The 575,616-nt window shown below is 44.5% G+C and overlaps 4 protein-coding genes and 1 pseudogene across 19 annotated transcripts; 3 read left to right on the top strand and 2 right to left on the bottom strand.

Moving 5' to 3' along the window:
• Positions 1 to 26,511: 26,511 nt before the first annotated feature.
• ASB1 (ankyrin repeat and SOCS box containing 1) lies at positions 26,512 to 45,038 on the top strand. 3 transcript variants are annotated; one of them, XM_087733697.1, is made up of 6 exons: positions 26,512 to 26,780; positions 26,962 to 27,108; positions 29,029 to 29,331; positions 33,825 to 34,210; positions 36,050 to 36,219; positions 42,919 to 45,038. In XM_087733697.1, exons 1-5 carry the CDS (start codon positions 26,512 to 26,514, stop codon positions 36,181 to 36,183), a joined length of 1,239 nt encoding a protein of 412 aa, XP_087589823.1. In that variant the 3' UTR covers positions 36,184 to 36,219; positions 42,919 to 45,038. The 3 variants fall into 3 exon arrangements, with proteins under 3 accessions (XP_087589823.1, XP_087589824.1, XP_087589825.1); XM_087733698.1 differs by having other exon boundaries at positions 26,644 to 26,780; positions 26,967 to 27,108; XM_087733699.1 differs by lacking the exon at positions 36,050 to 36,219 and having other exon boundaries at positions 26,644 to 26,780; positions 26,967 to 27,108.
• Positions 45,039 to 155,456: 110,418 nt separating this feature from the next.
• Positions 155,457 to 157,507, top strand: LOC148052274 (helix-loop-helix protein 13-like). Its single transcript, XM_087734746.1, has 2 exons — positions 155,457 to 155,988; positions 157,470 to 157,507. Exons 1-2 carry the CDS (start codon positions 155,457 to 155,459, stop codon positions 157,505 to 157,507), a joined length of 570 nt encoding a protein of 189 aa, XP_087590872.1.
• Positions 157,508 to 192,202: 34,695 nt separating this feature from the next.
• Positions 192,203 to 230,436, top strand: TWIST2 (twist family bHLH transcription factor 2). Its single transcript, XM_009461077.2, has 2 exons — positions 192,203 to 192,946; positions 229,819 to 230,436. Exon 1 carries the CDS (start codon positions 192,427 to 192,429, stop codon positions 192,907 to 192,909), a length of 483 nt encoding a protein of 160 aa, XP_009459352.1. The 5' UTR covers positions 192,203 to 192,426; the 3' UTR covers positions 192,910 to 192,946; positions 229,819 to 230,436.
• Positions 230,437 to 264,455: 34,019 nt separating this feature from the next.
• On the bottom strand, positions 264,456 to 266,022 carry LOC104009137 (uncharacterized; annotated as a pseudogene).
• HDAC4 (histone deacetylase 4) lies at positions 264,555 to 534,088 on the bottom strand. Of its 14 annotated transcripts, none has more exons than XM_087731766.1 (28): positions 533,971 to 533,985; positions 507,003 to 507,136; positions 506,018 to 506,267; positions 435,626 to 435,697; positions 391,608 to 391,852; positions 376,147 to 376,297; positions 371,796 to 371,916; positions 366,089 to 366,210; positions 352,980 to 353,111; positions 349,900 to 350,012; positions 345,022 to 345,138; positions 344,709 to 344,907; positions 341,070 to 341,299; positions 329,181 to 329,438; positions 327,259 to 327,445; positions 320,934 to 321,067; positions 309,988 to 310,108; positions 305,312 to 305,358; positions 296,967 to 297,074; positions 296,359 to 296,414; positions 294,003 to 294,090; positions 292,554 to 292,673; positions 290,257 to 290,354; positions 281,514 to 281,632; positions 279,688 to 279,821; positions 272,200 to 272,284; positions 270,214 to 270,355; positions 264,555 to 269,721 (listed from the first exon to the last, which is right to left on the bottom strand). In XM_087731766.1, exons 3-28 carry the CDS (start codon positions 506,037 to 506,039, stop codon positions 269,682 to 269,684), a joined length of 3,261 nt encoding a protein of 1,086 aa, XP_087587892.1. In that variant the 5' UTR covers positions 506,040 to 506,267; positions 507,003 to 507,136; positions 533,971 to 533,985; the 3' UTR covers positions 264,555 to 269,681. The 14 variants fall into 14 exon arrangements, with proteins under 14 accessions (XP_087587892.1, XP_087587890.1, XP_087587891.1 ...); XM_087731764.1 differs by lacking the exon at positions 533,971 to 533,985 and adding an exon at positions 533,328 to 533,383; XM_087731765.1 differs by lacking the exon at positions 533,971 to 533,985 and adding an exon at positions 507,538 to 507,580.
• Positions 534,089 to 575,616: the final 41,528 nt, after the last annotated feature.

Below are 575,616 nucleotides of genomic sequence, written 5' to 3'. Positions count from 1 at the left end.
TGGAAATGCCATCTTCGGCCCTACAGGGAAAGCAGCAGCTGCACACATATGGTGACAACCTTCTCCTTGAAGCCAGGGAGAAAACGGACATGTTCTGCAAATGAGTCTCCTTCTCCAAGGAAAATGGATGTCTTTTTCCAGCTTTTGAAGAAGTGCAAATTTCTTTTAAGGAAAAGTGTTGGTAAATGTTTTTTTCCTTTTTTTCTTTTTATAACTTTTTTTTGCTGTATGTGAAAAGGCCAGGTGATTTCTGTCCTTTTCAGTACTGGAAGTACTTCCAGGTGTGCTGCATCTGCAGAGGGACAGGAGAGGGCTGGTGTTAACTGCTGCTGGTCCCACACCCTGCAGGTGAGGGGCTTCCAGAGATGGCAGAGGACGTGGTCTCGCTGTGCGTGGGGCATCGCTTAGACAACTCCCTTCTACAAACGAGAGCAGCTACAACCCCATGGGCTCGTGGTCACGTGCTGAGGCATGGTTGCTTTTCTGAGGGACACGGAAGCACACACGAGTGGGGTTAGGTGCTCGGCTGCTGGAGCAGGATGGGTCTGGGGACCTCACTGGGCATTGCTCTGCTGCAGGATGTGCGGCCGGGGAGGCTCCCTGCTCTCTCCTTCCTCCCAAGAGGATGTTGTAGAGGCAACGACCAAAACAAATCTACCCCAGGGGGCCCATATGCCTATCTTTACTGCACGGTCTATTAAAGGTTAATAGCATAAATAATACAGAGAAGGAGAAACTACTTTCTACACAGGAGAAACTACTTAAATTCCTAAAATAACTGATACAACCCAAAAACTGAGACAAACAGAAGGAATTTAATTTTCCTGAGAAAAACAGCAGATATAGTCCACGTGCCCAGGGTATACCAGGACTTGTCATCTCTCTGTCTCCTGCTGAACCACATTTAGGGATGTCTCGTGCTGCAATGCTGTGGAAGGGAATAGCCCTTGGTTTCCATCTGGTGTAACTGCTTTTGTTTGAAAGGCTAATCATGGATGTAAATTCCTCCCTCCCCAAAAGGCCAGAAGAGCCCGTTCCAGATGACTGGGACATAAACTGAAAGGACTTCTATTGATTTAATGGAAAAGGTATATTTTAACAGAGCTCTTTTTGTTTCAGAAGACTGACTTGGTCTAGAAGGAAATGGATGGGAAGTGGTACAGGCGAGCAGCGTGGAGGAGCTGCACAGTATCTCTCGATTCCTGGGCTGGCAGCCTAGCCACAGGGACTGCTTTCTGGCTAACAGCTTTAGGCTGGATTAGGTTGGTAGCAAGAGGTGCTTAATTTCTTCTGTGCTTTCAGGTTTCTCTGTTTTTTGGAACAGCATCTGCTGATGCTGGAGACCAAGTGTCGGCCGTGCTTGGGAGGTGCTGGGGATACACGGCGTATTGTAGAGCTGTCTGGGAAGGAGAAGTTGTTTGGATAAGGAGCAGTCGCTCCGAGCAAGAGGTTCCAAGCTGGTCTGGCTTTAACCTCAAGAGGGAGAAAGGAAGTCTTTCTGTCCAATTCAAATAATCTCGGTGGTACTTCCAGTGCACGTTACAAAGCTGGAAACTGGAGTCAACCTGAGGTAGGTCCTGGGTCAGCATCAGTGCATGGAGTGTAGGAATGCACAGGTAAGAACCAGAAGTGACACTGATGGATTGCGAATGTGCAGCCAGAACATAGAGATGCTGGGCTTTGTCTCATTGCATCCTCCTAAAGGCAGACAAGCAGCCTTTAACCATTTGCATGATGCTTTTTTTTTTTTTTTTTTTTTTTTTAACTGGAGAGATAGCAGTGGGAAGAGAAAGAGCCCAAGATGCTCCTCTCCACAATACAATACCCGAGTTACTCCGTTGACGATCACAGATGCCTGTGCTGCAGTTCTCATTGTAAAGATAGATGGGAAATAAATGAGAGTGCTGTTTTCATAGTTCTCAGCTACTATAATGTCTGAGGATGTGGAGAACAAAGAACGACTCCTCCAACATCTTGAAGTGTCTTGTGAGTCTGATGACTGGACATCAGAAAAATGGCATTAGAGTCAAGTATGTTTGAAACAGACAGTGTCAACAAAGCACTCAAATGGTTAAATGCATGTATAAAAAATTACATAAACTGTAGCATGGGGAGAAAGGTGAAAGTAAACAGACTGACAATAAATAGTGAATATAAAAAGGCCACAATCGCCTCCTTCCTCCTGGCCTTCATTTGCACACGTATTAAAGTCTGTAAATTTGGGAAACTGGAACAAAATGCTTGTAAAAGTGTTTCAACATATATGTTAACCTGAGAATAATTGCTGTAATAGTGTGTTTTGACTTTGTGTCAATGCTGAGGGAGACAGCTAAAGTTGTCCTCACCCCACTGGTACTTGGGTCTAGAAAGTCCCAGGAGGTATTGGGAAATGACGACTTTAGAAAAAAACATAAAGCTAGGCAAGAGTGAGCTTGGTGAGCTCTCACCTGACATATCTCACTCCAGCCTCTACTGGAGCAAGCTGAGACGTCATTTTTTTTAGCACTGGTTTTATAGCTATGTTGGTTCATAGAATCATGGAATCGTTTAGGTTGGAAAAGACCTTTAAGATCATTGAGTCCAACCGTAAACCTAAACCACTGCCAATTCTACCACTAAACCATGTCCCTAAGCACCACATCCACATCTACCCTTCTTTTAAATACCTCCAGGGATGGTGACTCAACCACTTCCCTGGGCAGCCTGTTCCAGTGCTTGCTAACCCTTTCGGTGAAGAATTTTTTCATAATATCCAACCTAAACCTCCCCTGGTGCAACTTGAGGTCGTTTCCTCTCATCCTATTGCTTGTTACTTGGCAGAAGAGACCGACCCCCACCTCGCTACAGCCTCCTTTCAGGTAGTTGTAGAGAGCAATAAGGTCACCCCTCAGCCTCCTCTTCTCCAGGCTAAACAATCCCAGCTCCCTCAGCTGCTCATCATAGGACTTCTTCTCCAGACCCTTCACCAGCTTCGTTGCCCTTCTTTGGACATGCTCCAGCACCTCAGTGTCCTTCTTGTGGTGCAGGACCCAAAACTGAACACAGTATTTGAGGTGCGGCCTCACCAGTGCCGAGTACCGGGGGACGATCCCTTCCCTAGTCCTGCTGGCCACACTGTTTCTGATACGAGCCAGGGTGCTATTGGCCTTGTTGGCCACCTGAGCACACTGCTGGCTCATGTTCAGGCAGCTGTCAACCAACACCCCCAGGTCCTTTTCTGCCAGACAGCTCTCCAGCCACTCCTCCCCAAGCCTGTGGCGTTGCATGGGGTTGTTGTGACCCAAGTGCAGGACCCAACACTTAGCCTTGTTGAGCCTCATACAGTTGGCCTCAGCCCATTGATCCAGCCTGTTCAGATCCCTCTGTAGGGCCTTCCTTCCCCCGAGCAGATCAACATTCCTGCCCAACTTGGTGTCTACAAACTTATTGAGGGTGCACTCGATCCCCTCGTCCACATCATTGATAAAGATATTAAACAGAACTGGCCCCAGTACTGAGCCCTGGGGAACACTGCTTGTGACTGGCCACCAACTGGATTTAACTCCATTTACCACAGCTCTTTGGGCCTGGCCATCCAGCCAGTTTTTAACCCTGCGAAGAGTGTGCCCATCCAAGCCATGAGCAGCCAGTTTCTCCAGGAGAATGCTGTGGGAAATGGTGTCAAAGGCTTTACTGAAGTCCAGGTAGACAACACCCACAGCCTTTCCCTCATCCACCAAGCGGGTCACCTTGTCATAGAAGGAGATCAGGTTAGCCAAGCAGGAGCTGCCTTTCATAAACCCATGCTGACTGGGCCTGATCCCCTGGTTGTGCCGTACGTGCCGCGTGATGGCACTCAGGATGATCTGCTCCATAACCTTCCCTGGCAATGAGGTGAGGCTGACAGGCCTGTAGTTCCCCGCATCCTCCTTCTGGACCTTCTTGTAGATAGTCATCACATTTGCTAACCTCCAGTCATCTGGGACCTCCCTGGTTAGCCAGGGCTGCTGATATGGGATTGAAAGTGGCTTGGTGAGCACTTCTGCCAGCTCCCTCAGTACCCTCGGGTGGATCCCATCCGGCCCCATAGACTTGTATGTCTCTACGTGGTGTAGCAGGTCACTAACCATTTCCCTTTGGATTATGGGGGCTTCATTCTGCTCCCTACCTCTGTCTTCCAGCGCAGGGGCCTGGGTACCTTGAGAACAACTGGTCTGACTATTAAAGTCTGAGGCAAAGAAGGCATTAAGTACCTCAGCCTTTTCCTCGTCCTTTGTCACTATGTTTCCCCCCACATCCAATAAAGGATGGAGATTCTCCTTAGTCCTCCTTTTGTTGCTAATGTATTCATAGAAACATTTTTTATTGTCTTTTACGGTAGTAGCCAGATTAAGTTCTAGTTGGGCTTTGGCCCTTCTAATTTTTTCCCTGCATAACCTCACGACATCCCTGTAGTCCTCCTGAGTTGCCTGCCCCTTCTTCCAAAGTTCATAAACTCTTTTTTTCTAAGTTCCAGCCAAAGCTCTCTGTTCAGCCAGGTCGGTCGTCTTCTCCGCCGGCTCGTCTTTCTGCACATGGGGATGGCCTGCTCCTGCGCCTTTAAGACTTCCTTCTTGAAGAACGTCCAGCCTTCCTGGACTCCTTTGCCCTCCAGGACTGCCTCCCAAGGGACTCAGTCAACCAGGCTCCTAAGGAGGCCAAAGTCTGCCCTCTGGAAGTCCAAGGTAGCAGTTCTGCTGACCCCCCTCCTTACTCCTCTGAGAATCGAAAACTCTGTTATTGCATCTCTTTTGGTTTGTCATAACTACAGACTCACACCTGGCTCTTCGTGCATTGTCTCTCCAGAGATTTGGGAGAAGGAGAGATAGTACAAGAGAGGAAAAAATTCCTCCCTTTTACATATCAGTTAATCTGGAGTTTTTTTGCAGCTGATGTGGAGCTCATCTGTCTTTCAAGATTACTCTTGCTGTGCTACATTTAGCTGTAAAACCCAACTGTGCTTGGATTTTCCTCTGCAGTTCTTGCAGGAGGGATTTTCTTCCTGTCTTCTGTTTAGCATCCTTTCCAGATTTCACTCCATTGTGTTCACCTCTTGCAGGCCAGTGTTTTCACTGAGAGTTACACTTTGAGGGGGGAAGGATATGAGGACTGCAAGGAAGGATAGATGTTATTTAGGTTGGACAAAGATGCATAGCCCTTCCTGGGGCGTGCAGCTTGATGGAGCAGGAAGGTTTATTTGTTCTAGTCACACTAGGAGTTTTATTCATGCTTCTTGGGAGCTGAATAAAAGTACCTCTCTGTTCCAGCAGTTTGGGTCTTCAGTAAACAGCCATGGGTCCAAACAAAAATGTCCTGACAGGAGAGCAAAGGGATAGCTGTTTTGGAGTATGCACTGAGGCATTGATTTAAAGTGATCCTGCGCAGCCTGGATGCCAGGAAGCTGCCGAACAGGGAAGAGCCAGAGGAGATTTTCCAATAGTGACAGGTTTTCACTGTAATGAAGCTGTGGCTGTCGCTATGTCTGGGTGGAGTGGGACAAGGCAGAGGAGAGCAAGAAATGCCACCTTGATGGCCTCAGCATCCCTGATGGGGTTCCCAGTGGATGCAGGGGCAGCTCAGCTGAGGAGCACCTCACGCTGGAGACCAGCCCTGGAGCCAGGAGGAATTCATGGGCCACCCAACCTCTGTGGTTCATAAGTAGCCTGGGAGGAAGGAAAGGTGTTCTCCAGTTATAGAGCTCCCTGGCTCTCAGCTTTCCATTCCTGTCCACAGAAGTGTCAAGAAAGGGCTGGTTTTATGTTTAACTCCATTAGACGGAGGGCTGTAAACTCAGAGCCCACATTAATAGGATACTTGTCTTTTGGAGCCAAAATGGAGGGTGAGAGACCAGGGTCTCTCGCAGCTAAATACTGTTCTATTGTGCTGCGTTTTATGTCTGCTGGTAGGAGCGACCAAAAGCTGTGTGGGAATGCGCGTTAAATGTGTTATTTCATTAAAATGTCACTTTCTCAAGTATCATGTGCTGTATTTGCACGGGGCTTGTGGGCTCTCAGTATGCGACTGCGGAGAGCAACTGGAGCATAGGACCACCCGAAGGCATCCAGCTGCTTCCAACGCAGTGCTGCGGAGGGGGGACAGCCCGTGGTGGAAGGCGTGTGCGAACTTCCACTGTTGGTCTCAGCATCTGCTGCCACCCGGGCTGGCTCTGCTGGTGGCTGGGCTTTGTGGGAAAGCCACTGCGTGATGCCGGAGAGAGGATGTCTCCCCGGTGGGAGAAAAGCGTGCTTGGGGAGGGAAGGAGCCCCTCCAGAAGGGATAAAGTCATGAAGACAGGATGGCTTGAAGGCCATGTAGGGCTGGGTCCCCACTCACCTGCTGGTGCTTTTGCAGAAAAGGAGACGGGGAGCTGGAGGCTTCGTTGCACTGTTAAAGGCAACAACATTTTTGGAAAGTGTTGGGTTACTAAGTGCAGATTTCCATGCCCAATTAAGGCTGAAATTTGCTAATAAGGAAGGGGGGTTTGTGTCAGGTGTCTAATGCCCACCATCGTGGTTTAACCCCAGCTGGCAATTAAGCCCCATAGAGTCACTCGCTCACCTTCCCCACAGTGGGATGGGGGAGAGAATCGGAAGAGTGAAAGTGAGAAAACTCATGGGTTGAGATAAAGACAGATCAATAGGTAAAGAAAAAGCCACACACGCAAGCAAAGCAAAACAAGGAATTAATTCACTACTTCCCATCGGCAGGCAGGTGTTCAGCCATCTCCAGGAAAGCAGGGCTCCATCACGCGTAACGGTTACTTGGGAAGACAAACTCCGAACGTCCCCCCCTTCCTTCTTCTTCACCCAGCTTCATATGCTGAGCATGACGTCATATGGTATGGGATATCCCTTTGGTCAGCTGGGGTCAGCTGTCCCGGCTGTGTCCCCTCCCAACTCCTTATGCACCCCCAGCCTCCTCGCTGGTGGGGTGGGGTGAGGAGCAGAAAAGGCCTTGACTCTGTGTAAGCACTGCTCAGCAGTAACGAAAACACCCCTGTATTATCAACACTGTTTTCAGCACAAATCCAAAACATAGCCCCATACTAGCAACTATGAAGAAAATTAACTCTATCCCAGCCAAAACCAGCACACCCACTGGACTTCACTTCCAGCTCACTCCCAGGGCCTGCCCCAAAAATTTGTCCTTAATTATTTTGTGCAAGGGCAAAGTGCCCTTTCTCATGTCAAAGATGCAATTTGCTTTCATGCCACCCCTTTGTCTCTCTTACTGTGGATCCCCACATCTTCATATACTCACAGTACTTGCTTTGACTGTCTCCTGGAGCTTGGCTCTCTTTTTACACCTTTGCACTCATTGTCAAAGATGTAGACACACTTGATTGGGAAAGCTACAATGTCAAGCAGGTCAACCACTGATACATTTGCTTGGGGATGATCTTGTTGCTTGTTCTGAAGTCCCTGAGTGGTAAAGACCACTAGAAGACTGTGATACTGCTGAAGTTGTTGAAGAAATTGTCCTCTCTCAAGCTGTATCTTCTGTAAAGCTTTGGGAGATGGAAGTGGAGCATCCCAAGAGTGTTCCCAGGTTCAAAAGCAGGGATTAATTGACACGTACATGTGATTGGCTCTGACTCCTCTGGGGATGGTTGCCTTAGAGGTCTTGAGGCTTTTTGTGCTGTAACAGGAAATAAGGTTTGGGTGTGGTGCTAGGTTGACCAAGAAGATCAACATCTCTGCAGACATCTAAAAGCATGCAGCCAAATCTCAGGCTTTGGAAGAGCAGCTTATTACTGGACTCATGAGGAGGGAATCCTGGAGTAGGCCTTAGCCATCCTTAGAAAAGCGCAGAAGAGGCCTTTCAATGGACACCGCCTTGCTTGGCAGAAAAGGCATCCAAAACAGCAGGGTTGCTTGAAAGGGGGGGTGGTGGTACAGCTGCTATTGAGTCAAAGGGCTGTGTCAATGTGTTGTCTAGGAGAGTGGCTAAGTGGCTAAGCTGCCTCCTGATTGCTGAGAGCAGCTTTCGTGGGGAACAAGGGACCTTGTGCATCTTGTAAGCACGTTGCAGGATGGCTGACTGCCCCAGTGAGCCTTAGGTTTGGAGGAAGGATAGTCTGACAGGTTGACCGGGAGGAGATTTGCAAGTAGGTCTTTGCTGTGCCCCAGCCTTAGTTTGTGATCCATGAATGTTCCTGCCTCACAGTTCTTCTGATCCAACGGTGGTACCAGGAATCTCTTTCTCCCATACCCTTTTCTCCTGTCTTCTGGCAGCTGCAAGCTGGACATGTGAGTTTCCAAGCCAGAGCTCAGAGTGAAAGACAGCCACCTGAAATTAATCTGTAGGGGTGATGAGTAGGATAACTCGCCAGGGCAGCCCTTACAGGGCAGGAGGAGCAAAATGTTGTTGGAGGCAGCTAGACCCCTGCTTTGGGGTGCGGACTGTTCTGTTTGCCATGCCTGTGGCCCTGGGGGTGGCTTGGGACCAGCATGCTGCGGTAACAGGAATGAGGACAGATTCAAATAAGACAAGTGATATGTTACCTTTAACACAGGTGAAAGCAGAAATGGCTCGGTGAAGCTGAGACAACATTTCTGGAGCAATGTAAGGGTTTTTTAAACAATTTCCTGATTACTTTGACTGCTTGATCTTACAGCCTGAGTACTGCCCTGGTGTTATTTCTTTGCATTTCATTTCCTAAGACGCCCTGAAGAGCAAGGAGTGAAAAATAAAATAAAAACCTGGCATGTATTTTACAAGCTGCACCGGCTTCTCCCACAGACCCCGCCAACCCTTTGAACCACAGCTGCTCAGATAGCTGAGGTCACTGGAAAGGCTCCTACTGACTTCAGGGGGCTTTGAACCCAGCCCGTAAGTAGAGATGCAGTTGCAAGCGTGACCAAAAGGCCATTTTGGTGGAAAAGCTTCCAGTGGCTCCAGGAGAGGCTGGGTCACAGCCTGGCCATGGGCTCTTGTGATGGACGAGCCACCTTCATAACACCACCGCTGCTGGCTGCACCGCAAGCTAGAGGAGCTGCATCAGCTACGTACCACCCACCGCCTGACAGCAAGGGAAGGAGAGGCACCTCGTTTTCAAGTCTTCGGGGTGGATCAGGGTTTTCAGCCTATGGCTGGACTCCAGTCGTCTTCCTAGAGTGTTTGTGGCAGCTCCCGAGCATCAGCTTTTTCCTTTGAGCTCCATAACAAGAAGTATGGTTAGAAATTTTTTTGAATGGGGAAAGTTTCTTGCCTCAGGCCAAGCACAGAAATGTGGAATGGATTTGGATCAAACTTTTTTTTTTTCTTTTGGAATTTTATTTAAAGAAAAAAAAATAGCGCCTTGGGCAAGAGCTGAAGCATGGAAAATTTTATCCCAAAAGGTGGATGCTTTGTGAAATTACAAGCGTGTGAAAACAGGTGGTTAAACTGAAATGGTTTTACAGATTTAAGTACAGAGGGTGCTACCAAAAACCTGTTATAAATCCTGGAGTGAACTCTTCTTGAAAGGCAGAGGTAGAAGAACAGGCCATCAGCAAGTAACCTGAACCACTACCAAACCCACAGGCGGCTCCAGAACTGGTAAAGAAGCCAAGCAAAATGAGAAGAGGCTTTCTGAAAGGTCAGCAAGGGAGCCAAGTCCAGGCCCGGGCTTCGGTATTTAAACTTAGTCTCAGAAACTACACCCTAGTGACTGGTATCTGGCTGGGATGAATTTTACTTGCAGCACCTGATCCAAAACCTGCTTGAGTCAACGGCAAGCACTCTGCAAACTTCTCTGAGTGCTGGATCAGGGCCTCAAACGTGCAGCCAGGAGGAAAAATATGTAAGGACCGTGCTGCAGCACGTTGCACGGTGGAGGAAGGGCTGGTGATACGCGAGAGCCAGAACTGCACTGCCCTTTGCCATGAAAACCAGTGGGCGTACTGCTGAAGGTGGAAATAGGGTCCTGGGGAGAAGAAAGTCGCGGTGAGTTGGAGGTCTGCAGCTGTGAAAGATCAGGAGGGAAAGCTTTACAGCCGTTATTGGTATCATTACAGCTAAAGGGGCTAATTACATCAAGGCTTTGCTGTGCATGGTGCTGTATAAACACATGACAGGAGAGGGACCCTGCCCTGCACTGATCTTGGTTGCTGGCACAGAAAAGGGGTAGCAGTGCTTTTCAGCTGCCTGGATGGTTTCCAATGAGCACAATGTGTGGCTGTCATTGTCATCTTTGTGATGGGGCCTCGGAAACACATCTTCTCTGTGGATTAAGTTAAAATAAGTAAGAAAATACATTTGCTCATTCAATTTGTGGAATGATCTGTGAGTGAAAGTCCCTTTTCTGTGGATGAACATGCTTACACGTGTGTGTGTATACGCTGTAAAGGATGCTTGACTCCATTTTCTATACTGGGAGACTGAATATTGTCTCCACATATCCAGATTGTTTTCCTATGCCCTTATGAGATAAAAAGAATCTATTTTTGCCCTATTGTCTTATCCCTTCTTCAGATGTCCTCGCAGAAATGTAGGACCTCCCCAGTGTGCCTTGGGGAGCCCAGCACATCCCTCAGAGCCCCGCTAAGAAAACACACACCGGGAAGCATCCACCTTTGTGTAGACATGATCTAGCTCAGCAAGGACCTGCCAGGGAATGAGATGCTGCACCCAGTCCCCTGAATCCCTCGGGTTCAGCCTCATCCCACCAAGGTCATCCCAGAGGACCACTGAGGACAGTGGTGGGGGGCAGCGGTGCTCCAGCTCAATGTCTCACTCCCAGCTTCGTTATTAATGCGTGCTGGCATACTGCTTTTAGGCTCCCCATGTCACTAGGAATGAGCTGATTTCTGTCGTGTTACTAAAATGCAAGTGTGATTATGAAGTGTTATGATATACGGTCTGCAGAGTTTTACAGCTGTGTCTTAAAGGGCTCATAACAAGAAAAAAAATAAAGGGGGGGCTTAAACTGGAAGCCAGAAGTATAGTCAAATTAAGGAGTACAATGGCAATGCTAATTAAAACCCCTCAGAGAGAAGAGGGGGAAGGAAATGACCTAACTCCCAGAGCTGTCACAGGATGGTTATTGTCCAGGGACAAAACAAGGGAGAGGAAAACCAGAGGCTGGAGAGACCAGCTTGGGCGATGGAAGATAAAGCCTTAACTTCTCCTCTCTCCCCTGCCGCAGAGCAGGTGGGTAAACCTTGCTTTGTTAGGAGAGCCAGGAGGGGCGTACCAGCCATGGAGAATTTGCCTGTTGCCTGAACACTTTGGTGCATGGAAGCCATTAAAGAAAATCTCAACCAAGGTGAAGAGTTGCAGCCTGTGGCACTTTGTCCTAAGCATTTCCACTATTTCTTTTCACATTAGACAATAAATCTTTTAATCATCCACAGAGGAGGTTGGTTAAAAGTGTTTCTCTGTAGTTTTTACCTCGTGAGAGCATGGGTGCAGGCTCTGTGCTCTCCACCTTGATAAAGAAATGTGTGCTGCCATCTTCCTGGAAAGTCCAGTCACCAAGAGATGGTGGGCTCCATGAGAGCCTGCAAGGGCTTCCTCCAGGTCCTGGGTGTAGATAGGGTAACCAAGTGTCTGGGCTGTAAAGCACAGTCTTCATGGTTGAGTAGCAGTGGAAAGAGGGCTTGAGATTTAGGGGTTCTTTTGAACCCCTCACAGTCAAACCATGAAAAAATTAATAAATAAGCACGGCACTCATTAGAACAAAAGCTGAACTTTGTCTTTACTAGCAAGAAATAAGTTGTAAGGTTGCCGTTTTCCTGCAGAAGCAAACTGTTCTCCTGAGCACTCAGGAGATGATAAAAATAATCTATTTTTGCCCTATTGTCTTACTTTTTCTTCATATGTCCTTGACTGAAATGCAGGACCCCACCACTGTGCTTTGACCCCTCACAGCTTTGTCTTCAGTCCCTATGAAGCAGGATGGGTCTTGAGGTTTCTCCACCAGCCTTTCCAAGGAGGGCCTTGTTCTGCCACCTAGTTTTGACTCAGAGTAGCATCTCTCATTCCAAGCCCAGACAGGTATAGCACAGCATCCGTTGGGCAAGTAACTGTCCAACCACTTGGGATTTCTCTTTGTGCGTCCAAGCCTGGCAAAATAAATTTCCCAGGAAGTGTAAACCTGAAGTATCCCTCTGAAGTCAGTGTGGAACCTCCTGCAGGGGGATGGGATGCTCCATTTCAGCCTCGGACCTCACATCCCTCTGGAGAGCTCCAGGCCATTTATTCATGCCTTGGCTTTTTCCTTAAACCAATCCAACTGGAAAGTGTTTAGGAACTGCTAGCGTTGCTGTTCCGCATTTCACCTGTTCAACACAGTATCTTCCATTCTCTTTGAGTTTTAGGAGTTAATTAGGTGAGTTGATACTTTCTGATCATAACCATAACTTCAGCACTTGCTGTGGTGAAGGTGCAGCCTTTCGAGATGACTTCAAGTCCACCATCCAGGTTTTCTTAGAGGTAAGTAGGAGTGGATGAGACTTTTTTATGTGACACCACTCAGCTGGGCTGCTGGATTACACAGCTCGATCCAGGTCAGTCCAAAATCCAGATAAATTTAGATCAGACATCAAGCCCTGCCAAGGACTTTCAGGTCACAGCAATAAGAGTACTGGCATGGGAACACAATAACGTTCACTACGTTGGCTTCTTCTCCAGTTCTGCAACAGTTCTCTGTCAGTCTGAGGCAGGCCATCTCCCTTCCATTGCTTTGATTTAAATGGCTAGCAACTCACAGCACCATCTTTGTGCATTTTTTTCAACAGTGGACCTAGGGCTCGCAATAGTGCCAACAGAGATCAGTAGTAGTGATAGAGAAGAATTCGTAAGGGCTAATAATGACTATTTCTCCATCTGTTGGAGACTTGCTTTCTTATATGATCAGGTACAACTGTCTTTCTCCTCTCCTCCTGTGTTATTGGCCTACAGCACTTTCTGCATATTTCATAAGTGTATTTGGCAGTGTGAAATGCCATGCCACATTTTGTAGCATGGAAAGACTCACTTTCTTGGAGTTAAAGAATGGTCTTTCCAGACTAATTTGTGGTACCGTTAATGCACTATCTCAAGTGAACAGTGAAAATATCCTGTCACCACAATGAGTAAGTAATCAGGATAGGTTTTTATGTCTGGCAAAGCTGATCCACCATACTCTGCATATGGGAAAGATAATTTCTCTGTATTTTTTTTTTCCTATGCCTAAAATGACTCAAACCCTTTCCTCTGTGTTCTGGAAGGATGTAATTTTCAAGGTGGTGAAACCTCACAGCAGCAGGAGCCGAATAAGTTCACAGAGAGCTGATCACACCTACTTGTAAGAACCCATGCTACATTTACTTCTCCTGGTTTATGGTGGAGAGGAAAAGGAAGGAAGAGGATATTTCTGACAAAGGATCTGCAGCACAGCATGTAAGGTAGGGCTGATTTGAAGACAGTGCCAAATTAGCCCAAGGCAATTAGCACCAAAGATGCAGCAGAATGTAACTAATCTTGAAGACACTGTCTTCTCTTAAGCTGAAAGACTGTCTTTTTTTAGGACAACTGTTACCATCAGAAACTTCCAGCCCTATGGGCTTTTCTTCACAGACCATGCACAAACCCAGACTATGTTTCCAGCTGTACAGCTGGCTACTTTGCTGGAGCCCAGAGTCTGGGAAGGACAATCGGCTCTTCCCTTGTTTAACCTGAGCCTATTTGCACGCCACCTGTCACTGTCCCACAGCCTACGGCATCTCCTTTGCTGCAGCACTGTGATCTGGGTGCCAGCAGTGGCCCTTGTTTCAAGCTTCCTAGAAGAAAACCAAGTGCAAAACTGCACTTGAAGGTCAGAGAGGGTCACACTTGTTCTGTGCTAGAAATCCCTCACTGGCAAGGGGCCACTTTGGAGTGTCCAATTCCTTGTCATTACCTAGAGGAAAAGCTGCTCTTGCCTTCCTTTGGCTTTCTTAGAAGCTGTGCCCTTTTCTTCAGGTGAGGAAAGGTGCTCTCCTCTCCAAGGTGACCTGGTGCAACTCCTCACACCAGCACCCAGCGGATGTAAGGCAGAGAAAGGCTTTCCAAGCAGGACATCACAGTGCCGGTACATCAGAGTCTTTTCTCTGTGGTGCTGGAGTATGTCTGCACTTCCATGATGATGAGGCATAGGGAGAAATCTGAGCAGAATGATCTAAGTGGTATAGAGTAAGTTATCAGGGAAGAAAAACCTGGTTTGCAGGCTCCAGCAGCAGGGAGCTAACAGCTTTTCCATCACCTTGCGTTAGAAGTCAAAGCTGCTGAAGATCTGGTGATGACCAGAACCACAAGCAGAACCCAAGCAAAGTCTCCAGACAGAGACAGACTTGTGCCAAATGGGGAGCAGCCTGTGGTCTGCAGGGAAGAGACAGGCAGTGCCAAGGACCCAGAGTGTGCCTGTTCCCATAGTCTGTGTTCAGTCACATGAGGAACATGGGGTCTTTCTGGGCAGAGGAATGAAAAGTCACCAATTGCTAACTCCCCAAGGTCAGGATGAAGCTAGAAGGTGAAACAATAGGTGCAAGCCCCAGAAATGAGGAGTTTAAGGGTGACAAAGTTGCCGTGGGCTGGAGTTTCCAGATGTCTTTGTCACTTCCTAGGGGAAAGAAATAAACGCTCAAGGCTGACCAAAGCCCCTCCTGGAGGATACATTTCCTGGGAACTCTCACTTTGATGGCTGTGAAATCCATAAAGTTTTTCTTCTTATATCTGGGAAACTACAGTCAAGCTCCTGTGGGGCTGTCCTTGGTTAAATAAATGACGGTAAAAATAACTCACAAATGCAACACCAACATGGGCACGTAAATCAACACCTGAAGTGCCCGTTAAAGTAAGGTGCCTACTTTTTGGGGGTGTGTGTCTGTGAAGGAATCATCCTGCAAGTGAAATCCAGTCGAGAGGGAGGAGGCAAAGTCCCATCAAGATATGACTCACAAATCCATCAGCAATTTCATTTCAGAAGAGATACAAGGATTTAACGCGGCTGTCAGCAGCATTCTTCAGGTCGCACTGCTGCATAAAAGAGAGTGTTAGAACCTGGGACTTAAACTAAACAGATTTCCTATAGGAAACACACACAAAATTACATTGCTTCTAAAGTTACTTTTATAGACATTTTCCCTGAGAAATATTTCTCCCTGGAAAAATAAATTCACAGGATGTAATTAAAACAGTTATATGTGTACACTGGAATGGCCCCCTTTAAGTGCTTCACCAAATGCACCACTAAATAAAGGAATGAAAGCCAGCTTTGTTTAAATCTATTAATAACAATATGTATTAATTATAAAATGAGACATTGTTCTGTTAGTTTATGGTTATGAAAATAGCCTTTAATAAGGCTGAGACTGGAGAACTCAGCTTTTCAGTTGTCTGCACTGTTAAAAGGGCTTTGAAAATCTACCATAATCTACTTCTTTTACTTGTCAAACCCTGACCCGATAAAGGCAATGGGTATTAGATTCCATACCCCATGGATTCTGGTAATAACCAGGTGCTGATGACTGGATTTTTTTCTGCTTTTCTTGCAATTTTCTTTGTTTTTAGCTTTTGTTTGAACAAAAAAAGAAAGAGGCAACTGCATTGTATTAGAGTTTAACTTTCATGCTTTGGGGAACAAAGCCTTAAGAGGTTTGTATTGATCTATCTCTGCATTGAGCGGGATGCATTGGTGCTCCCAGATCTGCTCAGATAATTAGGGATAATAATTATCTCCGGCCCCATGCCCGCAAGCCCCAGGTCCACTGCCCCAGTCAAGCAACACGTGGCAAATCTACTCACCCAGCTTTGCAAAGTGCCTAGGCTACAACACCCCTTTTCTGCCTGGAAAAGGATCCTCAAGGGTGCGGAGATGTTGCAGCCTGATGCCAAGCAGGGGGTAGATTTTTCCTCGTGTGTTTTCCTGCTTTTGGAGAAGCTTTGTGAAACATCAGGAAGGGAAGGCAGCCTGCTTCATCAGTATTTATAGCCCAGTTAAAATATTCTTGAGAGGCTATTCTGTCTTTTCTTCCCCCTTCTCACACCAGAAGGACTGTGTAATGTGATACTCCTGACCTGAGGAAGGGATGCTGGTGGTATTAAAAGCGGGCTGAGATAGCCTGTTGTGCTAGAGACACTGTTCATGTTGTGGCATCTTGCGATGTTGCCCGTCAGCTCCTGCAGCCCTTGCAGATTCAGTGCAGCTGGGCAGAGGGTTATCGCTTTGTCGTTTCAGGGGGTGATTTCGAGGGCCCAGGGGAAGTGTTTGCTGGGCTCTTGCAGGAAGGAATCAGCGCAGTGGCAAAGAAACAGCCCTGCCTGTCCCTCTTCTATGTGTGCTCCTTATGCCAGCCATCTCTCGCATTATAATTTATTATACCTGATTGATTGGGTTCCTTTTATTTTTTCTTTGATTAGTTCATTTCACCTTTTATTCCTTCTTAGTAAAGATACAAGCTAAAATCCAAAAGCCAAAATTACACTTTTATACCAGTATAACTACAAAACGTTTTTCATTGCTATCGTTGCTATTGCTATATTGCTGTTCTGATCACCAATAAAACATTTCTGTGTCCTTCAGGCATGACTGCCTGTATTTTCTGCATCTCCCTCAAGCAGAGCAGCGTGACATTTCTAATGCATCTCCAGTCCAGGACCTCTTTTTGAGGGGAGAGGTAAGAACTCAGGGCCATTTGTTAAAAGAAATGTTGCATCGCTGTTAGCACTTGAGGGAGAAGAGAGATACTGTAAGAAGGATTATCAGAACAGTCCATGTTATTTCTTTACTGGAAGCTGATTTTTGGTAACTAATTGAAACATTTTAAATAGCCTCTCTGGAGCCACTTCCAATAACAAAAAAAAAAGGGCAAAAGAAGCAGAGAAAAATGAACAGGGGTTGATCTGAAATACCTTGAAACAGAAACCCCTTCCCTGGGACGGACTGGGAGCAAGGGAAGGTGGTTAAATGTGTGGAGTCGAGAGTCAATTTTCATTTCTTAATTAGGTCTAAACCCCCGCGCCCTGCCACCACGAGTGAAAGCCAGGCCAGGGAACGCTGCCCGTGCGTCGCTTCGCAGCTGTTCAGCATCGCCGCATCTGAGCGGGGAAAACAATTGGGGAAATGTTTTATGTTCACACTCCACCTCGGAGGTAGGCCGGCATCCAGAGCGTGCCATAAAACAGGCAGGAATGCCGCTGGTTGGAAACATGCTCGTAATTCTTGTGCCCTCCTTTCCAAAAGACACCTTTCTTCATTTAATTGTTTTAAAACCACAGCATGTTCACATTACCCTCCGTGGAAATCACATCTGAAAATGACTTTGTAGTTTCTTTTTTTAGCATTGGGATTTGAGTAGGGGGTTAGTTCTTGCTTTGTTTAGTTTCCTTAAATCCCCCCTCACCATAACAGCCGGGGGCTTCTTTTCCCCTTTTATTCTCCTAGGGCTCAATTCAATAAATATACATCCGGCTCCTTCACAGTCATAGTCTGGCTTAATGAAATTGTGCTAGGCACTTCCAAGAGAAGGATGTTTATTTTTCTCTGCTGATTCGGTTAGGCTGGTCCAAGTCTCGTGTGCCCAGCGAGCCGCTCTATAAAGAGACCCTTGTGATTGCAGCAGGGATGCTGTGTCAGCCGGTAAGTGCCTGCACTCACTCAACACTGGGATTCTCTTACTGCAGAGCTGGGGTGCGGGCAGGCGCCTGTATTTTCTATATACAACGCACGGGAAAAAAAAAGCATGCTAAGAGCACAGTGTTAAGGTGGGAAAGTCAAGCACTCACAAGGCAGATATAGCTAGAGCTGTCTGGAGAGCAGGCTTAATTCATCTGTTTATGTGACCACATTATGAAGGTCTCCTATTTTTGCATAGTCCCATGCTTGTTTTCTAGTTAATGGCATTTTCTAGCTTTTGCCAGAACTTGCCACCTTCACAGTGTGCTTTCCCCATAGATGTCCAGCACCATGGAGACCCTAATGCCTGTTCCTAGCTGGATGCAGCAGTGAAGTCGGGCATCTCCAAAAGCACAGCCTCTGAAGGAAGGTGAAGGTGTAGATGCTGCCATGGGAGACTCAGTGAGCCTTTTATCACTAATGCAGGTTTATGAGTTTGTTGCTCAATGTTGGTGAGACCAAATTTCACGGCAGACTTCATTTGAGACAGCAGTCCTATTCCAAGTCACTGGGAGCTGCACCCTTGGGTTGATGGGTTGGACTAGATGATCTTTAAAGGTCCCTTCCAATCCAAATGATTCTGCGATTTCTATGAATTATTTACTGTTTGACTTCCCTGTGTGTGAGGAGACAAATGCTGGTTTGGAACATTTTGCATCTTTGCAGTGAAGCATGAAAGCCTGGCAATGTGCAGTGTGGATGGACTGATGCAGAAAAGCCAGATGCATTCAAATGCCAGTAGTTCAGGGTGATTCCTGTTCCCTTTGGGCCTGGTACTGAGCATTCACAGAATAAACCGTGTTCTTTGCCTGAGAGACCTTCAACCAAAGCCACAAGGCAGAGGAAGTGTCATGCCCACATTGCCAGCAATAAGTATTGGGAAATCAGGAGTCAAGTCTCTCCTGACCCTTAGTTCCTGATCTGAAATTGGTTTTGCAAAGCATCAGATGATTAAAAACAACCCACGTATTTAGTTCTTTCAGTTTTGCCTTCCCGTTCACAATTTCAAAGTTTTCTACCCAGTGATGAAGCTTGCAATATATTTTTGAATGAAAGCTGAGTGCCTTTTACAGCATCTCTGGCTCTGCTTTCCATGACATGGGGTTTAGGAAATCTCCATCTTCCCATTGCGGGGGGCGCAGTGGCTCAGGGAGCATCAGAAATCTGCCACAGATCATGAAGTGAGAGGCAGGGGTGGGAACTCAGATCCTATAAGCGGTAGTCTGCTTTCTTCCTGCTTGCATTGTCCTCAGCTTCTTAAACAGCACTCTTGCTTTGAGACGAGCTGGTCTTATTGCTTTGAGTTAGATTTGCTTGCCACTTTGCTCCTGATAGAAATATTTGACAGTTACAAAAAAATGGAAGTGATTCCTTTCAGATTCGGTTCTCCACCTTTTCCATCTGCAAAACCAAACCAATTGTTTCCTTTATGGCAGCTGCTTCTCCCTTCAGCCGAGGATGGAGACGGTATGCTGCAGGCTGGAAAGGGTGTCCATCCATTGACAGATTGCTATCAGCTGTTGGGTAAGCTGGTGTCAGCTCTCTGGTGGGTACACCTCAGTGTACAGGAGATTCTGGTCCAGAAAAAGAGAGGATGAAACCAATTGACTAACTATAACTTTGAACAAAGATTCTGATCCTGTCTGTTGTTTAACATTTTAAAAACAGGAAAGGTTTTCAGATGAGACTTGTCTCCTCTGTATTAACACTCCTCTTGTGATACAGGGATCACAAGGGCTGATCCCCAGGGCTGTACTGGACCTTTCCTTTGCTAGAGACATTGCTGTAGCTTATATGAAAGCATTGGAGTTACCTTGTATTTGACATTTTCGCCTAGGAGCTTATGTACTTTTTCAATGTCTTCAGCAATGGTGCTAGCAAAGTGAAGGACAAACGTTCCCATACTATCCAGCAACTTGTGTCACAGTCTCTTTTTTTTCTCTGTTTGGGGATCAGTTTTGCTCCCACTGGAGCCAGCATCTTCTCTAAACCTAAATGAAATATCTATTTTAAAAATTGTTCGTAAGAGTGCAAGTAGTCTATTTGGTCTGTTAAAGGAAATGTATAGAAGAGGGAAGGAATTCCATTATCAGGTTTACATAGAGATGTATCTGCTTGGTGAAAGGAATCAGAGCTGTGGGTCCAACATGTGAGGGAAAAAACACCAGAGGCTGGGCATCAGGCACTTGATGGAGCCGGGTCTCCCATCCCACATCACCTCTGCTTATTGCTTTTATCAATAATCCCTGCTGCTGGATAGTGCTCACTGCTGATAGCAGCCTCCCTCCCCATTTCCATGCAGATAGGCTTTCTGTAAGCGATTTATTTTCCTCTGATTATTTAACAGCCAGGATACTGCTCCTAACATTCCCTTTGCTTACTTAATGGAAAATCTTACGGGGGCTTTAGCCATTTGGTTTGCTCTTCAGCACAGTGTCTTCAGCATTTTTCAACACTGAGGACAAATGCAAGAGAAACCACCTGCCTGAGAGTGAAATCTGCCCCATCTCATTGCTTGGTGGACTCTGTCTACCTCTTCTCTGCAAGAGATGGGGTCCAGCCCTGAGGAAAGGGTGCACGTCCCACAGCACAGGGGCTGAAGATGGCTTTGCTCAGGGCAGTGGGATGAAGTGGACAATGGCCAGACTCAGAGGAAGAGGGAGGGACAGGGAAGCCTGCAGAGAAGCGTTTTGTGTATGTTGAAAATTAACTTTTCTCCTCCCCAACTCTTACAGCTCTGTTCTTTTTTCCCGCTCTTGCTTTTCCTTGAGGTATTTCTTCTGACAATTCCACACAAGTGGTGAAAGAAGTTGTTCAAAAGGCAAAAACAAAGGGGAAAAAAGCTTTCCAGTTTTATTTTCCCATCAAAATCTGAATATTTTCTGAAGAGAAAAAATAGAAAAAAAAAAAATCCCTTTTGTCTGCAAATTCCCTGGTGGGAGTGGGGGAGGTTTGACTGAAATGTTCCTGCGTGACTCATTTCTGGGCAGCTCTTTGCCGTCAATGGAAACTTGTCCTCAGCAGATTTTATGTTATTTTCTAACCTGCCTGCAAGGAGGTGTTTCGTTTGTTGACTGAGGTAAAGGAGGCGCCTGCTTCTCCTTTGATATTCCCACATCTGCCATCAGAGGAAGGCTCCAGATGGCCATTTCTCCTGGAAAATGGTGATAAAAACTCCATTGGTGTTTTCCTCCCCTGCCTCATGCTGGGGATGTCTCTGATGCTGCCTCAAGCTGTTGATGATAATGGCCCGATCACAGTAATGCGCCCAGGAGAGTAAATACCCGCAACCATGCTTGCTCCCTGAGCTGGGGACCTGTGGCCAAGGTACAGGCTGCACCCTCTCTCACATGCTGGGCATGCCTGAGAGACTGGACTGGTGCAAGCCCTTCCTTGGGTCCTTGCATGCCCTTGACAAAAGTAAAGGAAAAGAATAAGGGGGGGAAAAAAAAAAAAGCTAGGAAGCTAGGAAAAGATGAGAAAAATGCATGAAATCCAGCTCTCTCTCAATGGTCCCATAATTTTACTGGGAGAAATGAAAGGGGCATGTAGGACAATGATTGTCCCATTTCCTTATAAACAGGCATCCTCTGGTCAAGGCTAAAAATGCTAAACAGCAAACATCCAAGGATCAGAGATGCGGTGTGACCCACACCTCTCTGGGCACAACCAGTATGAAATACAATCTTCTTTTTTTTGCCATTTTGCCTTAATGGTATCTTTGCATGGTGAGGCCAGTGTAAACTTTCCTTTGGGACTGTTTTGGGGATGGCATTCCTAATGCAGGTGAGATGTTCATGACCTGCTAGCACCCGCATCCAGGCTACCAATTTTATCTGTGTTTATCCTGGCAGTTCTTTACTCAATTTTAACCCTCTTTCCTCACTTGCAGGATTGATTGTACCAATCTGTTGGGAGCAGCAGGGTTACCATTCATCTCTGTCTCATTTTGTGCCATCTTGAAGATGACAGATGGGTGGGATTTTTCTAGTCTCTGCCTTTCTGTGGTGTTACCGTATAACCTTCACTCCATGTCCTCCACTTTCTCGTGGTCAGGATTGAAGGAGCAGAGTGCTGGACACCTGATGGAAGGTCAACGTACAGCTAGCTGATGCATCAGCCCTGCCTCTTTTCCCTCAAGACAGTCATATTTAGGCATGTCAAGGCACATTTGCAGAGTAATTAACTTATTGGACTCCAAGCAACCTATCTGTTGTCATCTTTGTGATTACAGTCCCGGTCCTAATGACAGTCCCGGATGCTGGAATTAAGTTCTCCTCCCATCTCTCATTCCTGTTTTCTGTTGCAGCCCCTTGTTAATGTACATCTTCACGTCCACTTTAGAAACTATACAAATTCCACAGACAAATGTTAAGCTGTGCTAAAAATGGGGGGACGAGGGATTTTTTTCCCCCCTCTTTCCCCACAGATGCATTTATCACCAGGGCAACCTAACTTTAGAGTTCACTAAGAATTCAAGCTGTTGGCTTAGATCCAGGAAGGGAGAGGTTTTATAGACTGAGCTAAGCGTGAATTACAGTTATGGTTACGGCAATTTTTTTCTTTCTTTCTCTCTTTCTTTCTTTCTTTCTTTTTTTTAAAGAACAGCTTGACTGTTACTCTGGCACCGAAGCAGTTACAATTGCGAAGTATTTCATAATACAGCTGTCTTCTGCTGCTTGGCAGGTCTGGGAGGAACCTTGGGGGATTTAAAAGGTGGTGCCTCTGGAAAGGGCGTTGGAGGTGGTGGTGGTGATGGGGCTAACCACTCATTTTAGCACCAGGTATAAATAATTGTCCTTTTCAATCACAGAAGAGAGTGCCCTGCCTGGCTGCAAGACTCTCAAGATGTCCTTGTTAATCCAGAGACGAGAGAGACGGAGGTGCATTTCTCTTCTCAGTCTTGCGCTGTGCAGTCTGGCACTAAATGCAAGCACTGGCTTAATTCCAGGAAGTAAAAGCAATGGGTTAATAGGAATTCACTCCTGCCCCCTCTCTTCTCCACCACGTTCAGGTGAGACAGACCTTCTAAGTCCACAGAGAGGGCTTTCACAACCCTGAAACTGGAAACTTGTTTGCAATAATCCCAGTGACAAAGTGCAGAAAGAAGGGTTAAGCCATGGGTCTTTGTATGTCCACACCCCGTGCGATTAGCTTTACAAGTACATGCTGCTCACAGGGGCTGCCACCCTGCAGAAGGGAGACCACCGCTGGGCTGTGGGGGCTGGTGGCAAGGGACACGGGAAGGTGGGCTGTGCAGAGAGGAGCAGACCTGTGCCCCAGTCCTGCAGGGCAGGGACTGTCTAGCGGTGCCCCAATAGATGGGCTGATTCCTTTCTCATCCGAGTGGTGCTTGATGGGGATCCAGCACCCTGTTTTCAGGAGCGGGATGGGGCCAGGGTGGGTGAATGCCCCATTTCACTTGGAGAACGAGGAGCACGGCTGAGAAAGGATGGCAAGTGGAAGGATGTGTCTGCTCAGGAGAGGCAGTGGGAAATGTTAGTGACTGTGGTGGGGTGGTTGAGCTGGCTGCCCATGGCTGAGGGCTCCTCCAAAGAATCAGAAGGAATTTTCCTTGCCTTTTTTTTTTTCTTTTACTTTTTTCTTTTTCATTGCTTCAGTGTCAGGAGCTGGAGACAAGGTCTCGCCTAATGAGCGAGTCAGTGTGTGTTGGCTGTGTTGGATTACTGGCTATTTTTAGATACTGGAAGCTCTCCTTGAGAGAGTCCCAGGCCCCAGTTGCTGGGTGGATTGGTTTTCAAGTCGGGTGGGATCAGTGCAGCAGTCCGAAAGGCCACCCACAGATAATGAACTGCGGGCCATGGAGGGAAGAGGGGCCAAGTGAGATCACCTGCCCTGGCTGCTTGTCCCTTCTGGTGGTGGGCCTGGCCAGGGCAGGTTTCTAGAAGTAATGTGCTCCAAGACAGCGAGCCAGCAGATCCTGATTCCTCTGGAGCTCTGCTGTCTTATGCCAGTGGAGGATCTGCCTGGTATACCTCAAACAAGCAGCAACTGCCTTTTGCAGTCTTCAGAAACAGTCCATGGACTTCAGCACTGTTCCAGTTACAGGAAGCATTGGCTGATTATTATTAGGATTATGGGATAATTCAGGCTGAAAGGAACCTTGGGAGGTCATCTGCTCCAACCTCCTGCCTGTGCCCTCAGCTTGCAAGACATATGTCTGGTAGGAGCAGTCAGGTATGCTGGACATAAAATTATTTCTCCAGACTTGGAAAAGGCATTTCCGAGGTCTTGGCCAAATGTTAACCTGTTTGCAAATCTACATTTTCCCATTTCACTCACTTAGAGTGATACAGATTTACAGTGTATTTCTCCATGGGATTTTTTTTTTAAACACCTATGGATTTCCAGTGCTGGCCATCTCCAAGGCTGAGACAGCAATCACAGCCACTCCCTTTCCACCACCCCCGCAGAAGAACTTATTAGGTCAACTTGGGATGGGTTGGTTTACACGTGCATTTAAGGAAAAAAAAAAAAACCAACAAAAAAAGAGAAAAAAAGCCTGGTTCAGGAGATAAACTTCTGCTAGAAAGTATAATGGGATATGGTATGTAAAAACTTTCTGCCTTTCGTTGCAGCATGTCTGTAAGTACATAAATACATATAAATATGTGGATGAGAGAGAAGAGAGTGGTTAAACGTAGGCATTTGCTGCAAGAACCGAATGAACCTCGAATCACGAGCAATCCAGACACTGGCATTCCAGCTTCGTCTGTCCTGTTTACCCTCCACTTTGTTCCTCTTTGGGGCTCTGCTTTGTCCATGGGGACAACTACTATATTGCAAGTAAACACTACTGCATCCTCTGCTCCCCTTTCTTGCCTGTCTGCGCTTTACCCGTGGGAGAAGAGAGAAGAGGCAGCTTCGAATGACACAGAGTAAATAAACAAATCTATTTTAAAGAAAAATTGTGCTGAGCAGGAGTGGCCTGTTCCTAACAGCTTTGAAAACTGGCATTGCATTCTTGCTGGGAAGGCACTGAAGTACAGAAGTTCCTGTCCCTTGCAGTAACTATCCCCTTGTGCACACAGGCATTATGGCTTTTGGTCAGGGGCCATGTGTATGAAAGCCCATGGACTAACGTGCTTTTTTCCTCTGGACGAGACCTCATTGCTGGCCAGCAGTCCAACACAACACTTTTTGCAGCTGGAGGAGCTCATTAAATCTAGTTCCATTAAATCCGTAAGGGCTGCAGACAATGCAACAGCTAGAATGCTGCTCTGGGCTGTCTTCTGCTACCATCAGGCACAGGGAACTGAGATGTATATGGCTGCTTCCCTGCCCATGAGCAGACACAGAAGGGGGTCACACAGAGCCTCTGTAGCAGTTGTACATTGGGGTTAGAAACCAAGGAAGGAACGTGGAGGAGCCCACAGGAGGGTGGTGGGTCTGCTCCGTCAAGATGCTTGCCAACTCAGCAAAGGCATCTCCCAAAGAGCGGCCAGCCCTGGGGCAAGCCCACCTCAGAAAGCTCTGCCTGAGCCCATCCCCTGCCTAGAAAGCCTTTCACAAACACAGGGGAGCACGGGCCGACCAAGCTGAGGGCTGGAGCTCCACCTAGCCCCGTTGTCTGGTTTTGAGATCTGGTCCCTTTGACTCAAGGAAGGCCAAACAGACATTGAGTCAGGTTTCCAGACCGGCAGCCAATTCATTCCAGGGGACATTTCTTGGCCCAGGTCTGCCTCATCTAATGGTATAAGGACTGCAGGCAGGGGAAGGTGGCAGTGCTAGCCAGCACCGATGGCTTCTGAAAATCCCATCGATTCCATTCCCCTTTTGATCTTGAACCAGGCAAGGCGAACGGGTTCGATTTGCAGATCGTGCCTCTCTCCTCCGGATTGCTCGAGCCCAAATAGTAACAGTTACAGGAAACCGTGTTTGCAGCCAGAGTCTGGCGTCTGTGGACTGATATCCTGCCACGGAGCAGCAGGAGTGGAGCTGCAGGAAAGCTAGATGGATTACCACCATTCCCCTCTGGCACTGGGGACTCAAAAACGTGCACTCAGAAGCCGAGGGTGTGTTTCAAACCCTCGGAGAGCGGCTCTGTGCCAGGGCGCCAACACACCGAGCTGCTACAGCAGCTCTCCTGTGAGCATTTCCCTGGGAGGAGGTTGGGTTTGGTGTGAACCGCTTTCCTTGCAGACCTTTTGCACGTGTGTGTGCATCTTTCCATACACTTTCTCCTCCTTTTGCACTCCCAAAGCATCATGCCTGTGCAGGCACCTAACAAGTTCTCTGCTCCTTTTTGAGGGCGCAGCTTTGGGCGCTGTATTTGAGGCTGGCTAGTGGGGTTTAAGCAAAGCAGTGGCTTTTTGCTCAGACCCTGCAGGCCTGGCTGCTTCTCAGTGGCATTTTCATGACCACCTTGCCTTTCTGCTCGCTCCCAGCCCGCTGCACCTCTCTCCACCCTCACATGGGCCCTTTTCTTCTTCAGGCTTGCAGCAACCTGACAAAAGACCCCGGGAGCTGTGCTGCAGGGAAAAACAGGAGAATATGATCACATAAAACCTTCTCTGCAGCTTTTAGCCGTGGGAAACCTTGTCTAGCCTAAGAAAAGCAAAACCGTCCACTACACCAGCTTTCAAACACTTGGCATCCCTTCTGCAGAGGTGAAGGCGGCGGCCGTGAGGCTGCTCCAGGGCGTGGAGACAGTACTGTAAATTATCAGCCCCATTTTTGCCCCTTGCTGGAAGAAGGAGCCCCCAGGCCCCTTTACCAGCGACCAAGCTCTGCCGGGCTAAGGGCTCCGGCTCGGGGCGCTGAGGGCCGCCGCCCGCAGAGTCGGGCCGGCCGGGCCGGGCTGTCCCGGCCTCCCTCCCGCTGAGGTGCCGCCGCGGGGCGGGTCTGAAGGAGGAATGGCTGCGGCGCCGCTCCTGCCTGCCGGAGCAGAGGCGAACCGCCCTCCTCCCGCCGGGGAAAACCACCTTAACGCGGAGGCAGGAAGCCGCCGGGCCGGCAGGCACCAATCAGGCCGGCCCGGCGAGGGAGGGCGGCGGCGGCGGCGGCCGGGGGACGCCGCCGGCGGTGCGGGAGGTCTAGCCGGCCCGGCGGGCCGAGGGGCAGATGGCGGAGGGCGGCCCCCCCGGCGGCGGGGACCCGCCCGCCGCCTCAGGCGGGCAGGCAGGTAACGTGAGGCGAGCGCGGCGCGGGGGGAGCGGCGCTGCCCGCTGCGGGCCCGCCGCCGTCCCAGGGGCTCCTTTCGGGCCCGCCGTGTGCCGGGAGGGGAGGGGAGGGGACGGGACAGCTCCCCCGGCCCGGGCCGCCTCTGGCCAGGGCTCAGCCCGGCTCCCCCCGGCTCTCTCCAGCGCAGGTCGTAACCTGAAGGAGTGGCTGCGGGAGCAGTTTTGCGACCACCCCATCGAGCACTGCGAGGACACCCGGCTGCACGACGCGGCCTACGTGGGGGACCTGCCCACCCTGAAGAGCTTGCTGCAGGAGGAGAGCTTCCAAAGGTGAGGGGGGCTTCTCGCACCCCGCCCTGCCCGCACCCTCATGCTGCCGTTGGAGACCCTCACGAAGGGTGCAAGGTCCCGCTTAATCGATTTTGGCTAATGACTCCCTGGGGCTGCTCACCCCACACCCGCCTCCCCACAGCCTGCTCCTTTGGGAGACCCCATCCCGCTCCATTTTTTACAGGAGAGGTGTCGGGTTGGGAGGATGCTCTGCTCGCCCCTGGAATCATCCCCCGTGGTCTCCCAGGAGGCAAATCTCACACCAGTTTGCAAGCGTGCGGCAGCCGCGCACGAGCTCTTTTCAGATCAGGGTGGAAATGTAATACCATGAAAACAGGAGCCTACGTATAATGGCAAAAACATCCAAAAGGGATTACAATCGAATATAAACCTGAAACACCCTACGTTACAAAATCTGCCCAGTGCTAAGTCTGTGACCGTGGGGATAGTTAATTAATTTTCCTGCATCATGGAGAAAACTGCTTAGAGTGCAAAATGTCTCCCAGCCTCAAAAAAAGTGTCCTTTCAGCAAAAATGAGAATGAGCCAGCCCCTCTTTCTGCCATCTGGGCAGCTGGGACCCTCAGGTCCCTTGGTCTGAGATTTTTGCCTTATTTTTGTCCCATGCTGTGGGGGAACCCTGTGGCAGCAGGGCCAGGCATCCTTCCCTGCAGGAAAACGCAAAAGTTTGGCGCGAGCAGGAGGGCTGGACCCATAGCACCATCACACAGGTGGTGAAGTCAACAGAGAAGTGACTTCTTTGAATTCGGGGGTGGGTATGGGATGGATATCCCCAAACCTCCAAGGTTAAAGGGAGCACTTTTATCATAAGACTTGACAGCTGGGGGCTTGATGTCGGGTTTATACTACTCTTCTTCCTAAAACATGGTTGAAAAAAAATTGTGGCATTGCTCTCCTAGCAAACTCTGTAAATGCACTGTATAAAAACTGCTTTGTCCTGTACCAGTTATGTGGACCTGCATGGAGTGAGCTAGAAGAGCAAATCTGCTGCTGCACTGGTTAAAGAGCACTTTTGCCAGATTACGTTGGCCTTAAAGAAATCCCTCTCTGCATGTTCTTGCTAAAATGGTACCCGCAGTGATTTGCAGAGAATTTCGGAGTGAGGTCTGGATGTTTTTGAGATTTGTAGGGCTAACATGAGATCTGGATGAGCGTGACAACTAATACAGGAGATTTCAGAGGGGACCTAAGCAGCCACCAGCCAGAGCCATCTCTTCTATAAATTGGAAAAGGCTCTTATGCCAGTACAGCCTTCCAGCAAGGACGCTAATGGCCTACTTATGCTGTTCTGTGCAGGACGGCTGCACTCCCAAGTTTGCTCCTTGCTGGCAGGGCTGAGTTTCCCTGGATTTGTGTTTATGTCATCCCATGGTGCATGGCTGAGTGTGGATGTTGCCAGCAGTGTGATACGGATGTACGCCTGCATTTCTGTACATTGCTCCCCTCCTCCTGTGTTCTTTTGCTGTTTCCCTGCTGCTTTGACACCTTCTGCCCCTTTTGGAGCAGCTTGAATTAAATGGTTGTGGTCCCCAGCTTGGTCGCTTCTGATTTGGGACATCTCCCTGTAAAAAGGGAGTATTTTATTTTGTATTGGTAATTTTGACTGAGTTTTGAGGCAGGGTTTGTCCCTCACTGTGCATATGTGCAGCTCCTGACACAGCAGAGCTGCAATAAAGTCCATCTTCCAGGCGTTACTCTGGTACACGCCATAGTCTCTGGCTACGTACATGCAGAGCCTAGTCAGGTTATTGGCAGAAGCTTTTCAGGGCTGCTATAAAGTGCAGTAAAACTTCAAGAGATGCTGCTCTTCCAGCATCCTCCTCTGGGGCTGGGGCAGGTGGGGTGGCACAAGGTGGCAGGAGGGCTTCTCTGACCCAACGCTTCTCCCCTCTGATGGCAGCCGGATCAACGAGAAGTCGGTGTGGTGCTGTGGCTGGCTGCCCTGCACGCCGCTGCGCATCGCTGCCACCGCCGGCCACGGCCCCTGCGTCGACTTCCTCCTCCGCAAAGGGGCCGAGATTGACTTGGTGGACGTGAAGGGGCAGACCGCCCTCTACGTGGCTGTGGTCAATGGGCACCTCGAGTGTGCCAAGATCCTCCTGGAAGCTGGGGCTGACCCCAATGGCAGCCGGCACCACCGCAGCACCCCTGTCTACCATGCAGCACGCGTGGGCCGGGCAGACATCCTCCGGGAGCTGATCAGGTGAGATCTCAGGTCCAGGCTGGAGATGGTCCTGGCGGGGAGATGGGTGGCTCTACCTCCCTCTCTTCTTCCCTTGGGATCTTTCCCCCATGGGGCTCGGAGCATCCGTTCCCTCCTCACATGCCCAGTGCCTCCACAGGCCTGGTGAAGCTGGCCTAGAGATGGACAGGAGGAAGGGTGGAGAGGTGCCCAAAGGGACATCCTTGTCTTCCCCATCGCTTGGCCATGGCAACAGGTCTGTGCCCTGCTATGTGACTAAGACAAAGCCCCAGAGAGGAGTCTGTGTTTCTGAGCCCACCATCCACTATTCAGTCAGAGCCAAGTCTTGCAAACTATCTTCCCCTCCCACCTCCATCCTGACTGGCAGCTCCATGCCACTGACTAAATTTATGCGTGAGGTGGACCCCGCAGCGAACCACAAATTGTTCGGAAACACGTCTCTCCTTTGTGTAGCTCTGCTGCTCTGACCATTTGCTGTCATTGGAAGGAGAGATGCTTTTCGCTGGCACTGTCTGTTCTTGGCTGCCTGTCGTTTGCCCGTCACTAGGACGCCCTCCGTGGCATCTGATTCGGTCTCCCCTTGCCGGATACCTGATGCACAGCTCCATCAAAGGGGTGGCATCTCTGGGGCAGGGAGTGACGGCCATCACTATGAGGTGATGAACAGTAACCTTAGCTGGGTGGCGGGTGGCCGGTGACCTCCTATCCCTCAGGAAATTTCTTCTGCAGCACCAGCAGTGAGTGGGCTCAAAGTCTAGCAGTATGCTGTGCAAACTTGAGTTTCTTCCTCTGTGGCATGCCATGATACTTCCTTTCTTCTAAATTGGAAGCTTTTGTATAAGGGACCATGCTGAGCAACTATATGGGCCATTGACACCAAATAATAAGGGATCATAAAGGGAAAATGTAGGTTGTAGAAAGAAATAGCAAAAGAGAAGAAAGTTTATTTGGATTCACACAGAAACACTCTCCAAGGAATCCCTTCAATGACCACAAATGCTAGAAAATAACAGCGAAAAGGATTTGAATAGAAAAATTTCAAAATACTTGGGGATTTTCTCCTTTCCTTTTTGCCTGTGGGGAAGTTAATTTTCATAAAAGTGCAGCTTTAAGGAAGCTGGCAAGTAGAAAGAAGGGGAGGCGGTCCCCCCCCCCCCCTTGCTCCTTTCTCAGCAAGCTAAGAGAAGGATGTCCCCATCGCCATGTGCTTGTTGGTACAGGGTTCAGCTCACATGCTGCATTCCTGAGAATCTCCCCTGATATATCCACTAAGGCAGGGTGAAATGTAGCAAATGGTATTTCAGCAGCACATGGAGAGCTGATGCATTGATTTATGTGTCTACTCCTTGGAATACCTTGCCAGCAATATTAAAAGCAAGATTTTGGAAAACTTTCAGGATTAAAAATTAACTGGAGTTTGTCCAATATCTTTTTATTGGACAATGTCTCTCCCAAGGCTGCTAAGCTAATACCAAATTGTCAGATTGCCCAAAATTTCATATATCTCGGAGTACGGATTTCACAGATCTGTTCAGAGTTGCATACTTTAAAGTGCAGTCTTATGTTACGAAGCTCACTCAGAGATTTTTAAAATGTTGATTTAAAGAATTTGGCAGGGGGAATGCGATGAGGAAGACACATTTACTGAAATACAAGGAAATATTTCAGCATATTCAGCTTGAGAAAGCCTCAGTGTCCTGAAAAGAAAGCCCAATCCAGTTCAGGCTTGCTGCAGGTGTCTAAATATCACCTGGTTCTTTTTTTTTTTTTTTTTAAATCATATGGTAGCACAATCAGGATTCCTGAATCGTACCACAACTGCTGAACCAGCTAACCAAGGAGCAATAGGTGAAATTGTATCCATTAATAGTAAATACACACATAGCTATGGAATAGCGATCCATTTTATAAGACGGCTGGCGGAAATATTTATGGTTGTATTGCCAGGGTATAGGTTACTTTCCTAACAGCTTGTGATGTGATCATGCTGTGATGGGATCGGACTGTTGCGTTATCCTTGCAGTGTAACTGAGGGCTGACCCAGCATATTAAGGACAAGAGGATCCTTTTGCCACACTAAAAACAGTGAAAAAGAGATCTGACAAATCATCACGATGCTTCAGGCACATGCCTAACTGTGATAAAAGCAGAATTTTGTATTTTGCTTTGAATTGGGGGTTTCCACTGAGAATTTTGATGACATTAACGAAAAAAAAGGACTGAAATGAAGGGGTACCTGCTGTCTGGTCAGGACCATAGCCATAGGAGGCAGTGGCCATACAACAGCCCTACGGAGGTCCTACAGCAGCACAGATGACTATTCAAATGCTTGTGTAGTCTGATTTTAAGAGGTTTATCTACAGCGAATATGTGTGATTGCCTGTGGAGAACAGACACCTTTTCTTATTTAGCCCTCTGTGCTCCAACATAGGTGAAGTGATGCAGATTCAGCAAAGTGCTGTGTAAGTCCCCAAAAGGTGGGAATGTCCCCTTAGTGTGCAGTGATCCCTGGGCCAGCTGCCTGGCCTGGGAAGCAAAGTTCTGTCCTGTGGCTGGTGCAAGGACCAGCTTGCACTCGACAGCGTTGTTACTGCCTAGCTCTGTCCTTTTTTTGCAGTTCTCCACCCCACAGGTCTCCTGAGATCTCAGCCAAGGTGTTCATGCTTGGGAGATCTTGTGCATTGGGGTAACAATACACTGCATGCCATTTGCAGCTCTTAGACAAGTTTCCTTGGCCCTTGTTCTGTGTGTGCTTCATTTAAATGAGACTATTCCCATCCTCAGAATCGAAGCATTTTGTTAAGTATTTGCTGGATAAGGACCAGCCCCTACTGGGTTCAGCGAGAGCTGTGCTTGCCTTGAGGCAGAATTTGTCCCCAGGTGGTTTCCTTATTTGTTTTATTAACTGCAGAAATGAATATAATGCTATCTAGGAAGACAGAAAAATCTAGTTCTTTGAATGTTCAGTCTGCAATTTTGGGAGGGGGACTGGAGGGTAAAGGAACCTTTTATCCCTCTCTGGGGAGAAGGGACAAGGCTTTTGTTGATCTGCAACGCTGCAATGAAAATGAGCCACTCCTTAGGGGATTGCGTTGTCTTCCTCCTTGTTCCTGTCCAAGCTGCATGTGAAGTAGATGGAGTTAGTGTCCCCACTGCTTGGGTATGACCCAGCCTGGGGGAAATAAGTGCTTATTTCTGCTGTCTCTTCTTTCTGCAGCATTGCCATTTTTCAAATTCCATGCTTTTCCAGAAAGCAACAGTTGGCCTTTTTGCTCCTATTTATTTGGCCACATTCTTCACTTACTCCAAAAAAAATGAAAAGAACCAAAGCCAATAAGCCTTGTTTTCTGCTTGTTAACAATTTAGTGCCATCTGTACTTCCCAAAAAGAAGTATGTTGTGGGCGCTGCTTCTGTTTGATGGCGATGCTGATGTCCACTGAGCAGGGCTTTTTAGCCTGCTCACATGCCTTCTCTACGCCACAGCAAACGTGGGCCTGCTTTGCTCTGGCCACAGGGCTTATGGAGCAGTTAGGACACCATGGCACCATGCGGCGAAGATTTGAGGTACAGGTTTCTCTGTGGGGTAGAGTGAGGCAGGAGCTAATTGCAAAAGACTTGAGGGGTTTGCTGCTGCAGCTCGTTGAGGTCTCCCCTTCAGTGCCTGGAGTGATGGCTAGTGAACTGTAATCTCCTGTGTGGTATCTAGGATAATATATAACCTGTGAATGGAGCTGTGCAGGATGGATGGGGAGAGCGAAGGGTCTGACGCAATTATTTTGTGTTTTTCCAGTTTCCTACGTGCTGAGAGGTGGCGGGTACATCCCTTCAGCTGAGCTGAATACTAGGGAAAAGGCCTCTTTTTGACTCCCTGATGGGATTTCTGATGGGATTTCAACCACCCCGGCTCCTTCGGGAGCAGGATTTTGTCATACACGTTTCGCTGTTGAGCACAGATTTCTGTTACCATTTCCCTGCTGTCTGTGACAGTCAGATCGATTGCCTGTATTGCTTTTTGGCCTGTTTTATCCTGGTGGGGAAGTTATTTCACTGCGTCTCTTCAACTGAGTCATTTGGAAACATCCCTGCGCCCCAGCCGGCTCATTAGCATCCAGCATTACGTGTTGCTGGCTCAGGGCTGAGCCGTCCCTTGTGCCAAGGCCGTGCTTGGCACATCCGTCAGGAGGGCAAGGAAAGGTGTTCCTCAGCGGCTCTGTCCTGAGCCTGGGCTGTTGCAGGCAGAGAAACAGCTTTGCTTCTTGAAGATCAGACTGTGCTGGATATGGCATTCCTGCTCAGAAGCCCTGCCAGACCCTTCTGAGGGTAGGTATGGGCAATTCTTGGGTGGCGGGCCCCAGAAGTACAAAACCAGGCAGAGTGCTCACCCTCTGGGTATCCTTCAGCCTCATCCCCTGCCATTTTGTCACCCTGGGGTGCACTCGTGGTGCTGTTGCCCTTGTTTCCAAACCTCTGCTTTTCTCTCTCCCCCACCCAGGTATGGTGCAGACGTGGATGTGAATCACCACCTCACTTCCCGGGTCCCCAGCCTTTCCCTGCGGCCCCTCACCACGCTGGTGGTCTGCCCGCTGTACATCAGCGCTGCCTACCACAACCTCCAATGCTTCCGGCTGCTGCTCCAGGCAGGAGCCAACCCGGATTTTAACTGCTGTGGGCCCATCAACATCCAAGGCTTCTCCCGGGGCTCACCGGTGTGTGTGATGGACGCTGTCCTGCGGCATGGCTGTGAAGCGGCATTCGTCCACCTCTTGATTGACTTTGGAGCCAATCTGAACCTGGTGAAAGTGGAGGCTGTGGGAGTTGAATCCACGGGAAGGGTCAAAGTCAACCCTGAGGCTCTGCAGGTGTTCAAAGAAGCAAGGGGTAAGTGGCTTTGACTTACTGAAGTGGCACTGGTTTTATCTATCTCTGGATTCAGGAGAGCTCTTTGGAGAGTTTATTTGATAGGGTGGATGTTACCATCCTCTTTTGGGTCTGTTTTTCAAGTGCAAAAAGATTGTGTACTTAGAAGTGTAAAACAATTCTAACACACAAAAAAGATAACTGGGATTTAACAAGCTGTTAAGCTAAGTGTTAATGACTTCACCACCCCTGATATGGCTCCCAAAGAGCTGTTGCTGGCCAGGCAGGCATCAGACAGGAGAGGACGGTGTGGCTGGCCTCTGCAGCTCCCTGGCACGGATCCTCAGTGTTGCCGAGCTGCTGCCTGACTTCTGCTCTGTCAACACTGATGACTCAACCCAATGGCTTCCCCATAAGCCTCCAGCTAGACTCCCTGTTTTTTTTCCTGTTGCATTTTTTACGTTCACGTGATGTTTTCCCTCTTGAGTCCTTCAGCTACCAATGATGCCTATCTCAGCTGCCCAGCCTCCGTCTGTAACTTTACCTTTTTTATCTTTCTCCCAGCTCTTTTCCATTGCCTAATCATGTCCTCAGCAGCCTGAGGCAGTGGGGTCCTGTCAGAGCTGGGCTTTGGGCCTGCAAACCACAGGCAGGTTATGGCATATCCAGTGAGACCCAGTTCTCCAAGGCCATGCAGGTGTGCCCTCACTGTTCTTGAGTGACCCTGTGCTCTGCAGGGGGACCCAGGGAGGGACCCAAGAGGTAGTTCTATCTGGACAGGCTACTTGGGAAGTAAAGTCACAAATGATGGTAGCAAGTGGCAGAAGGGAGCTCAGATGGTCGTGGAAAAAGGTGGGAAAAAGTTGGCTTTTTGAATTTAACATCCTCTGGGAAGCAGATGAGTTACAAAAGAAGTAAACCAGAGCCTCAGACCTGAACATGCCTAAATTTACATGCTACTTCTTTCTTTTTATAAAGAAAGCAACATCAATACAGTGCGCACCCTTATTCCAGCAAGGGCAGCACCTCATAAAACCACCAGGCTCAGCTGGCGGAGGCCAGGGCTTTGCACCAGGGTCGGAAGTGGGGTTTCCCTCTTGAACTCCACAGAAATTTGAAAGGGATTCAGGATGTGGGATACAACCCCCAGCGCCCACCCCGAAGTTATTCAGCTTTGCACATGCCTGGTTTATAAACTTGCCTGGACTTTTGCTGAGAAGAGGTGCACATAAACTGGAGCAGGTGGTTTCCATTAAGCCTGGGTTTAGGAGGCAAATGGGACTCCTCAGGTAGAGCATGCAGGATAATGGAGTGGTGCCGTGGCGGTCCAGTTCCTGAATCAACATTGACACCACCATCCTCTTGTCCCTGTGCTGGAAGAGCTCTCCATGAACTCAAAAGAAGCCCTCAAAAGAAATCAATGCTGTTGTTTCCTAGGGGGTAGTTTAAAGCAAAAATAATGTCCACATAATTTTAAAATTATCTGACTAGTATAAAGCCTCTCACAGCCTCCCCTGGTGTGGATTTGGCAGTGATCTCTTGAACCCTCTCATGCAGGGACTGCCTCCATGGTCACAACCCCATGCAGTTTCCAGCTTGCCCTTCCAAACTGCCCATGTGGCAGCTGTCATTGCTCCAAGTCTTTGGCCAAAAGGTTTGGCCTTTTCACAGGGAGGATTTGTGCATGCTCAGCTCTCCTGCGCTGCCTTCATGTTGCTGTGCAGGACGTGGCCTTGGTGTTTGGAAGGGGTAAATGGCTCCTTAGCTGTCAGCCAGAGCTCAGCACAATTTACATGCTGTTATCCCACTCCCTTCCTCTCTCTGTCCCTCAGTAGTTTTTCTCTGCTTTCATTATTGCAGGCCGCACCCGGAGCCTCTTGTCTCTCTGCCGCATAGCTGTACGAAGAATACTTGGCAAATCTCGTCTGGATCTGATCCATATCCTTCCAATCCCAGACCCCATTAAACAATTTTTACTTCACGAACACAGTTAAAGGGCAACTGGCTGCTTTCCGGAACAGTTCGATTTGGTAAATGAGTGCGCTGATAAGGCCAGGTGCCAATCCTACCCCTTCCCCCACAGTGAAACACTATATTGCTCATGGAGTGCACATAATTCCCTGCCCCTGTGATTTTCCCCTCCAAATTTAGGGTGCAGTGATTTTCTGTGTCTATTCTTAAGCTACCAGTTATCTAACTGGTGATCTCTTGGTTGCAACTGGTTGGGTGATGAGGCCAATAAGCGTGTGTGGCTGTTACATGAGCAAATACAATATATCCTATAGCTGTTAGCATATGTCTGTTTGTTATGACTCTACCTCTGTTATTGCTCTGTGTTACACACAGCTTGGGTCTCAGCGGCACTTCTGCGTGGGGAAAGTGTCCGGACTTAAGCCTTTCCTCTTCCTATAGTGTACAAGGGAGTCTCTCCTCTCCTTGTAAGGGTTTTACAACAGCACTGTTCTCTTTCTGCCATCAGTACCTGGCCTTTCTCTTCCCTATGGAGTGTGTGATTGCTGCTGTAAAAGTGGGTGTATTTTCTTCTGTCCTCTTCTGGTGTGAAATGCACCAAGTTTCCTGTTCAGTGCCGTGTGTTACTTGGAGAATTGTATCCGTGTCTCTACGTGCTGCAAGGTAGCTGCTGACTTGGCTTTCTTCGTGTAGAGGCCCCATCGCGCAGATGGGAGAGTAGCAGAATATGTAATCCTATCCTGTCTGAGTCGTTTCTACAGAGCACCAGATCTGCTGTGGCAGCTTGGCTCTCCCTCCAGTGCTGTAATGGACAAGACAGGGGCTGGCCAGTCCTCCTCCTGACTGCCTGGGACTGGGTCAAGTCTCGTGAGCACTGCCATAGCACAAATGAGAAAACGTGGAGAGAAGAGGAAACCGTAGTTTCACCTCTGGAAACTGATAGCTACACAGCCTGTTGCGGGGACATGATCCCTATGGTTCAGTCACCACTGCAGTGGTGGTGGGACAAGGACTGTGACACGCAGATGAAGCCAGCTCATGAAGCTGAAAGATTTCAAGGGTACTTTTTGGAAAAGCAATGGCTAAATTAATCTGTTCACTGTAAAATGGGTTTGAATATTTGGGAGTGGCCAGGAGCAACAGTGGAGGGCTTGCTAAATTAAACTGTTGTGTTGCTGTGCTGGATAGTAGTTGATGCAATGCCTGTGAATATATCTGTGCGATTATGAAGAAAAAGACACCAAAATGGTCTCTAGGCTGCCTGCTTGCCATATTGCAGTGATTATGATGTTATTGAAGGCCCAGTAAAGTAGCTGACAATGCACAGCGCATAGAAATAGAAGTTTCCTGCCTACCTTTTACTTCATATCCCATGGTGGCAGTATGACCAGAGAAAACCCTCCCACATCCTCTTAACAGGTCTTTTTGTTTGCATATTGCTTCTACCAGCGTTGTGGAAAAGGGAGAAGAAGGGACTTTTTGTCTTTTCTTGGAGAGTTAGGAGGTTATGTGCTTCTAAATGCAGTGTTGCATCCAGCAGCCTGGGCTCCTTTGATTTCCAGTGCCTCTACATTGCTGTTTACCTTCATGTCACAAGCTCACAGAAGAGTGTCATTCTGCAGTGAGTTGACAGCCTTTCATTAGGATCTCAGGGTCAGCCAGCTCCTTAAAGGTAGCGGCGTAGTCATTGTATAGGAAACATTGTCAAAATAGCAACTTTAGAAGGACAGAGATGATGGTCCCTCAGGATCTTGGGTAAAAACTCAGGTGATAATTAGTACTTGCTTTTACTTTACTGATTCAAGTTCTTTCTAGTCCCTGTGTTATAAGTTGATTTTTTGGACAATTTTTCTTTGCCAGATGTTCTTCCCATGCTCATGCAGTTGGCAAGGGTGTTTTTCCAGATGTGATCCTAAAGATGTTGGGGATTTACTTATTGTATGGTATTAGTGCCTAGGGACCTGTTGTTGAGCATGGGATGGCAAGGACAGTAAGACAGCCCCTCCTTGGAATGGGATCTAGCTCTGGTCGCTGTTCTTCGTGACCCACTGCAGTAACAGGGAAGAGGGGTTGTTTAAGCTACCTTGCATTTCAGTTTCAAACGCCTTTGACTGACAGCCCTGGTTATCCTGCCTCTATAGGAGCAGATCTTCAAGGCTGCCCCATAGACTTGTCCTATGGACTTGCCCCATAGGTCTCGACACTAGTTATAAAATGTTCTTTTTTCCAGAGGCATAAATGAATGCAAAATCACAGTTCAGTTTCTGGTCCTCCCACTAAGGGATGTATTTAGGGTGGAGTTCAATAAGCAACGATGGACTTTCTTGTATGTTTTATTACCTGCAGAAGAACATGTGCCTTTCCAAGATGCTTTTAGAGAAGGAGGAAGGGCAGGAAAAACGCAGTCCCTGATTGTTTCCTGTTATTTCAGTTCCATGGCCAGGCCTGGAAGGTCCAGCTGGCCCCTTACATTGCTCTGCTCACTGATTTTAGGATAAGGTGGCAAAATTTGCACTGCTGGGAACAGGCTAAGGTGTGATGGTTACAGTCAGTGCTCAGATACGAAAGCAAAGGATACTTTCAGAACCCTCATCAGGTGAGATATAATAACAAGGATATGTAGCTGTAGGCATGCTTTCAAGGTGAGAAGGCAGCACTTTTGCACTGTTTCCTTTTCAGGCTTGCAGATGGTTTAGGTTTTCACCATGCTGGAGGCCAGGGCAGCCCATGAGCATGTTGCCTGAGAGTTGTGTGCTTGCTTTATAGAAGTGTTAACATGTCTGAAAGATGCAAACAGGTTGTAAAGCCTCTTGTCACCTTGCTGGTGGAACCGTAATGTTTTGCAGGAGCATGGGCTGAACGTATGCTCTAGCTCCAGTGTAGCGGCAGAAAATGAGGGAGGCTGTCTTGAGAAAATGCCATGGCAACCACTTCTTTGGGTTGACTTTTTCCCCCTTGATCTTTGTTTGTTCAGACAGTTTTGCAAATAGGTCACAGATTAGTGCCTTTTGGGAGAAGGTAGTAGGGTGGATGTGGAAGGCATATGCTCCTCTGGGGAGAGCTGACTCCACTTGGAATGAGCTACAGTGAAATGCCATGGTGTGGATGATGGGAGGGTGGCCCAAGGAAATTTGGAGAATTTAGTTGTTATGGGCATGATTAACACAGTGCCTGATGTAACTTGAGTATCTAGTTAAAGCTAAGCCTCTGCAGATGATCTGTTACAATTTTCATTATAGCTGCCTTCAGTATTTGATTTGTTGACTGTTGTGCCCTTGACTGACACTGTCCAACAACATGCTTATGGATAGCCAGCCAGTGGCATCCTGACCAGTCTAGCAACTGTGCTCCCTCCCAGAACCGTAACTCCCATGTGGGTGAAATTGAGCAGAGCACCCTCTTCCTATGCACAGAGTCAACACCTGGTACTGATATGGTTCCTTTGTAGGTCCCACTGGTAAGCTCAAGCCATGCTGGGGGTGGGGACTTTGACCTCTGTTAGTTTACCATTCTTTATTTATAATTTGAGATATGATGATCATGGTGCTCCAACAGTGTGCTGAACTTTGTATGTATGGGTAGTTCTTTTGACCTCAAGCTTGAAGGACTTGAAGGACATGAGTCTTCAAATCCAACTGATGTGGAGTCCAAAGGATTCCCTTGACCATGGATATCTGCAGCCCCTGATCCACAGGTCAAAGAATGGTTCTCCCAACCCAATAGCAAACAAGCTTGAAGTTCACCAATCACTTGGACATTTGCAGAATCAAAGCTTTGAAGTGCAGGAGACATTTTGCCTGGACTACCCATCCAACTCCCATCTTAACTGAGGGACTGTGCCTCCTGCAAAGTTCTCAGTGGTAAACCTGGATGGTCTGTCTTTTGGCTTGAGGGCCTGAAGGGAGTCCAACTCAGGGGACAACTCACATAATATTAAGCCGTAAGTGCAAAGACTACTGTCAGAGTAAGTCCCTATGGACATTGGTTGTTGAGGCTACATAAAGCCAGCTTTGCCTAAGTAAAATGGTTTAATATGCAGACTTAGAAGATCTGGAATCTTAGTTGTAGAGAGAGAATAATGAATCTCAAAATAGATTCATGATATTCATAGACCTTGGTGTCCTGTCCTGTAGGGCCAAGACCTATATCCTCTGGCTGTCCCTGTCCTTTTTAGCCCAAGAAACAGCAGTCTTCCAGTATGAAATCTGAGTAATACGTGCATATTATATATCTTCACACTACATAAACTGCATTTATTTTTGCCTTAACTTGGACTTCACCATTTCCTCCTATGTAGCAAAGCATTCTCTTTTGTAAAGCTATTCTTTTCCATGTTGTTCATGGGACATGCTCAGATAACATGAATAACAAATGCGTATTGTGAAGTCATGGGTGGGAGATTAAACATTTCTGCAGTGTACATCCCCTATAATGAAGAATGCCTATTATATTTGTGCATAATATATAAAGTGTGCATTGTGTGGACTTGCTGTGAGCTTGAGTGGGATAGGATAACAAGATGTGGAAAATGGTTAAAGAACCAAAACAGATCTGGAATATGCAAAGCCGATCCAAAGCAGTCTTTTTCATGTGGGCTTTCTTCTTCTCTTTGTTGCTGTAGGGGATTTCCAGAGCACAAAATGCTGGTACCCAAATATAATTTCCTACTTTTTGGGAGTTTCGCAAAAGGCAGAGGAACAGCATCTGTTGGGTTGAAGTGTTTTTTTTTTCCCCACCCCCAAAGTCAAGTAAAGCACTTTTTTATGCCAAACCCAGCCTTTGAGGTACAGCGCCTCTTTAGCCCTTCCTGTTCTAGCAAAGAAAGCAGTGTAAGAACCTTCCCAGGACAGAGAAGGGGTGACAGAGTTCAGCTTCAATTATAGGTAATCAGTGGTCTGTTGATTTTGCCTGGCGTAAAATGATCATGCACAGCAGCAATATCAAACCTGAGAGCAGATAGGAGGTATCTGTGGTGGGCCTGGATCCATGTGTAGCTGAATAAAGATGTTCCACTGCAAAAGCATGGCTGTCTGCCTAATTATTTACCTCCCCATGGGAAGGGGGAGTACTGCTCTGTGCAGCAAAGAGCAGGGACTGGATTTGCAAAAGCCTGAATCCTGCTGGCCTCGGCTTGGAGGCTGTAGCTGACTCCTCTGCATGTTTTGTAGCCACTGGAGGGGGCCGGAGAACCGTGCTGCCTGTAAGGGGGTTACAGGCAAGCAGGCAGGGGCTGGGCAGTGGTTTCGTGCACCATTGCCAACTCCTGCCTTGCCACCCCTGGACAATTTTCAGGAGGGATATGGCAGCCAAATCAAAATGTAAATGATGTGAATGTGCAGAGGAGCCCCGTCTCTGGAGCCTCTCCGCCCCCCCCCCCCCCCCCCCAATCCTCTTTCACAAGCTCACATGTCCTCTCAGCAGTGCTGGCCTGCACTTTCCTCGGGGTGCCAGGGCAGCTTGTGCCAGTGCAAGGTGGCTGCTGTCACCCGCTGCTGGTTAGAGCAGCCCAAAGCCCTTGGCTTTCCACCTGGTCCTTCAAAACAGGCTGAAGAAGGCTCTTCAGACCTCTCATTTCTGCTCCTTCTTACTTTGTACCCAGCTCTGGAAATGTAGCTCCTGGGTTTGTCCTGGCATTACAGTACTCTGAAGTTGGTATATTCCTCAGAATATTTTGATTCTTATAACTTAGCTTTTTCCAGCATTTTCATTGGAAAACTCTCTACAAGCTTAAGCTGCAAGCATTTCTGATGGTTGCTCAGTTCTTCCTAGGGGTTAGCAGATGTGCAGGCTCCATTTGCAACACCCGGGCAATTTGTGTTCTTGTCCTGCTCAGGTGGCAGGAGGAGCATTTCGGATACCTGAGGATTTGGTCCCCATAGCTATCTCCATTCAAGGTCACAGTCCCTTTTTTAGGATTCCTGCTATTTTTGCCTGGGAGATGTTTGTCCGAGCTGGTGCCAGCATTTCCTCTAAAGGCAAAAAGAGCTTCCCCTAAATTGGAAGAAAATGATCAAATGGTTTGGAATTATGGTGGTGGTGATTAAAAACAAAGCAAAACAAGCCCTAATCTGAAATTCTAATATCTCCAGCCTCGATATTCCTCTAGCTCAGAAGTGGCTCCCTCCTGCCTCCCAGTGCATCTCCCCCCAGGCTTGTGCAGTAGCCACCCCAACTTGGCACCCATGACCTTTCCGGGTGGTGGGTCAGTGATCGCATCTCTGTGCTGCAGCTTAGAAAGAACAGGAGATTTATTGTCAACTGGGAGAGATCTGTGTGTCTGAGCTGCAAACCTCGGGACAATAAACGTGGAATTGTTTGAAGGGCTGCTAGACTCCAGATGCAATTTTCTATGCTATTAACCTGTCCCCGCTTGGTTATCTCTCTGGACTAGACAGACTGGGGTTTCTGGTCACCTCTCACTGAATTTCATGTATGGCAGGGAAGAAGAGCTCATGGGTGAGTCTGTCCTTGGTTTATATAATGGCATTGCAACATTTTCCTTATTACTCACACTCATTAATCTTAAGATCTAATGCAGAGTTCCCTTTCCTGCAGCAGCAAGGAAGAGAAGAGATTTTGCCTTGCACGGTGTGATGCTCAAATAGTTGCTCTGGGCTATGAGGACCAACCAAGACAGCAGTAAATCTCAGGCAGTCTCAAAGCATTTCCTCTAGCATGCATTACTTCCACTCCCCCAGCTGCTGCTGGGGAAACCTCTATTTGTTTAACTTTTTTTTTTTTTTTTTGCTCCCTATCAGCTCCTTCAGGCTTGTCTTCCCTCCCGATGAGCTCTCGGTCCCCTGCAAGTTGCAACCAGGAAGAAAACTGAGATGTCTGTGGCTCACCTGTGGTGTGCCTGAGAGACAGGGCAGCACGCGTGGGGTGCCTGGCTCCCGTGCCCACGCCAGCCCTGCACAGGGGGAAGGAGGCTGCAGCCCCTCAAGACCATAGTTGCACTGCAGAGCTCATTAACCCGTCTCCAGGTATACGCATTTCCTGCTGCTCTCAGCACTTTTTCCCTGCTCCGACGCATATGTACGAGTCTGATTTGTACTGTTCTGTTTTGCACTTTTTTTCACTTTTTTTTGTTGTTTATGCTTCAGAGACAAATGAAATCTGTTTTTGTTTACTGGAAAGTATGCTTTATTTTCCCATCATCAAGCATCTGGTGTTTGTAAAATGCACGACGAATCTTTCCAACAGAAAATCAGCCAGCCTGAGTGTGCCTGGCCAGGACTTCACGTGTGCCACAATCTTGATTCTAAAAAGGTACTAAAAAGTCCAAAACAAGAAAGTGCCAGCCAAACATGCTGCACAATGGTGAAAATCTACAGGTAAAATGCTGGAAATTCACATTTCTGATCAAATGTATGTTTATCAAAGGCTATGAGTTACCGCAAGGCTCAAGTAAACCTTTGCCTAAAAGCTTCGTGCAAGAAGGGAACAGTGGCAGGTGGTACGTACCTGTGAGCTCCAGGAACAAGCATCTCCAAATGTTTTCATAGGATGCTTCTGTCACTAGGAAGTCAGAGAGAAAAATAAAGCCAAGATGGGTAAGATGGAGTAGGACAACTGTTATTGTTGATTAATGGCTTCAGCTGTCCCCCAAAAGGTAGCAGGATGATGTACGATCTGTACACAGTCCACTCCCCATGGCACAGGCTTTCTATAAGCTTTCCAAACATACTAGGGTGAGGTGATGCTTGCAGACACGGCATTTTCTCTCATGGCGTCTTTCCACAATCATCTGAAAGCTGCTAAGGGAATTTTGGAAGCTGGTTTCCAGCCATGATTCGCTTGGCCAACTCTGCACTTGCCTTTAATTTTAATAATTTGGCGACATCCATTTATTTAACATTTTGCAAAGCAGGGTCTTCATTTGCTCAGAGAAAATGGGAGTTGAAGGATGGTAAAATGCCTTCATAAATTGGAAGTTAAATTAAGAAATCATTTTAAAAGCACTAAGTGCTGCTAGCTCCATGTAGTGGTGTCACTTACAGCATTGAGAGCTGTGGTACCGGTTGGAGGCATGGAAGATTAAGGAGGCACAGGGAGTGGGGTGGCTTGTTTTGTGGGTGTTTCTGGCCTCTCTGAGCCTGTTTTTGTTTGCAGTTGGAATGTAATAATAGATTCATCCCTTGTTTCATTTCCCACAAAACACAGTTTTTACCAACAAGTCTTAATTTTGGAAAATTTCAGCAACTGAATATTTCCTATCAGTATGAAAGCAGCTCCTGAAAGTTTTCTCTTATATTTGATCATATCAATGTTATTCCATGACACTGTCTGTAATGGAAAGTGTTGTGATGCAATAGATGCATTATTTAATTTAATTTAATTTTTTAATTTTTATTTTCAAATTACTATTGGTAGCTGCAGCTTGGTCTTGATTGGGAAACACATCAAATTAATTTGTTTAAGTTATTATTTTTTTAAATGAGAACTGTTTTGCTTTGTTCCCCATTGACCTAGGATGAGGTTAAAGATTGCGTGCTGTAGTAGACACTGAGCATGTTTTCAGGGGTTGCGTGGGCACCACCAAGATTCACAGATAGATGCTCTGAAGAGCAGTCCAGGGCATATCAGCGTGGTGCCATCTTGCACAGGTGAGTGACAAAGCCCTGGTCATGCACTGGCACGCAGTGGCATCTCTGAGCAGCACTTCATTGCTGGGCAGTGCTTGGTAGGATGAAGCTGTTGGGCCTAGAAAAGCCTGGCTCTGTCTTGAGATACTGCAGTCTTTGAGCCTTTGTGGCTGTGTAACAGCGATCTTCCTCGCATCTCAACACCACCCTAGCACTTGGGCATGTACCTCCAGATACTTCTTGTCAAGCTGGAAATGAATTTTGCTCTACAATAAATACGTTGTAAGACTTTCTGTTGTTTAAAGGCGTTCGAGTCCTTACCTTCATCAAAGCAACCAATAAAGCCTCCTATAAATACTACCTAGGAAAGCAGAAGTTTCCAATTACCCTAGCTCCGCTCCTAATATCAGTTACTGTAATTACCAGCCTCCATTAGTGCAAACTTTCTTAAAGCCAAAACATCAAAGCAGAGATTCTTCTTTGCCTTAGTTGGTGACTGCCACCAGTCTGGAGGTGGGTCATCTTGGACTTGGCAGTGTTAAGTTTACAGTTGGACTCGACAATCTTAAAGGTCTTTTCCAACCTAAACAATTCTGTTTCTATCTGTGCCTTCACACGTGCCAACTGCTCTTTCCCTGCCTGCTGCAGCATCTCTGTGGCCTTCCTGACACAATACCACAGTGTCCTGTCCAAATCACCCATCATTCAAACCAGAACTGTAGCCTAAAGGCCATCTGTGAAATCTGAAAGTTGAGAATTATTTTTAACTCGGTAGCCTGAGACAGCGTCTGGTCCCTCTTGCTGGGAGTTGTTCTTGCTGGGTGTTCAGTGAACTTTGGGTTTAGTCCATAAACTTTCAGTTTAGTGATAACCCTAAATATTTCATGCATCGTAGACTATGAATGATGCAAAGATGTCAGCAAAACGCATTGTGCCAATGCAAACAACACTAGGAAGTTTTACTGTTCCCACTGCTGGTGCATGAACCTTGTTCCTCTTCACTCTGCGTATGTGTCCATGCATCAAGAGAGGCCAAAAGAAGTGAGGTGCAGGTATGAATCCCATAATGCTATGTTATCCAAAGACAAAAAATAGGATAGTTAAAGGTTATTTGTGCATTCAGACTTCCGTAACACGGAAAGGAGCTCTGTGTTGTTGTGAACTGCTGCAAGTTTGTGTTTGCTTCCCAGCAGAGAGCATTTAAAATGCCAGGGAAACATGGTGAGTATGCATCATTCCACTTCGAAACAGCACAGAATTCGCTGGGCAGCCTTGGCTGGATGTACTTTCACGTGGGATCTTCTTCAGGGTCCAATGGGAATATGGACAACACCACCCTGCTGTTTGGAAGAAATTACTTAATTGGTGATGCATTCATTTCCAAGGTCAGTGAAAATGGTAAATGCGCTGGCAAACGGGACGTCAATGGGTGTCCGCTGTGAATTTGGCTCTTCTGATGTTCCTTTTCTCTGGTATGAAAAATGATTCACCAGGCTTTGAAGTACCCAATCTTGTTAGCATGGGTCAGATGTTTAAACATAACTAAGGATATTATATGGGCTAATTAAATCAAGGCATCTGGTGTGCATATCATTCTGCAGATAGGTTTTCATGGAAAACAGTTTATATGCCATGACTGTCATTAGAAGATTAGATTACAAATCAGATGGATCTTGTGTTCTTCCAGAGACCACCTCTCTTTAAAATGAGGTTTAGGCTACTAGATGGAGCTGGCTAAACAGCCCTGGCTGCTTGGGTGCCTGTTTGGCCCCTGAGCAGCTGGCATTTCAGGTCTACAGCCCCACTCCTCCCTGCAGCATCTGCGACTCGTAAGAAGATATTCTTGATGTTTCTGTCCAGATGACTCTAGGTGTCCATCGGTGCATCAGCATTCTATCTTTCAAGTGTCTGAAGCTGCCTATTTGCCTTCTCTGTAGCCAACAACAAGAAAGGGGATAGAGCAATGAGCTCTCTGGCTTAATGTGGCTCAGGCATGTGCAGTGCTCAGGTCCCACAAGCCTGGGAGCCTCCAGACCCATTTTCTCACTGACTCTGTTTTTTTCCTTCACATCACCTTCCCCCTCTCTGTCCAGACTTCCCTGAGTCCAAGCTGGGTCACTGTGGGCAAGTGCCATGTCTACTCCGTGTGATTCACTGCCAGCAGGAATGTGTGATGCCGGGATGCGGGAAGTCCAAGACCGGCGATTCATTTCCCTGCAACCACCAAGCACTGACGTTGGTTTATCCCCACTGGGGATAGGGAGAAGGGATTTTTCACCAAACTACCCCAAATGTTGAAGTCCCCACATGTTTCAGCTATTACTCACGCTCTCTTAAAACAGAAGTAGCCCCTGAAAGGATGGGTCAGAGCCTGCCTTCGTGCAAGTCAGCATGGTCCATTGGAGAAGCAAAACCAATTTGTACCAGAAGATTTTAATTAGTTCAGGAATTTAAAAGCACAGCAGAAAACTGGGCTCAGGCAAACACCGTTTTATTTTGATGTCTGAGACAGTACTGCGCCTTTTGCTCTTGTTTTTTGCTTCCCTATTCACCTTCAAATTTGACACGGAGCTGTTAATCATGGGCCCTTCAAGTCCACAGTGGCCTGAATGATTATGTCTGCAGTAGGAGGTCAGCAGGTCCTCATGCAATGCTGAAAGCTCCCTGTGCAACACAACACCATAGGACAGAGATGGCCCCAGGTTTTTTGGGTCTCTGGACAGATGGGAAGCACGCAGCATTTTGGTTTTGGGTGTCTTGTGGCTTGTGGGACTTTCGTCAGGCTGCAATTCAGCATGAGCCGGTCTCCTCTCAGTGCTGCCAAGATCCAGGAGTTAATTCTTATTCCATGAGAAGGCCAGAGCTTGCATCCAGCCAGTTCCCTGGGGTGCAGAGAAAGAAACTCTCTGAGAAATAAACACAGACACAAACAAACACCAGACTTGGCACACGGCTTCGCAGGCAATGGGAATATCTTCTAGATTCCCGCCGAGGTAATTGGACTTCAAGGAAGCTTCCCTGCTCTGCCCTTTGGCTCCCGAGGAGGGTCCGCTTGCCAAAACTCTTTGTGGCCCCTTGAGCCACGCCTGCAATGGATGCTGCGCTTCTGCCAGTCCATCCCACCCCAGCGCTCGCCTGTGCAATTGCTGCATTCCCCATCTAACCTATTCTCAGGGATGTGCATTGAACCTCCTCCCCAGTAAATCCACCCTCTTCTCATGCATTTTATTCCAATTCTTGGTGTTCCTCATGAGAAAGGTTCCCTAAATCTCACTTATGTCATCTTACACCTACTGAGGTTGTCCTTTCTGCGGGGTCTTTCCCATAGCTGGGGTGGGATCTGGTCCTGGCTTGCAGGTACCGCCATGTGTGATGATGGCTCTTCTCTCCTGAGCCTTTGTTTCCACCTTGGTATTGCTCCACAGCTTTCTTGAAATGCAAGACCCAATCCCAGTCCTACCTGCACTGAACAATACACTAGCACTGAATAATATGCCAGAGCCTGGATGCTTTCCCCAACAATGACATTATTCTGCAATGTAAACATGTCAACATTTTTCAGGCTTTCAGAAGTCACGGGAATATGGAAAACCCCACACCTTACAAACCCTGTCTTTCTGAGCTGTTGCGTTTTCCCCCACGTTTCTTTTGCTTCCTGCAGCTTTACAACAACTTTGCAAATTTTAAAATACTTGCCAAATTTTCTCCTTGATCAGGAGGGAGAGGAACTTTGCTCCTTAACTCCTGAATTGCAGCATTTCAGCAGGTGAAACACAGTGAGTCTCAGTTGTTCGATGCGTTGCCACAGGCAGCATCCTTGGCAGTGGTGGGCTGGGTGGTCCAGTAACACCCCTGTAGTGGAAAGCAGAAATGCATGCCTGCATGTGCGGTTAAATAGCTGCAGCGCTCGATGTGGACAGCCAGATTTCAGTTTGATAGTGAATTTGCTTTGATTTTATCCTATGTCTCACATGAAATGATACAGGCTAATATTTCTCTGTAATTCTGTGGTTTCCTTTTTGTTTGGAATTGATGAAGCTCATTTCAAAAACCAATTTCAAGTGTAAATGGAAGCCCATCCATGCATGGGGCAAGAAAAATGAATTTTTAAGTGGGAATAAAAAGAATTTAACTATGCAGAGTCTAGTAAATACTCACTTTGGGAAACAAATGGCTGTTTTGCAGCTTAGGCTGGACATGCTTTTAAAAAATAGATCATTCACCAAAAGTGAAAGGCAGCTTATTTCTCATGGATCCTTCTTCAGGCAGGAACAGTTTTCCTCAGGACCATCTCTGTATCCTAGAAGCTTGACCGTGCTTAATGCCAAGCAAGGAAAGTTACACCCTATGGTTTTTGAATTACAAATGGGAAATCCATACTGTTTTGGAATAAACAGCACTGGCCATTAGACAGTCTATTTGGTTACTATTTGGTCACAACTGCATAAGGAACAGCTCTAGTGGAAAAAAAAGAAGCAGCAGTAACAGTCAATCGTCACTTTTTTTTTCCTCCTGCCTGGAAAACTTGGGAGTTTTATGGCCTATGAACCACAAATTAGAATTGCAGGCAACAGATAAAGCTTCACTATAAATCCAGCTAATGCCAATGCCTGTTGGCGATTGCAAGGAGGTGGTTGTCAAAATGCCCCTTTGGCAGTTCTTGCCTGAACAGGCTCTTTCCAACCAGCCAGGATCAGCAGGTGCGTCCGGACCCCTTCAGAAAGACAGAGCATCCCTGGTGCAACAGCCACTACCTCTGCCCTGGGGACCCCCTGGCAGGCAAGCCCTGTCCACTGGGTAGGGACAAATGAGGCAGCTGCTGCTCCTGCAGTCAGCATCTGCCATCCCAGTTAGTCTTGAAGGGCTCCTTCAGTACTTCCCTCAATCTCCATTTTCTCCAAGGAGCTCCAAACCTGTCCTGTCCTGTCCTTCCTCGGGAAAGCAGATTGCTTGGCCAGGTAGGAAGACTTGAGCCAGCTTGTCTCCAGAAAATTAATCCCTGTACTTGTTTGTCCTTCCTAATATAGAAAGTTTTCTCTAATTTCTGACCTGAACCCATCTGGCTGTAGTTTAAGCTGGTGCTCTGCTCTTTACCATGCCATGCTGCAGGCGAAGGACACAGTCCTCCCCAAGTGTTTCACGGGCAGGGGCCAGGATAAGGTCACTGGATGGAAAAAATGTTTCAGACATCCTGGACTGGAGTCAATTGCTCAAAGATGTTGCCACTTTAGGACTGATGAGTTAAGCTGCCAAGTCTCCCACCAGTGCTCCAGAAGGATACAGCACCTCTGTCACATCTGCCAGCGCTGCTGTCTTGAGTAACCCAGAGGAGCTCCATGCATGATGCTCCCACGTTTAGGAAGGAACTCAAAAGGTCTCAGGTTGCCTTGGATGTTTCAATGCCCACCCATGGTGTTTGTTCACAGCTCGGATGCCTTCCAACAGGAAACAGGAACAGCCTCAGGCAGAAGCTGCTCTTCCAGGAACCAAAAGGGTGGTAGGAAGTGCTGTACCACCATTAGGCATGTCTGAGACATCATATCTGTGACCTTGTGAGGTCTTGGTCTGATCCAGTCCAAAGCCACTATTTGAGGAGCACAGACCACAGTTTTGACTTTTGCATTCCTGCTTAGACAGGCATTTTCTGAAGTACTTAAATGTCTTATGTGTCAGGGGAATGTATGTTCCTAAATCACTGATGGACATCGGGAAAACCTGTCACTTCCTAAGCCAGCAGGACTATTATCTGAGCCGGTATATTTTGTTGTTGAAGATGTTTGATGCATGGAGTCCTGCTGGCTTCAAGATCTTAGTGATGGGAAGAAGTGTTGAGTTTATCCTTGCTAATAAAGAAGAGCTCACAACCTTTTTCTTTTATACATGCAATTTTTCTTGGTAACCAGAAGAGATGTACAGGGCAGCATGACACCTTTTCCTGGCTGGTGAGTCTGCAAAATAGTTTTCCTTGGATATTCACAGATGGCAGACAAGGATGCCAGGGGAGCATTAGGGGAAGCTTGAGTCCTTGCATCCTGCCTTGGGCTTGTCAAGGCACAAGTTTTGTTGCTCGCAAACACATTTGGACTCCTGAGATCTCTTTCAGATTGAAGGCAGAGCTTCAAAGGGGTACAGAGCCATTTCAGAGCATCCCATAATCATTCTTAAATGTACATATTTAAAAAATGAGAAAGAAATGTGCTTTTTTCCTTACTATCCATGCCAACAACAGGGATGGAGTATGGCTTACAGGGAAATGTATTTCATAACCCTACAGGATATCTTCTTCTTTTTTTTTTTTTGTAGAGTCATTCCTGGCAACTACCCAGGATTTGAAAGACAGGTTTACGAATAAAGTCCACACAAGGCCCAGAGCGATAAGACTATGGTTGACTTGGGAACTAATGCAGAGGGCAGGCGCTGTGTGTCAGTTATACACATTTCTTCCTTTTTTTTTCCATTAACCATCACCATTAGCAATTGCACTCAAACAAACAAACAAATAAGCCCATTTAAGTACTGGAGTTTTTTCTGTCCCTTCAACCATGAATAATTACAAAATAATCACCAAAATCTGGTTTCACTCGGCAAATGTTTCCAGGTTTTGTTTTCTTCTTAAATAATTCTGGGTTCCAGCAGTTATGTCGTTTCCCCCCCCCCCCCCCCCCCCCCTTTTATTTTTTGGAGGCAATTTCAGCTGGTCACATTTACTGATGCCTGGCACAGCATGATCAGAAAGCATGTGAGCTTCTTTAATGCATTTCATCTTTACCGTGAACCTTTTTCCTGCCTTTGCTAATAGCCTGAGCACGCAACTTTTCCAAGCATATGTGGCCCCAAACTACACCCTGCTGCAAAAGTGGCAACATCTGCTGGCAACGCAAGTTTTCTCCCAGTTAAAATGCAGGCAGGACCTAACCAGGCCCTGAAGAAAAATCCTTTAATTGGGCTAATTGCATGTGGTTAAACCCATGTTGAAGCTCAGTTCCAAGTTCAGTGTCAGATTTACGTGCTACAGGCTGGTGTGGAGAGGACCTTGGATGCGTGGAGGTCAGTGGTTTGGGTTCACATGAGTTCAGGAGAAAAACACTTTTTCATTTCAGCTTATCTGGTTTCCCTCTCTGCCTTTTCCTCACCCTCCCAGTTTTCCTTTGTGCTTCAGTTTCACCCCAAAGAAAAGCCCAAGTTTGCTTAGTTTCAAGTTCAAATGGAAACAACTGAATTTCATCTGATTTTCACCCAATGCTATAAATCACCTTGTGCTGACTTGCTGCACAGTGCGAGCCTATGGAGGGCAGGAAAACCTTTTAGTAGAGCAGGCAGGAATATCAAATTCAGGTTCTTAATGCAGCCGCAAAAAAAAAAAAAAAAATTTCACCTGATTGCACAGTGCTGCCTTTATATGGAAGCAGGAGCTTTTCTTTCATTTGCAACCTGCCTTCTGATGGCCCCCAGGTGTCCAAAATGAAGGTTTCCCTTGTTTTACTATTGGAAAACTCACTGGTGCCTTAACATACCGTTGTACTGCTTGATTCAGGAAAGGGGGGATGTCCAAAGACAAGCTGTGTTATTTCATTGCCGACATTTTTATTGTGCTGTGTTGTGTAATGTGGTGGGAAAAGCCACTAAAGCAGATTTCTTGGGAAGGTTTTGTACAGGCCCCCATCAGCTACCTTCTCTAATAGCATCCCTCGCTTCCCCCTGCCCTGAAGTACTCTCCTGCCCCCAGGGAAGCCTGTTGGGAATAACACATCACTTTTTGCTCGTTTGATACTTTTTAATTTGGCAAGTATCTTATTTTCCCATTAATCCTTTTTTTTAAATGGTTTTAGGGTTTCCCAGATGCTGTTTGCTCATTTTGTGTGAGAATACGTACAGGCATGAGAAAAAGTGGGTGCATGCACATTACATGCCTTTCGTTGGCAATTGAAGTGCCATGATTATATTAATATTCATTGCATGTCTTCATTTTTATTGCTGGAGTCTCTGTGTATCGTGGCAGACTGGACAGCAACAAGCCACTGTTTGAGTTGCTGCAGAAGAGAAGTGGCTCAAGGTTTAGGAGAAGGGAAGGTCATGAGTTCTGGCAACTGTTGAGGGGGATGTGTGTTGCAAGTGTTGCACAGCCACCATGAAAGCTGTCTCCTCAAGGATGAAGGAGAGGAGACAAAGTGATGCCATATTACAAGAAAAAAGTTTATTTATGTCCTGAGTAAAGTTATGAGTTGTTCAATTGTTTCATTGAAGTTTAGAGGTGTTCTGGGAGACTGTTATGTTTATACTGAGTCTTTTTTTACCTACTTGGCCTTGCAAACCATGGTTTCCTAGAAGATGTGTCATGAGGATGAGACAAAAGGTTCAGTTTGTGCATGCCTCACCTTTACAGAGGCAACGAGGCACCATGAGGAGAGCAATCAACCTTGGAAACACTGCAGTGCTGTTGGTGGTTGTCCTTAGTCTTGGCCTCCCAAGTGGATGGGTGCTTTGGGTCCCTGTCCTAGTGAAGACTCCCAAAGGAGACCCCTGAATGCTTTAGAGTCCTTGTGGGTGAGTTGGGTGCTGTGGCCCTGGCTGTGCATCCCCCCCATTCTGTGTCTCAGGGAACTTGGGACCTGGTTAGTAGGAGCATTTGCAGCTAGCAGTCTGTTGAGGCAGGAGACAAGGCTGGGCAGGGCTTGCAGTCATTGGGAGAAAGGGGGAGGATGATAGGTACAAGTCCTGGCCTGCCTTGTGCCATCAGAGACCACCTGGATGATGTGCACCCTGCAGACATGCAGAGAGAGTACTTGTGGGATGCTAAAGAGCATGGTGATGCTGGGTTAGCTCAGCTGTCGTCACCTTCACCATGAAGATTCAACTTGAAAAACAAAAGCATAGAAGGGCCCTGGATGTTGCGGCCAAAGGCTTGTGGACATGCTTCAGAAATACCTTTGTTTATGCTGGGCTCACAATCTGCAGACACAGCTCTGTGCTCCTCTTTCCTTGCTGCAGGGATGAGAGCATGTCTTGGTTGGAGGGAAGAGCAATGGCTTGTCTCATACCAGCCAGGGCCTGGTTCCCTTCTGTGGAAGCCTCTCATGATGCAAAACTTGCCCTGCTCCTTGCTACATGGGTGCAAAGCTCAGCCGGTGCCTCAGGTCTCAAGCTGAGTCCTTTGCTTTCTCACAAGATGGGGTGAGGTCTCCATTCCTCATCCAGCAGCCCTGCACAGCATCCCAGGAGGGTCACCACTCAGTCACCCCTACAGGGATGGATCCAGACGTGTCTCTGGGAAGATGTTTTATGCCATAGGTCTTCTGATTCATCCCTTCTCCCAGGGAGCAAGGAGAAGTGCTTGGCACTCAGTCTTAGGGCAGTACCACAACACACTAATGCCATGCAGTGAGTGTTGAGCATTATGTGAAGCAAGGGCCTGAGGGTAGGATGAACTTCATCATCACATCCTAAGTAACAAGTGTACCAAAGGGCAGAGTTAGATGGCCTTGATTTCATCTAAGCCCTAAGTTTCCTGTGTGTTTGCAAAGGACTCTAGGCAGGCAGCTAGATACTGACAAGGAAGGGCTCTGATGGCCATGGGTGACCTGACCCACACACAGACAGAAACTAGGTTCAGGTCTGATTTATTTTTCCTTTAGCTGATGCAATATGATATATGCACCTTGGCAGCTAGGTTCCTCCGCAGCATGGCTGGTTGTACGCATTCACTCTTTCACATTTTTTAAGAGTCTTGGTGGTGAACAATAGGTTTGGATTCTGCAAGGCCTTTCCTTTGAGACGCCAACAGTTTCAAGGCTGCTGAAGCACTGGCTATAAGCCCCCAACCCTATCTCTTTATCTTCAGTAGTCTTCTGTATCTCCAGTCTGCCTGTGTCGCCACTTACTGGGGGATGGTTGTGGTTGTCAACATACGCACACCTTGCCCAGCTGTGGATTTCCCCACTGACATGAATCTTGGTAGAGCACAACAAGAGATTTGATTGTAGTTGACTTGAAATGAGTATTCCGTTTGCCTTCAGAAATCTCTCTTTCTCCCCTTCTTCCTTTGTGCAGGTCCTTTCTCTTTCGGAGTCAGTTTTCTAGCCAGCTGCAGTCTAATGTTTACTCAGCTGGGATGCATAACTTTCCTTTCTGTCTCTCTGCTACACTACATATTGTCCATACATGGGCCAGCAGCGATATCCTCCCTGCTCCATCCATATCAGCTTCTGACCTGAGTTATCTGCTGGTAGACTGGCACTGAAGTCAGGGTGAATACAAACATCCATGCAAATGTTTTCTCATGCAATGGAGGCACTGAGCTGTCATTGTCCTGGAAGAACCTCGTGGGGTTTGGTCAGCTTTCCAAGCTGATAACGTGGAGCACCAAGGGCAGCAAGGGCCTGAGGGTAGGAGGAACCTCATCATCACATCAAAAGACACAGGGAGACCAAATTACATAGCCTTCATTTCACCTAAGCCTGCTGGTTTTTAGGTGTTATTTATTTGCAAACAGTAGAAGACAGTGGATTTTGACATGACACATTTTCTGTGTCATGGTAAGTTCAATATCAAAGGAGAAAAGGAAGGAGTCTGGAGTATTTGTTAAGCTCAGGAAAACCTATTTCTTCTTCCAGCTTTTTTTTTTTTTTTTTTTTTTTTGCTTGCCTTGTTCTGGTAGGCACGTCCCCTCCTCTTCTTTCCTTGCTGGACCTCAGGACTTCTCTGGAGCCCCAGGAACCAAGAGAAATTTCTCACATCTTGTGAGAAGAGAAATTCTTGGCTGGTCCCAAATGGGGGAGACTTGATCAGATCAGGAGATCCCTTCTGCTCTAACGTTGCAGCAGGCTGCCAGATCACAACTTTTCAGGGAGAAAAATTGTATTTTAAGCCTTCTGAGGTTTTGGGGATCTCCCTGTGTTCTATCAATTAGGCGCATGGTATGGGGGACCTTCTGTTTCATGGAAGAGGGAGAGAAAGCGTTTATGGTACAAAGCATACACAGGGATGTATTTCAAGGTGCTTTCCATAAGTCAAACCCCCTGGTTCTCCAAGTTTTTATTTTCCATGGATTTGCAGCAGCAATAGGGCAGTGTTATGAGAAGGTGCTCCTGAAAGAGAGGAAGACTGAATTAAATGGCAATTGGTGTTGAAGCCTTGCAGCCAACATGGGAATGAGTCCAGTGACTGGAAGGAAAAATATTATTAATAATTATAAGAAGAAGATGAAGATGACCAAAATCAAAAACATGTTCTGGAATCCTCCAAAAATAGCACAAAAGAGATGCCAAACCTAACAAGTGAAGTAAAGCTCTTTGGGCAAGGTAATATGTTAAGGGAAATTAAAACAGTGAGAGGAGTTTCAGATGGGACCTTGCTGAGGGTGACACCACGGCCTCATGAGTTCAGCTATTTTCTGAACTCAGGAGCATCAGAAGGTAACTCTGGCTTCCAAGTGTATTTAATGATGTTTGGAGTCCTCCAGCATGGCCTGCTTGCATCAGTTCCTGCCCATGAAATAAGCAGTAGTGAATGAATGCCACTGAGATTTGGACCCATCAGCTCCAAAGTGGAGACTGGGATGAGGATTTTTGTAGTAGCTGGACTCTACTGACGCTCTTCTCTGAACAGTGGCTTAAATATTGACCACACCTCATGATCGAAAAACCCAGGCAGTCAGAGGCTAATAGGAGAGCTGGGAAGAGACTTCCTCACATCCTGCAGCAGCTGGCTGACTGGGTGAAGACAGGCACCCAGTACCAGATGTTTATCCTGAGACGGCAGCCCCCAGTCCTGTATGCAAGAGATGACAAATGAGGTGACGAACGCTTCATTCCTGTGGCATGATGGCTTGCCTCTGTCCTGCTTTTGCTAGCCTGGGATGGGCTAGGGTAATCTGGTTGCCTTTTTCAGCTGTAGAAAGTATAAAGAGTCCTGGGACAGGCATTAAATACAGATGCATCACTAATGTCTGCTTTAAAAAAATGAAATAGACTGTATTGATTAATGCTAGTGCCCCAGGTGGTTGCAATGCTGAATTCCCCAGCTCCCATTCTGCTTCCTTCTGATGCATTTCAAGTTTCTCAGCTGTGCTCTTTGTAATCTCTTGCTCTGGGAGGGAAGGCAGCGCCCTGACCACACACAGGCTTTGGGCTGCCCTGGCGAGCCCCCAGGAGCATCCCAGGCAGCAAGCAACGGCACCACTGAGCCCACCAACCACTCCGAGCACCTGGGGTCAGCGACAGTCAGCTGTCCAAACAGATGCACACGTGTGCTGGGACCAGTGAAGGAAGACCCATCAGAAGCAGAGAGCTCCTTGGCTCCAGAGGCAGCACGGTGGCCCTCTGAACCTGCCCTTCTCCTTTGATCTTCGCCCTACCCTCCTCTGCTGCTCCACTTCACCCCTGGTTTGTTTTCTTCCTCTTCTTTCCCTAGGTGGTTCTGGTCTCTGTTCAAGTGCCGATCTCCACCTTGGAAATACTGCCTTGGGCTTTCAAAGGCATCCAAGAGTATGTCCTTCCTCCAGAATCAACTCAGCTTTCACCGAGAGGGTGTCCTGTTCCCCATCCGAACACTTCAGCCCACCCCAGGGGACTGAGCTAGGAGGCAGAGGAAGTAGACCAGCACCACTTTTCTTGTATTTTGCATGTTTTCAGCTATATTTTCTGACCTATGTTTTACTCTTCCCTACAGGAGTCATGTCTTACTCCAAGGATCCCCCCTTTGCTGGGGTACTTCCATTTCCCATCTAAAAAGCAGCTCCCTCAAAAAATAAAATGGGAGCTATCTGCTCTTTCTTACTTTAATCAGACATGCTGGAATGGGGTACACGTTACACATTCATTCATCCTGTCTAATACATTTGTTTCTAGTTTAGATCTAGTCAAAATGAGACCCAGTGCAGACATCTGTCCTACTATCCAACAGTAGGTTAAAAAAAATAAACTCCACTGGCTCTGTGGCAAGGTTGTAGATAAATGGCAGCTGGATGCAAGAAGTGAATGTCCAGAAGATTTCATTTATGAACCAGGTAATGGGACTCAGTGCGGAGAGTGTCCATCCCATGCCCTTGCATCTGCCAGAGAAGCGGAGGAGTTGGACACCACCTTCTCCGCAAGGTAGCTGTCACCAAGATTTGCACCATAGACACGCTTAAACATGCTCTGTGAGAGCCAGAGGTCAATGGCCTTATTAACGAAAGAGAGATTTTCCCATAATCCAAGGGGACTGAACCTCGGGAGGGTTTCTCTGTCAGGGCCTGGAAGACACCAATGCACCTTAATTGCCCTGAGCAGCCTCATCAGGGCTGCACCCTCTGCCTTTGGTCTCATTTACCTTCAGGACAGGGCACCCAGTCCTGCCCTGGGCTACACGGTAAGTATACCAGTCTCTTCTCTTGCCCTGTCTTCTGGATCGAGTCTTGTAGACTTACCTCCAGCCCTGTCCCTTGCTCCATCTCTTGCTGGTCCTGGCTGGACCCCTGGCTGGGTCCTGGTGTGGTCCGTCCCTTTGACTTGCCTGGGGCTGCTAGTGGACCCTGTTGCCAGCACCCTGCTCTGCACCACTGCGTGCAGATGCTGTGGGAGACCATGCTGTTGGTATGAGACCCACCTGCATCAGGGTCCCCCTTGGTTCCCGGCTTGTCCCCCTGCATGGGGCAGCCCCCTTCTTGCAGTTTGCTGACAGTCTGCAATGGCAGGCAGGAGGTGCTTTAACAGATTCTTCTTTACTAAAATGTGGCTTAATTCCAATGTTGATGGCTTTAATGTAATTTTAAAAACAGAAAATAAGACATTTTTAAAACCTCATATTGGAAGACATTGATATAATTTCTTCTTTTTCTTTTCTCCTGCATACAATTAGCATAAAACTGACGTATTCCTGAAATCTCCCTCCCTTGGGTTTGACAAAATGGCCATGTCTGTTTGGGAAGCTGATTACATTCCTTGGGACAACCAAGACCAACGACTTCTCCAAAGCTTCTCTAGGCATTGGCTGGAAAGAGCAATTTAGCATGGAGTAAGTAATGAATAGTCAAACTGGTTCCTCTTCATTTCCTTAATTGAACACATGAGCTCAACTTTATAATGGGAATCCTTCACCCTTCGGTACAGGTTTTGTGTGTGGTCTGCTCCCCTTACAGTGTTAAACTGCAAGGGAGGCTGTGGGAGGGCGAGGTGTGTGCATGGGATGGGGATGAAGGGAGGAGAGGACAGGTAGCGTGGGGATATAATCCAGGTTTTGATGCGTCAGTGAAGCTGAGTGGTTTCTTATCCTCCTCTATTTTTCTCTCCTTTCATCTGGCTTTTATGTCTGCTACATATGTTCCCCTTTACACCATGCCAGAACTATGACAGAAGGAAAGGGCAGGGAAGGGGTGGGGGAGGGAAAAAAACCTCAGTAAAGTTTCTGTTCTGGAGAGAAAACAGGACTTTATCAAAATATTAGCAGAGTGCCAGCTGGTGCTGATTAGCATAGCACTCTCTGGGTGAGAGTTTTCCATTTACCTTGTGCTGTTTTTCTTTCTTTGGTCTGCACATGGCCTTTCCCAAAGTGCGAAGGTTTTGGCCACCAAGATTAATCTGCTCTTTCTCATCCATCTTGAGCACTGTTTCTGAAGCTCTGCAATGTGCATTCAAAAATGCGATGTCCATTCAAATTGCATTCAAAAATGCAGTGTCCATTCAAAAGCCTGATTGCTCTGGGGGAGCAAGTCCCATCCATACAGGCTGGTTCAGGCTTGTTGGATAACGAGAGATGAAGGGTCACAAGAACTAAAAATGTGTTGTGCAGACACTCATTAACTAAACAGCGTGGCTGGAGAGCCTGTGTCCCAATAGCCAGTTTGCAAAGGCGGCAGTGCTAGGCTGAGTCCGACTCCCAATGCGCTTGAGGGGTCTGGACACAAATGCTCTGCACCTTTGCAAGAGATGCTGCTGTGTCCTGGACTCCAGCCCAGTGCTAGGCTTTTGCGGAGGTGGGGAAAATATTGCTCATTCATAAATGCATGTTTTTAGGGATATTATTCCTGAATATAAAGTAGAACCAGCTTTTAGAAGCAGAGGATAAAGATTTGGCTGGGAACCTCTGAGCTGGAGGACCAATAACTTGGGAATTGCTCTGAAGTGTTTGATCTGTCTTGGGCCAGCAAATGCTGAGCCAGCGCCTGCCATTAAGTGGAAGTTATTTTCTGCATCCACTGGGGTCCTATAAAACCATTTCCTCTGGGACCTACAGGGACAGCCAGGGCTGCTTTCCCCCCGCCCCCCCGCCCCCAACAATATCAATCCGTGAGTGCTAAGGGAAGGAGGACGTGCTGCATGACAGATTTAGGGGTAGCCTTGGGGCTCTATCACCTCTCTCCAAGCAGCTTTGCCAGAGTGCTGGAATTGTCTCCTGTTTATCTGGAGAGAAGGATGGTCTGGTGCTTAATAGGCTCTCGTGGTTTAACTCCAGCCAGCAACTAAGCACCCCACAGCTGCTTGCTCACCTTCCCCATAGCGGGATGGGGGAGAGAATCGGATGAGTAAAAGTGAGAAAACTCATGGGTTGAGATAAAGACAGTTCAATAGGTAAAGAAAAAGCCATACACGCAAGCAAAGCAAAACAAGGAATTAATTCACTACTTCCCATCGGCAGGCAGGTGTTCAGCCATCTCCAGGAAAGCAGGGCTCCATCACAGTTACTTGGGAAGACAAATGCCATCACTCTGAACGTCCCCCCCTTCCTTCTTCTTCCCCCAGCTTTATATTCTGAGCATGACGTCGTATGGTATGGGATATCCCTTTGGTCAGCTGGGGTCAGCTGTCCTGGCTGTGTCCCCTCCCAGCTCCTTGTGCACCCCCAGCCTCCTCGCTGGTGGGGTGGAGTGAGGAGTAGAAAAGGCCTTGACTCTGTGTAAGTCCTGCTCAGCAATAACAAACACATCCCTGTATTATCAACACTGTTTTCAGCACAAATCCAAAACATAGCCCCATACTAGCTACTACGAAGAAAATTAACTCTATCCCAGCCAAAAACAGCACACAGGCAGAGCTGGTGCTCATGAAGCCTGGGTCCTACACCCACCTCTGCTGCAGGCTCCTCGTGTCAGCCCGAGGAGATCATGTAGTCCTGCAAGACGGGGGAAAGGGCTGTCTTCCCAGGCTGCAAGGAGAGCAAAGTCAGTGCCTACATGCATGGGAGATGTCTTAAATAAGTGGACTCCAAACCCCACAGGGCAGGACTGCCTTTGTGTTTATACAATGCCCAGCACGGAGGAACTGGAGTCCCAGAACTCCAACTGGAACCTCACCAATGAAAGACCTGCACCAAGCTAGGCTTGGGGGCTCCTTCGTGATGGTACTTCTCTGGAGACATCTTCCATGCAAATCTCTTCCAGAGGTCTCCAGGGGCTTTCTGTTCCAGGTCTTGCAGTAAAATGCTGTCATCTCTGTAGCTGCACTGCCCTTTGTTTTAATCAGCTCGTTTTCTGTCTGTGATCAGGGAATGGACCTCGCACAGATAGTGCAGACCAAGCTTCCTTCAAGTATTACTGCAGATGCCTTGAATTTTCAGAGATGAGCTCCCTGTGCATCCCCTCTCCTTGTGTCATCCCTCACTCTTCCTCACACATGCTTCTTGGAAACCTTAGCCTGCTTTTTGAAGCAGAACTTACTCAGGTCCTTTGGTTCCTCTGGGGATCCCAGCCCTATGTTGAAGCATATTCGATCCTGAAAGGTGCGAGCATAAGGGTTCTGCTCAAAACTGCCACCATCTTCCAGATAATAACCCTGGAGGCCAGCAGCTGGATGTTCAGGGAGTACATTTCCTTCAAGAGGTGGGTGCTTTGGCAATAAGAAACTGAAGGAGTGATGGGAAAGGTGATACTTCCACCTGCCAAGTGATGCTGTTCAGCTCTTGCATTTGCCTGAGCCAATTATTTTGTTTGCCCTGGAAGTCCATTTGCAAAGGCTGAAGGAAAGAAAAACAACCTTCTCCCCCACTCTGCCCCACCACCTAAGTGCTAAAGCAGACCCCGCGAGGTGAAGAACCAGGAGGTGTAAGTGGAAGAAGACCTGGCAGGAGATCTTGTTCTCCGGTTGTGCCTGGGGGCTTTTCCCATCAGAGCCCCTGGAAGGCCAGTGGGGAAATTATTCCAATTCCAGGCTTTCCAGCTTCCACGCTCATTTAACACAAACCATTTCCTACTCTCCGAGAGGGAAGCAGAGATGAAGTTTGCAGATTCAAAGTGGGGGGAGGAACTGAAAATGATATCAGCAGTTTTACAGCCATTTCTTTTCTTGGCAGGACATGAGGGAGAACGTCTTCCCGCCTCTAGGACAGAAGGTGGAGGAATGCAAACCCTGAAACATTTTTCAGTTTGTCCTGATTATCTTTCCTCCCCCAGCAGTTTTATTAGGGTTCATAAATTCATCCTCAGAGCACATACTCGCCCATGCCTTTTAACCCTCTACAGCCTTGGAGGTCACTCATCCCAAACGATTGCTAGCTGTCCAAGAAAAGCCCCTCTTCCCCATCAATGCTGACTGGAAGGCTGTGGCAAGCAACCACATGGTTTCATGTCCATCTAGAGAGAACAGAAATCATGGGAAAAAGCGTGTCTGAGGCAAATGTTTACATCAAGCCTTTTTTTTTGGTCATCTGTGTCTCTCTCTGTCTCATCTCCTGGTGTGCTCCTGTGCAAGCACGTTGCTTAAGCTAAGCCCACTGAGCAGAGGCAGCTGGTAGGGAGCCCAGAGGCAGTACTGCATGGCTGTGGTCATCAAACCCTTCCCACTGGAGAGTGTTATCCCATCTACCGGTAGTAGGCATCCTGCCTTTCAGGCTCAGATCTTCCCTGCATTGGGGCTAACTTCACTTCTCCTGCTTCTAGGCATCTAAATAAGACCCTCACAACAAAGACTTGGGTGCCTGTTTCCCACCTCACCTGAACCTGTTGGTCACAGCACATCCTTTGCTTTAAAACCCCTGCATGACGTGTAAGATCTTCTCAGAAGTGCCACCAGCTCCCAGTGCAATCTTCTGTAGCTCACTTAGCTGGAGCCTGTTTTCCATGCAAAGAAAGGAGGAAAAAAAAAGAAATAGCTTCCCTGCTGCTGCCCTTGTTCTGATGTATCCATTTACATCCACAGCATTTGGAGAAAGGGATATCTCTGTGCTTTTCCAGTACTGAGAGTAGTGAGAGCTTGTAGCACAAGTGTAATATAAATAACAACCCTAATAATGCAGTGAAATGGGTAGGTGAAGATACAATTGAAGAATATGATACTGTCTCAGAAGCGTTTCAGCACGGTAACTTTGATGCTGTGCTCCCCCAGCACAGCAGGAGAGCAGCGGAAAATTCCTCAATCCCAGCGCAGCACCATTGCCTCATGCCCTCTTATAACAAGAAGCCACTGAGGTAATAGCAACCCTTTTGGCAAAAACATTTTCTTCACAGCAAGCCAAAATGTATCCAATAATACAGGAGGGTCCCATAAAGGGCAGCGTGGTAAGAACCTGTTAAACTGATAACCCCTGCTGGGTTGGTGTGTGGGTTCACCTAGCAGTCTGCAGCTCTTTTGGAGAGCAGTGATGTTTAATGAAATATTTTGTAGCTGGTATTTTCTAAGCAGTCCTGTTCTACTGTTAAGGTCTCCATTTTCCATGCAAGCTTTGCTAAAATTGCAAAAAATTTATTTTTTTGTACTGACATACTATTTTCGATAACATTCCCGATCCAGAACTGAATGTATTTCCTCATGTGGGGGACCATCAGCTTCTCCCTGAAGATGGGGGTCCATAGCATCTCTCTGCACCTGCTGAGCCATTCGCAGTGTGGGGTCACCGACCCTGGTGTCCCTCCAGGTGTCCTTGGTGGTCCTTGAGAGGACAGCCCAGATGAGCACCAGCCCTAAAGTGGCTGTTTCTGCAAGGTGAACCATCCCCTTCCTCTTAGTCAAAGTCTATATCAGCCTAGAAATGGGGTGATTTGAGTCCAATTCTTGCAACTATAGCCCTTTCCCTGGCAATTGACTTGGGTAGTTGTTTTTTTTTTTTTCCCCCAAGAAGATGGCAGGCAATAGGAATTGATGATTTGTAAAGCATTAAAAACATACCTGGAAAAAACCTGCTCTCAGCTAGGCTAGTTCAAAGGGACAGAATTAGTTTATATGTAGAGAAAGCAGAAGCATTCAATGTATTATTTGCTTGCTGTTTGCTGCAAGGGAGGAGAAAGTCAGAAAAGCACAGTGGTAAGCTATGTTGATTTGGAACAAAATATTTATATTTTCTCCACATTTCCCATAATGCATTAGCACTTTTCCAAATGTGACATAGGAGAAGCAAATGCTCAGTGGTCTGTGGATCTAATGTTTGCTTAAGTACCATGACATGTGTGCATATGCGTATGCACACACACACACACGAGATATTTCAGTTCTACTATTTAAATTAAGGGTGGGATACCCTTCAGCACTGAATTTCTCAGCATATGTGTTCTTATACTCACTTATTCTTTGTTTCTGCCAATGCCTAAATTGGGAATACTAAACAGCCACAAATATGCAACTAGCAGAGATGCAGGAATTCATTTGGGGGGAGCGAATTTTGATCTCAACTTGATATGTTTACAAGGGAAAGAGTCACTACAGCTGCAGAAGAGGAGATTTCTGTGGTTGTATCTGTCTGTAATGTGTATCATGGCCTTGTTTTTGCAAGTGCCTCGGGGCAGAACTGAAGCTTTTAAACAGAAAACAGCAAGTAGTTTCAGTGCCACGTCGGGGATATATGTATATGTATAGGTACACATATGTATATATAGGAAACACCTGTTTGCACATTGTTGACACAGTTTTTAGTTTTTTACACCACTGTGGCTGCCATGACATGCCTAGGAGAAGGTAGGTGGTGGGTGCCTGGGAGGAGGCAGCATCCCCATGGTGTGGTCCCTTGCCCTCCAGGTGAAGGCGAGCTCCTCCAGGGACAGGGAGGTGGCCGAGGGGAGCTCTGACCTGCGGAGCACTCACTGTGCAAGCCCTCGATATGTGCAAAGTCTGCCTGTCGTCACCCTGGCTGGTGCCACAATGAGCAATGAGGTGACGGTGGCTGGGAGCGGGGTGGGGGTAGCAAGGGAGGGCTGGAGAATAACAGGCAACTGTGTGGGTGCTGGGGAGCAGAGGAAAGGGAAATTCAACACAAATGCAAGTGGATTACCTTCTAAATCATCTTAGTGCTCCACAGCCAAAATGCGGCTCTGCCTTGGGTTTCTGGAAATCTGTGCCATCTCTCTTCAATATCCTAATTATCAGCTTTTTGAGCCTGGTTATTGGTCACCCCAGGAGATACTGGTCACCTCCAGCCATGGGTTCCTCAGGAGAGCATCGGGGACAGGCTCTGCTCAAAAACATGCCCCCCTCTCAAATGAGGACTGGGCTTATGTGGGAGGATGGCTCTTATGCTCCGGCATAACTCCCAAGCTCGCTGTTGGTTTTCACAGTTTATCCCTATCCAGTTGGAAAAGGGTTAACCAGGCTTCAGGGTATCTCAGCAACCCTCTACCACATCGGTGTGCCTTGGATGCAGTAAACTCATTGCACCTCTGAGCTCGAACCTGCCTGCAAGCTTGCAGGCAGCCTGGGCTACGTCAGACTTGCAAGGATGCCCAGATGTGCAGGCACCAGGAAGCAGTGTGGCAAGCTGTGGGAGGGGGATGGCAGCTGAACTGTGCCAGGATCCCTGCTGGCAGAGCTGGATTGGGTTAAGGGGCTGAGACAGAGTTGATGGAGTTAGGTTTTGGGGAGGTGCCTGCTGAGTTGTGGCTGCTGCTGCCAAGAGCCTCTTGCAGCCAAGGGAAATCACACTGTAGTATCCATCATGGTAACAAGCTTGGCAAAGAAGAAGGATTATCCTAAGGTACCCCACTTTAGGAAAGAAATGGAGTTTAAGGAGCACGGCTAAAGGGTTAGAAAGCATGCTTGTGGAGAAACAACAAGCAGAACTGGAGCTGTTTCTTCTGCCCAAGACCTGCACCAGCACCGTCTGTACTAGCAGGCACCTAGGTCACTTGTGCAGCTGTCAGACCTGGGCTCTGCATGGCTAGTATTCACAAAGGTCTGCATGAAATATGTAGCCAAGCTGAGTTTTTACATTTATTCCCATTGATTTAGAGCATTGAAGTCACCTCTTCAGTCTCAGGTCAGCTAGACAATGAAAGTATGACACCCCCAGGCCTTAAATTTGCTGCTCCTTAAGAAAATGCACATGAACATGACCCAACATTTTTTTCACTGGCCAAAAAGGCAAAAAGTCCATGGGAAAGAAGTTTTTCCTGGAGCACACTGAACGGGAATATTTGCTGTTAAAATGCAGTGATCTGTTTGGAAATCAAAAGGGCAAAGGTGTCCATATGAAAAATTTGCTTTTCTATGGTCTCTGTACACCTATAGTGAATGAAGCCGGAGCAACTAAAGCACCAGGATTTGCACTCGCCAGCATTTTGCCTGTGTCTTGGCAGCTTGTCAGTGTAGGTTACGCTTTCTTTGCCCACCTCAGTCCATGCAATATGCCTGAATATTTCCTCACCCCAAGCACGTGGGATGCAGAGACTGGACAGACACCTGATGCGATTTGTTTCAGTCACAAACATCAATTTCCACCCTGCTGTTCCCATAGGTTTTTAAAATCACCAATTTTTCCTTTGTCTTTTTTGGTAATAAAAGCATCAAGACATGCAATCCTCTCAGCACTATTGCCAGCCTGAAGTTGTTGATAGAGTCTCTCAAGGCAAGCTGAGCTGTGCTGTGAAAGCTTTCCTATATTACCCACCACAACAATAAAACATTGGCAGGGAAGCAGAAAGAAGATATTAATGACTCTCTAACTGGATATTGACCCTCCAGCTGTAATATTGCTTCCTTTGCTCCAGGAATAAGTCCCATTGATAGTATAATTTCATTTTCCTTGTATGGTATTGCATGAAAAAGATTTATTTTTTATTTTTTATTGGAGAGCTGGTGGGTTTCAAGGCGTTAGTAACTCTAAGACACTATGGGACGATGAAGCCCATTGATCATGCAATGAATTATAACAGAGACTGCTCTGGGCATGACTCAGCTGCCTTTGAAAGGGAATCCCATCCCTTTTGGAGATGCCTGGAGGTCAGGCACCCTGCCGGTAGCGAGTGATTCATATGTCGCCATACTTACACTGCTATATATAGCACATTCCCCTGTCTTTAATGCTGTCATGTTCAACCCTCGGTACAGGGAAAAGGAACATCCAGGGCGATCAGATATCCCTGAAGCAGGTGAGATGTATTTGGAGTGGGTCTGCTGCACTTCCAGCTGCCCTGGCGGCTTGAGACTGGCAGCTTGCTATCAGCTCCGGCATCCCGCTTTGGCCCAAAGCAATGTGCTGTAAGTGGCAAACTCATTCCTACCCCACAAAAGACCCATCCCAACTCAGGCCTTAGTGCTGAGTCTGCAGGCAGGTGCTCTCCAGCCCCCGCTTCTGCTCAGTCATGCCCACCCAGCAGCTCCCTTCCTGCCCATTACCTTTCCCTCTTTGCATCCTACCCAGCCTTTCTGCCCATCTCTTCCCACCACTACTCCCCCACCTCTCTCCCCTGTTTTTCACTCCTTTTGGGTGAGTTTCCCTCCCTTCCGTAGGAAGAGCAAAGGGAAGTGAGGGGGCAAAGCCCATGGGCTCGGAGGGGGCACAGCAGCATCCACTGCCCCCAGCCCCATGTGCCTTCCCCCCACTTCCTCAGGCAGCCGTTGCAAAAGATCAAAGCACGCGGCAAAAATAGAAAAAGGGGAAGAGCTTGTGAGTTTGACATCTGGAAGCCAGAAACAGCTCCTGCTTTTGAATAGGCAAGAGGTGAAGGAGGAAGGGTAAAAGTGGGTTTACAGTCTCTTATTTTTTACTGGGATTAAAAACTTCTTATAAAGTTATATGGTTTGCTGTTACTTGAGATAGCAGTGCCTTAGTCCTCTGCAAGGCCCTCATTCAGAAGTAGGGATGCTAACAGCACTTATAAATAAAGAGGTGGGTATTTTCTGACAGGCAAAATACTGATTTATCTGTGATGCATCATCTGACAGCCTTATTTTTATTCCAAGGAGTGTTAAGAGGCACCTGGGAAATGTCTGTGCTGCTTGGCTGAATAAAACAGGTGCTATTTCCTTTTGGGGCTGGAGGTTTTCAACGATAAGGGCTCAGAAACCACCCCAAACCCAAGGGGATGTTCAAGTCAGAAGCCTGATTTTTCAAAGCCTTTCAATTCTAGGCTGCTTGTCTCCAATTGTTTTGCAAAATCCAACCTCTGGACAATACCGCCAATAAGTGTGATGAAAAGTTATGCCACGAAATGAGGGTAAGGCTTAAAAAATGAAATTATTTGACTGTGTGGCAGTGTCAAAGTGCATTGTAACATTGGACTCACTCTATAAAGGGAGTTGAGTGGGCAAAGTATTTTATAGAAATACGCATATCCAAGTGGGATGAGAATCACTGGAGGCAACATGGCATGACATTTCCTGGTGAAACCATGTACCATAGAAAAACATAATATACAGGGATGAATTGTGTCCAGTGTGATGAATAATTTTGGCCATGGGAAAAAAGGTTGAGAGGGGGTGTGAGATTGGAAAAAGACAGTTTTTGTTGGTTTTCTTTTAACAGGAGAAGCCCATGAAACAAGCAGAAAACTTCATTTTGCATGAGACAAAATGTACCATCTGATCCCAAGCAGGTTAGAATTTCCTTTTTTTTCCCCCTTAGCTGTTCATTCTGTTGAAGAGCTGAAGTGTTGGGAGATGTTTTGTGGCCCATGGCATGGGGAGGCGTCGGACTCCCTGTGGTCCTTTCTAAACTTCACCACCATAATTGCTTGCCCTTGATTGCCTGGATGTAGGGTCAGTGACCACCTCCCACTCCTTCATCTCCTGTTAAAATAGCTTTTTTCCTCTTCCATTTGCTCCTTCCAGTCCCTAAAACAGAAAACATCTCTCATTTGCAGTGGCTTGACATGTGTTTCTGGTGGCTTTCCCCACCTCAAAGCAGGGTTGCTGCTCCCAGCCTCAGTCCACAGTACCAGATACATGGCTCATGATGATGCAAAACCCTACCAGGTTGCGTGTCTAAGTGCTTGCATTGTGCCACTTTCATTAGCACGGTGATTAACCATCTCCTCGTGGTCTCATGAATTCCACTTGCTCATCACTCATTGTGCATACTAGGAAATCGCAGAATTGGGCAATGCTCATCAGAAGACTTGAGAAAAGGAGGAAAAAAAATGAGTGTGCAAGTGCTGGAGGCTGGATTGGGCAGGAATAAGAGAAGGAAGAAATTTTTTCTTTTTTCTTCAGTGGTCAGTGCAGACGGGACGATAGCTGCCTTCATGTGAAACTGGAGCTACATCCAGGAATGGTATTTATATGCACGGATGTAGCTTTCAATCAGGATGATGTAAACACTGCTGCAGAATTTTTTGACCAGGCTGTTTGGGAAACGTGATGGATTAAATATGACAAACAAGATTCCTGGACGTTTATTTATCCGCCTTTTCATTTGTGCCAGTTTCATGTTAGGCAAGGCTCTGGCTACCAGACCAATACTAAGCCTCGGGGGCAGGCAAGGCTGGGGGAGAGGGAGCCACAAAGAGAGTGTTTTCCAAGCCTCATCTAATTTAAAGCATCTTTTGCTGAGTGGTGCAATGAAGAGGATGTGGCTAACACAAATAAAAAAATCATAAAGGGATCAAAGTGTGTGTGCAAATTCATTCCTTGTGGCAGGAGTTCTGCCAGTTTGCTTGCTTGCTTGCTTTCCCAAAAATGTTTTCTCCCCACTCCAAGCCCCCCATGATGGAGTGAGCAAATCGCATGTCAGAATCTCTTCTGGATTTCATAAGGGTTTCAGCATTGATGGATGGCCGGGATGACACCAGAGCCTGTACATTGTGCCTGAGATCTGAGCCTCTTCCCCTTGGTCCCATGGTTGCACATGAAACAGCCGCATGAGCACAATCTATTTATAATCAGTTCAAAGGCACCACAAATGTGGGTGGATGCTGGCTTGAAGCTCCAGGCCACCAGGAAGCTCTATAGCACTTGCAGGAACCTGATGTTACCTCAGTAGGGTGAAAGATGAGGAAAGCTTGTCTTAAAAATAATAGACAATAAAAATCAAACCTTTGGAGCTAGGATGATTCATATGAGAAGGCATCAGCTGAAACAGTTTGGGTGACTGGGGATTCTTGTAAAGGTACTTAGGTCAAAAGGTGTTAAAATAGTGGGCAGAACTAATGCTGTACGGTAAATCTCATGGCAAAGGTATCTCTGGTGCTGGAAGACAAGCCAGAGATTTACATCATATATGAGAAAATCTGCAGGGTTTGGGTTAGAAACCTCTACTGCAATGAATATAGCAGTTCTTGCACAGGCTGTGCTGGGGGATACCCACTTGTACACTCTGCCAGCAAAGAGTGGCCAAGAGCTAACACCACCCCTGCTTTAACACCTCCACGATTTGCTGTGCAAGCATCAGAGCCAGGGATAACCCCAACGACAATGACCAGTTTCACAGGGTGGTTGCAGACGCACCGGAGTGACTCCATGGACCACCATGGGGGCAATGCTGAGCGCTGGCCGCTCCATCCAGCCTCACGCTCTGAGCTCCTGCTTCACAGTGTGTCCTGCTCAGATGATGCACCATCCTGTGTAGAGTTGGGAAGAGCTCCACCATGCGAGGGCACCTGGGACTCCAAAGAGACCCACTGCAGGTGCCATCCCCATCTGCGGGCTTACTCAAGCTGCCCTGCTGTCTTCTGGCCCCACAATGCCATTACACACATGGAGGAGAAGATGCTTGCCTTCAAGGCAAGCACTGTAGCCATTGAGTTGCTGGCTACTGCCTAGTCCCAAGCCAGTTATCCCAGTTCAACAAACTCATACTGCTGTGGAAACCACACGACACATCAAGGCCATGGTTGTGTTTCCTACGGGAGCACTGGCCCACTAAAATAACATCCGCAGAGAACAAAGGCTAAAAGCCTGGGCAAATCTAATGCCGGAAAAAGAGTCAGTCTAAAATCCGAAGGGAACATGCCTTCAAAAATCTTGTGGCATTGCTAATGAAACATAAACATCCATTTTGCATCTGCAGAGAAAAGAAAAGAAAATGAAGGCAAAGCACAAGGTCTTTTTCTTATATTCTAGGAATTTTCTCCATTGAAGATTGTCAAATACTGCATGCCAACACTTGGGAGAATGACAACAGCGTCTTTAAGTGCAATGAATCAAAGCACAAGAGTAAATTTTTATGGAACCCAAACTGCTATTCTTAGAAATCATCCAGAATCAAAAAATAAACAACTCATCAGGAAAAGAAATGTTCGAACTCGCAGGGGAGATTAACTCTCATCTGAGTGGAAATAAAACCTCAAATGAGCCACATCGTCATTCCCACACTTAGTTAATTGCAGTATTGTTCAAGGGCAGAACCAAGTGGTTGGAAGGCTGCAGAATTGGATGGGGTAGATGTTGTCTTAAAAGAAAAAAAAAAGGCATAAAATCATAGCTTTTCCCTTGTGGCTAGTTTCAGAGATGTTGCTTTGCCAAGGTCTAGGATGGGAGCGTAACAGACAGACGGGGATGGCTCCAGGAAATGAAGACACTGGAAGAAGTGTAGAAAAGAGATGGGCACAACCTGAAATCAGAACAAAACTGTATATTTGGAGATAATTAAGTGAGCAGCCTACAATGTCTTAGGCCAGGAGCGCTTCTGATGGCAGACAACCCTCTGGTTGAGCAGACAGAGGCATAAAGAGATCTAGATGTTGATGCATAACTAATTCAGGCTGCAAGCAAGATACCCGAATATAGAGAAGCTCTCAGCCAGCCTGGCTACAGATTTGATGGGTTCTTCAACACAGGACATCTGCAAGTGAAGATTTGACATTTTCTCCCCTAAAATTAGTAAATCACAAGATAAGATTTTAATGCCAGAGCTACCGAGTGAAAACACACTACCTGTATCTAGCCAAAATCGTTGTGTTTAATGAGCAGATGCCTGTGCACTTCCACCGCCTGAGAAAACACAAAGCAGATTGCCCTCAGTCTTGTAGGACTCTGATTCTCAGTTTCCAGCCCTGGTGTTGATGCATGTGGGGCTGAGCATGTTAGAGAGGGGCAACTGGCTGTCTTAGCTGTGGTAGGATTCACGTTGCACGTAGACCTTCCTTGGCTTGCTCTTTTCTATGGGAATGAAAGCATCTTGGGATGGTCCCAGCACCAAAGGGTGGCCTGGGGGACTGTGTGAATGAGAGGCCTTGTAACGATCTCTGCTACATATGTTTTGGGGGGAGAAAAAGGATATCCATAGGGTGAAAGGTGAAAATGCTCATTAGCAAGTATCACCATGCATTTACCTCGCTGGAGCTGCTTCAAAATACAAGCGTTCATGGAACAGATTTTTCTGCAAACAGACTTGCAGTGAGAAATCTTCGTTTCACACAAGATATCCCCAGAGAAAAAAGCAAAAGTCAAACAAATTTGTATTCTTTAAAAATAAAACCAAACAAAGCTTCTTGGATGGCTCCATAAAAATTCTAACAACAACAGCAGGAAACAAAAAAGAGCCTGGAAAAAAAATTCACACAAAATAAGCACTAAGGAGGCTCTGTTACTTGCAGGTATATTCCCAGTGATTTTTTTTTTGGATCACACAAACACCAACAAAGTAATCAAAAGTCAATTCTTTCCTTTTATTAGCAATAGCCATGGCTTGGTGATTCAAACCACATTCAGTTTTCAGAAGGGAGATTTTGATCAAAGCGTTTTTAAAATCAGATGAAAGAAGTATTATAAAAAAATGTTCATGCAATATGAGCCAGGAAGTGGAAATAGCTATCCAGGAGAAGAGCTGGGAATATACCAGAAAAAAAAAATATACCAAAAACCCCCAAGATGATACCACAAATAACCATATAAACAGTGTTCCAAATGAAAGAAAGATTTGCAGAGGCTGTATTTCTTAATTCCTAGAATGAAGAATCCAATTATCGCTTTAAAATGTGGTTAGCTCAGTCAAGTTGTATGACCATTCAGTGGGAAGATATTCTTACTTTGAATCTTTTCAGGCAGGTGACAGCACCCCAGGTATGACAAGAACGGCTAAGCGTGATACAACCTGGTTCTTCAGGATGGGACCTTTTATTCCTGGATGTCCTCTTGCCATTTCTCTAACGTGGGTGGTAATTTGTTGGGGAAGCCTTTTTGATACGAGGAGCTGGTAGAGATGAGGATATGGTGGGGGGGGTGCAAAGTTGGAGGAGACAGAGTGAAAAGGAGATGATGGGTAAGGAAGAGAAAAGCAGAGATGTGCAGAAATGACCCTAAGAAGGTGCACGTTTTCCTGGTGAGAGTCTCTGGAGGAGATCCTAGCAGGCTGGTGGGAAGTTCAGCTTTGCTAGCAGGGTTGTATTCGTCCTTGTCTGGTGGGTGGCTGTTCTGAAGAGTGTTTCCATTCAGCATCCAAAGAATGCAATTAAACACAGAAACGTTCGCCCTCATTTATTCTAATGGCCTTTCACCCTTGTTTTGGCAGCGAGGAAGATGCTGAGTATATCCCAGTTCTAAATGGGTCTTGAGTTCGCTCCACCAAATGGCACTGTTACAGGGTTTCTATATGCTCCAGTGTGGACATATCTCCTCTAGCTTTAAATGCACTCAAGTCCTGGAAGAAGTCTGGCCACAGAGCTCAACACTGCCTAATTTACTCTGTCAAGAAAACTTTGGAGACTGCAAAGAACTCGAGAAAATGCGTCAGCGCTGAGCTCTGGGAGCTGGAGTCCCTCAGCTGCCTTGTTTGTGGAGACCTTGGGTATCCCTGTGCTTAGTTGCTATGTGTTGCGTTGGCATTTTTTGGGGGTGATGAAAGCACAGTGTGTGAGCAATCATTTCCCTCTGGGACATTGGTATGGGTATCCTTGGTACCAGCCCCCTCCATCTCCTGCCTTTAGGGAGGTTTGGGAGAACTCCTGGTGGTGGAACAGCATTGCCCAGGAGAATATTGCAAAGGCAGGAACGTGAGATTGATTTTTTTTTTCCCCACAAATATCTCATCTTGTCCCACTAAGAGTTGCTAGAGCTATGGCTTTCTCCACAAAAAAGTGGCTATACTCAGACATACCAAAATATTCGCCAAAGCTATGATTTGCATTGCCACATCCATGCATTTAAACCCACCTGTCAAGAAGAAAAGGCCCATATAAATTATGATTGGCTATTCCCTGGGACAGCAATTTCCCACTGTAAATGTAGGACAGTGCCAGGCACAACCACCACAGTGGTTCCCGTGTCCAAGGTCAGCTTCTGCACAAATTTCTGAGTTTCTGGACAAATGTGGTGGTACTCCGAAAGTGCTACTGGGTCTCTGTGCCATGGGCCATAACTATGAAAAACTAACCTTCATTTAAATTTCATGTCAATCACATTCTGTGTGTTACTTCTTTAAATGTTAATTTATTGCAGCCTAATTAAAATGAAAATATATTCAGTACATCTAAGGATGAAGGAATGCTCTTTGTTTTGTGAGTCAGTGTTTTCTCCTGCAACTTTGTGGAGGAGCACTGTGAAATATAAGAATAATTTGAATGGAAGGTTTTGACTTGTCCAGAAGAGGTTTAATTTAAAATCAAAGGGTTTTTTGTTTTTTTGTTTGTTTGTTAATTTTAGGTGATTTTAATCATTGATACAATAATACTCAAAATAAAACTACAACCTGAGCAGCTACAACCTGGCTTAAAGCTGAACACCAATCTGAAAACATTGTTTTTGTTACTGAAATGCAAAAAGTGTGGCATTTATTTTTAAAATTTTTTTAATGCAAATTAAAATCTTAGGGGGTGTGTATGTGGTACGTACATATTTCTAGTTCATTGAAAAGTTTTTTCATAGCCCTCAAAACCCTGTTTTAATGCGTTTCCAAAGAGAACACATTTTTCAGTGAGGTGCAGATTTCAGTGAGTTTAAGATGAACCAGCCCCCCCTCTCAATTCTCTCAGCATTATCCAGGCCAGAAACTTTTCTAGGGAAGTTGCTCCCTTTTTTTGAAGCAACAGAAGTGCTCAGCAGATGTTCTCATCTACTCTCCCATGCCAGCCATGTCCACAGCACTGCAAGTTGAAGAGTGGATTGGCAGAAGCCAGCTGTCCAAATGATTGGTTTCTGATTCATTAGCAATCAAAAAAGCAATGAATTCAAGTCATATCAGATTGATTTTTTTGTTGTTGTTGTTCATCAAACCAAACCAAAATGATAGCAATTCCAGGTAGAAGTTTTGGTTAAGCTTAAAAGAGAAGCACTGCCTTGCAGTTTTGAGCAAGTGAAAATTGCATTCAAAAATCAAAGCAAAACGAAATAAGGACGTTCAAAAGGCAAAGGTGGTTTTGTGTGGAAAAGCCACCATGTTTTATTTCAGAATATACGTCAGAAGAAACACACGTCCTGAGAATTTTAAGAAACATTTCCCAACTCAGCTGCTCAGTGAGACATGCAAACTTTTGCAAAAACGCTCTGAAGTTTCTAGAGCTGGGTATTTTCATTGCAAAAACCCCCTGCACTGAACACAAAACACTTGGCAAAACTTCTGTTGCCTAGATGCAATGCAGAGGGAGATGGACTGTGCCGGAGACCTGGCCCAAGTGACACGCTTTCATCATCTGGAGAGGCTGACGCCGCACTAGGACAAGAGCCAACAGCTCTATTTTACAGATGACTAACATTGGACCGTATTGTGCTTGTTTTTGAAATGGATGCATAACTGAACAGTGCTCTTGATGCGCTCTTGGTGTCACTGTGCACCCCCCACCGTAATGACTACTGAGTGTGTTCAAGTCTTGTTGCTGTTTAATAGCAGTCGTAGCTGCCATTTATGCTGCAGTATAAATGCAGCTGAGCTCGGAGTCCAGGGAGATATTGCACAAGCGCATGCTGGGGCTGTGCTGTGAGCTGCTAGTCAGCTAAATATTCAGCATGCAGAAGGAAGGGTTATTAGTGAACAAGCATCAGGCATGTTCCTGGGGGGAGAGTGAATCTGGGTGAGAATGGGATGTGATCTGCTGATGTCAATGGGTCTGTACATAAATCCCCAATTCCTTCCTAATCTTGAAACAAACAAACAAACAACATGCCAGACAACATGTTGTAAAAAATTGATAGTTCAGCTTCTTTTGCCATTTCCATCTCTCTTTTCTGCTCTCTGTACATCTTGCAGAGCAAGCCTCAAATGAGCAGGGTGTTCAGGTGCACAAGGGGCAGGAAGGACTGACGGGCTTTTTTTTCTTTCTTTTTCCTTTTTGCAATCCTTTCTGCTTATGTTTGCCTGGTTTCTGGTTGGTTTTCTACAAGAAAAAGAATGAGACATCCCTGACAGGCATAGACTCCAGGTTTCCCTTTTGTTGTTCATTGAACATATTCTTTGTGAAGCATGGTTTTCAATCAGTCACACCACAGAGGGAAAATGGCAAGAACAGTCTCCTCCCGAGATTATCAGAGCTTTTTTGTATGAAAAGAGAGCTGGTAAGGAAATAGGTGTGCATGAGAAAGGGAAGGAAAGCATCCTCAGGATCCGTGGAGGGGGCAGGAGTATTTTTGATCTGGTTGAGCTGCACAGCAGGAGGATCAGAGCAGTTTCTTATTTAGTTTGAGCTCCTTGCCCATTCCTGATTTACGTTGCAGACATAAGGTCTGTTTCTTTTTAGGCATTTAGCAGCAGAGTGCCCCTGCATTTCTCCATCCATCACGGGCTGGCATGGCACGCACATGGTTGGGTGGATGGAGGGGCGGGGGGAGAAGCAAAATCGGCCAGAGCCTCCTGTGAATGCATTGCTGCTATTTGTGTTTTATTTGAAGAAATGATTAGAGTTTATTTTATTGCCAGGAAAGGCTGCCAGCCTTTATGATGACAAAATTGCCGAGTTTACTAGGAAGTTTATTTATATAGGCTTTGAAAGACAGACCCTGCAATGACAGACACCAGCAAAGACCTGGGCTTGCTGGCTCTCCCATTTCCCTTGCTGTTCTGCAGACGTATTAACCCCTTGCTCTGACAGGTTCCTACAAAAAGAGGGGTTAAGAGCAAACATACGTACAAAATACTCCTTCTTCCCTGGGAAACTGGGTATTCAGGAGGGTTTGAGCTGGAGATGTAGACATCAGCAAAAAAATGGATTGGCAGATGTTTGCTAATGGTGCTGTGGACCCACTCCACTCATCTACAAGGATAGTAGACACGTCCTCACAGGAGGAGATGCCCTTAGGGTGGCCACATTCTACCATGGGTCACATCTCTGGGACAAGTGGTGCTACCAGAAGTCCTCTCCTCTCCTTCCACTGCCCCTGCTGTAGGAACGGAATTGCCAGAACAGTTACTACCACCAAAAAATGCATTTTGGAGAGGACAGAATCATGTGCTGAATTAAGGCTTGGCAAGACAGTGGGTTTTAAGGAGAAAAATATATGTCTAAATTTTCTTAGGTGCCAAAATGCTACGCTTTGACATATTAAAAATGAAACGGTTTCACTTGGAAAATTTTCAAACGTTTCATTTCATCATTAATATTCATTCATTGGCAATATTTTTCTTTTTAGAAGTGGCCTGACTTGGGAAGGTATCCAAAATAGACCAGAATTAATTAAAACAGAAGTTTTGTTTCACCTTAATTCATTGTGTTTCTTTTGTTTTGGAATAAAAAATGCCCCGGTTTCTGCTTTGGTTCAGACCAAACTCTCTCCCATGTCTATGTGGCCATCAGGCAAGAGCAATCAACCCTCTTCCCTCATCACTGTCTTTATCAGCGCCTCAGGTCTACTGCTTGGCCTGGAGAAAACCTTTTATCAGGCAGTGGGGATGGCAGGCAGCTATCCTCTATGGACAAAAGACTGAAGAGGAACCTAAACATAATTTACAAGCATGTTATATCTACACAAGAGCACCCTCTCTGACTTCCCATCAACTCTTGCATCAATATCACATATGTGTTCGTGATATCCATTCCTTCATTTCTGTTAACACCAGGTTTGAGATCCTAATACCAGCTTCTAACATTTTGAACTTGTAGGCAGCTTTCAAACAGCTGCCATTTTTTAAAGAGAACCAGATCCAAACCTCTGCTCTTTTCTTTTTTTCCTTAAAATGTGGAATTTCCCCCCCATAAAATTTTACTGACATGTGTGCTCAGATGGGCAACGTTCAGATCTTAGCCAGAGATTGTTTGATGCTTCACAACCACCGGAGCTTGAAAACCACCAAGAAGACAAGATTTCACATTGGGACGTTTAGTGCATGCCCTTATGCTGGGATGGTCGGAAAGCCTTAAGAGCAGGGGAATTTTGTGAAGTGGTCTCTGCAGCAAGCTTTTTCCTTCCCATACCCTTGCGAAGTTGCATCCCTTATTAAGCAAGTGTCTGGGATTTATGAGAAGAGGAATATATATGCATATATATATGTGTGTGTACATATATATGCACATACACATTCATTCCTTCTTTAAAAACATTTACAGTCCATTTTCTGCAACATACGTACATGTTGACTTTGTAACAAAGTTATAAAAGTGGTCATTGTCCTTTGAGTGGGTAGAAAAGTTGGGACTTTTGAGATCTTGACCAGCTTTGTTTTTTCGAATAAAGTTTAGCTACTTTCAACTCAGACAGAGAGCTGCCAACGTTTCCAAAAAAGCGAAATACTAGCAAAAAGAGAGAAAGAGAAGTACTGTGAAAAACAATGAGGGAACTTTTCTTCATTCCTTTAGCAGCTCTGGTTGGCATTTGTCCACATTACTCACTTACGGCTTCACAGGTTAAGACTTTATACCACATTACACCTGAAACTTAAGCAAGTACTTAAAGTTAACAGCTTTCTTGAATCATGGCATCTTTCTTTGAGGAGCTGAGCCCTCTAAGGTGCTGAGCGCTCTGGCTCCCATCCAGCAGAGCACTCAAACACCAGCTTACATTTCACTGTGCTCAAGAACAAATTTAAAATTAAGCATGTGCTTAAGTGCTTTGCCAAAGAGGAGTGGGATTACTCACATACCAAAAGTTAAGCATGTGCTTAAGGTGCTTTCCTGGATTCAGGTTGGAACAATTGGGAAATAATGATGCTGTCTTTGGGTAGATTTAAAAAAAAAATTGGAAAAAAGAAAGTAATCTGCTTGTTCTGACAGTGGCAGAGTCTTCCACCTGAAAGTAGTTTTATCTAACTCTGTCCAGATCGTGAACAGTAAACAGAAAGGGAAGCCGAGTCTCTCTTATACTTCTATAACTCCTGTTACTGTAGCATATAACTGACAGCATATCTGGGCTGTAGAGCAATGTCAGCATCCCCATGTCGCTATATGATCTGGACACCCCAAAGGGCCATAGAAGAGCTTTGTGTAAAGTAGGTGATGGTATATCAGAAGAGCACCCTTTGCTTGGCAGGAGCACCACCATCAGCCCAACAGCTTGATCTGGAGGGAGGAATGATGCAGGAGGGAGGAATGACTTCTCAGCCCCCTGTCTGATCCCATGCATAGTTGGATTTCAACACAGGTGCCCCAGCTACTTGGTCATGGGACTGAGAAGATCACCTTCTCTTCCCTAGCCAAGGCCTGAATAAGAACAGCCAGCAGGCATATCATGGTCAGTCACACCTCCTCCATCACAGCACTTCTCTGCTAACACTCTGTCCATGTTTTCAGTTTTTTTTCTCAAAGACCCTTAAAAACAGGCCTGAAGTAGGACAGAGGACCCAAACCCAGCTTTGGGTTGAGCTTGTGCCATACCTCAGGACTCAGCACCATCTGTGGGTTCCCTTGGGGGAAAACCAACACAGCATCATAACCTTGCCTCCTGCACACCATTAGGCTTACCAGAGAAATAAAACCATATGCCTTTGCCTGTTACCAGAGAAGTCTGGACTATGCGGTTGTGACACACAAATGTAATGGTCTCAGGAAATAAAATGTTCTTTCTTCAGAGTAAAATGGTCAATCAATGTCAAATCTAGCCCAGGCTCCCCAATGGTCAGAGACGGGTGGAGACAAGCTCAACTGTAGAAACGTAGGCCTGCTAACCCTCCTGATTTTTTGGGATGGCTGTGCCTAATATCACCCCTTCTCCCTCCCTCCCACCATTCCCCAGGCAGATCACATATAGCAACCACATGTCCCAGCATGTTTGTCACTGCCACTTACCAATACAGTTCTTTTTTTTCCAGTATTGTAACTCTTCCATCCACTGAAAAATCCAGATGGAGGAAGGTGGTGATGTTTGCTCACTATATGGGAAAAACTCTCAGCCCCAAAGGGTTAAAATGTCCAGAGGGGAATGCTGCAAGCTCATGTCTCCCTTGTGCCATCTTTGGGGAATCTGGCTCAGTATCTGTTCCTTCACTCTAGCACTTATGGAGCTTTGTAGCAGGTAAAACTAAGCCAAATTTCCTCAATCGTCTGTTAGTGTCACTGAAAAAATACTCCTAAATTAGGTCCCAAATTCCTGTGATCCTCATAGCGCTGAGCGGGGATGAATAGGTTTTGATAACAGCCCTGGATTTGGTGGTGTGGGGAGATTTATTTCCTGATCTTTTGCCCATCAAATCTTTTTCTGATCTTAATTGTCAATCACATCATATGATTTCTCCAGAGAAATGAAAATAGCAGCTATTTGTCTTGAAAATCCACGCTTTGATGTCAGAATTCCAGGAAATAAAACACCTTTATAGTTATGGGATCCAGACCTGTCTGACCGGGATGCATTTCCATCAAGACTTGTGTGTGTTTGTTGACTCGGGTTTTAAGACATTGTGTGCCTTTTACAGGGCTTGACAATGGGGCATTCATGGCACATTCATTTTTTGCAAGAACTAAAAGAGCCAGGGTCATTTACTTCAGGGACCCCTTGTCTGAAGCATGCCAGCTCTCCTCAACCTGGAATGGGCTTCCAGGGCAGTGCTCCCAGCCTGAATGAGTCCAGCCCTCACTGTGATGCTGAAATAAGGGTCTGGACGTCCAGACCGGTATGTGCTGGCTGTTTCCTTTCGGGCACTTCAGGCACATTTTCTAACAGATTGTGCATCAAAGGTGCCTCTGACACATGGATCTCCTCTGCACACAAAGCCACTGGGCACAACCTCTGCCTTGAAGGCCAAGCCTTGTCTAGCTTCTGCTGATGGGCTTGTACTATAGGAAGGCACTGTCCTTGTCCCCATCATTCCAGACCACCCTTGGATCAAGGGTTAGCCATACAACAACCTCTTCTCCAACCCCCTGAAAATGGCAGCATCAATTAATTTCTTCCAGCTGAGCACTGGAGAATGAAAACCTCCCTTTCACACAGCTCTGTCCTTTGGATTGACTCTCTTTGTGTCACCAGGTCAGCCAACCATCATTGCACAGCATGTCCACTTCCATCTGGAGAAGTTATTTCTAAGAAAGGCCAAATCAGTGTATTAAATTTTTTTGGTAAATATCAGGAGGGTGAGGGAAAGGCTAATTAAGAAAAATTTGGTCACTTAAACCTCATTATTTTTCCATTGGTCTTAAGGAGTTTTGTAGACTTTGGCTGCAGAATTTGGGGTTAAATATGTGCCATGACCTGGGGGAAGGTTCCTTGTTGGTCTTTCTCCTAAGAACTGCTTCCCAACCATGTTGGCTGGGTGGGAGTGTGGGTCTGCCACATCGAGGGCACATGTGTATATATATAGATCCATAATACCTGCTGCTACCTGATGACCTTTTTCTTTCTACAACCAAGCCTGTGAGCTCCCATGATCTTTTCCAAGATGTCACTCATAATTTCTCGTTTGCTGTTTTTTCTAATTCCCAGTCTTTCAGCCCATCTTTTCTTTAGACATCCCTCTTTCCCTTCCTTCCAGCTGAAACTTTCAGTTTTCATTTGGTTCTTCCCCATAGATCACTCTGGTCCCTTGTTGGGGCTGACTTGGCTGTGAATCCGATTTTTCCTGTTCTTCCCTCAGACTCTTACAACTCCAGCATCTACCATTAAAAAAAGAAAAAATTTAGACACAGGGCAAATTCCCCTTGTTGGCTTTGTAATGTGGATCACTTTTCCTCCTTTCCCTCCCCAAACCCTCTGGTGCCTTCTCAAATTTGCAGGCTATTCCTTCATTTTTTTTCCATTCCACCAGCAATTAATCAATCAACCTGGCAACCTGGGACAAATCTAAAAGTAATAATAAAAAAAGAAGTAGCTGAAGGAGAAATTTGCTCTTGCTTATGTGTTTGCTTTATACTCATACCTCTCCAAAAGCAAAGGACTCTGGGATGTACGTTTTTAAAGGTCGTTATAAAAAGTCCTCTGGTGTTCAGAGCCTGGCAGGTAGGTGGAGGAGGTGACTGCATTATTTTCAAAGTCGTCATTCCCAAGGTGGCAGCTTTAATGAAGAGGAAGCTGATTTACTGCTGAGACAACATTGTTCCCTCAAGTAAAGCCAACAAGGGTCATTAGCACTTCATATATTTGGGTGAGGGCTGTTTATTCTGACACGACAACCTTGTGCAGGTTTCTGGGGGTTGTAGTCCAGCCTTGTGCACAGCTCGCTGCCAGGCATCAGCATGGGGGACGAGCAGATGCCAAGGGTGACCTCTTGCAATGCATGAAGTGCATGCCATATCCCCCATGGGTACTTGATTTCCATCTCACTCGCATCTGAAGGCTACCAAGCCTGGCCCTGGCAAAATTTGGGGCATAGCTGCTGCATTTGCACAACTAAGCCCTTCAGAGCTGGCCATTGCACACTCTCTGCCTCCACCAGATATTAAACCAGTCAATTTGTAAGCCACTGAGGCAGCTCACACCTGTCTAAATTCGTCTTCTCAGCCCACCTCATCTCCCTGCCTACCTCCTCTGACCCATCTTCCTCCGTACCTTACAGATGGGCTTAGAGACTCTGCAGCTCTGCCCTGCTTCATAGTACTACTCACTGATGGAAAACCATACATGCGATCAAACCATTTTATTACAGCCCGTGTTTTATTTGAAGGCAACCAGGCAAACAATGGGTAAGTGAATTGGCCTCTCCTTTCCAAACGGTAGGCTTCAAGGCCAGAAGGGGCTGCTCACCCAGTCTCCAAGAGACAAGCAAGAGAAGACCAGACCATCCATCCCCTGTCTCTGCATCAGCTGGAGCCCATTGCCCAGGTAGGCATCTAATGGGGTTGCAAAGTCTCCAGCCATATGGCACAGCTTCCCTGAGTTCCAGAACCAGGAGCAGCTTAGCCAAAATCCCACACCAGTCACCTCTCCTGGAGCCATGCTGCTTCCAGGACATGCTCCTTTCTCTCCACCAGCCTCTGTAATGAGCTATCAAGACATCTTGGCTTGCCCAAATCTGGCTGGCAGAGCCCTCGCACAGTGGCGAAGGAGCTCAGAAAAACAGAGGCTTGACAAGCTCCTCCCGTGACCTGTCCCTGATGATGAACTGCTCTCCCTAAAACATCAGCACTTTATTTTCAGGTACTGCTCTGCTGATTTCCTGCTCCTGCCAAAAAGATCTCATTTTTGCCTTTGTCTGGCAAGCTGGAGTTTTGAATGCTGGAGAAGGTGAGTATTTATTAACCAAAAAGGAAAAAAACCCCACAACCCGTGGTTCCTCATGGTGCCTCATTCTGGGAACCTGCATTTGAATTGGGAAGGGGTATGTGGGATGTCTTCCCCTTTGAGCCAACACAAGAAAAGCTCCCAGCACCTTGCTTTGATATAAATCACACAAATTTGAGCCAGCACCAACGGCGCCTTTCACAGGAGAGCCCTTGGCTGTTCGAGGACCTACCAGATCAAGGGAATCCTGGCTGAGATCCCTTCCTGGACGGTGGCAGAGGTTCAGGTCTCCAGTCCCCTGTGGGTGTCCTGACAGATCAGCTTTTTGGACTGCCTGTTTTTCTATGCAGCCATCAAGAATATGCAAAACTTTGATCCTCAAGTGGAGCAACCACATTTTTTCACTCTCTGGAAAGAAGTTTTACTCTGAGGGGCTACAAAACCATTTCCCACTCAGTTCCACTAGCTCGAAATACAAGGAAAAAAATAAACAGAAGTTGAAAGGTTTGGGTACAATACTGAACTTTTCTGAAGCCTTCAGTGTATTGTGCCCCAAAGTTTTGGTTCAGCCCATTGCAAAGAGATGAGCCAAGCACAGGCTCAGAGTGGGATGCTCTCAGAGATGAGAGCACCGCAGCTCCCGAGCTTGGGGGTGGGCACGCAGCTGAAATGCAAAACACAAAACCCCATGCATTCCCTCACTGCTGTCCTTTACACCAAAATACTGAAGAGGTTAAATGCTGTGCTTGCAGCTGCACAAAGAGTGGTGCCAGCATTTGAAATCTGGGAATAATTGATTCATGTTTTCAGAATCATTTTTACTGAAGGGTGCGGGGGAAGAGAGAGATTGAGAGAGAGAGATTGCCATCAAAAATTTAAACCACCAAGCTTTGAGCATCTGGTTATGTTGGTGGCTGCTGTCAGTCTGTCATGTGAGCTGCCCTGCTCTGCCTCCAGTGCCACCAGACACAGGCTGAAACGGACACTTGTGGCCAACCAGGGAGATGGTAGAGAGCCCAAGGATGCATTTGATAAGGCTTCAAAAAAAATTAATACTTCTAAACAGTCATTCTACCTGCTAATGGCTCCTCAGGTGCTTTGGTGGGAAATGTGCCTAAATTAGGTAAACTGCAAAAAAGGAACTATGATGGGAACCACAGGAGACAGAAGTTTACAGTGGAGAACTGGTCTCAGAAAGGGGTTAAGCAGTCCCAGTCTGCTGCTTTCCACCAGAAGTCGGGACTGGAAATGGGTGGCAGAGCCATCACACTGCTCTGGCCAAGATCAAAGGAGCAATGCAGATCTGGAATTGGATGCCAAAATTCCTGGACATATTTGAATTAGGCATGTAGTGTTGCAAGTTATTTGTGAGAAAGGATCTGAGCACTGCAAGGCAGGACATCCTCTCAAACACCTATAAGATCATTGCCCATTGGATGCTGACAAACAGCTGATAGAGCAGGGGTTTCACATCAGATTAGCAGTTAAATAGATCGTGTGTTGAGCATTGAAGAAATGAATTTTTTTTCTCCAGGAAGCACTGGTTTTTTGTTATTTACTGATTTGCTGAAAGTAAAAGTGTTTTCCATAAAAGATGTTAAAAATGAGGTTCTGGATACTTGTCATTTAATGTTTCCAAATTGCTAGGCTGTTCCATTTTTATTTTTCACATTCTTTAGAATGTGAGATAATTGTATTTTTACTGGGATGGAGGGTGTTAAAAAAAAAAAAAAGGAAAAGAAAAGAAATAAATTAAATGAAGCATCATAATTCATCTGAAATGGACTTTTTTTGCCCTGCAGACTTCAGCTGGTGGTTTTGGTCAAATTTTGATTTGATTTTGATTCCACATCAAAATGTTTTTTTTTTTTTGTTGTTTGTTTCTTTGTTTAAGTCCTTGTTCTCAAAAATATCAGCATTTCTCATAGAACAGGTAGGAAGGCTGTTTTCTGGTCAGTCTTCTCTGAGATCCAGTAATCATTTCTATCACTGCCTCCCATAAATCCATGAATCTGAAGTTAATCTTTACACTTTTTCACAGATTAGCATTTATGAACTCACAGCAAAAAGCCACACTGGTTGGTTAGGAATAAAACACACAGCTGTACACTGTTTGCTTTTATCAGCCTGCAAGTTGAACACCCTGTTGAGCTGCATCTTGTGATACCTTTTCCATCATGGTTGGACTCTTGGAGAACATCTCAATTTAATTTGGCTTGCATACTCTGCACATGCATGAGTTCTGCAGAGGACATCTGGTTTGCTGCATGTCAAGTTGCTTGGTAGTTCTACAAGAAATCTATGGCAAATGAATCCCAGAGCTTTCCTTCTTTTGGTCTGGAATCTGAGAGTAGATTTTCAAAATTGAACCTAACCTTGTGCAGAGACTTCTGATTCAAACTTGTCCACGGGACTTTGGCTCCAAACTGATCAAGAATCCATTTTGTTTCATTTAGATATCATTGAACTAATATTTCTCCCCAGAAGCGATCCCTCTCCTACACAGAGTCCAGAAGGAAATTTGATTCAATATGATCATGCATTTTGTCAGTACATCTGGCAAGTAATATGCAATTTTATAGCCCTGAACTTGGGAGTCCATATTTGGCCACCAGGAGAGCTTTCTAAGCTTTTTATTTCATTCTGATGATTCCTTGATGAAACTCATGAGCAAGAGATAGACTTGGCTTGAAGTTCTGGAAGGCTAGTCAGACTACGAGAGACACATCTCATCTCCACCATGGGACAGGACCTCCCTGGGAAGCGTGAGAGGGCTGAACTGAGATGGTTTAGATACGTGGTGTTTCTCTCTCTTGTTATTTGCAATACATGTTTCTGCCCTGGGTGGAAAAGCTGCTGTGGTGGGTTTTGGGAACAGGGCTACCACTTCAGCACAGCTGTAGGGCATAACTGAGATGATACAGTGCAGGATGGACTGTCATTTAATATAAACTGCATTACCCATGTCCCTGAGAAGACCGTGTAACCCAGGGTAATGCTGCGAGCAGCAATTTCCACTCTCAAAGTAAGACATTACTCCCTAGCCAAGAGCTACCTCCATCCCTCTACTGCTGAGTGTCGACAATAAGATCTCAGGAACTGATGAAGAGACCTAACTGAAACAAAAATCTCCCTCAGCAGGGCCTAGGCAAACTCCCTGTTAACTGGATCCCAACACATTTACAATTTATCGCTGATAATCATTACAGTGAGCAGCAATTGGAAACGAGCACGGCCAAGGCACAGCATGGAGCAGCAATGCTGCGTGTTCGTAGCAGTGACACATGGACTGGTATAATGCTCTCTGTGTTCAGGCAGGTTGGGACTGAAAATATCAGCTCCCATTTATAAGCAGGGAAAATGAAGCAAAGAAAAAGAATCGGTGCATCTCCTTCCATGTCAGCTCTTAGGCTTGAAAATGAAGTACAAACCTTTAAAACTGATGCATGCAAGCCTGCTGCTTGGGAAAAGAAATGGATTCAACACATGCTGGTTTGTGCTACCAAGGCAAGCATGTTAGCAAAGCTCACTCCTGACATCCATGAGGTCATTCATCCACCTTCATACTGCTACTCAACTTCAGTACAAACGACACCAGGAGATACAAGCCAAGACAGGCTGAGGAGATATATTAGAAAAGCAGAAGGGGGGAGTGAGGAGGGTGGTATGAGGTCATCTGCACCGACAGTATGTTAGGTACTCACATTAGAGTGGAGAACAGAGCCATCGACTTTATTGAACAAGCTTCCAACTGGTCTTCCAGTTATTGCATTGAAAGAGCGACATCTCTCCTGGAGCCTTCCAGGGGCCAAATCCTTCTCTACTGCAGCCCTGCTGCTGTCAGCAGAGTCACACCAGGGATGAATTTGCTCATGAGAAATTAAGGCAATGAGAGGGGCAAACAGTTTGAGGTCCAGCTTGAAAAAAAAACAAGTCTTTCTGCAGAGCAGGCCAGGTATCTGAGCAATAAAAATCATCACACCTTTAATCGCTTTCCCATACACCATCACTGTGCATAATAAGCAAGGGGGATTTTTTTGGTTTTTTCCCATAATTAGCAAAGGAAAACCCAAAGCTGGTGTTTCCTTTCCCTTTTCTGATTTATTTCCTTAGCAGCTAAGCCACAAGATCAGAGCAGAGACACTCATTAGGCAGGCAAAGTTGGGAGAACATCTATCCAGTTTCTCACCTCTCCACTTAAAGTCCAATAAAACATAAGGGAAAGGGGAAGGAAAAATACTACATTTTTAAAGGCACTTGGTGAGCTTCAGCAGCTGCTGTTTATTGAGCTTTCCATAGCTTGTTTCCAATCACTGTAAGGTGTCCAGAAGCTATGGCAACATGATAATAATCTTCCAGTGCCTAAGAAAGCTGCCATCATCTGCAAAGCAGCGTAGCTGGGTACAAAGGTGTTACAGTGGAGGGAAGAAACCCTGGATCAAACCACTTGCTGGTGGCCCAACTGAATTTAGTGCCACCCATCCCTGCTCCAGTTCACCTGGAAGCACAGCGCAGGCGGATGGGTCCAGGTTATGCCTGCAGATGGAGCACCCCACTCCCGTGAAGGATCAGGATTTGCCCAGGGCAATGGTGATTGCTTCGAGGGCTGCCGGATGACTGCTCAGCATCAGCTACTGTGCTCACTCTGTGCCGAGATGCTACCTGAATGCTGACATTTTAACAGCGTGGTCCCTTCCCTGCACATGATATGTCGTGAGGGAATAACAGGATGTATTAATGTCATTTTAGATAATAATATTCTTCTCAGAGTGGGCTTTCTGGCATCATATGTCCCTCTGCAAGAGAACTCTATCCCTATCACTCTGGCATTAGCTCTGAGCTTGAAAGCAATCCATTTGGGCCATTAAAATGACTTGTGAAATGTGGGATAGTTATCAAGTAATTAGGACCACATTTCCTTTCTCTCCCTGCCCAGAGCTCTGCACTATGATCTCAGTTCACCTTGAGCTTCGCTTCACTTCAGCTTTTACAGACTGATGAGTGGCAGATTTTGGATGGTGCTTGTCCTCCATTCCCCTCCCCTTCTTGCTTAGATGGCATTTTTAACCTGCAGCATTTATTTCATGTGCAAAAAATGAGAGGACCTGAGTTTGGAGGGGTGCCAGGGAAGGTTTCCCCATTTTCCATTCTCTATGCAATGGGAGTTGTGGTGCCTCTCTGACCCCTCACCAATGAGATAGCTACAGTTGAAAGGACTATCCAGGACTTGTCTCAGGTAGCCAAGGGTGAAGCTCTTGGAAAGATCTGCTCGTATATAAAACTAAAAGAGTCACACGGCCCTTCATGAGGTGGGGATTACCACATGGCTTGGAAAACATGCCTGAGTACCTGGCTTTGCAATACTGCTGGAGTCTGATGTGGGGCTCAAGTCCTCGCTGGACTGTATTTCAAAGCCCTCTGCTCTTCTGCTCCAGGCTGCGTTGGAAAGCACGGCTCGCTCAGACACTGATGGGGTGGGATCCCGTCACGGCATGCAGAGTACTTGGACAGGAAGGAGAATATCCCTCCCTGCCCCCACACTCCCCCAGAGCGGAGGGTCCTGGGCTGGAGTCATGAAACGAAGTTGCTTGCACACCACACACATAATCTCTCCTGCATTGTTTCCCCCCCTCCCCTTTATGCTCACAGGTCTGCTTTTCCAAGCCCAGATGACCACAGCTGTGCAGGTGCCAGCACTAGCAGCATCTCTGTGCTGGAGGTGAGCCCATGGATGTTAACGCTGCCTCTGGCAGGAGAAATGTGGATGTGCAGTGGCCTCACGGACGTTGGTACAGGTCCTTGGTCCTGGACATATCTCACCCTGTCAGGGCTCACCCCTAGGGCTTTTGCCACCATAAGTCTGCACAGAGCACCAAGCTGAGTGGTCCATGCTGCCAGGCCTGACGCTCAGGAAGATATCTCTTCCAGCTCCATCCATCCAAGGGTTTGGCCATATTCCAGCTCTATTTTTGACCAAGAAAATGTAAACAGGCTCGACCTCTGTATGCTATTTCCCCTTCACACAAGCAAAGGCACTACTGCTCACACCCAACTGTTCTTTGCTACATCATGGTCCCATGTTGCCTGGGAAAGGAGCGGGACTGAGACCCAGCTGCACCTTCCCATATTGCACCCTGCAACCTGGCTACAGTCAGACTCTAGGCTCTGCCATGGGTGTCATTCCTCCATCTCCTCCTTCCTCTGGCTCTTGCAGAGATGGGTCTACAAGAAATCTTCCCAAGTTTTTGTGACCACTTTTCCCTCAGCCCCACAGAAACCCAGTTTAGAGACTTTTTCTTACCATTACCTCCAGAATACTCTCTCAAGCCCTCACAGAGGCTTATATCTCAGCAGAGGAGCACCCTGCTGGGTGTGCTCCTCACCACCCTTTCCTTTCTGCCTCCTGGCCCCGAAGCATCAATTCATTATGGAAAGCAGCAGGGCTGAGGACACTGAGTCCCAGAAGCACCTGGCTGAAGCCACTAAATGATCAGCTGGGAATGAGTCATATTAGCAGCCCAAGCCCAGGAAACCCAGCCAGATCCCTCTGCACAGGACTGAAATAGATTATAACTGACTGATTACAGGCTCTGGCCAAGTCCTAGTGAATTAGAGTGGCTTGCAGGGGGATACAAGGATAAGGGCTATTATTAGCACTGCTATTTATTATTTGGGTAGCACTCCTATTGTCTCAAGTGCTCTCTGAATTGTCAGCAAGACAATTCCTGCCCCTAGCACACAGGATTGTTGGGATCCAAGGGCATGACTGGAGATGAGCTATGAGCTGTGGGATGGATCTGCTAATGCTCATTTGGCATGCAGGGACAAACTGGACCATCAGTTCATCCTGACCAGAGCCAGCCCAAGGCAGGGAATTTCCACGCCACATCTCTCACCAAGGAGCAACTGTTATCAAAGTGCTGTGAGGGGGGAGCAGGAGTAGCACAAAGTGGTAGAAACTGGAGTGAAACATTTCACACAGGGTAAATGTTGGAAACATTTGGAGTATTGGGCTAGGTACGTGTACCTGGAGCCTCCCTGGAGGGCAGGCAAAGCTATTCCAGGCTTGGCTTAGGCTCACAAGCTGGAGGGAAGGTGAGAAGCTGGGGAGGTATGAGCGAGTTTGCCCTGTGAACTTCTGCTATTTGGTCACCAGGCGTGGAGCATTTGGTGCTGCCATCTAAAGCCCTGCCCAGAAAGCCTTGTTCTTCTGTGGGAATCGCAGCTTCCTACTGCTGAAAAAGAGGGGGTGGAAAATATGACCCCAGCACAACCTAAAAATTAATGACACAGAAGCTTATTTTTAGGAATCTCATTGCTCATAAGCCTGATTTTCACCCAAATCCCAGGCTTTGGGCAGGGAGGACAGATAACTGGCCTTTACAGCTCCTTGGATGAGCCCTGGTATCTCTCAGCTCCTCGGTGGTGGTGGCGACATGTCTAGACACTCTGGGAAGCATTCAATCAGGAGAAGGAAGAATGGGTCCTGCTGTTAGGAACAATGAAAGAGGAACAAAATGGCCCAATTTTATTCTGTGCAGCTGTCTTTTAAAAGGACTAGTAGGTCACTGAAAGTTTTAGTTACAGCAAAAACTAACTCAAAAAACAACAAAAAATTGGAAATGAAACTGTATATATTTTGGGGAAATTGCTTTTTTTATTTTAATAGATTTCCCTTTCAACTCTTTTCCAGTGGATTTTTTTTTCTTTGAGTTCTATGATTATTAATGGCTGTAGCACTAATGTGCTTGGAAAAAGCTCATTTGAGAACCATGTTTTTTGGATTATAAAATATCTGAAAGATATTTTTCTTTTCTTCAGCCAAAAATTGCCCAGTTTTCCCAAGCAGACATTATTCCATGCCACAGCATCGGATACATCAGGCCAAAACTTGGCTTTGAAGACAGGCAGGAGAAGGCTGTTGCAATGTGGTGATCACTTCTACCGTAGATTGCTCTTCATGTCCATGTACCAGATGATGTTTGGTGAGAGGGGAATCCAGGGACCATGCTGGTCCTGGAGGACTCACTTCCACTCACTGACACATTGAGGGTTTTCTGGTGTCACTAAAAACCCAAGCAGTTCTTTTTTTCGGAAGTGGAATCCAGGAGTTGTGGAAAGAGCTGTGGATAGACACAGATGTGGTTTGTCTATCTAACTGGAGTGTATGTTGTGGTGATGGAGATTTCTGCTGACCAACTTGCTTTGCAATAGACCTGTGGGGTTCCCAGCAAGGGGGAGGGCAGATGTGTCAGCCAAATCATCTTCAAGACATGTCTACATCATTGCTGGAGGGATGCGGAGGTGGTTCCACACAATATAGCTCTTCAACAAGAAAAGCCACATCCAACACAGAGTCAAACCACCAGGGAAGTGATGTAGCAGTCTTTCAACACCCAAACTAGGCAACACTCTGCTTCCCTGGGTTATGCTCCAGCCCAGCATTGCTCGCCTGGACTGCCCAGCTCAAGGCCATGCAAATCATGCTCCATTGCTCAGTTTAGGTGTGCCCTGTTGTCTCCAAACTGGGAAATTCAATGTGACTATGCTACAGGTCAATGTTACCCAGAGGCATTGGCTTCATTTTCAGCAAAGGAAGCTCAAAGCAGCCAAATTCCCATCTATGCTGAGATACACTCAGTGTAGAAGAAATGTATAACAGTGGTCCAAAGGCAGATTCCCATCATTACAGCTGTCAGGAAGAGATGCCTAGGAAAAGAACTTAATAAACAGAGAAAGGATGAAGGCAGCTATTTCCTGGCAGACCTTGAAGTTTTTAGCAAACTTACCTCAGAGCCAAAGCCTGGGATGTGGTGGATGTGCCTCTAACATCTGCCAACAGCCTGCAGTCCTACCTGAGCGGCTCTTCCTGCTGGAGCAGAAGTGAGACTCTGTGGCACAGGTCCTGCCAACATCATTCCAATGGAAGAGGGTATGTGGATTTCCCAGTCTCAGTAGTCATGGCCAGACTACAGACTTCTTGCACCTCTTAGGTGACCTCCTGGCTCTTTATGGTATAACAATGATTGCTTACATATGCCCAAATATCTATTGCTGGGAGCCAACAGAGCTGCAGAGTGTTCCAGGAACAGCTTTCAAGGTCCTGCCTAAGTGAACAGAATGAGGAGTTTCCCTGTTTGATCTCCAACCCGTACTCTGCCATTTGAAATTTATCATCTCCCTTTACCTCAACAGAGCAAGAAATCAATATGCAGTTTAATGTGAAACAGTAAAATCAGAGCTTTCATTTTAAGGAAAAGGGAGACATTTCAGCTGTAGTAGGACTACTTCTGTTTAAAATGCTATACAAAACATGATGGATGAGCATAAACAGCAGTAACATAGAGTATTTGGAGTGCTCTTTTCTTCCACAAATCTATTTAACATCCATCAGCTGAGCACAGTGTCTCTTGGAAGCAGGTTGGAGTGATTTGGGAGTCCTTCCCAGGGAGGGGAAGGGGACAGAGCAACAGTGGAGGTTGGTGATTCTTTGACCTTTTTGACAGTTCTTGCTTACAGTGGGAAAGTTCATGGACAAGGTAATCCCCACCAGCTCCGCATGCACGGACACTAGATCTAAAGCACTTAAAACTAAGGAGACCAGGAGTATGCAGACCTTTAAAATAAGAGCAGGTAGTGTTCATCTTCAAGTGGTTTCCCATCACAACTGTTTAACCAATATTTCCCATCTATCTCCATTTTCTTGTGACCCTGGTAAGTTCAGCACTCCACTAAAAATAACCTCTGTCTTTTATTGCTGGGAAAGAATCCCAGTCTTCACAGAAACAGGGTTTCTAATCTTCACTGAGGCAGATGCTGGGATACCCCAAAAGCTCAGAAACTGGCAGGAAAAATTAATGAGACTTTCCCACTTATTGTTAAAAAAAAAAATCTCCTGTGAGTTTATAGCAGTTACAGATCCAGAGGCCTTTCTGCTCTCCAAATAAACTGTACTTTCTGGAGGTTTGGGGTTGGCTGTGCTATGGTATGAACTTCAGAAATAGGAATTGATGAGATCTTTAGCAGATCTATCCAAAATAAGTGGGCAAAGTCCCCAGCCTTGCTCTATGTGCTCTGGTGTGGAAGGGGGTGCTCTGGTGACCCAGCAGCGCACCTCTTTGTTAGTTCAGTGGTTGAATGTGTGCATTTAATGTGCTTGCACTGAGCCCTTAGGTTCACCTGGGCAGCTTTGCAAGGTGGGACAGAGTTTCAAGAGCATGCTGCTATTGACAATGATTACATTACACCAGCAGCACTTCTGCCAATTGCTCTGTGTGTTTACAGTGAAAACAAAGGGGAAAGAAAATGATAAGTGGGAAGAAAATGGAGCAGAAAGCTATCTAATCAATATATTCATAAGAGAGGGAGAAAGGGAGGCTTGTTCTTTAAAACGCACAAATCTCCTGAGCTCTGTGTGTGTGTTAAAGCAGTAGCATGGAGCTGTGCCTTCTTCCAATGCAGCTTCTCAAGAGCTCTGTAGCCTGCAGACGTCGTTAGGAGAAGGCAGTTATCAGTCCCTCTGCCCAGGGAAGGAGATAAAGCTGTCCACGCATTGGCAGCCACTTCATGCTATTTCTCATGGGGGCTCTGGGCCAGCAAACTATCAGTCAGCGTATCTCTGGAGAGGTTCAGATGTAGACAGACCTTTTCCAAAATCGAAATTTCATCCATCTAGGTCTCCCTTTCCTTCCCAACCTTGTGTGTTTTGTCAGAGGGAAAAAAATCAGCCAGCCAAATTCTAGCTGCAGTGTAGGGACACAGCATGACAGCTTGGGGTCCGTCCTCGGTTTTGCTGAAAAATTTCAGAAGAGGAGGAAACCTCCAACTATTTCCCAGCCACAGAGAAATGCTGGTGAACATTGCAGAGAGCATGAGGCCAGACAGTCTGTGGGGTCAGAGGTCTTAAAAAGTGTTTTCTTGGATTTTTGTTTCCGAGACTAACAAGACTGGAGTAAGACTACACTTTGGAGGAGTATTTTGGGAATAAACTTATGCACAGAGATGCCCTCAGCTTTCTGCTAAACATTTAGGGGAGAAAGAGCCCAGAAGGAATTAGGGATCAACCCAATGCCATGTGAGAGGCATGGGGCAAAGCCAAGGACAGAGCTGAGCCTTTCCAAATCTCAGCACAGATATTTAACTGTAAAAGCATCCTTCCACCCCTCAGCCCAGCTTCTCAACCTGCCTATTTTGCTTACCACTTCAGCTGGTGTTCGGGCCAAAACTCTGCTCTCTGTAGCATGAATTAATTCTTCCTTCCTTTTGCTTGTTGATGCTTAAAAAAATAATAGCAGCAATCCTTGAGCAGATACCATGGGAAGGTTAATAGGGAGAAACTATTTTTAGCTCTCAAGGTATTGGATCATTCTTTGTTATGGCAACGGGACTTGTTATTCCTTGTTTCCTCTGGTCTTTTATATGCATCACAGTCATCAAGGCTTCAATCCAGGTTACAGTAAACATTCAAAAACCTCAGGATTTTAGAACTTATTTGTTGCATGACTGGTAAGAACATTAAAAAAGAGAAGAAAGAAGAAATGCTGTCAAAAAACAAAGTCTCAGCAGGAAGGAGGGGGACTCTAGCCTGAGGAGAAACCTTGTGATTCTAGGGAAATTGTCCTTGAGACTTTGGGCTGGGAAGCCAGACCAGATGACATCTGGGGGTCCCTTCAAGCCTGCACGGTCTTGCAGGTCTACAACACCAAAAGCCCACAGCAAACCCAGCCCAGGGCGTGGGCAGATCAGGGGCTCCAAAATGATGAAATGCTGCTGAGCTGTGCCTGGTTTTGGTCCAAAGCAATAAATCTTTCCTTGCAGAGGTTACTCTACACTTGGACCAGGTTTGTGGAAAGATTTGCCAAGGTTCAGCAACGAGGTTCAGAGCAAATGCTGAAACCAGGTGTGCTGTGCCTTTTGGAGGGTTCATTGCAAAGTCCATGTACATCTACAGGAGATCTTTTACCTGCTGTGGGAGAGCAATGCCAGCTCTGAGATGGGGCAGAAGGCAGACCAGGAGCATGCGCTGTCATTACTTCTAGCAAATTCATTGAATAAATTAATTCAGGGGAGCTTCCTGTCTTGAGTTACCTCTTTGACAACCATGCTGGCAATACATAAGCTCTGTAAAATGCCCACAGAAAGCATGTCATAGATCCTTGGGTAGAGAAACCGTCTTTTCTGCTGTATAATTTTACTGCACCTTGCAGAAGCTGCATAAGTGACCAAGGGTCCTGGACAAAATGGGGCGACATTCCTCAGTCTGCTCCATTCACTCACGATAAAACCCTATGACTCCCTCTTTTGTTATTTTATTTTGCTAGAACATAATGTGTTCTGTTTTAGTCAGAAGCATTTGTAGCATCCTCTCAGCTGTTTGGACTGCAAAAACCCAGGAGAACAGTGCTTTTAAAAATAGGTTGAGTTTCAGCATTTTCAGGACAAGACATTTCCATTTCAAAATACACCAGTTCTTTTTAAGGGAATGTGAGCAGGAGACAACCTACTCCATTTGATCTGTGTTTTAAATTTTATTGAGGAAAACAGCTATTTTTAAAAAAGCAACTAAAGAAATTCGTAGGGAGCTGGCCAACGAACAGAAAAAAGACCAGCTACTCAAAGTAGGGATCACTGAGCTCTTCAGCACCAAAATGTAGCAACTGTTGGCTCATTTCAGCTTTTCTTTGTCTTCCCTATCTCAGCCACAAAGTGTCATGTCCAGACATTAACTGGAGGGGAAGAGCACTCTGAGCTTCTGTTGCTGGGGAATGTCTGACATTTCAGTGCTTGCTCTGTGCTTTGAAATGACACAAAAAGTTGACATTCCAAATAAAGCTCCAGGACTATCGTCCAGAAAAATATTATTATATTATTTAGAAATGTCAGAACCGACATGATGTGCAGGTGGTTTGAAATGCTGAAGATCAGAACAAGAGCTGAAATGACTGCCAATTCTTACTTTCAAGTCATTACTTCATTAAACCTAATTTCCCTGCATGCCTTGTCTTACAGCGCATGACCTCTGCCTTGCTGGTGGCTGGCAGCAGAGAGAGACTCGGAAGAAGGATGTCAATACAGTTTCTCTCTTTATAGTCCTTTATGTAGCCCCCATAACTAGCTTGAGAGGAAATATGGGCTAGCTGGGCCATTTTATGTGTTACAATTGTTGGATGCTCTTCTTTGGACCATGCAACCATGCCCCTAGATTAACACTAGTGATTCTCATGGACTCAGTCAGCACAAAAGTTGCTCTTTGCCTCCTGGGCATCGAGGTCCTCCTGAGAGCACAGCCATAGTAAAGAAAAAGAGACGGAACTGCACTTTCCCTGAGGAAAGTTGAAGCATATTCTGAATTGATTTGAAACCAATCCAGTCAAAAGAATGAAATATTCCCCAATCAGGTCAAACTGACCAAAATGAAGTGTTTCATTTCAGGTTTGTCTCCCCCCACTCTTCAAAATAAAATAGAAAGAAAAAAAATATAAAAAGAAGAACACCAAAGATTTTCAGCACAATCACATTTCTTCCTCATGAGAAACAGCAAATCTGTGGAAGTGGCAAGTTTCCTTGGAAAAATCTTTCTCATCAGCACTTCTGTGTGCAACCTCCAAAAAGTCCATTGCTCTGATGTGGGGACTTCCCAGGAATTATGGCTCAGGTGCCTCTTGTATCTGTCCCTAAGTCAAGCTCCCTGCTCAGAGGATATTTCCCCAAATCCACTGCAGACAATAGCATGATGTCCATCCTTGGACATCATGAGCCTGAGACCATGCCATACCTAAAATAGGATTCCACCAAACGCTGACCCCCCTATCCAATCTCTTTTCTTGTACTTGTATTTCTGCAAAAAATAATGTATGTGTATACATACATTACAGGGCAGCGTGTGTGTGTGTGTGTGTGAGAGAGTGTGTAAAACCCCATTTTTTTGTTGCTAGAAAACACCACCATCTTTGGGGAGTATTGCTGCTTAGCAGGTGAAGCAGGACTTGTACAGCATCAAGACATTTTCTGTTACATGGGTCTGTGGCCGAGTGCTGAAATGCAGCCAGGCATGTCAGCAGCACATGAGGGTCCTGGAAAAGAGGAGGAAAACGTAAGGTGTTTTCCTCTTTCTTTGACTGCACAGCTTGGCTTGCAGCACCACCTTAATATCTTTCCCATACTTGCTCTGACACTGCCTGGAAAACGATGCACAGTTATTAGCCCCATGTTCTTTGCAGCAAGCTGAAATATTGAGAAACGATAAATTAGACTTTCAGAGGATTTTTCTGAGAGCAGAAGACATGAACTGCTAAACGCCTTCCCCAACAGCATCAAGGGATGCTCTAGGGAAACAGCAAACAGAGAGTAGGTGAGAGAGGGCATCCGTCAGCACTCAGCCACTGAAGCACCTTTTCTCCTCCAAAAAGCTGGATTTCAGCAAATCCCTTACAAGGACTTTCCGTGTTATACCAGCTCGCCAAGGAGTTGTGCAATTAGATGTCAAACATGTTTGGAGAACAAAGTGTGTAAATGGGATGTAATGCAATACTACGTGTTTATTTCTGAACATGAATCCAAGCAAATCCATCCATGGCCACTTCGCAAGATGAATAAAATCTACCAGCTTAAGACATCTTGCATTATTTCTTCTCTCTCCTCTTTCACTAAAAAACCAGGATGAAATGTTTTTAATAAAAAGCTCTTCTTTTATACATATGTATATCAAAGTTCAAATAAATCTTTACTATAATCAGAAGAATGCAGAGAATTGTAAAAGTTTAGAAGGGGTCACTTCTGACTGGCCCCTACTCCATAAAGTACAGTTTGATGTCCTGTAGTTTATAGCCATACAAAGCCCAGCTCTTCTGCATTCAGATTGGCTGTTAATGTTGTAATGATGTTTAACTGCTGACAAATGAATTACAGGTGGGGAGCGCATTGCCCATTTAAGACAAGGACTGTTTAAGTAAAAAAATCTGTCATTTTTATTTGGTTGCTTTTTTTTATGTTTCTCTTTAATTCCCTCAAGCAAACAGATTAAGGAACATCATAGCCTGTCAAGTAATGTATGTTTGTAAAAACACCACATCTCTTTGATGCATCTATCATGCACTGTAGAGGAGAGAGAGGGGTTTTCTTTCACTTGCAGTGTAGCTTCTTTTTATTTTGTGCCACTAATTATGGAATTTCTCATTAAAATAACAAGAAGCACGTCTGGCTGGGATTCCAGCACATGTTTTCACTTTTGGAAACCAATGGGAACCATATGCTTTCTTCCTTCTTCCATGTCCCATGCAGCAATGGCAGCACACAGCCCAGCACCAGCATCCATGCCCTGTTCCACTAGCCCCATGGCCAGGCACCGGGACAAGACTCTCTCCCAAAGGCAGACCCAGCTCACACTGGGCACGGGAGTAATGCTGCATTCACCGGCTAATTTTAAACTTTTAAAATTTACACCATTCCCCAGGTTTTGGACCTGATTTTTATTTCTTTCCCCTCTTAAGACTTTCTCCTCTCTTATTCCTCTCCCTCCTTGTCCTGTTGCATTTTTTCTCATGGCAAAACTAAGTCATGCAGACCTGCAGTGGTTATTTATAAACTCTCCTTGAAAGCCAAAGCGCCATGAACAATCATTTCCCTCCAGTTTACAGGAACATTCAAAGTGCTCCAAAACATATTTTTGACATAACTCATCACTTTGAAGATGCGTCCAAGCTTTTGTTTGTGTTTATTGACAGGAAGTTGTTTTTCATGGCTCAAATCAGGAGGGGGATGATGGGGAGGAGGAGGGGAAGAGGAGGAAAGGGTTTTGCCAAGCAGTTGAAGCCATACCCTGCAAAACCCGTCCCTGCATTCTTGGCATGCGTGTCAGCTTCCCCCAGCCACCCGCCACCCAACCCCGCTTTTCTTTTTCAGGGGGGAAAAAAATGTAATCGGTGCTTAAAAAGGGGTAAATTAGAGCAAGGATGGATGCAGACAGGTGAGAGGGGAGGAGAAACCTTTGTCATCCATCATGGCTATGGAAGAAGAGGGTGTTTGTGGGGCACTCCTCGGCCCTGGAGAGCAGGGGTGAGGCACAAGCCCCCCATTTCATCTCCCGGAGGGAGGCTGTGCTGGGGAACGGGCCAGCAGAGCAGGATCATCTCCTTTCACAACTCAGAGGCTTAGGGGAAATCATGACTCATGAGGGGGACAAGCAGGAAAGGGGGGCCTGTCTGAATCACCCTGCCGTGGTGGGGCAGGACTCTCTATCCTCGGCTCTGGGGGCTCACAGAGGGGCTTGTTGGGCTACTCTCCATGGAGATGGGCAAGAGGTCTGCAGCGTGGCCAGTTGAGTATAGGAGCCCTTCTAGGCAGGGTCAAAGGGTGAGGGAGGAACTGGGGGAACTGGGCAGATGGTGATGGGAGAGGGGCAACACAGACACTTACCTGCTCACTGCTGCATGTGAGAAGAGAGCATCAAGCACTCCTGGTTCCCACGTCAAGTCACAGGCAACACCTTCAGGGTATATTCTCTACTGGCTTAAACCATCTTGAACTTCAGTGAAGAGCAGCATCCTTTCTTGAAGGGAATGGTGATATTCATCTCCTGCTCCATGGGCTGGTCCTGGTGGGGGTGCACAGGGAAGAGGCAACAGAGCTTGAGATGAGGACCCCAGCCAGCCAGCGAGAACTGCCATCACAAGAAAGCACCATGAGAAACACAGTGGACCCATTAGTCTCGATTTCATGGACACATTCGAAACCACTCAGCAGCCCCAGCTCAAATCACTGCCGTGCTCTGTTTAACTGGGAAAAGAGAGATTTTAAACAAGGTAGTATCAACCTTTTTATATTGACAATGGGACCAGTTATTATATACTGTGTGCCTGAGGTTCTTCCACTGAAAGGAGTGTAATGCAACACTGGGGGCAATTCTTGATTCCACTTACTCCCAGTAATTATTACTTCTTGGCTTGTTCCTACACTATATAGTGTAATGTTATTGCTTGGAATGGTATGTTAACTTAGTTTTTACTGATACCATGTGTTCCTCCTCTTTTATCCCAGTAGTGTGTCAAGAACTGTTTTTCTAAGGATGGTCAAGGGAATATGATTCTAATATTACTGTAGATGATATAAAAAGGTTTTATAGACAGTATTCCACGTTTGAACTGGGAGCCCAGAATTCAGCCATGAGGGCCTTAATCAGACATTTGAATTGCACGTTTTGGAGGCTCAGATTGGCCAGTGAGGTAGAAAAGTCATTCACTTGATTACAGGCAATAACCAGTTTGAAAGTCAAGATGCTAGACCTGCACTTAGAGAGAAATGAAACAAAAACCTCTGAAAACTGGGCTTATAATATGCAATTTCAGGTATTGTTTAGCTCCAGAAGCATGATTTAAAGCAGCCTGAAAAATACACAGGGACACATTGCTTATTGTGTTATTCCCATGAGTGGATCCATAAAAATATGCCCATTAATGTGACAGTCACTGTCTTTGCTGGCAGAGCTGGGGTAACACTTAGGTCTTCCAAAACTCAGAATAGATGCTGCAAAAGGAGCTACTGACCAAGGTGTACTGACAATTATGAAGGAGCTTTGCATGCTGTCTGGCCTGGCAACAAAAAAAGCTGCTTGCAGAAGTGGGCTTTTTTTTATGTCACCATGCAGAGATGTGCAAGGAAAGGACTGGGCAATGACTCCCTGCTTGTTCAGTCAGACAGGAGAGCTCGGACTAGCTCTGCACAGCCCTGTGATGCTCCCAGACAATGGTGGGGTGCAGAGCACAGCCCCACAAACACTCAGGAGGAGGAGATGCAGGGACTGCATGCTCATTCATGGCACTTGGAGCGATGCCTGGGGTGGGAGAGCAGCGTGGAGCTGGGCTGCTACATCTTTCTCCAGGGACCAGAGCACAAGGATTTGCTCCACTAGTTTCTCTGCTTCATGCCAACATTTGCAGTGCCATTTCTTTCTCAGGTCTGCATCTGGAGTTTATGGTTTATCCACCTTTGGAAGCTGCTGGTTCAGCTCCTGTGAGCAACTGCAGCAGACATGGACTCTGCACTTTTATGCTGCATTCAATATTTCTGTGTTTACTAACAGCATGCTTTCCTATTCAGTCGTCAAGGTATTTCTTGATATGTTTTACAGTAGAACAGGTCCAATATGCAGAAGGAGGGGACTTTGAAGGCAGATAGCAACAGCAGGCAGAGTTTTCCAACCCCGCCAAACTTTTACGAGCACTTCCATAATGGCATTTCCAACACTTGGGCCATGAATGCAGTGACAGTTGACGCCTCATACATTATTATCTGCTTTCTATTTAAAAAACAACGATGCTGTTTTATTTGTTGCAGGCAATTACCTTCGCACAGGACAAATGTGCCTGGAAATTCCAACACTTTTGTCTCGGCAGCAGGCGGGCTTGCACTGCCTGACACTGTGTTCATCATTGCAGTCATCATTGGGGCTGTGCTCTCCTCATTTTGCAGGTAACTGCATTGCCTTGAAATGCTACACGCCTGCTACTGGCATGATTGCTGGAGCTTCAAAGCTTTCCTTCAGGTTTTTGGCACTCTCAGGTGTGTCTTTTTGGGGTTAACGAGCAAAGCTTTGCTCCTAACCCAAGAGAGCTTCAATTGTACTGCAAGCTGGCGGTGTGTTTTCCTGACTTGGTGACTGCTTACGCAGGCTCAGACAGATGGACATCTGTTTTTGTCTCTCTGGACATTCCCTTTATTTCACTTTCAAATTCTCATCAAAGCCAACTTCTGGGACATCCTGTACTTGTCTGCAATTCTTTCATCAGTTTCTTGTTGTAGTTTGCATTGAGCACAAAGGAACTATAGCTGTGTGCTTACCAGGAGCACCCAGCGGTGAGAGACAGCCTGGAGTGAGGCGGTGATGCCACAGGAGGGCCAATCAGTGTGGGGCAGGGTAGGATAGGGTGAGCCAAGGTGATGGCTGGAAGGACAAGGCCTCCCTAGCAAAGCAAGAGCCGAGGGCATGGGGAATGTGGTGGAGCAGGAGGTGCACAGCATTTCACCAGGAGGGAGATGAGGTGGATGTGTTCCTGGTCACATCCTTGCTCAAGTACCCTTGGGACAAGGAGACATGGGTGACACCAAACCTACCAACTCCTACATATACAACAAGGAAAATACTCCTACTCATTAGCTTATCTGGCACTCCTCTCTTTAAAAAGTGAAGGCAAAATCTTTTAGCTGTAAGGCTAAGAAGTAAGCAAGCTAGGGTGAACAGATCTTGGATGAAGCGTTAGCTTAGGTGAAGTCATTTGTTTGTAAGCTTCAGCCAAGCCACTGACTTTGCAAAGCACAGCTGGGCTCAAAGCAGGACAAACACCTGTTCTGGAGACCTTCCAGAGCCAGAACTGTCCAATACAGAGTGTAACTAACTGCCCAAATAAACCTAAGTATCCCCAGTTCCTTCTCTTCCTACTCATATTTGAATAATAGTGTCTCTGTTAAAAAACACAGGGTAGTACACATCTGGACTGTCTCAGTCAAATGAGGAAGGTTGCTTTTATGCACCCCTGTCTGGCCTTCTGAATGTGCCCCCCTCTCATCTCCTCTGAGGGGAGATCTACCAAGTTGGGGAGACCCACACCTTTGAAAACCTGGCAAAAATTTCTGCCCATGTCCTGCAGTCTGGCCAGATCAACCCATTTCTGCATTGATGTAGCCTTAGAAAGAAATCACCATGGAAAAAGGTTCCCTTTACCTTCTGCGGAAACAAAGCTCCTTGCTTCACCCCAGCTCCATCAGATCATGGATAGTTCATTGGAAATGAAATCTTATATTTGAAAACCATCAGCCTCTGGAGATGACCTATAGGATTCCTTACCAGCATGAGCTAAAAATTAACCACTTGGACCACAGACACAGGCAAGCCCTGCTGCACCCCTGGCCAGCTCAACTCCCTTCCACTTGATGTCTTGTGATGGGTGAAGAGCACTGCTGCTACCCATAGAGTCCTTGCTGGGATTTAATGGCAAAGGAACCCATTTTGGGCCATTGGGGGCCTCATTTAATGCCTCAAGATACTATTTGCTTTGCAATGTTTCCCAGCATCAATGCTGGGAAGACCTTGGTTCTGTTTTCAGACTGCTTTTCTTTGCACTCTCCACTCCCCATCTCTGTAACTCTGTTTTCCCATCTGCAAAATCAAGGTAATCTTCCAAGACTCCTTTACAACTTGTTCTGAGCTCTTTGAAAGGTAAGCCTGAGGCATTATTATTCCATAGGACACACTGGTTCGGAAGTTGTTGTTTCACAGCTTTATAAACATCATATGAGATTTAAGACAGCAAAGTGTGAAGAACTGTCTGCCTGCAAGGTTACAGCTACTGCTCTTGGTTTCCCTCTCTCATGTGGTATACAACATAAAAAGCCCAACTTGAATGGGAATGGTTTGCAAATGAATCAGTTTCTTAATGAGGGGGAAAGGAAAAATAATCTGCATGCGTGTCCACAGCCACCCTTTTGCAGGGAGAGCTTGATAGTGGCTGCTGAGATCTGCGATGCATGCTGCACACACTGGACATGGGAAGAAGGGACCCCTAGGTAATGCTGGGAAAGGTTGCTCTGCCTTATTTATTTTTCAGACAAAAACCTGACCTGGAAAGCATCAACACTGTTTCAGCATGAAGAGGCATTTTTTTCTTTTTGGGACCGACATGCAATCTTTTGAAGATGAAATTGAAATTTCACACTTCTGAGAGCCTGGGACATCTTTTAGGGATCAAACCAGTGTTCATCTCCATTTCCTCCAGAGATGAGTAATGAGATCAAATGCTTTTTTTGGAATTAGCATGAGGACAAAATGACACTGTGCTGCAGAGCCGTATTTTTAAAGAACAATTTTTTAAAGATCCAATTTTTAAATTTTTAAAAATCCAATTTTTAAAGATCCAATTGGATCTTCTTGTTATTGTTGTTGTTAGGTTCAGTTATGGGGTGGGATGGGGGATCCAATGGGGGGACCATCCTCCTGTTGATCTGGTAAATGCATCATCTAAATACAATATGCTCTAGCAAACAGACGAGCCCAGGGAGATGAAGGAAACCACATTAAAAACATGATGAAAGTTGCCTCGAGGCTCCTTATGTCACACTTGGGCTTTGGGCGGTTGGGGTTTTTTATTTCTTCCCTTTTTCTTCCGTTAATAAACCAAAACCTAGCATTCTTCACTTTGGTGTTAAAGGCTGAGAAGACCTCTCAGGTTCTCCCCCTGCCCCCAAACACATACACACACACATGCACATGCACACTTGCAGGCACTGGATGCCCATTGCCTCCAGCCCAAGCTGCAAACCAAGGGCACATTAAAGCAAGGGTTTTGGGTTTCTGGATTTTTTGGGCCTTTCAGCAGCTCATCTGCCTCATTTGGTGAAGACAAAGTGAATTGCATGGGAAGTAGTCAGCTAAACACTGGTCTGGGCCAAAGTAGAAAATTCCTGTTAATACCAAGATCCCTTGGCATTTCCCAGTGGATCCTCCAAGGGGTTCAAGCAACACAGAGAGGGAAGAGACAGTGCCAGGTGGGGAACCTGTGCACCCTATGGGTATGACCCACAGCTCATGATGCTGGAGAGGGGAGAGAAAGAGGCAAGCCTCGAAACACTGTGTTATTTCTACCCTGTTGTGAACTCTCTTCAGCAACGACAAAGCTAAATAAAACTCACACATGGTTTATTTTTGGATTAGCCCCCCCCTCCTCTGCTCCCCTCCCAAATTGATTTATGGTGCTATTGTTCTATACTCTGACCTAACACACCAAAAACTTTGAGCTTTGCAGCTCCCTCCCTGCTCCTTCCATCACACAGGTGTAACTGCTGTAAAAGCGAGGGAGGGGAGGGAGAGGGAAGAAGGAAACAGAGGAGAAAACAAGGGGAAAAATTTGAGGCTGCAGATGCACACATCTGCTTTCTGACTAATTCAGGGTATGGCACACCCGTATGGGTCCCTTTTTATTGCTAACATTCCTTATAAGTTAGAAACATTTTTTTACCACCCCTCCTCCTTTTCCTCTAAACTTCAGATGTCCCAGAGGAATGTTTAAATTATTATGGAATCCCAGAGGAGTTTGCTGCTTCCTTTTTTAATTTGTTCCATGCTAGTTGCTGTTTTTTTAAAGCAGTGCCCAACTTACTCTTTCCTAAAGGCAAGCCCAGGGCTCCTTGTTCCGGCTCTGGCACAGAATTTGTTATAACTTTGTTCCCCAAATCCTTATGGGTTTATAGTGTGGCTATAATAAATTACTTGATGCTGAAATTTGCGATTACCTGCTCTGATTTTTGAGCTTTCGTTTAAGTAGAAATTCTAAAAAAAACAACTTAAGCCAATGAGAAAAGGCATTATTGGCTGTTTTTTCACTTGGCCAGCTTTCACAGGCAAGCTGCAATCTTGTAAAGCCAACAAAATGCTTGGTGTTATCTAGCCCCAGGCACAGACTGATAACTTTGCAGAGCCAGACAGAAAAAAATCAATGTGTAGTAAAAAGGAGAAGGCTGGAACTGGGTTTTGACCTTTATGGTCCAGTGACAGTGGGCAACTGGGGCTATTGAAGCACTATGTGAGACTTGCTGGTTTTAACCTCATCAGCCCTCTTTGCCTTCCAACCACAGCTCCAAGGTGGGGAAGCAAAGGCAGATGCCGAGAAATTGGCCCAAAGTTGTGTAGAAAGCGCATAGCAGGAAAAGGACTTAAATTTATTCTTCTCAAAATCAGGACTGCAGCTACTGGCCTTCCTAAATTTTTTGTTTTCCCTATCATGAGCACAGCACAGAGCAACTCTGCCTGGTTCTAGTTCCCCTGTAATCTCTTTGTCTGAAGGGAAACGATCTCATTGGTCTTATGAATGTCCCTTAGCAACAGTTGCTTCCAAACTAAAGGCAGAAAAGCCTCAGACCTAGAGAAGCCATGAGGTGACTGCACTAGGAATGAAATTTATAAAACTCAAAAGTGTTTAAGAATTCTTTTCTAAATACGGCACAAAGAAAGGAAAAAGAAGGAGATGTCCGAAGAGTTAGGAAGGTCAACACATCTTGAAACATTCCTTGTTAATTAAGAGAAGCTAAGCAAATACTGGCCACATATGTCCTTAATAGTGCCAGTTAACACTCTTAAGCCCATTATTTTGTCAAATCAAGTATTGCTTCTTTGTGTAAGAGATTTGTTGTTCATCAAGAAAACAAATTTCAATGAAAATGCAATGCTACATTTTTATTGGTGAACGCTACTTTCCAGTCAGCTCTGCATCCAATTGCCTTGGAGTATTAGTGAAGGAAGTTTCCATGTCACCGATGAGACAGAGCCTTTTTGGGAATTGCAACTGGGGGAATGGTAACATAGTTCTGGTCTTCCAAGCAAAAAAAGAGGATTCAGTTACTGCTCTAAGAAATCTCCTGTTACCAGCAAAGTGGAATACAACTGAGTAGGGGAAAATCTGCAAACGGATCACCAGCCCAACCATGTTTTGGAACATGGTTGATCTAATAGAGCTTGTCCATGTCTGTGCTATGCTTGACAGTATAAAGGCAGGACATTCCCAACTAGACAAGAGAGAGATGTGTTTCAAACACCTTTTATGTCAGCTATCAAGTTCTTAGGACTTGGCCTACTGAGATGCCCGACTCTAAATTGTCAATGTATGAAGCCTCAGATGCTGCCTAAAGCCACTGGGTACCTCATCACCTGACTCAACAGTTCCTTGTATCAGCTGTTTTGGTTTTCAGTGTGCACAGAAGTCTCCTCACAAAAGCCAGATGGCTCCCAGGAACTCATCCGAAATTCCTCGAAAGGCTCATTCCTTCAGGCACACTTAGGGCATGATGAAGACACACCACACCAGGCTCGTGATCCCACAGAGGAATGAACATTTAATACCAGCAGAAGACCATGGGCCATGAAGCAATTTGAGTGAGAAACCAGAAGGTGATTTAAGGACGAGAGCTGCAAGGTGCTACAAGAGCCATCCAAGGGGGTGTAAGCCACAATGTTGCCTTTATATGCCCATTACTATGGGCTGTGTCTTCTTACCTATGGCCACTTCTGGCATGGTTTGGACCTCCCTTCCCCTAGGGAAGAAGGGCTAATATCCTGCTGTTGGGATGGGGCTTTCCAGAGAGCTCTTGGGAGGACTCGAAGAAACTTCACCACAGCTTTGACACAAGGCATCCCCAAAATGACAACTTTTCTCTGAGGTCTGCCAGCTTCTTTTGAGGCATGGAGAAAACCAGGAGTTTCCCTGGCAAAACATCTGACCTTGGTTGGATGCTCATCCCGGAAGTCCTGGTTCATTGGGACTTCAGATAGGTCCAGTACACCACAACGCACCCCTTGGATATTTGTGCAGAGAGCAGACACTGTTTGTGTCCTTCAGATGCATTTATTCAGGGAAATACATGCTTTGGACAGGTCTTTCTCTGAGAATAAAGCAGTTCGGTGTGTTTCTGCCCAGATAATTAAAACTACTCTTACTTCATGAACTCCAGAAAGACTTGAAAAGGGAGGGAGCTCAGACTAGTGCTAGAACCTGATAATCCCCTCTGTGGTGAGGAGTGATTGCTGCTTTTCCACTGACCAGGGAATAGCTAAGGGGCCATTAACTTGTGTTACTGCTCTGAAGGCTTGGCAAGGAAGATCTCAATGGTACCTTGAGCTGGGTGAAATATTTCCCCTGCCATTCAAGGGCATGTGCCACTTGCCTGCTTTCACATCTCATTACTCATCTCGGTCCCAGGCTTCAGTTTAAAAACATTTCGATGACATCAGCTTCATTAGTTTGGTTTGTGGGGGTAGGGCGTTGGTGGTTTTTTTGTTTTTGTTTTTGTTTTTGTTTTTTCTACTTTCATTGCAATGGCATGGCTTCGCCCATGTGCTGCTTTGAAAGACTCTGTTCACTGGTACCCAAAATCAAAGGTAAAACTTAGGGGCAGGCAGTCCCCAGGAAATGAACATCCACCGACTCTCCTGTGAACTGAGACAGCTGAAACTACGTGCCTTTATGGGGAAAATTAATTTTATGTATAATTCCCCCTTCCATTTCTATGTGTGGTATCCATGCTGTTTCAATTTCTGTGTGACAAAATGTATTATTGATAGGAACCAGACCTGTGGCTGCTTTAGTACTTAGATATCTAAATACTTGCCTGCAAGTACCATCTATCACTAAAGCGAAAAACCATGTCACTTGCAATGTCCTTTGGGAAGGAGAAAACCACAATTCTTTCAAGATTCGCCAGTTACTTTACAAGTTAAGCCTGTCAGTTTAGCACTAAATCTTAGACTTAAAATGGTAAAATGAAAAAGAGAAAAAAAAAAGGTCCTTGTTTCAAAAGGGGAAAACTGAGTTTGTCTGAGATATTTTATGCTTGTGTTTGGGACTCGTGATGATTGATTCATGAGTTTGGGAACTGCAAGTGCTGACAGATCTGAGCGTCATGCCTTCACTTTGTGAGCGTGGAGTAGTTCTACCATAAACAGGCTGAAATGAAGAGATGGGTGAGTAAACAATGGCGCTCTCCAGCTTGCCATCACCTGCCACCTGCGAGCCATGGGTTTTCCAAGCAGCCAGCCTTCAGCTCCACAAGAGAGAGTTTCCCTGTCCTCTCTGTAGCCAGATGCAGAGATGCCTGGAGCTGCCCACAGCTACGCAGAGCCTCAACATCACAGTTAAGACCAGAACCACGCGTCCCTTCTTGGACAAGGCATAAGACCTTTGCTGGAGAAGGGTTGGACCAAAGCATTTCAAGGTGTAAAAACTGGAGCAACACAGATCAAAGAAGACATGGTCTGGCTGCTGAAGACAGCCAGAGCATCTCTCTTGCAATGCCCAGGGATTTTAATCTTCCTGGGTGTGCATGAGGCACAGATCAGTTTGCTGCTCTTGCAGCTCAGCTGTGCTTTCATCTGGTTGTTTTGCAATCAGAAGGTTTGTGGCACGGTGAATTTAATGGGACTCTTTTCTCACCCTCCTGCCTGTCCCAGCAGGACCCTGGGCAGTGAGAGGCAGAGGGAGGGAGAGTCAAGCAGCAGTGTCATCTCTGGCACTGGCCCGCAAGCAGCGGGACATGCCTATCTGCCCCTGGCAACTAGACCTCCATCTGCCTTTTAACCTCATGTTGCAGCGCTAGGGGTGGTACTAGGCACTTTACAAACATCTGGAAAACAACCATGCTGTAAATTACCTGGACACAAACTCATCACTTTGGTTCTTTCGGTGTGGTTATCCCATGGTGAGCTAGCGGCTGGCCTTGTTTTCCCCACACTGGGCATGTTTAGGACCATAAATCAAAGGACTGCACTCACTTGGTCAGGACAGACCATCACCGATGACACTGGAGCAGTGACTGGTCACCATGTAAAGAAGCATGCTCAGTATGCCTTTGTCCTTTTCCTTTGCAAACATATTAGCATACATACCTTAAAAGATCGTCTGCAGCCAGAGACGCCATAAACAGACCACATTGACAGACTGGCTTGAGGACCTGCTCAGATTTTCTGCAAATACTGCAAACCTACATGAGCTACATCCTTTGTGGGTGGCGTTCCCAAAGCACTTCACTTTGGTCTAAATGCTCTCTGTGAGTCAAGCAAACCCTGGATCTCTCATCCTGGGTATTTGCTGGAGCGGTCCTGGCAGGGTGACGAACAGGATCAAGCTGGGGAAAGGAAAAGGCTATATTTACACTGCTACCTATCAGGATGGAGACCACAGGATCTACTTTTGAAAGGAGAGGGTAAAAAATTCTCATTCACAACATTTAATGAAAAACATTTTCTTTTTCCCTCCCACCCTGCACCTGAGACACTTTTCACAGAAATGTCAGTTTTCAATTTCTTTTTTGTGGGTTTACTGAAGAGCAGAGAAGTCCATCTTTTCATCAATAAAATAGTAAAACCCCACTAAGCCTGGTGAAGCAAAAATAAAAATAAGAAGAATGAAAGAAAAGAAGGAATTGTTTCCTGGGGAAGGTCTAATACCATTTGAGCTGCAGTTTCTAGAAGAGAATTAGTCCTACTTATTTTATTACTCCTAGGGGTCTAATTGTCATTAGACCTTAATTGTATCTTGGCTTGCTTTGCAAAGCAAAAGAAAGAAGCAGCCTGTGCTGGCCATTGGATGTAATCATCTGCTCTTTTAATATGTGTGTGTGTCTATTTTCTCCTTTCACCTTTATATAAACTAGAAAGTAGAAGCTGCTGTGATTCTACCGCACCTGACAGCTTTACCATCCAGACAGCTTTACAGCCCGTTCAAGGGCTCAGGCTCCTGAGATTGAACTGACAGTGCTGCAGGGGACTATGGCTGAAGCTGTCTGAACCAGATACAGCCTTCAGAGCTGTTGTTTTATTTCTTCTGCCACCCCTTTTGTCTTGCTGCCATGTTCAGCAGGTGTTGCTCTTCCTTTTGTAGCACATCCTTTTGAGAACACATCAAAAAGCTTCATTAGGCACAAGAAAAGGGATATTTGCTTAGGCTATATTAGTTCCTTAATTACCATATATAATCTTCCATCACTAACAAACAGAAGTGGCCATAAGGGTTGTATTTTTAAAAGCTTAATTGATCTGAATCAAGGTTTAGATTTGCAGCCAGATGAAACTTTTCTGCTTGTGCTTGAGCACAAGCTGATTTCAGGGTAGCAAAACGAGTGGCAGCCCAGAGCACATGTAAACAGCATCCTACCTTTTGTGTCACTTAAACTCAGCAAGTGGCCACTCGACCAACGCGCAAGGGAGGAGTGCCCGGAGACTGAGCAGAGAGTGAACTCCCACCATCCCTTGAAACAGGCTGGTGCTGGTCCAAGGTGGGATCCAGCACAGGATCCAGCAGCTCCCCAGGAAAGTGCTTAGGGGCTCCAGGCAGCCTGCACCAGAGCTGAAACTTGCCCTTCAGTCTCCATCCTCCTTCCCTTTTCCCTAAATAATCTGTGCAAACACCTGTGACAAAAACTGGAAGATTTCCCTCAAACTTCTTTTTTTTTGCTTAATTATCTTTCCTGGTCTCTGTGGGACTGGTTCACCTCCTGGGTTTTTCATGCTGCAGAGGTTCAGCAGTGCCTTGGCTGCTCCTCCATGCATCTCCTTACAGAGTGGCTTTGTGTCAGTCCATCCCTCCTCATGCTGTAAGCACATGTTCAGATTGAAGGGGTTGATTTCTGGGGCTGTGGTTTAGCTTTCTAATGATGCATGAATGCTGGGGGCCATTTGTGGTTTTATTTTTATAAATAGATGTTCTGTTTCCCTGGATTTTTAGTGGTGTGAGGTTTAGCACATTCATTATTCTCAGCATTTTAGGACTGAAAAAAAAAAGAAAAATAATAATCAGACAGTTCGTGATTTTTCTTAATAGCAACCAGGGGATGGAAAGCAACTTCCTCCCCCCAAAACAACAGTGATTCAAAACATGAGGGCTGAGTGAGCAAAGTCATAGCATTTCAAGAGCAATACCAGTAGCAAACTCTACAGTTCTTTCCCCCTGGCTAAAGAGGCAGGGAAAAAAGGCCTGGGACCAGCTGTACCATCTAAAGTGTAAATGCAGTCAGGAAGACCATTACCACAACAGTGTTATCAGCTTCACTCTGAGATTAATTCTGTTCAGCACACCAGTTCTCTTAGCCCTCACATAACCCTGCATACATTTCATGCGGTTTAGGATGCATCCATATCTGAAAAATGTTCAGCATACACATTTAGCGTTAAGCATGTGCTTCAGTCCTCCCCAAACAGGGATTTTTTTAGGCACATAGAAACATCATTCAGAATGATCAGGGATGCAAATGCAAACTGAAGTGAAGCTGATTTGTAACTGATTTTGATGTAATCGAAAATATAGATCTTGCAGTACATTTGCAACAGCAATGACAATTTCATGCATCAGCATATCAGTAATTAGCACAACAGATCAGCGTTTCTGCTTGTGATGTATAGGGGAGTCAGGAGGCAGGATAAAACTTTCACCATTAGGAGGAGAATTATTTTTTGATCATGTCTACTGTAACACAGTTTATCAGATACGGGTAAGGATTAACATGCAGTGGTTGGTTTTTTGTTGCCTTCACACATCAGAAGTGCAAGGAATACCCCTAGGCCCTTTCATACTCCCCTTTATCTTGTAATTCATAGAGGCTCCTTCCTATCTGAGCATTGCAGCCAGACAGAAGGATGAAATTCTCTGCACCAATGTGGCTTTTGTTACGTGAGGTTCAGAAATGCTAAAACAACTTCATGAAAGAGCTGTTTTAGCTGATTTTGATGCTGTGAAATCTCACTGTACCAGAAGTGTTGACCTGCTGCCGAGCTGTCTAAGTGTTTGGGTATTTCTGGAGAAAAAACGCTGTTCCTAATACATGGTAGCGTAGCATCAGCTTCCTGCTTCCAAGAACCTCATGGGTTTGCTCGGCACTGACTCCCCTTGCGGGGTGACAGGAGAGCTCACTGTCCCTGTCCCTTGCTGATTGAGGACAGCAGTTGGGAGGCCTGCTGTTGATCAGCCTTGCCCCACAAATTAACTGCAGCTAAGGTCAAGTAGTTTTGGAAAATATGAACACCATCAAGCCAGCCCTCTGAACAGGCAGCGAGTCTCCACCATAAAAAACTACAAACAAAATCAAACCAAAAAATGCACAGCCCTCTGACCAGGACCTGGAAGTATTTCTGTGAAGAAATTTGGAGTTTTATTGAAATGGAGAAATTCAGGTCACCATGAGGAGGTGGCTGGGAAGCAACTGAATGGTACTTTTTGATGGTGTGTAGCGTTCGTTACATATCAAGGTTATACCGGCGGATCTCCAGCCAACCCGGGCTGGGGAAGGAACAGTCAGCACACACAGTGTGGGTGTTCAGCTTCAATGTTTATTGCGCAGTAGTTTACTTTTATACTCCCAGCAGTAGGCGTGTCATGTTATAAGGGGCGGAGACAAGAGAGGGTCAACCCTTAACTCTTTCCGTACAGCGCGTGATCTTCCGGTCACCAGCCCTTATCTTTACTACAATGGTGCCAGCCTGTTCCCTCCATGACTCGTCGTACCCTGTCCCCACCACTTAGCACCATCTCTGCTAGCTTCCTATGCCCTTGGTAGCCTCTCAGATCTAGGCTTGACCCAGATCAGCAGATCCATTGCCATCTCTGAAGCCTTCTACGGTTGAGAGAGCCACGTTTGACTTCTCCGTAATCGATGTGGCATAGCGAATGCACAAACACACAAGAAGCAATTCTTTTCTGGGGTATCAAAACCATCTGCAGTGCTTCAGTAAGCACACCTTGGCCTGGGTCAAAGTCCTGGTGCTGTGCAGGCACAGAGGGATCCCCACGGATGCCAAGGGACCAGCGAGGTTCCTTCCTGGCACCTATTCCTGGGTGCCTCACCCAGGGGTGCAAAGCATGTCAGATCTTTCTTTGCACTACAGGATCAGAGCTGCAGGGTCATAATCAGAGCTGTAATTTGAATTAGCCATGGTGAATGTTGCGGCAAGAAGTAACACAAAAACTCAAATTGCTCTTTCTATTTCTCAGTAAAACTGTCAGGACAGCCCTGCCTGCCCGGCTTTGTATTCCTTCTCCTGCCTGACCACATCCAGCTTTATCCCCAGACCTGCATGCTATTGGCAGCCAAGATGTGGGGTGAGGGGCTCAGGATGGGGGAATCTGATGGCTGCAAGATTTCACCTAATCTGTTTTGTTGCCATGACAGAGGGCAGGCAAGCTACGTGTGGGCTGCAAGCTGGGCTGCGTCATTCCTGAAGACAGGGCACTCTTCCTGATTGCGTGACTCCATTGCAGTGCTGAAATCTTCACTATTTATGGGGATTTTCATGCAGCTGGCTCTTGTATGGGGTTTCTTTTCTTTTATATTCATTTCACATTTTACATGACTTTTTGCATTTTTTTTTTTAAACGAGTGGCTCCCTTTCTCATAATGCATAATGTAATGCTTTATTTTTTTCCAATGTGTCCAAGTAATTGTGGGTGAAACTCTCCTCTCTGCAATAAAGGGAAAAAATGCTGTACACACCACACGATGGATAAAGTCTCTGCAGCATATCTGGGAACATCCCTTTGCCAGGGATCAAGCAGGTTTTTCAGATACACTTGGTGGGCCATACACCGTAATGGCAACACACACACACACACTCACACACACACAGAGGCTTGACAGCAATGTGACGGTGGGTTTGTGATATGAGTTGTGCTACATTTCTGTTGCATTTTCTCACTCCTGACCTGGTAGGAACTTGGCATCTCACACATCATCATTGCATGTGGATTCTTGTACCTGACTGAGCTCTGAGCACGTCTGACAGGTGTACTGGTCATGGCTGGAGGACATGGCCTAAGTCCACGTGTATGCCCAGATGGAGAGGTATCTTTCATCAAGCACTGTTGGCTAGAGTTGGGGGAAGAAGTGAATCTTTAGCCTGCGCAGCGACTCTTTTCAGGAATACCCACTTTCTGCACTTCTGTCATTTAAGGGAGTAAGTAAGTTAAGCATCAGGCTGCTTAGCCTTGTCAAACAGTTGGGGCTGCAAGGCCACCAGAAAACTCAGATGCAGGAGAAATCTGAAAAGGTACTTCATGCATTGGCTATAGCTGTGCAATAGCTGCCAAGAGAGTGATTTTGGGTTCAGAACACCTCAATTCCACTCAATTCCAGCTTAAAGCTCCAAGTCTGCATTCCTCATCTGTAAGAAAAAGAGGAAAACACCTAGAGGTTTGCAGAAATAATAAAGGTGAACACATACAGGTCCTGGGACACATAAATTCATTATTCCTAGAGCAGTTCCCAGCATGGTTTCTGCTTGCTTGCTTACATGGTCATTTACAACTTCCATGCCATCTCAAAGCCCCAAAGTGTTTAAGAATGAAAAATCCACAGAAGCCAGGAACGGTGGCCTTCTGTGCAATATTAAAAAACCTTTTTTTGAATCCTGGCGAACATCTTGCCAATACTTACATCTGATTCTGAATCTTGCTTTCAATCCCGAGTCTACCAGCCTGTCCTGAGTATTAAGTACAGCATCCCTAAGGACCATATCTGATCATTATGCCACTGCATGCAGCAGGAGACACAAGAAGGCTGTGCAAATATACCCATAACGGAAGGCAATTGCCATACACAGATACTTAGATCTTTTCAGCTCCTAAAAAAGCCAGCAATAATGCTGTGCATTTCTGAATGTCATCTATAGAATCTTCCTCTCTTAACTACTCTACCTCTCTCTACCAACAGGTCTGTCCTGGGCCATCAAACACTGTGCAGTAGTTAGCATTTGCAAGTGCTAGGCCTGCTGTCCACAAATAAGGTATTAGACTTTTTTTTTTTTTTTAGGTTAATGAGTTTTAATTTTACTGAGCTATAAAGCCACCTAATTGAAAAGCTCTCCACATGGATGAGATTAGTTTGTCAACCAGGAACCGTCACTGTTAGCTGAGTGGGAGATTTGCACAGGTAGTTCTCATTAGAGCTAATGCAAGTCATATGTGGCAAGAGAGTACATTTCGGAAGAGCTGGGTTAAAGAGCACATGCAGTGAAAAAGAAGTGGGATACCTGGGTGAAGACAGGGATTGGATGATCTTTAGGTTAAATAAAGCTTTTCTGACAGATGTCCCACAGCTTCTAGGATATGGATGAGGAAATCAACCGAACAGCAAACATTTAATGTGCCCCTTGCACCTCCCTTCTCCCCTGATGCTCTGGTCAACAGATAACTGCTACCTGTAGTTGGTGATACCTGTAAGCTTAGGCCATGGTGGAAGGAGGCGCACAAACACATCAATTGGTCCCAGCCCCAGGGCATTCATAGTCCAAGACATGTGGGAAGATGCAAGAAAAATGGAGGGGGAAAGGTGGCAAAGAAACAATGATGGCCAGCAAAAACCCAACAGGTAACAAACCCAGGTATCAGCAGCAGTTGTGTTAATTACACTTCACTGGTATGTCAAGGACTTGTTTTAATGAGAAAATTTGGAGAAGGACAGCAAATTTGATCACTGCAGGGCTCCCCATCAGTGTGAGGAAATTCTGAAATGTCCTCTTTCCCCTTAACAAAATTTAGACTGAGTAGAATTAGTGACTTTTAGCCTTTAATTCCAGATTTCCAAGCTTCCACTGGTCCCATCACAGGGACAGCTGCTACCAGGTATCTGTCAGGCTCAAAAACATATTCAGACTTGCATGCAACATCTGTACACAGCCACGGGATGTCTAGGGCACTCTAGCATGATGGCCTAAAATGGGCAGTAACCCCAAAGACTCACTCATCCATGGTATCAGATCCAAATGCAAGCAGGACCACGAGTCACAAGCATGCTGAGCTGCACCCTCTCAGCACAGCTGAAGAAAACCAGGACACTCCCAGTTGCATATAATAGTAAGAAAATTGCAGGGAAGCCCCAGCTCCAGTGACAACCCACGTTGCTGGGAGCTGTCCAGTCACAGAGCAAGAGTACTTTGAAGCCACAAAGAGCTTCAATTCAAGATAAGAGACAAAGTATTTCCGTTTGTAGATAGAGAGCGAAAGCAGACACATGAGGAGTGGGATTTTTGGAAGGACCCAGCTGCAGAAACTTGGCAAGGAATGGTTTGGAAAATCCCTCTCTGACATGACTGCAGTCACAGAAGAAGGCAGAAACGAAGCAGAGATTTGCTTTCCTACCTCCTCATACTGCTTTGGCTGTGCTGTGTCACTGTCCTGAGGAGCCTACTTGGATGGTGCATGCAGAGTTAAGCAGGGATGATGGGCATGGCTCTCCCTTTGGCACAGTGGAAAGCTTGATGTCAAGACACAAATTGCTGGAGAACATTTTGAGCAGGAGTCCTCACATGCTCAAGTTTAAGAAAGGGAAAGAGAGAAGCAACTGTAGCATGAACACCCTGCCCCAGATGCCCCGTGCAGTATGCTTGTCCTTTGGGCACAGCTAGTGGTCCATCACCTCTGCTCCTGCCCATTCATCCCTACTGAAAGCTATAGTGCCTGTTTTCTTGCCACTGCTCTAATTTGCAAGTTTGTCTTTTCAGAGGCGCAGGAGGCTGAAGGCAAACTCACAGACTTCCTCTGTCCTGCATTTGGCTTCATCTCTGACCCATGGAAAGAGGAATGCTGTCCTTCTCATGACTCCTTGGTCAATCCCATCAAAGCCTTGCCAGTTGACCCAATGCTCTTCTCTCTCTCTCAGACACTGACTGTTGCTTTTTCCTGTGCCTTAGTTTATTCTCAGCCACATCACTTGAAAGGATGATCAAAGCTGAACAACCTCTACTGTTTTCTCTCAAATACTTTCTCCAGTCACCTCCCTGGATCCTCTCTCAAGTCAGAACAAAAGGTAACCAAAATGAGATTTGCTGCTGGCATACACAAGTGTTCCAAACTGCAACCACTTCCAAAAAGTTCTAGGTTAAAGCCCTTGTAAATGCATTGGAAACATCTTTTCATCTCTAAAATAAACATAGCTTCTGAGGAAAAGGAAACTGCAGCCTGCTCATCACCGTAAGCATTTGCCCCTGGGCAGATGTCTTTTTCCCAAGGGAGACCACAAAACAGAACTGTGGTGGAAAACCAGCATGTTGACAGTCAAATTAATTAATCCTGTCCTAGAACAAATTCTTGGTAAATGCTGTAATGAGCCAGCTAAGCATGTTGTCTACAGAGGAAACAAAAAAAAAAGTTGCAAAACAGATTCTCTTGCAAAATCCTTGCCCAAGAACTCCAAACCTGCAATAATCTTTGGCTCACACCACAAGAAAAGGTACTTCTGGCTTTATCTTTCACCCAACACTTCCCTCATTGCCAAGTATTTTAAAACCTCACAGCAATATGCTTCATATGTCTCCCAGACTGACTGCAGGTCAGAGGGATGTGAAGGGGAGGCAGGGAAATGAAGCAATTAGGCCAGCAGACGCCCAGATGCTATTTGCTCCAGTGTTCCTCAACCACAGTCAAATTTCATCCCCAGAGCAAGACTCCCTCTGACAGCTTCTCCAGCTGTTTGCATCTAAGAATTCTCCAGCTGAGAAACCGGGTGTCCTACCTGAGTGCGTGCACACACACACACAGAGTCAGCCACCACACTTCTAAAAACTGAGTATAAAACAAAACCAAGAGAGCAAGATGCAGCTCATCAGGTGCTATCTACCTCATTGCCTGGGGAAAATGGCTTCAGCATGTGCCACAGATATGAAGCTGCCTGTTCCCAAGGTCTCACAGCTCAGAGCCTGTACTAAGTGCCCCCCCCCCCCGCCCCGCTTTTTCAACCGCCAAAAAAAAGGGATGTACCTGTTTTTATTCACTTTAACATGCTTGGGCGTATGCTGACAATTGCTTCACTTGCTGTTGCCATTGGAAGGGACTAGCAGAGCTGGGGCTGCAAGGTGAGAATTACACTAGATACATCAGGGAGTCAAACTGGAACCATATGGATGAAGCATGAGAAAAATGGGGGATAAGTTTCATGGTTATTCAAGCCTGACCCTTAGCCACTGCTTTAGTTTCTCAGAGTCCTGCCCTGCTCCAAACTACCCTTGCAACATCATTTTCCTTCTCCTTGTACGAGGTTGCTGTTTACTGTAACTCTTCCCTTGTACTTCTTTGATGAGACTGACTGGTGTGTCCTTGCAGAGGATTGTGATCACTGGACAGACTGAAGAACTACAAGAACGCAAGGAAGGCTCCTTCTGCAGCACAGGACAAGTGGCTGTAATGTTTTCCTTCTTTTTCTTGCTTACAAAACCTTGAATGCAGCTAGGGAGCTAGTGGAGGAGGCAGCTGCTGCAGGGCAACACATTGCATTGCTGCAGCCTGTGCATTCATCACTGAGGGAAGACAGACCTGGACAGTGCAAGTTAAACCCAATGGAGATACTAGCACTGATATTAATGAGCAATAAATCAAGCCCAGGAATTTAGCCCTACTTTACACAGACCTGAGGCAATGTTCACATGAAACCAAAAGAGATTTACCTCCCTCCTGCTCTCTGCTCCCTTTGTTTTAGCTCCACTGGGATAGCAAAAGCAAAATCCACATTTAGGAATAAGTTAACAAAAACCCTTGTAGGTACAGAAGACAATTATTTCTTGATATAATCAGCAGGAAAAAAAGTGTCCAAAATCTGCCCGAGCATCATCTGGTACAAGCCAAATACTCCTGTTGGACTTAAGTGTTAGTCTAAACTTAAAGCAAGAGGAATAGCACTGATTTTAGCATAACAGCTGGACAGATGTAACTGACAGCAGATACGGTTAATTGAATCTGCATTAGTCATGGTGCAAGAGCTAGAGGAAAGCTAGCTTGGACCCCCAGTCCTGGCTTCCTGCAAAGAGCTGGAAGTAGGCAGATGTACCCTCTAAAAAATCAATCACCTTTTTTATATGCAAACTGAAAAAGTGCAACAGTGAATCACTCCCAGCCTCTCTCACTGGACCCTTTCAGCCACCACTTTCTAGGGCTGTCTGAAACATTTTGAGGGGAAGCAAAGGAGTAAGAACAATTTTAAAAGTCACGGGAGACTGAAAGCCTGGAAATTAGTGTCCCTGCTGCATTTTTATTTTCTCTTTTTTTTCTTTTCTTTCCTACTCTATCATGGGCATTCACAGTGACAAGAAGGTTGGTTACAAATGTGAGGTTTCGGTTTAGTTTAAGAGAACATTTTAGGAATCAGTTGCAGGATGGAGGAGGAGAAATAACTTCAGGATTCCACAAATTTTCCTCTGGCCTCAAAAGATAGATTATTATTCCCTGGTTGTCTTAAGATTCCCCCTTTAAAATTCACTGAGATTTTGAGGCAGCTCCAACTGCAACAGTTCCATTATTTAGCTATTAAAAAGATGCTTTTGGCAAGTAGCTACTGGCTAGAAAAAGCAAGGAAAGGTATGATCAGGAAAATGTTAAAAAACAGTCCACTGGCCCTGCACATGAGAGGATAGCAGGTAAAGCCTCCAGAGTGCTGGTGTTTGGTTCTTCCATGGTCTGTTTGGTAACTTTTCCAGCAGAAGTCATGCAGGGGATGAGGCAAGTTAGGAAGCTGTAAAAAGCAAGAGACTTTCATTGGCAACAAGGAGAAGCAGCTCTGCCGTACAAAATGCTCACAAAATCCTCCAAACCCAGCCCCACTTGCCCAAATCCTAGCTGATGTGTTGTCGATTCTAGCCTTCCTTCTGCCTTTATGGGAAGGTGGCCTGTGCACATGTGGTAAACAAGTGGTGCAACTCCTACTATGAGCTTGCCTCCTCTTCTTCATTAGGCTCCTGATAGGTGTCACAGCTCTGAAAACCCCCAAACTGGGGCTAGAAGTACCAGGACACATCCTTGCCTTCTCCATATCCTAAACACATAATTTGGTTTTTCATACATGAATCTGATGGTTCTTGCAGGGGGAAATAAAAAGAAGAGAGCTATAACAAAGAGATCAGGATGTGCACCAATATGAAGGGCTTGGGATAAAAGCAAATTTAAATTAACTTGGCTTTACTTCTTCCTTTTTGCCATGTGCTGTTATCTTTAGCTTCAAAGTTTCCTGAGAAGTAAACAGGAAATATGTGGACTCCATGTAAAAGTTATGAAGAACCAGAACTGGAAATAATGGAGCTCTAGTTTTTCAGTGCAAAGATGGGTACAACATGCATATGAAACCCATTTTGCTGATATTTAAGTGTGGACTAGCCACGTAAGAATGAAAAACTTTGCTGAAAGGCCAAAACAACTCAACTGTCCTGTAAGGGTCACCCTTCGCAATGGATCTACAGGCATGTCAGCCATAGAACTTAGACTCAGGTCTTGTGGACCTAAAACACATTGAAGGACAATGATGGGCAAGCAACCATGACTCTCAGTATGAGCTGGAAAGTCTCCTAGTTCAATCCCAGCTACAAGCCTGCAGGAAAGATGAAAAATGGCTCCTGGTACAAGATGTTCAGTGCTTTTGACAAAATCTGTGAGGCTTTTGACCTCCAGCTCAACACAGTCATGTTCTAGCTAAGAAAGAAACATCATCTGTGAAGGAAACACTAGAGGCATCTAGAACGGTCGTCTGCCTGACCACAGCCCTGTGAAACAGGAGTGGCATTTCAGTAACACTTCAAAGACTGCACTTATCACAAAGGCACCTCTTAAGAGGATCCCTTCTCCAGGGAATATAGTCTCCTGCCCAAATCAGAACCCAGGAAGATGTGGAAGAAGCCAGGGTATCAGTTGGAGTCAGAGCACCTCACAGGGTGCCTCATTTCATACTTTCATATGAACATTAGGTGCACCAGAGTACTTCGTTTCATATTTTTAATTGGGGTAGGATTCCCATCACGCCTTTCTCATCTGTTCTTTTTTTTCCACCTGCCTTTTAGTTTATTTCTGGCTCTTTACAGCCTCCCTTTCCAGCTGCTTACTATTATCACCTATGATTCTAATCCATCCTTAACTGCTCACATAATCACGCCTTTATTTGGGAACCTGCATTCATACCCTTTGATCCACAGGTTGTCCTTGTATTTCCTGATCTCAGTTTATTCCAAGGCATCCAATGATTTCCAATTTCCTGGAGCCCTCGTTTGCTTTAGTCTGTCCTTCTTTGCCACGGCATGGGAACAAAGTAAATAGCTGGCACCAGAGCACGTGTGATTAACCTAGCCTCTTTGCTCAGAGATGGGCTGCAGTTTGCATAACCAAGGAGTCATCTGAATTTGCTGAATCCCATCTCATGTGTTATGGACGGGCTACAGCAGCAGTTCTGCTTTAGTTGCTGTGTGTCTTCTTACCTCTTCAGTTGTGCAAATACATGGAGCGGTCCGAAACTCACTCCCAAATAACTTGGTGTGCAGGGCTTTGGCCATGTTAGAGTGACCATGAACCAGGGTGAAGTATTTTGGTTAGGAAGGAGTGCTCTGGCTCCATGCACCAAGTCTTTCTTTCCCTGCTCCTCCTGGCCATACTTGTCCATGGCACCAATCCTGCCCATGGCTGACTCTCATGCTTTGGGTAAACAGCTGTGTTTACCCCACCAGATCTCTTTTGTTCCAACTTCAGACAGGCTCAAGACATGCACTTTGCTTCCAGGCTCAGCCAGAGCATTTTGATGGAGCACTTACTCTCCATTTCCATGCTTTTACCCCTTGCCCACCACATCCTGCTCTGTCACCAAGATCTCAAAGATGTCAGTGAGCAATGACTTCTCCTATCTCCCTTTTTGGCCAAAAATTTCCACAGTCAGCCTTTCATTTTGAAGATTTCTTTGTTTCATAACTCATAGCCGAACAGAGCACTGTGGCAACCTACCCTGGCCTCATGCATCTTACAAACCAGAGGACTTCCCTGGATCGGGCACAACAGTTTACATCTGACTGCAGCATACAACCCAGGAAGGCATCAGGGATATGACAACACAAGTGGAAGCAGAGCACATTGATTCATCATATGTGGTCTCTGAATGACAGTAAATTACAGGCAAACAGAACTGCAACTCGGTGAAAAAATACCTAACGATATGTGAAATGAAAATATTGCAGTGGATTTTTCCAATCGTGATTTAACAGACTCTTCAAGAGAAAAGACAGAAGAGTGAAAGGACCAGCATTCAGGGAATCTTTAGGCACCAACAGGGTAAATGATCTTAAATCACCTTATGCGTGTGCCAAGACCTCCTGAACAGATGCAAAGCAGCTCATCCAAAGCTACAGCTCAACAAAGACCACTATACTAACTAAGCATAAATGGTATGGAGGAGGAGACCAATCCCTAGGACACAACAGAGCTCCACTGCTGGTTCCTGTGGCTTCTGCTGCTCTGGTTGGCAAGGAGTCACATCAGAGACATTTTAAATTTTGCATTTTCTTGATAATGGCTTCTCCCTGTAATTGCTGTCAAATCTGTAGTCAAGAGCTTCGTCTTTCATTTGAGTAAAACTCTCCCTCCTCTTTTCTCTCCCCATGGATAGCTCATCTAGTGCTGAAGTGCACTAAGATGAATCTGAAAAAGAACAAGGTATATTGCTTCCCACATCCAAATGAAGCAATTCTAGTGCAATCCAGGAGCAGCATGGGAATTGTGAGAATGGGAATGACCTTGCTTGCTGTAGAATCAGTGGACTTCTGACAGTCTTCTCCTGAGGTGATACATCCCTATGACTTCACCTTCTGTATAAAACTCTCTCATATCTAAAATTGTCTCCCCAAAGAGGTATTTACAGATTGGGAGTGAGTCAATACATCCTCTTCTTCCAAGGAAAGTCCATTTTCCATCTGTCTTCTCATACCCTCTCCCTTTTATTGCATCTTCAATTGAGAGTGGACTCTCACTGCTGGTATTATAAGAAAGAAGTAGTAAAGGGGACCATGTTTAAATAACAGGTTGAGACAGCCAGAAATCCTCCAAAGTGGCCTGAATTGGATCCCACCAGATAGCTTAAAACGAAGCATGGTTAGCTAAACACCAGCTGTAATGTAAATCATTGTTAAAGACCAAGAAAGTTCTGAATTTGGGGAAATCGTTTTTCAGACATGGTCCTAACTGGGAATATCCAAACATTTGAATTTTGCAACATGCAGATATTTTCTTTAAGTGGGGAATTTCTATTAGTCATTAATGTTAACATTTTTGTATGATTAGGTCAACAACACAATTATTCAGCCTTCAGATCTGAGACAACACAAGGTCATATCAGTTTCAGCTGATCTTCTGACAGCTTGCTTTAAATGACCAATTTTTAAAGGAAACCGAAATGTATTTTGACTAATCTGTGAGTGATTCATGATTCATCTGTCTGATTCACTCCTATGTCCAGTTCCTTGAGATACTGGGACACATTCTACCTCTCAGGAAATAGATGTGTCATTTCTCCTTTCAAAGGATATAAATCGTCTCAGCTCATCAGAACCATATCTTCTACTGTAAATTACTATAACGCATACATGCAGCTATGAAGGTAGTGCAGTTCAGGTTTGGATTATTGGGGGAATAGGCGGGGAACAGAGCATAAGACCTCTGCACTAGCTTTAATCACAGCTTCTCTGAGACATGAAGGATACTGGAGGCTCAACGTAGTAGAAAAAAAAACACACAGGAAACTTTCATTTGCAAAGCTCTACCTCTGCCTGGGGCTTGAGAGTGAAGCACAGGTCAGAGCAACCCCAGCATTGGCTGGACCTCTTCTATTACCCAAACTTGTCAGGCAAGCAGAGTCATCATTCTCTTCCAGCAGCCACAGAGGTGATTAAAACCCACCCTTCAAAGAGGAAGGAGAGCATCTCCTTCATGTCCTCAGGAAAGCATCCCTCCCGTGGGCTGTGGTTAGGGCCCGCTGCATGCAGTCTGGAGACTCAGCAAAGATCACAAGCCCAGAGTGACCCCACACCATCTTGGCACCCCGTCCAAGGGATTTTCCAATGTCTTTCTTATTAAGCAGCTTCATTAGGTGATTCAGAGTTTGCTTTTTCTAAACCAAGGGATGGGTACCATTTTAAAGCCATGGCAGCAGGTTGTAACAGGCATGAAGCTGCTCATGGGTCAGTGGTGGAGCTTGGTGTGGGTATTCACATGAGCTAACTCCAGTCTTACCATCTTTTAATTCTGCATTGAGGCAACAGCTGCAAAAAAATATTCATGGTTCTTGGACAGGGGCTGTGTACACCACAGGGAAATTAAAGCAGGCCTTTTCCCTGCCAGCTTTAATCTCATGACATAGTTTCTCTAGTTTTCTAGTCAAAGTCCTCTGTGGACAGACAAAATCGAAAGCTTTTGCAGAAGGAAGGAGAAAACTGAAGCCATCAGGAGAAACAAAGCCTCCTGTTCTTTTTCTGGTTTGCTTTGTAGAGTACCTCCAAGCGTGGTGAGCATCAGGAAGGCAACAGGGTAAAGTTATGCCAAAAATATTCCTTACACGGGCTGCCATGACCCATTCTGCACAGCTACAGGAGAAAGAGCTGGATGTGTCCTGCCCACAGGACACAAAGTTGTTAGCAAAATACGTTTTGCTGTGGCTTTATTATCTCCAGCAGTGTGTGAACATGAAAGGACCCAACTTGATTAAGATATGCGAAGGCTTCCAATCAAAGATCCACTCTGACACAAAAGCAATAAAAAAAGAAGATATGGAGTAGGATATTTTTTTCCACAGAGAAATAGGAAAGAGATAAAAGGAAACACTATCTTACCATGCAGACCATCAGCTAAGAAGCCAGAGAGGTGCACAGGAGACTTAGACTGGGTTCATGATGCCAGTATGCATGTCCTTGAGTTTGTCTCTGAGGAGCCACTCCAATGCACTCCATCACCTCAGTCCATGTAGATCTGGACCTTTGTGGCTCTGTTTCCTGTCCTAACCCGCACATACTTCCAGCACAGTACTGTAAACTGAGACCATGTAGACGGCCACTTCAGAGTCCCAGTCTGCAATAAGACAGACCTCTAGAAACTACCTTTAATGACCTTAACCCTCGCTTGCATCAGGGTGCCACACACCATGAACAGGGTGGCATGGACACGTCTCATTGTTATTCTGAAACCAGAAACCAAAACGCAGGTGGAATTTCCTAGCCAGCACTTGATTTCCCAGTCCTCTGTGCCTTCCCATCCAGGCTGCATTCTCATGGCTGGCTTTTCTCAACCAAAACCTGCTCACAAGGTGCTGGTACTGGACTCTGTAGTGAGGTAATATCTATAACATGAATTCCTAAATAGAGTCATGAATTAACTTCATGGTCTCAGGAAAAGTATTTTGCTTTCTATCATACTGTAAAAAACACAGGTGGGCTCAGTGGGGAATGCACCTCTGGGGATTTCCAGAGAGGATACAGGTGACGCTCAGCAATCAATGGAGTCATGTCTTTGGTTTCAGTGGAGGTCAGATGCCACCACATTTCAAAGCTGCCTGCAAAAGTAGAACCGCTGCAGCAGAAAACCTACAAAATTTATTAAGTGCTCTGGGAGCGGAGATGGTCAGGGTCAGCTCTTGGGTGCAGCACCCTTGAAGTCATACAACACTAGTGTGACCTGCGCACTCTAATCTTGCACCACCCTGAGTCACCGTGCACATGAAACACAGAACGCCATGCCACCTGCCTTGCATGCATACTTATATCACACAGTGTCAAAGAGTGTAGGTGGGAGAGTTAGGTACTCAGAAGCTGGAAATGCCTAGTCCAAGCTTATCTGGGCAGCCATAATTCAGCTCCCTATGCAATCTTTTTGGGAAATGCAGGGAGTCAGGTTACTAAAGGCTGCATCAAAGCACATGAGCGAGATTACAGTGGCAACTATAAATCTGGCATTTCCTAGCATTTGAACACTTGACTTCACCTACAGAAATTTAAACAGTTTCCTAAGTTTCCTTTGGGGGTGTGTGTGCATGTGTGTGTGCAGAATTTAATAAGTAAAAGCCACAGTGTGCAATAAGCTTGTATCACCAGCAATGCATGAACTCCAGTTGGCCTCCATTGGCACCCCTCATACTACTAGCTTGGTGGGACACAACTGCTATTGCCCAGAGGAGGCAGGATGCTGTGTTCAGGTTCTTTGTTGTGGTCAAGTCCCAGCCAATGGACCCCACAGGAAACAGAGGTCCCCCCAGGGGACCAAAGTCAAGGTCCTTCCACACTTCCAAACCCACTGTTTCTAAAACATGCGTTGTGCATTTCTAAGAGCAGAACCATGCCAATATAGTGCAATTTCCACAGGCTTTCAAAATCTTTTTGAGCACTGCAAGGTAGAGGTAGGAAATGGCAGGGTTCGAAGACAATTAACTGATGCTGCAGACCACTTATGGGAGGAGGAGAGAATATTTCTCAAAGTCCAAGGTCATACCTCTGCTGCATGGACAAAACCTGCTTCAAGAAAAGGACTGAGAGGTGTTAGCAGCTTTGACCCTTTCTCCCATCAAGCTGGGACACAGGTCCGAGTAGTTTTATAATGAGGCAGCACAAGACCCAGCCCCAAACTTCTGCTGTGACCTTGAGCAGCCTCTCAGCTTCTGCTACATAGATCTGACACCCAATGAGATCACGCAGGAAGAGGTCTCTACAACTGTCAGACACTTCTATGCCTTCCTTCCTTCTGTGGAGACTGTGGTCCTCCACTTGCATCCGTAGTCCCCCAGGGACAGGTCTCACATTGCAGCACAAGGCAGTCATGTCTAAAAAGACTGTCCTGGTCAATTGCTTCTAAGTAATGTTGCCACTGGACAGCCCTCTCTTTGGTGCCAGTTTCCTGCCCTTATGCACAGATTGTTGCTCCCTATAATGACCTTTTAAGTACCTCCCACCTGCTTCAAGACAGTGCCATACCTCTCACACACGACATTCAGCTTAACAACTCCAACAGCCTGGAAATAATGAAAAAAAGAACCCACCTCTTCAGTTTTTTAAAAAAAACCCATGCAGCCCCACAGTGGCTGCTGTCTCCAGATGACTATTTTTATGTGCTTTGCAAGAGCTTGTTCCTCTTCTGCCTCTGTTCCCAGAGCTGTGGGCTGGGGCAGACCAGACCCATCTCACAGGGGCATGGTTTTCATTTCCTAGGCAGAGTCCGCAATAAATTGCTCCTTCATGGTCTGGCTGCTCCAAAGAGCCCCAATTAGACATCCGTGGAAGGAGAGAATGGCAGAACTGTTCCCTCCCAAAGAAGCCCTGAGCAGAGCTGCAAGGAGAGAAATACTTGAGGGTGGTTGGGATTTGATTTTTAAGTGGCTGTGGCTCATTTAGGATAACGCCTCTGGGGTTTTCACACCTGCTCCCTACTGCCAATTACACTGTTCATTTTTCTGTAGAGCGATGGATACCAGGAACCTTCTTGCTGCAATTACTGGTGAGCCTGGCTCTGGCTCCCTGTCACTGGCATCATCTCCAACTCACTGAATACCCAGGACCTGCTGCACTCAGTGTTTCCTTGCTCACATCCCCAAACTAGCCTGGTCATAAACCCTTTTCCTGAGAGCTAGCATTTGCTGGGACTGTGAAATGAAGGTTTCTTAATGCATCTATCCCACAGCGCCACAGAGTCAGTCTCATCTTGCCAGCACTCATCACACCACTTCAGACACAGTCCTTGCTAACTCCTCCTCTCCCTCATTCCCCAGAGATACGTAATCTTCTGCCTGCAAAGTGCTCCTAAGCAGAGGAGCCTGTGGACAACAGAGAACCAATTGCTCTTTGGCAGAGAAACATTCATGTCACTTCTTTGACTGGGACAAGCCCTGGGGAGATGATGACAGGGCTTTGGGCTAGGAGACAGCAAGACCTGGCATCAATTGCAAGGAAACTAACTGTGATGGTCACCCCTGCTTTCAGTAAGGAGGGGACAACTCAACCATGAAAGAAAAAAATTGTGCCATGAAATAGCTCCAACTACCATGAGATGAATTCATTAACAAGAGAGAAAAAATTAAAAAAGGGGGAAAAAAAATCATAGAGATAGACTTTGGGATGTTTTCCACCAGTGCAAGGATTCAGGTACATCTGGCCTGGCAGTCCATTCCAGCTGCGAGCAGGTCCTCAGTTTTCCCAAATTTCTTTTTCTGTTAGAAACACCACATCTTGTCTCCCTATGGTTGTTGTTCTTGGGAGACCTTTGGTAGCATTCAGTGAGAACAAGGGACATTTACAAATGTTCTTGGACGTATTCTAGTGACACAAGGGAACAGGTCAAGGTTAGAGAATGGTTTATTCCCTGCCATGGCGTGGGTCAGGGTTGGCATCTCCCCACCACATTGGGGCACAAACGGAGAGCCAAGTGGAAAAATATTTTGGATCCTTTGGGATTGTTTTTTTCCAGCCCCCTTGACCTCAAGAAGCCCATACAAGTCTCTGTTCAAACTGGCTCCGTGTCTCAAATGAACTGCTCCCCTCATGCATGTACCTTGCTGATTGAACCATTTCAGACTTTACACATGGAACAAAACCATGATTGTAAAAGAAAGAGCTGGGCACACCAAAATGCGCAAGAGGGAAAGAGATGGTTGAAATACCATCTCATTCTTTAATGCCTGAGATGCGCGCACTCCTTCTCTCCCCCCCACAGCAATTACTACAAAGCATGGAAGCCTAAGGCAAATAATTGCTCAGTTTGCAATGATTTTACATGAATTTGGGCACCTCCCTCCTCAGCCTCCTTTAAACAACCACCCTTGCACCTGGCCCCTGGCTGTGGGGAGCACTGGAGCAGTTATGTTATCCTGCAAGACTACCAGCTGCCTCTGACTCCTTCCTGCTTTGTGTCTCCTCTCCCCTCTTGCCTCTTCATTGCAGCCTGCCACTGCTCTCCATTGCAGGTAAGAGACTATGTGAACAACAGGGAGCAAGCTTGGAAGAATTATTTTTAAACCCATTAAGGGAGTCACCTTTTATGGTGCTCTGGTTTTAAAGCTCGGGAGAGCCTGCATTTGATGTGGAATATACAGCCTGCAGGCATCATTTCACAAAGCATTCACCTTTTACCCCATGCTGCCATGCCAGTTGCCAGCTATCTCACTTTGCTTTGATGTCTCCCACACTAACAGTGACAACACTGGTGGAAGAAATCTCAAGAGACACTTCATTATGAAAACAAGACCCAGAGATACAGATGATGTCTTAAGATGATAAACATCCTAAGGCAAACAGGGAAATGTTCCAGCTTCAAGGGCTCTTTGGCTTTTCTACTTCTCAACTCACCAGTTTCATCCGGGAGCAATTTGCAGCAATGCTAATTGTATGTTTTCCCTGAGCTGTGCAAAGTTATAGGCCAATTATTTCTCCTCCACCCCTGTGATGCATGTGGATTGCTGAAAAAAGTATGAAGGAAGAAGCCAAATTTTTTTGACCAAGCAACAAATCAGCGTCATTCCTTAAAGTCAATGAAAAAAAATTTATCAAAATTTAAACAAGGAAATGCAGGGTAGAAGCAGTTTTATGCTGCCATTGGTTAAAGAGTTAAACTGATGCCAAACACTTCTGGAGATGAGGAGGCATGAGGGGACTTTGCAGCAAAGCTACATATGCATTCTCTGTGTTATTAAAAATACAGAGTACCTATGTGCAAACTAGCTGTTGGAGAAACATGGCAATTTGTTCAGCTCTCTGTAGTCTCCTGTTTCAGAGTTAATTGTGTCTGCTGCCTTTATAATCCCAAAATGTTGATATCCTTACAATTTAACTTTCAATTTATAAATTGTATTTTTTCTGAGTAACAAGAATACAATTTTATTCACACCAAAAGTTTGGAAAGTCTGCAGTTTCCCATCTTAGGATCCTTTGGGACACAAAAGAGGGTTCCAGCTTCAGAGAAGATCTGATTTGTAAAATGCAGGTGTACTTGCAGAATTAACCCCATTTCAAAGCTTTCAGTTTGAGGAAGGTAGTCCTGGGATTTTGCCCAAAACTAGGAAGCCAGCTCCCTACTTGGAGTGAGAAATCCAGGTCTGCTTTAAGTGAAGGTTCAGAATTTTAATCATTAAAGCTAAGTGATGGAGAAGGGAAAGATAAGTGTTGTGAACATCTCATAGGTCCACCAAAAGGTTTGTGAACTGACGTCTCCCAAATCTTTTTCCTGTGTTACACTGAGTGTCCTGAACTACTCTGATTTGCAGCCAAAGCCAGTCTAATGAACGTTTATGAATGACTTAGAAATATGGTCCAGGTTGTCCTAGGGTCACCCAGAGCATGGTTTTTACAAGGTCAGCTGATCTAGAAACTAAGGAAAACATATGGTATATGCTGTGATGCAGAGGCAATAAACACACCAGTCTCTTTCCCACATTGTCCCCAAACATTCCTGACTCCCATCGTGTTGCACTGCAATTGCCTAGGAAATATAAAAAAGACATGCAGAGCCCCGTTTTCACTATAGACACAAGCTACTTACTGGAAAGCAGTCCCATTGGAGACAAACAGCATGTGGTTATAGTGACAGGCAAACAAACTGCCCACAACAGTGCTAAAGAAGAATGATAGTAGAATATAATACAAACACTATAATTAATATTAATATGTTCTGTATTAATTAATATGGCATATAACTAACACAAACCCAACAACCTCTCCCTTCCCCAAACCCACACTCTTTGGTTACAGCCTCTGGTGCATTAACAACCTCAAATCCAGATGCCAAGTTAACAATTCTTCCCTCAGACACACACATTTTCAAAGACCAAGCCTCACCACTGAATTCTTCAAAGTTTTCTTTATAGAGGAGAAGGATTTGACCACAAGAGCTTGCTAAAACCACTCACCTATGATAGGGCAACCCATCCTATTTCTGCTGAGTTCGTAGTCACCAGTTGCTTCCAAGCTCAAACCTACAAAGGTGCCAGGCTCCTTGTCTTGAAAGAGAGACCCTTTTTCTCCCAGGGATGAATTTTCTGTCACCTTCTCCTTCCCAAGGAAGGTAAACACATGCCTTTTGCACTGCTGGAGTGTTTACAGTGCACCTAATGCGTCTGGGCTCTAACACTAGCGATGATACACAGAAGGAGCAACCAGTTCTAATAAAGCTGTGTGAAGACCTAATCACATAGAGGATGCTCTCAAAAGGACAAGGCTGAAATTTCTGTGCTATAAACAAACAGCACCAAGAAAGGAAGAAAGACCCAAATAATAAAAACTTCAAACTTGGCCAATGGCAGAGAGTGAAGCAGATCTGAATTTTCTTGAGAAAAGGAAGCCTAGCACCTATATAACAGGCCTGAACAGAAAGCATTCTGCGTTTCTTCCATATGGAGAAAGCAACTGATTTTGCCTATAAATCAGTGTCAGATTCTGCATTAATAGCTGAAAATACATGGAGCTGATAAGTAATACCATCCTACCATAACAATAAAAATGGTGTCACTGCAATAATGAAGCTTCAAAGCTAGATTCTTTCTACTTGCACTACAATGGCACAGAGATCAAGGCCCTGTTATGTTGGGTGGATGGCAAAATGGTTATACTGGTGTGGATAGTAAAAGCAATCCCTGCCACAGAGGCAAAGAGCATCTTGAATACATTCCTGCATTTGTGGCCACCAGTCATAACTGAGAGATGTGACCTTGGCACCATGTCATAAGACAGATTTTTACAGTTGGATGAAATCTAGATGGCCATCTTTGACTAGAGGCCTAACTTTTAAGTAACTAAACTCAGGTGATTTGAATCCCAGCCAAACTGAGGTGCCCAAGGTCACAAAGCAGGTTAGCATCCCAGGTCTCAGTGAATTCAAGGTATCTTCTGACTCCATACCGTGACCTCAGTGAGGCTAGGAGATCTCTTGAGACAAAAGCGCCATCAAGTCTGTTGATCAGACCTCTGAGATGTCACGCTTCTTTGCAATACCAAACACCACCATCGCGGCATGGCTTCTTGCTCCTTTGCAATGCTCTGAATGCTCTGTTGGTTATTACTTGGGCTTCAGCAGAAAAGAGACCAAAATAAGCTGTCTCTTGGAGGCCAAGGGAAGGGAGTGTGTGCTTCCCCACAGCATTTCCACTGGGACAGCCTCTCCAAGGTGAGAGATCACATTGGTGCAACCCTGTTGAATCCAGTGATGCTATGCCAATGTGCATCTCATGCCCTGATAATTCCTTGGCATTTCCATTAAGACCGCAAATCAGTTGCTTCTCCACTGTGATGACTCATGACAAAAAGCAGCAGCCAGCCAGGTTCAGAGAAATGATTTGGAGGTGAAAAGCTCCTTAAGCTACTTCGAAAACTCCACAGCCCTAAACTGCACCATCTGAGATACAATATTTATGTGCAGCTTATAGATCACAATAAAAGCAAGTAGGCCAAAGACCTATCAGCTCTTTTATGTATACTTGGCAAGGTTACAAGACAGCAATTCATTTCCCTGGGACCTTTTACTTTCCTATAAATTCCAAGAACTTCATTTAAAAGTGAATTGGCAGATGCAATTTTTTATTGTAAGGGAATTTGTTTTGCTTCAGCAATAGGCAAACATCTTCAGTCATAAACAATGAAAGGGAGGGTAGATTTCCACTGAAGCCAGCCTTAGTAGGCTAGTGGTATCTTGACACAGAAGGAAAAGTTGGATTGTGTGGTGAACTACAAAGAAGTTCTGCAGAAAGCTGAATAACAGTTTTTGTCTGGAAACCCAAAAGTGCAGGCACTTTTGGAAGGCTATGGAATGTGTGACAAGTTGTAATCCTCCCAGCAGAACCTCAAAAGCCTTGGCTTGTTCTGCTCTTTTAAATTCAGAACTTGACATCTATTTAACCAGAACCACAAGTGTTAGAGGTAGAAAAGGCCTAGGGATTATCTAATCTATTCCATGACTTGAACAGAGAACAGCAACACTAAAACTGTGCTGCAAAAGTGATGTGAAAATGCCTGCAGAAGAAAGAATCAGCAAAATCGGTGCTGGAAGTCCAAGGAAGCACATTCCCCTTGGCTTCAAACTTGTTAATGAATCTTTTATCTTGAGTAGCTGCTATGGTGTTGCTTTTGACCAGAAGAATGATGGCATTGTAATCTGCGTTGCTTCAAGGCTGCCAATGAATGCCCACACATGAAGAATTAATCTTTGCAAGCGGTGTTAACCCACTCAGCAGGTTCCCAGCTGGAGAAAAAAGGCAATGGCATTCATCCACTACCAAAACACGCATCTTTTATACTTTTATAGCAATGTTGCTTTGAGTCTTAAGAAACAAACTCTCTATAAATCACATCATAAAATATATCCAGATTGATGGTTTACAGGAAAGCTCAGCAATGTCAAGTTTGGGGTTTTTTTGTGTGATAATCCAGTTTAAAAAAAGCAGTTTTCTTCTGATGCTGGAGGTAGGACAGTTTATTGTGTGTGGATTAAAAGCCTTGCTCACAGTTGAAGTATTTGAAGTTCTATCAGCTACTGGCAACTGAATTCCACCGTCACCCCTTCCTTGTTTTATTGGTATTAATATTTGTGCTTTGCAGGTCTGCTGTAAAATGGATTATGGTTTGCTGAACTTTTCACCCTACTTCTTCCACAGGGTTGGAAGCTTGCAGGGGGACAACTCAGTGAAGTTACTTGTGTACTGGTTAAGAAGAGAAGGTGGTCTAGGTCTTGACCTAGAGTCTTCTGAATGATGGTTTAAAGATAACAGTCTCTTTCTCTGGTGAGGCAAGTAACAGGAGACTTGGATAGCAGAGGAAAAAAATCAGGCAGAAGTCCAAACCTGACAGACCTTAATGCTGTAAGGGAATAAGGCATAGAGAAAATCCCTCCAAACACCCGTTTTTAAGGAAGGTGCCCCTCTCTCAGCTTATATAAAGACCCCTTCAGATGAATTGTGCTGGGACTCCAGCCAAGGAAAACCATGAAATGAGATAATAGTAACATGAAATAGAGTGCGATCAAGTAAAGATTCACACACAGTTAGAAATCCATTCAGCTCCTGGCTGCTGTCAGCAACAGGTCACAGCAACTGGTGGACACAGGAAGACCATGCCACCCTGTGTTGTCACCAGCTTACAGTATCCCCGGTGTCTTCCTTCTTGGATACACAAGCAACACACCAATAAAATCGCATCTTGTTTCAGCCTTTTAATTCCTCAGTGGCCTGAAGCAGATTTTTTCCCATGCGGGATCTCCTGTGCTCACAGACGACCTTGACGCCGCAGGCTGAAGCTCCCTCATCTGCACAGTACCCTTCCCACCCACCAGAGTAACATGCACACCAAACCAAGAGCAAAAGTCTGTCTTTTGGCATGTGAGATGTTTAATTCAAACTGGTCCCACCCATGAGCCCCAGGTTAAAATCCAAGGCCTTCTGCAGCCATCTACATTGGACTACAAGAAAATTCGTTTCTTTCCTGTATTATGCCTCTCTGATGGGAACTTTGGTACCTCAGCACAACATCAGCTCGAACACAAGTCTCCTGGAAGGACTCAATGCCTTTCCTGGGATGTCCCACTGCTCCCACCAACATGTCTTTGGGAACAGGGAGGCTTAACTCCACCCTGGAAGCCCATTGAGGCTCACACTCATTTTCTGGGTCACTCCTATTCCTCAGATCTTCAAAGGGGGAGTGAAGGTTTGCTTTCAAAGCAGCTTTTGGGTATGGTGAAACATGCTAGTCAGGTGGCAGAGGGGGACTTTGTTGAGACCAAACATTGCTGTAAAAAGGCAGCCCATCACTGAAGCCCGCGCTGCCACTGAAGTGGCCCAAAATGTGGATCTGGAGGCTTTGGCTTTAACATCTGCGCTAAATACACAGTGAACCAACGCTTTCACACAGAGAAAATCTGCAAGCAGATGGCTACCACCTCTGGAGCGTTCAGCGGTCCTTCCTCTGGCCTCGACTTTGCGTACCACTGTCCTTATTGAAAGAAGTAATGACACATCCCCAGCTGGCATGCACTCTGTATTGGCATCCAGCAGCCCAGATGCTTTGCTGAACCCTCCTCATCCCTCCACTCTGTAAGACTGTGCTGGGAAGATCAGGAGCAGATTTCTCCTGAGATTTCTGGCACTATTCCTTCCAACCATGGCTGGCAACTCCAAGAGAAATGCCTCTCTTTTATGTTTTGGCACTTCCAGTGTTGGCAGGAGGCAGGAGGGAGGAAAACAAACCTGAGGCTCCCAGAAACTCCATAAACAAACAAAGATTTATTTTCAATGCGGTTCTGAAGAGAGCCAGAGATCTGGTGAGCAGAAGGAGAAGGGAGGATTATAGCCTCAGCATTGGCTAGTGTTTCTCCCAAGCACAGAACAAAAATGAGCCTGCAGCTCTCGTGCACATTACACCATCACGACATCCAGATTGGACGGCAAGGTGCTCTAATTGCGAGGGAGTGATCCCTTGCAAAGTGCACTAGATGTGCTTGCTTGAGGGTTTGCCTTGCCCAAGGGCATTAGACAGTGCTGGCAGGCTGAGGAAACATGCTGCTTCAGCCACAAGAAGGATGGACAGGCTTGGGTACATCACAGCAGATCAGGCAAGTGCTTTTCCAGGTGTGGACACACATCCAACATCCCTGCTGGATCATGGATGAAAATGGAGCAACTTGGACTCTTGCACAGGAGCTCTTCTACAAGGAATATTTTCTGTTATCCCTCTACATATTGAGGTGGTCCAGACAATAGCTGCTCTTCTCTGAGCATGTTAATTATGTCCCTGAGCCCAGCGGGTGGCATAAGGAGAGTCTGTGCCTGAGGCTATAAGACAGAAAGGAATCAACTCAGAAATGTGTGAAGGCCGAGTTTGGGATGCCACTCAGCTGCTGTTAAGGCAGGGGAAGCAGATGAGAGGGCTGATAGGAAACCTTTCTTTGTGAGAGCTCCTGTACCTGCGGTGAGGCAGGTTTTCCAGCTGGAAGCTCTAAGCAGACCTGCAAGCTACTAGACGTTCAGAAAGAAACTGCTTAATAAAATAGTTTCCTTCTCTCCTTCCTCCTAAGAGGTGCTGGGATTGTTGCTATTGTTAGAGCATCCTCACTGCCCCTATCCAGGCTCCTGCCACTTTGAAACTGCCCTAATAGCATATTCTTCTGGGGACTACAGCTTGATTTTGTCCAGGGTTATCCTTCTCAGGCAGTGCAGTCTGGTTTTACTCACAGATTAATTAATGTCATGCTCACAGGCATTGAGCTGCATGACTTTTGCAAGTTGTACCGATGAGCACCTGCTGGCCCTAACTCTAGTCCTAACCCTGTTGATAGTACTGTTTTCTTACAAATCTAAACCAACTAAGCTGATTCGCCATCACATATTGCCCATGCTTAAGGACTTGAGCTTAAATATATCCAATTTCTTTTTTCCCTGGAAATGGTCATACCTGATTGAACCAGTTGATAAAGATGATTTGTTTGCCATATTGATTTAAGTAAGAGTAAGGTCAGGCAATCACAGTTTCAAACACACCAGTTTAGTAAAATGCTGCCTCCTGGCCAAGCATGCTGTTTGGCTGTGGAGTTGCTAGTAGACAGATGTGATCTGAAAAAAAGCCAGTTGGTCAGATAACAAGAGCTCAGATCTTAATCCCATCATTAATGAACAAATAAGTCACCAATGAGTCACTTCTACCTCTCTGGCTTAGTTTCTCTACTAATAAAAATGAATAACCTTTTCTTTTTTCTTCTTTTTTTTTTAATTTATCTGCTTCGCTGTGATGTTCTGCAGACTGACTAATGAGGTGTTTTTCTGTGAAACAAAGCAAAAGGATGCTGGTCCTGGGAACAGTCTTGTGGAGATGCTGCTGAAGAAGTGCATATTGTCAGGGGTGACACAGCAGAGAGGCCAGAGATTCGATTTACTGTTCTGCAGCCTCAGGGCATTATATTGCTGCTTCCCACACAGTAATTTTCCCTTTTTGGATTGATTTTATCAAAAACAACTAGAGATTCTTCAGAAAGGCACCTCTTGCAATGTAATGAAAAACTGTATTTAATAAGACTAACTCTATAAGGCCTATTCTCTTCCTTGAAAGCATCACAAAGTACAACGTACAACTTGCTGCTACATTATTTAAGTATGCATTTTCCAGGAAATGGATGTGTGTATTTATATGTACTTATATATTTGCTTTAACATTGGCTTCTTTGTGCTCTGACTCCAGCACAACAGCTCAACTGCTCTTGGAAGCAGTTCACACAACAGCACAAAGGGAATACTGCAAACTTCCGCGAGAGCTTCGCACGACCGATGGGGCTTGCTGTAGGAAGGGAAAACACACATGTACCCAGCCTTCTGAAGGTTCAGCCATGTTTTCTGAGCCACAGGATTGGATCCTGGTATAAATTAACATTTTGCATTCCCAGATGTTTGTTCCGCCTTGTTGCGACACCTCTTACCTAGTTTCAGGCTGACCTTGCGCTGGGCTTGAGACTGTTCACGAGTTTTTTAGTCATTGTTAAGAACAAGGAAAAAGAAACAAACATCTGGTTAGCAGAGCTGCCAAGTGCGCATTCTTTCGTTGTTTTTCAGCCTTTCAATCCCTTTGTTTTCAGCCTGAAATTCCATTTGATAAATTCATGGAGAGCCATGGGGCACTGATTCGATGCAATTCTGGTCCTGACCTGTGCCACTGCTCCACCAGTATTGCCTCATTGGAAGCACAACTGACATCCACAGACCCCAAACCAGGAGTAAGGGCCTTGTGAATCTGTCCCAACAGTGTTTACATATGGGGGCCTGATGCTACTCCCACTGAGGTCAATGGGAGCTTTGCCACCAACTTCAATGGGAACAGGATGGGGCTTTAATGTTGTTACTGCATTGAAATGGTGTTCAAGCCCATCCTCTGCCAAGATGTGGGCTTCTCAGTTTCTATAGCTGTGGTGTGGTTTTTTTTTTTAATTGGAAACAACAACTTTATTGAATCTTGGCCTGCAGTGCTGGCCCAGCCTGACCAGACCAGGTGGAGTTGTTCCAAAAAAGGCTCATGAAATATCAAACACAAGAGGGGCCATGTGACAATAGCTTTACCTTCTTTACCTTGGCTACACAAACTTCAGCCTGCTGCACCTCCACATGAGTGCATGCTCCTGGACCACAACTGCTCAGACCTGCATGAACTCGGACCTGTGTCCACCCTCCCCAGCTATGGGTACCTCTCTACAGTGGCAAAGTTAGGGAAAGGAGCTGCCTTAGATTTCATCTGTCAATAGAGAGACCCCTCCAGGGGTTGATTCAGACCTTGAGCAGGCTCTACCACGTTCCAGAGGCACCTGCCTTTTGCTAAAGGAAGGCTAAATTTTTAGTTGAAGCCAGGAAACAAGGAGCAAGAGCTCAGTATGAAAAGCAGCTTTGAATCACTTCAGAGGAAAAGGTAAGCCACGAAAAGACCACTACGTTCTCAGTCAGCAGCATGTCTTAGCTGTTGCATTAGCTGTTGCTTGGAAGAGCAAGCATCTGAGCCTTTTAAAAGCTTCCCTCTGTTTTTTATTTACATGCGAGTGAGTCTGTGTCCCTGAAAACCAGATATGAAGATCATTAATCTGAGACAAGAAAGCGCCAGACTTATACAATGCTGTCCCACCCTGTTGTCAATCCTCAGCGACCCCAACCTACGCAATGACTGACGCTGTGAAGCGGGATTGTACTGGACTGAAAAGCCTCTTTTCCATCAGAGACGCCAAATCTGCGGTGTAGCTTGATGATCCAAGTTGACACTGTCCATGAGAACAATTCCATTTCCTCCCCGCTGGTCACTTCCATAAATGCCAAGTTTTGGGCAACACAATGTACGGCATTTCCAGCAAACCACTCAATGATCTCATTTGCATTACCAGTTGTTTTTTTTTTTTAGTGCTTTTTGTTTCAGCCATACATTTTAGGTTAAAAAATAATAATCATGCAACCTCTCAGGAAATTGGGCTTTCAAAATCGTGACATAAAGAAGCATGGTCCAGTGGAGATTTGAGCAGGCAGACTACACTCCTGCAGCCGCTTGTTGGATACCCTTTTTCATTACGATTAATTTCAGCTTCTGGCCCCTGCTCTCCCATCACACGTCAGTTTTTTACCCGATGCCTTTCCAAGGGTTTCCTCATTCAAGGGAACTACAAACTCAACAGCCAGTTATTATTTTCACTTGTGAATGTACAGTCCTCATCGAGCTTTGATTCTGATTTTAAGTGATTTCTGAGTGAGGAAATTACAGCCCAAAAGAGAGCTATTGGCTGCCTAGTTCCTACACACAGGAGGTCTGAACGTTATCAGTGAAGTTGCTCAGAGAGCTTCCAATCTCATATCTCAGAAGAAAAGGAATTTTGGGTGAGCTTGAGAATAGAAATGCAGAAGGACCTTGGCATACTGGACTTGTCATGGCATTTCATGAGCCTAGATGATAATGATGTCCTTTTAGCAGCTGGAAGGAGGAACAATGCCACTCACAGCTGGAAATTACACAATATTTGTATCAAGAAATCTGGACAAGTATGGTGGAGACTACTGGGAAGTTCAGTTTTTTGGAAGGAAAATTGTTAAAACTTTCCTAAGCTTTCTATCAGTTCCATCTATTGAGTCCTACCAATTCAGAGTGGCTTAACAGCCTCTGCAAAACAGCAAAAAGCACCCGTAAAATCTTTAAGAAAGAAAACATTTTGGAAAGCCAATTTGACCAGGTCTTCTCCAAATGAAGGGACTACATTCAAGCTTTGGAAATTCTTCCTCTGTGTTGTACAGATGCCCTCTCACTGACCCATAACTTCATTTAACTCTCCTCAAGAGGAAGACAGGAATCCCTGCTAAAATTATTAGCTTTCACAAAGAATATTTTCTTTGAGGACATGGCCAGCACACATGCTTTGCTTTCTCAAAGGACTCCCATGAATACAGCACAAACTCTGTACTCCTGCAGCTAGGAGACTTTTTTTTCCCCCAAAGGCAAACACATATCAGTACCCTGCAATACTCTTGTCTCTCCTGTTGCACTTCCCATGGAGGTGCCACAGAGCTCAGCATATAGACCTCCATTGATTTTCATCCTGTCCCTCACAATTAATTCAGAGGCTCTATGTCCCTTGGTCCCATATCCCACTTTGGTCCCATACCCCACTTCTCTCAAACTGCCTTTGTTTCTGCAAAATATGAGTCCATAGGTGCAAAGCATAGGGCTCTCAGTGGGTAGCAAAGATGTCCAACAGCTTTCATTCCCTTTTGTTAGGCTGCCTGCCCACCCCCAAAAGAAGTGTCATAAAGTGGGAGATTTAGACCTGAAACACAGCCCAGGGTTGTTAGCTGGAACCCCGCCGCAGCCTCATAAGACAACATCTGCCCTAGCCTTTAGAGAGGAAAACCAAACCAGAACGAGTTTGCACAACAAGTAATCGAACACAGTTGTTCTCAAAGGCAAGGAGGAAGAGATTCGTGCTGTCTTCCTAGCATCCATCCAGAGCCCTGTGTCCCCAGACTCTGCCTAATGTGGTCTTGTTCAGCTTTTTGGTCATATTTTGTGCATGTAACTGGAGGATTTTCCCCCTGGTGGAGGTTTGCTAACCATAACAGTTGCAAATAGCGCAGAAATATTAAGAGCAGTTGACAGAAAAGCTCTCAGGGGGACGCAAGGGCTCCTGGCTTACCACTCAGTGTACAGGCCCTTAGGATAATGCATATCATCTTATTGTTATAATTATTATTACTTTCATTAAAGTAGAGGACATGAGAGATCCATAAGGGGAGGAGAGCCTGAAATCATGCATACCTTTTTTATGACACCCAGTACAAAACGTGGTCCAGGCCAAAGCACCCAGACAGCCTATCTCATCAAATCCAGCAGTAGTAGTGAAAGAGACCTACAAGTTATTTGATAAAATGCCACATTATGAGGTATCATGGCCTCAGACACAGGGGACTTCAAAGGTACTCCCAGCTACAGCTCTTACACAGAGTTGCCACATCTCAGTCAGCTTGCTATTTCAGACCACCCAGAGGTGCTCTCCAAGCTCAGAAAATGCTGCTCATTCTGAAGAAAGTGTGTAAGTTTCCTTTTTGTTCAAGACCAGGTCAAAACCCCCTCAGCTCTTAATTTCCTGACAGTGAGGGGGAAATGAAAGGCATGTTTCCCACGCAAGGCAATGGTTTGACACAATGAGCTCAGTCAATTCAAATATTCTACCCCAAGATTGAATAATTTTTTAGCTGGGGTATCTATTGTACTAAATAAACCCCATGGCTGCTGAAATGAAAGCATGAAGCTAGAGACTGCACACGAAAACCCACTCTGGTTTGCTCCCACTGTCGGATTTTGCAGGGATGAGGGTTTGGGAGTAGTGACTCATGCCTTCTGATGGCAGAGCCCAGGGGAGGAGATCTTTGACATCAAGAGGAGTCAGGGTAGGCAGAGTGAACATCTGCTCATGGCTGACCTAGGCACAGCAAAACCATAACCTGGCATACTAGGAGGAAGACACAGTGTTTCTCAGACTGCTACCATATTAATTCCAATGAGTGCTAATTAAGCCTGTCACATCACCCAGCCAACATGGGTACAAAGCGTTCCTGTTTCCTAGTATAGCCACATGCAAGCTGAGATGATCACATATATTTGTTTTGCATCTTCCCATCGTACTTCAGACCAGAAATCAGTATAAACCACAGGTTCCCCAGATGAGAGGATGTTCATTCACATGGTTGTCATCTCAGGCATCACAAAACATAGCTTTCTCACTTCTCCCCAATGCTGTGCAAGCACCATCATCCCCAAAGCGGCTGTTTCTCCATCTTCAAAATGTTCCTTACTCTAAAGTGTTCTTGGCAGCTCCCCACAGAGATGTCACACACATGCAACTGACCTTGAGCAAGACACAGTGTCACCTCCAGCACTGCGTCCATTCCACATTCTTCAGCTGTGAGACGAAACATCTCAGAATCTGCAACAATGAATAGAAAAATATTAATCTTTCTGATCCGTCTTCCTCTAATCCACCAAGGAGTGTCCTATAGCTTGTGACTGGGGGCTTATTACCCAGTTGTCCCATTCATCACTTTAAGACAGAATAAAGCTTTCTAATGAAGAACAAACTACAGCTGTTAAGAAAAAGCAAATGCTAGGCTAGCTTTTGTGGGCAAATCATTTAGCAATGCTACTATAGTGAACTTCCCATTTTGATGCATGTAATTGACATGAATTAGCACAAACAGAAGGTTAGCTTTATGACTGTTTTAATATTTTCATTTTGTTTGATGCATATGAGACACTGATTATAAAGAACAATGCACTCAGTGGAAGCTCCATTGAAGTCAGTGGGAGACAATGGTTAGGCAAAGAGGTGAACTCTTCAACAGACTACATTTTAACCTGGATTGGTAACTTGAATTAGTCCCAAAACATTAACCCTACATGCCTTGTTTCCACCTCTGTCCCAGTTGTCTACAGCAGATATGGCCAAGCTGCACAAAGGCATGTACTGTAGAGCTACCCATGCTTACCTTAGCAAAGGTGAGGTAGTTTATGTAGAGCTTGGAGTCACTGGAGTTAGACTATTCCTGGTACCAGCTTGCTCTTCTGTGACTACATGTGACTCCTATGAGGAGCGGCTGAGGGAGCTGGGGTTGTTTAGTCTGGAGAAGAGGAGGCTGAGGGGAGATGTTATCATTCTCTACAACTACGTGAAAGGAGGTTGTAGTGAGGCGGGGGTCGGTCTCTTCTCCCAAGTAACAAGCGATAGGATGAGAGGAAATGGCCTCAAGCTGCGCCAGGGGAGGTTTAGTTTGGATATTAGGAAAAATTTCCTTACTGAAAGGGTAGTCAGGCACTGGAACAGGCTGCCCAGGGAAGTGGTTGAGTCCCCATCCCTGGAGGTATTTAAAAGAGGTGTAGATGTGGTGCTTCAGGACATGGTTTAGTGGCGGACTTGGCAGTGCTAGGCTAACAGTTGGACTTGATGATCTTAAAGGTCTTTTCCAACCTAAACAATTCTGTGATTCGATGATTCTACATGACCTGTTGGTCTGGAATGTAGCCCAGGCAAGGGAACAGCAGGAGGTCGAGGACATGACCTATGTGAAAAAGTTAAAGGGAGCCATGCTAAGCCCATCAACTAAGTAACAGGCAAAGAGGAAGACAGAACACGGGGACAGACTGTTGAGTCACAGATACCAGTGGAAGCAAGGGAAAAATCAGTTTGAACATTAGGAAATATCTTCGATTAGTAAGGATGGGAAAGCACTAAGTGAGGCTGCAGTCACTGCGAGCCTCTAAGAACAGGTAAGATATGTCTGTTAGGAGTGAAAAGGTGCCATTAGTCATCCGTTAGGGAAAGAAAAGGGATTGCATGGCTTTCTGCAGTCCTGTGCAGCCACACTGTCCAACAGGAAGACATACAAAGTAAATGTCATATTTTGGGGATTTGGGGATTGGGGAATTTTTTAGAGTTTTTCCTTTTGCAACATACCTGATTCTCTAGTGGTACTGCATTGCTTCTGGTTGAATTATAGGACTATGACCAATGCTAAATCACATGGGTTTGAAGCATCATGCTGATCACACTGGGATCACACGGGGATCACACCTACTAAACCACCTGGTCAGGTTTACCTTAGATTTATCTGTACCAATCTGAAAAGCGTGTCTGAAAAGCAATTTATATTCATTATCTGAAATAAGCATAACTTACTCCCATTCTCCCCCCCAAACCTCCTCTGCTTAAGCTTTTCACCTATGGTCTCTTTGCCCACATCTTTTTGCAGAAAAACTGTCCTAAAGACCAAGCTGGTTGGAGAAATATAAACTCTTGCGCATGGAGAAGACAGCTCTACCGTGCTTCTTTTAGGACTCATTCATCATCCATTTTTGGACCAATGGTCCATGAAACAACAGCCTGTCCAGGTCCTACAGTCACGCACACTGAGGGCAGCCCCTTTCATCCCCTTGGAAGCAAACCTGGATGGTGCAGGTTCACATCTGACCTGCATGTGTGAGGGTTGTTGAATAATCCTGCTTCTCAATTCTACTGGTAGAAGGGGGCTTCTGCTTAATATTTCTGCTTAAATAGGGCTGGCTTTCATGAAAGCCAGACTGCTGTCTTATAATGTCCTGTAGCAGGCAGGATCTGGCTGAAAAATGCCTTGTTGCCACCTAAGATGTCCCCTCCTCCAGGGCAGTAAAATGTCAGATAAAGAATCTACAAGAGCCAGAAAGTGCAAAGGGGCAAATGAACCTGACTACAGAGTTTCTGCAGCTTCACTTCAATGCTAAGGATTACCAAGAAAGACTTGTGCTTGGTTACATAGAGGCCAAATGAGGAACCAGGTTTTTAATTTCTGTATGTTCGTTTGTGTGCGTGGACATGGGGAAGTTTATTCTCTTTATTTGTGGGTTTCACTGGTATTTCCACCAAAAAGGACAGTGCTTTGAAGCTGGAGGCTGGGTATGTTCCTTAAGAACTGGGGGTGATTCCAGAATGCAATTATATTATTAGTACAAATAAAGCATGACATTTCCTACTACAGCACATCTAGAAGGAATTTTTACATAGTTTTTAAGACTCCAGAGTCACTTCAGCCCAATGCAGGCAGCCAGTCACTCTGGAATACCAGCTGCTGAGAAGAGCAAAGACTAGTTAAAAAAATGAAGTGTTTAAAATTTCATTTTTTAAAGAACTGACTTTTCTTTGTCTCGCTTCACTGATTTTCAGTGAACTGAATAGATTAAGTTACTGCATCATGAACAATAGTTGAATTATCATCATGAACATGCTTTTCTTTGGTGAACTTGTAGAGAAAATGAATACCATTTTTCCACATACCTGAGGAATAAAAGCACTTGTGGAGAGGAATCTCTCCCACAGGGAACCCTTGTGTACTTTGCAGTAGTATTTTATTAAGAGCTGGAGAGTTCAAGGGTCTCACAAATGTAAGTTTTCAATTAACTTTCCATTGTGTCCCAAACAGTCTCTAAATACCCAACTAAACTTTAATCCAATCACTTGATTTGACTCCAAGCATGATTTATCTTTTAATCATCATCTGTTCAATGAGGGGGAAAAGAAAGCAAACTTTTTCTTGGCCCATCATGACTCATACATGATTTTACTGTGATCAGAGCTGTGTTTTCCTTTTGGCTGATACCTTGGCAATTGCAAGCATTGGCTTTGGCTTTCTATTTAGGTATGATCATTCCTGCTCATTTCCCCACCTCCCCAAAATGCTGAACAGCACTGAAGGTTTGTCCTTTATACCTTTTCCCACAGAGGCGTGTGATTTTTTTTTTAATATCTCGACGTCGCATTAATCAAAAGTGTCTGCTGTTTGACCTGTACCCAAAACACAAAACATGTTTTAGAAAGGGGCTCACTATTTTAAACTAATGGCATTTTCCTGGAAGGACATATTACACAGAGAGCTCAACAGCAAGACACAAACCAGCCTGTACCTTCGGGGCATCCACAAAGAGCTCAGCTGTTGAAGCTGGGGCAATGGTGTTTCTTAGCAGACAGGCTCTGATCAGATTCAGTCCTTCCTCCATGCAGCTGACTTGCTGACCTCCTGAGCTGGTACCCATGGTGTGCCTCAGTTTCTCCATCTGAAAATGAGACTTTTATGCAGCACCTTTAAAATACTGTTCTCCCTTTCATAAGTTCTCCATAACAGCTGAATGTTATATGGCCAACACAGAATATAGATAAACTCACTGGGGGAACTGCACACTGCCAACTGGCCCTCTGGGAGCTGCAGCACTCTATTCACCAGCCAAAGCTACACCATTTAATGACCTACATCCCAGAAACATCCCAGCCACGTGTTTTTGTGTTTATGCAGTAGCCACAATTAAATCTATCTCTCCAGCTAAAATAAGGAATGGACCCAACCTTTGTCCATGAATGGCATGAACTGCAGAGCCTTTGAGGTCTGAAAGTGTTGTGCAATCTCTTCCCATGCATTATTATTCATGTCAGTGGCTTGTGCAACTCACAGTTCCAGCTGACAGTGGGGGCAGAGTTTGCAAAAAGCTGCTCTCATCACAATTCACTGGCTGCCCAGAACTGTGAAGTAGCAGAACTCCCTAGAGCATGTAGGTTTCTCAAGAGATTTTCCATTTAAGTCTTCCTCACTACAGCTAGAACTTTCAGACAAATTCCTTGAAGAGTAAATCAAATTTCAGTCCAAGGCTAAGAGTGCTTGATAGTCTTCTCTGAGTGCCAAGTTTTGGAAACAGAAGATTTCAGGAAAAGCTCAGGTTTCTTTATTTGGGGGGTGGGGGGGGGGGGGGGCGGGGAACGGACACAGAATACATAACCCCTATAGACTACAGACGACTACCTTACCCCAAATGTATTCAGATGGAAAAGGAAGGAAGGCTTTTTGAACTAATGTCATGACCTAATTGACCAGTTCTGCTAGGCAGTAACAGATTCTTGTCTATGGGTTTCACAAGATCATCCATACTGTGCCTGGCCAGGAGTCCACACTCTCCTGGCTCTGATGTAGCCAGTACTGGACACTCATGGAAAGAGCACAGGAATCTGCTCATGCTAATAATTTCCCTGGCATCCTGCCCCAGCTTCCAACAACCTGCAATTTAGGGACTTCTGAAGTTGTGGCTGGTCCATGCTGAGGTTGCAACTATTTGAAAAGTCAGAGCTTCTTTCCTCATGGGTTTGAGATGCACCTGAACATCTGGACAGCAAAGAAGGCATATGTAGGCATGCAGAAGGAACCATGCATTTGCAGAAACTCCCAAGTCCAAAGCTTCAGTAATTCAGGATTCACTTGTGGGCTTGCTGAATGAGGACTCAAGTCACAAAACAGACCCAGCTTAGAAGCCTGTAGGCCAACTTAGAGAATGCCAGGGAGGCTGTGGTCATTCTAAGTGATAGTCACCTGCTGGAAGCTGGTGTAGAGGTGTCCTTCCCCCATTCATAGGCAATTCATCCTCCCCATTGCCTGCTTCCAATTTCCTGCCAGCATTGGTAAAGAGAGACCATTCAGCCAGTTCAGGTGTCAACATCTCCTTCACAGGCAACTAAAGTTAGCTTTACAAGATGGCATTGTTATCCAGCTTCCCATGCAGATCCTTAGCTAACAGGCAGTGGGAATTAGGTGCCTCACTGGGGAAGCAGCACTGGATTGTTCTTCCGTGGTCCATCTCCATTTGTTTGGTCCTACGGCTGCTGTTGTGCAGCCCAGAGGTGCCGCTGGCAGAGGTCCTGCCTGTGGTTTTTCTTCTGTGGAGGGTGCCCTCCGCCTGCAGGGGATTTGCTAGTTCGTCCCCCAGTGTTGAGCCATGCTTCAAATCTGACCTTTCTGACCAGGGCACTTGTCAGTAAATACAGGCATGGTAAGGTCTTCGACCAGGAAATCAGATGCACACCTTCAGCAAAGACAATAATGTCCTGACGACATTTGCAGATCCTTTGGTGGTCTATCACTTGGAGACTTTGAATCAAGATTGGATGTATCCTTTTAAAAAAATATCCAACTACAACAAGAAGATCCCTCCTGGCTTGAGGCCAAAGTTGCTGTGTAACAACCAAAGGCATGTGTTATCACAGCAATCAGAATAGAGGATCTTAATGATTCCCTTCTGGCTTTAAACCTTATGAAAACTCACTTCTTGTTGATGCTGAATTCATAGAGCAGGAATTCACATGTGGAACCATACCCAAGATGACTGAGCCACCGCAGCGATCTAAACGCTTTACTATTTTTGCAGTGGAAGACTGCATTCACGCTTCTGGGAATGGCTCTCAGGTCTTTCTCCCTGATGCTCGTTTGTTTGCCACTGCCTCTTTCTCTCATGCAGTCCAGTAATCATGACTTTGCACTTCTGCAGACCTGCCCCAGAAAACAGTGCCACTGCTAATCACCACTGATTCAGTGCAGGGAGGGGATGATGGGAGATGGTGGAATTAAGCTTATTTTTGACTTAGGGTGATTCATCTGATCTGAATCTTCCCCAAGACTCTGTCTCCCTCCTTACTGCTCTGAGGCACTTGTCTTTCACACAGAGACTGGCTGGCTCCTTTCTTTGAGCCAGAAATCACCTGCCAGCAGAAAAAAGGAGGAAACACTGAAAAATAGAGCAAGATCATCATCAGCTCAGCATCCCTGGAAGGGGACCATGATGCTGGTCCCCCCAAGCCTCCCAGGCAGGGCATGCTGGTATGGGGTCCAACTGCAGAGCTGTGTCCTCAGCAACCATGCTCAGTAAACGGTCCATCCAAGTGGTTCCAAAAGCACTTTTTAAGACTTAATCTTTACATTTTCCATGGAGTACAGGAGGCATCTCACAGTCCTTTGGTTGTCCCCGCCTGATAGTTTGTCTTTGTCCCCACGCAGAATTGGGAGAGAGTTTTCTTTTCCAGACCAGCTTGTTGTCATGGCTGGCATTTGATCTTGCTCCCAGATTTCTGATTTTTCTCTCCTGATTTCTTAGAGACATTTCTGCAACACAAAACAACCCATTGGAAAAAAAAAGACTCTTCTCGTCCCTGGTGCAGCATCATGATAACACAGTGTGACAGCTCTCCATTAGAAACAGGTTTTGTGTGTGCTCAGTCTTGCCACTGTGTCCTCAGCAATGGCTGTGGAACCAAAGTGTTTTTTCTGAGGAAACTGCCTGAAGCTGTAATTTCTGACAGGTCCATTTTTATCCACAGCCCGATCAGTAATGAATGCACCTTCAGCAATGGCATGACGGTGCTGCCACGCTTCAGTGCCTTCTTAGCTTCTGCCTGAGACAACCAAGGCTACAAGGGACTGAAAGCACATCTAAGGTGGTTGGTGGCTGTCAGGAAGAACCACCTCCCAGACGCAGAGTGGGGCTGAAGCAAATCACGCATGAGGAGGTTTTCCCAAGCTATTGTTCCTGTTTTATAGTGTGAACATGTGCTGGTTTCCCATAAAGTGGCAACAGCTGTCAGTCAAACAGACATCACTCTGTAAATCTGTCCGGGTGGCTCTGTTTTCAAACCCGAGGTCTCCAGGCAGGTTTATGAGGTGCCGCCTGCATGATTAACAAGTCCCGAGGATCACTGTGCAGGTGCAGTGAGCAGGAGGGGAACGGGGGCTGGGGGGGGCCGTGGAGCAGGTCCCAACCCAGCCAGATCCCTGCCATCAGCCACACCAGCCTGGACTTCAGGCTCTGCTCTCTGCTCTGGTGCACAGTGAGTGCCTCAGGCTCCAAAATCCCACAAAGATGACACATTAATGGAAAACAGAAACATCATGAGATTTCTGACAGGTGTCCACGCTGGAGCTGCACAAGCATGGGTCTCTCCTCTCTGTCCCATCCTTTTGGCTGGACCCAGCTGTGTCTCCTCATCAGCTCTCTCTTTACGGAAAGCAGACAGGTAATGAAGAATTAGCCTCAGTACAGGTATGGGCGACAGAATTTGTGGTTGGTTTGTTTGCTTTTTTCAAAAATACTTTTTCATTGAATCAAGACCACAAACAACGCAGATATTCAGGACTGCTTGTACCCAAAGAAAGGGCAGCTGGCCAACAGGAGTGGACAGCCCACCCCTTTAAAAACTGTTCATGCACCTTGCAGGAGACATATTTTCTACAATGGTTTTGCAAAGGGGCCCGAGATTTGTTTTCCTGAAGAAGAAAGTGGCAGAATAATTTTCTTAGTTCCTGACCAGCTGAATGCTGACTGAACTCACTGCTCTGATGAAACCTAGATTTGAAGGCACGTACCCATGAATGGGAGAAAGGTACCTAAAGTCACTGCTTTGAGATAGCCAAATAAAACCACTAATAACAGCACTAGATGTAACACAAATGGGAGTTTTTTCTATCCCTGGAGATATTTCACATTGCTTATGGAGACAGAGTTATTCACAGGCACTATCTGTAACCCCTGGAGGCAGTGTTATGTTAACCTTGCTAGGGGTATATTTCAGATGGATGAAGAAGACACAGTGAAATGTGGTGCAAGCAGCCTTCCTAAGACCATTGCACAAGGAACACCACTTTCCTTCAGAAGTTCCCATGAGCACTTCCATGCCCTTGAGATCAAAACTGTACAGCTAAGCATAGACTGATGTACATGTTGTCTCCCAAAGATGACCATTTAGTCAAATAAAGTCACAGACTCCATCGCAGTGACTTGGATGAGAAACTGTTTGGCAGTAACAGTCCAGAGGTCATCCCCCAACATCTTAAAGGTCTTTTCCAACCTAAATGATTCTATGATTCATAAAAAGTTCTGTGAAAAGGGATAAAGCACGAGTGAGTGTTTTTATTAGAGAAAATACCTTCCTTCTCCTAGACACTGGGATCAATTTTCTGTAACTTTGCAAACACCCAGCAGAAAGGTTAAAGTGACTGTATTCACTTTTAAACACCAAAGACTTTTAAAGTAAAGACTATCTTGACTAGTTTATACTAATAATGAAATAAATCAGAGTTATATTAACAATCATTCACCAGTGCCTTCCTCCACAAACTTTGACGTTTGATGTTTCTACCCTGCGAATAATAAAGGTCCTGTTACCTTTTTCACTTAAAATCAACATCCTGCCTATGCTATGAAGGTTTCATTTCACAATTATTTGAGCATCTCAGAAATAGCCATTATCCCTTTGAAATTCTCTTGCCCTGGAAATCTTTGTTCTGCTTTTCATTACATTGTTACATTTGCTATTGTTTTACGTTAAAAAGAAGCACATTCCACTGTTAAATGATAATACTTGCACTTTTCTTGCCCCCAGCACTTCACAGTGTGCCCAGTAGTTCAGGCATGGCATGTGGCTCAAAAGAAGGTATAGGAGATTGGTGGTGCACCCTTTAGCTGTGGCTGTAAGGAGCTCAACCAGCCAATTACAAGGCCAGCTCAGGTACTGGAGATCCCTTTACATAGCTGTAGTTTGGCAGTGCCGTTACTAACACATGTCGAGTGAGCCACACCACCAAAAGTTGCACTCTCCCACCCGGATAAAGCATTCCCCAAGATTTTTGGCATCTTTCATCTGGTCTTTGCTGTTCATCTGGGACCCAATTCCCAGCTCTGATGATAAGCTGCACAACATAACGTTGGATTAGCAGCAATGACATGATGGACTTGTACTTTGGAGTCATCTAACTTGAAAGTAAAGCATCTGGTCCTTTCTACATCTGGTCTTTGTCCAGGCCAAGGACTGACTTCCTTTATTAAGCAATTAAAGATGATGGAAACATGCTAAAACTAAATTCCCAGGAAAAGAAAAAAAAGAAATGCCATTTTGCCAGAACTGAGAGGTTTCACTGACTCCACTAAAAATGTCATCGGGAAGGTTCCCCAAGCTGATCCTGAAATAAGGCCAATGGGACAAGAACAGGAGAGAAAAATCTACTCCAAAATAACCTCAGGATACCCTGTTATCTTTGAGATACAGGTACAGGGTAACAGCTTTCAGCTGCTAAGGACTGTGAAGAAAAAAACTGCAGTGGAAATATTCCCTGAAAGCAGATTTTTACCCAAAATTCTATGAAATAGGCAAAATCACAGAGTCTGCTGTTGGGTGGATTTGTTTAGATGATGGAGAAAGGGGGACAGGACTGAGAAAGGTAGTTCCCAGCATGAATAAGTAAAATTATAAAGGGAGACGTAAATATCTACACCTGGAAGAATTCAAACCGAAATGACCATGGCTTCATTGCCTATCATAGACATAAACCCAGGACAAAGTTTCTGGCTCAAGAATTTTCTTTCATTAGACCCTACTGATTAAAAATGACCAGCAGTCACATGCTATTTCTAGATTCACTGGATCTGAAGAGGTTTTGGGGGAAATGGTGGTTGAGCAGATCTTGAAATTATACCAACGTGTCATAATCAACAGCACCCCCACTCAGTGTGGTACCCGTGCTACCTCATTCCCTGTTGGAGACTCCTTCACCCACATCTTCCAGACAAGTGCAAAATTAGCCCAATCAGTTGTACATTGCCTCCCTCTCTGACAGAGTTGCAGAAACACTGAGAGTACAACATGTCTGAAGTTGTCGTAGGGTTTGTTCATATGAGGGATGGGAACCTCAGCTTCTCTTCTGAGACCTGATCTCTTTCATAGCTGGCTTTCTAAGGGTAAATCTTTTCTTGCTTTTCTCTCTTTCTTCCCTTTCCCTCCCCCTTTCTGCTTTGTCCAGAGACTCTCTAAGAGAGCCAAATTCCCCTTGAACATGCTAAAAGTAGGTTTGCTGGAACATCTGCTCTCCATCTGTGGAGCCAGACATATCCCCAGGCAACACTATTAGCAGTGATGGATCTGGAAGGGAACATTAAGCACTGAAGAAGCATCTGCTGAGAAAGAGGAACCCAGCACATAAAACTAACCATGTTATTTGCTGAGCCTCCTTGTCTCTGCCCATTGCTCCCAGTGGACAACTGTCTCCTCCAGAGCCCTGTTCAGGAGAAGACCTGATGTTCTTTTGCTGATTTCAGTGTTTTCAAGTGTCTTATGTTTGTGCCTAAGGTGGCCAAATGAGCACTACCAAGTGTTCAGTTAAACAGTGACTGGGGAGCCATAGAAGCATCTAAAAGATAATCTGAAATTTGGGAACTGCAAAGCATCCGTGGGAGGCCAACAATGCAGCAGCAATGCTGCAGAGGTGTTTTGGATAGAGGTGGTGCAGCGTGCAGAGGTAGGGAGCTCAGGCAGGAAGGCTTTCTTGCTGCCTGCTTTCTGCATAGCTGAGCCTAAATCCGCTTACAAGGGTGTAGAAGGGACTGCTGGGATCAGACATGCAGCCTCACTGCCAAGCATGGGGACTGTAGTAAGTTGTTTCTTTTGGGAACGTTGCTTGTACATAACACTGGAAAATGCAATGATACGATTTAAAAGAAACCATTGCAGAATGAACTCCATATTGATTGGCTCAAGTTCAAGTGTCAGCTCTGCCACCTGTAACTGTGGCCATTCCTTTCACCCCTCCTGCATCCCCTCCTGTCCTGTAGCCAGCTGCCTTGTCCCTTGTTGGTATTCATCTGGAGCAGAAGCTGTCCATCACTACGGACTTTCACAATACCAATATTTTGTTGTTGGGTATGCTGGTATCATGACAAATGATTTACTTTGTACAAAACTAGTACAAAACTTGTGCCCTGAGCTGACCAAAGAAAGCAAGACACTTTCTCATTATTTAACCACTATTTGCCCTGTATTGTCACACTTGGTATTTTCCTTTGTCAATCAGATTTACAGGTAATGGGTTTCTTGTTCAATTTGCACAAGAAGAAAAAAGATAGTCCTAGCGTTTCATACACTGTGACTTTCTCATATTTACTTGTTGCAAAAATCTTTCCTGCAGCCTGTTTTCTATTGCCTTAAACTTCCTGGAACATGTAGAATTGCCACAAGGCAAAATCCAGGTTACTAAGAAGAGTCATTAGTAGCCTATACCTTATCTTAAAATAAATCCCTCTGTTCACAGGGCAAAGCTACCAGGACTGCATCCTAAGTCATTGTTAGATGGAGGACTGATCATCCTTTTGGATCCACTGAAAATGCAGGTCATTTTCTGCTCTCTGGCTCTTTATCTGAAGCTATTGGGATTTGTGGTTTCAGCTGTCCTCTCAGGAAGCTGTCTGTGGCTCATAAACTTCACAGTAGACATCTCTTGAAACTGCACACAGCAGCAGGACATGAGTCTGTGCATGAAGTCAAGCATTTGATTAAGTGTCTTGATAAAAGTTCTTTATGACATGCTTCAGGAAAATCATTTAGGCTTTCTCTAACTTAAAACATGTTTCCATTCCATTCATTTAAGTCCTTAAAAAAATCACTTAAACTACTTCTGAATGAATTTAAACATTGGCTTAAGTATTGTGCAAATTAGAGACTGAAGCACCCACTCATGTTATGCACCTACTTTAAAGTTCTGGTGGTGCTTAACACCTTCCACCTCATTTGTCCAGCATCACAGGGATGCTGGACACCTGCTACTCTCCCAGTTTCTAGCACTTCTCAAGATGTGGCCCACCCAGTCCACAATTCTAGGTGTGCACCCATTGTGGTTATTACAGCTGCTGTTATTTTCCAGTGCTTAGTATGGTCTGAGACAGAGCACTGAATGTCTGCATTGACCACAAAATGTGTAATTTAAGTGTGAATCAGAAAATGCATTAACCCAATGAGGTAGTGTTGGCTTACTTAATATAAGGTACCACTGTGTTCCAATTTAACACAGCAGTGCATCCCACATCTTTATCCCAACCATTCTCTTGCTAGAAGTGCAGAAGATGCCCCTAGCTTCCACTGTCAAAGAGGGCAGAATCATGTGTTTCTGACAGCATTATAATAGTGTTTTGTTTGTCCAGCCATTGGAGAATATGGGGCTATTAACACTTTACCAAAAAGATAAAGGACTGTATTTTGTTTCTTTCTCCAACCACTCCTAACCAAAACCAACAACAATAACAACAAAATCCCTGTGTGAACCCTACTCTAAATAGCAAGTGGAGAGACTGAACTTGTGGAAGAACTCAATAACTGCTTCAATGGATTTTCCAGGACAAAGTCAATAGAAAATTCATTCTCTCTTGTTACATTCATTCATATTGTTTTGTAGTCAACAGCTAATAAAAAGAGAAGCACGTGTACTAATTAGTTTTGAGTGAAGAAGAATAGGATCATTCCCCTGCTGAGGAGCCATGAAGTATTTATATCACGAGTCCCACTTGGATTTGCAACTGGGGAAACTTTTGCGACAGTCTTCCTCAAGGACACAACCAGGACTCTCTGCCCCTGATATTTTTTGGGGTGGGGGGTATTAATGAAATTAGAATCTGATTTTCCTGGTAACCAGTTTAGCCTGAAGTTGTAAATATTTCCGTCAGCTTGCTTCAGATTGGTACAGAGGATGGAGGAACTTTGTTGTAGCTTCGAGCAGGGAGACTCCTCTACTCTTGAATTTCTCTTCTGGGACCAGGCAGATCCCAACGCTCAGCTGGACAGCTTCCTACTGGACTGCTCCTCCCCGGCAGACCAGTTCTCCCCTTGGCCCTCCCCTGCCTGCCCGCCCGCCCTGGGGGAGCCGGCGGGCGGAGCGGCGGGGCGGGCGGGGGGTGCTGAACTGGACAGCTCCCCATCGCCGCCGGGGCCCGCCGCCCCGCCGGCGCCCCCCGCTCCCCCCCGCCAGCGCCACGCCGCCAACGTCCGCGAGAGGAAGAGGATGCTCAACATCAACGCGGCCTTCGACCAGCTCAGGTGCCATGTACCAACCTTCCCGTACGAGAAGCGCCTCTCCAAAATCGACACGCTCCGGCTGGCCATCGCCTACATCGCTCTCCTTGGCGAGGTCCTCCTCTCCGGATGTGATCCCAAATCCTACGTGGAGCAGTGCCTGAAGAACGGTTTGCAAAGCCAACAGCGGGCAACCTGGAATACAAGCGGTGAGTGAGCGAAGGGTTGTATTTTGGGCGATCACTGTGGTGCTTTGGGTTGCCAGCGAGAGTGAATCGGTTCAATTGCTTTTGAATATCCACTTGTCATATTCAAATGGCTCTGACAACATGAAACTCCGTCTTTAAAAATGAGTAGCTAAGTAATGTCTCAATAAAAAAAAAAATCCAACCTTGTCTTCAACTTTAAGGATCTTTTTCTTAAAAAAGGGAAAAGAAAAAAAAAAAGGAAAGAACAACTTACTAAGCTCATGGGAATGGTGGTTCCTTTTACAAACAAGATTAAAGATTTTACTTATTCTCAGAATACAGTTTTAGGCTTTATTTTTTTTTTATTCTGTGCAAAGCTGTTCTTTTATAATGCAAGCTGATGGAGCCTGTAGAGATTTTCTTTATTTTCTTTACAAGTTTTCTTTAGCTTGCACCTGACTGAGGAAAACACCTGGCTTTGAACATAAACAGAACCTTATTTCTTAAAATACATATGTTCAAGGAACCAAGAGCTTTTCAGAGTTATTACAGTTTAACACTGAAAACCAGGGCACACAAGAAAGTGCACTCAAATTTCAGGTTTGTTTCAAAGCATAGGGGAGCAAATGCCTATTTGCAATTTATATTCTTATATAATTATTTCTATTTTAAAGTGAAGGACTGTTATTTGTTTTCTATTTCGCTTGTACTTAATCCTGATTTATGTGGGATTGAACTTTGTGCTTGCTTCCACCAGAATATGGTGCTTCATCTGCCCACTATATGGTGAAGATGGGAAATTGCCCAAGTGCCCAGCACAGGGCTGCAAGTCTCAGATAGTAAGCAACAGATTTTGTGTTACTTAGCAGTGCAGGGAGGAGCAGAGGGCAATTTTCAGCAGCTCCTGGCACTTTGTATTATAAGATAATTATCCCCCTTTCTAACTCTGTCCCTTTGCAGTATAAGTTCCACTGGATTTTGTCACTTTTTGGAAAAGGGCCTTGAAGCACATCAGCCTTCAAAAAGTGCAGCATAAGTAGAGAAAAGTCATTCCAAAGAATATTCCCTTTTTATTTCACAGGGAAGTGTCAAAGGGAGAAAGCCGATAGGGAAAAAGCAATCAGTTTACTTTAAAGGAAAAGTTAATTAAGTCTTTTCTCCTTTCCTATTAATTTCCATCAGCTACATGACTGGGAAATGAATCCTGATCACAACTCTCTTGACTACAGAGAACATTTATATTTTATTTTCCATCTGCCGCCACCTTTAATAGATAAACAGGTTTTAAAACAACACAAATGGCTCTCATAGGTATCACCTCTTTTGTCAGGCTTCTAGTTAACTAATATTTCTGAAGAGCTCCATTTGGAAAGATCTAAATGAATGAGGCTGCTTTATTGAAGAGACTGAATAGTTGACTTGTTAAACACTAATTTAAATGTTTTTAAATTCATGTGGTATGTCTTTATTTTGTTTTCCTTTCTCCCTTCTGTTCTGTGCAGATCTGACAGCCCGCCTGTCTTGGGTAAAGTGGGATTAAGTGGTACCCAAAAGAAAGATCTTTAAAGGCAACATATTGCAAAACCTGACGACCTGACTGCTGGGTACCGGCTGTTAAATTCTCAGTACTGCAAGCAAAAGCATGGCACTTACTTACAACTTTACTTATTGTCACAGATCACTTTCTCGTCATGTCTAGCATCCAGCCTCTTTTGGTGTTAATTCATTGCTGTATAGGGCCTTCTGCTTCTCTTTCTTCTAGTTTCTCACACATTGATATACTGCTCTTGCATGAAAATAACAAAATGGATTAAAAATCAGTGTCATTACAATCACAGCAACAACATTTTCTCTTCCACTGGATGAGAAGAGTGTCCAAATCACATTTCCAGTGCGTGGGAAAACCTACCCCTGAGCACAAGAAAAAACTAAGCACCACCTGTTGCAACCTATTGCTTGGCTTAAGATGTTCAGGGCCATAACTGTAAAAGTTACCAGTGATTCAGAGCACAAAGACCATGAAAGGCCCAGTTTTCAGGCATGAGACACAGGTCTTTCTATCTGTGTGTCTCTCCAAAACTTCTCATGCCTTCCTCACAATGTGACAACTTTGGGAGGTCTGAGTCCAAGGCATTTTGGTATGAAAAGGCCAATGACTGCTAGCACTTGGGCACCATCTCCTCTACGCCCCTCATACATGTCAGCTTGAATGCTCATGCAAAGGCAGCAGCTGGCTTTTGACATTTTTACAATAACGTTTCTGGTTTGTGATTTTTTTGAGCAAATGCCAGTGACCTGATGCTGCTCCAGCAACAATCAGGAAGGCTCTGATAACGTCTTCCAACATGAAATGCCACCCACATTCCCCCTACAATAAAATAGAAAGGCAAAGCATTATGTTCACACTTGGAAAATGATTACTAAAGAGTTGTTTTCACAGAACAGCCATCCTATTTTGCAGCCCATGGTAATAATGAGGGTTTTCATACTAGCAAGAATGAAACCATGAAGAAAAGCCTACAGCTGTTTCTGACATAATTCTCCCATATTACCTGAGTGTACCCTAAAGCTAACATTGTGTTTATTGAATGCATTTTTTTCCCTGTCAGTCTTATACTGTAAAGGTTCTGAATCAATTTTTTAGTAAAGAAGAGCCAACGTACATCTTGCACACTTCTCTAACACCCTGCTAGTGCACTCAGAGATCTGAAACCATTCTGCCTTAAGGTACTTTATCATGGCATTTCTTAGCAGGTAGGATGCTAGATCTAGACAAAACAGAATGTATTTATTTTAACACACTGGTTAGTTCTCCTCATAGCTTTGATCTCTACAAAGCAAAACCATGTCAGAAACTGATGGTTTTGGAGGGAAGCAAAAATGAAGAGGGGGTCTTTGAGGGGAAAACTGGAAAGAACCTTTTTACCTTTTCAATTTTTCTGTCAAAACAAAAGAAACAATTTCATCTCAGATGCAACAAGATATTTCAGTCAACTTAGAATAAAGCATTTCATGTCAAACTTTTGACTCTTCTTGCTTTTTCACCCACTTAAGATTCTTGAATGAATTTTTACAGGAAACAGTGCCTGAAAAGGTGAAAAACCTTAAAAAAACACCTGAAAATGCAATTTTCCACTTTTATCTACTTCTCTACTCATTTTGGTTTAAAAAACCCAACAACAACAACAAAAGAAAAACACCACAAAAATACTCATTGGATTTTACTTGAATAAGTAAATAATATAATTATCTACAATCTCTAAAATATGAAATAATTGGATTTTCCAAATCTGTCACTCTCCTTTGCTAGAAAGGCAGCAGGTCCTGCAGACATAAACCTGACTGCGAAATCAGGGCATGTGGCTGAGGTTCCTGTTTTTACCTCACCTGCATGTCTTTGGGCATGTCACTGATGCATTGATCCACTCTCCTCTTGCTCCTTTGTTTACCTGACAGTCCCTCCAAGCCCACAAATGCTTTGCTGTGTGCTCTTGGGCAATGCCTCATGCACAGAACCTAGCTGGGACCTCTAGTTGGGTTGCAACACTAGTAATACTGAAGCCACCTCTGTTTTTCCTGCAATGGTAACGTGCTCCAGGTGGGGCCACACAATATGTACAGTGTATCAGTGCAGCATTCCCAATGCTTTGCTTGATCTTTTGGATATAAGTCCACCTTTCTGCATCCTGAAAGACCTAGGTCTGTGTTATCATCCTGCTTCAGCTCACCTCACAGTCTGAGCTTAGCAAGGGTTAGTAGTGGAGAGGGTGAGAGGTACTTTAAATCCCTAGTGACCACCCACTCACATGAAAGCAATATGAGGAGATTGACAGGACCCACGAGCCTTGAGAGGCCCTGTGCAAGGCCAGCAGGACAAGTGATGGGTGTGTGGGGTCTCCACATTATCCTCCTCTTGGCCAACAACTGCTCACCAGTGGCCTCTATTCATGAAAGGGTGGGCAAATAATACGATCCAGGTTTGCCTGGCAGGGAGACAGAAGCAGGAGGCCGTTTTTTTTCTAGGAAAGAACATGGGATGGCCCCCGAGAGAGGCCACTGCACCTTAATCTTTACCTCAAAGAGCAGGGCTTATACAGCCATGAATTCAAACTCTTAACTCTTAAAAAGCAGGATAGATGCAAATAAAAGGAGGCTTTCTCCATCTCTTTGCAGAGAGACTGCTTGACCCTTTGTAATGGAGTACAGCACACTAACCAAGAAAAAGCCACCCTGACACTCTCCCTCACTCCCACCTGCTCTGGCAATTCTGATCCTCTGTGTCACTGAAGGTGGCACGAGTGTCACAGGTTAGCAGCAATGGGTGGTCAGAGACAACCACCCAGTAAGGGGTGGTCAGAGATGCCTTGGTGTTTGGGTCTAAGATCCCCAAGCACCTGGCTGGGACCTAAAGGAAACGAAACCACCCAGCCCATCACCTCTAAGCTCTGCAGCACACCTGGGAGCAGTGGTCACATCGCCACCTTCCTGGCAAGATTAAGGTTCATCAGTGGGACCACAGACATCCTCCCAGGGCTGAGAGACCTCCATACCTATCTCAGAGTCACACTCAGTAACCCAGGACCCACGCTCTCACTGAGGCATGTAGGGGCAGGAATAGCCATGTGCCATTTTTCCAAAGCCAGACAAGCCTTTCCACAGTAGACTAAGGGTGGTGGGCTGTCCCGATGCCACAGTACCCAGAACCTTTGGCCAGAGGAAACTCTTTCAACAGCCCAAGGTGTGATGCTCAGCCATCTATGTGGTTTGGTTGCCAGCCTGCAGCTCTGCACCAATGGGAAATGCAAAGATCTGCATGTCCCCAGCTCCTGAGATAGCACTACCATCCTGGCTCTGCAACAATGGCACAATCTGTGTCAACATGGGAAGGGGAGGGCTGAATCAAGCCAGCTGTTTAGAAAGTGTCCAAATAGACCCAACAGGGCTTTCTGCAAGTTTTCATCAGGATGTATATTTCTCCAGGGTCCTTGCTGATGGCAAAAGGGAACTGTGACTCATCCCTTCAAGATGCTTTCAGACAGACCCCACAGGTCACACACTGTAGTCATCAGGGAGCAATAACTGCCTCTCTAGTGTTATCATGGCTAGTGGTGGAATAACCTCCAATTGGGAACGTATCTGTCATAAAAGGTCCTTCACACCAAGCTAATTTTGGGTGTCCAAAATCCCTGACTCCAGATATCCCCCGTTTCAATGGTATCAGAAACTGGACTATCTGCCTTGCTTTTCTTTACACTGCAGCAGACGTCTGTGCTGGATACAAGACAATAATGCCACGTTATGAAAGAAACAAACATTTGCTGCAGGCACCTGGTTACAAGCAGAAATCTCTTTCTTTGCCCTTTGCTCCGGCCTAAAAATCCTAGATAATGATGTAGGCTGGATGTGTGGAGTAGCAGCAGAAAGGGTGGGTGTGTGGAGTAGCAGCAAGAAGGCACACTCATATAAAGGTAATGTTGGGTAATCTCTCAGGTTCGTGCATTTCTTGCTGTGGACCAACAACTAACCTGGAGACTACATTAGTACCAAAAGCACCCTGATGAAAAAAGCAGGAAGAATAGTCCTGGAACAAAGAGATTTTCCTCAGTGTGGTGACTCCAGCTAAGGAAGGCTTTAGCTGTAGCTGTCAGCTAAAGCTGAAGTCCTCCTCTGATATGCAGACTCCCACCACTGATGGTCCATGCTCAAACAGCCATGCCAGGAAATACAGAAATATCTGCTGAGCTTTCTGCAGCCTAGTTCCACCAACACCACCAAGGAGCTCTTACAGGAGCTGTATGAGTGCAGCTGGCCTGTGGTCTGCAGGCTGGCAAGCTCTGCGAAACACCCTGCTGTGGAGGCACTCCTACCTATCACTGCTGCTGTCAAGGAATCATTGCACAAGGCATGACTTTGAGGAACAGGCTGCTGGAATTTGATGATGACTCTAAGCTTGGAAAAACTGTGGCCAATAAATCCTGCAGCAGGATATGTAAGGATTGGGGTTTGGGTTGAAGTCAAAACCAGAAATAAAAATGTTCCTTTTGGGAGTTCAAACTCTAATCCTGGGCTCTTGAGTCAGTAAGTAGGAGTCAATACATTTATTGCCACCATTAAAACGGATGAAGCTGTTTCTCCTCATGCACACCCTGCTTTGACACTGGCATCATTCCATTGCCTTCAGTGGAGCCACATTTGATTTATGCTGGCCAAAGGGGACAGTCCACCTCTGTCTGCCCTCCGCAAGCTACCTGGAGTCTGACAGGCTGTTACAGCTGACGCACCAGCCAAAGGTGCTAAACCAAAGGATGCTTCTTGGGTGATGTCTTGTTAAATCATTTGGATGCAACTGGCTGCTAAAATGGTGAATGTGTCATGCCATCAGATCAGTCTCTGTTTCATGCTCTCTGACGATCCCATTCATTTGGGATGAATAAAAGCAAATGAAGAAGGTATCAGCACTCTCTGGCTGAAGGAAGCCAAGCCGGTGCTATGGCCCTTTTCCTGCTGAATAGTACAAAGGTAAATTGGCTCTTCAGGGACTTTTTTCCAGGACAGTCATTCCTGAGTAGCTCCAGGTCTGGGCACATTTGTTCTTAAATGTCTGCCTTTTTTCTGACTGAACTGCAGCTCCTGGAAGTGAACTATAAGGCAGAAAGACCCAGGGGGGTAATGATTTCTGTGCACTACATTTACACTCCACGTCAATCCAGGGTAATTGCTGTGTGCAGACATGATCCATGTCCACTCATCTTCTCTCCTGCCAGTTCTGGCTCATTCCCTGTGTCATGCTTGATAGCAGTTTGCCCAGTTTTCTGGTCTCCTGTCAAGAGGCTTGATTGGCAGCACACTGTGATTCTCTGCCAGGGAACTACTTCTGATATTTACCCTTATTTTTCCATTTCTTCATCTCACCTCCTGAACCCTGAAATTTTATCCCAGGAACAACAACTCCTATAAATTGTACAGATTCTGTTTTACACACACACAACCTAATTGTACAACAGCCCATACACAGTAGATTACACCTTAGCAGAGATCAAGATTTTAAGGTGACTTTATGAAGATAGAGGGCTATGGGAGGCTCTTCAGTTCTATCAGCATATTCCCAAAGGAGCACACTGACTTGCAAAGCAGTTCTCAATGACCTCCCTGGTTTGAGAGTCAGGCTCCCCCATTCCTGGTCTTTTCAGCTCTGCTTCCTTTGCAACGCAGCACAGTCAGCTCTGCTTTTCCTTGTCCTCTGACAAAGCAGCAGGATCCTCTCACCAGAAATTCAGTGGCCAAACCTCCTATGGAAGGAAGCCAGGAGGTGCTGAAGAATGGTACCCTCGTATTGCAACCTCTGAGGACCAGCTTAGGGGCCCATCAACAGCAGAAGAATTGTTCACTTGAAATGCGGTCCCTGCTTCCAGCTCACCAGGGTCGTTGCCAAGAAAAGTGAGAATGATTTGTTACACCTTCCTTCCTCCAGAACTAAACTACTGACCCTTTCTGAAACAATACACCATGGTTCTCCTTCATCAACTTGGAAACTCTGGAACAAAAGAAATCACATTCCCATTGCAAAGAAATGAGTTGTTCTTTTAAGAAGGAGTTGTTAGTTTCTTCAACAGACCTGGGTGTGAAGGGACAATTTGCTTCTCATTTTTTTGCCACAGACCCACAGTAGCAAGGTTCATTTCCAAGAGCCCTACTATGCCAGCATGGAAAAAGGACTTTCATCTTTCATCTGAAACAAGACTGGACAAGTAATTGGACAACTTTGTATTACTTCTTAAGTGTTGCCAGAGCTTGGCCACTGAAGATCTTGTGATTCACAAGCTACTTGACCTGTGGTGTTCAAGACTTGAAAATTATTGAGAGGCAGGTCTGCCTTCCAGTAACCCACAGCCCTGATTTTTTATATTGCCTGTACAGAAGTTAGACACTTTGCAAGGTGCTCTTCAAGTGTCTGGTTGACTGTGCTGAAATTTTTGGGACAGGGATATTGGAATGGAGGCTAGACCTCAACAGCAAAGCATTGTGGCACCACAACATTTTGTTATGAAGAAAGACATAGTCCTAGTAGGAAGAAATCTCTCAGCATGAAGAAGCAGCTCAGCTGCACAATGATGTGTTTCATCGCATTTCAGTAGCCAGCCACCATTTCATGCAGAAGAGACTCCACAGTGTTAGCTGCGTCCTGTAAAGCTGCCTGGAGAACATGGCCCCCTTCACAGCCTCATTCCTAGTGGATGAGAGGAGATGGCCTTACACTGGCTTTGTACATAGTCCTGCACATCATCCTGCTGCACTTCAACTCTGTCTTTCCAAATCTCACTCCAGCAATGCAAGATCAGAGGTAGTGGCTGGTTCCAGTTTGCACGTGGATAACAATCTTTGAAGGTTGTACATGGCTCTGCAGCTGTCGTCATGATGATGGATTACCCCAGGCTGTAGCTGTCTCCACTCATGCAACCATACGCACCCTGCTAGATCTGTTTAGGAAGAGGAGGCTGAACTGCAGGGAATGGATGTGTTAAAAGTCTTCCCTGAGCCAAACACCAAGCATCGTGTCTTCACACCAGTCCCTTTTTGTATGCTGAGCATCAGTTGGTCAGGAAACACAATGTTTTTCCTCAAATGATGGGAACATTTAGTACTTTGGGAGCAGGGCAGTCAACAAAGGATCTCCCAGGTAGTCTTTTCTTCACCGCCTTCCTGTCGCAGAGGAGAATAAAGTTGCTCTGTACCTCTCATGCTGAAACTCCCTAGACCTGAGAGTGCCACCACCATGGTCTGCCCTGGACCTATTTGCAGGTGGGATGGCAGCCAGAGCTGTTGCCTCATGGTGGCTGGTGGCAGTTCCTACATTGCACTCGTATAGCTACATTGCACTCTTCTCTGCATGTGAATCTCAGTCCATGTACAACCAGCTGGTGAAGTAAAAGAAGCAGCAGGTCTGCTATTAGCAATTTCTGTTTCTTACCTGGCTTCACTGGCCACTTTCTTGGCCCAACAACTGATGTGTTATTCACATGATGGGCACTTTATCACAACCTTCATTCACCTTCAAAACAGCCAATCTTCATTTTGTGCAGGATTTCCTGGGCTGTGGGCTGTGCTCTCACTGTGCCGAGCATTGGCTGGTGTAAAGGCATGGGATATGGCCCAGGAAGCTTGCCCAAGGAAACAGCAGGAGGAAATTACAACAGCCAGAGTGCTTCTTATAAGAACTGTTGTCCTGTGGGGCCTTGGGATCTGCAGCAGAAGCTGTTTGCTCCTAGGTCAGGCTTTGGGAGGGAGGCAAGGAGCCTGTTCCCTTTGCATGGCCATAGAGCAGCCTGGCCAGGGCCAACTCCTTGGTCAAAGCAGGATCTTGGACTCTCCCTGTGGACACTCCTTGGAGCAAGACAGTCAGTTTGCACATATAGGGAGGCAAATAGGCAGTCTGTATTGGATTTCAAGAGGAGGTTAAATATATAGTCAGCAACCTAAATGCCTTGTGGAAGTCCCCTTACAACAATCCAACACATTGCCCTCCTTTCGCAATTAGGTACCCTCAATAAATCCATGTGTATGGACCTGGAATATTGCCATAGGGGTTACCAGCAAGCCCCGACCTTTGGGAAGAGCCTCCCAAGCCACATCAGCTCCTTTTGTGGGAACAAAGTCCAATTACAGCCACTGTGTCTAATTTTAGATGACTCCCACTCCCACCCAGTCTGTTTGCTTAAGTCCGAGTGCATTTGAACACCAGGGAAACACCAGAGCCAAAGCGATTCCAATCTCAAAGGCAATTTCTTGCCAGGAGAGGGGAAAAGGGGGGCGGGGGAGGGAATAAAATCATATTATTTTGCACTAACAATCAAAGCTCGCGTACCGGGAGGGTGTTTGAGCGGAGGGAAATCCAGCTGCAGGCACTGCCCTCTCGTGGTACAGGATTAAAATCTCGCTCTTCCAGGAGCAGACGATGACTCCTGAGAGCATCCCTGCTACAGCTCAGCCCCAGCAAAGCGAATCACCTCGGGGAACACAGTGAACAAAAATGGCTGTTAAAAAAATGCAGATAAAGCGTATGCATAGCTATCTATCTCTGCAATTAGATTATGGTTTACGCCTCTTCACTTCAACAAGTCTTATGCATTTTATCTTTCTGAAGCCATTTTTATGCATCTTTCTGTCCTCTCTCCAAGCCCTTATTTGCAAACCTTGCATAGAGAAAGAGCCTGAAATATTATTTAATATTATTCTGAGTGCTCAGAAACATTGGTGTAGTAATTGCACAGCAGCTGGGGAAGCCAAGATGACGCGAGCTGGCACAAAAAGCCTACAGGCAGACCATCCACTGATCTTGAACATCCGCAGGAAGCAGCGCGCCATTCCCTGTGCACCCTGCTCTGGTCCTGGAGGCTGCTTGCCCTGTGGCGAGACGCCTCTTTCTCTCATCAGAGTCTTGCGAATGGCTAAGGCATCTCCTCCAAAAGCACTTTCCAAAAATAATCAAGCTGAGGCAGACACTGAGCATGGAAAATTTCAGTCCAAGCAGTTCCTATTAGACACAGATGAAAACGGAGTGAAGCAATAGGAAGGGCAATCACAGGTTTGGTTATTTGGAGTGTGCACATGTGCTCGTGTATGCATCCATATCTCTTGGAAATGTGGGATAGGAGAAGAGGGAATAATAAAACTTCACATACAGAGATCAGCAATTAACAGTCATGAAGTGACATCAGCTTGGTGGACCTTTCCTTGCAACAAGTGTTTTCACAACATTTCAGTGCCCGGCAGGTTTCCATCTCACCTGCCCCTCCAGCGACAAGTCATGCCTGTACATGAGGCTTATCAAAAACCCATTTCCTAGGTCACGGAGTAAGATTTAAGTTGGGATTCCCAGAGAGGGACTTTTGCTAAATGGCCACAAAGCTCCTCAGAGGGGAACCTGATCCCGCTACCCCCTACGCTGAACTGCACGCAGGCATGCACGCACACATGCATCCTGCTTGAGCGTGCAAGAGAGATTTCCCAAGCTAACATTTACATAGTTCTCCAGGGGACAATAAAGTTACATGAACTGTAGCAACCATTATTGGATGTTATAGCACTAGACCCAGCCAGTGAGCTAATCTGAGACCTGGTTTTCAACAAACATCAAATCCTCTCATTATTCAGGTACCTGCATTTCAGATGCGCGATTCCCAAGGTTTTCGACTTGCATACCCCGTGCTGCAAGCACCTCTCTCCTTATGCTGTCTAAATCACAGCAGATACTTCTATTACCGTACCTGTTTCCCTCATCCCATATTTTCTGTGGGGGTACACACCAACCCACTCAAAGTCACCACCGTATTAAAGAGTCTTGGGTGATGCAGCTAGACAAATTTGCAATGGCAAGCTTGCAAGGCAGACTTTCCCAGCTAGCACAAACCTTTGCACAGATTTTTGCCCACCTAACAGGCTGGTTTTGCAGCATTTCTGCTCTTTAATCCCACTCCAGTAGCCCAGTAAAATTATGAAGTACATGCTTAAATATAAGTGTGTGCTTAGGTTGAGCTGGTTTCAGTGGGTATTAGTAGAAAGGATAGACTCCTGGGTTTTAATGGATCCTCACCTTACATTGAGTAGTTTATCATTTTTCCTTTCTATTGAAACACATGCTGCACTCTTAAATCAATGTCTTCCAGGAAGGTAATTCCATATTATCGGTAAGTTTCCAACAGACACTATGCAACTCTTCTTCTGACACCACAGGCTAGGATTTCTGCAGCATCATGACAGTAAGAAAATTTCAGGCTTAGAAACATTACACTGCCCCAGCAGAATAATGGATCTGCTTCCAGGGGGGCAAAAACTCCTCAAGCCAAACAAAAACCAGGAAGGGTCTTTCAATAACTTTATTTTCCTTTTCCACATTATATTCTTCTACTGACTCTTACATCTTCGTGAAGCGATCCCGGCACAGCTCTTCAACAGCCAAGCTATTCTCCATGGGGTAAAACATCAGCAAAACACACAACTCGGAGCCAGCGCTGAAACTGAACTGCTTCGCAAAATGAAAGTAATATGCGGTTGGTATCTTCCCAGTGAATTGAATTAATAGTGTTAAAAATCAATAGTAACTTAACAATCCTATAAAACTGTGAAATTAAATCAGTGAAAGAAGTTGGCAAACCCTTTAAAGTTTTACTGATAAAAAAAAATAAATTAGAAATTAACAACTTTCAGTGTATCTTAAATGCCGTAGAGGAAGAATTGCACCTTATCAAAATAACTTGCTCTTGGAACATTCAAGTGAAATCTGTAGTGATCTTAACCTTGGTTATTTTAATGTTAAAATGTGCTGCCCTTATCTTTTGAGAGAGTTCATAAAACTAAACTTTATCTAAGGAAGAACCAAGCACCGTCGTTTCTGAAGGCATTTAGCACAAATAGTTAGGAGACCAAATTCTTAACTAATACAAATAATGATATTTCAAAGCAATAAGAAGTAGTTAGAAAACTGCATTGAATAAGTGTTCAGGGAGTTTGTTTTAATTCTTCACTAGCACATGAATGCAAATTAAGTACTTCTTAAAATACTCTCTCTCACTGTTTAAATAAATTTAAGACACTGAATAATCAGCAATGGAAGTGATTTTTGGCTTACTCGATTTTTTTTTTCCCTCTTCTTTTTCTTTGTGATTTCTGTTACCTTGCTAGCTCAAGTTCACAGCTGCAGAGAGGGCTTTTTTTTTTTTTTTTCCCTCCCTGCTTTGTGAGCAGATCAGCTTGAATCCGGAGGGGAATTTCATGGTTGTGGTTGTCTCGGTGCCTCCAGAGTTGAAGAGAAAGCTGTCTGTCCTCCCTTCGATAAAAACTGTGGTGGAGCAGATTGGTGCATTTGAATCTCAAACTAAAAAGAAAAACAACCCCCCCTCTGATTTCATAAACTCAACCAGATGCCTTAGAAGGGCAAATATCTTGTTCCTCTTTAATTAAAAGGTATAGCAAATAAAAATCTGGTTTTAATTAAACAGCAGGAATATAAGATGTTATCTCCCCAAACCACTCTGCCGCAGTGAATTAACTTTTGCTAGGTTTTTTTTTTTTAAATCCGCTGCATATCAGTCTAAACCCAGCACACAGAAGGAGAATTTAGTTTCTATGAGAATATTTATATGCTCCAAGGTAACAAGGCAGCAGCTTCCTGAGCAGGTATAAACTGGCAGGGCCAATGGTTTGTACTGGTTTAGGCTAACACCAAAATGGGTCCTTTAGAGTCAGTTGATGTTGACTGCAACACTCAGTACAGACACCAACATAAGCATACACACGCTCACATATAAGCACGCTTAGCCTTTGCTTTACACACTGACCGATATAGGGAATTTAATTGTAGCATTTAATCAATTTTTAATCAAGACCTAACAATCCGCTTGCTGCAGTCCCTCCAGGGCTGTCCTTATCCTGCAACCAGCACTCTCACAAATGCAGTGTGCCCGCAGCAGCTCCCGGATTGTTGGGAAAAACACTTTGTATGAAGGCGTCCACAAGCAGGGTTAAGTCCTGGCTTTTCCCAGCAGTGTGGTATCCCAAGCCAGGACCAAGCCTGCTTGTAAAACAGTGCAGGTGTGTTTATTGTAATCATCTCTCACTAAAAAGAAACAGGTTCAGGGGATTTAAATATAATTTGCATGAGCTACACTCCTGCCTTTAATCACTACCTTGCTGGTTAATATAATCAAGAAGGTAAACAAACAAGTATTAAGTCCATTAAATAAAAAAAATATATATTCTACTGGGAAGCTTGCAAAAGAATTTTGTTTTGTTATGCTGCTACAGAGCATCATTTTATTTCTGCATTACAAATTATTTTTAACATAAAAATACTCTCCTTTCCCTGCGTCCCATAAGGAAAAGCCAAAATACAACACCTTTTATTTTTATTTCACATTCAGTATAACCACAACACTTTGCACTTTCACAACATCTTTCACTAGAAGACATGCAAGCACTTAAAAATGTTTTATCGTATGTCAAATATAAGATAGAAGTTGAATAACTTACCTGCTGCTCTGACAATTTATCTAAAATGATCTGTCAGACATAAATACGGGTTTCAGTACATTTTGGTGTCCCCAAAGAATATTGAGAATATTGCTGTAATTACTGTGGCTGGACCTGCTCATTTAGCATCCGGGAAAATGCCTGAATCTGGAACTGAGTTTTTGCTGTTTGGACATGGGATGGCATATTCTGCAAATGAGCTTTATCATGACATAGGAATCATACCCCTATGAAATAACCATTTATTTCACATGGAAATCTCTGTTTAAACCCTGCCCAAATACAGGAAACGCTCTTATCAGCAGAGACAGAGGCATAACACTTTAATGCAAGGCTGGTGGACCACTGCGATCCTGAAGTTTCATGTTCACAAAAGGAAGCCCAGATAAATAGAGGCAAGTGGATATAAGCCTGTTTGGATATGTACATATTGCGTATCTCCTTGCAGAGACAAAAAATAGCTAAATACACTCTCCCTCCTTTCCTACTTCCATTGTAAAACGGTCCTCGGGATCTTCCATAGATATATTTAAAACAACCCTCCAGCTCTCCCTGAGAAACGAAAGTCAGTTCTACCAGCATGTTTATTGATACAGGACATTAAGTACCTGACTGACCAGATTTTGCTTATCATAAAGATACTTTTTCTGCAAATTTTATGGAATGTGGTGTGCCAGAGTTTAGAGGAAAATGGGAGATTGTTACGGTAACAGCACATGGGGGCTGCAGTTGGGAGAGGTCCCTCTGGGAACCACAACACGAGCAGAATTTTAAGCATTTGCGACTGTTATATTTTTTTTAAAATTACTTCATAGCTGTGCCAAAAAACATCTAGGGGAAAAAAGAAAAAAGGAAAATACCACCGTATTCTTCACCGGTTTGCAAATAAACATCTGTCCTTCCCACTTACAAACTGCAAGGAGGAGAAAAACATTAGATGAAAATATTCCTCCCAAATACTGTATTTTAGAAGCAATGCTTTCAATACTGCAGGATTCAAAACAGGTTAAAAAGATGCTCGGCAGATAGCTGCAGCTAGCTGAGGCCATAAGCCTGGAAAGCATTACTGCTTACGACAGTGCTTTATGCACAGTGAGCCTGATCCTGCAGCGATTTTATTCAATATGTGCTCTGTTTTATTTCCCTTGAGCAGCTTCTCTGAACTCAGGGAAACTCCTCGCGGTTCATAGTTAGAGATAAAAACCCCGGCAAGGTCCCTGCCACTGCAGTAATGCAGCTCATGAGGTCTTAAAACCCTCCATGCTCAGCGCGGGATTAAGCGGGACCCTAAATAAAGCCAGGCTTAAACATGTCCCTCCACTAGGTCAAAGATGAAGCAACAACTTCAAAAGTGAGCTGAGCTGCTTGAAAAATGCAGCTTTTGCAAGGGAAATTTTAATAATATTTCCTATTTTAAATGCTGGTGTCAGGCAATTCACAAAATATGGAATCGAATGTACCTGTCCCCAAAATAAATGCAAACTATTTACAATACCTGTATTTCCAGAAACCAAACACTGATTTTACAGCAAATGGAAAATATTTAATAAAAACTGCGGTTACTTTTGTTTGTAACCAATTTCTGATTTTACATCCTTAATTTTGGAATCAAAATGCAGAGGGAAAAAACCCACCTTTTCCCATGGAAATTTTAATTTTGTTAAAAAAAAAAAAAATCTTTAAAAACTGACCAACCATTTCTAACAACAACTGGGAGAAGATACAAAGTTGAATAACACAGAAATGCAAGTCCCGGTTCTGCCTCTCTTATAATTTATTGCATTGCCTAGAGAAGTCAGACACTGCAGAAGCCCATCTGCTCCAGCAGGCAGAAAGGTGACTTAAACCACATCTGTCCAGAGGCAAATTCTACCGGAGGAAATTCTGTTTCACAGCCACGGCCATACATGCTGCATATATTTTTCCTTGTATGTGCATAGTGTCAGGGATAACTTAAAGAGACTTATGTCAAGTAACAAGATGTAGCTAAGCTCTACTTTGAGGACAAAAAATATTCACACACTGTGTTTTTTTTAAATGAAAAGACATTCAAAATTGAAATAATATTCAAATTATAGACTGATCACTTGAAATAAATTACTGATATCACTGTGCAATAGTAATACATCAGTTTATATATCTGCCCTTTGAAAATTACTTCAGGTGTTTATGAGCTGCTTCTGCATTTCGCATACGTTTGCTTCTTCCTGAGGTGCTTTGGCGAGGAGGTAGTGCCTGTGGGGCCGGGCGGGTCAAACCTTCTTGACTTATGTCCATCCCCATAGTGTGTCTCAGCACGGGGCCGGCAGCACCGTTCGGTACCGCACGCTGAGCCAGATCCCTGTCTGCTGGAAATCAGAGCTGGAGGCGAGTGACATGCTATCCACTCATCAGCTGCAAAGCAAGGGGCACAGCTGTAAAACGGACCTTTTCCTGCTCATTTTTATCACAACCTGCATTTGCTGAAACAAAGTGGGATTTTTCCAAAGTGCTTGGTGTTCAGCCTGGCAATGTTAGTAAGACTTTGACTGGCAATTTCAAAAGGAACAGAGACAGAGTGCAAAACATTTTAAAACTCCTGCTGTCCTAACACCTGCAAAATCCCAAGGCTTTCCATGGAGTGGAACCGAAACCAGCAGGGAGTTTCAAACGTTAAAATAGGGCATAAGAATGAAAGCAAGTCGTTGTTACATTAGAACCTTTTTTCAGCAATGTCCTCGAGTCTCAAGAGCAGACAAGTGCTGATAGCCCCTTTCTCTGCAGCTCCCTGGAGCACCCCTTATGCATTGCCAAAAACTGCTGATGCACTGGGAGCTGCAAGCTCTCCACAACGTGACGTAAATGGTGATAAAGGCATGAAGAACAGCAGCAGAACCAGAGGTGGCTGGGGCATACTGTAGCAAGAGGAGGGTAGGGTTGGTTTGGAAATTGGGATCACAGGGCTGTTGGCACCACTTGACGATGGTGGGGACCAAAATGCCCATCGGTGAGCTTTGAAGCACCAGAATCACTCCCCACCTCCAATCCATTTAGCAAGCAGCTGGAATCAGGTGGAAGAATATGCAACTAATAGTAATTTGTGGAGCTCTGAAAATTCATGGAAACTGAGATAAATTAAGAGTCAGAGGAGGTGGTATAGTCATGTTCCTTACATGCTCATGAGAGAGCATCATTAGCAAGAACATCACCATAAAGCATTGAAACACTCTCTTGTCTATGACAGTGAAAGCACATGGATCCATTCTTGTTGAGGCTGAAATAAACCACTAGTATTTTTCCACATATTTTTCTCCCCTTCTGGAAAATGTTCCCTTTCTGAAACATGTTTTTAAATTTTTCAAAGTATCCTTCTACTGTTGTTAACCTGATTGGTCACCCTCATCTGTGCCCCAAAGCAGAAAACAAAAAAAGTGAGTGAAAACAAGGAATAAAAGGCATGTAAATCTAGAAAAAAGGAATTAATGAAATTTATTAAAATTCTGATTTTAAAAGCTGTATTGTGAGAAAAGAAATGTATAACCTATTTTGGTAGACTGTAAAACGGAATCAACAGGAGCAAAGGCAAATCCCTCTTCTATGCTTTTCTAGGTGTTTCAGCAAAAGCTTTGTAAAGCATTTATTTTGGGGGTTGGTGGTTGACGCCACCTCTTTCTTATTCCCCAAGAAAAATCCAAGAAAGCATAAATATTGTTTGACTCTAACCATTTTTTTTTCTTTTATCCCTTAAAGCAGAAAACAGTAGGGAAAGAAATGTTCAGATCAAACACAACATTTCATTGTATCTGAAACAAAATGTTTCAGCTTTGGCTTGGGGTGAATTTTACACCATTTAAAAACACAACATTTAACCAAATTTAGTCTCATAATGTCTTGTTGAAATCAAAACATTTCCCTTCTGAAGTTTCAGCAAAAAAACAGCTTTAGTTAGGGAAAACCCCACCTTTTTCAGTTAAATCTAACTTATATTCAAGACCACCTCACAGATAGTTTTTGTCAAACCAAAAAATGCATATTTTGGGCACATCAGCTAAACATCTCTGAGTTCTGATTTGTGTAGCAGTTGGTAGTCTGGGGCCCTGACGTGCAATTTGGGTACTTGACTATTGCCACAGTTTGAACATCGCTGTCATATCTGTCCTGCAGCTGAGAACAAGGCTGCTTCATGCTAGGTGCTGTAGGAAGACTCTGAGAAAAATACAGGTACCTGCACTATTATTATTACTACTATTATTATTAATATTATGGCAGCCTGGGTTCTGCTGGGTTGGGCATTCAACCACCAAAAAAATGCAGGGAACAAAAGGCACCCCCTTGTTTCTTTTTATCTTTGGATTAAGCTATCATTTCTTTGGTGTTCTTGTTCCCCATCATCTTAGCAGCTCTTGCTACACTTGAAAGGTTTGACTTTGCTCAATATGATCAATAGCTAAGAACAGCAGAAAGAGATGATCATCAACACAAGATTATAATATCTGCTTTGGTCTTCAGTGGCTCTGAAAACGTGCAAGTATGGTTGGGGAGATGGAAAATAATATGAAACACTCACTAACAGCATGTAGCGCAGAAACTTAGAAAACCACTGTAGTCATTGACTCACAGATGGTCAAATGAACAACATGTTTCTATTCCTGTATTTAATTAAATCTTAATTATGCCACCAACAGGGTTCAAAACGGCATTATGAAACAGCTTGCATGAATACCAAAATACGATTGGCTGACGAGACTTTGAACTCGTGTAATTATCTTCCCAAAAAAGCGCACACGTTGGGTCTATAAAGCCTCTTTGCCAAGCAGCCCATTGCACCACAGCACAAGATTAAAAAGAAATTCAAGTAGAATATATTCAGTTCAAGATATGGAGCTGATAAATGGAGAGGCAGATTTCAAATTACCAGTGAGCCCAGTTGAAAGATGCTGGGAGTCAGAGGGAGATTTCCAAGCCTCCAGTACGCTCTGGATCAGGCCCCTCCATGGAGGCTTTGCCTCTAACCTTTGTTGGTCTGTAGATAAAATGGACCCATAATAAAATCAAGCAATTCTAATTTAATTCTTCCACCAGAAGATCACGTGAGTTAATTAAAAACAGCTGCCTGAAATATTCCTTTGAATTGTCTTTTTTTTTTTTTTATTGAAAGAAGGCCATTTATTGAAAAGAAATATTTTGGAGGATCTTTCATTTTTAATATGGAGGCTAAAAACCACGACAACAACTTGTAAGTGCATTTTCCCAAGGAGTTTAGTTTTTGCAGTTCTTCCTAGAGCAGGGGGCTGGGAAGGTCTCTGGAAGGGAGCTCCATCCTAAATTCAGCTCCCAGGCTCTTCTTCCACTCTTTAAAGCCATTCCAAGCTGCTTTTCAACTTGATATTCAGAGCAGGGATCACATGCCCCTTTCCCACTTGCAAGCATCGCATGGAAGAGCTACATATCTCAGACCAAAAGAGCACACCATCCAAGGTGTGCCCAGCCTACAAGCCACAGGTTCAAGAAAAAGCACAAGAGATGTTAAAAATACCTTACCGCTTTCAGCTTTTATGAAAGGTTTTCTACTTCGGCAACATTTTTTTTGGTGGACACACACAACACCTGTTCAACAACCCTCCAGCCTCGGTCTGAAAAAACACTTTTTTCTGTGCAGAGCAGCATAGAGGGGAAAAAGAAGGATAACGAAAAAGTCATTGTATTTTTTTTTTTACTGAGGTACTAAAATTTAAGCCATTCTGTTGAAAAATCATCAGAAAAATAATGCGATGCATTTCATGACCAGGTACATGAACTCTCTCTGTTTTTTTATGGAGGTGGTCAGAGCAAACAAAGCAGAGAGCAAAGCTCTATGTGGATTTACAATTTAAAAAAAAAAAAAAAGAAAAAGAAAAAAGCCCTAAACTGCCTCAGTCAAAATTTTCCACCCAAGATCAATAATTTGTTGAGGATTAGATTTTCAGTGAAAATTATAAGTTTGCAATGATTTTAAATTTTAAAAATGTTTACCTCTTTCGCCCACCTTTGGAGATGTTTTTAAAGATTAACTCAAATTTCTAAGGAAAGCAGACCCTTTTCAGAAAACCTTTTGATAGTGCAAAAAAGTCCATTGAGTGGGGGGAAATAACTTCACTAGAAACCTTTAACCTATTTGAACTTTTTGGTTGGATTGCCTGCATTCAGAAAAAAGTCTCCATTGAAAATACAAAGGTTCTTCAGGAAAACAGAATGGGAAACCCCTGGATGGAAGAAATCCTGGCTGGGGACACCTTTACACCTGTCTCAGAGAGGAGGTAGACCACAGAAGTCTCTAAAGTGCCCTTGCACCCTAGGTGCTGGATGCTACTGGGCATCCCCCATTGGGGCGTGCCCGCCCAGGGATGGAGGCTAGCTCTGCCGCCACCTTGCTAAGCTAACAAAAGCCCTGGGAGAAGCGTGCATGGAAGTCTTTGCTCCTTTGAATTTTCATTTTGAAATAAAATATGACACAGACACACACTCAGTAGATGGCTGGCAGCGCTCCCGCTTCCTATAAAAGCCCACCAGATCTGCCGAGAGAGAGAACACCTTTTCACACCCCTTGATTTTTGACCTAATTTGATTACTGATTCACCTTAAAAGGAGAGCAGAGTTTTTCTTGGGCTTTCCTTTTTTCCCCAGTGAGGCCTCACGCTCCCTGAAATACCCAAAATCGCTGACACAGTGTGCTCCTCCAGGAATCCAGAGCCTTTCCCACTGAGTTACAAGCTGCCAAGGAGGCTATATTATAACAAAAGAAGTTTTTATATCCTCCTGTAGGCAGAATACTGGAAACTGCCATGAAATGTGCATTATCTGAACAGTATTTGTTGATGGTTAGAATCAGCTTATTTAGGAAATTTCCAGCTGATATGTAAACACTCCATGGAGAAGGACGGAGACAGCAACAGTGATGCAGGCAGTGTCTGAACCCTCTTGGCCCCAGTCCTGGGACTTAATCTCTTAATAACTTGTCCTTATGAGTCACTGCAGTGAAGGAGCCAGGATTGCTCTTGTCACATTTGGTAAGTGGACTGAAATGCAGTCGCGGACTGTGCAGTGGCTCAAGATGGGGCTGGGCCAGACATTTCCATCACAGCAGGGATGCCACCGTTTGCTAGGAACCTTGCAGAGGGGTATTGTTTAAAGGATTAAAAGGAAAAATAACACGGGAAAAAATGGGTAAAGTTGAAAAAGAAACATGAAAGAGAGAGTTAGGGAGTGACAAATTTTAGGCAAACATGTCAGTGGACTCAGCACAGGTGTCTGGTGAAAGTGGCTGCCATAAACAGGAGATCACAGTGATCAGACAGTCCCTTTTGGCATTAAACTTCTGAACATTTGATTAAATCAGTGAAGAGCACTAATGACTCCCCGGAGGCCAGCCTGAATTTTCACCGGAACAGCATGATTTGGCCGATCCCATATTTCCTCAGTTTTGCTCAAAAAAAGGCCGTTTTATAAAGAAGTGACCACAGATTCTGCCCCTTGGTGCTTTCTGCACCCAACACTAACCTGTGAAATGAAATGCAAGCAGCCACAGCAAATAGGACTGGCAGCAGATGTTATTATTGAGCAGCCCAACTGATCAATCTAGGGCCTAAAAATCAGGGTGATAGATGCTTTTCTCTCCCTTTCTGCTTTGCATCACTGGCAATGCAGGTTTTGCAGACAGAGTTACAGTCTAAGCATTGCTATGCAAGTCACCTTGCACTGACTTCCCTGAGCAGAAGCTGATGAGAAAAGAAAAGAAAACATGCAGGGAGCTAGCAAATCTTCATGTCTCTGAAAATGTTAGACTTCAATGATGAGCTAATTCTACGTTTACCAATGGCACCAAAGAAAAGCAAATCTGAAAGCAAATAGATTTCTCTTGGGGAAAGGCAATGCATTTTACATACAGGTTTTGCAGGGTAAAACCAAACTCCCGGAGTGACTTTGTAGTCAGCAAAGTGTCTGTAAAAACAGCACTTTCTGAGTCATCAGCTGTGATCCTCGTGCATGTGTCTGCCAACTCCAGCAACAAAACCAGCTTTCGTGCTCTTGGGCCTGTTGGAGCTGCAGCTTCAGCCCGGCTCTGCGAGAGGGAGCTCCATCCCCCTCTGGCTCCCATCTTCCCAGGACACATTATCCAAAATCCTCCCGCGGAGTCCGATTCCTGGCATGGACGTGGGAACAGGAAGGAGCCCTGTGAGATGTTCGGGTCCCAGCCCACGTCCTGCAAAGAAACACCAGGCCTGCCCAGACAAGGGAGCAGATTTTTCCCACCCCAAAAAGAGCCCCTAGCATGGTGCTTTCATTTGAAACTCGCCATGAATCCAATTTCCTCGCCAAGAGGTGAGGGTAAGAGGGTAGTGGGTGCTCCCCACTACCTCTCTCAATAATTCCTTCATCCTTCTTTTTCTCAAAAAGAAAAAAAAAAGGGAAAGAATCAGAAATTGCTTGATAATATAATTTTAAAAAATGCATATTCTCCACATCTTGATTTTCTCTGCTCTATCCCCTTTCTGCTGACAGGGAAATCCTCCCAAAGGAAAAACAAAAAGGAGCAAAGTAAAGGAGTGAAAGAACTTGTCCCCAGAAATATTTCTCTTGTTTTCCTCTAAACTTAGAAGACTTTCACGTGAGTATTTCAAAATGAGGGTTCCTTTCTTTTTAAGAGGTAAGAAATAACAATACAAGAAGTAAGATTTCTTCCACATTTAATTGTTCCCTGAAAAAATGTGGAGAATCTGAAAGAAAGTGGAATTTTTACATTAATTTCCAAATTAAAAACATAGATGTATCAACATTTCATTACTTCTTTCTTGCTGTGAAACACTAAGGGGAAAATACTGAAAACTGTAACTTCCAAAAAATGATGATCATGATTTTTGTCTGAGATGCGTTTTCCAGCAAAAACAAAAAAAAGGAAAACAAATCTTATCAGTGACATGTTTTGGTCCCCGCTATCCAACAGCCTCTTTATTTTTAACCCCAGAGATTTGTATCTAGGTCAAGTGTATGACCAATCGCCCTCCTCCCACAGTGCTTGATTTAGCCTATCATTTCTCAGGTTAGAAATGCATTTTGCAAAACTCTCTTTGGGTCAGCAATTAGACTGAGTTCAAGGCCAATTCATATTCCATATGAATAAGTTGGTCCAGTCCTAGCGACAACAGCCAGAATATCAACTACGCGACAAAACTGGCCTACTTAATGATATTTAAAACATATGGCACAACAACGCACCCCACATTTCCATAGCTTCACGCGTGTGTGTTACTGATATGCCTTGCATTATAGTGAAAATATTAGTACATGTTGGATTGCTGTCCCCCTCCCCCTTCCCTCCACATGGAAGGATTTCATCATATGTCTGCTCCGGTCTGATTTTGTTATTCATCTGTGGTGAGTGCCTGACAGATGTTTGCTTGCAAATTTCTAAATCGGTCTGCACCAGCCTCACTTTGCTCCCACTGCATTCACTGGGCTTTTTACCCCATTGCATATGGCGAGCAATACTGTCAGCCCGCTCCTGCCTCCTTCCCACTGCAGGGAGATAAACCCATACAGCAGCCGTGAGATACAATTCTCGGAACATGCACTGGGAGGAAAAAAAACATCCTATCTCATTCTGCTATGTTCATGGTCTCCTGCCACACAGCAGAATGAAGATGCCAATGCAGAGAGGTGCCCAGGCTGGAAAGCTCCTACATGAAGCCCACATCTGGTGACCAAGGGCTGGGAGGAAGGGTCTGGGGGCATCAGGGTTGATAGGTGGACCTTCAGCATCAACAGACTGAGCACATCTGACTTGTTGAGTGCCCCAAAAGTGTCACTAAACAAGCCCACTCTGCTGTTAGCAGGCTCCCATCATCACAAGAAAGCACACAAAAGCTGTTTCCTCCAGGGTCCCACACATCTCCTCAATTGCACGTTATGCTTCTATGCACCTTTGCCAGGCAACAGCACCTTGCAAAGATTTCAGGTTAAAACCTCCCTCCATCTGTGTCCATAGAAGTATTTTTGTAGGGAGAAAGAAGACTATTTTAAAAGAGTAGTCATACTTTGGGGCTTTCAAAACCGTTTTATCAGTGAGGTCAGGCTGAAGATTAATCTTTCGTAATACTTGCAGTAAGCACTACTGCATATAGCCTTCTGCTTTCCCCCAAATAGAACTTTCCATGCTTGTGAAAACTTCCTTTAGGAAGCTCTCAACTTCCTTGAAAACAAGTTGCTTATTTTCAACCAACTATTTTTTTTTCTATTTGCATTCTTAATCAGTTTTTTTCAGCATGTGCTCCCATAAAAAAATCAGGTCCCACTGAAAAAAAAAAACAGCGAGCAATTCTAATCACAAAATATCACTGAGCTCTGGTTGCACAACATGCCGTGAGACACTGACGTTTCTAGCTTTTAATTTAGGCTTTGCCTTGTAAGCTAGAAGGTATGTGTCCCACCAGCCCCGCCAAAGGTTGGGAAAGTGCTGTTTGTGCTTATGTGGTGTTTAACTGGAGACCTTGGCTCTTTGTTAGCCACACAAATCTCACAGTTCCCAAAGTGAGGCTGACCCAGGGCAAATCAAAGTCAATGGAAGTGTTTCCATCAACCTGCCCGAGGCTGCTCTTCTCCCATTTTATTTTTGGTGCAACCAAGGTCTCTGTTCTCCTTGGGCTTCTTTCCCTGCTTAGGCAGAGAGAAGAGCTTTCTAATGGAGAACATAGTTTTACGGAGGTGAGGTCTGAGTAAATGACTGTTCACGTGCCTACAAGTAGCTTGATGCTTGCAAGGGACTTCACACAGAAATGAAGTGGCTTTACTGGAATTTATCATAAATGTCCCACCTGCCTCCTGGTGTGAGCCCAGAAAATAGAGAGTGACTGAAAGTATTCCTCAGTTTCACTGCAGAGCTGTGCTGTCCTCAGGATGTCACTCTTGAGCAGAAGCTCTTTTACGTGAGCGGGATGGTAAAGGGACTTCATAAACTGGGGATCCCCTCCCCAGTCCTTCCAGCAGTTAATGGATCATCTGTTCTCCCGCTTGGATGTGAGAGTGTTCCCACCCAAAATTGGTTGCATCTCCCACTCTATTCTCTACCATCCTCCAGAAAATGGAGGATCTTATCACACTGATTTACCCTTCCCTTTCAATCAGCTGAGCATTTCTGGGAGCCTTCAATGGCATCCTTATCCCAATCCTGAAATAATTACCTCCCAATGACAGTAGAACTACAGAAGAGCTGCACTAAAATCCCACCAGACACATCTATTGTCAGAGCCCATGGCAACTTCTACAGCTAGGTGCCTCCAATGTTAATTCTTTCTAAATGAAAGGCTGCCCAGCGGCATAGTGAAAATTGAGCCTTTGAAGCCAGCACACAGGTCCCCGACCTATTATTGCTTTTTCAGATACACTCCACTGTATTAAAATTATACAGATGGTTCTGTCACGAGTGCAGAAGCAATGGTTTCAGTGTCTTCCTCACATACAAAATGCAAGCCAGCTCATACAAAGGATCTTCCAGTTATATTTCCTCCATGTGTTATTTTTATGTATCTTCCAGGGAAATGCAACTGGAGAATTTGACTTTAATAAGTGCGGGATACGGGGCGCTATTAAGTCTTCAAAGAACAATCAAGCAACAGTGATGGATCAAAGGCCTTCAAAAATATTGCAAGAAATTATTGGCCGTTTAGGAGACTGAGACATGACAAATGCCTACTGGATTCGTACTTCAGCCCCCTTGGGAGGGCAGAATTATTAAAGGTCACTGTAAAGCCTGCTGAGAGTAACATAACATTTTCTGCTGACTCTGCAAGTTGTGGATCAGATTCCGGGTCACCTGATAGAGTATATAGTGGAACCGACAGTAAACTTCATCTTTGCCAAAAGCGCAAAAGAGGAGGAAATGAAACATCACAGTAGTATTGATGCCAGAAAAAAAAAAAAATCGCAAAGCTCAACTGATAATGAAAAAGCTGGGGGAGGTTCAGGCTGAGGACAGGTATGTTTTATAGGTCTCCTCCTTCAACAATTATATGCAAGTTAAAAGACCTCTTGAGCTGAAATACACAAAAATGCAATACTTTTTGAAATCCACTACAGGCTTTGGTGTTCATCCTCGTAGCAAAGAGAGCTACTATTTTAATTCAAGGATTTTAAATTTTAATTCAAGGATTTAAAGCTTTTCATTTCATTTCATGTTTTAATTCAAGGATTGGATAACATGGAAGCTAGACCACATCCTTAGGCTGCTGCTGCTGCCCACATCAGCTCCTGAACTGGGGTGCTCCTGGAGAAGGTTTGAGCACACGCATCACCCCCTTAACTTCAGTGCAATGACTTATATGCTTGAAGTTGACCATATAGGGTGTTGTTCTCTCCCACAGAGACCAAAACGTGCCCTACCATGAAGAGTACAGTGGTGCATCCAGCCCTGTGGTGCATCCAGCCCTGTAGCGCACCTTATAGCTTCACCAAAAGGAACATTTCTCAAACTCACTTCTCATCTGTGATGCTGAAAGGTAGGATGTGAGCAGCTGGGACAGACAAATTAGAGCACAGCTTCTTGTAATACTTCTGGAGCACTGCTTCCCACCATCCAACACAACAAGGCTCAGGATAATATTGAGCAAGTCACCCTTGCCCAGAGAAGAACACCAGATATGCAACAGAGCAAGGCATCAATGGAAGGGGGCAAGGAGACCCTGACTCCTAGATGCAGCAGGCTTGGGAGGTTAAAATACCCAAACATGCATCTTCCCTGACACAACACATGCAAATCTACAGATGCTTTGCAGGAATGCTCTTCCTGTGCCGTTGAGGGGTGCAGCTATTTCCCTGATAATTACATTTCCAGTGCTTCAGCTACTACACACACGTTCCTTTATGCCAGCTTTAGTGTCTATACAGTGGTGTATTTACAACCAGATCTACATCAAGATGACATAAGCTACGGTTCATGATGTTCCAACAAACAATATAGTCTACATAGGTAAAGGCTGTTACTCTTGAGAAAACAGACAGTTCACTTAATATTTCTGGAACCACTTAATATTTCTGGTCCAAAACCAATGATAGTAATTTATGACTTTTTATGGTTGCTTCTTTTAAATTCTACCAACTTTAACTTTTGATAATTTGTTTGTTTGAGTTGGGGCTTTTTCACCTAATTGTTTTTGAAAGAAATGATGGGCTTTTCCTGCTTTTTTCTCCCCAGATCTCACTAGGAATGTCAAGCCTGGTTTCCCCTGGATTTGCTGAGGGTCCCAGAAGTGGAACTTGATCTTTCAGGGTCCAGTTGAGTCTTCAACAAAGCTATCTTTTCTCCTCAAAATTTATTCAGGTGCTCGAGTTAAACAGGTGTTGGGAAAGACAAAGAAAAAAGCAGAAGTTTTAATCAGTCTAAGAAAAATAATTTCCTCTCTCAGCTGAGCAGGTTTGGCTGACTGTCCCTTCTGATGTTATAAGTGTAGCTACTCAGCAGTTTTGTTTTTTTTTTTTCCAATGGAAGATTTCAACCTTTCAGCATCAAATTAAATACCAAAATGAAACCAAATCAGCTGATAACCACACAATTAGACTAGGACATACCAACCCATTGCTGAAGCAAAATTCAAAGTGAGACACTGGTTTTCTATGTCCACTCCACTCATGGCCAGGCAACCCAGGACATGGCAAGTTCCCTCCTGCTCAGCTGTCGTCGTCTATCAGGGATGTCCAGAGCAGGGGAAACAGGCAACTAAAGTACCTGGACACACAAGTAAACTTAAACTGCAACAGGTGGAGGTAAAGCTGTCAGAGTTAGCATGCCTGGTTTTCCAAAATAAATCATATTTTCCTGGGAACGTTGGCAAGTTTCACAAAACATTGTTCTATTTAGAAAGCAAACATTTTCCCATCAATAACTAATTCTGCTAGGTTTTTCTTTATCTGCTTGGCAAGAAGTTCACCAGTCACCCAGGGGGCTCTCTGAGGTGATACCCCTTCCCTCTTCTAGGCTATTTAAATATATAAAAGCAAGACACAAAGGATCTAAACCAGCTCACTTTACTTCTTGCTTGATATCCAAGGGACCTTCACCAGGTCCAACCCACCTCTGAAGACACTAAACCACTGAAGATGTTAAACAGCACCATCAACTTCCACAGAGCGTGAGCTACAGCTCTCCTGGGGCTATGGGTTAGTCCCATATTCTTCAAACAAAAAGCAATAAGCAGGCTGGGGGCTGGGATGCTGTATTTTGTCCTGCTGCTGTGGGAACATCAGTAATGTCTAAAGGCACACGGAGAGCACAGAGAAGCACTGTTGGGAAATAACTTAACAAAAAGTTAAAATAGGTTAAAAAAGATGGATAAGAAAAGAAGAGTGGCTATGATTTTTGAGCAGTGTTTCCAAGAAAGGGAAAACAAATGATAGGCGTTTGTTTTTTCCATCAAGGTATGGGAGAATAGCTGTGACTTGGCTCATAACTAGCTCCACAGCCTTTGAGGCAGAAGGTGTAGCTCCCAGTTTTAGGTAGATGAATATTAGGAGCGGTTTGGCCCAATGGTGACAATGACCCAAGCAGTAGAGCTCTTCCTTTCTGGTACAGGAAACTAATGTCCCATCTCTAGGCTGATGGGGAGTGGGGGCACTTCAAAGGCAGGACTCTTCACTGCTGGGAACCATGATGAATGACCTGTCACTCAGCAGCAACCCATCCAGCCCATCAACAAGTGCTGCTAATGAGCTGTCCAGTCTCCCTTAACCAGAAGACATCTGCAACATGATTTGTGGGCTCAACTATGGCTTAAACCCTGGAAGAAATGGTTGGAGAACTATAGTGCTGTGGGATGAGAAATGAGGACAGATGTTGACCATTTTTATCTGGGCAAAGGAGGGTCTCAGGGTTTTCAAACTATGAGTAGCTCAGGTATCAGCCAAAGCCAAGGTAAAGTTAAGAGCTGGCCAAAGCGACTACAAATAATTTATTTTAACTGACCCCATCCTCTTCTCCTTGAAAATTCAGGTTTTCTCACTTCAGAAACCTTAAAAACTTTCCCTTTGTTTTGCCCTGGCATTCAAAATTGTGATTTTTCCAAATCCTGACAATTCCAAAAACCCCAGTGGGCTCCAGCACAGCTGTTCCTGGGGCTGTGCTGGGGCCACAAGCACATGCACCCAGTTCCTAGGAGGGGTTTGCCTTCCCCTGGCAGAGCTATCTTATAGCTATCTGTGTCCAACTTCTTCGTTTTGGCTTCCTCTGTACCCAACATCTGAACTGCAAGATGCTCTACCTTGGTGGTTAAATCCTAGAGGTAGCCTCAACAGTTAAAACTTACTTGGCTAAGGTTCAGGGCAATGAATCCCTCCTTGCTGTGTGCATATCTATTGAGCGATACACCCAGGCAAACAAAGCTGCTTCTGGATCTGCCTTTGCACTCACCATGAAATTTTCAGGTTGTGTCTGTACAGTTAGGAGGCATTTCTCTGGACAGCAACAAGAAGACATGTCACCAGTGCCACGCAGCCACCTGACATAGCTTTCAAAGTGATTTAATTTGGGGGAAATGGAGAAAGCTGATTTGCAACATGCTTTGAGAAAGATTATGTGGACCCACAGAGAAAACCATTTATTTCAATAGCAGTATAATTGCCCAGGGCTTTGCTTTCCAGTACCTTGTTGCTATCTTCTCACCTGACAAAACAGTTACCTACAAGGCTGATTTAACTCTCTAGGGTCCTGGTTAGTCCTCAAAAATAATGAAATGCAGGAATACAAGCAACAGTACTTTGGGCTTTTTCTTGGTGGGCTTTCCAGCCATGTGAATTTGGAGTAACTATGGGCTTCAAGACATGTAAAAAGAGTAATTGCACCACAGACTACTGTGCTCAACAAAACACCACTAGAGTCAGTGGCTGGATCTGAAACAGGAGATGGACAAAGGAGCATGGTGTTTGCAAAGGCAACCTGTGCCAGCAGGAACAGTTTTCACTCTGGAATCCTGCTGACCCCTTCAGAGGGGGCTGTGGAAGGCAGCTAAGACAAGTGAGTTACAAGACTTAAATCTGCTTTATGGGATCAGTGTCTTCCCTTACATTGTTTCTGGGGCTTAGCAGATTAAAGACAACAGCAAAGCACTGACCTGAGGCCATCAACTTCTGCAGACCTGTTTTTTAATCCACAGGGAGAGGATCCACCATGGGGACCCAGAAAGGACAGACTTTCTCTCCATGGCCAGACAGGGAGATGAGGTCAGTCTCACTATCATCAGCCTGGCCAAATCCTTCCCAGACCACAGACAGCACTTGCACTGCTAAAGTCAACCAAAGTTTCACCTCAGGAACAAGCCCTGGCTCCTCAGTGGAAGCAGTCCTCCATCTTCTGGAGATGGAAAAGTTGTCAAGCAATGCTAAAAACTGGAAGCCAAACTTAATGTTGTTTTGAATATACTGCCTTGAAGTGTGTGTTGCTGTCCAAAAAATAAACAGAAGCCTGACCCTTCTCAGCAGTGCCCAAACACAGCTGGAACAGCCAGGCTGGTTTTGGATTCTCCTTGACATTGGTGGGAAGCCCTTCCTCCCCAGCTTAATGTGGCTGGAGATGGGGGAGAAAAAGGCAAGGAGAACAAAATACTTCACACACTGATTTTCCAGTTCATGAAACAATATTTTCATTTTTCCTATCCCAGGTTTTAAGCTGCAGTTACTACTGCTGCAGCCGCAATTAATATTTCACCTTCCAAAAAGAGGAAAAAAAATCTGTGTTCCCTGTGGATTCCCAGGGAGACACTCTGCTCTGCTCTGCAATTAGTGGTGGCCTTGGGTAAATGACCTAAAATAGAAATGTTATTTTTGGAATCATGATAGCTACTACTTTTTACTCCTCCAAATGCCGGTTCTTCTTTTTGCTTTGTACTATCATTAAAAATAGAATCCACAATTGCAATGCCACTGCTTTTTGGTTTCTTCCTGCAGCAGGACACATGTTATCTTCCCAACACTACTGACATGAGAAATTACATGGACTTCTAATCCTGCCAACAATCAACGATCGGACCTAAAACACTGCACCTAGCGTTTGAGAGAGAACCATGTCTGGCCTACGTTGTCCTCGTCCTACTGACAATGGAGCTTGGATGACCAGGAGATGTGAACTGTAATAGCTTAATGCTTGACACCCCGATCCAAAACCCATTGACACTAATGAAAATCTCTTTCCTTGTTTCAAAGGGGGTTTAGAACAGAAATTCAGGCCTGTATTTAGCATTTATGTAACTTTAAACACCTGACAACATCCCATGGATGTTAGAGGGGCTCAGATGCACCTCTCTTCTCCAAGGCATGCTCCAGTGCTTTGCAGAATCCAGGCCTTTGGCAGAAAAACTGTGAATTACAGTGCATTTTAATAATCTGACTCACCATAGTATTTTTTGAAAACTAATTATGATTTGCATTTATCATTATTACACTGTAGATAGCTTGTCCTGATGTTATACACAGCAAATAAAGCAAACTCTGGAAAAATAGCCCTTGCAGTTCACGCCTTTCTTGGTCAAAGCTTGGATGGAGCTGCCAGCTTCATAAAGGAGATGGACAAAGGGCCAGCAGGGCTTTTTCAGGAGAAAGAGATGTCCACTGGGAAAATCTCCAAGTCCTTCCCTTCTCTCTTTTCTGTCATTCTCCTGTAAAGTCTTCCCTAAAAAGGTCAGTATTTCTCCCCTTCTCAAGCACAAAGCTGAGGAAGCCAGATGGAACCATCAGACCATGCACAGGGAGAAGCTCCCACCTTGCTCCCATGGGACAGGCATTGGCACACCCAGAAGCCCGAACAATGCCTTTGCAAATCAAAAGCACACCTTGACTGCATTTATTGGCAGGATTAGCAAGCAATATGACTGCCTGTCCCTGACTCAACCTCTCCTTTGCTTGTGTCTGCTGCTCTGAGGGTTTATAACTGAGGAAGCAGAAAGGAAGAGCGGGCACATCAGCTGGTAACAGTTCGGAAACAGATGTACATTCCTGCACAAAACTCCAACGTTAGCATATCCAATTACTTTGAAACCATGCTCTACTCCGACTGTCTTATCCCTAAAGCCTCTCTCTCCTTACCTTCTGCCTCTTATCTGCACTGCTCACTCGCTGCTCCTTTGCTTTTGATTATAAACTTGTCACTGCAGGGTGAATGCTTTGGGAAACATCCGCCTGCTGCATCTGGCCACTGCTGCGGTGCAGCACAAGGAATATGGAAACAAAGCCCACAAAGGAGAAGTGCAAGGCGAAACATGACTGCCTTTGCAAAGACAGCATGTGGAAGATGCACACACCAGATCACATTTAGTGGCTGCTGCACAAAAGCATTAAGGAATTATCCCCTAAGTCACACCAAAGGCAAGGAAAACAAAAATCAGCTTAACTACACCTCGCTACAATAGAGGTCATTCAATGCTGGATGCAATTTGCAACAGGGTAATTTCTGAAAGGAGAGATGATGCTCTTCTCTATAGCAGTAGGTAGTGAGGAGGAGGATGGCAGTAAGCACAGCAACATTTTTCTTCATTCAGTTTGCTCCAAAAATTTGTGTCCCTGGCAGTTCCCCCAACAGAGAGGAGCTGGAGGAACAGTCCAAGTGCATTGAAATGCTATCGCCTTTACTGCCAGGGCACCCGACCTTTCCCTGCTTCCTACTGTGGGCAGAGGGAAGGGTGGCAGGAGGCAGAAATCCAAATGGTCTCCTCTGCAGAGCAGAGGGCCTGAAGGGTGATCTGCTGGCCAAGCCCTGCCTGGGGGACAACTGGACCACGGGCTTCCTACGGAGAAAAAGCACTGCCCCCAAAGCCCAGTCTGTGTTCATTGTTTTCCTCTAATTTAGAAATTTTAGAAGCCTGGTAAAGGCAGTGGAACACCAGCAGCATCATAGTAGATGTCACATTTAAACAGGGCATTAAACTTTCACCAAAACTATTTTTTATATCATAGTTTTTATTTCATAACCTCTTTCCCACCCTGCTGTGGTAGCAGGAAGGATGCATCCACCCTGTCCTCCTTGGCCAGCAGTACCTTGGTACCACGTGGCTCCCCCACAAACCTCTCAAACTCCCTCTTCCTTCAGGAGAGCCAGATCACATTTCACCCGGGTCTGCGCACACGTAGACTATGCCTTTGGTCTGCTCCAAGGGAAGATATTTGCAGTATTGTCAACACTGTACTTAGCTTTGGCACTAAGTACTGCTAGGGGACTCGGCGGCCGTAAAGAGTACATACACACACACGGCAGCTCTGGAGCGATGCTCGTTGGAGCTGGGCTTATAGACTTCATAATTATGACACAGCCGAGTTTCACCATAAATTTCCCCTAATGAAGCCTGCCTGATAGTAAAAAGCTTTGCACATTTAGAGGTTACACACAGAAACAGCCCCCTTAGGGAGAAATCCTGCCTCACTTTGTCATGCAAACACTCCTTCGGGCTTGTTCACAGGAGCCAGGCAGGAGGCTGGGGCTGTTCATTTATTTAATATAGCCACAGTGTACACAGGAGTGAGGGGCTGCTTTGCTGTGAGAGCCTGCTCCTGCTCTGCACTGTGCAGCCGGGAGAGTCATGGCCAAGAGCACAAGGAGCAGCAGCCGCTTAGCTGGACCAGGGCTATGCCACGTGGCCGCATCCTTTTGCCACCGCGGCTCCAGCATGATGCCCAGGAGCTGCATGTCTCCTGCTGTGCTTGCATGGGATGGGCCTGGTGGTTATCACAAAGGCAAAAAGCCTGTGCCAGCTGAGAACTGGGCATTTTGAGATATAGCCACACAGTCCACCCCCAAAACCCCTCTGACCCCAACTCCTGGAAAGACCAAGTTTGACCCCATGGAAACACCTCACTCCCCAGGAAATCAAGTCCTGCCTTTGGTGATCACGGCAGGGCAAAAGAAAGATGCAGAATAAGCATTACCGCACATGTCGGCAGGGTAGAGGGAGAGGAGAGGCAGCAATGAGCAACTCCGCTCGCTCTCACAAGCTCAGGTCTGCTCCCCTTGCTCCTGGTGCTCTCAAACACAGACCAAAATGCAGCCCTGCTTCCTCCCCGAGCAGCCTTTTGCAGGCACCTATAGCACCTCCAGGCAGCGCACACCGGGTGCTCAGCCCCACAGCCCTACTGCCCTTCCATGCTCCACGCATCCCTGCAAATCCACGGCAGCTTACCACTGTAAACGTAGTGTGAGCACGCAGAGAAGCCAGTGCTGTTAGCAGGAAACCTGTTTGTTGGGAAAACTGTGCTCTTCGCAGCTGTAGAGCATAGAGGTGCCCCCCCAGTCTTCAGTGATGGTTTCTCTTAATACTTGGAAATACAAATCAAATACCCCTTATGAGGGGTGTTTTGCCCTCCGAGGCACAGTTTCACATCGGCACGACTATCGACAGTAGTTTATTTCACTTACAGGACAGGCGAGGAGCAATTAATCAGGTTTCCCCAGTATAAACGTTGCTTGCCCTAACTCAGCCGAGGGTGGTATCTGCCTTCAGGTCTGTGGGGCTGGCAGACACTATCCCAGCCCCCTGTACTCACAGACCTCCAGGTCAAAGATGCAGAGCAGTTGCCAATTCATGACCCCAGCCGCCAGCACTGAGCCCTTCTGGAAACCTGGCTTTGGGGTGTGAGCGGCAGAGGCACCCATCCTATCTGACTCACTGGGGTCTTAAATTGGATTAAAAATCTATTTGCAGAACTGCCTCGCTTTCCGACTTCTGTGCTGCACCTGAAAACCTTTCCTTTTGAAAGCAAACACAGGCTCTCCCCAGGGGCAGCCTGGGGAAGTCTTTCCACTATAAACATTACCTACCAGTAGTGGAGTCAGCCCCAGGCAAGCCAAAATTCCTTCTCCTACCAAGGAACACTTTCCAATCAAACCAGACATTATTTTTTCCATTAATGAGTGTTGATACCTACTGGAAAACTTTGCAAAGAAATCCGCTGCAAACTAATTCTTCTGATACAACATCGACATTTTACAAGTTTCTTTTGTCTTATTTATTTTTATTATTCTTATTTTATTTTATTTTATTTTCCTGCTCTGTATTGAAAACGTGATCTTTGCTGCTCAGGAATGCGTCTGTTCCTGCAATTTGGGCTGTAACTGAAATCAGAGGTCCAAATCTGATTTTGCTCTGCCTTAGCTCCACGGAAGCAAGCAGAGTTTTCCCACATTTTCCCTGGTGTGATGGAGAGGAAAAATAGATCCATCGTCTTCTGTTTGATACATCAGAAACCCTGGAGCGGCTACCACAATTTTTATGCACTAGGATACCACAGTTTCAACAGCAGGATATTCTGGAGGAAAAGACATCCTCCTATCTACCTCGGCTCTTGCTTCCCCAAAAAGTACCATTTAGTATTTAAAAGGGGGGAAAAAAAGCAGGGAGAAAAATGGCAGGCAGATGGGCTGCGTGGCCAGCATCACCTCTCTGGGGTACTCTCCCTGGGGTTTTCTACACACTATTAGCTGCTTTCCAAATGACCCATATTTTGGGCTCCATTGGGTTACTCCAGGAGGGTCTTTCCATGCCCCCCACAAGTAGTGGGCTTGAAGGGGCTTCCCCCGGCTGCCCCCAGATCTCCACCCCTCCTGCAGTTCAGCATGCCCCAGGTGACTTCTGCCACCCCGAGGGACCACAAGGCAGGTTCCCACCCCATCACTGCACAGCAGGATGTTTGGGGAGTAGGGTGCTGCAAGGGGCAGCTTGAAAAGGGGCAGCAAGGGGTTTGCAAGATCCCCAGCACCAGGGGGTGCAAAATAGGGCACCATTTTGCAAAAATGGGGCACCTTCTTGGGCATGCAAGGCCTTGCACACCCTGCACCCCAATTCTGGCAAGGTACCGCCGCAGCATGGCCATGGAGCTGGGAGTAGGGCCCTCGGCAGCATGGGCTGGGAGGCAGCCTGCAAGCGCTCAGCAAGCACACCAGCACCCCAAAAAACCCTGGTGGGGGGGTACCCTGGAGGGGTGCTGCAAATTCAGCATCTATGGAGGTGGGGGTAGTGATGGGGGGTGGTCGCCAACTATCTTTTATTCGAGGTGCATTCCCAAGATTTTAGTTAAGTGTAACATAAAACTGTGAAAGTTTAGCAGGGGAAAAGCTTTCCTCCCACTGACCTGGCCGGCCAATCAGAAGGGAGCCCCGCACCTCCCTCACTTCTGACAACTATTTAGCAACTGAGCTCAGCTAAAGTTTCCAAAAAGTTAGAATAACTTCCTCTCTCCAAGACCTCAATTTTTTGCACAACCCCGGTCCTTGAAATAAGAGCCCTTCAAGCAACCTGGAAAACGTTTGGTCAGCAAAAAAAAAAAAAAAAAAAAAAAGCCCTCCTGTTTTTCCAAAGGATCTGTCTCAGGAATTTAAAGCACATTTAAGACACACACACACTCACATAACATAAGGAGGGGGGGAAAGTCTCTTCCCCTCCCCTTCTTGCAGAAAGCATGGAAGAAAGCTCCAGTTCTCCTGTTTCCCCTGTGGATAGCTTGGGGACCAGTGAAGAGGAGCTGGAAAGGCAGCCAAAGAGATTTGGCAGGAAGAGAAGATACAGTAAGAAGTCCAGCGAAGATGGCAGCCCTAACCCAGGGAAGAGGGGGAAAAAGTCCAGTCCCAGCTCCCAATCTTATGAAGAACTGCAGAGCCAGAGGATCCTGGCCAATGTCAGAGAGAGGCAGAGGACTCAGTCGCTCAATGAAGCTTTTGCCGCCTTGAGGAAAATCATCCCCACTTTGCCCTCTGACAAACTCAGTAAAATCCAGACCCTCAAGCTGGCGGCACGGTATATAGACTTCCTCTACCAGGTGCTACAGAGCGACGAGATGGACAGTAAGATGACGAGCTGCAGTTACGTGGCTCACGAGAGGCTGAGTTATGCCTTCTCCGTATGGAGGATGGAAGGAGCGTGGTCCATGTCGGCCTCCCACTAGCCACCGCCCGGGCCAGGCGAGCCCAGCTGCCGAAGGGGTAGGTACTGATTTCTCTTCTCCCAGATGATGCTCCACGTCTGTCTCGCTGCAGGATGGGGTGCCTGTGGCTCCCTTCGCCAGCCTGGCTTTGCTGCCTGGCTCAGTCCTTCCCAGGGAGAGGTGACACAGCTTTGGGCGCAGGGATGCTGCTGGGCAGGGGGTTTGGGGCCACCAACTTGGAGGTGAGATGGGCAGCATAGACATGTCCAGCCCCCTCCCATTCCCCCATGCCTGAAAAATTAGAAGAAAAAAGAAACTTCCAGGCAGGCAAAAATGAGATATGCCCCATTTTTGAAAAAAATCAGCATGTTTCTGTTCTGCGGGGATGGGGGAGCTGAGAGGGGACTGGTGTTGAGAGCTGGCTGATGAGGATTGGGGGGGAAACCATTGCTACATGAGATTTGCCAGAAAGCACTGCTTCGGGGAAGGGTTTTAAGAGAGGAAAAGGCAATCAGTACAACAGGCTGACAAGGGGATCCGAAACAGCTGCTGCCCCGCTCCACGGGCGCCTGTACCCTAAAAACCCAGTGCTGAGCCAGTGGTCCCAGGGCAGCCACATCCTCTCCCAGCTCGGGTGGGACCGGGGGGTCCACAGGATCCAAGTGGGGTTCAGCGATGAGTTCGCCCCCGGTTGTGTTTCTCTTAAAAGAAACAAGCAGCAGATGTCGGCTGCAACCCCAGGCTGTGCCCCTTCCCCCTCGCACAATAAAAAACAAACAAAGATAGAAGAAACTTTGCCAAATTTTTGTATTTGTTTGGTTTCCCTTCCCCAAAGTGCCAGTAAAGCAAAGGCTGGTGTTAGATGTAGTTTCTTATTTACTCTCATCAGTAAGCCCTTCCTCATCATTTTCCATTAGCAGAAAACTACTTCCTCTTAAGTTGCCTTTGCAATATTCAGGGAGGGAGGAATAAACAGTAAGAAAGGAGGAAAAAAAAAGGCCCTTAATAACACCCTCATCTCAAGATAATTAAGCAGAGCAGCTCTGTGTTGTGTCAGCCAGAGTTTGCATACAGCCAGTCGCTCTCTGGGGCTTGGTACATAAAGCAGAGCCCGCGAACCCATTTTGGCCAGCAAACATTCAAAAGGGAAATTTCCCCCCCCCCCCCCCCCCTTCTAATGTCACACGTGATGTAAAATGAAATAATTTCATCATGCGGAGAATCGGCTCCTTAAAGACGAAAAGAAAGTTTATCCCAGCTCATTGGCCAGGCTTTTTTAAAGAGGCAAATCCATCTTTGTTTTAGCAGCAATAAATGGCTCATTTAAAAAAAACCTTGATGCAACTACAGTACTTTGTTTGAAATAGCCAAAAAGTGTGCAACCAGGGCTTACCAGTGGTCTAAAATGCAGCCTTAAAACTACTTTAGAAACCACTTGAAGTAAATGTTTTACTCGCGTCCTGAAATGGTTTGCATTTTGGTGTTGCAATTAGGGTTTCCACGCGCTTTTCTAGGGAGCCCTCAAAATGTTAGGCTGCTCAAAAATTAGTTACTCTATCCATTGCACAAGCTGCTTGTTTTTTAGTTTTGTTTAACTAGGTAACGCTGCTGTCGTGGGTTTTATGGCTATTGATCGCGTTACTATTTTTTGCATGCTGTGCCCTAATTTCAACTGCAAAAAGCCAAAGTTGAGTTGCTTTTTAAGAGGATAAATCCTCCGTTTATAAAACAGAGTGCTTTCTCCCATGCTAATCTAGCTAAAAAAGCTGCAGCAAATAGATTAAAAAAAAAAAAACCTCACATGCAAAAACCCAGGCTTCTTGTCAAAAACAGATGTAAAATGTCCCGAACACATTTCTTCAGCAGTTTAGACTGGCTGAATAGTAAAGTGCTGGGATGGAACAATGCATTTATTCTGTTGTTTCCGAAATGATGTGCTGCCATTAGCTAATGATGTTTTTAAAACTGTTATCTAATATACAAGCATTCCTCTCTATCACACAGTACTTTAGCAGCAAAGCTTGCTTTTTTTAACCATATTAATAGTTCAACAGACAGTGATTTTTAATTAGCATTGCTCTGACAAGGAAGATTTTATAGGTAGATGCTCAGATTGTCCCTACTTAAAAGAAATTGTGAGCGGCATTTTGGACTGCGTGAAAAACCATGACAGAGCCAAACCCTGACGCGTTTTTGGTTTGCTTCGGAGTGAATTGGTGTTTGGTGTCTTTGCCATAACCTGACCTACAGCCCAATGGTTAGAGGTGGCTTTTTGCTCTGCATTTGCATCTCCTATAGAGGAAGATCACCCTTCCGCAAACCCCTGGACTTTCCTCCCTTGCCTCTCCTTTTTTGCCTGTGTGTGCACGCACATGCGTGCGGTTGAACTGTTGAAAACATTGTTGACAAATGGCCTGGTGCGGTGCGGTGTCAAATTCTGTCATTTATGGTGACAGAAATTATGTCTGCCAGCAAAAAAAAAATACAAGATCCTCAAGAAACCCTCTAAAATGGGCAAACTTAGCTGGATGGTGTGTCACGGACTTCTGTGTGGGTCTGTCCCAGGCAGAGGAGTCTTTAAGCATAACAGGGGAGCAGCCTGTGCAGTCTCGATGGCAAAAAAAACCTTTAAGAAATAGGTATCTGAATTTGGGATCAGCTCCTGCCTTTCCTAGGGAGTAGCGAGCACTGCAGATGTTGGGGGAGCATGAAGGGGTGAGCTCTGTTTGGGCTGGATTCCCAAGGCCATGCTCCCTTTTCCCTGTTTTCTGGGGGAGAGATAGGCAAGGAAAGGTTTTCTCCTTGGAGAAATAGTTGTTGCCCCGTGGCTGCAAAAATGAAAAAAATCAGAGGAGCTTTTTGATTAGGAAGTCAGAGCCTTGGAAACTGGTAAAACGCCACCTGGCCTTTGCGAACACCAGCGGGTCACTGCTGCTCGCTCCTCTGGCCACGAGAGGTTTTCCTGTTCTGCTCCGTGTAATTACAGACAACTTACTCCAGTAGTTTCAAGAGAAGCAGGCGCAGCTTTGCACTTCAATTAGCATAATAGGATGTTTCAACAGACATGCGAAGCTGAGCCATCCTCTCTGAAACCTCCCCATCCTCACTGCCAGCACCTGTGCCCCTTCCCTTGCAGCCACCTTTCTCTTTTTTCTTCAACATGTTCAAGATGCTCTAAACTGCAAAAAATTCAGGAGAAAAAAAAAAAAGTTTCCTGTTATTCCATTTAGTAGGAAAAACACTATCCAGCTAGGATGTCAGGAGCATCAGCAAAGTGTAAAGGATGATGTAGCCGTAACCCTCGTCCCAGTAAGACCAGTTTGCCAGCAACCTCCTTCTTCCCACTTGCTGCAGCAGGGCTTGGGATGAGCCCTTTGTCTCCCCTGGGCTGGTACTGGCACTAATAACACCTTTCCCATCTTTTTTGTACTGGGGAGGCTGCATGCAACGTGTGCGTGTGATACACAGCCCTCTTACCGTTGTCCCTTCAGACTTCCAAGGCTGTTTCCAGTAAAAAACGCTAGCATCCTATTTCATTTTGTCCTTAAAGAAGCAAACAGATGTTATCTCTGCTGGCCCTGGGAACAACCTAATTCTATAGTTTATGAGAGCAGTACAGTTAACTGGGGATGTTGTGACACTGAAACTAAGCCCTTTTTGTCCCAAAAGCCCTATTTTTTTATACGCATCCTTAGAAAAATGTAGCTATGTTTTCTTGACAGGAAGGATTGTAAAGTTTGGTATTTACATTAATAGGCTTGTAGCGGGGGGTTTTCATCTTAGTGCCTTTAAAAGCCCAGCAAAACGCATTTTGGATCTTCTGTTTACGTTCATGTCTTTTCTTGGGAAAGAATAAATCTGCTACACAGCAGACACCAAATACATTGTGGTCAGCCAGAAAACACTCAGGCTCAGAGACTTTTGAAAGAGAGGGTGCAAGGAAAATGCATGTCTCCTTCTCTGGAGCAAAAGACAAATCTGCCATGGGGTAGATGCATATAAACTAATTACCAATCATAAAAAGTTAGAGACACGCATGGTGGAGGGAAAATGTTGAATCAAAACTGAAGGACTGCTTAGAAGAGTGGCAAAAGCATGTTATTACTTAATCCACCGGAGCCAGGGCTGCGGTAAAAATCCTATCGGGAGAGATGTGCATTGAAGAGTCATTAAGGGAACAGTCAAGGCATACATTTCAGCTAAGTAGACCTAATTTGTCTCCAAATTAGTCATCCTCACACCAGTCATCTGTGCAGAGTAGCTCTAATTTTAAGAGCATACGAAGCATCCTCATTAAAACAAAGGGGAAGACTGCAACGTTTCTCCTTTGCAACCTCCCTTCATATTCCTTCCTTCAGTGCTTTTGGGGGCATATTTCATAGAGTTATAGGTAGCGGTGATAAATTACACTTGGAGATCACAGCAGCCTCTTACAGAGCCGGGACAGATCCTGTAACCACTGCTGAAATCTCTTTTGGGGACATTTCTTGTCACTCTTTCCCTCCAGCAATATAATTATTTTTATAGCTGTAGCTCTGAGAATTATTTCCATGTGGTTCAACACGACTTTGAAATCTCCAAGCCTGAAATCTCTAGAATTTATGTCTTGCCGTAGAGCCGTAGGAATAGTTTGATGAGGCCATGAACATGTAAGGGAACGCCACCACAACCCCGAGCACGAAGAAAGCTCGACATGTAATCAGGGAATTACAGCTGCTGGTCAGGGAAAGCACACATTTTGGGTAGCTTCTCCCCCCCCGCCCCAGGCTTCGCAGAAGATTAAGAAGGGGAAAAAAAGTTGATTAAAATAAAGTGCTGTGCCATGAAAAATGCAATGGGCCAGATCCTCAGCTGGCTCCGAGCAACCTCGCTGCTCCTTGCTAGCTGACAATCCCATCAGACATCTCAGTGGGTTGCTATAAGTGATTTGGGGAGTGCTATACACCATCAGTTATGATTTACTTCTTAGGCAAATTTGGAAGTGAGGAAAATCAAGAAGTCCTCCAGCTGGATACTAGCAGCCTCGTGCTAATTAATGATTAGTTCTGAAGAATTAAAACAGTAGAAATATTTGTCAGGAAAAAAAAAAACCTCTAGGCACCCCAGTATTTAATTAGATTTGTAGTTGTAGAAGATGACCACTCAGCAACAACAAGTAATCATACACAAATAACAAATTGACTCAGCCAGCCAATAAATCAAAGCAAGGCAGTGCATACCCTCATACACATCTCTTTAACCACTTCCACGCCAGACCTGGCCGACAGCAGCCGGTCCACCCAGCCCATGCTGGGGCACAGCAACTGTGCCATCGGGGCCAGCTTTTGCAATGCCTTTGTCCTTCTCCCAGCAAGGGGAGCCAGTTAAGCAGCAAAGAGGCTCTTCTCCAGCAAGCACCCCCTCAGCTGGGCTCTTTGTTATGCTCTGCTCAATACCCTCGGCACTGCTGGCGCTTATATTTTCTCTGCATGCATGTGGACGGGCGTGCAAGGTGGGGATCGGGGCTCTGGTAGCTCTTCAGGATGTGCTTCTCCTGCATTAAAGCAGGGCTTTCTTTGAGGGGTTGACGTGTAAAATAGAGGATGTCCCTTTGAACTTTTTCCACAGTCTGTCACCCTGCGGCTTTTAGTGGTAAGGAGGGTTTTCCCTTGGAAAGGGGGCGAAAAAAAAATCAGCCTTTCTCCTCCAAAAATGAGCCATCACATCATGGGGAGTAGCATCAGGAACCTGGAAACAGGAGCACCTTGCTGGAGGAGGGTGCAAACAGGACAGGGAGGCTTTTGGTACCACTCCTGTAAAAATGTTAAATAAACAACAACTGTTAAGCCCTGTTGCTAGTAGAGGGTTTCAAAGAGGCCACTAGATCCCTGATCTCTCCAGAGAGTCCTCCCAAGGTCTGAGCCTTTTTGGGTGGAAAGGGCGTTTTGATCTAATCCTATGAACTGAACCCCGGAAAGGCAGCACGGACGCTTTCCCAAACCAGAAGCCAGTGGGTCAGTTTGTCAGTGCACAGACTTTCATCCTGCCTGCAGGCGGGGCTGCCTGAGCCTCCCCCGGGCTGGGGTCTCCCCGGCAAGGGGGCAGTGGGGCACCCCCAGACCTCTCCCAGGGACTTCGTTTGTGAGCCTTCACGTGATTCGGGATTTTTGTTTTGGCTTCCGCACTTTGGCAAGGGATGAGAGTTAGGCAGACCCAGTCTTGTACAGCTTGCAAAAGTGATCAGACATCAAAAAGAAAATAACCCTTGTGCCCTGCACTGTTCAGTAAGCTGGAAGTGAGGTATAGTCCCTCCTCTTCCTCCCATCTTCTCCTCTCCATCTTTTAACCACAGCTTGGAAAACAGAAAAGTAAGTGGGGGGTGGGGGGTGGGGGGGGTGGGAAGAGACAGACGTCTACTGGTTCAGCTTGATATCTATTTACTGGAAGAGGTCCAGTAAGCCTGTACTAGCTTTAATTGAATTCCTAATAAGATAGTTTTGCCTTGTTAACTGCCACCCCCAAGAAGAAGCTTTACCATTTCGTTAAGAGATATTAGAACTGCCAAACACATGCTTTAAAATGTATGAATAAGGTTTCGGAATAATTTAGCCACCAAAAATCCTCATGCAGTAATTTATGTGATTATGCCTTCGCTTTAAGCTGTTCAGGCCTCCTTCAAAAATCATATGTTTGTGCTTAAATGTAAAGAAACCTAATTGCTCTGCTAAGACAGATGTGGGGGGATCATGGCTGTACCGAGGTTCCTGTTAAAAAAAAAAAATCAGCTGATCCAGCTTGGAAAATTTGGTAGGATAGGATGGAGCCAGGGAGAGGCTTTCACACAGAAAGCAGAATTTTGCATGGCTGGGGGATTCTTTGATGCATCTGCACCCAGTGTCTCCAACACCAAGCTCCTTAACAAAATGAATCTGCCAGAGGGATCTCACACAGCCACAAACACGTACATTTAAGACTGACCCTTATGGAATGTTTCATGCGCACCGTGATGAAATCTCACTGTGTAATATGGCTTGTTAGAAGAAGATCCTGGCCAGGAGGGGAAGCTCAAAAAATCATGGGGATGTCAGAAAAAAACAACAAAAAAATAGGGGCAGACTCAGGACAAAGGCAAACAGGCATATGCTTCCCAGCATACAATTTGCCATTGGTAACAGGGCGGTTTATCTTTAGTGAAGAAGAAAGGACTTTAATCCCTCTGCAGAAAGCACGCCTGGGGAGCACTGCGGCACCCCACTACCCCCATGCCATCACCCCAGGGATGCTGTTGGGAGCATGCTCACCCCACAGCACAAAAAACCCACCCTGAATGTGCTCAGGACAGAGAAGAAATGAAACAGCATTTCATTGTCAAAAGGAAAGCAGTGAAATGCAGAAACAGTGTTTCGTTGCTGGTCCTCTGCATTTCACCACTTTCCTTTCGACATCTGAACAGCCCCATCCCACCGCGCCTGCTGTGCATCTCTGCCAAGGGCGACGTATATATAATAGCACTTATAAAAGTGTTGCCCATTTAAGAAAAATCTATAAGCTCCTACTTGGGCATTCATAGCAATGACCCTGGGGAAAACGGTGGTGCGGGCTGAGTTGCACACACGGCACGGCCCGGGAGGAGCCCGGTATCCATGGGTGCTCGGTGATGCCACCCACCTTGAGTGCGGGGGCAGAGTGGGGTGTCGTCCTCCCCAGGAGCACATTGTTGGATGTGAGCGATGCACCCTCATACCAGCATTACTACGGACACCACAGGGCTCCCAGGAGAAAGACATTGGGGCACAATCAAACCGTTAATCAAAGGAGTTAGGATGGGGAGAAAAGCTTTTCGGTGCATTGAAAATGAGCACCTATCTTTTTCTCTCTTGCATGCTTCCCACTGGGATGCCCAGCACTACCTCTGTGCCATGTACACACCAAACTACATCTCACAGGTACCTTTTGCCAATTCTTGTGAGCTTAAGTCTTTCTTCCCCCCAAATGCACAGGCAAGTTTGCCCAGCAGGCTGTGGCACACCAGACATCAGTGGCTGCCATGGCATGGGGTGGGTGGCAGGAATTGAGCCCATGCAAGAACACCTGCATGGAACCAGAGACTTTGGCTATGGCAATGCCTCTGGGAGTACCTGGGAATCATCACCATCAAAACTTCTTGGTAAGATACCGGGACATAAAACTACCTGATAAAAGCAGGCCAGATGAGATAAAATTGTCTTAAAATCTATGCATGCAACATATTAGTGTGTATTTTTGCACATTAGATAAGATGGCCATTCTGCATCTGCTAAAGAAATCTATTATTTTGCCCGATATGCTCAGGAAACTTCTAATATCACTGAGTCCTTTTTGCTGCCTCTAATTGCAAGCGCGATGTTTCAGGCACAACCCTGCAATCTCCACATTCAAAGCTCTCTTCAGGCTCAGTGGGGTTTTATGCACTGAACAACCAGATATTTTGCAATAAGTTTTTCATCCTTTGCCATGACAAGGGCTGTTTAATAGATTCCTGTTATTACAAGCACTAAATAATCTCTCTTTCATACTGTATGGGCCTGAAATATTCACTGTTGGAGGGCAGCTGGAGTGCGGCTGAGCATCTGCTTTCTCACCACCTTCCCTGTAGAGAAGTTGTGAGCTTGCACTTGGGTTTTGATGCAGAGAGGTGGTTCGGAGCCCTGGGTTTTGAACTATTCAAGCTGCAGTTTGTGCCCTAAGAGCAAGGGAGATCAGGGCATCCCTTTCCAGTGATCCCCCTCAGAAATGTTGAAAACAATTTAGCAATCAATATTCCTTGCGATAACTTAATGTGTGCAAAGGAGTAACTCACCACAGTTTTATGTGCCAGGGAAATCAGTGGTGGAGAGTGCAGTAAAAAGACTCCATCACCCCAAAATATAATTACAAGTACCCCTAGTCAATGAATGCCATGTGCCCAGAGGGCTGGGGATACAGGGTAGCATTTTCAGCCGTGAACTGGGAGCTCAAAACACACTGGTTTTCAATAGGACTGAGTTAAATCTGAAAATTTTACTTGTAAGTGCTGTTATTTTGTAAATCAGGCAATACTTTCACTCTCAATGGGTAGCAAAAGGTAAATATTTTAAAGTGGTTGAGGAGCCGAAGGGAAATAGACATGGCTTTGAAAATTGTAGCTATTTCTTAGCTGTGTATTATGTCAGAATGAAAGACAAATGCCTGGCTTAAAAAGCAACAGTCTTCAAATATATTTCCCTTTTTCGATACTGGTTTATCGTTCTCAAATATATCGTTATTGGCCCATTTTCTGCTGCAATTAGAAAGGTTTTTATAAGTACCACATAACACCTTAGCAGGTATGCACACAAGTCCCAAGTACATTTTAGATCTGCTCACTCATCCCTGCTCCTACAGAAAAAACCCCTCCTGTTTATAGCACATTCAGTGCTATTTCCTAATGCCATAATTTCACCAGTCACGCAAATCGGTTGCGATGTATTTTTGTTCCCCAGTGCCCTTCTTTCTTAATCTTTCATTTAAACGCTACTACACGAGTTCTCACGCAGTTCTAGCAACATTTGCATTGTTTTAAATTACAAAGCCTCTTTCTAGATAGGAAATACATAGGATCCCCCCTTGAATTACTCATTCACTGCACTGATCAGTCCGCCCTTCAGGTCTTCTTTATTTCAGGCACATCTTTAAAATTGTACACGCAGCCAAAATATTTCAAAATGAGGGGCTTTTCGGTCATTTCTCACATGCCACACCAGCAAAGCCAGCCTGACAAAGAAGTTTGGAGAACCCCAGGGGAGCAATTCCATGCAAGTTTTCCCATTGCATGCAAATATGCAGCTTGTCTGTGCAAGCTGCAGCACCCTATGCTGGCCAACCCCAGTACAAGCCCATCTTAACATTGCATCTTAAAGAGGTCCTGCAAACGGCACCCTCCCCATGCAAAGGGTGTTTTCCCATGCTGTTGGCACAACTGACTTGTCCCTTGGGGCTGGCAGAAGCCCCTGGTGCAGCAGTCCTGCAGCAGTACAGGCAGCAAGCACGGGGCAGGCTCCTGGGGATGGGGTGGTGTTGATCATGCCCTGGAGCTGGGCACAGTCCTTTTTCATGTGACAAGGCCAGCATAGACCAAATGTGCTTTAGGAGGCAAGGGCCAACACTGCCATGGTGAATGCAAAGAAGGAGAAGAGGAGAGGAAAGGAAAGCTTCCTGGACCTCTCTCAGGGAGCCCAGGCCAGGACTCAATGCCTAAAGCTTTGCAGGGGATTTGATTGCTGGGACTATTTGGGGCATGGGTGAGTTTTGAGTTGCTCCCTTGTGCTTCGTACATGCAAACACAGCCAACAAAGCACCTGCAGCTCCACAGCTGTGGCACGATCAGGGAGGTGACTCAGGAAAGTTGTTGGTCCAGTGGTGCAACACAGAGCAGGGCTTTTGCCCCCAAGCAAGCTCACCGCTTCCAGCTGGTTCACTTCTTACAGGTGTGCATGTGAGCTGGCCATGGCATGGGGATGCCGACACTGGGCAAGACAAACCAGCCCTGAACACAGCTCCAGCCCAAGTGCTCAGCCCTTTGCAGGCACTGCTGGGACCCCAGCCTTTAACCCTGGTCCGCCCCCAGCATCTCACAGCAGGACAGGAGCCCTCAAATTCGGTCTCTCCACCTCCCTGGCTGCCAACATCCCAGCACCATGTAGGGATGTAGCACCATCAGGCTTTACCCCAGCAGCTCCAGGAGGTATTGGATGGGGCTGAGAGGCAGATGAGGCTGTTCCTCCCATTTTCATTTTCTTAGGAAACTAAGAAATTAAAAAAAAAAAGAAAAACAGCATTTGGCAGCAAGCAGAGGGTGGGGATCCCTGCCAAGGCCTGGACAGCTGTACCTTCTTCACTAGCAAGTTGTGTGATCAGCAAGGGCTGTGCTGAAAGCCAAGAGGAGTTACCATAGCTGCCACATTGCATTTTGCTGATCCTCCCTCTGGGAGACACCTTAAAGAAACAAACCCACCCTAACAGCTACGCCAGCACTTACACTCCGCCATGCATCAGAGGAAAACTATGGGTGACCTCTCAGGGTTTGTGTTTTGTGTTGGGTTTTTTTTCCCCCCTTTCCCCAGTTTCCAGCATTTCTGATCCAAGATGAGGGGACAGGGGAGGAGGAGAGTAGTTTATACAAAATTGTTTTTCCGTTTTCTGCAGCCTCGCTTGCGTACAAAAAGGCCACCCGCCCCTCCCATTCATGGCCCCGGCAGCACTCCTGTGGCTGGACCTTCCCGACAGCTTGAAATAACCCAGGAAATTGTGCAAAAACCCCAGCGGGTCCGATCCCACCCGGCGGGAGGCACGCATAGCTCTGCAGCCAGGACCAACCCACCCCAGCCTGTGCCCTCGCATTGCAAATCTTGAAGCTTTTGCCTGGCGGCGTTGTAAAAATAGCAGAAGGGAAGGGACACGTCAGGAGGAGGGAGGGAGATGTTATGAGCATGGAAGAGCTTTGAGGAGCACTGATGGGCTGTGCCTGGCTTGCAGCAGATACCCACCAGGAGCATTCTTGCCAGTCCCAGGCAATGGATGGGAAAAACCTCCACTCCCAGCAGAGTGCGTAATGAAATGAAAGGTTTTCAGATTTCTTTTTGAACAGAAACAGAAAATTTTTCTTCCTTTTCTTTAGGAGAAGAGAGACCTGTTTCCAGGTGTTATCCCTGTTCTATCTGTCCCCTACATGACAGCCAAGCACTCCCCAGGCTTCAAGATTTATTTTTAAGCTCATCAGTGAAACAGCCTTCTGACCTTCACAGCCTTCTTTCACATATCCTGCCATGTGTATTCTTGTTTCCATTATAAAGCTCATTTTCCTTGAAAACATCTCCAAAAGATACTTCCAAGGAGCTGTGCTTGCTCCAAAGCCATACTAAGGTACCCAGTTACCAAACTGTTGCACAAACATCCCAACGATGCACAAACATACTTAGCAGCTCTCCCTATTCTACCAGCCCCATAATTAGTAGTTTCTCAGGCTCAGAGAGATATGTTTGATGAAAAAGGTGGAAAGTCACAGAAGCAGAGCACAGCTTGCTCCTGGGCTTTTGCTGACCCAGCATCTGCTGGCACTAGAGGGCAGGATAATATAATACATTAAAGAGCAAGGTGTGTTTGAGGTTGCATCCGAGAGGCACATCTCAGTATGTCTAACGGAGCATGGGGCATAGCTGGGAGCAGCCAGGAGCTGCCTCAGTGCACAAAGCAAGGAGGACCTGAATTTTGCACGGAGCACATCCCACAGCAGTGATCATCAGGACAACAGTCTCCTAGGTTATTTAATTTAACTTCCACCACATTGCAGTCACAGCTGTCTGCTGCTTTGTCAGCCACATAATTCAGCCACATAATTCAAGGTGAAACATTTTGCCTTGCAAGGGGGATACTCTGAGCAGTATTCACTGACACTGTGTGGCAGTGTCTGATCAAAAGCAGTTGGTAGATCTGTGCAGCAGGCACAGACAAGCTACACCGCAAGTGCTGTAGCTCAGATTCTTAGAAATAACCTTTTTCATACACATCGACCAGCTGATGGTCAGGCAGTTTTCAACATACTCTTTCTATATAGAAAAACTGTTTTTTAAAAAAATCTCATTACCTTCTCTGGTGTGTTTTTCTATGTGTATGATTAAAGTTGTACTGTCTTCATCTTAATAGGAGATTTTAGATTAGCTCCAAACAAAACAAGTACAGGTTTAGTTCATTCCTTTATTTACAGCCACTTCAATAAACAAGCAAAATTTGAAAAGACTACTCCAAGCATATCATGCAGTACAGTCCTTTCATTAGTGAAAACCTCATAGAATTGGCAGGCTTCAAGAGCAAGGTAATTTGTGGTCTAAACACAACAAAAATTTCTCTCAAGCCTCCCAGGCCTCCTTGCAGGGAGGCCCTGATCCTGCAACCATGGCATGCCACCCTGCAGCATGGTGGATACAGATACCCTATACATGACTGCAGAAAATATTGTGGGTTGACAGCCAGGAGCAGCAGGTTGTACCCTGAAAAAGCAATATTTTTTGACATCACAACTTGTAATATGCGATAGCAACTAAACGGATCAGGTTGTACCAGTGTGACAAACCCCTGCCAGGATGCAGCCGGTTCCTACCAGCAGCTCCGCAAACCCAGTGAGGCACAGGATGCAATGAGCATCACTCCCAGCTGCTGGTACGCAGTTCTGCCAGAAAGCATCTACCATTCACTGAGGGACTGAACTCCTGTAAAATGTAAAGATTGGGGTGCATGTTAACAAGCTGAGCCCCACCGAGATGCTGTACCCACAGAGCTCTATGCACTGTAGCACTTCAGCACAGCGCCAGGCCCAGCTGTGTCCCAGCAGAGCCAGTCTGCCCAGCAGCTCCTGCTCAAAAACTGCATTTTAAGCTGAGACACCTGAAAACAGCACAGGAGCTCTTTCAGGACCATAATCAAGATATTGGGTTAGGGAGATGAGAGGGACAAAAACCAAAATATGGCTGTCCCATAAATTTCTTAGAAGAGAATCACAAAGAGCTGCTGAATAGAAGAAATGTGGGGTTTTGGTTGCAGTTTGGAAGTGCAGATGTCTCACCCCTGCTTTGCTGCTAGAGAAAAAGGGAGGGTCTGCAACCATACACTCAGCTGCTAGGAAATGGGGTGTTTTGCAGGACAGCAAATTGGGACCCTCTGCAGAGATGGTGGTTGATGAAGGAGCCCCCACACTTGCTCCCATATGCTCTGTTCATCTCCAGCCTATTTCGCACTGATGCTTTTGGATGGGGCTGTGCATGCCTGTGCCCCAAGTGCCACAGGATGTTGGGGCTGGCTCTGCTCTGGCCAGCCAGCTGACGCCCCTTGTTGGGGCAGTCCTTTACATCAGAGCTTCTGAGCTAACTGTATGAACAGCAGCTCTTTTCCTTCATTACTGTGTGCTATTTGATAAAATGGGGCCAGCAGGCTTTGCCCTCCTTGCACCCATAGCCCATCCTGGGGACATTCATTTCCACTGTGCCCTAAATGAAGGAGCCAGGCTGAACATGCTCCTAGTTCAGACCCAACTTGCCCATACAATTTTGGTTGATGGATGGTGCCTCGGTTTCCCCTCTGAGAAGCAAATGCTAATACTTTTCCTTTGCATGCCTGTTGCCTGCCCACCTTGTAACCTCCCCATGAGACAGGATGTTCCTACAAACAGTGCATGTAGAGAAGAGATCCACATGCGACCAGACTGGTTTTTCTCTGCCCAGCCCCGTGCCTCCCAGCCAGCCCATCCTCCTTGCTGGTTGTCCTCCCCATGGCACAGAACATCCTCTCAGTGCCCTGTATTTTTAGGTGCTTTTTGCATCCCAGCAGGATCTGACCACTGCCAAATGGAAACCAGCTCTGCACCGGGGCCAGGCTGAGCAGCCTATCTACCGCGATTTATATGCATTTCACAGCTTCTCATTTCAGCGATCTAAATTGCAGATGTGTGCTTCAGATTTGGAGAGAGACAAAACGGAAGGAAAAAGGTTAAGCAGCTCTGTGAGTCACTCCAATACACAACTTACTGTTGATTTAGAAACCTACCTCGGCAGTAAATACAGAATAAAGTTCTCCAAACTGTTTAACCTTTTGTATTCTGGCCAGCAAAACAAATAAATGACAACAAAAGATCCCTCCACAGTCAGAAAAGCAATAAGTCTGGAAAACCCTGCAGCTGAGTTAGTACCAAGAAAAAAGTGACCCAAAGCAAGTGATCTAAAGAGGGGGGAAAAAAAAAAAAGCAGCAGACATGAAAGGCAAAGAGGTAGGCGCATGCATTAGCAGAGCAGATAATGAAGAGAGCATATAGTGCAGGCTGTGCTGCTCTCCGGGAACTGCTCCAGGCAGCACAACACAAGCAACAGCTTTCCAAACAAGTGGAGGGAGGCTGCACAGTCACAGCACAATGAAAAAAAGAAAATACAGCCCAAACCCTGCTCCTGCTGAAGTCAATAGGAGAAGTCTGGTTCAACAGGCAGCAGCACCCACTTCGTGTGGGAGAGCTGTTTGCATCCAGGCTCTCCTTGGAGTTGCATGGACTTGACATATCCATTATAATCCCAAATTATTTTACTCACAGGCTGTTTGATTGCTGCTTTTGGGGAGGCTAGGAGCACCAGACTGAAGGTAAAGGACATCTCAGCTGCGTAACTCAGGAAGAGCTCAGTGCATAATTGCAAACAGGCATCGCATATAGTTAGACAGGAGGATTCACAAGAGAATTAGCTTTACCACAGGCAAGCAAGCCTTACTATGCAGGCAGGGTATGCACGCATCTGTGTTGAGGAAGCTCTGCAGAGGGCTGGCACTGAAGACGCAAAGCAGGCTGTGCACGGAGGTGTCTTTATCTCAGCTTTGGAAAACCCTGCAAATTTAAGGCAGTTGAACCATACAAACCCCCAAGATCTTGTTGAATAACTTTTGCCTTCAAAGCACAGGGTGTAGCAGCGGAAGGAGAGCTTTCCCTGGGATTTGAGGCACTGAGTGGGAGTTGAGAGAAAGGCCAGCATCTGCTGATCTCAGGGTACCACCAGGAGAATACTGCACAAGGATCTCAAGGAGTTCACTTGGGCCAGAGCCATCCTGAGGTCCCCAGTTAAAGCAGAATCACTAAAAAACTGTGCAAAGTGACCAGGGGAGCCAAGGGGGCTTTAGGGTCCCAACAGTTGCAATGATTAAAAGGAAAACTGATGAGCCAGCATTTACAATATAAATCAGACTTTCCTTAAACATTTAGGCATGCTTTAAATCACCAGTGCAGTAGTTCACAAACCACAAGAGATTGTGTGGAGAAGAGGACACATTTTAAAAAAAAATCACCATTATGGTCAGAACACAGATGCAAAACTCAGGGCAAAGACAGAACTGCCTGCGTGGTGTTGCTGGATAATAATTCATACTTAAACACCTCTTGGACTAATTTTCTCCCCTGACTTCCTAGATCAGGGATGCAACCTCCCCCCCAACTTCATACAACAGTGATAACTGCTTTTGAATGCAAGATTCACTTTCTTTGTCAAAAATCATGCTGATACCTGGAGCATTTCTCTCACCTTGCTGTGAAAGCCCTCTTGTGTTTCTGCAGCTTTGAACAGCCTGTGCCCGTGGTTCCTGCCAATTCCCAGGCAGTTGCCAGCCCCCCACATCAAATGTGAACTGAGACAGGATGTCAGAGACCATACTTCATGTTCTTTTTGCCAGTTTTGAACTCTTCAAAAGATCATATGTTCAAGCTTTTCCACCTGAAGTCTGAAGACTAAAACCATACCCTATTAAAAATACTACATTAATTGATCAAATAAGACATGACATGATCTGTTAATGACATTTTAAAAGATACATGGGGCTTTAAGAAAATACCAGTAAAGTAGGATTAAAGCTAGACATGGCAACACGAGGCTTCTGGTACAGAAAGGAAAGCAGAAAACATCAAGATTTTTGCATTAAAGATGCTACTGAGCCAGCAGTATATTACAGACATTTTCAAATATGTGTTTCTGTACTTTAATCTCTTTTCCCCCTTTGCTGTAGATCCTAACATACTGGCTTTTGCTTGCTACAGATAGACATGAAACTGCAGGATTCTCCTCCATGTTGCAGCCCCTCCTGAGAAGTAGGATGGGATCTTGGGGAAGATGCCCCTTTTTGCAATGTAACTACAATAGGTGATGCCTGCCAGTGGGAGGGAGCCCCTGGGAAGTAGAGGAGACTTAAGCATCAGCTTCCTCCGAGGCAGGACAAAACCCACACTGATTACAGGGAAGAATTTCATGTTGCTTTTGAAGCTTTGTGCAAGGAAAAGCCTTAAGAAGTGCAATCAGTGAGACTACAGAGAGCTGCCAGGAGCACACACATCTCCCTATCATTGCTGGTATTGAGTTGAGCCTGAAAGACAGCAAGGAGCCTAAAACTGGTAGAAGGCACAACACAAAGCTGGGGGAATCTGAACCAAGAGCTGGGATCATCTCCTGTGCTCTCATCTTGGCAGAGGCAAATGACAGAGCAAAGCACAGAGGGAGCAAAGGGAGTTGAGGGGGAAGAGCGAGCAGTAGACCAGGAGAAGGAGCCCAGGAAACCAAGAGCAGAGGAAGCAAAGGGCCTTGGAGACCGAGGCGATAAGCAGAATGAGCAGCTTGGGCTAGAATTTGTCACAAAAGGAAGCTGAGACTGACCAGGCATCACGCTAACATGAGGAGCCTGTTCCCAGTGGATATCTCCGCTTTGCTGTGCAGACAACTGAGCGCTGCATCACATGGATGTTGCAGGCACAATGAATGGGATGAAGGGGGAGCAGCCAGACCTACCATGATCATCAGGGTCAAGAAAGAGACAGGCTGGATGCAGAAAGACTTCCAGGAGCCAGTAACACCCTTTTTACACCTGCACATCCTCCAGGGGTACAAAAAACAGGGAAGGAGGAAAGATGTAAACAGGGTTCCCAGAGACAGGCTGTAGGGTACTGGGAAGGTTTCCCCACCTTCTCTCCCACCCTGGTCCCAACTTTAACCCAAAGTTGAGCTGAAGCTCCTACCAGCTCTCCCACAGGAGCAGTAGGTGCTCAGCTCCCCACCTGCAGCCAGGGATCCCCAGCTCTCATCTGCTACTGAACCTGAAGTAGCTCAAAATTCACCCTGACAGTTTTGCAGTTCCCCACCCAGCAGGCAGGCAGCCAGCTGCCTTGGAGGCAATCAAAGAACTAACCTGGTCAAACACCATTGAGCTGAAGCATAAAACTATTTCACCTTCACTGTGTGTGCATACTCACTTCCCACACCAGAGCATCACTCTGAACTTGGCCTTCAAACAGCCAAGACTATCTTCCTCTCATCTGTTATTAGGGAAGTGAGAGGCTCCGATGAACAGACTGGAGCTGAGAGGTGAGGCCAAAGAGATTTAGGGCCCCTGCAGAGCTGAGACTTTTTTTGAAAGGCACTAAATTTCCTTGAGCCTTTTGAGAATACCAGTCTACACTCATGTCTGAGAGTCTTTATCATTTAGTTGCTCTTTGAATCTCTTGGAAAAACTTCAATCCATAACATACAAGACCAATGTAAGTAGGGATAAAGCAACATTTTCAGGTTTGTAGTATACAGCTGGAAGTCCAGGAGAAGACACAAACTGGTTCAGAGCAGCCCCTACATGCCCTGCTACTGCAGTGGGCCAGGCCATCTCCACAGACATTTCTGGTCCCCTAGACTAGACCACAGCTCCCTTTCATGGAAAGGCAACCCACAGGTGTTCCCTTGGCTCTCTTGTGCCTAGGAGCAATCCTCAGCCAACAAGATGACTTGGCTGGGTCTCATCAGAGGTGATCCCTTGGCGAGGCAGTGAGTTCCCAAAAGCTAAGCATCTCATCCACAGCCCATGCACATGGGAGGATCTTTGCAGACATGGAAAAGGGGAGCAGATTCGCCCAGAACAGATACAAACCACCAATTTCTGCAGTCAGAGCCTAGCTTGTGTAACCAGGCACAGCTCCACTGAATGGAATAAACTCAGCTCCTTTCATTAACAGAGCATAGATGGAAATAGCTTGGATGGTTTAATACTAGAGAAGTCTAAGAGCCCCATCCCCTGGATTTGAGACCATTCCATAACCAGAGATGAAAAAAACAAGTGAGGTGATGGGAGCAGAATAGGGACATCTCTGGAAGGAAAAGCAATGCCAAGAGTTCTCCTTAGCTTCTGGAGCTGCTGTAATACGGCACACTTCAGCTAGCTTTCTTATTCCAGCCCTACCTACTTTGGGGGCAGCATGCAAACACTTGGAGATTAGTCTAGGTCCTTCCTTCATACACATCAGGATGCTTCTGCAGCATGCCCTTCCCTGGAATGGAAAGCACTCCAGTGGAATAACCCAGGAGCGTTTGCCAAAGAGGGACTGAGGGGAGGGAAGGAAAGGAAGAAGAAAGTATTTAATAACTCCCAAATCATTTTAAAAAATTTATTAGCTATTATTCCAGCTGTGTGACCTCCTGAAGGGACTTTCTAGAGGGCCAGATTATGCAGTCAACTAAAAATATAAATAAACATGGAAAGGGCAGAGATCACTTCATTCAGCCAAATCATGTGGGATGTGAGGTTAAGTTTTCTGTAGGGTGCATCCGTGCACTTCTAAGACACCAGTGTGGCCCAACAGCTCCCCCAGTCTGAGGACACCTCCCCAGTCGGTGGGCATGGCACAAGCAAATGAGTTATTTTAATTTGGGGAGTCCTGACTTCCAAAGACTTCCTGCCAGTCCTGCAGGGACAGAAGCACGTTGCACTGCTGCAAGGTTTCTAGCTGCAGTTCAAGTGGGCTGCAGCTTCAGACATGTTGCAGAGACTAGCTCCCAGTCAGGCACGCTGCTCTGGGTAAGGGTCTTTATCCTTCCTAGCTGCAGCACTCATATTCAGGTAGGAGAAACTTGTGAGTTCCTTTCCATTTGCATTTCTTACTTCTTCCACCTTCAAGGAAAAAGTATGTTTCATAAGAACCAGCCAGTCTTCCTGAGCCCGTCTCCTAAAACTTGATTTCATTCACTTATTTATTGATGTTGATTTAAATAACTGCTGTTTTAAGGTAGCCTTTAAGTTGAGGAACTGCTGATCCTTAGAAACCTATTTACCTTTTAAGTGAAAATATAGTAAGAAATACAGCTAATCACATTTGCTAAGAACTGAGTATCAGGTGGAAGAGGAGGCTCTCTCCACAAGGTGTGGTGTCTAAAACCAGAATCTCTTTGGTTGTCAGTGGCATCCCTGCAGTTGTGCTCCCTAATAGCTGAACAGCAACTTCACAATATTACATATATGTTTATACACGCACACAAGTATTTACTGATATGGGCAAGTGCTGTATTATAGGTGCATACATGTGTAGGGGAAGTGTGTGGCGTACGTACAGTTATGATGAGACATCTGTGCCTGAATAAGAGTGGCAACCAGAAATTTCAAAAGAAAACAAAAGTATCTTTAATTGGTAAAAAGCACAGAGGAGTGAAAAGTGCTTAAATTAAGTCACTACAGACATCCTATGCTCCTCCATAGCCACAGTATATTTAAAGTCTATAAATGGTATCAGCGATGATCTGTGTACCGCATGTAGAAGCATGCACACACACTTCTCTAGACAGAAATAGATCAATGCTTCCACATACCCTACCTGCATTTAGTTTGATTTCTTAATGAGCCTTTAAAGCTTCCACTTTAACTACTAGATGTAACATCCAGCCTCTTTCACACTTCACAAACATACAAGTGCAGTTTTAACCTGGGGAATGAGAAGCTTAAGGAAACATTTTGCTGTACTGCAAACATAAGCTGCATGTAAAACTCAGTTGTATAAAGCAGAAAAGCTGTTCAGCACTAGTCAAACCCAAGCAGTCAGCTGAGAAGCCCACCAGCAGTGACTTCAGAGCAAGCCCCTGATTCACAGGAGCACAAGCTTAGCTCAGGTCTCCACATCCTAGGACAGCTTGTGAAATTCAGAGAGGAACAGCATTGCCAAAGTCAAAGTACAAAGTCTTTGTTTTGAACAGATGCAGAAAGCTCCTCTTCCTCCCCCCAGAAAGGAGATTGCATTGGTATCACAGTGACATACATTATTAGCTCAGTGGGAACCTAGCAGAGTTCAGATTCAAAGGTTCAAACAAGTCCAGCTTGCAGCTGGCAAACCTAAACAAGTCCAGCCAGCTGGCGTTGAGCTGAGTCATCCACACAGTAACTTGGTTGAAAATGTTGACTTAATCCATTCATTTAATCACCCAAATCCAAAAAACCCTGACAACTGCAGTCAAGAAAACTTACATCTGCCTTTTGCAGAATGACAGACTGGAAAAGACCACGTAAGCCAATTTTCCAGAGCTTTTTCTAGGCTTCTGTGTGCATGCTGCATGTGTGTATGCTTACATACAATTCAAGTTCTTGGTAGTCGTTCACTAGCCTGTTCTGATCCAGCAAAGTACATTGCATGTCCTTAGTGCATATGCTAAACCCCTCTGAAGTCAGCAGGGCTAATGACACACATTTAGACATTAAGCACGTGATTAAATACTTCACTAAATGTAGATAAGCTAAGGACACACTGACTTTTTTGCTCCTTTAGCAGAGAGATTTCATCTTTGCATGTTTCTTCCTCCATGAGTTTGAACTTCCTGGAGTGAGGCTGTTTGTTCCCCTTTGAAAAACAGCAGCAAGGGAGTGATCAACTTTATGTTTTACCTCTCATGAAGCCATAAACTCCAGAAGTGTGGTGAAAAACTGACATGAGAGCTCTGAAGTGTCTGCAAGATAGCTTATTCATAGAAAATTTATAGAAAAGAAACATGAAATAGCTACATAGAAAGGTGGTAGACAGCAAGCAGAATACACCACCTGTGGAGTCCACTCCCAGCTCAGTGATGCATATAAAAAAAATTTTAAAATTATTAGTTACTCATTGCAGAGGAAATTAAAACCCTCAGGACATTAGTTTATGGGAGTGCAGGCTCTTGGAGCAGAGCAGTGGGTTAGGCAGCTCTCATCCTGGGGAGCTCACAGCACCATCCGGGCTGGAAATGTGTTGCTAAAGAGGTCGTGAGTAAGATCGCTCATTTTCCTGCTTCCCATTGCTTGCTTGCCCAGCATCACCCACATAACAGTTTCAGGAAAGCCTGTAAAGCAGCTGGCCAACCTCAAGCCGAGTTATAAGCAATGATGCTATCCTTATGAGTCTTGGAAAAATGAGTGATTCATGGTTGCTCAGTGCCCAGACAGGGACCAGCGGGTTACTGCTATCTCCTCAGGAGACCAGGCTCCTGAAGTAGGATGGTGACATCAGAAGCTGCAAAATTAAAGATAAAATATTTCACCCATGATCAGCCCCAAGGGAGATTCACTGCCATATTATTCCCTATAGCTGCCATGTTATTTCCTTCCTCTCCAGAAAGCCTTGCCATGACCTTAATTAGGAGCCCCTCTGGTAGCCACCACAGCCTGAGGTGCACAAACGCAGCCAAAAACCAGCACAAACCTTCAAGCAGTTGTGGGATCCGAGCCAGCCAAGAGGTTTGAAGCAAAGCAAACAAGACTATACTGAAGCATAGCACATTCAAACAAAAAACCAAACCAAAACAAAACAAAAAAACCCACAAAACCGCTGCAGACTCCAAAACCCCTTCTAGCCATGCAAGTAACCTTACCTCCTGCCACTTGTTCTGCAAAGGTCCCCTGATGCAAAGCTGTGTTGGGCACCCCCAGGCAGCAGAGTCAGACTTGAGAAGAGGCTGGCAAGGAGACCGGAGAGAGGATAGGGGGTGGCAGGGCTGCTTATGAATACCAAGGCGGAGGAGGAAGGGGCTCATGAGACTAAAGAGCAGCAACTGGGTGAAAGGACTCAGGCTGAAATCTAGAGGGCTGGTTTTAAGCATGGGCAACGCCATCTGCATGGAAGCTGAAAGCTGTAAAGTTTATGAGAAGGATTGTCCAGCGTGGTACATGCAGCAAAGGCTGGAAGAAATGGCCCAGGAGAGACGGAGGACCCAGGATGGCGCTTGCTAGGCTTGTGTCCATGCTAATGTAGCTGTCAGACCATCGAAGACAGAGAGAAAGATCCTTCAGGCACTAGCAGATAACAAATGCAAAGCAAGCCGTGGTCTACCAGCACACGTACTCAAGGTCACTGTAGCCATTCCCAGAAGCACGGTGTTAGCATCAGCCACTTACAGGGTGCCCAAAAGGTGAATGCAGCTGCCCGAGTGTGCAGTGGGGCTCCTGTCCTGAGCTGTGCTCACCCCAGTTCTGCATGTCAGCCAGTGCCTTTCCCTGAAGCACGGTGTGGTTAACATCACCGGTACATGCCAGAGTGCCTTACTCAATGCCAAGTACTTCTTACCCTGGTGGGATTGTTTGGCGTATAATAATGAAACTCCCTCTGCATGAGGGCAACACCCTGTAACCCCACATATTTTAAAGAGTTGGACTGTTCTTGTCATAAAAAAGATCAGAGTAGCTTTATTGACTGCAGTGGAGTTAAGCCGGTTTATTCCAAGTGAGAATTTGGCCCCTTGACTTCAATGAAGCTGTGTTGATTAATCCCAGATGGAGACCTGGCCTGGTACAATCCCCTCCAAAAGTCCTGGGAGATTAGTAACACATAGACTGAATCACTGCCGTTACTCAGAGCCTGGGTGGTTATCAAAAACCTGCACCTGCCGCCCTGTGAAACACTGCTGGGATGGGGCCGAGCAATTGCGGTCACTGACTTCGGGGACCAGGGTGCGGTGCGCGAGGGCACATTCTTCAAACGCTGCCTCATGCTAGGGGGGAGATGCCAAAGTAGCACCCTTTCCTCTGCAAACATCTGGGAATGTCACCCGGGATGCGAGTCCTGGATCTGCCAAAACCTGGGCATGGTGACATTGAGCACACTGGGCAAGGAAACAGAGGAATCCTGCTTCTTCACATTAACGGTTTTTTGTGATGCTCTGTAAGGACCCATAAGTGTAAAAATTGAGGATTAAATCCCCCGAGTTTCAGAGAATCTGCCCCAGCATCTGTTTGCCAATTTTGAAGAGCAAACAGCTTCATGCAGCAAAGGGAAAACTTTCTTCCCCACTCCAAATGCAAAAAACCCCAGAGTCTTTTTTCAGCAATCACCTCCAAGTCTCTCATGGCAGGCAAAGTTTTGCTTCCCAGTGTTACAGGCACAAGTGCTGTACTTCTAGCAGAGAATTAATCCACTGAAAATTAGAATCGCTTGACTTTCACAGCAGTTCCTTTACACATGCACACACACACACGTGCCTGTAGAGAGACAGTGAAGCTGTGCCATGTGTTGCAGTGTGGAGAAACACCAGAATAAACCAATTCAAAGGTGGGTGTTGATGGTTTTTTGGGTCTCAGGTGGTAGAAATGCAGAGTGGGCGGTACATAGCCCATCTACCCAGCACATTATTCATGCAGAGGCATTGTTCCTGGCTATAGGATGCCAATGTCTCTCCCCAGATGGCTGGCTGGAGTTTCCCCTCTATTTGCTTTGAGGTTGCATCACACAGGTCAAGGTGACAAAAAAAGGGCTCGGCATTGCGTGCAGAGGAGGCACGGCATCGCCATTGGGAAGAAAGGAATGCCTAAGCTCACTGTTCACTCGCTCCAGCTCTGCCTTCCAAGCGTTTCTGAAGTCAGGCATCTGGAGCGTGATGTAATCTGAAGATTGATCAGCAGCGGCACACGTACAGCTGTGCACATCTGGCCTACAGGTGTTTCAGCTGCTATTTGTCAGTGACTGTATCGAACATTAAAAAGCACCCCAACTTCATAAGGCAATCATACCTGTCCCGCGGATTGTTCACAGAAGCTCATGAAATGCCATTGATTTTATGCAAACTGTCTCTGCTTTTAGTGGGTGGCCCCAGGTGTTTTGTTGTTGTTTTTTTTTAAAAGAAGGAGTTTAAACCATAGATGCTTATAAAGCAGGGGTTTTATTGTTATTAATTCCACTGGCATTAATCTGCATAGTTGAGTCAGTCATAAAGGATGGTTGCTATCATCTGCTTGCTGATTTACTCCTAGGAGTCAACATTATTACAGAGTTCTTGTGCTGCACTGATGAAAAAAAGCTGAGGCTGTTCCTCCTTCTGCTCAGCTATGTATGGACAGAGAAAGACTTGCTCCCAAAGTACCTCATCTAAACAGGGCAGGGACAGGTAAAGTGGGGAAATGGGTAAGAAAGGTCTCATCCATGGGGTAGGACCTGACGGTGCCCAGTCCCAGTCCCGGAGCCAGAGAATGATGCTTCTCGCTTCCTGCAGGGATGCTGCCACTCATGAGGTTTGCAGACTGCAGCTGAATACTTGCTGCACACAGGAAAAATAAGGAAAGGAGGGAAACTGCTGGCTGAGCAGGCCAGACAGAAAGAGTTGCCTTGGAAAAAGAATAAAGCTGCACATGTATATATTTATTTTTAGACAAGGTGTTTTTCCTAGAATTTGTATTATTTTGGCAGGAACACAGCAGGGAGGAGAAACGGTTTCCCTTTGTCCAGTACTCTTTGCTATTCTAAAATGGAGTGGAGGCAGAAGGGTATTTTTACAGCCCATTTCATATCTCAGTTGTGTTTATCCCTGTGGAGATGGACAGAGACCAGAGACACTTTTCACACTGACTGCCAGCATTGTCAGAGCATGCTGCACACCATGCTGCATGCGGCGCCAGCTGCCCAAAGCCACCGTCTTCACATATTTCCAAGAGGAAGACAACCATGTTCCTATTGATATTTTCCTCCCAGATAGTCTCAATCAGCCTACAAGAACATGTATGTCTCAAACGCCAATATATTTTACTTTCCAAACAGCTCAGGGCAGATACATGGTCAGTCATTGTAGCCCAGGTGATGGCATAAGTCATTAACCGGTAACAACAGGTCATGCAACTGTCTCCTAAAATGAATTAAGCTTTAGATTGCAAGCTGTATTTGTGCAGGATAAGATTTGCACATGGCTTTTGCTGTGCTGTGAGCATCTCAGTAGAAGTATATGGCCCATCCATAACAACTTTGCCCTCCTTATCTGATTTCTACGGAACATATTTCCATTGCTTTGGCACTGCTTTGGTTAGCCCAAGTGGGTAGCAGGTGTGCATTTCAGAGAGGGAGAACCAAATGCCTGCCCAGAATTGCTTGTGGTCTGGCAGTTGATCTGAGAAGCCCAGAGGCCAGAGGATCAGGGGCTCACAAGGCAGAGGAAGATGTGAAATGACTGCTCTCATCCTCAGCACAAGCCTCATCAGCTTCAGAGTCACAGTTTAAGGACATGTGTGCATCTGTGCTACCTCTCCTTCCCAACTCCATATATTTTACTTGAGCTGCCCAAGAGGAACATCTCATTGCCTGCCTTTTTTCCCCCTCCCTGCTCCTTTATTCCATACCTTTCTTGTGCAAAGCCATGCTTGTGTGTAGGTTCCTCTGGGGAGGGGAGACGAGCCCAGAGAAACAGCAGTGGGCTTTCTCTGCTGCTCTGTTAGCCGGGAGGGCTGCTGGTGGCCAGCTCCCTCTTGTCCTTCTTTGCACCCAGCTGCTGGCTTTCCCTGGCCACTTGCCCTTTCGTGGGTCAGGAGATGCTGGTGGTGTCCCCCAGCGCTTGTTCTTCTGAGCCACCCACGAGGCAGCTGGGCAGAGCCGAGGACAGAGCTTAGACGGTCCTTTCAAACATCGAAGCAGCTCTGCTTTTTCCTGCTCCAACTGCTCATTAGCAGCTTCCGCCTTTCGGCAATTTCTAGCTGCGCTTTCAGTGATGTGCTGCCAAGATTTTAACAAGGGGCTCCCACAAACCTACCTCCTCCTCCAGCTGCAATGAGCCCCAGTGCCCTACAGAGGCCGATGCGCGGGCTGTGGAGGAGTGCAGGGGCTGAGAGAAATGTTCCTTTGGGGGAGCTCCTTCCTGTTTAAAGCTCTTTTTTTTGTTGTTTAATTTTCTGTCGAGGGAGGGACACAGCACCTTGGAGCAAACATTACTAACTGCCCGGAGGTTGCTGCAGAGAGGCAGGACATAACACAGAAACCCTGAGCATCCCAGCAGCAAAATATTTCCTTGCAGAGCTCTCACTTCTCCTCCCTACCGTGAGGCCAGCTCCAGGCGACTGATTTTATCTGGGCCAGAGAAATCAGCCACAAGCTGAAATGCTGAAGAAGATGCTTTCTCTAGGTGTTGCCCCAAAGGGCAAGTTTTTCCATGGGAAGTGGTTGAGTGCAAAAGTTTCTGGGTATGATGGAGGCCAGCTCGGCTTTCTTGCATTGATGGGCACAGGTGGGCTATGCCAATTCGCGTCGAGGCAGAGCTGGTTTCCCAGAGGAGCTCTGAGCTTGCAGGCGTCTCACAGGTCCAGGATGGGACTGCACCTTCAGACCTTCAGCTTCTCTCTTTGGTGAGCATCTCTCTCTTCTCAAGTGGAAAGGAACTGAAGCCCCAAGGAAAGTCCAACAGCTTGGTTATCAGGAGCTAAAGAAAAATTGAGATCAGAGTATGCAGAGGTGTTAAACTTGTTTGTGAGGGTCACAGCCTCCTCTGGTACCAGAGACACCTCTTTTGCTCCAGGTAGTTTAGCCTTCCAGAGGTACGTCCGAAGCTGGAAGAATGGGAAAGCTCATTTTCCACCTTCAAATACAAACTGAGTGCAAGAAGGTCAGCTGCATGATAGATACCAAAATAATAAATTATGTGGCAGTCAAAAGCAGTCAACTAACTGCTGATTAATATGTTAATAGATAAGCCCATAGATTATAGATTAATAAAGCATTTTTAAATGCAGGCCATTCTGATAAACACAGCAGTGTCAACAGCACTGGATCCATGCAAGCAAATGGTATCTCATGCCCTTCTAAAATGTTAGTGTGCTACGTTTTGTTTTTTTTTTTAATTAAATTTTAATGTTTTAAAATTGATTTTTTAAATTGATTAAATTGTTTTTAAATTGATTTTTTTAATTAAAAAAAAATCTGGTGAAAAGGAAAGCAAAAATAAACAGTGACAAATACATTGCAGCATTGTTAAACTGGACTCAAGCACCTTACAGGTCTGGAAGCTCTTCCAGGACAGCATGCTGACATCTACTCCATAGATATTGTCTGTTTAGATGAGTGGCCATGGGCACCAATGAGCCTTTCTGCAGCAGAGTGAAGGGAAAAAAAAAGGATTTAAAGCAAGATTATTCAGTCATTTCAATCAATATTGGCTGCTTGCTGACATTAGACTTATTTTTTTTTAAATTGAATCAATCTACTTCTCTCTGCTGTGGGTAGTTATTTATGAGAGGAGGACTCACAAGTGCCCCAGATTTATTTCAGCTGTGGGTGAGGAACTGGTTTTGGCAGCCGGTCCAGTCCCCAGGCTCATGGGTGCGCTCTGTCCTGTTCCGCTGGCCAGGACGAGACACGGGCAGGAGGGACCAGGGCCATGGGCTCTCCTGTTGGTTTCTTTGTTTGACGTTGTCTCTTTAGGATCATTCATCACTGCTATTTTTCCTAGACAGTGAGGTGTGAGCAAGCATTGACCTTTCTCGATGGTGGGCAGGATGGACTGGGGAGACAGAAACAGTTTCAGAGGGAGGAGAAAAGTCTTAAATCTCCCTTTTCTTATGCCACATCCCCATCAAACAGCTAGTTACGCGCCCGATAACAAACCAGGGAGCTGCTGGACACAGGGAGGATGTTTTCCCTTGGACCAGCCACGGGCAGATAAATCCTCCAAGGTCTGAAAAGTCTGGGGTAAATTAGATTAGACGCTTTCCTCTAGACGGTGAGGGGCACGTTTGGTGATAGCAGGGGGCAGCCCTGCGGCTCAGGAATGAACAACTGCGAGGGATATGTTTTTAAATGGTTTCCCAGCTGTAAGATGCACATAATTGTGGCTTTCCTTCATCTGGGAGACTTCAAGAGCGGATGGTTGATAAGCGTTCATACCAGCAAAGGCAGAAAAACACAAGCCAGAGTATCTGGTTTCAGTCTGTCCGTACCCGCAGCATTAGATCTGATTTTGGACCTTTCTCCCCCCGCTGCATGTACACAATTATCTGAATTCCTTTCTCCACTGCTTCCTCCCCTCTGAAGCCTTGCAGCCTGGCCCTGCTGCCTTTTGTGTTGCTTGAGAGATGGCCATGCATTTGAGCTCTCTCCTTTCCTGGCCCATGGAAGGGTCTATGCCATGGCCACAAGGACCAGCATTCCCCAGAGGGCAGAAAGCAACCACGAGGATGGGAATTTATTCCCCATTCCAATCTTTTTAGCCTTTTGTGGTGGGAAACACCCTAAAAATCAAGGGATTTCTGCTATTTTAAGGTGCCAGTCCTCTGTGCCTCAGTTTCCCCTTTGTGCCTCACCTCTGCTGCTCACCTCTGGTCGTGTTCAGAAAGAGGTGCCCCAACTCCTGGCATTGCAGCTGGGGATCCCCAGGGACTACTGCACAAGCAAGTACGGGCTGGTTTCCCAGGCAGATGTGTGGGCAGCAAGGTAGATGTGCTCAAGGACACAACCAAAGTGCTGGTGTTCCACCTCACACTGCCACTGTCTCGTTTTCCCCACCCAGGCACCCTGGGAAATGGCTTTCCAAAATACAGCTCTCCATCCTTCTCAGGAGTTGCCACACACTGGCTTTTCCCACGCAGGAGGGCATGTGGTTACCTATTCACAAAGGTCCTGCTGCTGCTAAGCAATATGGTATTTTTCCTAAAAAAATTGCATTTTTGCACCATCTCGATCACAAAAATGTTTTAAATTTCAAATATATGCTACTGTCCATTTTGGCTTTGAGGATAGCTGACAACTCCACAAGATAATTTGAGAATATCCCTTTGGTACGGATCCAGCCAATGCCTGCAGTGAGTGTACCTTTATGTACACTACATGTGTAACAGCAGATCCTTTCTTCCTTTGACTTTGCTATAAAAATATTTGAGCATACATTAAACCATACATAAACATGAACACAGCATGTTCAGATACAGTTTTCCCATCCTTAAACAGAACAGAGACCCGTACTTCCATAATCACACCCAAAGATTTGTCGAAGTCAGCTGAAATATTCCATGTGTTTTGATTTGAGTTTTAGCCTTTTTGATACAAATTATATGCAGAAATTTCAGCATGGGAATTGCAGAATTGAAAAGTGTTTGAAAATTCCTCTGGTGTCACTCTGACATCACTTTCTGACCTCCAGTTTTGACTGATAGAGCAAAATTTTCTCTACAAACTCTAAAAACAAGCTGGGCTGCCTTCAGCTACAGAGCAATTGCTCTTGTTTTGGGGTGAAGCAGACAGAAGGAGGACAGCATCAGGTGAAAAGGATCCTTTGTAGGAGGACTCGGGGGGGGTTGTGGGCATGGCAGGAGAGAGGCAAAGCTGCATGCACAGCCCACGCTTGGGCATACCTTAACTTCAGCTTGCTGTGTGACACCAGGGACTTCTTCAGGCAGGAGGGAGGCAAGAGGCATCCCACCTCCCAGGGCTAAGGAGCCATGCTGGTTTGCTAAAGTTGGCCAGGCACTCTGCTGGGAACACATTTCACCTCATTCAGGTGGGAAATACCTTGTTTGCCTGTGTATGTCCCAACATGCTTGTCATGAGTCCAGCTCCAATCCAGCTCCTGGCAGCCACCACCTCGCCTCCACCCTAGCACATCTCTGCTGCTTCACGGTGGCTGCAAGTTTAATGGTGCTGTGATAAAAGCCAAGCTAAAATAACTCCCCATGCTTCCTGCCTTAGGTCTGCTTCATATGGCTCACAGAAACACTCAGTCCATGCATAGTTTGAAGATGATTTTGGGAGGCTCAGAACTAGGTCAAAACAAACTTAATTTCCTCCAGGTCCAGGTGGGATGCTGCTTTGCCAGCAGGAAATTTGCATGCTGCCTTTCAGCTTTCCACCCGCTGCCATCCCAACCTCCAACACACAGCCACAGTGAAGCCTTCAGCATTTTGGAGGGCAGCTATTTTCCAATCTGCCTGTGCTCCAAAACAGCTGGACCATTTTTGCCTGGGCTCCAGAAAACAAAAACAACAACAAGAAAGAGGAATCACCGTTGGGCATGGAAAGTTTTCAGCTCAAGCAGCATAAGTTTCAGAAGGTTATGAGCAGATAAAAAACCATGGGATGCTGGAATGCAAAGCATACAAACCTGACTGTGGATATTATGACTGATACTTGCCATATGCTTTTTTAAAGCAGTCATTCCTAAGGCAGCTGGGAGTGATGGTGCTGGTTCACCATGCTCAGGAATGAGCAAGCTTAAGGGCTGAATTGGGAGTGTTTGGCAATGAGCACCTCATGTGGGGACCCTGCCCATGATGATGACAACCCCTGCCAGGTTAGGTGATTTCTGTGCCCCCAGCAAGATCCTCCAGGGTGTCTCAGACCTCTGCACTTCAAGCTGCCATGTAGGTCTTAATGGCAGTCCCCTTGGCTGGCAAATCTGAGGTTGAGCTGGGTCACAGGGGTGGGGAGAGAGGAGCATGGGATGCTTTCAGGAGCCCAGGTTGCCTGCTACCCCACTGTCCTGGTAGCCAGGCAAGATGGGGCTGTCACGGCCAGCAATAATCCAAATTCAGACTTTCTGGCCTGAGAGTCAAAACGCTGAGATTCGTCCTCCCCTCCAGCTTGGCATTTCCTAATCTAAAAAAGAACAACCCGATTTCTGGAGCTGCTTGCTTTGACATTTCAATAATTCACACCAGCCCACGCTGACCTTTTCTCTCCAAAGGCATGGGGGCCGACATGTGTGCCCCCCAAGTCACGTTTTGCATTGTTCGCTGTTGTTTTTCCCGTCCCCATCCCCGTGCCTACGGGGCAGGACGCACGCAGCGCTGGTGCGGTGGGTGTGCGTACCGGGGGTATGACATAATGCAATAACCAAACTAGCCACATTTATTTATTTTGAAAAATATTAAGGGCAGCTGCTACTTAGCGTCGACTGAAACATTTTATTGATTTTTCTAGAGCAGGAGCATCCCCTTTTGTGTTGTAACACAGCATTGCTTGAACCCAGTGGCTGGACTATTCCAGAATAATTCACCTATGTCACATTTTCCTCCTCTTTATAAACATATAAAGAGACCTTCAGGTCTCCAGCCCTGAAGGTATACATCTGGATAACAACAACCAGAGAGGTCACTGCCAGACATGCTTGTTCTGCCCCATCTTTCTCAGGTGTTATCTCCAAGCAGATTCAACTCAACAGGGGATTTCTCCTTCCCCATCCACCCTGCAATATCCCCGTAACATCTTACGAGCTATGGTGCAGCACCTAGCACAATAAAGCTTTAATTATCAGCCAGGGCTAGTGATAACCTGGGTAGGCTTTTGTTGTATGTTTCCCTGTATTTATCCATTCTGGTTATTCTCGTTTTGGAATGATGAGTTTTAAGACAGTGGCAATGGGGATCTCTGGCTGAGTTTGTTTAGCACTTTCTCATGGGCTGGTTTAACACTTGCTTCCTCGGTGCGGGTTCGTTTCCTGGGGAGGAAGATCGCAGAGCTCTTTTGTCACCCATGCCCAGCAATGCTGCCTGCTCTGCTTGTGTCCTACCTCCTCACCCCAGGCAGCTCCACTGCTCGCCAGCCCACCTCGCAGCAATGCTGCTCCCCGCTCCAAACCTCCACAGCGTGCAAAAAAGCAGCCTTTGAAGTTAACATCCCATTAAAATGAATGTTGTGGGGACGCCTAAAGAGCAGGTGCTGTCTGGGGAGGGAGACTTCAAAGGAGGCAAAATACAGCAGCAGGGATGGAGCCGAAGGTAGCAGAGCTGCTGGGACAACATGGACTGGTGGGGAAGCTGGCTGGGACTGCCCAGGCAGCCACACGCGGGGTCACTGAGGAGTGTGCCCACTGTGTCACTTATAAGAAATTTGTTATTGCAATTCAAACTCCATTCGGCAAGGATGGATTCGGCAATGCTCATTCAGAAACCACATCCACTCCGGAGGCACCCAAAGGCAGCATCATCAGCCCATGGGCAGCGTGCCCTGCACTGACCCACCAAGCAGGACCAGGGTCTTGCCTTTAACCCACGCTGGTTTTTACTTCCTCAAGTTGAAGGGGAAGGGGGGAGGAAACAGTCTATAAATTTCTTGGTGACTGCTGAAATCAGTACCAGCTGGCGCAGGGCAAGTAGCTGGTGTGTGCTGCACTACTCCAAAGCTTGTACCCCTTATCCCCTCCTCACTGCCTGACCCTGTCCCCAGCCCCAAACACAAGGCAAGAAGGTGGGCCGGCACCTTCCTGGCAGGGATTTTGGCTGGCCGAAGCCCATGCGGAGGGAGAGGCTGGGCCCCAGGCACAGAACCATTTTTTTACATTCCCAACTTTAAAAGAAGTTGAAAAAGCATCCTTTAAAAAAAACAAAACAAAACAAAACAAAACAAAACAAAACCCAAAAAAACCAAACAACAAAACAAAAACCAAACTCAAATGGTTTTACTGCATTTCATATTTCATTTGCACTCTTGGCCATGTTATGGAAATAATTTCAATCCCTTTGTAACCAAAACCACCCTAATCTTATATAAGCAAGGACTTCAGGGACCAGTTGCAAAATTTCTTGCAACCAAGGCTCTGTTCTTGCTGTCACCTTACATCAAGCCTGCAGCTCTCAGCTCTCATGGTTTCCACGCTGTGCTCTTGGGCTGGTGAATGCTCCTTAAGGGGCTGGGGGATGCTCCTAAAGCAAGGAAAAAAATAGAGCAGCAAGCCCTTCAATTCACTGTATAGTGGAAACTGCATTGGGTCTGCGATATAGCAGTGCATAACAACTATATTCTGTGTTACAAGCTACAGGGTCAGAGAAATGCTTGGAAACTATGTTCAGCAGAGAGCTTCACCAAATATCATCTCTCAGTCCAGATACTATAATCATGCAGTGTTATAATACAGTATTATGCCCTTCAGCTATACCTTGGAGAATCACAAGGTGCCTTATGGACACAAGTTGATTAAATCCCACACATGCTGTAAGAGAAGAAGGGATGTACTGCAATTTCCCAACCAGGGAAACTGAGGCACATGCAGAGAGAGCAATTATACAGCAAATCTGTGCGTGAGCTGGGATTAAAACTAAGTTCTGCAAGGTCCTGCTGTCCTACCACATCAGCTTAGTGCCAGGAAGAAATTATGCCCCCTCCCTGTGAAATCTGCTGTGGGCTTTGCTGTTTCTTTTAAGAATAAGTCCCATAGATACATACCTTGTCATTCAGCTGCCATAGGAAACCTGCAGATATTCCTGTAGGATTGAGTTAGGAAACCTCCATGAGTCCGGCTCGTGGGAGAGGAGCTGAGAAGTGCCACAGGAGTAGCTGCCAGCTGAGTGCCTTGGCAGTCTTCGATGAACGCCTTGCTGAGCCCCTCTGGAATTAAAGGATCATAAACGTGAAGCATGACCTTAGGAGGGTCCATTAAAGCACAAAATCATTATGGAAAAGCTGTCTATAATTTAAGAGGGGATGGAGCCAGAAGGGCTTTGGTGACTCATTTTATAGCTCCTGAAGGCAAGCAGGGAAGTGCTTCCCCTTTTGGTGTGCAACGAGTTGAGAGATCAGAGCCAGCCCTTCTGGGGCCGAGACACAAGACAGTGGGTTTCCTAGGACACTTCAAGATGGGCTCTCCAGAAACAAGGAGCAGGAGGAGACAGCCACCACGAAGGGTCTGGCTGCAGTGGTGTGGCAGCACTGAGTAGGAGAGGAGGAAAGACCAGCCTGCAGGTCCATCTTCCTCAGCCAGGAGCTGATCCTTCCTCCCCCTGCAAGACTCAAACCATGGAGTGAGCAAGGACCAGGTTTGTGACATGAGGATCACAAGCCAGATTCAGAGTATAATTTCTCCAATATATGTAACGCTCTTTTAAGCAAACTGAGAAACCACTGAAGTCCCCTCACCTTATAAAGCTCCACATGGGATGCTATCAGGTTTTTAGCACAGTACGCCTCTATTCAAGTGACCTGGAGGGGATAACTGAGGAGGAACAGGTTGGGTGCAGACATCACACATCTCATCACTTCTCTGCCTGCAGTGGACATGTTGCCACACATCCCACCACCAAAGCATGTCCCTCATGCAACAAGCAGATGCCCATCTTCTTCCTTTACCATTTATGTGTTCAAATTGCTACTTAGAGCCAGATTTTCCAAAACAGTCAGCATCCAACATCCCAAAGGTCCAGAGAAGAAGAAACAGAGGGAATAAGTCACACGGGGGGGCGTTTCTCATCTTGCACACTTCTTTCCTTCTCTCATGCTGACAGATTGGGTCTGTGAATGAGTGGGTTTTACTCTTTGATGTGGATCTTCTGTGATATGTGTATATATATAAGAATACGTGGTAAGAACAACCAGCAAAATGTTACACAACATGACGTGAAACACAGGTACATGTCAAGATGGGGAGAGTAACCCCTTCATCGCCAGGTATAGCAGCTTCCTTTGGGTGACCTCTGTATCTGGTCACAGTATTGCTCCATGATAGGCTGCTTTAATGTGCAGTGGATAATCACAGAAAATAGCAGTGGCAATAGCCTACCAGATCATCTGCTCATGCCAGGGCTGGTAACCAGGCATTAGCCAAGCAGTGGCTGCACAGCAGCCACATCTGCCCAACATGACCCTGGTCCTGGGGCCCTGTGTGGGATGGGAAAGGATGGGGTAAGCCCTGGGAGCACAGGAGGGGAGCTGGCAGAGCCATGCCAGAGCCCTGGGGCATAGCAGCCCTGCTGTCCGCAAGGTAGACTGTGCTCAGTGCTCATTCAACTCACCACAACAGGGAAGCCAAAACACCCTGTTAGCACTGAGCTGCTGTGAAATTCCCATTTTTCCAGTTGGCTGGAGCCAAAAGGGCTGCTGGAAACCAGAAAGGACCAGTGGAAACGGGATCCTGCACTGCAGCAGCAGCCAGAGCAGGGTGTCTCACCCGGGGTTAAAGACAGCAGCTTGCAAATCACTGGCTTTGCTCTAAGAGCAGCTTTGGGCTGACCTCTCCAGTCTTGGGTGGGATTTAAAAAATCAGTGGAAATAGATCAGCTCAGTATTGCTTGCTACCTGGTTTCACCTTGTTTTACACGGCAGCCGGGTTCAGAGAAGAGCAGCGCACAGCAATTTGTTGTGTAGCTGGCAGCAAACATCCTCCACCCCTTGCTGGAGAAAATAATAATAAAAAAAAAAGAAACTGAGCTTAAACATTGCCCCCAGGCTCAAGCAGAAAATTGCTCCATGGTATCTTCCTCCTCCCTGTATTTTATTTTCCTTTCCTGAGTCCCTTCCTGACTAGGGCTGCAGCAACACCAGCATTAGGAAAGGGCCAGCCTGTCATCTGTCAGACATATGCATACACAAACCATCGCTGCTTGCACACACCAAGCAGTTAAGCTTTCCTAAGTGGTCCTGGGCAGCCTGTCAAGTCCCAAGCTCGTCTGCAGAATGTGGTTGTAATTAGATAATTAATAACTTTGAGAAGGAAAGGAAAGGAAATAAGCTAAATGGAAGCTTTCCTTAGTGGGAGGAAATAATTATATCTGATTTTTGATATATGAGATGAGGTGGCTTTCTGAAGGCAGAAACAGCATCTCGCCTGCAAAGCCATCCCTCCCCCAAGTTAGACAGGATCTCCCATGGGCAATACGGGGTCACAGAGTTTGTCCCAACAGCCCACAAATGAGCAGCAGCAGGTTGGTGCAGATCAGAGCAAACCTTGCAGGTAACAGGGCTCGTCGATGTGTTGCTGCACCTTGTCACATCACGATAAACGGGGCAGAGCAGAGACGATACGCAGGGCTGGGTCACCAGGAACCACGTGGAAAACAAGGGTTTAGCACAACATCCCTTGGGGTTGGAGATGCTGCTGTCAGCATATGGACTTTTTGATGGATGCATTGCTTCTGCCTATGGATTTACCATTTCACAGTACAATGCAAAAAAAGGCTGTGACATTATCAGACTCTGAACGTAGGCTATACATCCAAAAGTCAAAGGAGTTTTTAAGGTTTTTTTTGGGTTTTTTTTTGTTGTTTTTGGATGTGCTTAGATATTGCATAAATACGGTACCCCTCGATGGAAAGGAAACATATTTGTTTCCAGCAGGGTTTGCCTGATTTTGCAGGAGGAGCCAAGAGTCACTGTGGGTGGGGTTGCTAAGGCCCATCTCAGGCACCTGAGCATCCCATCTCCTCATTTCACTTGCTTAAGGGTTAGTGAGGGCTGCTCTTGGTGCACTGGGTCTCACCCAGCTGCTGGATTAACTGTGTGCCTCCACGCTGCTGGGACCAGGGGCAGGTTTCAACATGTGGTTGAAATCGAGGTGGTTGAACCACAGCCTTGATTTGTAGGGGAAAAGAACTTACAAGACAACATATCTCAGAAAGATGTCCTGTATTTGGTATATTTGTTTTTCTTTTCTTATTTTTTTTTCTTCTCTCCAGACTGTCCAGTGTCTGAGACTGAAGTGGAATTGGGATGTATCCAAGTTTGTAGCTTCTGAAACCTTAACAACCTCAAGTAAACTGGTCCAACAGACCCCTCTTGACCTCCCTCGCTCTGAACTCTTGCGGACCACTTAGACTGAACAGAAAACAGCACCAAAGCTAACAGTCTGAACCTTTGCAACATCTCTCCCCAAGGAACTGACCAAAGAGAAAAGAGAAGCAAGATTCCTGGTTGTTCATTGTTGTTGGGTTTTGTGTCTGTCTGTCTGTGCGTTTGGTTTTATTTCTTTTTTTTTTTTTTCTGAAAAATCTTAATTCAGGAATACATTTATGAGAAATCTTTGGGTTCAGATTTTGCTTCCCCTTAGCTGTATTCTTTTTGGTTTTTTTTTTTGTCTATTTTTTAAAATTCAAAACCTGATTTCTTGTACAGTAATGTCAAAACTGGACCAAGGCTCTCAGAAAAAAAAAAGAAGAAAAAATCCCACCATGTCCCCAGCTCCCTGCATGATTTGTTTCAAGTACAGCCTGGATTACAGACTGCCCTCCACACTCTACCGCCTCTTCCTTATTGCTCCATGATTTGCTACCGCTCACCCCCCCTTTTTTTTTCATTTTCTGTTCCAGTGTATATGTTGCTTATTTGTTTTATTTATTGAGATATTTTTAACAAGCTAAGAGACTGCAATGTTGCTGTATATACTGCTTCTCTTGCCAATAAAAATAAAGATGTCATGCAGCTACCAATGTTATGAGATTTACATTCTTGACTGCACAGCTCTGGGCAGAAGCTACACTGCTTCCTTGCATCCTGCAATGTTTTGACACTCGACAATTTGGCTAAAATCTGTTTCCCAGGTAGTAGGTGATGGAGTGCAGAAGGTATGAGTATCACTTGTTCAGGCTGATGTTGCCTGCATATACCAGGATTAGCTGGTTATTTACTTGCACCCTGGCTAAGGAGGTTTGTTCAAGCTGCAGGTGCTACAGAGGAGGCACACAGCTCTTCAGCACTGTGGTCTCCGACGCACCGCTTGAGTGGCTTCTGCTCTCAGCAGAGCCCTTTTTTAAGCAAAATGCAATGCATCTCGGTACGGATCAGACGCACTGGTCTGCACACTTGCCTTCAGCTAGAGTAACAACAAGCTGGTCTCCATCACACTTGCTGGTGGAAATGCTAAGGGCAAGCATTTCTCAAAGAGAAGAGGTGCTGCACACTGCCATGTGATGTGCTGCACGAACACATGGTGATGGAAAAGCTGTGCCCATGACCTAGAGGCCTTTGCATATTGTGCCCAGAAGAGATACATAACCCACAAAAGCTAGTTGCACTACAGAAATGGTCACCCAGAGTTGCTGATCTGCTCCTCCTTCCTAATCTTCCACCCTCCGAGCAAACACTGGTGGGCTTTGCTAATGCTCACTAACCTTCCTCCATCACCTTGCAGAGCTCCGTCAGACCCTCGGTCATGCACATGCTGAAGCCAGGTTTCAATTTCCAGGTCATAAATAATGTGTTTAAAAAGAATTCATTCTGAAAAAAAAAACTTAAAAAAATTCCTTTAAAGAACAATCCCAGTGGATCTGGAAACATGGGGCTAAATTATCCCAAACGACCTTTTGTTGTCACACCCTTTCCCTGCTGGATTAACAGCAACGCTGTTTAGCTTGAGAGCATCTGGGCTGCAACACCGAGGTGACAGAGAGAGATTGATTAAAGGGCAGATCTCTGGCAAAGGCAGTTTGGGAGCCTCAGTGTTCATTGCTGGGATTATCAACTGGACTTTGCAAAGCAAGAGGCAAAACAGATCTTTGTAAGAAAGATCTGCTCAGAAATTGGCAGGGACTGATGTATGGGGGAGGGGAAAGAAAAGATGGTGAAGGATAATCGACTGGAAAAAAAAAGAAAGCAACGCTGTGGTGTCTAGAGCCATTAAAAAATAAATCATGTCATTCCATCTAAACCAGCTTCAGAGAAAAACATTTTAACATGCCAAATCAAGAACATACATGTGTGTATCAGATGCATTAATTGCCTGATAGGTTTCAGAGCTTGAATGTGAAATGTTTATTTTAAAACAAGCGCAGTTGCATAGAGTAAAATACATCACATCCATTAGAAGCTCTTACTTTCTTAAAAGTAAATGACATCTCAGTCTGGGCTTTTGGTACCAGCAGAGCCAAAAACACCATTTAAGAAGGTGAATTTAACAGATGTCATATGATGCAGCATGTCATGCACCAAAAGGATTTATTTCTTTTTTCCCAGGGTATCCATGTTTGTGTGTTAGTTTCTGCAATTTTGTGAATCTTTAACAATGTTCCAGATTGCGCCAAACTGATTTCACCACAAGAAGTGACATTTTTTCAAGCATGGGCACCCAAATCCAACTTCAGCTTTATTAATTATTAATGGCTTGTCAGAAGAGCACAACATGTGCTGCTCCGCTCTCCCAGGACATGACCAGGACCAGGAGGAGATGGTCAGACCTACCCAAGCCACAGGTCAGATGTGTGCAGCCATAGCAGTGCCACCATAGCTGCCATGTGCCTTCCTTAATACTACAAAGGGTCAGGACTGCTGGACCCTATGCTCCAATACCACACATTTAAGGACCTGTCACGTTAGATCAAAGCATTTGATATCTCTCTCTGAAAAGTGCACTAGCAACTACTAGTGAAAATAAATGCTCACGAGCGCCCATTGGTACCTCTTCCATGAATTCTAGGGGTTAGCCAAGGCTCCTGTGGGTGAATGGCCTTGGAGAGGTAAATTTGGAGCCCAGAGATATGATACAGCATTTTTTTTCAGGCAGAGAAAGTAGTAACTGTAACAGCTGATCAGACCAGTTAGAAAACAACCATGCCAGGGGACTCAGATGAGTGGTTTCAGTTCCTGAGGGGAGAACTAAGACTATCAAATGCTCCAAAAAGTCCTGACAATTTGAGAGCTGTAAACTCTCTGGATAACAGATTTTTAACAGAAAACACATTTGAATTGATGAATAGAGAGACACGCGTTTCAATTAGCTGCTGAAAAGGCTTTTCATCTTGTATGAGTTCATCTTACATGAGCTACAGCCCATAGCCAGCAATGTGGGTCAGTTAGGAAGAAGCCAAAGTAAAGGTAAAACCCAGACCCTAAAACTGCAGCTGTGTTGTCATGCACAGGACATAACATAGATATATTTACTTTTCTTTTTCATACATAAGAGTTTTTTTCAATAGCGTTTATGACACCTTTCACCCTAATTCCCAAGGTGATTGAATTTGTCCTTCCTAATCCCACCCCTGCATGAAACCCCAAAGCCCTGTGAGAGACAAAGAGATGTGCCTGAGGACAGGGACAGACTCTCTTGTGCAAAAGAGAATAAAATCAAAAAGTCCCTTAATGCAGCAGGCTCAGCTGCAGGTGATAGCTCCTGACAACAGGGTTGCTCTTCCATGGCAGCACGCATGCACACGCGGAACCTGGCTAAATATTGGTGCTGGACTGTTTGGTCTCTGCGTACATGAAAGGCTACAGAGAAGCACCCAGCCCATGCTATTTTGTGCAGGGGTCTGGCTAACAACAAAGCAAAATATTCACTGGAAAGAAGCCAAGCACTGAGGCGGTAATGTAAAGCGTACTGATACTTTTTTTATTTTTATTTTTTTACTCAATCCCAGCTCAGCTTAGCACTGCCAAAACACCCCATTTTCAAAAGGGGGAAAAAAGTCTTCAGCTGCCACTCACATTTTCAGCTAGAGCCCTTGATACAGACCAAATGAAAAAATAATTTGAAAAAAACCAATGAACAAATACAAACCCCACGTCCCACCCCTTGGAATCTCTTTTCTCCCTGGTCTCCCGCAAGGCCACCCCGTTTTCACGCAACGGGGCAACACTGACAGCAAGGAGGGACTGGGGAAGGGGGGAGCGCTGACTATTTTTCCCAGGGACGCTTGTAAACTTGGGAGTCCTTGCTTGGCTGGGACCACCCAGGCACCGTTTCTAGGACAGCGAATTCAGCCCCTCTCAAAGGGTGACAGCAAAGAGAGGTCTATGTTGTTTAGCATCGTCTCAGCACTGAGACCTCAGCTAGGGGAGCTTGCATGCCACCCAAACCTGGGAGAGGAGGGAGCCTGTGAGCCTTCTGGGGCACCCAAATGCAATCAGCTGTATGATCAGGATAATGATAACTGTTCTATTTACTGCTGTTATGAAGCATAGTGACAAAGTGGCCTATATCAGGGTTAAACATAAAGATAAAAATTGTACCCAGAAATCACAAGTGATGTGAAAGTGCTGTTGCCTGAGATTTTTCCTGAAACTAATCTCACATGTCACCTGGCCAGGCTTGAGGAGCAAAGCATTGTAGGTGGTTGTCCCCCGTACAGCACAACTCTAGTTCTGGCATGGGCATGGCCTCCATCTGTTCTGCCTCGCTTTGCTCACAGCGTTGGCCAGAAATGTCCTCAGATACTTTGCATAAGGGCTCTGTTCATTGCTGGATTCAACCACACATGGATCCCAGAAAACACAGATGACTTCTGGATGCTTTGGACTTTGGAGATCCCTTTCAAAGTACCCACTGAGAGGAGAGGTTACAATTACAGATATCAAGAAGCAATGCCCACCACCAGTGCGCAATGCTTCACCAGTGTTTCCCTGGAACTCTGTGTTGAGCCCCACCTGGCTGGCCAACATGCGCAGTGGTTTGGGAGGAGCAGACCCTTCCCTTGGGGCCCTCCTCCATCTTCTTCAGGCAGACAAAACTCCTTCCAGCAGCTGCTTCAGCAGCAGATGGACTGCTGGAAGCCACGAAAGGCAAAAGGAGAGGTCAAGCCCAGCAGAAAGTCCTCTTCCACAACCCATCCCTTCATCACTCAAGCATGCTCTCTTCACAATGCATTAAAAATCATGAGTTTATGTCTCATCTTTAACTCTTTCTTCCACTTCTAGCACCAAATCAGTAGCCCTAAGTTGGTCACCTAAACCCCAATAAGAAGCAAACTAGCATTTCACCCATGTTTTAATGGAATAATTCAAGCTGATGTAGGTTTTTCAGCTGTATCTTGATGCTTTTTGTGGGTTTGATGCCATTCCACTCGCCTTTGTAGTCTCAGAATTTGTTTTGAGCATGGTAAAGTGCACTCAGCCCTTTTATGATTTCCTGTCTTGTTTCAGAGCCCTGCACTGAAAGACTTTAGTTGCCTCCTAAATCTTTTTCCAGAACTCTCCTGTCACTTTAAATATTGGCCAGCATTTTGTTAGCTTCAAGACTTTGAAATAATATCAAAGTAAACCTCAAAGGAAAATAACACAGTAAAAAGTAAGGTTGGAGCTTAATTCGTATTTAAATGAAGATCTTTCACTTCAGCTTGGGTTACTGTGTAAAATGACTGGGAGCAAATGGAGCTTTTAAAGGCCTTGTTCCCCTGGGAGTCTATTTTAAAATGATCAGTGAGCCTACCAGGCAGAGGAATGAAATTGCCTTCCCATGAAAAATTCCCTATCATTGGGAAGAAAAAAGTTTGAAGTTCTCCAGAATCAAGATGGACTTTTTCCTCCCTCCCCTCCTGAACTGTGACCCCAGACATTTCCAAATGGTGCTCTCTCCCTCCAGGCAGACAGGAACGTTGTCAAAGCCTTTGCAAAAGGAAACAAGGAGCTAAGGATTGATTTGCAAGTCAAAACATAGCTTTTTCTTTTTTCTGTTTTTTTTTTCCTGGGGTGAACCACACATTTTCTGAAATGTGAACAGGAGATATCCCCCTTCCCCCCTCCCAAAATGCTAGTTTTCAGGAAAGAAAGAAGGAACTAGGGGCTGGTTTCCAACAAACCTCAGCACCTGACAGGGATTTATATGAGGCCGTAAAGGCAGATTTGCAAGCTGACTGCCCAGGACAGGTACGTTTGCAAGAGCAGCCAAGCACACAGCTCTCCTTGGCTTTATCTGGGGATCTCCTTTGAAATTTGCCTTTAAGCTTCATATCCTGCTGCAGTGCAGAGCAGAAGTGGTGATGGATTTAGCCTTCCACATACCCTCTGCCTTTATTTCTTATTTCCTATGCAAGCCCCAGGAACAGTGGGCGGGAGGGACAGTTTTTGCTAACGCCAGCAACTCCAGATCTGCCAAAACCCGAAACAAAGGCTGTGAGAAAAATATTTCTGTAGGAAGTATTTGCTGAAACATGATTCATTTCTTTAAGATAAGTCATATTTCCTCCAGCCAACACTTACAAAAGGGTTAGCCTCCCTTATCCGTACTCCAGACTGGATGATGGATACAGCCAGAGCATGTGCTTCCAGTTGAGCTTTTGCAATGCTGGCGTGCTCACGCCGTGCTCGACGGCATGGCACACCAGCGTAAATTTGCTCTCATGCAAAGGTAGTTTGAGGCCGGAGACTTGCATGGTTTGCTCTCGGTTTTTCTTTACTGTCAGTGTCATGTGTCCCCCCCCTTCACCAAGTCACACTGCTGAAGGGGACTCTCCCCCCCCAGCTTCATGCCACCACTTCAAGCAGCATTGTTTTCAACTCGGATCTGACATCCCTGCCTTGGTCACTGTGGCTTTTTCACCAGCTACTAGAAACAATGGGCTCCGTGGGTCATTTGCAGTTCATCACGTCTTTGAGTTGTCCGGGTAGTTATTTGAAAAAAACATTCCTGCTTTGCACATGGCCACAAGATACATAATGAAATTTCCTAACATCCCTTATTTCAGAAACCTCTTTCAAGAGCGGCCTGCCAGACTGCAGCTTGCTTTCCCAAATTAGTGATCTGGTGGAAACTCAGCAGGAACTGGGCGAGGGACCAGCTGGCATGGTCCCGGCGATGCGCAAGACAGCGGCTCGCAGAGCGCTGTGGGAGGTGGGGACTCGCATCACAATACCCCGGCCCGTCTGGGTCTGATGCCAGGGCTTGGCTCTGGCACCTGCACTGCCAATTTTTGACCCTGACCCTTCTCCTTCCGACAGCCCTTTGGTTCCTCATGCATGGCACAAGGAGCTGGCTGAACATCTTCTTCCTCCTCATCCCTCTGGGTGCTCAGCAGAGGTTGGGGGCTGCGTGGGTGTCTCCATCCAAGTGGCAGGCAGGGCAAGTCCTGGTGGGGTGATGGACCCAAAACGCTGGGCAGGGAGCTCCATGGAAACAGCCCCTCTTGCCACGCTGGTGTGGCTCATGCCAAAGCTGGCAGATCCCATCCATGGGGCCAGCCACACATCTGCCACACCCAGGCATGAGCCTCACACATGGCCAACCTTGGTTGCTCTTTAGCATCCATCCAAGATGTGGCCTCTGACCTCTGTATTTGCTCTGCTTTTTCTTCATCATTTTCCCCTGGACACCTCTATCCTGCTCCACTGGTCTCCACCAGACCATATTTCATCAGAGCTTCCTCTATGCAACAGTGATAATCACAGCCAGTGCCTGTTCGGCCCCATGGTCACCACCCTGCCCCACCAATGCCACCTTACCTCCGACAGACACATGGCATCAGGCTGCAGTACCTGGTGGGCACTGATGTTCCTGGGGAGCATGAGGACATCTGACCTCAGACAGCTCCTTGCAGTTCGGTGGGAGTGATGTGAGCCAAGGAGTTCTGGTCTCTTGGTGGCCTCATGGCACCCCAAGCACCCCAGGCAGGATGCCAGGAGAGACACTGCTGGGAGAGGGGACAGACGAGCACAGGAATGCCGTTTGCAGCTCCGCTCCAGAGAAGGGTGGATGTGGTTGTGCCTGCATTCAATTTTTAACATCTTGGCCATGAAGGGAATCCAATTTCCTTCCAACTGATTTTCTTTTTTTTTTTTTTTTTGTACTTTTTTTGCCCTGGGATACACAAAATCAGAGGACTTTGCTGGAGAGATGTTTGCATGAGTTATCACCTGGCTTGCTTTCTCCATAGGCAGGTCTCCCTGTGACCCCTTGCTCAGCAGCAATAGCGCTGCATCATTGCCATCAGCTACATCCAGGCATTGTGCCCCGTGCCACCACCATGCATCTCTGGGCACATTGAAACAGCTGAGGATGCCTGGTGGTCCATGGCCCACTCATGCCGGGGTTCAGGTGTGTGCTTCAGTCACCAGTTGCCACCACAGAGCATCCTTGTCTCATCAGGGTGGAAGAACAAGCTGAGCTACTGAGGGAAATTGCACTGCCTAAAAGCCAGCAGAGAAATAAATATCCATCAAATCTTGAGCACCAACCTTCTCACATTATGGCAGCAGGCTGAGGTGGGGCGAGATTTGTCCCTTGTGGAGAAACAACACTGAGCACAGCCACAAAAAAGGAACCGTGAGCATGAAGAAAGAGAGAGGTGCAGCGGATGAAAAGGATTAGCATGCAGTACAGAAAGGAAGGCAAGTGAAGACCTGCCTGCTCTTACGGACGATACGTGAATACCTCAGTGTGGAGAGGGATGGCTCATTCAGGTTTCAACTCAGACCCATTTTCCATATATCGAGTGTTGCTCTCAGGTTATAGTTTAATTCATGCTAAACTCTGCTTCTCTGCACTTGGACTTCAGTGTTGCCTTTGCAAGCCCATACTTGTTAATGCTGCATTAAAGTAGAATTAAATCAACAATGCCAAAATTTTTGTTGCAAATGCTGCAAGAGCAATGCATTGCCACTAAAGGAGTGAGAATATATTTTGTTATTAAAAATTGCTCTTTCCTGCTAGTCCTTTGCAAGAAATTCCTCAAAATGTCCATCAAATCTGCAGAGCTCTCACTCCGTGCACCTCCACAACCATCTGGGATGAGTGGGACCAAAGCCCTCAGTGGATGTGTCCCTGCCCTACCCTCCAGCTCCTGTCCTGTGCAGCGTGGTGCACAGGGTCTCCTCTGTCTACATCCCATCCCTCCCCACGATGGATGACATTAGGGTATTAGGCAAGAGCGAGCACAACACATAAAGGTAAAAGATCTCTGAAAGGAGGCTGCAGCACACACATCCCCAGCCCTGTTAGGGGCAGCCGCTTGAGGCAGGATGGGGGGAGTCCGGCCCCAGGACCACAGCACAACATGGACTCGGAACTGCTACCTCTGGTATAGCTCTGATGGACTGTAATCAGATCTTACCCTACTGAACCTCATGCTATGACATGTTTATATGACCAGACCCTTTCCCCTTCATTAGTATTGGGGTCAGGAGAAGCCAAAGGTCAGGCTCGAAGCTGATGATTTCACTTCTAAACAAACCCATTGCCTCCCTCTACCTTCCTCCTCAAAGAACTTGGCTCATAAATTTTTGTTTAGTACCATCAAGCTGACTTTTTCACCTCCCCACATTCTCTTTAACAAGAGGGATATTTCATTCCCCAAAACCAGAGGGCAGTTCCTTATTACCCGAAGTCCAAAGCTATTTGGGAAGCTTTGGCCAGTATCCTGCCCCATGCTTCAATTTACAAAGTGCCAGTCAGGACTGCTAGAAAAATAAAGGTGGCAGAGATGTGAAACCTCACGGCTATCTCTCACCAGATCGGCAGTCCCGCTGCCCAGTTTTAATGGCTCTGCCACCCGTGTTCCCACAGCATCAGCACCCTGTTTGACACACTGGGGGCTGGAAAGTGCAAAACCAAACCCCACTATCAGAAATGCAAATGCTTGCTTTGCTTTGAAGAGAAAATAAGGAAAAAAGCAGAAAATGCAGCTGGCTTTCAGGTTTGCTGCTTGCACTCATTCATATCCTAGAGTTCAGCTAAAGCTCATTATCAAAGAGCAAACCAAACTGCACAAGCCAAAGTACAAAGCATCTGTGTTTCTCCTTGGGAAACCGCATGTCCCGGAGAGGAACGGTGCTTGCTGCAAAGCCCCTCTGCCCTCCACTGCTGTGGACAGCTCTGTCTCCCAAAAGGTTCAGCCTTACTATTGCTTTACAAATCCTGCACTCTTTTATTGCACTTTTTCAGTGGTGGTTCTTGGTGCTCGCTCATCTGACAGCACCATCCTGTTTCGAGGGAAGTTTCAGAGCTCAGCTGGCATGGGAAAAGAAATTGGCTCCTGTCATGCAAGGAAGAGGTGATTTAGACAGCCAGTTTCAAAAGAGGTTAAGGCATTTGGGTGCTCAAATCCTGCTGAAAGCAAGGAGCTGCTTTTCACAGCTGCTTGTGAAAAGCCCACTGGGACGACCTGACCCTTCCGGGAGCTGAATGCACTTTCTGCCCCAGTGCTGCAGGTTCACATCCCATAGCAGGGTCACGGCTAAAAACACGTTTGGTGGTTTCAGCTGGAACTCAATTCCCATCGACCACACTGAAAGAGGACAGTTCAAAACCAGCAGGTGATTTCTGAGCCATGGGGTTTGACTCCTCCAAAGTCTTACAACAGCTTCAGGCTAGGGGTGCACATCTTCCTGCACCAACCTGGCCAGGCACCAAACCGTCGTGGATGACTGCACAGCAGTTGCTGCTATCCCTGCATAGCCCACTGTTTTTCTTTATGCCTTAGTGAGACATAATCAATGTGAACAACTGCCCATCACAACCAATTATGAACTTGCTAACAACAGTACCTATAAATCCCCCCCAGCCAGGAGTAAATGTGTGCATCTCCCACCCCACGCAAATGGTGGGGCTCATACGCAGCTCAGCTTTTTCAGCCCACACAGCCAGAGCTGTTTGTTAAGGAAAATTTCCCCTGACTAGGTCATCCTCACCTCCCCAGCCCAGCTCAGTGCGAAGGACAGTGCCTGTGGGTTGGTGCCATCGTGTGGATACAGCTGCAATAAAGAGGAGGAGGAGGAGAGGCGGGAGGAAGAACGCTGGGAAAAGGACAAATTTGGCGTTGTCCAAGTCAGGGTCTAAGCCTAGTTCGCTCCTAGTGATACTGATGGGCTTAAGTGGGACCATGCTGCTTCCTCCAGCAGGTTGAATAAATATAATAACAGCAAAAGCACACGCCACCTGCACGTTATCTACCCTACGACATCTCTTGGTGCTGACAGCAAATCTTCAGAAGGAGTTTTCCCAGATGATGCCCTAATGAAAGCAGCAGCAGTTGAGAACAGTCTCTGCTGTGCTCAGAAGGCTCGGAAGCTGAAACAGAGCTGTGAATGATACTCACTCTACCTTACTCAGGCTTTCACACTTGGAAACGGGGCTGGGACACACTCATGCATGTATCATCCCCTCCAGGATCTCCAGGACTCTCTGGTCTACCAACACAAACATGCTCTTGAACCTGAAGGAAAATCAGGCTGTGGATTTTGGCTAACGGCAGAGAGTGGGTTCTTTGCTCTTGGCTTGCATCCTGTCCTGGAAGTCACACAGTCCCCAACCTCCAACTTTCTTGCAAAACTGAAAAACAATCCCAGCCCAGGATAAAAATAAAGGGTCCATGGGGCCCTGTCACTCTGGGGTCAACTGACACAGTGGACGTGCAATCAAGTTCCTTCATGTAATCTTTCCACCGCCTTTTACAAGCTGAATCTGAAATGGAGCCAAATGACGAGCAGGGGGGATACCGAATCATGAGGCTGGGGTTTCCTTTGTACAGTCAAAATCCCAAGCCAAGTCCTGCTGGCTAGGATGTTACTGTTATCTTGCAGAATAGAGCACTGAACTCCAATGGGTTCCTTCCAAAACCCCATCACTGTGATGGAGAGCAACCTGCCCCGACTCAACACTTCACTCCTTCCGGGAGAAGGGCCCGGGACAAGCGTGGTTCCCACAAGAAGGGGAGGAAGTCTGTGAAGACCCTGTCCAGGCACTGCTCAGCCTCCCTCGCTTTAGAGGAGGCAGTCATGTCTCTGTACCGACCTCTGCACCTCCCACACACACACTATGCCTGTCCACCCTTGTCATGTTTTTGGCTCCCCCCGAGTTCACACTGCCAAGGTCTTTGCAGAGTGCTTATAGCATTGGAGTGGAGTGACTTTCCACTTGCAGGCATGCTGTCTCTGCCAGGATGGCTCTGGAGGAGCTCTGGATCTTGGCTCTGGAAGAGCTGTCCGTTGGGGATCTCCTTGGACAAGGTGCGAGGGGCAATCAGGTGGCCAGCGCTCAACCCTGAGCGCCTGGACAACCCATGCTTGCACTGTGCTGGTTGTCATGGGTTGGACCACGAGCCTGTAGGTGCAGGTGGGATCTCATTCAGCAATCCATCAGGGCGCATCCATTCTTAGCTAGCTGGCGCCCCGTTCCAGCCAGGTTTTGCAGCATGTGGATGACTGCATCCAAGATTCATTAATGACCCAACCCCACGTTGCTGTTTCAGATTAAATTGTTCCCAATGCTATGCATTGTTATTTGGGAAATGTATGAATTTTTCCCATATGTCTTTGACCTATAAAATGAACATCCCTCAAAACTGAAAGGTTATTGCCAACTACGATGTGTTTTCATTTCTCGTCTTTAAGCACATTTCATGGTTTGCCAAAACTTTTTAGGAGCTTGAAACTGAAGGCCTTGACTCAGGAAAGCGCTTCAAACACATGCCAAATAGGACTTATGCGCACACTTGCATCTAAGCACATGCTACAGGCCTGTGCTGGACTGAGATGTTTTCCCAAATTGGTGCCAAAAACCATCTTCCTCTTCATTAACTCCTAGACTCTCAGATTCTGTCCTCGGCTTTGTTGACAATCATCTACAGGTGAAATTTGGCTTGCAGATGTGCTGCTCCTAGATTTCAGAGAGCAGCTAATTATTTGGGGATTGCTGTCTGAGGCTTTGGGAAGCCATAAAAAGCCAGAGTAAGTAGAGGTGGGTGATAATTTTTTTAAATGGATATTTTTTAAAATACAACAATTTGCAGAAATTTCATGGAGTGGTTGGTTTTAACAACAAAATCTGGCAAAAAATCAGGATGGCGTATTTCAGGAGCTTCTAAATTAAAACTCTGAAAGGACTTTGATTTGAAAATTCTTTTGTTTTTTTTTTAATTTTACAATATAAAATAGTCAAGTGTCCAAGTAAAATATTTCATTTCAGGCTGACTGAAATATCTCATTTGACAAAGAATATATGTGGGGGTTTATTTCATTTTTCGGTTCATCCCAAATCAGTATTTTGACTTTTTGAAATGTCTTTAATAGAAAAGTCAATGCTCATACACCTATATATATTGTGAGAACTGAAAACAGAGCTGGGTAAATGAAGAGGGAATGCAAATGTCCAACTCTAAAGTTTGTCTTTAAAAACTTGCCAGTCATCCAGGAGGAATTCAAGCTATGGCAGATACCGTGGATATCAAAAGACAAGGGAATCTGTACTCTGCTTCCAGGAAAGAAACATTTCATTGTTACAAGCAAAAATACTAGATGGAGACCTTCCCCCGCTCCCTCTCCCGAGCTTTCAGCATTCCTACCTGCACTCCTAAATCCCCAAATCAAGCTTCTTCTGCAGCATGCCTTTTATCTCAGCAGCACAAATCTCTGCATGAAAGAAAACCTATATTCTGTTTCAACACATTTCTAACACAGTTACGCCATTAAAGCACAGAGCATGGTTCTCACAGGAGATGTCTGAGATGGGGAGCGGCTGACTGTAGCTTCCCTCTTGTGAGCAGCCCTTGCCTTTTTGAGGCAAGGTCTCCAGTCCAAGACGTCGGACAACCATAGCAAGGCTTTGCCTGCCCTTTCCAGCTACAGAGAGCAGGCAGACAAGTGTGTTTAGTTAATGACCATGCACAACTTGCCCCACACAGGACCTTAGGAAAGGCTACCATGATATAGGACCTCATAGTTTGAAGCACACTGAAATCCCCCCCACGAGAGCATGGTGCAGTGCACAAACCAAGCAGAGTGGTGATGGCAGCTCAGGCAAAGCTGCCTGTGGTGGCTGCTCTCCTGCTCAGGTTAACCAGCCTGTGCGGAATGGGGAGCATGCACCCATGGAAGCATGCACCCACTGCTTTCCTCTGCTGGGACCCTTCACCTCCTGCCCTTCCCCAGTCCCAGCCTTCTGCGCTCTGGGCTTGTTTTTATCCTCTAACCCACCCAACTAAGCCAAAATTCCCATTGCAGAGCTCCCTGGGTTTGCCAAATTATCCCTCTGGTATTTGTTGACACAGGGGACTGGTGACGGCAGGTAGCACAAGAACCACTCTGTGGTGTCTGCAGCTCTGACTCCATCTCCCCAGACAAGCATTTCCCTCAAATGCAAATCATGGAGTAAAGATGATGCTGGGCTTTGTGTGAATTAAACCTAAAGTTTTTTAGCAAGATAGGGGTCAAGCAAATTCATTTTGCTTGACTGTCAGATCTGGTTCCTCCGCTCCTGAGACCAGTCTGAGCACGCAGCTTCAAGACTGCTCTAAAAGACATCAGCACCATGGCCACTGAGCATCTGTCCTGGTTTCCCACCTCTGAGCCCAGTCTGAGCAGGCTGGAGAGGGGGCTTCTTCACCAATGTGCATCCTCAGGCAGTGCTCTGGAGATGGTCTTCACCATGCATAGAGCTTACATCAGCAAAGCAACTGGAGCTCTTCCACCCATATGGCTACTATAAAACAAGATGGTCAACAGAGAGGGGAAAAAAGCCCAAATCACATTTTTTGGTTCTTAAAAAGTTTGGTCACTCCTGAAATCAATTAAAAATGAAGAAGCTTTAACAGGGAGTTGAAAGAAGTGGTAGGGTGGGTCACTTGTTTTTATTCCTATTGTCAAATGGTAAAATTGTTCTCTTATTTAAGATGTCAAAAGCCTGTGAAGCAAACAAACAAAGCCCAAAGCGCCAACTTCCCAACACTCAACCACAGTGACACAGTTATGGATGCAAGGAAACAGGCTGCAAAACTTGCACAAAAAAATAAACCTCCTTGAGAAGGGCTCTGCCAAAGTTAAGGGGAAAAGAGGTTACAAGCATTTGTGGGAAACAGTGCTAAAAGGGAAGGATAAAAGAGACACACACACCAAAAAAAAAAAAAGAAGACGAAAGAGCAGAGGGAGAGAGGACTGGGGCTAGGGCTGTGCCAGTCAGGAGGGATTTGGCCGGATGATGGTTTTACTGCATTTAAATGTGTAAAATATACTTTGATTAATTCTAGTAGACTACACCAAAGTCATACTTGCAACTCCCAGCGCGCTAATTACAGAGAAGAGGCGGACAGTGACTCATGTTGGAAACTGCCCAACTTCCAAAGGGAAAAAAAAGAAAGAAAAAAAAAAGGAATCTCAGTGCTCAGGCAACCACAACGGTCCCCAGACCCATACTGGGAGAAAGGTCGGGGCAGGCATGGCTGTGGGGAAGGAGTGCCGGCTGGGCTGTTCCCAAGGAGGGCTGGCAGGGGAGCGCCCTGCCAGGAGGACAGGGGACACAGAAGTGGGGGTACCCAGCTGTTTGGTGCCTCTCCAGGGCTGGGTTTGCCCCAGCATCTCCCCGGCTCTGCAGGCAGGGCAGCTGTTTTCTGTCAGTGCTAACCCCATCACTTGGAGGAAGGGATGCTGCCATCCCAGCAGAGATGCCCTTGGGAAGATGTCAGTGAGCTCTGCCTCAGGCCCTGGGTAGGACATTTCTCCTTCCTGATACCCAAAAAACCTTCTGCCAGGTGGTGAAACACAAGAGGGCAGGAGTTGGAAGATTGCTACACGCCCTGCCTCTTCCACCACTCTGTCACCAAACCAGAGTGCTGCTTGGCGTTCAAAGCCAACCCCACTTGAAGTGCTGGAGCCACGGGCTTGCAGAGACACAGATGGAGCCCACCAGCTCTGGGTTGCATGAAGGCCAGGTCTGATGGGGTCACAGAGGGAAAAACAAAGTCACAGACCCCGTGTTAAGCCTCAGGTGTCCCGCTTGGCTCCTGCATGGTGAGCACCTCCCTTCTGCCTGTTCATGAAATATTTAGCAAAAAGGAGATGCGCACGCACATACACACACACACACACACACTCGGAGATGTTTGCTCAGCAATGATTACCACCAGCTCCGAAACATCTCTCGGGGTGACAGAGGAGAAACTAAGGGGGGGGGGGGGGGGGGTCCTTGCCTGATATTTATTATCCCATCTCAGCTCTGTTCTCATCTACTCATTTTTAGCTCTCTGAGAAGCTGACAGCATCAGAAACTGAAGCCAGAGCATCAGATTAACAACATCTCTCTTCTCCAGGCTTTTGGCCACATGTTTGAATTGGTTCAGCCCATGAATAAAACTGAAACCCCATAATCTTACAGGCTCAAGACAGAGGTAGGGGGATGGGGACAACAGATTTAATGCCTTGTAGCCAATTGCAGTTTCATTTCTTTAGTTTCTTAGATAATTTCTTAGTTCTTTAGATAATAACTTTTAAAAAATTTATTTTTATATATTTTAATATAAAATTTATCTTATAAAAATTTTATAAAATTTATTTTTATATATTTTTTAAAGAAAGCAAGAAATTAAGCTGGAGGGTGTGACCCTCCCCCCCCATCTCCACCGCCCTGGTTCGTGGCTTAGACTGCAGCTTGGCAATGACAGGGATGTGTCGCATGAGCGCGCATCTCTCTAGACCTGAGCAGGAACCCATCTTGTGGCCTTCAGATGGCATTAATGATGAAACGAGGCATTAACAAACCTTTACTCTGCAACACCGTGCTCCTCTCTGCCTCCCTGACTCCACCACAGACCCAACAGGCTCCATAACCACTATAGCAGGGGTGGAAGGTAACTAGTTGAGGACATGATTTTCTCCTCTTGTGTCCTCCTGGGAAACATAGACAACAGTGAGTTCGGGAGCTCTGCAGTTCTAGGCAGGGTATGGACGTCCACCATACTCCAAGTTCACAGCATCCACATGAGAGGATTTTCTGCACCATCCATGGCACCAGCATTCTGCTGAAGTAACTTTCAAAATGGAGGACCCACATGGGATGTCAAGCTTGTTCTCCAGAGGGCTGTTGCAATGGTGGTTGGGAAACAAAACTCCTTGGGGTTTTCCCTTTGGGGAGGGAAAATTAACCAAACTGCAGGTTGGAGAACTGCAGAAACAGCTATGAAATGCAAAAATGGGACAGCACAAACAGCATGAGGAGTTAAAGGCATCCTAATTCAAAAATATATGTGATTGCCCATGCCTCGGCCCCTTTCCAGAGAGGTTGCAACACCCTGCAAGCGGGTGATCCTGCACTGTGAGCCTGCGGCAGAAGTCTTGTGGAGATAAAAATTCAGCTGCTCTGCAAGACTCATGTTTCCTGGGTGCCATGGAAGTGGAGCGACCACTGAACAGGAGGAAGTGCTCCTTTGGGCAAGCGCAACCCTCCACAGCCCCAGGAGAGAATGAAACCTTGGGTCTCCTCCACCCATCCTCCTCCTAAGTGAAGAATATACGGACAATTTTGCCTGGTGACCTGTGAGATCTTCTAAGGGTGAAATAAACAATTTTCCTGTTGGAAAAATAGAGTTGTAAGAAAACAAGTTTGGTGACATCAATTTGGCAGCATTTTCCATTGGGAAATGTCATGGGAGTTGTGCTTTTGGACTCTCCACATCTTCCTTGCTTTCTGATTCATGCCATGGGACAGCACCTCCTGTCCCCAGCACACTGCTGGGCTCCAGCAGTGTCTCTCCTGCTTCACCACCCAGGAGACAGGGGGCACTGAGGAAAAGGAGGCTCCAGCCCACAGGCTGGCCACCTGCCTAAAGGCAGATGCTGGTGCTGACCTGGAGCATGTCAGCATGGCTTGATCACCATAACCCATATCGTCTCTGAAGTTCCTTATTGTAAATAAGCAGAAAGCAGATCACTTGCAAACTCCCATAAAGCTGTCCATAGATGGGGTAGGGGGTTCTCTCTGTGACCAAATCACCCACAAAACCCTTCACGACCCCTTGCAAATGTCCAACTGAGCCTTCCTAATTGCTACAGAAGGGAAAGGGTTACTCAGGAGCTACAGAAGGCCATCTCTACCTTTCTGGGTCCCTTAGCTCACCCTTGCCTAGTGACATCCAATGGCATCCACAGGGCACAGGCATTGTGGGCTAGAGGTCACCTCCACAACCCCATGCCCTCCTGGTCCCTCTGTTGTCTTGCTGTGGGGTCTCAGTAAGGCCAAGGGCCACTCCTGTCCTGCACGTAGTGTTCAGATGTTCTCCTAGATCACGAGCGTGGTGGAGCTTGGACAAAAAACTATTGACGCCTCGCAGGGCATGGTGACACCTGCGTTGATGTTCTCATCTCAGTGGGGAGCTGCTGCCTGCAGGCAGTCAGCCACAGGGGAAAAACCTCCAGGCTTTCGGAGATGCCACTTGCTCTGCCTTCCCTCTCCAGTTTTCCCTCCTTGCTATCGCAGCTGCAGGACAGAGTGCTGATGAGACAGGATTAGGTGCAACCCCAGTTAGTCATTTCCCAGTAATTAGTTTGGGTTACCAGAGAAAGTACACAAGTACACCAATGTTTTCTCAGGTCGCTGTTGAGACTCCCAACCACAAATATGCCAGGGAAAACGGGTGATGTTGGTACATGGGGTACTGAGCCACATGAACGTGGCACAGTCCTCTGCTCTGGGCTGGAAGACAGTGTCCTGCTGCCTATAGCGTGTCTCTAGCACCCAAAACACCTTGTTGCATTAGGGAACATAGGAGCCCATGCCTTCAGTGCCTGACCCAATCCCTACTAATAGTCCCATCGCATATTGGGATGTTTTGTCTATGCGTTGCCCATGATAATACTGCCTGCAGTGATACACGCAGGCACACACATGCTGCATTGTATCAATCATCATAGAGCTGACAAAAGATCAAAACCCTCTCAAGCTGCTGACGTTTCGCTATTTATCATGTAAAGTTCCTTGAGTCTCTGCAGCCTGAGCCCTACAAGCAATATCATATATCAATATAAACAGTATCATCCTATAAGCAATATCATCCTCTAACCACTGCAATATAGTATAGCTCAGTTTAAATTCATACCATGATGTTCCCGGGGTTGGGCTGGTCTGAATGTCCATTTGCCTGGGGAGAACACTGGGCTCTGGGTAGGAATGAGAGTAAGACAAGCAGATGCTCTGGAAACACAGCAAAGCACAAAATTTTTGACATGGAAAGAACAGAAAGCGTGATTTGCAAGAAGTACCTCATGGCACATTTCAGGTGGCATCCTTCAGCTCCACCGCAGGGATTTGAGTCACACATCTGCCCATGCCTCTGAACATGGGATTTGTGTCAAAGCCATTTGTCACATAGCTAATGGGGAGAGGTTACTTCACCACAACCTAAGCCTGACATGACAGGTTTCCCTCTGAGGTGCTGTTTTGCTCCCGTTGATTCAAGAGGGAACCTGGAGGATGAGTGGAGATGATAGATGAACACACAGCTATATTGGGGTGAAGCCCATCCTGCCATTCATGCACCTCCATGCTAGCTCCCCACCTGCAAATTGCAGAGGACAGAGCTTACGTTCCCATGCGTTTCTCCTCTCTTTTCAATCCCTTGGAGCACAGGTTGCATCTCCCCGCCATCCTGGCCTGAACCCTATGCAACGAGGCTGCGCTCTCAGCTTTCTCCTGTGAGAAATCTTCAGTGGCAGCAAATAAATTCAAACCCAAAGCAAAAGCCCATCATGTAAGAGACTATTGCACCTTGTAGGCCACCCTTGGGTCAGCAGAAATGCCCTGCAGCAGTCTTTGGGTGATGGTGGTAAACAAAGCTGGATGATGAAACTCCAACTGGACTTACCTTGTTCGGTAATTACAGGCTCTGAAAAAATCAGTGCTGCAAATGTATCATGGCTAGCTGGTTAAAACACTTCCGGGACAGATACCTGGGCTGTAACGTACATTTTGATTAGTTCACTGCAGTCAGTCTTGGCTTCACCAGGGTCCTAGGTCTCTGTGGTCCCTCATCAGAGATGACATAAAGCCACGAGGTCTTCCAAGCACTCCTCTCACTGTGGGACTTGGTAAGCAAGGCCTTGCCCTACATATTCACCTAGGCAGAGCTTGCGCACTAGGGTTTCTCCTTTTCCTGTTGGCATCATAAATATAAATGAATAAAAAAAAGTTCAAATGAACCCTAAATAAAAGTCCTGCGTTGACTAGAACAAATTTCCCTGTGGAGAAAGCTGGAAGAAATGCTTGAATATTTTTTTTTTCAGTCTGGAAGTCCTTGAGGTGCTTTTTTTTTTCCTCTCCAGATAATTTAGCATGTGCCTCAGTGTGTCCAAGCCAGCCCAAGTATTCCTCTTGGAGCGCAACACACAAGTCATTGGGAAACACTGGGGACGGTGGAGATATACATTATATGCAGGCAATTTAGTGCCAGTCCTGTGACACAAAGAATATTTCTGGTTTTGCTATTGGGAAGTTACCTTTTACGTTTTACTGCTTTGAGTCCCCAACCCACAATGAAGCAATTGTTAATGCACTATGATATTAAGATACAAAACAAGTTTAATATAGTTCAATTGCAGAAATATGGTGCGCAGGGAGAGCTATCCAATTAATGTGTTGTTTCTGTGCCACTGGGAAATGCGGTGGGGTTCTCCTAGGAGCAGCCTCTTTGCACCACCGACACAGAAGAAGCAAAGACACACTGGCTGGAGGAAGGGGCAATGCAGTGAAACTCCTTTTCAGGGTATTTTTTCAAAAAAAAAGATCTTTTGGTTTAGGATGTCACTTTCCAGAAAGTGCTGTGCTTGTATATCCCTGTCCCTGTTTCTCTGCCGCAGCATGCTCTCCTTGCTAACACAGGCTTTGAGGAACCACTGGTGGCCCCCTGGGAAAAGCAGCTGCAAGAAAAACAAGATTTCATGCTTGGCTTTTGCACACAAGCCCTGCCGTGCTCCCCGGCTTGACAAGTCCCCCCCATGGAGGAAAGTTTTTATCAACAGCTGTGTCAGGAAGCAGGCAGCTCTGCAGCTGAGCAGCCAGTTGCTTGGCTTTATCACTAGCAAATGGGTCAATATTTTGCTCGTGTGTGCCTCCCCCTTGGGTCATTGAAACATAGACCCTTGTAGTGCAATTTGGCAGGCTCTGAAGAGGTCCAGCTTGGTTATGGCAGCTCAAAGCGTTGCCTTCTGGGACTGCAGCATTTATTATCCCAGCCCCGCCCCCCCCCCCCCCCCCCCAAAAAAAAAATTATTCCATATATCTTCTCAAGGTGATCGGCTGGGGCTCTGGTCTAATCAGACAGTTTCCCCCTTTTATCTCTCCCTGATCTGTCCAAGCAGCTCTGGAGTCCATCAGCCCGTGATATCATACCTTGGCACAGCCCCCGCCTGTTTGCTTTTTGCCAGGATGAATCCTGTAAACACTCACAAGAAATCACTGGGGGAAGCACTTTTTTTCCTTCTCCCCTCCTGAGAAACAGCCCATCCTTCACGGCTTGCATGGGATGCCGGGAGGGAGAGGAGGAAATGGAGGCTGAAGGGAAAGCAGGAGGAAGGTCGGGGATGGAGGACTGCCACGGTTTTTCCTGGAACAATGGAGCGGCGAGGACGACCTCGATAACTACGGAAAATAAACAAACCCAGGGATGAAGGAGCCAGCTGGGTTCTCTGCCAGTCACTTTTTTTTTAATCTTTTATTTTTCTCTGTCTGTTCATGCATTTGTTGAAAAGGCTTTTCCTTGATGTGTCAGAAGTATTGCAAAGCATGGGGCAGCCAACACCCAGCTGGGACCGACCCTAACCTGGCAGCCTTGGTCTGGTTACTTAAGCAAATGAGACTTTTGGGATTAGAGAGGCATGTATCTGTCTGATTGTTTCCTTTCCCCTGCCCTCCAGATAACTTCTGAGCCCATTCCTTGTTTGCAAACTAACCTAAATGAGGACAGTGATCTCGGAAATATTAAATTACTCAAAGTTTCTTGAAAATGCTCTGGCAGACGGAAGGGCATTCTTAGGGCATGTGGAGTGGGGGCTGACTGCAGCCTGAGCCCAGCCCAGCAAAAGCCACCTGATGAGCAAGGGAGCCCACCAAGGGCTTGCAGAATGGTCAGCAATGTGGAAGGAGGTAGCCCACAGCCATCTGATCCCAGTCATGCTGATGCTGCCGTGTGATGCCACACCATGCCTGCTACACCACGCATTCCTATTAATGAACAGGGAACTGCAGCCTGATGCCAGTGTAAATTTTAGTGCATATGATCACACTAGGTGCCTGCAGCATTGCTAGGAGTTTCCTTACCTCAAGTCTCCTGTGACTGGAGAGACCCCAGGGATACCTATGGGATAGTTGCTTTGAGCTGCCATCCCTCCCAAGTCTTGCATGCAACCATCTTGCGATGAAGAGAGGAAAAGGAAAAAAACCCAAACCTCTAAGCACCATAAAGATTTTATTATAAACAAACCTCCGAGAACACTTTGGGAGCCAGGATGATTAACATTCCTCAACGAAGAAGTGGGGGGGGGGGGGAGCAGGAGCTAGGGGAGGGGAGATGCAACACCCTCCTGTGGGTCCCACCTTCCCACCTAATCCCACCGTTGCCATCTGGCAGATTTACTGGCCCTAGTAACGTCGCTCCCACTGATATAATGAGGAATTGCAGGCTGTGCTATGTTTCCTCATGAATTTCATTTCCCTGCCAGAAAAGTTCAGGGCTGGGTCAGACTTTTATAGCTATTTATGTACATAAAACATATATATATATAAATACATATATTTTTTTCTTCTTTCCAGGTGATTTCCACCTTTCCCCATCTAAGGACTCATTCATCCTCATCTTCCCTACTCACTAGTTTTTTTAGTGTTTGCCCAGGTTGGGTTAAAGAAAATAATTGAAGCACCAAACCCCACACGCAACTTCAGGGAGGGGATGCTCTGCGGTGCTGCTTTCTGTGGGTGCCGTTGGGGCTGTGGCAGATGCACAGCCCCCACCCCCTGCACCACAGGACCATCGAGCCTGGTGGCAGCCTGCCCTCACCCCACTTCCAGCCGAGGAACCCTAATTCAATCAGCCCAGCCCCGGCTTCGTGGGCTGAAAAGGAGCCCAGGTGGTTTGGACTTCAAACGGTCCTGTCCCTCCTCTCCCACTACAGGCACAGACCACGTTCACAGGGTCACAATCAGAAGGGGATATGCACCGGCCTCCTAAATCACTGGTCTCCAAGCTTCTACCATGCTGATTTATCTCATGCCTACATCCACTATCCCAGCTCAAGGCAGGATGCTGAGAAACATAGATAGGAGGTTTACAGGGGTACCTGTCTCTCCTCCCAAAGATGGGTCCACATTACTGCTGCAGAAAGGATTGCCAACAGTCTCTGTGCCAGGGCCAGCAGTGGCAGGGACCTCGGAGAAATGAAACTGCAGCAGAAAAACAAAAAGTCCTTTGCTCTGCACCAGGTCTGGACTTGCTCCCCACCACCGCCACCGATGCTCAGAGCTGTGCGTGCTTCTGAGAAGAGAGGGGTAGAAACAAGTTTTTCTCTCTCCATTGGGATTATGGCATGGGAACACAGGGAGAGGGAGGTCTCAGAGGACACAGCTGCTCCAGGCAAGCATACAACAAGCACTAAAACCCCTGGGCACAAAGTGACAAAAATGTCTTCAAGCAGCTGCTTGTTGCACAACCTGAGCTGTGGCACTGGTGCTCCTTCATCTCCAGCTCAGATGCATGGCTTTGCGGTCCCATTTAATCCGTCTTGTAGGAGAAAGGCAAACACAAACAGGTAGAAATCACCTTTTCCCTCATCCCATGTCCGAACATCCCATGTATCCCCCCTCCAGCTTTGCTGCACCCACCTCAAATCTTCCTTCCTTTGCAAACACATTTCCCTTGAAGCTGCAATTGTTTTTGGAGAAGCAACTATCCAGGCCAGGACTTCATAAAATAGCCACGTCCCACGGATTAAAATTCACCTGAACAGCAGATCTGCTTTCTCCAGATGGCACCAGGCTGCTAAGCCCAGCAGCAGATGTCCAGGGATGGTCTCACCTTCGTTGTTTACTTCCCTCCTGCACAGAGCATGACCATGCCCAAGCTGTCCTGCTGCAGTAAGAAAGAGGTGACCAAGCCCCTTCTTTTAGGACAAGAAGCCCTAAAATGTGTTTCTAGGTGAATTTTGTAATGAATAAAGGCTCCTAGCACTGTCACTTATGAAGGGCTCTCCTCTTGTTTAACTAGAGGTCTCGCAGGAGCCTGGTGGTGCAGGCATCACTCCTGCTGCCTAAAGGTTTTAGGATGCCAATTCTGGGCACAGCCTGTAGAGGAACATGCCATCCCCGCTGATTAAGGGTTTCCTGGGTCCTTTCTGTAGGTCACCCTATTTTATAACCGAGAATTACTGTTCTGCAAGGAAGGCAGTCAAAATCTGGGAGAAGGTGAAGCCCATGCACACACAGGCAGGCGCATGAGGCCAGGCATCCGGGCTAGCTCCCACCCTACCCCAGGGTGCAGGGAGGTCCAAATGGCCCCACATAGCTCTGTTTCATACAACCCAACGCCTCATGGAAAATTTCAGATATAATACTCATGGATTTCCTCTCCCCCCTGCTCAGAATTAACCATACCTGCCTGCTGGAGGGATGCACACTTTACTCACAGGACTTTCCCATCGGAAGGCAGGTTGGCTGGACACAAGTAGGCTTTTGAACCTGGATTTCAACAGTCTTCCTTTTTTAGCTCTCAAGGAAAAGCAAGGCTGGCATCATTGCCACATGGTAGTGGCTTCATAAGGCGCTGGTTTCCCATGACTGGTGTTAGAGAAAACCTTACTGGCTGGTATTTTCCAGCCCTGCCTGCTAACTCTTTCCTATCAGCATTACATGAGAGGCAATTTTGAAATTAATCTTTGTGCTGTTTCCTGTGCCAGGGAAGTGACTCGCTTTCCTTGCCTGCAGCTGGGAGACCTGATGGAGCCAGTCTGGGCAGACTCCCTCATCCAGGAGGAATGGCCATCACCAGCATCCCTGTTCCTCAGCTGAGACAACATGGCTAGGCCATGTCTGCATCCTGCTCCTTGAGATATCCCAAACAGCCTGACTCCCCCTGCCAATCCAAACTGGGAGGAGGACCTCCATCCCATCACCAGTTCAATCTTGAATGCATGACCAAGGCAAACCGGACTGGAGATTTTCAGCATCCCAAGGAGAAGCCCAGTCCTGAGCTTTGGTACCACTGGAAAACGCTCGGGAGGTGATGAAGGATGCCTGTCACAGCTCTTACAACATGGGGAAAAGGCAGGAAAGCTGAGGAACAGGACAGGGATGTGCCCTCTCAGCAGCAGGAGAGGCAATCAGAGACTTGCTTTTCTGGCTGATCCCCTGCCACAGCCTGTGCTGTCCCATATTTTTGTGAACACGTTCTCAACCACGGAAACCTGGATCACAGCCTTTAGGAGGAGAAGGAAAGGACTTGCTGTACTTGAGGCACTCCATCTCCTTCATGAGAGGGGGTGTCAGACTTTTTTAAAGACGCTCTTGTTAAATGTGAGGCTGTTGCCCCGAAAGATCTGCCGGAGCCTTTGCCTCTCCAAACACCATCCCCAAACAAGTTGCATGCCTCCTCACCAGAGTCTGGCTCTAAGTTGCCTTTTTCCCACAATTTCAGAGTTTTATGGTCAGCATTCCTCATTTTCCATGTCATTAAGCTCTGTGGGCCTCGGCTCCAAGCAGGCTGGAAGCCAAATCCTGCCAGATGGGTTCCAAGTGAAATCCAAGTTGTCTGGAAAAGAAGAAAATTCAACTAAGAATTTGAAAAGCACGTGAACCATATACTGGCTCTCACCAGCCACCCATCAGGGCAAGTGCTAGGCTGTTCAAGCCAACGGATGGTTTTGGTGGCAGTCAGTGTGCCTTTTCCCATTCCACTTGACTTTTCCAGCAACCAGCCAAAATATGAAGTGTTCATTTGGGCTAACATCTTCTATTTTGCCCAAGGAAAATAAAAAAAAAAACAAACTGAGAGATTATTTTTAACTTTCTCAAGAAAGATTTTCTTGTTTTGAGAGCTGCCCTTGAGCACTGCCAGCCAATGCATTTTTCACGGCATTTTTGCAGTTATTTTTTTCATTTCCTCTGGCATTTGTTTGAGCTGCTCTGCCATGAAACTCCAGTTCCCTGAGGTCACAAAGCTGAGGATGAGACAGGCAAAACCTCTTTCAGATAGGGCAAGGGAATAGCAGAAACCGGTCCTGCAGTGGGACAAGGGAGAAGGGGAATGAGCAAAAACGCTCTCACCTGGGCATCTCCAGAGATACCCTACTGCCTTCAACACCAGCCGTTGCAAGTCCAAGTGACTTGCAGTTTGCCTTTTTTTTTGCAATTACTCTAAATCTGAGATTTTAGGCAGGGAGGTCTGCCTGTAACTGGAAGGTCATTTGCTCTCAGGGATGTCTTTCCAGTGTCTCCATGCCACAGAGGTGGCCCTCAGGGTTTTGGCATGGGCTTTGCTCAACGTGTCCCCACACAGCTCAGCACATGCCAACATGGCTTCGACCACCCAGCTGGCAGTGCCGGCTCCCCTTCGGTGGGGGCTGTGCAAGCTACCTGCCAGCTGCCCTGCCAATGAACTCAGGAAACAAGCTACATCAGACTCCAAGACAAAAATCAAGGCGCCATGCTTTTCGACTAAGGTGAGGTTGGGAGCCGTGAAGTTGCATGTTTGTGTGTTATTTTCCTCCCTCCAGAAACAAATGCCAGCGCGGTTTAACTAGAGGAGCCGTATGGCACTGCACCAGGAATAAATTGCTAAACAGACCAGCATCATCATCACATTGAGCCGGGATCCTTAGGAACAAGGGCTCTGACAGCCTGTGGCGTGATCCATCGCGCCTCCATGCCAGCTCTCTTAGACCGAATCCGAGATGCGCTTCGGAGGAGCCCTAATGAAATCTGCAGATACTTTACTGCTCAGGTTGGATTGCTCTTCTTTCCCCCTCACCTCCAAGCCTCTTCAAAACAGAGTTTGGAAGCAGCCTGTGATACTTAAGTCCTTAAGTCCTGCCTTTCTCGACTCACAAAGGGAACCAAAAGGAATTGTTTTGAAATAACAGTGCAAATCAAATTACCCTTCACAGATAAGGGGGAGAGAGGTCAAATACGGAAAGGCTTTAGACGAAAGAAGAATAAGCCTGCAACCCGCAAGGAATAACTCAATTCAAGTCTCATTTTCAGCACCCCCAGAGTCTGGCACAACAGAGGTCCCTAATGAAGCCCAACAGATAAACCTGGCCAAGACAATTTGTTATACCGCCGAACACAGAGCCATTTCACCAACCACATGGTAAGCATCAGCCGTCCCCTAAAATGGGAAAAGTATATCAACATATTAGAAGCCATCATCAATCAGCCCAGAGGAAACCAAGCAGCCCTGATCAGGTTCCAGCCAGAGCTATGGGAAGCCACTCTGTGGTTTGAGTGTGCAGATATTCGGCAGCCTTGTGCACACCGCCTCCTCCTCCTCCTGAGCGGCATCCCTTGGAGATGGGGTTGGGGACCTGGCTGCCCCAGCCTGCAGACATCCCCACAGCAGCTGGGCTGAAAAGAGCTGTGGCGGGGGAGGTTTGCAGACCCTCTCCTCTTGGCTGCACCAGCCTTCTCTCGGCGTTCCCCAGACTTGGCAGGGTTATTGATGGGCTTGGGACATGCCTGGGGCTCCCAGTGGAGCTTTTCCACTGTCTTGGCTTCAACTTTCCTCCCTTTCACAGAAAAAGTTCTCTCCACCTTTCCCGAAGACATATTTTATCCCCTTTGGTTGCAATCTTCCTTCTCCTGGAGTACAGCAGAAAACAATTTGAGACCAGACCCAACACAGCCCTACCGAGGCTGGGCTTGGCTTGGGGGCCAGGCGGGGACCCTCATCAGCGCTGAGACCCACCTCCTGGATAAAGAGGCTCCAGAAATTCCTGTCGCTCACCACCAAATGAACCCAGCTGGCTAAAAGGCAGTTGCCAAGCTTGTGCTGGCTGTATTATTCATGGGGATTGGGGAGGATTTCAGAAATTGCTCTATGCAGTGGGGAAGAAGGGAGGGTGTTTTTCTTTTTCTCCTTCAAACTAAAACATGTAATTGAAGAGTGAAATTTTGAAAGATTTCTCAAGGACTCTGGGTATTTAATCACCTTTAAAGCAGAGGAATTTCTCCCCATTCCCATCCTGATCTAATGGGAAACAGGTCTTGTTCCTGCAGGCCCTCTGAAACTGTTGACCATTTGATAATTGTGCCTTGATAGAGCACAAACACAAATGCACGATGCTGTCCATACCCGCATCCTCCCAAATACAGTAAAAAACTTTTTTTTTTTTTTTTTAAATTGCATTGAATTTGCACATTCCAAACCTTTCCCCCTTGGGGCAGGGGAATGAATGAGTTAATGAAAAAATAGGTGAAAATGACTCAAAAGGCCCATAATAAAGCAGATAAAGGGTACATGTCTGTGGCTGGTGCACATCGGTGCTCTGCCTGTGTGATCAGACCTGTACAGGAAGAAATGTTTTCCCCACCACTGCTGTGCATGCAATGCAGGACTGAGCTTTGGGAGTGGTTTTGTTTAAATCCCCATACACTCCCTTCAGAGGAGTAGCAGCTTAGCCAGGTACGGACGTCCTGCAGTAGGGGAGCAAATGTGTGCCACCACCTTTTCTCAGGACCTGGCCCATTGCATCTTGTTATTCCTACTGAAGCATTTAATGTGCTCTGAATAGCAGGGGTGTTTCTTGCATGGAGACTTGTCCCCGAGCTAGAAAATGTGAAGCGCAAGCAGTGCCTTAGCCAGAAGGGCAGCTCGGAGCTGCTGCCATCAGCCAAGACCAGGGCCTTGCAGCCAGCACTGCAGGCAGCCCTGCTTCTCCCTGTGCTCAGCCTCCTGGCTCTGCTTCGTCTCCAGCCCCATCTGTTTTCCTTCCAGAGATAAAATCTGTTTCAAGCTGGAAGCATGCACTGCGCTGCCCACTCCTCCGGGAGCTGGTGCGGTGGGTGGCTGCAGCTGCTGCCCCGTTGCATTGGGCTGGAGATGTGCAGGATGCTCAGGGACCGCCCGTCGCAGGTGGCCATGATGGAGAGCAGGCCCGGGCATGCAGCTGTGGAGGGTTTGATGGTCTCCTGCCCAAGCACCAGTTGCTTCTGCTCCAGTCCCAGGTTTTCTGGGTGCTCTCTAGTCTAAGAGGATGGACACAGAGTTCAAGAAACAAACTCAAGCTCTGTGCAATCATCTCCCAGGTGGCTTCCCAGACTTCCACATCCTTATAATCACACAGAAATCCCATGGTTCAACCCGATAAGCCCCTCAGTAAACACAGAGACGATCCCTTTTTCTCAGAGCCTGTAATTAGTTCTTCTAGATTTGCTTAGTCCCTGCTGACGCCTTTCATTAGTGCAGCCTATGAGACAGGTTATTTGCACAGCCATGAAATACGAATACATTCTCAGTCCTCAGCAGGAGCTGTTTTTGCTAAGTTATGCTGTCATAAAAAAGGCAGACTGTGACTTCCCCACAACCCTATGGAACTGGCTTTTTATCTCTTTCACAATTGTTAAAATATATTCCCTGTTATCCTGCAAACAGCATTGCACAGGTCTACTGAGGAGCCCTGGTTTTCATGCACCTCCAGAGATTTTCTCCCCATTGCTGTTCCCCAACCAGCCCCTGTGGGAGCGGCTTTCTGTTCAGGGATGGCTTGCCATAGCTGTCCTCTGCTTTTCCTTCCTCCTTCTGCTTTGCAATGCTCTTTAGCCAAGCCTTTGCAGCTTGACCCCCCTGGCCCTTTCACTTATTAACCTGCCTTTATCTCAACTCATGAGTTTTCTCGCTTTTGCCCTTCCACTTCTCTCCCATCCCGCTGCTGGGGAGCAAGCAAGCGGCTGGGTAGAGGCTTAGCTGCCAGCCAAGGTCAATCCACCACAACACAATTTAGCATCTGTAGGCCCCTGAATGGGGGACCAGCTGTACTGCCTGCAGGTTGGAGAGCCTAACCTGCCCTCACCAGGCACATCTAGGACTCACACTAGGTTGTTCACATCTTCATTCAGACCTGAAAACATCAGTACATGCCAGTGTACAGTTTTAGCAGCAGATACCATCAACCTTTTGGGATTCCCTTGGAAAATGCCCAATATTATTGAGTATCTCTATCTATTTATTGCCTGTCACTGGACAACTTGACTGAGTCTTGTTTGCAGACATAGTCTGCAAGGCATTTCTTTTCATTTTTAACCTATCATCTCTGTTCTAGCATCAAGCATCTTCATTCAAACACATCCAGTTTTACAGCCAAACCCCATGGCAGATTTTGAGGGCAATTGGTGTCTCATTCATACACAAAATAGCTCCATCCCATTGGTCTGTGTCCACACCACATACTCATCTGGCCAGCACTAGGCTTTCCAGAGTCTCTGAATTGACTTTCTGCACAGTCTGCATTTTCTCCACCTGGAAGCAAACACTGACATTTAAAAGTCTCTGTCTCTTGGTATAGTTGCTGTGGGGTCTTTGGGTATTCTCCTTCAATGCTTCCTCTCTTGTTCCTACAGCTCATCTACAGCCCTTTGTTTCAGCTTTTAGGATCTCAGGTAAATCTGCCAGTTTGAGAACAGACGGAACAATACCAATCAATATCTCGATTATTTTCTTCTTTTAAATTCCTTTCATACATCATGTTTTTTTGGAGTTGGATTTGCTGTTGACAGATCTCACACGAGTCACTGCTGTCTGCAGGCAGGACAAAAGAGCATCAGCTTCAACTGCCAGCCACCTGTGCTGGCTGGTCCTGCTTGGGTTTGCTTGTGTTTTTTTCAAATCTATCACTGTTCTCCTCCCACTATTTAGGGAGGTCTGCGAAGCATCCCTTTGCTAAAATACCACCTACCTGGGGACAAGACTCTTGAAAATAGCAGTTCATGCCCTCCCACGTATGCGTTACTGTGACCATACCAACATAGGATGTGAGATACTGTTGCTTTTCCTTAATGTTGAGGAAATCACGGTAGTCGCACCCATAGGAACAGTTTTCTGCTGCTTTGTCCAGGCTTTAGCCTTTCACCCCATACTCAGGCAGAAAGCTCTTAAATTCCCAGACATGATCGTGCTATTGCACCCTTTCATCAGGTATCACAACATTTTGCTCTGGGGGAAACAGTGTGAAACACCTCCTGGCCTCTCCCTGCCGGGAACTCGAGCTCAGCTCCCAGTCCCCTTGCAACGTCCTGGAGCACCTGGTCTTCTCCCCTTGCTGCAAGGGCACAAACATCCCTGAGCACCTGGCTTTTAGCACACGTTATTTTTTCCAGCACCATTATAACCAAATCTATGTTTTCCCTAAAGCCGTTACTGCTTAATGCCAAATGCGTTTCAATTCCCACTCACCAAGTTTTGCTAATAATTCTTCCTTGCTTAGCAACAGTTGGATTTGCAGCAGAAAGCCCTAAGCTGAACTTTACCTGGAAAAGAGCGTCCAGAATTCTTGGAAAAGGACCACAAGAGAGAAAATGTCTTTTGGAGCCAGCTCCATTGCGCAGCCCCCAGAGGAGCCCTGCAGCTCACCCACCGGGACCTCTGCCTGGAGCTGGGGAGCCCAGGGAGGGCAGCGGCAGCCTTGTGCTTACAGCTACCTGCCCTCCTGCCTCCCCTGGGGAAAAGCAAATGACTCTCCAGGGCAGCTTTGCGTATCACACACATTTTTGCATGTAAGATCCAGGCGGGGGGAACAAATCTGTTCCCCACTCCCTCAGTGATCTTCAGAGCAGCCCGTAAGAGATCAACCATGCACCAGCCTTAGGAGAAAGTTTCCACTCAGCACAGATCCAAATCCCATCGTAAAAGCAGGACGTTTTGTTGGCACAGGCTGAACTCTTGCCCGCTGTGCGCTCAGGCTGTATATTTAATACCGGACTCTACTCTTTCCCCTGCAGCACTCCCATTGCTACAGAGACATTCATTTAAAGCACAAAGAGTTGACTTGTTGCCCAGAGTGAGAAACAGCCTCTTCCTCCTTTAACCTCCTTTAAAAAAATAAAATAAAACAAAATAAAATAAACCAAAAAACATCTAACCTTGGAAGGGCCTTGGGAAGGTTGTGGAGCAGCACCCACCCTGGTGCCTGGCTGGGCATCCTCCCCTCACACCCAGCCATGGGCACCCATGGGAGAAGCTATGAAGGAACCACTTCAAAGGGGTTGGGGCACGTTCATTGCTGTGCAACATTATTTTCTTCAGGATTAACAGATTTCTAGCTATAAAATTTTCCATGGCTAAAGCAGCAGTTATTGAAATATATTATTTCATGCTGAGACTCCAGTGCGGGTGTCACACCATTGAGTTTAACCCTTCCCGCTGCATTGCATCAGGTTTATGTCCACGTGTTTGCAGCGAGCAGAGAGCCCAGAGCATTTCAGGAGAGATTAAGGCAGCTCTGGATCGCAGATGCATTTGCAGGCCTGACATGTCAACACTCACAGACCAGGTCCTGCTCCCCAGCAAGCTGCATGCCTGGGGCTGGACCAGCACGTTTTAACTGGTGGATTTGGAGAAGGCAAAAGTATTGTTGCAGACATGGATAATCAGATACTGCAGGTCCTGGGGACGCCAAAGGAAGCCCTGTCACAGGCTGACCTCCAAAACATCCAGCCCAGCACTTTTAAACAGCCTCCCTCCATCATCCTAATTTGTAGGGTCTCAAAACTACCACTCAGCAATGAATATTTATCAGAGCTCAAAGTGCACATTTGGCTTCGGAGAGCGAGACCTGGGGCTTCTTAAAGGATTAGCAGCCTCTGACAAATGCACTGCACAGAAACTGGAATCATACTTGAAGCACCCCCCCTAGCCCCGAAACAAGCCCTCTTCCTCGAGCTGGGCTGGATCGCGCAGCAGTGGGATTTCACACCAGCGGATGAACTCCCCCAGCTCCTGGAAGACCCTTCCCGACCTTCTGCCCATAATAGCCATCATGCCTCTTCCCAAAGGAGCTGCATCCACCCTCCCTGCAGTGCTGGCACACATGACAGCCGGCTGCCACTTGCCATGTCTCTTGCAAGCCCTAAAGCAAGCCCCATCCCAGGAGCCGTCACCCTGCCTATAAATACATGCTCAGACCTTCCCAGGCTACAGCTGGAGCAACACGCAATGCTTGCAGTCCTGCAGCGTGGTGCCACTGTTGCTGCCATGGGCAGGGATGAGGGCTCATGCATTGCCCTTGCATGTGAGCAGGACATTGCACAACATCACTGTTCTGGTCCTCTTGCCATCTGTAAGCGCAAAGGCTTCGGTGGGCTTTGACCATGAGTAACTTCGCCTCTTTCCCTGAGAGGCGCGTGCATCCAGCCAGCCTCGTCCCTGTGCGCCACGGACCTGCTGTGGGTTTGCACCTTCACCCTGACCATCCTGCCCTGGGGCCTGAACCTCTCAGAGCACCTTGGTGGATGATGATCTCCACGCATGCAAAGGACAGCAGCTAGCACGTGGGGTGGCAGCGATGCTCCCAACATGACAAGATTTTCCTGTGTGCTCTCCACCTTCCATGAGGTGCCCCACAGAGACCATAAACACCAACCTGTTACTTCTAGCTTCAGTCCATAAAGCCCAGCAGACTTGTCAGCTCCTCGCGCTGCCCTGCCCAGCAGATGGGCTAACGGAATGTCCATGGAGATGATGCCTGAGCATGGAAGGCTCATTCGACATGAGCAAGAAGTGAGCATCCAGGCTTGTAGAAGGAAAGGCAATTTTCTCCTTGGCTAATTACTTAGGTTTACCAATGGCATAACAGACACTGAAGCCATGAGTGGGTCCCTAGGCTATCTTTGACTCCTCTGCCCTGCTTCATAAACTACTCACAGGCTGGGACACTAAGCTGAAGGCTGCTCGCCAGGGCAGATGGCATCAGGCTTGCTCCCTTTCGCGCCAGGGTTGCTCTGCAGCAGTTCCCATATGATGGGCAAGTCCACTTTGCAGAGAGGTACACGAGCCTTACATTAATCGGGAGCCCCAAGGACTTGTCCTCTCCATCCAGGAAGGAGACAGTGAAAGGTATCAGAACTGAAGTGCAGCTGGTTGCCTTGTAATCAGAGGACACTTCCAGTTGACATACATGGAGAAGCTTGATTTTAGATGGTTCAGTGGGCTCCAGGGATGATAGAGAGGCTAAATAGAGGGAAATCACGTCTAAGTGAGACCATGGATGAAAAAGGGTGGATCTGCTTAACCCTTCTCAACTTGAGGGCAACACTGAGAACCTCTCCTGAGCCACTGACAATGTGGGCAAGTATGGAGGACCTGCTCCAATGGGGCATAGACACAATCTGTGGGTTTGCGGGAGAGTGTCCCACCCAGCCTGCACAACTGGGCAGAGCTGAACCGGACAATCAGGCACGGAACTGGGCCTTACCCTGGAGGTGAAGGGCGTCTGCTGGAGGGGGGACATACCACAGCCCATGTGGATACAGGCACCATGTGAAATGGCAACATGGATCTCTGGGACTCATGTCTCGCTCCCTACTGAACCAGCCTGAGAGCAGGCAGGTCTACACCTAGCTGTCTTCAAAGCACTCGGGCTACAGCGAAGTAAAGCACTAACAACTCGACGAGACGGAACAGAGCCAGACACATTGGTTTTCTTGGTTTTCACTCGGTGCTGGCTTTTGGGGAAATCCAGCAGCTCTCACAGACTTTTTGCTGCAAATCCAGTTTCAGTGGGAGATCATCTTTTTTTATTCTACAATCCCTACATGCAGGCATTTGTCAACACACATCTTGGAGCAGCAGGGAAAATAGGCAGAAACTCTAACAAATGGACATCCTGACATATGCACGGGTATCTTCTGACCAAAAAGCTGCTTTGATTCTGAGACCCCCTTTCATGACACCAAGAAACCATTTTGTTTAAAGTGGATGAAATATGACATCACACTGAAGGCACCAGATGAAAAGAAGATCAGCAAGAGAAACCAAGGTGGTACTATAATTAACTTTTTCTTTTTATTTACACCACAAGAATAACAAGTTGTCATAATGTGGTACAAAATACTGGACTCCTAATAAAGTTGAAATTGAAGTCGGTACTGTCAGAGAAAGACACCATTGGCCAGTAAAAAAAGAAATAAAAGATAAAAGAAAAGAGGAAAAAAAAACCATAACAAAAAATCCCAAACAAAAACAAGAATGAGAAAAATATTCCAACTCCACCAAGTAAAAGAAAGGACCATCAGAAAATTTAGCACAAAGAATGCTACCATCACTTAAAGTAGGGTCCATACAATAAGAGTGAAATTGTGTCTAAATTACAGCGTAAACCGGTAGCTGCTACCAATGGTGACGTCATACTGAGCATGTATAGGTATAAAGTAGAATATAATATAGTTACAACTTTTTGATACTACATATCTGTAATAAGCTCTTGGGTGAATAATGTTTCAACCCCTCCCCCCCACTTTTATATATATATTATATATATAAGTTTGTCATCCTCATAAATTGGAAAATAGCGCCTCCACTATGGAGCACAGAAAAGTGTTAATTTATTTTCTTTCAATAGGATACTTTTTCATCAATATCAAAGACAAAGTGAAGATGAGCTGAGAACGAGCTCAACTTCATGACAATGAAGAAACATGTTTTCCTTTTGATGTAAAGTCTCGTTTTAAACCACAGTGTTGCACAGTACACGACTGTTTAAAGTGAAACCTAGCAATAATACATCATGTAAAAGTAATTTTAAAAAAGTTAACGCAGCTGTGCTGAAGAGTTAACTCTTTAAAGTCCTTGTCATTCATCTCCTTAGAATTAATGACTTCGTGTGTTGACAAAGGGTTGCATCCAACATCCCCACCCAGCCGAGAAATCAAAATAAAACACCAACCCAAATTAAAAAAAAAAATAATGACAACACAGGCAGTTTACTTTGTGTGTTCTCCGTAATTTCCCTAAAAACACTGTTTCCACATAAATACAATAAACTCTATTATTGGTAAGTCACAAGTGCTAGATAAACGTCTTTTTCTTCTTAAAATGAGAAATGTTTAAGTAGTCCTTTTTATTTACTCTTTTTTTTTAACAATAAAAAGCACAATTTCTTATTAAGTTCAGTAAGACGCAAAAAATGTTCCCACTCTCCTTCCTTTGTGTGTAGCTGTGTGGGTGCGTGCGTGGGTGCGCATGTGTGTGTGACAACAACGTCCCAACCTTTAGTCTCCGCAAATGCCACGAGAGGAAAAAAAAACCCCAACCCAAAAAAACCCAAAACCACAATTTTTTTTTCGTTGTCAAAGCTGCCAAGTTTGGCGTGCAAAATCTGTATACAATATAAAGACATGCCAACCTTACAGACCATGCAACCTCAAGGTGTAGGAAACTTAAAAAAATATATTCATATATATTTATATATATATTTATATATATCAATGCCCATAAAAGACGTGGGCCCAAAAAAGTTTACAAAAGGAAGAATGGAATGAATACATGACTGCGACTAATAAAAAAAGGAATGTTTTGTATCGAAAGTAAAAAAAAAAAAACCAAAAAACCAAAAACAACAAAACAAACAACAAAAAAAACCCCAAAACAAAACACCACAACAAAAAACCCCCATGATTATTTGTGTACTGCAAACTGGGCCTTGCTTCTGTAAAGAGGATTTAAAGATGCTCCTTTCTTTCCAAGCAGGTACAAAGGACGCCCTGGGCAGCACCACGCTGGGATGCAGGAGCATCCTGAGCTCCTGCCCTGCCGGTGCAGCCGCCCTACGGCAAAGTAATCTGAAATGAAGAAGCTAATGGCTCAAAAGGTGAAAAAACCCTGGCGAGCCTCAAAATGAGGGCTCTTTCCCCCCTCTCCATGCCTACACTGGCCCTGAAGAGCATCCCGACCTCGCCCAGGGAGTGGGAGCCGCTGTGAAATGAATCCACGTCGCCAGGAGTTTGGAGGAGACGAGCTCTGATGTCTCGGGAAAAATCTTTCTGTCCCTGGCAAAAAGCTGAGCGAAATGATGGAAACAAACGCATGCGGCATCCTGACAAGCTCCTCTGATTTTTAAAAAGAAACCAGCTCAGCATGGCCAGCCAGCAGCTCTCAGGAATACAAAAATGAAGTAAAAAGCTTTGCCACAATCGAGAGGAGAAATGCAAAAGCCCGCCAGGGAAGAGCTGACAACAGAAACAATCGTGTAAACGTGGTTACTGCCCACAGCGTGTACATGGCAAAAGGAAAATTTAAAGTCAGTCACCAGATTCGGCAGCCAGATTAATTTTAGATCACAGCAGCAAAGTGGTTGGTTGAAAAAAAACAAACCACATCATCTCCACGTACGTCGTGTTTTCACACGGGAACATTATTTTTAGAAAATGCTGAGGATGGTCCTACGTGACCAAAGCTATTCATAATTTTAACACGTACTTGGGTTTGCAAAACTCAAATACAGTAGTGTCTGGTTTTTAAATTGCATTATAAACTGAGGAATAAAAAAAAAGCCTCTTGCATTTGCTCACACGTATGATTATGCTTCAAATTCCTCCCGCGAGTGAGTCCTGAATGGAATGAAAACGGCCGCTTCGAGAACTGGAAAAAAATAAGTTACTGGAAGCGACCCTGTCAGTCGTCATCATAACAGAATAAAATAATAATAATTAAAAAAAAGCTACCCTTGGTTGTTCGGACGAGGGGTGTGTGCTATCCTACACTGCTGTAAGAAGGCACGCGTGTCAATCCGGTCTCCTCTAAGCTGCTCAAACTCTTCGTGGCAGGGCTTTGCTGCTTCTCCCACCCGCCATTTGCAGGAGGCGTTTGCAGCCGAGGCTGAAGGTCCAGCTGGCGCAGGGCAATGACCTCCTCGGGGGGAAAAAAATACCTTCGGGAAAAGTTCTCCAACCCTACCAACGACGGGAAGAAGAGGAGGAGAGAAAGAGAGAGAGAGAAAGAGGACGTGGGGAGGTGTGCGTGCATGTCTGCATGTCCGTCTGTCCGGCGGAGAGAAAAATGCCAGCTGTCCCACAAGTGTCCGACAAGCCTTCCCAGTGGTGGGCAGCTACTGCAGCCGCCTGTAATCCTCACTACAATCCGCACGGAGGACAAAGACATTGCCCATTGGAATACTACTATGTCTAAGGTACGAAAACTCCTTATTTTCTTTACGTAGTTACTATAAGAGAACTGAGGAAATATACAGTTGGTGGTATCATTATACAAAAGAGCCTATCACGTTCCCTCCTCCTCGATAAAACGCACCCTTTCCGAAAAATAAACTCTGAGAATCTGCCACAGTTCCTTACGCCTGCAGAAAGCTGCTCACTGTACAAAAGACTTAAGAAAAAGAAAAAAAAAAAAAAGGAAAATAATGTACAAGGAAGAAAAGTGGGAGGAAAAAAGGTTTAGACGCTATTGCCGTTCAGAAACAAAACCTGCCAAATAGAAAATAAATGTCAGAGTCACACAAACAAGGCTTCTTTAGGGTTTTGTGAAATATCGATATAAAAATTAACAGCAAATTCATAGTCTTTGCTATAAAAAACTTTTTTTTTTTTTTTGTTAGAAAAGGATCACAACTAAAAACCTTAAATTAAAATACAAATGTTTAGGGTAGTTGCCAGTGGCTAACGTGTTGGCTTTCTGAAAAACTTTCCAACCTGTTGTCTGAAAGTCCTCGAGTTTCAACCTGGATCCTTTTCCAAAAGCACCTTTTATGTTCCAATTCACAAATCTGTCCCTAGGGAGCTTCCAATGGCTACTGTTATAGTATGCATTTATTACATATATTTTTCTATAAATGCATCATAAATATTTTTATCAATAATTCATAGGAATCCGGTTTCTAAGCTTGGAATACATTTGGAATATACATTATACACATATATATATTTATACCTAACAATTTAAGCAATATCTCATGCTAGTTGCTTTTAATAAAAAGCATTCCAGTCTTAAACCTGCATTTGTGTCTAATACATGCTTCAACAACCAAATTGATAAGTTCAATTACTAGATAATGTAGAAGAGAGAAAACATTTGAAAATTTGTTTTTAAAAATGGTTGAATTTCAAAGACCCAACAGTATTTGCCACTTTCTTGGCAACTACCTTAATTTTTTTCTTTTTTTTTTTTTTTTTTAAACAGCAATGAAAGAAAACAAAACAAATCCAAACTTGTAGACAGTTTTTGGAGACACTCTGTTCAGCTGATGCCTGCTTCCAACCATCATGCCAGCACAAGCCAAAAAGTCTTCCTTCCTGATGGCAGTTTTTGGCTTTCTCAACCAGAGGAAAAATATTCACAAACTGCTGTGTTCTTCATGGTTTTTTTTCCTTTTTTTTTTTTTTACTTTTGTTGTGTTTTTTTTTTTCTTTTTTTACTTAAGGCATTGTTCCTCAAACTTCAGAAAATCCAGCTGCACCAAATCCATCAATTAAAAAAAAAGGCACAAACTCATCTTCAGATGGCTTTGGAGACAATAAAGCCGACTCCATCTGGGCTACCGTTTCCCCCCTTCTCTTTCCCTTTTCTTTAGACGCAAGACGAGTCCCTCTTTCCCTGTCCCTCCCCATTAAAAATACACCATCTCCCATTGTTCTGGTTTCGACAAGAATGTCGTTGACTCACAGGCAGGCAAGAGCCATTTAAAAAATCCAAGAAATAAAACTACAAGATGGGTCGAGTGGTTCAAGCGGAGATTGCTGAATTGTGGGTAATCAAATTGTAAGCACCAGTTTTAGGTTAAGGTTTGTTTGTTTTATTTTCGCATGTGTTGTTGAATCTTTGATTTTTTTTTTTTTTTTTTTTTTTTTTTTTTGGCAACTCTGCCAAAGACTTCATGGGCGTCGTTCCCCTTTCTGTTCCCAGTGAGGACCAGAGGAAGAGTGCCCAGCGTGTCAGTCCTTTACTGCTCTTCACCGGCATTTTTCTTTTTCGGCAAATACATACTGTAGACGCATATAGATATGGAGAGATTTTTTTCGGTTGCTTTGTTTTACACCTGGTTGTCCTTCCGTATTCTGGAAAAAACCATGACAGGACGCAGGAGTAACAAGAGAAAGCTTCTTGGCAGAGCTTCAAGACGAAGACGAACAGACAGGAGAACTCCAGCTCGAAGGTGAATGCTACAGGGGAGGTTCCTCTTCCATGGGTTCATCATCAGGTCTGAGCAGTTTCACAGCCAGGCAGGATGGGAGGTGGGGAAAGAGAGAAAAGACGGTTGAGCATGACAGGGTCAGACAATTTGTGGTGCTAAGTCTCATGGCCTTACGTCCCACCCTGGCAGTTGTGCTCAGCTGGCTCACCTGGAATTAAAACTTGCCACCAAAAAGCTTTTTTAGACAATCTGTTTTCACTTGTGCAATGTTACCATTTTTTGCAGCAAAATCAATTTCCTCTTGGGGTCCAAAACCATGTTCAGCTCCGGTTGGAGCAGAGGGGTCAGGCACAGTATGCACCATACTAAGGTCACACATGGGGTTCATGGCAATGCTGTTCTCCTGCAGCCCAGGAGGTCATTAGATAACCCACAGAGAGCAGGAGATGCAGGGAATGAGTGTACAATGGTTAGCAGGAGAGGATTAACCCAGAACACGGCTGCTCCTCCTGCCTGGACAGACTCAGATGTGATGATAAACACAAAGGCAAGCAACTCACCTCTTCTCAGCTGGCTTCACGCCCACTGACAGAGATGCCATGGCTGTTACCGTCTCTGCCTCCTCGTTCTCGCACTTCTGTGCCTCAACCAGGGAGTACCCCACCGTGGAGGCGTAACGCTGGAGTGAATGCCAATACTTGCCTGGGGAGAGAAGAGGCAGTTAGGGCACCTGCACCATAATGGGTGCAGCACCACGCTCCCGCTTTCCCAGGCACAACAGATGGCTGAGACCTGCCTGGGGAAGACTCATCATGCCTATGCAACATGCAAGCTTGATCCACACTCCCTCTCATTTCAGGGACCATCTCGAGGAACCAGGGCTGTGGAAGAAGCTGTAGGTGGAAGCAGGCTCCTGGGAATGCGTGCCAAAGGAGCCCCTGCTTGCAAGGCGAGGCCCTGCAAGCTGTATGTCATGCTACAGTATTAACAGATGGAGCTGCAATGCTGCTGTGTCTTGAAGAGCTAGGTTTTAAATCCAAAAGGTATTGAGAGCAATAAACATGCACCTCCACATTCCTTAAGGACACTTAGGATGTCAAAGTGGGGCTGAATCACTGTCTGGCAATGAAAGACGCTCTTCTCCTTTGGCTAGGGAAGAAAGGTGGGAGGCAGAAACTAGATTTTTAAAAGGAAAAATGCACAAGGGGTGGTGGAGGTGAGGATCCAAGCTGCACAGAGGTGTACAGCACCCCTCTGCCTTGACGAAATGGGGCATTTAGATGCTCAAAAAATAACAACTTTTCCTTTTTCACTTCAAAACCCTCAGAAACTTTTAGACCTAAGGAAAAATATGTGAGAGGTAAGGATGCAGTCCAGATTCAGACTGGACATCTGCATTCAGTTGCTAACTGCCACGTTCTTTTTGTGGGCAAATCACCTAAGACTAAAGAAGTCTAAGTTGTATTTATTTTGTGTGTTGGCAGCTTGCCACCCTTTTTCAGTGGAAAGAGCACAGAGAAGGCTTCAGAGGGAGAGAACAAAAGATGTTCTCTTGGCCCACAGGCAGGACACACCAAATTTGATGGTACCCAAGAAGCCACAGCAAAAAGCCTGAAAGCAAGAACCTGTACTGTGAGGCCAGCAGATGGGGAGGAGGGACTTGTTTTCAAACGTCTTTGCTTCTTCTGTGTTGGGCAGCATATCTGAGGGTCTTACTCAAAGCCCCTTGTAATTTGCTGTGCTCATTTTAAGGAAAAAACAATTAAAATCACTGGCTAGCTCAAGGTGCTGCTGAGGTGTCACATCGGTGCTGAGCACTCACTCTGCAGAGCAGCTTCTGGAAATGGAATTCAAATTTCTAAAGCCACTGGGTATTTTTCGGGGGGGGGGGGGGGGGGAACCAAACAAACAAGGTTTAGAGTCATTTAAGGTCCATTTTCACCCTATAAAATGGACACTAGCCCCCTCCAGTTTTAGACCATAAATGTTTCAAGCAGGAAGATGTCAGGACCCAGCAGTGGGATTCACATGTTACTCAGGCTCTTTTACTCCATCCCCCAAGAATGTCCCCAGGAAAGCTTCAACCACAATGATTTTAACCTCCCCAGCTAAATAAACCTACAATATTAGCAACTTCATGCAATACTCTGTTTAACTTTCATCCCTATTCATTCTTAATTAATGGATGTCACAACACCCAACAAGATTTATGTTAATTGGAGATACTTGAATTGGTTTTGAAGAGATAAGGACACACTTTAAGTGCAGGACAGCCTGTCCTTTACAGAGATTTTAAAGGTTTTAATACTAATTCCTTCTCAATCGCCAAAGCGTTTCCCTGAATGGACTGTTCCCCATGCACCGCTCAATCCACTACTGCATGCACAGTAAGACCAGCTTGTGGCTGCACAAATCCAGTTCACTGTGCAGTGACCACCCATAAACTAGGACAAGTGAACATGGCATTGCCAGGATGATGAAGTCAAACAGGTGTCCCACAGGGCAACCCAACAGGGAACCAGCTGGGTGAATGGGGCTATACTCACTGTGTATCTCGATTACTTTCTCCATTGAATGCACCGCATTAGCATTTGCTCTCTGCTGGAAAACCTTTTCTGGAAGAGGGTCAAGCTGGAAAGAGATAGGAGCACCGAAGAAATGTTATCTCAAGTTAGACACCAGGCGTTAAGCGCGATTTAGCAAGTGGCTCTGCCATATCAAGCCTCCACCCCACTCCCTCGACTCCTATTATCCGCCTTTAGTTAAATATCCAAAATACGCAGACTTCCTAAGTGCTCTTGTGATACTCAGTGCAGCCTCCTCCAGCCTGATGCAGCTCCACCAGGCTCAGCAGCCACGCAGCACAGGGGCTGCCTGCCTGCAGCCATTGATGTAGACTATGAAGAGGCACTATTACACAGACCATAAAAATAAGGCAAGTGATGTTGGCTGCTTTTACAAAGGATCTTTTTAAACTATTGCTTGGATCTACCTTTTTGCAAAGTTTTCACTATTAAAACAAAACAATGTGCAAATAAAAGGAACTTAAAAATACAATAACAGTCACACTTCTGGTTTTCCTCTAAAGAAATAAATGGGGTAGCTTTCTAATTCTTCTGAATACCTAATTCAATGTATTTTATTAACTCTTAACTGAAAAATCTGTACCCGAAGAGTAAGTAGCCTAATTTTGGTACAGGGAACCACCAAAACACTGCTTTAAAGCTACACTCAGCATGACTATAACTTCAGTCACCATTGATGCCTCTTACCAGCTGCTGCACTAGTCTTGCCAGGGTAGAGCAGCATTAGATCTGTATGTTAATCTTAAAAAAAAAAATTGCCTTGAAGTTATTGGTAAAGCTCATAATTGGGTAATAAAATTTAGGCTTTTTGATGCTGGCTTCTTTTCTTTGCTCTTTATAGAAAAAGGTGACAATAAGAACATGCTGCTGGTATTGAGATTTTAAGTTCAAAGATGACTCAGAAGCCCTCCCAAAAATGTTTGATGTAAATGCACATAAGCAGGTACATTTCTGGGCTTGGCTGCTTTTATGTTGTAAATGCAAATGGCACGTAGACGATTTCTGGTTTGCTCTATCCCACCCTCCCAATGGCAGTGCTGCCTTTGTTACTAACTATTAACAACAATAAAATATCAAAGCACTATGAACATGGGACAATAAGAGTATCTTCATTTTGCTAGAGAGAGATGAATTAGGAAATGCTACTCTAAAGAAGCTCCTCTAAGTCCATCTCCACTTACACTGGAGCAAAGCTCTGCAGTGTGGATCTACCTGTAAAAGCCTGTATATGAAACCCATACGAGCTGATGGAGCTGCCTTGCAGGACCGTAATGGCCAAGTGCTGGTTTGGATGCAGTTCCCACTGGCAATCCTGCACTGCCGCCAGGATAGACTACTCCAGCCTGTGGGTGTGAAATAAGTTGTCTCAGCAAGGAGGTGGTTTTGCCACTGGAGCTATGCCTGTTAGATGTCCCAGAGATTCCAGCTGTATCAGTCAGGGAGCACACACCTCTGCTAACTGAGCAGTGCTGGCTATCAGCAGTAGTGTAGACCACTGAGACCATGCTTTGATCAGCACAGCTGTTTTAAATACAGAAATAAAATTGTTCCTCAGCACTCAAGAGCAAAAAGCTTCTGCAGACCTGAGACTCGCTATATAGAAAACTAACGTCCAAACTCGGTGCATGCACATATCACTTGTTTTTGGATGCAAGCTTTCCTACCACCCAGGACAGAATCACCCTTTCGGTTTGCGGTCAGGAGGTTACAAAACTACCAGGGGATCCAGTTCACCTTTGCATCGGCATGGACAAATGTGCCTATGGTGACCAATGGACAATAACTTCAGAGCTCCCTTCAACAATGAAGGACATCGCTTTTCCCATTTCTTTTTAGAGGCATAGAAGTGCTCCGGCAGCCAGGGCAGGGGAAAGGAGTGAGAATGAAAAAAGGGGGAGAGCAAGAGAAATGCCCTCTCTTTGCTTGGTGGCATTTCCTCCTGTTTTCTAGGAAATAATTTCCTCTCCCCTGGTAGAAAGCTCTGCCTCTATCCATCCCCGCCCCAGCAGCCTTTGGTCAGTACAGAAAAAGAGAAATTAGATCAACACCCTGAAAACCGCATCCTTCTTTGTGGTGTTTTTTACCCTGCTTGTTTGGGAGGTGGGTGCTGCAGAGCAGAAAGCTGGGGGTCTTCTGGTGACACAAAACACCAGTAAAGACAATGAGCCTTGAACACCCTCCTCCATCAAGACCACGGGGTCACATCCCTGGCAAAGTCTGTTCTGCAGCAGAAGCATGCATGTCCTCTCCCAGAGGAAGGCCCCCTGACAGCACTGCTGGTAGGTTGTTTTAGTTTTTATTTGCTTTCCTTTAAAAAATAAACCCAAGAAGAGAACACCCATCTTTGATTGGGTTACTTCTCTCACCTTGAGACAACTGTCCTCTCAAAAGCTAAAACTGTCCCCTTTGCCCTTTATGAAGTTATTAAACCTTTTATTGTTGAAGATACAATGCTTGATTTGATTCCCACTGGGCAAGAAACTTGGACTCAAAATCAACCCACAGTTATTATTAGTTTGTTGGTTTTTTTTTTTTTCTTTTTTTCCCTGATGAACTAGTGAAGACCCTAAGATACATTTGTGTGGCTCCTGCCATCCTTTGGCAGAGGCTGCAGCACAGTAGTACTGCACAGGCATGGCTCTGACAGCAGGCAGGAGTTTGGGATGCCTCCCTCTGCGGCACCAGCATGCCTCCCCAGGAAAGGAGATGGATCTGCAGCACAGATCTTCCAATTTATTAAAAAAAAATAAAATTATTGTAATAAAAAATAATGCAAAATTATGAAAAGGTCTTCCAAAGGAAGGAGGTGCGGTTATTTGCTTTCAACAGATGACACTGGAGAGAATACTGGTTTCCTCTGGCACAGCAGGGGTGTCTGCTTGGTAGGTAAGGATGCCCCAGCAGAGCAGCTCTACTTGGCACACGTACATGGTCAATGGCTTGGATTAGATTCACATGAGCTCAAGGCATCTCACAACCAACTAAAGAAAAAAAAACTTTCAGCAGGTCTGATGCTCTCCAAGCTCATCTTTTTTTCTTTCCCCCTCCCCCCTCCAGGTTCTCCACGAAGAACCTGAATTGATCACAGACCTCTAAGGTTGGGTATCCAAAGCAAAAGATGTCGACAGCTGTTAACTATGTCTGAAAATGCTGGTCAAGACCCATCCAGGAATACTTCCCAGCAAAGAAGCAGCCACAGTTTAACAGTTAAAAAAAAAACCAGACCGAACTACAGCAAAGTTTAACTGCAACTTCTGTTCAAAGCCAAGAGAAGCTCCAGCCAAGAGATCTGTTCTTGCAACCACATGGCAGCCATTTGATAGGTACTTCATGAAGCCTAGAAATTGCTCTGTTCCAGATTTAATAATTATGGATTGCACTTTTTACAAATTCTCCACTCTAAAAATAATTCTGTCCCAAACTGGCTTCTGTATGACATTAAGTGAAGGCAAAAGCAATTCCTGGACAAATCTTTAAGTGAGAGCTTTCTAACACCTCTCAGTTGATACTGATATAAAGCACGCAACATCAGGCAGTCGGGCCGCACATGTGAATTGTTTCCATTGAATTTCCATTCCAGTGAATTGCTCCTCCTCCTGAAATAACACTCACAGACAACAGACTCACCCATTGCTCTCCTGGAAAAGGAAGGAAATACCTCTGGGCATTAGGCAAAGGTTTTAAAGCAACTGCTTATTATCACCTTCTTGTTTATTCAGGATGTCCGGAGTCTGACACCAGACACACCACCGCTACTTCTGTGTGAAAAATGACAAAGCATTTGTAGCAGTGACAAGCAGCACTGCGAGTGCTGCTGAGCTCCAGGACCGCGTATCCCAGCATATGCCTCCCATCTCTCTCCCCGCCGTCTGCAGCTCCTGCGGCACAGGAGCTCCACGGCATGGTGCTGGCATGGGTCCTAGCCTGGGGCAGAGAATGCTACTGATGCTCCAGCTCTTAAATAGCAGCATTGCTCCATGAGAACAGACAGTTCACAAACAGCATTTGCCACAGGGCAGAAGTTGGTTGGATGGATAAAGGCTGGTGATGCCCACGATGGACTGAACAGCTCTGCATGGTTGCTGCCTCCCCTGCCCTCCAGCAGTGCTGGCACGCTGCTGTCAGGGGCTGCTTTAAGTAACGGGAGAGAAACGGTGGCTCACTGGCCTAAATTACCATCATCAGATCTTCCCTGCATCATGCTTGCCTTTGATTTTTCAACTGAAGTCACGTTAGTTTTGCACAACTAATTTTGTTACTAAAACAATGTAGGTACATTTTCAGGCAACCTGGCCAAGCACTAACTCATTGTACATTAAAATAATCTGCTGCAAAGCTAAAGCTCTGTTTTCATTTCCTGGACAGTTGGGAACAAGCCGGCTCTTGCCTTTGCATAACACTTTTTCCGAAGCGGGAGTTTTGATCTCCGCTGGTGAACGCAGACGCTTTGGGGACTGGCACTGTTCCCCTCATTTCCTACCATTTCCCCGTGTAACTCCGGCACCGCTCTTCAGCCAGCAAACCTCCGCGCAGCCCGTCGCCAGCCACAGCTGGCTGTCTATGTGCACGCATGCAAAATTGTCTAACACGCTGTATATCAAACTTCATCAAAGGGCCATGGGACAAAGCAACAGCAGTTCCCTCCAACTTCCTTGCATTAAAAAGATTTTATAAAAGACCTTGATAAAACTAGTGTTTCCTGCTTTTTGATGTGTCGGTAAGTTGGAGAACATTATCATGATATCTGTGCAGCCTTATAGCCCACCTAGGAAAAGTGAGAACAGGACCATCTTTAAGTATTTTAAAGTGCCTTATAGCTATCTTGATTCAGTGATTAAAAAAAATAAATGTTTTTTTACCTTTAAGGATCAATATTCACTCTGCTAAATGAAACCACTCAGGCAGTTGACAACATCCAAGCTATCATAAGGGCTAAAATCTACCCAAAGCTTTGCACTTCCAAACACGTTCGTGGTTTGGATCAAGTGCTTATTTACTGCACGCAGATCCTCACACCACATTGCGGTCACCCGCCTGCATCGTAGGAGCATGTTAAGCAAGAGGAATGACATCCTTCATGCGTCATTTCCTCTGTCTCCCCTTCAAAGTGCATCCTGCCATTAGAGCCGACTGCACCCAAAGGTGGATGGAGCTAGAGGAAATGTCTGTGGTGACAACAGTGCCATCAGCTGTCAGCTTAAGAAGGATGGGTGCTGCAGTGAAAACTCCATTGCTTCCATGCTGATGTCGCAGCTGGCTCTGGAGTTTTTGGCTGTCCTGAGGGCTGACAACAGGCTGGCATGCTGGATCAGTTACCCATGCTGAGAGCCTTATCAGAACTGCCTGGCCAAGCACAAGGAGCAGATGCTCTCTGGATGCTTGAAGATGGGATGCTGGATAATCGAAGCAGATGCTTTTGATGAATCCCAGCTGTTTTATCTCTTGGACTGGTTAGTGAGGTTTCCCCAGGCACTGTCATCCTTCGTGTGGAGTGTGGATACTGCAAGACAGAGCACTTCTACAAAAGGCTGGAAGAGTCAGCAAACATAGGTGATACACACCTCCATGCAGATCCAAGCTCCCTACTCCAACTACCCAGACCTGAGAAAGGCTGATGGTCACTGAACTGCAGCTGCGAGTCAGAGTGAGTCTGCTCATGGGAGCTCACCACCACCCCCAGAAGTCAGCTCCCACTGGAGGCAGACCCAGAGCTGAAATACTGCTTGGCTTCTCCTCTCTGTGGTGCTGCACCTTCAGATGTTGACCACATGTCCTCATTCAGCTCCTGCACCAAGGGGTTCTTCAGCAAAGGGTGGTGATGAGAGACACTGCTTGTGCTCTCCACGGCAGGTGAAAGCTTTAGGAGGACTCTCCTTCCTTCACCATCTGACAGGCAGGCAAATCTCTTGCTTTGTGGAAGAGACCACTGCCTTCAGAAGTCTGCTCTACCAGAGGTCATCTTAGGAGCCTCCTCATGTCCTGTTACTCTAGCTTTTCAATATTTGCTCATTTCCACAAAGCACTGAGGGCAATTGCTTATTTAAAGAGGCAGCCTAAAAAATTCAAACACATTAGCCAAGCCATTAATGCTGCCTGAGGTTACACAGCCACCCCCAACTTCAAATCGGTGTGGTTGCTTTCCCCCAAGGCTGAAATTTTTAGCTATATGTAGCCTAAGGAATCACACTGCACTGTTGTTCCAATTTGTGCTATCAATCCTCAATGATTGTTTTGAACAGCTCCAAAGCCCCTGCTATACCAGGACCCCCACAGCAGATACTGAGCGGGGACCATGCCCAGGGCCACAGGCTGAGCAAGCACCTGCTTCTCTGAGTGAGAACGAGACTGATGCAAGGCACTTTTGCACTCTACTGTGCCCATCCAAGACTCAACCATTTGGACCATGGTCATCTTCCATGTGGAGAAAAGGTGTCCAAAAAAGAGGAATGAACCAGGAGGGAAGCTTGACACCAACAAACCAGTTGCTCATAGTCAAAAGCCCACAAATTATAGAGAAATATGCTTCTTGAACAGATGCGTATGCAAAGGTACAGACACAGAAGATGCACAAGAGCCCCAGTCTGAGATTTCGCTGCCGATAATTGATTTCTGTATTTCCTTGCTGCCATATTTCTGCAGTACACGGCCCTGAACTCCGCGAGCCCAAAGACATGTCAAATGCCACCACTCCAAACTTTTTAATTATCAGCCACATTGGAGGAAATGTAGGCGTGAGCTGCTCATTCACTGATACAGCGGATGCTGATAGCCAGGCTGCATCAAGGAGGATGGGTACGGGGAATCTGAAGCATTTCTTCTTTAATCCCGCTGACACTAAAAGGGGCGGGGTGGGGAGCAGGGGGGAGACGCAGAAAAGCTAAAGTATCTGCCTCAATAGGAAAATACCCTGACCTTCCCAGAAACCAAAAACCAGGTTTCCTTGTTGTACTTCTCCATCTTGCAATCAAGCACCCTGGCCTTTCCAGCCAACTTCTGTGACACAACAACTTGCAGAAGGTAGAAAATATAATGTCAAGGAAAATATACGACTGAAAACAAACTTCAAGCAAGCTGCCCAATGCAGCTGGTAGAGGCTGCAGTACCAGAGAGGGGGTCTGCAAAGAGAAGGGAAGGCTTGGTCAACGACTTCAGGAAGAAATTAAACTAACTGGTTGTTTTCCAAAGAGCACAAAGCAAACTATTTGGATAAAGAATAAACCCAAATTCAATTCTTAGCTATTTCAATCTTTATAATACGGATTGTCGAACACAGGTAGTTTTTAAACAAATAAAGCACGCACTCTTTAAATCAACATGTGTCAAAAGGACCCAAAACAATGACAACGACTGTTTTGGAGGATGAAAAGCCCAAGTTCAGCCCCATGACTGGATAACTCTGCAAGATGAGGGACTGAAGGTTGCGGCCCCTGGTTTTGCTTGTCTCTGTACCTCATTTCCCAGCAAAGCAGAAACACACGCTTCCGAGGCATCGCAAATGGCAGTGAGGTCGTGGCCTCCTTCGAGGGCCAGGACGACGCGACCCCCGGCCAGGCCCATCAGCTGCTTCGTCAGGTACCCAAAGCCTGTAACGAGGGAAAAGAGGAAATGCAGGAGAAGGGCAAAGGTTGCGGCTGGAATCAGGCTCCTGGCTAAGGATCAAAGAATTATAGAAAGGAATTACATCATATTAAAAAACCACAAGGGATCTGAAAGGACTCAACGCATAATATAAGCCAGGTTGGATTTTAATACGCTTGCTGCAGAATTCCAGCCATGGTTCCCCGCTGGACTGGCTCAGCCGTGTGCGCTGCGGGATGGATCCGTATCTCCCCCACGAGTGCTTCGCTGGGGTTTATCCCAGGTGAGAGGCACCGCCATCCTCCCTGCCACCCCTCAGTGCCCTGAACTATATATAGCAGCAAATATCTCCTTTGGAAGGAATGAAAGAGTGGAAGGAGGTGACTTTTTGCTCTGCTTTGGAAGATGCAAAGTCAGAGCAGTCATGGGGGAGGCACGGGGGGAGGGACGCAGGAAAGGGGAATCGGTAAAATTGCTGCTGGTGCTTTCAGTTGCGATAGCAGCATCACAGTGCCCCAGAGATATTTGACATCTAGTTCTTAACAGACGTTTCTTCCCATATATAATATGCTATAAAAATTCCTGGGGCACCCAGGACTTTGATCATATGACACACAATACATTTCTACCCTTTAAACAAAACAGAACCAAGCTGCAAGGATTTAAAAAACATGTCCTCAAAGCAACCTTCCCCCTCAAAAAAAAAAAAAAAAATCCAAACAAAAGAAAATCCCGGGCATTTCAACCCTCCATCCACGCTCCCTGCTTTTTGTTTTGCAGTGACCCCTGCGAGCGCCTTTGCAAATTGGCAAATTAACAGCCAGATAAAAAGATTCATGGCTGAGCCCATAATCATTCTGCGAGAGTAGCAGAGCATGGGAAATTCAACAAGAAGGTAAACAAGACCTTCTCATTACAAAGTGTTTCTGGATATCTTAAATAACTTGTCTCTTGTAAATCTATTTCACTTTATTCTTATATAAAGTTTATAGGTTCAGCTACCTTACGAGATTCTGAAGTTCACTATAGAGAGTAAGTTCCCTGGCTGAAGCAAACTCTTAAAAAATGATAATAAAATCCTTTTGCAAGAAAAACTGTCTTCTCGATTGACTTGAATGAAACACTGCCAGATTAACCCAGTATAACCAAGGGGGGAGGGAGGGAAAAACTTCAGTGCATCTCCTGTGCAAAGCAAAACATCACAGATCCGAAGCAAAAGGGGCGTTCTTGTGGACCTGTACAATTGCTTCAAAAGTGGAGGAAAAAAAAAGATTCAGTTTGAATTTTTAATTAGGTATGCTGGAAGAAGAAATGAACTTTTACTAGCATTCAGAGCAGAGTACACTGTTTACATGTGGCACTGCCTCTTTCTACAATTTTGCATTAAAACAAGCATAACTCTAATTCAGCAGCTGTCTTCCACAGAGGTATAACTACAAACAAATTGGTAACTTCCTTACCTAATTTATTTGCACTTGAAACTGAAATATGCAACGCTTCAAGAAAATGAAGGCTTTGGCCAGACCAAAATATATATGGTGCAGTGACAAAACACATGAAAATGCAAAGAAAAAGGCTGAAAAGTTTGCCATTAAAATGAAAGATTTTACCAAAAGGTAAAACCTGTACTTTAGTCCCTAGGACAGCAGCAATTTACACCAGTTTTGGATCTTTGCTCTTGTAAATCCACAACTTACATTTTGCTGATAGATTATATCCTCCAAGAGGTGTGGGATGGCCTTCCACTGCATCAAAACCAGATGACACCAACACAACATCTGGGGCAAATTCATTGGCAATGGGCATTACTACCGTTCTGCAACAGAAATTTAACAATGGCAGACACGTTATTTTGGCTCTTGCACAAATGCAGGAACACTTAAACCATCTTGAACAAACCCGTTATAAAACCTCATACTATTATTCCACAGTGGCGAAGTCCATCTCCTATTTTCTTACAAGGTGTGAGTCTGGCTGGCAGATCACCTTGCCCCACCACACAATACAGTTTTAAAGTCAATCTCATGTTAGTTTTTTCAGTGAGGTCTATGAATTCCTTCATCAACAGCCTCAAGTCTTGACCAGGAAAATAAGTTGCCATACGTTGTGTTTCCCATTTGTGATCATACCTTGCCTTACATACAGGGCATTGACGGGATAAGGAGAAAATAACAGGGCATCTGGCACAGGCTGCAAATCCACCTGGAAAACCTGTCTGACAGCCACCTTGGTTTGTGGCACTTGTCTCAATGTTCTCCTTCTAAATACCTCCTTTAGCCTTTGCAGAATCTGCAAAGCTATTTATTTTTTCCTTGCTGCACTTCTCATTCACCATAATGAAAGGCTGGGGATGTCACATGGGGCAAAAAGCTTTAATATGCAAATATCCCATCCAAATACACTTCTCTAAACTGTGGTTCCCCATCGTCTGACATTTTGTTCACTAAAAAAAAGGACTGAATTGCTTAGCCTCCATGAACTATTGTCTGTTAGGGCCAGTATTTAAATGAAACAAGAGGTCTGTGCCTATGGTTTCTCAGCAAAAGGCCTTTTCCCTCTGGTTTCTCTCTTCAATCTACTCAATTGCTGTTCAAAACCTACACGAGGTTGCAGACATCCCATTTCCCATGTCAAGATGCCAACTAAGCAAAACTGGAAAGCTGAGCAGAGAGCAAGTAGTTGCTTCTTCGTCTAACAGCTCCAGCACAAACACGGCAGAACTGAAATTACAGCAAGGAAAAAAGTCAAAGCAACGGAGCTTCTTAATAAATGTGATGCAGACACCCACAATCTTTTCTGATTGAGAAAACCTGTCGCAAGCACTTTTGGATGAAAGCCTTCTCATGCCTTCAGTTCATGCTGGGGTACCCACACGCATGGGCTTGAAAGTTGTTTTGAATTTTTTGATCGGGCACTGATAACTGCAGGAAATGGTGGAAAAGCAAGGATGTGCATAGAGGGTTGCCCTTTATATAGAGTCGTATTTTCCAGATCATGTTCTTTTCCCATCATAGATGTACCCACTGAATCTTGGATGTATCCCTAGGGCAACCTGACCAATGCCATCCCTTGCTGGTACTGAAGACGACGGTACTTCCCCGTTTCCCCATCCTAGGAACACTGACTGGCAAGGTTAACTTTCTAAAGCACAAAATAAAACTATTCATATACCAAAGCATGAACCGGTAAGCATGTTTACATACATAAGAACTTCACTTTTATTGAGTATAGTTGTTATGTGATGCTCCGAAAAACAGAAGGAGCCCAGAAGGTCTGGTTAGTGCTGAGATGGCTCAAGCGCTATTAAGACACCCATAAAAATTTACATTTCTTGCTACAATGATGTTGAACAGCCACAAGACACCTTCTAGTGTCAGCAACTTGTATGAGCCCCACCACTGACCTGAGCTCACGCCATTTTGCCCTCCGCAGAGTTTATTTTTAATGGACATACTTCCAGTGCTGGTCAAAGCCATCAAGCAGTTTCCATTGCCACCGCTGAGCAGAGCCCCTGCAGGCAGGGATGCCAGGCATATCGCAGGTCTGGTCAAGGCACTTCAGACACCATGTAGTCCAAAAAACAGCCTTCTAGCTTTAATTTTTTGCCAACTAATTGCCGCAGTAACCTAACAGCCTCCTGCAATCTTCCTGCCTGCCAGTCTCTGCACACAGACATGGAAACCTACACAAAAAGGATTTTATTTTCTTTTAATTCTTACAAAACCCAAAAGAGGAATTTGAATTTTTTCCTCAAACGACATGATTGCCATATACATTTTGTCCTCAGGGAGATTATTACGTAAGAAAGACAAAATAGCAGTTTCTGCTGATGACTTTACAGTCAACAAAAATCTGTTTAGTGAAACCCACAGACGTTTTAAGTAGAAACCTCCTCCTTCACAAAGGACTAAAGCAGCAGTTTCGAAGCAAGTGCACATGGCAGAGGTTTTTTGGTTTTTTTTTTTCCTGAGCTTTGAAGTACTGCTGAGCTCTTTAATTTCTAACTGAAGGAAAACTGCTAAAATCATCAGATTTCTGTGCCCCCCCGTTACTATGGGAGCTGCTATGGGAGCTGCCAGTACCTCAACTGATGTGTGGGATCACCCTAAGGTGGTCGCAGAGCAAGCCCAAACCTGCACCCCCACGCTGTGTGCATGGTCTGTCACCACTGAGCAACCCACACAACCCTGAATCGGTAACGTTTTGTTGGCCATGGGACAGCTCATCTGGCTGATGCCCAAGCACCAAGGCACAGAGACAGCTGGCGAGCAGCGCGGTGGTGCTGGTGATGCTTGGCTGAAGGTCCCCGTGCAGTGACAGCGGTTCAAAGATACCCTCTAGCGGCACAGCCAGCACACAGGCAGCACCGAGAGTTAACTGTGAACCCTGTCTGTATAAATTTCAGAAGAGAAAAAGCAGCAGTTGCTCTTTAAAAGTAAATCAATCGGTATTTGACAACAGTTAGAAGAAGCCGTTTTGAGGATATCCAGAGTTTTCTCCAGTGCAGGACGGGGTGACCTTACAGCGGCAACTGGTTACCCCAGCAAGTATCTTCATTTCTAGAGCAACTATTAGTGGTGCTCTGTATGCACAGTGATTTTTTTATCAGGTCCCTCAGATTTTAAGAAACATGTCACAGGTCCCCTCAATCCCCCGTCCAAGAGGAGCTGGGAGGACAGACAGTCTGTGCCCGTGGGATGGGTGCTGCATGCCCGTCCTGGGCAGAGGCTGCCTGGGAACTGTGCATGTTCAGGGGCGGCCAGAGAAGTGCAAGATGACAGGGTGTCAGAATAAATAAGCTAATGATACTTTTGGTACCTTGACCATCACAAGCCCATTCAAACGCAAGAGCACTCTCAAATCCAGACTTGAACTCTTCCCTTCGCCTGTGACTCCTACCCAGACTCTCCTGGGCTGCTCTTTCTTCTGACTTTCTCCTAATTCTAGTATTACACCAGTACTCAAAAGCTGCAGTCCCAGCTCTATTTGATGCTTGCCACGTATGTAAGCAGCCGTATCTTTGGCCATAGAACTTGACCCTGGAGAGCCAAAGCCCTCCTGCCTCTCAGCACTCCCTCCCTCGTTCTTCCCTTTTTAATTGTTAAAAAAAAAAAAAAAAAAAAAAGAAAAAAAAAAAAGAAAAGAAAAGAAAACAGGCTCACATGAAAATTTAAGATGCAAGCAAACGAACCACTTTCAAACAATGTATTTCTGAGATTTCATCTGTGGGCAGTGTTTCAGGCACATCTAACCCAGTCTTTCGGTTTTTAATTTTTTCTTGTGCACAGATGAAAACAGCCTCTTCACTCAGATCCAGCACAGTAAAGCTAAGTCCCCAAGAGAAAGCAACAATTAAACTGCAAACAAACCCATGGCTTTGCCCTGGTGATGGAACCATAAAAAAAAGCCAGAAATTTGAATTACTATCAAGAAGGTGAGCAGTTTTGTCTGGAAATGGGTCTTTTAACTAATGGCTAAGGTGGCTGTAGAGTTATTCACCAAGGAATGAAAGGATTCGTAATGCAATATTCATTCAAGCCAGGTAGAATTTTTTAAAATACAAGGGTTAGCTTTACATTTCCTAAATTTTAGAAGGTTGTTTTGCTTGCTTAAAATAAAGTAAATCCTTTCATTTGACTCTAATTATAGCCAAGCTGAACAGCTACGCATTAGTGAATACTGATGACTGCAAACAGTAAAAACTACTGATTGTGTTCTGCAATCATTTAGAGGAGAAAAAAAATATATCTATTTTCTAGAAGACGGAATAATTTTTAGTCTGTTACTAGTCAATTCACGAATTAACTGCCTAATAAATGACAGGCAGATTAAACAATCCTACAGAGGATTTTTTTTAAATGCTCAATTGCAGCAAGCAAATCAGTGAAAACTTAGAAGGCTGAGCACTTTTTTCAGAGACTCTTTTTCCCACTGTTAGAGATAGAGAGAGATATCAAAATGTTATCCGCTGCTCCTAAGGCTAATCAGCCTCCTGAAGACTCCAGTCTTTGTTTCTTCAAGCAGCTATCTCCACGGTCATTTACTATGTCGAAAGGGATTAGGAGTTTGGGGACGAAATGAGCACCGGGAGAGCATGAAATCTAAAATACAGAAACAACCGTTCCAAGGCAAAACATCATCAACTTCCCCCTGCGCTTACTCACTCCTGAAATAGTTTATGGATCGAAGGAAAAAACAAAATCTCCCCCCAAATTGGCTCCTGAACTCATTTAACGCTTTTCGAGAAAGGCAGGAGGAGGGACATTTCAAATGCAGTCCTGGCTTTTGCTTCTGGTTTAGGTGTTTTAAATAAAAATAAAACTAACATGGAATCAAGCTTATATGGAATTATAATTGTGGAGGAGACATCAGGGTAGGGAAAAAAAATTGTACGAGACAACACAACTGCTAGAATCATCAAGAAAACTTTCTTACAGTACATTCAAAGGAAAACTCCTATGGATAATACACTTTAATTTCACTAAGTAACTGCTGTTCTCGTGTAATAAGGAACTAGCTGCAGTCTTTGCATTTTTTCTGCAGGTCTCTTAGCTGGGTTTCCACACTCTGCTTTTGAAAACGTCATGAGGATTTATAGAAGCAAACATGATTTCTGCTTGTATAACAAGTTAGGGAACAACAGACTGATAAAAAAAACCCGCCGAATTTTACAACCATTTGTTTCTATAACTACGGAATAACAGCGACGAATACCAATAACATTTTGATGAGTTAAGGACTTTTAAAATTATATGCCCTGCATTTTTCACATTAGAGTTTAATACATTTCTGCCTAATCTGTGAAATCTGTATTGCCCACATACTTTGGCGGTGAGTTCAGCCATGGGACCTTCGCCCAGCAAACGGTCAGCTAAATTATAATGTCATGCTGTCTCGGGCAGGCAGAGCCGCCGCTACGATGGGGTGGAGGAGCGCCAAGCTCGCAGCAAAATCCCCAAATCCCTTCTGCACATCTTATTAGCGACCAGGGTGACTCCACCCTGCTCCCCCCCCCCCGAAAAAAATACAGCAACCATGATATCACCCCAACCTCAAGATGGGGCAGCCGGGGATTTCAGCCCTTGGTTATGAAGATAATAAGTGACAAAGTGCATGGCAAGGCTGCTCTCCGCTTTGCATTTTTAACTCTTGTTCTCACTTTTGAAACGGCTCGGTGGTATTAATAAACATTAAGAGGTCAGGCTATCCAGTCCAACCCAATGCTGCAGTGCAAGCAGGGGGAAGCCAATATGCATAGAAAAAAAGTTCAGTCGAAAAATCATTGATGCAAGTTACCGTCCTTTCTTCGGAAAGAGTAAAACAACACTGAAACAGGTTTTCAGTGTGAGGATGATAGGTTTCATTAGGATTTATTTATTCACTCATCAGAAGACTAATTTATGAGGACAATCATCTCAGTTATTATTTCATTAGAGCAGATGCTTTTATCAAATCCATGCACCAGCTCATCCTGAAACAGAACAAAAAAATACGAAAATCATGTTGCTTATTTTTCTTCTGCTGTTTTATGTAGAAAGAGGGCTTTCTTCCCTAAAAACAGACAAGCATGCGAGGAGTTAAGGCTTAGGGGGAAAAAAAAAAAAAAGAAAAAAAAGAAGAAAAAGTATATCAGTATCTTTGCCTAGCTCAAAGGATTTCCACTGATTCCTCTGCAGACTTCAAAGCTTCACAGTTTGGCATTTGGACTGGTTTGAATTAAAGCTCAGTTCTCCACTGTGACTTTCCAAGTTCATGGTGAAAATGCCTGCTGCTTCTGGAGTTCATTATGGCCAATTTTCTTATCTTTTCTTCATCTTAGGTTTGATCCCCGGCAAATGCAACGTGGCATTCGATGGGGTGGAATAACAAGGTGCTGCCTTGAAGGCATGCATTGTCTCAAGGGGCTAACGTAAGAAAAGAAGGGAAAAAAAAAAAAAAAAAGGATATATGACCTATTCCCTTCACTTTCTAACTCTTGGGGGACTATAAATTGCAAACTTCAAAGCATTATTTTACATTAAAATCAATAGAAAGATTCGGGGGGGGGGGAATGTTTTTCAAAGAAGCTGGTTAAGATTTAAAAAGGTCACTTGATAATGTATTATCATGACCAAACTTGGCATAAGATTAAAAAAAAGCTTCCAATTTAACTTATTGACTGAAGGTGTGCACATGGGGCAGACTACAGAAGGTGCTACCTAGGAGGATGAGTCACAATGTCCCAAAACCCCAGCAAAATAAGGGCTGTGACTAGCTCCAAAATATCTTCCCCAAATAGCTGCTGCAGTCTCCGGGCAAAAAGACACCAGTGCCTATTAAGCAATGGCTGGCAAAGGTCTTACTGTGCAGACTGAGCAATTTTCCAGGAGCCTTGAAACTCAATTAATATTTAATAGCAAGTATGTCACTCTATCACAAGCTACAGGTTCTCTTTATAACGAAGCAATCAGTCTTGTTGACTACTGGGATAAACAGACTTCCACTTTGGAGGAAAGTGCTGCTTTCCTGTAACAGGAATAAAACATTGAGACAAATGACAGTTATTTGACTAGATGTTATTTTAAATTGTATACATTCTTTGAAGGCTTTTTAATGGCAGGCTGAAGAGTAAAAGCTCTTTTTGCTCAGTATAACGGAATACAAATATGCGCACAGGGAAGAACAGCAAATAATGCTCCCAGATTTAATGCTATTCCATGAATGCGATATTCCATCTGCCTGTCGCCAGAAACGCGCATCCCATGTTTTGGCAAGCGTGTGTCTCCCTGAATTTATGCGGGGTGGTCGCCAGAAGTGCACTAAATCTGGTTTGAGGACAGAAAACCACTTCAACCCATAATTATTAAAAAAGATGCCAGTTGAAGAGGATGGACCCACAGCACGGGGGAGGCAGGGGGAGGAGAAGGACAGTCTCTAAGAAAAATACAGCCTATGTATCTGGCAGGTCAGAGAATTATATTCATTCTCCTGGAAAGAGTATCAGAAAGGAAAGTGTGGTCTCACACTGACCTCTATTCACTACTACATTACTTACAAGTTCTCCTCTACTCAGGGATCCGCCTTTGTTTCATCTTGTTATTCTGTTGCTTCTATAGTTAATTTTCACTAATTTTCTCGTTCTCTGCAACTCTGGGAGACAAATGCATCACTCCAGGCTTGCAGCAAGTCCCCAAAACACCAATGACATACAATCGCCCTGTTGGGGTATTCTGCCCATTAGCTGCTCAGAGCAGCATGATGGTCAACCCATACTCTTGCAGTGCTCCTGTAGTGACGCTGCTCAGAGAGACCACGACCTAGGCGTGCATGACCGTAGATCAGCTAACGTGTGTTTTGCTTCACACATCTCTTCTGATGATGCTGATATGAGGAGGAAATTAAGGATCAGATCAAACGATTCCCTGCAGATACCGCCCTGTGATCCTCAGGTATCATATGCTTTGGTGAGCAGGACAATAAGACCAGCAAGACATGAACAAGTGAGTCAACAAGTGGCTTCATCCCCTGCTCCATTTGGAGACTCAAATGATGCCAGTTTTTTGGAGCATGCTTGAATATGTTTGTACAATCCAGCACAGAGGTTTATATCTGGCTTTACTATTACTGCTAATCAAGGAGGATATCCCAGCAACACATTAATTCAACTCCACAGCTTTGCTTGCCTTCATTCACACTCTGACAGTGAGTGATGAGTAACACTTAAGAGATGGTTGTATTTTTATTCATAACACACAATATGCTGCTTCTGAGGAGAAACCAGAAACCAGTAAGATAAGCACAAACCAACAGTTCAGTTGTTGAAATTTCCAGTTGGCTGGAACAGGCATATTCGATATCTTGTGTGAATAAAATCTAAAGCTTATCAAAAGAAGCCCACGTCCCTTTGCTAGGTACACTTGTGAGCGAGGTGTGGTATGAGTTGTGAGCAGAGCTCTTGCAGGGGAGGGACTGCATGGCCAACTTGCCCAGAAGTTGGGTACCATCATCTGCAGCACAGTAATGTGTCTCAAGCCTTGGGGCAGCTGTACTCTCAAGTTTCAACTCATGATGACTTGTTAAAAAGTTTTTCTGGGTTCCCCTCCCCATCCAAGTGGGTTTACCCATAGAAATACTCACCCCAAAGAGGTAAAAAGATTTTTAGCCAAAACCAGAAGAGCTTATTCATATCAGTTGACATTTTACATTCATGCAACAATCAGTGCTGAGCAGTGAGTATGTCAATCCCCTAACGTCACAGACACGCTTCTTATGGCCAGAAATATCCTACTTAATTCAGCTTTATTTTTATTATGGTACTCAAAAAGTAACTGCAACTAGATGTAAATCTTGTATTTCTAAACTTCGCAAGAGAGAAACTCAAGATTGAGGAGGACAGCACAAGGAAAAAGAAACCCAGTTTAGGTAAAAACTATGTTTGTAAGAGGAAAACTTCAATATTACCTGAAAGCAGTTAAGTATTCTGTGTCTCCCATTGGTGGATCAAGGCCACCAGTAAAGGCCATGTTAACATTGAAACCAACTCCTGCTCCTGTGCCAACCTGAAAAAGGGAGATGGTACTCTTAATTACACATACGGAAACTGCGAACTCTGGCAACACATCTCTGCTGTCTTAATATTCTTCCAGTTGAATATGGATTTTGATTCAACAGCTTGGTGGTAGTGAGGTTAATTTTTCCCTCTAAAGCAACCTGTCCCCAAAACAAGAGTGAAAGTAAAGCTCCTTCATGCTCTGATCTTTACGGGAGCTGTAGACCAGCGGTATTTGACTGATGCTCACCCCGAAACCACCTCATAATCAACTGGATCCTCTTCCTCTTTTGCAGGAGAGTGTGTTACATGCAATACCTTTCCTTAATTTGTTTTCAGTTTTATTCAGAAGCATATTTTATATTTCATTACAGTTGCAACAGGGGGAAAAAACCCACAGTTTTAATCAGAGCGAGCTCCCCCTCTGCTGGGGAAAAATACGATTCACAGAGAAGAAATTTTCGCTGCTTGTGGGACATGTGGGTGGTAAATACAAGTACATCCCCATCCTTGCATGTACTGCAAACGTTCCCATCTGCACTGACTGCAAATACCTGAGGGGAAAACCGAAAAATAAACCAGGGTTTTCTAGTAATTTGTTTGCCAAGAAGCAGGGCCATGTTTTCTGCATTCATATTGAAACCCAAAAGCCTGTGTTCAGTCCCTTCATCAAGCAGGGACCTCGTAGCTGCCTGAGCGCAGTGGCTGTGAGCGTGGGCTGCAGGTCCTTGGGGACAGCAAGGGAGCCGGGCAGTATCTGCTGCCACCAGCCATTGGCAGCTCTGCACAGGGCTCTGAGCTCCTACACACAGAGTTTGGTTTTTGTGTTTTTGTGGTTTGTTTTTTTTTTTTCAGTCTCTGCATATGAAAAAAAATCCAAAATTAATGTGCTATACAATACACAGCCAGATAATTCAGGCTAGATAAAGCTGCAGGGCTTTTATTGCACATTCTTCCTTGTATTAGTGCAAATACTGCTGGTAGAAAAACACAGTAGGTTCATCCATCCACAGTGGGTTATTTATCCATCTGTGGCTTTAATTGAATTTCCTTTGTATTCTTTGTTTTACTAGGTCTGGAATGACACATCTAAAAATTACTATAAATGGTAAATATGAAGTGGATAGTCTAGTGTTTCCTTACAATACTAGATATTTTGTAAACCAGATTACTAGATTATTAAAAGGTCAGCAAAAAAAGTAGGTCTGAGACTTTTGCATATCCTGAAGCAGAAATTAAGCCTGATGTAAAGGGCTGCTGTTTATTTACTACAACAGTAGCGCACAACAGGGCAATGAAACAGTATCACATTACGTTTAAGTTTCTTTAGAAACCAAAATGGCAACATAGATGTTTGATGAACAGGAAAATGTAAAATTGACAGGGTAAGAACTCTAGGAGTTTTCAGATGAAATCTGGAGTGCTCAGAGTACGCAAAACTAAGTATTTCATATAATTTCCCTTTGATAAATCACTCTGGAAAGACAATATTTCCTAGAGGGAAAAGAAGGATGCAATGCATGTAGGAGTATCCATCCAGAGTTTAGGGAGAAAGGGCTCCCACCTCTGTTGGCCTGGCCCTTCTGCAGGAGGCTCTGAGGCCACCACCAGGAACTGGTCCAGCAGCATCAGTGACTGATGCTCATATCCCACTGTCGGGGCTGTGCAATGTGAACGCAACGGTGGCAGTGAGCGATGCCTCAGCAGGGCTAGGAGAAGGGGGGATGCATGTGCTCCAAGGCTGTGTCAGTAAACCCAAGCGCCGGTGGCACAGCCACAGACATGCTGTTCCTCCTGCATCTAAGAAACAACTTATATCTATAAAGGGGAACTCTTGAAAAGTACATGGAGTGCTGGGACAGCTGGCAAAGGGCTCCTCTGGAACAGGCTCTCCCATAAGGGCTGGGGAGCCTAATTGCATTAACTCATTTTCTGCTCTTTAGCCAAGGCACACGCTTTCTGGCCAGCTTGCGGGGCAGGACACAATGCCCACAGCTGTTAGGACTTGGACGAGAAGGCACCAAATGCACAAACCCGGGCAGTGTGCTCCCAAAGGGGCACTAACAAGCATGAGTGTGGGAGCGATGGCAGGAGCTTCTCTCCAAGTCTTGCCTGGGAGGCTCCATGAGATTTTGGGGGGCACATGAATCACAGCCCCAAGAAGGTCTTACCAGACACGGATGGATGCTATGCCGATCTATTCTCTTACCTCATCGGGAGCACCACTGCCTGGAAAGAAGTTCCCATCATCATAGCGATGTAGTGAAATATAAAGAACATTAGGATCATTGTAGAAAGCTTGCTGAGTACCATTCCCATGGTGAACATCCTTCGGGGACAGAGATTGCATTATGAGAGGGAGGTTAGTACCGTAGTAAAAATGCAGATTAAAGCCATCAGCTTGGGATTTGAAGGAATTTTCTTTGCTGTTGTGCTTCATTTTCTGCACTTCTCTGATCTAGCTGTAGCAGTTTATTGCAAATGAGAGTAACCTGCTTTGCACAGCTGGCTTCAGGTTACACTCCTTTTTTAACACATGGGATAAATGGGCATAAACACAATCTCAAGCATATATCAAAACTGAGGACAGGATCAATTTACTTGGATGGAGAGAAGTGGATTCATACCCAGTCTTGGAGGATGAAGAGACTATATTAGTTACCCCAAATCTGCATCTTTAATCGGTCTGTGGGGTGACCACTGATACAAATGCCCAGCAAAGTTGTGTTGGACCCAACAAGGTTAAACAACACAAACTCATTACCCAGATCTCCTACTGCATTGCTACTCAGTGCAGAAACACAGGATGGGTATTCAAAATGCCCCTTTCTGACATGAAAAACAGTTGGTGGGAAGTGAGGAAAAGGATGTCCATCCAGTAGGTCAAAAAGACAAATAAATACATTTTGACTTGTGGGTCTAGCCCATGGGAAATTTGTGGCAATCTAATCAAAACTCTTGGATGATGCCCAGCAACTCAAATGCCTTCACAGCCACATAAATACATTTTTAAATCTATAAAAATCAATCAGGCACATTTTTAAATCTATACATCGCCATAGCAAAATCCCAAAAAAGCTCTTTCTCAAATCCGCTGTGCTGTGTGCAGAGTATTCACTGTCTTATTGCAATTTAAGAGATCGCTTTTGACTGCCTGCCCACTCGCACAGAGTGCTGCGCTGGACCAGAGGCAGGACACTGAGACCATCCAGACTGATGGTCAAGCCGTGCCAGATAGCCTGTCCCTCTCAGTAACCGGTCCTCACATCTTGAAAAGAAAACTGGGATGGATTGTAACACTTAAGGTCAAAAACCTTCAGAAAAAAATAACGAAAACTCAGCACTGTTTGCAGTTACCCATCCTTGAGACTGTGTTATGGGCTTGTTTTAGAAAGCAACTGCTTCTTAATTACAATTTTATTCTGAAAACTATGGACCCTTTAAGAAATATTTCTTTTATTAAAAACACTTTAATGAAAAAAACAACCAACCAACCAACCAAACAAAAACTTTAAAAAACAAATTTTGGCTTGCAGACCACAGGCAACATTTTTTTCACTGACTTACAAAGCCAGGGTTGCCCTTGCAAGAAAAAAAAAAAAAAAACAGAAAAATTTCCAACTGCTCTCCTGAAGGGTAAGAACCAGCATTTACTCACCCAGTCCACTATAAGGATTTTGCTAACGTTCAGTCTTTGCTGAAGCAGCTTAGCTGCGATTGCCACGGAGTTAAAATAGCAGAAACCCCTGGAGGTGATGAGAGGGGGGAGAAAAGAGAAAAAGGAAAGGTGTTAATTATAGTTTTCCTTGGTCCCAATGCATCAGTCATTTAGATATAACACAGTAGGAAGACATTTCTTCTGCTTTCGCTCTTCTTTCCTCCCTGGAAGATGCACATGTGCTCAATTAGAAACACAAAATAGCCACGCAGCAGCAGGTGTCTCGCAATCTCTCTGGAAATGGGGAACATTTCACACTTGTCCAAACCCACTGCAATGAGATGCTGCTGGGTGCCAGCTGTCCATGGGACCATCAGCGCTGCATGTGAAGGAAGGGGACAGGAGCGGATAAGGAGAGGATGCAGTGAGAGGGAAAGGAAGGGAAAGGACCCAGGGCTGGAACACTACAGTGCATCAGCTGGAAGGGAGCAGACATGCTCAGAGAGGCCTCAATATGTTGGGTTGAGGGGAGCTCAACAGCAAGAACTCATCTGCTATTGACTAACCTCACTGACTAACCTGGTCTCCTTCTACAACAAGGTGACCCGCTTAGTGGATGAGGGAAAGGCTGTGGGTGTTGTCTCCTGGACTTTAGTAAAGCCTTTGACACCATTTCCCATAGCATTCTCCTGGAGAAACTGGCTGCTCACGGCTTGGACAGGTGTACTCTTTGCTGGGTAAAAACCTGTCTGGATGACAGCTGGGCCCAAAGAGTTGTGGTGAATGGAGTTAAATCCAGCTGGCGGCCGATCACAAGCAGTGTTCCCCAGGGCTCAGTACTGGGGCCAGTTCCATTTAATATCTTTATCAGTGACCTGGGTGAGGGGATCGAGTGCACCCTCAGTAAGGTTGCAGACAACACCAAGTTGGGCAGGAATGTTGATCTCCTGGAGGGTAGGAAGGCCCTACAGAGGGACTTGGACAGGCTGGATCGATGGGCTGAGGCCAACTGTATGAGGTTCAACAAGGCTAAGTGCTGGGTCCTGCAGTTGGGTCACAACAACCCCATGCAACACTACAGAATGCAACGTTACCCCCCAGAAGAGGATCTGGGGGTGTTGGTGGACAGCCAGCTGAATATTAGCCAGCAATGTGCCCAGGTGGCCAAGAAGGCCAACAGCATTCTGGCTTGTATTAGAAATAGTGTGGCCAGCAGGACTAGGGAAGGGATCGTCCGCCCATACTTGGCACTGCTGCACCTCGAGTACTGTGTTCAGTTTTGGGCCCCTGACTACAAGAAGGACATCGAGGTGCTGGAGCATGTCCAAAGAAGGGCAACGAAGCTGGTGAAGGGTCTAGAGAAAAGTCTTATGACGAGCAGCTGAGGGAGCTGGGGTTGTTTAGCCTGGAGAAGAGGAGTCTGAGGGGAGACCTTATTGCTCTCTACAACTACCTGAAAGGAGGCTGTAGCGAGGTGGGGGTCGGTCTCTTCTCCCAAGTAACAAGCGATAGGACAAGAGGAAAAGGCCTCAAGCTGTGCCAGGGGAAGTTTAGGCTGGATATTAGGAAAAATTTCTTCACCAGAAGTGTTATCAAGCACTGGAACAGGCTGCCCAAGGAAGTGGTTGAGTCTCCATCCCTGGAGGTATTTAAAAGACTGGTAGATGTGGTGCTTAGGGACATGGTTTAGTGGTGGACTTGGCAGTGCTAGGTTAATGGTTGGACTTGATGATCTTAAAGGTCTTTTCCAACCTAAATGATTCTATCATTCTATCTCCCACCAAAGAGTGCTGAAGCACCCAAGACATGAAACCTCAGCACACATTAAGCCAGATACACAAAGCCAACATGATTTATGCATGGGACCCTGATTTGGAAACAGTCTGATGGCAAAACCCCTGCTATATTAAATCACATGCAAGATGCCCGACTTCAGCTTTTGCTTTGCGAAGCCTTCCCACTCTGACACTCTCCTAATGAAGTATTGTGACCCCAGGACACAGTTAAGTTTGCTATTACTACTATTAGTTGCGTACCCTTGCTTTCCTCACATTGGATGAGCCATCAACATTCAATTTAAAACAATTCACAAGAGTAAAGCAAATAAAAGCATCAGTGCTTTTTCAAAGCATGACTTTAATGCTGATTCCTGCTAAAAAATACCCACCCGGAACCACTAAGCAGGATTTTGCCCTCTTCCAGAGAATTACTGGGACCTTTGAATACAAGACTGTCTTGCATATCAATAAGCAAGAAATTCTGCAATATTAAACTAACAACCTTTCTAATTTCCAGCTGCTGATCACAGAACAGACGAACACTGAAGCAAGCTGATAAAGCACATATGCATACTTACATGGGTGTGCTCTCTTCTGCGTGGTGACCTGGAGGCCGAACAACAGCAAATCCATTCTAAACACAAAAAATTAGAAAACGAAGAAGTGAGACAGAAAGGAAGGTTTATTGCACAAAGACGGATGCAGAGGTTGCAGCCAGAAGCGTTAATTCTGCTTTGGAACTATGTAGTTGTTCTCGATGGTTTTCTCACAAGACCATAGCAGTAGATGATGCTCTCCCTTGTTTTGGAGGGGAAAAAAAGTTCACATGAATTTTATGGAAACTGGTTGGTACAGCATTTCCTTCCATTCAGGGTAAAAAAAATATTCTGCATGAGGTCACTGAAACAGCAAACGGGCTGGCCCAGCTGAAGTCAAGAGCAAGACCCTCAGATAACACTGGAATAGTGATTTCATTTGCTGCTCTGGTTTCTTTCTTCTTTTAATCGGTGCGTAAGAACATTCACCAGGAGTCTGTTGTTCACTTGCTGATATCCTCAAAGATTTTTATGACTAAAGCCAGATGGTGCCATTAAAATGAAGCTAACTGGACCTCCTGCATAACACAGCCCTGAGCAGAGTCCTGTACAGAGCCTATATCAAAGCCAAGTGTTATTTTCATACCAACCTTCAGTTCTCCCGTGGCTACTTTGAAAACGAGCTCAATGACACAGCCCACGGCCAGGCGAGCGGCACCGGACGAGTGAACTTCATTCCAAATTGTGTCACTGTCGACCTAATAGAGACACATAGGAATCAGGCTTAGGAGCAATGAGGAGAGCCAGGAAAGAGACCTGTGTTTTATAAGGAAGTTATTCATAGGCATTAAATGACTAAATGCATTAAATGCTTTAAATGCATTACATTTAAATGCATTCATTTTAAATGCATTAAATTGCAGAGCTGGCAGTACGAGGGCTGGAACCCCACCGATGACTGTAACATCACCGCTACCGAGTGTCCATCCAACCAAACGACACTCAAGAGATAAACATTTGCAACAGCTCTGCAATGCTAAAGGGTCAGTGCCACAACAGCGGAGCAAATTCAGCATCTCAAGCACTGTAAATTTGCAGGTGTCTCCTACTAATACACCTACCAACACCCTGGTATCAGTATTTCTCTTTAATTGCTGGAGGAAACTGATCCTAGATGAAATAAGAAGGTTTACAAAATCATTTAATGATTCTATAAAATAATAATAATAAAAAAAACCATGATAAAGAAGGATGTTTAATAATAGACATTTAAAGGATGCCTGCCCAGGACTGCCAGGGTAAGGTTACGCTGACAGCAGCTTCCCTGGGGAACCATAAGATCAACGCTGTCTCATCAAAGCTAACAACAGACCTTCAACATCTAGCTGTTGACTGGAGACATTTACTTCAACGCTAAATATCTGACAGGACCAGCATCCTCTATATTTTCCCCCTGAAAATGTGCAAATAGGCCAAAGGCAAGGCAAGGCATTCTGCAGACATCCCCGTGTCATTATTATATGAGATCACGACCTAATTTAAACAAAAAGCGAGAAGCATTTGCTTTTACCACATTCATCCCCAAAACCATACAAAGACAAGATCAGTTTGCGGACATGCGATGAAATGCCTGTTCTTTTTTTTACTGCCGTTCAGCCGCGACTCAGCAGAGAGCAGAGGGGGAGGGATGGCTCCCAGGGGGACTGTTTCCAGGCTGAAGCTCTGGATCTCCTCTGCTGCACCCTCAGCCATCTTGCACGCAGTGATGAAAGCCAAGCTTGTTTGCTTCTTGCCAGTCACAGCCTTTGCAAAAGCCAGACTGCTGAGACTGTCCCATGTCAGGACAGCTCGGCTGCCTGGGAACATCATAGGATAATTGTAACATTTCTCCATGTAAAGGATCACCAGCTATTTTTCACATATTACTCTGTGTTGAGTGTATTTATGGAAACAATGGCAAAGGAGAAGGAAAGAAAGATTATTTGTTTTGTCTGGCATCCAGTCTGCTCACTGAGCTGCAGGGAGATGCAAGTCGCCCCACACGATATTGATCCACCTCCTTCACGGCTGTGCTAAAGCCAGTGGAAATCGTCCCAGGCCTGTTATCACGGATGGCTTCTGGCAGCATCTGCCTCGAGGATGGTTTTGAAGTCACAGTAAACCCAGAAAACATTCGGAGAATACCAAAAAAACATCTGTGGTAATGCTGGCAATACGTGCACTGTCTCACACCCTGGTGAAAGCCACTGCATTGGTGGAAAAGCCCTACAGTGACTATTTGTGGTACAAGGCCCCCCCCAGGCCCCCATAAATTTGGGCAGTAACATGAGAACAGAAGTGCAATGGGGTCCAAGTTATGCATGACACCGCCAGGAGTCTTGGATCAGTACTGCACATGTGCAGGAGATGGGACTGATCTGACCATGTCCCTCCAAAAGCCCCTAGTAAGGCAGGAAGACCACCAAGCTGCTTCTCCTCCCTACTGACCAGCACATCAGTGCTCTGCGAGGGTCCATCTTTGGGCTCCTCGTCAGCAGTCCTGTAAAAACCTTATGGGATGGCCAATGTGCTTTGCAATCAGGATGACACTGCTACCTTCCCTCAGGGGATCCAGCAGTCTTCATCCTCAGATCCTCTCCCCCAGTATCTGTGAATGGGAGACACTCATGATGTATACAACAGAGAACATCTACTTGCCTTTTGCTAAGAGCTGACTACCTCAGTGCCTTTGGTCTCAATGCTCAAGTGAGATACAGCTGCACTGTGCAGTCTGGGCTGAGCATATCTAATCCATCTTTCTTGGTCTTGAAAGAAAATGCTGCAGGATACCAGTAGCTAAGAGCTTCCCTCTCTGCCCGGCCAAAGCAAGTACCAGGCCCCTTCCATGGATGCAGAATTGCAGAGGGCCATCTTCATTCACCGTGAGGCATCGGAGGAATGGAAATACAAAAAAACCAAAATTCACATGTCCTAAGCATGGCTTTACCTAAGGGACTAACAGACCCTCGGATCTCCTCAGACATCTGTTTGTGTCAGCCTTCCCCATAAAGCACGCAGAAGTCACCAGTGCCTGAGCCAAGCACCGCCACGTTCAGGCCCTTTGATGCCTGCAGAAACTGGGCTCGTGTTGGCAGCATTTCAAGAAGAACGAGGAGGGCAAGACAGAGTGATTATAAAGAATTATTATTTCTGCAGAAAGAAATTAAGTACTTAGAAAAAAGCATTCCACCTGTGATTTAGAAGCTAGTTTCAAGGACTGCCATGTCCTCACACTCAGCTCCCCAGCAGGAGGAGGACTGGATCCAGAGATGTCTATTGCCACCTGCAAGCTCTCGACTGCCCCATCCCATGTGCAAACATCCCCAAGATAAGGATTTAACACCCAGACACCTTCGCTGGAACGGATATCTGGAGACCCCTGGGCCCTATTCCAAAGCAGCACTTCATCATCTGTGTGACTGTAAGTGTTTGAACAGTCCCACTGAAGCCATCAGTGCTCTGCAGCAGGGGGGTGTAGACTCTGCCATGGTGGAAAATGTTACTAATGTGGCCCTGAGCTGGACTGCTCTCCAGCTCTGAAGCTGCTGCTGTTTGGTGCACAGGCTGCTGTTGACCCCTCCATCATTCCTGAATTCTGAAGTTCATTACAGGGGAGACGCTATTTGGCTTTCCCTGCCTATAAGCTCTTTGATGTAGCTGCCATCACAGGAGTTGTTGCTGGGACAGCACATCAAGCCTTACCATCTGGAAGGACTTTACGGAGAGAGGAAGCATATTTCTTGCCTTCTGTTGATCCAACAGTGTATACTTCTCTTTTTTCTCCCGAGCTGGAGGATACAACTGCATCAGAGACACTGAGTCTTCCACATCTGCCGCTGCTGGATGAAGAGCGGTTGTCCTGGTCAGCACACTCGTCTTCTTGAGAATAATATTAATGCTTTGCTCATTCCAATAAAGAAGCTGCTGTTTCTGCTAGATGAACCCGTAGGAGAGGGCTCCTTTAGAGGTGGGGAGAGGGACTTCAGTGCTTAGGACCTGCTGCAGGCTCTTAACCTTCACAGCACGTACTGTTATTAGAAAATGATGAGGGAATGCAGACGGGGAAGGGTCAACAGCTTGACGCCGGTTCTCTTCTACAAGGAACGTCTAAGATGTTTCAGGGTGAAACCTGAAAGAGTTTTTTTTCCTTATAACTTGAAGTCTTTATTAATATACACGATTAGGTTCCTACTCAAACTGTATACTATGCTGTATACTAAACGTGCAGCTATTTAAAAATGAAATGAGAAAGGTCTTACAAAAGGTTTCATTATTCTAATCTTTTCTTTAGCTGAAGAGCTATGCAGATAAGAAATTAAGTGTCAGGGCAGGTGGAAACAAGTTGCACAGCAGCTCCAGCTCTGCAAAGCGAAGGGGAACGAAAAGAGTTCTACTCATCCCTCATCACTGCTCATCATCACGCTTAGGCAACAGCAGCACACACCATCGGCGCTGCCAGCGAGTTGTCTTTACCTAACCACATCTCCTACTGCTCTAAAGCACTGATTAAATAACTGTGCTCACATTTTGTTCTTCTAAGACTTGCTAATTAGTCTCTTCTCATTTACACTCCACAGAAGTCCTTTTCCTTGTCTCTGCTCTGTGATAATGTACTTTGCTTGCACAGGTAAAGATTTTTAGAAACTCTAATCAAGACCTTACAACCAAAAATAGAATAACATACTCTGGAAGAGATCAAAAACATTAAGAACATTTTTTAAGGCCCTAGATCTTTAGATATTTTTAGAATGTGCACAGCAAAAGAAAATACTACACACGAAAGAAAACAAAGTTATTAGCTATCATAAGATCAAGTCTTTGAGTGTTTTGAAGAATTTGGATATAAGTATGCTGGAACTATTTTGCAGATTTTCAAAGCTCAAACTCCTTTCTCCAAAATCTTCTTCTAATTATCCTGGATTAGGTAATGCTGTGGTGCATGTAAATCATAGATTAAGAAAAGAGTGTGTGCTGCAGAGAAGTGAAGGTAACATCCCAAGTAAAAATACCACATACTGCACTTGCAGATGCTGCTAAAGATCAGCAGGAATAAATTACTGTTGTTTAAATCAGAGCTCACATCTGTTGATGTAACTGCTTCTGTGCTTTCTTTCTTTCCCACTAGGATCAGACATCTACAGATGGGAGGAGGTTTGTTAGCGTCAGCTACAGTGATATGAAGGCTTCCTCATATAAAACAAACCAATGAGGAAAAAAAAATATGAAAACAAACCACCGACAAGAGTTTCCAAGCACCAGGGAACAAATTTACCCTTTTCTCACTGATTTTGAGACACTGTGACTTAGTTTTTGAAGAGAGAGATCAAAAGGTGGTATGCGATGAAGCAATTTGCTCTAAACTTTTTCCTGCTCTTTCACTCTTTAACTTTGTCTCGCTTGCTGGTAAGAAGAATTCATGGTTGCCCAAGCTCCAGACTTCATCCTTCATCCTGCCGCTTAACAGCTCTTCAAGGGCTTCTCCCCCATAAACTGCTCTACATCACCTTTCAGATCCATCTATTCTTTTAATCTACATAACATCTGCTACGGAAGAGAACAGCGTTTAATTGTTTGCAGAAAAAGAACTTGGTTTCAAGCTTTCCAGCCCATAATTTCATCTGACACCCACAGCTCCTGAATTGTAAGGAACAGCAATCATTCAGCTTTTACCTGCTGCAGACCAGTCCCTCTCCCACCCCCAGGGATTATTTTGCATCCAACACTGAACTTCATATGCTACTTTACTATTTAGTTTCTCATTATCATGACACTAGCTGTATGTCTTTGCAGGCAGCTTTCGCTTTGATGACCCCAAATAAATTTAATACCATCAGTAAAGGACACTTGCTTATGACTCATCCCCTGCATTGCAACATTTCAGTGAATACATAGATTTCTGGGGGATTGTAATTCCAATCACTACTTCCTATCTTCTAACCAGTGATAAATCCAAAAGAGGACGGGTCCCACTTTATTCTACCAATTTTTAAAAACTTTTTTTTTTTCTTTATGGCATCATGTTTGCCCCCTGGAAAGCATTTGGCAGACCAGTATCAAGCTCTCCCAGGAAAATCCTCCTTACGAAGCAGTCAGCCAACTGGAAAGCTGTCTAGCGTCGTGGTGAGCTGAATGGAAAGACCCATCAAACACCCCCTAGACTGCACTTATCATTAAGTGACAAAGTCGGAGAAAACAAAACCGCTGCTGAAATAAATCCTTTCTCTTTCAAACCTGGGCTACAAATCATTGGTAGTCAAGATGATATCCTACAGGTGGTCTGATCATCACATGCACCTGATGTTCCTTCATCATCAGGAAAGTATTTACCAGTATGAAGTGACTGGAGCCCACACAAACTTCTTACAGCACCAGGGCTGCCTCTCCACAACCTTCTCAACTTGTAAGAAAAAGATAAAATAGAGACTGATTACTGCTCAGCAATGAGTAATGCTCTGACAACCTGGTAATCTTGAACAAGGGAGAGTCTAAATAAAAATCCATCATGCAAAAAAACTATATGATGACCTTGCAGCCTGAAAATGGCCTGCTAAGCAACAACAGAAAAACACCACGTAAACTCTCTTGCTAGAACAATTTGAAATAATTTCATTATACCACAACAAGGACTCAGTCTCCCAGCAGTCATCCCAGAAACTTCTCAGATTTACATTACACCTCCTCTTGCACAAAAACTCATCATAACTGATGTTTTACCCCAGGCTCTGATTTTTTAATTTTTTCCTGATTTCCTCAAAAAAAAAAAAAATTACATGCATCTCAAAAAATGTCTTGTCATCCTCTTTGGTGCAAAAAATAATTTGGTTTTCATATGCTACTGAAAGGCGTGCTCTGTGGCCCCAGCTAAGATCCCACTATAGGGCTTCTTCCAACAGTTTCCCATAGCAAATCAAATCAAGAGCAACTTGTCTCAGAGAACTGGCATGCTAACAAAGACTACAGTTTTCCCCTCTATTTCTTCAATAAACATACCATGCTGCTAAGCCAGCTTTCTTGACAAATCTCACACTTCGAAAGACAGTAGGAAGCAGGGTCGAAAGGACCTTGTGAGATCACCATATGTCTCTCCTACCCCAAAGGAGATGGTCTACGTTTAAACCCATCCAGAGCACATGCAAGTGCAAAACACTTAAAATGCTATAGCCAATCTTTTCCCTACAGATATACGGCTGGGGTGTATATACTAATTAGAAATGCATCCCAAAAGCAATGAAGACCATGTTTTCCTGCATCAGCCACAAGAGCAGCAGAAGTACACAAATAGTTGGCACTGTATCCCAAGGTAACTGGGGAAGGAAAACCAAGCAAAACAACAGAAATCCTTTTTTATGAAAAATCTGACCATCATGTAGTTGATTACCAGTAAAGTACTGGTTTTAAAAAGCTTTTCCTAGAAAACATTAAAATATCTGTTGGGATTGCTAAAACACTACAAAAGTCAGCAAATGTTTTACTTAATATTTAAGGGTCTGTGGAGACAACCAGCCAGCAAGTTAACTGCAAATGCTATCTTTATTACGAGCGTATCGATAATACCAGCACTGTGGCGTTTCCTGCCTTGATTTAGGATTTAATGCAAGACTTCTGGGACCACGCTAGGCTCAGGCACTGTCTGTACTTGTTACCATTCAGTCTTCATTTGCGAATGATAATTTTTGCTTTGAATGGCATGCCTGACTGGAGGGCAGAGTAAATCCAAACCTTTTAAACTCTAGCCAAAAATTTGCCATGAATTAGGAGACTGCAGCATACAATACAAATAAAATATCTCTACGAGTGCTCAGTGGTGGCGGTATGAATAAACGCCGATTATTCTTTTTTTTTTTTTTTGACGGGATAATTTTCAAAGCAGCGATTTTGCAAAGACTCAGGAAGAAAACAATTTTGTTTCATTTCCATAACAGAATCCAGACCTCTAAATTGAACCTCACGAGCTACAATTATGCATAAGAACTACCACTGTGAATTTTCAAACACAATGCCTTTTATTGTCTCTTCTCATTCTTTTCCCTTCCTGTTCTCTGAGATTTTCTATACTGTCACCCTCCACAGAAACTTTAGAGCAGAAAGTCTGACTTGAAAGGAAAACTTTCAAGTTTTCAGGCTTCAAAGGAAAACAACAACACAAACCTTCAACACGAGGTATTTGAATGGTATTTGGTTTTTTTCCAGCCTTATGGGAACAAACAACAACAAAAAAAGTCTTTTTATTATATGGAATCTTGACAGATGAAAACTAATGTTCAGCTTTTCTGTGACGGACGGAGCAGTATTTTAGTCACCTCCTTCAGAATTCATGTGTGATTGTCCTGGAGCTCGAGAAATGAAAGATGCCAAATACCGAAGACTGCAGCTCCCTTGTGCTGCGTAACCTCCGAGACATTTCATTCGAGGATAGTAATGTAGCCCAGACACAAATACAGCAACTTACTATTTACAGGAACTTCCCAAATATTGTCATCCAATATCACTATTTTATTAATATGTTTTCCACCTGCACGAGGAGGCAGGCAGCTCTAAAGTATAAATACTGAAGATGAAACACCTACGCAGCATGAACAGCATGAAAAGCACATCTTGCTTTCTATGTAGAAAGCATTTTTGGATTCAAGGGTTGCTTTCAAATGTAGTAACCTCTAAGTCATTAAACATCACTGCCTGGGAAATGAGGTTTCTCCTCCTAAAAGCCAGAGACGAAACATGCCTATGAATGTCACACACACTTCGGCACTCCAAAATAGTTTAAAAATCTTCACGCTGCTTTTGAAGAAAGGCACGTGAGGCTGTCGCTGCAACCCCGCACCCCAGGCAGACCCTGTTTATGGGTAACATTTGGTTGCAATTACCGACTTGATGGAATGCAAAGCAACAATTTTTGTTACCAACGGGACTGGGAGAACAAACAGGACATTATTTACACATTAAAGAGAGTACTCACCCCGACACCACCGCAAGGAAGCCTGACAAACATCGACGTTAGAGAACCTGTAGGAAAAAAACATACTCAGTAGGTCAAAAAGTCAAAGTTCACCAGATTTTGGTCCAATTTTATGGCAACGCTGCAAACTTTCTGAACACAGTAACAGAGTGGGATTTTCTTGCAATTTTCAGAAAATACACAGCCAACGCTGTTAGATTACAACGCATACATACACAATATACACACTTGGGCTTGTTCAAAAGCCTTTCCAATATAAAAGCCTCCTATAAATCACTTATTTTTATGCAAGGTTTGTGTGCTATCCTACATTTCAAGCAGTCATGCTGACTATAAATGATTGAGATGTTACCAACAACTGCTCAGCATGTCTTCTCAGATGAACATTTTAACCCCTTTCAACTGAAGGAGGATAGGAAATCATAAAAGCACCTTAATTATCAGCCATCTGCACAGTTACTAGTAGACTTTGGAGTGCATGAGATTCATAAAAGATGAAGACAAAAAATAAACCGGTGGTGAGAAACAGAACGTGTTTTGACTGAAAGAGCAGACCCAGCATTAAGAATTTGAGAAAAATCGAGAAAAACATCTGTAGGGCTAATTTTGCATCTGTAAGAATTGTAACATCACTTTCTGGGCTTGCTTATGAGCAAATTATCCACTGTGCAAAATTCTGCAGGTTTATAAACTGTATACTTAAAAAAGAGCACACTGTCTCGTATCCATCACCACCCTACATACATGACTTGTACATGTGTCTGCACACCACAGGCAAACAGGGAGAAGGAAATCTATGCATTCAGGCACTGTAAAAGATCTGGAGTACATTGCCTGAGATTCATTTGCTTGAGACCTATTTAAAGTTAATGAAAGCTAACAGTGAAATAAACTGGGTTGAGTGTTTTTTTCCCCCCACCAAACCAGGTTCTTTTTCTGGTCATGTCTATACCGAAAGAATAAATTCCCTTAAATGCTAACCACCAGCTTTTAGAGTGTGAATTAGCCATGACAGCAGACAGACGTTACTGAGGACCACGCTGGTGTCAAACGCATCACAGACACATACATTACCCCTGTGACTGAAAGTGGAGTTAATGCATCTGTATTATTAATCTGAGTGCACAGCCAGATTCATTCTTTGATTAGATCCACATGAAAGTTCTTAGATCATCCTGCCTCGGACCTCCTGTCACATCTTTCACTGCTAATCCACCCATTATTTTTATATTTATCTTCTTGACAACAATTTATGATTGCTCTCCACAAATTAAAAGCAGCCTTATTTGCCTAAGTTTAAACTTGTTCAACAGGTTCCAAAGCTTTACACTATCAAACGAGAGATGGATTCGTATTTTTCATCCTCAGACTTTCAAGGGCTTTAGCAACACTTCCAGGGGCAGAGTTGTACAACCTGCCTTGAAGGCCACCACCTTCAAACCTGTCTGATAAAACACAGCAAAGCAGATCCTTGTGATGCTCAGGGTCCTCTCAGGAAAGTAACTTCAACATCAATGGTGGGCTTCTGTTGCAAATCTCTTCTTCTACATGTGTAAAGAAGGGTACTCTTCGAGAAAGGAGTAGGACTTAAAAGTAACGAGCTACAGGACAACTGCAGAAGTACAAGTAACCAGCAGAGCCACAACAACACTTGCTTGCAATTCTGAAAAACCTGTACTATTTAGCCCCTTCCCGCTTTCTCCTAAAGAACTGCCAGATGAAGGGACATCCCCCTTATCATTTGCAGCAGCTTAAAAAGAAACATCCCGTGTTTTCATCCCCCAGCTTTACGAGCTCTTCCTTTTAGGCTGAGGTTTCTCATGCTTTTTCTTCCTCATAGACATATCAAAGGCAAAGAGTTTACACAGAGTCAGCCACCCCATCACAATCGTACACGTCAAGACACTTAGGTCTAACAAACTCACATTTGCATATGTGAGCCTCACATGAAGCTTTGGTCTCAGACTTCAAACCTGCCGTACATTTACCCTCTAACATACTTAAAAGAACCCCACAAAGCCATTTTGTAAATTTAAAAGCCTTTTCAACTCTCAACGGGAGAGGATGGCTGAAGAAGGGGCTCCTTACAGCTTGCTCAGCTCTATACACAAATGCACACACTGAGGTTTTTCAGGGAGGTTTTCCCAATGCATCAGTGGCTGTTACCCTTGCTCAGGTCCAACACTGTAGAAGCCATCAAGTTAAGAAACTGGTTTTAGGGCCAGCATCGCTGTTCCTGCCCTGCTCCCAAAGGAGAACAACTCCCTGGGTGCTATGCAGACATCCCAGCCAGACTCACTCCTCTTGTCATTTTGGCTCGCTGTGCTGTCCCTCTGGACCCCCACCTGTCAAGCTGTCAACTTATTTTCTCCTGCCTGGTGGGATGACTGGCAGCCACACTGAATGGTGAAGCTGTTTGCTCTTCTTCCAAGCTTGGTGCTTGGCATGAGTGTCAGTGCCAGCTGCGGCCCATGCACAGCTCCACATGCAATGGGAGGACAGCCAGGCAGTGGGAAGAGGTAGTCCACTGCTGTCTAGGCAAAGATGGTCATGTGAGCTGGCAGAGTTCCATTGCTAATAGCTCAAGGCTAAAAAGGTGCCAAGTGGGTTTAGGAAACAAGGTCCAAGCTCAGCTAAGAGCTACTGGAAAGCCCTTCCCACTGGAGACCCTAGGGACGTGACGTCCTGCCTACGGCTGCAGCCTCAGGAAGCTAAAAAACAGCTGCTTGGCAGCATTTTGGAGGATGGCTAGAGCCCCAAGTATAGTCCCAACCAAGCTCCAGTCTAACATCCACAAACAGGTTAGTCTTAGAACATTGCTCCTTGACAACTTGGTCATCTTTGCAAATTACACCCAAATAGGCAACATTTTGTACTGAAATACCCTCAGATATTAGAATTGTTTCTCTTCACTAGAGGAATGAACTTAATCTCTACAGAATAGACATGGGGGGACACAGCAAAACTACAGCAGTATTCACAGGCAAAGCAAGAGTTTCTCCTCCCTCAGGTTCTCTAAACAAACCATCAGGAATGGTTCAGCAAAACCTGGGCATCCCCAAATCCAATACTAACCAAATAAACTGTTTGTATCTCCAAAAGTATCTGTGGAACTATTGATACAGATTGTGCCAAGAGTTAAAGTGGGAATGGAAAAGTATCTCAAGAGCACCTGACATTTGAATGAGCAGGCAACGTGCAGTGTTATCACAGTCCACCCTAAAAACATATCTTGCAAGGGATATCTCCTAAAGGAGAGGGGTTAGGGTGACCCACTGCCTACTCAGCCCCCCCATGCAGATGATGGCCACTACTAGAGGCAGGGTGCTAACCCTACCTGCCCCAGGCTGATGAAGCCAATGGGTCAGATGCTGGAGGACTGCCTGGATCCCACCGCAGCACACGGTCAGCACACATGTCCTCACACACCTTCAGCGCTACAGGTCAAGAATTTGCAGAGAAATCAGTCAGTGTGAAGGTGGTGCAACTGCAAATGAGGAGCCTTCTGAGACCTACTGGGGAGGATTTACACGCCCCTTCTTTGGATGGGTGGATACACCTTACGCAAGGTGAGAGTTTTATGCTACCAAGGATATGACATACATTCTTTAAACTGTACACACTAATTGCACCATCATTCAGCCAGAGTTGTCTATTTTTTGTTTCTCTGGGTTTTAAAGAGGTGCTAAGTTAGCTATAAATACAGTGCTAATTGTGTGTTTAAACAACTGGCTAATAGCTTTCTTCTTTGGGACTCTAATGTACATACTGAATATGTTGCAAAATCTTTCCAGCTCTTTTGCTGCGACTACTGTATCATGCAGGCCATCAAGTTAATCCTCTTTTTATATCTAGCTAATCCCAAAATAAACTTTCTCGACTTCTACGTTCCAGAACTGTCTTTTTGCTGATCCGCATGTGAGAACTTCCCAAACTGCCCCTCCAGCTTATCACCTACTGCTGCAAAAAGGCACAAAGTAAAGGGAGATGATGTCTCCACAGAGGTAAGGTGCTAAAATCAACGTGGTTTGGTTGTTATGGGGTGGGGTTGGTTATCTGAACAACTTCCTAGATTTTTTGCAGGGAAAATGTCCACATTTTACGGTAGATGCAGCCCTGTTTCAAGAAGATCCAGTCTCCAGTGAAAGGGATAAACAATCTTACTCCAAATTAAACAAATGTAAGACTATCTAAGAGGCTCCTGCATCTTTCTTGCAGATTATCCATACAAAACTGACAGCTATTTGTTGATGTCTATGCAGCTGGTTGGTGCTGCAGATACAGGTCCTTAGTAGGGTGTTCCAGTTCCTACTTGGCAATGGATAACTTTCTAACATGCAGAGCAAGAGTGTGCAAGGATAAAATAGACTCTGAATGATCCTTCCTCCTCAGAGAGGGTCCTTTTAGGTTTTGAAGACATCAAAGAAAGGAAGTTTTAGCTATCTAGGGTTTAGGGATCTACCTGAAGAAAGGGAGATGTATCTTGTACCGCTCTCAAGCAGACATGAAATGGAAGTGGGAAGAATCCTCCTGGGAATTGCCTAGAGCTGAGGACGGAGGGAGCCCCATGTTGCACCTTTCATACTGCTAAGTGACTGCCAGAGTCAGGGTTGAAGACAGTAGCCGAAGTGCTGGAGGTCCAGAAGGGGACAGCCCTCCCCCCCAAGGAACAATACCTAGAAGTTTCTTGCTGTCCAGTTTCTGTCTGTTCAGAGGATTTGTGCCGTACAGCAGCGTATGGGCTTCTGAGTGAACGGTCTGCAGCTCTTCTAGAGTTGCTTTTCTTCCACGAATGCACTAAAAGAGGAAAGGAGTAATGAAATCACTGATTAACTGCTTAACTCTCATTAAAGAACTTTTATTTTTCCTCAGCAAATCATAAAGACAGTGAATAAAAGACTAAAATGGGTTCTTACATGAAAAAATTAATCATAAGACAGATTTTGGTTTAATCTCTTATTCAAAATATTAGCTTGACATATAAAGTCATCTTTAGATTTTTTTTGTGTTTTAAAAATATTACTGCAGAGCATTTGCTAAATTACACGGGTATTGCTCGACTACTGAATATTCAGGATTTCGATTATAAGCCATTATAAAGCGATACACTGTTGAAAATGCATCCCCCAAACCACCCCCGACACATCCCCTCCACAATTATTAAGCTAACTTAAAAAATTCTCCCAAAACATTGCTTTCCAAACTTCAAGTAATTAAGAGTCAGTTACAAACTTTCTGCTCTAAAACTCATCTTGGAAATCCCACAAGATTATACGGTTGGAAATTGTTTTCTTATATAATGATGCATGTCAAGCTGGAAGTATGGTACAAATAAGCTCACTCCTTCTTTTGTTGCCAGCTGAAACCCAGAAGTGCAGATGCACACCGAAGTCAAAATCCTGGCTTCACTGAAGATCACGGCAAAGCTTTCACCAATTTCAGCAGGACTCAACTTCACATTTTACAAATTGGGGATCTTATCCCCTTTTTTTGTCATAGGGGTCCAGCATACCTTTGGGGCTTATCTTTTGTTGCCATCACCCATTTGTGATCGAAAATATGTTTGTAAGAACAAAGCGCTACTTGGAGATGCACAGGAGCCAGTGCTCCCCAGCAGGCAGATGGCATCAGGGGGGTATCAGGTATACCAGAAAAGGCAACGAACTCCTGGCAGCGGAAAAAATACCTTGCCTTTTTAACTGGGAGCTTGCGACTGCCTCTGAAATGCTGGCAGGGAAAATATGCAGTGAGTTGAGAAAGTGTTGAGGTTGGGGGTAAGTTCAGAAGTGGACATGAGAGAGTGGAAGGAAGGAGTTATTTAGAAATAAGGATTGCTTTGCTTCAGAAACATGCATGTACATCCCTTGTGCTGGTTTTGGCTGGGATAGAGTTAATTTTCTTCATAGAAGCTAATATGGGGCTATGCTTTGGATTTGTGCTGAAAACAGTGTTGATAATACAGGGATGTTTTCATTATTGCTGAGCAGGGCTTACACAGAGTCAAGGCCTTTTCTGCTCCTCACCCCACCCCACCAGCAAGGACACTGGGGGTGCACAAAGAGTTGGGAGGGGACACAGCCGGGACAGCTGACCCCAACTGATCAAAGGGATATCCCATACCATATAACGTCATGCTCAGCATACAAAGCTGGGGGAAGAAGAAGGAAGGGGGGGATGTTCGGAGTGATGGCGTTTGTCTTCCCAAGTAACTGTTATGTGTGATGGAGCCCTGCTTTCCTGAAGATGGCTGAACGCCTGCCTGCCCGTGGGAAGTAGTGAATGAATTCCTTGTTTTGCTTTGCTTGTGCATGCGGCTTTCGCTTTACCTATTAACTTGTCTTTATCTCAACCCATGAGTTTTCTCAGTTTTACTCTTCCGATTCTCTCCCCCATCCCACCGGGGGGAAGTGAGCAAGTGGCTGTATGGCGTTTAGTTGCCGGCTGGGGTTAAACCATGATACTCCTCCCCTCCAAACAAACAAAAAAAAGTAGCATTATATATGGCTTAGCATTACTTCATGATTTTTTGTCATGATTTGGACAAAATCACTTTAAAAGGAGTTGTCATTTTGGGGGATTGTTTCCTACAGAAGAAACAACAGGATTATTCCTCTCTGCAATAGTAATACTAAAATATAAATAGTTAACAGCAAAATATTGGAAAGTTCTGAAAGCCTCTTGTAGAGGTCCCAGGGTCACCCAAGATGCGAGCCTCAGCAACGAGCATCCTGCTGCGCAGCCTATGCAGGAATACATGCACCTCCTGCACAGCCTTCACCCTGGCTTTGTCTAAGCCAGTTGTTTTTTTAAGACTTCCATGTTCCTGGAGAAGCAGAGCTTCTAATGAGAACAAAACAAACAAAAAAAAATGGATAGCTTAAAGGAAAAAAAGGGGGGAAAAAAGAAATCGCATTGCTAAAAAGAATAGACTTTCAAATGGAAAACTTGTTCTGAAGGAAGGTCAAACTGTGCCACTCGCTCCTGAGAGCTGCTGCCGCTCAAGCACTGCCGTGTGCCGCTTACTTTGCAGGAGAGCGCTAGAGACAAGATGCAGATGCTTCAAAGGCGTCGGCACTTCCAGCCACGCAGTGCCTGCTTTCACACCGCGCCACCATCTCGGGCTGCAGCCTGGCCGAGCCAGAGCATCCCGGGGTGGAGTGAGCCACGGGCATGGGGCCTGCAGGACCTCCACCTCTGAAGCATGGTCTGCAGAACAAACTCGAGGGATTTTTTTTTTGTCTCAAACTTTCACCATAAGCCTCCATCACGTGCTGCAAAGCACACAGGAAATCACTTTGTAAAACCATTTGAGGCGTAAGGCAGCAGAAATCAAAGCACGGCAGGAGCGCTTGTGCACTCTGCCTCTCCTAATTTTTGCATTTCTGCTCACCAGTTCCTCTTTCATTCTCTCCATGCTCTGCTCCACCACCTAGCATTTCCTGAGGTTAATGACGAGGCAAAAATACAGTATCCCATTAAAGAGGCAATAATCACAAAAATGCTAGACCCAGAAGGGATGGAAATATCTGGCAAATCCCCCTTGAACTTTTATCCTGTCTTTCTTTTTTGTGGTAAGCCTGCCTCAGTCGCCCCTTAAAGGCTTTTACAGCTTTCCTCTAACCCGTATGCCAACTCTTTTCCTTTGAACAAGACGTACTGACCCATTTTCAGCTGCTACATTTAGGGGACACGCAGAAATAGCATTTTGTATTTCTTGGCATTACGTGAAGACACCAGAAGAACGGCAGCCTGTCGCAATAACGCGCCAGCTCCTTTGTGAATGCGAACAGCTACAGGTCCCCAGGATGGGGAAGCGCTGCTCCTGTTTGAAGTAGGTGGCCTTACCAAGACATTCAAGCTCTCTGCTCTTTAGGAGGGCATCAACACTACCCTCCCCTCCGTGTGACACCCGTAACCGAACGGAAACTGTGACGGAGAACTCTGTTGTAAGTAAAACATATTCAAGGAAAAAGCTACTACTTACTGAAACAAATATACATCACAAACATCACAGCAAGCATTGCCTGGTTAGAAAAGATTATGCTTGAGATGCTTTTCCACCTTTCCCATCTCCCAGCTCACGTGCCACAAGCTTTGTCCTTGGCTCTAACACAAAGACACCATGAAAATGAATTAAATCTCACCAAAATAAAGTTGGAGAACAAAACATATTCCTCACTCCTGTTTCCAGACCCATCACATGTATCTCAGTCTACAGCTCAGCCTGCCATCCACACTCCTAATTTGAGCAGTTCCTTGCTTTCTAAGAGCTCTTAAGTCCTGATACTCTTATCTTTGAGGCTTTGCATTGCCTATTGAGCTTGCTTACTCCATATTACCTGCCTCACACCTCGCCTAACCTCCTTCCTGGCTGCTAAACCCTGGCTTTTCAGCTCAGGAGTTGGCTTCTTAACGCCGATGAACTAGCTGGCCCTTTACCCTGTTTCCTTCGTGCCTCTCTGCACAAAACCTGACTTTCGTATCACCACACCACCTTTCCTCTCCCACTGCTTTATCATAGAATCATAGAATCATTAAGGTTGAAAAAGACCCTTAAGATCATCGAGTCCAACCATTAACCTAGCACTGCCAAGACTAAACCATGTCCTCAAGCACCATGTTTACACATCTTTTAAATACTTCCAGGGATGGAGACTCAACCACTGCCCTGGGCAGCCTGTTCCAATGCCTGACTACCCTTTTGGTGAAGAAGTTTTTCCTAACGTCCAACCTAAACTTCCCCTGGCACAGCTTGAGGCTGTTTCCTCTCATCCTATCCCTTGTTACTAGGGAGAAGAGACTGACCCCCACCTCGCTACAACCTCCTTTCAGGGAGTTGTAGAGAGCAATAAGGTCTCCCCTCAGACTCCTCTTCTCCAGGCTAAACAACCCCAGCTCCCTCAGCTGCTCGTCATAAGACTTTTCTCTAGACCCTTCACCAGCTTCGTTGCCCTTCTTTGGACATGCTCCAGCACCTCGATGTCCTTCTTGTAGTCAGGGGCCCAAAACTGAACACAGTACTCGAGGTGCGGCCTCACCAATGCTGAGTACAGGGGCACTATCACCTCCCTGGTCCTGCTGGCCACACTCTTCCTGATACAAGCCAGGGTGCCATTGGTCCTCTTGGCCACCTGAGCACACTGCTGGCTCATGTTCAGGCAGCTGTCAACCAACACCCCCAGGTCCTTTTCTGCCAGGCAGCTCTCCAGCCACTCCTCCCCCAGCCTGTAGCATTGCATGGGGTTGTTGTGACCCAAGTGCAGGAACCGGCACTGAGCCTTGTTGAATCTCATGCAGTTGGCCCCGGCCCATCGATCCAGCCTGTCCAGGTCCCTCTGTAGGGCCTTCCTACCCTCCAGCAGATCGACACTTCCACCCAACTTGGTGTCATCTGCAAACTTACTGAGGGTGCACTCGATCCCCTCATCCAGATCATCAATGAAGATATTGAACAGGACCGGCCCCTACACTGAGCCCTGGGGAACACCACTCGTGACCGGCCGCCAACTGGATTGGACTCCATTCACCACCACTCTCTGGGCTCGGCCATCCAGCCAGTTTTTAACGCAGCGCAGAGTGCGCTTATCCAAGCCATGAGCAGCCAGCTTCTCCAGGAGAATGCTGTGGGAGACAGTGTCAAAGGCCTTACCAAAGTCCAAGTAGACAACATCCACAGCCTTCCCCTCATCCACTAAGCGGATCACCTTGTCATAGAAGGAGACCAGGCTAGTGAAGCAGGACCTCCCTTTCATAAACCCATGCTCGCTGGGCCTGATCCCCCAGTTGTCCCACACATGCCGCGTAATGGCACTCAAGATGATCTGCTCCATGACCTTCCCCGGCACTGAGGTCAGGCTGACAGGCCTGTAGTTCCCCGGATCCTCCTTCCGACCCTTCTTGTAGAGGGGCGTCACATTTGCTACCTTCCAGTCATCTGGGACCTCCCCGGTTGACCAGGACTGCTGATAAATGATGGAGAGTGGCTTGGCAAGCTCCTCTGCCAGCTCCCTCAGTATCCTCGGGTGGATCCCGTCTGGCCCCATGGACTTGTGGGCATCCAGGTGGAGGAGCAGGTCGGTGACTGCCACCTCTTCGACAACTGGGGCTTCATTCTGCATCCTATCTCCATCCCCCAGTTCAGGGGCCTGAAAACCCCAAGGATGACCAGTCTGACTATGAAAGACTGAGGCAAAGAAGGCATTAAGTACCTCAGCCTTCTCCTCATCCTTTGTGGCAATGTTTCCCTCCGCATCCAACAAAGGATGGAGATTCTCCCTGGCCCTCCTTTTGTCGAGTTTTGAGTTCTAGCTGAGCCTTCACCTTTCTAATCTTCTCCCTGCATAACCTCACAACATCCTTGTACTCCTCCTGAGTCGCCTGCCCCTTCATCCAAAGGTGGTAGGCTCTCCTTTTTTTCCTGAGTTCCAGCCAAAGCTCTCTGTTCAGCCAGGTTGGTCTTCTCCCCTTCCTGCTTGACTTACGGCACATGGGGACGGCCTTCTCCTGTGCCTTTAAGATTTCCTTCTTGAATAACATCCAGCCTTCCTGGACTTCCTTGCCCTTCAGGACGGCCTCCCAAGGGACTCTGCTGACCAGACTCCTAAACAATCCAAGGCCTGCCCTTCTGAAGTTCAGGGTAGCGGTTTTGCTGACCCCCTTCCTTACTTCCCCAAGAACTGAAAACTCTATCATTTCATGGTTCCTGTGCCCAAGACAGCCTCTGATCACCACATCACCCACCAGGCCCTCTCTGTTCGTGAGCAGCAGGTCCAGCGGGGCACCTCCCCTGGTTGGCTCGCTTACCAGCTGCGTCAGGAAGTTATCTCCCACACACTCCAGGAACCTCCGAGACTGCTTCCTCTCTGCTGTGTTGTATTTCCAGCAGATATCTGGTAAGTTGAAGTCTCCCATAAGAACAACGGCTAGGGATTGCGAGACTTCAGCCAGCCGCTTGTAGAACACTTCATCTGTTTTCTCGTCCTGGTTGGGTGATCTATAACAGACTTCCACCAGGATATCTGCCTTATTGGCTTTCCCTCTGATCTTTACCCATAAGCACTCAACCTTATCATTACCTTCGTTGAGCTCTAGACAATCAAAACACTCTCTAACGTACAAGGCTACCCCACCACCTCTCCTTCCTAGCCTGTCCCTTCTAAAGAGCTTGTGGCCATCCATTGCAGCACTCCAGTTGTGTAAGTCATCCCACCATGTTTCCGTGATGGCGACCACATCAAAGTTTTCCTGCTGCGGAATGGGTTCCAGCTCCTCCTGTTTATTGCCCATGCTGTGTGCATTGGTGTAAATGCGCTTCAGTTGGGATATTGACCTCTTCTCCAACACAGGCATGTCACCCCTAAGCTCATCCCTAGCAAGCCTGGTTTTATCCCCTTCCCCCTTATAGGCATCCTTCTGCACTCTTCATCCATTTCCTCGGAGCCATCTTTTCCTTTGCATTTTGGACAAAGAAAAACCTCCTAGTCTCTTAGTTTGCATTTTATTCACCTTTTCACCCCATGATGTTTCAACAGGAGAGGATATGAATCTTGAGTGACCGCAAGCCAGGTCTTGTCCCAACTGCGGCCCCAAAAAAGCCACAAAAAGACATGAAAACGGCTACAAAGCTTCTCTCCAGAGACTGACTTGCCAGGTACCACTGCCACCACCTTCCACATGTCCTCTGTGCTTTGTGATGGGAAACCTTGGGCATGGAGTGGCTCTCCAGAGGCTTCACCGCCCAGACCCATTCTGCACTCCAACCAGACACCCACTCAATGCTGTGCCAGGAACGCTGTGGACATGGCTCTGCTCTTACACGCGGCCCAGCCCTGGGTCTGGTTTTTCATGTCAGTTCTCCACAGCTGCAATTAACCTTGAACTAACAGTCCTCATGCTTTAAACAAGGCAGGATTGCTGCCAAGACGTGCCTGGAGACGGACCCTGGTTGAGGAACTCATTCTTCCCCATCCTGGTCGAGCAGCCCAGGGATTTGATTACCTCTGAAACACACAGCAAAACCTATTGATTTCCTCATGCTCTTGATGAAGGCTGGGAGGATTATACTATACCGTGATTGCGGGTTTTCGTTTGGGGGGCAGAGTCTTTTATTGAGATTGCCTCAATTAGTATAATTGTTGCTTTTAAATTCTGAATGTACAGCAGCGTTATTGCCGTATTTTATAAAGCTAACTTAATTAAACAAGCAATACTGTAAACCGCAGCTGTCGTTAAGTTTGGACAACTGCTTTCACTCCAAAGGGTCATCTTTAAATTTGTGTGACTCTGCCAGACTCTTACCTATCACACCACAAATCTGGCACACATTTTCCCCTCAGCTGGACATAAAACAGTTTTTGGACAACTTTTAGCATATACATATCTGTTTCACCACTGAAAAATGAAGGGTGGGGGAAGCAATGTGCTATTTTCTGTTCTAAAAATATTCGTGCCCCTTCTGGATCACTTCTATTGCCTCTGAGAGAAATGGTAAGAACTCAGCACTTGGCAGGTTGTCCAGGAGCCTCTCAGCTGCCTGATGAAAACAGGTTTTCACTTAGTTCGGTTCTGAAATTTCAAAGCAAGCATTTGTTTGGATGCATGATAAAAATATTTATCTGCAAGCCCTTTTCTGGCTTGGGGCATGTGTGCAACAGAAACACCAAAAGAACATTTCCAGGAGACAGACACTGAGAATTGTTTGAGCTTGCATGAGAAAGCAGAGCTGGGATTTATTTTCAGCGTCCTGTTGTGGGGGGAGCAAGAGCTGTTAAACTCCTTCTGGAAGAGGACAGGGATCCAGCAGAGTCTTGTCTGATCCCATACAGTGTGTACAGGATTATTTACTATGCAGGGCACTGTGTTTTTAATCTGTGTCAACTACTTGCAATGAACAGAATCAAACTATACCCACACCCAGACCACAGCAAAGGGTTGTTAAGGAAGGGGAAACGTGAGGATAAGGAAATGTCAAAGTTCAAGCTGTACTTTTACAAATATGAGTTGTAAGAAATGGATTAAACTTCATAATCACAAACAATTTTCACTCAGGCCCTTGGGCTTACTTAACTGGCTTATAATGCCTGAGGCAGAGGACAACAGACCTGCACCAGCGAAGATAAAAATGAGCATGCACAGATGCATCCATCAGCAAGACCAGCTAAAAAAATATATATAGAATAAAGCAGGAGCTCAGGAAAAAATTAAGTGTACAGCCTGGCAAATTTCTGAGTGCTATAATCCAAGTGTTGCTGCTAACTCGCTGCAGAACTACTACTAATTCTGAAAATATTCACCTCCTTCTGAGTGCCTGTAGGGCTGCTATGCAGACGGAGCAGTTATAATCCATGAAAAAATCGTAGATACATAGCAGGCTGCATTGGTAGTAAGTGTCACCATCCTCATATAAAGAGCTCCGTCTAAGTTCGCACACTACTGTGAGTCACACGCATACTACTGTGAGTGCGGATAGAGGGCACAGCTCATGCTGTCCTGCATGGAGCTTTGGCATAGGCAACAAGGATTTGAAAGAGTAATATAATTATTAAAAGTAATCATAATTATTAGGCCAGACTTCTTTTAAATCGATCGTATAATGGAATATGTCCCACAGAATGAAGCTTTCTACATGTTAAGTCTACAGCGTTTCTGTCCTTGGGGTAAGGAGACAAGTCCATCATCCCAAGCAATGCCAACAGCTCACGCCTATGCTCCAGCCTAGCAGCAGAGATCACTCGTGTCTAAAAAGCTGTCCCCTTGCCATGCAAGCACACCTGATGTGGAAGTAATCTTCACTGAAGGAAAACCCTATACGGTCCTCCACTTTGCTCGCTGATAGACAGGGTCCAACTGAGGAGCTTCAGAAAGACTCTGAAGGGCAGGAAAGGGCTTTGCAACGTTGAAAAGAATTACATCAGTCAAGGACACTGGAAAGTGAATGAGTGGCTCCAGAAAAAACCCTATCAAGAACAGAAGTGTGGAGGTAGGAAGGAGATGGAGAAACAGGGAAAGGTTGTGCCCATCAAACCCATGAGAAAAGATAAAAATAAAGAAGGAAACTTTAACACAGGTCTGGGCATGAGCAGGAGATGGTGGAGAGGAAGGAAAACTAACTAGAGAGAGAGAGAGAGAAGCAAGGAAAGCTAACTAGAGAGAGAAGCAAGCACAATTAGAGCAGCTGGTTATCCTGAAATGGCAGGTCAGACCTTGAAGAAAGCCAGAGAAGAAAACACTGGAATTAAGGCAGAAAGCTAACATCATGTATTTATCGTTTTCTGAAAAGGGAAGAGTCAACATGAGGATGAATGTCACCAATGGTCAGAAGGGAAACACAGGTGGAAAGCAGGTGAATATCAAGAACTCCAATCGTGAGAGCAACTGAAAATACCTAATAAAGGAAAATAACCTGGGATCATACAATGAAGAACTTCACACATTAGAGAACACTTGTAACACAATTCTAGGAGGCAAGGCAATTAGCACTGCATGATTTAACTCCTGCTTCTGAACAGAGGAGCTAGATAGCAGTGGGGTACTTTTTTTTTTTTTCCATCCCAAATAATAATCCCCAAGTTAAATTAAATGGGTCTCCATAGACAGAAACAGGTTTGAAGTTCTTCCTTGCTCTCTTCAGGGATAAATAAGGGTATGAAGGGGAACTTTACCCAACGGCAATGCTGCCACCACGTGGATGTCTTTTCTGATTGCTCAGAAAATGTTTCTAGCCAGATGCTGACATAACTGAAATATACTGTGTGATTCAGTTCCCTCAGATGCTCAAAGAACCAATGAACACACGCTAATTTATCATCACTGCTATTAGTTATGAATAATAATTATTAATCACCATTATTAATCATTAGTCTTTTTATTTCAGTATCTTAATTATCTTAGTTTTATATTAGTTTGCCTTGCTCTTAAAACACGTATCTCCAACGCAATTAATTTAACCTCTTGTGACGGAATAGTGCTTAGTTATGTCTTCCTACCCTCATTCCTTTTACAGTATCTTCACTATAGGTTGACCATTAGTTATCAAAGAGTATTCAAAAAGTTATTAAACCACAGAAATACAAACTTGTTGCTCCACAGCTTTTGTTGTTATGATTGCAGTGATAACAAAACCTTGTATCTTGCTCTTATCTTTGGCTGCTTCAAAATCCAATGCTTGGCAGGGACTTCCAGTTTACAGGGAATAGGACCGAAAATTACAGAAGCAGCTTCACTGCAACATCAGGCAACAGCGTTCTCCAGCGTTTCATGACATTTCTAACAGTCATCACAATGCAATGAAATCAGATCACTAGAAAAGTACTCCTGACAGAGGCACACACGCAAGCATAAGCAGTCATCTAGGAATGGATTAAATTTAGAACACATATGGCGAAACATTGCCAACAGCTGGAGCTATAAAAATCTCAAGCCAGAATGCAGTATAAAGTTTGCACATCCAGGTAGCAATCAACAGCCCAAGCTGCAAGTTCGGTACATACGCTATTGTTCAGATGAAAAATCAGCCCCTCAAAAATGCTCACAATCCAGCAGTCAAATCAACCAGACAAATCCAAATTCTCCCTTTCTCGCAGGCCCACCACCTCACCTCCCCCTTCACTGGTATTTTTATTACCTCACACTTGCCACGGAGACCCGTCTCCTGGAGCCGGGACCAGATGCTCTGGATCCTCCCCGCATGCTCTGGGTGGCTGTTTGTGTTTCCACAGGTACACTGGTGTTTCAGCATCAAGGTGTCATACACAAGGCCTGCAGCAGAGGTTACAAAATTGCTCTCAGTCAAAAAAAATAAAATAATTTTGCCAGACATATGGGAAAAAAACCTCATTTTTTTACCATAGCACTTTATATTCAACTGATAACTTCTAGACAAAGGCACTATGTATTTTAACCAGGAGCCACAGAGCTCTAAGAAATGAAAATCCATCACGCCACTTTGAGACAGTACCAAACCTGCAATGATCCCTTCCCCTGGAAATCCTCAATGGATATGGGAAAGAAATTAGTCACCAACATCTCTGCAGGCTGAAGTTGTGACAGTGACAGAAGGAGCTGACAACTGAAAGCATCCGTATGAATACAGAGGTGCCGGCATAGGAACCTTATCTAGGAGGGGACTGACTTGCAACTTTTCTGCTGGGTACTTCTATAATTGCTGCTAATACGACTCTAGGGTTTGGGATTAAAAACCAGAAGGAATAAGTCGTTAGCAGGCACTACATTTCATAAAATAGACTGTGCTGAATTCTTTTGCATCAACATTATTTGACAACATGCTAATTAAGGCTATTAGCACACGCTTGGGCATAATTATTCAGCACAATATGTAGGTATTTAGCAGTGTTGTTTCATTTGAACGTGGGAGTCAGGCAGCTAAATCCCCTTGCATTACCAAGTATTTATGGCATGACAACAGCGTAGGAGACTTTGATTCATGCTCCAGAGTTGCCTGGGTACGTTTTTGGAAGGGGAGTTATGATTCCATAGCCAATGTTCCACTGGAGGAAAACAGCAGGTCCTCCACAGCTATGCAGTCCTGGGGACAAAAGACCTTTTTTTCACTTAAGCAAGAGAGACATACTCAAATGTTTAAATCTACTGTTCCCTTCAGACAGAAGTGCCAGAAAACAGAACAAAAGGGGTTGGATTTTTTTTTTTTCCCAAGGAGTGAGGTTTCTTGCAAGAAATATCTGTCTGAAAGCACAGTATAAAGTTGCAAATCAAAAGTCTTGACGAGAATCCAAAGCCTTTGAATTAGCAGCGAAGGCAGGAGCTGTTCCCAGATCCCGACATTAAAGGGTCTGCACTCCAACTGATATCGCTCCTCCAAAATCCCAGATGAGCACACCTATGCTGTGGTGGGCGGTGTGAACACAGCTCAAGGAGCTTTCATGTAGCCAGTTCAAGTACCGATAAACAGCACAATCTGCAACTAAATGGAGTTCAAAGGGGCTTGTAAGAAATCAGCCTCTGAGAACATACATGGACATGTAGCCTGGAGCTGAGCGCCATGCTGCTGCGTGTACCCAAGCTTGGCTCAAGCTGCAATCAGACCTTTTGACTGAGTGTAGGCATGTTCTGCCACTGAAAAATTTGGCTTTCCCCTCTGAGGCAAACCCTGGCACTGACACTTTCAGGTATTCAGCCTTAGGGGAGGTATCTGGCAGTTCCTCACTTTGCAGTAGGTGAGTGCAAAGAAAAAAAAAACAGCAAAACTCAAACCACATTCAGTTCTAGGAAGAGAACAGAGTGCTGGTTAATTGACTGCCTTTGGGTTAGCCAAAGTTCAGTTAAATAAGATCATGCTGCAAAGCTCTGCAGAGGTCTCCCATGTTTGATTCACAGCATCAAACTTCAGTAGGAGCTGCTGGGCAAAGGAAAGTACTGTAAATGTCACCTGAGAAGAAGCTGTAGCCCAATGGTAAGGCTGGCTGTCCATGAGAACTCCCCAGTCTCAGTTCATTTAAACTAGTGCAAGGTCTGAGGTAACCTTGCCTTAGGTTATTTTATTTTTGATGGAAACTCATCTTCAAGGGACATCATGCATTTTGACAAAGTATTCGTTACCCAAAAGAACCCCATGTAGATGTCCTCCTAGACCATATGGGACTGCACTAGGTTTGGCTAAATCATTCATATTAAAGAATGAAAAGTGGTTCTGCCTTCTCTGATTTCCAGACACATCTACAGGTACTACAACTAGGCTTTATAGGTTTAAAGCCAAAAGCTGCATGTGTATCTATTCAGCATACATATATTCACAGTCAACAACTAGCCTTGAATGTAAACAAAAAGAAGTACAAGCAGCAAGTCATTCATCAAATAGCTGCTGACCTGTCTGGGTGCAAGCCTGGGCCCCTTCAGTTGACAGGCACTCTGCTGTTGGCATCAGCGGGGCCAGGACTGCACCCTCTGAGGGCACTGACCTTAGAGACCAAGGACTAAAAGATGGTGCAATTGAGGCATTCAGGTGATGGCCAAAGAGAAGGGCAACAGGAAACCACACCACATGGAGCACTGGCAGGAGAGTGCATCAGAGAATTCACTGATGGAAATGGGAGAAGTAAAATACAATATAGGAAAGCTCCGAACAAGAAGCTGCACCTCATTTGCAAAGGACACTCCAACCTGGAGATAAATCTGACGCTACTTCATGCCATACCTTCATAAGTTTCTGGAAAAAAACCAAGCATTTCCAAGCAGTGTTTTTTAAGCAGTCTTTTCTTGCTCACCTCCTGGATTCCCAGACGATGCTTAATGCTGATGCTCTAACAAGTCTTTTCGCTACTTGGGAGCTGACAGTGAATTATACTGATTGCACTGCAAAGTTGGAAGGGCTCTAAGACCATTTAAATAGTTGATATGTGAATCCGTGTTGCAAGTTTCTTTTTAAAGGGTGTTGTCCCCAAGTCTTTAAGCTTTAAATAGTAACTCCTGAAAAACTATCATGATGCAACTCCAGGTACATAGGTAAAGCAATGCCTAGACAATTTGGTTGATCTATAGAGTTTCTCCTTTCCCAGTGACTCAGTGATAATGGTAGTGTCTCAATGAAGTTATTCCGTACTGTAATCACACGTCACCCAACATTTCTCTTTTTTAAAAACTAAACCACTGGAAACAAGAGAACTGTTCCAAGTTCCTTCCTGTGCTTGGGGACGCTCAGATGAAGACACACACACAAAGGAAAGCTTGGCAATTTAAGCTTAAAATATGAAACTATATTGGCCATTACAAGTTAAATTAAGTGATGCTGGAAGCAATACTCTTTCAGACACGAGAACAATCATTTTTAAAGGTCAGCACTAAAGCATAACCAACTCGCTTTTCTTGGCAGAACAAACATATGATTTGAGGTTCAGATAATTGTATTGCTCCATACAGGAGACAATAAATGCCTTCATCAGAAATGAAAAATACTTTAATGCAGAACATCAGAATAATTTGTGGAACCCTTTTTACAGGAGATCAGAGACTGGATAATTGGAGCTATGCAAATTAATGGCCTAACCTGAGAAGTCTTATTCAAGTGTGTAGAACAGTGTGTACAGAAGTATTCATTAAAGTCAAGGGGCTACTTGTGCTAGCGAGGGCAAGTTCAAGGACTAGCTTTCTTTAATATGCTAGTAGGAAGGAAAATTAAACATCATGCTTCGGGACATAAAACTGATTGCTTGAAGAAGTCATGAAGGGCACTGTTTTCACTTTCATGTGGAGTAATGCACATCATGTTTGAGAGGTGTATTATGTTGTTCTTTCCCTACACCTTTGAAGTCTCAGGTACTGGTCACTGACAGAGACAGGAAAATAAATTATACATAAACCCCAGAATTTCCAGCTGTCTGGTCCTAACTCTGTCCAGAGAAAGCATTAGTGTTTTCTATATGATATCTTGAACATGAAAGTGATGAACAATTCCTTTGTCTGATCTCTTAAGAGCCACATTTGTGTCTAAAGCGATCATGGTTGGCTTCATTAGGGCCGTTGAATGAGGTTTGTTTTTTCCAGCCCTCTCACAAAATGATCACAACAATTCAAATCTTAATTTCTCTGAAATCCAAAGTGCAAATCATGTTAGGATCAGTCTTCAAAGCAGTCACTTATCAAACAGATGGATTTTCCTAGAAAAAAAAAAAAAGCCTGATGCACTTCAGCTCTGCTTGCTTCGAGAAATACCCAAGACACTAATTTCCTGCCTTTCAAAGAATAGTTCAATCCTAGTGATTAAGCTTTAGTATCCACCTCCAAAAACACAATCTCCAACACGCCGTGGACAACTTCAAGAAAACATTAGCAATCTAACTCACACACACATGCTCAACAGCTGAAATGCCTGCCCTTCCATTCTGTGTTTACGTGCCCATAGTAGTAGGCTCTTTTTTTTCTGCCACTGTTAAGCAGATAGTGATGGTCAATTAAACTAGTCCTTCACCATTACACGAGTTGAAGGATTAGTTATAGGACTAGTATAAAGGTCTCGCCTTTTATGCTTTCCACCTTTATTAGTGCCAGTGAATGCCTAACACTTCCTCCCTTGACAGCGTTTTATTGTATTTTTCCTCCTCCATTCACCTAGCATAAAGGTAGGGAACTGCACAAGACAGAAGGCAATGGAAAAACCAAGCCCTTGGAGTCTTAACATGGATAAATGCTGTGAAAAGGATATTTAACACGTGAAATACATGAAGCATATCATCGCACTGGATTGTCTGGTGCTATATAAAAGCAACGTGATATTCCACCTCTTATTTTAAGCCACCTTTTTGTTTTTAAACCCTGCCTCCAAGAAAAATAAATCATAACATTGTAAGTGTCCTTTTAAAGCAGCACAGTTCTCAAAATCCACATTCTTACTGTTACCTGTAATTTTAAATGAAATTTAGGGGCACGTATCTGAGTTAAACTTATATCCTCTGGTAGGAAATGTTATTGTATGTTCAAAGTCTTGTGTATGATTGACAAGGCAACTTAAATACCAGAGGAGGAGAAGGGAAGAAAGAGAAGGAATGAATAATCTCTTAAAGTAGGGCTGGGCTTCCTTGTTTCTAAAGCACGAAGGTTTGGGTCTAAATGTCTTAGATGCTCAAGTTTCATCTGGTTTGATCACAAGCCAGAGGACTACCCTTCTTTGTATCCCTGGCAAAAACCAAGATCTAGAATAATCTTGCTATAACTGGTTGCATTAGAAATGCAGTTTTGCTGAAATTCAAGGTTTCAATATTAACAACAAATAGAGACTTAAAGGGCTGATTTGCAAAAATGGGATACTGCTTGGGCTTTTACAGAGCTGACCACACATGCTTCCCACTCTGCAGCTAGCAGCTGAAGAACAAAGTCATATTTAACATATCACTATTACTATATCATCAGTGTCTGAAAAGAAACCCGATTCACAGTGCTGATTTTAATGATGCAAAAAGTGTGGGTTAAATAAGAATAAATGGGTAAGTGAAAGAGAAACAAAATCATGAGCTGCTCTTATTTGGGCGTTCTGGATTTTTTTTTTTCCCTTCCTTTTCCCAGGGTACACATCACGTTGCAAAATGTTCATTCACAAAATAGAGCTTGACATTTGGGGAAGAAGGCGGACTTCAAAATAAGTCCGCCTAATCACCCAACACAGGGCTCGAAAAGTTGCACATAAATTAACTTTCATCTGTTACTAAGGCTACTGAAGAGAAAGAACGGATTTTGGTGGAAGAAAGTTGGTTGTCAGGATTTAGGAAGAACAATTATTTTTCACCTTTAACCTTTGTGGGGAGATTAACAGCTTTTTTTGCATTTCTGGTTTTCACTAGACAAATGCAGAATTGCACTCATAATTTTTCTTCGAGATGAAGACCCATCAGGTAAGAAAACATTCTTCAGCCTGTTTCTGCACCGTGACACCTTGAAATAATCAACCCACCTCACTTTTCCTAACCTACAGGCACAGACAGACTCTCGGGAAGAGACTGTGTTTCAGGAGGAGTAGGCTGGCACAGAGCCCAGGGTGGATAACTTATGGCATGAGATTGCGCAGGGACTGGAGAAGGTGCAGAAAATTCAGCCAATAGATACTGCATTTGGCATGCTGTCCTTTTTCAATAACATTGCTTCTCTCCGCCTTGCATCTAAATCAGCCTTGTCACAGCATATGACTTGTCCTTTTTTTTTTTTTTTTCTGGAAAGACATAATTAAAGTACTGTGCTATGCTTCTATTGATTTTTGCAGGTTATTTTCTGTCTGGACTGTAAGGTGTCTGTCCCTCTGGGGAAGGGAGAAGCAGGACAACAGAGTGGAAGACGACTGAATCTTATCTTCATGAAGACAGGATGTTATGGAGTCCCCAAACGCAGATGAGACGCAGGCCCCAAACAGATGGCTTTGCAGGCACAGGGCAGAAAGGCACAACATAAGGCAAAATGATAACCACAGCCCCAGTGCCCCAAAACATTACCTGTTGTGAACCTTGGCTTAGTGGGTGGCTCCTGTACGGACATTGGGAAGGTGGCTGAGGCAGGAGAGGACTGTGCACGGGACAGAGGCCGATGCCCTCCGAAAGAGACAGGCATGCCAGCTGCCTCCAGTGACGCCTGGTAGTTTCTCAGCTGGTGAATACGTTGCTGCTCCAACAGAAGGGCTTGCTGCAGGGAAAAGAAGCAGGCAGTTGCTGAAAGTCTGTGTGGTGCCTTCATAAAAGAGTTTTTAAGAGCCTTTAAAGTTCGCAGGCTTGGACTCCTTTCCCTGATAAATGAGCGAATGCACACAAGTGCAGCAAATGCAGATGTGCACATTTCTAGAGCGAAGTCAGGCAAGTGCAGTGTGTTCAAACCACAGCCCTGAAGCTGGTGCATGCTGGCAAGGTCATTAGTAGAAGAAGCCCCATCCTCCCCTTGGGTCTGGCCACGTCTTCCTCCCCCTGTGCCTCTCTCCCGCTGCAGTGGTGTATTTAACAGTGCGATGCACTAGACCAGGGAACGAGTCCAGCTCAGCCAGACCCCAGGCAGGAGAGGGATTTTTCAACTGAGCTGGTTCTCTGTGCAGCCACACCATCAGCTGGACAGGCTCCTGGTCAGAAGGGACGACTCTTCCAGCTTGCCACACTCCAACCACAGCCTAACAACCTTCCCATTTCCTCTATTTATTCACTCTCCTCTTTGAGGCAAAATAATTGCAGAGGACATGATATTTTTAAGACTCCTCAGGTGAGTCTTGCAGTCACCATGCATCCAGGACTAGGGCAGGGGGAGGCTGAACTTTCAGAGGAACAGTATCACTGTGATCCAGCATGTTACATTTACATTAGCAGCATGTTACATTTTATTTATTTATTTATTTACTAAGGCAATGAGGCTCAGACGTGACTGTATAAATCAAATAACACTTTGTACAAGCATGGTTAGCAATGGCATTGATCTTTCAAGGCAGCACTGTTATGAAGATAATGCTGCTCAATAAGGAACGAAAAATGCAGTCTCTATGCAACAGCCAGCGACATTCGTGTGGGACAGGCAAGTCAGCTCTGCAGTGCTGGGAAGACGGCAGCGAGATGCAAATGACTGTAAGGAGCAACCAATTTGCACCTGATTTACAGACGCTGCAACTGCAAGCCTTCCACAAGTCTGCTTTCCCTAGCCAAGGGCTGTGGATTTACTCAGAGTGCTACACCCTGGCATGGCTACAGCAATCTGCTCTTGGCTGCAGATCCCATGCGAGGGTTACGCACGGCTGTAGGTACAGTCAGATGCTGTAGGGCTGCAAAGATGAGCAGAGCGCCGATACCTTAAGAGAACTGCAACCTTCTCACCTTCGTTACTGCTACCACAACAGGGAGACTGCCATGTAATCGGGAAGATTATGCTATGCTATGTTGTTATTGGATTTATTATTTGCAATCCACAGGCCTCTGAGGTTTACCCTCAAAAGTGAGCACAGCTGCAATCACTGGGATCTCCAGTTCTGAAGAAGGAACCCCCTTCCTTCCAATGAACCTCATCCTTCGTTCCGTATCCAGCCCTTCTCTGGGGCAGTCAATTTCTTTTAAAACATAAAATTCTCTCCTAGTATTTAGTGCTCAAAAACGTTAAGACACATTTTGTCTTCCCAAAGAAACAAACAGAAAGTGGCTCAGTAGCTGCAAATGCATTGACTGCATTTTGTGCAGGTGATCCAGATTCTCCTCCCTGGGACATCTGAGTTGACACAGCGACTCCAGGGAAGGATGGCACTGACTTTACCTGCAGGTTTCTTTATGTAGCAAATCCTCAAGAGCTGGTTTCCCCTAGCTTCTCCCCCTTAGAGTAGTATAAGGTGACTACCAAGAACCAAACAATCTTCTACAAAGAACCAAGTCCCAAACTTGGTATTTTGCAAGCTCACCTGACGGAAGAGCAGCTCCTGCTCAGCCTGCCTCTGCCCAGACTCCAGCTCCTGCTGTGGCTCTGCTTCCTCCTCATCACTCTCGATGGGTTCTTGCTTCACTTGCACCATGTTGGCCAGCCCTGGGGTCTCCTTTTGGCTTGCGACTCTGTCGCTGTATGGCTCCTCCAAAAGGGCTTGGTGTTCCCGTAACTCTTCTTCTGTCTCCTCAGGGTGGCTTTCATGCTGGCGAGCTGGTTCGTTGGGTTTTGATATAATCTGAAAACAACCCAGAGGTTAACCGACAAATAAAATGTAACTCATCACATGTAAAGTTCACTCTGTTCTCCTCAAAGAACCAGTTTCATGAAAAGACCAATTGTGAATTATAGCTTTTATCTTATAAACTAGGTCCAAAACAACCACTCAAGAGAAAGGTCAGGTCAACCTTAGCATTGAGCACTATGAAATCCTGTGGCCCAAGTAATGGCAGCCCCTTCATTTTGCACTTGATTTTCCCTCTGAAGAAATAAGAGCCTCTTGCACCTGCACACCTATGGATGCTACTCCATTCACAAACCCACACAGGAGAAGCATAACCATCAATACATTTGGCAATTAAATTCTGAAAAAAAGTGAGAGAGACATAAACCCTCTAAGAGGTTTTCTGCTATTTTTTTTTTGCCCAGCTTCTTCTTGAATCACCCCCTGAATTTTATCTGTAAAGTGAGAGACCATCATAGAAAGATTCCTCCAAAACTTGCACTCTCATGAAATTAATTAGGAGGAAACTGAGGACACTCAACTTACATCTGTACAGAAGTAAACTGCAAGAAGAGCATCATTCTAACCAGATCTTCCTAAATAGAGGTAGTGAACTTCTCTGAAAGCAGCTGCTAAAACAAAGGGAACAATATAATTTTCACTATATTCACACAGGCTCAGACTTTTTGAAAGTTCATTGGCAAGATAAAATTCACAGTTCTCCGTCTCAGACTGCTTATGATTTTTATTTGAAAAAAAAAAAAGATGAACTGTTTTTATATCCTGCATAGGTAAATAAATCAATTTCCTTTCTTTAAAAGTGCTCAGGCTGTACCCATTTCATAAGCTTATAAAGAAACTGCTGAACTTTGAAAGTTGTCAGGGCAGAGCTTTAATAAGGATTAGGTCATTGGTATGAAAAGCAATATTGATTTTAAATCTAATAAAGCTAAATCAAAACACGGTTATTGAACACATGCAGAAGGAGTGACTACTTGTAAGTAACTTGCTCTTTGAAGAACAGTGGCTCAAACATGAAACTAAGCCTTTTTCCCTAAATGCAGGAGGAGAGGCTCTGCCATATAACTTAAGCAAACCTATACAAAGCAGATTTAGGCAGACAAAGGTAATATAAAGGATTAATTGCCTGCAAGTATCACAGCAGGGAAAACAAGAGGTTGCTCATAGATAGAGCAGAGGATCTCAAATAACTAGGGCTCCAAGCTTTTAAAAATTGAGCGTTATAAGGACCGTGATGCAGGGCCATGGCTTTCCAGCACTTTGTGGATTTCTGCGTTTCGGATGTTTCGACTCCTGAGAGGAGCAGGACACGCAGAAGGGCATTATCTTGCCTAGAAGCTTAAGGCAAAACCCTCTGGGGTTCACATGGCCCTCCAGTACAGATGGGGGGGGTGCAGCCCATCCGTCTTAGTGACAAGAGCCAATACTTTTGTATTGATCAACAACTGGCTGCTGTTGGCAAGAGGATTTCAGTGTCTGCTACTGTGGAAATATCTTTGAGAGTCAACAGTTTCTTGGAAGCGATGGGATCCATCTGACTAAACAGGGAAAAAGGACCTTTGCTGACAGGCTGGCCAAGCTAGCAGTCAGAGCTTTAAACTAGAAACAACAGGGGAGGGAGTGGTTCCTTAACAAGCAGCTAAGAAAGCTGGGGACAGGGTAGGCAGGCCAAGGGCCTGGGGTGGTGTGAGCAGAAAGGACACAGCAATCAACAAAAAAGAGCTGAAGTGGCATCCCTTTGACCGCAGGCATGTAAAGGAGGTGCCTGCAGAACAGCCTGATGGGGATGGTCTCAAGTCTGTCCTGGGGAATCGGCACACTTGGGTGCCTCTCTGAAATGCCTCTACCCTAGTGCACCCAGCATGGGGACCAAACAGGAGGATTAGAAGTCTGTGTGCAGTTACAGAGCTATGACCTTCTTGGGATCATGGAGACATGGAGGGATACAGGCTTCTTAGGAAGGACAGGATGGGAAGGTGAGGAGGAGAAGTTGCCCTTTATGTGAGGGAGGAGCAGGAATGCATGGAGCTCTGTGCCTTGGTATAGATCTGGAGTCAGTCAAGAGCTTAAATGTCAAGATAAGTGAACAGACCAAGATGAGCGCTCTTGTAGTGGGTAGACTGCTGTAGACCTCCTGATCAGGTAGAAGTAGATGAGGCCTTCTTCAAACACCCAGAAGAAGCCTTACTTTCACAGGTCCTGGTCTTCATGGGGGACTTTAACCACCCTGCTATCTGCTGGAAGGACAAGACAGCAGGGCTCAAGCAATGTAGGAGATTTGAGTGCATTGATGATGAGTTCCTGACACAGGTGATCAAGATGCCAACAAGGAAGGTGCTCTCCTGGACGTGACACTTACAAACAAGGAAGGACTATTTGGGGATGTGGAAGCTACAGAGGCAGCACTGGCTGTAGTGACCATGAGATAGTGGAGTTGAAGATCCGAAGAGGAGAGAACAGGGCAAAAAGCAGGACCACAGCCCTGGATTTCAGGAGAGCAGACTTTGGCCTCTTCAGGGATCTGCTTGGAAGAGTCCCATGGGATACAAGCCCTGGAGATTAGAGGGGTCCAGGAGAGCTGGCTGATATGCAAGGGTTCTACAAGCTCAAGAAAGATCCATCCCAACAAGTAAGAAATCAAGCACAGGCTGCAGAAGGCCTGCATGGATGAGCAAGGAGCTCCTAACTGAACTCAAGATATAAATAGGCAGTGTACAAGAGTTGGAAGCAGGACAGGTGACCAAAGAGGAGCAGTGAGTTGCCATCTGATCTGTATGGAAGGTGTTAAGAAAGCCAAAGCCAACCTGGAGTTGAATCTGGCAAAGGATGTGAAGGGCATCAAGCAAGAAAAGAGGAAGACTAGGGAAATCATGGGCCTACTGCTGAATGGGGGAAGGGACCTGGTGAAAAATGACATAGAAAAGGCCATGGCACTTAATGCCTTCTTTACTAGTAAGACCGTCCTCCAGGAATCTCAGGCCCCTGAGACCAGAAGGAAAGTCTGGAGCAAGGAAGACTTACCCTTGGTGGAGGATCACCAGGTTTAGGGACCACTTAAAAAAAAACCTGGACATACCTAAGTACATGGGACCTGATGGGCTGCACTCACAGGTGATGGGACAATAGGCAATGGGCACAAATTAAAACACATGAAATTCCTTCTGAACACATGAAAGCATATTTTCTACTGTGAGGGCTGTCAAACACTTGAACAGGTTGCCCAGAGAGACTGTGGAGTCTCTGTCCTTGGAGATATTCAAAACCCAATTACATATGGTCCTGGGCAACCTGCTCTAGCTGACCCTGCTCAAGCAGGAACGTTGGACTAAATGATCTCATGAGGTTCCTGCCAATCTAAAAGATTCAGTGATCAAAACTTTTCAAGGATTTTTGTGAGGAACCTCCCACCTCCCCAGTTTCATTACTTGTAATACACACTGGATAACTAAACCATGTTAAGCTGAAGGTAGTTCTTTCATCAATTTTCTTTAAGCTCTCTTAGGCTTGATGAATATAATATGTTTTAAAGATAATTAAATCATCATAAACCATCTTCTGCTACTTCTTCTTTTTCTGCTTGGATTGAAGGTCTCAAGCTTTGAACTTAATACCTTTTGAACTTATGAACTACGCAAGGTAATTGCTGGGAAAATAACTTACAATGTCATTGTCAAATCTAATGGAAATGAGAAACAGTGTAATTCCCTAGAAGTTTTAAATTATTCCAGCTCCATAAAAATGTAAGAATTAAATGAAAACCACATGTGTAAAATGCTACAATGAAGGCTGAAAGATCAAGTGGTCAATGACAAGGACATTTCAAACATTCAGTTTGCTCTCCTAACACAAAGTGAATCTCTTGGTATGTCATTTGTTCTAGCTAGCGCAACCCTATTCTTCTTAAAGGACAATTTTGCAATGAAAGCACTTTGTTATGAACATATTCCATATAATACATGAGTATGTGTATCCCAGGCTCATTAAAACTCCCTAAAAATCCTCCATCTTCGCAATTTTATGAACATGTGCTCATGTAATTTAAGAAAGTCTAAGGTAATCAAAGTGCAAGGTAATCAAAGTGCAAGGGGATGAATATAGTTAAGATAGCAGCATTGAAAATGCTTACAAACATACCTGAAATAGTAAACAAATATACAGTCCACCATACATAACTTCTCCTTCCCTTAATTAGCTCCCTAGCTTCCTTTGCAATGAGGTTACTCCTCTATTTTCAAACACAGTCGCCTCTGGCTATCACATACTGCCACCATAAAACATTGTTAAAGGCACTGCGTCTTTAGCCTCGGACAGCTAACTATTTCAGTACAGAAGAAACCATACATCTCTAGTCACAAGCATTTTTAAAAGACTCGATACAGCTGGCAAGATTTCTTATCTACATCTTTGAAATACAAAGAAGAGAAAGAAAAAAAATCATAGCAATGTCAGGTCATGATACAAGGAAAAACAAAGAATTCACCATTTTTTCTGTGGAATGCTTCATAAGGAAAAAAAGGCTGCATTTCTTTGCTAGTAAAATTTCAGGTCAGCTGGCACGTGGTATGTCTACCAGATATGACGTATCTACTGCTTCATGATACCTCCTCTGTAGTGATACATTCTTAGGACACCAAAAACTTTGAGGATACTGCTAAAGAGACTGGAAATGTCTGTTTACTCATCACAGGGTAATGAAGACCCCCCAACAGAAAAATGCTTAAGAAGCTCCTAGAAAAATATAATTAATGCACTTTTTCTTTAGACAACAAGTGTCACAGGACCTGTCTGATTCTAAAATGTGGCTGAAGAGCTCCTTGGAGCAGAAGCAGAGCTGATGAACTTCCATAAGACCGCATAGCTGAGCTTCCTATCTGGACAGACCAACTCTGACAAAGTTGTGCACCTCTGAATCTTTCTCGTAAGATGACAAGCAGTTACAGAAGAAATTTCTGGTCCTGCACAATTAAAAGCACAAGGCTTCTTCAACACTGAACCTCAGTTATCAAAGATCGACAGAGATGAAAGTCTTTAAGTAAAACTTGAGATATATCTATTCTCAAGATCTTTTCCAGTTTAGGAGTCCAACACAGGAACATGGCATTTCTTCAGTGTTGCTCATCACAGTAATGGTTACTGCAAGTAGAGAACAAGTTTGAGTCACTGAGGTGACTGTTTTAAATTATGAAATTAATAACAGTCTTGTGGGAAAGGGCATCTCTGCTGGAGGGAATACCTCAGTCATGCCCTTCAGTGTTGCTGGACAGACTGATGTGCATCAAAGGGTACAGGCTGGAGGCTGAAAAAGACCACACACACCTTCAAAATTTAGGATAAATCATCACATTTCCATACAACTCATCCAGGGTTACCTACAGGTAGTAGAAGCTCAGAGATCGTATTTGACACCACACCAAAACCACATTCCACTTTGCCAGATATATACAGCTGACCAAAACGTTGTGCAGATAGGCATATGCTGGAAGGTGGTTGAGACAGCGCTACTGTTCATAACTATCCAGTTTATATCCTGGGAAGTACAGAGCACACCCAGTGGGGTGGAGTGACTTCCCTGTTTTGGGCATGGGGTGGAGTAGCAGAAGGTAGCCTCAGCCTGCCCTGTGCTGGTAACATCAACCTTGCAGAGTTCTGCTCCCTCTTTAACAGCACTGTGGGGGACACAGGTGTTGGTGGGGTGACATAGTGCCTCCCACTGACCAGAAGAAGAGAGAAGCCAGGAAGCAATGGAGGACACCAGACTGGCTCGGCCCTGACTGTGCCATGCTGTGCAGAAGCAAGCAGAAACCTCCCTTTCTTCCTTCTGGAGATCAAGGACAAACTCAGGGAAGAAAGAGAACAACTCTGGATAGCTGGAGACACAGCTCTGGTAAAAATAAGAAAAAACAGAGGAAAAAAAGAAATAATAAAAGCTAATCTCAAAAGTATCCTGAGACAGAGAGCCAAAAAGTGTTGGTCTCAAGTCAAGGATGCGGCTAGGAATTGAGATGTGGGAGGTAGGCAGTGTGGAGCGGGTACACCAGCTGGGATGCTCAAGAGAAAGGAGAGCACTAGCAGAGAGGCATAAGGCAAGACTGCATCCACAGGGGAGCAGACATGTGGACAAGTACTTGGAGAAGAAAACACATTGCTGGGGGCTTGAACTAATCACTTGGACATGATAACACAAGCCCTGTTCTTCTGGCTATCGATGTAAGTCTTCTCACCTGAGGTACCCCTTACAGAGCGAGGAGATCCTAATTTTTAACTTTTATAGACAAAAGAGAAACAAGAGATGATAAAGAATGATGGTGATGGCAAGAGGCTGAGTTGGGCATAGGCCACATAAGGACCTGGCAGAGGCTTCTGCAGCAAAGAAAAATCTCTTGTTGTTTGTTTTTTTTTTTGTTTTGTTTTGTTTTGTTTTTTTTTCCCCAGAAGTGATGAGACAGCAGGAAAAAAATAACTGTCTGAGGCAGCCTACCTGCTGGAAGGACCACCAGATTGCTGGCCTCTGTGCCACTCTAATGAATCAAAGAACAGGGACTGCCTGGAGGGGAAAAGGAGGGGGAGCAAGAAGAAAACACCTTGGCACCAGCAGAAGCTGTTTTCTCTTCCCGCCCCCAAATAATTGGAGTTATGGGCTTGATTATATCAGGTACACATCTACATATCGCCAGATCTGCAGCAACAGACAGCCCACAGAACAACGGCTCCTGGCAAAACCACTTAACAGCATTTAGGCAGTAATAGGTGTGACGATGCACAAGCACACGAATGCCAAGCGTCTAGTGTCCTGCTGGATGGCATTTCATATTCAATCAACTGAGACACTTAGCAGGAATGCAGAAGGAGGTTTTCCAGAGATCCTTTTCAATAGCTGTTATATCCAAAGTTATGTCTGGGTGCTTCAAAAACAGGCTTCCCTTAAACTGTTCAAAGGGTAATAGCCCTACTTGAATGCTGTGCAATATAACCTAATACACTGTATTTTTCTAATATTACAAATCAAACATTACATATGAAAAGCTACTCCAGGAGTCACTTGAGGCTGAACAGTTAACGCATTCCAAAAAAAGAAAAAAAAAATCAGGAAATAGCAAAGTTATATTCTAGGTGTTAATAAAAATGTATCCACCCAATGCTGCTGCACCAGACAAGTTGAGGCACTGTAGTCTGGCATACATACGTTGCCATATATATGCCACAGCAGGAGAAACACCTCATTTTCCAGAGTGTGCTAAAAATGGCGTTTACTCAGAAGAACCATAATTTGACCACAGAAGCTCAGTGTTAATCTGCTTAACAGTACAATTCAGGGCTAAAGGGAGATTATCTGTTCTAGTAAGGCTTTGTGAATTATACATCCAGGGGACTAAAGCCAAAACACACATCTTCACTATGGAGAGGTAAAAAGTTGAGTTTTCCAGCACAGAATTTACAGAAATCTCACTTGCATATTTCTATTGAGAAAAGGAGTTGCTGCTTCAAGACCTATCATGCTGAAAAGCTAACACTTTTAACTCAAAATACCTGGAGTCTGCATCCTACTTTACCTGGTTCTCTCTCATGACAAAAGTACCCCCCCAAATGCCAACCTCCAAACGCCACAGAGAACCATGAGCCTATCACGGCTCCTCTCTCTCGTATATAAAAGACTAAAATTTGCATCTTAAAAGAGACTGAAGTCTGCAGAGAAATTGTAATTGCTGAAGATAAAACAATGTCGGGATTGCTGCATATATTTATTGTATGGCAAAACAAGCCCCCACACCCAGCAAAGCTCCTTCAGCCTTGGGGAAAAAAACATTCCTGAGGTTTAAACATTAAACACGCAAAAAGGTGGGAAAACACGAGCACATGTTGCCTGTATAATTTCAGGTCAGAGTTCCCATGCACCTACATTAACGTATAGCCTTTATTTTCAGGACTGTTTAGTGTTTACTTTTTTAGGGCACAAGCCTTATTCCGATCAAAGGTTGTACAGAGTTCAATTACCAAGAAGTGATTCAGTATCTTATTCAGAATCTCATTTAATGTCTCAGACCCTGGTTCTGAAGAAAGAGGAGTTGATTTCTACACACAGTTTTACAGTGCAATCACTAGAGCACACGAGTGCTCTGCAAATATTAGCACGTCGGTGTTCCCGATGACTTGACAGCAGGCAGGGAGCAGAGCTGCTCCATGACATCACATGCACAGCCGGGGCAGAGATTATGAAACTCCACTGGATGGGGGTTTCAATATGATATGATTGATTTTAAGATTACATGTTTTAGATGTGCTAGCAGCTCCCTTTCCCTGTCCTGCAACTGGCATGGAGAAGATGAGCACGCTGCTGCAAGCTGCCCGCTGGCTGGATCCGTTCAGTGGGACACGGCGCTGCGGCAGAGAGAAGAAAGCCAATTCCCTGCCATGCTCTCAAGCTGCTTTAGCCCTAAGGCCCTTTCTTTCCTTCTTCCACTCCTTATGTGTCCTCCGATTTCTGCAACAAATGAGGCAGCATGCCATCGGAGAGCAGCCTCGCTCTTACCCTTCTCTCTGTACTACGCTCAGAGTCTTGTAAAAGAGATACCACTTGATTATCAAAAATTGGATCAAAAAGATGCAAAAAAAGAAAAAGCGAGCAAGACTTGCATGGGAAACTTAACTACTCCCATGCCCTAGCTTGAGTGCTCAGTGTGGCAATTTCAATAATGCTCTTTTCATTCATGCATGTCTGTTTTTTCTCCATTTTGCAGGGGCATTGTCTGGTTTTTGTGTGTGAGGTTTTTTCCCCTCCTTAAAGCAAATGCACGAACACCAGATGAGCAAGGCTGGGACCCTCATTTTCCATACAGAGCCTTGTGGTGAGCCAGGGGGGTCACTCTCAGTGAGCCAGCTCCCGAATGGGACGAACCATGTGCTTCGCTATGCTCAAGCGATCCCCAAAATTTGCTGCCAACAGCAGTAGACCACAGACTTCAGAGCCCATGCTGGAAGGGATCGCACCCCAGGGAGCACACTTCCCTCTGGTCACCCTAAGGAGCCCTGTCCCTCCTTTGGACCCATCCCACCCAACTCATCCCTCTGCACTCTCCTTCCCTACCCAGCCACCTGCCCTGTCCTTGTTTGTTCAATTCCAAGTTACTCCTCCAAAGCCTCGGGCACCAAGGCTTCACAGCTGAATCCCCTAGATGATTATTATTATTTTCAATCAGGAGCAAAACAACATATTTTTCCTTAGTCGCCTTCTTGGAAACAGCAAGACTTGTTTTGGCTGCAATCTTCTCAAGAATTTCATCTGATGTAGACACCTAACAGGAAAAGTTTAAGGACAAAATCTTAAAGTTTGGAAAAATCACAAGCAATTGAAAACAGCCTCGTGTTATTTACAGGAAATCCAACACAACCTTAATAGACAGTGCTGTCAGTTCTGCTAATAATTAAAAGGCAGCAATCTATTACATTATTTTTAGTTGTGCCCTTACTCTCCTACACATGAGGGTCTTAAAATATCTGTGTGTCTGGGAAAAGTCTTTTTCCATGTCAGCACTTGGATGCTATCCCACGGGGTAAATTTGCCACACGCATACAGCACTAGTACCGAAACCATTTAAACTCATTACTTACATAAATCAAACACAGGGAAATCGCTCCTGTGCAATCAGTTTAATTACACTTCCCTCCCACCCGCCTCTGCTATGGATGCGATAGATCACAGCTCTAACAAAGCTGAAATTCAGAGTGCTGCAGGAGGACTCGCTCGGGTCTGGTCACACACGCTCTCCAGCTCCTGGGAGGTCCAAGCGAAAGTCTGAATGAGTTCAATGGGTACGTCACAGCAAAGTCGTTGGACGCTTACAAGTGTTGGCAACAGAAAAGCCTTAAAAACCTCAAACAAACAAATCACCGAGCTGACATTTATTTCCAAACAAAGAAACCCTACCTAGCGCCCTGCGTCCGACAATCCTGATCATGAAGCGTGTTTGGAGGGAGGTAAGGGAAATTTCTATGGCAGCAGCAGCTTCCCACCACCCTGGTGTGCGGGGCTGAACGAAGTCCAGGGCTGGCACACACGGTGCGTGGTGGCAGCTCTCCAAAAGTACATGATTGACGTCAGTAACTTGTGTAATCATCCTGCCTTAGCTCGAGTCTATAAACAAAGTTTTGGGGGGTTGTGTGTTGTTGGTGTTTTGGTATTTTTGTTGTTTTGTTTTGGTTTGGTTTTGTTTTTTTGTTTTTTGTTTGTTTGTTTGTTTTTAAATCCAGCTCTCTGTAGTAGTATTTTCTCATAGGACTGGAATGGTAAAAATAATTTGGAGAAACCTCCACCATAAATTAAACTGCAGCAATCAGAAAGGTCTGCCTGCCATCAAACTTGTCCTCACGAGCCTGAAACCTACTCCTGGATTTGCCTGTTTCTTAAAGAAAGCCACCACTGGAACTCCTTGAGAAAAGTCTTTAGAAAGCCTCAAAACAGTACAAATCAGTCAGAAAAATATCACACTAATTATGATTGATTTCCCGTTTCCCCAACAGCCTTTTTGTATTGCAAGTCTAGCAACAGACTGTGCCTTCTGAAATCCTGGGAGAAAACCTCAGCTGGGGTAAAACGTCACAGCTCCATCCATACCACTTATGATCAGACCTCTTGCACATAAAAGGTGAGTTTTGCCTTCCCATAGACTAAAACATCATGATAGGGATAGATTTTGTTTTTTAATATTTTTAATATTTTTGTTTTTTAATATTTTTGTTTTTTTTTAATATATACTCAATGCAATCACCTCAAAGCAGCTTTGTTTCCGCTTCGTTGTAATAATGGGATGCCCAGACATGTTTTGGCTAAACAGCAATTGCAAGATCTGTGCACTGATGAATGCTGCTCTGCAATGTTCACCTGATGTTCTCCAAGTGATTTACAGAAAGCGAAATAATAAACACAGTGCTTGCTTTCTTCAAAGCAATTTTTGAATCACATCTAATTGATCTTCAAAACAACCTCTGCAGGATGCACAGCAATACTGTCCTCATTTTCAGGAGAAGAAATGGATATGACACCGTAATGCTTTACACAGGGCTGCAGTTAAGAGAACCTGGACTGGAGATGGGAACAGCTTTTCTCTTTCCAAAGGTAATTCCAGTGAAAAATGCTTCAGTAAATCTGAATGTCTTCACTTGCAATTATTTTCTGATGCTGTCATGTCTGAAATCCCTTGCTTTTTATTTTTTTCTCAAAGCCATATTACTGCTCCTTCTCCCTTTCAAATGGAATATATACACAGTCAGTATTTTCCCCATATTCCTTGACAGCATTTTATGTTTTCTGCTACAAAACTGACAAAAGATCCTGATGTGGATGAACAGCAGCAATGACAACTTTAAAAAGTATTACGGGAAAGCCAGAAGTATGAACCGTACTGCCTTTCCACTGTCTGCAACACAGGTATTGATCCTTGCCTTGGTGATGGATGTCCACATCCTTGTTGATGTATTTCTCAGAATCATGAAAAAGAGGTTCAAGGATGAAGGCCAGTTGGTTATGGAGGTCGAGACCACATACATTACCGCACAAGAAACTCTGAGTGTTGCCTAAAATTGGTATTGATGCTGTATGAGGAAGAAAGACTTTAAAAGCGTCATGCCTACCTTGTTGATGTGCAATTGCTGTTGCTGGAATTGCTGTTTGTGTTTCTCCAAGAACTGCTGGTGCTGCTGCTGGATCACTAACTGCTGGAGGGCCTGGGCGTTCTGGGGAAGGGGAGCAGACTGCGTGCGCCCCAGCGGGCGATGCTGCCGGAGTTTGTGTATTGAAGGGGAGACCCGTTCTCCACCAACCAGAGACTGTGCATGGAGGGGCAGTCCTGAAAGATACCAGTCTGAAGATAATATGGAGGAAAAAACAGCAGAGAAGAAAAAAAAGGAAGAAGAAAGGAAGGGAGAAAACGGCTGTTGAGTAACGCTGATGGTGACAATGATATATAATGTTAAAACCAGCCACCTCGCCATTTACAGCTGAAGCAATCCTTAAAAGAGAACAGATAACAATTAATTACCATTGGATGGAGTAATACTTTGCTTTCTTTTGAATTCTTTGTTTGCTTGTTTAATCAGAGACCCTAGGGAAATGTTTAATTTCTTAAAATCAGCGGTACCTTACAGACCTGTCTATCGCCCAGTGGGTGACATGAATTAAGATCACAGTGATAGTTTGGAGAAGTTAAAGTCTTACAGCTTGCCTTGGTATAGAGAGCAATCCCAGGTTCATATCCAGGAAAGTACCAACCCAAGCTCCCACCCCACAGCATCCAGCAATTATACCTTACTGGGGGCTCACTGGATATGCCGAAGGATGATGGATGCTGATGAAGCTGCTTCCCACTCTAGACCACTTAGGGAAACACCTCTGACCTTGGCTGTGCTATATCCTGCCCCATAAAAACGACTAGGCATGAAAACTTCCATGTGATAAACCCCTGACCAGGCTTGTGTTGGAAAAAGGCACTCCCTTGAAGCATTTCAGGAATATGGGAGCCATCAGGCTTCATTACTTCTGCAGAAAGAAGGCAAGTTAGAGGCCAAGATGACACACAGACAGAATTGTTTCCATCACTGTCCTGTGTATACATGCTAATAACTTAATGAAAACATAAGGTTATTTTGGGATAACTTGGTTACTCACATGCCCTTGGCAATTTGGGTGTCTCTGATGACTACCATGTGAAATACCTGTCTGAGCTCTGGTAAGGGTATGTCTTTAGGAAGTGTCTTGTCTTTTTAGCTGTTCTTGGGGTAAGCCAGTTCTTGCTCTGCTCTCTGAAAACATACCTTCACATACTTCTTGGAAAGCTGGAACATGAAGACACGCCCAACACAAAGCCCAACCCAAGGGTGGGGGAGCTGAGGATAAGCCTCTACTTTTGCTTGTTACACCTTGGGATAGAAAGGCACCATTGGTGTGAAGTGCTGTCTCCCTAATGTGGATAAGGCTGCACTCACTTTTAGGAAAAAAAGTACTCTTTTGCTTTACCACATTGTATAAAACAAACTAAAGACTGCACGAGTGGTCAGTAACATTCAGAAACACGGCCCAGTTCAAGCATCAGAGAAGTTGTATCTTCTCTTTCTTCAGTCTTTGGTTGAGAAGAGAGAGAAGCTGCCCAGAAGTCTGCAGCCAGCTGCATACAGTGGATAAGAAACACCTTGACATTTCTCTCCCAGGACATTACCTCCTTTTCCCACTCATTCACAGAACTGCCCTAGGGGGAAGAAACTGACTCATTTAAAAGCCTCTCTTCTTGGGGAAAGATTTACCAAGTTTCTCCCACCCTTTGCTTTTCTGAAAAGCATAACATAAAAGGTTATCTTATTTTATAAACGTGTGTGTCTATAAATGTGCGTGTATACACACACACACTTCTACTTCTATATGAATAATTTGGAAAGATGTGGTCTATTTCCCTTCTAGCACAGTTCCTCTTACCAGAAGTTCAAATCAGACAGCAGAGGAAGAGGTCCTATACAGTTTGCATAGGACACCTTGGAAGACTACCTTCCTTCAAGTGAATGACCGAGGTCCCCCTGTGAAAGCTTTCCAGGGAGACATCTTGTTACTACTCCAAAGATACATGTAAACGTGAAGGATATTATCCAGAGTGATGTGTCACAAGAGGAACAGCAGACCTAAGGAATCCTGCTCTAGTTTCCCAAAACGCCCATTTCTACCTTCCAGCACAGAAAAAACATGCCATTGTGCTAGATCATTTTGCAGTCATCAGGAGACTATCTCCAGAGCTGAAGGCTATCGAAGAATACTAATAAACTCCGCTTCCAAGGAAGTTTGAAGTACTAACTGTAGTTTGGCAGCCAGTCCACTTAGGGCTTTTGAGACCATGTGTTAGCTTGCTCTCTTTCAGTTGCTGCATCTGGAACGTGTGTTTCTTCATGTTGCTCTGTTGTACAGTGAATATTTCTCCTAAGTGTTGGTTTATAACATGTTGTACTCACTCTGAAAACACCACACGTAGCAGGTGGACTAGAAGAAATACACTTGGAAGCAAACACAGTACACTGTAAACTGAGGGAAGCTTTGAGAGAGGTCAAATAGGAAACAGAACCGCACTTCGTCCTATGTGTGCTTTAAAGCAAATGCCAGCACAAACAGAGAAGAAAGTTTTAGTGATAGGGTAAGAGGGGAACTCTTCCCCAACGGCTCTTCATCAACAGACCTTGGGCAAAGGGCAACTGGTGAAGAGCCATGTCATGACTCTCGGTAACCTCATCATGCCACAGCAATCATGGCAGAAGGAGGCAACAGAAAATTATGTAAAGGTTCAAGGAATCTGCATACACCACTCTCACGGCTCTGAGAGTGCTGGCTAAATACCACACTTCTGTGCTTCAGCTTCCCCATATGTACATGCGTATAAGGTTATCACAACCCCATGTATATTCCTGGGATGTGAATGTAAAACCAGACACAAGCCAAACCAGAGCCGTGCTGTAATGCTTCAGTGATCGACATCTCTCAAGAGTTTCTATTAGAAATGGAATTAAAGAAATAAAAATCAACATGTCTATAACTTACGTAGAACATCCTTTGTCCCAGCATTACACACTGTAAAACAAAAATGCATCCTACTGGGGATTATTGCTTTGAATCAACCCTATTTATAGAAATATGCCTTCCCACAGGTACTTAATTCTGAAAATATGACACAGGGAGTGATTCAAAGCAATTAGCACACTGAAAATGTAACATATACAAACAAATACAATCTGTTTGAATGCAGTTGATTTTGCCATGCTTTTGCATTTATAATAATGATGAAAAGCAAGTATTTTAATCTGAGATTTTGTAAATGCGTGTCTTTCACATACAGAATAGAAACCATCTATGATAAACAGGAAGGGTAATCATTAGATACGACGTTTTTTGTCTCCACTTTAAAGTGGTTAGAACTCTAACTACATAGTTTTAAATTGTGACCTACAAACTTATGCTTACTTATGGAAGTAAATACTATTTATTTTCATTTCGCCAAAATGACAAGGCAGCTTCTCCCTACCTCTGGATGAGGTGGGCAACCTCTCATTTTGCAAATGCCACCACTATCCAACATATCAACAAACACATCCTAAAGGTTATATGTTATACCTACAGAATGTACAGGTGATGTGGTATCTCTTTTGTACAAGGGAACAGACTTCACAAAAAAACAACAGATGTCACTTGCTCTCTTTTCCCAGCTGGGACTGAGTTTTGCACATTATCTATGGGGCGCTCACCTGTGACTAAGGGAGTTTGTGCAGTTGGCTGTTCCAGTAAGACCATGTGTTGCAGAAGAGGGTTATGTGCAGTTCCCCCATCTCTTTCCAATGTTGTAGTGCTCAAGTAGGGAGTGAGGTGAGTGCCAGGAAATAAAGAGATCCGCTGCTGTAAGGTTGGGATAGTAAGTCTCTCTGCATCTTGCTGTGCTGATCCTCCCTGAAAACGCACAATTGATGGCACAGTGGATTAAGCGATAAATCAGTGCAAGCAATACTTATGCTGGAAGTCCAGCGTAACCAGACCATTTACGCTGGTCCCCCCACCACTTACACTGGAAGGGCCAGTTGCAGGCAGTCCTAGCGTGATGTTGGGCAAAGAAGGAGAAGTGTAGAGTGGAAGCTGTGTTACTGAGCCTTCACGATTCACAAGTCTGTGAGCCAGGCTGGTCTGGAAACAAAATCAAGAACATTGTCCTGGTGAGAGAGCATCCACAGACTGGATCAAGGACACAGTACATTTGCTGTGAGGACACATCGGAAACGTACAGAGCTGACATTGGAAACACTGAACAGGGGAACTAAGCTGTGCTTCAGATCCAGCCTAAATAGGCACAGACTAGGTTCATACCCTGAACGCCGCTGCCGTGGCCACACAGGGGCAACGAGACTGGGATAACAAACACAGGGATGATATTGCTTTGCAACTGCCACCAACATCGCTGCCCTACAGAGAGACCTTTTACAGTTTATTTGATCTTTCTTGGAGACTAAAGATCACCCCTGCATCCTCACCAGAACTCTGCTTCTGCTCAGTCTTCATGCAGTGCCACTGCAAAAAGCTTTTGCAAAGACGATTTAACAGCTTACTTGTCCTTCTCAAGTATTTGCCCTTTTAAAGCTAAAACAGATTACCTTAAAAAAAAAGGCATTACAATGGCTGTTGTTCTCTTTAGCAAATCACAGACAATTTATGCTATTTAGTAGTGTGCTTTAGCTTAAATCAGACTTCAAAATTTCATCAAAAAGCCTTAAGATTGCATTTATGTAGCTATTTCCTGATTTTCAGAGTGAAATGTGAGATTTACTAAATTATCTTATCGCCCTTTAAAGCAAGGGCTTTAAAGGACGATAAGAGGGTTACTTAAACACTTAAGTAAAAATACCTTTAATTTCAAAACAAGATTGATTTGAAATACGTGCTAGAAAACCCACTATAAAAATTACATTATTTTAAACTGCCCGATTTTCCTGTTGGGAAACAAGTGTTCTGATCACCCTGAATTCTCTGCAGGTGATTTTCCAACTTAAATAAAATAGAGTTTAGATTTCAAAAAGACTTTCTATAGAATTTCTACCATTTAACTCAGGTGCTATTGTGAAAAAAGGGATTACAATTAACTTAATATTATACTATGGAAGAATCTAAGAGAGATGTAACAGAGATCTGAAGAATGGTTTCATACATTTTAGACCTAAATTCATAGTCCTGTAAGTCAGTAAGACTTTGCAGGTTATTTCCTTGGTTGCAGGGCTGGGACAGCTCTGGATAATAAAAAACTATTTTTCTCCCTCAAAGACTCTAAGGTGACACTTGAAAAAACCCTGCAGCAACCTGTTAGGGGAAAAAAAAAGCACATAAGAACTAATACTGAAACCCAAACATTTTCTATAAAACAATCTTCAAAAGCAATCCTGCCTCCTTGATTAATCAAAATTTAACCAGACCAGCTGACAGATTTAACAGAACACCCCACCTCTGCACCTGAGGTTGGTGCTGCCCATGCAAGAAGGACAGGAGGAGTAAAGCCTTCCCACGACCATGTTTGTCACTGTTATCAGACACTGGGCTGCCTTTTCAAATAAACTCTTTGGTGTGCCACTAACTTGACAGTCATTCTCCCAGTGTCCAACTTTGTCTAAATTCCTGACATTCAGCAAAGTCACCTAGTTTTCATACGACCTTGTACAAAATTTCATCTGCAAAGTGATTTTTTTCTTGTTTCCTTTTGCCTTCTTGTGCTTTCATTAATGTCATTCAAGCTTATTGAAAATATATTACAGAGCAGTTCTCCCGTAAAAGAGTAAATCTGTTTTTAAGATCTCAGTTCACAATTTGCTGCCCCAAAAGAGGAAATTTGCAGGGAGCATTTTGCTGTTGAGCGGTACCTGGTAAAGGCGTGTGATTGTGCATACCCACACACTTCTTCCAAGTAATTTTGAGCACTACTGGCAATTTTGCTTTAAGTTATATAATGTTAGCATGCCACATCGAGAATAAGATAGTTATTGTCAGCAGAGTAATGAAATATTTTACTGATATCATAAACGAAACAAAACTACATCCATTTTCTCTTTGAACAATCAATTCTATGTAGTTGTGCCTCAAACTATCTCCTGGGGATTTGTTTTAAAAACAGCGAAGAGAAAAACGCAGCAGCTTGACGCTATCAGCATATGATATTTAGCAGCATTATCATCACTTTAAATATACAGATCCCATCTATGGGTTGTACACAAACATTTTTTGAATTGCACAGAAGAGAACAATTTCAGCATGTACAATTTTCGTCTGCAGTCAAGTACTTTTTATAGTCTTGTATCAACTGCAATGGCAATGAATATCATGTACCTTTCAGAGATGGAAAAACTTTTAGATTTAAAAACAGTATTTAAAAATAGATATTGTCTATTTTAAAAGGAGGCAGAGAGCTGTAGTCTTTCCACACTGAAGGCAAGCATTGAAACTTACATAATGAACCCAGATACCATCTTCCAACATATCTGAAATGGTTCAAGAGGTGACCTAGCAAACTAAGAAGCAAAGAGACATATTTCTCATTTAAAATAAAACATGAAGGTAAGCATGAAACATTTAAAGTTGGCAACATTATTTTTTTCAGAAACACTTAAATATTTCTAAATAGTTAAAAATGAGAACATGAGAAAGCCTGGTCAACTAGTATTAACAAAATCTCCAACACCTGGGCTACCACGTAATACTACTTCTACTGAAGAAGAAGATTTTAAAGAAACCAAAACCCTACCTTGCCCATTTTTTTCCCCCCAAATGAACCTATAGAGGCAAATGGATCAGCTAGTATCACACAACATGAAATGCTGGAAGAAAGTGCAGAGTTATGTTTCCCCAAAAACAAATGCAAAGGACTAGGACATTTAGCTAAGCCATTCAAGTACGCCTGAAATGCTAGGAGAAGAACAGTTTGTGCAGCAGGTTATTGATGTTCTGTTTGTCATCACACAGTGATTTATGTTTCATTCTGTTCTGTGATGGCAATGATCCAATATATTTAACACAGTCCTGGGCAGTTTTAAAATTGGAACTGCACAATCATTTGTATGTTATATTTGTCCTATTTTCCAAAAATTATAAAAAGGTGAAAAAAAACTCTAGACATTATTTTCAGGGAAATGAAAACTAGATTTTTTCCTCCTTTTACACATAGGTTGTTTGGAGATGGCGCATCAAATGCTGCTCTTGTTAAAATTCTAGATGAGCATGCTTCTTTCCTCGCATGCAGCACCATCACTGTGAATTACCCACTGTGGTACAGTGGCAAAAGAGGCAATGACAACTCCCAGGGAAGGGCTTTGGCAGTACAGGGATTTTTTTTCCAAATTGTGTGTGCTGCTCATGCCTCAGCCTAACTTACAAAATTGCTGCATTACAAGTAGTTGATGAAAAGAGTTCTTCTTATAGTCTGTGTCCATTTTATTAGGTATCAGTGGTCTAGTCACAGATGATTACCTCAAATTATTTACCTGAAAAATAAAATGGTTAAGGAGAATACTACTGCTTCCCATTCACCTGCATGAGCTAACACTGACTTGCAGGAAGCTGCCTGCTCTGTTTATATCACAAGAAATTGTCAAATCCTCTAGTTTTTCCATCAGCAGGAATTGGGGATTTACACTTTGTTAAGTATAGACAAGATTGACAGCTCCTGGATCAGCAAAACCGGTAACTAAGTGGTAATCTTCCTGGGGCTAACACAAACGTACCTAAGATGTGCCCTCAGCTCAGCCGGTCTACAGTTCTGCAAACCCGATAAATACCCCTGTATGTAAGATACCTTTTCCCAGGTCTACTCCAAACTACTACATGGTCAGCGTGCATCTCAAAAGCCACATCTCTTTCGAGCAGCTTCAGCTGTCAGTGTCAAGTGACGACTCCACCTTACACCATCTTCATTTTTATAATAATTGTAGATGTGTGTTGGATAATTTGGCAGGGGAGAGGGTGGAGTGGAAGGCATATTCCCCATATTAAATGCTGTTACACTACATTAGAAATAAAAATAAAGTGAAAATCTGTACAAAACTAGAAAGCAATAAGGGCTTACATTTATACAGTAAGAAGCCCTTTTCAATTCTAAATGACAATGTGGGGAGAACAAGCCCAAGCCTGTTTTTATAGTCCTGATGTTAAGACAGACACTATATTCATGGGGAGAACAGCTGGATAAAAAGAAATGCACCAGTAACATTACACAACCACACTGGTTTTCTACATTTTATAGTGGGAGCCAGTTAACATGGCCCACACCCCAGTATCTGCCCTTAGAAAAAGGTGGGCTTCAGTAACCCTGAACACAGGAGCTGCTGTGTCGCATCAAACCCTAGTTTACTTAGTCCAATACCCTGCCCTTGACATCCACAGCAGATGCCTCAAGTGATGGTGAAAGCGTATGGGATTACTCTATACAACTAGCACACGGCATCAGGCACCCAGCTTTCAAATCTTTAAGTGGGGAGGAAAAGGTTAAATTCATTCCCTTTAATCCAATTCTGGTTTGGTCATATTTAGACTAATCTACTGCGCACAACAAATTCACCCTATATACAATATATGAGAACAGATTCCTCAACTTTTAAAATACTTGCAATTGACCAGGAAACACTTTATGCTTTACCTTGCTAAATCACTTTATTTTTACTCTCTCCTCACAACAAAACCACTACAAGTTACCACAAGCAGCTTGTGAGCTGGCTCAAACTAGATTTAATAAACAGATAACGCATCCTGTCAGCCCAGATTGAGAGGTAATTCCCAAAGTGCGCTCCAAGTCACTATCTGGGTTGGTTTATTTTTTTTGTGGTGGACACCGGTTTGTACACATAAATTCCTAAAACTGTGCAAAAACTGATTAGAAACCCAAGCGTTAAAAATCAGTGAGGAAGGGCTCTGTACCTCTGCTTGAATACTCGTGACTGATCCTGCAATTCCATTCTCGGCGCTTATGTTATTGGAGCTGTTGTTTGGAGAGCTGGGACCAGATCCAGGAGCACTGTTGCATGCAGAGTCTAAAAACACATCCAAAACCAACTTTTAGCATTACAAACAATCTCCGCAATGGTATTTAGACAGATAACAACCCCTCAAGTTTTTTTTTGGAGGAAAGCAATCCTCCTCCCCCCTAAATCTTCCCAGGGTTCTTAAAGTACTGACAAACACTTTCAAATGGTCTGTCCAAGTACCTACTTACCATATTTATGTCTTCTCCTCATGGGGATTTCTCTTATAGTATATTAATAACTTTAAATATGATTGGAAGATAATAAAAGACATGGAAGGCTTAAAGAGGCCAAACTGGAGGATGTCAGATTGTCCTGCTTCATTTTTCTTTAAGTGCTTCTCTCACCCTCTTTAGCCTATAACCCTAACGACACCCTCTCACCACGTATTGCATCAGACTTCATGCGGGAACAACCAGGGAACCATCTCAGCGTTGACATTTTCCCATGCAGGCTTCTGGTGCATCTGGATGTACTGGAAATACACTGCCAGCACCGAGCCCTCATGCTGATCATGCATGAGGGCTGACCTCTGCTTTTATAGAGAAGCACCGAGATGTGCCGGTGCAGGCGAGCAGGCACTTGTGATGTCCCCATCCCTGTCCCCTGGGAAGTGCCCACCGTGCTGGGTCCTCAGAGAAACAGGACCTGCCTTGGGCTGTCCTTCACACAACACAACAGCTCCCACGGCACTGAGCTCCTGAAAACTGCCTAGGGACTGACTCACAAGGATGATATTTTGCCAGGATGGCACATTAAATCATTTTAAGAGATTTAAAGGCTGCCTGAGTGATGTGGGACTGGACGGACAACTGGCCATGGTCATGGCTGAGTGCATTGTACAAAAATCAGGCAAAACTCTACAGGGTCCAAAACAGTAAATCTGTTTCAGATCACTGCGTTTTTTTGTTTTTGTTTTTTTTTTTTTCCTAAGTCTTCTCCACTCAGGGAGTAAAATAGTTTCTTGTTGGAAAGACCCAAGGCAGAGTTAATCCCTTAAAATAATTTTGTTATCACCTGAACACTCAGAAAATCCTCTCAGCTTTGTATATTTTATCAAGACATTCCCTGTGAACTCACTAACCAGAACCACAGAGATGACCAGCCTGAAATCAAAGCCTCCACATTAATGATGCAGAAATAACAATAAAGAAAAACAGCGCGTGAAATTGCAACAGCCAGAAAACTTCCCTCAGAAGGACTCTCACCTGGTGTATGGCACAGCTTCCACTGTTTCTCCTTTTATTTTGGAAGGTAAATAAGATTAAAAGTTTTTTCCTGAACTTTCCTTCTCCCCAAGCACAGGATTTGCCCAATGCCAGAAGAATCTCCCAGCGGCTGCAATGGTTCAGGCTGCAGCAGTCTCATAATTGCTCTAGGATGCTCCAGTAGAAATAAAAGCCAATTGTTACAATTTGGGGGATTTCTAAAAATGATTTCTTTTTTGGCATTATTCTGTACATACTATTTTGCTGTTTTGATCCTTGCAAGTACCTCCTGCAAAGAGATTTTTTTTTTTTTAAAAAAAAAAAAAAAAGAAGCCTTGTTGGTTTTTGTTGGCTGTGCATTTGGGGGAGGCATCTCGCTATCAAGAAAACTCACCACTGAGTAGCTGAGCACCTAACATTGAACTTCTCCATGGAAAGCAACTTCAGAGAGTCTTGGTGTTTTGAAAAAAATATTCTGATTGCATGGAAAATACATGCTTTTTCTGGGACCACTTCATTAACCACAACATGTTAGATCTCGTGCATACTACCTAGACATAGGAAAAGTACCTGGCACGTTCCAACTGTGACTCTATGAAGATGTATTCTTCAAGGATTAAATAGAAGTTATATTCCCTGAAGTGGGACTTCTTTTAAAAGTTATTTTCCATTCAAAAGTCCCCTCTTACTGTAACAACTCAGATATTTTCCTAGTCAGGCTCCAGGCTGGCTTCTTGAACCAGGTCCATGCTCAGTGAGAAGCAGGAGCTTCCACTGCCATTTCTGAAGGCATTACTGGGACCAAACGTACTGGGCTTGATTTATCCTAAAAGCTGCATGACATATAGCAATATATGAATGAAGTGAATTTAATTTTCAGATCTGATATAAATTATGCTTATCTGTTAGAAACAATCTACTCCCTCTACAAACAGAGAGGCTCTGACACAGCAGTGCATAGCTGCCCCAGGGTCTCCCAAAACCACCTGGCTCTCTAAAGAGAGCTCACTTTCAGTTTCCTTGAATGATGACAGTATGCCTTAAAGTGAGACAAGTCTGGAAAAGCTGTCACATAGCGGTACTTACACAGAGGCATCCCTAGATGGTGCTAAGAATTAACTTTATGGTAATCTATATAATCTACCTTACTCTGATCCCTCCTTACAAACTTTACTCCCAGAAGAATATTAATTTTCAACAAGAAACTGTCAAGTAAGTAGTCAGAAATATCAGCTATATATATTTAAAAAAATGCCTTACATGTTTTAAAACTTTGGCATAATTACTTAACAAGGAACTATGGCAGTCTGCCCAAAACCTAAAACAAACAGGGGCTGTAAAGCATTTACTGCTAGAGGACAACAGCCACGAATTATGGCCTCCCCATGGATATTAATAGGATAACCTTTGAGAAATTTTATTTCTCAACAACCTGTTGCTGAAGACCATAGAAATGCTTGGGAAAAAAATAGCACACTGGTGGCATACCTCCATCTGTCTACGCATGTCTTAAAATAAACTACAAAAAAAGCTCATTGAGTTGGTAATGCTGCCTCAATAGATGGGTACCCAATGGGCCAACGCTGCTGAGGCACACCTGCATCACCTACTGCTGAACTCTGTCAAATTCATCCAGGTTTCACCAACACTGAGAGGCACACGAGAGATCCAGACTGCACAATTAACTGGATGCAGGAATTAATTTTGGAAAGGGACATCTCATTGAGTACGTGTCTGCCGGCACAAATTTGTTGCTTACCCTACGTACCTGTGACATCCAGCGGGCGCTTCTTAAGAGCAGTAACCACCGGACCATCTTTTCTGCGCAAGAGCGGACTGCTCCGTCTTTCAGCAACTTTTTGCTTTAGTCTGGATCGTAACTTCAGATTGGGTTCAGATGCTGAACAGAAAAAGGAAAAGCAAACAGTGTTTTGGTTAATATTATTTCAGTAGTTTTTTAGTCAATGCAAAGGCTGGGTTGCAGTTCAGCATTTGCAGAAGCCTAAACGAAATTAGTTATTTGATAGCATATATTTGGAAGAAAGACTTCTTAACATAATGAACAGGTTCCAGCCTATGTTATATCTGAATTCACTGGCAATGAAAGTCAATAGCATTTTAATTAAAAAAATAACAACCATCCTGCAATGTCTTCTCTCAAGTGAAGACAGACTTACAATCTGCTGTGAACTCCTTTGGACTAGTGCAGAGAGCACCATTCACATCGCCTGGTTTCCCACCTCCGCCCAGCTTGCTTCCAAACCAGTGGTAAACCTAACTCATGGTATCTAAAATATTGATACAGGAATTGGTGAGACAGCTGAGATGTTGCTGTTTGGTCAGCGTGGAGCATCACCGTGGGGCTGAGACACTATCTGCATGTGTTGCTGAAATGAGCAGCTCCACACCCTTGGAGTCATCCGACCCCAGGGTGAGCTGGCTTTGGGAGGTACACCAGGGGAGGAGGAAAGAAAATATAAAAAAAATCAAACCCCACAACCAGAACAGGTGAATGTTTTCCTGCTGGTTCACCTCCCTGAAGCAACTCACCTTGGAGTCAGATGAGCCTGTGTCAACTGGAGCCAGTGTCAACTCAAGAAAAAGGGCATGAGAATGTGGCCAAGGCCAAAGCCAACGCCAGGGAGGAGAAGGTTTATTTATTTGGGGAGCAACTTGCTTACATCATCACAGCCACAAAGTTAAAACATATCTAAAAAGACATCAAATACTTTGAAAATTCAAGGCTGCCAAGGGCAGGTGCACATGTATTTCCTGAGACCACAGTCTGACTTGCTTTGTGGACATCATACCTTTGAGAGACTCTCAAAAACTTTTGCTGTACCCAAATCCTGAGATTTCATTTCTCCAAAAGTCAAAGCAGAGCTCCTGGGAACCCCTAATGCCTCTGGGTTAATGACAGAGCTGGCAACACCAAATACGTTTGCATGGCACAGCTTATCAAGTTTTATAAAGGTAATAAAGCCTTAAGTGAAGATTCCTCCTGCAAGATGATTTTCTCTGTAAACTTTCTGATCTCTTGAGTAGACATGAAATATCTGCTTTGGCGTTTGAGGGCTCCTGACAGTTACGAGATTTATGAACTGGCCCAATATTTTCCCTTCCTCAACCTCTTAACAACTCTGCAGCTTAATCCCTTTGAACTGGCAAATGCTGTGCTCTCACCATTAACTACCGATACACTCGGCTCCCATCACTACAGGGCCAATAATCTACATTTCTTTAGAAGAATTAAAACAGGGTTTACAAACTGATTTGAATTAACTAAGTCTGGCTACAGATATATTTCCCTACAGTTGCCTTTGACCACTGGGTCACATAAAAGATCAAGCCTGACAACATTAATTGCAGGGCTCAAAAATCAGAACGCTGACGAATTCAAGATCAAATGCTTGAAGTTAAGCCATCAAAACAGTTCTTTGATGAAACTTTGGGGAGGAAAAAAAAATAAAGAGCTTTTCATGTCTGTTTTGGACAGAAAAATGCCAGCAAGAGATAAAGGAAGCACCAAAAAAAAGTGTCAGACTCCTCAAGATGATGCTTAAAATGCAGTATGAAGTGCATTAGCAAACGGGGGAATCATCTTATAGGGCATTTGCATATAAAATAGCAGGGGACTGAATGCAAATCTGTCATTTGCTCAGAGGGCAATATTAGAAGAGTGGACTAGTTAAAATACAAGCATATGCTCTATTTTATAAATCTCTCTTCAAAACAGAAGTTGATTTACTATTTTAAAAGTAGTCTTTGGGCACGTGAACATTTGGTACTTCATCCCACGTTCTTTAATTCACGGCTTTAATTTGTTCCAAATATTGAGTATCAGTAACTGTCTAGATGCTCCAGTCAAGACTTTAAAGAACAAATGGGAGCATGTCACAGCTAGATGCCGATACATCCATTTTAGGTACATTTGCACTGCCAAACAGCAAATGAAATATAAGCCTATGCCACAGCTGTTGAAAGGATCTGTCTTCTGACAAAGAAAAACTTGACAATAAAAACTGTACTTCAGCGCAGATTTTATTCATACGCAGTTTATACCCTCCATGGTGTTCATCTGAAGTATGTTTTCTGTTGGGAACAGACAACTAATTGTGTGGCTTTCAAATACAGAGAATGAATTGGTTAGAAACACCTTAAAAATAGGCAGGGAAACAAAAGATCTGGGGTCACAGATTACCCAACATGACCAGATACGTCCCATATGTAAATCCACAATTAAAACATCTTTCCATGTAACAGGAAGGGAAAGAACACAGAAAATTACAGCCTTAAAAGAGAAGACACCTTGAGAATAAGTAATGGAAAAAGCAGCATATTATAATTTGTCAGACAAAACTATTTTCAGGCAAAACTATTCCGTGTATTTCTCCTTCACTTCCTCAGCTGGAAGATCGAGTTTTGAAACACCAAAAAGTCTAAAGAACTGCATTTATTTAGGTCGCTCTGATTTTGTTCTATTTATCCCCCAGATATAATCCCAAATCTAACATGTCATCAAGACCTCAGAGAGCATAATCCCTACATGCGTTTAATTGGGTGCTATACAGAGCAAAGTAGGTGAATTAAAATTCAGCAGAGGCAGTGCAGAACAGTCTCAAATTCAAAAAATTTACATATAGCATATTTTATAATAAAAGATGTAGCTGTCAACAGAGGCATTTCCAAAACTCAAAACAATAATTTAAGCTTATTCAGATGGTTTTAAAACTATTATATAATAAAAAACATTTTTAAACTGAAGAGAGCTGTCCTTCAAAAGTATGAAATATGAATTTCAGCCACACATAACTATCAATACCAGACAGTCAACACAGGTTCAATGTTCTCTCGGGAACATCAATTCCACTGAAAATCTCCCAATATTCACCTGTCAGGCAACATGCCCAAACAAAGCCTTGCCCTCCATCACTGCTAACTAGCATAAACATAAGACAACTGGAGAGTAAATTACAAAACTTACTGGTCTTCTACATCTTAAGGTGAAGTCCTTTAAACAAATGCCATGAAGTTATCTAAAAATCAGCTTGATTCTTGTTTAGCAAACAAATGAAGCTCATGCCCAAGTCTGAGTCAGCTTCCACAAAGCCAGTGGGATTTCTTAAGCAGTGACATACTTAATTTGGCCTATAATAAGGATTTATACAAAGAATATTTTGTTTTTCTCTAAGAGAGTAAATTAATAATGAGAACATAAGCCAAAAGCTTCCCTAGTTTTCACAGGCTCAAACCCAAGTTACCCCTCTTATACGTCATTTATTGCAGCAGGACCCGTGTAATCCAATTCTTCAACATTTATGTCATTCTCATTGTTTTCTTCCTAGAATTGCATCCACTAAGCTGCTGAACTAATCTGACATTAAATCTGTGTAAGTCACAAAACACAAAGTCCTGGGCAGAGTTTGCCCTGTTCCCATTACCCATCCACATTTATGAAAAAAAGAAGCAAACAATGCACCATGAAAACCCTGAACCCAGTCCTTGCACATCTTAATTCTGCAGCTAAGGACGGAGAAAGGCTGTTATTCCTTTACTATTATTTTTAAGCTCCATACTAAGCTTCACCAGCCAGGCAAAGGCCAACACAATTACCTTGTCTCTCTTCTAACATCCAGGTCACCCCACGGGTAAACGTAGGAAAGGGAGAGAGACAGCTGTCTGAAACTAGCCTTTTGCACAACCCAAAATTTTAATAAATTATCTTTTGCTTAAGCAGGAGAGACCACACATTCTGCAACTGAGCATTCGCTCCACACTCTGCAGCTTCTTTGCTCCCTGGCTAGCTCTCTCTCAGCCCTTCACTACTGCTCCTCCGTGTGCATAGTGTGGCCTCTCCTCTCCAAAAATAGTGGATTGTGACCTATCTAGTCAGGAGGACCTGGTAAAGCTGGACACGGCAAAGTTCACCTATGGTCAAACAAAAAGACTGAAAATAGTTTCACCATTATCCCTCTGAAGCCCAAGCGAGCTGATGTTCTTGATTTTCAGTGCTTGTAGGCATCAGCACGGAGGGCGACAAGAAGAATAGGGTTCCACAAATGTACCTAGGGGAGACAGGTACCATAGGGCAAAAGTGGCAGCAGAAAATTCCCAAACGAGAAAGAAAAACAAGAATAAAAACAAAACAGCCTGTTCTTCTGCAGAAACAAACTATTTTTTATGATCTTGGTACCATTTTGGATGGTATCATGTGAAATAGTATGTGTAAGAACATAGGTACGTGCTTAGAAAGGGCTAGATAAAGATATTTGCTGGATTTTCCTCCTTTTCTCCTAATTCTGTGTTGGCACAAGCACTGTGTAAGAGCTCTGTGGAAGGGCTATTTATGGAAGTACTGTGTCCTTAAAATGAAAACTTATTAAAGGCCAAGATTTGGCACTTTTCATGCTGAAGTTTAGCAGTCACAGCACCTCAGCAGTAGAAAGAAGGCTTTAATACCCATTAAACTGAGCACACAATGTTGACACTTTTTACAGCTTCACTATCATTTGCTTGCCTGACTACAAAACCACGCAAAATCACAGCGTAATGGAGCACCACGAAGGTTTCCGCTGTGCATAGCCAAAACTGGACTAGAAAAACAAACATGTGGAAATGCCACACCTCAGCTCTGTCTTTCCCTTTCCAAAGCCTAAATAAAGACAGCAGCTTTGCACAGTTCAAAGCATTATCTGAGAGGAAAGATAAGAGACATGTGGAAGGGGATAAGGAATAGAAAGGCGAGAATGAGGTCCTCCAAGCTAATTTCTGCAATAAAGTGTTTAAAACAGCACTGAGCGCTGCAGAAGGTAGGAGAAAACCATGTAATGTACAGCAACCAAAAAGCTGCAGTGCCTGGAGCAGAGGGAGCTATTGGCTGCCTGAACACGAGGGCAGGGAGCAGCTACAAAATAAGGAGACCCCAGCCAGTGACCCATGGTGGGCAAAACTTTTGGGAACAATCTCCTTACACTAAAATTATTTTCTCCCAAAAAATCCTACAGGCCTTTTAAACTCAAGAACTGCACTGAATTTTACTGAAATGTAACTTGTTAATATATAAAAGTTCAAGGCGGGTCAAAACACGCATGGTGGTGTCCCCTCCACCCTTCAAAGTCTCATGGACCAACCAAGCACTTGTTTTTCAGCTGCAATCTGTTCTGTACCTAGAAACTTTCCTGCCATGGCCACATGAGTCCATGCCCTGCCCTGCCAGCTCTGTGCAGTTTGCTTTTTTTCCTTGCCCTGTCCCACAAGAATCTGCCCCCTCCCCTTGCCTGATGCTGTGCTGCTCCTATGGGAAGGAGCGATCTGCCCTACCTCCAGCCTCCTCCTGCCCTGGATGCTCTTCCAAGGAACTGTAAGAGAGCAACATAAACCCAATAAATCAATCTCACATTGTCACACACGGTTGTGAACTGCTGAGGGCCAGGAGAGGGGAAACAGTGCATTGAGAAGCCTATAGGATATGGCTTGAGCAATGCACGGTTTCCTTAGAGCTCAGCTGTTGTGTTTCATTTTGGAGGAATCACTCCAAGTTACCACTCTGGATGCCATTCACACGGTGCTCGTGGTCAAAGCTGTCCCACAGAGGACAGGCGTGCACTTGTCACGCTCTCCTAGCTCAGACTTGATTCTCCTTTATGCTAGATGCAGTGGCCTAAACGCCAAGTGTGTCAGCTCTGGCCAGAACAAACCTGGGTGCATACACACACACACACACATATATATGCAGACATACAGGTGAAAGCCTGCACACTCCGGGCTGTCCCTGTGAAGCAGAGATGGAGCAGAGAGGATCAAGAAGAAGACGGTTGGGTTCACTGAACGGTTGAGGTCCTGAGCCTCCTGGAGCCCCTGCTCCCCAAAGGTGACACCAAACCAGAAGACTGTTTGGTCTCCTACTGGAGGAGGTTTCTCCTTCAATGCACCATTGACAGTACTCCTCAAGAAGTACTTTGATGGGAAGTGCTGGTTTTTCCCCCATGGATTGCCAGCATCCATGCCAAAAGTGCACCTGCTTTATCAGAGCCCTGAACAAGGAAAGGGGGTGCCCCCTCCTTCTGCCTCTAGGCAAACTTCAGCACCGGAGAGGAGCGCCCATGGAACAAAGTTCATAGGCACTGGCACCATAGAAAAACATGGGAGAGAAGAATTCGCTAGCATGCATTTACACATGATTGTCAGAAGAAGTGGAGGGACTAAAGCAAGCATTTGCTGGTCCTCCAACTGCACTTTGGTTTGTTCTGCTCTCTGAAATTTCAATGGGCTGGTCTGAAGCTATTCTGTAGCATCACAGTAATAACTTATTAAAGACAAAAATTACTTTATTTTTGGATTAAAGAGACTGATGTCCCTCACTTGGAGAAGAAAACAATATTTATAACAATAGGGATTTATCATGCAGGTCAGTGCCTCTGCTCAGCAGAGCACACCCCAAGGCAGTGCGTGGGTCCCTGGGACACAGTGAGCTGCTCAGGAAGGCCAGACCTCCGACCACGTCAGCTGGAAGGACAACGTGGGTGGGAAAGCAAAGATGCTCTCGAACTTGAGTGACACTCCATGCTGTACAAAGCTCAAAAGATTTTCTCTAAATTACACTCCCACACTACACTGGGATTTCAGCCTACTCTATTTTCCTCTAAACAATCTTTGTCATAAAACAAACCACTTAAAACACTCCAATAATCAGAACCAACTCGGAGAGGTATTATGCCTTTCTTGACAAACGCAGTGTTTTAATTATTGACAAATCCTTTCATTTTCCCTTTTCTTTCTTTTAAATGCAAGAATTTCAGAACAGTTTCACCTGCTTAGCTGCAAACAATATTCAAACAACTCTGTGCTTCTGCAATACTGCAAGGAAACTAACAACATCATGGGATGCTGGATGCTTTCCTCCCTCAGGCACCGCTCTTTTGCATGGAAAAAGAAGAATATTAGCAAACAGGAGTTGGTTTGTACCAGCCCGTGGGCTCCCCATTGTGAGCCAGTGAGCGCACACATTTGTGGTGCCTCGCAGGAATGTGCAGGCAGGGAAGGACCACACTGCCTGTTTCACGGCCAGCCCTGGGTGGGCAGCGAGTGATCAGGACCCTGCAGCCTAGGTACATCTTGACATCACCCACCTAAGTGCAAGTTGGGGCTTAGAAGAAGCCATTGTTCCCAATCTGCTCATGCTTGATTCAGCCAGAAGAACAACATCGACCTTTTCTATTTCTTTTAGGAGGCTAGTGGGCTGGAAGCTGAAGTGGTTGCTGGGTCAATCAGCAGGAGTGATGTATTTGCCAGATTCCTTCTGCAGTACGTCCCAAATGGTGGTGAAATTCAGGAAAACCACTGGCCAGGGCAGCCTTCCAAGTGGCAGATGGGCCAGACTCTGCCCATTTGCACCACATACAGGCAAGTACAAGGAGAAGTCTCCTTTTTGTGGCACTGCTTTACGCCTTGAGGGAAGTCACTGCAGCAAAGGGGTGCATAAGCCATGGTCTGATGATGCCGAGCTAAAAATTTCTCCTTGAACCTTTCCTGCCAGTTCTTAACTGCGTGGGCTGTGAAGGTTGAGGACAGCTTTTTTTTTCCTTTACCACAAGCCCTAAGACACAGTACTTGACCTATAACCAGTTGTTGTTCTTCTGCCATGATTTGTGCAGAAGGCAAGAGACACTGCTAGGATGGGAGGTTTTCAGGTAGGATACTTGTTCTTCCCTGGTCCCCAGAGAAAAGGAGCTGAAAGAGGGGTCTGTGACACTTTCTACTTGTCATTTATCCCCAAGTACATACCACACGCATGCACACACTCATTTGCTATCTAGGCAGGAAATTCAGAGACAGATACTTGCCAAAGATGTCTTTGTAAGCTCCCAGTCTGGCATTCAATTCAGTCTAGTTTTGGAAATAGTGGAAACTCACACCCTGAGATGCTATCCCACAGCTCTGCAGTGAAAACATATTTGGGACCACAGGAATCCTTTGCCTCCTTAAAATCTTCGTGCCCATCAACGTCCTTCTGATCTTCACCTCCCCAGTGCAGCCAGCTGTGATACTGGAGTGAAAGGAAAAAAGCAGTACCTAGAGCCTCAGCGATGCTTCACAAAACCGTGACTGTGGCTGCAGCAGCCATGGGCCAAGTAGCCCCAGGAACCAAGCCAAAGACACCAAAAACCAGCAGCCTGTTGCTCTTGATGGATGCAGGCAGTCTTCTTGTGTGCAATGAACCACAGCAGTTTGGCAAACACCAGAGTGTTGAGAAACACAAACAAAAAAGGACAAAATGAAACAACAGCGCATTTTTGATAACATCAGCTTTGTCAAAAATCCCACCTCTGCTGACAGATCTGTCAGGAGAAAGGTTTAAAGACCAGCAGCCAGCCCAGGGCAGGGCAACTAAGCAGAAGAAAAGGGAAAGATCCCTCCAGAGTGGCACGAGGAGGGCCGAAGGAGAGCAGCTGTCTCACAAAAGGCTTGCTTTATCCAACAGCAGAAGCAAAACCACGACGAGATCTGAGCCTGCTTCACATCCCGCACGGGTCCTACAGATGCAGCTATTTTTACACTTAGAACTTTGGAGAACATCTTTGCAAGTACTTCAAAAGAAATTAGCTGGTTTTCTCACTTTGAGGTCAGGTTTAAATATAGATACAGGAATATGTTTCTAGTTCATGCATCCCAATGAGCTGAATGCGTGTTGGCCAGGTGGCTCTAGCAGGCACCGAGTTTGGCAAAACTTTTCTTGATTTTAACAACAACTAATTGGAATGCTGTGGCTTTCATTAGAAATCCTGATTAGCTGTCAAGTCCCAATTAACGCAAGGAATCCTTACCCTACACCTTTATGCAGGAGTAAGTGAGAAAACTAGTGTCCGACAGGACAAAAAACCCTACATAAGCAAGAGGAAAAGCATGTTAAAAAGTTAAATAATTCTCTTCAGTCTTTTACGAATCTCAATGACAGTGGTTGTTTTGGTTTCCTAATTAAGAGCATGTTTCAATACGTCTACTGCTAAATTCCACAAAGCAGGGCACACCATGAACAACCTTGTTCCTGGGGAGAAAATGAGGACATCATATTCCTTAGAAACACAAAATTGAAGAGCTACATTAAAAATAACTTCAGCAGCTCCAAGAAAGCTGTTGACAAACAATTCTTAGGGTTATCAAAACAGGCTACAAAAGATTGCCCCAACCCAGACTCTAAAATCACTCTGAAAGGATTCTCCAGAGATTTTGTTACAGGGTCCCAGTACAGCACATAATGAAGATTCATCAAATTTGGAAGGCACCAACCTTGATCCGGGGGCAGTAAAGGTCACTTATATTTCCCTCTCTCAAAAACTGTCGACAACATGCGTACACTAAAGGAAACATATCTATAATAAAGGAAACTACACAAAAGGGGAAATAAAAATCCTCGTGTTAATCCAGTTATTTAACAGGAAAAGCATGAGCAGCACCAACTGAGCTGCTCTTAGTTCAGTTAAAAAAAAATGAAGAGCCTCAAAGTGTTTAGATAGAAGGAACCGGGTGAAATGCATCCCCCAGCCAGGCTAAAAACAGGATTCAAGCAATTAGTAACTGCACCAGCCAGCAGCCTGACAGGAAAACAATTTCATGCAGAAACCAAACGGCCAAGAAACTGAAACATAATTTAGTAAAACAAATCAGACAGGGTAGGATTTCAGAGGACAGGATCCATTAGGGGCACATTGCAAGTGTTGACTGTTTCCCATGCTGAACGTTTTCAAGCACTCTTAAGACATTATTCATGCACACATCTACTTCTACCAAAGCAAGAGCGGCCAGTTCACCAGGACTCTCCCACAACATTCACACTTGAGTTATAGATTAGCAAGTCATCTCCAAGTGTGCACAGAGGGATAACCTGTGACCACATCACAATGCTTTAAATAAGAGAGAGCAAAGAAAGGTTGTATTTTTAAAACCCAGTGCAATGACATATTTGTTCTTCCTGAAAAGTTTCTCAATGTGCAGGACACACTGCCAACTCTGAAAACGCACCCTAGAAATGATCATTCAAACTGCCTGCCCGCAGCCCCCTAAGTCACCCTACCCCTAACGATGATGTTGGTCATATTCCAGCCCTGGTAATCAGAACAGTATTGTGATGGACGCTGTTATTTGAACTGCAAATATTTAATCAAATTTAATAAAATTGGACTACATGATATGGCAGTTTTAAATTACAAACACAAAGCCAGAGGTTTTCCTGGTGCCAAAAATCCGAAAAGCTCACCCGTAATAAAGAACTTTATTTAGGATGGGCTCCAGCCTTCCCTGCCTTTTGTTTACACCAGACTGTTCAGGAGCCTTTCTTCTCCAAGCAACTTAACATTCTTGGCAATGGGATTTCTGCAGGGTATCACTGTGCCAGAGACTGAAGCGCTGTTGCATTGAAAGGAAAATAAAAGAAAACAACAAAAAAATTTCTCCTCTGAACCTTGCAGATGAACTCATACATATCACAGACCAGTCCCCAAGAGATTAATGCTGGTGCTCAAAGAGAACACGCATCAGCGTTCTGGAAAACAAAACCAGCTCAACATCTTCCTGTTTTAAAACAACAATGATTTTGGTTGCTTCCATTTTTAATAATGTGATTAGATACATTTATCACCCTTAATTCACTCTGTCTGACAGGGCTTTTATTCAGACAGTCTTATTGAGAGCTCAGTCTGGGAAGCAGCAAAGGGGCGAGATGTGCAGACACTTTCCCTCTCCTGCAGAAATCCCTTTCCATAACACTGGGAGCAAGAAGGGCGACCAATTCTCAAACTCAATCCGACAAGTAAGGTCCCCTGAAGCGATGAGCAAAGGAGGTTTTGGAGCACGTCAAAGCCCATTTATGCTTTGGGGATGCTAACATACCAGAAATGAATCACCTGGTTTCACAAGGTATAGGAAAGAGCTAAAAATCTCTTGGAATCATGCTGTCCACAGGTCCTAAGTGATACGTATGGTGCCAAGGGATGCTTCCCCACATGGAAACACTGCAATTTCCCAGAAGAGCCTGAAAGCCTTCAGCAGAGGAGAAGCGAACGGCAGCAATGGCTGCCAGCAGCCCAAATTTGCGTTTCTCCTCCCAGGCAGACACGTACACCAAGCACATCTTCGTGTTTTACCAGCTTTAGAGCTGAAGGAAGTCTCCTTTGAGGGCAGTCCCCCCATCAGCGCTCACCTCCCCTATGAAAGGCAAAGTCCCAAAGCCCAGACAGCATCGCTTCGGCTGTTCCAGGCAGTAACAACACAGCAGCATCTAATGCACCTATTGGGGTGTTTGGTCTTTCATTATCTAGAAGCAGAGATTAGAGGATGCCCTACCCTTCAACAAATCCAGTTTTCTCTGCTTTTGGAGTCCTCCAGAAAGGGTGCAGTTAAAACTACCACCATCAAAGGTACAAGGTGTGCCCAGGAAAAAAAAAAACATATCTTGAAAAGGGCTTGCCAATTTTTGATTGACTTCTTGTGCAGCTGAAGTGTTTGGTACTTGCCACCCAACCAACCATGCCTGGTGAGGGGGAAGACAGTCTACTGCACAGCAAATGGGAATCCATCCACAGATCCATCCAGCAAGCCAGATACTATGGTCCAGAATGAGAAGTTCCCAAAAAGGTCTTTAAATCCACAGAACTGGGAGGCAGGAGGCACAAGGCATGTGCGTGGAGGTGTATTTTTTTCTCATCGGATGGTGAAACAAGAAAAACCATGCTAAGTTTACAAAGGTAATGAAGATTGTGTTAAAACACTCACTACACCAAAGAACTGCTCTACTTCTAACTATTAGGAGAAGTGCTGTGAGAACACCTACATCCCTCCCGGAAGGAAATGGAGGGACTGCCAGCTCTTGGGAACTGACTTAGGGCAGCCAGTTTGAGCAAAGACAGTAGCAAACCCACAGGGAGATTTCGTTAACACACCATCACCATTCCTTAGCAGAAGGATGTCACACTTTTTGAGTACTGGTGCTCATCCCTCCACATTTGAAGATCACCAAAGCATACCTGAAAAATAGCTAGGCAGCACCTGCAGAAGGTACAAAGTTCAATCACACCTCTGCTTTCCTCTTACCTCCACTCCATCTTTTCAGAAAAGTTTTTTTCCTATTCTGAAGCAATTTCCAACACTGTCTGCACTGTCTGCATCATCCACGCAAGCAGTATTGTTCCCCAAATCTGGACGAGCTCGTGGAAGCTCTCAGCTATTCCCCGAAAGAAGCAGTCGAGGATCACGAGCTGGCCAGGTTAGAAGCTGAGGCTGTGTTGGCTTAGACATGTGATATGGAGCCGAGGACCACAGCCAACCAAAACAACCTGGTTTACATAATATATAGTTGAGAAATAACTGACCTGCTTAGCCACCATGCAGGGAAAAACCTAACTGAGAAATAACTGTCTAGGTGTGAACCAAAACCCTTGCAGGAAGCCCCGACGCTTTGACTGGCAGAAACATTTTTATTTATTTTAAGTATAAACTTGTATATAAAATGCAAATCCCAGAAGAAATGAACTTTTCTTGGTACTTTTCTCACTCAGCAAAACATAATTCGACTTCAGACACCCAGATCTCTGTATTAGCTTTGACTTTGTGAAAACATCTCACAAACTTTGACACACAACTCCGATGTCTCCTGCCTGCAGCTTTGCATGTTTGCACACCCAAAGCAACTCCAGCCTCCCTCTAACACTGCGCACAGTGACAGATGAAAGGGAAGCAGGATGGAGTGGGTGCTTGTTAAATAAATCACCCCATGAAATACAGCTTTTTGGTAACAGGCCTTTTCTTTAAAAAAAAATAAAAATAAGAGGACCAAGTGTCACAGCAAAGACAGTGGGCAACACAGAAAATCAACGTGAGCGCTACCTGTTTTTCTGAGTGGGAAGTCATCTTTGGAATCATACATCCCCAGTACAGGGTGATTGTAGGTGCTGGAGACGCCACTTTGGGGTGGGGAGCTCTGGTCCAGAGAGCTGTGCTGTGTCTTCCTGCACAGAAGGAAAGAGAAAGAGAAGGGAGAAGCTTTACACCAGTGACACACAAAGGGAACAAGTGCAGCTTCACCTTGTCTGTTATCTTAGTGGGGAACAGTGCAAAGGAAAAGATCTCGGTCCTAGCTTTTTCCTAGACACTCATGCAAAAAAGAAACTAAAGTCTAATATACAGGGAGGTAAATGAACGTATGCTTAATTTTCAGTATAACAATTACTCTGTTAAGCATGGCTCAACTTATGAGGATGTTTAACCATGAGTATAATTTTAAGCGTGTACTTGGGCTGAGGTTTGATAAGGCATATCCTTGAAGCTAAGCATGCGTGTTGTTACTCCCCTCAACTGCAGCACCAATGAACAACTTCCCTTCAATGAATAAAACCCAGACATAGAACACAAAGCCTAAGGATGAAACAAAACCACATTAGGTGCCACACATTTAAATCGGCTAACAGTAGCCATGCTGCATAGGTGGTCTTCTGCCTTTTGCTTTGCTGCCTCCCAACCCAAGTACTTAGCAGAGATAGGGCCAAAGTACTCAACACCTTTCCAAATTAACTTCTCGAAGCTGATAATTTATAGCTTTGTTTGAGCAGGCTGCTGGAAGTAAATTACAGTCTGTTTGCTAAGGATATTAAATAATTAATGAGTTTTCTAAGCCTCCTACCAGTTTGTTGGCTGCATCTTTCCTACTTAATGACTTGTGCCCAGCTTTGCCATTTCTCAGGAGCTCTACCAACCCCGATCAGTACAGACTTCAGGAAGTCTCCAGACTGTGTGTATTAGCAGAGTAGCTACATCAACAGAACGACTGATTTAGCAATACAGGTGGCAGCCACACAGCTATCAAAAAATCTTGCATTTTAAGCTTAAATAAGCAGAATTTAAACTTTGTATAACTTCTTCAAAATACTAAAGAACATGAGACAACACAAAGCAAGCACTTGCCAAAAGAAGTGAAGATTTAAAATTTTACATTGCTTAATAACCAGGCATTCTTGGAGACCTTGGTTAAAAATACTCTCCTACAAAAGGTTCTTTAAGGAACCAAAACGAGCCACTTCCCAGTTGAAAATTACACCAATTCATCCAGTTCCGTGAGCAGTACATTTTGAAAGCTCAAATCAGAAGTAGGCTGTTTCGTGAGACACATAGCATCAATTCCACTACAAGTTATGTCCTTCAAAAAAATAAGGGGCTAATGAAACATCTGGAAAATGCATCTAATTTTCTACATGATTTTGTTACAAAAAAACCTCTGAAAAGTTTATTTGAACATCTACATCAAAATTTTCTATACCCACAGTTCTTACCAAGCAGTATGATTCACTGTGGTTTCCTAATCCTCCCCCCTTTATATTCCAAACTTCTTTGTACATACAGGCAGAATAATTTTTCAGGCTCTTACACAGTTGTATTTTTCATTAGCATTCATGCACATCGTGTACTCTTTTACGTGCGCACCAATAAATGCCCACATGCACACACAGCTTAATCATCACCTGAAATCAAAACAGAACCAAACTGAAAAATATTTGAATCCCTCCCGAAAACACAAGTCGCTTTCTCTGCCCGGATCTGCTCATACCATGGGAAGGCAGCACAGAGAGATGTTTCACAAACAGGAAGCCGGGACGCTGCAAGCCAAGAGCCCTGAAACCCACCACGTCACACAATGGCATTTTTTGCTCTTGCCTATACAAGCAATAGACTTTTTATTTCCTTTTTTTTGAATCATGCACAATCATGTACATTGAAGTTATTTTCATCACTTTGTTCGGGAATACGCAGGAACTCAAAGGGCCTGTTTAGATGTGCTTTGGAGTTGCTGAATGACATATTTAACTCTGCAAACAGGAATACATTATATCGCTTGAGGACTGGGATCCAACACCCTACGCTGCTTCGAGCAAAATGCACTGGTCTGCGTGCCCATTCAAGAATTTCAGAGGTCTTGAAGGGGATGAAATTGTATACTACATCAAGTTTGCAGGCATTCCTGAAAGCACATACGTTCACATAACACATCCCCTGTTCTTCGAGCTTTGAGGTCCTTCAAAAGCCCATGCGTGCAGCAAAGCACACATGATACTTCACATACATTCACGCAACGTAAACTGAATATATATTCAAACATACGGATCTGTGCTAAAATGTTTTGTAGAATGTTTTGTGTACAGACTGCAGACACCTATGTACATAGGAATAATTTAGTGTGTAATTATATCTCTCTACCTCCTTTACCATGCAAATACTCAGTTAAACTCCCTTTCATGATTGCCACTGCATTGAGTGGCTACTTCCCAAGTGCATTTCTGACAACTTCCTAGGGAAATAATAGCCCTGTTTGCTAAGCCACTCATGTTAAGTATCTTGAAGAGCAAAACCTCCTCAGAGCAAGGCTGTCCAGCGGGTTCAGAATCCACAGGAGGAACAGTCTGACAATGAAACTCAAAAGAACCTCTCCTGTTGTTGCCTATCATCAATGTAATCTGAAAATTATAGTCCACAAAGCTATTTTAAACAATTACATATAGACTGGAACTGTATATGTTAAACAGAGTTTACAAAGTGGCTTGAATACCATAGAGCTGAAGAGCGAGACCACTGTGAAAGCCTCCAAGAAATATTACTGAGCATTATCAAGTCCCTTCCTTTCATTTAGTAGATCCTTTGGACTATGACTATACTCTGCAAAACCTCTAAAACTTGTCCCGTTTCATCTCAAGGGTTGATCCGCACGTGTGCGTGTGACAACGCCCTTTAACATCAGCGATTAATTAGAAAATATTCACCGACTATAAACAATGTTGCACCAGCAACTGACAGTGCTGAACGAAGTTCAAACAGATACAAGATACTGAAGGTAAAAGCATCTGGACATCTCAGTGGACAACCAAAGCCTGGCCCAAAAGGCCAGGGAAATGACAGCTGTTCCACGTGTCAGTGGAACATATTTCATGTCACAGCCATTGACGTAAAACTGTTGTAGTGTTCAATACCCTCAGGAGATCTGCTTTTTCCAAGTAATGCTTTCAATTTTTTAAAAAAAGAATTCATAAACATTAATAAGACCAAAGGAAGTGCTTAAAAGCAGGCGCGTCATTTAAAAGACTATTTCAGCATCTGTTACCACTTAATTGGCTTGCCTGCTCACAGTAGGAGCATCAAGTCTATCTTCTGCAAGCCTCGTTTGTGTGTGTTAAATCCAAACACCATCCAATTAAGTTACATTTCAAGTATGTGCATACATAAATATCTCTACAACTGAACTGGTAACCTATGAGATGCCATATAAATAAATACTAATATGTAATTAATTTAAAGGTTTTCTCTTTTTTTAAAAAAGTATTTTTAAAATAGAATGGAAACTAAAAATCTTCAGCGTCTGCCTTAAGAACTGAAGGGTGCATTTAAAAATCCTCCACTGCAAGATAAGACACTACAGTCACGCAGCCCTGCTGCCATCTGCCCTCCTCAAAGGCAGAGCAGAATGAGCTCATGCCTGCCTGTAACTTATCACTGAGCCAGACCCTTAGAAAGATTTGTGAGGCCTCTGAGGCTCTTCCTTCCCTCTTCACATCTTGTGTTAGAAACCAAAATACTGATCCTCTCCTCACCACAAAACAGATGGAGGGAAGATGAGGGGATGGCAAGCCCGTTAAATCCATAAGAAAAAGGATAGTCCCTTGTGCAACCGTTTGTATGCTGTCTCTACCTGTTGGCATCCCTGAAGCATCACAGGAAAGGGATGTTTTGATTAACATATGCCATAATAAACCTAAACAATATATTGGTGCTCAGAAAGTTCTAAGCATTAGCTTAAAACAAAGCAGGAAACATACTGAAACCTTAAACATGATTTGGCTAAATAACCTCCTGCATCACGCCTGGCCCTGTAACATATACGGTGTTACAAACCGCTGCTCTTCGATTCATCTCTGAATGCTGGGTTCTTGGTGAAAAAGCAGTTAATTGAAAACCGTGCAAAACATAAGGAATTCAGATCACTCCCAAATTTATTTTTCTCTTTTCTAAATTCACCTGTGATGGCAATTCTATGCTGGGTTTCTCTAGGACCAGAGAATCAAAGGTTTTGTAAGAAAGAACTTATAAAGATCCTTAATTCTAATTGACTTTGTACCACTTTTGCACTACCAGGCATTTTAACCAACTGGAAAAAAATCGAGAACATAGCGGCTCAGAGAGTCTTCAACCGCCTTTAATAAAATCCCCAAATTTCTTGGTGAGTCTCAATTAAGAGCAGTGGAAAATCAGTTATCTAAAAAAGATATTTATGTTGTCTTGGCTGAAATTCAGTTTCTCCTATTTCTTCTACTATCCTTGATACCGCCCTAGTGGGCCTTAAATATGATCTTTGCATAAACTAACAACATTTCACTACTTTAACCAGTGCCATAACCATACAATTTTCAAGTCTCAGATTAGATTTTCAGAGATGTGTTAAAACTGCTCAATCTCACCCTACTGGAATAATGTTTGAATTTTTCTGCCAATTACACTTGAGCATTTCTGCCCTGGCTCATAGCTGGGACATCTTTCAAATTTAATTTCAGCTTAGTTTCTTGAATTTGGAAACATCTTCTGGCAATGACCTCATCATCCCTGTACACATGTTAATTTCTTAAGACTTAAAATACTGTCAGACACTCGGCTTGAACATAAATTTCACGGCAAAATTTCCTTAACTTTTGTCATTCAAGATTTCATGAATTTTATGGTCACTAAAGACAACATCCAAAAGACTTCTTTTTTTTTTTTTTTTAATATAGATATTCACAATATTATAGTAGTGGAAGTTTTCAAATTATCTCAAATTTTCTGATTTTCTTTTACACAAAGAAGTAGTGAATCTCTGGAACTGAAACTTGTACCTTGTTAATAATGCCATCGTTTACATTTGCTATTTGGTGCATTTGAACTAATCGAAGAAGTCACTCTTTGTTCCCATTTCATTGTAATGGGTTTTCCTGGAGACCAACAATTGGAAATTTTCAGTTGAAAACATAGATGTTGGGGCAATTGCGATTAGGAGTGCAGACAGGACGTACTTGATGTTTACAGAGAAGAGCTGAGTAAACAAAACTTCCAACTTTGAGAGATTAAGATGAGCAGTAAGCCTTAAAGGCTTTAAAAATATAATGCTAGCTCAACTATCCTGAGTTGCAATTCACTAAACGTAAAAAGTAATTTCCCCATTTTACTAAAGTTCGAGTTTTATAACACCTGGCAGAACGAAATACTGGGTGAAAAGCTAGAGAACTTACAAAGGTTGATCTTGATGGTAGAACTTGCAAGTTTGAATAATAGTGGATTAAAGATGATAGCAAAGACCTCTACTCACAAAAATACTGTTAACATCACAGAAGATAAAAAATTATTCACACTGAAACGCTGTGAAAAATGCATTTTGGTAATGATGTACGGCAAAGTCAAACCCTCGTTCTATCATTGCTGTGGTTCATCCAGTAAACACATCAGGTCTATTCCCCACATCTCCAGCAATTGTGAAAAAAGGTGGCACCGGCTGAATCATAAAGATAAGCCCAGTACCACTTACCCATACCAGAAGCGAGGATCACTGGATATACAGTGGTTGAGATTCCGGTGCGCCAATGCCTTCTTCTTATTTAAGACAAATTCTTGTAATTTCATCTTTACTTCTGTGCTTGCCACTGCACCTGAAATGTCAAAAATAAAAAAGGTTATTTAATCAATTCACAAACTTTAAAGAATTTAAATATCTAAAAAGATTCAGAATTAAATCTTTGATTTCCAGTCCAAAAGAAGAACTTTCCTGTCAAAGAGAAAAGAACAAAGCGCCTCCAGTAAGGAGCTCTCTGGGGTTTTTTTGCCTTTAGCTTTGCATATAATCACAACTTATGTTTGAAAACAGATTTTTAATCAGAGATTTATCATTTCACTATAAAAGATTTCTGAAGAGGATTTTTACACTTGCATAAAAGTACACTTAGAATAAAGCACTTGTACTAGGTATTCCAGCTTTCTTTTCATCAAAGGTATTTAAGAAAAAGGGTCTTGTGTACACTCAAGTTTTTAAATGTCACATCTGCAAGCAGAAGGGGAATGAGACAAATGTCTCATATGTAGATTTTGTCTTGAAAACTCTTGAAAATAGGGACCTCTTTGTTCAAAAGTATCTGTGTACAATATGACCTACATAATATTCCAATTCATTTACAAGTGTGCAATCTATTTCTTCAAATAGAAAATCTAACATTTAAAGAAGAAAGTCAGTAATTTTGTAGCGCAGAGTTAAAATGTCAACTGTGTAATTTCTAATCATTATTTCCTCCACAATAGAGACCAGTCTGTTTCACTGCGATGATGGATTAAAATTATCATTCGGTTGACAGAACGGATTCGCAGGCAGAGCTCCTGATGGAGTAATGCATACAAAGTTTGGCAAGCAGAACATGTGGAAAATGATGGTTCATCTATACCACAGTGTAAAGCAAGAATTCCAAAGGAAAATATCTGGGCTACAAGAAAATGAAAAGGCCAGGAAAACTGTCTGCTCTACTGGGAATAAAAACTTAAAATACGACAAGGTGATCTTTTGTCTCCTGGATCCTACTCAACAATGACATCTGACAGACAGGGAAACAATTTTTTCTATCTCCACAAGAGAGGAAAACTGCAATATTTCTGTAAAGGACTGCCTGAAGATGTAATATTGTTCAACCACTGAAGCCGTGTTGAAAAGCTTGAAAATTCACCTTTTTGGAGCCCTGCATTTCTCACTAGCTCTACAAACATAGGTTTGGCATGAAGCCCAATGGGAAGTTCAACTGAGGAACTGGAGATAAATTCATATGAGTGTAGCAAGCCACATGGCTAGACCAGAATAGGTGAAAAATTCATGCTTAAAGGCCTTCTCTCTCCAAAAAGTGTCATCTTTAATCTATTAGCATCTTTAAAATAATCTAACATGGCTGTGTTCTGTCAGTTTTGGATAAATCTGACATTATTTGGAAGACTTGAAGCTAAACATTTTTGGATCCTGAGGTTTCCAAAAGTTCCACTGGCACGTCTTCCTCCTGAATTAGAAGCTGAAAGGCCCCGTATATGCTTAACAAGATAAAAACATGTAGGCTTCCCCTTCCCTGGACAACGCAGGAGCCATGGACAAAGCTGTCATGCAAGACCTTCTGACCATTACTCAGCTCTTGACCCTTGAGTTGAAAGATCAAAAGAAAAAAAACAATCTAACTCACTTTTAATATACTGTACTGGGATATTTTGGACCTGGTCACATTGTTACAGGCAGAAGCACTGTGCAATAACCTGTCACATATACAATGGTATACCCCATGCAGAGGTATAAGCAAAGAGGACAAGAGCAGAAGTCAGACATCAAAAGCCCAAACGTATGGAGTAAGTCCATAGGCAGGAAGCAAGACACTCAACTCCAATGGAAGCAAAAGGCACGGCAGTGTAAAAGGAGGATGAGAGAGAAGGAACAGGAGAGCAAGAGCCCACACAGCAGTCCTGGCTCAGGGAGCAGCTATGCATGGTGAGGAAAACCAAGCTGTGAAGCTGGCCTATTAATTTCAGAGGGCCCGAGTGTTTAAGAGGAGCAGGTAGCAAAGAGCAGATCAACTGATAAGACTGCAAACAGGAGAGCGCCACAATGTGCAAAATACTGCAGACAGGATGGCTGTAAGGAGCCAAAAGACTGAGCCAGGTTATTACCGCAGAGACAAAAAGAAGTTACATGTTGCCCCAGGATCAAATAGTATTCAAATACAGGATAAGGCAGGGGTAGCGGGAAGAGAATAAGGGAGGGCAGAAGCAGGACCAGGCTGTCGCAGGAGGAGGAGGTTGCACAGCGCAAGAGCAGAGGAGCAGAACAAATGGAAATTAACGAACGAAAGCCCTTAATGATAGTGTGGGTTGATCACAGCTGGCCAACTTGCAGGAGAAAGTCCAAGACAAACAACGGTCCAAGGCTGCCTGAGCAGCAAGGGATTGAATGGTCCATGCCCAGAAGTGTCTGGCCACACCGATGCACAGGACCAGTTCTAGGTTCAATCCTGAAGTAGAAAGACAGGACGATCAACTATCGCTCCTTATCCTGTGCAAAAAACCACCTTTACTTTCATATATATTTTCCTTCTTTTTGTGGCAGTCATGCTTTTGATCAAAAGCTTTATGACGGCAGATATCAGTTCATGAGGGACAGGTTTAGGCTCCTGAGATGAGAATGCAAGGAGCTGATATTATGTTAATCAAAACCGATTTGTGATTTGCCTTCTAAAAGGCACAAAACAATATATTTTGGCTTAAAGTGATGGAGGAAGGAAGAAGAATGAACTATACATGTATTACACACTCTTCATATTTCAGATCAGGACAATTTTAGCTGTGTTGCGCTTAGCAAAATTTTCTGATGCGAGGAAAATAACTTAAGTATTCTTAAGAGCTGAGGTGCTATAATGATTATACACCATAGTACTTCTTAAATAAAAAGTAATTTAAAAATAAAACTGTAGCCATGGGAACAGGATCTTCAACTTAACATCCCCAAATTCTGTTTTTTGAATCTACACCTATGTGTTTCATCCGCAAGGTGCTTTGATGCTTTTGCCACTTTACAGAGATTCAGGCATTTTTTTTTATTTGCAAAATACTTTAATGAGGATATCCAGGTGTCAATTTTGCAGAGAGGCCCAGCAAAACACTGATATAATATCAACGGTTGATGAGAACAGCAGGGTGACGTGGAAATGCTTACAGCTTTCATCCAGTTCAAACTGACTGCCTTTACTTTGGAAAATAACAGAAAGCAGCCAGAGGACAATGGAAAGCATCGCATGTGGCAGCCAACCGGGCACCAGAGTAGCCAATCTGCATTATCATCACCTTTCCTCACTCCTGAATGTTAAACTGCTTAAGTGGATTCTGATCCTTTGGTCTTTCTAGTCTTTAAAATGAACAAACTCCAAACCAATCACACAGAGACATGTTGGACCTCCTATGAACTGCTTTGTGAAGATATTGGGGTAGGTCTGTGCATTCCCTCATTTTGGCTGCAGCTTAAAGTCTGCCGTTGCAAGATACACATGCAGGGAGTAGGGAATTCAACCTTCAGATATTTTTTTTAGTCTCCAGTCTTTTTTTAGACCCCAGTCCTTTCTGGTTAGAAGTGTCATTCTTGTAGCTTTATCTTGTTCCTGGTCCCCGGAGAGCATCCCATCTCCTGGTACCATTCAGCCCTCTCTGCTTCTTCCATCACAGGCTTCTTTATTTCATTTGAAATGAAGACCTAACGAATTGACAGTACAACTTGGCGAGGTATTTGTCCTCCCATTCACTTCTAAAAGAAAACTGAACAAGCAACCAAAGTGTCTTTGATAAGGGGATTTGCGAGGCCATAATCATTTTACTGAATCTTGTGAAGTGCATAATGACACGTGGGAAAGCCAACCACAATCTGTAACCTCATGAAAGAAGCACTTTCTGAATGAAAACACTTTAAATCTAAGAACTGAGAACTCGGCTACATCTTAAAAGAGTGAAATTAAGAAAAGTAAAAGAGAAAGAAATGCAGTGTGCATCTGGTGTATTTTATGGGCTTAATATTCTGCCTCCATTAGGAACACTGCCAAAAATACTTCAAAAAATGTTAAATCAAGTAAAGAGACGATACGCTTCCTTTTGAAAAACGCTAAAATGGCATTTAGTAAGACACAAATGAAGATAAAGCATAGAAATACATTTCTCTCTTACACTCAATACCTCCTAACAGTTTACATAAGCTCCCTGTGCAGCCGAGCTCTGTAAAGAGGTTATCATGAAGGTTTCTCCAGCTTTATAAAGCTGCTTTATGGCTTCCATTCATCTGCTCTACCTGTCATCACTGAAACAAGTGAGCTTTTGCTACTTACTCTCTTTTCCTTTCTCTTTGTTTTTTAGCTGCTGAAGTTTCTGCTCTCGGTGCTGCTTCTCCAGCTCCTGCTCCTGTCGGTGCTGCTCCAACTTCCTCTGGTGCTCCAACAGCTCCTGCTGATGCTTCATTGCCAGCATCTCCTGCTGCTGCTGCGGAGAAGGGACAAGGGGAAAAAGAGCAAATTAACACAGTCAGACTTCCCAGTGCTAAACTAGAAGCTGCTATCAGGTGACAATAACATTGTTTAATTCATAGAAATAGGAAAAATGGAATTTTCCTTGTGTAGAGGCTCCTGCGCTAAGACTCACAGGCACTTTGTAGAGCCCCATTTCTAGGTCAGGACAACACTTACGCTAAACCATAGGCACTATATGCTCCAGGCTTCAGGGCATGGGCTGTTTACAAGCACAAGCATCCTGCTCAGAAAGCACTTGATTTGAAAAAACGACAAAAAGCTTCCACCCAAATAGGTGCTTCCCCAACCAATTTGCTGCTGCCAAAGGCTGTGGCTGGGTCCCCACTACTGCTCCGCGAGCTGTCTGCTGCCACTGCTGCCCTGCCGGAGCCTGGTGCCCGGACCCTGCACTGAGCCACTGCAAACCACTACTCCAGCTGGATCTTCATTTTCTCTCTATCGTTTGTTTTAAGTAAAACCCCATGAGGAGGCTTTAATTACAAATACTCATATATTCACCATGTAGAAACCCTATCACAAAGGAATACTGTTGAGCTCACCAAGTCAGGCACTTGCAGCAAAATACGCCATCATCAACGCAGGCTTTGCAAGACCAGTTCAGTTCCCTTGTGCATATGATTTTTTGAGTAAGCCTTTAATTATATGATTTTGCACTCTTATTTCTCCAACAGTCCTTCTCTCTCTCTATGTATACAGAGGAGTTCCCATGGCCTTGGATAACTATACCTTTTTAACTTCATCAAATGCTGGTCACTTCCCGTCTGCCATGCAAACCTCACACCCCAAGCTAAATGCAAAAGCACTAGCTGCCTTGTGGGCATGATCATCACCCATTTGTGAGCCTAATTATAAAAGAATTGATTCATTACTAAAAAGAAAAATTCCAATAATCTCTCAAGGAAGGATTTACCCCAGCCCTCTCAACTCACACATATTCACAGGAAGAACCGAGAGCCAGGCTGTCTAATTAAGATCAAGATTTCCAAAGCTTTCATCAAATGGGATGTTCAAGACTTGAAGCACCAAAGACTCCTGCCCCTGTCCACTGTGTAAGTGTCCCCTTGGGTCTCCAAATCCCAGCACCTGGAAGACGTGCATGGACACACCAACCTCTTGGGAAATTTGGGGTGGATCTCCCCAGCCCAGAGCATCCTTTTTGGGTCCAGGGGGAATTAATTCCCCCAGGGACTGGAGGCGGCAGTTTGATACACCAGGCCCTGGGGTGGTACCCGTCAGTGCTCAGAGAACACTCCGTGTCTTGACAGCCAGCCAGGAGCAAGCTGGGCTGTGGAAAAGCAGATGACAAATGACAAGTCTCAGCAGCTTGCAGCTTGGCTAGGTGTGAATGGATCTCCATGGGGCTTGCAAAAGGCTCTTCCCCTGGCACAGGGCTTCTCCCTTGAGTTCCACTGAAAATTGCTTTCTCTTAAAAAAAAGCTCAAACTAAGATTTACCACCTCCCAATTCCATTTGCACCCTCTCCAGCAAGATACATGCTAAAGCCAACTACTTGGGCTGCTCTGATTACCTTTGCAAACCCCCCTGAACGCAGGAGCACAACGGTTCCCCACCACCCCGATCACCTTACGCCCGCCCTGCGCTCTTTATGTTGGCAGCTTATAAACTAGCAGATTGATTTTAAGCTGGCAACCTTAACCTTCAAAACCCTTACCGCTCTGGCAAAGGATGAGACTTCTCTGAGGCTGGATTTAATGGGTGCCTTTGCTCAGATACCACCCACTGCTCCAGGTTCATGAAGTCCTCTACGTGGAATGGGACCGGGCCAAGTCATGGGGGAACCTGCTCCCTCCAAAAATGTGTCTCACTCCATCCTTCTCCAAACCCTGACATCAAGTGTGTATGCAAGACTCCCACCCCACGTACACTGATTTTTCCTTCTCCTTTTGCAGATTTTTCTATTTACGCTTTTGACAGCAATTTCTTATTTTAATTTGTGGTATTGTACATTTGTACTAGCCAATGTTTCAGCCATGGATACACTATATACAATACATATAAAATTACACAATTCTATATAAAGATGCAAAAAAATAATGTAAGAGGTACTTTACAATCTGCCTGGCTATCTGCTGGAAACTCTTGATGGAGGAGTCCCTGCTGCTGCCGGTTCCAAGCAGGCAGACTGTTGTAAAACACCGAACCCCAGTTAGCAGAATTTGCAGTGATTGCACCTATGTTTCCCTTCCTAATTCTATTGAATTTTATGTAAACAACAAAAAACCCAGACTCTAAAAACCTACAAAAGGGAAAAAAAAAAAAAACCACAACAAAAAAAAGCTAGAGAAAACTAGTTATTTTTGTTTTATAATTAAGCCGCAGCTTCCACTAACACATCTCCATTTGGAGAAAGAGTATCTTTTCAGACTTCCAACAAGTCCACCACATGGTGGGCTTTTATAACCTAGCCATAGGAAGTATGCAAATGAACAATATTTAATGCACAATATGTTAAAACAGGTTTTGTTATTTTTATGAAATCAGGAGCCTTTTCTCTCCATCTGCAGTCTCCTAGGCTTTGCACGCTATGCTTCCTGCAATGGTTTACATACATTAGGATGCTTTAGAAGGAACTGTGCTTTCATTGACATCTGTAGTGAAATGTAAATGAAAAGACCAATTTGTATCTGGATGGCTTATAGAAGTTTCATTAGAGAGGTATTGTTTCCGCTGATTTTGACCCCAGTTTCCACAAAGCCTATTCTTAATATAGTTTTCAAATCTTTTCAAAGTTGAAAAAATAAAAATTAAAAAAAAAAAAAAACAACCAGAAGCAGCCTCTCCAATCATATCCATGAAAAGAGAAAAGAAATCACTTTGTTGGTGTCTGTTGTAGCCTCAGAAAATGACTAAAGAAAAGCCATTTGAGTGCTCTGTCTGAACTGCGATGCCTTCCTACAGCATGAATATTTCTCCACACTTAGGGCTGAAAACAAACCACACAGACAGTATTTGACAGGAAATATATGGTGCAGACTCAGCAAACCGCAGGGGCGCTGGCAATGCAGTGCCTTTACCAGCTCACCAGCTCAGGCGATCCTGCTACACAGATTGCATCCAGGTTTCACAACTGCTCCAAGGACCTCGGATGAGGATTTGGGGTGCTGACCCAAGGAGAGGCTTGCATTGCTCGTCCTTGCTGCTACTGATACCCATCTTGTTATATTAGAGCCAGAGGGAATACAACTATTACATTAAATCACAGTTTTCTGTGCAAAAAGGCCCTTCTTTGCTGTAAAACTATAAACTTTAAAACTTGCTTGATGCTAGACTGTGCCCCAATTTTATATTTCGGTGGTTTAAAAATTAATTTTCTTATTCAAAAAAGCTGATGCTTTGTGAAAAAAGACCCATAAACAGCAAGAGAACCCACCACTGACTGACTAACAGGAGAAGCAGGAAATCTGATAACATACAAAAAGCTGTCTCGTGCACAAAATAAACTGAAACTTCAGAAAAATATGAGCTTTTGCTTCAGTTAAAGCAATTGAGGCAAATTGTAACAGGTAGCAAGCATTCATACCTGTGTGTGGTCAACTGCAGCGAGGTCTTACCCCCCTCCCATGCCATGCACTAAACTTCTGCCAAGGTAATACCCACACGCTGCGGGCTTGGTCTGGCATTTAACCTTCCCTTGACTATCTCAGTGGAAAAAAAAAGAGCCTACTGATGTCTAAAGGCAAAATGTGTCAGAGCTGCATTTGAGTGGGATGCAATCTCCCACGCTTGAGTCTTTTGGAAAGTGCCCGAGTTAGGAATTCACAAGCATCTCTTGAACTGCAATTCATGACATACCAAGAGCCGCTTAGGTGGCTCTGATAAGGATTATTAATTACGAAGCGAGATAGTGCTCACATACCACATAATACATTAGATCTCTCTTGCTGGCAAATGAATCAACGCCGACTCCACAACGCCCGTGTGTTAACTGCGCGTAGCTGGAGCGGTGTGTTTTTTCCCCAACTGTAATGAAATTTAAATATTTGTGAAATACAAAGTGATACACCAAGGGAAACCCCTTGCATTCAGACTAATTCAACTATCAATTTGAGAAGCATACTGTGTGACAGACATGCACGCTGTATTACGGAGTGCAGCTAGGAACATCTGAATTAGGTGCTCTTGCCAAAGTAAGTATTTGTAAATATTTATAACTATGGGGATTCCTGCATATGTTTAATGTCACTGCTTCCACTATTTATGAAAACTGCACAAATGTTCAACTGTACCTGTAGTTAGTGTTGCTGGTGCTCCTTTAGCATATATTAATATTAATAAATGTAATAAGGAGAATGTAGAGCATTTCCAGGTATTTATCAACTGTTAGCTAGCTGTGAGGACTCAGCAGTGCAGTGGATTTTTCCATCACATTCCTCAATTGTCTTCAGTTCTCAAGCATGTCTACCTAGGATGGGGACTGACACCTTATCAGTAAGCACGCTGTCAACTTCTACTGCACAAAGAAACCTCTTTTTAAGCAAAGTGGAGCTAAAACAGTTTCCTTTAGTCATTACAACAGAAGTGGAAAGGTAGTGCTCCAAAATCTTCCAGCAGCCTCAGCCCAGAAGTCAGCCTGTGCCCTCCTGGGAAGCACGTGGTGCTGACAGCAAAGATCCCATTGACAAGAGAGAACGAGGACATATTTCATGGAGACATGTTGCATCAAGACTTGCATAGCCACTCCTTGACTTGCTAGGTGAGTAGTAAGGATGCAAGTCCTTCCTGCATCCTGCTACCTTGCAGACACTACCTTATTCTTCCCCCAGAAGCCAGGCACTGCTCTCTGCTCATGCTCCTCTGCTTCTTCCTTCTCATACAACCGTCATTTTAAAGGTGCTACTCTGTCATTTACTTCACACACCACAGTAAAACTGATTAAAATCTGCAGAGCAGGAGAGGTTTTGAAGCTTAGACTATGGCTTCCAGGTTTTTATAATATATATTTTGAATAGCCTTCAATGAGTGGAAAGCAGCGTAAAATTATCTGTACCCAGACAGCTCACCCTTACTCATACAGATAATCACACATGCAAGTCTGGGTGAACAACACTTGGCGCACTTACTGCCGATAAACATTTCCTGGGATCCAAAGTAGCTTAGTGTTGTGACCAACTCCTAACTTGCATCTCAGTCTATGCCTGAGATAATCTACTGAAGGTGCTCCAGCGTGGTGGGACGTCACCCTGAGCACTTCTGCTGCTCTTTGGATTTGCAGGCAATTCCTACTTCCTCCCAGCACAAGGCAGCTAGGTTAAGAAGAAACACAGATGAAAAGATAGCCTGATCCTCCACCTACAGGTCAGCATTCCTCCTCACACGTACACGTGGTTTCCATCTCAGACCAAGGTCATGCTGGCACAGTCCAGCCTGTCATAAGATTGCAGTTTGAGGACTTCTTCCAGGCAAGCTCAGAGACTTTGTACAACTATGTCACCTGCCACCCCTGAACAAGAGGTTGGCCTTCTGATGGAGGCAATAGCTTCAAAGAGGCTATAAGAATATAGAAGTTAAATACTACCTTCAAAACTGACAACTTAATGCTAGAGAAGAACAAAAAAAAAACCACAAAGCAGATCATCTCAGCACCCCCTGAACTTGTACTCCTAAAGGCTGAGTTAAGGCATGACACAGTAAACACTTTCGGAAGCTTCACATAATTGCCCTCTCACCTAGCAGGGAGAGAGGCTGGGGTTTTGGTACAAATAGTGGTTTTAAGGCAAATCATCTGCCGCCCTCTTTGGCAAATTTCTACAGTTTTGGTGGGTTAAATCAGGTATTTACAAGGATCTGGAACTCAGATTATGTGAAAATAAAGGAAAATCGTAGGTGATGATCAAGAAAGAACTCGCCAAAACATGTACACATCAAATCACCCTCCAAAAAATCATTAGCTATGGGTGAAGCAAAGCACAGATGTCAACAGATTTCTGAGAGAATTGTTGTGTTGGGTTATTTTAGAGCAATCTCAGCGCTGGCTGTTCCTTTGGCTGGACTCTCTGCTTCATGTTCTCCCCATCCTGTTTACTGAAGTCTCAGGCTGTGACCCTAGTTTCAGGATTCGCTCTCTTGGCTCCATCACGGTGTGTTTCAGATATCTCCTGGAGCACTGGAGGCTAGTCAGAATTAATCAGTTGTACTGGGAGACAGGGGTGGAAAAAAAAGTTGTGGTTTTCAGCAGAAGCCAAGGCACAAAAATCTGAAAGCACAGCTCAGAAGAATGAACATCTATCATCTATCTTTCTTGGACACATCAGCAGCTGAAGGTATATTCGGCGTGCCCCCTTCCAGCTATCAGGCAGGCTGACAGCAGGCAGTCCCACGCCAGGAGTTCCCACGGCCAGCATCTCTTCGCTACACAGGGAAACGATCTTCCCCAGCCAACAGCTTCCTGGGCAAGAGACTGATCTTGGTTAGACATATCCTACTGAGAATGTCTGGTGTTCAAGTTTATGAGGCTCAAATGTCTCCAGGAAAGGGAATGATAGTTATGTTCCCTGATTGCCAGCTCTAGGTGAAAAGATCCCATGTTATTAGTTTGGCAGCTTATATACGGATATATAATCTTGTATCCCAGCTTCCTTCCCATCCCGTTACTGCTCACGTACTCACTCAAGCAGAGTTTCTGAGACCCTTTCTATAAAGCAGTGAGCTCCACTTGTAGTGTTCAGCATGTTCAGTTCCTCCTCCCATTTTCTCCTCTAAAGGTGAGGAAAACTTTGCATTTGCCTCTGCTGTGCTTTACATGCTTATTACTGAAGGGGAGGACAAATTGGTACACCTTGCACCAGGAGCAGGGAACATCCATCCGACCACGGATGGTAATAGGAACCTCTGTAAATCCAAGAGCCATATAAATTGTCCTGTAAAGGAAGGAGCCCCAGATGTTTAATGCTAAATGAGATTTTATCATGCCATAAGTGATCAGACCTCAGTCCTCAGCAGAGTAATTATGTCCTCTGTGAACTGTTTCAGGGTGCAGGGAGCAGAGGAGCTGGAATGGGAGTGTTATGCTAAAATCAGTATCAGGAGCAGAGACGTAGGACAAAGAGATCCTGTAACGGGAACAGCTAGAGGAGCCACCACTGGGTTTTAGTCATTTCAAAGAAGGAAAAAAGGAGAAACAGGGCTGTATCCACTGATCCACCATTCCCAATCACCTGTGTGAAGCAAAAGCAACTGAACCAGAAAGCTGGCAGGGACGGCAGACCTCACTGGAATGCTCCTGCTGGGCTTCTCAAACAAGCGAGGAAAAAAAAAGGAGGGGAAAAAAAGCAACAAGGACAGAGTACCACCACTGGCAGCGTGGCTGCTGACACACGGCATCAGCTGCCGCTCCTGTGTGATTTCAGGTTCAGCTCCATTTGATGGAGGGTGGACACGGTGACGAAGTGGACTGCAAAGTGCTGCTCATCATCTGACACGAGGCAGTGACAGCCCCAGCACCTGCAGTGCCCAGAGGAAGGCTGCATGCTAAAAATGAATGTTCAACATCATCTGATGCTTGTGCGAGTGCAGCAGAAACAGCATTTTTAAAGGTAACACGCCAGCAACATAAATACCAAATATTTATCATTTTTACACACTGCCACTAGTTAAACAGGAAACGTAAACATAGGGATTAATCCAACAACATTGTTCGTATTGAGTGTATGTGAGTAAAGTTATTCACAACATGATTTACATTTTAAATGCAACTTCATTCTCCCATACAACAGCTGAATTTTGTTAAGAGACCATATGCAGCAACAGGACTTACAAGTTTATCAATGTTAATTTATCAGTGATGACATATATTAACAGGTCAATACTCCTGGTATAACAGCAAGTTTCTTGGGTATTTCTTCACTCTTGCCCTGATTCTCTAAGCATTATGTTTGACTACTTCCAATCTATTTCATCCAGTTCAAAAATAAGATAAAATTGGAGTTGAAAAGTCAGAGGTGTGAACTGCAAAATATTCCTTCTTCTACTGTTTACTTTGAAATTCCAGATTGAATAGAGACCATAAGGCTTGTAGCTTAAAAAAAAAAAAACCAACCAAAAAACAAATCACTGTGCCCCACACACATTTTACTGGGAGACAAACTCATGCTATAAAGGATGAAAGAACAGAAATTTGACCACTTCAAAAACTGTTTGGACTCCACAGAAAAAGTGAGCATGTGCTACCAAAAAAAAGATCCTGTATCTGTTTGTCAGCCAGTGAACTCTGCCATTTCTGCCATTTACGTCAGACATTCAGCTTTCAGAAGACCCAAAAGTCAGCCCAATTTAAGTTCAACTTCCAGAGATCAAGTAACAAGAAAATGCACTAGGTCAAAGCCTCTTCTTTGGTTCACCAAAGGAACGTGGAGCAGCCAAGCTCAGGGGGCAATAGGTTTTTCATCTCCCACCACTGATGGGTCAGAAAACCTCTGTATTCTGCTGGAAAGCTGTGAAGCCCCAGAGCAAAGACACTTGAGTAATGGTGCAAGGAGGACAAGGCTAGCTGTACGAGTAGACTCCATGGACACCAGTACGGGGATTCACAGCATGCAAGCCACGATGTCCACTGGCTGCAGTGAGATCTGACACTTCACTTTTGACTAAGGTTTTTGCATCTCAAATCTGGAAAAATCTGGAGTTCTCATTCTGCTCCTTCCAGCCTACAAACTGTGGCCCACCTCAGAAGAAGTCAAAAGGAAATATGCTTCTTTTACCAGGTTTAAAGTAGGTTTGTAAGGACCAGGGCAGACAATCTTCCCGGTTAAGCAATCCAGCTTCAGTCCAGAAACCACCAACACTAGGCAGGAAGATGCCCAAGTTAACCCAGCCTGCTGCATGAATCATAGAATCGTTTAGATTGGAAAAGAACTTTAAGATCATAGCATCCAACCGTTAGCCTTGCACTGCCAAGCTCACCACTCAGCCATGTCCCTAAGCACCACATCTACCCATCTTTTAAATACCTCCAGGGATGAAGACTCAACCACTTCCCTGGGCAGCCTGTTCCAGTGCTTGACAACCCTTTTGGTGAAGAAGTTTTTCCTAATGTCCCATCTAAACCTCCCCTGGCACAACTTGAGGCCATTTCCTCTTGTCCTATCGCTTGTTACTTCGGAGAAAAGACTGACCCCCGCCTCGCTACAACCTCCTTTCAGGTAGTTGACTTCTTCAACCCAGAAATGGGGTTTACAGGTGTCCAAGCTGCTACATGAATTTGTTGACACTACCCACCCCTCTGTGTGCAGATTTGTCCTCACTGTTCTTGGAAAAGATCTTGACTTTGAGGCTGAGGAAAGATACTCCCCACCCTTCAAAGAGAGCAAACACTCTGATCTTGCAAAAGCTTTCCCCAGAGTTACTTCCATCAGATGTTAAGTTTTGCATGATCCAGGTCTAAGTCTTAGGAGTCAGCTCCGCATACCAGAAAAACGAGGCAAGGTCACCGAAAAAGAACAGGAAGCCATCTAGAAATAGCAAGGGAGCATGGTACAATGCATTCAAGTAGTAACAGGGCACATAACGTTCAGTCTGGTTTCTTACCACCAACTGTGCCCAGCTGCAGTTTTCTAAGATGAATAATCCTATCACGTCAGAATACAGACAGAGGCAGACACCTGGTATCTCCAGGCTTTTTAAGTTTCTCTTGAAAACGATGCAGGCTGTGAGGAATGGGTGCTCTGCAGAAGAGAGGCACAGAACTGAGCAGAGGGAGTCCCTCCGCGCTGGCTGCTGCAGGTAGGAAGGATGGAGCAGACATGCTCAGCACCTCTCAATCAGGGCTCGGAAGCTACACTGATGAAAAAAATGTCATCTGAAACCAGCAAAAACTATCCAGCAAGAAACCATCTCTTCAGGCTTGAGCTGAAAGTTGCTATATATATAAAGCCAATGTCTGAAAACATTCCACATATTTTTATTTATTGGCATAAAGCCATTAAGCAGCATAGCATACTGTTAAACTTAGAAAATTGCTGTGTTAATAAAAAGGAAACAATTTCAGAATCACTCCTCAGCGAACATTGTTACAAAGCTCCTTTCACTGTTGCTGCTTATATGCAAACCCATGACTTCTCTGAACATCCTGTATATGTTACATGTACAGACTAGCACTCCCTCTGCTACTGATGCACACAAATACTCTTTTCTCAGATTACAGGAAAACCAGGAATAGCATTGCATAACAGAATTAACATCTTTGCATGCCTCCAAGATCAGGATTTCAGGTCCATGAGGAGCTGTGAGGCTCAGCTGCTTGCCTGTGTTGCTATCCCATCACCATCAGGACTCTTCTGGTGTCTGCTGTCATGTGCTAACACTGACGTGCGTCAGCATCCTGAATTAAGTTTCCGGTTTTAGCTATAAAACAGCCAGAGCTGGGATGAACCCTGCTCCGAGCTCAGGCAGCGCAGGGACAGAAGACATTAACCACATTACCCACCACGTCCTTCGCTTCTCTGCTGAGCTCACACCACCCGAGGTGCCTCTCACCCTGGCAAAGCATGGGTCCTGCCTCCCTTCAATCATCTTGCTCCAGCCCTTAACCAGAAGGCAAATGGAAAAGCTTTTGGTAACTTCCAGCTGATCTTGGCTGGGAATGAGTGACTCACAAAGGAAAAAATTCACTGCCGATTCCTTCACAATCAAAGGTCAATCAAAGCTCACACTGGGACCTGCGGAGAGGCTTTCCAGTGTCTCACTGGCAACGGCCAAGGCACCAGGCTCCTTATTCCATCCTTGTTTGTGCTTAGGAAGGTAGATTTGAAGGCTGTAAATATTGTTACACATCTGGCAAGGCATGCCTGAGTGGAAAAGCCATCTCGCTGAAGGTAAGCGGCTACAGAAGAGAGGAGCCGTCGCCTCTGCCTCCAGCCAGCCCGCAGCAGCCTCTGGTGCTCACCAGCTCCGGCTTCCTTTCCCGCGCCACTTTCAGATGTCAAGCAATCTGCAAAGCTGCACTGTAGTTGTGAAAGACAGTTTTCTCTATTTCCATATGGTGTGAAGTCTTCATAAGGCTCGGCTTATTTTCCCTAAACATGTCAGGGTTTTCTCGTTACTCCCCACGTGCAACGATCCCACTCCCTCCGTGTGCCGAGCTCTAACTGCGTCCATTATACTTCCCTTCCACAAATATTATTTCACTCATAGCCCGGCTCTCCCAATTGCATGATCTTCTGGAATTCGCCACCTTTATGTGGAGGCCATTTCTTCCAAAATACTATGTCTATAAAAGCAAGGACTGCTTGGGGGGTACAAGGGAAGGGATCGCATGTGCGATCTGGCAGGACTGCAACCATCCCATCTTCTCCTCTTGCACATCAGACAATTAAAATGGGGCTGCTGGACTAAAACCAAGTTTTGGGAAATATCAAAACTTCATATTTCAATAGTAAAAAGTTATCTACTTGAATAGAAAAACAATACAGACATGCCAACATTTTTCAAGCCAAATTTCATTACTTAAGACGATCTTAAGATGTTTCTTATACTAGGTGCTTTGTTTCTGGGGTGGGAGACATATTGCCCCCATTCTTAATTCACATCGAGTCAGAACAGTTCCTCTGTTCACACCAACACCAACGTAATAAAAGAAAGAAAACCACAAAACGTGATTCCTGTTGTACTAGCTAAGGGTTTAAACATTTAAAATGAGTAAGCTCTTCAAAATCTTCAAAGTGCTGTTGGCTGTAACTTAGCAATGCTGGCTGTATGCAAGTCTGTCCAAAATACATAATTTGCCCCTTCAGAAATGCATCAAAAGTATTTTCTTATTTTTAGCAGCAGATGCCCAGCCACTGAATTCCTGTTGACAAAACTGTTTAACATCTATAAGTGGAAGAGTGCAAAGGTACTTGAACCTGAATGTCTTGCCAAAAGAGGGATGCAATGCAATGTTTGCTCTGCATATGTAACTCTACCCAGACACTCGTCTGCTATATCCAAAAATATGCTTACAATCTAGGAATTGTAAGCAAAAGGATTTAGAAACAGGTGTAAGACAGGATAAAGCACAGAAATTGCTCCTCAAGTATACAAACAGATGAACAAATAAATGCTTTGTATTTGTTGACTAAAATGGTGGATGCTACGCTGTAATGAAAAAAGCCAAATTAATTGATCCTAGATAGTGCTAGATATGCAAAACATAGTAAGCTGCAGAAATTATTCCTGCTTCACAGAAATAGTTTACAAAGCAATTGCAGGGTTTAATACTATGATTAACGAAGGCTCTGATCACCTCCAAGGAAACCAGTGACTGGGAGAAAGTCAAAGAACTGCCATTTTGCTTGACATCAGACTAAGTTTAGAGCACTGACATTTGCATTTTTAATTTTTGTTTTGTTTCATTAGATTTTGAGGTTGTTCTAATGCTGAAAATTCTAATCAAACTGCAGGAGCCCCAGATTTTTGGAAAGGAAGTAAGTTTGTAAGATGTACAACCACCTTGCAATTGCTGCTGAAAGTTTACTTTTTGAATGAAAAAACCCCAATGTCAGGGAGGACACTGAAGACGCCCAAGAACCAAACATCGTGCAGCAGTAAGGAATGCTGCAAGCTCACTCTAGTCATTACATATAATCTTAATCAACAGAAAATTGGGTAGGTTTAGGTTCCCAAGCCTTTTCTTACCCAAAGAGAGACTTCATCTCCACCTGAGGAAGAAACCTGAGAATAAAAGTTTGTAAAAGCAATGGACTCATGACACCTTCATTACAACACCGTAAGCTCAGGCTACGAAATACTTTCAGCTGAAGAATCTCACAACTACATCACTCAGTCTAAACTATTTCTGCATATTGAACACTTTGCTTTGGAGACAAGAGAATAATGAAATTCTTAATCTCATCAGTGACGCCATAAGCCAATCATCAAATGAAGCTAACTTATTCTGAGCTTCCAAAGAGGATGTCAAGAATTTGCTGTTTCCTTTATATATTTGGTCTAAACATTCAGTGTTTGAGTAAACAGAAAAGATGATAGACCACATCCCCACTCCTGCTCCTCCCCACTCCAGAGACATGCCCAGCAGTAGCACATCTGCTTAGACCTTTCACAAAACAGGCAAGTTTGCATGCTGTGCACTCCTGGCCCACGGCATTAAAAGGTGAGGAGAGAAGCAGTAGGAAGCATTTCCTTGATCCAATGTACATGCAAGAGCAAGCCCTCCCTTGCATGCTTGGAGCAGCATGGTGTGCATGCACGCGTGTGTGCACATGGGACATTTACTACACACACTGAGCAGCTGATTTATTAAAAACCACCTGAATTCCTCCAAAAAGAGCTTTGCATCTTCATGTAGAACTATTTCTATACCAAATTTCACAGTTCAAACCCTAGTGCTTCGCTTACACAGGATAAAAGTTTTTTTTTTATTTGCTTTAATATCCCCCCTGCTTTTTTCATGAGCCATAAAGGAGCTGAACAGCTCAACGTTCAAAGTCCAAATACGAGGTTATAAATTTTAGTTCTCTGGACAAAATAATAGCTTCCCTGCACCTGCAGTCACTACACCTAACACAGTTGCCAGTTTCTGAAAGTTGGTTTAATCTGAGTCATCTGAATGTGGGCTGACTTATGAACACAAATCTAAGAAGTATGTTTTCCGGAAAAAAAAAAGCACATCATAACGACACGTTTGTGTACAGTTTTGGGTTTATTTTATTTGTGATGTATGATGGGGTTTATTTCAATAATGTGCTGTTTTATTTTGAAAGCAATTCTGGGCACGATGACACACTTACTACTATGGGAGATCACCTTGCAGGTCATCCTTTTTCATAGAAGATTATATCATTCCTATTTTAAGTTTTTCATCTAGCCAGGCTTACACATTAGAGGAAGAACTTCATTACCTAATGGTCTAGATATACTGTGCTAACTGGCTTCTCAAAATTAGATCTCTACTTCCTTCTAATGCAGACTTTTACCAGAATCAGTCATAGCTTTAACATAAATGAGAGCAAATATGTTCCTATCATCAGTGCTTAGAGCTTGTCCATTAAATCTGAATGACCCTTTCATATTTTTAATAGACAAACATCTAAAGGCACATGCAATTACAAGGAAATAGGGGAAATATTTGTCACAGGTATTTCCCACCCTTTCCTCTTGAATGTACTACGTGAACCGCAGATGATGTAACTGTTCTTGTGCTATTCATGCACAAATGTGTACATATAGACATATGTGTATACATACATAACTACATACATATACACACACATATATACACTTATGCATACGTATGAGCATATATATAAATGTATTTACACACATGCACTGCCCCACACATTTGTCCTGAAGAGAACACAGAGGACCCACTAAGGACACAGGCATTTACTGTTAATCAGTCTTCAAACAGCAACTGTTCTTACAAACCCAGGCTCATATCTGTGTTTGAAAAGTCTGTAAATAATACACCATTAACTTTTAATTCTCTCTTTCCCACTCTTACGTGTATTTTGTATTAAAATGGAAGTTATATAAGGTTGAATTGAGGTTGCTTTTTCATATTACATTAACGCTATTTACCACGTGCAGCGCTAATCCCCCTTTGAAAAGAGACCATATTAGCAATTCTGAAAGCTTATGTTACCATAGCAATAGTCTATCACTGTGAAATATTTATATAATGTCTAACGTTTTGACTATGCAACAGCCATCTTCTAAACTGTACTTCCTACTTAGCCTGTGTGTTACGTTTCCTCTCCGTGCTGAGCAGCACAAAGTACCCAGCCGGTGCCTAACTTGCACTGTGCAACTCCAAAAAATCTCACGCTGTGTAGATGTACCCACACCTGCTGCATCTGTGTTTCCTATTCCTGCAAAGACACTAAGGTCCAAACATTTGGTTTGCACCTTGTGCTAACAGCATATGTCCAGCGAGCAGTTTATATCTACTCCCAAATATGTGATATTAGTAACAGGTAACCTAAAAGCCCTCCTGTTGGGTTAAATTCTACTGAAATTTCCCAAATCCAGGGAAAGCAAGCCAGCTGTCGGCAGTGAGGCACAGGACTTCTGCATACATGCAAACAGGGAGATAACGTTTAACATGACACTAGCTTACCTTGCTTCCTCTCCTCCAACCTAACCCCCTTTTAAATCTTGGTGCTTGCATCCCTTTACAAAAGATCATTCTCTAAACATGGCCTACCAAGTCCAGCACAGTATCTCCACCCCCCAAAATAAATTAATTGATGCATCTCCTGGTGCGGGGTTGCTTTCACACACCACCCAATGCAGGGCTGCCCATCACTTACTTTGATGTGCTCATGCAGCTGGGCCTCATGCTGCCGGGAGAGCTGCTCATGCTGCCGCTGGAACTCGGCGATGAGGATCTGCCTCTGGATCTGCTGTTTCTGCTTGAGCGCCAGGAGCTCCTGCTGGAGCTGCTGTTCCCGTAGTGTCGGCTCCGTCACAGGCATGGAAAACTGGTGGTCCAAGCGCAGATCCATTGGGACTGAAGTCGGCGCAACTTGCAAGGGCAGTGCTGTGGTCACATCAACTACAACATGAAAACACAAGAGCAGAGATGAGTGTATTCCCCATTCACACAGGGATCTAGTTCTCATACTGTGTCCAGGAAAGACCTTGAGGAACCATGGATTGAATCAAGAACAGTACCATTAAACTCAACCCATTTTTTAAATGGTAAAAAAAAGCACTACAGGAATTCAGAGTTCAAGAAGCTTTTCTCCAGCCACCACCTCCTACAAACGTGTGTGTTTTCTAAAAGCAATGGACTTCAATGCATCGCGCATGAACCTTCTTGATACCATTCTACATCTGTGTATTCAAAACATACACCTCCATTCCACTCTTCTAGGATCACTTGAAATAAGAAGGCTAAAGCTTAATCTAAGACTTCACAGAAAGGATCAATCTTGACTTAAGACGGATCAACTGATGAAGTCCTATGGTCAGGAACACGAGGGTCCCATTTTAAGAAACTTATGCAGAAAAACACTGTGTGCTGTACCCTTCACAACCAGTTTTCAAAGGAGCTTAGCCAAAAGCAAACAGGCAATGAGGCATCTATGAAAAATTATTAAGTGCTTCGGTGACAGACTAGACTTCCTCACTGCAACCACCTGAAAGGTGCAAACACATCTCGCAGGCAGCGTGGGGACACTGCAGGGCAGGCAGCGACAGGAAGCTGGTGCCCAAATAGTGACTGTGCAAAGACTTGCCTCTGTCGTTCAACTCCAAGCGGGACAAACCTGAAGCACAACCGAGACTAAGGTAGAGAACAGTAATGTGTACCAAGAGACGTACGCTAAGAGAAGAGAAAGGGAAAACTATCACCTTGATTATCCGTGTAGTAAAGACCAGTTCTTTGCTTACACAAAAAACATCTCCCTGAAGACAAAGGGCTTGTTGTAAAAAAGCGCAGCAACAGACATCTACAAAAAAAATAGCTTTGCAATAACTAAACTCAGCTTGCTTCTGCTAAAAAAAATTACTGCCATCCCATGAATGACTAAAGATTTCTAAATTCCACCTGAATGACAGCTCTGCATTTCACATCTACTCCGTACATTTGCCAAATTTAATGCCTCTCTCTACAGGGCAATCACTCAATAACTCTTCTGATACCTTTGAATGAACATCATCTGCAGAATAAAAGAGGCTAACCCTTCAAAAACAACAAAATTGGAAAATAAAGTTGGTTTGTTTTTTTTTTTCCCTTGGGGTTTTTATTTTATCTAGTGTTTGGGTTTTTTTGGTTTTTTGGTTGGTTGGTTGGTTGGTTTTTTTAATATTTAAGATGTGTTTCTGCAAGGTTGGGAGGGAACATCAGCAGCATCACTGAAGCTGGATCAGTCACACATCTGCTAAGACACCTACTCCATGTGAAAGGGTTACCCAGGGTTTGCCAAAGAGTCTGTGGGGCTCCTGCACACGCCTGGGGAAGGCTATTAGATCTCATGGGGGTAGAGATGCCGCCCTACTACAAAACCATCGGTACAACCCACCACGAGGCTAGCCCCAGTAGGACAGACATCCTCCCAAAGCAAAAGCAAAGGCAGTTTTACTACGCGAAAACTAATTTCTCCCTGCCTACAAATGAACTAGCTGGTAAAGTAAACTCCAATTCAAAAGGAAAAGCACGGAAAACATTTAGGAACTGCAAAAGGCTTAAGGAAAAGTTTTACTAAGACAGACCGCCAGCTTTCACCACCTGTATGTCACCTGTGGAAACACTACTTGAAGAGGAACTTTCATTTTATACAAAATTAAACTCTTATTTCACTTCAAGCCTAATCATTAAACTCTAGGTCTGATTTCAGCCACCTCCTCGAGGATGTGAGACAGGAGCGCAGAACCAAGTTCACTGTGTTCTTCCAAGCAGCGCGTCCTCAGAGGTCACCTGAAATCAACTGTAAATTGTTAGAAATAAATGAGGACCCGGTGCTGAATGTGGCATACAGCTCTGGTCACACAAGCCACTTTGCTGTCACCCTTCTGTGCCATCCCCTGGAGAGAGCCACAGCAAATGCCCACACATAACATTACAAACTCTATCAGGACATTAGTATCATCAGTCCCAGAGAAAGAGTTTTAATAGGGTCTTCCTCAAATGCTATCCATTTATTTATTTTGCCAGTAACTGATGCATAAGAAGTTGATGCTGGTACAAGCTGAAGCTAAATGAAGCACAGAGGCACAGAAAAATGAAATTTAAAAAAAAAAAAAAAAAAAAAAAGTGGAGTAAACCAGAAAAATCTGGGGTGTTTTGTAAACCCACATAAACCAAAATGCATTGCCAAGGGCAAGGCCACAATGCCGGGACAGGGACCACAGGAAAGGCAACGCCATCCTAGACGGCAGCTCCTTCGAAAGGACGACATTGAGCAAAGTGGTGGGGTTTTAAAAAGCAGAGCCAGGCCAATGCTGCTGGAGCTGAAGGGGGGAAACAAACAAACAAAGAAAATCACGTACTAAGAGATGAATGGACAAATTTTGCTCGGTCTACACAAGACCGATTTCAGGGAGAACATCATCACTTCTTCAAAAGCAGAGAAATATAGTTTAGTAGAGAAATATAGCTTAGTGTAGGAAATGGAAAGCACAGTAAAAAATATACCATTGCTTTTATTTGAAAATAAAGATACAAAAAAGAGGGGGGTGGCCTATAGAGACAAAATTATGAGTTGAACTCCTTTAAGTTTCTGGAGAAGAGGGGCCGTGGTTTTGTGTACCTCACAGCGGGTCGTTCCTCCAGAAATCTCAGGGTGCCCACGTACTCCCTCAAAGCTGGGAAAGCAATGCTACCCACCCACCCATCGAGCCCACGGCCGCAGCAGACACCCGGTGCCCTGCCACACCATCCCTCCTGCCCAACACCCTGCAGGCAGGTCCTGTCTGCACCCACAGGGTGCGGGGGCTGCCTCCTGCTCAGTCACATATGACCCCCAAAGCAGGCTGCGGGAGCGCAGCATGCATGCAAGAGCAGCGTGCTTCTCCCTCCCTACACCCAGCTTGTGCTGGGGAGGCGAAGACTTTTTTTTTTTTTTGGATGGAAACATTTTCTGCAAAAGGTCACATTACTGGAAGTGTTGCTATTTTTCAACCCACAAGCTCTTCCCTCCACTTCCCTATTGTTTTCCTTCCTGTGGCCTTTCCCCCACTCTCCTCTCCTCCCCACAGGACCAGAGCTGGGATTCCTCGCCACAGGTCACCGAGCCACAGCCAGGGATTTCAGGAAGAATGCCATACTCTCACCTATAGATAACCACTCAAACCCACCTAAACAACATATTCCTAAGCTCTCCTGGGTAATGGTCGATGCTTTCCCACGTGCTCGATACTGTGGTCAGCCCCTTCCCATTCCTACCCACGGAGCATCCCTATGGCAACTGCCGCAGCCGCTTGCACAGAAAAAACCCTTCATCCATTTTCCCGGCACGCGAGTGGGAGCTGACAGCTCGAAACCAGCCCTGCGGAGGCTATCTTGTTTCACGGACTATCGCTTCACAAACTTCTCATCTCAGATGCAATGCTTTAAATAAGACCCAGGTTTGCCAGGATTTCAGTATTTCAGAGTGACAGAAGAAGGTTTTGTATTCCTCCAGCACTGTTCAAGCTCAGGCAACCCCATAACAGCCCTATATCTATACAGTACCTGCCCCAGCAGCACAGCATATGGGGCAAGAGGTGCAATCTGAAACCATCATGTGTCCCAAGGACTGTGGGAAATGGGATGTGTCCTGGAAAAGTACAAGAGTAAGTTTTCCATGCCAGTAAAAACCCCATTATATGTTGGATCTTTACAGAAACTGGGGAGAGAGAAAATAAAAAGGAGTCCTAATGCAAATTAGGTATTTGCAGCTATTTGGTCAAAACCAAAAAGAAGCCCTCAAAAGCAATCCACCTTCAAGAATATGATCCACCGTGGCTATCAAAAATCCATTTTAATCATCTGCATGTGAGTATTATATCCTGAGCATTACTAATGTAATTACTGTATGTTACAAAAGACGTACAGTGATTATTCCTGGAATAGCAGCAATTTTACCAGGTGGCAAATCTAGGGGAACTCGACAGGCTACCGCACTGTTTCACCAGGGCGGCGGCTTTCCAGCACGAATGAGATCCAACTTTAGAAGAAGCTGAAACAGAATTATACAACTCAGCTTGGTCTTACCCCACTGAATCAAACCTATAGTGATCACTCCAACGTAAGGATGCAGACACACCTGACCATCAGCAATGCACGGGATCCACGTAGAAATGATGTCCAGGCAAGTGCTGGATATGTGCACAGTGTTACTTGGAGCTCTCCTATTACCCCTCCCCTCCCCAAATTTATAGACAAATACCCTGGAGCTCCAAAACTCCCCAAAGATAATCTTGAGTATGATTTAATGCAACTTTATAGCCCCCAAGGCTCCAGAAGAGCTCGAAACAGTTAATCCTAGAGGATCAAACTCAATGAGTCAGTAAACCAAACAGCGCAGCAGGCTCCGTGAATCACAAGCCTTTTAAATGCATTGACTATTTTTATGTCCAGATGAAGATTTCTAAGCACCTGGCAATAACATCTCCCATCTTTTATACATGTGGACTAAAGGTCAGCGTTACTAATACAGAGGTAGCAGTCACTCGGTCCCGCTTACCCTGTCTCCACGTAAATCGGTTTAATACAGCTCACTGAATTTGTCAACGCTATTTAGGCTAAATGCAATTTTCCTTGAAATCCACATGCATTTTCCTACATACACCTTTATGATCCAAACACTGTGTTTCCTAAAAGCAAAAAATAAAAGCTTTCTACATGTTAAAATAAATCCAATTTCAGCCAGAAGGGAAACACTACTACTTGTGATCACTACTACTTCTGATCGTGTCTTATGATAAATGACTCCTACTTTACTCCCTAAATAAGGGCCTTATCTTGCACCGTGCTGGACAACGGTCCCGAGAAAACTTGACAAACCTCGCATTTCCCATCCAAAGGGACTCATCCCCCCCGAAACGCCCGATGCGCCGGCACGGGGCGCCAGCTGTGGAGATCGCGACCACAATTCCCATTCAGAGTCTCGGCGGAGGCTGCGTCATCCCCAACTCTTACTATTTCAGTCTCAAAAAAACCCCCTATTTGAAATGCCATGAGTTCCCCACAGAAACAGCGAGTGCTTCTGACCTACAGAGCCCTCCCGAAAACAATAAAACCTTCTCTGCTTAATGAACACATCATCAAAACAAAAAAGCCTGTATTCTTATGAATATTTTATGGTAGACTAAAAAATTGCTTTTATAGGTTCTGCCTTGAGAACATATTAATACAATCAGATTCATGACGTAAGCAAAAGCACAAAGACTATATTCAGAGTTTTAATGAGAAATACCATAGCCATGAATTAGAAGACAAGATCGCGATTATGAATAATAAACTATCTCGTGTTCTCCCTGCCTTTTCCTTCCCTGTAGGAACAGAAGGAGAAAACAGGAGGAATTTTACCTTTTAATTTATTTTTTTTTAACCTAGGCATGTAGGGATTTTTTCTTCACAGTCAAGTTAGAAGTTTCTAAGCAAGTTAGAAACACTCTGCTGGCTTTTCCCTCCCAAAATAAATAAAATATGGCTATGCATCAAAGACTGCCTGTCTGTTGTACGTTAATTAAGAGCTAAAGCATTCTAGTCCCCATTGATTGCCGGCACAGAGCGGCCTTGTGGGTGAGACTGTAAATTTGACATCATGCAGCTTGCCCATAACACCACTGAGTGGAAGTCATCTTAAATACATTTAAGTTGTTAAACATGTTTGCTGTAAATAAACGTGATAAGCTCAAACCTGAAAGTAAGACTGCATTTTCTACAAAAAATGCTTGACATTAAAATCATTTCACATAAAGGCTGCAGATAAACACATTATCAGATCAGTCATATGCTGAGTTTCTTCCATGCTCCAAAATGGAAAATAACTTCTCTACAAGTACTGAGCATTTTGGATGGGATTAGGGGAAGGTGACACTACTTAAATACATGCATACATATTTAAATAAAACTAACAGTAATAACTGTATTTTCTTCCCCTTCTCTGATACAGTATTTTTATGCAAGCCCTTGAAGGACTAAAATATAGAAAGACTCAGTCCTAAAAACACACTAAAATGTATGTTAAAACAAAATTTCAGTACAAGAAGTACACGGGATATTTGAAAGAAAGATTTAAATTCAAATCTCATTTCAGCATAACCTTTACTTCAGCTGAACTTTAAAAATATTTCTCAAACTATTTTTTTAAAAAATCAAAAGCTGTTGCCAGAAAGACTCTTTTTCTCCCCCCCCCCCTTAAGCAGCACAGAAAACTGCCTCTCTCACATTTTAAGTACAACGTCACCTTCAAATGGAAAGTGCATTAAACGTTTTTCCTGAGACCTCCCCTCCCTCCGGCATGGAGCGAGTCCCACTGAATTTGCACAGCTCCTTCCCAGCCGCCCTGGTTCTTTAGTCAGCAATTCCCTTTGGCTTGAAGGGAGAAATCGCATCAGCCTTCCCAAATCTGCTGCAAAATGCTGGGGATGAGTGTCTGGTGAAGGCTGGAGGAAGAAAAGCAGCACCCCACCGCCAGCCCCAACAGTATATATAAAGTATGGACATACCACCACGTGCCTGCGACAGAGTAAGCTTAGGAGACAGAGTGCACAAAACCCCAATAAAAAAGCATTTCAGCTCCTACAGTAACTCTATAGTCCCTGGTGCCTTTCCAAATCACTGCACACCAGGGAGGGGACGCTCCTCCGGACGGCTGCGGCTGAACCTCCCCGGCCAGTGCTTTCCAGAAACCATTGACTCAGCTTCTCCCCCCGTTTCCCATCCTCTCTGGACTTGGGCTTTATTTCTAACTAATGAGTTTGCTTTCTAATTACTGGCGTGCAAGCGTTGCCCTCCAGACAGATTCTGCCAATAGCGGTACGTCAGCCTTTGAGCACACACACAAAAAATAAATACACAAGTAAGAGCCTGTGCTCAGCATCCCCAGGCTCTCAGGTGCTGCTGGCGGAGACAACCCCATCTTGCCCCACTGAAACAGTGCCATCCCAGCACGGCACGAGTCGCGGGATGCTGAGCAACCCTGTGCACGGACCTCCCCCCTAAGCATTATTTTCAGCTGCTTTCATCCCTGGGTAGAAGCAAAAAATCATGTGTTTATTCCACCAACGTTATTTCCTGGGGGCTGCCCTTGCTGTCTGGCAACAGGTTTTGATTTTTAAAAAGTCTCCTATATTTTGCAAAGCCTTCAAGTACCAGGTCATTGTTGGCAGAAACAACTTTGGTATGTCAGGAGCACGACTCAGGCAGGCTTCAAAGCCACGAAACGCCTTTTCCAAAACCCACCGCCTTCATTTTGCTTGAAATCAGCCTGGAAATGAAGCAAGGAGTAACTGCTCACTTCAAGCGCAGCTGAAGGAGCGTTTGTGGTGGTTTATTCTGGAAGGAAGATTTGTGTTATTTGAGTGTCGCTAGATTATTGTGAATTGAGTCCCCCCCTGCCGGGAACTGCCTGCTCTGCCCGCGCGGTGCCGGCAGCAGCAGGCAGCAGTGCCGGCTTCCCCTCCGCCAGCCGGCGCAGTGGCTGGGCAGCCGAGGCACTCCTTTCCAGCGGGGCTTCCACTTCCGAAAAATGTCAAACCTCACTGAAACACTAAGAAACGGTGAGATCAGAGCTATTAATAGAAACAAGCTACTGCAGTATCTGACTGCAGTGCCTGGATAAAAGAAGCGTATTTTGTGTGTAAAGCAGAACGAAGCGGACGAAGACATGGTGCAGATGCCCCAAATATAAGCCGAAAATAATAGGTGAGAGGAAAAAAACCCCACACAGGCATCTATATTCAGTTTATTCTCTTGAAAAGATTTCACCAGGCTGTACTAGAGGAGCCCCAAAACTTGCCCAGGACCCCTCACAGGTGGTGGGAGCAGGAGGCCTTGGTGCAGCAGCACCCAGGACACCAGCATCCTCTGCGGCACATCACGAGCATCATACAGGGGCAGGATGAAGGCACAGCCCTGCCACACTCCTCCGTGAATTTGTACCGCTCCAGGGCAAAATAAAGGACTATGTGCAGAGCTGGGATGATAGGGTGCTGCGGGGCAGTAAGGAGAAGCACTTCATGATCTCTGCTTTACTTAGTTTTTACCTCTACTCTCCCAAAGGCAAGGACCAGGATCCCAGGTGGGTTTATTTTGGGCTAGAATTACGCAACGAGCTTAAGCATCACAGTGCAGCTACTCTGAAGGACAGCAAGATGGAGAAGTCAGACCACTATTTCACCCTGAAATCAGAAGGTGGTCCTCATCTACAGGGACAGGCCAGTCCTCTGTTCGCAACAGGTCTGTAAAGCAAAGCAAGCTGCAGCGGCACTGGCGATGGAGCCATCCCTCAAAAGCAGACAGGTCAGTACACCGCAGTTACCGGTATTTTTGCATAGCCTGCTACGGAGCTGCGTGGGTGAATGCAAACGCAGCCTGGATCCTTTCTCGGCGCACAAGCTAGGAGTAAACAGCAGCTGAGGTTTCCTACAAGCACCACACATGCTGCAGTTCAGCAAGGGCTGGAGTCATTCCCTGCTATGAGAATATTTCATGCGGCATGAATGGGAACCAAAATTAATCATCCCATCACCCATTGAAACACATCGTGAGGCACCGAACCGTAGTCAACAGATGGAGCTTTAAATGTCACTCACTCATTCATTGCAAAGAAACTTTTTGCTGATTACTACTGAGACCTGGAGACATAATAAGGGCGCGGTGATTCTGGATTTCTATAACCAGCTTTTTTGATCCTAATACCTTCCCTGAAAAGCTCTCATTCACATTTATTAGAAACCTATGAGAGATCTACATACAAATTTTATTCGTAACGATAAGAAAACCAAAACTTGAAGAGCAGCCCACTTATCCTACTTTCTACATCTTAGATTTAAAACATTAAAAAATTTCTCTTTACTTGAAGAAAAAGAACCACCACCAAATTCCATCAACAATAGACAGAAAATAACATTTTGTAGTGTTTTCCTGCTCGCAGCCTCAGAGCAGTACATCAGAGTTTGGAAAAATATAAACTTTCATGGCTAAACATCTGGATCTTACAGGCCAACTGCATTTCTGATGGTCCCATCTACAGTACGGCAAAGACTTCAACACTCTTGACCAGGGACTGCAGCACCACCACGATTTCCTGAGCACCTTCATCATTATGTCCTGCTACAGCAGGAAAGCAAAGACTTCACAAATAAAACAGGGCACTGCTGAATACACAACGTATAATAAGTAAGTCCTTAATGAGAATGTGAAGAGTTCATGTCACAGACCCTGTGAGAAGGCCAGGAATAAAACCTTGACTGCACAGATGTCTCCAACAGATGAGCCTGCGCAGGATAGAGGAGCTCCAAAGACAGACACTCAAGTTTCACCGCATTGTTTTCAATCATTATCCTACTCTGCCTTGTTTTAATCAACAACTTCTTTAACAAATGAGCGTCTTGGATGATGCCAGTGCTTTTACTGAAATTAAAGATAATGGAATCAAAAGAGTCAGCTTGGACTATTTCTTACTTTAGACTTCATACTATTATAGCAAGCCTTTCCTTGCACAGTTTCGTTGCATGCTGGGGGGTAGACAACCAAAATCCACCTGAGTTTCCACAGGAAAAAGCATCCAAATTAATAATAATTAATACCAGAAAACAAAACAAAAAATATATATCCCTTCTTAAAAGGCATTCCTGGGAATATAATTTCACCTGCCTCCTTGTTTCAAGCATTATCTGGTACTTGAACCTCTTTGATCCATCTGTCTTGCTGTTGGTACAAGAAACTCCCCACCTTACCAGGTACCCAAGACAAAAAGGCAGTTTGAAGGAAGATCTGATATCCTTCTGAAGAGACAAACCCACATGGATTTCTCATATGCTTCTCTCTCATCTCACCATGAACTTCCTTCACGGGAAAGTGATACTTTAGAACAGAGAATTAAACATGGAGGAGGTGGAACAGGAGCCTGCAAGTCTCATCCTGAGATTATACATGAAAAACTCCCCGGGGCAGGGGGGGGAAATCTACCCAGCTAGATAGGCATGGGTGACTTTGAGGGATACACTGCAAAGCTGGGGTTACACAAACGCCTGGACCTTCTTACAGGGTTCTCTCTAGAGCCTGCAAAGTGGTGACCTCTACATCAGCAAGAATAAAAGCCAGCAGATGAACTAGCAACAGAGCAGGAGTGCCAAGAGTTAAACAGTGAACTTTCAGGAGGACAGCAAACATCACATCTCCTCCTCGCTCGGATGCATCAAGAAAGAATTATTTTCCCATTATAACTCCTGTCAAAGCACAGTGGTGCCATTCACGTAGACGGAAGGGATCCTGGGGCAGAGTGGGCAAGATGATGTGATGAGAACTGAAGTGAAGGTTTGCTTGCAAGTAGAGATGGTGCCAGCTGGTAAACAGCCAGGCCATTTGAAAAGGAGTTGTGTGATAAAAGCAGTTATGGCTACAAGGAAATGCTGTCAGCTTCCTAAAGACATCGAGAAGAGCTGGGAGATCAAAGTCACCTATCTGCTGCTGAGAAGGAATGCTGGTCCTCTGCCAAAACCACACAGAGAACCCGTGGCCAGCCCCTGCTCTCCCGCACCTGCTGTGTCCTACCCGCTTGTGAGGAGAGGGAAGGGAATTGTTATCATTAAAAGGAGAAAAAGCAGCAGCACAAATGTTGCCGAAGGCAGGTCTGGGCACCACCGAGGAAAACTGCACAGCAGAGCAGAGGCAACACAGCGGTCTCTGGGATCAGCAGCTGGTGACTCCATGAGAACAGGAGCTTTAATGAACAGCTCAAGATCTAATGTACCAATTTATTTAGAAATTAAGCCATGGTACGTTAATTCTCTAAGATCAAAAAAGAAGGCGAAACAAAATTCTTAGGAACTACCTGTCCCACAGTATATGCTATAATTCTACTAAAAAGACATATTCTGGTCATTTTAAACAGCAAATGAATGAATGGTTATTAATAACAGGCTAGTCAACTCATTTCTGCCAATAGTAAAGGGACTCCCAACTGTACAAAAAGCCTCAAAATGTACAATGCAATCTCCTCCGTCATGAAAAAAAAAGTAAAAGCAGCAAAACCAGCAGCTAAATAGCAAACTGTAATAGGAAAGCACTCAGCAGCTCTCAAAAAATCTCATTAATTGCTCAAAGGCTGCAGTGTTTTCAGCAGTTTATTAGAAACCCAGACCCTGGTCCAAGAAGAGAAGCGTACATTCAAATGGGCAAGTGGCCCACAGCTTTCTGTAGCCCCCTCTCTGAGCTTTTGCTTTTGAATAACGCATATACTCAGGTACCTCAGCTGCACGAGGACTCAAGATGTTACTTGTTATCCATTTAAAATGATTAAGATGCATAGGAAAAACAAAATGCTATTTTAAGAGAATGCTAAACACAAGTAGTTTTCTAGAGAAATTCAGATAATCTCAAAATATTCAGATTCCACGATAGCACAGAGAAATTACACTAAAGCACTTTCTCATTTCTGCAAAACACGCAGGAGTTGCCTTTCAGTTCCTTAACGCAAACACTACGAAACACACACCTGAGCTAAGATTTCTATTAAAAAAACAAAAAACTTTTCTTTTTTTAAACCTGCATCAGACAAAATGAACATATTTAAAGACAGCAGGCTGATAAAGGAGTGAGGATAATTACAAAGCCCTTTTCTTAAGGAAGCCCATCAGTGTGAGCGTGGGCTAACAGGAAGAATCAGCCTTTCTGCTGCTAGCACCGAATTCCTGAAGGATGATGGCAGATCTTCCCTGCATCCCCCATCCTAGTAGTACTCCACGCATGACAAGGTTTCCCAACATCACAGTGATGACTCTCACTTGAAGCAAGCTTTTTCTTGGCATTCATGCACAAACCACTGACATCAGTGTGGCCTTTTAAATACGGAACAAAAACTCAGCACGCATTCTGCTGAAAATATACCAGGCTGTGAAGACCAGATCATAATTTTCTTTTATCAGTATTGGACAGGCACTGCTTCTTATACACGTGGAGAGCCAGAGTGACACAGGGATGAGTTTTAACACGTGAGTTTTAACATAACAGATCCAAAACAACACAATAGTTAAGACCCACATTTAATTATAACAGTTTTACATATTTTCAAAAGGAATATTTTTTTTAAACTCCTTTTTCAAGTTGCCTTCTTAAGGAAAAAACAGCATAGCAAGAAATACCTCTATGAATGAACACATTCTTTTAAAAGGACAACTTAATTTTGTTGCTACAAGCTTCTAGAATTAAAGTTCTAATTTTTTTTTATTAAAGGATGTAAGTTGGTTGGTTGCCCACTGTGTCTGTTAAGCAGCTTCACAAACCACCTGTTGAGCAGCATTTCACGAGGCAGGAAGAGGACTGCCGTCACTCTCTGCACATCTAATGCATGCAAGTCCTTACACAACCAGTTGCAATGAAAAGGTCCCTGGCATTGAGAACAACACTTGAATTTAGCAAAACATTGCTTATATAAACAGCAGGTCAAGCACTTAAAATAGCTATCTCCCCCTTTTCCCAATGTGAACCAAAGGTGGAGCACAAGATGGCTATTTCCCCGCTCCCCAAAGACTATACTTCAGCTGGAGTAAGGAGCACTGCTACCAAAAACTAATGTGTAAAAAAACAAGGAAAAATTAAATGTATGCTTTCTAAGGCTCACAAGAATGAGCACTTTGTCCCCTCTCTGCATCCTTATTATATGGGATGACCTAACCCCTATTGAAGAGCAATGACCATGACACTCCTGTGTCCCCCCAGGTCTCTGTAGAGAAGATGGAAGAGAAGGACAGTCAGTGTTCCCCTACTCTAATGTGTATTGCCAGAGAAACAGCACACCCTTTTCCAAAGAAGGGTGGATGAACAAGGACAAACACCCACATGAGTTCCCACTTCCCCTCCTATTTCCTTCATCATACTTTCATCACCTTTTCTGTGGCATCCATCACTCTCAAAAGCCTTGGTAGCGTGCATAGAAAAGTAGAAAGACGGGCATCAGTTGGGTACAGAAGTTAAAGACTCACCTCTATTTTGACCCCGCTATTGGAAATAACCTAACTGAGCAGCATCCAAGCTGAAGACAAATCAAACACAGCTATGTAAAATTTGGGTTACGTTACATCTACACTACGTCTACTACAACCAAAGCAAGAGGTGAGCCTGTCTTCCTTACTGCTCTGATAACGCAATTCTGGGTTTTGTTACTTAAAAATGCAAGTCGGTCCTTCAGTGTCAAATTCCATTTAATTGTAGTTCATAGGAAAACACTGTTTTACTAAAAGAAACATGGTCTTGATATAATTAACTACAAATGTCATCATAGCTAAACTTGGATTCTGTCAAAACACTTCCACCACAGAGTTGTTTTTCTTCCGTGGAACATAAGAAAGGTCAGGAAGTTTTCTCGCCATGTTCATCTAGGTAAGCTGTTTCCTTACAACAAACCTTTAATACTAAAGCATTTCCTTTATTGCCTGTTGCTATTTGGAGAACAAACTGCCCCGCTCCTCGCAGATCTGGATTTCGGCGCAAGCTCCTGCGCAGCACCCAGCCTGACCCCAGGGCCATGGGGGAGTGCATATGCCGGCTAATATAAAACCTAAATCATGGTGTCCAGCTAAAGAACTTCAAAAGTGGTAAAACCAAAGAATAAAGAGTGGCACAGTCTCAGTGAATTAAATACTCTAATTTATGAAATTTTAAGAGTGGTATCTAGTGTAAGTCAGGCTGATCAAAGCACAGGGCAGACATCAATGAGTTTGGGAAGCCGTAGCTGATCTTGACTGGAGCGTGCAGAGCACAGACTCTTAGAATCATAGAATCGTCAAGGTTGGAAAAGACCCTTAAGATCATCGAGTCCAACTGTTAACCTAGCACTGTCAAGTCCATCACTATACCATGTCCTCGAGCACCACATCTATCCATTCTTTAAATACCTCCAGGGATGGGGACTCAACCACTGCCCTGGGCAGCCTGTTCCAATGCCTGACCACCCTTTCAGTGAAGAAGTTTTTCCTAATATCTAACCTAAACCTCCCCTGGCACAGCTTGAGGCCGTTTCCTCTCATCCTATCACTCGTTACTAGGGAGAAGAGACCGACCCCCACCTCGCTACAACCTCCTTTCAGGGAGTTGTAGAGAGCAATAAGGTCTCCTCTCAGACTCCTCTTCTCCAGGCTAAACAACCCCAGCTCCCTCAGCCTCTCCTCATAAGACTTGTGCTCCAGACCCTTCACCAGCTTCATTCCCTTCTCTGGACACGCTCCAGCACCTCGATGTCCTTCTTGTAGTCAGGGGCCCAAAACTGAACACAGTACTCGAGATGTGGCCTCACCAATGCTGAGTACAGGGGCACTATCACCTCCCTGGTCCTGCTGGCCACACTATTCTTGATACAAGCCAGGATGTCATTGGCCCTCTTGGCCACCTGAGCACACTGCTGGCTCATGTTCAGGCAGCTGTCAACCAACACCCCCAGGTCCTTTTCTGCCAGGCAGCTCTCCAGCCACTCCTCCCCCAGCCTGTAGCGTTGCATGGGGTTGTTGTGACCCAAGTGCAGGACTCTGCACTTAGCCTTGTTGAATCTCATGCAGTTGGCCCCAGCCCAACGATCCAGCCTCCCTCTTGCATAGGGATCTCCCATTGCAGGCAGGCATTGCTCATGGGCCCCACGCTGCATTCGCATTTCAGCTCCACATCAGAAGACCAGCACTCAGATGGCTTATTTCTGTTGGGCAGCTACTTCAGAATGCGAAACCTGGACCTAACTACTGGGTTTCCCGATCGTGGCAAATTAAATGAAGCCTACCTACTTATGTGGTAGGCTATAACTCTGCTCCAGTTACGTTCAGGCAACAAACTTCTCTGCCTAGGGGTTCACTGTAGCCTGATTCTTCCACAAAAAGAAACAGGATGCTATGAGAAGCCCAAAGGTGAGAGACTTAAAATATATATAAGGATGGAGATCCTATATGTATCCTTACCTAAAATAAAATAACGATGACTGACTTTTCAGAGCACTTGAAAAAGATAAAAGACTTTGGAAAGAACTGAAAGAGGGTTCAGTGATTCAGCTGACTGAGGCTTAAGAGGACACTTGGTTATGAAGGGGAAATGTGGATAAAAGGCATTCAGAAAACTGAAAGAAAAAAGATTAAAAGGACATCCAAGAAAGCAACTGAGGAACAACTACAGGAGGTGAGCTGAAGAGGAAGGCTTTTAAAAGCAAGTTTAAGAAAGTTAAAGCTGATTTAGTGATAACTAGAGATGTAAATAAGTAGAGATGGAAATGATTCACCTGTTGCTTCCCTGAAATAGTACACACCCTTGTTATTATCCAGAAATGAGGCTACAAATGAATGTCAGTGGCACATTTATTTTTGCTTAGGGTTGCTTCCAGAAGCCCCATACTGGGCTCCCACATTTGTGCTAGACACCAAAACGCACGGCTGGAGCCAACAACAGCCCTGAAACACTTCTCAGCTGATGACAGAAGGCTTCAGGGAGGAGGAGGAGGCTGACCGTGAGGCACAACTTGCACTGACATCTCCCTTCACATCCCCTTTTATCTTAAAGGTTTAAGAAGGATTAGTATGAAACCCCCCCCTCCATTCACCACCATTTGAAAAAAGAGAAAGCAGGGTGGCAGAAGAGGGAAGGTTGGGTTTGAGCACGGAAGGTACCAGCCTGAAGCAAGAGGCAAAGGGCACATAAGCAAGACTGGTGGAGGAAAACCAGCGTGACACAGTGACTTTGTGGAGATGGCAAGTCTTTCCCAGCAATTCCAGTATGTGGTGTGACCAGTGCTAAACACAACCTGGGTAAATCCCAAATCAGCAGCAGGAATTTTACCAGCTGCCAGCCATTTTCTGGATGACTTCTCCCACTACTTGAAACAAAACCATGAGTGGTTAGAGTTGTGCCTTGCCAGAGCGTGGTGTTGGCATGACAGGACCCAAATCCCCACCTTTGGGTTTAAGAAATGGAGAAGGTAGCAGTCTTCTGCATGCATTCTCAAACTTAGCATCTTTATTGGTAAAGACTGTGAACAGGAACACATCTGGAAAATTAACAGAAGGCCATCTCTCTTCAGATTAGGGAATGCACGAAGGATCACAGGGATGATGTGGCTCCTTAAGGTCTGTCTCCAGACCTTCTATCTCTTTTTATAGCACTCTAGAATAACTGAAACATGACAAAAATGGGACATTCAGTTCTTGCATTCGCTTCTAACATTCCTATACAAAAGATTGTTTAAAGAAGGTATCCAAAGCTAAACAGTCAATCACTACCAAAACCTTGTTTTGATAAAATTCTTGTTTGATACCAATACACAATTAATCCTTTCTCCATCAAGCAAATCACGTTTTACATGAATAGTATTTTATTTCTAGGCAAAGCACTGTGTGTTCTACAGCTTCATCCCTCAAGTCTATGAACCCATTCTTAACTGATGTTTTTCACGCAATGCTAGAAATCCATTTGCATACAATCACTTTTTGTAATTTTTCTTTTGTGCAACACAAATTTGCAAAAAGCTTGCTGCTGCTGAAGAGGCAAACAGCACTTCAAGTTGCATAAGACCTTGCTTAGCTCTAGGGTCATTGTACCTATTGTCTTTGTACTGCCATTCTAATTTAAAGCTACCAATGCCATAGCTGTTGTTTCTAAAGCACATAAAGTTATGGGAAACACTAAGTCAGGAAATTCTCTCATTTAGAGTAAATATTTTATAAAATTACTTCTCCTTAATATGTAGTTGCCTTAATGTGCTAAGTCATTTAAAGAAATTCTGAACTTAAGGTGCTTTTTCTCTTACAGAGCACAGAATTTATCCAATAAAATGTATACCCGAAAGACTACAGAAACAAGGCATCCTTGAAAGGAAAGCCAGACCATTTGAAATATTCATAAAACACAACAGCATGTGTGAAAACAAACTGCTTAGCTCTCTTTAGAGCATCATCTGAAAAGGCAATTCTTGCTCATAAATCCTAAAAATAGAGAGAGGGCATAAAGGGAATTTTACTTCTAAATAGCACTGATAAAATCTTACGGTTCCAGTAACTAGTTTCTAATATGTGTATTGAAGAACTGGAACAACCACAGAGAAAAGACAACAGTGGCTGGAAGACAGAAGAGAATACACCACCGTGAAGGATGTCAGCTGGATGAGTCCACCAAAACCGCAAAGCCTCTGGGTTACAACGTGTAAGCACCAGCTAAGAGGAAATATCAGGTGCTCCTGGGCTCCAAGGCTGCAGTAAAAGGCCTCTCTATCAGCTGTGAGAAGGAAGTTTAACTGAGGCCAAGCTAATTGTCAAGATGATTAAGGGCAACAATAACTACCAAGAGAAGTGGTGGATCTTCCCCCTCTCAGTTCACAACTCTGTCTTGCCAGATGACAATCTTTGGCAAAACACAAGGTACTGACCTAAATGTTCCTGGGTGGCATTTAACTTAAAATACAGTGGAAAGCCAGACGAGGTGATCTAATGGCATTTTGTGAGAAAGTGCTTGTGTATATTCATAGCTGCCAGATGAATCCCAGACCACACGTCTCCCGACATGCCAGAAGCCCACGCCTGGAGGCCACACAGGACACGAAGCCTATAAAAGCCCCCCTGCTTTCCCAGCTGATCAACTGAAGGAGCCAACCCAAAGAATAGCACTTAACATTTCCAAAATGCCATTGTTACAATTTTTTGGTATACAGAAACTTCTAGAAAGAGACTGATTTCTCTGTTTGCCTGTGTGTCGGACCACCTATCTTAACTACGAAGACAATGAGCAGAACTTACAGTACATTAAATCCTGCGTCAATGTTTCCATACTGAAATAAAGCTGCCTTAAATCACTACAGCCTAATCCTCCTGTGATTTAGCCTGCTTTAATTTGCATGTTTCCACTTCACAGCCAATTTGCTTCAAGTTTGCTTTACTCAAGGTAGTGGGCTTTAACTGCAGAGCCCTGCTATGGTGAGTACCATGAGACAGCACCAGCTCCTCTCTACTGATCCCTTGCCCCGAAAAGAGCCTGCAAGATTTACTACAGACTTTACCGCTTGCGCACGAGGCACTTGGGGGTTCAGAAGAGATGCTTAAAAATGAGGGAGGGATGAAGCTGCCAAAGCTGTCCTTCCCTCATGTCTTCAACAGCTGAGTGGGTTGAGGAGCTCCTACCACATGTGCCACATTGGTGCTGGGATAACTGGCCAGGGCTTTGAGCAGGATGCCAAAATGATCCGGGTTAAGCACAGTCCTGCCAGCATGGAGAAGCTGGGTTACTGGGATGACTGGAGCGATGGATGTAGTTCTGCAAGAGGAGGCTACAAAACTAACTTACATCCAAACATGTAAGGATGCGTACACGAAGTGACTATTAAAAAGCCCACTATTTGCAGATCACAAGAGTAGCACCTTATTTAGAAAGGAAGTTGTTGGGCCCTATTTTCAGAGAAAAAGAATACAAACAGTACAAACCAGTGCTGTTTTCTGCAAGACACTGAGGACTTCTGACCAGAGGCGGTTCTAGAAGGTCTGCTGTAATAACTTCACTTACAGATAAAACAGAACTAGATAAACTCAATCAAACAAAGTTACAGGGAGAAAGAAACACTAGGCTGAAATACCTTACAGTCCATCTGATCACCAGCGTGTACTTAGAGGTAGTACGTTCTTGGCCTTACCCAAACTTTGACTTCCTTGTACAATCATCACTTTGTCAGAAATGCCATCTCAGTATTTTTAGGTGACAGTACATTTGTTTGTACTGTAGATTTCTGGTGAGCAAACTTGTTATATTTTATAGGTCACTCAGTTTTACCATCTGCCTTGATTTATGCTTAAGGAAAGTGTTGTTTCTGAAATCCCTGGTGTCATACACAATTGTGAAGATGTCGTAACCAGCAGCAGTTCAATTTTTCTTTTTTTATCATCCCAATGTAAATACTCATGGTTAATGGAAAAAGGTACCATCAAAAGCATGCACGAGAGCTGTACGAAGGCATTTAGTGGTGTCTGTCCTTCATTCCCCTCAGCCCCACATTGGGTCAGGGTACGATTGCCGATTTGCCCCAGAAAGGCTGGCGTGGGACTGCCTGAAGGTCAGGGCCAGCATTAGGGACAGTCAATGCTCAACAGGGAGCAGCCCAGGGAGATGTCTGTCCACCACCACCATCTCCTGCAGCAGGTAGCAACCTGTATGCGACTCCTACCATACCCATCCCTGGAGAGCTACACAAGTGGAGACACAGGCAGATTATCACTGGATTAAAATGAAATCACAGATTTAATGTTTTCTCCCAGAAAATACTTTCAACACCCTCAACCTTTCACAGGAAACATCCTGCATCATTTTTTCATTAATAGTGCTCAAAACTTCAATAAAGACAGCTTTTAAAAGCTTAGCATCATGGCATGCTGCAAATATTAGTCCTGAGCTGTAAATAAAAACGGACACCAATGCAGCTCGCCCCAAACTCAACGCTTCTGCATACAGACGTAGGCAGCAACACAGAAGAGGAGTGACATGCACCATCCTCTCCTTCCAGAGAGGCACAGAGGTAGATTTTGACAAAGCCTACAGAACAGTTTGGCAATGCTGTACAATGACTTATTTTTCAAAAAAAAAAACCAAAAAAAACCAAAAAAAACCCAAGCTTATTTTTTAAAAAAATATTGGAATCTTTTTTAAAGATTCCCACTATACACATCCATTCCCCATATTCACTTCCAGTTATATTAGTCTGCTTCCCCCAAATCTTTAAGACAATAACTGAAGGTACCTTTACATTAGTAGAAGCGAATCTTCTATAGGTAGCTGCACATGTTTATTGCTTTAGGTCAGTTTGTAATCAGAACACAAGTATCAGAGCAGAATGCCTGTGCAGTCACGTGCCACTGCACAATACGAAACTAAACCTGTGGTAGGAGAGATCCTTCATTGCAAGATTTTTCCTCTTGTTATGAGCCCATCTCAGATGCTTGAAGGAGCTTTTCCAGACATACAGACAGAGACAAAAATAAGGCATTATGACAACTGGCTGGTCCTTGGGAAGGAAAACACAAAATTATTCAGTAAGGTCTTGGAATTTTATAGCTGATTTGTCCTTGTTTTGACCATAATCTCACAACTGATGCCAGCAGCAAACCCATCTGGCGCATGTAAGACTAAATATCTGCTGCTTGTGAAAATGAATGTCTTAAAATTAGCATATGGGTTAAGATCTGGTTTGCAATATCTTAAAGTACAAACAAGTTCAGTTTAATTTAAAATCTTTTGCTCCTCCAAAACTGCTTTACCAAGAAGTCTAAATCTGCTTTTAGCTGAAGGAAAAAGGGAAGGTACTGAACACCAGGAGTGCTGCACTTGGGCACATCCGTAACACAGCACCCAGCTGCTTGAATTTGCATTAACAATAACCCAGTTTCTCTCATTTGTGGGAAGCAAACAGCTTCCTGACCACAACTCTTGCAGATGATTGATACTTGAGGAAGACAGATAACGTGGACACTTGTGATGTTATAGCTCTCCTTTGCTCAACAGGATAGACAGTGGCAGGTAATGAGGCAGAAACCGACAACTATAAGCATATTACAAATGGTGTTGAATCCATTAACTAGGTGGCACATTTAAGAATGGTTTAACCTTCATAATCATCAACTATGTTGCAGTTAGATATGTCCTCAATACTTGCAGACAGCTATATTCATTAAATGATGCATAGCTTAGTCTTTTGGATGTAAAGTAGTATTTATGTATGAAATAGCAGTTAATATTATAAGTCAAAGGTATAAAATAATACTGTGCATTATATAATGGCTACTTAGAAGATGAAATTTTTGTCATATGCAAAAACTTATTTTCTGGGATAAAGAGTAAAGCGTATTTTAAACTGCACACCAACTTAATATCTAACGTGCTCTAGGACGGTCTGAAAAACCCGATTAAAGCTGCTTTAAAAGGACTAGAATTTTTTTTAATATTATGGTGAATTTTACATCACATGTAATTCTTATTCATCTGTCACCTCATGCACCTCACTCTACAGTGATTTCTCTTGTGCAACAGAACTACAGTGTAGCTCCTACACCTTATCCTGACCAGCATCAGTAACTTCGTTAGAACATTTACATGTAGCCAAATCTCTACATTGAAGCCCAAATTCTTCAAAGTAAAGAAAAAAGCAGCAGCAAGGAAAAGTATACATTGACAAGCCTGGGAGAAATAGCGCAAAAGTGCTATCGCTTGGCAGAAATGTACGAGTATTTACAAGCTTCAGGAATTTGGTGGGGGTCAATGATGTATAGAGACAAGTTGCCAAGTAACTGCATTTTCTGCTTCTCTCTTGGCGTGGCACTGCAGCAAGCCTTTTCCAATGCCAAAAACAGCATCAAAACTTCAAAGCTCCCCCCTCTGTGCAAATGAACACAATTTGTGGTGAAACCTGGTTCGTAGAAAGAGAAAACTGAGTTTATCCAACAAATGTTTTATTCCTTAAATATGAATAAATCACAATTTTGACCCTGAAAAAAATGGCATCTGTAAGCAAATACTTGGGGAAGGGGGGGGAAATACTGTCTTTAATGAAGTTCCCCTGAAATCTCCCCTTCAGATTAGGGCAGAGGACCAGCTTTGTCTGCCTGTGCTACGTGAAATGGCTTTCAAGGCTGTTGTCAGCAACCCAAGGGCACTGATGGAGAATAAAATCGAGTACAACATGTAGAGGCAACACAACGCTTGCACAGCAGATATTCAGTACCCAGATGGCTGCAAAGAACTTAAGAGGCTTCCGTGACGAGGGTTGTCTTATATACAGTATTTTGAAAACTGATGCAAAATGTCATACTTGGGTTGAGCACACATGTGCAAAGCAGCCACACCTGCAGAGGCCAAGTGAGACCCTCTTTGAGTGAGCGCTTGGTAAAAGCCAGGTTGGAACAACGCTCCACGATGCCTCTCGGCACGCAGAGTTTGAAGGCTTCGATTAACACTTTAAATGGAAAGCAAGCAACACAGCTGAGAGAGCTCTTCTCCTGGGGCACAAAAGGAGTGGAGGTGGTGGCAATGTCAGCTTTATGCCCAACCCTGGCATGTGAGCCAGCAAAGGGAAAACTGGGCTCCCAGTTCAGGCTCTCTTCACTGCTCCCTCGTCTCCACGAGAGCATCAGGTCTGCAAAAGGCTGCAGAGGCAGGAGGTGGCAGATCTCGAGGAAGCCCATGATCTCCCAACTGCTGATCAGTCCAGGCGAACATTTCACAGCTTTGCTGCTGAGCTGCCATCTGTGGGAGCAGCACTCACTGGGAAGCGGGTCAGGCAGTCACCCTCGTACCGCTTTGTGCCCCTTTCCAAGCAGCCCTAAGGGCTGCTGCTATAAAAAGAAGTGCAAAGATAGTACAAGAAAAGGATACAGCACAAGGAGTAAAAACTAAAGCCAGAAACAGGAATCCATTAGGCACCCAACCTCAGCAAATTTTATGTATCTTAGAAGGTGCTAATCACAATGCCATAATTAAAGGCTGAGCCAAGTCGTGGATCTCCAAGCCAACGTTCACCAAGATGCTCTGGGAAGGCAGAACAGCATCCGCAGACCTGCAATACATGGTCTGACAGCAGAAGCCTTATTCCTAAGATCTAACTTGAATATTACTGTTCAAAATACAAACCTTTTTTTTTATGGAAAAAACCCTGAGATACAGATATAGATATTCTATGTCATTACTGTGAACATATCTGTCCTATGCAAAAGAGTAATTTGTGGGTTGTTTTCTTTCATTTTATTATTTGTGTGTATTGTTCTTATATTCATAGTAAATACGACCTTATTTTCTTTTTCATACTGAATGGTGGGTCCCCGCTACCTGGCTTCAGGAGTGAATAGTTAAAAGCAGAGTGGATTAAACCATGTGTTCCCAAATCAAGAAAAAATAGCAATTTTTGTGGCAGTTCCCCTAATTCCCTGTTACACTGAATGAGGTGACATGACCCCGTGGCTCTCGCTCTGCCTCAGAATGAGAGAAACCCAATTACAGATAGCATACATATTTGGCTTCACATCAAACTAGATTAAGTTTCTTGGCTCCTTATTCAGGATACTTGATATTTGTGTCAACATAGCCAATGTCTTTCCTGCTATTTTATTTCCATCCCGTATCAGCATCTGGGCACTGCCATATCATGTATCAAGACATAAAGCAATAGTCTAAACAGAAGTTAAACCTTTTCCTATGCTGTCATTCTGGAAAGGAAATTCTAGAGAATTTCATTCTCTGCAATTTTAAGGATTTTTTTTTTTCACTACTAATTTTTCACTTTAACTATATCCTCCCCTCCCTTTAAAAAACCCAAACACATCATTGGAAAGAAAATGATCAAAACTGATATATACTTATGCTTCTCCCACAGTGCAACCACAAGTCTCTACAGCTGAGCATTTCCTATGTCAAATCGGAAACAGCCACCCAGTGGTGTCGCAAACCATGACCATTTTCACAAAGAACACAGGGGAGATTCAGACCAGCACCCGCACAGAAAAGTGTTGGAGACTGGGGTCTCACCCACCTTTTCTGCCCCAAATACAGATACATAATGTCCTGCCTGATGGCGCTGCCCATGCTGCAACAGAAAGCACTCCTGCCCAGAGCACACCCCAGTTGTATTGTTCTTCCTCACCCTCCAGCATGATACCACCTGGTTGAGGAGCACTTCAAGAGAAAAACCTTCAAATGAGTCATTCAAGCACAAAACAGGAAAAGGAATTATTTCACATGGGTTTTCTTCCCCCTCATTCACTCTAATCACGTTGTCTAACTCAGCATCTGTAAAGAGACAAAACAGCTCAACAATATGGCTGCATGGAACTATCACACAGCTTCCCAAGACCTCCGATGCTCCAACCAGACCAATTACCACGATCTTCCATTTATAGTTTTTAATTATATTGTGACAATACTGTGAAGATACATAATCAAGAGACCACTGTCCCCAGATAAGGAAAAAGTTCCCTTCACCCACCCACAGCACACGCCAACACCCTTGTGCTGTGGCCTGGACCAGGCTATGATGATGCCTCACTAGCTAGTGTGCAGTTACCACAGTCCTCAAGGTCCCAAAAGGGATTATTTATTTATTTTTAGCACTGTTAGGTAAGATAGACCTCAAGCAGTAGCCAAGCAAAGTTTAGTTGTTCCAAGTGCTCCACCCAGCCCAAGAAATTTTGGGGGCATCACTTCTAAGGGTCAGCAACTTGGTTTTGAACACCAACAATCACCTGGAGCTTTACTTGTCTGAAATAGCTTATGAGTGGTGGATCAGAGCAGCCACAAACCCTGCTTTTCTCACTAATCAAAGCACCTTTTAGGTTTTTCCCCAAATGTTTAAGATATCCTTCTATGTGTTTAACATGATTTATAGTGCACTAATGATATAGGTTTTTTTAATAGTACTACCACCAATGCAATACAAACAATGGTGTACTGGTAGCAGGTTCGTACTTACCTTGGAAAGAAACCAGCACTCAAATACCAACAGTCCTCTATTTTGTTCATGTGGAAAGGCACTTGCATCAGAATTGGTTAAGGTGCTATTAATTTTCTGCAAATTTGCTTTGCTTTCTTAAGTAAACAAGTTCTGTGTCAAACGACTCGGAACTGGCAGGAGGAAGATGGTATGGCTTTGATTGCCACCAAAACACTCGTCTATTAAAATATGTTGCACACTAGCATTGTCAATTAGTCGTTTTATAGCATGCTCTCACATGATTCGGACTGGTAAATGCAAAATACATGAAAAGCAGCAATATTCCCTGAGGGGTATTCACAGCAAAGATTAAAGCTAGGCCACTGCATTTCCATTTCAGAGGAACTTGGTGTAACTCCCTCCCATAGGCTCTTGTCCCCCAAACTCAGTGGCCATCCAGAGGAAGGATGATGGGGAGCAGAACAGCAGAGGCTGGGTCATGAGAAGGAGAGCCAGGAGAGGTGACCACTGAGAGCCAGGTTGCCTGCAGCCCTACCCAAAATGAAACTTCTTCCTAAATCCCAGCAGATTTAGTAAGATTTCAACATCCTCTTTCTCTTTTCTTGGGGCAGCAGTACAACATCTTCAATCCTACTACCAACAGGCTTTTCTGTTAGCCGAAAACAATGATAACAGGTGTATAACCCCCCAACGCGGCTTACACATTACCACCACACTGTGGAGATGAACATCAGTCGCAGAGACCTGATCTTCTCCTACAGAGTGCCCTGGAGTACAGACAACACATTAGTAGAAATATAAGGAAGGAATAATTTGGGAACCGAACTCTTTTTGCAGCAAACTTTTTCCCCCATCCAAAGCACCACTAGCAATGCTCTCAGCAGTCACAGTTCACACTTTATGCCACACCAAAAAAAAGTTCAAGCAGCAAAAGTGAAAGCTTCCCACTCAACCTAAATACACAGTTGCCGTTACTGATCCCATAATGAGTACATCCTTATGTAATTAAAAATTTCCAAGGCAACAGGTACACCACAAAGTGAAGCTCCTCACCAGATGTCCCAGCAAGCCCCAGTGACCAACTGGTCACCAGGCTTTAAGGTATACAAGCTCTGTGGAAAGCAGTAGAGGGCTTTCCCCGTGACTCTTCAGGAGAAAATATACTACTAGTGAGAGTGTGGGTAATTCTCAGTTTAAATGTAATTACATTTAAGTACCTAAAGAGAAACAAAGCATTCTAGCTCCAATCCTTAGGATCTACTCTCCAGATCAGATGCAGGTGGAAATTGCTCACCTTTGTTATCCTGTCACAACAGAGCAGCTTCAAGCCAAAGTACTTTTTTCCCCCCCACTTATGGGTCTGAAGCGCAAGATGCACGTGTAGAGAACTACCAGTGCGAAACAATGAGATGGCTCACACAGCCTTGGTGCTAACACCACAAAGCAGAGTGACAGTCGCTGGGACCCAGGACCAGACGGTACCTGGAGCGAGGGTGAGGGACGGCCTTGCTTTGGCCCCATCCCCTGCGGTCTGTGAAGCTCTTATTCCCCCCCCCACCTGCTGCCTGGGGGAGGGTCCTGGTATCCCTCCTCTTGGTCTGACTGGTCGCCCCTCTTAATTCGACTGGTATCTCTACCACTCCTGGAACTGGGACGAGAGAAGGTTCCAGAAGTCCAGAGACGGAAATCTATAAACAGGGACTCTCGCTCTTTCTTGGGGGCTCTCTCCACCGAATACCCGCATTGGCAGGCCCAGCGCTGGATCCAGGACTGGTGATTCTCTTCTTCCTTCTTTCGCTCTCCCCCTCTCTCTCTTTCGCTTCTCCTAAGGTTATTAAGTTGTTAAAGTTGTTAAATTGTAGCTGAGTACTGCATGGCCTACCTCGATTTTCCATAAAGCCGCGTAGCTTAGCAGCATAGCTGGGGTAGATATATTTGTGAGAGGGCTGGTGAGTATCAAACATTTGTACTCAGTATTTGTCTCTATAGAAGCTTTCTATTAAAGCTGGTGTTTGTGTATAGACCTTGAGTGTTGTCCTACCTTAATCCACACCGAGATGATCTGTGAAGCTTAGTCACCCCCGCCTTTCCCCCAGGTGGGACGTGACAGCATGCAGTAAGCATCATGACTTTTTTTTCCCTGTACAATGCTGACTGCTCCAAAGGACTGCATGTAAAGGCCTTGTCATGAAGGGTTAGTTATGGTAACTCACACTCCACTGAAGTTTAGACATATCATACCCCAGCTCATTTTTTTTTTTCCTGTAATATCACCTGGAACCAGTTTTGGGGCTCTGCCACTTCACTAGCTTGTGCCAAGGTGGAAAATCATCTTTACTGTGTATTGCCCACTTCATACACGACAGATGATCCTCCGGCTTCTCTCGGTTTGTGTTTGGACCGAGACGCGTCTGACCCAGCCCTGACTCAGTCCTCTGCCCCTCCAGTCTTTCCTTCTGGCTTCTTCACAGCATTATCTTATAACCCGCCCAGTTCCTATGGGCTTTTAACTCCTGAGCCTGAAAACACAGCTAAGGATGGAGGACATGGATCTAGATTTTGTTCATGACGTGATAGTCCCTGTTATAGGGATTTACACATAACGTGCAAGAAATTCTATTTTTTCTATCTATATAAATCGGGGCAGGGGGGAGGGGGGCGCATTTTTTGCTAATGCTCCACTTGCAGTTTGCCAGCACAACATGTTTGCCACCAGGGAAAACTGGCTGCTTTTTAGACCCTATAGACTATTAAAGGCAGGAAAAGCAGAAGAGGAGCCATTCTGTCTGGAACACCATAGCTGACTTTAAAATCCAAAGCATGAGTTGTGAGGTTAAATGCCCTCATATACACACTTCCAGTGGAGTGGAAACCTGAACACCATGATCTGTTTGAGTTTCAGGGACAGAGCTGGGCATTTCTCCCCAGCTCCGCACCTCCGCTGCTGCTCAGGAATGCCCCGGGGCTGCCACTACGCCGTGTGGCCAGTCCTGTTCAGTGCCTATAATGATAACTTTCACTCAAAAATACAGTAATACAGTCTGCTCGAATAAATATTTTAATCAAGTTCATTCAATTGAGAACAGGATTCCTGAAGTAACTTTTTTTATTCTTGTGTATTCAGAGGTAGGAAGCGCTTCCAGCTTGGGCTGCGTTTCAGTGTGCGTACATGAGCACACACAATCCCATTGAGAAGGCGATGTTTCACTGATGCTTTTAGATATCTGCCACTTGTTTAATCATGCTCTTTTTTACATATTTGGAGGTATCAATTCAACATACTCCTTGACCCCAGGATCAAGGCATGCCATGTTTCAGAGGGTAACATGTTTGAATGCTGCAGCATATTACGTGAAGGGAATTACTGTCACTCTCTGATCTGCATTTTATCAGCAGAACTTTACTGCTCGGTTAAGCAAAATCCCTCATCATCTAACCTGGGCTGAGACAGATGGGGCAGGCCTAATACCATCTTAAGAAACTTCCAATTTAAATGAAAAGCATGCCAGATCCCTGGCTTACTGTCAGAAGAGCAAGAATTAGTTTTGCTTGCTTTTCCCTCTTGGTGCGTCACAAACACCTTCACAAACCTATTGCTGATCCTGAGACCTCAAATCACTACCTTTCACTAACAGAAAACAAACAGAAAAACCCACTGCTCATCAGAGAATGATTTCAGAAATAGAAGAATAAAACCCCACCTGCCAGCTGGCCAGATCTGTATCTCTGGCATTGGAGTCCCAACACCCTCCGGGAAAATGCCTTCAACTCTGTCTGCCATTTAGAGCTTAGCAGAAGCAATAATTTGTTCACTGTGATACCAGATCTGGTGAGACAAAGTTGTGTTATGTGATGACAATATACTGTATCCTCCTAAGAGGAGACCTCTGCCCAGAACAAGACTAAAGCACCACCTCGCTTCCATGCTCCCCCATCCTGCAAGCCCTGCAGTATCAGCATGACATTTGAAACGGTTCTGCTTTGCCCTCATCCTCTTTCTTACCAGTAAAAGATTATCTTGCAAATTAAAAAGGGGCCATAATGATACCTGTGCCAACGATTTTGCATCTAAATTTCCCAGGGTTTCTCTTACAATGCAGTCATTCTTCTCTGTATTCCTAAGGACTGCGAGAAAAGCATCACTTTAAAAATTATAAGCTACTATGACAATAGTACACAAAATGGAATGAAATCCAGTGCCTTCACTTTCAGGTGTCATGGCTTAGCAAGGTCAAAAGGGAACAAGAAGATCATTCATGACCACAAGGATTAAGGAATGTTTTTTTTGCAGCTGCACACCAAAATAAAAAAAAAGCTGCTCTCTATTATAAATACTTATCATCAATACAGAGAGCAAAGGAGACAGCACACTGAGCAGATCCCCCTACCCACCTCCCCTTCCCCAAAGGCAACGCACGCAGGTGCCCAAGGAAGCTCCACGACTTGCAGCTGCTACGCTGCATTTCACACTAAGGGGGAGCAAGCCCAGACCCTGCCTTGCCGACACCATGCGCGAGCAAGATAACGCTTCTCCATCCCTGACCCTTATCTCAACCCAAGTAACACTCCATTCTCCTTCCACTGAGCTACAAATAGGGCAGCTTATTGGAAACTCAACAAAAAGTAAATGCTAGTTACTGGTGGTTGACACAGGGCACTAGAATAAAATTTGGATGGCACCAACTCCGTTTAGTTATGATTAATCAGTCATGAGATGGAAAGCTTTAGCCTCTTACTGAGTTGCCAAAATAAGGCACGAGCAGAATATTTTTCTCAGGTCTCCCAAGGGCCTCCATGTGAACGGCCGCAAGGTTACAGTTGTTTCAATTAAGGATAATGACTATCTGGAGAACTCCAGCCAAAATGTTCCAAGTTTGAAGAAAGTACAAGAACAAAGAATTCAGACAGCCTGTATTAAAAGGAAAAAAACCAACAAACAAAAAAGCCCCAACAAAACAAAATAAATCAACAACACATTGAAACACAGGAAACCACTGCCACTTCTCCTTCGCCTTCACCATTTCAACTTTTCCCCATTTAAAATTCCCATGGTGCTGATTTTGCATTGAGGATATTCTACATATCATCCAAACACTGCTGTGCCTTTCATCGCCATGTAAGGTGTGTTTGTTTGTTTGGTTTTTTTAAAGTTTCTTGTCATTCTCCCACTTTCTGGTATTTCCAACATTTCAGAAGCCAGCTTATTTCCTGTAAATTCTTTTTTCCCCCCATCTAACTCATTCACTCTCACAATACATTTGCTCAATAGGAGCTCATTCCACAAATGCATACAAATACAGCTGTGCAAGGGATTAGTCAATGTATAAGTTTACGAGAATCTGTATTATGTTAAAGCAAAAGCCTGCAAAAAAAGCAAGGGAAATGCCCTTACGTTTACTACGCAAACTCTGATTCTAATATGATGCTTAATAAGGAATAACTTTTTTCTCAGACAGCCAACAATTTAAGCTTCACACTTCTAATCAGGATACTGAGTTTTCATGGATGGAAAGCACAACTCCTCTACTCCAGGGTCATCAAGGGATCAGGCTATCACCTGGACATGACTAGGACCTGATTTTTACCAAATTCATTTCCATTTCCTACTATCCACTGCAGGTATTGTGTATGTGACCACTACAACACACCATGCGAGGACAGGCAAATACAGATATTACCTGATTTTAGGGGAAGGCAGGGAAGAAAAACCAACCAATTTGCCAAAGGTCAGAGACTAAGTTGGCAGCAGACGCAGAGCCTTCTCATTCCAGAGCAATCAGCCACTGGGATGAATGACAGGTATCTTTGAAGTCAGGTGAGGAACTGTCATGTCCCTTCAGAAAAAGGTATGGATGCTTTTTCCAACACACACACCACAAAGCACTGTTCAAACAAGCCCCGTTGTGATGCAGAGATTATGGGCCAAGCCTCGAGGCTGCCGTTATGCAAGGGAACCTCACTAAACCCACCCATTTCCAAAGCGGGGTTTGCAAGGGTTAGGCTTGCATTTGCAATCACCTGTGTATTTATTTTTCCTGTGGATGGTAACATGTGCTTGTCTGCGATTCTGAATTGACCTTTTAGTACAAAGCAATACAAAACCCTAGGTGACTGCAGAAAACCCTCCCACGCTCCAAGCTTATGGGGCTACATCTCCAAATTCATCTTTACTGGTGAAAACCATCCTACCTCCTAAACATCTGTGCATCCACTGGAAACCCTTCTCCATCCCTGTGACCACTGGCATGTCTGGAGACGAGGCCTGATCTCCAGCCAGATGTACAAGGCAAGACTTCCCTATGTCATTTGCCCACTCCCAGGTAAGACACCTGTGTCAGACACAGATCATCCAGTTTCTGTCAGCAATGTTCATTTACCTTCACGACCACATAGCTGCATTTAGTTCCCTGCTCTGTTCAGTTGACTCCTCGTGCAGCTACTGTCTCAGGATCCTGTTGACACACTTGCCATGAAGCCACAACCCGGCTCCAACAGTCACACAAAAGCACATTCACTGAACAAAGTGCTTGTCTAGGTACCCTAATACAATCAAAACAGCCAGTTTAAATTAATCCTCCAGTATTAGATGTCAATGAAAGCTCTTGGCAACATTTACGACAGGATCTGGCTCACCAAGAATGATACTGATACTGTGTAATTATTTTTCAAATGCAAAATGAACGTGAAAATCATAGAATCATAGAATCATCAAGATTGGAAAAGACCCTTAAGATCATCGAGTCCAACCGTTAACCTATCACTGCCAAGTCCATCACTATACCATGTCCTCAAGCACCACATCTATCCGTTCTTTAAATACCTCCAGGGATGGGGACTCAACCACTGCCCTGGGCAGCCTGTTCCAATGCCTGACTACCCTTTTGGTGAAGAAGTTTTTCCTAATATCCAACCTAAACCTCCCCTGGTGCAGCTTGAGGCCGTTTCCTCTCATCCTATCACTCGTTACTAGGGAGAAGAGACCAACCCCTACCTCGCTACAACCTCCTCTCAGGGAGTTGTAGAGAGCAATAAGGTCTCCCCTCAGACTCCTCTTCTCCAAAATGAACATCCCCAGCTCCCTCAGCCGCTCCTCATAAGACTTGTGCTCTAGACCCTTCACCAGCTTCGTTGCCCTCCTCTGGACATGCTCCAGCACCTCGATGTCCTTCTTGTAGTCAGGGGCCCAAAACTGAACACAGTACTCAAGGTGTGGCCTCACCAATGCTGAGTACAGGGGCACTATCACCTCCCTGGTCCTGCTGGCCACACTCTTCCTGATACAGGCCAATATGCCATTGGCCCTCTTGCCCACCTGGGCACACTGCTGGCTCATGTTCAGGCAGCTGTCCACCAACACCCCCAGGTCCTTTTCTGCCAGGCAGCTCTCCAGCCACTCCTCCCCCAGCCTGTAGCATTGCATGGGGTTGTTGTGACCCAAGTGCAGGACCCGGCACTGAGCCTTGTTGAATCTCATGCAGTTGGCCCCGGCCCATCGGTCCAGCCTGTCCAGGTCCCTCTGTAGGGCCTTCCTACCCTCCAGCAGATCGACACTTCCACCCAACTTGGTGTCATCTGCAAACTTACTGAGGGTGCACTCGATCCCCTCATCCAGATCATCGATGAAGATATTGAACAGGACTGGCCCCAGTACTGAGCCCTGGGGAACACCACTTGTGACCGGCCGCCAACTGGATTGGACTCCATTCACCACCACTCTCTGGGCTCGGCCATCCAGCCAGTTTTTAACCCAGCGCAGAGTGCACTTATCCAAGCCGTGAGCAGCCAGCTTCTCCAGGAGAATGCTGTGGGAGACAGTGTCAAAGGCCTTACCAAAGTCCTAGTAGACAACATCCACAGCCTTCCCCTCATCCACTAAGCAGGTCACCTTGTCATAGAAGGAGACCAGGTTAGTGTAACAGGATCTCCCTTTCATAAACCCATGCTGGCTGAGCCTGATCCCTCTGTTGTCCTGCACTTGCTGCATAATGGCACTCAAGATGACCTGCTTCATGACCTTCCCCGACACCGAGGTCAGGCTGACAGGCCTGTAGTTCCCCGGATCCTCCTTCCGACCCTTCTTGTAGAGGGGCGTCACATTTGCTAACTTCCAGTCATCTGGGACCTCCCCGGTTGACCAGGACTGCTGATAAATGATGGAGAGTGGCTTGGCAAGCTCCTCTGCCAGCTCCCTCAGTATCCTCGGGTGGATCCCATCTGGCCCCATGGACTTGTGGGCATCCAGGTGGAGAAGCAGGTCGGTGACTGCCACCTCTTCGACAACTGGGACTTCACTCTGCGTCCTATCTCTATCTCCCAGCTCAGGGGCCTGAAAAACCCAAGGATGACTAGCTTGACTATTAAAGCCTGGGGCAAAGAAGGCATTAAGTACCTCTGCCTTCTCCTCATCCTTTGTGGCAAGGTTACCTTCTGCATCCAACAAAGGAAGGAGATTCTCCCTGGCCCTCCTTTTGTCACTAACATATTTATAAAAACTTTTTTTGTTGTCTTTAACAGCACTGGCCAGTTTAAGTTCCAGCTGCGCCTTTGCCTTTCTGATCTTCTCCCTGCATATCCTCACAACATCCTTGTAGTCCTCCTGAGTTGCCTGCCCCTTCTTCGAAAGGTGGTAGGCTCTCTTTTTTTTTTTTTCCTGAGTTCCAGCCAAAGCTCTCTGTCCAGCTAGGCCGGTCTTCTCCCCCGCCTGCTCGACTTACGGCACATGGGGACAGCCTGCTCCTGCGCCTTTAAGATTTCCTTCTTGAATAACATCCAGCCTTCCTGGACTCCTTTGCCCTTCAGGACGGCCTCCCAAGGGACTCTGCTGACCAGAGTCATGAACAGCCCAAAGTCCACCCTTGTAAAGTTCACGGTAGCTGTCTTGCTGACCCCCTTCCTTGCCTCTCCTAGAATTGAAAACTCTACCATTTCATGGTTGCTGTGCCCAAGACAGCCTCTGATCACCACATCACCCACCAGGCCCTCTCTGTTCGTGAACAGCAGGTCCAGCGGGGCACCTCCCCTGGTTGGCTCGCTTACCAGCTGCGTCAGGAAGTTATCTCCCACACACTCCAGGAACCTCCGAGACTGCTTCCTCTCTGCTGTGTTCTATTTCCAGCAGATATCTGGTAAGTTGAAGTCTCCCACGAGAACAACGGCTAGGGATTGCGAGACTTCAGCCAGCCGCTTGTAGAACACTTCATCTGTTTTCTCGTCCTGGTTGGGTGATCTATAACAGACTCCCACCACATATCTGCCTTGTTAGCCTTCCCCGTGATCTTTACCCATAAGCACTCAACCTTAACATTACTGTCGTTGAGCTCTAGACAGTCAAAACACTCCCTAACATACAGGGCTACCCCTCCCCCTCTCCTTCCTTGCTTGTCCCTTCTAAAGAGCTTGTAGCCATCCATTGCAGCACTCCAGTTCTGTGAGTCATCCCACCACATTTCTGTGATGGTGACCATATCACAGTTTTCCTGCTGCACAGTGGCTTCCAGCTCCTCCTGTTTATTGCCCATGCTGCGTGCATTGGTGTAAATGCACTTCAGTCGGGCTATAGATCTCTTCTCCAACACAGGCATGCTACCCCTAGGCTCCTCCCTAGCAAGACTGGATTTATCCCCTTCCCCCTTTGAATCTAGTTTAAAGCCCTCTCAACTAGGCCAGCTAACTCCGGGGCCAGGTTCCTTTTCCCCATTTGCGACAGGTGAACCCCATCTGTCTCCAGCAGGCCTGGTGCCATGTAAACTGCCCCATGGTCGAAAAAACCAAAATTCCATCACTGGCACCAGCCCGCAAGCTACACGTTAATGAGGTGGGTCTTCCTGTTCCTTTCCATATGCCTCCCGGCTACTAATGGGATGGAGGAAAACACCACCTGTGCTCCTGATCCTTCAAGCAATCGCCCTAGCTCTCTAAAGTCCGTTTTGGGGGAAAATACCCACCTCAAAACTTTGAGTCTGTCCATCCCTCCCCTGTCCTCCTCCCAAAATGTATGAACAAACCAAAACTGCTAATTTCATTCATGACAGATTTTTCTTTCCCCAGCTGAAGGAATTCAGTCTACCCAGCAAAGCTTAATGGAAATATCAATCAGAACATGAAGATGCTTCCTTCACAGGTACATTATCAAGTAGATGGGCTTGCTTTGACTAGTTTTGCTTTATATATTCCTTTTCTAGTACATTATATAGGCATCAAATGTTAAGAAAAGTACAGCAGAAAACAACCTGGTCTGGTATTTTTCTAATGAAACAATTTCCCAATATATTTAAAGCACAAAAATAAGCTCTTGTTACATACAAATGAAAAAATATTTAAGAGCTTAAGACAGTTTTGGAATAGCAAAAAAATAGAGCATAAAGGTAGTCCCCCAATACTTTTTTTTAATACCGTATTGTAACACCCTAATCAATTTTTAGAAGAAATTGGAAAAAAATTGTATTCATTTATTTCATCTAAGAAACAATATGCACACAGGTGGCAGATCACTCTCCTTAGTGAAAATAAAAGCCTTCCATATGTCACAACCAATGCACATGATATCCTGACAACTCTGTCTTCAGGATCTTCATTAATATCATTACAGCATGACTGTCTATGAGCAGGACTACAAACAGGTTAAAGAAAGCAAGTTTCGACATAAAGTTCATCCACGGTTTGGTCTTCAGTGCAACTTCAAGAACAGCTACAATAGCTTGTGAAGAGTTTCTCTCTCCAACGGAAAAGGTCAGTCGTCAAATTTAGTCAGAAACTTTTAAACAAATTCACCTTACACCATTCACTAGCAAGAGCTATAACAGCTTAAAAAATACTCAAAGTGTCATTAAAATGTGCAGTACATTTCTTCTATACATTACAATTACAGTTCCAAGTCAATGATTCCAAAGCCTTTTATTAGATCATAAAAACTTAAGACCAGCCTATAATGAAATCTCTAATCAAATATGAATGAATCATCTGATATGACACAATTTCTTGAATGAAAAACAGACGGAAAAGTAGTAACGATTGAGTGGTTTAAATCACAAAATATTAGTTAAGCCAAAGGAGGAGATATTTAATCATAAGCACTTGTTTCAAGTTAAAGGAGACACCAGCTTAAGGTAGACCTCAAATCAAGCCATTCACGGGGCAAATGCCAAGCCAGCACCCATCATAAACGTTAACGAGATGTCTTTAGTGTGAATAAACTTACTACTGCATCCAAGGCACAGAAAATGTCGATTTCACATTCGCTTGGTGGCGAGAGGAATTAGGCAAGGATGGAGGAGGACATCCCTGCATGGTCCCCCTTTGAGAAGCCTGGAGATTTAGGAAAGCACGGGCATGCAGAAGGGAACCATGCCAGTAAAGCTGAAGTGCTCACATTGCAATCCAGCTCTCAAAAGACCCTATTCATTGAAGGCAAAATCCCATCTTTCAATGCCTACACACTTAAGAAGTCAAAACAAAAGTTAAATCATTACACATTGGCCTCACATTAACTCGGTGCATCAGTGTTACTACAGCTTTTCGGCTTGAAGTAGCTTGGTTACAATTTTTATTTGAATACTTGGTGAATTATGTCTCAGCCTAAATAATTTTGGGGTTTAGAGCAGGTTTTTTTGGGGCAGGGGAGGGGAGCGGGGGGAAGGGGGGAAGTGACAAAAAGGGAGAGGAAAGGTCTATTTAATCAACCAATGGCAATTTTCCAGGTCTGCATCAGGAGACTGCTACAATGTTTTGGGCATCATTGCACAAGCCATTCACCTGATATTCCCTCCACTGCCCAAAGACAAAGCAGAGCCAAATATAGCCCTGAAAATCAATATACGCTGGGGAAGAGCCTCTAGGATCTTGATAAATGCATCTCGTGTCAGTAGAGGAATTCCTAAAATCCTGGGAACACAAATGGCTGCTGAGCACAGACCTAAGGGCATCTAATTCCCCTTTAGCAACAAACTACCCCAAGTTAATTTTGGCATAAAGCACTCTGGGGATCTCCGTAGTACAGAGCACACCAATAAAAAGGGAACGCAGACCAAAGCAAACACGCTGCTAACGAAACAGTCCTCAGCAACTCCACTCTCGTCCTCCAGCTAACACTCACATCCATCTAGCAGGTGTCAGGAGAAGCTGATAGAAAAGAGGAGTCAAGTACAGGGCGTGTTGGACTACTCCAGCCATAGGACAAGTGTTACCTTGAAAAAGTGAGGGAATTAAAACAAAACAAACAAAAAAAAAAAGCACGCACACACCAAAGATTTCATCTTGATTACCTCTTTAGGGTTGGAGATCCAGACAAAACATGCAGAGTAGAAACACACATAGCAAACAGGACAGGGCACAGTCACCGAAAGATCACATCTGAGACACACAGAATTTTCTTATCGAGAAACGCCTCAATCCGTGATCAACCTTCCGTGAAATATTTACCGCTTTTCATTCATCACACGGTACTGTTATTTTTAGAAGAGCCAGAGGCAATAGGAACAGATTACTGATTAACAATTCAAGGGAGCCTTTAAATGTCTGCTCATATCGTGCCATCTCCTCCTCCCCTAAGAAGTCAGAAAGTTTAATGTAAATACCATCATGCATTCAAAGGCTCTTCCCTCCATCACCTGCTTTTATATAAAAGCAAAAGCACAAAACCACTTCTCCTTTGGTAGGGAATCAGGGAAAAGAATTATTTTGAAAATAACACTTTGTGAACAGTCAGGACCAAGCTAATTCAGTGAAATCTATAGTTGATTAGTGTGAATTAATAAACTAAACAAGGTGAGGGAAGAATAAAGAAAAATAGCAAGTTGGGTCTTGCAGTAAAGCAAACTTACCTGCCAGTTACCTTTCATCTAAGAAAACAGCTCTGTATTCAAGTGCTTAAGATTTAAGTGCTGCTTTCAGCATTTAAAAGAGCAACAAGTCATTAATAATTCATCCCACCTCCTCCAATTAATAACCATTTCCTTGTGGGTAAGAAAGGAGGTGACAGCTAAGTATTTTTTCTGAGACAAAAGACAACAAAATAGAGTTTAGGAGCTGCAGGATCCTGCTCTTCCCACCCCACAGGATCAGGACATCCACGGACCATGTTCTAGGCAGATGTCAAAGTGGTCCCTGCTCCAGCAAACCAAACTCAGCAAAAGAAGTGGTTTAATTCCTTGCAGCATGCAGATGCTGAAGTTCAGGCTGGCCAAAAAGCTCGGTCCTCTTGCATACATCCCTACACATGCACACAACCCTGCAACGGGCACGTGCTAATGGAGAGTTAGAGAGTCATTAACTTATCCTATGACTATGACTGACAAAACATGTGTTTGGGTGCAATATTAGTCCAGCAAAGAGGTCCTGAAGCTTGAACTTCCCTGCTACTCCACAGGGAACTGCCCAGAGTCTCTAGAAGTAGCAATTCCCTCCCCTGTCCTGCATAAATAACCCCAAATTTGCTGACCGCATTCTGGGCATGCTACAAAGGGCTTTTTATAAAAGCACAACAATACAGCAAATCATCTGTGGAAATCTGGGAGCTGGCTGAAGCATCAGGCAAAGCTTTCCTTGCTGAGAAACAGGTTACAAAAGTGAGCTTTACCTCTAGCTGGTAAAACACTTCTTTTATTGTCATTGCATGGGCTACATTTTGTACGTCTACCTTAGGGCTGGAAATAATACCTGTTGCAGTAAATACAAGGTTAACTTTATTTTAACTATCAAGGCTCTAAGAGAAGAACTACACTAGCCTACAGTTTCTCTGCTATCTTATGCCAGAGCATCTAAATGGTGGCAAAATTAATACACTAAGCCTGACAAAAACAGCTGCAGCTTTTAAATAAGCTAACTATAGGACAATAAGCAAACAATGATTTAATCTGCTTATTATATGGTTATGACATTAAAAATGATTTCTCAAGAACTCACTTTTAATGATAATTTTTCTTCGGTGGGTTTCCCCTCCTGCCCTGGACTCCATGGAGAATAGATCAGGGTATTTTTAACAATAAAGGACTAGTCTTTCTGCACGTGAGCTACACTTCTGGGGCACGATAAAACCATATGCTGTTCCTGTACTAACACCTCCCAGTGTGAAGAAGGACGAATGGGCTCCTGTCTGCGGAGGCACAAGCCTGTCAGGAGCCCTGAATCCTTGCTGACCAGCCTGCAATCTGAACCTGCTTCAAAGCTCTGCTGCACCACACTGATTTGGTACCTTTCTGAAAGAGCTTTTGAAGCAGACAGACTATAGAAAGCAGGCAAGTATCTGAAAACACAGTGCAGTGAGAGGGCACCCCCTTCCTTTGAAGCGATAAATTAACAAAGGTGCAGTATTCAGCTCTGTTAGACTAACTGGACTACCACTCCTTCGTCTTAGAGACAGGGATTAATCTCTGATTTCAAAAGCCCATAAAATCATGTAACAATATTAGTCCCGAGGCTCTTGCAAACCATTTATTCATACATACATCAGCATTTTTTTTTTTCAAATGTCTGTGGAAGTGAGATTGGATAATTAGATCCAGGAAGAATAAAAAGCAGGGAGCTGAAATCTCATGCATAATCCTCTGGCTGCGCACTACCATGCTGCCCGTGCTCTCGCCAGCGCCAGATCCAGAAGAGCCCCAGTACCGTGCTGGAAGAGCTGTCCCGAGGGCTGAGCAGCAGCATCACAGTATATGCAGCAGCAGGAGGTCAGTGTGGCCAGTGGCAGTGGCCTAGGTGGAGAGCAGGGGGGTAGCCATATGTGGAAGAGCCGTTTCGGGCAGCCTAATGTAGAAGATGCAGTCTGCTCATCACCACCATTAGGACATCCCCAGTCAAGCCCCTGTTGCTCTTATAAGAAACTGCTCAGCGGCAGTCACCCTTCATGCTTTGTTTAACCCACTAATTCTTAATGTTTTGCAGGAGACTACTATCAACCCTCAAAAACTCATCAGAAAACCACCACTGATCACTTCTCTAACGTGCACAACGGCCTCACAGACCACCAGTGGTTTGCAGATGACAGATGAACAACCTCAAGACGGCATGCAGCAGCCTTCCATATGATCCGCAACAGTGGCCAGAGAGCGGTCTTCACCTTAGGGGCAAGAAGCCCAGCATCTTTTCCTCAACTTCTCCACACATCTCTATTCTGCAATGGATATGTCCCAACGCAAACTATTTGTCAGCTGCACTCAACCACAGCAATAAGTTGTATGATTTCACTATTATTTTTATCACAATTTGGGAACGCATCCCTGAAAAGCCAATGGAAATGCTATGGGAAGAGGAATTTCTTTCCTAATTCAGTAATTGTACTGTACACAGATATCCCCAGAACTTCATATTAGGCCATGACCAGCATATTGGGGAAACGCAGCTGGTCGGCTGAGACTGTTCATCTCAATTTGCAGTTTTATTACTTAAAGTAAAGCTTTTAAGTTTACAAAGGGCTAGTTTCCATCTTACTTAATTCTAGCATTTTACTTATATATCACAGATATCAAGCTGTTTTCACATTTTTAATACTAAATACATTGCTTAATATTGTATTGTAAGAAAATGAGCAACTATAAAGTTTATACCAACAATAAAAACTGAAAAGACTTACGGGAGGTAGTTATCTAAAGCACCGTCAACACAGCCTTATAAAGAAAAAAAAACTCATTCTACAAAGTATGCTTAATGAAGATCTATTTGATAAATCTCAAGGATGGTATCAACAGTACACAAGTGATGTTTTTAAGAGGATTATCTACAACATATCTAGATATTTACACAATCGAGGCCTTTAAGACTGCCCCCCCAGCTTTGTCCTATGGAAAAGGCATAGCATTGCTCAGTTTAAAAGCATAGGAAGAAAAAGGAAGAGGACAAGAGAGCTCTGTCCCTCCCTCCTTACATATATGAATCAGTCCCCTTAGGCAGATTGCAGCTAAGTTAACTGCTAAAAAGAAGAAAAGTACTGTAAAACACAAAAAAAATACTCAAAACCAGTATGCTAGCTTGCAGGACAATTCCTTCACCTATCTGCAAGCGATCTGCTGCCACCCATCAAAACCAGGCAGTGGCCACCTCTGTGGCCACATACATGAGAAGGTTTCTCTCCTGCTAAACTTGGCCCCCTTAATCATCATGAGATTTTCTATGTCACATTAACTAAAAATAATGTGCAGTCCTCGCTCTGAAGAGCTCTGAATTCAGCAAGGAAAAGTTAAGGAAAAGCAATGTTGCCCCTTCCTCCCCCAGGCCAAAGATAACATTCTGAATATTCTGAAGCCAGAAAAAGAGAAAGCAGCATTATCATACAGATTATTATATTCCTGTGCAAGATGTGGGTTGTGGGGGTTTTGTCTTGTTTTACTTTTACAAGCAACTAAAATTCAGAAGCACCAATTATGGGTGATACATTTTTGAAAAGAGAAAATGTTTCCCTTCCTCAAATTAATCCTTAATTTATGCAAAAAGGAGAGAGAGAAATCATTTTCCTAAAAACCCACCTTGCTGATGACTGAACTCCATTCTACTCAACCCAATTCACTCCTAAAACAGTTTCATAAAAATGCTCTAAACATTTTGATTTTGTAGTTGAGATGCTTCCACAGAACAGAGCATGTTTAGGACCTGGGTATTGTGCATCCCTTTCTCACCTCTTTACATCAGAGAAGAACAACTAACAAGGATCAAACTTCTCCTTCACTTGGTTCGTGGCAAAAACATTTTGGTTTCCTACAAGTACACCACAATGATTTTATCTTAACTATAAATGTAGTTCTGGGGAAAAAGGCTCATCGTCCACTCAAGTTTATTCATCATGAGGGCTACAAATCAGTCACTTTACCATTCCCAGGACAGGATAAGGTTTAAACGGAATATCCCAAGACACAATTAACCAATTTTTTTTCCCTAAGCTGTTTTTCTACACCATTATTTCAGCCATGCCTGAGACTTGGAACACCACCCACAAACCCACACATAACTTGTTTTTCCAGAGCAATACTTGGTATTACTTCTCCTTTCTTCTCAGAAGGATCAGCGGCAAATTCCTAAAGGTAATAATGATAAAAACCAGACACGACAATGGTTTGCCCAAGTGAGTAACTCCCTAAAACTGAAAGCAGCTTTTAACAGTAATTTTAAAAACCCATCAGGATACATAGGTATAGGCAGGCACCACACTTCAAAGCCAGCTGATGAGCCACTTCCAAGATCAATGATATTCGCTTGCATTTACAAACATGCCGAAACACCTTTTTGCTTTTTGCCAAACTCTGTGCTTCCAGGTTTTAATTGCCATTCTGCAAATAAAAATATAAGATAGACATTTCCAGCCCATGTACACACTGCAGGGCTGAAAAGATTTTGCCAAAATTTAGCAGAAATTGAATAAGCGTAGGGTCTCGAATGAAAAGTACCTGGGTGACCACTGTCCAGAGCCAATGCTGCTACTTGCGTAAGGTCACATTTGCATTCCCAGTCGGTCCTACCCTTTGGCCATTACAAGCACAACCAGCTTGAGCTTTCCAGCATGAGACAGGAATTCCCACGGCTCAAACACTGGCAGAAGTCATTCAACAAACAGACATCGCTGCCTATACCACATCCTACCCACTTAGCATGAGCTCAGCTCCCCAGTGATGGCTAGCTGTTTATTTTTTCAGTAGGCATACAGGTGAGCTATTAAAAATACTCAAAATGGAGTCCAAACAGTGAGAATTCCATAAATCCTGCATGAGTCCATAACACCTTAAAAAAGCCTATTTTCATCTGGGGAAAAATAGAGCACACCGAAGTCTACCATCAGGTTACCCAACTTGTTAACTAGCATCAGCCTTTGTCCTGAAATACCTCAAAAAGAAACATTAAACATAGCAAGCAACAACAAAATAAATTTAAAAAAAAGTAAAAGACTATAACCCATCATATTCATAATACTGGCCGTTGATCTACTGACAGAAAAGAGGACTGTGGCTCCTCTTGTGCAGAGCCACAAAATTCAATCTAGCCCATGGATATGAAACGCGGCGTAAAACCTTTAAGTTGACCTGTGTTACCACGATAGTCTTAAAATGAGAATCTCTTTCAGGGTTAGGAAAATATAACCTCCCTTACCTGACGGACAAGTTTTGGAGCACACGGAGTGAAGAAAGATTTCTCACAATATGAAGCCAAACACTCATACCTGGTAAACGAGGATCTCTTCCTTTTTTTCCAACACTATAGTTCTACCTCCTTAAAAGTTTCCTTCCCCAGATATGCATTTAAGTCCACAAAAAAATCTAGGTTAGGTCACAGCCCTTTTTTTCCCCCAATCTACTGAAGTTGTTTTGAATAAGCTTCGTTTACATTTTTCCAACTTGCATTACCAGAAGCACTTAGATCTTCTGCGAGATCTCTTCCTTAATATAAAAGGACTTAAAGGCATTCTGGAAGGCAGCAGAGAAGGGAAAGTTGGGTTTTTAGAAAACTCTAGCTCCTATCCAAAGCAGATAATGCTTCATATATCCTATCACCCCTAGTATAAATATCTCTATCTGTTTGCACCTGGAAACAAAACACTTTTGGAAGAGAGAAGGGGGAAAACACAAAAGACAGGAGCAGACTGTTTTCCATAGCATTTCATGTATTGTGACCAAAACTTTGGTTTCCATCACTTGAAGTGCTGCAATTGTGAGTCATCAGATCTCTCTCAGCTCCATGAGGAGCAGACAGTCTCCAGAATGAACACTGTGGCTGCTGTGCTTGAATCATACCAGAAGGACAAGACCCAAGAGATACCGTAGCAGGATCATTAGAAGAGGGAAGAAAAGCAAACAGCTCAGCGCCCAGCACGATATGCTTTGATCAGCCTGTGTTTGGCTCCTCATTTCAACACAAGGAGATTTCTCCTTAATGGGAGCAGCAACTTAAAAACCTACTTTGTTTCGCAGTGCTCCTTTTAGGCTGCGAAAAGACTCATAAGGTGCTGTTTTGTTCTGCTGTCCTCTCCTTTCTAAGGATAAACAAGCAGCTCCAACCAGGTTAGGCTCTCCTTAGGCCCCTGCCAAGGGTGAGGGCTGAGCTATTGAAGACTCCCACGGCTGCTGTGCTCCATACTCCCTCTACTCGCAAATCCCACTCGCCCAGCCTGGGAAAGTATATGTGTGCAAGTTCTAACAGACTTTGTTCCAGCATTTTACATTTGCATTCTGCTCTCCCACTTGCAAGATAGAGCTGCAGAATATTTTACTGCATTCCCAGAATAGGAACAACATTTAATAAAAGTTTCTTCTTACCAGAGCTAGGCATGTGGTTCACTCTAGGTGGATTCAACAGCTCTACTGGCTGGTCTCTGCCAGAAAGCCCATCTGGAAAGAGGAAAAAAAAAAATATCACATCAACTTTTTGGTTAGCTGAGCTATTTTAGACATTCCAAGCAGGGAAAAAAAAAAAAAAAAAAATCACTAAGCAATTATCAATGTAAAACAGAAACACGCAAGTAGCACAAATCAATAGAAACAAGAACATTAACAGGACAGCTGCGTAACAACTGCTTACACTAAAGCATAAAATAAAAGATACTGTAGCCTGAATCGCACTCAGGTTTTTCTGGTCTCTAAATCCACAACTGGTACTGATCCCAACCCAGGGAAATAGGCACGTTAGCTTATAAACCTTACCATACAATAACTAAATTGCAGTTCATTCGTTGCTCGGAGAACTGAGTTAAGACAGAAACGCAGCCCGGTGAAGCGAAGTTGAAGAATGGCTGTAATATGCCAGGGAGATGTTAAGGAAAACTGACAAATCACTGCAGGAGATTAAAATGCATAGACATGCATAACAAGCCCCACTTTGCATAAGTTTGGATTTCAGAAAGGCATTAAAAACATACTTTGTAAATGATATGCAGAAATCCATCTTGCTGAAGCAGTTCTCTATTTAAAATATTTCAAAGATTGTATCTTGCATTCAGGTAGAGTTAAAACAGAAGAACACAATACCTACTGCTGTAGACTGCCAGACCAGAATTTCTAGTCACCCATTCCCCTCCCACCTGCCCCCCCCCGCCCCAACAAAAGTTGAAGCAAAACACACTAAATTATGTTTTCAGTGCTTAGATTATAAATACTTCAATACAGAAAACTTGTCCCAAACCATTGGGTCCGCTGTCAATATCTCCACCTTTGCCAGTTCTGTCTCACTTGTTCTTCTCTAATGCCTTTCTGCACTCTGTGCTGCAGCACAGATACAATAAAGCCAGACCCTGCCTGGAGACATCAAGTAAGCCATCCCATCTCTCTCAGTCAAAGCAAAGGACAGTATTATAAAATGTTAAGATATCAGTGGAACGTTAAAAACCATACAAAATTAAAAAAAAAAAAATAAAAGGTGACACTTTGTTTTCTTCTCCCTATTTTCTCCATTCCAGGCTGCTGGAGAGAAAGCATAGCTGGGTTTTCTCCATCACTTGCATGGGTTTGCCGCTATACTCAAGGATCAGTGCAGCCTCAGGCAATATGTCAATAAATTAAACTATAACCATGCTGAGTTCTCCTTCTCAAACAAGTAATATAGATTATTCACATTATAATGTTTTTGACTTTTGGTTTGTTACTTCTAGAGCCAAGAGAGTGGCTGGGCTTGCTGTACTGGAGTGGCCAACCTACAGTGTCAGTGGGATGACACTTGGCCAGCTGAGCTTCACCTGCACAAGCAGCAGTGAATGGCAATAAATGAGTAGGCAACTGGACTGAAAGGGTAGAGCAAAACATCACTATTTTAAATAACATTCACCCATCAGCCTCTCCAGATTCACAACCCAGTGGTCACTGCAGATCAAAAAGCGTAAATGGATAGCAAAAAAATATGGTCCTCCCTGGTTATTAAAATGTCAGGTTTTACAGCCTTGTTTTTCCTATAAGACAGGCATTTGCTATCTCAGCCCTCACTCTTATTTTTTAATTCATATGTGAACTGCAACCATACTTGCTGCTGAAGCCCGTACTGAACACACCAGCATTGCCCAGGGACCACGAGCAGCTCCCAAAACTCATCTCTTCAGCCTGTCAGTGGCTTAAAAAAAAAAAAAAAAAAAAGGGAAAAAAGAAAAAAAAAAAAAATCACTCTGCTGAGCTCTCCTAGCAACGCAGCAGCAGCCGCCCCAGCGGCCAGCCGGCATGGCAGCCGGCATGGCAGGCGTACCCGCTCCGGCACACACCGCGGCTCAGCCGGAGAGAGCACCCGGGAGAAGGAAGCGCGCATCGGGGAGAGGCGAGAGGCATCCCAGGAGTCCCTGCATTTTCCTGGGGAGCTGAGTAGTTTCAGCTTCTCCACGGAGCTATTTCAGATGAAGGTGTGCCTTCAGAGAAGGACCCATCTACAAAACAGAGCCCTGTACCAGCAGCCCAGGTGCTCTGCGAGACAAATCCGGGTCAATTTTGATGAGAGGCATCTGCAGTGAGGCTGTTGGAGCAAAGGTGCCCTTTCTCATGCTAAATCCAGCAGTTTTGAACAAGTGACATATCAAACCTGCACCTCCGGCTCCCTCAGGGAACAACTGACAAGAGTCCACTTATTCCTAGCAGGAGTCGGCAGCACCAGCTATTTCGGCAGGCTGACCTGGCTAGCCAGACACCATGGATGGGCACCTGCATGAAGCAGGCAAACCTGCTTCGAAACCGACCAAACTGATGCTGGCTTTTTATTTTGTTGTCTGTGGACTTCCCCCCCACACTATTGTGAATTTTCAGTCTCACCAATGCATCAGAAATCACTAACAAAAGTGTTGGTTAGTGGGGTTTTTTAAGACTTTTTTTTTTAATTCTTAGAAATAAAGTACCTACAGTTTTCAACTAATTTAAAAAAAAAAAAAAAAAAAACAGAAACTAACACTCTTCAATCTTTGTTTCAAAATGAGTAATATACTAACCACAGAAGAACATTTAAGAACATCTTTTAAAGCACTGACGCCTCAAACACTGGCAGAAAAACCAAAATATGTAAGACTTAGGCTCTGTATTTGCTGTATTGAGTGATTAAAGAAATAAATCTCTATTTGTTTAAAAAAAAAAAAAGAGGTAGTTTATCTGGAGGTATTTGTGTAAGGCACCTCTTCTAAGCTAACCTAAAAAAAGGTTAAAATAAGATGTAAACACACAAGCTGGCACATCACTTGCCTCCTCCTGAGGGGTAAGCTATCTCACACCCCAATCACACTAAATGCATGCAGCCGGAAATCACAACATAGCAAATATGCTATCTGCACAAGCTGATTACCGTATTTTTTTTGTAAAACCCTTTGGGCTGGTATGTCCAGACCATAATCATTTCACCCTACTTCTGGTAACCTACCACCTTCTTTCCCAGCCCTCTGTATCTTCCTTTCTCATGTGACTTGCAGACATGAACTAAAAGGTGCATCATCTCCAGCTGCAGGAGAGGAGCCTGCACATCCAGGGAGGCCCATTCAGCCCCACTGAACAGCCTGGGACATGCCTTAGGCACCTGCATTCACTCTCTCTGCAAATGCACCTGCACCTCTCAATGGGGAGGGGTGAAAGCCCAAGCCTGCGGGTTCCTGCGCAGAGGTTGCATTGCCCACGCAGCACCGGCACATCCCCCTGCTGTGGTTGCAGGCAGTAGCCTCACAGTGGGAACAAGCATCCCCGGCATCTCCACAGTTAATAAAATGCTGAGAAGCAAAGCAATGTTGAAGACATTTCCATTTACTCACTTTCTAGAATTTAGAGGACTTTGGGGTTTGTTTTATTTTAATTGAAGTAGTTGCAAACAAACACACATTCTGCTCTATTGCTCCCCATACACACACCTTCTCCGTTACTACAAAACATGAGCAGCAGTGAAAAAGCCAGGACCTCAGAGATATTTCAGGCTCATTTTATACAGCTACTATGCCTCACTGCAGAAGCGGCACATATTTAAGAGAAGCCTGTGCCCTGTAACCAGCCTTTCCATGCTGGAACTCAAGTGTTGCCCTTTTCCCAGCAGCATCCCAACAGCCATAGGCCAAAGCCGAAAACTCTTACACCAGCCACCTCCATAAATGCAGGCAGAGTCTATCTGGTTTCAGACACCACTTGCTGTCAGGATACTGCAGGAGACTCCCCAAAATGATAGTCCTGCATCGGGTCAGCTACTTAGGGTGCGAAATATTCTTTTGTTCTGGATTGTGGCGGTTGTGCAGTATCTGTATTACTGAATTTTTGGTTCTTACCATCAATGAGCTTCACTGATCAAAAAAAATTAGCGTCTTGGACTCAAAACTTTCCTGCACATGCAGAGCTAGCTTGGCTTTTGAGCCCAAAAACAAAGCAAAAAAAACCCAGAACACAAACCTGGCCTCTCCAAGCAGTTAAACATTCCTGTTGTCTCCTCAGCTTCCTACGAGGTAAAGATGCTACAAAGAGCACGGAAATCCTTTAATTTCAAGAGACTAGCTGATCAGTTTGTTAGGAAAGTCAGAACACCATTGCATTTAACAAAGCATCATTTCTACTGCCAACACAGTACTGACAAAAAAAAAAAAAAAGAAAAAAACAAAAACAAACAAACCAAAGCAACCAAAAACCTTACACCTTTCAAAAGGAGCGGAAGAGTCCCTTACACTGGTCTGAAGGAAGGCTTTAAAAATCATAACTGTGCTACATCAAATTTTGACCAAGTACTAAAATCCATACACCCAATCTGCCAAGATTCCTCCTTTGCTGCCCACAAAAGCACTTGCTTTGATTGCTTCCTTCTCTCTCAAACAGATGAGCTAAATTGATGTCAAACTTTTAAAGAATTATCTGTGAAAAAAACCCTGAGAACTGACCACTGAAAGATGGAGGGGTTTGGAGTCCTAAGCTGTGATTATATGCTCTATACAACTTTAAAAGAGAAAAAAGAAATCCCTATGTTTTGCATATTCAACCACATTGCTTCATAGATCCTGTTGTACCATCACACTGAAAATAAACTGGTCACCTGGCGGGGATCTAAACCTCGAGAAAAGCATGTTTTCTGCTACTGCTGCACTGGGTTTTCTTACCACCATTACTGGAGACTCCCTCCTAAATCAATTGCTCTATAATTGAACTTTGTGCAACACGGGAAAAGCACGATGGTTTATGCCAACACTTAGAAAGCACTAAGAGTGGTCTGGGTCTGCAAATGCCAAAATGAATACAAACAGTTTCCATTACAAAAAAGTTTTACCTCCTACCTTTACAAAGTATTCAGCTCCAATCCTCTCCATGCTTCACCAGTATCTACAGAGAAAGCTTTGGCAATTACAAAGTCTAAAAAAAAACCTCAGAAAACACTAAAATTATCTGTGCTACACACAGCTCTATAATTTTATCCCTGTTACTGCCTAGAAGGGATCACAGGGGTGCTTCTGCAGTCCCCAAAAAGCAGACAGGGATGGGAAGCAGCTTGTCTTACTGCTGTGGACAGGCAACAAAGTGCAAAGAGGTCAAACCATGCAAACACGATTTGACTCTTACAAGCCACAAACTCTGCTTTGAATGATACTGAGAAAAAACAGATTACCTACAAAATATTTTTGAGCTCTCTATTAGCCAACTTTTTCTTACACTACTAAAAATAATTGTCAAGAAAATGCCCTCTTGAATTGGTTTTGTATGAATCAATCTAATGATTTCAGCAAAAATATCAGAGAACAGCAAGAGTGAGTTGTCCCAGCTGTACCAGGGAGGCTGAACTGGGGAGATTAATTCGAACAGCCAGCGACGAAATGATGTCTGCAGACCGTCCAGTCCAAGATGCTCGCAAGGGAAAGACAAACTGCACCGTCCATCAAGCTTGGAAGAAGGCAGACACTAGTCTGCCTGATTTATGGCTTGAGTTAGAGAACATTTAGTGTAGCTTAATTTCCAGATGGGTATTTCTACTCATTAATTAATAAGATAAAGCCATTATTCATTGATGGGAACTTGAACACTTTATTTTTATCCTAGTCTGTTCCAAAGGGTTGTTTAAGTCACTTTAAAAATATACCCAGGACAGGTTTAGAAGTAGCTGGGTTTGCAGGATTTAAACATGTCGAAAATAGCAAAACAAAGACAAGATGGCTACAGTACACTCCAGAATAAGACAGAAACATGCATGGATAAAAACCCTCAGAAAAGATGAAGCAGCAAAATGCACAACAACATCCAAGGCAAAACCAAAAGAGATAAGGACAGCGAAGTACAGCTTTATTACTTCAAAAAAAAATAAAAAGACAACAAAAACAGAAGGTTGAAGCATTCAGCGAGCTCTTACAGAAAACTGTAAGCAGCCTTACTGTAATTAACTCTGATGAGTTTAAAAATGCAGGGCAGAACTGGGAATGAAGAGGTTATTTAAATAGTTTTCCATGTATTCAGATCTTTCAACCTGATGCAAATCACTCTGGCCTACTTGAACTCCTTCAGTAAAGCGATGAACAACCAACAATTATCTTTAAAGGACACCCAGAGTAGAGGAATAGTCCCACAGAGCTGTAGAAATAAAACTTTAAGAGAGGCAGAGGAGAAAGACAGGAGGAAGAGGTATAAAAAAAAAAAAATCAGCATTATTGACTAGGATTTGATTTCCTGATGGAAAGGACAATTTCAAAAGGCAGAACAAAAATCAGGTAGCAGGAAAAGCAAAACAGACAGATCAAGGTGAAGTTGAAGGCAGGCAACAGATTTATTTCTTTGTCAGTATATCTGGCTGGAAAACTGGGGAAAAAAAAGTTTTGATTTTACGCAAGTTTTATAAAAAATATTGAGAGGCTACATGGGGCACATCAGTAAGAAAATCAGGTCTGCATGAATCACTAAACCAGGTACACACCTGGTTTAAAAAGCCCACTCAGCCATCATCTACTTCTCAGATCTATTATATCCAGCATATTGCAGTAGTTCACAATTTACTGGTAAGAGCAGTAAAGATGCATTTAAAACTCAGGTGTGCCCTCACACCACAGAGATCCCCCTTTGGAGCACGAGATGCAGAATTCAACAAGCTAGAAAATGGATGGATGCAAGGTTCAATGACAAATGAGTAAAACCCTACCACCTTAATGATGATGATAATAACGGTCAAATGTAAAATTACAATATCAGAAATACCTGGCAAAGCAAGGATACAAAGAAAAGCCAAAGGACTTTACAAAACTGAGCATCCACCATTTGGCAATGATGCAGAAGACACAAGTTCATTCCAGGATGCATTAGCAGGCGCATATGCAGGGCAGGGGAGGTCATTACTCAGGGACGTGACAGCCTCCATGGCCAAAGCGCTGCCCTCAGTTTTCAGTTCAACACCAGAAGATGAATTGTAGGCAATCAGGGAGAAACCTCTGAGAAAAGATTTAAAAAATGAGATAGAGGGTCTGCAGAACTCAGTAGTTTTTCCAACATCAGCCTGTTCTCAGTTGAGGGAAGACGATACAGTCCTCCTACAGGCCCTGAGACGTTTTCATGATGAGCAATTATCTGCTAACACAGGGAGTTTGAGACCTCTCGACCAAATACATTTCTGATCTTCTTTAGTCATATACTTTCTGGACAACACTTCAGTACATAGCAGCAATCAGTTATTTCTGAGAAGACAGGGAATTATGCCTCATGTAAGCAACAGGTCCTAAAACTTAAGACCTTGCCACTGAACTGCCAAGTCCATGTCCTCCATGAGGCAGTTACTGCCACTTGCCATTCACAGCTTTGGGTTCCTTTCCAAGCTGGTTTTGGGGTGGGCTTAGCACACAAATTGCAAAACCTCTGATGGACTCTACCATTCTCAGTAATAGAGTAGGACCTAGAGCTTCTTGTCTATATATTTCCACTTTCTAGGTAAGAAAAAGGGGTGCAGAGGAAAACTGTTGAGCAATAAGACATCTGCAATAGGCCAAGTGACTGGTGATGAATTTGATAATCATTTCTTTGCAAACCACTTGCAAGGCAGTTACCAGATTATTTTGAGTATTTTTTTCACCAGGAAGATACAGCTCGAAAGCTTGCTCCCATGTCTTCCAAGCCAAAATAGAAAGAAGCTGTAATTTCTCAGTGCCCAATCAATAAAAAGCCTCAGGCAAAACAAGGCAGCTGACAGTAAGCCCAGGATAAATAGCCATCAGTTGGCATCTGAGAGACTATCCCAACCACAACCTTTCAAGAGCGTGCATCCACATTTAAAATTACGCTTTCGCCAAGAACAGAAAGATGTTTCTGGATCAATGACTCCTGAATTTGTAGTTGTCATCAAGCAAACAATTACCTTGTTCTCCTCACTGCTTTCTAGTAAAACAATTGTGAACTTGTCTCATGAAGAAAAGAAAGGGAGATCCATTCCCCTTCTCCAACCATGCCACCTTCCCATCTGCTTCACGGTACAACTGAAAGACACCTGAACACAACAATACTGCACTTCATAGAAAAGCTGAAAGACAGAATCAGCCTCACAGTTATCTTCACTCAAGAGATGAGCTGCTGTGTGCGTTACCTTCAAAGCCTGTACAATCAGGAGTGTCGGCAGGATCGGATTTCACTTTGCATCGGGCTTTGCTCTTGGAGCAAGCCCCCGGCTGCCCCACTTCCCATACTTTTCCACATCCCGTATTTTTGGTTGCACCATGGAGCAGTCTGAGCACACAGACTGGATTTTTTTTTCGGGGGGATACACCTCAAACTCAACCCAAAACGCCCAGCCTAACACGCTCTAGCCACTAATGGGGACTTGTGTCTGGGGGACTGGACTAAATTCAGTCCCAAAGCAAGCTTCAAAACAACGCCACACAGCCTGTATATGACCCCATCAGCACCATCTGCTACACTCCACAGAGCTGATCCTCTGCATGGTACTTGCTATCACAGTCATGAGCTGTTCTTCTTCATGCCTTCCCCTTCCCTCAGCTCCTTCCCTCTGATTAAGGCTGCCTAGCGCTCTACCAGCCAGCGCAAGCCTCGTCCCTTGTCATCAGGCTGCTGTCAGCAGCTTACGGGGAGGTACAGGCTATGAGAAGTGAGAGCTCCTCACTCGTACTGGCCGTGCCCAGGGAGTTATGTGCTGTCTCCGTTACATGTCTAAGCCCATGGACATTTCATGGACCTCTTCCAGGCCCAAGAACATCTATTTTTTTCCCCCGCTATCAGTATGTATGTACCACAGTCCCATTATAAAAAGTATCTTGCATTTTATACACGAGTTGGGGGGTTGTTTTGCTGAACAATGTGCAAACTGTATTTATCTGCATTACTTCTTGGCAGGATTTGGGGTGGGCGAGTACGTCAACTGTATTGCTTTATTTCTAAAATCAGACCACGCACTAAACTCATAACGCTGGGATACCAGGTGGTTAAAATAGGATCGCTGAGGAATAAAAGTCTCTATCACTGACTATTAAGCACAGTCCACCAAACCATCCTGACTTGCATATTAACAGCTATGGCATGTAACAACAAGTCAAAATATTAGTAATGAGAATAGTAATTATCATGGACGTATTATTTATTTGTCTACTCATTCAAAATTTAGAGAAAAAAAAAGTCTTCAACATTTACAAGAAAGCAATTAAGGCAGCAAATGGATTATTTCTCTTTAAACCTATGAGAAAATGTTCAGTGCGTATTTCCTCTCTAATTTGTCTGCACTCAAGAATCTATTTTTGGAAGTCTCCCTAGACTGTATTGTAGCACCACATGTACTGTAATGGCATTTTAATTAGCCCGGAGAGCTGGAAGATGCACTATGCATCCGAAAGAGAAGCAGCCTAACAAAATGAGAGCATCCTTCTCTTCCCTTCTTTGAGATTTACAGCAGCTATCAAGTCAAAATACCAATTATGGTTTCAATTGGAATCGACTGAGACTGCTATAAAAATCCAGTGCATTGCAAGAGCCTATAGAATTCAACAAAACAAATGTAGTATTTAAGCACTATTTACTCATACTTTAAAGGTGGATGGTAAAAATAAAATGCTGCAGATATCCACAGGCAGAAGAGAGGATAAGAAGAGAGGAGACAATAAAAAAATATATATTAGAGTTGAGCTCTAAATATGTTAGTTTTTGGCCTGCAAGTACAAACAAGAAAAGATCCATTTAGATGAAAGCTAATCCAATCTTGTTTATATGGGGTTGTTTCAGGTTTGGGGTTTTTTTATCATTATTACTACTGCCACTATATCTAACACCCAAGTTAACCACCTTCCATTGCCAGTGAGTGACATAATGCATAAACATCATCAGCATAGTCTTGTATGTATTTAATTTGCCATAATTCTGACTTCTTACTTTTGATGCAATAGAAACTAGGTCAGGCTGATGTCCATCTCAGTTACAGAACAGGTTGACATATCTGGACTCGTAAACTTCCTTCATGCCCTTGACAATACTGATTACTCCAGAGACATTCATAGGTCCAGATGTCAGGTGGAGGATGCACAGCACTCCACTGAAGCCAGCAGCAGACCACAGCACTCAGCACCTTGCAAGCAAGAACTATGATGGATTTTAAGCTTTCTTTTGCATTATTAATCCACATAAATATTTCACAAGAGTCAGAAGATATTCAGGCATAATGTCTACAAGAGCTTTGTACTGCTTTCCTACCCAGAACCTAGTAAAGAAATCCAACAGATCCCGCTTTGATTAACATCAAGGTAAAAGTAACACTCAGCAACAGTTAATAAGAAAAGCAACCTTTAAATATATTACTAGGAAGTTACCCTAGAAGCCAAACACCTAAGATGCGTTAAAACAGGAGATACTGTGGTCCTCGAGGTGTTTACAGATTAATATCCAAATGACAATACACTGCTCTTCAAACGCCAAATCGTAAAATCGTTGCGTTCTAGTTCCTACATCATTGTTTTCCTTAATTCTTTGCAGTGGGAGGATAATGCAACTCCTACTAAACATGACAATCTTCAGTCTCTTCAGCAGACTCTGATGACTTCATCTGCACAAAATTTGAAAGACACATCATTTTGGAAATCCATGGTAATAAAATAACCCTTTACATGTAAATGCAAGTAATCTAAGGCCTGTGGTAAACTATCCATTAGATCAAAGAGATAAAGCTTACTGAAAATGGTCTGACATAATTACAGCAAAAAGAAACAGCTAGCTATTTCAGTAGACTTGCTTCTCCCTGTGGGCAAGGAAAGTCAGAACCCCCTACAGCCAGCCTTTCCACCGTCCCCTGGACAGATGCAGCATTAAGTGAAGAAAAAATAAAATATAAGGGAAAGAATTACCACATTAAAGAAATAGCACGTATAGTACACTTTTGATGTGTATTCTTCCTTTTAAGCCAAAAATATCCATATTTAATGTTGTTTTTCATTCCATTCTTCTGCAACAAGTTTCAGAATCAGCCCATTTGGTACACAGAAAATAACCACAAAGTCCAATTACAGACAAGCTCGAGTACGCACTTGCAATAAAAGCAAAACAAATATCCTACATCCCAATCACTTGTTGCACCTTGGTAGTCTGAGAGATTACTCAGGCAAGATGGAAAACCAAGAAATACGCCTGCTCCCATTCAACGCCAAACACCTACCTAGAAAATGCAGCCTGCCACAAAAGCGTACTGAACACCAACATCCCAACCGTTCCGGAATGCACTCTGACTCCTAAGGTAGGGGCCAGCTCAGCCTCCATTTGAGAGCTTCAACACCTCCTGTGGGCAATCTCCTCCTGCACGCAGCTGCAGGTCAATCTGAACACCTGACGGTTTTACTTCTCCAGTTACAGGCAGAAAAGACTGCTATCTTATTTCATACACACAGTCACCGTTAAGCATGCCATACCAAGACAGTACTACGTCAGAGACCTGGCTCTGTTCTAGGCTCAGCTTACCCAACCATTTCCCGCAGTCCCTCTTCTGCAGCCAACATCAGAAGGTATTTGGTGGTGGGGATCCAACACCTTCTCCTGCCTAGCGCTGCCTCGAGTTCCAGCAGGACAGCGCAAGGTTTCCACCACACGGAGAATAAAACACATCACTGTGTCCCTATCTCCCCAGAGTGGTGGGAGACTCAGGGTGGGGTCTGCAGGATCCTGCTATGTCCTCATGTTAAATCCATCTCAGATGAGATGCTGCACGCAGAACCAACCTGGTATGTTTGCACAGCACTTCCCCATTATCCCAGCCCTATCCGGTACAAAGTCAACTACTATCAACAGCAGACAGCAGGAAAATTGTCCCAGTCTACCTGTTCCTGAATATACCAGCCATTATCTACCAGCTTTAGATAGTCTGTATATAATATCTTCATGTCAATTCATGTACAGATTTCTAAAATTTGGACTTCAGATATTTTTAAATCGCAGAGGAGGAAAAAAAAAGAAAAAAAGACTACCATTTCAAAGTATCTAAAAGTAGATTCCACGTTCATAGACTTGGTGGAACAGCAATTTCCCCACTTGCAATGAAGGAGCTGAGACTACGCTGTTTATTACTATAAATATATTCATAGATATTTTCCCTGGCACGAAGCACTCCAATTTCAAAGGCAAGAGATTCATCAACTCTTATGGATAGCTTCATCCTTACTGCTTCTATTCTGTCAGTGAGCACACGCTCCTGGCAGGAGTGGAGGAGGGTACAATCTGCCACCATCTGCAGGGTGCTATCCATCTGAAAAGGTGACTGTCCTCAAGAAATTAGCATAGTCCAAGCATTAAACTTAACTCTGAAATATTATGTTCAACCAACAGACTCTTTCAAGGGCCATTCTGCAAAATGTTCCTGTTCCCTGCTAACTGTGTGGTAGTTTTTTTTCTTAAGTTTTAATTTAGCCTTTTATCAAAAGTGAATAAAACTTTCCATCCTCCTAGGTACGTGAATGGGGTAAAGCCAGTATTCCACAATCACAGATAAATATTTCTACAGGAGATCAGTATTATCAATGCAATGTGGTTAATCTGCTGAGACAGATCCCATGAACTTCAGCACACTAAAAAAAGCAAACTCCACAGGACTTCCCTGGCATTCAGCAAGAGAGGTGCTGCTGGCACCCGGCCATTTCACAATCACAGACTATTCAGAACACATGAATTCACATTTGATAGCTACAAATTCACAGATATAATGCCACTTTAATCAAAACTAATATTTCAGCAGGTTTTAAAAACTGATTGGTGATATAAAAATGAAGTAAGGAAAGAAAAAAAAACAACCTTGAAATTATCTGCAATTGTCAGCAGAAAGAGACCTATGAAGCACATTTTAAAGGCAGGACAGAAGGTTGAATAACCTGCTTAATTTTCCCTTCTCTCCAGCTGAATAAACTGTCAGGAAGAAATCCAGCTGAAAGACAGCCTGGCTCTTCCGCGGCTTCGAACGAGGTTACAGCTCCTGCCCACACGCTCACAGGACAATCTCAAGCTAATGAGATACCAAGCAGAAAAAAGGCTTGCCTCGTTAAAGAGGGAATGAACTGGATGTTATATGAACCAAACGGCATGGGTTTCCTTCCTTACCCCAGCCCTGCATTTTGCTAGCGCATACGCTAAATAAGAGTCTTCCATGGAACTATTTCCAAGGCAGGCTGTGTCCAAAGGCTCTGATCCTTTCCACAGCAGAAAAGGGAAGTGATGATAATTACTCAGCAACCCATTACACTAATGCTTCCAGAAAGCAGCCTACCCTGGGGAAAATTCCTGGATGAAGCAGAGGGCAGGGAGAAAAGAAGCAAAGGAAACTGATGCTCGGACCCCTCCCTGGACACTGATGGCAATGGGAACCACCTACGATTTCACTACTAACTAGATGACTTCTCGCCTTACAAGCTGCAGCTTCTTGAGTGGACGGCAGAATTGGAAAGAGCAGAGGAAAAAAGGGAGAATTTTTCGTTGAGGAAAATAGAGACATGGAAACAGGACCGTCAGCAAACAGAGCAGGACTTGGATTTGATGGAGCTGCTGGGTCCCAGGTGACTGTCGGAGTGCAAGGCTTCAAGTTTCAACCTTTCAGTGTGCTCCATCAAGCCTCTCTTCTACAAAACAAGAGCTAAAATACTGGGGGAAAACCCCACACAAGTGAAAATATCCTTCAGAGACCTGAGAAAGCTTCCAATCAAAGGCAAAAAACAAACAGCACCGTCAGGGAAGCTGGACTGGACACGTTCGCTTTACACACTGCTTGTCAGAGACCTACAACTCCAGAAGGTTGAGTGAGACCCCAGGAGGGCTCTTCTCACCTCCCTGCTGTCACACCAACCTTATTTGATGTACATCAGGACAACACACTCGGAAACAACAGCAGCTTCATGGGTGCTGGTGCCTCACATCTTTACCGCCCATGTATCACAGTAACCACAGCTCCCCTTTCCCCCAGGCTTGGATTATGTAGGACAGTATTATTCGTTTAAAACCCAGCTCACACCATTTTCACATACATCCATCAAACAGGCAGAATTTATAATTAACCCATCCTGAGTGAGATCAGCCTGCTCCCCACCTACCTAGTGCCAGGGCTAGCTCGATTGGGTCTGAAAACAAATGCCTAGCTTCCTTCTACCTGTTACCTGTTTTATCCATTAGGTCAAATATTTCATCCTAAGAACTTATATTTAAATATATATTTGAACGACAGCAGGCAGGGACTCATTTCAGCTCGTACCGCTATATTGGGGTAAGAGCCAGCAGTCAGATGGAGGGCTGGTCTGTCTGCCAACTCACCCACCCAAACAGCCTTTGCAGCTCTACCTTCCCAAGAAACTCATCCTTGCATGTGGTATCTTCTCCACATCCAAGCCAGTTACTGGAACAGCGTAAAATCTGTTGCTCACCAGTGAAAAATCCTTTCGGTCAAACATTTTAAGGATCAGAGACAAGCTGACCATGCTTATTAGCAGCCTAAACTGCAAATCACCCTAAGCCCATTGAAGACAGCAATCACACGTTTCAAATGCCATCCTCCCTCTGAAAAAAGGAAAAATACAAGTTTTGTTTCGTTGCTTTGCTCATATTTCAAGTAGGTGCACATAAAAATTTCAGAAATTGGTGTACAAACTTTGGACAGTTATTTCTGTGCAGTCATATAACACACCATCGAGACAAAGTAGCCGCTACCAGAAATACTGCAGCAAGGAAAAGCTGCAACATCATCAGCATGTGAAGGAACAGTCCACATGAAAGGAACAAGTGCCGATCTCCAGGATTTTACATGCCAAACTCGATGGTGCTGCTCTGGGTGAAGCTGCCATGCGGCACCCCAAAAATTACCAACATCCAGAGGTCAAAATCCTTCCCCAGTGTGCTAATTCAGGGCGCTCAGGACAAAACAGCCAGCAGAGACAATGCCCAGCAAAGGGCAACTGTTAATCAAAATCATCAGTTAAACTCTGAAACAATCCTGGAAGTACATGAATAAACTGCAATTAAAACAACACATGCAATTCAAAACAGCTGTGCCCAGCGTGACCATACTCCAAACGTCAAAGCTGGCTCTTCACTCTCAAAATAAACCCCCCAAAAGTGCCAAAGATGAAAGCTTATTTTTAACTAGAGATAAGAATGTGGAACCATTCATCAAACAACTCTGTTTTACTTTAAAATACTCAAGCTAAGTATTTCTGTGGAAATTACTGTCTTTATATTAGAGCCGCAAAGACAATGCACACTTTGTACAGAGAGCAGTGGATGGAGACCACAAAAGCCAGTTAGACAGGCAAGGGTGTATTTGTCTGCACTCGCACGAGAGGAGGATGGCAAAGGACTTCTTATGCTGTCATACCACCGATAGCAAGAACAGGCCTTTCACTTCTTGTCAGAAAGGCAGAAATCCCGAAGGCATTAATGCACTTTCTGAACTGCTCGTGATTGAATTTTGGTAGCGGTCCATCGATGGAGTTCATAAAGGAGCTCTTCCCAGCTGGCTCTCCCAAGCTTACACCAGAGCTACAGCAGATCTTTCCAGGATTAAGGAGGGTCTTGTTTTGGTTTTAGGCAGATTTCAACAGGCAGACCTTCTGTTCCAAGAAAGTATTTAACATTTCCTTTTATTGCATTAATCAACAGCACATGTATCTGGCAGTCATTTCCAGCTTTGTGCCATTAACTCAGAGCAAGGTCCTCCAGCAGGTAAGGAACATAAGTATCATCACTCAGGTGCTCTCTGAAAACCTTACTTGCGAACAGGAAAAGTGCAACTTGTACCACCTCACAACCACTGAAGGCCAAGAAAGCTCTTGAGTACCTGACGTTCTTGTTGAACACAGTTCATGCCAGAAGCCCAGGTTGCTCCCCCAGCTTGATAACCAACCCCAAAGGCAGGCTCCCTCAAATGAGGCTCTCCAGCTTGCTTCCAGATTTTCTTCTCCTAACAGGATGCACTATTTTAACTGCTGGCTGTAGAGCTGGACATCAAAGAAGGTGCCAGGAACTACTCAAAGAAAGAAATCTTGATGGGAAGGAAAGCAGAGCTACAATGATAGCCAACTGAAAAGGCACAAGACCTCAGAAGCACAAAGAGATGTTTTGTAGGATTCCACAAGCAGCGTGCTGCCACATGTTCCTCTACGTTATACTCTAGGCACCTCCGATTTCCATCCACGAGGATACGTGGGCTTACCGCTGCGTGCACCAGCTCTGCATTACTGCCAAGCTGAGGCTCTTCCACTGCAGCAATTCCTTCTGCTCTCCACATTTTTCACAAGGGAAGTCTTTTCCACTCGCTCAGATGGGGCGTTTCAGTACACTCTCATCTGTGGGACCCAGAAGGCTGAGACTCAAGTTTGCATTTGGATAAATTGTGTGCATTTCAAGCAGTGAAAAGTCTTTATCCTCAGTCTCCAAACTGTTGCATTTCTCATAAACCCAACACTCCCCTAGATATCATGTCTAGGAGAAACCCAGGCTGTTTTACACTTTGTCAGTAGTCCCTGTTGTTGAAGAAAGTAAAAGTATTATTCTTGTGAAACTGAAACTGCTCACAGAAACCAGCTTCAGCATGCACCTTGGGGAGAGAGACCATGACTCACCCAGAAGACAGCTCCCAACACCTAACCGAGGCACTTGCTTTGATTCACCCTGACGATAGAAAACAACAGAAAGCTCTGGCAGAGGAAAACTTTGTCGATGCCACGAGAAGGGTACAATCAACAACTTCTCCCTCACACTCAAAATTTCTGTTTTTTCCTGTTCTGTTGCAAATAGGGGGTTAACAAGAGCTGAAATGCTCATGTAACACAATGTTTTTTTTCTTATCGCTTTAACACAATGGATCATTTTTCCATGGCTAATATAGTAATATTACATAATATTAGCAATATAGATTTGCTGTAGTAAAAGAAATTTAAATTGAATTAAACACAGTAACATGAGAGTAGCACATTTTGAAACAGAAATTTCTAATCCTCTGTCTGTGGAGGAGCAACTCCCGTTTCCAAGCCATGGAAAACCAAGTCCATTTTACCATGAGGCCAACCCAAAACTCTGGGCCTTGCATACGTTCAAAATAATGCCAGGCTGTCAGTACCAAGGGGGCGCAAAAAAACATCGCCTGCCATTCTCCCTCTCTTTTACCTTAAGGTTAATGTTGCTCAGTGGCTGCACGCAGCCAGAACGCCCACCTGCGGTGCCACGCTGCTTCAGTGAAATTACACACAAGTCTCTACTCCCTACCCAACCGGGACAGACTCCTTTCACCCCAACAGCTTGCGAGATACTTAGACTCACCTAACTGATGGTGCTGAGAGGCTTCAATGAAAAGGCACATTAACTTTAACAGCAAAACACACCAAAAGAAATTCACAGCTCTACTGTGTGCCAAAGTTTCCTTGACAAATAGAACAGCAGCAATGAAAATGTATGTTAAGGAGTATTACTTGCCCATTCCTTTTGAGCACATAAGCTTTTTTACCTGCAACGTGCAGTCTCACAGGGGACTAAAAAGCGCCAAACCACCCCACGGACTATACTTGCGTAAATGCCACGGCCACCCAGATGTGCGCAGTGCATGAGGTCTGTCCGGAGACAGTTTTAATACACAGTAAGAAATCTCAGGAGTTTTAGCACCTAGGGGAGGTCTGAAATCCGTGAGGATTTCTGTGAATGCAGAATCAGATGACTGCATGATGAAATATTTTTCATGTGTTACAAAAGAAAAAAGTTCTAAAAGAATATTCTGTAGAGGTCTCCAAATATTACAGTGGGTAGAAGGTTTGCTGTATATTTTAACATCTGATCCCCCTCCCTACCAAAGGCACTACTCAGCTTGCTCCAATGCAGTTGCCAGGTTTCACCTTCATAAGAAGGGAAACTACGCAGATGAAGTACAAGCAACATACTGTGAAGCACCTAAACATCATGCAACCAAAAATGTGTTGACAAACAGTGAAGTCCCCATTCCCAGGTCAGGAAAGTCTAAGATACCAGCTGCAGTGGCCCAACAGCCTGTGTACCATAAGGCTTCTTAGGTTGCCCTAAGGGTCCCCTCCACCCTCTTCTCCTTCCCTCCAGGATGCAGTCTTAAAAAAAAAAAATCCCATTCCAAAAATGAAACTAATACTTTAGTTTCAAAACGGAATTAACCCAATGAGGATGAGGCATTAGCAAGAATACATTTTTGATTTAAAAGCTCACTCCCAAGTTCAAGCAAAACTAACCACTGATTTATGACCACTGAAAACACCAGGCTCTAAGTCACACATGACGTGACAGGAGCTGCTGCAGGTTATGCTGAATATAGCCACGTGCTGTCAACTTGCACACTGAACCGTCTGTGAAGCAAACGCCGCCGTAACCCGATAACTGCAAGCGGAAAGGCAAGCCACATGATCCCAGTTACAGAGCGTTTGACAAACACATACCCCACCACAAGCAGGAAATTAAAAACCACAGCTAAATAAAACAAAGACTGGGAGTTGCAAGCAATGCAATAAGCCAACTTGTAAAAACAGCAATGCCAAGAAGTGTCATCATTCTTAGTAATCAAAAAATACCTAAAAAAAAAAAAGTCAAGGCTTTTTTTTTTTTTTAAAATCATTCCTGCTTTGTTATATTGTTTTTTGTTTGATGACCGTAAGTAGAAAAGTGTAAATTAAGACACTTATTTTTACTGCTTAAGACACTCCTAAAGGCACTGTTTACTCAGAAGTAATCAGAAGGGGAAAAAAAAAAAAAAAAAAAAAAGGAGGATTTCAAGTTTTTTTTTTTAATCTGGAGTTATTTATCTCCCATTTCTCATCTTAAAGCCATGCCTCCCACAGCCTTATGTGTGCTGCAACCGACAGCCAAGTGGCACCTCCCAGAAAGCCATCAGAAGTCCATTAGAGCTTCGCCCAGCTGAGGGTCCCTCCTTCCCATGGAAGGGGAAAGACATTGAAGAAGATTATCAGAAAATGGGGGAGTGGGGAAATAAAAAAAAAATAACATCTCATACTACTGTGAAACAAATTTTCGAAGAGCAAGGCAGACATGGCCATGCAATAACCTATTCCCAACACTGCAGCAGGAGTCCGGGGCCTTTGCAGCCGATCTCGTGGACACGGCACTGCATGGAAGGGGCCGTCCCACTGCTCTGAGCTGCTCGGAAGCTGCGCCAAAGCCCTACAGACATTGAAATGGCCAGAGAGTATTTTACACATACGTTTAGGAAAGCCACAAAACAGATTTAAGACTTCTCAGGGCGGGCAGGAAGCATGTAGGAAGATGGCAGCTTGAAATCGGCAAATTCATTGGGAGCTGCTAGAAAAAGCATCCAGAAACCCCACGCTGGTGCAACCAGAAGTGTCGATGCCAAGTCTGAGCGCTCACTCCTCTCCCATGCTGCTGGTGAGATTTTACTCAGCAGAAAACACAGATATGAGTCTCTGGGTTACGCTTCTGGCTCTGCTGAATAGCCACAAAGATGAAAAGGCTCTGAACTAGGGCAGATTGGACAAAATAACCCAGTCCTTTTCAAGTCAGTGATTCTCTCCCTCACAAGCGATGCTGCTTTCCCAAGTAGGGCACTCTGGAGAGGAGACATATGCTGCCTGGAGTTATGAGCTAATATCTTTAAAGAATATTTTTGTTTAATGCATAACGGGCCTTGAACTCTCTCTTTTTAAAAGGAATGCCTTTTCCCTCATAACACTTTTCCAAATCCATATTATATATGTTGAAGATCATAAAATAGAAAGCTTATTATATAGAAGACAATGTTATCACATTACCACATTTACATAAATCAGTGTATATATAGCAATTACATGCATGTATATATACAGTTATTGTCCTAAAACAAAAATATATTCCATTAGTTTACATGAACAGCAAGTAACAGGACATTCAGTAAACACACCATATACCAAAAAATGGTGAGAAAAAATTAAAAATTATATAAAGAGGACCTGGAGTCTGCCGGCATTTCCCACGCTCCAAGGCATTCACCGTTAACAAAACGTTCATATTCTCAGTTTCTCATTTCCTAGAACTAGTGCACATTATTATCCTGAACATATTATCCTACCTGTATGTTATTTAAAACAAAACCCATGATTTCATACTTTGCTAAATGACAAATGTCACCATCAGCTCTGGCTGCATCTTCCTGTATTTTACACCAACAGCTATTTTTGTTTTCCTTTCCTCCAGCCAGCGACGGAGAAAACAGCCCTGTTCATCTCTCATACATTGCCGTGCTGCCTTTTGCTGGCGCAACAGCATCCGGAGGCAGTGCTGGAGTTACAGCCCCATCAAACCGGCAGTGCACATCAATGGCCTCCCTGAAAAATCAATTCTGGCCCACATTTCAATACGCTGAATGCCCAGCTAGCAGGAGTTGTTCATCCTTTGTACACCACGTGCAAAGGAGCAGCTGAAAACACTTGACATTTGTCAGTTCTGTTACTCTGGATGAGATTCCCCTTGCACTGTGTACAGCTTTTCACTTCTTGAATTGGAAATGCATCAAGGCAAAGCTGATCCCACCATTATTGAAGCGCTGCGCAAGAAGGACTTAATCCAAACTGAAGCCTTTGGACAGGCTTTCAGCACAAAACCAGCAAACTCACACGTGAATGGACCCACTGAACAGAAACATGTCTCAGCTGCGAGATCTGCATCAACCCGTACTCAAAATGGCGCATTCAATGCAACTGTGGCCAATGGGAAAACCCCTTGATGTTCTGCTTCCCCAGACACTGCTCTGCCACCGGGATCCCGCAGGCAAAGCAAGCGGAAGCAAAGAACAACCCCAGTTTATGCCACTCCTACCCTTTTCTAGCCAGGAATCTTGTGTTTTGATCCCTCTCTTCTATATGTTAAGAAGTCACCGAGTAATGCGAGAGAAATCCTTGCTGCTTTACCTCTAATTCCTCCTCAATACTCAAGACATGTACCTTTGACAGTTCTCTATGAACATGTTGTTCTCAATCCACAGTCTAAAATTCATCTGTGCTCTTGCATTGTTGTGATCCTATCCTCCAGTCTCCGGCATACATGAGGTTTGACCTTTTCAGATTTACATTTACTGCATTCAGAGTCTTTGTGAGCTCTGTTACAGAGAAAAATGAACTGAGAGGAATTTCTGGAATGGTGACTGGACTACTGATGTTTCCTAGGGCAAAACACACACTGCTTGTATTCCAGCTTCCTAATACCCTGGTAAACAAGAGAAAATTGAATGAAAAAAGCAACCTATCTAGCTGGAATCTTCTGAAAGATGGAAAACAGACTTCCATGGCTGCCCACACTAAGTGAAGATGCTTTGGCAGTTAATGCTCAAGGGTAGCACAAACAATGCTCCAAATGAAGAATGCAGCCGGGGGCGGGGGGGGGGGGCGGGCAGGGCAGCAATTGTATTTCCAAATGAAGAAAAGCCAGGCACTTACTTCCAAAAGCATCCCACCATTTATCTAGCCTCATGTTTCTCCTTCTCCTTTGTGCTGCCGATGCTGTATTTATTTTCATGGTGTACTTAATTTATATAGATACCTTCCATCCAGCTGCCTCAATACCACAACAAGTTACAGTGTGTTCCCAGGCTGTGGGAACCCCAAGCCTGGAGCAGACCTTTCTCTCCTCCACCAGCCCCAAGAAGGAGGCATGAACGCTTTTCCTAAACCATCGACCACTTGTAATACAGACCCCAAAACACTGGATTTACCAGCACTCCCACTCTACGTGACCATATCTGCACAGGAGTGCAGAACCAGGCTCTTGAATAAGGATGATCAGCTCCTGGATAATGATGATACTTCTTAGATGCACAATATCTTTAGGCTGGGCTATTGAAAGTATCACCAAAATCAGGCCTCCTCAGTCTTAACTTCTCTTCAGTGCTATAAAGCATCCACGTCCAAAAGTGCTACCAAGAACATAAAACAGAAGACACCATCAGCACTAATATTACGTTATGGCATGAAGGAATTTTCAGGAGGAAAGAAACCCTCCTGGTCAGTCATCTTGGTAATAACAAGTTAACCCTTTTTATGTATTTCATTTTTTAACATGTTGATCATTGAAAATAAAGAGCACAAAGAGGAAGAGATGGGCTAAGTTCAAGGAATGGCAGCATCCCCCAAGCATCTTCTCCACAGATTCCCTATCCCAGACCTGCCACCTCACACTTTGTAGCTTCCCACCTTGCAAAGCATCAGCCACCTACAAAATGCTGAGTCTCAAAATAATTCTCCCTCAAAACAAATTCATCTGCCATGGATAATGAATCAGTGACATTTAAAATATTTTATATTTAATCACCTGTTGATATTTCCAGCACTGTACACTAAACAGACAGGAAACATACAAATGTGCACATACAACACTGTCAGAAGCACTTACCTCTGGTTTTAGCAATTTTTTCCTAAACTACTACTGCCATGTACAGTCTATCCATCTTGTTCTCATTCAATAAAATCTGTTGATCAGTGTCAGCCATGAAAATCCAGCAAAAAGGTAAAGACAGCAATAAGAAACTGATAGCTGACTGCAAAGGAGATAGTTCACGGGACATAGGACATGGGGAATTACTGTGAGAAGGGAAACAGGCAGCAAAAGACTCTAGGAAAGGTGGAAAGAAGTAGGAAAATAGGACACAGCTGGTAAAAAAAACCCACCCCAAAACACACCTTGATAGTCCTGCTTGGGGCTAAAAGCCAGCTTGCTTTTAGCATTTCTGAAAGCTCTCCTTGTGAGAGTTTACAATAGCCATAAGCTTTTGAGCAAAGCACCTAAAGAAGTGAGAGCCATCAGCAGAGCTTTGCTGCACCAGAGGGGCGATGACCCAGGTACCAGTTGGTACTACAGTCCCCTGCCCTTCCAAAACCAAGCATTAAGACAGGGCTTGCTGTCCTCAGAAAGGGCCCGCCAGCCTGGTCTCTCCTTGGTTCACTTCATTTTCACTGAAACAAATCACAACCATTCATGGGTAGAAGCAACTTCAGAGGGCTAACTCCTACCTCAGTGCCGTAAATTCGGAGTCTGTGTCTGCAGCTGCACGCTGGAGCCACGGGAGAAGACCTGAAACCTGGAGCCACAGGCAGCTTTAGTGAGGTAAAGAGCTGAACTGCTGCAATTGAAATCCTTTAGTAGCAACTCGGGATCAATGAAAGACAGAAAAAACTTGTGGTTTCCTTTTCTGTAACTGTCTATGGGAGCTGTAACCACACGGGCACCTCCATGCCCGAGAGCGCTGGAAGCGAGCAGCCCTGCATTTTGCCTGAGCTAAGCGCGGGAGGGACAAAGCAAAGAAACACCAGGAGGAGGGCACATGAATGGGGCTCTTCAGAACAGGGCTCCTCCACAAGCCTCGCACACAGCTCCATCCAGACTCACCACTACTTTTACAGGGCGCATCGACACACAAATACACAGCAGATGGGGTAACTATTACAAGTCGGTTTGGGTTCAGTCTGCTGGTGGAGAAGTGGAAAGAGAGGGTTCTTCAGGCATAGCTTTGGTGGCTCTCAGAGGTGGGGAGCTCAGCCAGCCCTCGCCTCAGGGAAGGGCAGTCAATCTGCTCCTGCTACGCTGGCAGCACCTTACGCGGGGTTCCCTAAACACACATCAAATGATTAATAAAACCACGTAAGGCAAAGCTATTTTCACTCCTGTAGATACCATTAGAAATGCAAGCCATCCCTTGCAATACAGTGGTTTTTATTATGCACATAAAATTATTATCTGTCCTCGAAAGTAGATGCTATATATAAAAGTCATCAAAAAGAACTTTGAACATGCAGTTTAGAAACACACAGATCAATGGGGCTCTTGTTTACCCACAGCTTAGGAATCTTCTCTCTTAAGGAGGCATTGCACTAATGTGGTGCTGGTATTACACAACTGAGCTTTTATGTACGTACCACAAGGCAGCACCCAGCAGCAGCTCCTCCACACAGAATAACACTCACTTGCTACAGGAGACTGTGCTGCTGCCCCTTATACAAAAAGATATATACGTGCACGTGCATAATGCAAGACACAACTACTTAATGCTAATCCAAAAACAACCACACAATATATTCAACACAACTGACAAATTCACAGCCACGCATTCATATTTGCTGCAGAGACCAAGACACACTTTGAAAAATAACACAGCAAAATAACAAAACCACAGCAGGCAGATTTTTAAACACTCAGGACTTTCAGAGCAATGACTGGTATGGAAGAGAAGTTCTTGTTGTTTCTGTCACCAAGTGTTTCATCAGATGATGAGTGCCATAAGAATGAAAGGGAGGGAAGCATATGGGTATGGGTGGGGACTGAATAAAAAGATGCTAACCCTGAAGTTTGACAGTACTTACACCTAAGATGGAAAACTCAAGTTCCTAGTAAGATTCAGGGCAAGATTTTACTGTCCTTAACTAATCCCAAAAAGGAAGTAATTCCTTTCAAGGCAGAATGAGAGCAGCCCCACTGCAAACCCTTTCTGCTACAGGGACACAGCCAACAAGATAACCCAAGCTATAACCTCCCCTCCTCCACAAGACAGTCACCTCCAGCTAAGGGTACCGTACACCAACACTTAAGGCATGCATGGAGCTCGGGGCCCCAGAGCAGAAAGCTCATGGGTTGCACCACTGGCTTTACCACCAATATCTCCTCTGCCATGAGTACTCACTTCGACAGGTCCCATTTCCTTCCCCATCTTGCTCCAGCATCTCATTCTTGCCTCTGTGCTAGCTTTTCAGTTGAAGCATAGCAACTGTGTCTGCAGACGAGCAAGTGGATTAAATAAACTAATAATTTAAAAAAGGCCACAAAAAACACACTAATACAAAATAAGACCCATATTTTGAGGTACTAGGAAGAGGTCAACCAAGGGTAAGTTTATATTTCCAAAGGACCAAGCCTTTGCAGAACTTCTCAAAAATAAACAACCTTCACCTAAAGTCAAAATCCCAGCTAGAGGTTGAAATCATACACATACATACACTTTCCACCCATTTCTGTCTGCATAATCCCAGGGGAGATCAAAGAGCCACGCTTGAGACTGCACTCTGAAAGCACTTCAGCGCTACATTGCCAAAGTGTAAAAAAGGTTTTTGAAACATATGTAGTTATCTAATAAAACTGAACTTCAATCACTAAAACAGCATAAATCAGGAGGCACTGGCCTATGGATTTTGTGTGAACTTAATATTGACAGTTTCAAGCCCAGAAGTATTACTTATAAAGAGTTAAAAAAAAAAAAAAAAAAGAAAAACACAACATGAAGATGTTTTCGTTGCAAAGATCTTCAAAAAGTTGGCGAGGATCTTGAGGATTCAGAAAGCTAGTGAAGAAATGCAAAAACATCCTAAAAAACTTCAAACTGCAGTTACAGAATGACAGCATCCTGGAGTATTTAACAATTTCCACTTAAGTCAAGCTAATAGAAAGATTTAACTTTAATTTCCACAGAATTACTACCAAAAGCTTTCCTTTAGTTTAGGACGGAAAAAGTATCCCCGCTCCTACTTTTTCAGCTTGTTTAGGACACACAGTTAGGAAGGGAGATGAAGAACAAAGGTGCCAAAATTAAACATGGTTTGACTGATCACAGCTTTCCCCTTGCATTTGGGTCTTCTCAGGAAGGCTGATTTCTTCCTCACGCAGCTTTCTGCCTCTGCCATCTGTTGGGCCACAAGCTATCACAAAAGCAAGGCAAACCTAAAACATGCCCTGCTCTGACTGCATGCTTTGGACAAACAGGGCAAAATCTTTTAGGAAATATCTGCTCTCTTCCCCTGCCCTTGTGCCGAGCAGGTCTCCTGCAGAAAGACCTCTAGAAGGACTGTTCAAGAGCCTGCTCTAGCAGCCATCTTTGATCTTTTTTGGAGGCAGAAGTGTTATTGCCTGCAGTGGCAACGGAGCAGAATTGAAGCCTGGGCAAACTCACTACTTCAATAAAGTTCCACTCATGTCACCAAGGTGCCCGTTTTGCATGCAGCATGGAGAACCAGCAGCCCAGCTCCCTCCTCCAGCTGAGCAGGCACCACCAGCTACACACCTCTTGTAACACTGAGTTCATGGTGTAAAGGAGATACACGCTCGGGAGGAGATCGATGCTGTGCAACTGCACCTATCGCTTGCCAAATCAGAAATACACTTCATAAAGCAGCTGCTGGATTAAGACCTGCATTCTTAAATATTTCAAAGCTTGCATGGGCATAAGACATTTGGAGATAGAGCATTGAACTGGTCACGTGCAGCCTTAAAAAAACCCAGCCTAATACTACGCTGGGTTTATAAGCCCTCCCTTTTCTAAGTTCAAGAACAGTCTCGGTCTCTTCAAAGCATTTTGTAACGCAGCACCCTTTTACTCACTCATTAGCCTTAAGTGCAGCCATTTGCTAATTTCGAAATGCAGTTGTTTATAAATCAAAGTTCAAAATGTGCTTAAAAACAATTCAGTCACTGCAGCTAGTGACCACTGATCTTTACAACTTCAGTAACTTCTTCACAGGGAAATATCCTTCTAACAACAGCATCAGTCTAGGCAAAACACCAACTAATCTTTGATTTTAGGCTATGTTCTTGGGGTTTTGTGAGCCTGTGAAAGCAAGGTTAGGGGGCCAAGTACCAGCAAAAGCACCAGAGGTTAAGCAGCCACTTGTCAGCTCAGCCAGAGAAGGCTTGCAAGACAAGGAGTGTCAGAAGGTGCTAGTCTTAGGGCAAGGGCATTTCTGATGTCCACCCAAAAGACAACTAGGAATCCACACAGGTACTTCATTGAAACAACTGAAATTTGTCAAATATCCCACAAATCTGAGGAGAATTTCTGATCTAGGGAACCGCCTCACTCCAGTTGACTTTTCTGTCAGGTCTCCCACCCCACACATCTACAAGTGCAGCCAGATTGCCTAAAGGCACCTCCCCAAATTGCTCCTAAACACCAAGGTGGAACTAACATTGCAACTTGCAAATGTTTGTGGTTTTTTTTCCTTATATAAGAGCTATGTCTGCATGTAGTTGTCTGATAAAACACAATGATAGAACAGGTCCCTTCTTAAAGTCGTCCTGCTTAAGCGTATGAAAACATTGTCACTTAGAAACCTCAAGAAAGGAAAGATACAGTTCACACACACGCACCCCAAACACCTCCTCCAACACATCTTTAATCAAAGAGAAGGGATCAATACAAGATTTCAAACAGAGAAAGGACCTATTTTCCCCACTTTCAAGAGAAATTTTATTTTTATTATTTTTAATTTTATCTATTTTAAATTCACCTTTCCTATATGCAACAATTGAGTTTGAGTGACAGAAACACTGCAGAGGAAACAAGCACCTGGACAAGAGCACCATGGTAAGCACCAGCACTGTCCACATCATAGCTCTGGTATCACTAGACCAGGAGCACCAACAGACAAAATAGTATGACCAGACTCTTCAAACCAAGCCACTTCTGTTTTATTAATAGCATATAAAGAAAAACAGGTTTGTCAGTCATACAACCTATAAGCATTAGCAAATGCATGGATCAGCTATCTGCCAACACACTTAATGTGGACAAGAGTCCATCAAGTTGACCAGTAAAACAGTACTGAAGAACATGGCAACGGCTGCTGTAACACTGCCCCTCCTGCCCCCCCCCCCCCCAAGATATTTGCATAAGGGAAAAAAATAAGTTGGGCACATGAGGGTTCTTTGCAACATTCAGGAAGATTGTTTCCTCTCTACCTCCAAGTAATTTCGTAGATGCTATGAACTACCATACTGCAAATATATCATGAAATGAACTGATAAAACAGCTACCTCTTTGCTAGTCTGCCTCTGAGGATTAAAACCAGCTAGCAATGACATCCCCAAATCTGGAGAAAAAGGCAAGCAGGGCTGTTAGTGTTCATTTCCACAGGGAAACACTAAGGTTGTCCAAAAACCGGGCAGTTCAAACCAGCCAAAAATTTACGATTGAAGAGTCCAGAGGAAGAAAATATGGGTAGAGAAAAAAACCCTGCATGCTCTCTAGTGTTTTATCAACATTTATTGATTTATTTTAAAAGTTGGGTAGAGCATGAGTAATTAATAGACTGCCATATGCCGCATCTGCTACAGCAACTTATAGTTATTTTATTACCTTCTTTGGGAACTGAATGAGATAAGGATCAGCATCCTGACACTTGGAAATTAGCTCGATTCCACGACTGTCAGCAGGAAAGTAGGAATTAATCCTCTAACTTCAGCCTGAAAAATAGTGAGGGCAAGTCCAATGAAGAAGAAAAACAAAAAGTTTCTGTGTTTGTAAGAGGGGGGAAAAAAGTGTTTGGAAGAGCAGTGGCCTTATTATGCTGGCAAGCCTACAGCCCACAAGATCAATGTTTTGATGAGCACAAGGACTGGTGCCAGAGGGGGACGGGAAGGAGGAGAAGAACCTTCAGTGAGCTGACAGCATGGAGAGAGGAAGAGGCAGGGAAGCGGTTTGAGAATGAACTGGGTCAAGGGTGGGTTTAGGACAGGGAAAAAAGAGCATGCTTGCACAGGAACATCAGAGCTAGGGAGGACCTCAGATATGGGTCCTGAAGGCTGGGAGGAGAGATGAAAGGAGGACATGTGGTCACTCCCACCTACAAGTGAAAGAAGGATATTAAGAGGAGGGGGAAAAAAAGGAAAAGGATTTACAGTGGACCTTGCATACAAGACAGCATACACCTTACAGTTTGCCTAACTGCTAGGCAAACCTTCACCAAGAGGGCTTCAAAAGGGAAGAAATAAAAACTTGGCATATTTCCAGGAACAGCCCTGTAACTATTTTAAAGATCTCTAGCTAGGTACCAGCAATTTTAAGTGAAGGGCATATAAGACTGTTGTGTGTTCTGCGGTTGTTGCTTTTTTTGTAATGCCTCTCCAAAAGACTTTCTGCACACTAGCAGCATGAAGTCGTGTCCCACCCCAAGGCTGAGTTTTCCAAAGTATTTCCGGGCTTGCAATCCACTGCAAGGTGGGAGCTCCATTTCAGCACTGACGTTGCTTGGCTTGCGATCCTGCTGCAGTCACAGTTCCTAGGTCAGAAAGTACAGACTTACTGTCTAAAAGTATAGATAATTCTGCAAGAAAGGACTCCCACATTTGGAGATATGGAAAGATGATTCTGTAATGAATTTAATTTTATTAAGTTCTCATTAAATAAAAAATCCAACAAATAGTTAAATGTAAAGACAAATCTGTATCCCTTTACATAAAAAGACTAATCACAGCAACCTTGAGGATAAACCTGTGCTTACACAAAGAAATCTGAACAGATAGGTCCCTCAAACACAAGCCCAAACCTATAGATTCAAAGAGTTCAGTGACAACTCAGAGTAGCAGAAAGTGGGGTCTGGGGAACTGGAAGGAAAAGAACAACAACTTCTCGTCTCCCACTTGAACCACAGGCTCTCTCCGCAGAGTTTGAGCCTGGACCACTGAACCCAGTTTCAAGAGGATCTGCTTGAAGCAGTCACTCGCACACTTGCCTTGGTCTTGTGTTCCAAACTGCGAACAAAGCCTCTCTTAAATGTGGTTTGATTGACGCAAATCAAGAGCTGAGCGGGTGATTCATAGTTGTCAGACCGTAACACTTGCATAAAAACAGCATGTGGACAAACTTGCTGATGCACTCAAATGCTCAGCCCTATCATGAACGGCTTTAGAGCCAAACGCAGACCACTCACGATAAGGTGTTGTTTTTTTAAAAAACTCCTCCCCCCTAAAGGACGTTTTGGATTTTCCTAGGTAAGAGAGTTGTAATAAACCTTCAGGCATAAATGCCTAATTAGCATCTTGCTGTACTTCCCTACAGCTTGGCAGGAAGGATTAGTATGTGAAATAGAGTTAAGGCATAATCCCAGTGGAGTTAAGGGATAACCCATAACCAGGCTCCACTGATTTCCTGCAGTTTGACAGTATGGCTGCTGCACTGTCAGCCGTGTATTCTGACCTTTCTCTTCCGAGCTTAAGTCTACTCCCTCTCCCTCCATGGTAAAGACATTTTGCCTTCCCTCTTTCTTTCCCACAAGCTTCACAGGAGCATGAAGAGCAGGACAATACAGGTTTGTGGCTGGGGACAGAAACATTTTGCCCCATTTCATAAGGGTGCCTTCAGGAAAAAGCCAAAAGCAGCACCTGACTTGACACCAAGCTACAGCCCTTCTTCGTGCTGACCCTGAACTAGTTCCACTTCCCTTGCACTTCACACAGGCTCTGCATACGGTGTTCACAAATGTAGACAAAGCTGGTATCTTTCTATACTCTCCACGCACCTCAGTCCAACATATCTAGAAGAGAAACTATGAATAGCAAACGTGACTTGACTTCATGTCTTCATCCTCAAAGCAGTCCAATTGGAAAGTCTGCAGCCTAGGGCCATGCCATGAGACAGCTGCAGCCTTCTCTTGAAGGAGCTGACATGCTTTCACAGGAAGATTGAGTCAGAAGCACACTTCTGACCTTCAGTAAGGCCACATCTGCCCCAAAAGCAGAGACAGGTATCCTACCACTGCACCCACAGGGCTTATAAAAGCACTCAAGGAAGTCAGACCTTCTGACTAAACTTCGGATTTGCAAATCTAGGAGAAACAGCACAGATCACAAAGACCTCGCTTCTCCTCCTAGCTGGAAGAGGGTAGGAATTGGGGGACTGAGCTGCTGGGCCACAGGAGCGTCCTTGCCACCAGCAGCAGGCGGGTGCTCTGCTGCTGTAGCTCTCCCCACCACACACAAAGAGAGCACACAAAACTTCTACCATAATTAACTCATGAAAATGACACCATTATGTTCCTGCAAACAATTAGGAAACAAAGAGAATATACAAAGATCCTGCCAACAATACAAAATAAACTGAAGATATTGTTTCATACTGATCTTTTCATAAACCATTTCAAGACAAATGCAACTGTAGGCAAGAAGACACAAACAAGCATGACTTCTGAAATAACTCTTAAATCCAAGATGCACCTTGATGATACTCAGGTTCCCAAGGTACTTAGAACAACACGCATCCCTTCTCCAGCAGTCTGCCTAAACGAGACACCATCTTTCCCTCTGAGGGGCTGGAAAAGGGTGTCAAGATCTGCCCCATGGCCTGCACGAAACTTACGCCCCCTGACCTCCAGCTCTGCTAGCGTGGCAATCCGTCCCAAAGCCTCTGGATCCTGAGCTGGCTTTGCTGGAACAAGCCTATGTTCTGCACCTGAGTGCCCAAATGAGACTTCCTGACCCATGCATCACCAACAGCCCTCCAGCTCCTGGTGTTTTGAGGCCCCCCTCATCACCACCTGCACCTCTCCTTCCAGATGCAGTCTGGACCCTGCTGCCTTGCAATGACCCAGGGAAAGCAGCTACCCTAGTTCCATTCAGGAGTGGGTAAAGAAAAGGCTAAGCAATGGAAGGTCCCACCATTCCAAGTCCACAAGGCTCACCTCCTCCCACCATGTTCTTAAAGTTAGCTGGAAAAAAATGCTCAGTCAAGCTGGCAGCTCTCATCCAGGATCCCAGGAGAAAACAGAATCAAAACAGCAAGTACCTTCAACACAGGGTATATCCACATCAACATTTCAGTTTGGGCCAGTGAACCTCAGAAGGGCATCTCCTAGGATGCACCACTTAAATCATGTTCTGCTTTGCATCTCAGCGACATTTCAGCACACAAACTAGATTTATTGGCAGAAAAATTAACCCAGAAGAGGTACTCCAAGAGCACACCTAATGGACTTTCTCCACTCGTGAATATTCAGTCCACACCACTAGATTAGATCCGGTACAGAGTGAGCCCCTATGAGACAATGTAGACACCTTTCAGCACCAGCCCCTTCCCAGCATGGACACAGCCCGTGTCACCCTGTCTGCTCCTGCACCGAGCTGCCGACCCAGAGCCCCTCCACAGCCTGGACCCAGTCCTGCCTTTGCCACTTACCCATTGCCATATTTAAAACAGTGCTCCTCCACTATAAAGAAGATATTTTAACTTAACAGTAAGACCTAAAAGAGTTTTCAGCGTAACACAATGCTCCCAGCTGGCCGAAAAGGAACAAGTCTAAAAGGTCGGAGGTGCTCAAGTTTGACATCTCTGCATTACTGCAGCTGGGACCAGCCTAAGAAGTCATTCCACCAACACAAGAATATCAGATCTAACTCATCAGGATGAAAATAGTTAGAGGAGGGCAGAAAACAGGGAAAGAAGATTTCTCAGAAACACATTATCATGAAAGAGTGAATTATAGCAAGTTTAATACTGCAGCACTGCAGTTGTCACCCCTCCTCGGTTTCTGGTTTAATCATCATCAAAAAAAAAAAAAAAAAACCAAACCACAACTCAAGCACAAAACCCTCATGAAGTTAGTTGATGAAGCACTGCAGCATGTTGCTGAGAAGGAAATTAAAAAGCTAATTTGATTTGATATTTTTCAGTACAAACACATTCAGTTCCATGTTGTTTTTAAGCGCTATGTCATATATGCAAGCCAGTAGAGTTAAATAGACTCTAGAGCTCCAGGTATTACAAGCCACTAAAATAACTGATGCCCAAAAACCTTCTGGCAGCTCATACTTGAGAGCAGGTAAAAATGCAAGTAAGACTGCAGACAATGAGGTGCTATCAAAGGGACAGCACTAGAACAAATCATTTAATCTGAGGTTCAAAAAACCTAAGAACTGCTATTTTTTATAGTTAGCTCCCAGGAAACTCCCCTTTCTTTGTTTACAGTAATTTATCTGGTTGGAAGACTTTTAAGTAGCGTTGAGTTCTCAATTACTATGAGCAAACTAGTAAGCGCCCATGCAGTTATGGCAGGGTTTTTTCCCCCGTTACATTGCTGCCCAAGAATCTGGCAGGATGCAACTTCAGCTGTGCTCTCCAAACAACAAATCACTTCTTATTTCATTGGCCAAACGAAGAGAGGAAGGGATTTTTCAGGCAGAACCCTACAAGCAGCTGTCTGCAAGTGTCAACAGCTGGAAGTCGAAGCACATTGTCTTAAAAATAGAGAAGGCGGAAGATCAACATGTGAAGATCAGGACAAGGTGACAGACGAGAGCAAATAAATACTTTCAAATATAGTCCCCAAATTTCTGTAGCTCTTAGGGTTTGGGTTTTCGGAAACCATCAGCATGACTAACATATTTAGGAAGTCCAGAAATGAAATCTTGCGTTGTTTTTGGCTTAATGCAGGAAATCAGCTTTAATGACAACCTACAGTTAGCTCTGTAGTAATTTTCCTTCTGCTTCATTGACATACATGACAAGACTTTATTAGCAGGGCTAAAATAAAAAACAAAACATTTTTCCCGGCTGCGAAGAATGCTTAAGCATTCATTGACACCTCGTGAAAAGAGACAAAAAAAATTATTTCAAAGCAATTCCATCACCGTTTTGTATTTCAGCTTTTCCTAGTATTTTACATCAGAAGTTTTGTTCTTTGTACCCCTATGACCACAGATTTTTCATCAAGCTTAACCACTGTGAAAAATGACTGTCATAAATGGCAGTATATATTGTTATATCACAAATAAAATTATGACTTTAACTCAGGAAACCAGCAAGAACACACTCAAAAGGAATACCATGGGGCAATACTGATTCCAACTTTGCTCAACATTTTTAGGATTTCACACAATCCAATTACTAGCATTAGAAGAAGCATCTGAATAGATTCAAGATTTTTATAGGATGGGAAGTGATTTTGATTTAAACCGCCTTCCCCATATTTGCCATCTAAACACCATACAATTTATGCTTATGCACAGGGAGTGGGGGAAACCCCAGATACCGTTAATACCATGATTTAAGCTTCAAGAATTCAAAGTCCTGCCCACCCCCAGTCTGAATCAGCTTGTGCAGTATCACTCCAATGACTTTGGCCCTCATTCTCTCCCAATCAAAATCATAATTGAACATTTTGTTTGCTCTTATGTCAAATAAAAATGTCATTTTATTGGCTTTTCAGGGGCTGCAGTGCTACTTTGAGCTACCCCAGACTCCCTCCAAGAAGCCAGAGGCAGTTTGGGATCCCCAACATAGTACAGCTCAGGAACTTCCTATAAGACTCATCTAAACCATAAGCAGTACTCAGATGCCTCCAAAACACCATGGTTGGGACCCCACTGAACAGCCCCCCATAAAGTCTCCTGCCCCACTGATTTTTCCACTGCCCTAGATTGCAGCATGGTTTAGGGAATGTTGTTTGCAGAAAGATTTTAAAAAACAAAATGAGTTTAAGGGATGCCTGGCAGGCTAAAACCTTTGCTAGCTGCAGCTGTCCCCTTTAAAAATTGTGAAGGATTATTGGGTATCAAACAGCAAACTAGTTCAGAGTGGCCTAAAACCCACTTCACTTCTTAAAACCTTTACTTCTTTTTTAAATGGCTACTATTTAACAGAGAAAAGACATGGTGCAATCTGAGATTATTTCTACTTAATTTGATTTTTTTGAAGGCTTACATCACAAGAGTTTAACACTGTTGAAGAATAAAATTCAAAAACAGTTCTTCCAAGCAAATCCTATTTAGGCCATGCTTCTCAGTTCCCTCAACACAGTCTTCCAGAGAAGACTAGCATCCTGGTATTCTTACCTGGAGAGCTTCTTTGCACACACAAAAAAAAAAAAAAAAAAAAAAAAAAAAAAAAAAGATCTAGAAGCACCATTCACAAACAAAGCCAGTAATTAGGTTACGACAACAAGATTTAGAATGGGTCTAATTTCTAGCAGAGATTTTGTTCTTTTTAAATCCTGCGCAGTTACAACCTACCTTCCTATCTCCCAATTACCTGTCTTTTTTCTAACAGGCTTGAATATTTTAGTTTTGTTTAAAAAAAAAAAAGACAGCAAATTACAGCATCTAGCGAGTAATATGGTTGGAGGTTTTATTGACACTTGTTTGGCATGACCAGGACAGCTCTTACAGCTTTACCACTTCTGAATAAGACACATTTAAAAACTAAAGTCAATAAAACATGTATGCTACATAAATATGAGAGTGCAGATCATTTTTAGGGTGTTCCCCCCACCACCTCAACTAACGTTAAGAGTTGGCAAGAACTTGTTAAGCAGCAAGGGCAGCACTAGATAATTTATTGCCACGTTAGGTATCTCAGAAGAGCAAACAAGATGAAAGAGACACTGGTACAAGGAACTGTGCTCACACCTCTGGAAGAGTCGCACATAGATAGTTTCAAATTATCAAATCTGAAGCAGAAGTATGGGTTGTCTTTTTGTTTTGGTTTAGAAATTTAAAGCAGGAGTGGTGTTCAAAAACCTTCAGAGATTTGGGAAAAAATGCAAAACCTGTAACAGATTTTGCTTGAGCCCGTCTCTCTGACATTAGAGAACCTCTGCTTTAGAAATAGAAAGGAGGAGGAATAGGGAAAGTAATAAGAAATAATGATTATGAAAAGGAAACTTATTTTTGCTAAATCACCAGCGTCCTGTTGGGGAGCTAAGTTATCCAAGCAAGTGATCCTGCAGCACAGCAAAACCCTCCTAGGACTCCCCAATCCAACTTCAATGGGAATGCTCACGTAAGAACTTCCCAAAGCCCCATGACAGTGAAGAAAAACATCCCAATTTACTGGAAGTCAGCAAAGGCAGAGTCCTTGACATGGTCATCAGTGTCTTTATCTGGCTTCAAAAAGCTTACCGTGGAAGTATGGCTCACAGTACGATTCAGAAAAAAAAGAAAGCTTTACTGTCTGTGTAATGAGTTACTAGACTATGAGGGGAAAATAGGATGAAGCAATTAAAAAATCAGGGATCACCATAAATGCCATGGCTCAAGGCTGCAATACCTTGACTCCTCTGTACTTTGTGTAGCTGAAAGTCTTAGTACCAGTTTGTTTATTGTTTGCATGCTTGTCGACGATTTGAGTAAAAACACGTCAACCACTTAAATAAAGCAAGTATTGTGACCACCGTGCAGAAACATATCTCCAGACCTGACCTCAAGCACGCTCCTGACATATGCAGTTTTAATCACAACTTAAAGAATCACCAACTCCGAATATTTAACATAAAACTGGAGAGAATTTTCTAGATGCACGAGGAATAGGAGTTGCTACAAGAGTCCCAGAAGAGCTTCAGCTGATAAATCATTTATATGGCTTGAATACCAATTTCGCAATTAGGGTAAGACATAAGAAGGAAGTGTTATCATATGCATGAGATTCTGTATAGCTGAGTTCCAGGTAAGGAAGACGCACTTTTCGAACCTCCAAAAACACGAACAGGAGTAGAGAGACTCTCGCGGCACCTGCTGTCACCACTGTGGGAACTACTCTCACTTAAAAGCGCAGTTTACCACATCCCTGCGTGCACCAGGAGAACACAAAGGCGCTCAAGTTGGCACTTCTCGGAAGACGCTGCTGCTCGGCGTTGCAGCTATTTATAGCAAGCGCGGTTCAAGGTGCATGCTGCTGCAGACAAGCGAACGGCTTGTTTTCGCAGTAATTGATCTCTATGGCACGGATTATATAAACAGTTGTTTCTTGCTCATTTCCACTCCACCGGCATCTCCCATGATAAAAATGCACTTGTCAATACAGCAGCTGCTATCAAACGGCAAAACTGTTAGCAGCTGCAAGGTCTTTAACAGGGAGCTCTAGGTGAGTTTTGTAAAGACATTCAGAAAATACAGCTGCGAAGCCTTCATGTGCAGCTGTATGCAGACACAGAAGAGAGCGGTAATCTCCTTCCACGCTATTCTTCTGCGGTTTAAAAAAATATAAAGCAAATTTTCCCAGTTTCACTGTCTATAAATCCTTGTTTAAGCATATCTGCACTAGTCTTTTTGAATATTTTGACGGCAAACCTAGTATACAGATTCTGTTTCCAGAAAAGACAGTCCAGTTTCTTTTACAGCTATTACTTCAATAGGTTATTATTTTCTGTAAATTCATCCTTACCTTTCTGCATCCCTGCATAGAAGACACAGCTATATTGCGCCCTGGAAGCGAACACAGCATGTCTGAAGCTGACCACCTCTCTCTTCTCAGTGCTGTAGGACTGTAACATATCGCTCTGCAGGGTTGCGAACCAGCCTACCTTAAACACTCTTGTGCAGGACTAACCCCTGAATGTTGAGAAAAGCGTTTCACTTTTAAAGACGATGAAAAATCCACACTGGCAGTGAGCAGACAAACCACCACGTGTGAGACAGCCTTCTTCTGGGGACTGCTGCTGCTCAGGCTCGGAGCACCAGAAATAGCTGGTGACTGGGCAGAGATCAACGGGTGAGGTGGTCAAAGGTACGCAATAAACACAACTCACTACAGCAACAGCTCACCTTTAGTGCCGAAATACATACACACAGACCAGAGCTAAATCTGCCTTTGCAATTAACATCAGTCCCCAAACAAAATGAAAACCAGACCACCACCCTTTCCTCCCCAACACCTTGGGAGAGGGGAAAAAAAAAAAAAAAGTCTTCTTGCACTTATTTATCACACCAAGCTCGACAGAGAGTTGGCAGCTGCTTTTACCACCACTGCCATCCTGGCATGAGGAGCAGCACACAGGGCTGGAGGCACATCTCCTCCTGCACGCTACCCTATACCACTCTCTTCAACAATGATATCGAAGCAAATGAAGGCTGGGAAGCTGCTATAAACAGGTAGAGAAGAAACAATCGAGTTGTTCACCACATGTGTGAGTGCTTTGTTTTACCTGGCATCGACCAAGGCACACCTCATCCCTTTTAGGTTAATCAGATTTTCAGAGCTTCATCAGAGCAGGACCCAAAAGCTGCAGTTTAACTCTATGGTATGAGGAGTGTCAAAGATTCCTCATCGCTTTTCCATTTTAGAATTGAATTACAACTTGGAGAAGAAAACCAACGCTGGAACCTGGTTAGCGTACATTCAGAGCTTGGGGCCCTGAAACTCACTGTCACCCACAGACAGAAGACACTAGAAAAGGGGGGGGGGGGTGTACAGGGACAACCCAAACCTTTGTTTTCCCATCAGTGTTTTACCCAGTTTAATTTTGCTAGCTGTGCATTGCAAAATCAATGCTTACCTAAAGAGCTGCCTGCCTGTTGAGCAATACGGTATATAGCTCTGTTGCAACTGAAGCTGAGAGCACGGGCTGATACGCTCAGGAACACCCCCTCCTCTCCTCGCAAGTCCCCTCCGGTTCAGCTCGGATAAATCAACTCTGCTTTTCAAGACTACAGAAGGGAACCGCAGAATACACCTATTGCAGAGCCAACTGCAATAAACACAAACCGCTGCACACCAGTGTTCAGCTCTGCTTTTAGCAACTCGTTTCTCTCCATTTATGGACTAGCTTTGCGGTCCTTAACCGCAAGTACTCGTTTTGTGATAAGCATGCACATCACGCCTGTCCCTGGCACCAAGCGCATGGGCCCTTTGCAGAGCTCCTCAGAGGAAAGAGGTGAGAAGCCCACAGACATCACTGCTCAGAAATGATGCTGCAGAGAGAAACAGCTGAACCTTCTTCCTTCACTACACCTTGAGATTGAAAATCCATCTGACAGAGTTAAAATCAAGTCCTGGCTCTATTCTGCGGCAGCACTGCTGATTGAGACATTTATTGCACAGAGCTTTTAAGGGATTCATACAAAAACAGTAGCAAACAACCAAATGCAAAACTTAATATTGGGTGTTTCTAGAGAAAACTCACCTCTTCAAAGTGAGGCAGCAGTGTATACATTAGCTTAGCAGAAGAAAAACAATTTTGGAGGCTCTCCTGCAATTAGTTCAAATGTAAACACCTTCCAACAGGAGGTTATTGGAAGATGTGATGTGGAAAGCACAGCTGAGTTGTAAAGCCATGCTCTATGGAGAAGATGACAAGTCAGAGGTCTAACGCGCAAACCCACCATCAGTAACGTCAGATTTACACCACAGTGCCTTTGAACAGACGAATGAAGAACACCATTTTACAGGGGCCGTGTGATCGCTTAAACATTCATAAATCCCCCATAAAAGCTGCAGGCTATTTTTCATCAATTTTAAACACAATAACTAAACTAAGGGCATTACATTAGCCAGGAACATACATTCACTCTCCTGATGATGTCTTTTGGGGTCCACAAGGTTCTCATCTGAGCATTTGCTTTAAAATCTACAGGAGCTGAACTGACCAGCCAGCACTAAAACAGCAGGCCCACTTGAACAGAAATAACTAAATATCTGTTATTACACCCTCTGAGCCTGAAAATCACCTTCCCAAAGAGCCATAAACTGTTCAGCCTCCGAGCTAACACAGACTCCGCAAAGGTTTCGCTGCAGCCTCAGCAGGTGAGAAGTCATTCACCTCTTCAGAACCCGTATCTGAACAAGAAGTGCCCAGGAGGCTTTTTTTCCTTTATGTTTAAAAGGAGCAAGCTCAAGTCAGCCCCGGCTGATTGTATGCAAAATATCTGTGTGTAAAGGAGCTATTCTGTTTAACCAGTGTTGGCCCTGCACATGTCACTGCTGGCTGCTGTCTCCCCTGGGCAAATGGGGTACAGAGACAAGATGCTTGTTTCTGCACAGTAGATGCATATATGCATTTGTACATATAAGCATATATGCATGTTCAATATGTATTTTGTATATATAAGCATATTTAACAGCAGTAGTAATTCCCATTTATCATGAAAACCCCATTAGCCACTGATATTGCTTCAATTCAGACAGACCCTTGTATATGCCAAACAGCTTGCACAGATACCAACAAATTGTTATACTCCACATCCTTTTCCTGGTACCTGCCCCGGAGAGCTGCTGCAGGGAGCTCCCAACTGCTGAAGGCCCCGAGCTCAGCAGCAGAAGAGACAGCGCTGCATTCGCCTGCACCGTATTCACGTTTGGAAGGCACTCTTTGCATCCATCACAGCAAGGTGGTGTTTCCCCCCCTCCTCCTGTAAATGATGAAAGGTTCATTTATTCAGGAACTGACCGACTACAGTAGTTCTCTAGCTTACCTGGGAAAGCTTCCCATTCACCACAGGCGAGCAGAGTTTTCAAGACATGAATGTCTGTTTTATGAACATCTGCACTCCATGAATTCTCAGAGTAAGAAATTTATAAATGCGAGGATTGTACACACAGGCAATACATTATATCTCTAAGGAAAAAAACATGAGATGCAAAACAGTACAAAAGCCTAAACCAGCACTGGTCCAAGATCATACTACCTCATCTTCTAAAATTCACAGGAGAATATCCCTAGCTGCTCCCTCCTTATGACACCTCTCCAATATACTCTGTCAATATACATCACAGTCCAAAATTCATCATATTCCAGGTGTGCCATGGATATCCAAAGCACAGGCTACAGCCCCACCTTGTGCAAACCCTTCCCATGCTGTACTGAGTAAATAACCACATGGCACAAAAGATCCTCAAGTGAAAGATGCGTGGTAAGGGAAGCCCTGTATCCTTAACAGCCATCCAGAATATGCAGTCCCAATGCCTTCTTCAGCAAGATAAAAATTTCCCGCTATGCTAATCTGCCTAATGCCCCCAAAATGGTGTACTATTGACTTATGTTACAGCCTTCATCCATACACTTACCAGGCAAGATACTTGAAAAGCTAGATTTTTGGGAGAAGGTGGTGAGGGGATGAAAGCAAACCCCTCCCCAGCATGGACGCTACAGAACAGCAGCTCCTCTGAGCTCCCTTGTCTTTTTAGGGGAAGATTACAAAGCTTTAGAAACCAGCAGCTGCCTCGGGGTGAGATGTGAAATGATCGGCTTGACTCTGTGCCATGCTTCAGCTCACAGAGAAAACATCATTTTTAGCAGCGGCAGCAAGTTTGCAGGTGAGTGCAGGTTGAAGAATTGCTATTTGGAAAAAAATCCTCTAACATATAAGGGTTAGCAGCTGAGATAATGGCATTTTACTCAGCAGGTTTCACCCATTATGAAATTTGGGGGAAATATTCCACAAGCATATTATTCACTGTTTGAAACTAGCACCAAAATTTACTCCTCTACCAGCAGGCTCTGTTTACAGGACATTAGTTAGTATTCCTTTCCCTCCTGCCAAAGGATAAGGGCCAGGTAAAAGCTATGCAAAAGTCAGTGCAATTAATCCGCTAAATCTGTGATTCAGCGCCCATCATGTAGGAGGGAAACAGTTAATTTCACAGCTTCAGAAGACAGCAACAAATTTCATGCCTTCCTGAAGCGAGCAGACATCAGCTACCCCCTCCCCTGTAGGGCTGAAAAGGCTTACAGATTTAAACCCACATTTCATTTGAAAATAATTGCCGTAATAGTATGATAAATTGACAAAGTCTGCAAGTTTATTTGTATCAGCCTTTAATCAAGACAGTTCTAGTGGTTTTCCTTTATTGTCGTCTCACTGTCAAGGACAAATTAAAAATTATGACAAAGATGCCAAGTGCATCCCTATAACAACAAGCATCTTTGAGATTCACCATCACTGGTATCTCTATGTTTCCATAGCACAACTCACAAACATGTAAGCAAAAGACACCTAGGCAAGTCCAAATAATGTCAACACCTTTCAATTACACATACAGGAAAGCTTCTCCTATCCATGGGATCTTTTAGCTGCTGCCTGTGGACACGGGATTTCTCCTGAGGCTGTCCAGAAGAGGGCAAGAGACCAACAGCCAGAGCTGGAGACCGACTGCTGCAAAAATTAATGCTCCCCTTAAAGTCTGAGTAGACAGAACCTGACAGTCCTTAAGTACCATCCACTGGAGACACTGGCTTTAAAAAATTGCCTCACTTGGATCAGCAGTTTGAGTTAACAGCTCCCTTCAATAGCAATCCACAAAGCAGTCCCCCTCGACTCTTCTTCTTAGTCCAGCTACAATTTTCCCTTGAAGGCCAAGACTTACAAAAGCAGATAACAAACATACATCCTCATTATTATAGGAGCTGATTCAACACTACCTTAGAGAAGTAAAATTCTATGCATTTCTCCTTGAATTTTTAACAAATCCTTTATAGCTTTTTAATATAAATTCAAGTCTCCTTTGATTTTGCAAAAGTTTAGATCTTATATTATAAAAAACAGATATTGTGATAGGATAAATAAGAAGGACAGAAAACCAGCTGGCTATATCAGATCAAATGCATCCCCTCAAACTGCACTTTCTTGCATGTTTTCACTGGAGGTTGTATGTTCTTGTGTGCAAAACATGGTACATCTTGGCTGGTTTGGGAGGGGAAAAATTCACTCTGGACAACAGCACCATTTTGACAGTTCACCCTGCATGGACTAATAGCAGGAGGTGTGTTGCATCCTTCACCCTACAGAAAGGCGATGACAAAAAAAACCCAGCAAATATTAAGACACTATTGAATTAACACTTCCAGTTTGAAAGAGTAAGGTTTGGGGAAGCTGTGATAAAACAGAGGGGTTTTCTCTCCGCTTTCACCAACACCCTTGTTCCCCAGCCAGCTCACCTACTACAGATGGACAACTCCAAGCACTGAGGAGCTCTGCAACACAAGGTGGTGCTGGGACTCTCTTTTCTAGATGGGGAACAAGAGACTCTTCCTAGATTTGCCCCTTTGGGGATTAGGATTATACCAGCCAGACACTGGGAAAGCGGTGTTGGTGTTTTACAGGATGGGCAGATACAGACCTGATGGACAGAGCTGACATGGGGGCTGCACAGTCACTTGATGAACTGCGTAATTATGGGCTGAGGTGGGATGGATGTAAGAGGACAGCTTCTGACTTTAAAGCCTGGAGCACAGGGAGAAGCTGCACCACAGCTAATGACAGCACATGCAGTTGAGACCAAATCCATGTGGCCTCCAGAAATGTGGGAAAATCTTCTGAGTTGTGCCTTCATCCCACTCAGCTGTAAGATCAAAAAGCAAACCCTCCATATAACAAAATCCTTATACCAAAGGACAGAACTGGTGATGAATGTTTTGGAGCCTAAACCACAAACCTTGCACTTCTCAGGGTGGGCCTACATGAGAACCCAACCTATGAGCTGCTGCCTAATACAGTTACAACACCAAAAACCTGGAGACTAAGCTCAATTTCTTTTGAGCTTCAACTAACCACCCTATCCCGAGTTTCCACACTAAGAGCATTTTTTACCTTTAGCTTTTCTTGTGGACAGGAAACAAGGAAGGTATTGATGTTTCCTCTCTGTTTTCTATACTCATCTCAGCAAGAAGACAGCCCTGTGGGGCCCAATATTGCATTTGGTTTGCAACAGCTCTCGCCTGCAGATTTGCCAGGGCAGGTACACAAGCTATGACATCAACACCTGTACAGGAAAGCTTATTGCACTCTCCTTTAAGGAGGACTGTCTGCTGGAACTGGGATGGCTTTTTCTTCCACCTGCCAAAGGATACAGGACTCCTGCAGTAACCACTGAAGTCATACATGCAACTACACTCTGACTCTGCACTTCTGACTGTAAGGAGGTACCAGAGCATACAGAGAAGGAGCAAGCAGGGCCAGCCATGAGCTCCCTCCACCCAGGCAGAGACTGAGCACAGAGACCCAGCTTGGGACATGAGGACACCATGTTAGTAGGTCAGCAAAGCCTCCTCATCCTTCAGTGGGTACCACTGCATCAGCCCAAGTTTGGACAACTGACCTAGCTCTGGACTAGAAAGTTGTCAAAGACCACTGAAGCAGCAGTTCCGCAAAACAGATAAAGTTAGACATCTACTGGCTCTCCAGGTAAACGTTGCAGGTGTGTGGTAACGGGCTAATCTGAGCATGAGAGCAGAACTTGTTTTTTAATACCAGCAACTCAATTCTTTAGCATTAGCTGGTTTGTTTAATCAGGTATTAGAATATCAGAAGCTTTAGCATCTCTAGAAGTAGTTAAACTTTTCCATAAAAGTCAACCTAAGTACAAGACTGGTATGAGGTTCAAAGACACACAAATTCTAAGGTTGACTTTCTTCAACTTGCTTGATGCAAATAATTTAAGCCGTGCTTAAAAACATGATTTGGTGGTTGGAGGTGGATGGGTATGGGTTTTTTGTGCAGACACAAACTCCCATGAGTTTGCTGATCAACACAGTCCCAATAGATCCTACACTCCTCCAGTACATGAACGCATCCAGCATTTTGTTTAACTCATGCTGATGTTTTGGTTGCTCTATACTTAGCATGATTAAGAAATCACACCTTTGCAATGCAGCAGCCTCTCTCTTGGCCATACTGCATATTTAAGTCAGCACCATGGGGTACGTTCTTTCTTATAGCCATAAGATTTTAAGCATCTTTCAGGCCATATTTAGGGAATTTAGCGTGATGTGTTGCAGCTTCAGTGTTTTGTTGATCAGGTAAAGCATTTAAGGATTTGGAGTCCAGTAGGTTTGATTTATAAGAAGCATAACCTTAACAGCCTCATCACCTCTTCTCCATGAGCTACTCCTGCTTGCACATGAATACATGCAAAAACCCCAAACCAATAAGTGAAAACAAAACCAGGACAAGAGTTGCACTCCTCATGTTTCAAACAGCAAAATCAGAATTTCCATCAAAAAAGTTAAATCTTTCAAAAGGTTTTAGATTTCAAATCTGCTCAAGTACTTCAAAAGTGACATGGGGGTAGAGGCAGGGAATGGTCAGCTTTTCTTAAAAAGGTTTGTATATTTGCAAAACAAAAAAACCACCAAACCAAAAACCCTAAACAAAATCAAGAACCTACTCTGCTAAAAGCCCTGTGTATTGAGCTCATCAGGAAGATTCTTATAAGCTCCCAAGAAGGAAAGACAAGTAAACTAGGTTTTAGATTTAAAACCTTTTAAAAAAATTTTAGATTTTAAACAGCCAAACAGTCATCCTACCTCTGTCTGGTCACATGCTCAAGAGTCTACCCATCCCTATTCTTTCTCCACCCTTCGATCAAAACTATTTGAAAAGGAATTGCAATACCAACAAGCTGCCTTTCTAATCAAAGGTAAAGAAACAGAAAATGCAAATATAAACAATGGTTGCATTAAGACATCATTGTCCATTTAGCATTAAGTGCAGCCTGACCTGCTGCAGTGGTACTCTGGGATCTGTCATTTATTTGATCTGAACTGCTACATATGAAGAGGACCGACCTGTTGCAGCAGCACTTTGTTTTCTGGATGATTATGACGGCACTGGAAAAAGTATTGGGGCTTTACCTCAAGAGCAAAGACATCTAAAATGGTATCCTCCCCAACCAACCGCAGCACCTCATTCCACAGAGGGATCTTTTCCCTGCAAAATGCTTCCCCACGCCACAGAACTTTATAGCCTAAAGTCCAAACAACGTAAACGAGCAGTAATTTTAATTTGCAGCAGCAGGTCAGGCTGAGCTGCAGCTGCCCTCGATCCTCTTCAGACTGTGCTCAGCTGCACTCGCAGCAAACCTGGGGCATGCAGCCAAAACACTAACCCCTCTGGTCTCACCATCAGTAACCTCCACTCGTGAGTCAGAGCCCTTCCCCTGCAGATCATGCTTTCTGCCACGAACACGAGCAGTCGGGGAACGACATCGTACCTTCCTGCTTCGCGTAGCTCCCTTACATAGCAGTGTGAGAAAGCAAGAGCCAAGTTCTATACAGATACACAACAGTTACACTGGCAATACACATTGCTACTAACAGAACAACGTAGAAGAAAAGTATTGCTTCTCCGCCCTTTCATTTCAACTGCATATATGTTCCCAAAAAGTTCCTTTTGGGAAAACCCATGTTCCAGGAGCCAGATTTTACATAAGAGTGCTTATAGAAAACTGTTTAGTTATTTCTGCTACTGTTACAAACAGCGGGATTTGGGGCCAGGGAAACCCTAAGGGATGCTTTGAGGAGAGGGGAGCGAGGCTCTGAGAAGCTCCAGCAGCTGAACATCCAGTTCGGCCTCCCTATAAAGAACGATTTTTAACTTTGCAATAAAGCTAAAAAAAGAAAAGAAAAAAAATAGTGTGAATTATAACAACTACTCTGAATAAAAATGTGAAATGATAAACAGGAGAGAATACAGGTGCTACATTCAAAACTGTGCTGATCTGAAATGGCTCAGTGCTTTTCATTTGTAGTTCACATTTGCAGGATGTATTTTCTGTAATTCCTATTTGTAGAATATCCAGTACCTGTCTATTAATGAAGCCATCCAGTAAGGACCCATATGGGCTCATACCTTATGTTATACCTCTCCAAGTCCAAGTCAAGTTCGGCATTCCTCTACCACCGTGCTTCTCCACCAAACCAGCATCCTAATACCTGGACCTTCACGGCAACATAAATACCTAAAACTCTATCCTTCAACACACAAAAAATCCCTGCTGCCATACCAATGTAAAAAATCAAGCAGTAGGAGAGAAAGCCAGACTTCAAGAATACTACGGGCAAGGACACAACTTGAGCAGAGATGTTCCTTGTTTCCCTCATGGTGGACAGAAATATCCCCATTTGTGTAAACACAGCCTTAGTCAACAGGGCGACAAATCCGTACATAGATAAATGTCACACGCTGACGTCAGTACCAGAGCAACCTAATCAAAGTACAGCCTTCATCTATTTTTAAACCCTAGTTAAAGTATTTTTCTTTAAAAAAAAAAAAAAAGAAAGAAAAAAACCTCATTAAAACTCATCTTTTAAAAAAATCCCTTTAAAAAATTCTATATAGCAGTAAAACAGAGCTGAAAGTTATTTCTCTCTGGTGCTGCAGACATAAAAGCAAAGCTATACCGAACCCCGAAACTAGCTGTTCCATCCGATGCGTCACTGCACTAGAAAGCAGAAGATAAGGATTTGGGAAAGCATACACATCAGATTGGCACTAGCATTTGTATTGGAAATTTACCCAGACAGGTTAAAAATAACACCGTGAACATTTGCAGCCATGCTGAAGGTCGCTTTCAGCAGAGCTGCTGTTTTTATAGTAAGAGCTCCTGGCGACATGTGACTTGCTATTGCTAGTATTTTTGTCCCCATAAAACACGCCGCACAATCAGGTTCCCTTGGCTAAGAATTAAGGTCACAGAGACTGGTCACAACCAATACAACAGTGCCACAGCAGAGAAATCAAGCCCAACACCTACTTGATTGACTTGTTTACCTTCTTAAAATTAATCCTCCACTGACTTACATTGAAAAAAGTCATTTCTGTCTACCAGCACACTCTGGCCAACATTGCCGTTACACATTTCCATGGTTTTAAGCCCCATTACCGCAGGGTCCAGTTTCAATAATGTGAGAGTCAGCATGGTGCGAGAAGTGTTTACATGGACCAAGCCACACAGCTTCCCAATCTTCTGGCCTTTCTGAGCACCAGTGTAGAGAGAAAAGCCTATCTACCTTCAGAAAGGTGCCTTTGTAAGCAAGCTGGCCAAACGTCCGTGATAACTAACCTGAGGGGATGTTCTCCTTGCTGACCCTGGGGACTGAGGTTGGGCTCCATGGTCCCTGTTTAGAAAGGAAGCGATTCTGACCGGCAATGCCTGATGCTGCTTTTAGCTCTGCCTTCACTGCCATCTCAAGGACTTCACTGCTGCTTCCTTGCAGTTGTAAAGTTTTCTGTAAATGCTTCATGTGGGAGGAAAGAAAGTGCCTTCAGTGGTTAAATCTTTAATTTAGGGCAATGAACTCTATCATGAAGCTTCATCCTTACTGGAGACAACAGGAGGAGACAACTGGTCAAAGGACAGGAGAGAAAAGGCAGGCCATACAAAGTTAAAATACAATTCACACTGCAAATTACTATTTCAAGGTTGAATCTAAACACTCAGATCAGAATCAAGTTACAGGAGGAAACAACCAAATACCTCTTAACAGCCAAGTCCCTGTTCCCATCAGAACTTTTCCAGAGGATTTTGCATTTCTTTTCTCGAAGAGCATACGAGGAACACAGATCATGTTTTCTCATTTTCAACCCATCCAGTTTCCTTTCCTTAATGTTTGCCACCTTCCATACAAGCCATGCTCAGTACAGACTCAACACAGGATAAAGCCTGAGCATCTATTTCTATAGGATAATTGGAACCAAAGTGAAACTACACCAAGTCCTGAAGTCCTCTCTGTCCTTCTCCTAGCAGTCCAGGTACAGCGCTCGTTATCAAGGCTCATCACCGCTTCACATGGTAGCAGTCTCCTTTTGAAAAGAATGCTTGCCCACCATCTAGCAACTTCCAGAGCACTAGCTACAGAAGCCTCGTGCCCTGAGATGAAGCCCGTCTTGCTACTGGTTTTCCAGGAATGGAAGAATCTCCTATTTTGTTTTCTAAGGGTGGCTTGTTCACAAATATTAACAACTTCTTCAAACATTAGCTTACATCCCTTGTCACTGGAACTTGGTGAAGCCATTACTTGGTGTTCGTAGAGCTGAGCAGTAATCACATAAAATGAAGCCAAGTCTTCTTTCCAGGTTGTCCTTGAAAGGAGAGGTGGTACCGACTGGATGCTATTTGTAACGGCTAGCAGCAAGTGTTCACATTGATCTCTTATACTTGTTCTTCGCTGGGTTTTAAAGGAAGAAACTTGCTGTTTAAAAGGAGCAAGAATCTTTAATTCATTGCCAGCACTTCCTTCAGCTGGAACATACAACTGATTTAAGAGTTTCTTGAAGTTGTCTGTACTTAACAGATAAATGAAGATACCAGCTTCATAAAAGATTTCTGACTTCTTATTCCTCACAGAGACACAGAAAGTAAAGGCCTGTTTAGCATCTAAGGTACACTACGCAGCAGCCATGCAGTGAAAAGCTGTCAGTGCAGAACAGAAAGATTTTTATTCAGTGGAACATGAAAGTTGCATCCATGGCATACTCGCAGCCTCAGTGAAACAGTGCACCGAGGGGAGCCGTAAATCAGCAGTGCCAAACCCAGCCCGCAGGATGCATCTAGGATGCCTGACATGGCTCCCAGCGCCCTCCCACTCCCACAGAAAAATTGCATCTCCAGCCCCCGTGGCCGCCTCCAAGCACAAACTCCACCACCAAGGTACTGCTGGCTTCGGAGCTTAACCAGACAGGGAAAAAAAAAAAAAGGGGGGGGGGGGGGGGGGAATAAGTCTTCAGCAACAAAAAAACAAGGAGGTTAAAAAACAAGAAAGAAAAGTTAAAATTGGCTGCCACTCAGTGAGATCATATATATGCCTCGACTTGTGAGGATGCATATGAAGATAGACGTTTATCGTTTTCTCTCTTGGCCAAGGGGTTGCATTATTTAATGGAAGGCAGCAGAAGTAAACCTCTTAGATACACTAGCAGTGGAAGAATCCATTTCCCCAACAGAAAGGATCAATGATTATCCATTTTCCCTTTTATCCTCCTAGTCACACAGCAAATTTGAGAAAATGAGCTAACCGCAGCTCCCATCTGCTCTCCTCCCAGACATTTCTTCAGCTAAAGAATCCGCGGCAGAGTCTGCACCAAACCTGTTTTGATAGGATTTTCTTACAAAACTTAATCAAGCATGATAAGTAAAGCAGCTTCACTTTGAATGCTAAATTTAGTGCACGTCTGCAGCTTGACTGTATAACCCATAGAGCTGGACATGCCGAGGTGGTCTCCCAGGACTAAGCAGTTCTGTCCAGCTCATTTTAAATTGGAAATATGCTAGCTCCCAGATCTGGAGTAGCACACAGACCTTAATACCATGAAAGAACACAAGTACTGAATAACAAAGTCTTTAAGCAAGAACCATGCTGAGAGCTCTGAAGTCCCCTGCAGCACTTTCCCAACCCCCCAACAAATAAAACTGTATTCGGGGCGGGTGGGGAGGGGAAATACAAAGTACATTTACTGTAATACTCACAGATGAAAAATTGTAATTGCTCTGCCTTGACATCTGGTTTCTATTTCGTTTCCATTATATCAGATTACATAACAAACAGATGATGCACTAGAGCTACAGAGTTCTTCTGAAAGTCTTGTGCGGATTTGGTGTTTACATTCTTTTTCATAAAAATTTAAGCTATGCCATACACACAGGCATGTTTGAAGCAGACAAAGGCATCAAAGACAAATGAGCAGTTTTCAAAGGAAAAAGTAAGACAGATTTGGGGGCGGGGGGGGAGTATGTTTAAATTCATATCGAAAATATTCCATTTCACAGTCCAGTTCAGAAATTGAGTGTGCATATAACAGCACTTGCAGCTGTGCAGACAAAGTTTATATGAACAAGCCACAGGGAACACACAAGTTTACACCTGGGTGAAACAGTTAGGTAAGCCAGTGCCAAATTTAATGATGCAAACACAAATTCCACTCTGCCCTGTCACAGTACTGATATCTAATGAAATTAACTCCACATCACTCATGTCCCCCCTCCATCTTCTAATCTGGGTCTGTAAAATGATTCCCCCCCGCCCCCCCAGCAATGGTACTTTTAAGTCACTTCTGCTGTCATAGTGATTCACAGTCTTAAGAGCATACGGCAAATGTGTAAGTTTCAAAATCAAATATCTACTTGGCTGACCTTATCTCTAGACACACATTATAAACTTTCTTCTGAGGCAAGGGCACATCCTTCCTTCGCAGCAATTCAGGAAGTCATGCAGTTGTTATAAAGCTGATTCAGCTGAATACAGGTGATCTTCACATGCCAGTGAGGTTCCAGTCTTGTCTTCACTACACAAAACCTGTAGCGTACCTTATCAGAACAGAATACAGACTTCTTTCCAGAGTATGCCTGCACGAGCTTCCTTCCGCAGCACTGCAAGATGCAACGGAACAGTTGCATCTGAGTCTACCGCATTTCAGAAACAGGACATAATAATGCAGTCGTGGAGCTACAATAATGTACAAGACCATCTCTAAAGCTTCTAAACCATGCGCTTAAACATGCAATTTTATCCCCCGTCCCCAGTTATCAGTTCGAATGAATCCTCCCTCCCCAAAACACAACACAGGAATGAACACCCCAAGACGTGCAAAATTACACAGCTTGTGATGATCCCCTGCTTCTCTCTACAGGATGCTCAAGTTTTATCTGGAACAATTCTGAATCATTTACAAATCCCATATTCACAGAAAGTCACATCCACAAAATATCTTCCACAGTTAAAACATGCAGCAAGCAACCCCAGACTTCAAGCTACCCCCGGGCTTCCCACTGCACATTTAAGTTGTCAGCCTGGCCGCCCTTACCTGCACCTTTTGCATCCATTTGTGTCCTGCAAAGCACAGGTAGAGTATTTGGGCCAGCAAAAGCATTCAGGTTCTCAGGCACCATAATGGCAAGAATTATATAATCCCATCGAATATATGATATTATGTTACTCTATACTCATCTTGGGTTCTCTGTTTTGTTTCTTAGCAGTCCTAACCATCACCTAACAGCTCACTATCAGGCAGGACACTGGACTAGGTATGCCTTCAGCACGCTCAAGTACACCACTCTAATTGGTGTATAGCTTCAGTAAAGACCAATTCCAAGAGGGACTTCCCCATTTTGGCCCACAACCACCTCATCACTGCAAGTTATTTTTAAAAGAAGCAAACATGGGACCCACTCTGAATGAGAAGAATAAGAGTGAGAGTAACAATCACTACAATTTGTGGGTGTAAGTTTTGTCCTGTAAGGGGACCAACACGTCTTACACGGACAAAAAGAGGCCTAACGCACAGCATGGGTTGCATAAATCCAGACTATATATAATACACTCCTATCATGCAGCCTTTAACTGTGTATCATCCACAACCACTTATAAAAACTAATTATCATTTTTCTCTGCACAAGCCCACTCACAGGATATTTTGCAGGATGCGTATCCTTTTGATACTTAAAGATATCAGTGAATCACTTTGCAAGCAACCCCTCTTTCACACACCTTCCTAAAAGGGGTTCAAGCAAATATAGCAACTGACTCCTTCACACACTTATCTGCAGTCAGGCTTGCAGGCATCTAACATTGCTTTTAGTAGAAGTGGAACAAATCTCATTTTTAATCATTACAGCTGACAAAAGCTTTCTAAAAAGGTTTTATGCACTCTTGCCTCTACCAAAACAGATTGCAGTATCTGAAGGCCCTAAGAGCTGACAGGTAGCCCGGACATCTGAACCAAACCAACAAGAGCAGGTACAAGATGCTTGTGCTTTGTTTGGGAAACACCTGCCAAGACTCCCTGCGGATGGGACCTCTCCGAGTAGCAGGTTAGTGACATTTAAGTTGGAGCCAAATATGAGAATAATAAAAACACTGATGGATATCACCTTAATGCTTTCCGATTTTCAAAGGCCAGTTATTGGCTTTTCTCCCTACGTTATTCTTACATAAATCTGCACACATTTATGTTACGTGGTATGTAGGTGATACCAGAAATGTCGAAGGCATTAGTCATGGGCAGACAAGTGGAAAAATACTCCAAAATATCTTAGTTTTCAAGAACCTATCCCTCAAGTAGTACAAGTATCTGCTGCCAGCTCTGGCAAACACAAAAGCAAAAAGGATATTTTGCCAGTGAAAGAGAATCACTTCTGGCCTTTTCTTAACAAGTTTATCATTAAGCACCAAGCAAGCAATTAATAGTATTAATCTTAGAACAAAAAGGCAGTACTAGGTGTATTCAACTTCTTACCATGAGGTGCTTTTTCCCCTCTGAACTTTTCCACACTGGACTAGGTTCTTAGCCCAGGAAGAAGTACTTGAAGCAGCGGCTTAGGGGAAGAGGGAAGGGGGGGGGAAGGCAATGCCACCTCCCATTACAAAATACCAAACACTAAGGTATTTAAGGTCTCCTAAGGAGGTTCCATGAAAACAAAGCACAGATGCATCAGCCCAGAGGAAGACAGCAAGCAGCAAGGAGCTGGGGCAGAGCTGCTCCAGCCAACAGCCTCAGAGCTTTTCAGAGGAGACCGCAAGGGATGGCAGTTCCTTACTCCAGTACATAGCCTACCCCAAGCTATCCCTACTTTGCTCTTGTTCTTGAAGCATCAAAATTAATGTACTTATTCTTCTGTTTCACCTTTAAAAGATCTTTAGATGTCCATCTATTAAAACACATCAGGGCTGTATTACGTGCCTACAACAATTTAACTGCAAGAGCTTTCTTACAAATCTCAGATATCCTAGCAGTTGGATGTATTACTCAAAGGTAGCCTGTTTTTTTGGTAGTGACGCAACAAAAAATTTGTAATTAGGGTAAAAATCTGTTATTGAACTAGAAAAAAGTTAACAACCAGTTCCCAATACCCTGTGTCAGCAAGGAAAGCTACATTTACAGCAGCCACTATTCCGACTGCAAAACCCGCAATGAATCCAGCTTTCCGTTCTGTGAAACATTCACACAGAAGGCAGAAACACACAATGCACTCCCGGAGGAAGCTGTCACATTGGCAAGAGGGCAACTACCTGCTAGCCAAAAGGAGAAACAGCTTCACATTTCAGCGTGGATAAACTAAGACCTAATTTGACTCACTTCAGTTATCCTCCAGCTGAACTCTTGCTTGCACTACCTTAACTCACTCCCAGTAAGAGACTGTACCTACATCATCTCCTAGCCCATGCTAAGGAGATTTTATAGCTGGTGAAGAAGTTCAAAGCAGTGGATTGTTCTTTGAATACCTCCTCCTGCTGACAGGGGCAGGGAAAACAGGCAGCAAAGGGGTCCTCTCCAAAAAAATCAGCACACAGTCCTAGTCATAACAAGTCCTCGAGTACGCCAAGAGCAGAACAGTGAAATCCGCAGGGAGGACGAAGGATGCAGAGAGTCTTAATTTTATGCTTCCTGACATTTTTATTTAGAGCAGCATGTGACATTGTGAGAAAAGGGGCTACGTGGCTCTGACTTTCTCGCAGGCCAAGACGAAAAAGCTGTTTCTTCAGCACCAAAATTTTAAGTGCTTATTCATTCCTGCTTGTCATCTGTAAGCAAACTACTCCTCCATTCATTACAGGCTGGCAGAATGCAAAGGCGTAGTGCAGAAGCCTTCACTTTTACTATTATAAATGATGCTATTTTTGCCTTTAAGCCTCCAGTATCACAAATCACATATCCTTCACACGCATCACCCCCAGCTCCCTCCACTCAGCTATTGTGTCTTCCAGAGCTGTAGGTGTTTTTCTCCCGTAGCTTTACCTGCTGAGAGCAATCAGGAACGAGTTGTGACATCTGGCTGCTTTGCTACAGTGCGGCAGCGTTGCAGAGAGTTGCGTGTGTAAGGCTGTATACAACTGCTTATTTATAGGACAGTCCAATTAATGAAGAGCTGCACACGGCCAGCAAACCACGGCTGACAACACAGCTGTCACAGTGACTGTCCAATTTGTGCTTAACCCCCCCAAGCTTTCAACATTAACGTCACCTTTCAACACAGAAGAACAAACTGCCACCGCCGTTCACCATCAGACAATGCCAGACATCCGAAACCTCAGCACACATTGCATTTTCTGCCCTCTCATCTGTTTCCACCAGCAATAAGTTTTCACTTCTGCTCAAATGCCAGACAAAACATCTTTAAGCTGCCAGCATGCTTCTCTGCTGGCACAGCCAAGGGCACTCTGCAAAGGTCAGTGGTTTGAAGAATCTGCTCAACGTATCAGAAAGCCCTAGAAGCATGTGATGCTTGGAATGAGAGTCTGATCCATAATTAGATGTTTCAGTGTTTGTTATCCTGGAAAGAGGTCCACAGCAGCATTTCACAAGTCCAAGACCAGGAAGAAAAAAAAAAAACAAAAACCCGCACAGTTGAATTTATTTTCTTGGCATCCAAAAAAGGGCTCGAGCTGTAACTAGAATTTGGAGACCAGCAACGGTGCATGCAGCACAGCATTTGCTAGCAGAGGTAGGGCTGCCTACTTTCGTCGTGTTTAAGAGCCTTACAGCTCAAATACCTCTGACTGCATCTAACACATGAATCAGATTCTGTGGAAGCTCCAAGTCAGAAATTTTCAAATCAAAGGAATCAGTGGGCGATCAGTGGAAGCATGCAACAGGCTCCGCTAGTTTCAGTTTGGGAGGAGGAGGGAAAAGAAGCACCCCGGTCTGACTTTTCCTCCCCATGTCTTCCCTGTGCACAAAGGTATCCTCTGCACTGCTTAGTCAGCAAAATTACTAGCTTAGAAGTGGCAGAGTGGTAAATAAAGGGGATCTAAGCTGATAAATCACTTAAAATTTGACAGTACAAAGAATATATTAACAAACCAGGATGTTATTAACAACTTGCAAATGTGACAAAAACAGTCAAGCTCACAGTCTTGAGGGAAAACAGTAAAAAAATAAATAAATATTGAGAGTGAATACCGAGCATTCTGCCTCTTTCAAAGTAAGAGCCAGTTACAATCCAACTGACAACAGTTTCTAAACACTACTTACTACTACTTAGTGCAAAATAATTCCAATTTAAGATACGGGGGGGGGGGGGGGGGGGTGGCACTACAGTTCAAAAGAAATAGTCCCATACTTGTGTTTCTTGCAAGAGAAAAGGGGAGTTTCTAGAACAACAAAAGTCATCTTTCAACACATACTTTCTCATACTTCTGCTTGCTAAAGCCATAATACATGTGTCTAAACTGACAACAAGCATAATTATTTCAATATAAAAACAAGCTCCTTCTGCAGAGCTCTGTAGGCTTCAGGAGCTTGAAAAGCAAAATGAAAGACCACAACCACGCTCCTTTATGTCGGCCCTGCTCCCAGCTCACCTTCCGCAGGAGGGAGGGCTCGTCCCGCAGCACCGCAGCTCAGCAGTCAGGCTCCCACAGCTAAAGAAATCCAAGTCTTGCAACTGGCAGTTCCTGAACGACTATTCTCCAGCCAGCGTCTCATGGAGAAAGCAGCTTCAACAGTAAAATGCAAACCAAAATAAGCAGGAAAGAAGGAATTTTAAAGCCCATACGAAGCTATTTTAAAATTCCTTCCAGAAGGAAGGAAACTGATATGGGTTTGGGCTACAAGGGCCCCGTGCTCCTGCTAAAAGTCCCAATCAACACGTGGGCTGCTGTGTTCTGCCCTCCTTACAGCTCAATATTGAGGGTCTGACAGGTAGCGTAGCCTTAACAGGACAACAGCAAGGCAAATAAGGACCGGCTCTGAATGAACGCATCCACTCAGTGGCAGTGCCATCTATCCTAACTTTGAGACCAACGTACCCAGAGCAAATGCATTACTAACTCATTGGCTAGGCAAAGGCTGCACTGTGTGTGTCCAGTTTTAACTTGCTTATCTAGTCTGTGTCTTACCAAGGCTGGCATTTCTCTAGATGGTGTCTAGCTGGCCAAACCCAAAAATTTACAAAAATGTTGGTAGATGCCCAGACAGACAGACAAGTGGCAATGCAATGCAGCAGTATCACGCATACTAGTGAACAGCTGATCTGTACCCACTGCAGAGCTGGTATTTGAACAAAAAGATAACCCCATAGTCAGCTTCAACAAAAAATCCTTGACAAACTCAAGCTTTAGTAACCAAGGCAGAGTTAGGATAGACATACACACACACACATATATATATATGCGCACACATGAATACACATAACCTCACATCCCTGAGCCAACTCAAAACAGCCTTGTTGCTGTCTAACAGCATCATATACTCCTGAGCAGTCACTTTCTGCCAAGATCCTCTGATTCAGGCTAGGCACAGACTCTTGCTAGAGGAACGGCACAAAAGCATAAACAATGCCAGCTGACTTTACAAGTAAGAGAAGGAAGAGCACATACAGTCTGCACACCAACACAGGTATAGGCAAGCAGCTGCCAAAAACCCATGGTGGCGTAACCACCACTGCCTTTTCTTGCAACGATCAACAACTTGTGGCTTCTTTGGTACCACCAGGCACATCTCAGATGTAGGAATAAACAAACTACACTGAAATATTTTCGAAGAAGTATTTTCATTCTCAGGCCTCGAGCTCTCATGAGAAAAGGGGGGGGGGGGAATATTCTCTGCATATATTATGCATTAAACTTGACCAAAACACGTGTAAATCTCTTTATGAATATTAGTTTACAACAAGAGAGGAGGAAGAAGGGAAAGGGGAGACATCGATACTGTAGCTCCAACACTTGGCACAAGACGAAGGATCCTGTACTAGAAAATACAGAGCTTATCAAATCCCTACTTCGGGCTGAGAACAAGCCATGCTTTCCTTTCTGGCAACAAAAGTCAACTTTAAGTAGACAGTTTTCTCATCAAATAGACAGGGATTGTATCTCTGAAAGTATTTAAAGATACAAATCACATGAAGGCCTGTCCTTTTAGGCTTCCTCCTGCCTGAAGTAGGCTAACATAGCTATTAGGATCCGAGTGGTTGTTTTTCAAAGGACAGAAAGAATATTTGCAGAAGTTCATTATGAAACAGTTTGTTTGATAGCAGCTACAGCTGGTTTCTCAAAATTGGCAAAAGTAACTTCAAAAGCCTTCATCCAGGAGTGGGATGTCTAGGAATTTTCCCCCAACAGCTTTTTCTTTGTATTTAGATACAGTTTAAAAGAATGGAAAAAGAAAATATATCTAAACTTGAGAAATATTCTTAACATTTCTCTGCCATTTGGTCCATGAAGTCTGCTCAACTACTCAATTTACAGGTAGGGGAGCTGCAGGGGCATTGGTACAGTGATGCAAGCGGGAGGAGGAAGATGCCTCCAGAAGGATCGAACAGGCTCTTTCATCAAGGCATTCTCCAAGAAGAAACTGCTGGAGTCTTGGGGAGCTGGCAGGTTTTACCCCAGCCTCTGATTCGCATTGACGAGCAGTTGCACATGTATCCTTTCAGCCCCTTCAGCAGCTCCCTCAAGCTTCTCTCCAAGAATCAAAACACAGAAAGAAGCCTGAGTCTGAAGTGTCAGACTGCAGCTACTCTGTGATGGGGGGGGAAAAAAAAAAAAAAAAAAAATCTTTAAATCTAAGTCCATCACTTATACACATATCTTTAGTGTGCCTTAATCAGCAGGACAACATTTCATAGTATTCAGTCATTTCAAACACCTCACATTTTCACTTTGCTCCTTTCCTTCTTTACTGAGAGTTGGGAGGAACACTGTCAATGAACTACTGACATTTTTTGCAATGGCTTTAGCGAGCTACCCCAGCAAAGAGGCAGCTCTATTAGCCACTGCCATATACTGACACCAAGCTGCAGGCATTCACAGCACCCCACAAGCCAAGTGGCACAGCAACACGTGGATTACATTCAGTACATCCTGGTTACCACCAATAGTAAACTTGCTGCTGAGGAGGATTTTACTTCACTCAGAGGAAAAAACAAAAACAAACAAACAAAAAAAAAACCAAAAAAACACACACAAATCCAAACCTTGCACTGCTTTTTGCAATAGAAAAGCAACTTGAAAATGAGTATTTGCTTTACTGTTCAGTTGTACTTTTTTTTCTTTTAAAAAAAAAGAGACCAGACTTGCAACTGGATCTCTTAACTGAGACAAGTATACAGATAGCAGTGACTGGTATACTTGAAATGTGCTGTCACCCTTGCAATTATATCCAAGTTTTCTTCCCCCTACCTAATAAATACAGACACTACATTTCCCAAAAATTAACCTCTACCCTGTCTTTAAAATCTGCTAAGTCATTTACCAGGTTTCTTACCTTCCATTTCTTGAAGCATTCAGCACCCAGTCTGCACAACAAGACTTGTTCAAGCAAATAGCTTTGTAGAAAATTTCTTTCATCCAATTGCTAGAACATCTAAAGATCAAGTAACTGTCGCACAACTACTATGGGCAATTACCCCCAAAACATCCCGTTCTTTTGTGCAATGCTAACCATATTCTCCCTGAAAAAAGCAAACACCAGTTCTGCTTTGCAGAATTACCAGAAGAAAAAAAGCAGTCTGAGTAAGCAACTCAAAAGCGACCCTTCCCAAGTGACCAAAGGTGAAGAAGTGAAACAAAGGTCTCAGACTCACTCAGCAGCCTCTGCAAACACGGCGAGCATGAAGCAGACACAGCCACGAACCATCGCAGACGCTCTTCTGAGCTCGGCTGCATCTCCGAAGTGACAACCTGCAGGTAGCCTTGGAGCAGAGGACTGCAGCAGCTGAGCTGTGAAACAACTGATACATACCTGGATAGCAAGAGGTAACCAGGTGTGAGGAGCACCCGAGTTCACTGAAGAAAATCAGCAAAGCCTTGAGTACCAGGGTCATACAGGCTGGCAATCTTCATTTCATAACTAGCACAAACATAACGCAAGGAACTGAGGTATGATGAGAAAGGCATTTGGCTTGCTCATAGCTATAAAAACACGCACATTTGTTCTAGTGAATAACACAAATGCACCTAAAACATTATCCTCTAAGACAATTGTATCAACAATATCTTTTTTAATTGTATAAAATACAATTCCAGAACCGAAGAATTTAACAGAGGAGAAAAGGGGCCCAACTTGTAACCTGAAATGCAGCAGCTCTGGTATCCCACCAAGCACGCAATCCCGCAGCACTCTTGGACTTGACCACTCTGCACCTGCAAATTTAGCAACCTCTGACCTACTTTCAGGCATGTTAGAGTCCAACTGTATTTACGCTGACAAAGACAAGCAAAGGTTGTGACGATTTATTGACGCAAGAGCTATTTCATGCTCCATGCCAGAAATTAATCAGTGGAGGAGGAGGAATTCTCTTTACGCACCCAGTTAGAAAGCGCTTTCTGCTGCTAAAACTGCTAAAAACAACAAGCTGAGGTCTTGCTTGACAAATGCAATCAAAAAAATTAAAAGGACAAATTTTACACAGCAGCTCCTTTAGAGAGACTTCAGCAATCACAAGAAGCTAGTGCCTGAACAAAACTATTATGCATACCTTTCCTCATGAAAAAGAAAACACATGAGAAGACTAGTTCAGAACATTCCCAAACCTTTTTCAACTTAAACCGGTGCTACGTTTGTTCAGATCACCCTGTCTCAAACACATTTGGGGGAGGCAGAGGTGACAATTAAGGTATACTGACCCTGCAAGTTGGTCACTGGCTCTACCTGCTGCAACTCTGGCTACAAAGGAGTAAACCAGAGGCAAAAGTCCTATGACCTATTTGAAAAAGCTACTGCATGAAGCTACACTTTAAGAGAAAAAAAACAAGAATTTTTAAGGCAGACTGAATGAACAGCATCACCCCTACCTGCCAAGAAGCCATCACGATAAACCTGTCAAGAGTTATGAGCCTGCAGAACAGGCCTTCCACCTGCTGGAAAGAAAAAGAAAAAAAAAAAAAAAAAAGGAAGAAAAAAAAAATCTAATGCCAATCAGATACTTGCTGCTGGCAGGGAACAGATGCCAAAGCCCTTTTTCTCGGTTTGTTAAGCTGTAAGCATCGCATGCCTTCGCCTGGCAAAGGTTGTATGAGACCAGTGGTACCTTATTTAGAATAAAGCAAGTACTTGGAAGTTTCAGAGATTTTTCTGAAGTGACAGATGTCAAAGTTTCAATACTTGGATGGGCTATTGGAGTTTGGTGTATGGGCTCTGGTCTTTTTATTCTTCTGGTTGATTTTTTGACCAGAGAAGGGGTATTAGCTTGGTCTAGTTCAGGCTTTTATGTCTTCCCACAAGAGCAGCTCAAGCATTTTATAGAACAGGAGCACACTAGTATGAAAAAAGTTTTAAACTAAGATGTTTCTTTTTATAGCCAGCATAAAACAAAGCTCAGCAGTTAAAGGAGAGGTAGAAGTCTGTTTAAGTAGAAAGTGCAAGTTTTGAACGCTGAAACAGAATAGCAAAAAATCCTTCTCAATTGATTACCTTAAAATCACTAGGCTTCACAGTTTTTCTGCCTGAAGGATTGTCAACTGATCAAAAATACTGAAACCAACTTTATAGAAGTAGTAAAAAAAACCTGCCCTCCAATCTCTCAACAAATAAACCAACCAAAGGGGGGCATTACCTATCTCCCAGCTGCACCCAACTTGACTAGCTGTATATCTAAAGTGACTGCACGTACAAATAACTGCATTGATCTTGGTCTATTGATTAGAAGGTGAAACCTGACAGCAAAGAGTCATTACACAGTAGTTCATGGATAGCAACATCTACTAAAAAAGTCAAAATACACAATACAATGAGTACACTGCCAAGAGAGGCATCAAACCCCACACCGCCTCACCCTAACGCTCACACTCCTTGCTATTACATAAAGTCTGATGGGGTTACACGACTGCAGCAGCCGCCTTGCAGGACAAAATGGTTACCTGAAGCCAAGGCTAGCAGTTTAAAGCTCACAAACTAGACCTCACTCCTACTACAATTTTCCCTGTAAAGCTATTTATGTGGTTTGGCAACTTAACAGCTACAAACAAAATGAGTACATAGATTCTTGAATAGTGAAAGGGTCAGGATTGATTTTTTTTTTTTTAAAGTGATTTCTTTGAATTCATCTGTCATTTCTCCAACATCCTGATCCCAGCCCTACCACAGAGCACAGCTGTAGCACAGTAAGAGTTTCCAGTAGTCCCCTACACTGCAAGCAGCTCTACCTCACCCGTCGTTAGGAGTTTCTCCCGGAGGAGAAGGTGGCACTGGCAAAATACTACTTGCTCATGTTCAAGTCAACAAGTATCAATACACAAAGGAAGATTTTTTTATTTTTTTTTTTCAGTGGTGGGATTATTTAGCCCTTGGTACAACCAAAACAGTGCAAAACAGAACTGATGGAATGGTTTTGTACAACTTCTCTCCATCAGTATCCCAGCACCCAGCTCCGGTGCTTACAGTGAAGGGCTCAGATACCACCACTCCACTCCTCACTCAGTGCAAGGAAGCAGACCCTCAAAAACATCAGTGGCTGACCACACAAGCTCTGAAGCAGAGGGAGACAACGCAACGCTCCTCACGCACCAAGGTTCAACTGTGCAATTCCCTGCAAATGCCAAAGCTTAAGCAGCTTCCAAAAGCAACTGGGCAGATGACAGAAACAGAAAAAGGACCAATAAAGTAAAATTTACCATGTCCAGCCCCCCAAAAAATCCAAGTCACATATGACTAGAGGTTGAGAGGGTACATTAACAGCTGTTGCCACAATCTCACCTGTTCTTACCCTCTTTCCCAGACATCCATGCTTAGATGCAGTCAGGTTCCCAGACCTGGTCTCCCCAGGGTTGACGTTGCACAGCCATCCTTGCAGAATGTACTCAGACTTCACAACTCATCCCTTCAAAATAAACCTGACATTGCTACATCAAAGTTGAGCAGACCAGATACAAACACTGGGAAGATTAAGTCTAGTCTGTGGATTCCCTGGCAAAGCCTGTTCAAAGGAGGATTAACGATGCCCCACTGAACCCCACACACATGCATGGTCTTCTGATAACACTCAGAAGAATTCGTGCCACCAGTGGTACCTTCAAGGTGAGTTTCTCCAGAGATGCTGGCTGACAAGCAGACAGGGAAAGGCCTTCACAATCAGAAGGATGCGTTGTATCACCACTTAGGGAAGTTAAACGACAACCAAAGAGAAGCAGCTTAGCAGTACTTTGTAAACAGACTTAGCTGAAGAACTTGTCAATATGAGTATATTAACTAGCAAAAATATTCCCCATTATGGTCTTGATATACGGACTCTCCCCTAGGGCTGACAGTGGCATGGGTGGGAAGTCAGTAAGCCCATAACCTATGGAGCCAGGTGAACACAGAGGATGGCTGTGCTATAACGTTCATAAGCTGCAACAGCAGCTTTCTAGGGTATTGCTGGATCTGGTCTATTCCTGAAGGTCTTTTACAGACTACTTATCTGGTTTTTAAGCGTTAAAAAATTAAACTTGAATCATGGTTCAAATTCAAGACAAATCCCTAAATTGTTACACTCAGCATACATTTCTTCTGTTTCAAAGAAGATATTAAGTAATCTTGATCTAGTTCAGTTTTAGAGATCACAGTGAGACAGGAGGATCTCAAAAAAGCCCACGAGTATTTTTATGTATGCAATTCAGCTTTCAATAGGTGCAAAATTTAATACTGCTTCATCCTTTTGAAAGGCTAAAAATTTGCTTCAACATTTCAGTATATCAGTCTATCAAGCATCATTAACCAAACTGTGACCATAGTTCCCAGGGGGAACACCAAGAGCTGTTGAGTATTTCAAAGCAAAAAAGGGCACTGCAGGTAAAGCATCCGGTTTTCCTAGTAACTGATGAAACAACAGTGTTTTGATTTTGGTTACAGAAACAAAATGTGTAAAAGATCTGCTGATATACTAATTTTAGTTTTCTTAAAGGAAGAATGAATTGTGTGACCCATTTCTCGTTAGTTAGCATACCAAAGATGCTAATGGAGATTCACTTGCCTGTTTTCTTCTTGCAAGGAAGTCACTGGAGCCATGGCCCCTACCCCAGCCAGCCTCTAGCTCTCAAACACCAATGGACAAGTGAAAGGAAAGCAAATACCACTATTCAGGAAATTAGAAAAAAAAGAAAGAGAAGGGATAGGAATAGAAAAGATGACAGCATCACACTGTACAAATGGCCACAGAGTCTCCACTCGGCCAGACCACCACAAGGGCTAAAAACCAAAGTGGACGCTGCAGTTTTACTCTGAAGCACAGCTGCAGAGAGGGTTAAACTCTGCTCATCCTACCTCGGTAACTGTGCAACACTACCAGTTAATTAGTTAGATCAATTATTTGAGATTTTACCCCACTGAGCATCTTTGAAGTTCTTAAGTGCAAATTCATGAAGACTAGAAAACAGCCATACAAAGCTACCCTAAAATCCATGCGGTGTTGTATTTCATAGGTGTTACCTATGAATAAGATCATTCTTGTTTATTTGTAATAATATATTTCTGCTGTCACAGTTAGGCCAAGAAAAGTATTCCATGCTTTACCCAGACTTTTGTCCACTCCACTTGGTATCTCAAACCTTGCAAGTGTCAGTACACTTCAAAAGGCCTTTCTTGCTTAGCAGCCTAAATAGAAAAGAACAAGGAGTGCAGGGAAATTCATGGTATATTGCAGCCTATGGGAGGAAAGGGACTTGTCAAGGCTTTACTGAAGGATGGGAGAATTAACACATCCACAATTTTTCCTTGTCCAGTCAGGCATCTGGTACTCCATGTTCAGTCACTCCTGGTTATTTTCTGACTGTAAAGTCAGTTTCTACAGATGTTAAGGGATAAAAAAAACCACTAAAAACTACACTAAAAGAAGAAACGTCATGGCAATTGTTTCTCCACTCTTCTCCCTGACCCAACAATATGAAAACTTCTTAAAAAAAAAATTCCAAAAGCTTTTGACCAAGAGCTCTCAAAAATAAGGGAATATTTTTTCTTTTGCAGTGAGGGTAAGCAGTACCTGTCAAAGCACAGGTAGCCAGACAGCCAAATTCCTAGACTTAAAGGATGAAAAGCACCGTGTATGGCTGACAGCCATCTGAGAATAAGTGGATTTTCTGCCCCTGCTCTTGAATCACTTTCAGAACCACTGGGATGACTGAAACATTCCTTCAACATCAGCTCTGTCCTAATTGATCTGACCACATCAAAGGCACACAAACAAGCCTCATCAGTATCAGAGCCTGGCACAAAGACGACAAGCTGAATAATTTAAAATAAACGCTGAGAATATACTCCTTGTTACAGTCCAGTAACAAATTTAATTTGGGGAAGTATACATGAGATAAGATACAGGTCAAACTGAGGTTGACCAAAAGTGAGTAGCAAAAATGTAGTAACCGTATAGAAAAGTGTTTCTCTCCTTTCCAAGTGAGACACGAAGTCCCAAGGACTATCTCAAATATTATCATCTGACTTTAAAAGTACAACCTTTTTTATATCCTTTTCCTACCCTGTACCTCATTCAAAATAATTCAGAGTTCTCTGCCTCTTATCATAAGTACCTGCTTCTCATCTTCACACTGCAGGATACATCACAGGCTAAAAAACTTACTTTAGAAACAGGCTTTTAAAGAATTCCAAAGTGCAAGAACTGCATTTAAAGAAAAAGTAGAAATGAGAGGAATGCACTTAGCAGGGACACTGACCTAGAAGGAACTTCAACTTGAACCCCAAGTTGAAGCACAAAACAATTCTTCTCTTTTGAGGGTACAATCAAAACCTTGTACAGAAAGTCTCAACTATTTGATTCTCCAGAAAGTGAAAACTTCACAGGTTTCATGGTAGCAGCCTTAAAACTTTCAAGGTTCACAAAATGATACTGTTGTTCTTAGAGGAAATCCAGGACAGGCTCAGCTTACACATAAGTAAGAATCAGAATGCAGGTGGAGTAGGTATTCTGTCGGAGGTTGAAGAAAGAAAAGTAAATGGAGACATGCCCAGTTCCCATCCGCAACGGTTTTCAGCTCCTCTAACCAAAGCTTCTTGCTGTCAGATTTTGTTGCTGACTTTACTTCTCAAGCAACCTCAAAGTGCCCCCCAAACCTGGGGGACCAGACTGCTCAGGGCAACAGCTTCAAGGCACAGCAGTAGCTCTTGCTACTGAGTTCCTACTCCACATGCTCAACGCTTATCCTACTGCTGTAAAGGACAGGCAGTAGCATCCCTTCAAAGGAGTTCCTGTTACTTCTGCTGGGCCTGAAAAACAGTCGAACTTTTCCCCAAAACTTCAGCTTCCCATGAAGCACACACATGGCAGTGTGGGAGGAGGACAGTTCTGGAGAAATCTTTGTATTTCCATGTAGAGAAAAGACAGCATCAGAGATAATGAGGTTCTACCTATACTCACTACTAGTAGTGTTTTACTTGTACACAGGAGCCCGAGTACCCAGTGTAGAATAACCTAGTCATAATGAACTGGAGCACCAGACAGGTAGGGGGAAGCAGGGATACACCCTGTCCCAACGTTCTTCCAGACAACAGCCAGCAAGTATCAGTTGTGCCCCAGTCCTGCTAAAGGAGGACTGGAATTTACTCCTCTAGTCCTTACGTTTATTGAAAGAATGCTCTTGCCCCCAGATAACTTACAGAAACAGACTCATTACTGCCAGAAAGTAGGTCAGTGTCATTTAAAGCCAGTTTGAAATGCATCTCCACGGAAACTTCTTAATCTTTAAAAAGAGAACACATAAAATATTTATTGGATGGTGCAAAATGTTTGAGAGACTAACAGGGAAAGCTCTTACGTATACTGCATGAAATGGCTTTCCATGCCTCACTGAGCCACGGAGTATGAAAGGAGACTGGCTTCTTGCACTCAGCAGATAAAACACCATACAAAAGTACTTATCAATCTAGCAAATCACAGCGCATGACTTGCTCACTCATTTTCCCAGTGCTGTGTGATCATGAAGCTTTCTGCTTTTTCTGGTATCTCCTCTCAGTCTTAATGATCCTGCTGCAGATTTTTCCATATCAGATAGGCAGCTCATTCTTAAACTTCAATATTCCTAATTATCAAACATTCAGCATTTCAAAATGTAAATAAAATTTGCATCTCCACAAGAGTAGCTCTGAAGGAAGAATATAGCATTTGCATTCAGACTGGCTAATTCCTGTAAGATAACATTTCATAAACAAAATGCTTCATTGAACATGGAGATTTTCAGCTTTTACAAAGGAAAGTGAACTTTAAACAAATACAAATCAGTTGAGTGATTAACTTTAAGTGTTTTGGTTTTTTAAACTAATCTTTATGTATAACTAGTATCAGCAGAACAATCTTTACTGATTAAAGAACCAAATGATAGTGAAACTCAAGCCACTGAAAATTAAGGGGAGAGGCAGAAGGCAACCACAAGAAATCATTTAAGGTCAACACGAGAAAAAAATAAACAAAAGAAAACAAAAAAAATCCCACACATACAACCCAGTCAGCCTGAGTAAGATGAGCAGCATCAGCACCACAGGTTACATAAGGTAAGTTTAAATTGTGGGCAATGTAACAGATTAAGTGAAACTAAACACGCTTTCCCCTGCCCCCCCAAGCTTTGTCATAATCCTAAATGTTATCTTAATTAGCCTAATTTTCTTAATTATACTTTGCAGCAACTTGATCTCTTATAGCACAATTTCAGCATTTTTTTCAGCTTTGTTTCAGCACTAGAAGAAGCAGTGACTCCTCTGCCAAAAGCCAAAGGGCACACGATGCCTCTGAGCTTTGTCTTGACTAGGTCTACATAGCCTCCTGCTCCCATCACTGCAGGGGAAAGCCTGTCCTCCTGCCACCCCACCCTCCAATTTCAGCCCCTTTCCCCTTCCTCTCTTCATCCTGCCCAGCAGTTCCACCCAAAGCGATTCCATTCCTGCCCAGGAATCCACAAAACCTACTGACGCCTGCAGGGAGCTGGTCGTTCCTCCAGAGCAGTGGGCACCACACAATGAAGGGCACACGGTGCTTGCCACAAGAGGGACACCAGCAGCCCACCTGCTTCTCCTGCTCCTCACGCACACAGCGCACCCACATATGTTTTAGTGGCAAGTTAAGTTCACAAGAGCTGCTGGTCTTAACCCAAAGCTCAAGTAGAGGACTGTGGAGAGCACTTTTGGCCCAGAAAGCAAAGGTCAAGGTCTTTACCCTATGTCTAGGGCTCAAGACAGATTGATTTACCCATTGGAAGTTCTTGAGGATTAGCTTCTCCCACCTGGGTATTCTTACTTCTCCAAAAGTTATTTCTTATTCTCTGAGAAAGATTACTCCAAAATATAAAAAAAAGAAGTGGCAGTGATGGGGGAAGAATGAGGGGGGGATGTCATACTTTTCTTAGACAACTTAGTCTTCTCCATATTTTTTCACCTTGTTCAGTTTCGCCTTCAGTACTCAACTCTTTTCACAAGAGGTTTGCAGAGCCGAAGTAGAAAAAAAAATAAAAAGAAAAAAACAAACCACTTTCATTCATCTATGCTGCAACAATTTTATGGCACTGTTCCTAAAACATCCCATTAGTGATAGGTTTGGAGAAGATTAGAGAAGAAAGCTTGTATCCACTGAAGCAAGGTTTAATAGGCTCTTGAGTTAAGCCAGAGCCTTCCCTTAAACAATGCACATCATTAGTAATAATTACCTGTAGCCATATAATCAAAATAGCTATCATAACTGACATGAGAAGTGCAGATGTCATCTTTGGCAATGTTTGGAAAACATTTCTACCAATTATTATAAAACTAACTCTAAAAGAGAAACAAGCAATAAGAATACCACAGTGTAAGCCAGGGGTAAAAAGCCACCATGATACACTGTAGAATTGCAACCCAAGGCTTAGAAATATAACCAAATAAGAACCCAACACCTAGGACAGGCACCAGGAGAACTTCTAAACAGCATGTGATGAGAAGTAAGACTTTGTGGAAGTTGATATTGCTTGAAAATATTTTCATACAAAGCCTACCTGCAGAACACTATTCCGTAAAAAAATAGTACCACAAGATCATTTCCTCCACTTTTTCAGTTTTATGAAAGTTTTTCACCCTTTAAACGATCTCCAGTGAACCAGTTGACGATGGGCCATGCCTGAGTTTCTATAATGTCCTTCATTTCAAGGGTTACTGTTAATAGGAAGTTTAAGCTGTATTTCTAAATAATGAAACTGCAATAATTTCTTTATGTTTGAAAGAGCTAGCTACCAGAATAGACAAAACTTTCCCTTATTAGTAGCCTTATTTTCTACCAAACACTCATACAGTAATCACAACTTTTAATTCTTACTGAGCCATCCCATACCTCACTCGAAGGTCTTATGTGACAAGGGCCAAAAAGGTTCAGGAACAGCAGCACAGGAGAACACACATATGTCCAAAGCCATCCAGCTGAGCTCCACTTCCCTGGGTTTTGATTAGACCAGCCCTCTCGGCAAGACCCACTATAGACACGGTTGTTCGAAAAAAGTAGGCTCAAACCGGTTTTTAGCATTACAGAAACACTTCTTACATGAGAAGCTTCTTGTTTTCTTTCATTAGCCCTTCTTACGTGACTCCCTGCTACACCATCAGCACAGAACTTGAGTAAAAGTATCAGAACCAGTAAAAAGAGGCAAGACAAAAAAAGGTTAGCAGATGAATTAAAGGAAAACAAGACAAATCAGGCTTCCAATACTCCTGCATCAACAGAACAGCCCAACTAAGAAGGACATTCCCCTTTCCCAAATATCTGGAGAGCTGGTCCTTAAGAAGTAAAGAAATATCAAGTTCAGTTTGTTTGTTCATTTTTGAATATAGGTATATATTTAACCTATCCCACCACAATGAGGAGAAAAAAAATCAGGCAGCCATTAGCTCCTCAGTCTCACTCATCTTTGAAACAGTAAAGTATTCAAATAACCAGCCACTTATTTGAAGAACAGATCTCTTGAAAAACATCACATTGCAAGAAATGTGTCACAGGTGAATACCTATATGCACTCTACTCATACAAATATACTTAGTTTCCCAACTCCCCATAGTACCAGAAGCAAATTTCAAAATCTAAGACACTGCTACATTATGGAAGTAGAAGCCAGATTTTTTTCTTTTTGATAATACTGATAATTTTAGAGACTTATAAACTCATTTCAGTTCCTACATGAGTCAGATTTTCAGTACTGCTGCTTGTAAACTCCAGCATCCCTATTTACTGCACCATTTCTTGCTCCCAGCTTCAGAAACACAAATGGGCTGCTAGAAGTAATTCTGAAGAAAATATAAAATTCTTCCCCAACAAATACACAGCTCCTTAAATCTTAGGAGCTCTTCGTTGGCTTTTAACACTTCAGTCTTATTTGACTGTTAACCCAAAACTGGTTAAACTGAAGTCACAAAAGTAACCTCTCAAAGGCATAGTTAAATAAGTACGTTCACATGCCTTGTCATTGTTGGATTACTTTCTTCCCAGCAGTCATTTTCTCTACCATAAACTGAAACAGTCAAAGCAGACATATCAGAGCACAATTAAAATTCCTCTTCCAAAGCACAAGCTCACAAAGCTCTGCATAACATAAAATTACCTGAAACTCGCTAAATACAAACGTATGAGACAACGTTAAGCTAGAAAGCAGGCAATGGAGTATCTACAGATCCTCTTGACAGACAGAAATGCGCAATTTTGTAGTAGTGATCAATCGTATGTCTTAAGTTACGAGACACATTAGGGATAATCTCCCAGGCAACATTGAGATGGATCAATTGACTCTTGTTCCAGCAAAACTATTCTTTCCTACTAAAAAGTACTTTAAAAGTCAGAGTTTTCTTAAATATCAATACACACCAGCAGAACCATGACCATTCCTTAGAGGTACACTACACACCATTAAGACTTATCAGCATAGATTTAACAAATTAAACATTTGGTTAACATCTCAGAAAACACCTACAACTTTCAGTGACATGTAATGCAATAATTAGAAACCTAAAAATGGCAAGATTTCCTTGTAACTCTGGTATCAGCAAAACCATTTTCCATCTTGACGCAAAGTCTTGGTTTTAAGCAAAGTAGCAGTACAGGGAGAGGGACTGGATTATCATTTCAGCACAATAAAAAGTCTGTTCATGCAACAAATACATGGTGTTTTACTGTCCTTACTAGATTTAAAGTGGTTTTGCCCTTACCTGGATGGCTTTGGGAGCTCATTGCTAGTAACGTCTAGTCCTTTGGAGAAGGGATTCAAGACGGATCAGTTTCCACGCCAGTAACAGCAGCTCTAAAGAGCTCCAATGCTTCACCAATACATAGAAATTGGAAGTGGGGATTAAATCATGGCCACCTTATAAAATCCAGGGCACAGTGACATGCTGAGTCGTATAAGAAGTAATCCAATAGGGTGGCAGAATATCTTCTAATGGCTTTCAAAATGGAAACCTGCAATTCAAGAAAAAAAGGTGTCTACATCAGAGAATTAAGATTTACAACTATTTAAATTACACATTATATAGCATATTTATCCCCAGAAGAAAAGATTAAACTAGGATACTATTTTAGACATAAAGGTTGCAGAGAGAGTAATTTTCAGAGTTACAGATGTAATTTTAATTAATAACCATAAAAATGCAGACTAATATTTAACATCATAAAAAAACAAATCAAAAAACACTTTTCAATTACACATTTGAGTCTTAAAAACCCAAACTTGCATGTTAATTCTGGTCTTCCAACAGCACCATATGAAGCCACTTCAGTCCAACAGCTTCCATATTTTAAAAGCCATATGTATGAGTGGTAACTGTACTTCACGCATCTGTTCCCCAAAGAAGTCTAAAGAAAAATTCCTCGGTGCCAAGAAGTGGTCTTGGAGCAGGAAGGAAAAAAAACCCACACAATCAATTCTACTCCCACTCCACCCAAGCCTCCAGCAGAATATTAAGAAGAGACTTCACACTGCCCCAGGGGGGAAAAAATCCACCATTCCCAATTATTTTTAAGCCGTACATTAGAGAGAGGAAGAAGAGAGGGAAAAAAACCACTGAGTTGGCAACCTAGTGTACCCCTGCCCTCTCCAAAATAAAAACATAAAAGCAGTAGATACCATAGCTTATAGAAACCCCCACCTCAGAGGCCCCCACAGATGGTGTCTCTGATGCAACCAGCAATACTTACACCAAAAGAACCTGCTGCAAGGTGTCCTGAAGTTCAGTTTGGGGGGCTCGGGGGTTTTTTGGCACTCTACCAAGTGGCATCCAGCATTTCTAAATAGCCATGTTTTACAGGCAGGGTATCTCAGGGAGATTGCTCTGTTTCAACATACATAGAGAGACCTGTCACTAATGCATGCTACCAGCTAAAGCTACTGAAACAGATTAAACCAAATCGTGTCCTTTATGCAAAGTATTTCACAACCACAGGTTATTTCCCTTCTTTGCACCGAAAAAGTCATCAGCCTTCATGCTCCCAAGAGATAACCCCTCCCGGATACTGAGGATGACGTGTTAACAGACAGCTGGTACGTGGAGGAGTTCCTCACTGCCCTGACAAGACATTTCTGCCCTCGCAGCTTGGCTAGCAAGAACAGTTTATACCCAGCACTCCCTAACCCACTTCAGACATGAAGTCAGCCTGCTGGCAGAAGCCAGCTAGTTAACCCATCTAAAGTAATTCAGCTGACTCTGCACAAAGCAGAGCAGGGAGCACTCACCCCAAACTGCTCCACCAGCAGATCTGAGGGTGTGGTGACCTCCAGCAAAGAGACAGCAATATTCCTTGGGTGGGGGATGATTATGATAGTAACTACTACTGCCGCTTGCACAATAAGCATCTGTCCACAACTTATCTGCGCCATTACATTTCAAGTAGTCCCGTCTATTCTTGGAAGAGCTCTTATGATGCTCAGATATTCGTGTTCCTCTCCAATAAGGCAGCAAAACCAGATCTAAGACTTAAATACCACCACAGTGACTTATGATGGGCCTTGCTTTATAATGGTACTTCCCTGGTTTGCAGAATAATGCCCAAGCAGATGCTGCTGAACAAAGAGGCCTTCCTTGCTGTATTTCATTAAAACACCTCCTTAATTGGTTGTTTCTCTCTACTCCAAGCGTCTCAGCATTACTACACTCCAAGTTCCTCTGCTCATCTTGCATTTTTAGAGACCTGGAACAGTCTTTCATGTTATGTGTCAAATTCAAGAGAAAATTACTTAAGTGTCATTTCTAATCCTTGCAGGTCTCTGCCATCCAAACATTCAAGATCTTCCAGTTCCATTAATTTGCATATCCTGTTGAAGAGAGTCGGGTCAGCTTAGACCAGGCATTAGCAAAATATTAACATCATTTATTTCCAATAAAAACAGCAGGTAACGTTATAGCATAAGCAGTCTTAGCTGTAGACAAAAAGGATTTGGAATGGAGTTAACAGATTTCTGTCTACTCATTTTCACACTGCAAGAATGAAGTACGGACCATGAATGTGATGTGTATGCATTTCCCAAAGAAACTGGACTGAAACAGTAGCAGAAAATGCATTTAACAGCACCACCGGTTTACCTATTCCCACTTCTTTCCCAAGAGGTCTGTCTAAATTCAGTAAGACATGAGAGACACCCAAAATATTAAGCTTCTTCATGTTTTAGTAACACTAGTGCCTGGTCAGAGTAGAGATGACAAAATAACCATGATCAGATGGTCAAGCTACAGTTTTATTTCACTTATACTTTTTTTTCTTTTTGAAATGTTTCCTGCACTTCTAGCAGACTGAGTAAAGTATAAGCAAAACACACCTTTCCAGGATACAGACAGCAGTCATGTCTCAACTTAGCTGCCCACCAAACTCTAATTTTCAGTTACCACTTGCGCAAATCTCAATGCAGTCCAATGAGACATTTCCAAAGCAGTCAAGATTTGTTGTCAGGCCCCTATCTGCAACAATTCTTATGTAAATTTGTCATTTTGTCACTGTCTCACAAAAACACTTCACAAATTAGGAGAAGCATAATGCTGTCTACCCCTATGCCTAGGATATTTGGAGGTCTATAAGGTTTTCCAAGCAAATTCTCTCATTTCAAAAAAAAAAAAAAAAAAAAAAAAAAAAAATCAGAGCTTGTTTTACTTCTACTCCACTGCCTTCCAGGACAAGGGCCATCACCTCTGGCCTGCACATCTCGGCCGTAAGAACAGCGAGTCCACCCCACGCATCGTCTGGAGGCACGCTCCTTCCGAGCTCTTCAGGCACGGGCAAGGACTGGGTCATGGCCAGGACGAGCTGCTTAGGCAGCCTGCCCACTACTAACCCAGACACACGCTGTACGTGATGGGGATGAGTATGTGTTTGTTTATAGCAGCACGATCCTCTCATGAGTAACTTCATAACCAACTATTTTGGCCAGACAAGTTGCTCACCTTCCTTTTTTGGGGGGAGCAGGATCATGGGCGCTGCAGGCTTCGCTGCACGCATGCTCAGGTCAGACTCACTGGGCTCCAGTGTGCAGAAAAAAAGATGGACAACTGCTGCCACAGGAGCATTTCGCTTAGCCTCCCTGCTGTCTCCAAGCGAGCCCCAGGACTGCCTGCTGGCTAGGTGAATTTTCTTGGCAGACACCAAGCAGCGGCATATCGACCATGCTGGCTTTGGCACTTCACATGGAGTCCTTCCCTAGGCACAGAGCAAAGAGCAGCCAAAGAGCATCCGCACACAAGACAGCGGATGGCACTGCACATTTCAGACTACAGGGCAGAAAGACGGAGCAGAATTGTAGGCTAAAACAAGCAGGTGTGTAAAACACACCCTCTTATTTCATCAGGTGTAGCAAACAGGACTGGTATAATCAAGCTTTCTGCATTGCAGAAGAGTTGTTCAGAGCCTGGTCTCTGCTAGATTTTTAAAAAAGTCTGGAATAGGAGCACAAAGAGCAAATTAATGCCTATTTATGTCAGCCTATTTCTACCAGGGTATGCCTCAGAGCACATGCTCCCTAAAACCATGCAGGCTGGTGCTTCTGCAGCTGTATCCTCATCACATCCCTGGTTCAGAAGGTAGCCACGGCCTGAGTGTGCTGTCACTTCCTTGTCACCAGCTGATAATGAGCCTCCATATCTGCAGTCAGCACACCGTAAGAGACGGACTGAGGGGCTGCAACCTCAGCAAAAGCCCCTTGTTTCTCAGTTGATTTGGTGCCTCAACAAACCACCGTCCCTTACTATACACTTTCCCTAGATTAAAGGCACTACTAGTCATTTTAGCTCTTCTCTTATTCATCTCCTACCAGCAAGTACATCACAACACGGTTTGTCCTCAACAGCACAGCAGGCAGACCTTTTGTCATTTGTGTCAAGGAAGGGATGAGTCTGCTTTAAATACTTTCCTGAGGCTTCAATTGCTTATTTCAGAAGCTGCAAAGAAAACAGTGGCAAATTCATCAACAGGCTGGGTCATCACACATGCCAAGTTTAAATCACCTGTACACAGGAATAATGCATATAGGGAGAAAGCATATGACTCTAAACACAAAACTGTTTAACAGCTCTCTAAAACAAACTGCATTTCTAACCCTGAGCAGTGGTCCCTCACCTTCTTCCTCTCCAACTGCATGACCAGGCTTGCCCCCGCAAAACCACACACGACACAGCTGCACAACTCGGTTCTACGCTATTCCTTCCACACACTTTCCAAGACCACTTTTTCCCCACTGCACATCTAGCCAACCATTAAGAGACTGAATTGCATGTGAACTAGGAAATGTAACCAATCCAACAGTTTTCCAAGTCTGTTTCCATAAATTTTGCAGCTGCTGAAAGCTTTTTTTTTTAATAACAAGTAACAGGAATCTTATAGTTGCACCATACAAACATTTTGACAGTATGAATCTTCACCTTCCTCCTCTCCGCCCATTCCAGATGTGCCTCTCTACTAGTCACAAGTACAGATGTGCAGTAATCAGTAATTAAAGTTATGATAGAGATTTACAAAGCTCTATTTTTCAGAGCTTAAATTGCTATAGTACTTCAGCCAAGATAAAAATCTTGGCCTAAGGGTGAAGTTTCAAGATTGTTTTAAGCCAAGTAAGTCTGGTTGGTTCAGGATACCCAGCTATCGATGACCTTGCTTCATCTGCAGGCCCTCTCAGACACATGCCATCAACACCCCCAGATGGCAACACTACAGCCAGCTGACAAGATCACTTGAAAACCTCAGTTAAACAGAACTTAACTGCCTGCTGACTCAATGCATCAAAACATGGTGTAAGTCATACACCTGCTATGGCCATCGCTGTGCTTTGAAGTTTATTTCTAGGTCCAGAGAAAGCTGCTCTGTCTTTCAGACCCCGGAATGTTAAAAGCTTTGCAGAAGACGCTGCCTTTTAGCAGAACAAGGAAGTCAGCTCTACGAAGACAACAGCAGAAGGGATGCTAGGAGAATGCCTTCTGCATCCTGGCACTTCTTTAGCAACACTCCAACACCACAGGGTTTCATCTCCAAAAGTCATGGAAACACCCATCTTCCGAAAAGCATTATCACCAATTCTTCTGGCTGACACTGCAGATGAAACACCAATAACAAGATTAATTTTTTTCCCCCCCTCAAGTCTACTGAGGTATTAGATTCCTTGCTGCATTAACAGGCAAACAGGATGAAGTTTAATCCCACATGCTCCAGGTAAGATGATGACAACATCATCTTGATGCTTGCTTGGATTCCTACGCGTAACATGCAGCCTGAGAACAAGCCAACGCTGCAGCATGCACATGCTTCACACAGGCTCACAGACCTAATGAGAGGCAGTGCCTCTGTTGGAGCTTATTGATTAAATCTCTCCTTTGACAACAGATCCTGAACTTTACCCAGAGGAGAAAGAAAAAGCTGTCTTTGCTTTTCAGGGATTGTTTATAAAATACTGCCAATATAGGATCTACATATGAAAGGAGGAGAGGACAAGGAAGAGGCATATAGCTGTTTGAAAACAGTAATAATTTACTATGACCACAAAATGATTTACTGCATCTTTACTTAGAGCAGAGGCAGTGTGAAACAGTCTCCCGGGGTGATTTGTCTCTCTAGGGACAATGTCTCCAGAGCCACCACTTTGCAAGATGACAAAAGCAGTGGCAGTAGTCCTGAGGACCCACACAACGCTTTGACATCGCCACTTCAACTCTACTTCTCAAGCAGAATACAGCTTTACTGAATCTGTCCCAAGAGACCAAGTTTCACAAGCATTGCCCACTTCAGAAGTGCTGGTTTTCCTACAGTTTCAGCAATACCCAAAACAGAGCTCTCCCAGGAAACATATTTGCAAGCCTCAAACAACATCAGACATCCTGTCAGAGTTAAGTCTCTGAAGACAATGTTTCTGTCTCTAAAAACATACTGCAGGAGTAGCAGGCTGCACTGTAAAATACACCATCAGCTTAACACTCAGCTATGGATAGAAGAACAACTAGAATACCATGACAGTAATAGAAAATAAAAATAGAACACCAAATTTGCTGCTGTATTAGCCCAGTTCCTCAAAAATCATTAATGTTTTGTGCAAGCCTGGACACTCCCCCTCCATTTCCAAGTACACAGTACAGGAGTTTCAAAAGAAGGGCAAGAAAAAAAAAAAATGATCAGAGGTGTGGTACAAATTCCTCAGGTGAAACAGATTATACATCTTCAGCCCAGAACAGAGATGACTTAAGGATATTACAGCGATGCAGAATCATGATTAATACAGAGAAGTCACCAATCACTCTGTTTTCCATCTATGTCTTTCAGAGCAGGAAGTTTTCCCCATTCTTTTTCTGGGAGAGAAGTTGGGTGGACACAGAAGGGAGAGAACATATCAGAAAAGATACTTTCAGTGGCAAGGCGAAGCAGAGAGCGTTACATGTTCCTTCTTAGCTGCACTGAGAAACTCTGACTCGGGGTGCTGGAGAAAGCAAAAGTTTTCCTGAATTCCAAAACCAAATGGACACACTTCTTAGAAAAGAGGACAAACACCAAGTGCTTCTGCACAAGGCCAGGAAACTCATGAGACAAATCACTGGCTCACAAGAGAGTGCTTCAGAAAAGTGTCGCTACATGCATGTCCTGTTGTGAAACGCCTCCCAAGGTACATCATCTTGGATGCTGCTGGAGAACATGGCAATCAAGTACCTTTAAAGACAAAAGCCCACCTACACACCAACCTACAGTCACCAAATCAACTCAACTTTGCCTTGCCCTACACTGACATGACAGTCCCATCTTGCAAAATATAAAGTTTACTCCTTATAACTTTCTATATTGCACTGAAAACACATACCAAACTCATACCAATCACATACCAAAATTAGTTTCCACACAAGTGGTGAGTACAACTGCATTCATTAAGTTAAAGAAAATACTTGAGTGAACTGGCAGGGAGAAGTACCTACACAGCACTCAAATATCCACATGGAAGGAGAACAGAGAGCAAAATCAGTTTGAGTACCTGAAGCCTTCATTACAGTTAGAACTGTATAACTAATAATTAAACAGAAAACCCAACCTATTACAGCTGTTGCAAATAGTTTCTCACTGATAGTATACTAGGTACATACATGTCACACTACAGATCCAAACTGACCAGTCTAGCCCTTATTACTAGGGCATCCCACCTTTGCTAAGCTCGTTGATTCCATACTCGTACCTTGCAGTAGCAAAACCAGAGGCACCTACCTTTAAGATCAAAAGCTCAACACAATTATTCAAATGTACTAACCATCTAAGAAATACAGAAGCATTACCCAGTACTTCAAGGAATTAAAACACAGTACATTTGTTTAGCAAACGCTGACATTTCAATGCCAGCCATTACAAATGCTATTCTCACATGACAGCCTAGAGTAGAACAAATACGGTGTTTCCGCCTCTCCCGTAAACTTCCACTTTCAAACACATGCTGTGAAGATTTATTGCTTACATGCTCACACTAAACATTTTAACTTTGTGACAGGTTTTGTATGGTATAATGTTCAGAAAGAGATTCAATCTTTAACCACATTTGTCCTAAGTGTTAAATTACAGTATATGTACATTAAGAGTTCAAGAATAACTGATACCTACTCTGTATTTTTGCAGTTCCTTCAGGGAAGGCTGTAATACGTTGCTAGACAGTCCCTGGTAGTTGCTTTTGGAGCAATCCTGCCATTATTTCAGACAGCGGCTTGTTAAGCAAGCCTTTGCAATATAAGCAGTGCTATACATGCACTGAAGTCACCATCAGACATTAAAAGTAAACAAAATGAACAGCCACAAATGGCAAGACACTATTAACTAATTGTGAGCTACTTTATTAACACAGAACTAATCCACAGCTATTCAAGGGTAGCAAGCCTATATAGAAATAATTAATCTAATTATGTGTAACAGAAATTCCCAATAAAAATCATCAAGAAAAATTGCTTTCTACAGTTTCATACTCCTTTGCTGCTTATTGTCCAGAAACACTCCAGTACTAATGTCCACGGCACACAGATACCTTAAGTAAGGCTGCCTTTCCCAGGCTCTTTTCAGTTGTGTTTCAGAGTAAAGTCAGCTGCTCACTGATCTCTGGTGGCAGCCCTTGCACTTCAGTCATGTAAATCCAAATGCTGAGACACTAGCCCAAACTAAAAACACAGAGGACACTGATACTTCAGTAGAAGCAAGGAACTCTTCACCCATTTCAATGTTAAATTAACAGATACCTGCCACTGTTCAAGCTTACCCCTAGCAGAAGTCTGCAAGTTTTCCTCACTAAGCTTTAAACCAAGGGCTACTTGGAAGAATATGCTTTTTGCGTATTCTGCGCAAAACCCCTCATGATACCAGCTATAGACACTTCCGCAAACCACCAACTTGATCGAGTTACAGCTGCTTTGAAAGCTGAAGGTGCCTCCTTCATGTCCTTAGATCTTCTGGTGGACACCATGAAACACCTAAAATTTTTGTGGCTCTTCTTCAATGCTAGGAGTACACAGAAGTATTAACATTATTTCTACTTCCACAGATTTCACACCAATAGCAATACTACTGGGTAGCTGAAGTGGGGATCTGCTGACATCTCCTCTATTTTTAGACCTCAACAAGTATTGCTGTCGAAGCAGCATTGCAAGTATCTCAAATACACATAGAAGCAAAAAACCAAGGCTTTGCAAAGAACCAAGTGGATGACGAGTGGACCTAAATCCTCCGATGCGTAATCCAAGACTCTGAACACAAGATCATCTTTAGGAGCCCAAGCAAACCTGGAAATACCACCTCATGTTCACTCTGTGGGAGCTCTAATTTAAAATGGTCAACAGCTTGGAAAAATTTTTCTAGAGTCAAGCAGGAACACAGCTCATAGAAGAGCTGCAGATTCCGAAATGCAACTGACTGTGTGTAAAACCTGGGAATATGTAGATTTGCAGGATTACAGAAACCTCCTTGACTAGCAAGACTCTGGCAGAGGGTCTGAAAGAGCAGGATGCTTCTGAGCTTGATCCAGTTTCTCAGCAAGAGCAGCAAGAACAAGCAGTCTCACAGATGGATCCGCGTGGGAGGGAGAAAGGATAAAAGTCTGCCTCGGGAGCCTGTTCCAGCTGCTACTGAAGCCTTGGAGGAGTTGGTACAAATTGGGCAGAGTTACCTATAAAAATCTACTGTCTTGGCTTTTTCTGAAGGCCTCTTCTTCCCCCATCCCATGTTTTTCCTCCATCCTAGTATTTCTGCATTTGAAAGAGTTCAAATCAGACAGCTGAAAGCAGCACTTGACAGAAGGCAAATGAATACTGTGAGTTTATGGACAACATCCATCTCACGTCTTCATTCCTTCCTTGTAGATCATCCTAGCTGCAATAATTCAGAAGCACAAAAATCAAAACTCCTTTTAGATACTTAACTGAGAGGTGATAAAGAACGGTATATTCTTTTTAATAAAAATCCCGCTAACAACATTTTTGGTGCCAGGAAGAGTTTGTGTGACCAGCAGACAGGAAGCTCATCCCACTGACTGCAGCACTCCCATGTGAACTCCAAAACAGCTGAAGTTTTCTATTGATGCCCATGATCTAAGCACAACACTTCGCAACATATTAAGACCCCTCCTAATTCGTGCAAATTAAAGTTTCAGCAGCTTGTAATGTATCCCAACATTGTAAAACTTACTACTGTATCACTATACTGAAGTCCCATTAAAGCATTTCAGCAGCGCTGAGATCTCTCTACTTTACTGACACCTGACTTCACTGTGCTGTACCGAAGATATTAGCCAAACCCTCTCCCTCCATGCTGCTAGCATAGCAGACACCAAGGGGGGGGGGGGAAATCAGATCATGACAGAAAGTTCACAGACCCAGCCACTATTTTTCTGTAGACTTGCTCAGTAATGCAGCTTTCAAACCAAGTCTTATTTTCTTCACCTGCCTGTGCGTGCACACACACAATCTTCCTGTCTCTTTCAAAACAGCTTGACATAGCCAAAAAAAAGGACACCAACACCTTTATGTAATTAGTTTTGGGAAACAACTGAAAACCTTCAGCCTTCCAACCACATTTTCACTCTAGCTCAGCTTTCTCAACTGCTAAAAATGAACAATCCACAATTCTTTACCTGGGAGTGTTTTTCAAATCCTCATATACAGGCAGGGAAAAGCAGAGGGAAAAACATCTACCTTTTCTATTCATGTACTTCAGCTGTTACAGCCCACATCTAAACTTCTTGTTCCTTCTGACAAAGAATCAAAATTACTGGTCACTAGCTGTGCCTAACCCATCTGCTCTACCAGCATAAAATAGCTGAGTACATGTGTCATCAATCACTGTTAATTACTTCATTAACTTGGAAAAAGAATATTGACTTTTTTTTAAAGAACAAACATTGTTTAAGGTTAGTCTAGTTTGTTGTTTTTTTTTTTCTTTTTATTGAATGCTATCTGATTACCAAGAGAAAATAATTTAGTCTGAACACTAAAGCAACCCTGTCACATAATTCGTCCAATTCTTTTGTCTAGCAGAAGATTTCCCCAAGTTTCTTTTGGAAGCAACTACATATGCTAGTTTTAACCAGCATGAAGTTTAACCAGAAGCTTAATTATGCATGTTCTCAAATACTCCGTGTTCACTGCACGATGTTAACCGCGCTGCCATTCCCACCTACTATCACCGTGCTTTTTAAGTTCTGACCTTTGTCATGCTCTTGGAAAGAAACATGCCTCAAGGTCTCCACAAACAAGTTGCATCATTTCAAGTGGACATTTAGCCCTCTGCTGTTCACTGCAAAATAGTGACACAGAAAGCGAGCTATTACAACAGCTTGTGCATTTTAATCTGCAACACGGATACCCAAATTTTTTTGGCACGGGGAAAAAAAACAAAACCTAAACAACAAGTGTTATCATGCTAACAGCACAGACTCAAGTCAGTTAAGATTCATACAGCATGATGCAAACTTCCCCCTGGACTCACCCACTGCTTCAGAGGCTGGACTGGCTCACTCCCTGCAGATCTCAGCCCTGCTGCACACCACCTCCATCTCCCCATACCCAGCACACAAGCTCACCTCCCTTCCAGACAGAAGGGTCCCTCTACACACCCGTGCCTGCTCACCAAGCCTTGTCCAGCCACACTCTCTGGAAAGAACCACTTGGCTCGGTTCTTTATTACATCTTTCCATGCCCCAGTTAAGTGGCTTAAACACTCATTGTCAGCCTTCAAAAAGCTATTTAGTTTGCGGACAACACTGATGCCATTTTCCAAATCTAGATGACACATACCCCCTGCAAAAACACCTATTAATGCAGCATTATTACCCCACTGGCAGGAACCGACTGCCAGCCACCACCATTCATACGCATATCCCCTTCTGCTCCTAAACTCCATCTCCCATGAGTCTGCCCCACAGAAACAGGGCTGTGCTTGCCCATACATACACTGCAGGAAAGCATGCAGACCTCGTGTAAGCACCCTCAACTCTGGCTGTTGCCCAGCTCGTCAGACAACAGCACATCCTCACTCACAAAAGCTAGCATCATGGGATCCAAGGTTTACATTTTTTTATGTTTCATTACTTCTGTCTTACACTGGTTGTTAATACTGTTACCAAAACACTGCACTTCCCACAGCAACGCGGTAATCCAGACCCCGGTCCTAATGAACTTGTGGTGTCACTCTTCCGTTTCCTCTTTTAATGTGCCTCTTTTCCTGCAGCCAATAAAAATGTGTTACAGGTTGTAACTGTAGTGCATTATGTATTTGTGTATCTTCTTACTCAAAGCACCTTAACCAGGGCATCACCTAAACCCAAATGAGCGTAAAGGATACTGCATGGAAAAGGAAAAAAATACAACTTTGCCTTTAAAGTGCAATATAACTTTTTTTTTATTTGTTGGGAAAACCTTTTCTCCTCTCATCATCAGCATATGAAAAGTGATGCTGACATACACCTGTAAAAGCATGACTGAGCCGGCAGTCAAACACTGAAATTCAGATAGCTTTTAGTACTCCATCAGTTAAGTCAACAGTTATTTTTGCCATGTAAAAAACTTTAAACAGTAGCTAGAATTTTTTTCTTTAAATGATATGTGACATTAGTTAGCAGTGATTTTTTCTCCTTTCGGAAAAATCCAGAGAACCACCTTTGCAAAACACGCTACTTTCAGGCTGAGGTTAATCAGGCAGGGAATGCAGAGCGGGCAGCACTGCCAGCTCCCCACAGACCATCCTGCTGCTGACGGGTTGTGCCTGAAGCATGTGGGATCATCTCTAGGGATGCAAGGCAGACCTGGGCATGATACTTAGTCCCTGGCTTATCTGCCAAAGCTTCTGAGACTTCAAGCACAAGTCTGCTGTAACCGAACGGGCAGCAATCCCCATGGGAAGCTAAAGTAAACGTATGCCTTTATATTCGCAGGGGTTCCACGTTTTCCACTTGTTCCATTTTTAAATTACAAGTCACACTCTTGAGCCACAAACACAGCCAGAATAGAAAATTAACTCAGTCACCAGAAAAATGTAAATTCCTGTGTTGTACCCCTCTAAGTAGGGTTAAATTTTTAACGACCAACATCACCCTTTAATAAAAACTAGAATCTTCGGTCAAATATTTCAAGCTTGCAGCTGTCAAGCAAGAAAAGCAAGGAAGGAACAACTGACATTACTCATACTTGAGGGGGTTTGGGCTTGGTTTTTATTTATTTGTTTTATAACACCAAAGTAAAGAAAGACAAAACCCTTTAAAGTAGTACATGCAGGTTACCTTTAGAGAGACAGAGGCTATCAAACTTCTAAGAGTTTAGTTACCAGGTGTTGCTTCCAACACCAGAGCGATTATTTACCTCAGAATGAAGGAAGAGCTCCGTTTACTTTATGATTTACACCACATTTTATATAGCTCATTTCGTTTGTCTGTTTGCACAACACAAACACAGCAAGACAAATTGGAATTGTTCCTTGAAATAAGAAAACTCAATTGTAAAGCCACAAAAACTGGGACATATTTCAAGGACTGATACAGTATCTGCCATGTTTTGGGTTTTTTTTTAAGGTAGGTTTTAAAACACTCTCAGTCACCAGTTGAAAAGACAGACTTCAACTCAGCATCCTCAAGGAAGCCTTAGAGCCCTAGCTTAAATAAGCAAGGATTCACATTGTGTTAACTTTCTATGATCTAGATTAAAATTTATACTGCTGTTTATTGCTTTACACACTAAACAGCATAGATACAATATTCTTCCCTGTAAGACATTCCTCTTTCGTGGTAGGAATTAAGCAAAGTAATTTCAACCTGGTTTTGTCCCTCTTCAGCCTTCTCTCTCTCTCCATTTTTAAAACACCATAGCCCAAACTTCAGGGTCTTTTATTCACTCTTCCAGGTTTTGGGATTTTGCACCTTTGCATGCTCCTAAACATCCTCCTGAAACCTTCACACTAACAGTTTCAGCTACCACACCAGGAAGAATTGCTCGGCTTTCAAGACGAGCTGCCATTAGCCACCAAAGCTCTACGGTGCAGAATCTCCTTTCACTTTATCACCTGCTACTTGCAATACTCTAAAATAAATGGACAGGAGGGAACACAAGATACTTGCAAAATCTTTGGTTTTGTTGTTTTTAAATGTTAATCTGGATGCATATTGTGCTACCATGAACACAATAATTAATAAGTTACATCATGCCAGAAAAAAAAAAAATGGCCTGATAGACAATGCTAGCAACCACCGCTAGCTAACACTGCAGTCCCTTTCTGTAGGAAGCCAGTGAAAATGCAAAGCTAGCTACAGTGCACTACGAAAGACAAATAACTCCTTTGGATTTTAGTCATCTCTGAAAATTTACATTTCAGCACCAGCTTTAAATTCAAGCAACAGTACGCAGCCACTGCAAAGCAAACGTGACTCCCTGTTACCTCAAAACACCCCGCATGCAAAGCACACTCCAATGCTGGGGCGGGGGGAAGGAGATTGTAAGAATTTTTTCCTGTAATGGAATAGGGAGATAAGATCAAGTGAAAAGGAGCAGAGGCTGCTGACATATCTAGATGCACAGAAGCTAGTAAATATGCAAATAGGCAGCCATTTCTACCAAGAGTGCAAGAAGCCAGTAACAGTCAAAAACAACTTCAATTCTGCTAAAATACATTGCTTTAAAGCAAGAGGCAAGTCCAGCACAGAACTATACAGAACAGTTCCCTTTGACCAATACAGCTTTACTTCTCATCCAAGGTAACACCGAACAAAGGTTTCTATTCAAAAAATGTCTCCACGTTGAATATCACAGTATTTATGAATCGCTTTGGACGTTTACCTTTTAGTATTCTAGTTTGGAAGTACTATAAAAAAGACTCTACCTAAAGCTGTAAACCACCCTGACAAAGCTGCATCAATTACCAATTACAAACCCTTCCACAAACCAGGAAAGAGCTTGTTGCCCCGAAGCCACAAATAGCAAATTTCACACAAGATTTCAGAGAGGAGAAAATAAAGGCTGTATTGACCACGCATCCCTGAAGACAGATATTACAGAGCAAGAACTAAAGTTTACGTGACTCGATAGCAGATGATAAACTCAGGAGAGCTCTTTGAAAAAGGCAATACTTGGACATCCACCTGTTGTCCTTGAAGTTTTGAGAGACATGCCAAGCAGAAATATATATATATATGAAAATATGAAATCTATAAATTATTTAATTTTTTATAGATATGAAATAAATATGTGAACTAAATATATACATATGAAAACACCAGAGCCAAAGAAAGCATTTCTTTTTATTTTCACTTCATTTTATCTGCCTACCACCTCTGAATCAGAGACACAAGCTCAAAGGCCAGTTTTGGATATAGCCCGAGACATGCATTCTGCATGTTTATAAGGAAGAGCGAAAGCAGCTCTTCCCTGCTATGGCAGGGACTGAACTCAGCTTCAGTAACTTACTTCATTCAATGAACCTGCTTCCTAAAAGAGGAAAAAAAGTACTCCAACAAGGACACCTGCTTGACAGGCCTTGGCTTCTCTTCTGAGACAAAGTACATGGGGAAATCAGCTGCCTTATGAGCACGGAGAACTTCAGCAATTGTCAGTATCAAAAAATAAGTGCGTAGAAAAGCTAGGAAGATGTAAAAAAGAAAAAACCCAGACCTTTCCAGGCTGAATAAGCTTCCCACATACGGCAAAATACAACAGAAACAATTTACCCAGAAATGTAAGCCACTGCAGAGAGATTAAAGCAACCTACAACTCTCCAAAAGCAGGACCTGTAGACAGCAGTGAGGATTCGGGTATTGCCACTTGCAGGAAACCATCTCTAGATCTCTCCATACCTGTGGTAAACATAACACATAGCAATTTAACAAGAGATCACTCAGCAAAACTCACAGCACTGAAGCTCCTGAGGAAAGGTTATGACAAAGCATGTTTGCTGACAGGGAGGCTAAATGGAGACACAGAAAGGGTTCGTGAGGACCTCCTCTAGGAGAGAAGAGCCACACGAAGAGGAGGTGAAGTGACAAGCGATTGCAAAATGCCGGACCGTGAAACACCTATGCTCAATACGTGCTCTGTCCATCACAGCCACCCCAAGAACTGCATGGGAAGCTAATTCCCTACTGCCCAGAAAGTACCTGGTGACATGACTTGCTGTCTTTCTCATTTAGTAGTCCTCCTGCAGCTGCAGGAAAACATCAGTACCTTCTCCTATGTTTACTTGAATTTCGTACCCACACTTGTTGGTTGGCTACAGCATATGCTCAGAATTCAGTTATCCGTATTCAGAGGCTGAGATAATTTAGATTTTCTTTGCCAGTGTTAAGAATGAGCCTCAGAGCTATATACTGAGGCCCTGGAATTTAAATATACGATAACACTGTAAATAAAAGGAAGCAAATTCCTTAAGGAAAACCTTTTCACATGCCAGATCAGTTCCCAATAGTAACTGCTCTGCTTTGACAAGAGATAAATATTTACAGTCTAGAACAGAGAACACCTTGTGTTGCAATACTAGGAATGCAAGCCTCATCAGTCCCCAGCATACTTAAGAGGTTATTTTGATTTAAAAAAACAAACAAAAAAGAAAAACCAAAAACAAACCCCACAACAATCTGAGTACTTAGAAGCACATACATTAGTCTGCTCATTTACATCACCAAAACAAAAAACTGAAGGTAGTTATACAGAGAAATTGTCAAACATACTGAATCCGGAACAGATTTTCACAAAAGGAGACCTCATCCCCCAGGGAATGTAGACAGTTTACAGCAAAAGTCTAAATTATTGCCAAGAATATGCTGCTTTTTTTTTTATTTTATTTAAATATAGCCTAACTTGCTCCTCTTAAAAGTTGTTCTAGTGAATGCAGACACTGAAGATTTTTCTTATTGCGGCAAAAAGGCAGCAAGGAGGATCAGATGTCCATATCAAACTCCTCAGATTGGGGGGGTACCACACTGGGAATACGTTGGAAGAGGGAAAAGCAAGCTCAGGCTGTAGTTCATTAGGCTATCTCTCAGCTTCCAGTATGCTTCCCAACCTCGTGGTTTGATCAGCTCCTTCCAGCAAAGGAAAGAATGTGGGGAATGTCATTCATAATGGCACTTGAGAAGATCTAGGAATTGAAAGCATACAATAACTGGATATCCTTCTCACAAGGAGGGGTGATAAGCCCCATGCAAAGAAGATGCTCTCATTTCTACCATTAGACGGCCACATCCCAAGTTGCTTAGCTTTTTCTGCCATTTTAAATGAGGTAAATACCTAATTAAGCATGAATGTAATTTTTTTTTTATACTGTCTATGCAGTCCTAACTCCATTTTCTAATAGGATCTGCACAAGGACAACCTGGTTTAGCTGTTACACTACAGGATTTCATACCTGGAGTGTAATATTCCTCACCCGACTGCTATTTGGGCTTTTATGGCACATACCCTTTGAAGTGCGGCAGTCCGGCCGCCAGTAGGCTTACGGAAGAGTTCGATGTCTATCTAAGAGTCTCAGTTTTCTTACTTCCTTCTCCTCTTACATGGAATTATTACTTTCTGCAAAACTTTCCTCCCTTGACCTCACTCACGCCATGGTCAGCATTACGCTGTGATACCATCTCCACAATCAGTCAAGCGCTTTGCCTTATGTTCTGTGCACAAGTTCTTCATTTGCTCCCCTGCTTTCAGCATCCCTATACGTCAGTTTATTTTTAGGCCAGCATTTTTATAGCAAAGACCAGAAGCAGCACACTTTCAGTGCCAAACTGAATTAAGCTGAGATTTCTAATACTGTCAATAATTGACGTATGGACACTTTAGTCTCATGGTCATAGAAAATTGGTACTAGCTATATGTCTTCCATCCAGGACCATTGTCAACCCCTGGGCACTCACTGCAGTGCTCTCCCAGCTGCCCCACACCACCGCCCCCAGGCTACCAGCCAGTTCACAAAGATCAGCCCAATATTGCCCAAAAGGGATTCATACTATTCACCTCTCCATCAAAAGAATGGATCGTGCTTTGTTTTTTCATGTGTGTGCAAGCTTTCTGCACTGAGAAGGATTTGATCCCCCACCCCTAAACAGAACACCAGCTATCTTTACACTTGCAGTGCCACAGACCAGACACAAGAATCAGATTCATCAGGTATTCAATCAGATTCACCACCACCTATTTCTGTTGACAAAGCATAACCTAGTACAGGAAACATCAGCAAAGGATAGCCACATACAGCCACAGAGGTGAGCAAGACCATGTAATCTGTGTAAATCCTCCCAGAACCAGCATGGATTGCTCATAAAATACCACAGTAAAAGTCTTTTCCTCTTTTGAACAATTCACAGTATGTTCTCATGAACAAGATTTCAACTTACAAGGCAATCTTCTTCGAGGTATACTGTAGCAAATAACAGAACTACACTTTGCCCTGAAATCACATCAATATGTGCATCAACATAACCCTTTTTGTCTACTGATCCAGAAGAATCTAGCTCTTCTGCATTATGCTAGGTTTGATAATTTATAACTTAAAACTCAGATTACCGTTCTCTGTCACAAATTCGTAGTTTTTGCGGAGCTTCAAGCAAGAAGTTTTTTTTTCCTAATGCTAAGATTTCATTCACAATTACTATTAAGCCCATCATCAAATGCTCCGTTCAAGGCACAGGGAGCAGATAAGGCAGCAGCCTGGCTTCAGTGCAGTGCATAGCACTGAATTCTGTACAGGAATGAAGAAAAGCCCAATAGAAAGATAGGACAGTACATCCCTCAAAGAAGCATTCGGTACCTACCACGTGCAATCAGAATAAATACCCTGCTGTTCTCTTCTAGTCCTCTCCTTCCTCCTTTGATCATGCTTCCAGGCTAAAAATCCTGTGAGAGGCAGTTTTCACTCAAATGCATCCTTCAGCCTCCACCAGGATCTGAGAGCAGGTAAGAGTTGGGGGAAATAAATAAGTAGATAAATTTTCTCCCAACCAAAGCATTGCCATTAGATTCAAACAGAAAATCAGTCCTGGGTAGGAGAAGTGGACAACAGAATCCATATGGAAAATAATTTACTTATATTAAGCAGGTGAAGAAAAACTGAAATGCAAATGCAGATCACAGTAACCAATTTCTGTTCCAGTCCACTGGAAGGATCCGTTACTCAGCAGGATATCTTACACTAGATTCAAACATACCTGACTCCATGTAGCCTCTTCATCTTGCTTCCCTTTGTCTTCATCACAGAATGAAGACAAGACACAAAGTTTTGAGCATACTCACTACCAAACACATCTGGGCCTTGCTTCATCACACTGCTGCTGAGTAAGAGCGGCAGCAACAGAACCAAACTTGGAGAACTTCCGTTAATTTGTGACAGTAATCACCACCTACAGCAGAGGTGAGGTTTACAGAAATCCAGGGGTTGGTTTGTTGACTAACAGCAGAAAACAACAGCAACAGCCCAGGCTTTCTGCTTTGCACATGGAGCAAGAAAGGGCTGTGCTTAGCACCAACCCAACAAAGATCCTGCTAGCATCCAAGGAGCTATTTCTTTCACTGTCCCTGAAGACGCTACAGCAGCACAAACCACACAGAAACTGTGTTGTCTCCTTGGGAAGGCGGCACAAGGCAGCAGGAAACTGCACCTGACTGCTTTCTTGCCCTCTCCAGCTGTATGAAGATGCCATCATTCATCTCCTCCAACAAGACCTCCACAAGAAACATGGCCTGATATCTTCCAAGATATTCCAGAAAGATGCCTGTGCTCCTCTTTTCCCAAACAGTCTAAAGAAACAAACAAGGCTTCTCAGCAGGGTGTACAACCTGCTGTGCTGCGAGAGCCCAACCTCTGTTGCAGAGTCCTGCTACCTTGTTCATACCATGACTTGGAGAAGTCGCCTCCAGACTCATCCAAAACACTACGTATGGCAACTTTTTTTTTTTTTTTTTTTTTTTTTTTTTTAAAGTCTGGGCTGGCTGTAGAAGCAATGCTGTTTTCATTTGAAGAAACTAGTTCCATCTATGCAGTGCTCTAAAATATAATCCAGCCTGCAGAAAAGCTCAGTTTTACCTACAGATTCTCCTTCTAGGACCCCTCTTGCCTGTCTGCACCACAGGTCGTCTCTTTCCACTGGTCCTTGGGAATTAGATAACCTTTACTTTCTTACTTGTTCGCAATTTAAGCCACTGTATTCAAAGTAAAAGCCAATAGCCCATCTTCCATCTCATCCCACCTCTTCCAAATTAGCCAATATTTACAAATACCTGCCCCACTAGTACTGTGTTTCCAGAGTGGAGACTTTCCCCTTCTCACAGCCACACTCACACCCCTCCCTGAGCTACCAAGCTCTCAAGGTTAAAACTCAGACTGTTCCATTTTTCAGAATCCTCAGCATTTTAAAAGGGTTAATTACGCAGCTTTTCTTCACTTGATTTAACACTTTGCTTTCGTGCACATTATTTAAGCAGAACAGCAGATCTTACAGCTCTATGTTTTATATGAACCCACAGCAACGCAGCAGGCCAGTATGCTGCTCACCACAAGAACTACCTGTATTTGGGATTTTAACAGAATCCAGAGCAAACACTAACAAAAAGTAGATACATATAGCTCCCATGGGGAAAACTGTAACTTTCCTAATACTTTGAACAACGCTCCCGTTCTGAATACTTGTTGGGAACGGCATACAACAGAATTAATTCATTGTTTCAGTCTTACATTTTTGGATCCTTTTCTTGGACCGATGCACGCAAGACAAAGTTTTGTCAACAAAACACCAGAACTAACTTGAACATTTTCCCACCAAGCAAATGTCACAGAAGCTTTTCCTATTAGCATATTAGGAAAATGCAACACAGTGAAAGTATGTTAACTGACTAGAGATAACTTTGTGAAAGCTACAGATTTTTACTGAAGTTAAACAAAAACTCAAATGGAAGACAACTTGGAAAACACTGGAGGAAAGGGGAACAGAGTTATGTGCTCATCTACCTTTAATCCTGAAGAGCAAATTTGAATAACTGCTTATTCAACATGAAATCCTTGAAGACATTAGTGCGGACGCAGCTGTGATGCTACACCTTCCTACCAGTGTCCTCACGAGCAATCGCAGAAAGGACAAAGCAGCACCAGTTCAGGCAAGTACAACACCCTGCAAAATCTTACACACCAGTACTAGTGACAGGCCAGTTATGAATAACTGCTATTTCTCAAATTTAAGTTAACGAAAATTATATCAGCAAACTAATGCTATCATGTGCGTTTGACAAATGAAATTTGATTTTACATAGAACAAATCACAGTATACTAACGTTCACAGAATTTAACAGTAATTAAGTCTTTCTGACAGACACCTCATTAAAGCACCAGTTCTTCAGAAAAATGAATAAAGTGAATTATTTCCTATGTGTGAAATATCAAAATTCTTCACTACTCATAAAAGATAAATGGAGTTAAGTTCAATTGGATGTCAGCGTTCACTAGAATGAGAGTGACACGCTTAAAAAAAATCATTTAAAACAATACATTGTATGCTGCTAGTGCCCAATCTGAGATGTTAATCTATACATTATTTTATCCTATGATTGCAAAAACCAAAACCCTTACAATACAATTCTTAATCCAACAGCTTACTGGCTCGTTATAAAATGTACAGATGCACATATCCAGGAAGGGTCTACAGGAGATCAAACTTGCAAGAAAACAAGAGAGTGAACACAGCAACAAACCCAGACATGACAGCCAGATTGTACCCAAGGCAGGGTCTTCAATTTGCCATTTCAGAAAGTCACATCTGCAACAGAGAGCTGAAAAACTTGCCAAATGTTTTCCTAGACATCGTCACCTCGTGTGCAATACACTGCCACAGCAACACTTAGTCATATCCTACAGATTTGTCCAAACTACTGTAATGATGCCCCAAAGAAAGGAGCTCTTCCCTCCTCAGACCTTGGATAAGCCACATTAGCTGCACACATAGCCTTGAGCCTCCAGCTCCTCCTAGCACCTCTATGGCTCCTTTCTGATCCTCAACCAAACTAAATGGCTGTCTCAGAGGACTCTTAGGGCTGGAAAAAAAAAAATATTAACAAAACTTAATCTTGACCAAACTAGAAAAAGGTTTCTTATTAGCCTAAGAGCCAATTATCAAATTGCAACTTCTTGATTTTTAAATACTTCTTGTATGAGGAACAAAGGTTCAGTCATTTGATGAGGGCAGACGGCTCAGTGTACCGATGACCGCAAGCCGGCACACGTTCCTCTGCACTAGTAGATGGCAGTTTGAAGCAGATTTTAATCAATCTTTTCTGAGGTGATATCCAATAGGAAAACATGAAGGAAAAAAAATGAAGTCGATCAAGATGTGGCTAGTAATGAATGCCATGAGAAAAAAGACTGAATTTTTATAGAGGAAGGCCAAGCTGTAATTCCTTGCAAAGGGAAAACCACAGAAGCTTTCCAATAGATTTTACAGTCTTTTCCTAATTGTTCCCTTTTTCAACATCATTATGCAACCTCCGTGTGCTTTCCTGCTTCTCAACCCCCCTTATTTTGCCCATTTCCACTCCCCCCCAACTTCCTTTAAATTTTGTGAGGCAGCTCCTTTAAGATAGCCAGAAATACAGTGCATATTTGTCTCTTCTCCTCTTCTCAGTTTAAACTGCCCAAGTCTTTCCGGTGAAGAAGCATTGCCCAAAATCTGCTTGCTATTCAAGCAGTCCTGGCAATGACAAGCATCACTTCATGAATCATCTGTTATATATTGCCTTATCAACATGGTCCACTGCAGGATAAAGTAAACCTGGCCCACTTCAGTTTTCTGCGTAACACAATCAAAATGCAAAAGCATTAACTACTAGAGCAGTCTGAGGAGTTCCCTCATCCAAGGACTCTAATATAGAGACAATGTACATAAGAGAGAATCTAAATCAAATCAGCATGCTAAGACTTGCATTTCCTTCCCCACCACACACAGCTTTTACTTTAATTTTTTAGAAGACTATTTACCCCTTTTACTAGGTAACAATATTGCCACATTTCTAATTATTAAAGCAGACAGTCTTAGCATTTCTGCTGCTTCTCAGCTTAAACAATTTGAGGCAAACCCAAAAGTTTTCATGTTTTTTTTGCCTCCCCCTATGCAGACCTCTGAGATCAGCAAGCAAGCTGAGGAGAACCAGGTTCCTTTCATTGCTTTGGAGCATTGGTATGGTTGGACCTGGGGAACCTGGAAGCAAAGATAAATGGAAAACAGAAGTTATCTATTAGGGATGCAGACTCAAAACTGAAAAGCAATTTTGAATTCAGTGACAAGACACATCCTGTCAGCTCCACTGTCCAGTAACACACACTTTTACAAAAGCACAAACTCAAAGGATTCCAGCAGGAGTCTGATAAAATTTAAAACCAATAGCTGGCCTTGTTGACTAGGTAGCAGAATTGAAAAAGATTACAGAAAAGCAATGGGATAACTGGAAACAAGCTACAGGTAAATTGGAAGAGCAATGAAGTAGAAGATGACACCACCAAAGAAGCCAGCAAGAAGAGTTAAGAATACTTGGCAAATATTTAAGGAATGTCATTACCAGTGTTCAAATAACATGTTCAATTAATAGTTCTTTGTGGTTTGTGACAAGCGTTGCCATTTGGAACAGGCTAGCAACAGATACTATTCAGCATATAAACTATTCTGGTAATATTACCGTGCGTACTCAACCACAGATGCAAGACAAGTAAAAATATGGTCTGAAGGGTTTGAGGTTTTGTTTCATACATACATATATATATATATACACACACACACAATGCCAAGGAGTATTTTTTTTCTGCTAAATACAAATACACACAATACCAAGGAGTGTAACACAATTACTTCTTTAACTGGAAGAGGACACCAAAGAAATGTTTTAACCCCAAGATTAAGTTGGCACAGCTGAGCAGTGAGCATTCAGGTTTTCAAACCCTGAAGAGAGCACATGCTTACACCACTTAACCCAGACAGCCACACACTACCCTTGAGAAAATACGAGGACAACTAGTTACTGTGACCTTACAAAGGTACAGCATGGCATACAAGAATTAGAGGAATGCTTCAAGCAATCAAAAGCACCAAAAATGAAGACAGTAGTCTTTCAGGGGAGCATGCCCAATATTCAGCTGATCAAGAACATTAACATCCCACATCAAATTGTCAGTTTACCTTCCTTAAGGTAAGGCTGCGCAACAAGTTTTAAGAGACGCTCAACATGCTAACTCCTTTTAGCACAAGTTATTTGATAAGCACATTTGTGAGCAATCCATTGTAAAAGCTCTTGCCTATTCTCAGCTCTGGAAGATGAAAGGAATTTGGCCTAGAATATTTGACACTATCACATACTATTTATTTGGTGGCAAGTTTTTGTCTCAACACTTTGTTTTAAATGTGTTTGGGCACATTCATGTATAGAAAGTCTGTAGGTTCCTCAGATTTGAAACCTACGATTGATCCTAGAGGGCACGTTTCAGGCATTGCACCAAGTTTCTGAATCTCAGGTATGCCTTAATATGGCTTTAAAACCTCTATTCCCCAGAAAGCACAAAGCCATTTCAAAGAGGGCAATCTAATCTAAAACCATGGACTCCTGTTCAATTTTAACCTTTATTTTTAACAAGTCCTACTCCTCACCCTTGCAGTTCAACATGTCATTTAGGGTTGAAAACTGAGACCAACGCCACCTTTTCAGCAGTCTATAACAGCCAGCTCCTGTGCTTCCACCTCTGCCCATGGTAGCAAGCAAAAAGAAAAACGAGCACTCGCCACAGGAGCAGAAAGTCACACTTGCTCAAGGTGCTGCTTCTGAGGGATGTGTGTTACTAGATAACTTCTTCAGAAGTCAGTCTGCAGGTGTCTGTAAACACACCGCTCCTAGTTAAAAAAACTCATTTTAAGTGCACTGTTGTTCTTCCCTTTTCTGCCTTAACGGGATGCTGCCTGTGAAACACGAGCACAGCAAAGCAGAAAGTTGCATCTTGGCCAATACACAGATTAACAAATGCAAGAACCTACTTTTTCTGTTTTATTCTTTTTACTACTAAGTCATCATCAAAAGGCAAACTAACTTCCACTAAGGAGTTCAATCTGCACTGCACATCAGGACCTTGGTGTCCTGACTCTGCTATCTCCTAACCTGGGGCTGATGGACGCTCCCTGGACTTCTCAAGAACTTCTTCACTGCTTTTTCTTGGTGCTGATCGCAAGTTTGGTAGCTCACACCTGCCAGTTCTCTTCTGGTTTGGGATAGTCTGTTGGAGATTGCACTACACAAACACAGACTGCTCAACAAACATTTCCTCCCGAAGGAATAAAAGCTTTTGTGCCATACGTATGCTTTTCTTTCATGCCTCCATCCCATTAAGTAAATGACAAATTCCTCTGGTATTCTGAGGTAATTTTCAAAATGCATTTCATGCATTTTCTAATCTGTCCACTTTCTACAGCCAAGTCCTGAATCAAAACCAAAGAAATTCTAGGATGGCAAAGTTTAAATTTTGAAGATTTTTGGATTTTTTTTCCCTAAATTCAGACAACCAAGGGCACAGCTTAATATCAGCCACAGAAATCTGTCAGATGCGCATGCTAAAACATGCCATCCAAATACAAAAAGTATATAATCCTGGAAAGCAGCGTCTTACACATTTTGCTTTATACAGAAAATCTGCAGTCGCTAAAACTTACTCTTTCTAACTGGGTGGTATTTTACATTTCCAAATGTAATTGAGTGAACATGTTGCCATGGTTACAGTAGGATTCTGCAATAACTTTGTTGCCTTGTAATTGCTGTATATTTGTATACAAGCAGCTGAGCTTTCTTAATTCAATGCTCTCTTAACTCCTTCAGAGAGGCTGCAGAGCAACAACGGCAGCTTTTAGGCTGAAAACTCCATACAGCGGTGGTGGAAACATCAGAAACGATTAAAACTCAGTGCCGCGACAGACCGCATTACCAAAAAAAAAAAAAAAAAGAAACCTTGCCAAGAACCAGATTATTATATAAACTTCAGAGCTCCTTAGCTTTTAAAAATGTTGACGTTAAAAAAAGTCCAATTCAGATAATTAACTCCAGGTAGTTTTTGGCAACAACTGAAAGCACTTTGATGGCAGCGAATACAGCACAAGTCCCATTTATTGACAGTACATAATACCAGTAAATCAAAATGCATTGGCAAGGAGATTATTCACTCAACAGTGAAATTCACTGTGGCACAGAGGGCCAAAATAATACTTGCTCCATCTCAAATTAGCGTTATGAAGACAACAGAATACAGCTGCTGGAAACAAGCGTGAAATAAAGCTGCCTGCATATCCCTGTTGAGAAGAAACGAAGAACACCAGAGAGCACCTATACCCCGCTCCACCACCCTGAGCCACACGCCCCATCCCAGATTTACAAGCGATTTTCACATCCCGAATCCACCCACACCTTTCCAACACAGATCCCACTTCTTCGTAACATTTTTAGACTTGCAATCCAGTCTGGAATATCAGGCAAGCCTGTAACATGAAATCCGCTCTTATGGCCAGAAAACAAGCATTTGCGGTGACAAGCCGAATTTATGCAAATCTTCTGAAGCAGGCTACTGACAAGCAAACAACAAACAAACCAAAAGAACCCCTTCCACTATCATGAAATGCGTGCACAAAACAATTACGCAAGTGTTTTGAATAAAAAGCAGGTTTACTTCCCTTTAAACGGTGCGCTGCACCGAGCTATAATGTCAAATAATTGTTACGTAAATACATTTGCTTGCTTAAGATGTCACGCTGCGATCGCCACACCACAAACACTCGAAAGATAACATTTAAGGAGCCCAGGGATTGCACAGCATCTTTCCTGATAAATTCCTGCAGCAAAACCCACACAAAACTGCTCAGCAACACCTCCCTTCGCGCTCCTCCGAACGCCTTATCAGCTGGGGTGTTTTTGCTGATTTACCCTTGCACAAACCAACACTTCACACTTCGGAGCGGCACGCGCACTTTATTCACCACCAGCTCCCCAAAACGCACATTTCGGGGGAAGCCGCCGCAGCCAGCGGCTGAGGACGGAGCCCTGCCTCGGCTTGGACCTGTCATTCTCCCTTGCAGCCCAACATTACCCCAGGACTCCCAAAAAGCGCGGTGATGCTGAGGAGAATACCCCTCGTTTTCTCCTCCTAGTTACAAAAACAGCCATTTTTAATGCCCTTCTGGAAGGGGCTGGTGCCCCGGGGGCGGGGGCGACCTCCTCGGCCCAGCCCGGGAGCCGCTGCCCCGCCAGGCAGCCCCGGGCCCGGCGTGAGGCGCGCTCCGGCGGGGAGCCCGGCGGGGCCGCGGAGCCGGCCCCGACAGAAACTTTCCCCAAGTCCCGCGTTATTCCCGGGGCGGGGAAAGAACCGACCCCGGGCCGCGGCCCGCTCGGCGCCGCAGGGCCCCGCCGCGGGCGTCGCCCCCGCCGCAGGGCCGCCGCGCCCGCCCCGCCGCCCCGGCCAGCGCCCGCGCCCCGCCGCCCCCGGGCCTCCACCCTCGGCCCGGCCGCCGCCCGCGGCACTCACCGCCGCCCGCATCGCTCCCCGCCGAGCCCCGCGCAGCACCGAGGCGGCAGCGGCGCTGCTCGCCGGGGGGGGGGGGGGAGGAGCCGCGGCCGCCCGGGAGGGGAGGGGCGGGGCGGGGCCAGCGAGGGAGGGGGCGGGGCTTGCGGCAGCGCGGCCCCACCCGCCTCATTCACAAAAACGCGAGCGGCGGGGAGGCCCGGCACGCTGAATGGGCGGGAGCGCTGCCCGTCACGCCCCGCCGGCCCGCCCGCCCACCCCGCCGCTACACCCATGTCGAGTGATGGCGCGGAGGCCCCGCCCCACCAGGCGCGCCGCCCAATCAGCGCACAGCAAGAGCCTCCGACTGGCTCAAATCCACCCGCCACTGCCGCAAGGGCGAATCCGATTGGCGCCGAGAGCTGCCCATCACCTCCCCCGCCGGAACCCTCCGCGCTTCACGGTCGGAGCACAGCGGAAAAAAGAGCCGCGCGCCGCCGATCCCTTTAAGAACCCGGCGGCCGAGCAAGGCCGCGCCGCAATTAAAACCTGGAGGGCAGAAAAGCGCGCGGCCTTAAAGGGGCCGCGCCGCGGCCGGCCGGGTGCAGCGGCGGAGGCGGCGCGGCGCGGCCCGGCGGGGGGAGGTGGCGGGGCGCCGCGTACTGACCTGGGTGGCGGCGGGCGAGGCGGAGGAGCTGTGCGGCGATGGCCCCGGCGCGGACACCGCGGCGCGCGCGCCACCAACGGACTCAGCCCGTGACGGGATCCGCCATCTTGGAATTTTTAGATGGAGAGTCACGTGGTGCGACCATTTTTCCCCCGGGCCAATCAGGAAGCGCGGTTTATTTATAGCCACAGCTCCCTCTTTTCTTTCCCCCTACCCCATCCTGGCGGGGGGAAGGGAACCAATCAGGCCACGCCCTGGCCCCGCCTCGCGGCGCGCGGCCCATCGCCTAGGCGACGGCGCGGCCCGGGGGGCTGGGGCCGGTGTCCGCCATGTCGGCGGCGGGCCCGCGGCCCCTTGGGGAGCGGCGGCGAAGCCCAGCCCGTGCCGGGGCAGTCGGCCTCGGGGGCGGGATGGTAGCCCGGAGCGGGGTTTGGGTCTCCGACGCCAGCTGCCCCCGGGCAGGCCGGGCCCCCCCAGCCTTGGAGGCCCAGGCAGGCTGGGTCCCCTCAGTTGCTTCTCGCCTCCCTGCCGAAATGCAACTGCGCGGCTACCTGTGTTGGAGGCTGGAGGGGAGCCAGGGCTGTGATGGAGCGTTTGCTTAGCACCATCCCCTCCCATCTGCTGACTTGGTCCTCACCCCAGCGCCTCGTGGCCAAGAGCAAACTCCGTGTGTCTGAGGACCAGGACGAAGCAGAGAGAACTCCGCGCAGTACTGGGCAGCTGTCTCTAGAAAGTCACGCAAGGGTGGCAAACTTCTCTTGTCCCCTGTCTCTCCTTGACTTGCTGCTGCTTATAATTTCCTCCACAGCTTCATCTGTATCTGCTAAGAGGTGAAAACGTAACAGAAAGAAAAACTCAAATCTAGGTGAATTTGGCTATGGGAAACATGAGGTGGAGGACAGAATTAGTAGAGAAACAACTGTGCTGATGCATTCCTTTGAAGTTAATTCTTCCACCTGTAACAAGAAAAGTTACGCACTCTCTTGTCTTCTTTCCTTAGTAGTTTGACATATCTGAAACTGCATTTTTGATTCTCAGGATACTAATGGAGGTGGATTAACTAGACATACCGTAGAAAATGCAAGCCATAGTAGATATATAGTATTTTAATAAAATAGGAAACTTTTTTTTTTCAGTTTTCTGTATCCAAGATCCAGCTCCTGAAGTGTGTTTTTCTTTTATCCATCAAGTATTGTCTATAAAAATGGCTGCTGAGTACACCGCTTTTAATAGCGAACAGCTGCATCAAGATATAAAAAATGAAAAAGGGGAGAGCATAGTTCAAAATCTTTACAAATCTTTGCCTGAATTACCAAGAGTAAAAAAAAAAATAAATAAAAAGGAATTGTTCAGTGTACTTACCTGGAACTCAGGAAAAAAAGGAGAGCTTACCACCTTTGGAAGAAGGGGCAGGCGACTCAGGAGGAGTACAAGGATGTTGTGAGGTTATGCAGGGAGAAGATTAGAAAGGTGAAGGCCCAGCTAGAACTCAAAACTCGACAAAAGGAGGGCCAGGGAGAATCTCCATCCTTTGTTGGATGCGGAGGGAAACATTGCCACAAAGGATGAGGAGAAGGCTGAGGTACTTAATGCCTTCTTTGCCTCAGTCTTTCATAGTCAGACTGGTCATCCTTGGGGTTTTCAGGCCCCTGAACTGGGGGATGAAGATAGGATGCAGATAGGATGCAGAATGAAGCCCCAGTTGTCGAAGAGGTGGCAGTCACCGACCTGCTCCTCCACCTGGATGCCCACAAGTCCATGGGGCCAGACGGGATCCACCCGAGGATACTGAGGGAGCTGGCAGAGGAGCTTGCCAAGCCACTCTCCATCATTTATCAGCAGTCCTGGTCAACCGGGGAGGTCCCAGATGACTGGAAGTTAGCAAATGTGACGCCCCTCTGCAAGAAGGGTCGGAAGGAGGATCCGGGGAACTGCAGGCCTGTCAGCCTGACCTCAGTGCCGGGGAAGGCCATGGAGCAGGTCATCTTGAGTGCCATTACACGGCATGTGTGGGACAACTGGGGGATCAGGCCCAGCGAGCATGGGTTTATGAAAGGGAGGTCCTGCTTCACTAACCTGGTCTCCTTCTATGACAAGGTGATCCGCTTAGTGGATGAGGGGAAGGCTGTGGATGTTGTCTACTAGGACTTTGGTAAGGCCTTTGACACTGTCTCCCACAGCATTCTCCTGGAGAAGCTGGCTGCTCACGGCTTGGATAAGTGCACTCTGCGCTGGGTTAAAAACTGGCTGGACGGCCAAGCCCAGAGAGTGGTGGTGAATGGAGTCCAATCCAGTTGGCGGCCGGTCACAAGTGGTGTTCCCCAGGGCTCAGTACTGGGGCCAGTCCTGTTCAATATCTTCATTGATGATCTGGATGAGGGGATCGAGTGCACCCTCAGTAAGTTTGCAGATGACACCAAGTTGGGTGGAAGTGTCGATCTGCTGGAGGGTAGGAAGGCCCTACAGAGGGACCTGGACAGGCTGGATCGATGGGCCGGGGCCAACTGTATGAGATTCAACAAGGCTCAGTGCCGGGTCCTGCACTTGGGTCACAACAACCCCATGCAACGCTACAGGCTGGGGGAGGAGTGGCTGGAGAGCTGCCTGGCAGAAAAGGACCTGGGGGTGTTGGTTGACAGCTGCCTGAACATGAGCCAGCAGTGTGCCCAGGTGGCCAAGAGAGCCAATGGCACCCTGGCTTGTATCAGGAAGAGTGTGGCCAGCAGGACCAGGGAGGTGATAGTGCCCCTGTACTCCGCATTGGTGAGGCCGCACCTTGAGTACTGTGTTCAGTTTTGGGCCCCTGACTGCAAGAAGGACATCGAGGTGCTGGAGCATGTCCAAAGAAGGGCAACGAAGCTGGTGAAGGGTCTGGAGCACAAGTCTTATGAGGAGAGGCTGAGGGAGCTGGGGATGTTCATTTTGGAGAAGAGGAGTCTGAGGGGAGACCTTATTGCTCTCTACAACTCCCTGAAAGGAGGTTGTAGCGAGGTGGGGGTCGGTCTCTTCTCCCAAGTAACAAGCGATAGGACAAGAGGAAAAGGCTTCAAGCTGCGCCAGGGGAGGTTTAGGTTGGATATTAGGAAAAACTTCTTCACCAAAAGGGTAGTCAGGCATTGGAACAGGTTGCCCAGGGCAGTGGTTGAGCCTCCATCCCTGGAGGTATTTAGAAGACGTGTAGACGTGGTGCTTGAGGACATGGTTTAGTGGTGGACTTGGCAGTGCTCGGTTAACAGTTGGACTCGATGATCTTAAGGATCTTTTCCAACCTTAACGATTCTATGATTCTGTGTTTTCCTAGCAACTGTTCAACATTTAATTGATTTTTCTGTTTTCTAAAGAATTACCCTATTGAACTCTCAAGTCTTCTCTATATTCAGTTTCTTAATTGGCGAAGCCCATGTCTGGCACAACTCTCATTTCACTTGCATTTGTTGTTTTACCTTTGACTAGCACAATGCCTGTAACTAAGAAGTCACACAAACATTCTGTATCATGGGAAGCAAAATATTTCAGCATCTGTATTACCTGGTGTGAGAAAGCTCATCTGGGGGATACCCATGAGGCATGCTTTGATGGGAACATCCTGCCTGAGATGCATTAAATAGATAGCCATCAAGCTTCGCTGAAGAGATCGCCAGTGGCCAAGGAAAGTCTAAGTCTCAAATGCCATGACATCTAATATTTTTACTCCCTTTTTTCATGATGGCTGTTAACCTTTTTTTGAAGGTAAGGTAAGCTACCATGGTAGTCCTAGAAAGAAGATGCCCCCTTTTCTGTTTAGTTCCATTCTGTCTGAGGTAAAGGCCATCTGCTCAGCCTTCAAAACTCTCCTCTCCCATCCAAGTACAACTTGCAGAGGGTTCTTGTACTTCACATAGGTGGAGCCCTTGGCTTGCACAGAGTTAAAGGAGTTAATGGTACCAGCCCTGTGGGCACAGTGGTCTACTTTCACACCTCTTGTAGCAGTCAGGGTCCTAGAGTGCAGTCACTGTGCCGTACTCATAGCCCATTAAATACATGGGGACTTCCCACTTAGGTTTCAAGGAGTTTCTTAACATCCTTGACTAAGACAATATGAAACATAACATTCCTATTTGTAGGCAGCCATCCCAGCACACTTCTGGTGGTTTTGATTACTTGGCTCTTACTAAATTGTTTTTAAACTTCCAGATTTTCCTTAAAGAAAAATGAACTCCTGCAGTTCACCCATCTGGATTTACATAAATTCTGGGACCTGACCAGAATTGCTAACAACTTTGTCCCTCCCTCAAAATTTACATATACATGGGAGTATATAAACACTGCTCCTTTTTTTTTTTCTTTTTGAGATGTTTAGCAACTACATTTCCATTTGAAAGGGCCACCCATCTAAAAATCCTTGCCATATTGATCTGACCCTTACAGTTGCTTGTTTTCCCCATGCTGTGAACAACATGCTCAAGTCTTGGCAGAGGTCAGAATTACTCTGACAGTTCCATCAGCAATAGCATCCCATTAACTTAGGCTTCCCAGTCTTACTTTATTTTTAAGACATTAATTTATTACTGTCAACTTACAACAAACATTACACTTCGATTATTCTAAGCTTCAGCATACAGGCACCATGGCCTGCCTTGGAGAAGGCCTGAAGTTTTGGAATATTCTTCCTGTAATATGCACCTAAGAACACCACTGGCATGAAAAGCACCACTTCTGCATAAAGCTGAAGCCCTTTTTGTTTCATTTTTAGCTTATATTGGCTTGTGGGCTTGTTTGTTTGTTGTTCTTTGGTCGGTGAGGTTTTAGGTTTCCTCGTATGGTTGTTCTGCTATCTTTATTCAGAGCCAGTTTGTGTACTCACATGTATGTGTGTATGTGTGTATAAATAAGCTTCTAAATTATTTTAAGTGTCAAGAGACATATGGGTTTAAGTGCTTTAGGACTAGAAGTTTACTAATGCCAACTGTGTAGCTGACAAGGTAATATTTGCAAAGGCTACGAGTTCCTCAGTGGATCTAATGATGGGTGGTCAGCATAGGCCCTGCCTGTGGGCAGCCAGGTGGCTGTCTGCCCTCTCTTGCGGCTCCCAGTTTCTGGTACAGCTGGGAGATGGTTTGGTCACCAATGTGAGTTACAAACAACATTTTCCCTAAGTGGTCATGGCAGCTTCTAAACGTAACAGAGCCCAGAGGTCTCCTACCTGTGTCCCCCACCCGCATCCCCTGTCCCCATACCCTCAACGCTAAGGGTTGGATGTTGTACTGCAGACCCATTCTCTTGGCTACAAACCACAGAGGCTACTGCCTGGCCGCATCAGTTGCCTCCAATGCTTTCTGCATTGCTGAAGTGGTTTAAAAAGAGGAAACAAGAGAAGAAAATTGTGCCTTAAAAGTTGCCATGGAGTATAAGTTTTATCTTCAAAATTTGATTGATGCAGTACTAGTGGTTGTGGGTGTGAATATGTGTATCTATTAATATTCAGTCTAGGCTAACCTGTGCATAATGACAGAAAATTAAACCTTGTCATTGTTCATGTAAATTAGAGCTCAGAGATTAACAAGAAAAAGTATTCTTCCTATATGTTAAAACCAACTGTATATAGCGTAGTCTGTTTTTACTCTAATTGCAGCTGAAAAGTTTACTCAGAAGCCATTTGAAGTAAAAAATAAAAATAAAAAAAATTGGCAGAGCTAATTCATAAAGACTTAAATAAAATGCAATTACAGAACTTCCCGCCTACCTCCACCTCATCTTTAGCTGAACTCTACTTCTTGTTTGTCAGGAATGGTTCCATTTTTTATGTTCTTAAGCAGGAAACAGCCATCACAACACTCCAGCTAATTTCCCTCTCTAGTCACGTGGATCTGGTGAAAGTAAAATAGGGTGCCTCAGCTTTCCACTCTAATCCTGCCTCTCCCACCACCTCCTTGCCCCCCCAAAAAAAGAGCATCAAGTTAGGAAGAAAGCTAGCAGGAACTTCCTCTAGAGCCTAGCCACTGAAGACCTACTCTAAGTGCCAATGTCACTTCCATCTCTAGAGAGGGTCAAGCCTAGATACAAGTTTCTACCTGGTGGTTGCTTCTTCCTCGTGATCAGTTAGTTGCCATTGTTGCTCTCCCTTGATAGTTCTCTCCCACCAGCCACCCTTCTATGCTTTATCTCCCACCCCCATCTGTTCTGTATGCTTCCTACAGCATACTTATTTACTCCTTTCTTCCATCAAAAAAAAAAACAACCACACAACAAACCAACCAGATTTAAGACACAGCTGTAATGGAACAGAAAGTGTTAAATTTACATCGCCCCACTCCTGCATTTTCCTCTGACGTACCTTTTTTATTTTTTCCTGGTGAATTTTGCTTCGGCTGGGACTCCTTGTATCTTTGTACAATACTCTTGCAGAGAGAGACTTCTCTTTTTTGCTGTGCTATGAAATCTGTCTTGTGTGCAGAGCAGTCCTGTCTGGCTTAATGTGAGCTGTAAAAGAGAACAAGGTGGTTCTCCTCCACTTAAGGGAGTGCCTGTTGAGGCTGAAGAAGCCTGTATTTGGCTGCAGAAGCTATTTTTCCAGCTTGTCTGCAGACCCAACACCTCATCAAGCCTTCATCACTCAAGGACTGAAAACCTTAAATTCTGAAGCATTAAGAGCCAGTCTCTAAGAAACAAGTTATTGCTGTTGTCTTGGACAAACTCAAGTCCCTGTCCCCCATTTGGGGAGGAAAAAAAAAAGCGAGTGAAGTTCAAAGTAAAGGTCAAAATGTAAAATTTGCTCTCCTCTTCATATTTACGCTTTAAAAAAAAACTTCCATCGTATGTATTGTCTCTCAAATTAAACTCTTTGTTTCAGTAGTATCAAGTAGAGAATAGACAGCGCTGCAACACGATGTCACCACATGCAAGAATCAGTGACAGTAGATTAGACAGCCACACAACAGGCAGCAGTTACTTCCCATGCTGGAGGTTTGGTGGAGGCTTGGTGCAACACAGCCGGAAACTCACACCCGCATGTTTGCCGCAGAGATGTCAGGTAGCTTAGCTCCCGTATGTTCCGCCCCTGAATTACACCTGGAAATAGCCATCTTGTGCAGCCTGGATAGCAGGGGCAACCGCTTTCTTCTTTGAGCTGCAGTAAGGAAAAGTCATGTTGCTGCTGTTCAGAAAGTCAGGGTAAGGAAGACGTAAGCTGAAAAAGTAGAAAACTTACTGAAAAAGTTTACATATGAAGACTGCTAATGAAGATACATGGGACTGTCATGGCAGTCATTTTGTCATAAGTACAATACACTGTTTAAATAAGTTTGCTTGCTAAAACTTGTTTTGAAGAATTTTTGCTGGATTTTATAAACTCCATGTTTATTTAGCTATAACAGCTATGCTCTCAACTGTATTACATAGAGAAGAAATGTTCTGCAGCCATTACAAACCACTGTCCCAAAGTTCTTAGAGTGTCATCATCCCTCTTGATTAAACTGAAGAGTTAAGAGTACGAAAGAAATCTCTTTTCCCCCTCAACTGTCTTTTCAGTTCAGTTAGTTTTAGTGGCACACTGAGGCTTAAATTTAGATGTAAACAAGAAATAAGTCTAAAATTAATATGGAATCTTTGTGAAGTTGAGGCAATAATAATTGTTGGATACACTTAGTATACCAGTGATTGTTTTCTAATTCTTAATATTAAAAAAAAAAAAAAAAGGAAAATAATGGTTTTCATGCATGGCAGCTGCTGGGAGAAAAGTGTGTCTCTACAGTGGGAACCTTAGAGAAAATATTGATTAATTTTTCTAGTCTGTCTCTTTCAACTAGAAAAAAAAAAGGCATCCTGCATGATACAGGGTGGAAAACAATTAAAACCTAAATAAATGTAAGAAAAAAAACTGACAAAAAAGCAACAAGTTAGTTTTTCAATAAAAAACATAAGCAGTCTGGCCCCTGGGTGTTGGTTTTAAGTGAAGATATTGACTTCCAGCTGAATGACGAGTAGAATATTTTTCTGCTGAAATATTGATAGTAGATTACACTAAACCACAAACTGTCTCCATAAAGCCCATCATTTCTAATCTTAATGGTGTTTTCTTTCCCTTGGATGACTACTACATTCATGATATGATGGCTTTATTCTATCTGGGGGAAAAACTTTTTACCATACAGCTGAATTAACTTGTCAAAAGACTTCAAACTTCGGAAGCTTTTACAGCTCAATTCAATGCTATTATTCAAGATTGAATGAGAAGGCTGTGGACTGTAAAAGCTGGCAAAAAATAAATTTCACCAGCATTCACAAGTTGAATGGAATACTTACTTTTTGTTCAGGTTGTGTGTGTTTCATTGAGCTGTCTCAGAATAGCTGTATTTTGCCTATAACCCCCTTGCTCTGCAATGAAAGGCAGAATGCTTCTTTCTGCTGCTCTTGAAGCTGTGACCCAGTGCGTGCTCTTTCACACACACTTGGTTATATTTAGTTTGTGCCAACCTAAATAAGTGTCAACCAGCTCTCCAAAAATGTGGGGAGCACAAAAGAGAAAGGCTAGCCACTAAATTGAGGCAGAGCAAGAACACAATTAAACTTATTTTTATCCTTTTCTTTTAAAATAAGATCATAGACTGTCTTACAGTCAGTTACAGCTTTCTCATGCAAATAAAAATGCCTGGCTTCAGGAGCAGCAACTGCCCTTAAGGAGAAGCAACTTTCAGATTTTACAGACAAGTAGCAGCTGGCAGAGCTTGTGCTTGGAGCCTTTTCTTTTGCAGTTCCAATCGACTTAGGGACAAAGCCTGAATAAAAAGCCAAGCCAACAATTACAGCCCCGGGAAGGGAACCCAGGGCTCTCAGACCCAGGACTCTATGGGAGAGTGTGCAAATAGATTCACAGGCAAAGCATGCAGCAGAATGGGATCCATAATGGCCAGCATGGCGAGTACCCTGAATTCCGCATCTTCTCCATGCAGCTGCCTGTAGCTGGTCTATGGGGAATCTGAGCACAGGAGCAAGTCTTAAATACATAAATACAGAAGTACAAGTGTCCAGAATAGCAACAGTGAAATAGGCTTGTGGAAAACAGTATCAAAATCATGAAAGGATTGTCTCGAAAGTCTGAAGAGTTATACTCAGACCCTGTTTGGCACTATTAAATAATTGGGTGGGACTTTTAACAGAAAGCTAAGACGTAAGTATTCAACTGTTAATGTTAAAAATAATACTTTGAATGTATTACGATGAAAGGTCAGAAAAGTCAAAACCTCTGCAGCCCTAGAAATGTCTGTGTATATGTCTATAAAACATAGGCACAATGGGGAGTTAATTCTCTCTTCCAAGATCACTAGGAAAGATCAGGCCTGTAAAAAAAACAGAAGTCCATCTGACTTTCTTCCACAAAAAAAAAAAAAAGGAAGAAAAAAGGCAGACTTCACATTCTGAAATGGAGCAGATAGCACAAACCCCATGGTGTCATGGTCTAGATTCAAAGAAAGGACTGAATGGGATAGAGTGGAAACTAAAACTGAAGAGTTGTTTCAAAAAGCTGCAAGGCAATGGAGACCAACCCAGAAATGGAATGTAAGTAATTGAGATATAGATCAATAATACCTACACTGCATAATAAGTGCCATATATTTTCCTTTTTGGAAAAGGAAGAGTTTGCAATAGGTATCTCTAGAGATGATGTTGCAATTGGATGTGTCTCTGTCGTTCCAGTAGAATTGGTTTAGGATGTTCACACTGCGATACTCCAGCATCCAAAGAGACAAGACACACAGATCTTCTTGATTCATCCTTATCAGGAGCTTCCTATCATGTTAGCAGGTGGCCTGTTGGATATTAAAGACTCAGTTATGAACACTGATGGGAACTTTTCAAACATCACACGTTAACAGGCTAATATGGATAACCTCTAGGAAAGCTACTGGACTGGCTAAGAAATGTGAGTATGATAAATAGAGCCTCTGCTTTGTACTGGAACAAGGAGCAGGACATGTTCTGGCTCATACATAGAGACTAAGAAGCAAGATGCTGTGATCATATGGTAGGAAGCGTAGTGGACCAAAATTGGGCTGTGCTTCTATATAAGCAAGGAGAAGAAAGAAAATGATAGAGCTTTTTTTTCCCCCTCCCCCCCGCTCATCTGGTCAAGTGAACAAAGGACAAGCAGTAATTTGCCTATTTGCAAACCCAACACTTGTGAACTAACTATTTTGGATAAGGCAAGTAGGCATGAAAGAGTTATTGGAGTATGGCAACGGAGGACTAGCTGAAGAGTGGGAGAGGCATGTTCCTTAGTTTCATACTTTCTTCTGAACCCTGCAAATCCTAACTGCTTATCTCCAGCACCAAAGCCCAAGAATACTTTTTGTCACCTTGCTTTTGGTAAATCTAGACAACTGTTTCAGGGGAGATTACTTGTTAAATTATCCACAATGCTACAGATGCTAGGCTGTTTATTTGGGTCATATATTTCAAAGAACAGTTTCTCCAGCAAACAGGGTAACAGCTGTGACTGATAAAACTCCTGGGTATAATCATTATCCTCTTTTTCCTGATAGAGACTGTCACAGATTTACCATTGACTTTTGGCCTAGGTGCTAGGGCTCTAGAGCCAGCCATGGCTTGGATAAGCGCGCTCTGCGCTGGGTTAAAAACTGGCTGGATGGCCGAGCCCAGAGAGTGGTGGTGAATGGAGTCCAATCCAGTTGGCGGCCGGTCACAAGTGGTGTTCCCCAGGGCTCAGTGTAGGGGCCGGTCCTGTTCAATATCTTCATTGATGATCTGGATGAGGGGATCGAGTGCACCCTCAGTAAGTTTGCAGATGACACCAAGTTGGGCGGGAGCGTCGATCTGCTGGAGGGTAGGAAGGCCCTACAGAGGGACCTGGACAGGCTGGATCGATGGGCCAGGGCCAACTGCATGAGATTCAACAAGGCTCAGTGCCGGGTCCTGCACTTGGGTCACAACAACCCCATGCAACGCTACAGGCTGGGGGAGGAGTGGCTGGAGAGCTGCCTGGCAGAAAAGGACCTGGGGGTGTTGGTTGACAGCTGCCTGAACATGAGCCAGCAGTGTGCCCAGGTGGCCAAGAGAGCCAATGGCACCCTGGCTTGTATCAGGAAGAGTGTGGCCAGCAGGACCAGGGAGGTGATAGTGCCCCTGTACTCGGCACTGGTGAGGCCACACCTCGAGTACTGTGTTCAGTTTTGGGCCCCTGACTACAAGAAGGACATCGAGGTGCTGGAGCATGTCCAAAGAAGGGCAACGAAGCTGGTGAAGGGTCTGGAGCACAAGTCTTATGAGGAGCGGCTGAGGGAGCTGGGGTTGTTTAGCCTGGAGAAGAGGAGTCTGAGGGGAGACCTTATTGCTCTCTACAACTCCCTGAAAGGAGGTTGTAGCGAGGTGGGGGTCGGTCTCTTCTCCCAAGTAACAAGCGATAGGACAAGAGGAAAAGGCTTCAAGCTGCGCCAGGGGAGGTTTAGGTTGGATATTAGGAAAAACTTCTTCACTGAAAGGGTAGTCAGGCATTGGAACAGGTTGCCCAGGGCAGTGGTTGAGCCTCCATCCCTGGAGGTATTTAGAAGACGTGTAGACGTGGTGCTTGAGGACATGGTTTAGTGGTGGACTTGGCAGTGCTATGTTAACAGTTGGACTCGATGATCTTAAGGGTCTTTTTCAACCTTAATGATTCTATGAAAAATAAAATGGAAATGGATATCCTTAATGTGATAAAAGCAACAGAAGAATTTTCAAGGTCACAAAACTAAAGGAAATGTAATTATCAGACTGGAAGAAGGAGCAGTGTCCTACACAGGTACATGAATATACTTTGGACATGACTGTATCACTGCAGACCCGTTTCTCCTATGCATGGCCATATGGATCTTTCCACAAGACTGAGGATTTTGGAAAGTGGGCTCCTGTGCCATTGTGAAAGTTCTTCGAAGATCTCTTATGTATTTCAAAGCCAAATTCCCAGGAGCCTCCATCAGTTCTGGGTGCCTTGGTTACTGGCAGCTCTGTTCAATAAGGCCCTGACTGTCTACAAAAAGGTCTCTGAAGTCACAGTCCAAAAATCTAGCCTGAGGTTTCTCCTCATACAGAAATCATACAGTCAGACCCAGAAACCACTTTAAAAGCATGGGCATCCTTAGCCTTTAATATGCAACTGTACAGCGCGCAAGGTAGAGCTGCACACCTTTGGCAGGACATGTACTTGCAGCTCTTCTACCATATGTGTTTTTGCAAGACAACTTACCCATCAAAATTAATTTTTCAAGTAGCAAATGCAGCACTCATGCAAGATGCAAAGCCGACAGGCTTTGGTATTGGATTTCCTTTCATACAAGCAACAACCCCTTATGGGGCAAAGCAGACTCCCTCCGACTGTCTTGCCAGCCCTTCTCAACAGCAGCCTTGAAGATTTAATCCTAAAATTGTAGGGCTGTTCAGTGCCTTTCTCTGTCAATTCAATCGCTGGTCTGTCTGCTCCAGCTTTCAGTGAGGATGCCAAGTGAAGTAGTGGTTTCTGTGATGCACACACCTGACCACCAGAAACTGGAACAAGACCACCAGCTTATTTCACGTCGGTTACTGAATAACCACTGGAGGTTTGCAGTTTTCCATCACTACCAGCCTGGACAGGATTCAAACCAGCAACCTCAAGCAAAAAATGATCCTTACTCCTAATACATCCCATCTTCTATATGTTTTAACGAGCGAGCAGGACAGTCCCCTATTACAGAAAAGCAGCCTTACAGTTGGTTTTAAAGAAGCAGTTTTGCTTTTCTGGACTTGAGCCCAAAATACCACTTGGAGTAACTCACGTTCATGTCAACAGAACAACAACAGCCAAATATAAAGTTCCCCCCCCCCCCTTAATTAAACTGTCATTCTCTCAAATCAAATGCAAGCGTTATCATCACTCCAAACGAAGAAAGATCACAGGTGAATGTTGCCAGTGAAATTTAAAATCAGCTTGAAATAGCTTTACTTTTAGCAGAAAGGATCTTCTTTTGCTGGATGTTTCCTCACCAAGCCAACTGTTAGAATTGAAATAGGGCAGGTTTCTAGACTGTCAAGTGCAGAAGGCATTTTCTTTCTGCTTTCCTCCTGCCTTCTGAAGAAATACAGCATCCTCATTTCTCTATGCTTGGTTTAGCTCTCCACATTTTGGGGGGATGATTATGCCAAAAACATACCCTTTTGCTACAACTGCTCACTTCGTTCCCAGGACCACTACAAGCTTTGCTGGCAAAAGCAATTGTGTCCTGTCACTGCTGAGCAGGTTTGCTAACACAGCTCTGCAGGTAGTGGCGTTTCTAGTATCAATCATGCACAGAAAGTCCCAACACCAGAAAAGCAGCACTTACACCCAGCCCGGATGCCTTGAAGTCCCAGCAGCCTTTACCAAAAAAGCCTTGCTGCTACAAGCCTTATCAACGTATTTCCAGCTCGCATGAGAGCTGTGCTCTTTAAAGAATAGGGGGTACAGAAATGCTGAAGAATGACAAAAGACAGAGTTAAAAAACAGAGTGGAAGTACACATCTACTGCTCATTAACTGACTTCAGATGATACCAGCTTGCTGTTTTGGTTTTTTTTTTCCACAGCTCTGGTGGAGAATGTTTTATTTGCTTAGTAAAGTTTTCACATGCAATATGTTGTTGCTGTTTTGTTTTGTTTCTTAAATCCCTTACCTATATATTTATTATAGACGGATATTATACCCTCGCAGTAAAGAAACACTGCAAAGTGCTAGTTAACTTCTCAGAGTTGACTGAATAATACCATAAATACAAGGGTACTGAAATGACAACAATAAAGGGATCTGTACTTTGAACAATAAATATGAACTGTAGCTGTGCTTTGGATTTTATGCATGCTCTAGCTAATAGGTATTCAGCTTGTGTGGGCCACTGACATTTAAATAAACACATGTGCAGTCCAAGAGGGTTGGCTGCAGAGCCTCTTGTCAATTGAATCCAGCCCTGGGAACACTAACAGAGTGGTTCAGGATTGCAGAAATTCCATGCTGGGCTAGCCCTTGGTGGTATCTCTCCTGAAACCATAAGACATCCTCCATGGGGGGAAAAAAAGTGACAATGGGGATGAGGAGGGGGTGGAAAACCCTGAAAACATGTGGCTTCAAAGAGATGTTGAAAATATTGCTAAGAAAAATGCCTGTAAGCCTGCACTTTGCAGACTGGAGGAGAGCTCAGCTTCTCTGGAACTGAGCTAGCTTGTCAACCTTAACAGTATTCCTACACTGTGTCAGAAAAAAAAAAACAAAACCAAAACAAAACAAACAATCACCTTTTAAACAGAGCCATTATTTTTTTTTGTTTTTGCAAAGCAAAGCCACAGAGTACACTCATGTGAATCCATTACTGATATGAAAGGAACAGGCACCTGGGTTACAGGACCCAGAAGGATCCCAGGACAACAACTTTCTGCAGCACATGAGCTCCTGAGGCCATCTCTACGTGTGAACACAGGTTTGATTATGGTGGAATAAGATTGATTGCATTTCTGGAAAGGAGAAGGACTAATGCTGTAAGTCTTTCTTTACCTGTTCTAGCAAACGAGCCAGTAGCCCTAGAAATCAAAAATTATTTGGCAGCATCAGACACACTGAGGGGCTATAGGCACGATGTTAATCCTCAGCACCTCATTCCAAAATAAGAGAAAGACTGTGAAATGGCCCAAGCACTTGTTTTGCATGGTGCACATAAACCACAGGTGATGCCTTGAGTGTTTGTGGGACATCAAATGTTCTCCCTCACTGACATAGAAAGCATAATTTCACATCCAGGTGTGTTACCTTTTCTCAGCACCAGTGCATACCAGTGCAGATGAGGGATAACCCAGGAATAAGACGACATCAATTCCAAGGCTGTCAGCCTCTGAAAAAGGAAAGTGGGCAGTTAAAAAATAAAAATAAAACCAACCAAACAAAAATAATCCAAAGGGGAATTCATTGAGCTACTTATCACCGAGTTTAACACTGAGCAAAGCAGTAGAGGCTATGTAATAGCATTATAGATAATTAGAAAACTAGGATGAAAAAGCATGCTTTTGGTAGCTGGAATCATGCCTCCTGGGGAATTCTTTGTGGGCATCAATGCATATGTAAGTAGGGGCAATTTAGTTGATGCCATGTACTCTGGTTTCTCAAAAGCTCCCTCACCAGGGGCTCCTAGGAAATTAATCTCTCCTGGGATTAGAAGAAAGGTTCTCAAGTGAATTCAAAACTGGTAGAAAATATGAAGGGACAGGTAGGAATAAATGGTTATTTTTCACAGCGGAGGGAATCCCAGTGTAATCCCACAGCAATTTAGGCTGTGACAGGGGTTCTTCTCAGAGCCTAAAGTATCTGGAAAAGGGATAGAGGAGCGATTTGCAGAGGATAAAGAAAAAAAATTACTTAAAGTAGGAGTGCTGTCTACAAAGAGCTGCAGAAGGACTGAAGGACATGGCAATAAAACAGAGTACCAGGTGCTGATAAATAAGCAGCAGCACAAAACCAAGCTGACCTCACCATAGTCACTCCATTAGTTATTACCACTCAGGAAAGAGATAATCCAAATCAACAAAAACATCAGTTCATTCCCAAACAGTGAGCAAAGATATGAACAGACTGTAAAGAATTGCCAGGAAGTGGCTTGAGAAATCCCTCCGCTTAAGTTATAGTTTACATCTGGCCAGTTACTTCTCTGCTTGAAAAAAGAGGTGACTTCTGGATCTCTGTCACCTTTTCCACCAAATCAGGAGGTGTGTGGTGGTGGTGAACACATTTTTGCTCCTTCTAACAGTACAAGAGCAGTGTTTGCTGCACATTCTTAAAATGATGCAGATTAAAAAACCAAAATGAAGCACTTTTTCATGCAAATTGTGGACTTCACTACCACAGACTATTGTGGAAGCCAGAAAAGTGAGCATGTTCCAAAGGCAGTGAGCCAAAATAATGGAAGGTAAGCTGAACATAAAGGTCTAGGAAACATAAAAATAGAGAAAAACCTCTAGCTCAGTAAGCTGTTAAGCTGCAGCTTGCTAGGAGGGTTTGCTGCAGCCAGTGTAACGCCTGTTTTTATGCTCCTTCCATTAAGCGTCCACTACCAGCCAATGTCAGAGAGAGAGTGCAAAGCTAGCTGAGCTTTCGGTCTGCCTTCGTACAGCTGCTCTTGCGTTTCACAGATTAACTTTGGATCCGGACATAACTGGTACAGAAGGAAAACATTGAAAGAAGTCTGGGAGAGAATGTCTAGCATGCGTTCCTAATGGAGCCAGTGCTTTCAAAACAGTTCGTCTAAATACAGTTTCCAAAAAACACTGAAATCAATAGGATTTAGGCATGGATGTAACTTCTAAAGCATGCCACTAGGGTAGGAAAAAGGAATATTTGGAGCAAGGGGAATTTTTCCCACAACAACCTTCTTGATGGGGGACAATCGGAGACAGGACCCTTCTGTGTGAAGTGTCTGAGGAAGAGACTAGACAAAGAAAACAAACATTAATCACAATAATCAAGTCACTGGAATCGATTACTTCTCATCAGCAAAGTCACCTATGCCTTCTAAAGGAAATTAAAGAAGAAATAATTAAACTACGACCCAAGCTTGTAACCTGCCATCCTAAGCTGCCTTAGTACCTGTTCTTGAATTTTGCATTTAAAAAGGGAGGACATATGGATGAATAAGGATATAGCCATGTAGAATCAGCATGATTTCTGTAAGGGCAGGTTTTGCCTCACCTAACTATGGTGGTTCTGTGAAGGAGTTATCAAGCATATGGGTAAGGGAGACAGTTGCTCTAATCTTCTTGGATTTCCCAAAATGTTTCCACTATTCTCCTTTATCGAGTGCTCCGAGATGCCATGGGATAAGAGGGAAGGTCTTTGCACAGATCAGAATTAATAAAAAGCAAGAAAGAACACTAAGCAGAAGGTACAAAGCTAATGTTAGCCGAGGTTGGCGATCCATAATTAACTAGGATATTTCAATACATGCTCACTTCTGCTTTCGCAGGAGCAGAGCGGCACAGACACCACCTCACTGCTGCCCACCACCACAGTGGTGGAGCCTCTTCCCTTGCAGGAGCCACAGAGCCTCGCGTTGATTTCACTGAAGTCCTTACTTGTCAAGGAATGAGATCTCTGCTTTGGCTTTCATATCACTTGGGTTTTCTATAGCAGTTTGAGGTGTGTTTGCTAGCAATACCTCAGTGGCTGCTTTGTCACATAGCAGAGGTTCCCTGAATCTCCATGAGCTATTTGAACAATCTTACTGTGCAAGCAGTAGGTTTTATAAGAAAGATCTTCATACAGTAAAAGTGCTTGTGAAGCAGGATAGAAATCAAGTTCACAGTCTTCTGTACTTTTTTTTTTTTTTCCAGCTAGCCAGTGTCATGGATGAGGCTACTTTCCAGCACATTTCACAAGCAGACAATTCACAAGCATCACTTTTTTTATTCAAAAACTTTCATTTTCCAGACGTTTCCCAGAACGTCTATTTCATGGAGAAATACTTCTGACTGCATCAATGTCTGCAATCAGCACCCAATGTGCATGCATGCTGAGGGACATTACAGATTGCCACCAAGCCTGTCTGATCCAGGGGTAGCTGGAGGCAATGCTGAGGCTGATGGATGCACCTGCCTGGTCTAATTACTCCATTTGGAACATCTGGGCTGCTGGTTTGGGTGGCGGTGGGTGCTTAACCCTGGAAAACTAGTAGTGCTGCTGTGAGCACAACACAGAAAGAAAAAGTAGAATGTCTCAGGGTACAGGGCTGCCTGGAAAAGCAGACTTGAGCTCTCCAAAACTAGTGCAAGGAAGAGGATGCTGCATCTATTTACAGAAAAATGTACCTAACTACACAGAACACAGTACTGACTCCGCTATTGTCATCCTCGTTGTGAAAACAAACCTGGAATAAGATACACCTGTATAGAAATACATTCAGTGCTCACTGAGGTCAATGGAAAGATTCCTGTTGATGTCAACAGATATTGGCACAGCCCTCAAGTAGATCTATAAAACAGATTTAGATCTAATCACAAAATTAACCATGAGGGTAGTTGAAGGTGCTTGAAGTTCCTGGCATAATTCCCAACATAGCCAGCATGTGAGCAGCAGCATTCCCAACTGTCCTGATCCTGCTGCAGTCCTGCACTCCCAGCTGCCCTCCGGGAGCCCATCGGGTTACGGATTTCTTTGAGGGATGAGCATCACCTTGCTGAAGAGGCCGGGAGCCTTGCTGGGGGGGTTGCAGGTAGAGGATCCAGCCCCAAGTCCTGCTGCAGTGCCCACCAGGAAGCACAATAACAGGTGCCAAATCTGGGAGTGGTCTTAGGGAATATATGCAAACACCTGCCTAAAAGCAACTGAATTGAGACCGCCAACTTATTCTGCACAGACTACAAAATATTTACCATGACTTCCGTTCCTCAGCAAGTGAGGCTCAGATGTCATATTGATTGGGTGCAATGTAAGAAGCTTGACAGACAGAAATGATGCAGAGCAATCTGGAAAGCACATGAAGCTGGGCTCCACAGAATAACACATAGTTTTCAGCACAACCAAATGCAAGTTGCCGCATGCAGGAACAAGAGCACACGTTGAATTTTGAGGACAAGGGACTGCATTCATTGGGAACTGAAACCGAAGAGTCCCTGGCAAATAACGAGCTGCACAGGAACCTGCAGGAAGAGAGGGAGAGCTCACTTCAGTGCTTGGATACATACACAGCAGAAAAATCAGCAAAGCACTTCGGCAAGACCATGGCTGGAACAGTGCAGAAAGCACATCTGGAAAGCAGCTAGTCAGGAAAGAGGCACAGATCTCAGCTGAAGCCTGGAAAACCTGCCCTGAAGTCCAAGGCTGAAACAACTCATCTCCTGTTGGGCTGGAGAGATGGTCTGACTAGTCCATAACAACCTATATTGGAAGAGCAGGAGGAAAGATATCTAGCAAAAGAGGTCTCCTGAATTTAGAAGAAAGAGTCAGGAACCCACTAGGTGAGCACAGCAGGACTCAGTCTCTGGACTAGCAGTGAAACGTTCATGTGCTAACAACAAGAGTGTAACAACTCTGTTGTGCAGCAGAGTCCTCCCCAGCCACCACCACACAAGTCTATAAGTCCAAAAGAGATGTTTTGCTACAAAGCTGGGTCCAAAGGGAACCCCCAGGAAACCTGTTGTTTAAAAATATGTGTCCTTTTTAAGCATCACATCAACACCTGCTTTCTGGAGCCAGATCAAATTTTCTACCCTTAGATTTTCACATGCTCAACAATACAAGTTTCCCAGAGTGGCTGTGTTATTTTCCTTCCATGTGTTACTAGACAATCTAATTTCTTCATTTGTCTGTAGTTACCAGATAGTTGAATTTATTTCAGTTAAGGGAATATTTCCTTCAAGAACTGAAGATAGCCCAGTGCCCCAAAAGATCATTTTAATTCTGTGAGAAGCTGTTCTATGATATTATGATAATATCTGCTATATATTTTGGTGATCTGCTGCTATGCCTTAGGTTCTGTGTTTAAACAGTTGACTTGTGTTATGGAGCATTATGTAGATTTGTTTACACTCAGCTGAGTTATTGCTAACAAGAAGTCTTTGTTAAGCATTATAGGACTATATTTCTTTGTGATGGAAAGGTAGTACCATTACACTACAACCAGAACTAACTCAACATCTTCCTCTGATGGACTGATTGATGTTATGAGGGAACCCTGTCATCCCTGCCTGCAGCACAAGACGCTGCTATGCAAAACACAGGATCCAAGAAATGACAAAAAAAAAATACTATCTACCCTTTAGAGAACTGCCTCTTTCCATCTTCAACAAGATAGCAAATAAAATTTAATTCAAATCAAAGTTACCTCAAATAGTGGCTGCAGTGTGCATGTGGCTGTTCAGGAAATTATGCTGGAGAGGAGAAGGGCTTGAGAATTTGGGCACAGAGAAGCATCTTGTTTGGGATTGAGACAAAAAGCAAGGATCTGCAAGGCTTGGATGAAATGCACAGCTTGGTGAAAAATGACTGAAAACTGGTCCTGACACCACCCCCTGAACAGTACCCTGGAGCAGAGACCTGCTCCAGCTGATACCAATGTACGGATCAGCAGGGCCTGTCTAAGGATCATGCCTCTAGCCCAGTCCCACCACAAGCTCTTTGTCATGCAGCAAGCGGTGAGTGTGCTGATCCCACCTGGGTGACCCCGCTAATTCTGGTTCTGTCTCTAGAAAATAATCCACCAGAGCTGCAGCAACTGCAGTATTTACAGGAGCCAGGTCTTGTCTGTGAGGCAGAGAAACCTCTTTAGAAGCCACAAGGTGCAGAGCAGCATCTTCACTTCCCTCCCCATTAATTTATTTCCAGCTTTTTTTAAGATGGATTCTCTTGTGATCAGTTATTCCTTGACAGTACTGCACTTTCAGTAGGAAACCAGTCTCCTTCACTGGTCCCAACCAGCACAACTGAAAAACAGCCTTTCCTTTGCAAGTTAATTATATGAGAAAGCTGTTGTCTACCTAACTCCTTCCTCAGGCAACCTACACAAGAAGCTTGGCCACTGGAGTCCCCCATGCAGTCAGTCTCACTTTGGAAGCTGATAAGAATAAGAGAGAGACAAATCAGGGGATGCGCAGGAGAATGTTGTCCTCACCGCTCAGCTGAGCTGTTAAGCCCATAGCCACAAGCCCTTACTATTTCTTTCCAGAGCCTCTGGCCAGAAACACTTGTAATATTAAAAGATCAGTGCCTATACCAGTTAACTCTTACACGGTCCTTGCTTCTTACTAATTGTACATGCCACCACTTAGACAAACACTCCTGACTCAGTCCCTTGAGGTCCTTTTGCACCCTGAATTTTCAGGCACTGGCAGTTTTAATATTCACTCTTTCTAGATTGCCAAAGCAGCGGTAAATCCTAATCCACAGATTCTTAAAACTACTAGCGTTTGATTCTTTTATTACCAGATACCTGCTGAGAGCTGCCTGTGTTGATATTTTACTGACAGCAGAACACTTCATACCCTGTTATTATCTGAAACCGCTTGGAAAAATAACACATCCAGAAGGCTGCCATGAAGACATCCTGAAGATGGAAGCTGCCATCAACGATGCTGACATTTCAGGATGTAATCTAGAACACCATTCATGGTTAGACCATCTATGCTAGTTTAAAACAAGCTCAATTAATCATATCACTGGTAGCCGGACTACTGTCCAAGAGGTAACAATGCTTTTTATAAACAGACAGTATGTACAGTATCTTTATGACCACCCAGATCACATGATGCTTTGTCTTTAACATGCTCACAGTTTCTTACTGTCACTTCTCAGCTTGTTATATGAGCTGTATTCGTAACTTTCTTGCAGTAGCCCCAGTAAAATTTTCATATCCAAGTGCAATTTGCTATGAGCCTGCTTTAGATTCTCTTCATCTGACTGGCTGGGTAGTCTTTCCCAGTTCCAATAATGTCCTTAAATAATCCCGCTGTTCCACAGTGAGGAAAGCAGGCTGCCTCACAGGTAGCAAGCAATTTTGCAGTGGTTCAGAGGATAGGAAGGCACAAGTCCTTAGAAAGACAAAGGTAAGCTTAAGTTAAACTGTGTGTTGAAAAAGTAACGTCAATGGTTTTTTTCCCTACTGTTTATAGTGCTTCCAAAATACTCAAACTTAATTTTTTCCGTTTGTTCTCTCCCATGTAGCAAACATTAATCCCTCCCTTCCCCACCTAGCCCCTCACCATGAGCAGAGAGAAAATAAACAGCTGGGGTACTCTTGTCAAGAGCAATTTCACCTCCCAGCAGCGCCAAAAACACCGTTGTCTGCATTCTGGCATCAGCCATTTCAGCACAGCCTCAGGAACAGGATTTGCACAGCCAGCAATAGAAAGAACTTGGCTTTTCGTATGTCCGACCAAAATAATGGCTATTTAAAAATACCCTTGGCAAGGGAATGGCAGAGCGCGCCTTAAAATATACATCAAGCTACTTAAAATCTGCAGGGACTCAACAAGACATCAGAGGAGAACGGTTTAACATTAAAGACGGCAAAGAGGGCCATTGTTAGAGCTACATAGAAAGAAAAGTACTTCCTTTTCAAAGGGGAGTTGGAAATAGAGTTTAGTTTCAAGGAGTTCTTTTTGGTTGGTTTGAGGTTTGGATTTTCTTTTTTTAACCTCCTCTGTGGAAGGGGAGGCAGCCAAGCGCCAGGACTGCACTGCCAGTCAGCTCAAGGAGGCGAAGCAGCAGAGGGCTTTGGAAACAGATGCTGGGGCAGTCCCGTCTTCTCCGCAGCAGACGGACAGAAGAAAAGCAGTGAGAAATTAGGGAGGCATCCAATGGAAACCTGTTTGGGTTCCCTTACAGCTTCCTTGAAGTCAAACTGAGCCCATGAAACCTTTCAATGTCAATACAAGAGGGTTTTTCCCCCCAACAGAATTACCAGCTGCCTGGAGATTTTCTCACAGTTGTTACGAGTTGTGAGGAGCAGGTAACACAGCAGAGGTTGTCTTGGCAGGTGCCAGGAGGTAGCCCAGTTATGCACTGATCTTCGAGGTGCTCTTCTCTTCAAGAACGAGCCAGTTCCAGCTCCTACAAAAACACACTGCGTTAAGAAGAGTGGGTTATGCAGTTTGGGGCAAGAGAAGCTAGTAGCAGGAAGGCACTTGCATGAAAGAGCATGCTTTCTGCTCAGGCTCAGCTTGCAAGAAGCTTTTAAGAACTGTCTCTCTCCTGGGGTGGAAATTTCACAGACCCTGGAGCAAGGAGGAGAATATTTCAGGAGGACTCAGAGGTGGTGCCAGGAAGGCAGCCCGAGATCCCCTGCTTGCGATGCCAGCAACATCTGCAGCTTCACCTACTCTGCTGCATTTTACAAGCCTGGAACAGTCTTCTGCTATCGCCTTGCTGACAGCAGTCACTCTAGGGAGCCTGACAGCAAGGACGAGTGCTTATTAATGCAGGTCAGCTCAAAGAGTAGCCAGGTCCACAGAGACTGGCTTCCGGCCATCTCCACTTCTCCAGAAAGTTTCTGCTCCTCTTTTCCATGTCTGTGAAGCTTGTGGGCTATGAAAGCAGAACGAAAGAGCCAGCAGAGAGAGCCTGACTCCCCAGCACCAAGGATTTCTACAAAAGGTCCTACTGCAGAAGGGGCTGAATACAAAATGTATACAGAACTGGCTATGAGCAGTAGAGGTATGGAAAATAAATATTTGCTAGGCCTGCCAAAAGGGAATGGACTGGGAAGGGAAGCTATTGCCAGGATTACACTTGAAGCAGCCAACTGTAGTAAGAACAGCTAGAGTGGTAGCCAGGACAGAGCCAAGCTGCAGGGGTACCAGCTTTACTAGGCCAAGAGTCAGGAATGAGGTTAACAATATATAAAGTGGAAACACACACAGTTAATTTTGAATCTGTAACAACTCCTTTGGAGAGGTTGGCTTTAGGGTAGGAATCCTGCAAATGGAGAAAGCCGTCGACATCTAGAGGTCTAACTCTAGAGGAATGCCTCCAAATAGCCAGGATAGGAAAACAAGTTAAAGAGCAACCACTCATGCAGAAGAGTCAAGACACAGAGTGACCGATGTGGAAGGAGAGAGACAACCCAGCTGAAGCGAGCATCATGTTTTCAGTACTAAGACTGGAGAAAGGTGCCTGCTGCATAGCTTGGGCAGATCTGAAGATGTTCGTGGACTGCAGAAGAAAACCAGCACCAGGTACACTTGTCAGCATGTTTGATTAAGGTCAATGCTAGAAGCAGAGGAGCCCAGAAAATGCTTGCGGTTTGATGCAGGACAGAGAAAAGAAATAAATTACATGAGCAATAAAGAATAACAGAGCATTGCACATAGACCCACAAGCTTCCCTTACAGCAACCACACACAAACAAGTTGGAAACCAGTTCAAAGACCGCAAGAAATGAGGAACTACAAGATCTGAGATACATGAGCTAAGATAATAATTTCCTATGCTCCAAACTACCCAGTTCTCTGCCGAGGAGTTGACCAGAGAGACTTCAGGCCAATACAGTCTATATCTACATGGATTGGTACTGCTCTACCAGAGCAGCAAGTTCATCGAGTGAAACAGTTGCTCTACATCTATGCTATATATGTATTTTAGAGTTTAACTTTGGGTAGCTCTAGTCTGATCCTGTGACCTGGATGCCTATTAACAGTGGTCATGCATTACATGCCCGATCTGAAAGAAAACGTTTCTCTAAATGCACCCATAGTTATGTGGCCTTCTGCAGGCATGTGCCAAGCAAGCTCTGCCCCCATGCTGAGCTCATGCTACACAGGAGCCCACAGCAGTGCAGTTAGCACAGATGTTTCAGCATCTGCTCTGCTCATCACTGGGATGGTGCCAGCATCAGAAGGACAGGAAGGGGCTTGGGGAATGTGGATCTGGATTTGGGTCAGAAGCCATTTGCTCAAGTGAGTTTCCAGGGAAAGTAGCATTAAGCAGAAAAAAGGGCTTCTTGAGGGGAAATAGCACATGTGTAGCTTTTGCATAGCACACGGAGCTTTGTCCAACTTTGAGCCTTTTGAAATGCAGTATTGTCCCACACTATCCCCCCCCCCCAATCTGTTTCCTCAGCAGATTACTCTCTCTGCTAGTACCTTAGCCTGATCATCCGTCCATGCTCTACCTCCTTAGAACCGAATCACTGTAAACAGGAGAAGAGGACAAACAAGCTTGTTATTGATGTGTTTTGGCATTGCTCCATTTATTATTGATGTGGTGTGTAAATGATGGCCTGCTGTCCATTTCCTCTGTTGCAAAGTGTTAATATCAATTATTAAAAATAGTCTGAGGCATGAAATGTGGGGCATAAAAACACTTGCCCATGAGTGATGGGCACACAGCTATGATACAGCTACATCCAAGCTGCATTCTTAATGTGACAGCTCTGAAGGCTGGCACTGACTGCTTGTACAAACGACGGCAGCCTCTGCAATGCTATTTCCTTCCCGTGGCTAAGGCATGAGGGTGGCAGAGGGGTGGCAGTGCTGGAGGGGTCTTCTGTGGAAGCAAGAAGCTCCAGGATTCATGTTACAGGTAGAGCTTTCCAAGGTGGGCTAAAGATGCAACACTTGACATTGGCAGGAGAAAAAAAAAAAAAAAAAAAAAAAAAAAAGACTGATGTCCTTCAAAGGGAGGTGCTGACCTATTGAAATGACAATTGCATGTCCTCAACCAGAAGCAAAAGTTCTCATGTCCTCAACCAGAAGCAAAAGTTCTCATGTCCTCAACCAGAAGCAAAAGTTCTCATGTCCTCTCACCCCACTGCAGGCCCCTAATTCTGCAGCACATCAGCTCCCAGCACCATACCACCACAGGGAACAGCTTACTGTCATGCAGGACATGCTGTGCATGCAGGAAGGCAATGGGGGAGGGAAGAAAAAAAAAAAAAACAAAACAAGTGTAGTGCTTAGTTATTCAGTTTCAGCTACTTCCCCTCCAGGAAAGAAGACTCCCTGGGGCTGGACCGCACACTCCAAGGAGGACGATGGCCTGATCCTCTCCATGCTGTAGGAAGCCCTCTGAGCCCAGCCTCTGACTCCAGCTCACCCATTTCAAGTCATCTATTCAGCATGGTGGGTCCCAGGTACCCAACAGCCAGTTTGTCATTTTGCTTTGGGGACTGTTTTCATGCAGGCAGGAGATGCACAAATCCTGCTGTTCAGCCTTTGCCACCTCCTGTCCTCCAGGGCAATGTGTATCACTTTCACCCCTAACAACATAGACATGCCCCCATTTCACATGCAGGACCATCTATTTCCATTCCTCAAGGGCCTCTGGGACTGACACCCCATCAGGGGAAGGGGGAATCCCCTTGTCTGGGATATGCTGTTGTAGAACCACAACACGGACAATTACAGCAAGATGACAGGTTATTGAACTCAATGCCTTAAACTTGCATCACGGAGCCACGCAGCAGTGCTCCAGGAGCTGTGCACCAGAGACAGAAGTCCCTGTCCCATCATTTACAAGTCCAGAGTCAACAAGAAGCACGAGGTGGAGGAGAAGCCACAGGCCACGTGGACCAGCCCAACATTGCTTGAAGTGCACTGCCTCAAAGAGAGCCTGATGAGATGAGGGACACCAAAGCCGGGCTTGCAGCAGCCCCATAAGCTTCATGGCAGTGCAACCCTAACCCCATGAGACAAAGAGTACCTATCATGTGATGGAGATGTTTTGGCAAGCATCCCTTGGCTATATGGAAAACAGTTCTTAAAACTGCATGACCAGAGCAGAGTTTTCCCTACCTTTCTCCTCCACCCCCTTCTTTCTGGGGATGGCAGGCGAGGAGAAGGCGCTGGGTTTATTCATCCCCTCTCCATTGATTGCGGCGTGCGTCACCGACTGCACGAGTGTAGGAGGTGCAAGCATGCCTCACAGTCAAATCACCAGCCTTTCAGCTTAATAACACCTCAGGGGGATGCAGGCTCTCTTCCCCTTTTCAAAATAAAAACAGGAGAGGAAATAACGTTCCAACAACATAAGCCAAAAAAGAAGAAAAAAACCCCAAACCTCCACAGCAGGAGGTGAAGAAAAAAACAGCACCTGGAAAATAAAAACATCTCATTTTCTTTTGCATGAGGCAAAAGAGAGAAGATGTTAAGGATGGATGGCATATGGTAAGGACCCTGGACCAGGGATGCTGAGCAGCAGCAGAGGACAATGCAGCTGGGTTGCACCAGCCCCAGGGAAGGTCAGTGGCACCACTCTCTGGCCAGGGTTACACACAGCCAGAGCACCAGCCACCGAATCCCAGAAAGCTGGACAAGATGGCTCTTTAAAGTAAACAAGCCACTTGGCCAGCACTGAGCACTTGTGCATTTTAGGAGCTCTTTTTAGGAGGAAGGTTTGAAGGTTCAAGATGGACCCTTGGAGAGAGTCTGAACCCAGAGCCGAGCAATTTCATTCCCAGCAGCCCCCGTGGGCTCAGCCTCTGTAAACAAAACTCCCCAGCCCCAACAGCCACCACCAGTGGGTCCTGCCACCAGCTCCCACAGACACTTCCAAAGGCAGAATTTCCACCACATGCCTGCAGACTACTGCACTCTTGCTCTCTGATATTTTTATCCCCTGGAGAACTGACACAATAGTCCAGGCATGCTGATCAGGCAGACACATATCTAGGCTTTTATTAGAGAGAAGGCATTTTGTTTGCTCAGTGGTTCAAAGCAGCCTCAGCAGATCCAGAACAGTCCACAGGCATGATGGCAGTACTAGCTGCCAGGGAGGCACTGCTGTCCAGCCCAGAGGGCTTGCAAAACCTGAGACCTTCCCACACAAAAAATGCAACAGTGAGATCAACCATTCACCTTGTGATGAAGACCCCAAAAATGCAAGTGCTTAGCACCACAGGAGGAGGGACACAGAGAGTGGATGACAACAGACATCTCCAATAGTGGAGAGGAACCTGGCTTCCATATACACAAGAAGATTCACTTATAGCAGGATATCAGGGACCATTTCTAGACAAAGAGGTACAGAGATTTTACATCTGAGTGGCATTAAGAGGAACAGTGCAGCCTAGACAGACCCATGTCCCCAGCTGGGGAGCCAGGAAAGCAGGCAGGAGCCCATTCATCCCCTGTTATGATGAACTTTCACATAGCCCAGAGTTTTGTGATATTCAGCTATAGGAAACTTCAGTGCTTTGAGAAGATACTGCATTCAGCAGGGTTGCAAATACTTCACGAAGGCCATAAAATACCTTCATAGCAAGAGTCTGCTGGCTCTGCCAGCGATGACCTGCACAAACTTTGCCAGTACCCCTTGTTTTCAACCAGTGCCAGCTCCACAGCCTGGACTTGCAGATCACCATCCCTGCACCATGCTGACACTTAGGTGCTGAGGGCCATCAAACCCACCCCCCAAAACAAAGCTACATCCCCACCTGAGCAGCAAGCAGAGGTCGAGGCTGGCTCAGGGCTCATGGGATGCTGCTGACCAGGATGCTGCCAACCTGCATGCAGCCACGTGCTGCCACACACGGACTCCTCTGCCACGAGCTGCCCGTGCTGAGGAGCCCACGCTCCGGCAGGCAGATGATGTTTTTCTGAATGCATCCCCATTTATAATGAGACATTACTCACAAGCTGGAGAATAAAATAGAATAATAGCATCCATCAGCGTTAGTCATGTTTTAAATGCGTACCTTTCAGAGCAGCATGGGATTTGATAGGATAATCTTCCAATAGACATGTAGGAAGCTTTCATTGAGGGACACAGCCCTGTTGGGAAATTACAGCTTGCTGCTCTTTGTGCTGCTACACTGAACGTTGCTGACGGGGGGGATGAAACTTGGAGCAGTGTGGGGGTGGTCCACAACCCCTTAGAAATAGATTCAGAGCAAAACAACAGGTTTGGGGAGTTTTGCACACTCCAGGTACCACAAATCTTTTGGCTCTTGATGCAAGGTCATACCTGACCACAGTTTCACAAGGGCTTTTTCTTCCCCTTCCTCTACTGTTTGACTCCAACATCCTCAGTGGATATTCCCCCGCCCAAACAAACCCTGTGTTGCTGAAAAAGAGCATACACCAATTCAGAAGAATAAACTCATGTGGAATCAGGCCTCAAACTTCTGCAAGCAAGGAATGCCACAGCCTCCCGCAAGCGTCATGTTTGGGATGCCTTACCAGAAGGTGCCGGGAATTTTGCAAGGAAGCTGATTAAGCTGGGAGAATAAAGTTTTGTCTCAAAACCCAGAACAACTTGCTTGCACATCTGTTTTGATGATCCCCTGACAAAAAGCAGAAACGCACTTGCTGGGAAAGCCCAGATCTCCAGCATCCTCTCTGATATCTGCCCTTCTGGGGAGCCCAGCGAGACAAACTGGCTCAGCACCAGGACCATTGTGTTTTGTTTGAGAAAATTCATTGCAGGATTCAGCTCTGTGTACAACTCCTTTTTCCCCCGCCCGTGTTTGAGGCGCAGTAAAATCTGCTAAGCAGTCTTTTCTGTATGCTTAAGGAGATGATGGAGAGGAAATTTGGTTCCCAGTCAGATACTCTTAACCAATTTGAGCAGTGGCAAGACACAAGAGAATAGCAATTTCGCACAGCAGTGTGGTGACGTTCCTTGTAGCCTCCTGCCGATCTTAGAAAGGCTTCTGTGATATATTAACAAAACAGAACAGAGAAGGTGGGAGAAGGGCCCAATGCCTCATGCCCTGCCCCAGGGAAGACCCCCTGTACCCTGGCTTACCCGAGATAAGGGTGTTTTGTTCTTGGTGGCTGCCAGCCCCAGGTCAACATAGACACCCATGGCCAGTGGAGGTGGTCAGCCAGCTCTGCACCCTTCAGATGAAGGATGCAAAGGCTTCCAGCTCTGTTAGAAAACACAGACAGCCTCCAGGAAACTAAAAACACACTGGGTGCCCTTGCTCAGAGGCTTCTTGTACAAAAAAAGGGGTAGAGAAGAGTAAAAAGGGAAGGGAAAGAGGTGCATAAGGATGCTGAAGTTCACCTGGGCTCGCACAGTGGGGACTGATGTCCTTGGTCATGGGTGAGCCATGAGCAAGCCTGCACATCTGTGCAGCAGGGAGATGAGGTTTGGGGGCCTCTCAACACCCAAGAGAGGGATTAAAGCAACCCTCTCTTCACAGGGTGGACCCACAAGCCCACTGTGTGACTCAGGTCCCTTCTGAACCTCCAATGGTCTCACACCACTCCAAAGAGGCAAAAAGCTCAATTTTCCTGTGGCAGCACTGTGCCTGCTACAATGCCAGGGCAAAAGTTGGAATAGCAAAAACATGATACTCCTTCCCCTTTTCTTTTGCATCCAGAAAGAGGATGAATTAGGAAAAAGAAACAGACGGTTGATGTGACAGAGCTTTCAACAGGAGGGACGATGTCCCCTGCGCACCTCTCCCCTGTCTCTCTGGGGAACACAGACCTGATCAGCACATCAGGGCTGCAGACCCTGGTCCCTGCTGCAGAGAAGAGGTGGGAGAGCAACAACTTACCCTTTAAACTAAACAGGGGTGAAAAAAATAAAAAGAGTATCCTGCACGTTTTTGAGCATGAGACTCCCATACAAATGGTCCCTGCAATGTTTAAACCATTTGGGCTCCTTCCTTATGCTGTTTCTAAGTTTGAAGAATGCCTGCTGGGTATGATTAATATTCCTCCTCCTACACTTACCCGTTACTCCTGACAGCAAAAATTAAAACAGGAGCTTCTCTTCATTCAACCCCAACCCACAGGAATGTGGTTACATGGGGAAAGTTGCTAATAAAAAAAGAGGAAGGTTTGTAGATCTGCTGCATTCACAGCCAGGAGAGGTGTAGCTCTCATTCAGCATCCCTGATGGATGAAAGATCCCTCACCTCCTCCCAACGGGGTGCTTGGCACGAGCACGGCTCAGCCAAGTTGCGGGGGGAAGCCGCAGCAGACAGCACCTTAATTCAGGTCCCTCTCACGGCAGGGATGCCCGTGGGATCACTGCAGCCTTGCTTGCACCAGGCAGTGTTGCTATGGGCACTGCTGCCTAGGAGCAGCCAACAAGAAGGGGAATAGAGAGGAGCCATCCCAGAGCCTTCAAAATTCAGCTTCTTATTATGCTGCACGTGTTTCTCCCCTTATCTTCCCTTCTTTTGCACGTTTCATGTTACCTTTCACCATTGAATAAAGTTTTATCCTTAATCAAAGCACTGTCAGCAGATGTGTTAACTCATGTATTTAAACAGATGTTTAACAACAGGTAGGGGGAGAGGGTGCAGCAGCTCAGTATAAATCATTACTCCAAGCAATCCCACATCAGCCCAGCCCTCTGGATACATCCCTGTATGTGCCATCTGATGGGGTGAGCAGGGGAGACATTGCAGAGCCCTTCAGGGAGAAGCCCCTGGCGATCCATAGCAGGGTGTTTTCCCCATGACATAGTAAGTTAATTATTATTATAAGTATTACCCTCCTGATGCCTGCTGCTGGTGGGAGCAAAACCACCACAATTTACTACAGGACAAGGAGGCCACACTAACAGGTTGTTGAAACCTGCAAAGGAGGAGTGTGCCCAAAGTGCTGCTATCTTCTTATCACACTGTGAGGAGATGCTTCAGCCCTGCCACATTTCTGCAGCAGCATGGTGATAAACTGTCTCTGAGCAGGGATGGAGCTGGAGGAGCAGTGCTGGACTTCAGCCTCACTGATACAAGAGTATTTTTTGTCATCCTGCTCAGGTTTCCAGAGGGACACTTTTTCTACAGGTGGGCTGGTCTTGACATGACATTACCATGAGAACATTTTCCAACGTAAGGGTGCAGGGAGGGTGGAACAAGAGCATGCTGTTTTCCATCTCAGGGGAGACTCAAGGTCTCACATGAATGACAGCAGAGTAGGGCATTCCCACCTCCAAGCAGGCTTTTCCAGCATAAATCCCAGAAGGTAGGGTAGGTAGCCACCAGAGTCCAATCCACCCCACAGAACAGCAGGGTCCTTAGAACTTCATAGGCTCCACCTCAAACACACGCAAAAGCCTTCAAAGACTTCTCAGGTTTGTACAGCATCTTAAACTGCAGCATTAAAGGTACCAAACAGCTCCAGAACTCACAGCATGGGCGTGTAAAGCAGGTCACCATGCTCTGCTGATATCAAAAGTTAAACCCAAGGAAGCCAAGGGATTAGCCAGAGCAACCCATAACTTGATTTGCTGTGAGGACCCATGTCTTGCAGAAAGATCTTTCTCAGACTCTTCAGGACTCTCCTCCAAGATGCAAACAGGGCTGCAAGCTCACTTGGGACATCTCCATACAGTGAAGTCAATGACAAAGTACCAGGTTCACTGTTGTGATAATTATTGTCAGTAGACAAGCAGTTGGATCCAAGGGCAGCATCCCAGGCTCATTTTTGTGCCACTTCTTTTGGCTTGTAGGTTGCATGAATCCAGGGGAGAGCAAGGCAAACTTCAAACCTTCTTTCCCTTGAAACAGGCAGCTTCTGGCTGAGAAAATGCTTGAAGCCACCTGGGCCCACTGGCCTCCCACAGGCATCCTCTATCCCAAACTCAGCTGGGTCATATCCTGACTTTGGCCCACCGAGAACCCTTTCACAACTTTACTTTGAAAGGAGCTCAGGTGGGAAGATAAATACACATTGTTCTCTCCAAGGAAAGCATCACACCAAGCTGAGGACTTATTCTCACTGGGCTCAGCACCCTGACATATGATCCCAGATAACTCCCACCATGACCAAGTGGGTTGTACTCATCTCCTGCAAGCAGCAAACCCCAAGCCACAGCCATGAGGGCCCTACAAAAGCAGTACCCTATCAGCTTTGCCCTGCTTATTTTTGGCCGGGGATAGTGGTTTGCCTTTCCATTATCCTCCTTGCAAAAAAGGGTGGGGAAGTCAATATTTCCCCTCTGCTTCACCATCTGGCTTGGCTACCGCAGATCACTAAATACCAAAGGGCAGAGTTTAGCTTTGGTTCTGGAAAGCTTCAAGGGATGTCTCACAGGAGACACTTACACAATGCTAATGAGCCAGAGATCTCCTTAAGAAAAAAAATGACAAGAAGCATTTTTAATTGCAACCTTTTCCTTTCAATTAGCTTTCCCCCCATTTAAAATCAGGAACAAGTCATCAGGAATTTAAGGCAAACCTAAGAAAATGGCTATTTTACAGCAACCTGCGTTTCAGATGCAGAACTCATCTGTGGTACCACTGGCGCTGCATGGCAGTCACCTGCCAACTGCTGCTGCACTCCTCCATGCATTTTATTTACCCCCTAAGTAGTGCCATTCCTACAGTCACACGAGCAGTAGTTGGCCCATCTGTGATGCATTAACACCTAAGGGATAGGTGCCAGACCAGAGGAGCTAAGATGATGATACAGTAGGTTTGGGGGCTTTCCACCTCCCTCCACACCTCAGGTAAAGCTGGATAAGCATTTTTAAGAGCCATGGTCTGTACCACAAGGCATAGCCTCCCAGCAGAGAAAGGACAGGGCAAGCATGGCAAGACTGCATCTGGGTTGGGAAGGAGGAGACACCCCAGCTACATCAAGACCTCAGCTCCATCACCACAACAATTGGATGCCCTCAAGCTTCACAGGTCTGCTGCCACACAAAGTTAATCACTGCCCCACACAAAGCACCTTCACAGCATGGGTGTAGAGGGGGAAGAGACAAGTGAGGAACAACTACATTCCTCTTTAATGAGGATAAAGAGCAAAATGGAGTCAATTAAGTCTGGTTCTGGTGACATTTGTCTAAGTACATGAAGACTGGTATAAGCTAAAGCAAGACAAGTTGTTTGAACTCCGTGGGCAGGATTTTTTTTTTTTTTTCAAAATTAGTTTTTCATGATGTATTTCAATTCTTTTCCTCTGTTACTAGTAGGTTCAAAGGACATGTGGGACAGATTCAACTCAACAGTTTGTAAACAGCTGATGTGGGAGGGAGAGGGCACTTAAGTTATTGGAATTGTTTTCATTCAAAAAATTTTGTAAATTAATTCCTCCCACAACTGCCTGCTGTAAACACCACATAGCCATGTTCCTCCTCTTCAAATGGATCATGCAGACAGATGTGCCTTCTGTTCTTTCACAAACATCAAGGCTGCCTTGCTCACTGTGTAAATGTCAAGGTGCTAATTAGTTGTAACAGGAGTCAGGCGAGGACAAGTCACAGCACAGGGAACATAACAGCAGCGACACAGCAGCGTGGAGGAGTCGCTGCTGTTTTTTAAACAGCCCCTCCACAGCCTCTAAGGAATGGGATGGGCAGTGCAGTGTTGCAGGAACCAACCAGTCCCTGAACCGCCAGCAGGAATGGGAGCAGGTATCTAGGGCTGATGGTGTGTGTGTTGGGGGGTAAACATGGGGTACCCCTTCCCCATGCAGCCAAGGGAGGGCATCCCCAGGCTCGCACACTGTGGTGCACATCTGTAAGCAGGGAAAAATGGGAGCATGGACAAGAGAGGCGTACGTCGATCTTGCACGCAGCCTTGCCACTGAGTTTATAATCTCAACTTTTGCCATAAACACCAGTCCCTTGTTTTCCAGGGTAGCACCAGCAAGTCCTTCTCACCCCTTGTCAGCTTCAACTCAGAGAAGTCAGGGAGTTGTTACATCCATCACTTTTCCATCAATACTTTACAATTTCCATTCCCCCCTTTACCACAGTGTAATATTTTAAGCCTCAGGACAGAGATCTCACTTAAGTCCTCTTTGTTTAGACAGTGCCTGTTGACCATTTAATTACATAGTAATTACAATGTAGCACCAAGGTAATTACATGGTAAATACCATTTCCTTGCAAGCAAGTACTCCTATCTTGCTACCTGTGATGCAGGCCACATGGCAGCTCCTCCTTGCTCTACCATGTGTGAGTGTGGTCATTTATTACAGCCCATAATTATCAAGCCATTACAGGGTGTTTACCTGGTGTGCCTCAAATTACCATTTAGGAAACAAGTGAAAGCAGAGGTGGCACCAGAAAGGCACCCAGTTACAGAGCAACGGCCCTGAATAACAGCACACATCACTGGTTTCTCCCTATTGCAGCCATAGAGGAAGGGCAGGAGTAGGCTGACAGATGGAGGAGGCTGGTGGTGGGTAGAAAAGCGCTGCTGAATTTGGCAAGTGCTTCCAGGTGTCAAATGGGAGAGTCAAGGCATTTCATCTCAGCAGCAACCAATTCAATTTCCATCAAAAGCAAGGGGAGTTTATAAGCCTTCCTTCTCCATGCACTCCCTTGTGCCCAACCAAGACAGGGTCATACCTGCTGGTACAGCCACCCTGAAGGTGGATCTTGCACATGTGGGGCAGAGGGGACCCTTTTGGGGTGGTCACCTGCTCCGCAGCCCCAGGATCCCTGCCAGCCAGCTTGGCTCAGGCACAACCTTCCATTTGCCATATCTTTAGTGAGCCAACCTGAGCAGCTCTGTGGTGCCCGCCAGCCTGCAGTCCCACCAAGGCTTTACCAGGGGTTGCAGCAGGGATCCTCTGATCATTGTTACTCAGGCTGGTTCTTCACCTCATAAAGAATAATGAGCCACAATCAGAACATGGGTCCCTTTCCACCAGGCATCAGAGATCTTTCCCAGACTGGTAAGAGTGAGAAGTAATTAAATGTTATTTCTCACTATTTATTGCTTCCCCTTCCTCTGTGAGCAGCTGTCTCCTGGCTCTCACTTGCCTGTGGAGCTTGCTGGAAGCATCCCTGGGTTGCCCTTTCTGCTCTTCAACAAGCTGACTTTCCCAAGGACTCCCTTCTGTACTTCCCTGCAGGAAACAAAGAAAGCACTGCCTCCTCCACCAGCTCATAATCCTTTACTCAAACATACAGATTATTTAAACATAAGCAGGATTTCATACTGGGTTTTGGAATGCAAGCAACTCAAGAGTATTAAATTCCACCATTTTATCTTTAGCATGCTAAGTCCTAACACCCTGCTACACAGAAATAGAGTGTCAATGCCAAGCGCTGGAGGAGTGATTGCTCTTCCAGCCCAGAGACAGAGCTCCACACCTTCTGCAGAGTGGGAAAATGCAGGCATCGCAAGCCAGCACTGCCCACCTCCTAGAAGCAAAGCAGGAAGCATCCAGAAGACCCTTTCACTGCTGCAGCTGCAGGGTTAACGTTATGAGTTCAGTTTATCTTTCCAATCTGCTGCCCATTTAGTACCACTGCAAGGGAGGCTTTGGCAACGTCTGCAGCCTTGAATGGAGACCTGGGACACAAGCAGGTCTTGGAGTTGAAAGGTCTTGGAATTGAAAGGATCAGGCTGTTCTCCAGCCTGGGGGAGCACTAGCAGGACAGGCTGACATGTGCCTGCATTGAGCACATGCAAGAGGAGCATTTTTCTCAGCTGAGGATCAGCTAGAGCCAGATTACAGCAGTGCCTTGCCAACACGCACCCCAGAGCACAACCACATTCCAACACCAATGCTCCTCCTGTTGCTCCATTCCTGACAGCACTGCCCCAGCACAGCTAGCCAGAGCAACAGCCAGGACAGCAGAGGAGAAAGCCATAACGTAGTACGTTTAGCCCTAGTGCAAATATCTGTGTACCAGGCAAGCACACACTTATGCACCCCCTGAAGCCATGGGCAGCAGATGGTCCTCAAAACACACTCCCTACCCCCCCACAGACTCTCACTTTTTCAGCAAGCCACATATCAGCCTGTCTCCACCTTCTTCTTTCCCAGGGACCCATCTCTCCCCCATCAGCCTAAAAAACCCAACAGGACTCTTTTTACCTCTTGCACCAAACTTGCTCATGTAGCTCCAGCAGCCTCTGGGAACATTAACAGCCCCTGCTGACACCATGACTCTCCTATGACCTTTGCTGGTCAACAGCCCCCTACTCCTCCAGCCATCACTGCAAAAAAACTTCCCCAAACCCTTGGTGTAACCCTACCCTTCCTTTTAAGCCTGTTGAACTTCAGCAGTTTTTAATTGGACACCTGATTACAGCCTGGGTAGGTAATGAGGCACCTCATTAACCCCTTCCAGGCAGCAACAGGGTGGGATTTGTTCACCTTTCTAGTTGGGGATGAGAGGGTATTCCCCGCCCTCTTTTAAATGCACCTGTGCCAACACTAAAAGTCTCATCATGGTGGGTTGGAGAGGTGCTTTGGCAGCTGTTGGGTGACTCCCAGGCTCACTGTGCATGATGGGGCAAGAACCAGCATGCTGGGAGGGGCGTGCAGGACAACATGGAGTGCTCTACTCCCCAAAACAGGGGGATGCCTCCCAGCGCCCTGCAGGTTGCTGTCCCCATGCAGGGAAATTGCTCTGTGTGCTGTGGTGTGGGGGATGGGCGCTGTGCAGCTCCAGGGCCGTGATGGTGTGAGGGGCCACACATGGCTCCCTAAAACACATTGTGCCCCTGTGTGCCCTCGTCTCAGTGTGCAGGGGAGACGGCGCAGCCCTGCAAGTGTGTGTGTGCGCCTGGGAGCCAAAATAATGAAGCTGTGTAGGAGGGAGGCTGGCTCTGACTCACCCACTGCTCCGAAATACCCTTTCCTCCAGAGGAATCGGCTTTTTCCTCTGCTTCTTGCTTTAAAGAGGGCTTTGAAGGGGTCCCCTCTGACCCCAAACCTGCAGCATCTTGCTGGTGGTGTCGCAGGCAATAAGAGCTCACATGCCCCATGGTGTGGCAATTTTATAGTGAAAAGACAGGAGAAGCATCGGGGCATCCCAGCATGATGCTTGGCTGCCAGGCTGCTGAGCTGGGTGTGCTCTTGCAATGTTTGGGGTTTTCTCCCCAAAACACTACCTCTCTCCAAATGCCTTTAGTGACTTGGCTGAGCTCATGGCGATGCAGCCAGGTGCGTCCCTGGACATTTCTGCTTCTCCTTGCAGAGCCCCTGTGGATGTAATCCTCTCTGTGAAATAAGAGCAATGAAAGATTAACATGGCATTATGAAAATGTAAGATCATGCATCCTTGCCAGGGGCCTCACCCCAGCCAAAGGAAACACTGGACTCAATACAGTCACGTATGCCCTCAAACGTAGCTGTGCTGGTCGGTTATAATTACGCATAGGTCAGTACACCGGTCCTAATGCAGAGTAGGCAGAGGTAGCTTCAGTACGTGGCTTCGGCAAGGACCAATGGTGAGTGTGATAAGGCAGTACATGATCCTCAGGAGGATGCTAGACAGCAACAGCAAAGCTAAAGATTTCCTAAATGATGGGAAATAAGCTCGATGTTTTGGACAGCGAAGGAGACCAGCATGTAACTCGGGGGTGGAGGAGAGTCTCCGTCACACTGAGAGTTTCCAGTTGGGACAGAGCATCTCGGCACAGGATGATGCATTGCCTGGGGTGCCTGGCCGCAGTTTCCTGGGGCATCACAGAGAAGGCTCAGTGGCCCAAACAGCCTCACCGGCAATTTCTACTGCACTGAGCTGCCCTCCTCCCTGCATGCCACCGCTTGCACATGCAGGCTGGCCATCCCAAGGAGCACACATGGTCCCTGAGCACAGGGGTCTCACAAGGCTGCCTGCTGCTCCATCCTTCCTGCAGGACAGGTGTCCCTCTGCAGCCTGGCATAGCAGACGTAAAGTGAAATGGCCACCCTGCTTACCATGGTCATCATTAAGCTCATCCCAGAGCTACTCTGCTCAAGCACCATCCTCTTCGTTCCCTGTGAACCTTCTGCATTTTCTTTATAGAAAGGTCTTTACGTAATTGGGCATGAAAACACTTAGCAAAAGGTCTCTTCCTGTGTGCCATCAGTCCTTTTTTACATTTCTTCCCTCCTTTGATTCTACCCAATTAGTCTGTCACAGATAAGCTGTATTTCTTCTTCTAAAAGAGAGTGTCTCAGTTTAACCCCAGCCGGCAACTAAGCACCACACAGCCACTCGCTCACTCCCCTCTGGTGGGATGGGGGAGAGAATCGGAAGAGTAAAAGTGAGAAAACTCGTGGGTTGAGATAAAGACAGGTTAATAGGTAAAGCGAAAGCCGCATGCACAAGCAAAGCAAAACAAGGAATTCATTCACTACTTCCCATCAGCAGGCAGGTGTTCAGCCATCTCCAGGAAAGCAGGGCTCCATCACACATAACGGTTACTTGGGAAGACAAACGCCATCACTCCGAACATCCCCCCCTTCCTTCTTCTTCCCCCAGCTTTATATTCTGAGCATGACGTCGTATGGTATGGGATATCCCTTTGGTCAGTTGGGGTCAGCTGTCCCGGCTGTGCCCTCTCCCAGCTCCTTGTGCACCCCCAGCCTCCTCGCTGGTGGGGTGGGGTGAGGAGCAGAAAAGGCCTTGACTCTGTGTAAGCCCTGCTCAGCAGTGATGAACACATCCCTGTATTATCAACACTGTTTCCAGCACGAATCCAAAACATAGTCTCATACTAGCTTCTATGAAGAAAATTAACTCTATCCCAGCCAAAACCAGCACAGAGAGATAGTATTTATTGTTGATTCCATGCTTGGCACCTGTATTTTCTCTGTTATTTTGTGTTATTTTTTTTCCCTGGCTTCAGTGTCTCTGTATCATGATTGCTCAGCTTGTTTACTGATCTCTGACTCTGGAAGTTGACACTGTGCTCAAAGAAACCACCCTCCAGCACATCTCTCCATCCATTACTGCACACTAACTTTGCCAGTCTCACTTTTGGCACTACAGTACAACAGCAATCCTATAATATGGTCATTTTCACACAACTTCAAACCAAGCATCTTTATTAGCAGGTGCTAAATTGCTGCTCCAGCTGCTGAATGGTAACAATTAACTCAATTAACATCTAAACAGATGTAATTTTTGAGGAAACGAACAACATTAATAACCACCAAAAGGGGAAAGAGGCTGCAATTACAAATGTGGAAAAAATCATGCACAGCTACAGACAGGCGTGTGCTGTTTCCAATGTCCCCTGGAGAGCTGTTAGAGCACGGCCCTTTCTCCGAGTGTTCGCAGTATGTGCAGCTCATAATATGCATCGTACTTGCTGCTATGGCTGAGGCTTGTATCTGCAATGGATGCAGCACAGCTTGTATCTGCAAAAAGGTTTAAGAGACATGGGCTTCGTTTGTCATTCAGAGGCCCCACACATGTTGCAAATACAGAGGGATGAGCCCCTTCCAGCAAAAGCAGAACTTTGCCAAAACAGCTCACTTAACCGGTTGCAAATGGTGTGCTTGCAAAAATATAGATAGCTTACAAATAATATTTTCTTGCATCTCCCTGCTTCCTCGCTGTCAGTAGGATATGATGAGGAGGTACTGGATGTGTAGATGTGTCGCATGATGTGTTGAACCCAGGCAATCTGTTACGGAACAGTCACATTCTGCAGTTTATAACCCAAACATCTCCATGGGCTCCAGCCTTTCACTGCTTGCTCCCCCTGACAGCCCTGGAGATAATCTTCCGAGCACTAAAACCACATGGATACAGAGTGACCACTTAAACTCATCAGCACATCGGCTTCATCTTTGTGGAGTCACAGTCTCTCCTACAGAAAAGGCATTCATTAAAGAAACCAGACAAAAGCTACAAAGACCAAAAAAACAGGCTTCTGCATTGCTCCAGCTCCAGCTTGGTGACCTTTGTTTACCAGGAGTGACCTCCTGTCCCAGCTCCGTGTAGCACACAGAGACATCTAATGGCAGAAGAACAACACTGCGAACAGTGCAACTTAAAAACGTGTTACTGCACCGGCAGAAACATGGGTGAAAAATGTAAATTCCCAGCCTGAGCTGTCGCTGTCACCTTGCCCGTGCCCTTCCAGCTCTCAGGTCTTGTGAATGTTTGCGGGAAAAGACTTTGCTGCCCCAAATGTTCACGCAAAGGAAGCGTCATTGCTTCCAATCTGTCTTTATTTTTATATCCAGAGCTACTCCCCAAAAACTCAAGTCTTCAAACTGCCATCCCAGTGTATTTTGGTTGTCCCAAAGCGGCTTTCATTGAGAAAAGTTTTTGGCCTGTGAGAGCTCGGGAAGCTCAGCAGACAGTGCAGTGATGGGGCCCTGGCAGCTTGCCTGCGTTGTCCCCAGGGCTGGATGGCATTTACCCACCCATGCCATGGGGCTGCGGTTAGCACCTTGTCTCCTGGGCTGGGGGCAAGGCAGGAGAAGATGCCTTGTGTGCTAGTCTCAGGGCACTAGTGGTCTTCTTCAGGGGAGATGGGCAAGGATACTCTCTGGTAGTCCCAGATTGGTCACCAGCTCTAAAAGAGTCCACTCATGCCCAGCTCCCCTTGTTGCAGCTGTTCATGGACCCTTTTCCCCAGCCAGCTGTGCTCCCTACAAGTGAGGAACAGGACCCCTTCCCTTGGGGCCTCTGTGCCCAGGAGTGGGGCAGCAAGACAGCGGGGACACGAGCCAGAGCTGGGGGATAAAATGACCCAAAATGCCCAAGTGAACCAAGGACCAAGACATCCAGCTGCTGGAGATGCCCAGGGAAGGAAACACAGGCTGCTGAGCAGGAAAGACAGCCAGGGATGCTCCCAGCTGCAGGGTGCATGGCAGACATGGGCTCCACCGGGCACTTCAGCTTGGAGAGGGTAGCCACTGCACCCAAGGACTCCCATGGCATCTCCAAAAGTGCTGCCAAAAGGGAGCATGCCCAGCACTGGCAGACCCTGCCGACTTGGCGAATACACACTTGAGCCAGCCCCAGCAGGCAGATACCGTAAATGCAGGTCTCTGTTAGGTTTAATGTTCAGATTAAATTTTAAAGAGCATTTAATTGGCAATCACTCTGCTATTTCCATTTATTTGCCCTGCATCTCGCTGCATTCACTCACAGGTCCCAGGTAGGTGGCTTTTCCCCAGGAAGTGGGGAGCACAGTTTGCTCCCGCTGGTGATCTCCAACCACGAGGAGCAAAGAAAGTGGATGAGTCTCCCTTTGAACACAAATCCCTCCTCTCGGTGACCGGACAAGTTCTGGGTTGATTCGAGAGGGATTTGTCTTGATTTTGTGTTTTTTAAAGATCGATTGTTTACGTGCGACTGTCCTCATTCCAGATGTCGGCACAGAGAAAGTCAAAACTCAAATTTGTGTTTCACTTGGGATCCTGGAATTTCCACATTCATTTTCATCGCATTCAGGAGGAAAATAAAATATTTCAAAGATCCCCTACAACATGCTCCATGCTAGGACAAGCAAGAACAGTCCCTTTTGTTTCAGCCGATTTTCAAACTTTTTGTAATTACCATTTAGGTCAGAGGTTTCTAAAGAAAGCAAAA

This window comes from Nipponia nippon, unplaced genomic scaffold, assembly GCF_047370975.1.
Source record: "Nipponia nippon isolate SJK-2023a ecotype South Korea unplaced genomic scaffold, ASM4737097v1 scaffold_5, whole genome shotgun sequence".
In the NCBI taxonomy this organism is placed as follows: domain Eukaryota; kingdom Metazoa; phylum Chordata; class Aves; order Pelecaniformes; family Threskiornithidae; genus Nipponia; species Nipponia nippon.
Note: the sequence above shows the minus strand (reverse complement) of the source record. Positions and strands in the feature narration are given on the sequence as shown.

What these genes read in the sequence shown, in the direction of transcription:
- ASB1 (XM_087733697.1), top strand. Translation starts at nt 26,512, where the DNA reads ATGGCTGCGGCGCCGCTCCTGCCTGCCGGAGCAGAGGCGAACCGCCCT. An exon ending in CAGGAGGAGAGCTTCCAAAG is followed by an intron (nt 27,109 to 29,028) that starts GTGAGGGGGGCT and finishes CTCTGATGGCAG; the next exon opens with CCGGATCAACGAGAAGTCGG. An exon ending in GGTGTTCAAAGAAGCAAGGG is followed by an intron (nt 34,211 to 36,049) that starts GTAAGTGGCTTT and finishes TCATTATTGCAG; the next exon opens with GCCGCACCCGGAGCCTCTTG.
- LOC148052274 (XM_087734746.1), top strand. Translation starts at nt 155,457, where the DNA reads ATGGAGGAACTTTGTTGTAGCTTCGAGCAGGGAGACTCCTCTACTCTT. An exon ending in GGCAACCTGGAATACAAGCG is followed by an intron (nt 155,989 to 157,469) that starts GTGAGTGAGCGA and finishes TGTTCTGTGCAG; the next exon opens with ATCTGACAGCCCGCCTGTCT.
- TWIST2 (XM_009461077.2), top strand. Translation starts at nt 192,427, where the DNA reads ATGGAAGAAAGCTCCAGTTCTCCTGTTTCCCCTGTGGATAGCTTGGGG.
- HDAC4 (XM_087731756.1), bottom strand. Translation starts at nt 494,708, where the DNA reads ATGACCCTGGTACTCAAGGCTTTGCTGATTTTCTTCAGTGAACTCGGG. An exon ending in GAACCACATGCCTAGCTCTG is followed by an intron (nt 391,853 to 435,625) that starts GTAAGAAGAAAC and finishes TTCATGTTGTAG; the next exon opens with TTGATGTGACCACAGCACTG. An exon ending in AAATCCTTATAGTGGACTGG is followed by an intron (nt 292,674 to 294,002) that starts GTGAGTAAATGC and finishes CTGTCCCCGAAG; the next exon opens with GATGTTCACCATGGGAATGG.